The 556,214-nt window shown below is 48.4% G+C and overlaps 24 protein-coding genes, 2 long non-coding RNA genes and 3 other non-coding genes across 90 annotated transcripts; 16 read left to right on the forward strand and 13 right to left on the reverse strand.

Moving 5' to 3' along the window:
• The first annotated feature begins 593 nt into the window (after positions 1–593).
• On the forward strand, positions 594–27,567 carry MASP1 (MBL associated serine protease 1). Of its 2 annotated transcripts, XM_005443632.3 has the most exons (11): positions 594–1,555; positions 3,671–3,896; positions 12,020–12,197; positions 12,458–12,589; positions 13,072–13,268; positions 13,593–13,740; positions 14,232–14,350; positions 15,206–15,284; positions 19,845–19,982; positions 20,982–21,056; positions 24,996–27,567. In XM_005443632.3, the coding sequence occupies exons 1-11, from the start codon at positions 1,335–1,337 to the stop codon at positions 25,889–25,891; spliced, it is 2,409 nt and encodes an 802-aa protein (XP_005443689.2). In that variant the 5' UTR covers positions 594–1,334; the 3' UTR covers positions 25,892–27,567. The 2 variants fall into 2 exon arrangements, with proteins under 2 accessions (XP_005443689.2, XP_027667631.2); XM_027811830.2 differs by lacking the exons at positions 19,845–19,982; positions 20,982–21,056; positions 24,996–27,567 and adding an exon at positions 16,920–17,128 and having other exon boundaries at positions 1,258–1,555.
• A 3,033-nt stretch (positions 27,568–30,600) lies between these two features.
• Positions 30,601–33,074, reverse strand: LOC102058915 (receptor-transporting protein 3-like). Of its 2 annotated transcripts, none has more exons than XM_027811904.2 (2): positions 32,648–33,074; positions 30,601–31,497 (listed from the first exon to the last, which is right to left on the reverse strand). In XM_027811904.2, the coding sequence occupies exons 1-2, from the start codon at positions 32,791–32,793 to the stop codon at positions 30,897–30,899; spliced, it is 747 nt and encodes a 248-aa protein (XP_027667705.2). In that variant the 5' UTR covers positions 32,794–33,074; the 3' UTR covers positions 30,601–30,896. The 2 variants fall into 2 exon arrangements, with proteins under 2 accessions (XP_027667705.2, XP_027667706.2); XM_027811905.2 differs by having other exon boundaries at positions 32,704–32,799.
• A 9,013-nt stretch (positions 33,075–42,087) lies between these two features.
• PDCD1 (programmed cell death 1) lies at positions 42,088–48,109 on the reverse strand. The gene is made up of 5 exons (XM_027811907.2): positions 47,838–48,109; positions 45,586–45,918; positions 44,402–44,557; positions 43,761–43,795; positions 42,088–42,949 (listed from the first exon to the last, which is right to left on the reverse strand). Exons 1-5 carry the CDS (start codon positions 47,944–47,946, stop codon positions 42,731–42,733), a joined length of 852 nt encoding a protein of 283 aa, XP_027667708.1. The 5' UTR covers positions 47,947–48,109; the 3' UTR covers positions 42,088–42,730.
• A 6,039-nt stretch (positions 48,110–54,148) lies between these two features.
• On the forward strand, positions 54,149–59,436 carry DYNLT2B (dynein light chain Tctex-type 2B). 2 transcript variants are annotated; one of them, XM_055723735.1, is made up of 6 exons: positions 54,149–54,305; positions 54,765–54,898; positions 56,488–56,557; positions 58,284–58,347; positions 58,597–58,696; positions 58,976–59,436. In XM_055723735.1, exons 1-5 carry the CDS (start codon positions 54,238–54,240, stop codon positions 58,645–58,647), a joined length of 387 nt encoding a protein of 128 aa, XP_055579710.1. In that variant the 5' UTR covers positions 54,149–54,237; the 3' UTR covers positions 58,648–58,696; positions 58,976–59,436. The 2 variants fall into 2 exon arrangements, with proteins under 2 accessions (XP_055579710.1, XP_055579711.1); XM_055723736.1 differs by lacking the exon at positions 58,597–58,696.
• A 1,604-nt stretch (positions 59,437–61,040) lies between these two features.
• On the forward strand, positions 61,041–81,034 carry PCYT1A (phosphate cytidylyltransferase 1A, choline). Of its 4 annotated transcripts, XR_008734471.1 has the most exons (10): positions 61,052–61,201; positions 68,084–68,224; positions 71,004–71,103; positions 72,621–72,737; positions 74,660–74,811; positions 75,635–75,713; positions 76,447–76,589; positions 77,660–77,848; positions 78,439–78,749; positions 79,058–81,034. XR_008734471.1 is itself a non-coding variant. In XM_055723733.1 (9 exons), exons 2-9 carry the CDS (start codon positions 68,108–68,110, stop codon positions 78,643–78,645), a joined length of 1,104 nt encoding a protein of 367 aa, XP_055579708.1. In that variant the 5' UTR covers positions 61,041–61,177; positions 68,084–68,107; the 3' UTR covers positions 78,646–81,034. The 4 variants fall into 4 exon arrangements, 3 of the variants coding, with proteins under 3 accessions (XP_055579708.1, XP_055579707.1, XP_014139138.1); XM_055723733.1 differs by having other exon boundaries at positions 61,041–61,177; positions 78,439–81,034; XM_055723732.1 differs by having other exon boundaries at positions 78,439–81,034.
• Positions 81,035–83,128: 2,094 nt separating this feature from the next.
• SLC51A (solute carrier family 51 subunit alpha) lies at positions 83,129–85,952 on the reverse strand. The gene is made up of 9 exons (XM_055723734.1): positions 85,722–85,952; positions 85,429–85,523; positions 84,861–85,015; positions 84,670–84,743; positions 84,430–84,588; positions 84,186–84,297; positions 83,929–84,075; positions 83,640–83,745; positions 83,129–83,514 (listed from the first exon to the last, which is right to left on the reverse strand). Exons 1-9 carry the CDS (start codon positions 85,754–85,756, stop codon positions 83,378–83,380), a joined length of 1,020 nt encoding a protein of 339 aa, XP_055579709.1. The 5' UTR covers positions 85,757–85,952; the 3' UTR covers positions 83,129–83,377.
• A 13,654-nt stretch (positions 85,953–99,606) lies between these two features.
• On the forward strand, positions 99,607–115,726 carry TFRC (transferrin receptor). Of its 4 annotated transcripts, none has more exons than XM_055723157.1 (19): positions 99,607–99,831; positions 101,784–101,854; positions 103,316–103,542; positions 104,148–104,373; positions 104,574–104,717; positions 105,407–105,503; positions 105,907–106,029; positions 107,229–107,324; positions 107,434–107,573; positions 107,985–108,154; positions 108,462–108,581; positions 109,209–109,294; positions 109,417–109,480; positions 109,738–109,805; positions 110,174–110,241; positions 110,640–110,721; positions 111,637–111,858; positions 112,334–112,474; positions 112,766–115,726. In XM_055723157.1, the coding sequence occupies exons 1-19, from the start codon at positions 99,622–99,624 to the stop codon at positions 113,006–113,008; spliced, it is 2,598 nt and encodes an 865-aa protein (XP_055579132.1). In that variant the 5' UTR covers positions 99,607–99,621; the 3' UTR covers positions 113,009–115,726. The 4 variants fall into 4 exon arrangements, with proteins under 4 accessions (XP_055579132.1, XP_055579133.1, XP_005443687.1 ...); XM_055723158.1 differs by lacking the exon at positions 99,607–99,831 and adding an exon at positions 100,093–100,169; XM_005443630.4 differs by lacking the exon at positions 99,607–99,831 and having other exon boundaries at positions 100,805–101,854; positions 103,329–103,542.
• Positions 115,727–117,601: 1,875 nt separating this feature from the next.
• On the forward strand, positions 117,602–139,069 carry TNK2 (tyrosine kinase non receptor 2). Of its 10 annotated transcripts, none has more exons than XM_055723153.1 (17): positions 117,602–118,059; positions 120,405–120,529; positions 127,626–127,803; positions 127,958–128,028; positions 129,237–129,449; positions 129,542–129,694; positions 129,876–130,153; positions 130,231–130,357; positions 130,453–130,599; positions 130,969–131,063; positions 133,896–134,090; positions 135,567–135,658; positions 136,178–136,222; positions 136,570–137,885; positions 138,340–138,435; positions 138,524–138,651; positions 138,762–139,069. In XM_055723153.1, exons 3-17 carry the CDS (start codon positions 127,641–127,643, stop codon positions 138,766–138,768), a joined length of 3,126 nt encoding a protein of 1,041 aa, XP_055579128.1. In that variant the 5' UTR covers positions 117,602–118,059; positions 120,405–120,529; positions 127,626–127,640; the 3' UTR covers positions 138,769–139,069. The 10 variants fall into 10 exon arrangements, with proteins under 10 accessions (XP_055579128.1, XP_055579131.1, XP_055579129.1 ...); XM_055723148.1 differs by lacking the exons at positions 117,602–118,059; positions 120,405–120,529 and adding exons at positions 122,548–123,385; positions 123,521–123,818; XM_055723156.1 differs by lacking the exon at positions 120,405–120,529 and having other exon boundaries at positions 127,623–127,803.
• Positions 139,070–144,967: 5,898 nt separating this feature from the next.
• On the forward strand, positions 144,968–158,784 carry MUC4 (mucin 4, cell surface associated). Its single transcript, XM_055723854.1, has 30 exons — positions 144,968–145,118; positions 145,602–145,901; positions 146,046–146,315; positions 147,036–147,443; positions 147,793–147,932; positions 148,139–148,303; positions 148,385–148,540; positions 148,713–148,843; positions 149,074–149,162; positions 149,510–149,686; positions 149,788–149,931; positions 150,042–150,161; positions 150,375–150,577; positions 151,307–151,385; positions 151,654–151,824; positions 152,020–152,121; positions 152,329–152,565; positions 152,879–153,013; positions 153,118–153,296; positions 153,414–153,573; positions 153,662–153,760; positions 154,357–154,539; positions 154,631–154,704; positions 155,047–155,111; positions 155,392–155,591; positions 155,800–155,968; positions 156,055–156,228; positions 157,078–157,115; positions 157,204–157,301; positions 157,526–158,784. The coding sequence occupies exons 1-30, from the start codon at positions 144,968–144,970 to the stop codon at positions 157,580–157,582; spliced, it is 4,674 nt and encodes a 1,557-aa protein (XP_055579829.1). The 3' UTR covers positions 157,583–158,784.
• Positions 158,785–158,794: 10 nt separating this feature from the next.
• LOC129737094 (mucin-4-like) lies at positions 158,795–160,200 on the reverse strand. Its single transcript, XM_055724122.1, has 4 exons — positions 160,060–160,200; positions 159,723–159,842; positions 159,501–159,545; positions 158,795–159,358 (listed from the first exon to the last, which is right to left on the reverse strand). The coding sequence occupies exons 1-4, from the start codon at positions 160,187–160,189 to the stop codon at positions 159,342–159,344; spliced, it is 312 nt and encodes a 103-aa protein (XP_055580097.1). The 5' UTR covers positions 160,190–160,200; the 3' UTR covers positions 158,795–159,341.
• A 235-nt stretch (positions 160,201–160,435) lies between these two features.
• Positions 160,436–164,566, reverse strand: LOC106631455 (mucin-4-like). The gene is made up of 8 exons (XM_055723855.1): positions 164,506–164,566; positions 163,709–163,848; positions 163,256–163,420; positions 162,822–162,977; positions 162,198–162,328; positions 161,251–161,339; positions 160,639–160,818; positions 160,436–160,455 (listed from the first exon to the last, which is right to left on the reverse strand). The coding sequence occupies exons 1-8, from the start codon at positions 164,564–164,566 to the stop codon at positions 160,436–160,438; spliced, it is 942 nt and encodes a 313-aa protein (XP_055579830.1).
• Positions 164,567–174,996: 10,430 nt separating this feature from the next.
• Positions 174,997–182,254, reverse strand: MUC7 (mucin 7, secreted). 4 transcript variants are annotated; one of them, XR_008734548.1, is made up of 6 exons: positions 182,117–182,248; positions 180,306–181,029; positions 177,261–177,650; positions 176,927–177,043; positions 176,526–176,611; positions 174,997–176,282 (listed from the first exon to the last, which is right to left on the reverse strand). XR_008734548.1 is itself a non-coding variant. In XM_055724149.1 (6 exons), the coding sequence occupies exons 3-6, from the start codon at positions 177,586–177,588 to the stop codon at positions 176,208–176,210; spliced, it is 645 nt and encodes a 214-aa protein (XP_055580124.1). In that variant the 5' UTR covers positions 177,589–177,650; positions 180,306–181,029; positions 182,117–182,254; the 3' UTR covers positions 174,997–176,207. The 4 variants fall into 4 exon arrangements, 3 of the variants coding, with proteins under 3 accessions (XP_055580124.1, XP_027667646.1, XP_027667647.1); XM_055724149.1 differs by having other exon boundaries at positions 177,222–177,650; positions 182,117–182,254; XM_027811845.2 differs by lacking the exons at positions 180,306–181,029; positions 182,117–182,248 and adding an exon at positions 178,840–180,015 and having other exon boundaries at positions 177,222–177,650.
• Positions 182,179–186,327, forward strand: LOC102058225 (deoxyribodipyrimidine photo-lyase-like). Its single transcript, XM_005443687.3, has 11 exons — positions 182,179–182,303; positions 182,500–182,560; positions 182,725–183,007; positions 183,192–183,337; positions 183,487–183,669; positions 183,851–184,009; positions 184,346–184,544; positions 184,646–184,798; positions 185,077–185,198; positions 185,298–185,457; positions 185,654–186,327. The coding sequence occupies exons 3-11, from the start codon at positions 182,776–182,778 to the stop codon at positions 185,806–185,808; spliced, it is 1,509 nt and encodes a 502-aa protein (XP_005443744.1). The 5' UTR covers positions 182,179–182,303; positions 182,500–182,560; positions 182,725–182,775; the 3' UTR covers positions 185,809–186,327.
• Positions 186,328–186,766: 439 nt separating this feature from the next.
• RUBCN (rubicon autophagy regulator) lies at positions 186,767–219,201 on the reverse strand. 8 transcript variants are annotated; one of them, XM_055724141.1, is made up of 23 exons: positions 219,103–219,201; positions 207,765–207,918; positions 205,269–205,352; positions 204,159–204,318; positions 203,877–203,983; positions 203,165–203,305; positions 202,792–202,948; positions 202,010–202,393; positions 201,374–201,418; positions 199,367–199,462; positions 199,076–199,191; positions 198,388–198,589; positions 197,924–198,025; positions 197,124–197,198; positions 194,348–194,408; positions 193,211–193,343; positions 192,741–192,886; positions 192,327–192,391; positions 191,542–191,780; positions 191,086–191,147; positions 190,738–190,891; positions 190,308–190,401; positions 186,767–189,407 (listed from the first exon to the last, which is right to left on the reverse strand). In XM_055724141.1, the coding sequence occupies exons 2-23, from the start codon at positions 207,801–207,803 to the stop codon at positions 189,244–189,246; spliced, it is 2,826 nt and encodes a 941-aa protein (XP_055580116.1). In that variant the 5' UTR covers positions 207,804–207,918; positions 219,103–219,201; the 3' UTR covers positions 186,767–189,243. The 8 variants fall into 8 exon arrangements, with proteins under 8 accessions (XP_055580116.1, XP_055580111.1, XP_055580117.1 ...); XM_055724136.1 differs by having other exon boundaries at positions 202,010–202,558; positions 219,103–219,200; XM_055724142.1 differs by lacking the exon at positions 219,103–219,201 and adding an exon at positions 214,261–214,410 and having other exon boundaries at positions 202,010–202,558.
• An 85-nt stretch (positions 219,202–219,286) lies between these two features.
• FYTTD1 (forty-two-three domain containing 1) lies at positions 219,287–233,608 on the forward strand. 3 transcript variants are annotated; one of them, XM_055724148.1, is made up of 10 exons: positions 219,287–219,463; positions 222,159–222,230; positions 222,679–222,810; positions 225,757–225,902; positions 226,713–226,825; positions 227,652–227,748; positions 228,802–228,863; positions 229,703–229,777; positions 230,583–230,709; positions 231,817–233,608. In XM_055724148.1, exons 1-10 carry the CDS (start codon positions 219,361–219,363, stop codon positions 231,820–231,822), a joined length of 933 nt encoding a protein of 310 aa, XP_055580123.1. In that variant the 5' UTR covers positions 219,287–219,360; the 3' UTR covers positions 231,823–233,608. The 3 variants fall into 3 exon arrangements, with proteins under 3 accessions (XP_055580123.1, XP_055580120.1, XP_055580122.1); XM_055724145.1 differs by having other exon boundaries at positions 219,288–219,463; positions 231,813–233,608; XM_055724147.1 differs by lacking the exon at positions 222,159–222,230 and having other exon boundaries at positions 219,290–219,463; positions 231,813–233,608.
• Positions 233,609–234,904: 1,296 nt separating this feature from the next.
• LRCH3 (leucine rich repeats and calponin homology domain containing 3) lies at positions 234,905–303,268 on the forward strand. Of its 18 annotated transcripts, none has more exons than XM_055723410.1 (21): positions 234,905–235,194; positions 263,247–263,391; positions 264,896–265,022; positions 265,774–265,879; positions 266,069–266,205; positions 267,181–267,290; positions 271,573–271,666; positions 272,566–272,686; positions 275,165–275,313; positions 276,708–276,784; positions 279,528–279,623; positions 280,067–280,118; positions 280,275–280,415; positions 281,678–281,725; positions 282,847–282,900; positions 288,826–288,874; positions 289,375–289,488; positions 290,136–290,254; positions 291,816–291,953; positions 294,190–294,267; positions 299,543–303,268. In XM_055723410.1, the coding sequence occupies exons 1-21, from the start codon at positions 234,957–234,959 to the stop codon at positions 299,669–299,671; spliced, it is 2,322 nt and encodes a 773-aa protein (XP_055579385.1). In that variant the 5' UTR covers positions 234,905–234,956; the 3' UTR covers positions 299,672–303,268. The 18 variants fall into 18 exon arrangements, with proteins under 18 accessions (XP_055579385.1, XP_055579399.1, XP_055579390.1 ...); XM_055723424.1 differs by lacking the exon at positions 279,528–279,623 and adding an exon at positions 287,874–287,945; XM_055723415.1 differs by having other exon boundaries at positions 275,165–275,229.
• LOC129737044 (uncharacterized) lies at positions 245,655–247,004 on the forward strand. Its single transcript, XR_008734404.1, has 2 exons — positions 245,655–245,854; positions 246,689–247,004. It is a non-coding gene; the product is annotated as an uncharacterized LOC129737044 (long non-coding RNA).
• A 1,721-nt stretch (positions 303,269–304,989) lies between the features above and the next one.
• LOC106631461 (uncharacterized) lies at positions 304,990–314,620 on the forward strand. Of its 6 annotated transcripts, none has more exons than XR_003561957.2 (6): positions 304,990–305,955; positions 307,686–307,932; positions 309,401–309,550; positions 310,755–310,874; positions 311,964–312,246; positions 313,449–314,620. It is a non-coding gene; the product is annotated as an uncharacterized LOC106631461 (long non-coding RNA). The 6 variants fall into 6 exon arrangements; XR_003561956.2 differs by lacking the exon at positions 304,990–305,955 and adding an exon at positions 307,019–307,282; XR_008734463.1 differs by lacking the exon at positions 307,686–307,932 and having other exon boundaries at positions 304,992–305,955.
• IQCG (IQ motif containing G) lies at positions 305,962–329,682 on the reverse strand. Of its 3 annotated transcripts, XM_055723659.1 has the most exons (10): positions 329,388–329,487; positions 324,766–324,913; positions 321,119–321,363; positions 319,821–319,949; positions 317,675–317,756; positions 310,737–310,898; positions 310,001–310,075; positions 308,247–308,378; positions 306,909–307,010; positions 305,962–306,411 (listed from the first exon to the last, which is right to left on the reverse strand). In XM_055723659.1, the coding sequence occupies exons 1-10, from the start codon at positions 329,417–329,419 to the stop codon at positions 306,268–306,270; spliced, it is 1,251 nt and encodes a 416-aa protein (XP_055579634.1). In that variant the 5' UTR covers positions 329,420–329,487; the 3' UTR covers positions 305,962–306,267. The 3 variants fall into 3 exon arrangements, with proteins under 3 accessions (XP_055579634.1, XP_055579633.1, XP_055579635.1); XM_055723658.1 differs by lacking the exon at positions 321,119–321,363 and having other exon boundaries at positions 329,388–329,682; XM_055723660.1 differs by lacking the exons at positions 319,821–319,949; positions 321,119–321,363 and having other exon boundaries at positions 329,388–329,682.
• RPL35A (ribosomal protein L35a) lies at positions 329,572–333,312 on the forward strand. The gene is made up of 5 exons (XM_055723661.1): positions 329,572–329,701; positions 330,082–330,124; positions 331,247–331,399; positions 332,246–332,390; positions 333,254–333,312. The coding sequence occupies exons 2-5, from the start codon at positions 330,114–330,116 to the stop codon at positions 333,275–333,277; spliced, it is 333 nt and encodes a 110-aa protein (XP_055579636.1). The 5' UTR covers positions 329,572–329,701; positions 330,082–330,113; the 3' UTR covers positions 333,278–333,312.
• A 6,435-nt stretch (positions 333,313–339,747) lies between these two features.
• Positions 339,748–345,507, forward strand: C11H2orf72 (chromosome 11 C2orf72 homolog). The gene is made up of 3 exons (XM_055723288.1): positions 339,748–340,314; positions 343,387–343,503; positions 344,691–345,507. Exons 1-3 carry the CDS (start codon positions 339,777–339,779, stop codon positions 344,780–344,782), a joined length of 747 nt encoding a protein of 248 aa, XP_055579263.1. The 5' UTR covers positions 339,748–339,776; the 3' UTR covers positions 344,783–345,507.
• A 2,793-nt stretch (positions 345,508–348,300) lies between these two features.
• On the forward strand, positions 348,301–423,938 carry PSMD1 (proteasome 26S subunit, non-ATPase 1). The gene is made up of 25 exons (XM_055723286.1): positions 348,301–348,457; positions 350,868–350,911; positions 351,977–352,050; positions 352,299–352,468; positions 353,344–353,549; positions 354,836–354,979; positions 355,823–356,049; positions 357,465–357,525; positions 359,216–359,344; positions 360,539–360,627; positions 361,294–361,372; positions 362,167–362,340; positions 363,307–363,418; positions 364,056–364,252; positions 364,832–364,927; positions 365,437–365,501; positions 397,073–397,187; positions 400,230–400,346; positions 408,596–408,698; positions 413,901–414,070; positions 415,769–415,861; positions 417,450–417,542; positions 420,733–420,879; positions 422,740–422,894; positions 423,728–423,938. Exons 1-24 carry the CDS (start codon positions 348,442–348,444, stop codon positions 422,884–422,886), a joined length of 2,868 nt encoding a protein of 955 aa, XP_055579261.1. The 5' UTR covers positions 348,301–348,441; the 3' UTR covers positions 422,887–422,894; positions 423,728–423,938.
• Positions 376,528–388,746, reverse strand: HTR2B (5-hydroxytryptamine receptor 2B). 2 transcript variants are annotated; one of them, XM_005443628.4, is made up of 4 exons: positions 387,993–388,746; positions 386,650–387,288; positions 379,700–379,900; positions 376,528–377,674 (listed from the first exon to the last, which is right to left on the reverse strand). In XM_005443628.4, exons 2-4 carry the CDS (start codon positions 386,954–386,956, stop codon positions 376,794–376,796), a joined length of 1,389 nt encoding a protein of 462 aa, XP_005443685.1. In that variant the 5' UTR covers positions 386,957–387,288; positions 387,993–388,746; the 3' UTR covers positions 376,528–376,793. The 2 variants fall into 2 exon arrangements, with proteins under 2 accessions (XP_005443685.1, XP_055579262.1); XM_055723287.1 differs by lacking the exons at positions 379,700–379,900; positions 387,993–388,746 and having other exon boundaries at positions 386,650–387,752.
• Positions 423,939–435,233: 11,295 nt separating the features above from the next.
• On the forward strand, positions 435,234–502,765 carry ARMC9 (armadillo repeat containing 9). 6 transcript variants are annotated; one of them, XM_055723694.1, is made up of 26 exons: positions 435,234–435,318; positions 435,740–435,827; positions 438,238–438,363; positions 438,932–439,102; positions 440,077–440,232; positions 442,479–442,571; positions 443,701–443,725; positions 450,153–450,310; positions 452,261–452,359; positions 460,051–460,086; positions 466,007–466,041; positions 467,234–467,345; positions 468,235–468,327; positions 469,591–469,681; positions 470,572–470,695; positions 472,594–472,733; positions 473,536–473,612; positions 475,605–475,679; positions 476,643–476,733; positions 477,986–478,044; positions 484,696–484,797; positions 485,545–485,660; positions 489,784–489,908; positions 493,370–493,502; positions 498,118–498,290; positions 501,719–502,765. In XM_055723694.1, exons 2-26 carry the CDS (start codon positions 435,777–435,779, stop codon positions 501,739–501,741), a joined length of 2,484 nt encoding a protein of 827 aa, XP_055579669.1. In that variant the 5' UTR covers positions 435,234–435,318; positions 435,740–435,776; the 3' UTR covers positions 501,742–502,765. The 6 variants fall into 6 exon arrangements, with proteins under 6 accessions (XP_055579669.1, XP_055579671.1, XP_055579673.1 ...); XM_055723696.1 differs by having other exon boundaries at positions 493,373–493,502; XM_055723695.1 differs by lacking the exon at positions 435,234–435,318 and adding an exon at positions 435,328–435,558.
• A 15,330-nt stretch (positions 502,766–518,095) lies between these two features.
• Positions 518,096–530,730, forward strand: B3GNT7 (UDP-GlcNAc:betaGal beta-1,3-N-acetylglucosaminyltransferase 7). Of its 2 annotated transcripts, XM_027811913.2 has the most exons (3): positions 518,096–518,310; positions 520,883–521,045; positions 529,316–530,730. In XM_027811913.2, the coding sequence occupies exon 3, from the start codon at positions 529,389–529,391 to the stop codon at positions 530,514–530,516; it is 1,128 nt and encodes a 375-aa protein (XP_027667714.1). In that variant the 5' UTR covers positions 518,096–518,310; positions 520,883–521,045; positions 529,316–529,388; the 3' UTR covers positions 530,517–530,730. The 2 variants fall into 2 exon arrangements, with proteins under 2 accessions (XP_027667714.1, XP_055580002.1); XM_055724027.1 differs by lacking the exons at positions 518,096–518,310; positions 520,883–521,045 and adding an exon at positions 524,134–524,240.
• Positions 530,731–535,124: 4,394 nt separating this feature from the next.
• Positions 535,125–542,786, reverse strand: NCL (nucleolin). The gene is made up of 15 exons (XM_055723804.1): positions 542,570–542,786; positions 541,871–541,978; positions 541,046–541,331; positions 540,544–540,696; positions 540,038–540,223; positions 539,739–539,822; positions 539,330–539,465; positions 538,812–538,948; positions 538,230–538,356; positions 537,878–538,011; positions 537,396–537,531; positions 537,157–537,308; positions 536,490–536,616; positions 535,816–536,045; positions 535,125–535,608 (listed from the first exon to the last, which is right to left on the reverse strand). The coding sequence occupies exons 1-15, from the start codon at positions 542,585–542,587 to the stop codon at positions 535,529–535,531; spliced, it is 2,094 nt and encodes a 697-aa protein (XP_055579779.1). The 5' UTR covers positions 542,588–542,786; the 3' UTR covers positions 535,125–535,528.
• Positions 536,172–536,310, reverse strand: LOC114017115 (small nucleolar RNA SNORA75). Its single transcript, XR_003561986.1, has one exon. It is a non-coding gene; the product is annotated as a small nucleolar RNA SNORA75 (small nucleolar RNA).
• Positions 536,929–537,005, reverse strand: LOC114017117 (small nucleolar RNA SNORD20). The gene has a single exon (XR_003561988.1). It is a non-coding gene; the product is annotated as a small nucleolar RNA SNORD20 (small nucleolar RNA).
• LOC114017116 (small nucleolar RNA SNORD82) lies at positions 539,556–539,625 on the reverse strand. The gene has a single exon (XR_003561987.1). It is a non-coding gene; the product is annotated as a small nucleolar RNA SNORD82 (small nucleolar RNA).
• Positions 542,787–556,214: the final 13,428 nt, after the last annotated feature.

Here is a 556,214-nt window from a genome sequence, read left to right on the forward strand (position 1 = left end):
CCTTTGCCCAGAGCCTTTCTGCTGTTTTTTCTAGTGCTTTTCCACTCATATTTTTCTGTTTCACTCCACTGTGTCTCCTAGGTACCATTTCTTCTCCAGCAGAGAACCAGAGACCCACAGGAGCAAGAGCAGCAGCTTCTGCACAGGAAGCCAAGGAACCGCCACCCCACACACACAGCAAAAAGACATGGAATGGAAAAAGAGGAAAACTCTTCCTCACTCTGTCCCCTTCTCTCCCTGCTTCTCCGGGATTGCTGGAGGGGCAAAGCCGCTGCAGAGGCTGGAGTTAACATCGCCCCTTTAACGGCAGCGCCGCAGCCTGACATCAGCGAGCTGGGGAGTCCGGGGAGGGCTGGGAGCTGCCGCTCCAGGAGTGGTGCCAACACATCCCTGTTTCCCTGCCTCTGCCCCGCTCTTGTTTGTGTGTGCCTTTTAACATGCCGCATATGTATCCGTGCCTGCCAGTGGATGTCTGCAGGGTTTACATTAACCAGCTCAAGCTGAAGTTGGTAAACAGCTATTAAAGTTTTGCTCTTCGTGTCTCCAAGGGTGTCATTTCTAGACGAGGGAGTCACTTGCATCCTTTGACTTGCTACGGGCTGTTCTCTCGTTTGCAGCTTAAACAGATCTTCTTCCCACTCAGCTCTGCAGACCGAGAGAGGTTTGTGCCTGGCACAGGGAGGGGAAATGAATCTCCTGTAGCTTAGCAGGGAGTGCTCATGTTTTTACCTGTTTCCTCGACCGGAGGGAGTCAGGCTCAAAACCCGCAACTTCAGCGTTTAAAGTTTTTGCTCCCAAGCACAGTCTGCATCTAAAACTGCTCTTTTGCCCTGGCACAAAATGCTGAACCCAGCAGTTCCTCAGTTCTGCAGGAGGCTGCAAACTGGGTCTTGATTTTATTTGGACTGTCACACTCGAAAGTTTCTTGGAAACCAGATCCCCGTCCCAAACGCTGAACGGCACCGAGTGGAGAAGCCGAAAGCAAGTCCCGAGCACCGACCCCAGCTGCAGCACCACCACTACAGCTATTTATCCTCGCACAGGTTTTTTTTTTTCACACGTTCTTGCCTTCTGTTTTTACTGGAGCCTCCGACCTATTGAGAGGCAAATTTTAGCCATCTGGCAAAGCAGGCAGGAGGAGGAGGGGGGAGAGAAAACACAATGTGCATGGGCACACACACACACACACAAAACTCTGGAGATTAGGGAAGACAAAAACTTCGCTGAATGCCGCCGCCGGTGCTGCGCGCAGGGGCAGCCCCGCGGCGGGAGCGGCGGGCGGGCGGGAGGACGGCTCCGTGCGGGCAGGTCTGCCTGCCTGCCTGCCTGTGGGGATGTGGGGAACGGCTGCAGGCAGGGGAAGGCGTGACCTGCATGGAAAATGCCAGACAACTCCAGACGCACACACACATAGGCGCACACACGCTCACAAATCTCCGGACAGAGATAAGGCGGACAGCGGAGCGCTTGGAAGGAGTCAAAGCCGTCCCCCGCAAACCGAGCAGCCATCCTCCGTGCCAAACCCACCGGCGAAGGCGCCCGGCGGCAAAATGAGGTGAGTACCCCCGCGATGTGCTGAGCCCGGGGTCCTCCAATGTGGTCTCGGGGCACAGCCGGGCAGGGGCCGTCCCGCGGAGGAAGGTTTCCCTCTCATCACTGTGGCTTCGGTTTACTCCATCGGCGAGTGAACAAGGGGTTACTTAATGCCTCGGCTTCGTGCTGCATCCCGGCGCGCATGCTGGCATCCCGGCATCCCGGCAGAGCCGCGGGGAGCCCCGGGTGATGGCACACCACCGGTGTGCCGCTCTGTCACGGCCCACGGGAGAAAGGTGCGAGCAAGGCTGGGTGCGCCGCACAGGCTTCAGGTCTCGGTGCACACCACCATCATCTATCACTTTTACGTGAGGTTAAGACTCTCTTAGCGTGGGGAAGAAGTTTGATGTTGTCTTGCCTCCCCTGTTTAAAGGGAAAGCAGAGAGCTGCGCTGGCAAATGGCCCGCTCCAGCCAAGGAGGTGATGCCCATTTACACCAGCTGAGCATCCAACCCTGTGCATGTGCTCTGACCAGAGGAGAAACAGTTTTTCCCTTCACACATTTTTGTGGTTTCAGACAAACTGTCAGAAAAAGGCATGTTCAACCTCACTCTGCTTGAAAGAAAAATCAATCCAAATTTCTCAGCTCCCATTAACTTTGCTTTGTAATGAAGAGCTGGGAAAAGTGACGGCACTACACAAATGAACCCCAGAAATGTACTGTCTTGGTTTTGAAAGAACACAGACAGTTTTAAAATAATCCACTTCTATAGCTTCAATTTCCTCAGCAGCATACCTAAATCAAGCCCTGATTTTGAAACCGGGTGTACGTGTACATGTGAGTAGTTCCAGTGTCTGTAACACACACCTACAAGCCTTTGCCAGGCCTTAGTACCTATTTTAGAAAGTGGAAATTTTTGTCTCTAAGAGCTCTGATTTCCTGCATGTTTCTTTTTTTTCGTGCGCTCCAGTGGGTGTAAGAAGCCTGAGTTCTGTTCCTCTTTCTGGGTCCCCTGCATTGGCACAAGCTTTTGTGTTTGTGCCTCCAGTGCAGGCAGTGTTCTCCCCTTGCACAGGGAAATACTTGGTTTATGCTAAGTTTCATGCTCAAATGGAGCTCGAGGCTGGTGCGAGGTCAGCTGCGCTGCCACTGATTTACCCGCCCTCTCCACCCTCCTCTGGGACAAACAAGTTGGTAACAAGTTGGGACAAACTCTTCAGGCTGAGATTTTTTTTTAAGCTGAGTTTGATGACAAAAAATCTCTAAGGATCTCAGCCTCTGTGTGATTTTCCATCTGGGGTGAGTGATACCCTAGGAATTGAAGAGAAAAAGCAAAAGAGAAAAGAAAGGAAAAGAGAGAAGAGTGAAGAGAAGAGAGAAGAGAAGAGAGAAGAGAGAAGAGAAGAGAGAAGAGAGAAGAGAAGAGAGAAGAGAAGAGAGAAGAGAAGAGAGAAGAGAAGAGAAGAGAAGAGAAGAGAAGAGAAGAGAAGAGAAGAGAAGAGAAGAGAAGAGAAGAGAAGAGAAGAGAAACAGAAAATAGTGGAGAGTAACATGCTGGGTTACACTGGGGCCCTGGTCCATCCTTGCCCAGCTGCAAAGTGTGCTGTTTATTGAGAGTCATGATCCCAATTTGGCAGGATGAGGCAAAGCAGTAATAATAATAATGATACTTAGCAGTTATTGCCATGATGCTTTCATTAAACAGATTTAGAAAGCGTCATTATTTTATTAAGCATCCTTATGTTTATTCTTCCATTAAATGAAGATTTGTCCATCAGAGCCCCATTAGTTAAAGGATGTGTTGCCAGCAGCTGCTGCTCCCAGAAGCCTGAGAAACACTGAGCTCCTGATAGCACCTGGAGCTGGCTGGGAGCTGCAGGGGTGCCTTTGCATCACACATCACCCACTTTTCAAAGGGGCTTTCCCTTCCTGCGACCTATGTGCAGCTCCCACCCTCACCTCCACCTCCCCACGGCTTGGTGCGGGCTTTGCTTATGGTGACACGGTGCTGTACCTCCTCTGCCCACCACTCCAAGTGTGTGACCTTACACAACATACTTGGGAAAACAGACTGTGCCCTCGACAGGTTTTGGCATTGCCAGAGTTTCATTTCATCTCTTCACATCTGTTTTCCAGGTGCCCCCTGACCTGGTCCTTTTGCGCCTTGCTGCTCTGCACAGCAGATGCCATCGAGCTGACAGACATGTTTGGGGAGATCCAGTCTCCCAACTTCCCTGATTCCTATCCCAGTGACTCAGAAGTGATGTGGAACATCTCTGTGCCCGATGGATTTAAAATCAAGCTGTACTTCATGCATTTTGACTTGGAATCATCCTACCTCTGTGAATACGACTATGTGAAGGTGAGCTGTGATATCATGGGGCATATGGTGGGGTTGACAGCAGACCTGTTTGGCCAGCTGAGAGAGGGTAGTGCTGGAAAAGTTGGGAACAAGCTGGTTTTCCTCATTTATTGGGCAGAGGAGTTGTCAGTCCAGTGGACAATGGGGAGAGCACAGGTAAGCTGGTGACATCCATTGGACTAAAAGTGAGCGGGACACCAGATTCAGAGCTTACTCGCAGAGGACCAGAGAACTGAAAGTATTTGGGCATCTAATTCTTATTGGACCCAAGGAGATTTATGCACCCATGAGGTAATGAAACCCCTGTGGCTAAATCCCCAGCCTGTGCCACACTGATGCCAGCCACGTGCAAGGAGGACCCCTGAGTTGGGCACCCCTCACCAGGCCATGGCCATGGGTGCACCTTGCAGCCAGCCTGGATCCCTGGCCATGGCTTGCAGGCTCTTGGGACACCCTGTCCAGCCCCCAGGGAAGCAAAAGGGAAAGGTTAGGCCTGAGCTTGAGGCTGCCAGTCTGGGACCACAAGCAGAGCCTCCCACAGGCTGTAGGGCACAGACCCAAGGCTCCGTTGGGTTCAATGCAAACCCATTTCATGGCCGAGATGCAGATTTCAGGGCCACTGCTGGCAAATACCTGCAGTACAAACAAGCAACGGAGGTTCCCAGGGTGTTGTCATGGCCAAAGCCACAAAAGATTTCAGTCTGCTTCATTGCTGGGCAGTAACCCATCAGAAACGGCAGCGGGCCACACACTGCAGTGCCACAGAGCATCCTTGCCTCGTGTACCACAGGTCTCTCCAAGATGGGCTCTCCTTCGTTTCCAGGGGAAGCTGGATTCTCCGTATCTTTGAACTGGGTCAGGTTTGGTGCTTTCCAGCAGACCAGCGGGAGCAAGCAAGTGCTTTCTAGGATTGCCTGGCTGAACATGCCTTACCCCATCACCCGGCACAAGCCTCACCCTGCCCCGCTGCACAGAGCCAGGTAGAGGTTGCACTCAGCTCTGGAACCAGAAAACTCAGCCTTGGTGCTAGTTGCCAGCTAATTGAAATTATTATTTTATTCTTGCCCTAAGAAAACAAAGCAAACATTTGTGTTTTTTTTTCCTCTAGGATCTCTTGTTCGCTGCTTTAATTTCCCCTTTGTGCTGGCACTCATTCTGCTACTAACAGCTCTCATTGAGGTTTGATTAGTTCTTTCTGCTTCTCCTGGATCTTCTCCAAGCACAAGGGCCAGGGACATATATAGAGATATATTGCTTTAAAAACCCAATAAGCTCAAGGAGCGGATTTCTTGGAAACTTTCCCCATTCCAAGCTTTACCGCTCCTCCTGCCTTTCACCCCCTGCTCATTTTTCCTTTTTCATAAGGTTCCCTGTTATTCAGCCATGGTGCCAACTTGGCACCATAGCTCTCCCTGCCGCTGGATTTCCATAAGAAGGCGATATTTTTCACAGGGATTTAGATCTCAGCTGTATAAATTTGCTCGGGGCTGTAACTCAGCTTGCAGAGCCTCCACCGCAGAATTACATTTGAAAAGTGCTGGAAATGGATGGATTACGGGAGATCTATAAGCTACTCTGCTGGATAGGGGTGCAATCTTGATGCTGCTAAACCACCAGCTTAGAAAACATCAAGGAGACCAGCAAATGACACCATGCCTATTTTTCTTCTTGGGTCTGTGTGTCCAGCTTCTGTCTGCATCAGCGCAAGATTTAAAAACAGAGCCACCGTGCTCTACAGCAGCCAGCAGTGCATGGCTACAGAATGTAATTATAGACCCGACACACATAGGTGCTTCTCTGTAACACACTGCCAGTCCCAGTGAAGATGCTCATAAAGCCACAGGTGGTATTCTGTGTTCGATGGCACTCAGTGCATTCCCCCTCCATGTACTTGTTCCATTGTTTTCTGAACTCATGGGTGACTTTAATCTCTGCAGCATCTTGTGGCAGGGAGTTGTGCAGGTTAAATACATGATTATACGCCTCCACATGTGTGTGAGGAAACACCTTCTTATTTTTCTGACCATGGGTCTGACCAGGCTTTCCATCGGGGTCTTCATCATCTTGAATGCCATAAGGAGGTCAAAAAGGGGGGCTGAACAGCCCCGATGCAAGGTGGGGACCCAGCTCAGGACAGGCAGAAAGCTGCCGTGCCCTGGCTTTTGCTTTCCTTACCTCCATGGCTGCCCACGCCCCCGAGTTCTTGAGCAGTGATAGAAAGTCATCCTGAGTGGCGAGCTCAGGGCAAGCCAAGCTGTAAACCCCTCCAGATCTCTGCCTTCGGGGTGGTCTTCAGAAGGGAACAGTTTCCAGAGCTCTGAAACAATGGCTAATTAAAACAATAGCTGTTTATTCATATATATACACATATATGCATGCATGCGTGTATGTATATAAAAAGAACATGGCTCCTACAGAAATGCTTACAGGCCAGGAGGCTCGTTTTCGCAAGCAGGGACAACAGAGAGGGGGAGTGGTGCTTTGGTCAGGAAGTGAGCCAGGAGGAACAGCCACCCCCAAAACTCCCACCCAAAGAAGTCCCATGCAGATAGGAAACACCAGCCACACGCTGCCTTGGGAAGCTGTGCTCCAGGCCCCAGCGCCTCACAAGCAGCCTCTCCCCAGGTTTTGGATGGCTGCTCTCAGCCGCCTGCCAGGGCCAGGGGGACCAGGAGCAGCCACTCATGCTGGGCTTTCAGCCCCTGCCCTCTGCCGTGCTTCTCAGCAGGCTCTGCCTGGCTCGCTGCTGTCTCCAGGGAGCTCATTTGGGAGTTTGTCATTTGCAGGGGGGTGGCACTGTGGTTTGCCCAGCTCCTTTCTGGGGTCACCCAGTGAAGAACACTTCTGCACACAAGTCTCCAGCACTGGACTGGGGCATCTCAAAAGCCACAGCTGCGAGCAGGCAGTCAGGTTAAGTGTCTTGACTAGTGTCACTGAGGAGCGCTGTGGCAGAGGCAGGGAGATGGGTGATGAAATCCCAGTGGAGGGCCAGAGATGGGAGATGAAATCCTGACTTCTGAGGGGCCTTTGTGAGTAAATCCCTGACCTTATTAGGGACATCTGAGTCTGGGGTCCTGTCCATGAGGTTTTGCACATTGCTTGGTCAAACCCTGGACTGAAATCAGCCCCTGAGGTCTTGGCAGCCAACTTGGGACCAGCTCCTTGATGGAAGTGAGGATCGGGCCTGTGGTGACAGGATTTCCCCCAGGTCAGCTCATGGTGAGTCCTTGCTGGCTCGTGGTCCTTGTGGGGTTACACCTCTTCACCCCAGTCCCTACCACTGAGTCCTGATTCAGGATGGCACATGCTTGAGACCTGGCAGGTTCGGCACGTGCCACAGGGCTTTCCCTGCACTCCTTCAATCCCAGGGGCTGTCTGTGACAGCTCTCTCCAGCACCGGGTCAGGAGGGCAGAGGGGTCTGTGACACTCTGTGGGTCCCATCTCCCCTGACACAACCCACGCCTCCCTTGGATGCACCTCTTCATGTTGTGTTCAGACTTTTGCTTACATGTGGTAATTGGGACACTTTTCTGCAGCTAATGTTCACACCCATGTCCCCAGGATCTGTGCCATCAGGTGCTCGCCCAGCAGGACTCCTACTAACCCCATGTGTGGGTGCCCAGCAGCTGGCCAGGCGTCTCAGGCAAAACCAGTGGCTGCAAATAAATTTACCCACCCGAGTGCAGGATGTAGTTTTTGCTGGCCCCAGTGAGGGACTGGTGAGGGGAAAACGGGGCCAAGCTGGGGAGGCAGGGCTGCAGGCAGAGCAATGTCTCGGGGAGGGGGATTATGAAAGATTTGCAATGTGACAGAGCCACATCGCCCCAAGGTTTGGCACGGTGTTTAGGGTGCATAGTAGATCGGCTTTGCAAGCAGCATCCTGAGCTCGCAGTGTGCCATCCCCTGCCACAGGCGATTCGCATGGGGCAGGGCTGCGTGCTGCACCGTGCCAAGTGCTCAGCAGCACTGTCCCTGGGGACACCCTCAGCGCTCTACACAGCGCTGGCAGGGGCCATGCAGGGCCAGGGAAGGAGCTCGATGCTGCATTCAGGGCAGTGCATGCGTAGCCTGGGGCTGCAGGAAGGGTGCACAGGACCATTTACACTTCCCTCTGCTCAAAGGTGGGGGGAAAAAGCACAAATCTGTGCTTGGCACAAACTGGATGGTCAGGAGCAAAACATCCTTTTCTAGTGCTGTCAGCCAGCCTCAGCCAGGGGTGTGGGATCCCAAGAGGAACAGTTCAAATCCCAGGAGGCAGCTGGGATGAGGGGAGGGCCCAGGGCTTTGCTGCTTGCCTTTCCCATCCTGCTGGGTCTGCACAGAGGAGTCTGGTAGCACCAGCCACCCCCTGAACCACTGGGGACCACAGTCATGCCCTGTGCAGGGGAAGGAGGAAGGTCAGGCATGGAAGTGAGTCAGCAGCTCTGTTAGCACCCCAGCATCTCACCTGGGGTTTTCTCGCACACCCAGCCCCCCCAGGGAACAGGCCTGACCCAGAAACAGGGCATGTGGGTGCATTAACCTGCGGGAAGGGATGGTCTCCAGATGCCAAGCCAAGTCCACAGCAGGGGAAGCCATCTTCCTCTTTCCCCAACAGCACGGCTGCCATGTATGTTCCCATGGGAATTCAGGTATGCATCTGCACACAAAAGGACCCTTAACATACATCAGGGAGAGGTTCTCCAGGAGACCTAGATGGAGGTTCCTTCTGGAGCTGTCCCATCCCTGCCTCGTTTCCAACAGTCAGCAGCAGGAGCGGCATCAGTCATTTTGCAAAAAAAGCCCTCCGTTCATCTGGGTGTTGCCTTCTTGCATGCACTCTGCAAGGCGGCTTGGCAGGGGCTGCTTCATGCCCTTCCCTGTCTCTGAGCATCTCCTCCCCATGTCATGTTCCCAGTGTCTTCAGCCCAGCGCTGTGATTTCTCGGCCTAATGAGCCATTTATATATATTACAAGTGGTATGTTTGGCCTTCATCAGTCCAATTAGTGCATTCCTGGAGGGCTGGAGAAGGGGGGGGTGGCGGCTGCGTTTCCGTATTGCCGGCTCCCTGCTCCTCTCCGGCGGCAGACACTGAACCGCCAGGCCAAATTCCCCTCAGTGTTTGCGGTGTTTCGTTAACCCACCCGCTGCAGGAGGCATCTCCAGAGCATCGCTGCTCCAGCATCCCCAGCAGCCCATGCTCTGGGGCAGCATCTCTTTGTTGACAAGCAGGGGCACTCCAGCTCTTGCCCAGAAGGCGGAAATCAACATGGGGCAGAGGGGGGCCACACAGCTGGGGTCACCGCTTCTCTTAGCCACAGCCCAAGCCAAAATGCAGGGGGACAGAGCCACAGCTGGGGAGGGACTCCTATTTGCCTCCAACCAGAGGGGCAAAATCTTAATGAGGGGATGAGGAGGCAAGCAGAAAGAGGGAAGACCGCAGGAGGCAGTGGCAAGGGTAGATTTAAGGCACGAGGGTGTCACTATATTTTATTTTTCAAAGGAGAATTCTTTCAGCGTATTTTTATAGGGAATTTCTCTGCAGCAATTGATATTTCCCTCAGGGACACATCTTCTCTAGTGAAAACGTCGACATCATGACCCGAGAAGGAGAAACTCCAAACAAACAACCAGGATTTAATTACCAGCCTACTCACTGGATGTAAATGATCTATGAAAAAGTACACAGTCCTCAGCAGAAGCAGCAAATATTAACCAGGGATGATGACCTCTCTGTTTAGTTTACTGCTGGAGGGCTGTCTCTGCTCCCTGTGGCTCAGGGCATGGGACCCGTCAGAGATAAGGGGCCATGGATACCTTTGGTGACGAGACCACAGCTCTCCCGGGCCTCATCCTGCCACTCCAGGGCTGTATCCAGGGATGCTAGAGGCAATGTTGGGGCTGACCCCATGGCAGGAGCATCCTCATGCCGAGGCACAGGGCACTGGGGAGGTTTTCCCGCACTTCAGTGATGCTGTGCTGTGGGTCCTGCACTGGAGAGGGATGGGAGCTCACATGGTGGCTCGTATTGTCCCTGCAGAGGTGACAGCCACCAGCCTTGCACAGAGGATTTGGCTGGAAATTGCTCCTTCCCACAGCTTTCCTTAAGAAAAAGCAGTTTCTGCAGAAAAGGCTGCGTGCTGCACACTTGCACAGCCAAGACTGCCTGTTAGGGCTGAAATGCTGTTTCCCTTCGTTTTTGGGGATGACACTCCGGTTTTTCAGTCTGAAACACTACTTCATTTCATAACAATCTTTCTTTCAGATTTAAAAGAGATTCTAAAGCACCACAGTATATTTCAAAGGAATTGAAACCAGATGGATCCCAAATTCCTTGTTTTCCTTTTTTTTTTTTTCAGAACGTTGTTTCACAAAAAAAAAAAAAAAAAAAAAATTCAATTGGGTATTTGTCCCAATGTGGGGCGCGTGTTTTTTCTCCAAATTCTCAAAATTTATCATCGGAAAGTCTCTCTCTTTTCTGGCCAGCTCCAGCTTGTATGAGAGGATGGAAAATATCTGGAGGCAATGTCAAGGCATGCTGTGTTGCCATTTCCATGTTGGCTTTCCCTGGTGTGAGTGAGTTTCCGCCTGCTTGTTCAGCCCTGGGAAATTTCCCTTACAGCCCCAGACCCTCCCCAGCAGGCACATCCCGAGGTTCTCCAGGAGACAGGGATGCAGCTGAAGGAGGATCTCACCTCGCTGAGGCCACACAAACCAGGGACAGCATTGCAACACCTCTGGGACCCCATGGGTCCCCAGGCAGGCGGCTGTTTTCCCTAGGCATGGGCTGAGGGACTGCACACTTCATCATGGCCTCAATAGCATTGGCTTGGCATGAGCAGCGGTGGGCTGGCGGGTGGTGTTCATCACATTCCTCAGTCTAGGGGTTATTCATATCCAAATCTCCTGGGGGAAACCAGCTGGGAGAGGTTGTGGATGAGACAGGAGCTGGGGATGAGATGTGCAGGAGAAGGAGATGGGGTCAATGCTGAAATGGCGCTGGAGAAAATGCCAAGGAAAAAAGAAGGGAGGGGGTTTCCAGGAAAAAACAGATGGTTTTACAGGGATTACAGTGCTTTAAGGCACAGGCAAGGCTGTGCTTTAAAGAGATGCACATAGAGACTAGTGAGCATGCTGGCATGCCAGCAGGGCACACTGGCTCATTGGTCACCTCCTGTAGACCTCTGGGTGAGTGGCTCCGGGCCAAACAGTGCCTGGCAGTGCAAGTCTAGAGCCAGATAGGGACCCTGGGTGGCAGGGACAGGACTGAGTTTGTCCAAGCCAGCCCAGGAGAAAGAAACACCACCTAAATTACAGCTGCTGCTTTGAGCTGGTGCAAAATCGATGAGCAGGGGCTCCTCTGGCATCCCAGCACCCTCCCAGTAGTGCTTTCATGCAGATGCTGCTGCCTAGATCAGCATTTGGGCCAAGGGAGGAGGTGAGGGGGAACATTTCAGGTACAGACAGCTCTGAGTGGTAATGACACAGCCCAGGGCTGATTTTCACACCTCTTCTTCCCCACTGCCTGCCCACATCCTCACCCCACCTTCCAAACAGGCTCCCTCCCTGCATCCTCCCTTTACACCCCCCTCTTCAGCTCCTCCCTACATCCCTGATGCTACCTGCTCTCAGCATCCGCTTCAGAGCGTGGCCTCCAGCAGAGCGAGCAGACCCGAGTCCCTGTGTTCATTTTGCAGAAATCATGTAACTGCTTTACAGCATTAACAGCATCTCACAGAGCTGGAGCAGTGGGAGTCACACCTGCCATGCTCTGAGCACCCCCAGGGTCACACTTGGCTGCAGAAAGTGAGGTGAATGCAGCGGGAATGACTGGAACATGCTGTTTCAAAGATACCTTGGGAAGAGCTGAGGCAGCACGAGGCTCAGCAGGATGGGGCACCAGGGGGCCAAGGCTGCATCCTTAGGCTGTGGCCATCAAAGGCAGCCGGACAGGCAGCCTGCCCCACGGAGACACTGCTGAGCCCCGGCAGGGGACAGGCTGGGCAAGCACAGACGTGAGCTCTCTGAGGCCGACTATGACTCCAAGCCCAGCATGTCCTCCTCCAGCAAAGCACCACAGCCCCTCCGGGCTTGCAGACACCTGCGCCCTGCCAAGCGCTCACCCATTCTTTCTGCTAACAGATTGAAGCTGAGGACCAGGAGCTGGCAACCTTCTGCGGCAGGGAGACAACGGACACAGAGCAGGCTCCTGGCCAGCAAGTGATCCTGTCCCCAGGGCCCTACATGGGGCTCACATTCCGGTCTGATTTTTCCAATGAGGAACGCTTCACTGGCTTCGATGCCCATTACACCGCTGTGGGTAAGCAGCAGTTAAGCCTGCAGGACCATCTTGCTAAAGTAGCATAACAGATTTCCTAGGGTACACCCCAGGCCAGCCCTGGGAACCCTAGCAAGAGAAATCCTTGTGTGCATCCCTTGGGCCATATGGGACTCGCTGCATGCTGAGGTGACCCACCACATGGGACAACTAATTTCTCAGTGCTGTGGCAAATGCCCCCACGAGGAGTGGTGTGTGGAGGGCTGCAGAGTGACCTCCCTTCCTTGTTATCTCCATCCTAGATGTGGACGAGTGCCTGGAGAAAAGCGATGAGGAGCTGGCATGTGACCACTACTGCCACAACTACATCGGCGGGTACTACTGCTCCTGCAGGTTCGGCTACATCCTCCACTCCGACAACAGGACCTGCAAAGGTACCACCCAGGCACAGCTCAGATGTGAGGATGGTCACACAGAAGGGTCCCTGCCTGGGCAACAGACGTACCAAACACAGGCAGAATTGCCTTCTTTTGCTGCCAGGAGGGATGAGGTGCCTCTTCCCCTATAAACCAGTAGCCTGGGACTGGAGAGTGCCCAAGGCCTGCAGTCCTCTTGTATGGGAAGGAGATGTGGTTTCTCCCATGGGCTGTGCTCCTCAGCTAAGCTCTATAGAACTCCTCAAGTCAGAGAAATTAAAAAGTTTAGTCTCTGCTCTGAATCTGCATCACGTAGATAGCAGGGATTATCCCTCAGCCCAGGACCTCTATGCCACAGGCATATTTGGAGGTTGGCTGTGAGGTTCTCCTTGGTCCACGGACACAGCCAGCAGACCCCACTCCACCGGGAGGGCTCCTGAGTGCGGCTGGGGTTGGGATGTCGCTGGCAGGGCCCTGACAGAGCCATGGCTGTGTTTCAGTGGAGTGCAGTGACAACCTCTACACCCAGAGGAGCGGGGTGGTCGCCAGCGCCGACTTCCCCAGCCCCTACCCCAAGAGCTCAGACTGCCTGTACCGCATTGAACTGGAGGAGGGTTTCTTCATTACCCTGAACTTCGAGGACAGCTTTGATGTGGAAGACCACCCTGAGGTGACCTGTCCTTATGACTACATCAAGGTGAGCTGGGCTCTGCACACTCTTCCTGTCCGGCTCTCCTGTCATTTCCCCAGTGTCCTGGTGATGGGACCAAAATTGCCCTGGTCTAAACAGGGCTGATGAAGCCAACAGGAGCCCTGTGCTCAACTGACCCCGTGTCCCTTACCATGTCTGGTTTTGACCCTCTCAGCCGATAGTGACACTCTTTCAGTTCGCTTCCCCCCCAACTCATGGTGCTTAAGCCCTGCTGACCCCACTGAAGCCCCATCCATTAGCCTCAGGGTGAAGTGATCCTCAGGGATCAAAGATCCCCCTTAAATCTCCCCTTCCTCTTCACCTCTGCAGATCAAAGCTGGCCATAGGGAGTTTGGCCCTTTCTGTGGAGAGAAGTCCCCAGGACGCATCGAAACCCAGACAAACAGCGTGCAGATCCTCTTCCACAGTGACAACTCGGGAGAGAACAGGGGCTGGAAGCTGTCGTACACAGCAATTGGTAACTCCTGCTGTTGTCCTCTGTTTGCGGTGCTTGGGCAATGGGAAGAGCTTTATAAACCCTTTATAAACATTGTGGAGACCGTGAGTTTGGTGGTCCATGATCTTGTCTCCAGAAAGGGTCTGCCAGAAATGACAAGAGGAGAGGAATAAAGTAACACAGAGCCCTCCCTTCAAAGGATGCTTTTTTTCCCTATGCCAGATGGACATTGCAAAGCAGAGCTGTTTTGGGCAGGATAATTGCACAAGCTACTGTTATTAGCTGTCAGCTTTGTAAGGCCCAAAGCCAGGGTATTACAGACTGGAGGAAAGGTCTGGAGCCTCCACTCCTAGAAGAGCCTGGCTGAGCCATGCCAGCGTCAGCTAATGGCAAGAGGCAGGGCAGGGATGCTCAGACTCTGCTACGTGGACTGGGTGTCAGAGCTGGGATTCTACATTTCCTCCATTTATTCAGCTGAGTTTTGGTTTGCTTCATTTGCTTTTTATTCAAAGGAAACCCGTGCCCACTGGTGCAACCACCGATCAATGGGAAAATCGAGCCTTCTCAAGCCAAGTACACCTTTAAAGACCAGGTTGTCATCAGCTGCAACACAGGATACAAAGTACTGAAGGTATGGGGTGATGGTGTGGAGCTGGGCACCTGGGTAGGAAAGGGGATATCCTTCCTCCCAAAGTTCTGGGACAGTGAACACAACCCAAACACCATCCTTATCCCTTTCCCAGGGGCAAGGAAAAAGCCTCCTCTGACAGCCACCAACTTTCCTTTCCAAAGACACAGGGGAAGAGATGAGATGGCACTTTCCCAAGCCATCCTCTCAGCATCCCTCCACAGCCAGCCAGCTCACAGGATGCCAAGCTTGGCACCTCTGCCAGAGAAAAAGCCAGCAAAAGCCCCAGGGGAGCTGCCAGGGCTCTGCCTGCTCCTCACCTTGGCAGGAGCTGGCTCAGCTACCCAGGCAGCCCTGCAGATGCCAGCCTCCACAAACCAGAAGGTCCTCTGGGACTTTGGGATAGCTCCACCAAGTTAAGGGGACTGGGATTTTGGCAGGCCCTTTCCAGGAAACAGCTGAGAGCCACAGGGAGTGCGGGTGACTCACAAGGTGGCTGTCTTCCCTCCAAACCAGTAGCCCACTTTGACTTCAGACATGGACCTGGCTATTTCTCTGATCTCCTCCCAACCTCATCCTTCATGCAGAGCTGCCTCCTCTACCCATCCCAACACCTAGAACAGGAATAAATGACCCCAGTTCCTTTGCATTCAGCATTGCCACTGAATTTCTGGCAGCAAGAAAACTCTTCAAGTTTTTCATTATGATTTAATTGCAATTTTTAGCTAGAAAAGTCCTCTTCCAGGGGCTCTGGATATATCTTGGCAAAATCACCAAGAAACTGATTATTTTATGGAGAGATTAACTTCCTTGTCTTGTACATTAATGGTGGATTTTTTGCTGGCATCTTCTGCACAGGATAACCTGGAAAGCGACTCCTTCCAGATCGAGTGTCTAAAGGATGGGACATGGAGTAACAAGATCCCTATCTGCAAAAGTAAGGACACCCTTCCCTGCCCTGCCAATGTTCTTTTCCTGCTGAAATCATTTCATGCTAAAGAGAGCTGCCCTGCCAGACTAGAGTTCCTTACTCAGAGACACAAACCCAGCCAGAGAGACTACATAACTGCAAAGCTCTTTTGGCTCATTCTTGGATAACATAACGGGGCTCGCTCCAAATGCCACAAGCAGGAGGTTGGTGCTTTTATTTAGATTACTCATGTAACTTGATTTGCGAGCCATTTGGCTGTCTCCCTGTCAAAGAAAGAGCAAGCCTGGCTCTTGAGAGCTAGCTGTGTTGGATAAATCTGGGACAATTTGGGGTAATCTAGTTCCTGGTCCAAGTTTCCTTCCCAATGGAGGCTACTAAGACCCAGGGAATTAGACAGGTCCCAGGTAACAGCCTAAACTGGGCGCTGCTCAGCTAAGTGGAAGGGGAGAGAAAAGTTGCCCAAATATTTACAAACATTAAAACAGGAGAAAAGGGGAGAAGAAAGGAGATGCCATTTGAAAGGACAGGTGACAATTTGCATCATCTCTTCTTTCATCTAACTCAGCTCCTCTCTCAGCTCAGGCTTGGGAGATGTACCTGATAACACCTTCTCCCTTCCCCCCAAACACCCTCCGCCCTCAGGGAGGCTCTCACTGCTGCTCAGCCTGCTGTAAGGCTGGTCCAGAGAGGAGAAAAGCAGCAAACACACCCAAAGAAGGTCCCAAGACCTTCCAGGAGAGGCAGGACAAGATGCTCTCAAGGGATGTTGGGATCCAGGCTCTTCCCATCTGGGCAGATCCTTTTTCTTTTAATGATACTGTGGATATTACCTTAGAAGAGTATTTCTGGAGTTATAATTCATGTTTTTTCACTCAAAATGGAAACTGGGAGGCTCTCAGACCTGCTAAATAGATCCATATTTGAAAAGGCTCTTTAGAAAGTGTGGGGTCAGTGATGCCTCTGCCCTGCCAAGGATCTCACCACTCCTACAGCTCTCACTATTATGTCCCATTGATTTCATCCAGCCTGAACAGCAATCAGATAAAAATTGACATTGTGTAGGAAAAAAGAGCAAAAATCTAGGAAAATATTTTTAACCCCCAAAGGTATTTTTTGGAGAAAATTGAAATAATTACCTGCATTATTCCAGCCACGCTGGAACTGATCCCTTCTTGTGTGATATGACTCACTACACTAAATTTTTAAGACTTTTTTTGGAAAGGCAAGAAGCCCCTAAATGGGCAATTCAAGCCTCCAAACTGCAATGCTCCTCACCTCCCCAGGATTTCTGGGAGAGGCAGGGCACAAGCAAGAACGGTTTTAGAAAGCGGTGCAGAAAATAGAAAACTTCGCGGCCAAGGTGGATAAAATCCAGCTCCATGGCCTGGCAAGGCTAAACGCAAAGCCGCGATGGCTTCTGCCAGCCACTGTCCCCAGGCTGCCCCAGCCAAGCAAAGCGAGCAGGTCCCTGGCACAGCCATGGCTCTGCCAGCATCCACGGCACCCCGGCACAGCTCGCTGGGCACTCATTAATGATTTCTGGTGTTTTGGGGGCTGGGTTTCCTGCATGCCTCTCTCTGCTCATCTACTAATTGGGCTTTCTCTCTCTGCTCTCCTCCTTCCCCTCTGCTTTCGGTGCAGCTGCAGATAGAGCCGACAACCAGACAGAGGGAACAGCCGGCTCGGAGCAAGTGGCCGCGTGAGGCTGGCACCGGCCGCGCCGCCCCGACAGGCAGCCTGTCTCGATGCCCCTCTCTGATCTGTCCGGTACCCAGGGCAGGTCGCCTTTGCCCCTGGCCTGGCTGCCAAATTCATCTCCGTGGCTTGTCTAACTGGCATGGCACTGTTAACCCCCCTGCGCCTGGTGCTTTCTTAACTCCGTCTCGAGAAGGGGGAAGGAAGTCTGGAGCCCAGCCCCACTTCCCCGCTGTCACGCCGCCCCACGGGAAGGGTGCCTGCCTGGCCCCGGCGCTGCTGCCTGGGGACCACGTGCTGCCGCCAGCTCCCGGCACGTCCTCCGCATCCCTCCCTCTCCGCTCGGATGCCTCGGCGGACTCGGCTCCCCCTCCAAGGCAGCGATTGCGCAAGGAGCGCGGCATGGCTGCCTGTTGGTCGGTTGGTTGGTTGGATTCAGCCTCCTGTTGCCCTTCCTCCCTGGCCCAGCGTCACAAATAAGAAACACTCCTTCCTCTCCTCTCTCCCAGAGTCCTGGTGCCTTTCAGACCCTGTGGGCAAGGAGGCATGCAGGATGGGCTGGCATTACCAGCCCTTGCCTCCAGTCACTGAGCCATGGCACTGGCACAGGGGGATGGATGCTCCTCTGCCTCCCCTTTGCTCCCCACTGCTGGCCTAGTGGAGGTGAGGACGGGCTGGCCTCAGGCTGATGGCAGCTGAAGGAGGCCAGAGCCCGGTGTCTGGCCCCATTCGTGTCCCCAAGAGCCCAGGGCATGCACTCAAGAACCCCCAAAGGCATCAGAGGCTTCACTGGGAGGATGCAGGGATGTGGACCAGATACTTGGGAGAGGAGGAGGATGATGTGCATGCTGGGGAGCTTGGTCCACTTCTGTTCCTGCAAGGATGGAGATGCTAAATGGCCCCTTTCCTGAGGGAAAAGTCTGGAAAGGCTCACGGCACAAACTCCCTCCCCTCACCCTTTCAGCAGGTCCTGGGACACTGGTAGGGCAACACCTCTGTGTAAGAGCCCGTTCTCCAGGCATACAGCCTGCCCCAGGCCTGGGGGACACACAGGGTGGGGGTGGGCTGTACCATGGCCAGTGGATGCTGCCCTGCAGCCATGAACAACCCCAGAGAAGACATGCAAGCCAGGCTGGTCTCCCAACATCCATTCCCTCCTTCCTGCAAGCCCCAGCATCCTCCAGCACCTTATAAAGGTCCCACAGTTGCTGGCACCATGGTACAGGAATGCTGTGCACCCAAGCACAATGGGAAGAGGGCAGGAAAGCTCAGGCCAGCCAGAGACCCCCCAGGGCTGGTGAGAGGGGTCTGTGTCCTGTCCTTTGCCCCTCTGCAAGGCACAGGTACCCAGAATCTCCACCCAACCTGGCTGCACCCACACACCCATCTCATCACCACCTAAAGGGAGTGGAGGGGACCCTAGTGAACAGTGAGCTGCAGCGTTTTGCCATAAACAAGGCTTTCTTCTGCCAGGCAGCTAGGCAGCCCTTAGCATTGGTACATCTGGTGTGTCAGCTACCGCAGATTCTCTCTTTGTTAGCTCGGATCGCTGCATGAGGAGTTAGGGTTCCTGTCCTCACCCCCTTCCCATCCTGGAGCACACGGAGACCCACAGATCTCACACCATCCCTGATCCACAGGACCTGCTTTCTTCAAAGTCACCCATCCCCTACTCAGCCTCTCATCCTAAATGTGGCAGAGCGCAGCTCCACAGCACTGCATTTCCTAGCAGGATCAGACCCCGGTCCCTGCCCTCCCCTGGGGCAGGTTCCCCAGGACAGGACACAGCAACACCCGAGTGTTCTGTGAGCTGCCTACATGGCAGGGAAGTGCAGCTCCCACAGGGTGAATCCTGGCTTTGGCAGATGAACCACCTCACAGTCTGGCGTCCTTCCTGGGGTGAGTGGCACCAGACCAGTCCAAGGAACAAGCTGGGAGAGGAGGTTGTTTTGAGAGAGCAGGGTGCTTTGCAGGATCTAGGGGAGAAAGGGGACCATGGGCAAGCCATGGGGGAAGGGCAACCACACCCTGGAAATCCTTCTCCTTCCTTCAGACCCTGAAGCCACACCAGGGATGGGTGAAGCAGAGCCAAACCTGCCCATGTCCTGGGAGATGGAGCAGGTGGAGTCTCACCCGATGGTGCTGGCCTTCCCGCTGCCTGCAGACGAGCCAAGCCGCACTCTCAGTGTCCTTAATCTCCTGCTGTCACAGGACAACCAAGACCTAGGATTGCTCAGTCTGACCTGTAAATGCTTATCAGCACTGTTTGGTGAGCAAGATACAGTAGGAAGGGTGGGGCCATGCCCTCAGCAAAGCCTTGTGCTTAGGGAAGCGCCTGTGATGTGAGGCGTAGGTTAATGAATCACCGCCTGCCTTTCCCTACCTACTCCTAAGGAATTCCAAGGCATGCTCTGGGACCACCTCTCAACGGATCTCACCTGCCAGAGCAGGTTTCTTCCCCTCTCAAAGGTATAGCAGAGAGATCTCACACTAAACGAGTGCACAGGAGGGGCTCCCAGGACTGGAGTCTCCACCAGCATGAGGCGTGTTGGCCATATATTCTGTGGGCCAGCTGTGCTGCTGGTGTTCAGCCATGCCCCTCTGTACCCTGTCTCTGTAGGGTGGCTATGGTGGGGTTTCACGAGGCCAGGCTGCCCTGCCGGGGGACAGCCTCCTGCTGCCATCTGAGACCATGTCAGGCTCTGCCCCCTGCAGCGTCCTAGAGAAAGGGGATACAGGACTACACAGGCCCTTGCTCTGCCCCGTAGGACCACCAACACATGCCAAAGCCCAGTATCACCTGCCCACTGGCTGGCTGATCACCCCAAGAAACAGCATAGGGCTGAACCCCACTTCTGTGTTGGCTTTCAGTTGCTGACTGCAAAGCGCCGCTGGAGCTGGAGCATGGTTTTGTCACCTTCTCCTCCAGGAACAACCTGACCACCTACCAAGCAGCCATCCAGTACCACTGCCAGCACCCCTACTACCACATGGCTCCCAACAGCACCGGTGAGCAGTGGGGCTGGGCCGTGTCCCCACGGCACGGTGTGGGTGGGTGTGTAGCCATGCGTGTGTGCATTTGCAAGTGGGGGGACCTTGGGATGGCCGCTCTGGGATGCTCTGCAAGCAGCAGGCTATGGATTTCACCTGCACACATCATACCCTGCGTCTGCACTGCCTGGATTATCAGACTGGCCGCATCCTGTTCTGTAACAAGGTAGGATGGACTTTTCACAGCCTCAGCAGATCAGTGTGGTTGTTCTGCTCTCTGCCTTCTTACCCTGCCATCTACTACCTGCAGCATATGAAATTTTCTGTGTCTCTCTGAAAGTTGCTGCTGCTGGAGAGAGCACCAGGTCCAGTAGCCTCAGAAAGGGTTCCACAAGGCTCCCCATCCTAGCACCCAAACGTCCAGTATAACCAAAGCTGAACAGATAGCAGCGGGAACATGGCAAACTGAATTTCCCCCTTATCCCCTCAGTCCAGAACCACAGAAACACCACAAGGTGCTTTGCCAAGCACCACTGGTCTCTACACCCTTCAGACCCAGCTCTGGGGGCAGAAGCAGTGTGCACACACCCCAGCTCTTCTTCCTCATCCTCCCTCAGCAAGCAAAGCCAAAGGATTTCCTCAGAGTCCTGTCTCCCTGCTTTTATCCCCCTGCACAGCCACCAGCCCTGTGCATCTGGTTCCAGCACCCCTCATGCATTACCAGAACAGGCACTGGCAGAATTACTGGGGCGGCAGCTGCCAGCTGAGGCTGGGGGTGCAGCACAGCCCTCCAGGCAACTCAAGGCAATGAAACCAAGGGTAGTGGTATGTCCCCTGCATGGGAACAGGGCTGCCAGGCCTGCCCCCCAGGAATGGAGAACAGAGAGTGTAAAAGGGAGATCCCGTCCTGCTCTGGAAAAGGGTTCAAAGGGTCCTGACAGCTGGACATCTCCTCGCTGCAGAAGACACCCCTCATACCAGGGCCACAGCCCAGCTAAATGCTTTGCTCTCTTCCAGCGACCTATACATGCGACGCATCAGGGGTATGGAGGAGCGAGGAGCTGGGGACCAAGCTGCCATCCTGCCGACCAGGTACTGGTGCTGGGGTGGCCAGTTCCCGCTGCAAGGCATGTGAATCAGGGATGTATGAGGGTGGGAAAACCTCCATGCCTGACCTGACCTGCTTCTTCCCTAGGCAGGGACCCTGCTCCCTGCTGACAATTCCATATGCCTTGGCTATACGTATCCAACTGCTGCAATGTATGGCTGGGAGGGTGATGAGGACAGAGGCGTCCTGCTATCGCAGCTGGGCCAGTCAGTCAGGGTGCAGTGGTGGCACTGAGCAGCAGTGATGCATGTCTCCCTGGCAGTGTAGGACAGCAGTGGGGTCACAGCCATTCCAGCTGTCAGGGCTCCCCGAGCTCCCTGTTCCAGCAGACAAGGAAACCAGTAGCCCCAGGGCAGAGCCCACTGGCCATGTTCAACTCCCAGCATCACCAGAGAGAGCTCCAGCCAAGGGCAGAGAGCGTTACCTGCCCAGCACTCTGGCTGTCAGCTCCCACTAGCAGTGTGTCCCCATGCAGGAGCAATCAGCAACTCTCCAAGCCTTGCAGAAAAACTCAGCCGCTTTGCAGGGAAGGAAAAGTCCCAGGCCTTTGAGCAGTGGCAGAAATGTTTGCAGCCAGCAAGTTTCCAGGCCAGGCACCCGCTCAGGATTAAACAGAAGTCCCTGGAAGGCTGGCTGGCCATAGCCAAGTGTGGGGCCAGCTCTGGCGGCCAGGCAGGGGGGTGGAGGCAGCCCCGGGTGCAGGTTGTGGGTGGATGTGCAGGGGTGGCTCTCTGAAGAGGTGCAGGGATCCAGCTGCCATGCAGCAGCTGCAGCTGCAACCACCCCAGGGTTCAGGAGCTGGCTCAGACCCATGGAGGGTATCTGCTCTCTGGCCATGCTAAGTGACTGCGAGGCCATCCTCTCAGATTCCCTGCATCCCACAGAGCTCCAAGACCAGGGCTGTGGCTGCTCTTGTTGTGGCAGCTGCTCCCTGCATCTCTCCTTGATGTTTCAGCCTGAACTAATTTGAGCTGGGAGCATACGGGGACATCTTTTGGGGCCATAGCTGCTTTCATGGGCCATTTCCAGGCTTCCTGATTAGTGACAGAAGTCAGAGAGACTTCAGGAAAATGGAAAATCCCAGCAAGAGGGTGACACTCTCCTGAGATCGGGATCTGCAGGCAGCAGCTGGCCAGCTGCTCTTCAGATCTTCCCCTGTATCTCACGCCACCTCCCCATCAATAGAAACTCCTCTTCCAGGCCACTCCATGCTTGCCTCTGCCATTAGTGGGAGCATTTGCAGCCTGGTCAGCATTTTTGATATGTAATTTAATAGAATAAATATTTGGCTGGATGCACTTCCTCTAAAACCATCTCCCTGGGAGCGCCGTCAGCTTCAGTGCAGCAGACCAGCTGGGCTGGGCTGGGATGCAGGAATTATTTGCCTGAGCATGTTTTCTATTCCTTGCAGCACTGGGAAAGGCAGAGGACTGGAGCACGCAGACACTCACCACGCTCCCTCCCTGCCGGAGCTGCAGTTTTCCTAGCAGCAGACCCCAGCCACAACAAATCCACATTAGCAGCTCCTGGTGCTCCTGTCCCAGTTGCAATGCTGACTCTCAGCCCCGATCCCATTGCCCTGGGGGATCAGACCCCCCTTCTGTGAGGCTTTGTATCCTTCCCTTACAGCACAGGGAGCATCAGGGCAGAGTCCTGGCACTTTCCATGGAGGATGTGGTTCTCCCTTGCAGACTTGGAGGGATGAGACCAGCACCTGAGCTGCTGTGATTCAGGACTCTTCCAGCTGTAGAAGGGCAAGCCCAAATCGGCTCCCACAACCTCCCAGCAACATCAGCACCCCCAAGCAACCTGGGAGTCCCCCTCCACAGTGCTGCCACAGGCATGCATCAGGCCCTGACCACCACCAACAACCATGTCCCAGGGCTTAAGTTCCCCAGGGGAAGTATTGTCCCTGCCCAACCTGTCCAACATTCCCAGAGACACCTTCAGCATGCTCATTCCCTCCTCTCCCTCACACCAAGTCACAGCACCTGGATAAAGCTCCTGGAGGCAAACAAGGCAGAGCGTCAGGGCTCTTCAGACTTTAATTCTGAGTCTGTTGAGGAGCTGAGCAGAGGGATGCTGGTTTGGCTGCCAGAATTGTGGTGAGGACATGAGATGCAGAAGTAAAGCCCATGGTGCTAGGCAACATCCCATGGCTGAGCCTTCTCCAGCCACAGCTCCTCCAGGAGGGCAAATGCCGTGGCCGTGAGACCACAGACCTCGTAACAGGGCTCAGAGCGATGGGTGAGGCTCGGCTGATGTCACGCCCCAGTCCTCCCACTGGCGTTCCCCTGGGTTTATTGGCATATAGAGCAGGAGCCAGGCAAGTGGCTGAATGGTCTGGGAAGGGCTGAGTGAGGTCACAGGGCACAGTGAGGCTGCAGGATTACTCATTTTGCCTTTCTGCTTCTCAAGTGGCATGGATCCAGCCAAATCACTCCAGAAACTGAACTGCAAAGTGAGGAATTGTGAAGTGCTGGCTGACCTTCAAGCTGTCTTGTTCCACCTACCAGCTCAACTGTACAACAACCCCTTAAGTCACAGCCCTGTTTTACTGCAATTCAGGCTTGGCAGAACTCACAGCATCTGCCATGTCTTTGAGACAGCAGAAGGATCCCTCCACTTGCTCTTTCCCATGGAATATGGCAGCACAGATCACGTAGATGTAAACCAAGACTGAGATCTGATATTACTTAGAGTGCTTGAAGTCCCACCCTGGCTCATGTGTTTTGCTGAATCCATGTCTGACTTCAGTGTCAGGAGATCTAGTGCAGCTTTGGGGTACCTAACCCTGGGTGAAAGGCTTCATGGCCCCATAGTGTGCTATACACCATTCTGACTATCCATGTTCATGTCCAGTGGGCAACAGCTCACTCTTTACATCAAATGAGCCTGTTATTTGCAGGGTAAATCCTCCAACCTCCCTGGAGTAGGGGTCCAGCATATAGGACTTTGGCACAAGCCCACTCTTTTCATAAAGGGCTCTCCACCTCCCTTCGTGACAGGGCCACATGTGCTACAGCCCTGCCCTGACACGTACCAAGAAAGTGACCCTTCCCAAGCTCAGTGGAGATTCCTTGGTTCTGAGACATAGCTGGGCTGGTAGCCAGAAGTGTGTCTAGATAGTCCAAGGTCTCACGGCCGAGAGCATTCACATCCTCCTTTCACAGCCTGTAACAAGGATGAAGAAGAAGGCAGTGGGAAGCTACTTTTTGGGAGCAAACCTTTGAGACTAACTGGGCCTTGATTGCCCATGACCAAACCCAGGATGGACTACCGCAGAGCAGGGAGCTGCCAGCTCTGAAGATGCCTGCTTCCCTGGTCTAGCATGGGTTCTAGTGGCTCAGCTTGGTTTCAGTCCTGTCTCCTTACCAGCAGAAGAATGGCCTGCTCTGGGCAAGCTGCCGTAACCGTGGGAGCCACACACCCATGCTCCAGGGTGCATGTGTGCTTTGGAGATGCAGGAGTAGTTCAGACCCTCACCCCACCATCCTCATGAAAGAGCAATCGACAGACTGCCCCTTTTCCAGGAGGGCAAACCGCTGCCACCAGAAATGGTTCCACCAGGCAAAGAAGACGAGAAGGGAGCTTGGGCTGCCTTTAGGAAGCAAAACCCTTCAGAAGGACAGATGTGTTCCTTTCCCAGACGTACCTCCAAAGACCTCTTAGCAGAGGGGATGGGGACCCAGCCTGCTCAAAGCTCTGAAGCACACTCTGCCCTGAGAAGGCAGAGGTGGAAGGGAGGGTGGGCTTTATCCACTGAGGAAAGGAGAAGAGTTGCCCTCTGTGGAAAAAAAAGACAGAAGTGAATGTTTGGTTTGAAGATAACAAGCCATGTGGCATAATTTACAGGGACATCCCCTTTCAGTTGTTCCCTAGGTAAGTGCTGGGAGTAACCGTCCTGTCCTTTCTGTTCCCAGTGTGTGGGCGGCCAGCTCGTCCTCTGCCCGGTATCATCAAGCGCATCATTGGCGGGCGAAATGCTGAGCCCGGCTTCTTCCCCTGGCAGGCCCTGATTGTGGTGGAGGACATGTCCCGCGTGCCCAACGACAAATGGTTTGGCAGCGGGGCCCTGCTCTCAGACTCCTGGGTGCTGACAGCTGCCCATGTGCTCCGCTCCCAGCGGCGAGACAAGACTGTCATCCCCGTCTCCAAGGAACATGTCACTGTCTACCTGGCCCTTCACGATGTGAGAAACAAGATGGAGGCCGTCAACCGGACGGTGGAGAAGATCATCCTCCATGAACAGTTTGACATCCAGAACTACAACCATGACATTGCTCTGGTCAAGCTGAAGGAGAAGGTAACCATGGGGAACTACGTCATGCCTGTCTGCCTGCCCCAGTTTGAGCATGAGCTGGAGGGGCCTCACCCCAACACGCTGGGGCTGGTGGCTGGCTGGGGTATCTCTAACCCCAACATCACGGTAGACGAGATCATCAGCTCAGGCATGAGGACACTGTCCGACATCCTGCAGTATGTCAAACTGCCGGTGGTGATGCACGCAGAGTGCAAGACCAGCTATGAGTCACGGTCGGGGAACTACAGCGTGACCGAGAACATGTTCTGCGCCGGCTACTACGAAGGTGGGAAGGACACTTGCTTGGGAGACAGTGGGGGAGCCTTCGTCATCCAGGACCCGGGAACCCGGAGGTGGGTGGCCCAAGGGCTGGTCTCATGGGGTGGCCCAGAGGAGTGTGGCAGCAAGCAGGTGTACGGTGTGTACACCAAAGTCTCTAACTATGTGGACTGGGTGGAGAAGAAAACAGGCTCCTCAGAGAGGTGGACATTTCTGGGCCCAGAGCAGGAGAGATGAGTGACTAAGCAGCCTGCCGCCGCAGCTCCTTTTCTTGTTGTTGTTGTTTAATGTGCTCCAGACTCTGGTCTTTCGCAAGCAGTAGCCACGATGCTCAGCGCACGCCAGGGCTTTGCCAGCCCTCCACGTCATTTGTTTCACTTGGTCCCACATCCTTTCGCTTGCGCTCTTAGGAAATGCTTGCTAGGGAGCTGGGGGGAGGGAGCAAAGAGAAAGATCTCAGCTGGCATCCTCAGCTTGTGCTTCCCATCTGCAAACCTCACCCACATGCCCAGGGAACCTCCCTCCAAGCCAGGACAAAGGCACAGCAATGGAGACAGCATTTCCCTGCCACCAAAGCAGGGAATTGCCCCCAGCACCGGGGCTCTCCAGCCAGATCTCGCCATCCAATGATGCAACTGCAGGAACCACAGAGACTACGGACAGCACAGAAAACCCAGCTGGGCAGGCCTGGACCTCACAGGTCCCTCATGCTGCGGAACACCTTTTCTGTGCAAAGAGTAAAGAGAGAGCCCTGGCAGCTTGCAATCATTTTTATTTGCAAACAAATATCCCCACCTGATAGCATCTCAGCTGATGTTCACCTGGCCCCAGGGATGTGACGATGCACCCACATTAGTCCTAAACTTCAGCCATGGTTGCCAAGATGGAACAAACCCAAATGGGCTACCCTTATCCCACCATGTGGGATGGGTGCCCCACAGAGGACACAAGGACAGGGAGCAGGTCTTGGACTCGATGTCACCCTCACTTCCAGCCACCAAAACTTCTCTGACCCTCTATCATCTCAAGCTCTCTCCAGTCCTCCCCCCAGACTAGCCCTTGGAATGGTTTCCAACCACAGCAGACCTCCCAAGGAAAGTTTTCCAACACACAAGACAGCATCACATCTGCTGTACCTAAACAATACTTATTTTCCTCAGAATCATTTCAGATAAAATGCCCTTCCTCGGGGTTTCACCTCTTCTTTAGGGACCTGGTTAGTCCTGCACGGCAGTGCATTCATTACTGCACAAACCTACTCCTGCTTTTAAGGCCATTGATTTGGCTGATGTACAGGTTGCTGATGGTGTTCAGTGTTTGTTCATGGGTCTTCTGGCCTATTGCAGATGTCCAAGTCATTCTAGACTGACCTCAACTCACCTAACACACCAGAAGTATTCACATCTCCCCAGCCTCCTCCCTATGCCCCATGCAGACAAGTAAGCCCCACCAAGGAAGAAGGTCAAGTGAACTTACTTTCCTTCAGCACAGACATCATCTCCTTCACTTGCCAGCGAAGCCCTCCTATAGCTGTAAGCAACTTGCAAAAATTGCCTGCTGTCCTCTCTGTGTGCCTGTAGCCTCCTTTGGGCCTCTCCTCCTCCTTCTCCTCCTCCTCTGGTTTTGCCATGCAAGGAAGGAGTCAACAGCGAACAAACCACTCTGCCATTTCGCTACTGTCCAAAAAGCCATTTGTAGAGCATGTAGAGGAGCAGAGGGCCTAAGGAAGGTCAAACTTGCAGACACACTAAGAACTGTACTCTTGGCTATGTCATGTAACTGCAAGGTATTTTTATACATATATATATATTTCTTTTTTGATACTACATTCTGTAAAATATCCAATGTCATGTAAGGATGGTTCTGTGTAATCTTCCTCCTGAGAACAAAATAAAGCTTTGATATGTACTGAATTTGTGCCCTGAGGCTTTTATTCCAAGAGGAACGTGGCCAAGGCTGGTTGTTAGTCTCTGCCACACACACCTGCACTCCCAGGGGATTCCAACACTGATCCTCACCCCGATGGCTGCTCAGCCATGGCCCACACAGCCTCATGGGCTGAGAGAGACCCTGACCAGCTGTGAATAAAAATTACGAAAAATGGCAACAGATGAGATCTTGCCTTTCAATTATTTATAGCCTTAGCACATCACTGAAGACAGGGGCGGTGGCAGGAGAGTGCAGCAACCTCTGTGCTGAGAATAGCAATTAAATCTGGGCTCAATTGGCATGCAGGAAAAATAACAGGTATGTGACTTTTGCTTTAAAAGGGGTGAAAAATCAGCCTGTCCCTGCTAGCTGTTGGACTGAGAGAGCGTGTCTTCACAGCAGAGGCTCTGCAGCAAGATGGGAGAGGCAGGGACACAGCTCTGCTGGGCATCTCTTCTCTGCATCACAGGCTGTGAAAATCCAGTCTTTGGAGAGAGCTTAACATCATGGGCACCATTTCCTACCATGTGCCTGGATCCAGGGCTGAGAGCTGGCTTATTGATCCCTATTTTCCTGCGGCACAGAACTGAAATAACAGTGCTGGGCTCCTCCAGGCTGACAGCAAGAAGGAGGGCAGTGGGTCTGGCTCACTCATTCACGGGTCTGCTAACAAGTCCAGAGGCATCAGAGGGATGAAAGAGAGGAGAGAGAAAAAGCAAAACCAAGGCATGGTCCCCCGAGCATTAAACCATCATCTGCAGGATCTGAGCCTAGAAAGCTCCTGGGCAAGTTAAAAAATGTTGCTGCTCTATAATAGATAAATACAGACTCTCCTCTGCCTCCCATCAGTAGTTCTGCCGGGAAATCCCTGACACAACCCAGCCCTCGCCTCCTGCTCACCAAGCCGAGGTGTTGCTAGTGCCAAGCCCTTGTGCCCCACAGCCGCTGCAGCTGGCTGCAGGGAGGGCTGGGAACAAGCAGCAGAGGAGAAAAGTGAGAGCAGCCACAGCAGGCTTTGCATTTTCTGGCACCTCACAACCTGCCAGAGTGGTGAGAGCTTCTCTCCAGGAAGACAGGCGCAGAGACAGCAATTTATCAGTCTGGCTGCAGTGAAAGGCCAGCAAAATGTCCCTGGGTAAGATTTGCCCTTCCCTGGCTGCGCATGAGTGTCAGGCATGAGCTGAGAGCTGGCTGCAGCAGAGCACAACCTCAGAGAGACCAGAGGGACAGCCAGGACCTGACCAGGAGCCTTAGGGAGAGAGAGCATCCTTCATCCCTCAGCCATCTTCCCTGGGATGGTCTTGCTGTCCCCATACCAGTTGGGGGTCTGGCCACTGCTTACCATCTCTAGGGGTTGAGCTGAGCTGGAAGGTCTTGCTGTGGGCTCCAAAAGTGCCAAGAACCAGGAAAAGCAGCACTTTGAGGGCAGTTTGCTAAGAAACAAGTGGAAGATGGGCACAACTGCATGTTGAGGAGGAGTATCCTGGAAGGACCCCAAAAATGAGGCCATGATTGAGAAGCCCATGTATGTACGGGTGCTTCTGAGTAATGGGGAGGGGACGAAGGGGCTGCATGATGGAGGGTACATGCATGCACAGCACAAGGATACAGGCCAGCAGCCATAGGGAGGGGACCAGGGAAAAAAGCAGCGTATGCGTTTAAGGCCATGGGTGCAGACGGTATTGCAGGGGAGCAAGGGATGGCTCTGCCCATGTAAAAGAGAAGAGAAGCCCAAGCAAGAAAATAAAGACCCCTGCAGGGATGTGGTCTCCACCAGAGCTGGCTTCCCAGGCAGAGGGAGGGAGTTCCCCCTCAGCAGCTGGGTGGCTAAGGAGGCTGCAGACAGCCAGACGTGATGACTGGGGCTGGGAAAACCTCAGCATGGGAAGAAGAGGGCTACGGGTGTTGGCAGCAAGAAATTTGGCCCTGTCTTTGCTTCATGACTTAATGCCGGCAGGGAGAGGGCAGGCTGCTCCCAGCGCGGGGAGAGCTGCAGGCAGGGAGGGAAGTTGGTCCAGGCTGCAGGATCAGCCTCCTCCTCCCCAGCAGAGCCACTCAGCCCTGGCTGCCCCAAGCAAGGAGACACCTCCTCCAGAAAGATCCATTCAGATACAAGACTCCTTGGGTCTCAAGCACTCCTGCAGCCACCATTCCCCTGCCAAAAATGCTCAGGACATCATTGGTATTCACTCCAAGGGGTCAGGTCATGCTCACTCCCCTTCCTGGGGAAGTCCCTGATGATGGCACCACGCTGGTCCCCAGCCCTGCTGCCATGGCACCACTGTCACCCCAGCAGAGCTGGGGACCAGGAGGGGTGTGAGGCCCCTTGCTTTGCATCATGTGTGCTTCTCTAGTGCTCTGAGATTGGAAAATCGCAGTGAGACACCAGTTCACCCACCGACCAGGACGGTATCCATGCAGGATGTGGTTTGGGAGGGCCACACTACGGGGAAACAGCTGGGCACAGGGATGGGGAGGAGGGCATCCCCCATCTGGGGAATGCTGGCCCATCCAAGTGGTGGTGGGTCACTGGTCCCAGTACTTCCAGGTGCAGTGCCAGAGATCTCACAGCTCCACCTGCTGGCTCCACGGGCCGGCCTGCAGAGGCTGCGGGAAGGGAAGGCACTGGGGAAGGGGGAGAATCGGTGGGATAAGCAGGACAGAGCACTTAAGAAACAAAATCCACATAGCCCCTGGATCACACAGCGTTTTCGTGTTATTTTGATTTTTTCAACCTAGCTGCAGGGCAGACGCTGCTGTACACAGCTCATAGGAGGCAGTGCCAGTGTCCACCAGCTCCTGGTAACTTTGCTGCAAACCTCCAGCTCTGGGTGCCCCTCAGCTGCTTTGGGTGCCCAGTCCCCTCAAGGCCAAAGGCAGGGGAGAATGGGCATGTGCGTCCCTGGAAGCTGAGCCCAGGTGGTCGATACAGCCAGCCCCCAGATTCCCTCTGAGCTGTACACACATACCTAGAAAAGGTTTTGGAGAAATTAAATAGCACAAATGCACCCTTGAGCTGAGAAGAAAGGGCTTGTTTTATTCTTGCAAGTACACTCATACTTTGCATGGGGAAGCTGAGGGTCATCCTCATGAAGAATATGTCCTGTAAGAAACCATCAGACCCACCAGGCTCCCCAAGGCTGTGGGATGAGGTACCTGGCTGAGGTACCCCGATGTATCCCCATGCCCCCAGGAGCCAGGGAAGCCCTGCCATGCCATGAGCAAGGGCTGATCTTGGGTACCCAATTTTCCAGTCACTCCATCAGCTCCCCTAGGCATCACCCCAGTTCCTCTTCGTGATCCCCAGCTCCCATTACTTAAAGGTGAAATAAAGCAGGATGAAGAAGAGCACTGCCAAAACACAGAGCAAAGAGCTGCCGATGCAGCAGCAGCAACGTTTCCAGGGGAAACTGTTCTTAAAGGGAGAGGGATGGTGGCTTGGAGAGGGATGGTGGCTTGGAGAGGGACGGTGGCTTGGGGTTGCATCGGGTCTCATGCCCTGGCATTTTGGGGTGCGATGTGTCTTGGCCTTGCTTGCACCCATCAGAGACTCCCGGGCATCTGACGCTGGAGCCGGCCATGACTTGCTGCAAACGCCAAGCTGGCAGCCCTCACAGTGGGTGCTGTCGTGTGGCCCCGCCACCGCTACATCCACCATGACTTCCAGGAGGTCAGAGGGCTGGATGGGAATGTGGTAGAAGTACTCGAGGATCTTTAGCACCAGGTTGTGCAGAAGCATTTCCACAGGCTCCAGGCTGAATTCGGGCTCCTGCAGCCGGGGGTTGGGACACCGCCTGCATGCCTGGCGAAAGATCCGCATCAACACCATGCCCCAGCCCTGGCACCGGCACATGTGGAACAGGATGTGCACTTTGGCTGAAGACCACTCATGAAAGCACTGGGAGCACTGAAACCTGCCAGGGCACAGAAGAGGTCAGCTCATCCTAGGCTCCCTGTTCTGAGCCAGTGTCTTCCCACACAGTCAGTAAGGACCAGGGCAGCCAAGGCTGATGGATTAACTTCACTCATGCAAGCTTTACACCAAACTGTCCTCCCATTAGCAGCATGACGCCAGTCTGGGGAATTCAACACAGATGGGAGCTCAGGGATGGTACCAGCATTAAAGATTTTAGGAGACAGGCTGCCTGTTGAGACCACCCTGGTCCCCTTTCCCAGTGCATCCCAGACCCACTGCTAGGAGCAAGGGTCCTTGTGATGGGAAGCATCAGGCCCAAGGTCTATCTGGGGCTCTAGCCCCTCACCCATGCTGGCTTATCACAGCTCAGCGGAAAGCCAACATCAAGCCCCAAGCCGGGGAAATCAAAAAAAGAAGAAAAATAAAAGGAAGGTGTGGGTGGAGGCTGCAGGGCAGGTGAGGAGAAGTCTTGAGAAGTTGAAAGGTGTGTAACCCATCACTCTTCATCTTGCACAATTGGGGGGTGGGGTGGGTGGGAGGGGGTAGGCCAGGGGCAGGGGGCAGCTGACAGCCAAGGTGTCCATTTGCCGCCACCCAGGCAGGGTGTCTGGTCAATGCTCAGGGTCCTGCCCACAGTGGAAATTGTAGGGAGGGGGCCTCTCACCAACAATGCCGAGCCACAGCCTCTCTCTGCCCCAGGATCCCTCAGCCTGGTGCAGATGCAGGCACTGCTAAGGCATTGCCCCTTGTCCCAGCAGACAGCAGCTCTCCTCTCATCCTCTGGCTGCAAACCCAGAGGATTTGGCTCTAGTGCAATATAACTGCCCCTGCTTGCTGGAGGAGCAGTTTGCACCTTGACACCAACATGGAGAAATTCTGGCCAAATACCAGCTGCCCTTTGGAGCTGCAGCACTTCCCTCCCCTCCAATTATCATGGGGTTTTTCTAGTTTGGCAATAACCCACCAAACAAAACAAAACATTTGGAACAAAATGGGAAAACCCCTCCCAGCCTCACCCACCTCCAAACCGCCCCTTTCATGTCAAAAGCTATTTCCTACAAGCAAACTTTGAGAAAGGGAAAGGTCCACGTGGCAGCCCACTGTCCCCTGTCCTGTTCCTGACAGGGACTGAGCCAGCAGTCCCCTACCTCCCAGGAGCACGGCGTTGCACAAACTCCTTCCAGCCAGGCTTGAGGGCATGCACCTGCAGGGTATCATCCTCTTGAAGAGTCCATGGCTCTTTCAAGTGAAAATCTGCAATCTTTGCTGCAAAAATGTCATGCCAGGTCTTCATGGTTCCACCTGGAGCTGGGGAAGAGGCAGTCACCAAGCTTGCAGGTCAGGCTTGCAGCTTCTGAGTGCTAATACATGTGTGCAATTGGCTTTTCCCTGAACTTTTCCTCTTTGCACAACGCCTTCGTGCTTGGAAAGGGGAACCTTTGTTCCTGCATGAACAGCACCGCCCCATTCCGATCCCTGTGGCAACAGGTTCTGCTGGCGCTGCACCAGGTCCTGGCCAGGTGAAATGTCCCGCAAAGCAAGGACTAAATGGGTTTCCCCAAGCTCCATGCATGAGCCCCCAAGCCTGCTGAAGCCATGCTCTCATGATGCTGCTCTGTCCATAGGCTAAGAGGTTGGAAACAAACGCCCTTGCCTGGCTTCCAGTGCCCATCACTGCCACGGCAGTGGGGGCGAAGTGGCAGAGGTTATGCTGAGTGTAAGAATAACGGAAGCAAAACCCCACCAAAAACACAGGACTCAGCAGCTGATAAAGCCCCAGGTAGCCTTATCTCTCTCAATTGCTGCCACCAAGCACGGGCTGTTTTTAACTACTTTCAGCCAACTCAAGCAAAAAAAGGCCTGACATGAAACCGCAAGGTGGAAAGTCAGGGAGGACAGCACCGCATGTAAAACTGAAAGAGACGATGTGTGCTCTGAGCTGAGAGCACCCAGGAAAGATATAAACAGCGGGGCCAGCGCTGCCTGCAGCCCTCTGCCCCCCAGCTCAGCCCTCTCCGGCTGTGCAGGTCCCCCAGTACCTTCCATGGAGAGTGATGCAGGGCAGGAAGCAGGTTAGATAAGATGCCAAATGATAACTGGTCTTGAGTTGAAGGAAGATCTGCAGCTTGGTAAGGCAAGCTCAGCTTGCCATGGAAATTGAGAGCAGCCCTGCAGAGAAGGACTTGGGGGCACTGATGGATGAAGAGCTGGACGTGAGCAGCAATATGCATTCCCAGCCCAGAAGGCCAGCTGTATCCTGGGCTGCATCAAAAGAAGCGTGCTCGAGGGAGGTGATTCTCCCCCTCTGCTCTGCTCTGGTGAGACCCCACCTACAGTACTGTGTTCATTCTGGAGCCCTCAGTGCAGGAAAGACATGGACCTGTTGGAGTGGGTGCAGAGGAGGGCCACAAAAATGGTCAGAGGGATGGAACACCTATGAGGAAAGGCTGCGAGAGCTGGGGTTGTTCAGCCTGGAGAAAAGAAGGCTCTGGGGAGACCTTATAGCAGCCTTTCGGTTCTTAAAGGGGACTTACAAGAAAGATGGGGACAAACTTTTCAGCAGGGTCTGTAGTAATAGGACAAGGGGTAACGGTTTTAAACTAAAAGAGATTTAGACTAAGATATAAGGAAGAAACTTTTTATTATGAGGGTGGTGAAACACTGGAACAGGTTGCCCAGAGAGGTGGTAGGTGCCCCACCTCTGGAAACATTCAAGGTCAGGTTGGATGGGGCTCTGAGCAACTTGATCTAGTTGAAGATGGCCCTGATCATGGCAGGGGGGCTGGACTAGATGACCTTTAAAAGTCCCTTTCAACCCAAACTATTCCATGATTCTATGATTTTATAAAACCATCTCATCCAGCATGAAGCTTTCAGAGGAGATCATCCCATTCACAGAGAAGGCACAAAACTCCCCAAAACGCCTAGCCTTGGACAAAATGTGCCAGGTGGGTGCTGGGGGTGAAACCACCACAAAAAGTTATGGCAGGTCCTCATGTTGACTACCCAGAGCAGCACTCTGGTTCCCAGAAGCAGGGAGGGTTTAATGCAAAGATATACTAAAGCCTGCAGTAGGGCAGACCTCTGTTTAAAAAAAGAGCAGAAGTGTCTAGGAATCAGGCTTAAAATACTTCACATTGGCTTCAAATGAAGTATAACCCATGGCAGCTCTCCTGGCACGGTGGCTGCCAGCAGCAGATGACAGTGGTTGTGTGATCTTGAGAGGCACCAGCGTATCAGGCTCATTCTTTAGATCCCAAAAGGGATGCAAGTGACGTAGATAAGTCCCAGTAACCACAGGTTGGCAGGGAGCCTCTGATTTTGGCTTCTGGAAGGGAAAATCCAACACTTTCACAACATGTGCTGTCCCGCAAGAGTGGATGGAGGTGACAAGGTCCCAGGGCAGTGTCTGTGTTCAGCTTTGAGGTTCTTCCCAGCTTTGAGGTCATTCCACTCCTAATTATGCCTTGATGCTATGATCTGTAGCAGGGCTAGAAGGAAGGAAAGGAGGTTTCCTGGAAGCAGAGAGCCAAGCCAAGGTCTTCAAGATCCTTATGGAGAGCTAGCAAAGCCCTAACCTGTGCGTAGGACGTGAGTCACCCCCTTCCCAAGAGCCCTGCCACGGGGTCATGGGGTCCCACTTGGGCTGGGGCAGCAACCTACGAGCAGGATGGTGAAGGAGACATCATCCCACCAATGTTTCTGATGCTTACAGGTGGGGATCAGGGGGCATCCCTGGCTCAGTTCTGGTGCATGAGGAGGAAGAGAGGGAGCAGCAGATCTCCCTGGACCCCTCTCACCCCTTTCCCAGAGCATGGGGCCCCCAGCACTACAGAAGACCCTTTCGTGCATCCTGACACAGAGGGATCGCCAGGACTACAGATTTCCCAGTGCAGAAAGTGGGAGCTAAGCAGGAGCAGGGCTGGCCTCACAGCCAGCACCATGCAGTGCCTGGCAGCACTGTGACCCAGCAAGGCATGGGGAGCCACCAACAAACAGCAGGGTGACTGAGATGGGGCCATCCACCCTGCAACATCTTCCTGTCCCCTTGGAACCCTCTGTGTTAGGGGCTGAGATTTACCCTTGGGGGGTTAAATGCAGGGAAAACCTAAAAGTTTTGGCATCTCCCCTTTCCTTTAAGGGCAGCCATGCCATGTTAAACACCCCAAGCTATTCTGAGGAGGAGGAGCCCCCCAGGGTGGCATCCCTTTCTGCTGGAACTCTCATATTCACCCAAAAAAACCAATCACTTCCTCTGAGGGATCTGTGGTTTCAGCCCAGCAGTTCCTCCCCAAGGCTGCTGACATGGGGCAGAGGGATGCTCCCCACTCTGCCTGCCCCAGGGGGAAAAACGGTGCCCCTCAGGCACACTGCTGGGGGAGGGGGGTCTGGCAGCACCCCCGGCATGGGGACAGGGCCCTGCCTCCAAAACCCAGCTGTGATGGAAACCAGTTCCCCATGACATCATGGCAACACCACTCAAATCACAACTCGCTGTGTGCCGAGCCCTCACAGTCATCTCTGAGACAGAGCCCGGCGCTGGTCCCTCTATTAAAGCCTTTGACTTGCTTTTACTAAAGGGACTTTCCCAGATCCACCCACAGAGCTGAAACTTCTTTGACGTCCTGTTCCACTTCACTCACACCTCCTGGCACTGCCCAAGCACCTTGCACCAACCTGGAAACAGAAGCTGCTCCCACAGGTCCCCCCACAGCCTGGCCTCAGCAGGGACTGGGAATGAGCCCTGTCTTGGCCCCAGCACAGCCCCACTGGGCTGGCCAGCCCCTGCCAGGGACAGCCCCTGCCAGTCCTCTCCATCCCAGCATGCTGGTCATGGCTCCTCTGCAGGATGTGTAAAGGAGGCAAACACAAGGTTTAGGCTGGGGGGTAATTTCCCTGCCACTTTCACAGTCTGGAAGTATTTTTTAATTCAGCTCCCACCTCCGGGTGAGCCGCCCAGGCAAGAGGAGGAAGGTTTCCTGAAGTTCTCTCTCCTCCTCTCCATCTCTCACTGTATGTCAACCTCCCCGCCCCCACCCCCCACCCTCACTCCGCACAAGGACAAAGTGCCCACACTACCCATGAGGACCCTGCTTGTCCCTCTTGTGCCCCACCTCTGCTGGGACAGCCATCCCTTTTCTTTGGGATCACCCCATACCCAGGTGGCTCCATCCTGCCAGCAGTCCCCAGGAGGGGCAGAAAGGGACATTCAACCCCAGTCCCCAGGCAGGACCACAGAGCAGTGGGGACGCTGTGTCTGTGGGCATGCTTGACAGATGTGGGCTTGCAAGACAGATGGACTGCCATGTGAGCAACAGGACATAACCCTAAACACTTCTGTGCTTCACTGCTTGCTTCATACCAGGGCTTTTTTCCCACTATGAAGATCTCCCTCATCTTTTCCTGCACTAAACACACCCAATTCTTTTCCATCAGTCATTCTAACAGGGCATTTTTGCTCCTTTCTCCAGGTGAATTTGATTTCTAACCCTCCTCCCAGACAGTCCCTCCACCTTCCCTCAATAGCATATTGCCTTCATTTGAGCCATGCTTCCCCAGAAAACCCATTTGATGTGTCTGTCATCACCAACTATTGATAACGGCTCATGGGATATAGCTTCTTGGGTAGCCATCCACCCACAGTGACAGAATTTCCCATTTCCCTAATTTGCTTATGAGAATGTCATGTAAGGCAGCACAAAGATAGCATCGCTCCCACTTTCCCTGCAGTACCCAGCCTGTCACCCTAATGAAGAGAAAATGAGGTTGGTTTGACACAACATGTTCCTGCTAAATCTGTGTTCTCAGCCCCAGTGCTGCCCTCTCGGTGTTTACTGCTTAGTAGCCTTACTAATTTGTTCCAGCGGTTTTCTGGGTACAGAGGCAGGCTGACTCAGCTAGAGTTTCCTGGATCCTCTTTTTCCCCCCTTCCTTGAAGCAGATGGTGAATTTGGCATCCATATCCTCCTGGGACAGAGCTCCACACCAGTTCTCTGCACCCCTGTCTCCCTCCAGCCTTGACGCTGTTGATGGTGAGTGGTTGTCACCCCATCTCAGTGAAAGCCACCTCCTCTAGGGACAAGCAATGGAACATTCCCTTCCAGGCTGGACTGTCTTCATAGTTGAGCCCTTGGAGTAGAAAGGTTCACCTTTCCCAGGGCAGATTTGAGGCAGGGGGGATCAGGTCCTCTGGAAACAGGGATATGCCCAAGCTGCACTGTAGAGATGGGACATTGCGCCATTGCCCTGGACTTCTGGGATGGAGAGGGATGCTGAGCAGTAGGGAGAGATTTAAGGGAGAAGGTGAATGTGAAGATGTGGGCAGGTACCACCCCACATGGGTTTGGGCTCCCTGTTGTCTGGTGGGCCTCATGATGGTCCCTCCAGGCGTAAGGAGACAGCTCAGCCCCCTTTGACAAGGCTCTGCCCTGGTGCTATGGGTGGTGTGTTTGGTCTTGGGGGCAGTGGAGCGGGCAGGTCCAGGGCTCCTGCCTGGCCCTCTGAGCCCCCAAATGCCAGGATCTGGCCTGCCGGCACCCTCCTCGAGCAGCACATCCCACTAAAGAGAGGAAGAGCAAGAAGGAGAAACCCTGGAGCCAACTCAAAGCAAAACTAGAGAAAGCAAAATGAGGGCAGTAGGCGGAAACGCAGACATTCTGCAAGCCTACAGCAGGCTTGGTGAGCAGCAGGGCAAGGAGGTGGGACAGGACGGAGGAGATGCTGTGGGCCTGGACCCCTCAGGACACACCAGAGCTGTGCAAGCCAGCCATGGCTGGTGTCCAGGCAAACTGCCTAGCAGCCCATACCTCCCACCAACCATGGACCCACCAGCTCACCCCAGCCTGTCTCTTCCAGGATCAGCAGCCACTTTCCCAGTAAGTCAAGGCCATAGGAATGCTCCCACACCGTAGTGCCCAACAGACCAGTACCATTCATAGATCACCCCATTAACCCATGGGCCAAATAACCCACAACTGCCACTGCAGCACCTCCAGCCCAACCTCCCCCCAATCCAGACACAGCTCTGAGACCTCCCAGTGACCAGGACAGTGCTCGCTTGTAAGTGACCTTAATGCCACACATCCTGACCATCCCTTCTTCCCCCTGGCATCTGCACGTCCCGTTTTGCAGGAATGGTGCTTTGCTGCTCCATGGCATGGCTCTCCTCAAAGATGATGCTGCAAGCAGCAGGAGACTTCCTCTCCATCTTCATCTCCCTGTCCAGTTTTCTTGAGACCCAGTTTCTTGTCTCAGTTTCTTTAAGGGATGCTTGCTCACATGTTCCAAATCACCTTTATTCAAGGCTGGGGCATATAAAGAGCCAGGCTGACTTTCAAGCATCTGTAAGGGGATTTTGCTTGTTTGGGTATAGCTCAAGCATGCTGAAGTCACGCATCCAGCTTCCTGCAGATGCAGACAGGGACTGGTCCCAGCTCTCTGAAGTCTCCCAGCAGGATCTGGCCACTCGTTATCAGCAAGACCCCAGTGTAGGGCTGGGGCTGAGCTCTGTTTTCCGGACGTCTCAGCTGGCGTGAGGTCCCAGGGAGCTGACAAGGCATTTTGACACTGACAGTGGTGGCAGCAGCTCTTCAGGGGAGCACTGGGTGTCCGCCGTCGGAAGCGGTTGCTCTAACTGCCAGACCAGAGTGCACAGGAAATGCAGCAGTTTCGATGCCTGCAGCCACCCCCTCTGCTGCAGCTGGGTCCTGGCATAGCAGGAGCTGCAGTACACAGATGGGGTGGCTGGGGATGGGGGGCTGTATGTCTGCAGGGATGTGCTTGTATTTGGCACCCAGTAGCTGTGTGAATCTGGGGGTGTGCTCACTGGGGACTCGTGTGCACATTTGTGCGTTCATGCACATGAGTGTGCATGGCCAGGCTGGTGATGCTTGCTCTGGGATGATACAAGGAAAAAACTTGGACCTCCCCCTAGTTTGGCTGCTGTGCACTGCACTTGTGAGCACAAAACATGGGGGAAGGAGCTGTCGGGAGCATCCTCCATCACTCGTAACACGATGCTGGTAGGAATTAGTTGGGCAGACCCAAACCTACACCCTGTCGTCTCTGGCCTTTCAGGAGTCATTTCCAGGCACGTCCTGAAAGCCTAGAAGAGTCAGGTCCACAAGCTATTTAATTTCATAGGACCTTATTCTCCCACTGCACTACTTACATGCACTGCTGTAAGCCTCACCTTTCCCAAAATGGGATGCTGATGACCCGGCTGGAGCCCTTTTCTTTTTCTGGCGGTGGCCAGTGGTTCTGAGGCATGAGGGTTAGCCTCAGAAGCTGTGATGCCTCAGAAAGCAAGATCAAAAAACAGGTAGGGTCTGTCTAACCACTCTGCAGTAAACCTGCTCTCCACAGCCTAAACCAGAGACCACCGAAACCCTGCCACCCACACCCCCTTCAGTACCAACAAAGTAGCTGTGGCAGAAAAGGGTGTACCCCAAAACCATACCAGAGCCATCGCAGCCAAGCCTCTTCTTGGTGCAAGCAGGGAAAGCCAAAGGGCTTGAGGGTGTTAGCTCAGCACCCACCCCCTCCCCCCCCCAGAAAACCTGATGCAAACCTTAGCATCATAGGTGGAAATGAGTTTGCTGATGTCTCTGCTTTATTCGGAGCGGAGAAAAGGGTCATAAACCTGCCAGCTGGTATGGGTGCAGTGGTGAGCAAAATCAGGAGGGGTGTGATATGGAGAGAGGGGCAGGGGAAGGAGGGATGTGGGATGGTGGAGCTGGGAAAGCCAAAACTGGGGACTTCTCAGGATGGGAGGTAAATCAGCTTCCTCCAAAATCTGTGCAGCGACTCCCGGAAAACTGAGTTACTATCACCAGACTGGAGGGAAAGTAAGAACCACAGGTGGCTGCTCTCCTGGCTTGAATGGAAAGAAAGATCAGCTCTTTCACATGAACACACTCAGCTCCCCACCCCCAAGCAGAATGCTGGGGGGGTGGGGGTGGGGGGGTGCTGACACCTATCTCAGGGCACTGCTTGGTTTGGGAATGCTCAGCTGGGGGCTTGAAACCTGCACTCCACCCAGAGCTCACCCCAGCCCTGTTTCTGCTCTGGTCAGCGCTACCAGTGCCATGCCCAGCACAGGAGTTGGGCCACTCAGGTCTCTGCCAGTGCTGGGCACCCTGCCCTCCGAACAGGGATGGGAGATGGTGCCTGGCAGCCTGGAGCATCCCCACCACTCACCCCATGCATCCCCAGGCCCTAACCTTGCTCCCTGCACAGGGCAGGACTGCAGCCAGGCTGCTGGGGGGCCAGCAGGGCACAGTCACTGCCATGGGCTGGATGTTCTCCCACCTCAAATGGCAACAGGAGATGCTTTTGCTACACCCCTGACCCACCAGATGGCTTGGGAGCCTCCAGATGGCTGCAGACCACCATCCTTCAAAAGGGGAAAGCATCCAGCTCCGACTGCTTCTGGAGGAGCCATGGCTGCAGCCAGGGTGTGCAGGAAGGGCTGAAGACCTGGCACCTCCACTGCCCGAGAGGCAGGGTGGAAAACTCAAAGCAGGGCCCACCCTCTTGCCGGCATCGCATCTGACAGGAAAGCCAAAAGCAAAACTGCTGACTGAGCTCCTGCTTCTTGCCCACTGTGGCTGACTCCTGCCTTGGCTTTCCGGGCGAGCCAAGCCCAGCCAGCCACAGGTGGTCTCTGCTGGAGCCACCAGGGCAAGGAGCAGGGCTGCTGCTTGCAAAAAGCCCCAATGGGCTGAGCTGTGCATTGGCATCAGTGAATGTTGTGGGAGACAGGGCACTGCCCATGGTGACTACCAGGAGCCTTCAGCAGCACTGGTAACAGCAGGGTCACCACAGCCACTGTCCTGCCCTGAGGAAGGGTGAAAGCCATACCAGATGGATGTTCATCCCACCTGGTCTCCTCTGCAGGTTTCTTAGGGACCTTTCACCCCCCCACAGGGGACAAACTGTGGGGTGTGACATGCCTCACCCCTTCCCCCAGCACCTGGGCTGGCTCCCACAAGGCTGCACTAGTTTTACTGGGGGTAAGGGAGAAAGAAACCTCCTGACAGCGGCACTGAAGCATGAGATGCTAGTGACTCTCCTCCAATTCCACTGGGTTTCATGGTCTCCCAGCAGGTCTCAGATGCCTCCAAAGCCACTCCTTCCTAGGGCTTCTCCCCTCTGATGCCATTGTCGCTCCTTTCCATTCTGGTTTCTGGCAGGTAGCACAGCCCCAGCACCACTTTCAAGAGAGAATGGAAGTTTGGAGCCAGAAAGCTTCACAGAGCACCGTAAAGTTGTTTGCCACAGCTCATGTCAGCCAGGCTCCTGGCACAGCAGGGATGTTCATCCCCAGTGGGCTGGGCAACCACCCTGAGATAAACCTGATAAAGGAAGACTTGGTTTGCTGCTGCACCGGGGTGACCAGCTCAGACAGGGGCGAGAGGAAGAAGAGCAGTGGCTTCTCTATTAACAGCAGCTTCGCAGCAGAATGGCTTGCGTATCACACAGAGGCCCAGGAACCACAACAGATGCTGCCGCCTCCCAGCTCTTGCCTGCACACTGCCAAGAGCCGTTATTTGCCTGCCCACGCACTTGCCATCACAAGTCAAACTCCCCAGATATGAAACTCTTTATTCACCCCTATGACCAGATCCATCTCCCACCTGTGAAGAGAGGGCCACAGGGGTAGGCTTCTCCTCTTGCAGGGGAGGAAAGTACCTGGAGACAGAAGGAAAACCAGCCACCCACTTCCCAAGGGCTTCTTTAAATAGCTGTACATAAGGCAGTCTCTGCTCCGGGTGAGGAGAAGCCATCAGCAGCATCTCCCAGGACACACTCCAGTGCCAGCCTCTGGTGTTTTCTCCCACAGTCATGCTTTACCAGCTGGGTCAGACCTGGGTGAGGGAGGCAGCATAGACACTGCTGAGATCCCCGAGCGGAGGTAGAAAACTGAGGTATGATGTAAATCACCTTTGGGACAGACTTACTGGCATTGCTGCTCTGTCCTACCCAATCTTCCCTGCCCTGAGGAAGATGCGGCACACAGTCCAGTGGGGATCTTCCTCATCCCGTGGTACCCACCCCACAGCTGCGATCCTACCATGGGCAGCACTGTCCGATAGCAACTCCAGCAGCAGTGCCTCTATCACTCTAGTCCTGGCACAATGGATTTTTCTTAACTCCAAACTGTGGTGGGAGCAAGGGGCCATGGCAGTCTGTCCATGCCTGCAGTCCCCAGTAGGGAGAGACCCCAGCCCTCAGCAGGGCTGTGACTGCAGCTGCCAAGTCCTCTCATTCTGGTGTTTCTTTCCCCGCTCTGGTGTGACAGGTTTCTCCTCTGGGAAGACAATGGTGGCATATTCAGTCTGGTCAGCCAACTGTGTCTCGGGGGGCAGCTGGCTGCACTGGTCCCACTGAAACTCCAGCACACCATAGTCCACAGTGGACACAGACACCACAGGGGGCTTCTCTTCCTTCTGCAAGGAAACCCCATCAGGTTGATTCATCATCTGGAGGTACCCACCATCCCCAGCACAAGCTCCCTTTTTACAGCAAGTGCTGAAAGATCCCAGGAGGGCAAGAGTGATACAAAGCAGAAGGACTCACAGGCCTGGGATAGCATTTGCCCAGAGAAACCAGACCACGAGCCTTGTCACTGCCAAAGCCATGTGGGTCTCAGCCCTCTGCCTCTGCAGGCAGGCTGGGCTCCCTCCCTGCCCAGCCGTGGAAGGCAGTTGTGCTAGGAGTGCTTCTCCCACCTCTCCATTGGGCTCTGATTGCACAGTGTGTGCAAGGAGAGCCTGGAGCCAAGTTTGCTCAGCCCAGAGAGTGAACAGCAAAGGGGGACCTACTCAGTGCCTTCAGGTACCTAATAGAGCTGGAGAAAAGATGGAGCCAGACTCCTCCAAGTGGTGCGTAGCAAAAGCAAGAGAGGAAACAGGCACTAGCTGCAGCAAAATAAATTTTAGTTTAATATGTTGGGAGAACATTTCCTCCCATTTTCTGCAGCAACACAACCCACTGTCAAAGATAACCCCACTTTGAGCAAGGGCTGGACTAGAGAGACCCTATCCTATCTCAGGCAGCTTTTTTGATTTTGTGATGGGGCTGTGGCAGGTGCAGAAAAACTGTTGCAGCTGAGCAGAAAAGATCAAGCACATCAGACAAGACAGGAGAAGCGAGCAGCTTGTGAAGGGCTGATAAAGGAAGGCCCTGCACCTTCCACACCCCAACGATGCCACAATGCTCCCCTGCAGCACAGCAGGGTGTCAGAGACTGAAAACTCACCGCTGGCGTGTTTTCACTTGGTGGTTTCTGCACATCTGCAAAGTAACACATTTGGTTAGAAGATACTTGCATGCCACAACAATGTGAGTGGCTGGGGCTGACCCAGCCTCCACATCCTAGGAGAGGACTGGACACCACAAGCATTGCACCATGCTTCCTCCTTCTCCAGTCAAGTTCTAACACCCTGAGCATTACAAGGACAAGTCAACCAGCCCACAGTCTAGGGTTTAATTGGGATTAGTGGGATGCAATTTCTCAGGGGGTCCCCATGGCATGGCTGAGGCCATGACCAGTACTGTGGCAGGAAGGCGATGAGGTGCTCTGAAGGTGCCCAGGCAAGGTGCATGGGAGGGACTTGCTACACTAACAAGCAGTGCAGAGCCACAGCATGTGGTCTGGGGGCTCCACAAAGGGTAAGCAGGTCCCAAAGCACCCTTCTCCCCTAAGCATGGAGATATCTGTCCCATGGGGATATGCCACAGCTGAGTTCAGCATGTTGAACCAGCCCATGTACCCCAGGGAGCTGCAGGTATCTAGCTGCCCCCAGGCCCCAGCTGGGTTTCCTGGATGTGCATCACCCACCAGGTCCCCTGGCAGACCCCAGCCTCTCAGCCCAGCACAGCCCCTGCAGGTAATCATACCTCCTCTCCTGTATGTGACTGTGAGGTAGCCAAACATCAGCAGCACAACCACGCCAGCCAGCAGCAGGATGCCCAGGAGCACAGCCTTGATGTGGTCTGGGGGGTTGCCTTCCTCCATCTCAGGCTCATCAGTAGCATTTGTATTCTCAGGGGCTGCTGCAATAGCCATGGAAAAGAGGGGGAACAAAACAGCAGGTCAGGAATGTAAAACGGCCTCTATAGTCCTTGTGAAAGGCAACAGGAGAACATGGGGGCTGTCCCCAGAAAGGGCTCAGTCTCAGACAAGCTGCCCCAGCCCCATCATCCCTCTAGGAGCCCTGAATTTGGGCTGACACAGGGAACATTTTGGTTATGTCCCATTCCTTCCCATTGCAGGTGGTGAGGATGATCCCACACCACAGAGCTGGGGTGCAGGGGGCCGGGGCACCACTCTGCACCCACAGGCAGTGCTGCAGCATGACCCCATGGAGGACATGGCTTCCCCAAGCCTCCTCACAGCTTCCACATCCTGGGGCCAGCACAGCATCAGCTCACATCGGGAAGAGATGTTGTGAAAGACAGTGACTTCTGCAGTGTTTTTCCTTTTCCTTCAGCTCTGCAAAGCCCCCAGTGCTGTCAAGCAAGGCCATGGTAGATCTTGCTGTGATATCTCAGTCCCCCACACCATAGGGCTATGAGACCCTCCCAGGATATGGTTTTACAGCCACAGTATCTACACCAACACCGGCTGTTCAAGGGGTCTGAGCACTAGTTGTCACCCCAAACACAATCCCTGTCCCCAGTGGAGTAGTTCAGGGGTGAACGTGGCTCCCTGTGCTGGTCTCCTGCCCCCATCTGTGAGTGAAAGCAGCTCCCTGCATTAGTCTCCTGCCTCCATCCATGGGTAAGGGCTCACTCCTCCCCACAGCATCACTGGGGACACAGCCCCAGCAGAATGGAGACCTCCTGCCTCAGGATCAGATCCAGCTGCAATGTGGATGGGGGACAGCTTGCGTCCCTGGGCCTCAACCCTGCATGCAAAGGAGCAGGGAAAGAGCAGAGCTGTGCTCTTCTGGCCCACACCAGGTCCTCCCCCAGCAGGGTGCTGCCTGCCTTTTGCCCTGGCACTGCAGTGTGTTTGGAAGCCATAGCACCATGGGAGGACAACAAAGACCTGTCTCCATCAGCTCAGCCCCCAGGCTGACCTGTGACCACCAGGTGGGACCGGTTGCTCTCCATCACTTTATCAGGTTCAAAGAAAGTGATCAGTCCACAGTAGTAGGAGCCTGAGTCATTCTGGTGGAGGTTCAGGATCTCAATCTTGAAGGCAGGATTGTGGTTGGTGAGCACATACTTCTCTGTCTTTGTCTGGTGGTTGTTCCGGCTGATCTCAGCAATTTTTTGGCCTTGACTGTGGTTCATCTCCTTGTACCAGTTGAGGCTGTACTCTGAGCCAGAGTCATTCTCCATGGAGATATTGCAGAAGAAGGTGGCTGAGCTGCCTGCAGGGCAAGTTAACACTGCTGGGAAGAAGGTCACTGTTTGGGAAAGAAGAAACAAGAAACAGACAAGGTTACAGTGGGCACAGGTCTCGGAAACAGCCGTACCCCCTCACGCAGGAACCAGGGATGCAAGACTAGTCCTCAGCATCACTCTGGATCACAGGGAGGTGCATCAGCCCATGTCTCTCCCCTGCTGCCAGCCAGAGGGGAATCTGCAGGGGTGGTAACTGTAACGTGAAGTAGTTGCAGTACAGCAAGTTGTGCTCTGGACTGAGCAACCAAGAACACCTGTACTGGAGAAAACTGACTTTAGGGGTTGTATTATTAAAATACAGCATAGATTTCAAAGTGTCTGAGTCATCCTTCCTCCAGATGATGCTTCCCCTAAAGCATCTGAGTCCTGGGCCAGGGCAGCACTCCACAGTGCAGCCCATCGTGTGCCTGGCCACCTGCTGGGCTGCTCCATGCTGGGAGCATAGAGTGGGCAGGGGCTGTCCAGGACACAGTATTTATCATTTCCAGCCTAAGACCATCTGACAGGGCAGAGCGACCTGCAGGTTACTCACCAGCTGCCTGTCCCCACCTGGCACCTACCCTGGGGGTCCTGGCAGTGTTTGCCAGGCTGCTCCCAGCCCAGAGGGAAGTTGGCCATGGCTGAAGCCCTCTCGGCTCTTAGCAGCAGCCCTGCTGCTTCACCACATTTCCCTGCCTGTGATCCCTGTGGGTTCACACACACCCAGCAGCAGAGATGCTGCAGACAGGGCCAGGCTCACAAAGTCCTAGCTCAGCCAGCCCCATCCAGCAGGATGAGGCAGCTGCTGCTTTAACTTTTTTCCAGAGAAATAAAAAACAGGAAGAAGCATTTTTCACATGCGTTATCTGACCAAGCAATTCAAACTGCCAGTACTTTGAAAAGTCCCTGCTGTTAAGAAATTCATCTTCCCTTTTCAGATATCACCACCAATAGCAGCCCTAGGGCTTGCAGGCAAGGGTTAGAAAGTCCCTCCTGTCCCTCCAGCACTAGCCTGAAGCTGTAAGACCAGGACCTCATCATCACCAACCAGAAAAGGAACCCAGATGAAAAGATAAAAGATTAGATGGAAGACTGGGCTGAGAAATGAGGGATGAGACTGAACACAAGGAGGGAGAGAGGGAAGTGCCCCAGTTCCCATGGGCAGCACTGGCTGCAACAGTGCCCACATGGAGAGATGTAATTTTTGCAGTGCTCTGGGTTTCTTCTGTTTAACAGGAAACATTTGGCAGGCTCTGGGCTTTGCTTCCTACCCAGTGCCAGCAATAAACGGAGCACTTTGAGAACTCCTGGAAGAAAAGGTTAGGTCTGTATGTTTCCCCATACCTTCCCAGCAGCAGAAGTAACACCTGCTCCAAAGGACACCCAGCCCTGCGATCCTCAGTGCCGAAAATACACAAAGGCACCAAAGAAAGAGCCGGTCTGGGAGGAAAGGCAGACACAGCTGCCTCAGGGCTCTCGCTCGCTCTGCCCAGACTCACTCCTTCCCCTCCACCTCCCCTTCTGCCCCAAGGGTCACCCCAAGCAAAACCACAGGCAGGACCCTGGCTCCATCAGGGTCAAGTCCAAACCAGGAGGTGCAGCCCGAGGCTGTAAGAGCCAGAGCAGAAAACCCCAGACCCTGAATGGCACTGGCAAATCCAGAGGCTCAACACCAAACTCCATCTGAGGCCACTGCCCACAACACTGCTCCGGTGCCAGCACTGCGGGCTATGGACCTGTCCCCTTCTCCATCCTTTAACACCATTTCTGCCCTGAGCTTCCTCATTTCCCTTGCTTCAGCCACGTGTACACAAAAGCTTTTGTTTTCTGCCTTCTTGATGCCAGAGCTATTTTTAACTACAAAGCCCCCAGCCCTTAGACATTTTCCACCAGCTGCAAATGACATGGGCCATGCCAGTGAGCACACCGCCCTGGTACCTACCCTGGCGGCACCCAGCCAGCACAGGGCCGCAGCAGAGCACGACAGCGCAGATGCCAGTCAGGGCCACCTCCATGCTGCCCCACGTTGTCTTCAAGGCACTCGGAGCCATGGCGAGCCAGTCTGTGCCCTGCCCGGGGAAGGTGCCCAGTGCCGTGCAGCCCCCAGCTCGCTCCGTGCTTCCTCCCCAGCAGCGGCGGCTCTGTCTCCGCTGCACGCAGCAGGGGCTGGGGTGGAGATGAAACGTGCCCGTCTCTGCCCCATAGGGAAACCCGGGCTGCCTCCCGCCCCCGGCTTCCTCGCCAGAGATCAGCTGAGCCCGGCCCGGCCTCTTCCCCTCCCCGTGCGCTCCCACGCAGGCACCCAGGGATGGGCACCTCAGAGCCCGCTCCTCATCCTGAGGAAAGCTCCCACGGATGGAGCAGGTAGGGACTACAGGGAACATCTTCAGCTCCAAGCCTGGCACGTAAGTAAAAGGGCTGTCCTGGGTTCCCAGGCACCCGTGGTTGCTCCCACTGCCACCAAAATACAGGAATAAAGCTCTTTACCACCACTGTAGCATTAAGAAGCAAGCATTATTTATTGTGGCACTGGATATGCGGGGGATCACTCCACCCAACGTGCATGCCCAACTATTTCACGGGTCCTATTTTATGTTACATAGCTATACATTCTTTACATTTCCCAATGCAATTATTTGCCTATGTACAAGTCTTTCCCAGACCTCCATTAATATTATTATGTCCTTTTACATCTGGGTAGCTATGCCTCCAGGTGGTCACCCCCACAGTTTGATGGTCCTTATCTCCTCTTCCTCCCATTGTTTGCCCCATGACTCCCAGAACCCCCAAAGTTCTTGCATATATCCCCAACTTAACACTCCACAAACCGCAGAACCAGCCTGCTTTTTCTGTTGCCAGCCCTCCCTTATCACTTCACGCATTCCTTGACTAAAATAAACAATTCTACATACAAGAACTACAAAGCCTAAGCAATAGCTGGCCCCAAGGACATAGCCCACCTGCAACTAAAAGCTGGGTGTTTTACACACTTGAACAAAGGTTCATGAAGCAACTACAGCATTGTATCACCACCAGGTGCCCAGGGCAGTGGAGTGTTGGGGGACAGGTGGCACTGGGCAGCCAGGCAGGGTCTGAGTAGCCATGGGGCACCTACTGTCAGGCTGCTCCCACTGGGAAGGGAGGAGAGGAGGAGAAGGAGAAAGGAGAAGATGGAAGAGAACAAGGAGAAGAAAGAAGGAAAAGGAGGAGATGGAGTTTTGCCTCCTCTGGTGTGTTTCTCCACAGGCAGATCTGCCGAGAGCAGGGGCAGGAGCCCAGGGCTGGGGTGCTGTTATTGGGGTGACCTTTGCAGCAGACTGTTTTAATTTTCCCCACTCACCACACTAATACTCACATAGGAAATAACCAGTGGTGAAAGCATGCTGGTGGCTGGCTCCTCCTCTTCTCTCAAACACAGCCTCAGTGACCTGCAGTTTTGGAAGATGCCCAGGAAAAATTAATAATCACGGTGAAGGATGCAGTTCTTATGATGATTTCATTATTTTCTGTGCTTTGAGGAATGAGCTGCAGGGTTGGGGCTTGCTTATCTCTTGCTTTCAAATGTGGCCTCAGCAGGCAAGCGGGCTAGGGGAATCACTCCTAATTCAGGATGGCCAAGGAGGGGTTTCTGAGCCTTAAAAAAAAAACCACCATCAAAACCAGCCAGCTGCAACAAGGCTTTTACCACCCCATACCAGGTTAACTTCAATAAGTAGAGCCCATGCCTTGCCCCAAAACAGCCATTAATCCCCCACCCAAGGTTTCAAAAGTTCATCTACTGTCCATGCTGTTTCCTCATCCTCTTCAGAGCAGTCCACCCTGCTTCTTGCATCTACTGTGTCTGGATTCTTCCTTCTCCAGCTCCTTTTCCAGCCAGCCCCTCTTCATCCAGGACCCCTGCTTCCCCCAGGGCCTCTCTTACATGCAGGGCACTCTCTCTCTCTCTCCTCCCTCTGCTTCTTCTGGGTCTTGCCTCAGCCTATGCCCTTCCTCATCCAGTACCTCTCTTCCCTTCCCCTTAGAGCTATTTAACTACTTCACAGGAACCAGCCACAGCTGCACCTTATCCACATCAGCCAACCCACCGCCCCTGAAGCCAGCCCACAGCTGTATATTATCGATGTTCGTTAACCTGCCTTCATTCCTCTGCAATTCCTCTACACTCACCCTGGGTTGGTGACTCAGTCCAGCCTGCCCTGTGTCTTCTTTTTCCAGTCTTCTACTGGTCCTGTAGTGTCACTCCTTTCTCATGAGCTTCTGGCCCTGCTTGGGCAGCAGAGCAAGCCTGAGGGTTGTCCCCAGCTTGTCACCTTCCCACGCTGCCTGGCCAGAGGCCACTGCGCTGCCTGGCCAGGTGGCAAGGGGAGCACATACACACATGGACAATGGTGCACATGGGCTTCAAAGTGGACATCACCTCTTTGTTCACAATTTGCTGCATTCCCATTTAAAAAAAAAACAAAAACAAAAACCAAACTAAATAAACTAAAGCTGAACCCCAGAAAATATGGAAGCTTACAGGAAGGAGGCTTTTCCACCTCAAGGCTTTGTGCCCCCAGATGGTGACACTAGGCATCCAGGGCAGGTGTGGGGAGGCTTGTTTAGCACTTGCAACATGTTTTGGTTTCTAGAGGCGGAAGATGTGATGGGTATCACCACCAAGATCGCGACTTGCTGAGCCAGGGATCGGCAGGAAAAACTGGCTCATCCTCCCCACCCCGCGCAGCAGCAGAAGGCTCTGATTACAATCATTGCACAAATTGCTCAAACTTTCCAACGCACAGTTGAAATGGGGCATAAGTTGGTACCTGGGGCAGGGAGGCTGCCACGTCCACGAGAAGCCAACAGAGGCTAGATACAGACTGTACACCAATGTTTTTGGATGCTCAGGTTCCTTCAGAAACCCATGCCCCAGTGGTCCCCCACTACCCCCCAGCAGGCTGGGGACTGGCACCAACACCAGCGCCTTTCCAGGCTACTTGGGGTGCAGGATGAGGCTGTGTGCCAGGCTGCTCGCAGAGCCACAGAGTATGCAGCAGAAACCACAGGGGAGGGCAAGCCAGGAGCTCTCCAGCAGCACACTGATAGAAAGCTTGCTCCACTGCTAGAAAGGGAACAGGTGGGGTTTATTCCCCTTTTGCAAAAAACCCCAAACTTTAAAAGGATTACAAGAATAAAGAAAAGATCAATCTCGCTGCTAGGAAGCCTCTGCAGGGGAAAGCAAGGTGAGCAGCTGTGCTGTGCCCCAGCCCAGCGTGTGCCCCAGGTGCTGGCATTGCCAAGGAGCCCGGCTCTGGCCCCACAGCAGCCCCTGGGCTTCAGGCAGGCTTTGCATCCTGCCTGCACCCCGCCTGTGCCCTGCCTGCACCCTGCCAGACCAACGCAACTCCCACTGGCTCTTGCACCAGCTTCTCCAGCACTGAGGAGAACAGTCTGGCCCCAGCTATGCTATGGCTACCTGCTCATGCTGGTAAATAATCTCCAGCCCAATGGGGTGGATGGTACATCTTGGGGCTAGCTGCAGAGGCCTGAAGAAGGTCTTTTGATGCTTAAAAAAAATGAATTCTCTTTCTCTGAGCTGGAACATGGCAAATTGGATAGGGTGGTCCTATTTGGCCACCAAAAGAGCAAAAGAAGGGCTAAAAGGGAAGGAGAAAGAGAAGGGAGAAAAAGTTTGTTCTTCAAAACTGAGACAGGAACTTCAGCAAGCATGTCACACCACTTCATTGAACCACAAATGTCCTTTTTTTCCCCAACAAGAAGCTGGCCCAACATGTCGGCAAGAGTTCCATCAACACAGCTGAGACCTGGATGAAGCCCTAGTTTCCTGCAGCCATCAATGTCAAGGCACACAGCTATCACCTTGAGTAGACACCTCAAAGGATCGAGGATCAGTCCCAAAATGGCTTAAAAACATCTGTGGTATTTAAGGGCACTGAAAATTTGGCAGATGAAGGAGGAAGCGATGACTGAACACCTCAAATGCAGCCGACTGAAGCCCAGAGCTGAATGTTCTCAAAGCCCAGGGAAAGCAAAGCTTCCCAAATGAGGTGGAGAACATAAATTACCACAAAAAGATGCTGAGGAAGAGAAACCCACAGGTTCCCAACGCTCCCTCCCCTGTTGGTTTGGTTGAATTCACATTTGAAGGCCTGACCCAGGCAGGAGGTGTCTGGGGCAAGAAGAGGAAACGGTTAATAGTGTTTGCAAATAAACACAGACACTTCTCAGAAAGTCTCAGATAATTCTCAGAAATTAGGAAGGCCCTGCAAACGTCACCGCCACCGCCACCGGACCCTGCAGGGAAAGGCAGTGGCCCCAGTGGGTGAGTAAGGAGCAAGTGAGTAGAGGGATGGAGCTGGAGCCGAGGCAAAAAAACTTCTTCTTTACCAAGCGGGAATCCACAGGGCCTGGGCAGGGCAATGGTAACTGCGATGCGAAGGTGCTGCACGGGTACAGCACGGGGCCACCACCACCTTCAGCACGGCAGTGGGGTGCCATTCCTGCTGGTGGGCAGAGACGACGCCCAGCCTGGCGGTACTAAGGGCTCCAATGGACCATCTCCAGCGAGCAGTGCTGCTAAAGCTCATGCAAATCAGGAGGTACTGCTCAGGGTCTCAGCAACCCACCTGTGCTCAGAGCAGGATGCGGCAGGACCCAGCACCAGTTGGGATGCATCCATACATCCCAAGCAAAACTCCAGCAGAGGTACCTCCTGCCTCCTGTTGCAACCTCACGCCCTGAGTGTCCACCTCTGTGGTGCACCTCTAGGCAGCACCCTGCCCACAGGGCCCCCACCCCAGGCACCCCCCCAGCCCTGCCACACATGGTGGCCCCCTCCAGCTCCTTGTGCCCAGCAGCAGCATGCTCTGCACCGGCACCCGCTGAGCCTTCACACTGTTTCCATTCAAAGCAGGGTGAAGGGCCTGGGGACCTTTCTCGGCAGTGTCACCCGCTGCACGTAGGAAGTGCGATGGTGGAGATTGCTGCATGGAGATAAACAGCGGAGGAAGCAGGATGTCAGCTTCTCAGGAGGGGGCTGTCACCCACAATCCATCGCCAGCCTTCCCTGGGACAGGCAACAGCTGGGGACAGGGAAAAGAGCACAAGGGTGTGATGAGGGGGGACGATATTCAAGCATGGGAGCAGGCTGCCGGGGGAGCTGGTGGAATCACAGTGCCTGGAGGTGTTTGAAAAACACGTCGATGCGGTGCTTAGTGATGTGGTTTAGTGGCGGATGCGGCAGTCCTGGGTTGACGTTGGACTTGATGATCTCAAAGGTCTTTTCTAACATACGCGACTCTATGACTCTCTGATTCCATGAGAGAGGGGAGCGACAGTTTTAGGCCTTACTGGAAAATTTCCGAAGTTCCTGGAGGGAAGGCGCAAGGCTGGGCTCTCCGTGTTGGGATGTGTGGTTGGGAGGTGGGAAGGGACAGCACGGGGGCAGGCATCGGGGGAACGGGCTCGTAACGGCGACGGCCCCGGGACACGCTCCCCGCTGCCCGCACCCGCCGGGGCTGGGACGCCACGGGGACCGCGCCGCCCGCCCGGCACCCGCCCCCGCCGGGCCCCGGGCGAGGGAGCGGGCACTGGCCGGGGCTGCGGCTGCCCCCCGAGATGGGGCGGGGGGGGGGGTACCGGAGACGCTGCCCGACACGCGGCCGCTCGCTCGCCCCCCGCCGCCGACTGCCGCCCCCCGCCCCCCGCAGCGGCCGGCCCGCCAGGCCCCCATGTACCGGCGTACATATGCATATTGCAAGCATTAACCACTCATTTAGCGATCGTTTTATTGCATAAATTTCTTAACTGTAAAAAATGTAAAAAATCTTTTTCGACAAACGTAAAAAAACCCAACACCTCCTGTGCCACCACCCGCGCCCGCCCCCCGCTCCCCCGTGCCCCCCCCCCGGTGCCCCCGCCCCCCGCTCCACGAGCCTGACCCCCCCGTGGCCCCCCCCTCCGCCGGCGGTGCCCGGTCCCCGCTCCGTGGGCCCGCCTCCCCGTGCCCTGTTCCCCCCGTGCCTGGTCCCCGCTCCCCCCCGTGCCCGGTGCCCCCCGTACTCGGTGCCCGCTCCCCCCATGGCCGCTCCCCCCGCGCCCCGCCCCCGCCGTGGCCTGTGCCCCCCGTGCCCGCCCCCCGCTCTCGCCCGTGCCGCTCCCCGCTCCGTAGCCCCGCCCCACGGTGCGGCCGTGCCCCCCCCGTACCCGCCCCCGGCGCGCGCGGGGGGGCGGGGCGCGGCGCCGTGACGCACGGTGGCGCCCCGTGACGCGGCGGAGGCGGAAGTGGCGCGGGTTGCCGCGGTAACCAACGCCGGGGCGGCCTGCGGGGCGCCGCGGCCATGGGCGAGCTGGGCCCGGACGACGGGGCCGGGAACACGTACAGCCTGCGGCCCGGCCTCCAGCAGCGGTGAGCGGGGCCGGGAAGGGGATGCTGAGCGCGGGGGTGCCCCGGGGGCTTTGGGCCCGGGGGCGCGGGGCTGCGATGGCACTGCCGAGGAGGAGGGGGTGCCTGGTCGTGAGGCCGAGTGGGGGGTGTTGGGAACGGGGGAGTCCCGGGGGTTTGGGGACTTGGGGGGGGGCACTGGGGTCCCAGACCGGCTTTGACACCAGACAGAGGGGAGTGTGGGTGAGGAGGGGGCAGAGGTGGGGGGCGCCGATGGGGCTGGTTTCACACCAGCATTTGTGGGTGTTTGGCCTTTGGCAGGGCTGGTTAAATATCCCCATCTTAGCAGGCCTCTTTTTCCCCATAGTTTCTCATTTGTCCTTTTTCTGTAATATGTAAAAACTAAATTTTCCCAAGTGGGGTTATCTATGTTTCTACACGTTACTTTTTGAGCCTTCTGTTGGGGTTTTTTTGCCCTGCTAGGTTTAAATCGTCCACAGTAAAAGAATGTATCCATGCAATACTGAAGGAGAAGCTGGCCAATGTACAGTATGTCCCAGAAGAAATGCCTCAGCTTACAAAGTTTCTATCAGAGACAATAAAAGACAGACTGAAAGGTAAGGAGGTTTGCTAGGGAAGGCATTTCTTTTCTTACTGTGTCCTTTCCCTTTTGACAAAATCACTCTCTCCTCCTTTGTTCTTGAAACCTATTCCTTCCCCGCTGACTGACTCCAGTCTACCGTTATGAAACAATCTGTCCTACATAGATACGTTCCTCGCCTGCAGAACTAGAAACCTAATTCAAGCAGACAAGATTTGTTTTCGTATAGACTGGCTGGTGTGGGGATGTCAGCCCTGGGAGGGGCTGCAGGGGAAAAGAAGCTGCATTAGAAGTGATGCTACTTTGCAGCTTGCTTCAATAAACAAACATTTGTGCTTTTTTTCTGCTGCGAGTTATGTTAGAGTTGGGTCAGAGTGGAGTAGTAAGGAGATCAGAACAAGGCTCAGTGGATGCAGGGAAGAGGGAGAGAGTTAGGAGCAGTCAGCCAAGGAGAGGTGTGACTACAGCCTTACAGCACTGGAGAAAGGCTGTGGTGGTGCTGTGCAGGATGACCTCCAGTGTTTTTGAGTTCAGGAATTGAACTTCAGGCTCCAGCAGGTGTTTCCTGTGTTCAGTGCTGGAACAAGTACATAGATGCATGTTGGCATGGTTGCTTGGGGTTTTTTTTATCTCCTTCCTGGGACAGGCCACTGGTCTATCTGCTGGGCTGGCCTGACACTGTGGGACAGACATACCATTCACCCTTGGCAGGAACCATGGAGTTCCATTTCTCCCAGAGTGAGTTCTGCATCTGCTTTAAAGCCAGCAGCAGCTGAGTCCCAAAACGTGTTGGTGCTGAGCTAATATGCACAGGGCTTGGCTTCAGCAATCTGTAAACACAGTCACAGTAGCCTGAAGTGAGATTGACCCAGTGTGGCTGTTGTGGCATCTCTGATGAGCATTGTCGTGGTTGACAGCCAGACCCAGCACATTGCATTCAGTCCTCCAGTGGAAACTATGCACTGGAGTCTTCTCAGGACACTGCTTTGTGAATCTATGTTTTATTTTAAACATGCTTGTTCTTATTTGGCTTCTGGAATATTGCTATGGGCTGACTGGATCTGGCCTGTGCCCTGTAGGTATTTCTTTACTATTGTAAAACAGCTGCATATCTTCACAGACACATGACCCACATGTGCTTTTATGTGGCCTTTTATCCCAGCTCAGAAGCAAGGGAAACACCTAGGTGGCAGAAGAATCTCTACAATACCTTTGCATCAGAACAGTTTTAAAATAAAACAGGGTTTTTTTCAGATTGGATTTTGTCTACCAGCAGCCTTATTTACATTCTTTCCATGTGTTCAGTTCTTGGAAGTTGTCAAAGTAGAATGCTGACACATAGTATGGCTGTCCAGGGGTATCTTCTGCTTTAGATGCATCTTCTGATGGATACCAAATGCCCTGTTTACCCTTTTACTCCAATAAAACCACAGTACTCTGTACCTAGGAAGATGAAGCTGCCACGCAGCCTGTCTACTTTGCAAATTGCATGGACTTGTACAGGACATGACTTTGTAACCAGAAATCTTCAGCTTTCTGTGTCCTGTTTTGTACTTATATTTTAAACATGATGTTGCTTTCACTATTTTTTTTCTGTCTCTCCAGAAGAGGGATTTGACAGGTACAAAATGGTGGTGCAGGTTGTAATTGGAGAGCAGAGAGGAGAAGGAGTGAAGTAAGTTTTGCACCTTCTAATTGTATTTTTATCACTTTTGTTGGGTTTGAGTGGGGTTTTTTTGTTTTATTATTTGAAAACTGCTTCCAGCTTTCCTAGGTACAAAGATCTCTCTGCAGATGATAGTGTGAAGCGCTTTCTTTCCTCTTTAAGTGGCAAGTGAGGGCTTGGATTGTGATTGAATTACTTGGAGATAATTGGCTGTATGGTGGTTCTTAGCAAGCTGAAATGCTACAAAGCATTTGTGAGGAGTGTTGCAGAAAGGCATTTTACATTTTATTCATAATGAACTGGAGCATGCACCCAGTCCATTCTCAAGGCCCTGCTGGAGCACGAGAGCTATGGTAACTCACTTCTGTCTAAAGCCAGATTTCCATAAATACTTCATGTGCATTTAATCCCCCCAGGTAGGCGTTTTTCAGAAGCTTAAACTTCTGTAATCCCCATGCAGTACTGTCACGGGAATCGAGCCTGGGCTGTGGGTGCTGAGCCCTTGCAGTCTAGCTCCAGACAAAAGAATTCCTCTTGGCTGCAGTAGTGGGCTGTAGCTTTCCATTACTAGTGAGCAGGGAGAATGCAAAAGAGAACAGCCCACAAGGTTTATGTGCTTTATCTGCTGGGCTTATCTTTATTATTGTGCTCAGTACTGCAGCAGAAGGTAAGTGCAGCAGAGCTGTAATCAGATCTGCTGTCTCAGTGTTCTGGAGGTCAGGAAAGAGTATTTGTACCTGCTGCTCAGGCTTTTGTCGGAATGTCTGCAGGCAGACTGCTTCAAAAGCATGGCACCAGGGGGAATGGTTCAATGAGGTGGTCTGATTTGAAATGCTAAGCCCAGTAAGGCAGGCTGACAGAGCAATTGGGGAAATGTCTGGTTTGCAATAGGCAGGAGGCAAGACTGAAGCATGATCACTAACGTCCTTAATGCCCAATACTGGGTAGTCAGAGCATTCCAGAGGCAGAGTAGAATACTGGACTGAAAAAAAAAGCCAAATCACCCTGAGGGCTAAAGTAACTTAAAAAAAATTTATGAAATTCAACAATCTTATAACAGTAAGTCATGTATGTAGGGATAGGAGCAACACACTGTGCTACAAACAGGGATCAGTCAGCTGAGACTGACTGGGGCAGATGGGGAGTTAGGCATTCACAGCAGAGAAAGGGGAGTGTCAATGACCTTAGACACTGCAGCAGCAGTGTCTGGTCTGTAATATCCTGTTACGGTCCAGTTGCTTGTCTTCAATGTAAGGCTTGGACTGAAGCACATTGTAGATAAAGGCCAGCAGGATGGTCAGGGAACAGAAAGTATAGATACGAAAGTTTGGCTCATGGTCTACTAATACGATGTCTGCCAAGGAAAATGATATCTCCCTATAAATAAGTTGGGAGTATGTACCACAAGGGTGCAGGAGGTGAAGGACAAGAAGCTAAACTAGCCACCAATACACATAGGCTGGAATGGAACACCACAGCAGAGAGATTTCAAGCCCAGCTGCACAGTGGAGGTGGCAGTGAGTTTGAAGGTGGAGCTTAATCTACACACAGAGGGGGTTACAGCATGTGGTGGAATTCAGCAGTGGAGATTTAGGATCTAGATTTGGGAGAATGCTTCCTATTTCCTTTATCTTTAAAGGAAGTTCAGTTTGCTTTTCAAGGAAAGTATCTGTGATCACTTAGGTCCTGACACGTGAACTCTGGGTGATGGCTCCACTCTGTCTCCTTTGTCTAGTATGGCTGCACGATGTTTCTGGGATGCTGACACTGACAGCTGTGCTCATGATGTGTTCATGAATGTAAGTCTTGGCTGTTTTACTGTGGGAAGGTGTAAAGCTACTTGCTTTTGTATGAGAGGCAGAGTGACCTTAAATATGAAGCAGGGAAGAATAAAACCCCCAACCACTAGAAGGACAGAACCAAGACTCTGTTGATAAGATTTACATTTTCATTCACAAAACATTTAGATGTAATGTCCGACATAGTAAAAATTATTTACTGAGTAGTTCATGCAGTACAAAACTTGTTACAGTCACACCATTTTACAGGTGGGGAGAGGAAGCATGAGAGATAAAGTCTATTCTTACATGCTTTGCTGAACTGCTGTCATGGAGTATGGCTGGAATCCAGAACTGAGCAAAAGTCAAGGTTTTATTTCATTATTATTTTTATTTTATTTTAAACTGACACCTAGACACCTGCAGGTTTGTGGATGGAGTAAATTGAGGCACTTGTAGCATTCAGACATGCTGACATTGGTTACACCACAAGCGAGGTGAATAAGAAACAACTGAAAGACAGAAAATTGAAATATATTGCAATATAAGATTACGCACTGGTCTAAATGTGCCCTTAGGTTAGCCTTTTCAGTTAGGCCAGTAAAGAGCTTGACTTTATTAACATGGAGCCTTTCTCTGTTTTCTCCAGGACAGCCTGTTTTGTGTGGTAGCTGCGTTTGGCTGCTTCTACTACTGAAGATAGTAAACACTGTGCCAGAAGGACAGAGGTGGGGGAGAATGCTTTAGGGTATTCCTTTGTTCAAGTGCACAAAAGCATCCTGTTCTTCCTTAAGTACCTAACAAAGTAACAGCTCTACAAAGCATGTCCTACAGCTGTTCTACATGCTATGACATTCCTTCTTCCTTGTGGATATGGGTATGGATATGGCTTTAAGCACAATATTATCATGTCCTTTATTTAAATTGCCCTTTGTTTTTATGTAGTGTGTTAGTTTTGTCCTAAAAGTGTACTGTCAATAGCTGTTGTTTCTAAGGCAAACTCAACTTTCATCTTGAAAGGGTTCTGTTGCATTTATTTTTGTTAATTTTCTGAAATTAATTAAATATTTATAAGAAATGTAACATAATAAATCTATGTATTTAATATTTCCTCTTCTGTGGGTTGACCCTTGCCATTTCCACTGTTTGTCCTTTTCTTCCACTCTCCCAAGATGCACTAGCCTGGATGGCTTGTCTGTGCTTCTCAGATAAGCGTTGTCTGAGGATCCTTTGTCAATTAACTGATACAGCCGACCTCTTATTCTGGTTATCCAGGTTTGTTCCTGTGACTGTCATAACAATGGGGCTGTGAATCCCAGCTGTGTCACACAAGATGGTATTAATTGATAGGAAGACAAGGTATTTAGGACATTAGGTCAGGCCAGCAGCCTGCACACCCCATGACTGCCAAAACTCCTCTGTGCTGTAACTCCTCATTAGTTTAGCGTGGTTTGGCACTCACAGACACTCTTGAGTGATCGATGCTCATTGCCTCCTTCAGCAAATAACTGCAGTGCTTTCTCATTCTTTGCCTTTGTTTCAGGATATGAGGCTGTGGATGTTTGGAGCCAAATTTATTAGGGCTCCAACCTTGGAAAGGAGCAGTAAAAAAGGCTGCTGTAGATCTGAAAAGGAGTGCTAAAGCCTTTCATGTCCCCAAAAGTTAGAGGACCAAGTTGGTTCCTGAGAGAGTGGGTGCCACAACGGTCTGTCTCAGATGCTCATCAGAAGATGGGATGAGTTGCTCTGTGGCGATGCATGTTCCCTCTGTGCTGACCGAGGAGCAAGCACAGCTGGACAGTTTCAATGGCACAAATGCCTTTTAGAGTGCCGAGGCTGGGTGAGGTGAATCATGAATCCTGCCCTCACCGACTGTTAGAGCAGAATGCACCGCTGTGATCTGCCCATGCACTGCTTGGAAAGCGGGGGAGTAAAAAATGATGATGCATCTTCTAGAACTGCACTTTCGGCTACGACACCGGAGGCAGCCCACTCCTGTTTCTCTGTTACGTTTGTTTGAAAGTGGCTTGCTCTCGTTTTCCTCTGATGGGAAATAGAAGGTGACTTCCCCCGGCTGCTTTGCCGCTACCTGCGGCTGTCACGCATTAAGGGAACTGCAGAGACGTCACGGCGCTATCAGGTTGGCGCGCAAGCCTGGGAGTGCAAGTTGTGGGGAACAGTGAAACCCCACACACAAATACATTTGCCAGGAGAAAGTATATGCCCTCAGACGTGTTTTGATGCTTTTATGAAGCTGTGGTGATTAAATAACGATTTGTTTCACCTTGCACTTGCTCCACATTGGAGAGTTTTAACAGCTGCTTCGCAAAGGTGTTGTACAAAGCAGGTGTGAGGCCGTGGCTGCTCAGCTCCGGCTGCCCTCACCGAGGCCTGGGGTGGGTAGGGGGAGCCGTGTCCTCCCCGGAGGGTGACCGAGCAGCTCCGCCACGGGCAGGGCGAGCCCGGCCCAGGGGAGCCGGGCCTGCTCGCCTCCCCCCTTCCATAAACCCCGGCATTCACGGCTGACGCCCGAAGGCCGCGGGGCAGGCTGTGGGCCGCACCAGCAACCCTCCCGGGCCCGTTCCCCCGCTGCCGGCCCTCGGGCCGAGCGCGGAGACCCGCGGCACGCGCGCCCCTGTGAGGCCGGCCCCGCCGCGGGGGGCGCCGTTGCGAGCCGGAACGGAGGTTGCGGGTGCGGTTTCCCGGGGCGCGGCTTCGCGGCGCTCGGCCGGTCCCTTCCTGCCGGCCCGGGCCGACGCGCAGCGGCTCCGCCCGCCGCCCCGTTGGCGTTGGCGGGAGCAGGGAGGGGCCGGGGGCGGCTCCGGCGGTGGGGCCGGGCCGGGCTGCGGAGGTGCGCGCTGCCGGCGGCTCGTTGGTAGGGGGGCGTCGGTGGGGAGCGTGGGGGCACCGGGGCCTGTCGCTGGGGCGTGTGGCGGGCCTGGGGGGAATGTCGCTGGGGGGACGCTGGAGGCTGTCGCCGGGGAAGCAGGGGTCGGGGCGCTCGCTGTGGGACCCGAGGGGTGCCCGCCGCAGGGGCTGGGGGCGGGCGGGCGGGCCGTGGTTGGAGGCGGACGGGGGCACCGCACACTGTCCCTGCGGGGTCTGTCGGGGTCCCGCCCCGCCACCTCCCCCGCAGGCACAGGCGTGGGCAGCCCCGCCTGGGTGCGGGGCAGGGGGGCACGGCGGTGCTGGCTGGGGGACACACCGGGCACTTGGCTTTGGGCGAGGGGGCAATGTCTGCTGGGGGGGAGGGCGTGGGGTGCTGCGTCCCCTTGGGGGGGTGCCGGGGAGAGGCAGGGGCTCGGGACTGGCGGTGGGGGGCAGAAGCGGCTGAGGGGAGGCAGCAGCAGATGCTGGGGGGAACTTTTGGAGTGCACCCCCAGGGCTGGGAGCGTGGCAGCTTGAGGGGGAACATCCCCTGGCGTAGGGGACGCAGCCAAGGCCAGGGGAGAGAGGAGAAGAGCAACGAGGTGCCCTGACTGTGGGGAAGGCAGGTGTGGCCCAGCCGCCGTGCAGGCACACGTCCTCTCCAACCTGCTTTTTGTGTCCACCAAAGTCCTGGCTGCCCTGATTAATGGTTTTGTAATTGGATTTAAAGTCTGCAGGAATCCTGAGAGCTGCCATGCTCCTTGGTAGCCCTTGCTGGCTGTGGAGGGAGGTGCAGGATGCTGCAGGTGGCCTTCCCTACTCTGTCCCCACCCTGTGCTGTTGCAGCACCGGGTCCCCAGCATGCAGTTGGCAAAGACTGGTGTGATCAGAAGCAGGTGCTGCTGGGTTTCCATCTACAGGACTCCTGGGCCTGAGGACGGCCGCTGTATTTGCTGTTGAAATTCAGATGAGAAATACCCATGCTTAATTTCCTGAAGGAATTGATTGTATGTACAGAATTATTCAAATTTGTGACTTGTAAGTTTCATGGTCCAAGATCTGGATTGTAATTGTCTTGAATTTACTGTGGAATGAGCCACAAACAATAACTGTTGGAGCAAGGATTTGGTATGGGTGTGTAAAGCTACTAAGGGAGGTTGCCTCCTGAAGGCTCAGAAGGCTCTGTTGTTATATGCTGAAAACACAACACGATGCAGCTTAACACAGAAGTCAGGATGAAGTGACCACCCATCCTTGCACTTTATTGTCCCTGGGCAGGCTCCAGATCTTCTCTGATACTCTGCATAAAGCCTACGCTTGCTGCTACACTAACCACAGCAGAGACTTCTTTGCATGCCAGGATGCTCACTCGGTGCCTCGGGATTATGGTATACCCAGAAGGGCTGTGAATTCATGGAGAAGGTCTTGCCAGCAGTTTCTCTGGGTTTGTGTGTTTCATAGCAGCACTCAGCCTGTGTAGGGGATGTCCCAGTAGGGGATGCAAGGCTTGGGAGTTTGTTTTAGCCAGTATAGCAAAGGTCTGGGTCTGGATGCTGTTGGACCAGTCTGTGGCACTGGCTGAACTGTCCCTTGTATACATTAATGTGGCTATTAATATGCCGCAGGATAGTTGCTTTTGCTCAGCCAGAGTAGCTGAAGCAGCCTATGTTTTAGGGGTAAGCAGGACTCTGCCTGCCAGATCCTGTAGTAAACTTTATAAGGGGCTCGTGGGCTTAGACCATCTAGATAGAGCAGGTGCTGATTGTGGGGAGAGCAGCGGTGCTGGTGAGAGTCGCAGTCTTCTCTAGAGGTAAGCAAGCTGGGTCGCAGCCATTAGCACTCCATTTCTAAGCAGATGCTCTCTGTCTGGAGATGGGGCCAGAGCTGGGCCTGGCAAGCCTGGGCTGGGAATGTTGCCTTGGATATTGGGCAAGATTTTTAAGCCCAGATTGAAGGGAGATCCTGATCTTTCCCAGTAATTAGGTACAGGTTAACCCTCATCTTGTCAACATGCTTTCATCAGTTTATCGAGGAGTCTGTGATGAGTCTCCTGTCATTAACCTCTTTGAGTCTTTCTGTCTGCAACAGATCTCTACAGGGATGCACACCAGTAAGGTTAATGGTAAACTGGGAGTTGGAGATCGTGGAGAACAGGAGAAGGATTGCCTTCTCCCCATGACTGAAGAGTGGGGTGTCATTTGGGTACTTCACAGCCTGGCAGGGGAATTATCTGAAGTGACAGGACTTCTTCCTTTTTCTTGAGCTTCTCACTTACGTGTTGTCGATGTGTCAAGGCAATTCTCTGCAGACAGCTGGCAGAGTGCAAAGTTTAGTAGTATTTGCCTGCAGATGAGTCAGCAAAAGAGAAATAGCTTGCTCTTGTGAAGTGGAATGATCTTGTAGGCAAAGCAGCATGTGACAGTCACATCTTACTGTGCCAATGCCTTCCAAGTTCAGAGATTGATAGAGGAGCCTGGGAGCGGGCAGTGGTGCCCGGGGAGCCTGGGAGCTGTAGGTGTTGGAGGGGCCTTGCTGGTTCAGCCTGCCAGTCTTGTGCTGATTCGGATCCTCGGTGGGAAATGCAGCAGTTTGGGCTGGAGCATTTACTGAGTTGTTGCAGTCAGCTCTTGTTTTGCACAGGCTTTGAGTTTAAGTAGCAGTATTTATTTTGCATGTAAGTCTGCAAGTGAGAAGCAGTGGAAGTGGCAGAAGAAATCGTTCTACTGCAAGTAGATTTGCAAGTAATGATCTTCAAGAAGTTCCTCGGGACATCAAAATACAAAGAATACAGATGGGCCAGGTCCTCATGCCATCAGAATGCTTAGGGTAGAGAAATATCTGGTCAGCTTCTCCAGTGTAGTGTGAGGCGGGTGGTTCTCTGACACCACCAAGGCTAAACAAAACATCAGTGCTGCCCATGAAGATGCAGACAGTGAGATAAGGCTTTGGCTAGCCGAGATTTGCCATGCCTGTTCTGACCTTTTCAGTGTGCCAGAGGTGTTAACTTTGGTGCTATGGTTAAATTCCAGCTCAGATGGTGGTGCAGTGTATTCACACTAAGGGAGAATTTTTAAATTCCTTCCTTGCCTGTATAAACTACCTATATTTTTTTTCCTTTGTGGTAATCAGTGCTTGTCCTTCTTCCCTCCCAGAAGTGGTTGCATTTCAGTGGGATTCAGTGATTCCTGGACAACTCTTCCAGTTGTCTGTGAACTGGAGAAAGTGAGAGAGCAACTCTTCTCCCATCTGGCAGTCTGCTCCTCACAGAGCTCATGCAGCACTCACTCTCTCACTGAGCTACCTGGTGGGTAGTGCAAGGTGCTTCTTTGATAACAGGGTATGCATCAAAGAAATAAGTTTCAGAAGCAGAGCCCTGAGTGTTTCGTGAAGTTGCGCAGAGACTGTGATTTGCCCATGGCTTTCCCAAATGGGGCACTTCTAACTTGGCTCCTTGCGAGCAGTTTCTCATGTTCAGCACAGACTCAGTAACACAGGAGGGTGATGGCCTTAAACAAAATAGAATGATGTTAATATTTTAGATTAGGGCTCTTCTGTTTACACCTGATTTTTTTTATCTTGGAGTTTTTTAGAATGAGCTTTTAGAGTTATCTTCTCTTTCCCTTTCCCCATCTGCTGCAACTGTTAATTAATTTTAGAACAGTGTTTTATGCATTTGGGGAAGCAAAGCTGTGTGCTCATGTGTTAAGCTCAGCTGCAGATGCTGGATCCCATTGTTAGTAAGTAATTGTTTGGGGTGCTATTTTAGTCACTTGGGTCAAAATTAAACATTCTAAGATTAGTAGTTCTAGCACAGTAAGGTATGGTTTGTTTTTAAAAACAATGTGTTCCCAGTTTTTAATGAATACAAGTTTGGTGCTGGGAGGACTTCCCAGAAATGCATTAGCCAAAGGACAGATGTTTTAAAGTTCTGAAGAGTGGTAAAATTACTGTTTAATTTCTGCATTAATTTGAGTAATTAGCAGAGCTGTGTCACTCATGAGGTACACAGCCCAGCTCTCTGGACACTGCAGAGACTCCTTCAGCAACATCTGGCCTGTAAGATCAGAGTAGATGGAGCATATTTATGCCATCCTTGAAGCACATTTCTGCCTTGGTACGTCAGGTGGAGCTGCTGCTGCTGCAGGGTGGCTGGTGCTGTCTGACCACTGCTGCTTATTTAGTGCAAAGCAAATCCATTTGCTTAAGCTATTGCTTGCCATCATTTGACTACGTATACCCTGAGAAGTGAAAGAGTGAGTTAGGGTGGAGGAAGGCGGATGGTTGGGTGTGGAATGGGTTGGAAGAAGCTGTGGAGATTTCTCCTGGGCTTGGACAGTGCTGGTGTACATCAGCATAAAGCACGATGTTGCGCTGTGCTGTATCATGCGGTTCTTTGGCTGGCCATAAGCATCTGCAAGATGCTGTTGATAATTCAGCAGAGAATGTACTTGTGTGCAGAGAAGTCTGGTTGCTCTGATGGGCCAAGCTAACATGGAAGGAGCTTCACCTGTTTGTGCGTGGAGGCTGTTATGTCCGTACTTCAACACCAAAGCCTCTGCCAATACTTTTAAATGTTTTGCTGGGAGGTGGTTCGGATCAACTGTGTTCAGCAAATTAACAGACCTTTTCAGTCTCTCCAAAGGAAAGAAAAGTAAGTGGTCAAAGACCAACAGGTGGCTTGAAGCAAAGTGAAGTTACTTTGACCAAATAACAAGAAAATCTGTTGTTGTTTCCCCCCACTGCCTCTATGAATGCTGGGGTTATTTGAACCAGAGACAGAGGTCTGTTGCTTTCTGTGAACTGGATGGTTTCTGCTAGGACCATGGGGGTGACGTAAATAACTGATATGGAGTGTGCTTACAAGATGGCACTTTGCAAAACTTAAGAATTATTTCACAGAGGCACTCTGCTCTGGAGGCTGCTGCATTTATAGCACAGATCTTGCCTGGAAGTTAAATGTTTGTGTTTGAAGACTTGGAGCTCAGGGTTGCAAACTCTATTTGCCCAAGATTGCTCTTGCACACTCATGTCTGTTGTTAGGAAATAGTAAATTGATTACTGGAATGTAGGAAACTTGGCAATCTTGACTTGCAGGCCTTACGGAGTGAGTGCTGGATGGCTCATGCATTGCTGAAATGTCCTTGTGGCTGCTCTTCCCTGTCACTTTTGTCTTCTCAATATTTTGTTGGCTCCCCACTCACCTAAGATTCTCTTCTCCTGTTCTTGGTGCATTGTGTTAGGTCTAGCAGAGCAGGCTGGGATATGTGCATGTAGCCCAAAACCAGTTCAACGCTGTTTGAACCTAACGCTGTTTGTAAGGTACCAGCTTGTTGATGCTAGGTGGGGAGAATGGTATGTTTGCCTGTTATTAAACTGCATTTGACTCCTTACTTTGGAACATTCCTTAATCTGGAGGAATTTGTGCTTGAGTAAGTCTGATCACTAAATCTGCTTCTTAACAGCTCTCTTTCACAAAGCCCACCCTTCTTGATTGCTGAACAGCAGAGCTTTGCCCAGTGGCCCTCACTGAGGATGGACCCAGCTTGTTCCAAGCAGGAACACTCAGCAGAGACCCTCTGACAAGGAGAGGGATGGTGTTCAGAGGGACGTCTGCCCTTTCTCATACCTCATACTTGCCCCACCTAATGTGTTCCAACACACCCACTACCTGTGGGTGGGGAGACATTGTAAATTCCACATAGCTCTTATTATTAGGGGGTTGAGGCACACATGTAAGCATCGTTCCTGGGCGGAGGGGTCATGCTGCTCTCAGAAATGGCAGGTCAGAAGTACCATTTGCTGCACTGGAGAGCTGCACACTTCAAGTGAGCAACAGAGATAATGCTGCTCTTAAATTATAAACTTTGCAAATCTAGCACGTTTCTAACTCCTGCAGCAGCTGAAAAGGGGATGTTTGCTGCCATGCCTTTCTATAAACCCCTAGCTTTGCTTCAGTTGTGTGAGGTGCTGGGCTTCCTAATGCTCCAGGGCCTGTTTAGGAAGATACAATGACTCCAGCTCAAAAGCACAGACCACTTATTTCCAGATAGCCAGCACAATTTCTGCCCAAACTGGTGGCCGGTCTGTCTGTTCATTGCAGAAGCAGTTCAGCTGAGCCACCGCTAATTACAGCCTGGTACATAAAGTGCCAGAAGTAAGTGTGCCCTAATGTGGTGTCAGCAACTGCTTCAACATCGCCTGAGTCACCACTGCAGTGGAGACAGGGAATGAGAGGGGAGCATGGTGGCAGCCATCCCAAGGTGAGCTGTCCCCACTGGGGAGCTGCAGCTTGGGTGTACCCAAACAACAAAGCAAAGAGCAAGCCAGCTGGTTATTTTAAGTTATGACCATGGGTTGCATGCCTTCCCTTACCCTGGTCCTTCTGCTTAAACCTGCTGCTTCCTCACATCAGGATTCTACAGGGATGCAGCACACCCTCCAGCTGTCTATAGGGGGAAGGAGGGGCACAGAAGGCTAGAAGGGTGTTTACATTCATCAAAATGAGAGCTGGGGGAGGGGTGAACGTGGACTGGGCATGCCTTAATCCTTAGGTTGCTTTTCAGATGCTAAAATGGCATAATTAGCCTTGTAGTAATGATTTATAATTTGCATTGCAACTGTTGTGCGAGTTTCTCCAGACGGCTGACTGCTGCACGCTTCTCTCTGCAGAACAGCTCTGAGTTGCATTAAATAGTTCAGTATTCCCACCAGGCACCGTTTGTCAAGCCTTGGCAGCTGATGCCAAATACAACTGGCTAAGCCCCTTGTTAGGTGGCTGTGTCTTTGTGCTGACCTTCTGTACACTGTGCCTGCTGTTGACTGATTCTGCTTTGGAGGAGCTGAGAAATATCACTTCTTCTTCACCCCCACCCCCTTAATTTTGTTCCAGTTCTTACTGGACGTGCTTGGTAAGATGGAGCCGCCAACCTCCTCCAGATTGAATTCCCGAAAAAGAAGAAAAGATGGATCTGGCCCCAATGGGGCGACAGAGCTGGATGGAATCCCTCCAAAAATGTCCCGGCGTTCACTCGTAAGTAAGCAGAGATAGGAGCTTTAGGTGAGATCAGGACATTGAACCATAACAGCAGAAAGAGAAATGTGATGGGTTTTCTGTGGACACAGAAAACAAGGGCGGGGGGAAGAAGTGAATGACAGTAGCTATCCTTCTTGCAAAGCCAGCTTGAAATCTTCCTTTGTTCATACTAATACTTACAGCGTGGGCTTAAATTAGGTCTGAGGCAAGCGTCACTAAGCTACTTCTGTGGTGTCTTGCTTGTTTGTAGTCACTTAAGCTGAACCTGAACAGGCATGCATATAGATATCCGTGGAGGAGTAAGCATTCATCTCTCACAGGTGGGTTTTCTTAAGTGACCCAGCAGGATAGAGAGATACTCCAAACAAGCATCTAACAACTCGCACACCTTGCGGAAGGCAATCCTGCTCAAGTCAGGGGAACTGCAGGAGGGTCTGAAGCCTGTAAGCACCTGCAGAAGCAATCTATCGAATCCACACTCTGAAACACCGGGAAAATGACTGTTTGTTTGATTCTCTTGGTCTGGCAGGAGACTGCATTTATGTTGCTGGTACTTTGGGAGTGTTCAGAAAAAAACCCAACCAACCAAAACGATTTCTCCTAAATCAACCTTGGGATGGCTTTAACAAGCTAAAGCCAGTGGAGTCTCTTCTAAAGGGTGTCTGTGCCAGTTAATGGTAGTGGGAAGGGCTGACTTTAACTTGTCCTTGCAACAGTATTGCGATGATGGGCTTTTTACAGCTCTTCTCTGCCCTGTTCCTGGGGCTGTCCTGCCTATCACGTGCACTAGTTGCTCTCTCCTTATCTCTGTCAAAAGCCAACTACCAGCCACGTCATACGGAGGTCATAGTCCTTGGCAAAATACGGTGATGTGTTGTAGCTTTCCTCTTTGATAACTATGTTTTGCTCTTCAGGAGTACTTCAGTCCTGTCCCAGAGCATTTGACAGATGGTAGTGAAGTAAGATCAGCACCAGCAGTGACAATTGGGGAGGCAAGTGCTGGGAATGGAGGCCTGAGCTGTTGGCATGACTTATCCCACAGAGTCTTTATATCCTTGACTATTGGCAAAACCCACTCTGTCCCTTTTTAAGACCCCACCATGTATTTCAGTAAGGAAAGAGAAGTATGCAGGTTATTCTGTGGGAATCACTTGCTGTTCAAGTTGGTGTCTGTCCTGTATTAGGAATAAAACACCTATGAACAGCACAAGGCAAGTAATATCTAGCCACTTTCTAAACTTCCTGGCTTTTCTTCCCCACAGGGTTAATGCAGACCTCCTGATGAAAGATTTCTATTTTTCTTCCTTTTGTGAAAGATGTGGTTATTATAGCAAGAGTAATAATGTTGCCAGTGACGTTACCTTGAAGGCTTTACCACTCCCAGCTAAACAGCTGGCTGGCAGAGTGTTCCCCTGAAGCAGTGGGGCTCAGCAGCAGGTTGTGGTAAGGAGTCTGCTAATGCATGAGCCTGTTGTATTGTTTACATCAGGTTGAGTCCTGACCCTTGTAGCCACTGCAGAGGAAGAGCAAGACTCTGGCAGGAGCTTTTGAGAATGTTTTTCTGTGATAATTTTGGTAGAGTATTTTTATGCTTTTATTCCTAGCTTCATATCAGGTATGTGCCAACTGAACTGAAAAGAAACAGCTTTTATTCACGAGTGCCAGATATAATGGCAGTGATGAAAGGAGAGACCTGCAGGCTTTACTAACAGTTAAGGATCCTGGTAGAGGAGGTGGTGTGTGAAACACAGGTACTAGAGCCTCAGAAAGTTAATTTTCAGCGGTATCAGTTTGCTTGAATGGTCAGTGATTGCTGTCCTACGCACTTCGCCTTGAGCACTCTAATAAGGATTGACATTAGCAATAATAGCAGTGGTCTTTCTGGTTGCGGTGGTGCTGGGGACCATGGCAAGGTGCCGCAATGGAGCAGGAAGCCAGAGAGGAAATTACTGATTAGCTTTTTGCAGCTTGAAGGTATTATTGTAATGATATGCAAGCTTGTTTATTAGTCTTCTGTCTCAGGAAAGAGACATCCATTGCTGCCCCACACCTGGCTAGAAGGAAATTGAGCTGTTTGTTCTGTTATGGGAAAGGCAAATGTTTTGTTTCCATTCAGAGGAGACCAGAAACAATACCTGGACTTCAGCTGCTGATTAAACATACTGCTGTGGTCAAGCTAGCAGATAGAGGGCTTTTCCTGCAGCAGTTGGAGATATTCTGCCACAGACTGAGGTCAGTCTCTCACTACGTATAGCTCAGAAATGGGTGATGATGCACACGTTCCCTAGGAATTAGTGCTGCTGTTGATATTGCTCTTCTGCTCATTCCTATACTCAAATCAAGGAGCTGCTACAATTTGTACATCACGGCACAAGCACTGAGGCACAGCACAGTGATGGTCTTGCCTGGGTGGGCATAGCTGGAGCTGCAACAGTGAAGTTTCATGAAGCTTGGCTTGTGCTGCTGTGAACTGCTGTTTGCCAGAAGTCTGGTTTTATTAGCTGCAGATCTGAGCCACCAGTTTTTTTGTTTGGGTCCAGTATGACTACCATCCTCTTAACTCTACTTTTCTCTCTCTCTTCCTCTCTAAATTCAGGCTAATCACCCTGCAGGGCTGTTTTGAGGTTTAAGACTAATTAGTCTTTTAGTACCTGTGTTTGAATTGTGCAGAGACACAATGAGTCACTCAATGACTAGGACACTGCAGTGGCAGTGCTGCTGCTATGTACTGCACTCACCTTTGCATTCTCACAGCTAACCTTCTCTGACTGTTTAGGGACTGAGGGAACCGGCTCCTTTTTCAGATGAAGTGGAAATCGATTACAGCAAGCCGTACATCCGAGTAACATATGAAGAAGCAATGAGAGGGACCCCTTGTAAGTAAAAAAACAGACTGGAAGGGGATCGTATAAATGTTGGATTTGGAGTTGGGGTGTGTGATTGTGACAACCCTGAGACCGAACCAACCTTGTGTGTCAAAGCAGGTTTGCAGCCAGTGACTTAGTTAATGCTTTGGTGATTAACTAACTGTTCCCATGTGAACTGGGCCTGCCAGTACAACTGAAGTTTGAGCCTCTGTGTGTGAGCAGCCATACATATCTTCACCAGTAAGACTGTATGAAACAAATAAATGCTTGTATTTTAGCTCTTCCTGTGCCACTGACAACTATAGAGTAGTATCTGAAAATGACTGTACTTTCATAAAGGCAGGCCTGCCAGGACCAGCCCTCTTCTGGCATACACAAAGCTCCTGCAGTCTCAGGTCTGCAAAAGGTAGATTTGCTAAAAAGTGATTGTAAGAGGCTGTCCTCAAACTGACTCCTCTGCTTAGCTTGAACTTAACAACCCGGCCTTTGCATCAACTCATTCTGTTGCTGTCTCCCAGGCTGTGTCTCTAGCTACCTTCAGGTCCCTGCCCAGACCCATGGGTTTCAGCTCTCCTGCTAGGTATTCTCTCTGCCCTTTCTTCCATGCAGGTTTGGTGTGCCTTTGCTCACACCACTCCTCTGAGCCTGTCTGCCTAAATCGGGCCAGAGAGCAGCAGGCCATTCTCAGGTGCATCAGATACCAAGAATGTGTGGCACTCTGTTACTAGCAGCAAGAGGACTGCGGTCCTGTGTGGTTCCAGAAGTCAGGGAGCCTCCTACCAGTACGTGGCAGTGCTAGACTGTCACTTTACCTCTGTGCTGACCTCAAAGAGCTGAGCTACAATTTTCCTTGGCAAAGGTGGCCTAAGGAAAGTTTTGTTCTTCCTTATTTATCTATGGATTTAGCTGATGATGCAAGCAATTCAGCAGAATTTTATCTGCTTTTCTTTGATTGGTTTGGCTGGGTTTTTTGATAGAGCTGTACAATTCATGGGTCTAGGGGAGCTGGTGTTGGTGATGGGGAGTCAGAACAGTCTGGTCCCTCAGCCAGACTGATAGCTGTGGCAGCGGGCTGCAGAGGATGATGCTGAAAAGATCTTGAGATGCCATCGTGGCTGACGGGGAAATCAGGCACCTATGAAACATTTGGGCCAATTCCCCTCTGGTAGCTCTCTGCTTTGCAGAAAGTATGCGCTTCATTTGGATTTCCATAGGAAGGAAATGTTCAGGGTTTGCTTTCCCGTTGGTCTCCCTTTACCTTGTTTCAGTGGGTATTTGGTAGGCTTTGAGTCTGTCTTTGAACATGGTTGTATTTCAGCTCTGTGCCTAGCTGCGTTTGTTTCCGTGTGGGAAGGCAGAGAACCAGCCAGTTCTCTTCACAAATCTTGCCTGGCTGCAGCTCTGCATTCTGCCAATTTTCTGCAACGCCCCCATGAGTTTCAGAACATCCCCAAATGTAGGCATGAGCAGCAGCTGCTTCTCCAGGAAGGCATCTTCACAAATGTCTCTCTGTCCTTTTGGCACAGTGGATCGCCCCGTCAGAGTTTATGCTGATGGAATATTTGATTTGTTTCACTCTGGACATGCCCGGGCCTTGATGCAAGCGAAGAACCTCTTCCCAAACACATACCTCATTGTTGGAGGTAAGGAGTGACCTTGTTGACTTTGGCTGTCATAGGAGTACAGTTTGCCTCCGTCCGTGGTTGTGCATACGGATGGCATAGCAGGGTTTTTGTCTTTATGGCCTCAGTTGTCCCAAATGTTGTTGGAGTTGTCTTGCAATATGTTGAGAGTTGGGTATGTACCAAACGAGTGCTTAAGGAAAAGGTTTTTGATCACGCTGTTCTAATTTGAGCTCTCTGTTTTGTGATGCATACCAGTGATTTGCACGTCCAAGTATCAAAATATAGTAGAGACAACTGAGCATCTGCCTCTTGAATGAGACAGTTAAAGAATGAGCAACAGTACCTGTATCACCCTGCAAGTCACTCCTGCCTCAGCTCCCTGCTGTGAATTGCTTATGGCTAATCCCAAACGGGTCCTGCTAAGGAGCATGGAGATCACGGTGGTTCCTTGGGCATGTGCCTGGCCACGTGGAAGTCAGCAAGACCCCATTTCTCCAAATAAAGTTCCCCATTTTGTCTGTTAGGTTCCAGAGTCTTTAGGTGATGCCAGGAATATCCTGCTGACTTCCAGAGGGGATCTAGCAGAGGTGTTGCAGCCAGGCCTCCTTCAAGAATGTAACAGGAAAAAAGAAATCCTTTCTTCTGGCTGCTGTAATATGCTGGCCTCTGTCCAGGCAGCGCCTCTGTGCCCGTACCTTCACCACCTTAAAGGCATGTCAGGCTGTGCATGTTGTTTGTCAGGCGGTGACTTCTGGTCAGGCTGCATGATGATGTTAACTTTATCAGAGATGCGAATACCTTTAACTGGTTTTCTCAACTACCGTTGGCTTCGTGAAGCAAAATGGAACTCTGACCGTACAACAGAGCAATTGTAACATCTTTATGTGGTTTGTTTCCTTATTACAGTTTTACTTGCTCCTGAGGGCATTTTTGTGGTGGTACTTCTGCAGGGGTTTTTGTGTGTGCTACAGTAGTGTCTGGAAGGGGAAGGGAGAGAGGAAAGCTGAAATAGTTGCTCCGGCATACAAAATGCACTGAGCTTAGAAATCTCGCAGGCAGAAAGACATCCCAATATACATAAATGCTGTACATCAAACAGGAAAATAATTTCAGGTCAGACTGTTAACATGTTAATGTAGCAAAGTGTGTGACCACGCTCTCTGCCTCTGGGAGAGTGGTGAGGAGGTGGAGGGCAATGAACGGCTCCCCTTGCACCAGGAACTGAGACAAGAGGCCGCAGCCCAAGTAAACAATTAGCTCCAAGCTGGAAGCAATTTCACCCGCTTTTTATCATCTATTTGTCTGGAACATAAATATATCCACTACCAGTCTGACTGGTAAGGCCTCATTTACTTTTGAGTCTGATAAACAAATAAAACTCCCTCCTTCTCAATGTCTTACATTGCAGATTACAGAGAGTTGTTAATTTACTTTCTCATAGAATGTAATAATTAAGCTAACTTTATTTGCTGTGAACTCATACTTTGTTTTAATACAACTTCCCAAGAGCTAGATTGTGGTATGATGTTCTATGAAATCAGAAGCTTGGACAGTTTTTTTTCATGGGCTTCAGTTTCCAAGCTTGAGACATCCGTAAGTTTAAAAGCAGATTTCTGTCTAATAGAGGAGAGTTGTCTTCTGTACTGACTGGGTTATTTGGTAAGTATTGTAGGTGTTAGAGACCTTCCAGGCTTGGGGTGCAGGTCCCCAGCTTGGGCAGAAATTCCCCCAACAGCCTGCCTGGAATTGCTCAGGAATTTAGTGCCCTGCACTGCTCCATTTCTGATGCTTTGTGGGTGAAAGAGCTGGGTTTGAAAGTGCCAACACCAGTCTCCATCAGCAGCTGGCACTGCCTGCTTTAGCCTGGGTGTGTGCAAGGTCCTTTTACTGTAAAGCATTGCTCTTACCTCAGGCTCACTCTTCCCTGCCTGTTTCTTCAGTCTGCAGTGATGAGCTAACCCATAACTTCAAGGGCTTCACGGTAATGAATGAAAATGAACGGTATGATGCTGTGCAGCACTGTCGCTATGTGGATGAAGTGGTGAGAAATGCGCCGTGGACGCTCACTCCTGAGTTCCTGGCAGAGCACAGGGTAATTTGTGACATCTGATCTGTTATGCATTTTGATCAGCCTCTGTCTGTGCTTGTTGTTTACAGCAAGAATTCATCCATGGGGGTGCCCTCTGCCTGAGCAACCTGTTTCTGTTGAAACTCCTTAAATGTAAAATGAACCGGGTTATGGGAATGAAGTGGGTTTCTTGGGAGACTAGAAGCATTTGCTGAGCTGGCAAGTAGAGTTAAAATAAAGTAGAGATTGTGACATGGTGAAAAAGCCTGAGAGGGCTCTTGTCGTTCCATGAGAAGTTGATGCTGGTTACAGATGGTGTGAAATGCAGTAGGGAGTGGATAACATGGGTTGGAAGGAATTTCTGGAGCGTCTGGTCCAACTCCCTGCTTACAGCAGAAGCAGCTTGGATCTAAATCAGCTTCCCTGCAGCAGGAGACCAGGCAAGCTTTCTTGAGAGTTTTATCTTACCAACTTTTATCAGTTGGTAAAATAAAGTGAAAGGAATCTCTGACATCTGTTGAACTGCTTTGGGAGGTGAAAGAGTCTCCAAGGGAGTTTGCTTAGGTCACTCTTGTTGCCATTAACATGCCATTTCTCTGTGGAGCTTAAAATAGCTGCGTCCTTAGTCCCAGCCTTTCCTCTCAGATGTGTGCTTACAATTGGTATGCAATTGCCAGTGAGAACCCGGGAAGGCTCTGTGTTGCTTTTTAACAGAGGAAAGTGTCTTACTGTTCTCTGTTGCACCCCTGTGTGGAGGTGTTGAGCGAAAAGTTAGCCTCCTTTGACAGAAAGGAGACCTGCATATTCAAGATAAAATGTTCACTCACATGGCTTTCTTAATTTTCAGATCGACTTTGTTGCACATGATGACATCCCCTATTCTTCTGCTGGCAGCGATGATGTTTATAAGCATATAAAAGAAGCAGGTGAGTCTGGGTGAGGTTCTCCAGGGCTTCCTGTCAAAGATCTGCTGTGTCCCTGTATGGCAGGATTATGCTTAGGGAAGCAGCAGTGCCCCTCTGGGAACAAGATCTGCCCAGGAGGCTCTGAGGGCAGGAAGAAGCCCAGCTTTGGGCCCTATTTCCTAAGGCTAGGACTGTTCCAGGTCGCAGGCCACACTGCTCAACATTAAGCCAACTTCCAGTCTTAATTATTGTGATTGAATTAACAGCCACCTTTTGAAAAAATACTACGGTTTGGCTTACAGATTCTCACAAATGGAGAATCTCATGAACTTAGCAAAGTGGCTGCTCTAGCTGTTTGCTGTAAAATTCAGTGGGGGTGCAGCTGATTTTAATCTATCCAAACCCAGTTGTCAGACCTTCTTATATCTCCACCAGCAGGACCCCTTGTCCTCTCCTTGTCACCACACTGTTCTATGTGCCGTGGATTATAGTCAATAGTGTTTAAACCAGCTGAAGTGAAGAGCTTTTCATTATTAAAAGACAGGGTGTTTTGACAAGCTTTAGTCTTAGGTCTTCCTCATAGTCCCAGAGAGGAGGACCCTGGTATTGTACATTCAGCGATAAAGACGTGGCGTGTGAGGACAGTTAGGTAAATGAGCTCTTGACAGGAGAGGTTGTTTCCTAATAGAGGTGGCAGCAGCTTTGTGCAGTGTGTCTTGCTACAGCTGTCCTGGGTCCTGTTCCCCAAATTTAGGCATGTTTGCACCAACTCAGAGGACTGAGGGAATCTCAACATCAGATATCATCACCCGGATCGTGCGGGACTATGATGTTTATGCCAGACGGAACCTGCAGCGGGGCTACACAGCTAAAGAGCTCAATGTCAGCTTCATAAACGTGAGTTGAAGTGTGTCTCACCACAAGCTGTGTGAAGCAGAATCTTACACGTAGTGTGGAGATGTAGAATCTTGCCTAGTGGTAGCACAGCCTGCCATATGCCAGTAAAAGACCACTCCGCAGAGCTAAGCAGTTGTACTAAACCAGTGCCCTTGGAGCAGTAATTACAGTTCTTCCGCCTCTAAAACTGAACTGCCTCTGGGACACACCCAGAGGAACTGGATTCTGCTAATACTGATCCATTGTCAGAAATGCCTTGGTGACATTTTACCTGTTGAAAGAGCTGGAGACAGGGTGTGTGGCAAAACGTGTGTTTCCTTGAATTGAATGGGTTGTTCTTGGCAGCAGCTGCTGTGTCTCACGTCTCTCCTCTTCCCTCAGCCACCTTCTTAAGGTAGAGTCATTTGTTAGGATAAAATATGATCCTGTTCTCACTGTACTGTTCCCTTCCTGGAGCTGCAGGAGCAGCAGTGCTTGGGTAGGAGAGTAGGACATGCTCTGATCCTGTGCTGAGCAGCTCTAGCCCACAAGCAGAATACATGACAGAAGGCACTTCTGATGTTGGAAGTAAAGCAGTAAACATTTCCTTTTTAATCACTCAGATACTATGCCTGTTTTTTAAAATACAATCAAATACAAAAATTAAACAGGAGAGGTAATGGCTGCTTGGCCTCTCTTTGGCATGTAACTCTGCCTCTGTTTAAAAACACCCAGCAAAAAGATTTGTGCTGTTGTGATATGCAGAGAGACCTACAGCAGGTCACTCAAATCTAATCTGTATATTTTGTAAACATTTCCCTCTTCCATGCACTCCTATTAGATAATGCTTATCCCTGGGTTTAGTCTTGCTTTGTGTACTGTGCCAGTAAGAGATGCCACAAAGCGTCTCACAGCCCCACTATGTTTGCAATTTAGTCTAAGGAAGAAGTGTCACTGAAGTGAAGGAGAAGTGTCACAAGACTAATGGAGATACTGAGCCTTAAGCAGCAGTTCAGTGTAACAACACAGAGCAGAGGTGGTCACCACTCAGATCTGGTGAGCTGTATTCTGATCCACCGCTTACTGTACAGGAGAAGAAATATCACCTCCAGGAGCGTGTGGATAAGGTGAAAAAGAGGGTGAAGGATGTAGAGGAGAAGTCAAAGGAATTTGTCCAGAAAGTGGAGGAGAAGAGTATTGATCTCATTCAGAAGTGGGAGGAGAAGTCCCGGGAGTTCATCGGCAATTTCCTGGAGATGTTTGGCCCAGAAGGCGCATTGGTAAGGAGCCTCTGTGGGGAGAGGGGAAAGGGGATTTTGGAGAGTTCGGCAGTCGTTGTAGGGCTTCTGGAGCGCACGGTCTGTAGAGCAAAAGTTTACAGCTTGGTGCAGTGCTTGATGTGCTGCCAGTCTCCAGACAAGTTGTCCCAGGCTTGGGCAGCCTGTTTACAGGGAGCCCTCACCCTTGCCAGCTGGAAAATGCTTATAGTTGTGATGTGAAAAGCTCCCATGTCCCACAATCTGGCCTGTAAACTCCAGCTGGTGTCTTGCAGGCCAGTGAGCGGCCAGGAGACTGGCAGTCACTTTGTCACTGGCCTGGGATGAGTCTGAAGCTACTTGTTTTTGCCAGGCTGTCCTGTGCTGCTGGGTAAATATCACAGGCACTTCATGTTAGAAGTGCTTGAAAATGGGTGGTGATTACACTGTGTGCAATTTCCAAAGCCTAGGGCAGATGCTCGGGCTTTTTCTGCTCTTACATGGCATGAAGCATTGAAGGGACCAACAACTCAAAATGCTGCACAAGCTGTAAGTAGTGTCCGTTTCCATCGCTGTTTGAGCCATGCTAACTGTCTTCCTGCTTCCATCGCTAGAAACACATGCTGAAGGAGGGCAAGGGCCGGATGCTGCAGGCCATCAGCCCAAAGCAGAGCCCCAGCAGTAGCCCCACACATGACCGCTCCCCGTCTCCCTCCTTCCGCTGGCCCTTTTCAACCAAGACTCCTCCTTCCTCACCGGCCAACCGCTCCAGGAATGAGTCTGCAGTCACCTATGACATCAGCGAGGATGAAGAGGATTAAGCTGCCAGCCAGGATTTGCTGCGAACCGCTAATCGCCAAATCCTAAGACCGAACCCACTGGGGAACTCTAAATGAGCGAGAGAGCCATAGGAACAGGGCTGACGGTGAGCACAGGGCCTTGGAGGCACCCGTTGCTCTTAGCAAGGGCTGCTGCCTGGAAGCACATTAAAACCTCCTCTCCCTTCTCCTCCCTAAATCCCCTTTTTATGTTTATGTTCTAGCGGTTTCCAGGGGGAAGATGGTTTTTATATTTTAAGAAAATGCTCTTTTAAAGCGCAAAGAATAGCACTCAAGCGTGGCTTTTGTTTTGGTTTCTTTTCCCTTGTTAAACCTCCAGGCAAGAGGGAGAGTGGGAAGACCCATCTGTCTCTTCTTTCCTTCAGCTCCTCTGTCTTATTCCCCCCACCCCCAGGCAGTATCCGTGCCGCTGCCAAACGAAAGACCCCTCGGTTCCTCAACCAGCGTGACCTCGAGAGCACGCAAGAAGCGGTGGTGTAAAGAGGCTTCTAGGAAACAGAGACATCTCTGCTGCGCTGAAGCAGATAGGAATCTATCCAGCACTGCTCACGTGCCTCTTAGCTGAGCTTCCCAGTGTGTCACAGTGAGGACGTGCTTGGTAGGGGGCTGCCAGCTTAGCACGCAGGAGTTACACCTTGGAAGAGCTCACAGTACCATAGAGTCGCACACCGCTTAATCGTGCGGCATTCACAGCTCCAAATTGTATGGGGCCTGCAGGGGAAGGGCCTTTCCAGCTAATCTTAACAGGACTGCTAAACCTTGAGCTAAAATTCAGCCCTCAGCTGCTGTTGGAGAGAAGAGAATGAATCTTTGCTTCAGGTCACTTGCTCTCTGTTTTGCATTTCCTTGCGTGTGTGAGAGCCCAGGTAGGAAACAAATGTGTGTACTCCTTGGAGAATATCCTTGTCCCAGTCTCCGGTGTGTAATGAGTTTTACTGTCTGTCCAAATTGCCCCCCAGCGCTGCTCTGTGCATGTTTGTCTGTGTTTCAGTTGCTGTGCTCTAAGGGCTGGAGCAGTCCTTTGCACTGGTGCCATGAAGTCGCTGCTGTAAGGACAAAACGTGATTTCATACAGCCAGTTTGCTGTCTGTGTCGGTGTGTGCAGCTGGACAGATAAAGGGCACGTTTTACCCCAGTGAAGGGTCCTGGTCCCGTGTGACCCGGCTTGCGCAATAAATGCACAAATTAGCGCCCACTTACTCCGCTCCTTGAGGCAGGCCAGAAAGCATCTGAGAGCGCTGCAGCTTTTTAAGATTTTAAACATGTAAACTGCTCGTTTGAAACCGTGGTCCAAGTTGTGCCTGCTTTCGTGTCTGTAACAAACACTGAGCTTTGTGGCCTGTGGCTCCCCGCAGGCAGTCGCCCTCCCCGTGCCGCATGCCGGTGCGCAGAGCAGGCTGGTGCACTCTGTCCCAGCGGCCAGCACTGGTGGGACTGGACTTGCTGCCTCGTAGCTGTGAAGCTCCCGCTTGCTTTTCTGTTCAGGTTTGCCTGCGATACGCGTTGTCTCCTGGTGGAGCTACTGAGCTGAGTTGCCTGTATCCTCCTGCGATGGCGGGAGCAGAGGACCGCAGGGAGCCCTGTCAGCAATGCTGCAGGAGGTCTTCAGAGCAGGATGCAGGGCGCGGGGAGCAGCAGGTCCAAGGAGGCAAATCGCCAAGTGCTGCCACAGGCTCTGCACAGTGTGATGCTTGCAGGGGACGCAGTGGCCCTGTGGTAGGGGCAGGCTGTGCTTCCTCCCAGCTTATATCTTGCTGGTCCTTTGTCATGCTGCCCAAAAGGCTTGACAGAGACTCCGTGCTTCTGTTGAGGCTAGAGCCTGCCTGTATGGGAAAGGGTATTCGGGGGGTGCCTCATCTGCCACTTGGACCTCTCAGCAGGAGCGTGCACGGCTCTGGGAGCATGGCTGGCTACTACAGATTTTAAGCCATTTTAATGGTCACTTTGTACAAGCCGGTTGTTAATCCCCTGGTTTATAAGTGGTAGAGCACAGCACTTACTTTATATCACCCACATTCTCTCTTCCCTCATCTTCCCCACCTTCCTTCCTCACCCTTCCCCTCAGTATGGGTGTTGTGTTGCTTTCCTGAGCCAGATCATGAAGGCCAGGCTGCTTTAGAGCCTTACTACTGTTTTAAACACAAGTTATGCAACGGTGTTCAGTAAATTTGGATAACAATGATGTTTTGGACGGTGGTTTGTTCTACAGAGACCTTAATGTATCTCTTGGTCACTCTGCAAAACCTGGGGTGCTTGGTAAGCAGCCAGCCATGGTTTTACATGTAGCTTGGAATAACAGAGCTGTTTCTTGTAACCAGTAATTACTGCTTCCTCCTTGCACTTAAATTAAATCGGACACTCAAATTCCAAACTAGTCTTTTTCTTTTTTTTTTTTTTTTTTTTTTTTTTCCCTGCCCCTTTGGTTTTTTGTTTCCTTCTGGATGGCTGGACCAGCCTCATCTCCAGCACTGCCCTGTCCTATCGGGAATAGGACAGAGCTTGATCTCTGGACAGAATATATGAGCCTGGTTCTCCAGGAACATCTTGTTTCCTGCAGATATACCCAGTGCTGCTGCTTCAAGGCTGTCCTGCACACCTCTAACTCATCCCACGCTCTTCAAAAGAAGCATCCGGAAGAGACATGCTTGAATTAAGCATGAAGAGGTAGAGTGGAAAAATAAAACTTCATTAGCATGTGTTGAAGAATGTGTGGAGTTTGGTGCTGCTGAATCTAGAGGCATCAGCTCCTGTGGGACAGCCCTGCTTCAGTTCCTAGGATCTGGGGGGTCAGGCTGGTGCCACTAGCAGCCAGCCCCTGCGAGAGGATTTGCTGATGACAACAGCAGCAGCAGGGCAAAGCTGAAAGGTGCCAAGGGTGCTGGCAGAAGCAAGACGTGAAGAGTGTGGCACTTTAACAACGTATTGCTTGGAGTTGTAGGAGAAGGTTTTTTAACTGCTTGAGAAAATTATGGCACACACCTGCATTTACATGATTTTATGCATTGTATAGAGGGTTGGGACTTCATTGTGCAGTCCAGTTCTTATATCCAGAGGCAGGTGCTGGAGCAGAGAATATGCTTGGCATTAGTGGTGACTTTGGTGGGACTGGCCTTGTGTCTTGCCACCTGGCCTCAGGGTGACTTGCTGCCAAGGGCTCCCTGATGTAAACATGTGGGTTTCCTACCTGCCGCAGGCAAGGAGCTGGGTCTGGCTGTCTGTCAGGGTGGGGATGAGTCCCATATTTGCTGCTTGCCTGGGTGTTGCTTCTTGGCAAAACCGTGAGATTGCTGGGTCCCAGCACTTCTGCTGGTGCCTAGAAAGCCATGTTGGTAGTGTCCATGTGCTGTGGTCAGGAGTCTTGTCAAATTTGGCAGTCTCATAACACATCACCAGTGCCTCTTCCGGCTGAGCAGTTTCGCTTTGGACACAGCTACCTGCAAAAAGCTCTGAGTCACTTTTCCTCCCTCATGGCAGAGACAACTTGCTTTCTCCCCAAAATGAGTCAATTAAAACTTGGGAGCTTTGGCTTTCTGACTCTGCTTCCTCGACATGTCGCACCGGACAGAGGTATTACAGTGGGAGGGCACCGGGGTGCAGGTCAGGGGGAGGTTTTGGTGGTGCCTGGCAGCAAGCTCTGGTCTTAGTGCTGATGATCTGGCATCTGCTGCCCATCTCCAGCCATGCTGCATCACCCAGTCCTGCTGTCATCCCCAGCCCTGCAGCAGTGGCCACCTTGAGCTGGCTCTTTCTAGTCAGTGTTTGCTGTGCTGGTTTCTCTGTATGGGCCTGTGTGCACACAGTGTGTCTTACTGGCTTGTACTGGAGTTGAGGTTTGGCTTTTATGTTTAGCCAAATAAATGTAAAGTCATTTTACTCAGTGTGTGCCAGATCCCTTCTGCCATCCTAGCCCAGCCAGCTCCTGTCATGGTCTCCTCACCTGCCATCTTAGCAGTGGTTTGAGTGAGAAGATGCTTCAGAAGGGGTCAGGAGATTACCCAGTGGTTTCTGCAAGTCATCATCACACCTAACATCCATCCCCACCTCTGCTGTAGGTGTAGAGCAGACACTGCTACCAGAGCAGATCCCAGGCAGGGCTGGTTAAGGCAGCAGTAACTAACTGCCCGTGTTGTGAAGGTGCTTCAAGGCTCCTTCCTTTGCCTGGCCCCAGGCTGGCAGGTAGGGATGCTCCCACTCTGCTCTCAGGAGCCGCCATGGCTGTGGAGGGTGTGCCCCAGGGATGGGCCAGAGCCATTCAGAGGTCTCAGGAGAAAATGCTGCTGCCCTGGCATTGTCTTGGCTGTCAGACCCCAGCCAGCAGCACCTAGAGGTCTGTGTCACAGCTGGGTGTTGGGGACTCCATGCCATGGCTGTGCTGGCCTGGGCTCCATCTGCCTCCCCCTGTGTGGAGTCATTTTCAGCCCAGCCTGGGCAGGAGACAATCTGAGCGCAGTCACCAGCACAAGACTTGGGTACAGATTTATCTTTATTTGGTGCCAGACAAGAGCCCCTTGGGCTGGAGGCAGCTTCACGGATCCCTTTGGCTTGCGGTTTTCAGGTTTCAGACCCTTTTACCACATGCCAAGATGCCCTTTCCCCCTCTGCCTCAACTGCTGCCAGCAGCTCCCCAGGGCCAGAGGAGGAGGAGATGGCTGTACAGGGCAGACCAGTCCCTGGCCTTACTCTGCACCTTGGCACCCCGGTTGTTCCCTCCCGCTCACGCCTTGACACTGGTGCCAGCAGGTGTGAAGCTGACAGGCTGGTAGCCTGGCTTGTCATCCTGCTTGCGGTAGTACATCCGTGTCACCACTGCCAAGATGAAGGTTTGTGGGATCAACAGCTGCATGTTCATCTCTGGAAGAGGGAAAGGGTCATTTGAAGCTGCCTCGATCCACCATGCCCGTTCCCCCACACCCCACCGTGCAATGGCGGGGCTCAGCCAGCAGCGTGTGACACTGCTCCCCCATCTCCTGACTTACGCTGTGACCTGGCCTTGGAGGAGAAGGGTGGTGAGCAGGCGATGTTGCCATTGTTGGCCAGGATGCTGAAGATGGCAGGCTGCAGCGCCGTCAGGAGGAGGAGGATCTGCAGCCACCAACACCAGAGGTGGTGGGGCAGGAGCCGCTGCCTTCCCCACTCCAGCAGCCAGACCTGGCTCTTGCCCACCAGTAGCTCCTGCCCCACCATCTCCTCCCCCATACCACCTCATCCCAGGTGTGCTGGAAGAGCCCCTCGCTCAGCGACGAGCCAGGCAGGACGAGGGCTCACCTGGAAGCAGGAGAACTTGGCCTTGATGTTCTGCTCTGTCAGGTGTAGCCGGGCCTGCCGGAATAGGATGCCCAAGGCCCACAGCCCGAAGAGCGTGGAGACGCCGACCAGGGTGTTGATCCAGAGGGCCACGCTCTCTGCCGAGATCTGGGGGGGACAGAGGAAACGTGCCTGGGCTGACCAAGCTGCTGTGCAAGGCGAGGGCTGGTGGAGGCTCCCTGGCCAGGATGTCACCCTGCCCATGCCCGGGCACTCACATCAGCAGGGTTGTAGTTGCCATCAGCAGCCAGGACCAGCCCCAGGAAGACGGCGACAGCCCTGAAGAAGGCATACTGGAAAGTCCCCAGCATCAGCAGTTGAAGCTTTCTCCTGACAGCGAGAGAGGCTGATAGCACCCTGAGGTCCTTCAGCCTCCGCCCGGGGACTTGCTGTTCCGCCCCAGCAGAAGCGGGGGGTGGATGCCCTCCCCAGGGGCAGGGGGTTACCCCAGCTGTCCCTCACTTGCTCATGGTGATTCGGGGCAGGCAGGGACAGCAGCAGCAGCAGGGCCCAGTGCTGACCACCATGGGCACATCTTTCAGGGTGCTGAGCACCGCCTCCTTCCCCCCGAAGCCCTCCACCATGACCAGCATCAGGAGGTAGAAGCAGATGGCAAAGTACCTGCAGAAGAGGAGGAGGAGGAAAGCAGGTCAGGGCCTGCGGGCTCCCCGGTGCCCCTGCCCTGGGGTAGGCAATACTCACGCTGTGGTAGCCATCTCCACCACCATCATGGAGCGTGGGATCCACAGACCGAAGCAGCTGACCACACACACAACCTGGGGGAGATGTGAGCTTGGCACACTGCTGCTCCCCTCCTCCTGGGGGCTGGCACCCCTTGGGTGGCCCAGGCCCACCAGGGTGATGCCCACCACCACCCCCATGCCCCAGCTCACTGTAGGGGCCGAGCTGCTCCAGCAGAGGGTCTTCATCTTGATGGGGCAGCGGATCTTGCGTGTGAGGTAGAAGGCCTCTTCCACGAATATCATGACTGACAGCAGCGTCATGATGGTGGCAAGGCCCATGATGGTGAGTTGGGCCATGTCCAGCTCTGCCAGGGAGGGGTAAGAAGCTGGCTCCATCCCCTCCTGTCTCCCCTGGGGCCACCACAGCAGGGAGCTCCACTGCCCCACCACTCCACGCTTCGGGAAGCTCCTCACTGCATCCTCGCCACATCTGGCTGTGCCAGAGCTAGTGCTTCTGCCCTGCTGCTCCCGTGTCCCATGTCACCTACCCCGGTGCTGACCCTCCCCAGGGTCACCCCCATCCCTGCAGGCAGGGCTATGGCGGGGAGGCTGACACCCCAGCAGCACCCAGCTGCCTCCTGCTTCCTCAGGGCTGCTCCCTGCCCGCACCTGCCGCAGCCGCCCTACCGCCTTCATCCCCCTTCGTCCCTGCCCTGCTCCGGCAGTGGCGAGAGGAGGGGTCGTCCCCCCGCGCCCCCCCCCCGGGCCCCCCACCTACGCTGCAGCAGCTGCCGGGAGGTGGGTGGCAGGGAGAAGCAGGCTGCCGGCACGCTGAAGTTCCTGATCAGCATCTCCACCAACGGGCGGGGGAACCTGCGGAGAAGGGGATCGCTGCACGAGGCTGGCAGGGACACAGGGACACCCAGCCCCGCAGGGTCCCCGGGGTCCCCTGGCTGGCTTGCCTCACCCCCAGGCGCCTGCATTCTTTTACAGAGGGAATAACCCCAAATCCTGCTCCAAAAAGTTGGATTTGCCTGGCTGCAAAATGACACGGAGGTCCCCGGCACCCACCTGGGGTCCTCTGCCAGCTCCATGGCGGGGTCCATCCTGCCCTGCTCCCCCGGCTCCGTCCCAGGGCTGCTCAGCACCGCCTGCCTCGGCTTCCCCTGGCCGCCCGTGGGGTCAGAGTCCCCGGGGCAGGGACCGCGGGGGGGGCCACCGCGCCTGGTTCCAGTTTAACCAGCAGCTCCGGCGCTCCCCTCCCTGTGCCGCCACTGCGGGCGCCCATTGGCGTGTGTGTCCCGCCGCGCCATGCCGGCCCCGCGGGGCGCTCGGCCGCCCGGTTATCGACCCGGGGTGCCGGGGGGGGGACAGCCCGTGCCGGCACGCCTGCGCACCCCCAGCCCGGGGGGGAGAGCACCTCTGCCGGGGTGACACCGCCCACACGCCCCCTCGGGCACGGTGGCGGGCGATGGGCTGGGGGTGCCGGGGGTGCCCGTGGGGCCGTGCAGCGTGCGCGGCGCGACCTCACGTCCCCTCAGCCGCGGTGGCCGGGTGCGAGGTGGTGCCGGGGGACCGGGGGGTGCCTGCCAGCCCCTGCGCGGCCCTGCCCGCCCTGAGGGTCCCGGCAGCGCGGGGCTGAGCCCGGCCGGGGGCAGCTCCGCGACGGCAGAGGGCAGGGCTGGGCCGCGCTGGGCGCCCGGCCCGGGGGCAGAGCCCGCCCGGCGGAGGGGCCGCAGCTGAGCGCGGAGCTGGGGCGCCAGGCCGGGAGCAGCGGGTCCTTGTCCTAGGCGGATCCCAGCATCCTCATGGGTCCCAGGGTGCCCGCAGCTCCTCGTGTCCTGCCAGCACCCCAAGGAACATGAGTACTGATTTGTACTGGGTCCCCAGGGACCTCCAAGCCCCCACCCTTTGCCGCTTGGCAGCGGGCTCCTGCTGAAGCCAGAGTGGCACCAGCACCCCAAATGGGTCCCCTGCACCCTGCCATGGGAACAAGATGCTGCAGTTGTCATGGGACTGGGATACAGGGTGGGGGGCTGGGAATGGTGCAGTTTCCATGGGAATGGGATGGGGGCAGGAGGGGGATACTGTGATTGCCATGGGAATGGAATGGGGGAATCCATTTTGCTGTGGTTGCTGTGGGAGCAGGATGCCATCTATCCCAAGAGGCCAAGGCCCTGCAGCTGTCTGGCCCACCATGGAGCTTCTCATCCCACTTCGTTTCAGCACCCCCATCTACCTGAGCTCACTGGCCTCCTTCCTGTAAGTCACCCCAAAGCCATGGGCTGAGCCCCATCCTGGGGACACGGGGCAGCAGAGCTGCTGTTTCACACCAGTGTCCTTGAGATGTTAGAGCCAGGCATCAGCTCAAATGGCCTGGATCTGCATCCTCTCCCCCACCACCCCCCAGCTCCAGCAGCCCCTGGGACTGAGCACCCGAAGGCTCTTTGTCCCCTCCTCTCCACCTCTCCCACAGCAGCCCCAGGACCTGACCCTGGCTCCATTCTCCCTGTACTCCCCCACCTGCAGGTGTGGCTGGCTCTGCACATCATGCCCAGCTCCATCACCATTCTCTTCCTCCTTCTTCCTCCTTCTCTTCCAGCTCTTGCTGGCTTGGTCTTCTAGGTGTAGTCAGCCTAGGGCTCCTCCAGCTAAGTGGGGTAACAGGGGAGCAGGGACTGCTCCGTGGTGGGGTGGCCCCAGGGGCTGGCCCTGGGGCTGGGGGAGCACTGTCTCCTCACGTGTCTCCTGCAGTGGTGGCCAGGGAGGGCAGGCTGAAGCAGGAGCTCTGCAGCACAGCAAGACAGCACTGCCCATGAGAGTGCCACCGTCACAGCTGCCCCCTCTGCAACCATTCCGTGGAGATGAGGGATACAGGGCACCCTGGGATCCTGGCAGCTCTGTGCATGTCCAAGGTGCTGTGCGCTCCTGCCCCTACCCCACTCCTCAGCCCCATTAACCAAGCCCTGTACCCCTGTCCCTACACACTGTATACCCCCACAACCACCCTGCCCTATATACTGTGCCCCACACCTAACACACTCTGCACCCTGTAAACCCTATCTGTAGCTTGGATGCTAAGCCCTACACACCGCACCCAATATACATCCATCCCTATACATTACACCTCACACACTCAGCCCTACTCCCTGCAGCCCCTACACACCGTAGCCTACCTCTAGCCCCATACATTGTGTCTCATACACACAGCATTCCGTATTGCACCCTATACCCCTGTCCATACCTCCTGCACACTGCACACCCAGCCCTGTGCACTCAGACACCCCTTGCACACACGGAGACACTCACCCCCGCCTTGCACAAGCACACACCCCCATGTACACGTGGTCTCTATGTGCAGCACTCTGCAGAGAGCAGCCAACAGCCCTGGGTGCTGCCAGCCCCACAGGGTGCACAGAACCTATGGGGGACCCCTGCCCAGCACCCCTGTGCTGCAACATTTTCACCAGCATTGCCCACAGCTGAAGGAACACATCAGTTCCTATGACGTCTGCTGCATCTGCCTCTTCATGACAGTCACTGTGAGCTATGTCATGGCAGTCCTGCTGTCCTGCCTTGTCTACCTGGTGCTCATCCCGCTGTGGTCCATCACCACTGCACCGATCTGCACGTATGCCCGGCCCAGAGAAGCAGAGTCCTGCCCTGGCATGCACACACACGTGCTGCACCACCCAGGCTGTCACATGCAGAGGCCTATTCCCCTGCCTGCACATAACCCCAGGACCAGCACCACTCATGTGTGCCCACTGCACAGGTCATGCGGTAGTTCCCTTGCCCAGCACACCTGTGTCTGTCCCTGACTCACTGCACCAGTATCATGATGACCCTCTACCTGACCCTACTTGAGCCCTGGGTCATCTACTTCCCCCAAACAAAGCACACTCTGAGGTGCCAGGTACGGCTGTGGGGCATGGAGCATCCCGCCAGCCTGAGAGGGGGATGCAGGACATGGCTGGACCCCAAACCCAGAGCAGGGGGGCAGCCCCATGTATCAATACTCAGCATGAGCTGGTCCCACCATGCATGCACACGTGCACAGGAGGCTCCATCAATGCACACACACCCCTCTCCATCCCCTCTTGGCACCAGATGCACCGGTGACACCCAGAAGCACTGACCCACCTCCACCTGCACTGAGCCCTCAGACCCATCACCATGCCCAAGTCCATCCCGTCCCACCCCACGTGGAGCCAGGACATGTCAGTCACACCATCCTGCTGTGAACAGCATGCTGTGGGGCTGGGTGTCACCACCCCAAGCTGCCCCCCAGGGACACAGAGGACTCTTGCCCCTGCAGCCCACAGCCCTTGAGCCCTCCCTACGCTGGCAGGATGGGACCTGCCTGCAACTTTCTTGCTCTGACCTGCCCCAGGAGCTGTCAGAGATGGGTGTGGAGAGGGGAAATGCAGTGGGATGGGGTAGCCCAGGGTTCCCCCCAACTTATCCCCTTATTTCAGTCCCTGTCCACACTTGGGACAGGTGATCCTGGGACCACCAGGGTCCATGGCCACCCTTCTCCCCTGGTCACTCTTTTCCACACAGGCTGCTACCAGGCCCAAAGGCTAGCAGGACAGGCAGGAGCCAACAGCAAGTGAACATCCCCTGGCATGGGCAGGACGCGGGGGGCCACACAAGGTTCCAGGTAAGTCCCATCAGCTCGACCTCAGCCCCAGACCACTGAGATGCTCCAGGGCAGAGCAGCACTGGGCACAGGGAGCCCCTTTCCTGCCAAAAACCCCTTCAGCAGAGTAGGAAAATGGAGCACTGAGGCAGCAGCCATGCACCCACTGGCCCAGAGCAACGGTGGTTTAAAGGCTCATGGTCCCCTCAGCATTGGGGTGGCTGTTTTGCCCCAAGGAGCTGGTAGAGGAGCCAGCAGCAGTGCTGGTAAATCTCCCCATTTGCTTCATTAGCTTTTTTATTTTAAACAAAACTCTTTGACCATTGAAATCCTGCCCCCAGACAAAAAAAAAACCCAAAAAGCAGACCCTCTGGGCATGCCTGCATCACCCACGCTGCTGCTTTGTCAGCATTCCCCAACATTTGGAAAAGAGCTTGAAATGCAAATATTTGCACAGGTTTTTAGATGGTTTTCCACCCGTCTATAATTCCTTGATGTTATGGCTGGAGGGGCTGACCCCGGTGGGTATGGCAGGCTCCCGGCTGACCCTCACCTGCTTCTCCACAGCCAGGACATGACGGGGAAGGAAAATCCTCATTCAAAGCCCTGGTAGGAGCTGTAAGAGGCAAAAATGCATTTCCCCCCATGCTCATCTTTCCCACCCAGAGCCTGGGACAGCAGGGATGCCAAGGAGGGAGAACCTCACACCTACCTCAGGCTGTGGTCCAGCCAGAGAATTGGACAATAAAGATCTTCACCCTGAGCTTTTGGTGATCCGCGGTCACTGTAATGCCCCAGGACACAAAGGGACAGACTCTGCTAAGTGGGACAGAGTAGCCAGGATGCTCCCTTTCCCAGGAAACATCCCTCGCTCTGCCCAGTCCCTGTGCCATGCAGGACCAGCACCCCAAGAGTAATGGAACCCCATGGCACAGGGGGATGCCTGGCACCCACCTCTGGGGGAAGCCACACTTCATGGGCACTTCATCATAGAGATGCCCATGCTCTGCATGACCACAGATGACCCTGGTATCCCCTACCCCAGCAGGAGAGACGGTGTCCCCACCCCACTGGTGTTCCGACAGCTCCTTGCTGAGCCACTGGAAACAGGAGGGTGGGAGCAACTCAGGAGAAACAAATAAAACGTGGAGGTCTTGTGAAAGGGACAGGAAAGACTTTCCCAGGGCACTGGCCCCATCTGGCCCCCTCCAGCCCCCACAAGCATCACCCGCATGAGGAAACTGCTGCTGGAGCTTGGTGGAAGAGGATGGGGGGTCCTGCTGGCAGTCACACAAGGCTGCTGTCACCATCTGCCTTCACACACCCCACCACAAACCACAACCACCCAGTGCAATGGCCTCGGCTGGACCCCTGCAAATCTGGCAGCGTCATGCTTGCTGAGCTGGAGAGGGGTCCCAGGGCCCTGGAGCATCCCACTGCAACGGTCAGCGTGGGGCCATGGCAATGCTCCCAGCCCTGGCCTCAGCACAGCAGGGATGAGGCTGGCTCCCCTCAGCCCCAGGTCTGGAGCCGCCCTGCTGATAGGGATGGCAGGGAGCCCTGCCCACAGCTGGCCTGCAGATAAGGCCCTTGTGCTCCCCACTGATTGCCCCAGGAGGCAGCTGGTGGGGTGGGAGCTGCTGTCCCTGGGAGATAAGGCAGGGAGGGAGCAGCGAGCAAGGAGGGCAGGGGGGTTACTGCAGGGGTGTGAGACACTGGCCCCCTGCGGGTCCCCTGCTCTGGGCAGGGGAAGGCTCCCCATCTCGCTCATGAGCACAGCTGGGGTGGCACATGGTGTGGACCCTCTGGCAGAGCAATAGCCCCCCTCAAATCCTCCCCTTCCCAGCAGAGAGCAATCCCTCTGCCACTGGAAAAACCTCATTGCTCCAACACCCAGGGAGAGACATGTGCCAGGTGTTACAGACTGACATTTTGGATGGGGACACGCTGCCCTCAGAGCCAGCCAGCTCTGCAGCCTCTGCTGCCAAGGTCACCGGGAGAAATGCCGGCTTCAGAGAGGCTCAGCAGGGTAGGAGGTCTGCTGGCCTCAGCCTCCTGTCCTGGATAGGGAAAATCCTCCTTCTCCCAGTACAATGGGGTAAGGATCATTCCCACGGGAGACACCAGCCCCAAGCCCTCTGCCCAGCTGCAGGTGATGGGACACACCAGTGAGGTGGCTATATGGGGCAGTGATGGTGGGGTGAGAGCAGAGGCATGCAGCACATGGGGGAGTGCAAGGAAGAGCTCGCGATTTTTGCTAATCAGAGCAACGTGCTGCTCCACGGAAAAGCCAGGCCCTGATGTCTCATCAACTCCTTCCTCACCCTCTCGGGAAGCAGAAGTAGTGCACGGGGTGCATGGGCCAAATTCCATGTGCCCTTTTCTTGCCATCCCTGGCTCTCAGAAACACTGCCCAGCTGCAGCCACGGGGACAGCTCCTGTGCACAGCCCTGGTGGCACCCTCAGGGACGTCCTGCCCCCTCCCTGGGCAAGTCTGAGTGCCAACACAGATGCTGCCACCAGGCAGGTCTGGGTGCCACGATGGATGCTGCCACCCTCACCAGGCTCCCATGCCACAGATCCGGGCTGGGGAGAGAAGTGGGACATCGGCACAACTGGGGTCATCACCACATCACCTAGAGGGGATCACCCCCCAGGGAACCTGCCCGCAGGCCCTTGGCAGCCCAACTCTGCAACTCATGTCAGCAAAATGCCTCTTCCCAAAACTGCTGAAACTGTTTGACCATATATATATTTCCATTATATATATATATATATATATATAAAATATATATATATAATGGAAAAAACATACTTGACTTATACACACACACCTGTAAGTTTGTATATGATTTTATATGCTATGTAGGATCTTGTATAGTGTATATAAATTGTAGTGAGTTGGGATGGGTGTGCCCTCAAGAGCAGAACTGCTCATCCTTATGGGATTGCTTATTGCCCAAGTTGTAGCCTCAATAACACTTGCAGACCAGTGCTCCCGAGAGACTGGCCTTGCTGCTCCTGCACAAGGGTCCCCTGGCCACAAAGGTGACGGAAGGGGATGCCCCAGGCAGAGCGCTGCCCTTCACAATGCCCAGCATCCCATTGCTGTCACTCCAAGGGTCAGTATCCCGGATGGAGGTGAGGAGGAGGATGGTGGGGCTTGTCACTGGTGTGGGACGAAGGGGAGCCCACCATGAGCTGGAAGGAGCCTGGCAGAAGCTGAATTAAACACTTCTCCCACCCAGACCAAAGACATTGGAGCAGATTTGATGGCTCCGGCCTTCTCCTGGCTTTCGAAAAGGTGTCACAGTTGGGGCACCCGATAACACCCCCATCTTCTGCCCAGCCCTTCTGGCCTCCCTTCTGTTTGCTTTTCCTCCCAGCAGCCCCATGACCGATGGTGCTGCACTTGGCTGGAGCGGAAGAAACCAAGCCACGCAGCTCAGCATGGCGGAGGCTTTGTCTCTTTCAAAGGGGACAAAAAAACAGCCGGCAGTCCCCAGCCCAGCTGGGGGGATCCTGCGGAAATATCGCAGTCAACACAACACCCTCAGGCGCCGCTTCCTCCCCGCTCCAAGCTCCAAGGCTTTGGTACAAACTCTTCTGCTGCCGTAAGGCAACATCTGCATTTCCAGCAGGTGAAATGCTGCTGGTTCCTTAGAGCTGCTGCCAACTTCTGAGTGAAAAGGCACCTTGTTTGAAAAACAGAGGGGCTTTTTTCTGCCACGGCCACCTAAAATATTGCACAACGCTGCTGCTGTTTGCTTTTTGAAATGACGAGGTAAAAAAACACCCTGCGTGGGCTGCGGCCGTTTGCTTTGGTTAGGAGTTTTATTTTCATACTCGTCTGTCTCCTGCAAGAAGCTTACAGGTGAAAATGCTGAGGCTTTTAAAAAGCCCTGCCTCAGACAGACAAATATTTTCCCAGAGAGCCAGCAGAGACGCGGCATGTTTGTGGAAGGGGGGTGCTGGTCTCCTGATGGCCCCAAGTCCTCCTGGCTCCATGACACCCACCCACTGGCCTCGGCCACCCTGCAGGGACACCCACCATGGCTGTGGGTCGGGCACAGGGTGCAGTCCCACTCACTCGGGGAAAGCCTTTGGCCCTGCTGCCCCAGGGAAAATGATACCCTGAGTTCACGCTTGCATCAGCTGTGCCTGCTGCCTGCCTGTGCCTGGGGGCAGGGGCTGGCTTCGAAGTGCAGCCAGCGGGATTTCAGCTCAGACCCTGCGACTCTGCAACATCCCAAGGGAAAGGCATGAGCCCCCCAAGGGCTATGCCAGGCACTCGAGTGCTGAAAGCACCCCAAGCCCTCTGGCTGCCAAATCTGGACCAAGCACCCCTAGTTTGAGGACCACATCTCACCCTCTTCTCCGTAAACAAACCTACAAGGCACATGGCATTGCCTGGGCCCCCATGGCACAAAGCTGGCACACAGGCAGCCGCAGGCAGGTGCTGCAACCACTGCCAGTGCAGATAAGGGGCAATTAGCACGCAGGGGGAAAGCTCCTGCTCTCCCTGCTCAACCTGGCTGCGCTAATCCCACTCCAATTAAAACCTCCTCTTTGCTTTCAGATATTGCTGTGAGAGATTAATGCACCCTAAAACAAGGCATTTCCAGCAGGCAGGCAAGATAAAGCCAAATCTCAGGTTGCAAAAGGCTCCAGCACCTGCCTGGGAGCATTTAATTACCCTGTCAGTGGCTTCAAAAGTAGAAAAGCCACCAAGGCCGCTAAAGCCCTGCAATCAAAAACCCACAAAGGAGGCACTGGCTCAGCCTGCTGCTCTCCAATGCCTGGGGCCAGCACCTGCAGGGTACAGCCGCTTCCCAAGAGCAGAACCATCCTTCCAACCTCTTGAGGATGCTTACACAGGGTGCTAGTTTCTTCTTTATGTTGATTGTTTTCCTTTGCCCTTTGGGCTGCTCTTTTGCCAATAAATGTACTTTATAAAAACACAAAGCAGTGGACAGGTCTAATCTCCTGAGACAACATGCGCCCTTATCGCAGAGGGTGGTTACCACAGAGTAGGCTCAGGCTGTCCTTTATCCAAAGGCAGCAGCATGTGCACACACTGCAGAGCAAATCAGAGGCAAAACTTACTGGGGCTTTCCAGCCCCTTCCCAGGCCCTCTTGCAAGCACAGGAGTGAGCAGAGAGGGGCTCTTGCTGGACTGATCCTTCTAGAGAAGTACAGCAGGTACTGCAGGACCCCATAGGGCAGGCATGTGCCTGGCAGACACCGCTCACCATATCTTCATGTTCTTTTATGGCTCCATCCAGACATCACTCAGAGCCCAGCTTTGCAAAGCTAGTGGATAACAGTCGCTTTCCAGACTCCAGATACAAATCAGCAATGACCAGAACAAAGCAGGATTGAGGGAACCCATGAGAAACCCATAATCTGGAGGCAGAGACCCTCGGGACTGTGTCCCAGCTCCTGCGTCAGTCCTCTCCCCGCCGCCGTTTTTTCTCTTTCCGCCTCCCACTGCTCAAACCCTCTCTCCCTTGTGCCAACACGATGTTGGGGCCAGGTCCACGGGTCGCCGTCAAACACACGGGCTTTTTCGGTGGTGCAGAGCGAGACAGACCTTTGATGTGCCCCAGGGTGGCCGTGCTGCATCCCCCTGCTTTTCAAAGGCCTGTCCTTGGCTATTGTGCTCACATCCTGAGCTTGTTTGTACACTTGCCTGAGGCCCCCAGCCCTGCAGCCCCCCTGCCGCAGTGACAGCAGCCCTGACCGCCAGATAAAAGCAGCCAGGCTCACCGGGCAGAGTTGCTATCAGAGCAACAAGTGGCACAGTCCCGCGGTGCGGCCGCCAAGATAGCAGGAGTTTTGCCAGGCTGACCCCACGCCACTAAAGACTCCAGGTCAACAACAGCTCCTGCTAGATCTCCACTGGCCCTGCCTGCCATCGTGGGGCTGTCTGGGCACTTCATCCGTTGGCAGGAACAGTATCAGCCCTCTACACACCAAGGATTTGTCCTTGTGCTGCTGCTCTCCCCCTCGGCTGCACCTGGAGAGGGCCAGCATCTTGTCAAGTGATGTAACTGTCAGGCGGGAAGGAACACTAAAGTAATCACCTCATCTCCCTGCTTCCTCTGAGCAGGGATGAAGCAGGGATAACCACCCACCCTCCTCCCTGTAGGCAGGGTCCAGTTGTACTAGGAGCACGGAGGGGTCCCCAGGACTTTGGGGGTTAAAAACCCAGTGCAACTTAGTCTTTGCAAGCAAGGAAGCCCCATTAAAAGAGCCAGACTATTGTAACCCCACTGGGGCAGTGTCCAAGAACAAACCTCTCAGCTGGGCCTCCGTGTCAGCCCCTGGCAAGCAGAGCAGCGGCAACAAGAACCACCACATCCACTTACCTCCTTGTGTGGTGGGAGAGATGGGCAGATGATCCTCCTCACTGCAGGGAGGCAAAAAAACTCCAGAGGTCTCTGAGGAGGGGGTTCATGGGATACCCCAGGTCTGCACGTCCATAGGAACAAGGGACCACACCATCCTCAGCCCCACATCTCTCCCCCAGGTGCTCGGTGCTTTCTGGGTCCCCTGGCTGACAGGCAGGAGCACCAGGCCAGGTGCAGACAAGGCAGAGAGCCAGGCCAGTCCCAGGCACTTCTCCAGGAAGGATGCAAAGATGGGTGTTACTCTGAAGGGAAGATGGAGCTGCAGCCAGCTCTCAATGTTACCTGCCATGCTTCCACTCTCTCAGGTGCCTTTTCCTGGCTGCACATGGCCCACCCCTTGCCTCCTCCACAGCCCCTTTGCTGCAGAAGAGGCAGCAGATCCTCTGCAGATGCTGGTGCCTGCTGCGATCCTTCCTCAGGCTGCATGGCAGCACAGGCCAGGACTGTGACCAAAGAACCAGAGCTCCCGAGCACAGCTGTATGCACATGGATTGCTGGGAGAGAGCAGGGTGGGGTGACCTCTTCCAAGGCAGCATGATGGTTTTTACTGTGAGGGTCAGGTGCAACTGAGAAATTGAGAGATGTGGCAGCAAAGGCCAAGAACACAAGGTCTTCTAGAGGACCCTTCCCATCCTGTTTCTCTCTTCTTTTCCTTCTGCTTTTTAGCTGCCTTCCCAAAATGTGGAAGCTGGTGACACGAGGATGCTGCAAAACTGAAGTGAAACTATATTTTCTTTGCCATATTTTGGTCTCATGTTTCAGTATTAATCCTGGAACACTGTCACATCATGGGATGCTGCACAAAGGAACCCAGAGTCATCTGAGTCTGAGTCAGGGGACTCACAAGCTCCCCAACTCAGAGGAACAGGGGACAAACATCTGAAAAAACAGGGCCAAGCGGCAATGAGGAGGAACGCCCTGATGGAAGCTGGGCTAAAGCGAGGTGTCAGGACAAGCATGGAGGCTCCCACACTGAACTGCAGGCAGGAGCTGGGCCAGGCAGGGAGCAGAGCAGGCAAAAGCAAGCAGGAGCTTGGCTAGGTTGTGGATACCTATGATGTGGTGCAGCAGGGCTTAAACAACAGTCTGCTGCAAACAGCTTCAGAGTTAAAATGCTCCCGGTCTTCGGGAACCAGACAGAGATCTCCAGGTGGATGGTGATGGGATGGGTGCGGGATGATGATCTGGATTTTCATGGGCCTGAATTGTGCTAAAATCACGCACACAGAAACCATGCACCTTGCTGGGATGAGGGATCAGAAGTCAGAAGTCACCAATCCTACATCCCGTTCCCTCTTTGGCCATTTCCCAGGTTTGGCTATCTCTGTTCCTTGCAGAACTTTTTGGATGAGCTGGGCAGCCTGAGCACCTGGGCTCAGCATCACCTGCAGTGCAGGCACAGCTTTGTGAACAACACAGGTACCAATCCCAGGGGAGGTGGCACCAGCCGCTGATGGCCGGTAGCCAACCAACTCCCACGCCCCGCCTGCATCCAGCCCAAGGTGAAAGGCACTCAACTGCTCTCAGGTACCACGTTGCATTTGGAGAACCCTCATTTTAAGGTATTTCACTGCCAAGGCTAGCTGCAGTGAGAAAAAAATATCTGAGTTTCCAGAATGTCAGCTTTCTTTTCTTTTTCCTGTCAGGTGTAGAAATGGGGAGCTGCTCAGCACATGGTAAAACTTATTGAGAGGGAACAAAAAACCACCTTCAGCGAGTATTTGTCAGGGCAGGTTGGGGCTGGCACAGCAGGGCACACACCACCTCCTCTGCTAGCTGGAAGGGAGGCACAGTGGACGGAGGCCACAGGGGAAAATAAACCAGACTGCCCCTTTCCTGGCTTGCATTTTGGCATCGCTCCTAAGAACCCCGCAAGTTTGAGCTCTGCTGCAGATGTCCCTCCTCCAGTGGGACCTCTGCAGAAACACAGCTCTGCTCGGCAGCGCTGGCCGGCAGCGAGCACAGCCCCGTGCCTGGTACGGTGTGCCCAGCCAGCACGCACCAGTACTGGCACTGCCAGAAGGTGAGGACTTGGTCAGGGGGAGCCCAGGAGGAACGTAAAAAACAGGGCAGGGCTGGGACTGTTTTCTCCAGGTTATACTTCCCTGAGCAGCAGGCTGCATCCAGACCATTGCATTGAGGAACAGTCGGAGGATCCAGCCTGCAGGGCTGACCTCATCTTTCTGAACCCTCTTACTGTGACCTGAGGGAAGCCCGTGCTGAAGCAGGTTTGCTGGCAGGACTTTTGACCCCACGGGGGACCCACACTGGAGCAGTCTGCTCCTGCAGGACTGCACTCCGTGGAAGGGACCCACGCTGGAGCGGTTTGTAAAGAACTGCAGCCCATGGGAAGGACTCGCATTGGAGAAGTTCATGGAGTACTGTCTCCTGTGGGAAGGGACCCCACGCTGGAGCAGAGGAAGAGTGTGAGGAGGAAGGAGTGGCACAAACAATATGTGATGAACTGACCATAACCCCCATTCCCGTTCCCCTGCACCACGCCAGGGGAGGACAGAGAGAAATCAGGAATTAAGTTAAGCCCAGGGAAGAAGGGAGGAGTGGGTGGAACATGTTTTTCTGATTTGAATTGTAGTAAATTAAATTAATTTCCCCAGGCTGAGTCTGTTTTGTCCATGACAGTAATTGCTGAGTGATCTCCCTGTCCTTATCTTGACTCACGAGCCTTGTTATATTTTCTCTTCCCTGTCCAGTTAAGGAGGGGAGTGATAGAGCGGTTTTGGTGGGCGTTCAGCCAGAGTCAGACCACCACAGACGAGCAAGGGACGAATGAGCACAGCATTGCAGAACACATGCACACCCAAACCTTGAAGCATTCCCCGGTTCCAGCACACCTTTGAGAAATGACCTGAGCCATGAGGTCCGAGGCTGGAAGTGGTGACTTCCACTCGTGCTGGAGCCCAGACAGACAGGTCAGAGGAGGCTGCATCCACAGCCAGGGCCCACTCATGGCCGTTCTGGAGACAGCAAACATCAGTGGGTGCTCAAGCCAGGCAAGATGTTCTGCAGTGTCCTTGCATCAGCTGAAAGGAAGCAGAGCAAATACCACAGCCATGGTAGACCTCAGAAACTGCAGCAGAGAAAGCCCCTGGCAGGTGGAGCTCCCTTTGCAGCCCCAACTGGCGCCTGGCTGAGCTGCAAGCCTCAACTTGACATCACACTGACAACTGGAAACAGACTTCCTAAGGGCAAGGGTAGCTTAAAGGTTTCCTAAATACCCCTCAGTACATTATTTATCACTTTCACTCTAAAGTCGCTGAGCTGCCTCCTTACCCGTTGCTTCAACTTGTGAAGCCTGCTGAAAGAAGATGCGTGCTGGAACTTTGTTTCATCAAACGACCTGCATGTTGTACTTCTCCCTCAAGTTTCTTAGAAGCAAGACAGGAAACCACACTGCTCTGCAGCTGCTGGCTCTTACAGACCACGTTCTGCACACCGGGGGGCTCCCACTGCATCGTGGGGTCCCTCTGCCTGCCCCAGGGAGAGGGCTGGAGCGAGGAGCAGCTAATACAGAGCTGGAGCAATCCTGCGGTGTCCACCAGACAGATGCTTCTGCCAGCACAGCGTGAGTAGCCACAGAAACTGCTCTGCTGACATGGGCCACCCTTGTTTCTTGTGCCTGTGCACTACTGCAGTTGGCTGTCACGAAGGCCTGCCGCGCTTCTCATTGTGCAAATGAAACAGCAGCCTCGGGTAGCACAGCGTGAAGAAAAGGCAGCCTGGGTGCCCCTGCTCGCTCAGAGCCGAAAAGGCAGCCCCGAGCACAGCCGGCTCGCCGGGACCTGGGGATGCTGAGCACATCCCAAGCCAGCGCAAGTCCTGCCTCTGGTCCGCACCACCCAGGGAGGAAAGCACCTTCCCTGCTCTCTGCCCTCAAAGTGCTGAGCGGGTGGCACCGATGAACCTGCGACTGCTCCTTCTCGCCGCCGCCGGTGCCACGCGCGGTGCGGGGTCTGCTCCCGCCCCCCGCGGGGAAGGCGGCACCCGCAGCCGCCCCGCCAACCGGGTGCCACCGGCAAGCGGCTGCCCGCCCTCCCGGGGCACCCGAAGGCAACGTGAGAAGCTCGCGGCGGCCTTAGACACCGTCCCCGCGGCGGGAGCTGCTGCGGTAGGGCAGCACGGCAGCAACGGCGCGGCGCGCGCAGCGGGCGCAGCCACCCAAGGGCGCACGCCAGGGTGCCCGGGCCGGGCCCCGCCGGAGGGCGCGCAGGGGACAGCGGACAGAGGACAGGGGACAGGGACAGGCCGCCCCGCCGCCGCTGCGCAGCTCGGCAGCCAACCAGGGCCGGGCCGGGGGGCGGGCGGGCGGCCCCTCGGGTGCTGAGGGGGGGCTGAGGGGCCGGGCGTTTTCCTGCGGGGGGCGGGGCGGGGCGGGGCGGAAAGCCGGGAGGGAGGTTGCGCGCCGCTGCGGCTGCCGGTGCAGCGCTGGTGTCGCGGCGGGGCGAGGTAAGTCACAGGGGGCGGCCGGGGGGCGGCGGGCGGCCTGAGGCGGCGGAGCGGCGGGGCGCGGGGAGCGCGGGCCGCACCGGCGGCGCAGCGGCGGCAGCAGCAGCAGCAGGGGCAGCGGTAGGAGCAGCGGTAGGAGCAGCGGCAGCGGCAGCAGCTGGCGGTGCGCGCGCATGCAGGCAGGCACGCAGGCGGCGGAGGCTGCCGGGCCGCGTGCCGCGGCGGGCGGCAGGGCGCGCGTGCAGGGCGCGCGGCGGGGGCAGGCGCGCGCAGGGCTCCCGCGCAGGGCAGACGTGCCCGCGGCGCGCGGCGTATCGCCCGGCCCGCTTATCTGTCGGCCCGCAGCCGGGCCCGGCCCGCCGTACCGGGGGCCGCGATACCGGCGGGGGCCGCGCCTGGTTTATTTTTCTCCTGTACCGTGTTTCGGAGGGAATGGGAGCCGCTGGCCGCCTCCCGGGGCTGCTGGGCGGGAGGGAGGGGGGTCGTGCCCCGTGAGGCGCCCGGAGCGCGGGCTGGAGGAAGGGCCTGGGCCGCGAGGGGCCCCGCGGCCCCGGGGAGGCTCCCTGCCGGCTGTGACGCCCGCCGGCCCTGACGCTCGCCCTGCCCTAGCTGGCCTGGCCCCCGGGGGACCCTCGGTGCGCGCCATGCTGTGCCCGGCCTGCCGGGTGGGAGCCTGGGCGCGGGTGGCCGCGTGGAAAAGGCCGCGCAAAGCCTCCGGGGGTTCATCTATCTCCGTGTACTCTTGCCCTAAACAAAAGGTGAAATGAGCGGATGGCCACGGTTAACCCTTGATCTGCAAACAAAACCTGCTTCTGTGGCAGAGCTCCCAGGTGTAAAGCTAATCCACACGCATCTGAAGACCAGTTCAAAGAAATTTCCTAGCAGCTGTCGTTTGAGGGCACGCTCAAGTTACACGCTGCCAACCCAAACACCCGGCTCAACCCAAGCTGTCTAGTCACTAACCTACAAAGCTTTTTCAAGCATCTTTTCAGAAAGAAATGCTGAAGTAAATTGGTTGCAGTTTATGTTTTGGATAAGTTTGCTGTCTAGAGAAATCCTAAGTATAAAAGTTACTAAAATGCTTTTGGAGAGTTGTTCATGGCTATTCTGGGAGACTGGTCAAAATTGAAATTGCCTTCACAAAGCAGTAAAGAATATAGACATGTAGAAGGGACCTTGCATTTGGAAGTGTTTTAGCAGGGTTAGGGTTTGTGCTGGTTTGCCTTAGGGCATTGTGCTACTTCTGGCTGCTAATCAGACTCAGTTTTCCATCCAGATACATGATGTCCCTTTTCACAGTTGAGCACGTGCCTCTTGCAGCACTCTGAGTAGATAAGACCCTTGGCTGAAATTAGCTGTTTGAGACTATTCCTCATTTCTGCGCACACACACACGTGAGTCAGTTTGTTCATCAGAATTTATATTTGCAGTGGGAGTATGTGAACTTCTAGGCTGCGTTCAAGGTTGGTGTGGTTCACCAACATTGTGACTTTATGTAGAAGCATGCACGTAAAATCCATGGGCAAGCGTTGCAGTAGTGGTATTGACTGATCTTGGATATCTTACGCAGTGGCAGGGGAACAGCCTGACTTGACTTGTGTTGTGAACTTCTAGAGCTTTGATCGAGTTGGTGGACACCCTTCCAGAAGGCGATGGACCATGCCAGAGCAGCAATCTCTAACTTGGTAAGACACAGTTCCCCCTGTGCCCTTTGTCTCTTGGTGGGCTGGTGATACTGCAGAAGAAACATTCAACAGCATCCACGTCAGTATTGGAGAAGATGATGAATTCAAAGCAGCGTTAGGTGTTGCTGTGTACATTGTGAACCAGATGTCACTGTAGCTAGATAAGGAGGTGGCTTAACGATAACCTCACCAGCACTGAACCGCTTAACTGTTACAATGTCTTGGGTCTCTCAGGAAGCTGATAAGGAGGGGGGGTAAGCCTTGACCAGTGTTCCAGGAGGAAGTGCTGCTGAGGAAGCCGTTTAAATGCCTATTGGTACAATAAACATGTGCTCAGTTATGTTATTTTTGGGGTGGGAATTCACAAGTCCAGCCTCTGAATGCAAGCTTTGCTTTGAAAAAATGTGCAGGAGGAGGTAGCCCGCTGGTCCTAGAGAGCTTGTACTGTGAAATGACCCGAGGCTAGGACTGCAAATGTGATGGTTTGGTCTCTGAACAAGTATGGGGAATACATGGGGTTGAGGAGCCAAGCTGCCAAGCAGCTGAGCAGGGAGACTTCCAGGACAGATTGCAGTGTTGCCCTTTCTAGAATGTGAGCAGCCAGCTGTGTCATTGCAGGTAGCGTGGGCTAGAATGGAACTGCGTGTCTGAGATGACATTGGTTTAGTTTTGACCAACAAAGCTGACGTCTGGTCTCTTCACCTCGAGCCGCTGACTTGTGGTTTGAGAGTAAGCAGAGGACTGTGGATAAGCTGCTGAGATTGTAACCAGGCTTGAGTGTTTGCCACCAGCTGCTTCTCCAGTACAGTGGAGAGCGACTGCAGGACTGTTGCTCCCAAAACTATTCCTCTGGGCTGTTAGTTGAGGTAGCAGGATTCCCGTGGGTCATCTGTCTTCAGCCTGGCTGCTTTATAATACTCATCAACAGTGTAATTTAAGAGTAGCCTGGGGCAGTTTAATACAAGATTATCTAGATGCTGGATGAGAGTATTTATGTCAAAGTGGATGTGGCTCAAAGGCACAACCATGGAGGGGTTGCCTTCCCTTTCCTCTGTCCTGACCAAAGTTCCCTTCTGTGTGAGTTGTACCTGTTCAGGTCAGATCAGTGCACTCCTGATTAAGACTAGGAGTTTCTGCTTCTCAACGTTTCCATGGGGTCACATGGGAAATGCTGATGCCATTGACTGTGTCATATCTGTAACAGACTCCCAAGTTAGACTCTGACCAGTGTGGCTCTTGGCTTGTGCAGGGAAAACAGATGCTAAAATAGACTCTGAAGATCCTGAGCAGGTCTGGGTCTAGCTGTCTGTTCAGAGCAGGCAGCCTGACTTACTGACAGCCAAATGCTCAGGCCACACTGGAGCAATTTCAGGTGAACAAGCTGTATTTGGTTTGGAGCATAGGTACAGCTGGCTGCATGGACTGTGGGGTGGTGAGGCAAATGCTTCCATTACATGACAGTCTTTCAACACAGTTTGGTGGTGAGCCGATGTCATACACTCGCTTCAGCATTGCCCGGCAAACGGATGGAGACAACAGCCATGTGGAGATGAAGCTGTCTGCTGATGATGAGGAAGGAGCGGAAACTGGGAGACCAGAGCACCTGCATGCCAGCATGTCTCCTCCACGGAGGAGTGGCAAAAATCTCTTCTTCCTAGTCATTGCAGCTGTCCTGCTTCTTTTGATTGGTAAGGAAGGGTGGGAGGCAACTGCGTGAAGGGGATTCTGATACTGAGTGTATCTAAGGCTGTTAACATATGAATCTGTATTATTTCAGGAGATAATTTAAAGAGCCTGGATCCAGGCTACAGCTTCTGGTCACTAACTCTGTGTCTAGCTCAGACTTATGGTACAGAACTGCACAAAGAAGTGTGAAGCCTGGCAGTGGAATTGTGCCTTGGCTAAAGGGCGAACTGGTCCATGTGGCAAGTGTACTAGTTTTCCCTCTATTAATTCTTCCCACAACTCTAGAGAAGTGTTTTTAACATATCAGTAAAGCCTCTGGTGCTCGGCTTTCAAGGGTTTTAACGTTGCTACTGACCTCAAGTAAGCATTCCCCTTCCCAAAGTCCTTTGGTGGCACTCTGCCAAGCACAAGATCAGGTTTACAGTGTACCTTAAAACATGCCGGCTCAGGCAGAATGTCAGGCTGCATATTCCTGCTGTCCTTCTCAAAAATGGTGTGAGAGCAGACATGCATCTTAACCCTGAAGCTGCTTTGAGTGCACGTGTATGGTGTGGGGCTCGTCTAGTTGTCTTTCTGCAGCACAAAGAAATACCTGTTCTGTCTGTAGGGTTTCTGATCGGCTACTTGAGTTATCGCGGACGAATGCAGAAGGCTAGCAAGTGTCTGGATGGAAGTGGCAAGTGTGAGATGACTCCTACTGCATCTTACTTAGCGGGTGGTGATGACGAAACTGAGGAAGAAGAGGTTCCTGGACCACGTATTATTTACTGGCCTGATCTCAGAGCCCTGTTGACAGATAAGCTGTCAGCCAGACGTCTTGAAGATGGCTTGAGGTAACAGTTCCAGAAAGCTTAGCTATGAGAGAGGCACAGCCTGTGAGCAGAACTCAGGCTCCTTTGGAGAACAGGAGATGTTGTGGGGTGGCATGTGGTTGAATATGGGCTTAAATGGCTCATCCAACTTGGGTTTGCAGGCTGGAGCACTGCAGTGCAACCTGGTGCTGTAGCCTAAGCTGTACGTCTGTTACCTACAGGCAAAGAGTGAAAAAGTACTCTTTTGAAGCTGGCCAGAATGAAGATGAGAGGATTGCTAGATACATTCATGATGAGTTCACGAGCTTCCACTTGGATGAAGTGTGGAACGATGAGCACTATGTTAAGCTGCAGGTTAAAGGCAGGTATGTTGATGAAGAGATGCAGATCTCTTCCTTACAGCATGATTACCTGTAGTCTTGAGCAGACAAGACTGCTGATTTCTGCTGAAAGCAGTGCTAAAACTGTGAGCCGGTTAATAGCTGCTTCTCTCTCTTCTCAGGCTTTCTAAATCCAGAAGGTTTGGTAGCAGCCTGCTGGATGCTTTTTGCTAGGACAGCTGTTTCCTCAAGGCATGCTTAGAAAGTGGAGAGAAAACAAACTTGAGTAAAAACTCAGCCGAACAGCAGATTCCCTGTGTCTAGCATGGGTGACTGACTTGTCACCCAGACAGGCATTGCAGACCTGGCAGTGGCTCCTACAGTAGCTCAGGAGGGTATCAACAGGCATTGTGCTGGCACACAGCTCATACCCTCATGTCTTACTTGCCCCATCATGTCCAGGGAAAATAAATTTGCTTAGCCCCTCCTGTGGAGGGGACTAAGAGACTCGAAAGCAGAGATTCTTTCTGCTACTTGTCTTAGAAATTGGCCTTTGTTAATGTCTGTGAGCGACCCCAGAGACTCTTGCACAGAAGTGCTGGGATGAGTCTGCCTGTTTCAGGCTCTGCATTGACTTGATCAGAATTGCTAGGGCACAGGCAGAAATATGCGAGCTAGTTAAATAGGGAGTTTATGTATAGAAGAACATAATGCTGTCTCTTTACATTTAACAGGAGCAACAACAAAGTGTCTATTGTGGAAAATGGTTTAGAAGAGGAACTGGAGAGTCCCGATGCATATGTGGCCTACAGCTTGAGTGACTCTGTTGTTGTAAGTAACTCCAAGAAGATCATGGAAAAAAAAGTGCTTGCACACTTACCAGGTGTCAGTCTCCAAAATATGTCCCTTCAGGATACAGAGTATGTAAAACCCTCCCCAGTTGGAGAGCTGGGCTGGGGAGGGTGAGGACTGTGGGGCAAGGAGTGGGCCCACATAGTGTTATTACTTCTGCAAGATGCAGAAGTAACTGTTTAAACTTCTCTTCTGGGATCTAGACAGGAACCCTGACAGAAGTGCTGCTCCAACAGGCATGTTGCATGTGATCAGAGTTTACATTGCTGAGCTTGAACTCCCTAATGTTAACAGGAGTCGCTGTTACTGTGACTCTGTAGGCTGTTTGAAGTATCTTACTGACATAGGACTGCTGCATTTATACCCACTGTTTCTGTTCCAGGGCAAACCAGTCTATGTGAACTATGGACGGAAAGCTGATTTTCAGAAGATACAGAAGCTGGGTATTTCCCTGAATAAAACTATTACCATCTTTAGAGCTGGAAAAATAACGCTTGCTGAGAAGGTAAGCAGCCTGTGCCCCAAAGCCTGGGCAAACTTGCAGCTGGAAGCTATGCTTCCTCCTCTTCAAGGCACAGAGGCATGTCTTCGTTCAGGTCTGGTCTTGTTTGTTTGCACTAAGCCTCATCTGCAGGTCTGGACACCAGGACTGAACAGAGCTGGTTAGTGCTCATGGTGTCATTCTTCTTGGCCTCTGGCAGTCTTGCTGGGACAGCCAGACATCTGGAGTGATGTGGCCGGGAGGCAGCCTGGGGGCTACAGAGTGCAGAGCTGACTGGTGTTGGTGGATGCAGCAGCAGGGCTGCTAGAAGCAGAACAGCCTTGCCTCCCGAGCACCTCTTGCTGCTGCAGCCAGATACTTCCAAAGCTTGGCTGTAGTGTCTCACTTAGGCCCTTGCTGACTGTTCACTTGCACCGAGTGAAGGAGCTGTCACTGCATGCCCAGTCAGCTGCTTTGCGTGTTGCTGTGATGTTTCCTCTGTAGCAAGTAGAACTGAATAGCCAAGCAGCCTAAAGGATCAGAGTCCTGCATGCAAGCTTGTTCTAGGTCTGACCCAGAGCTACCCCTCAGATGGGGTGCTCCTGGGGAGGCCGGGCCGTAGGATTTCCTGTCAGACTCTGCCTGCCTGCATGCATCAGACACAGGCAGAACTGAAAAGTGCTCCAGCAAGGGGTGCTCACTGGTTCTCCAGTTCCCTTCCTACTTTTCAGACTGGTGCCTAGCCTTGCGAAGGGTGTTTGTACTGGTGGCATATCAGCGGCAGCTGAATTGTAGCTATGTTAAACAGGGTCCTCATTAGGCCGCTTTGCCTCTATTTTCCATGTGAAGATGAGCGTCCAGTGGCTGCTTATCTTGTCTTGAGACTAATGTAATCTTGGGAAAACAGATGGAGCATAATGAAAATTAAAGAACATCTTGTAAGCTGCTCTGAGGAGCAAGTATGAGCTGAAGGAATCATGGGGTGAGACACTGACCATGGACTGTCCTAACTGTTCAAAGGGGTGTTAGACCCAGTCTGCCTGCAGTAAAACCGAGCTGCTAGTATTCATCTTCCTTGTGTATTTATCACTATTGAGTAGCTGTTAAAACCTGTGGAGTTAGGCATTGAGGAGCACAACCCTTTGCCCCATTACTCCATGTACTTGCCTTAACCCCCTTTGCTTGCAGTGTAAATGTGCAGCTAATGTTCCTTTTTGCTTCAGGTTGAAAATGCCAAAGAGGCCGGAGCAGTTGGTGCCCTGATGTACCTGGACCCCTCCGAGTACAAGGACACAGATGATCTTGTCCCCTTTGGACATGTGAGTATGCAACTGGCTCCCCTGTTTGTTGTTCTCATGCACCTTTCACACAAAAAATGAAAATTGTTGGGCTCCTTTGAGACTTGAGGACTCCTCTTGCTTTTCACAGGCTCACCTTGGAACTGGGGATCCTTTCACCCCAGGCTTTCCTTCTTTCAACCACACCCAGTTCCCACCAGTGGAATCTTCTGGACTGCCTCGCATTGTTGTTCAGACTATCTCTAGCCAAGCAGTAGGCAAGCTGTTCAGGTAACACTTTCTCCTGCCTTGCAGGCTAGTCTGCTGTGGCACTCTTGCAGGAGTGAGGATGGTGTTGAGGTGCTGTGAGCCCAGGGAGCTCTCTCCTGGTCTCCCCTGTGTATGGCAGGGAGCGCTTACTGGAACTGGCTGGAGAAACGTCACTTGTATCCATGTCTCCTGTCTTAAAGACTGAACTTAATCTAGTATTGGATTCCTCTTGGCCTCTGCATCCTGCCTCTGCAAATAGTGATGCAGGACTGCAAGCTATTACCTGAGCAGGCCCTGAACAAGGCTGCGCCTGCAGTTGCAGGCTTGTTTTTTTCACAGGATAGCTGAACGAGGTCAGAGCTGAATAATGACTTCAAAGGATCTCTTTTTTTTTTTTTTTTTTTTTTTCTTCTTTTTTTTTTTTTCCCTCAGCAAAATGGATGGAGACAGTTGCTTTCTGGAGTGGAAAGCTGGGGTCCTGGGATGTAAGGTGACACTGAGCAGCACAAGCAACATGACAGTGAAAGTGGAAGTGAACAACGTTATGGTGGACAGGAGGATTCTGAACATCTTTGGCGTTATCAAGGGATATGAAGAACCAGGTAACAGCAACTGCCTTGTAGCTCGGTCTTGAGGGGAACCCTTCCTTTTCTGTGATCATCAGAATGTGACAGCTGCTCCCAGATAGAGACAACTACTTCCTCAGCAGAACCAAGACCCTTCCCTAAGGGTCAAGGAAAAAGCTGAACCATGCTGTCAGGGGAAGGCTAAATGAAAGCAAACAGTGTGCCAGATCCAGGGGTCAGACTCCATATTCTCTTCCTCATACAGAAGCTCAGAGCTGCTCTTCTGATAAGTGGTGTTTGCAACCTGAAGCTTGCAGCTCGAATCTTAATGTCTCATTTATAGATCGGTATGTTGTGATCGGAGCCCAGAGAGACTCCTGGGGCCCGGGAGCAGCCAAGGCTGGCGTTGGAACTGCTATGTTGCTGGAACTTGCCCGTGTGATTTCAGACATAGTGAAAAATGGTAAATATGTGTGTACAAAAGCATGGGGGTGGGAGGTGATGCAGGTTTAGCTCTTGTGTGTGTTAACATTGAAGAGCCCAGTTGCAAAATAATTCTTTGGGAAGGCATAGCGAGTCTGACAAAGCTTCCTGAGAAGCTATTAGTTGTCCAACACAGACAGCTTGTCTGCAGTGAGCGCTTGCTTCCAAGGGACTGTCTGCTTTTATCTGGTATGGCTTGAATGCAAGAATGCCCTTGGATAATATACAGTGCAAACCTTAAACTTGAGCTGTCTATTGGACAGCTGGGCCTGGAGGTGGGAAAATGCTGAAGTGGCTGACCAGCTGGAGTGGTGGGAGTTGCATGGTGGCACTTAGTGTGAGTGCTCTTGTCTCTAGGGTTAATTTTGGGCTCAGGCAGCTAACCAAAAAAGGGGGAAAATACAGACAGCATGGTTTTCCTACACCGTTCTGCAGCGTGGGAGAGGAAGGGTATGGTGTCCGTGCAGCCACTAGTGTGCATGTTTGTGTGCAGCAGCTGGAATGCTTCAGCTGTGTTGAGGAGCAGGCAGTTCATCAACCCAGGCCCTCAGTGCTAATCTACATCTCTGTGGGGGAAGGGCAGGCATCTCAGACTCTCTCTTTACAGATGGCTACAAACCAAGACGCAGCATCATCTTTGCTAGCTGGAGTGCTGGAGACTATGGAGCTGTGGGTGCTACTGAATGGCTGGAGGTACTGTTTCTTTGATAAGACTTCTGCGTGATGACTGCGGGGTTGTGATTTCCTGTTCTGTGGATTAAACATCCTGGTGTTTTAGTGCTACTCCTGACCTTGAAATACTTGTTTTGTTCTAGGGGTACTCTGCCACGCTGCATGCGAAAGCCTTCACTTACATTAACTTGGATGCTGCAGTCCTAGGTAACCTGCTGCTCTAAGTTTCTTGAAACTGAGTGGGACTGGAATAGCTTGACAGACATCCCTTAACCTGGGGTTGATGCTGCTGTTTGGCTGAAGCCTGGAGGCAGCTCTGCTAGGTCTCAGTAGACTGTCCTGTGTCAGTTGAAGATCCTTTGTCAACAAGCTGAAGATCAGTTGTTGCTCAGTCACAGGGCTGAGCAGCTCCAGCAGTACTGGTTAATTGTGCCAGCATGTCAAACACCCTTTCGTTTTTGCAGGCTTCAGCCACATGAAGATTTCTGCCAGCCCATTGCTGTACACATTGCTGGAGAGAACTATGAAGGGGGTGAGTTGAAAGGTCTTGGGCTAGTCAAGGTGACTATAGTCGTAAGGAGGAGCTGAAAGCAGCCAGAGCTGTGCAGGGTCACTTTCCCCAGCTAACACCTTCTGAGGAGAAAGGGCTGAGCTACTCTGGAGGGCCCTGTCTGAAGTCAGCTGGGCTCTGGGAATTGCAGTTCATGCATGCATAATCTAAAGTCAGCAAATGCCACAGTTCAGTGGGAGGTGAATGGCTGTCCTGCATGAACCATGCCTGTGTGAAGAAAGGTCAGGGGAGCACCTGACTCTGGCATCTGCACAGCAATGCAAGCTCCAGGATGGACCTGGAAGCCCAAGCAGAGGTCAGAACAAGTGCAGTGACTGTCATCTCTGCAGGTGAAGGACCCAACAAAGGATTCGGGAAGCCTGTATGACAGAGTTGGCTCTGACTGGGTAAAAACAGTGTAAGTATTGTCATCCTGCTCCTTGGGGAAGCATATATCCATAAAGGCACGAACTAACTAGCTTCTGCTGTTTTTGCTGGGGTGTCATACCGTTGTCTGGGGTGGGCTGTACCTGCTGCAATGGGGTCAAACAAGTGTCAACACTAAAACAATAGCTGTGCTCAGTGCTGCCCTCAGCTGCCTGTAGGCAGCCCAGACACCTTTTTGTAGGGCAAAACAGCCTTGTACAAAGGCCACTGGCCAGAAAGAAATGGATGAGCAGGTGGGACTCCTTACCAGAGCCAGTCTTGTCTGGACAGAGTAGTCCATTTGGCTCAGAGCTTCAATGCTAGAGCTTCTAGCTTTTCTCCTGGGATGTCCAAACTGGCTGGTAACTTCTCAAAACTTGTCTTTTGCAGTGTTCCCCTTGGTCTGGATAATGCAGCATTCCCTTTCCTGGCCTACTCGGGAATCCCAGTGGTTTCCTTTGGTTTCTGCAATGTAAGTATTATCTGCCTGCCTGGTGTGCTCCTTTTGTGGAAGGTGCTGTAAGGACATCTGCTCTCCAGGATGGCAGAGCACAAGGTGCTGGTCCCGAGCTCATTGTTTGTGCAAGAGCCTCTCGGGGGGAAGGCGATGCAATCTCAACCTGGTGGCTGTGGCAGTGCTTGCTGTGAAGACTGCTCATGGGGCATGGTTGGCCTACAGTCTCTATTCCAGAGTCCTGAACACTTGTGTTTTGTTAGGAGAGAGGGCACTTGCTTTTATGGAAGCTCAGGTGTCAATGATTTAGAAGCTAAAAGCACTAAGATGATGTCAAGCTGTTGCTGCTTTGGTGAAAGACTACTACAGCCTGCTGGTCAGCAAGCAAAGTGCATTGGGGAAGCAGTACCGTTGGCCAGAGCAAGTTCTAACTCACACTGTTCAGGTCTGCTGCTGCAGCTTGAGGCTGGCAGAAACTGCATCAGCCAAGCAGCCCGCTCTATTACTGCATGTGTGTAGCTGGGAGCCTTTGCTAACAGGTTTCTCTGCTTATGAATTGCTTGGATTTTGGTAGCGTCAGACTTTTTTCCACAAAAATCCTGGAGTTATCCTGCCAAGAAGGGTTGGAGGGTACTGCCAGCACATACCAGACTGGGTGCTGGGGTTTGCCCGCCTGCACTTCTGCAGTGAACTCTGAGGCGGGGCAAAAGTCTGTGTATCTTTGAGTCCAATAAACTAGCAGAGCATCCAGCTGATAGCTGGAGACTGTGAGGGATGAGATGCAGGAGCTCCGTTCCCTGTGCTTTGAAGTTTTGCCGTTAAAGTCTCACTACTTAGCAACACAAGGAGATGAGATGTGGTGGAAGTAGCAAGCAGACTGTAGGGAGGCGAAATATCCTAGCTGATGAAGCACTCTTGCCTTCTTTCTTGCAGAAAGATAAGGAATATGCTTTCTTGGGCACTACTGAGGACACCGTGGAGAACCTGAAGAAGATTGACAAGTTGTCTGCTCTTATGCGTGCTGCTGCAGAAGTTGCTGGACAAATAGCTCTCAGGCTGACCCATGATCATGAGCTCTTCCTGGACTTCGAGAGATACGGTGAAGAATTGCTAGCATTCCAGGAGAAAATTTTGCACTACAATCAGGAAGTGAAGGTAAGAAAAGGGCTCTGAGTGCACTGAATTCCTGTAGGCTGTCATGGGGCTGTGTGTTAATAAGGCTCTGCTGCCAGTGGATACAACAGGGCAGACATCTTCCTCTTTTGGGCACAAACGTGTAGCAATGTGTGACCTGAATCAGTGTTCCTTATAGAGCAGTGCAGGCAGATTTAGCTAATCCGGCAGTGGTGAGCTCTTGAAATGGATGTGGATGGTTTCTTGTCTGGTTATCATTCACAGCAGAGTGCAGCTTTGCATCTCATTTGCACCTCTGCTGAAAGCCCACAAGAAACTGTGGGTGGGGAGAGACGTCACTGAGCTCAGTGACCTCAGAAGAGCCTGCCAGGAACTTGCTCTGCTACTTGATTAAACTGGCAAAAAAAAAACCAACCCAAAAAAACCCGCTTGCTCTTGGTGAGAGAGCAGCAGCAAAAGAAGAAAATCAGGTTTGCTAACGGATTCTCCCTCACAGGCACTGGGGCTGACCTTGAACTGGCTGTTTTTCGCCCGTGGTGACTTTCAGCGAGCTACAGATGCACTGAGAAGAGACATCGCAAACAGCGACAGGGAAGACAGGGTTGTCCGCAGAGCCCTGAATGACAGGATCATGAAGGTGGGTAGCTACAACTGGTTTTCCATCCTTCATAAAGGAAGGGAGTGCTGGCTGGGATCGGCCTCTTTCTTAGAAGCCGTGGGCACTGTGCAGACCGGCATCTCTTCCACTTGTTTAGTGTCAACGGGACCAACTTTTGCACTTGCTATCGGGAGAGGGTCTGGCCATTGCAGAGCTGCTGGAGGAAAGGACTTAGTGGGGATCAGAATTTGGGAGCTCATGATGGGACAGATTAGGAAAGAAAACCTTGGGAGGTGAGAGTATAACTCTAAATTTGCACCTCTACTCCAGGTGGAGTATGACTTCCTCTCCCCATACGTCTCACCACAGCGTGCTCCCTTCCGCCATATCTTCTTTGGCAAAGGCTCCCACACCCTGCAGAGTCTGCTGGAAAACCTGCAGCTGCTGACAGTCGGCAGGGACAGCGTGGATGTGAATGAGCTGCAACAGCAGTTGGCCCTAGCAACCTGGACCATTAAAGGGGCTGCCAATGCCTTAGTTGGTGATATCTGGGATATAGACAATGAATTCTAGACATGGGAAACACCTGGTTAAGGTACAGGATTAGGGAAACCCACTCCCTAACATGGCATTATGTTTCTATAGATTATCTGGCAACCAATCTTTTTTGACCAAAGTTGAACATAAAATTTAAATCTGACATTGACAAATTCACAGGAGGCAGTTATAAAGCAGGTACTAAGATTACCATGAAATCTCCTATGATCAGGCTCCCACCTGACCACAGTCCAAACCAGTCACGTACAGCTGCTTGTGGGGCTTGCTCTCCAGCATATTTGAAAACTAATAGTTCAGGTGACCCCTGAACTGGTACCTTGAGTGGGGAGGTACCTCACCTATTTAGGTTTTTAATCGTTGGCCCCCTAAACCTAGTGACAAAACAGGCAATGGATTCCTCTTAATGCTTGCAACAAGGATCCATTCTGTGGCAGGGAGCTGCAGAGACCAACCTGCAGTTCAAAAATACAACAACCTAGTAAAAGCCCGCAAGTGCTGGATTATCAGCAAGCTCTGAAGTGCCTGGCCTGCCTTTACTCAACAGCAGGGTCCCAATGACATCTTGGAAGCTTGCTCCTGCCGAAGCAGGTCTCAATACCCAGGGAAAATGACCCAAAGATTATCTAATTCCCCATTTATATCCTTAGCTGGCACCTCAGCCAGTCCTGCAGCATTGAGAAATGGCCCTAGACTGGCACTTCAGACCTTGTTGCTCTGGGGCCTTTTGGGAAAATGAGTCTCTTGCTGGCCAAACCCTGTTTGACTGATGTCGTTTTGCAGGATGGCTCTTATTTGGCACTGAGATATTTATTTGTTTATTTATTTATCAGTGACAGTGTTCACTATAAATGGTGTGTTTTTTTTATAGAAGATAATTATCGGAAGCAGTGCCTTCCATAATTATGACAGTTATACTGTCGTTTTTGAATAAAGCAGCATCTGCTATTACAATCAAACATGATACTGGAACTTTGCATTTAAAATAATTTGAACAGGCCCCTCAAAAAAAGTTTTGGAAAACTATCAATTAAGCTTTCTGTGGCAAAAAAACACCCCTCTGGAAGAAACTTGAAGGTGTAAACCTGGTAGCAAGTCTCCGGGTTGCACTCCAAAGTGGTCCTTGAAATGCTGAAAACCTGGGTGGAAACTCAAATATGAGAAATTTGGCTTCCTTGCGGTGTCCATGCCCCTCTGTGGGCTTTAGACTCCGTCTTCACCCCCCTTTCTAGATGCCGTGTGCTTGTGTGGGTAGCACAGCTTCCTTCCTCCGGTGGAGGGGCCTGCTGTGTAGCCCTAGCTCTGCCCACGGCAGCACTGACAAACTTCTTTTACCTCAGCTGAGGCATTTTTTTGAATGGCAGCTTCCTGCAAACTTCCAGTACCTAATGTATCTTGAAACCTAACTGACATTATCGGGGGCAGTGTCTTCCATAATGTGTAAAGAACCAGGTAGTTTTTGCCTACCACAGTGTTATATCGGAGGCAGTGACCTCCATATGTTGCACTATGGGTGTACGTAATTATCGGGGACAGTGTTTCCCATAATTGTTCTATGCTTATCATGCAAGGTCATCTGCGAAGCTTGATGGTTAGTATCTAACATGGATCAGTTTCCTGCAGTCCTATTTTTTCACTCTCCTGTGGCGATGCAAATACAAACTTCGGTCTGTTATGTACTTCCCTAGATTCTACCTTCTCTAGGCTGAACTGTTTCAAATAGCTGTGCTGTCTTGAAGTGGCTTCCTGCCTCCAGTCACGGGACTGGTGCTTGAATGTTTATAGAAACTAGGCTAATTAGACTGTGTGCTCTGTGATTTAGTAAACTTCCTTCAAATCAGTTACAAAGACTTGGGCAATTAAAGGTGAATGTAGGGCCTGGGGCCGACAGCTGTCTGGAGGGCTCTGGTCATTACTCTGGTGTGTGTGCATACTAAAGAGCCTGGCCTGCTTTGGCACTGAAGTGATGCTGGTGTGCATGCATGGGAAGCTGCTTGCTCCCCAGGTCTCACTGGAAACTCCAGTCTGGCCTCCAGGGTGTTGTGTGGAAGGGTGGAAATCAGTGGCACCTTTCTCACGTTGCCCCTCTGCTCTTTGACCTGAAGCTGAACAGTGCTGCTGTGTGACACCTGCTAAACTGTACTGCCTTTTCCCAAAAAGCAGCTAGCTGGCTGTCACCAGCCCTGTGCTCTGCAACCAGTTTGATGTGATGTTAAAACCTAAACCAAGCGAGTGACCTAAGCCCCAGCAGTAGTCCTGGAGGGAAAGAACACTGTTCATCTGGAGCAGAGACCTGGGCCTCCCCAAGGAGCAGGCAAGGACGAGCCCCCCAGCCCCGTTACTGAGCTCAGTACTCACCAACTTGGAGGGTTGGATTTTCCTTATGTCCAGGCTTGTGCAGCTCCTTGCACTTCCTTAACTACCCTGCTGTCTGAGGCATGTGTACAACCCCGCCTGTGTTGGTTTGCTAGTGACACTCCTCTGGGTGGCATTTAAGAGCTGCTGTCTGGGACTTCTCACTGTAGTTAGTGTTTGCATGTATCCTGATGTCAGACTTAATCTTGCGCTTTATAGCCAGCAGAGAAAGATCCAGCCTGTCTTATGGCTAAGCATTGCAACTGTGACTACTGGGATGTCGGGCTGTGTTGCTGTGTGCTGGCATGTGGCTGGTATGGGGTGCTAAACCCCGTTGCTGGATTACCTGCTGTCTGCTTGAATAAAGTTTTGAAGCGTGAACACTTGACTCCTCGTGTGGGTTCTTGCAAAGCCGTGATGCTGTTGTGGTCACAGGTGAGCTCGGGCAGCTGGAGGGAGACTGCTCTCCTGCCCGATCAGGGCTGGGAAGTGGCAGCTCCGGTACCACCTTGTTGGCATGCGATAGCACTTCCAAGCTCGCTGCGCTGCTCGGCCCTGAGGCAGGCCTTGCTGCAGGTGATGGGGATGAGGATTCTGGCAAGGAGGTGGAGGAGCAAGGTATGCAAGCTGTGCGGCCACCCCTGTCTTTTCACGGCCCTGTCCTGCCTGCTGCCTCTTGGTTACCGCCGTTGACCCCCTAAAGAGCCTGCAGCGTTGGGGTGGAGGTCGGGAGGAGGATGATGACATGTCAGACTTCCAGCGGCCCCGGCTTTGCAGGTCTCTGCTGGTGGGAAGGTGGCAGGGCAGGGCTGTGGGTGGCTGTGTCTGTCTCCCAGGAAGCCAGAGTTGTCCTCTGCCTTGTCCCTGCTCCTCATCACCATCCTGGAGCTTCCCCCCGGGCCCAGGTACATGGTTACTGACTGCTAAGAGCCCCAGAGAGCCCTGGCAGAGCAGAACCTGTGCCCCCAGCCCCCAGGTGCCTGCACCGGCGAGGCCGCGCTGGTTTGGGGCTTTGCATTTTAAACTGCGCAGCGTTTCTCTCCTGTGTTTCCCCGTCCCTGGCGCCGGTCTCGCCTCCTGCTTTACAAACACGGTGCCATGAAGATGCACTCCTTATGGGCTGTCCCGGCATAGCTCTGGTCCCTCCTCTTCCAACAGGGATGATTTACTTGTTGGAAATGCGTTGTTTCCCGCATCTCCCTGCCCAGACCTGGCAGGGCTCCCCTCCCTGCAGCGCCTGTGCGAGGCACCCCAGAGGCCGGGCCGGGGCGGCGCGGAGCGCTGCTGCCGCAGCCAGGCAGAGCCAGCCCCGCCGGGGCAGGTGGGGGGGGTGGGGGTGCAGCCCCTCCCCACGCACCTGGCAGCAGCGGCTGGACAGCCCGTGCACCGGCCCCCGCCCCGGTCCTGCAGCGGAGCGGCCCCGCGGCCTGGCGCTCTGTCCCGGGGTGAGTCTGTCCGCGTCCGTCCGTCCGGGCCCGCGCCCCGCTCCTCACCCGTCTGTCTGCCCGTCCCCAGCCCTCCCGCCGTCCTTGTCCTCCCCCGCCGCTACGTGACGCGGCGCCTTTAAGAGCGGGGCCGGGGCCCGGCCGGGCGCGCGCCGCCCCGGGAGCTCGCGCCGGCAGGAGGAGGCGGCGACGGCGGCGGCGGGGTAGGGGGCGGCGGCGCTCCGGCAGCGCGGCTCGGCGGGGCCGCGGCGGGGGGCGGCCCCGGGAGGGGCTCCCCCAGCGTGCGGGGCCGGGGAGGGGCCCGGGGCCGGGACCGCGTGCACCATCCGGGGGCAGGGGGCGAGCGGAGCCCCGGGGGCGCCGGAAGGCGGGGGGCTGAGCCCGGCGGTGCCGGAGGGTGGCGGGGTGGCCCCGGGGGTGCAGGAAGAGGGGGGCTTCTCCCGGGGGGTGCAGGAGGCGGGGCTGGGGGCGCTGCCCCGCGGCCAGGAGCTGGTGGCCGCCGGCGGCGGGGAGCCGGGAGGCGGCGGGAGGCCGGGGGGTGGCGGCGGCCCGGGCCGGTGGCACTGGGTGCCGCTGGGGGAGCGGACGGGCCTGCAGGAGTGGGGCGAGCGGCCGGGGCCGGTGACCGCCGTCGGCAGCCCCAAGCCGGGCGCGGAGCCGCGGCGGCCCCGGGAGCGGGGGCCGGCCCGGGCGCGGCGGCGGGCGCGGGGCGCGGGGGAGGGGGCGGCGGGGGAAGCGTTGGGCAGCCCCGGGGCGCTGCCGCCGCGGCGGGCGCGGGGCGCGGTGCGGGGGGTGCAGGAGCACGGCCCCAAAGCGGGGCAGGAGCAGGGCCTGAGCCGGCGGGCACAGCAGGAGCGGGGCGGGGGGCGGCGGGAGGCGAGCCCCCCAGCCCGCGCCCGCTGGTGGGTGCGGCGGGGCCGGCAGGAGGAGGGGGAGGCCCGGGGCGGGGTGCAGGAGGAGGGCGAGCTCTACCCGGGGGAGCAGGAGCGCCCCGGCAGCAGCCCCGGCGCACGGACCCCGGCGCCCCGGCAGAGCCGCCGCAGGGCTGCCCGGGTGTGAGGCCGTCGCCAGCACCCGGTGCCCGCTGCCCCGCGGGGGACCCCACCTGCGTCCCGGCCGCCGCCGGCGTCGAGCGGCGCACCCCGCCCCGGCGGGCAGGCGGGCACATCCTGCCTGGCATGCCGGCTGTCCCGGGAGCCACCGTGCCTGTCCTCTCCCTGCGGTGACGCTGCAAACCCGGCGCAGGATGCAGTGGCGGTGAGCACGGAGGTAAGGAGCGAGGCGCGACCCCTTGCTGGGGGGAGATGCGAGGGTCGGGGGGGGCGGGTTTGGGCCTTGGCACTGCAGCGCTGCCGGGGTGGCGTCTGCCCTCTGCGCCTTGCTGGGCGCTGCTGGCACCGTGCCCTGCAGCGCTGTGGGCTCTGCTGGTGCTGCCATCGTGCCCAAGTGCCGCAGGGCCGCTGAGTGCCAGCAGGTCACACACCCGGCCACTGTGCTCGGGCCTGCCAGGGCAGAGCTGGTGCGAGTGGGTGCCCAGTGCCCTTGAACCCTCCCAAACGGCAGCAGAAGCTGGGGGAAGGTTTGTTTTCTTCCTGGAGGAAGGGCGGCTTTGCTCTGCTTCCTCTTCCCCAGGCTCGTGGGAGCTAGGGCTGAACAGAGCATCCTTGTCCTCTGCGGCCAGCCCCGCGCCTCGGGGTGTTGTGCTGCTGCTGAAACCCAGAGCAGCTGAGGTGCGGGGAGCTCAGCGGGCGGCACCGTGGCTGCATCCCACCACATTGCCGCAGGTTTTTCTCCAAATGCTCAGGACCCTTTGGGTACTTTTTGGTCTTTGTTTTGCTTTCTTTAATAAAACCTTTAAGTTAAACCTGGTAAGGTGGTGCTGACAGCCCAGGTGAGGATCCCACCTCACCAGGAGGACCCTGCTCGACCTTTCCCGGCACAGTCAGACCCCTGACCTGCTCTGCAAGCAGCAGCTGGGGAGGGGGTTTGCAGCGTCTCTGCCCACGGAGCCGCTGCCAGCCAGGGGCTGGAGGCCGTGCCGGGCTGGGCTGTCTGGGCAGGGCAGGCTGGGGCAGAGCCTGGCTCCTGCGCTTCCCCACGCACTCGCCTCCCTGGGGCCGCCTTGGCGCAGTGTTCCCTGGGGTGCCCCAGCACCGCTGGACTCTGGCATCCCACAAGGTGGGTTCCTTCTTGTGGGGTGCTGCATGTTCTGGGGGCCTACGCATCCCTCCTTTACTCAGCCCTTTGCTGAGCTGGCTCAGAGCAAAGCTCTCCAACACAGTTTTGCAGTACCGGGCTTTGCAAACTCTCCTAAAACCAGGACCTGCCCAGAGGGGTGTGTCTGAGCAGGTCTGTGCTGTCAGGCCTGTCTTGAGGGAGGGGGTCCAGGATGGACCCCAAGTGCTGAGGGTGCAAGCCCTGGTCCCGCTGTCAGCCCTGAGGCCACTGCTCCGTGCAGGGAGCTGGGCAGAAGCAGCGTCTGCGCCCCCATCCTGGCGTGCCAGGGCCCAGGGGTGAGGGGTGGGGGCCGTGCAGGCTGTGCAACCTGTTACCAACCCCTGGAGCTACTGGGGCCTCATTAGCCCGGTATTCGTTAGCGCAGGGTGTGGGCCAGCCCTGCCTGCGGGTATTGTGGGTATGGTGGGGGGCTGGCGATGCTTCCCCTCCTCCTCCTCCTCAGGCATCTGCTAGCCTGCTGTCCCAACAGGCCTTCCTGGGCAGAGGAGCAGCTCCCACAGGACCAGGAACTGCTGTGGGCTTGTAGCTGACCCCTGTCCCTGCCACCCTGCAGACCAGACCTTGCTCTGTGCCTCAGTTTCTCTGCAAGAGGCCTCATCCTGCCCCTGGAGCACCGGGGTTTTGACTCCAGTTGTGTCCACGAGGGATGGCAGCTGCCTGGGGCAAAGCATCCCAGGGGCATTACCCACTCATATGGCTTGGGGGGGGGGGGGCAGGAGGGGGCTCTGCCCCCCCCCCAGCCCCTGCTGGGGCAGGAAAGCTGTAAGGAGAAAGTCTTGCTCCAGCCCTCTGCTGAGCAGCCCTGGGGGGCCACTGCCCACGCCGCAGCCTGGCTAATTAGGCCGTTAATTAGTGCTAATGACTAGCAGATGCTGGATGGTCTGGCCAGGGTGCTGCTCAGCTCTGGTGCTGGGGAACTCGGGGGTTTAGCCTTCAGCCCCCCACGTCCCGGAGTCCCAGCACAGAGGGGAGATGCTGAGGCATGGACGTGGCTTTGTGCCCATCTGTCCTGAGACCAGGCAAACTCATTTCATGCCAGCTGCAGCCTACCCCAGTGGCATGTCCTGCAGGGGTGTAGAGATGGGGGTGCCACTGGCAGCACCCTTAGGGCAGAGGGGCTGGCTGGACCCAGGGCTCAGAGCATTTGCTAGTGCCCCCCTTCCCTGGCAGGACCTGGGGGCAAAGCCCACCCATGTCCCAGGGCTGGGGGTGCAGCTCCACAAAGGCTTGTTCAGCTGCCTGGGCAGGGCAGGGCTGGCCCTGAGTTTGGGGAGATGTTCCCACCCCTTACCCCCCAGGGAGTCTGGAGGGGTGGGCAGACTGGGGGTGCTGCGCCGGAGGTCCCATCCTGACCTCTCCTTCCTGCTTCACCGCAGGGGGACCCCACAGCTGGTGTCACCACAGCCCTGCCTGCCCCATGGCTAAGCCCTGACGTCGTGCCCCCTCACACACTGCCCAGCTTGCTGTGACGTTGGGGCTGACACTGCTGAGGGACCCCCAGGTGAGACGAGGCAGGGGGGTGGCAAGCACTGCGGCAGTGTCCCCACCAGGGCAGCATCCTTGGGTGCATTGACACCCAAGCTCTGTGATGCCAAGGCTCAGTGACGCCAGGCCTGCTGTCCTCTCCCCCTCCCTGGCACTGCCTGTGGGCACGGAGCCCAGGGCAGGCAACGTGGGAAGGCTGCTGTGGGTGCTGAGGGGGTGTTGCTTTCCCTGCTTGTCCCCCAAAACACCACACCATGTCCCCGCCTTGATGGGAGAGCTCAGGGCTGAGGTGGGCATCAGCTGCAGGGTCAGTAATTCCTGCCTGTCCCCTGCCTGCGCTGGGGAGTTGGGAGGCGCAAGGCGGGCTCAGCCTGCCCTGGCTCGACCTGCAGAGGGGATTTAGTGGAGGAAAGAGGCTTACGGAGGGGATTGGGGTTGCGCCGGGCTCTGGAGGCGTGCAGGGGCCCTCGCCCGCCTGCATCTCTTCTGCCCAGGTGGCTACTGCTGCAGGCAGGGGCTCAGAGCAGGGGACGGTCCGTGCCAGCGAGCAGGATTGGGCCATGGGGCCAGGCTCTGGGAGCCCAGAGATGGCAACGGAGGGGAACCTGGCACCCCGGCCTCCCCGGCCACCCCCACCGCGGGGCTCGCCAGCCCTCCGTGCTGGCCCCCCAAGACCTCTTGCTTGCCTGAGCCAGCCCAGCAAGCAGCATCAGGTGCCAGCACCGAGGGAGATGAAACACCCGCCGGTATGGGGTCCTGCAGCGGGGATGTGGGGGTGGCACAACCCAGCAAGGGGCTGGGGACGGTTCCCGGGGAGCCGGGTGGCAGCAGCATCCCTGGGGGTGGGCAGGATGCAGCCGGCAGCCCCACCTCTGGTGAGAGCAGCGTGTGTTTGTATGCGTGGGTATGTGCATGATGTGTGTGCCCACACGCCTGCGCCGGGGAGTGTGTCACCGCAATTTGGGGCCGCCCCCGGGGCTCCGCCAGGGCTGAGTGAGCCAGCCTGGGGTGCCACCGCAGCCGCCCTGCTGCCGTTGCAGCTGGTGAGATCACTTCCAGGTGACAGGGCCACCAGGAAGGTGGCAAGCTGGCTGTCACAGCGAGCAAGGTGATGTGCCAGAGGTGAGTGGGAGACCCTGTCCCCTGTGGGAGCTTGTTTTCGAGACCCACCACTTCCCAGGGTCTTCTGTGGGGGTGGAGGCGTGGAGGGTGGGTGCAGGGCACTGGGGATGCTGTGGCCCTGGTCCCCAGGGATGCTGGAAGGGGTGCAGGGTCAAGCGTGGTGTCCCAGCGGGCTGGGGAGGTCTGGTGTCCCTAGGGAGGGGAGGGATAACCTGTGGTCAGTGTGACTGTCACCACCCTGGGGGGGGCTGGGGACAGCATGCCCCATCTGGCAGCTGTCATTGTGGTGGGAGCCCCCCGGGGTGGGAATTGCAGGCAGCTGGGTCAGGGATGACATGGCACTATGCCATCTGTCTGCTTGCGGGGGACCTCGTCGTTTGGGTTTCAGCTGAGCATGGGCAGGTCAGGAGGACCCGATGCGTGGGGGGTGTGTGACCGGAATCCATGCCCAGGGCTGTGAGGACAGGGGCTGTCCCCTCTCTGCTTGGGGACCCCACAGCATCGCTCTCACTGGGCAGGCTGGTGAGGGTTTCGGGGCAGCCAGGGCCGGAGGGAAGGTGGCATAGCACGTGCATCAGTCACCGGCCTGTGGCGTGCCAGCGCGGTGACGCCGGCGGGCCGCACGCAGGGGCGGCTGGCTGCTCCCACGCCGCGGGCTCGCCTGCCTCGGCTCTGCGGCTGAGCTCACCTCTGTGGTATGGCAGGAGGAGCTACCGAGGGGCTGCCCCCTCCCGGTCCCCCCCCCCGGGATTGGGGGTGTTTCTCTGGGGGGGTGCAGTGGGCTCGTGCCCCCTGCCCTAGCACGGTGACAGCCTGGTGTCACTCGTCTGGCTACACCAGGGTCTATGGGGCTGGGGGGGTAGGGGAAGGGGTGGGGGTTGTGGGAGCAATTCTAGGGGTCGGGATGGGTTGTTGTGCCCCGTGGTGTTGGCATGAGAAGCAAATTGTCCCTGGGGCTGTGCCAGGCCCCAAAGGACAGGCAGGTCCTAGGGGTCTAGGGGGGGCTGCAGACACCCCCCCCCCGCCCCCCCCCCCGCCCCCAGTTGCAGCTCTGGCCCAGGGGGCTCCGAGGGGCGCCGTGGCGGGGCAGTGTTGGGGTATGGGCCAGTCCCCATGTGCAGGTGGGAGGTTCCCCATCTAGGGGGAGGCTTCCCAGTGCCACCTGCCACTGCTGGGAACTGTGCCCAATGCAGTGCCTGGCGGAGGTCTAGGAGACCCCCAGCTCCTTGCGAGGGGGTGCGGAGAGGGGATTGATCCTGGGAGTGAGTAGTCGTCCTGGCATGCCCCCCAGGTCCCCATCCTGGCAGTGCCCGATGGGGCCTGGCTGCTCTCCCAGCCCTGCCATGCTTGCGCCACTGCTGTCGGGTCGCTGCAGAGCAGCCATCTTCCCAGCGCATCCCATCCCCCTCCGCTGGCGCAGGGAAGCGGGAGGGATGCTGGGGATGCTACCCGCCCCAGAGCCACCCCCCATCCCTCTGCAGGTGCCCAGTAGGCTGCCTCCTCACCTGCCCTGCTTGCCACGGCCCTGGCTGCTGATGATGCTCCCCGCTCCTCCACCCAGCTGCCTGCACCGCATCCCCACTGGTGGGCTGCATCGTGCCGGGGTGTGGGGAGAAAGGGGCTGCCAGCACAGTGCCGGCGCTGGCAGTGATGCCACCACCTCTCTGCTCGAGTGCCGGAACAGGGACAGCAGCCGGACAGTTGGGCTGCCGAGCCGGCAGGAAGACAGTGATCCCAGGCTGGGATCGGGGTGAGGATGGGCGCTCAAGGGGCTGCCCCCCCTTCTTTTTTCTCTGTCTCCTCTGCATCCCTCCATCCATTCCCCCCCTCCCCTCCATCACTGTCACGGTCACCTTCACCCTCTTGCTGTTTTCCGGAACTGCAGCAACTTTCTGCCATGTGATCCCAAGCCCGGCTCCAGCCCTCGCCACCCCCAGGCAGGCGCAGGCGTCTCTGCAGAGCCCCCCGCTCGCCACTGTGCCGCAGCCACTGCCGCCGCCCCGGCCATGGGTGAGAGATGCGACTACCAGCGCCTGAGCAGCGCCGAGGAGGAGGAGGAGATGCTTGGCCCCCTGCCCCACAGCTTCTCAGACAGCACCGGGCAGCGGGCCCTGCGGCTGGGCAGCGGGCACCCCATGCCATCCCCCGGGCAGGACATCGCCCCGGGCATGCCATGCCGGCGGGTCAGTGTTAGGGGGAAGCGGCGGGAACAAGTGGGGGGCCAGCCGGCTGCCCAAGAGGGGCAGGGTCCTGCTGTGGGGCATGTGTCAGCAGCTGGCATGGGGGAGTCCCTGCATGGCATCTTGCCTCTCTGGCATTTGTGGTACCTCGCAGCATCCGGGGTGGCATGGGAATGGCACCCCCCTGCCTGGCTGTGCTCCCGTCCTGACCCATGGGAAAGGGGTTGCCTGCTGCTGCTTATTGGGGAAACTGAGGCACGGGGGAGTGGTGTGCGGCAGCGCAGCTCAGCTGAGCCTGGCAAAGCTCGGGGAGGTGGCAGGGGGAGCACAGTGCCCAGTACAGGATGCTGTTCCTTGGCCACAGCACTGCATCCAACTGGTAATCCCACAGGCTGTTGTCCCCATATGGGGCTGTCACAGAGTGGGGGGTGTCAGGCTTTGTGTGGGGGTGCTAGGGAGCACATAGGTGCATGTGGAGGGTGCAGCTGCCTCGGGCTGTGGGGCAGGTGTTGGGGTGTTACTGTGGGCAGGAATAATTGGGGGGGGGGGGGTTGGCCACTTGTGTGCCAGCTCAGGTAGGTGTTCGTGACTGTGCGTGATGCCAGGCAAGCATGGAGGTGAGGAGTGTGCCACACCGAGGGCAGGCACCCGTGGGCATGTGGGGGTGCAGACAGCTCCAGGTGTGCATCAGGCGGAGGCGGGGGAGCAGACCGGTGTGCTGCCGCTGGCTGTGCAGCGGTGCCGGTGTGTTGGCGCACGTGCGGCTGGGCAGGGCGGTAGCTGGGGGGGGTACATGGAAGTGACGCGTGCGTGGGGGGGCGGCTGCGGTTGTGCAGGTGGCGGGAGGCACGCGGGGTGCCGAGGGTTGTGCCTGTGTGGTCCTGGGGTGCACGTGAGAGTCGTCACCACCCATATGTGAGCCTGGGTGCGCTGCACGTAGGGTGCATCCCTGGGGCTGCAGGGGTGGGTGTGCATGACGTGGCGCGTGTGCAGGGCACAGAGGGTTGAGCGGCAGCTGTGCTGGAGGCCTCTGCCATCTGTCAGATCATGGGGGCTGGACAGGTGTCTGTGACCCTGCCCAGGATGGGGGTTTGTTGGCAGGACTCGTTGGCTTGCCCGCTTCAGAGCCAAGGTTGCAGCATCATCCCCTGTGTCCATGGGTCTATTGCAGAGAGGGAAACTGAGGCACAGAACCTCCCTTAGCACAGTGGGCAAGGCTGGGTTCCCCCACTCCCTTTTGGAGACCAGTACTCCCAGTGTGGGCACTGAACTGGGCAGCCTCACCTGGGGTTCAGGTGTGCAGCAGGCAGGCTGGGGCACAGGGAGCAGCGCGCTGGTCCCAGCGGGTGCCATCACCAGGTGATGCACCGTTGGAGGGCAGGGAACCCCCCACATCCCTGGCCTCCCCTGAGCTGGGGAGGGGGGAGCTGGCACGTGGCAGAGGTTGGTGCCGAGGGCACCGTGCCCGGGTGTCCCCAGTCAATGGGCTTGTTGTGCTGGGTGCCTGTGCTGCCGGGTGCCAGCTGGGATCCCTCGGCAGTGGAAGCCACAGTGGAGGTTCCTCTGTGCCTGGGGATGCATTTAACCCTCTCCTGGCTCCCACCTCGCCGGCGGAGCGATGGGCATGGTCTGGGGGAGCCAGGCAGGCGGGGGCTGCAGCCGAGGTTGCCGTGGGTCTGTCCTCTCATGCTGTGCGCGCCGGTGCAGCCAGCTGTTCTCCCTGGGGAGCCCGCAGGCAGGCGGCGGGGCTGGGCTTGGATGCTAGCCCCGCCAGGGAAGGGGGGCAAGCCCCAGGGTGCTGGTGGCACCCCACGGCACAGCCCCGTGGGGGCTGGCAGCTGGGCAGCGGCTGTGCTTGCCAAGCCAGCGGCTCCCCCCGCAGTGCCCATGGCCCTGGCGTCGTGCCTGTGGCCTCGGTGGGGGAGCGGAGAGCCGGATGTCTCCTCTTCCTCCCTCCCTCCCCGCTTCCTGGGGGGAAACTGAGGCCCGGGAGCATTTCCCAAAGCCGGGGCGAGTTTCCATGGAAATGGGAGCGGGGGTCCAGGCTCCCAGCTGCCGGCACGGGCGCCCGCCGAACAAGGGAGAAAGCGGCACATTGATGGGAGCCCGGCCCCCTGGGCGCGCGTCCCAGCCCCGGCCGAAAATAACCCTCCCGGGGAGCGCCGCGCAGGCAGCGGCCGGGACCGAGCCCCGCGGCCGGCCGGGGGTCCCTGGGAAGCGGCTCCTGCCAGGGAGGTGACCCCCAGTCCTGCCTGCTGCCACCCCCCAGCCCCGGCCCCGTTGCGTTGGGGAAGGGGAGGGCCGGCCGGGAGGATCGAGAGCCGGACGGAAGGAGGGGGAGAGCCACAGCCCGCGTCCGGCCGCGGACGCCCCGAGCCCCCCTGCCCGCTCCGGAGGGATAGATGGGGTGGCCGAGCCCGGGGGGCGTCTCTGTAGCCCAGATGATGGGGCCGCGGGTACCCCAGCTGCGCTGAGCGGGCTCTGCTGTGGGACGTCGGCGCCAGGGAAGGGACATCGGCGGTGCCAGGGGCCGGCGGCGGGCAGCCAGGCAGGATGCGACGCTTCCAGGCTTTGCACCGATCCTTCCCCTTCCTCACCCGCTTCCGCCTCTACCGAGTAAGTGCTGACCCCCGCCCCGGGCAGACCCTGCGCTGGCGGTCACCGGCCCTGTCCCCATTGCCTGCGGGCGGGGGACCGGCTGTCCCCGGCCACATGCCGAAGGCTGGCGGCTGCTTTCGCCCCGCATGCCCCGGCGTGCCCCCGTGCGCCCCCGTGCCCAGCTGCTTGCCGCACCCGCCGTATTTTTAGCCCAGTGCCGAGGGCTGTAATTGCGGTGACGCAGCCGAGGGAGCCAAGCACGGGGGGCGAAGATGCCGGGGGGCCGTGTCGTCTCCCAGGGGAGAGGAGAGGATGGAGGGAGCTGCTGTGTTGTGGGGCCGGGATGGGGGTCCCACCTCCCCTCTGGCTCTCAGCAGCGGGAGGCAGAGCCATGCCCCTTCCCAGAAAGGTGGTGATGAAAGAACGGGGAGAGCTGGAACAGCAAGGATGGGGAGCAGCGGGGGACATTTAGGAGGGGCATGTGGGTCAGCAGATGAGACCCGGCCCCATCCCCTCCCTCCTCGTGCCCTGGCATGGCTAGGGGGGTGCCACCAGCAGCGCTGGGGTGCCCTGTGCCTCAGCCCTGGGGCACTAGGACCCCCCAGAGGCCCTGATGTCCCTGTCTGCCCCCACCATGTGGCTGCCTGCTGGGATGCCACCACCAGCTGTGGCAGAGGGGACCTGCCCCACCATGGGTCTGTGCTGCAGCCCAGTCAGGTGTGCAGGGATGCCAGGGGCTGAATGGCAGTGCCAAGGTGGCTGGCTATCCCTGCTGGGGACAGCTGTCCCCTTGCCAGTCGACCCCTCCAGCTGGCAGGCATGGGGCCAGGCATGGGTTGCCCCTCAGCTGGGGGCAGCTGCTGGGTACATCCATCCTGAGGCTCTGCCACCTACTGTGTCCCTGGCACCACTGTCTGGGGACAGCCTGTGCTGGAGCAGAGGGGTGGGTTGCTGTTTCTGTGGGCATGATAGGGTAGAGCAGGGGTCCCTGCCTGTCCTTGGGGGTCCTGCTGATGGGGTGGGTGCCTCTGCCAGTGCCCCTGGGGAGCTGGGGACAGGCTCAGAAGAGGAGTCCTGCTAGCATCCCTCATACCCTACCAAGGCTGTACCCCAGCCTTGGTTCTTAGCCCCTCCAAATGAGTCCCCAAGAGGGGATGGGGCAGAGCAGAGTGGGGCAGGGTCACCCCCTAACCTGTTGTGGTGTCCCAGCAGAGGCTGAGCTGTAGCATGCAGGCGGAGGAGGGCACGGACTGGCTGCTGGAGCTGCTCACCGAGCTGCAGCTGCAGCAGTACTTTCTGCGCATCCGGGATGAGCTCAATGTCACCCGCCTCTCCCACTTCGAGTACGTCAAAAATGAGGATCTGGAGAAGATCGGCATGGGACGCCCTGGTGCGTATGTCCCCCCCCAAACCTCCCCCCATATCCCAGGCTGGCTGCACAGCATCTTTTGGGGACCCCAGAGGAGCATGCGGTCCATGGGGCTGGAGGGGATTACAACTCAATGCTGGGTCAGTGACAGTCACTGCGTCCCTGTGTCCTGCAGGCCAGCGGCGGCTGTGGGAGGCGGTGAAGCGAAGGAAGGCCATGTGCAAGCGGAAATCCTGGATGAGCAAGGTAGGGATGGGAGAAGGGCAGGTGTGGCAGGGAAACGGAGGCAGGCGGGAGAAGCTGGACCTGTCCTCGTGTTCTTCCCCAGTGCCTGGCTCTCCTCGCGCCACTGGTCCCTGGGGGTTGGCAGGGAGATGGGCAGAAGCCCCTGCCATGCATACCCTGCCTGTGGCATGACCCTGCCAGCATGTACCCCAGTCCCCCACAGGGTCCTGGGTCACTTCCCAGCGAAGGATAGCCCTGCCACCACGGCACCTGGGAACTTCATTCCTCTCATGTTTTTTGCCTCTTTGCCAGGCAGCTCGTTTGCAGTTAACAAGCCACAGAGCCTGTGCATCTTGCCCCAGCGAGCTCTGTGGGCAGCAGCACTGCCCAGCCCACTGCCCACCCCTGCCTTGCAGCAAGGGGGCACAATCTTGTGCTTGCAGCCTGTGTGACTGGGGCAGGGGACCTTGGGATGCTTACATATGCCCCTGATGCGGTCCCATCCAGAGCTTGTGCTGCTGGCACCACCCGACACCTTGCACCCCAAAAATGAGCAGGGTGCTTGCCAGCTGGGCACTGGGTCATGGCCTCTCCCCTGTGTGACTCATCTGGGCTGGGACAGGGATGAGACAGACTTTTAGTAGAAGGCTACTCAGCCTCGCACTGGGCACAGAAATGCCACCTCCCAGCCCAGCCATGTGCCAGCCCAGCTCTGCACACCCCACACGGGTCCTGGCTGCTGAGGCTGGGATGGACCCATGTCCCATGGGGCACATCATCTGTCCTGGCTGGGGGAAAAGCCCATCTCTGTCCCCTCTGGGCTGACAGTGGCAGCAGTGCATATTGCAAGGCCCATGTCACTGCAGGGGTATGCCACCACACTCGGCCCAAGCTGGAGATTTCTCATGGCTTTGTGCTGGGACACATCATGTGGCCGAAGCCTGGCCAAGGAGTGCCCAGGGCCCTCCAGCTACCGGCCCGGTTTGCCGGGGCTGCTGTGAGAGGCACAGCCCCTTCCCTCCACACAGATCGCAGCTCAGCGTGCAAGCAGCTGGAGGAGCAGAGCCTGCTCCAGCAGCCAGCCTGCCCTGGGTCATCACCGGGGAGCGGTCATCATTAGTTTCCAGAGTGTACAACCTAGGCAGGGGGTGGTCCCAGCACTGCTCCCTCTCAGACCCAAGGGCTTGGGGCATCTCTGCACCCAGGTCTCACCTGCTCTGTGTCCACAGGTGTTCAGCGGGAAGCGCCCTGAGTCGGAGCTGCAGCCCCAGCCCCAGAGCACCTTCCGCAAGCCCCCCACACCACCACCCCCCGAAGCTGGGGGCCAGCACTCCCTCACCTGCCTTGTGCGGGAGCGGGACCTCTCACTCTTCGAGAAGCTGGGTGATGGCTCCTTTGGTGTTGTGCGTCGCGGCGAGTGGTGCACGCCTGCTGGCAAGACGGTGAGGGGCTGCTCATGGTGAGGGGGGGGCAGTGGGACCATCTTGCAGTAGGGGGAAGATGCTTTGGGGCTCATCCCCACTTTTGGCCGTAGCTGAATGTGGCAGTGAAGTGCCTCAAGACGGATGTGCTGAGCCAGCCAGAGGCACTGGACGACTTCATCCGGGAGGTGAACGCCATGCACTCCCTGGACCACAGGAACCTCATCCGCCTCTATGGCGTGGTGCTCTCCCACCCCATGAAGATGGTGAGTGTGGGGGGACGGGGCTGACCTCGATACTGCCCTGTGGTGGGGTCCCGTGTGGTGGGGTTACCAAAGTCAGGCTGGGTCTGTACCTGGAGTCCTCCCACTGGCATCCTCAGTGGGCCACAAGAAGGCTGGACAGCCCCTAGCCTGACCGACCTGCTGTCCCCTCCCCGTGGCCCAGGTGACAGAGCTGGCCCCGCTGGGCTCCCTTCTGGACCGCCTGCGGAAGAACCAGGGTCATTTCCTCATCTCCACCCTCTGCCAGTATGCCATCCAGGTGGCCAAGGGCATGGCCTACCTGGAGTCCAAGCGCTTCATCCACCGTGACCTGGCCGCACGCAACATCCTGCTGGCCTCCAACGAGCTGGTCAAGATTGGGGACTTTGGGCTGATGCGGGCCCTGCCCAAAAATGATGACCACTACGTGATGCAGGAACATCGCAAAGTCCCCTTTGCCTGGTGAGCTGTGGGGAGGGAGGGGGACCTGGGGGTGCAGCACCCACGACCTTCTGATGTTCATGTCCTTCTCTGCACAGGTGTGCTCCTGAGAGCCTGAAGACACGCACCTTCTCCCATGCCAGCGACACCTGGATGTTTGGGGTGACCCTCTGGGAGATGTTCACCTACGGGCAGGAGCCTTGGATCGGCCTCAACGGCAGCCAGGTGGGTGCACAGCAGGGACCTGCCCCCCACCCCCCTCACCCTGGTAGTGCTGGGGGGGGACCTGGGACCCCCTGACAGCACCCGTTGCCCCACAGATCCTGCACAAGATAGACAAGGAGGGTGAGCGGCTGCCACGGCCTGAGGACTGTCCCCAGGATATCTACAATGTCATGTTGCAGTGCTGGGCACACAAGCCCGAGGACCGACCCACCTTTGTGGCTCTGCGGGACTTCTTGGTGGAGGTGGGTGAGGTGGGGTCCGGGGGACAGGAGCCCTGGCAGCCTTCTCCACCGGCTCTGCTCAGGCATGGGCAGGGTTAAGGGTATCACCAAGGCAGGAGGTGATGCTGGGGGGCTCAGGTCAGGCAGCCCTGCAGGCTGGGAGGTGGCAGCTGGTGGTGTGGTCATGTCATCGGGAGGACCCTGAGTGCCACCTTGCCCTCGCCCATCCCAGAGATGTCACAGCTGAGGAGGGGCTGGGAGTGGTGATACTGTCTCTTGCCTATTTTTGGCACTCCCCTGCCCTGTGTGGGGTTGGGCCTGGCCTCAGAACAGGGCAGGGATGTACGCAGGGGGCTGTGTCCCCTGTCCTCACCCCCCCTCTCCCCCCAGGCCCAACCCACTGACATGAGGGCGCTGCAGGACTTTGAGGAGCCTGACAAGCTGCACATCCAGATGAACGACATCATCACTGTCATCGAGGGCAGGTATTGCACAGGGTGGGAGGGCAGCTACCGCATGGCCGGGTGGGGGGCAGCAGGTATTGCATGGCAAAGCACAGACCAGCTGGCAGCTTCAGGACTGCCAGCCTCATTGGGGACAAGGGACCCCAGGAAGGGGGAGACTGTCGGCACTGGCAGAGCTGTGGGGAGCAGCTGATGGCATGCGGGGGGGGCTCTGCCCCTTCCAGCACACCCGGCTGTGTACGCTGCGGGCAGGCAGAGTGCCCTGGCTCCCCTGGGGGGTGTGCAATCCCCCAGGCACCACAGTACCACGGGGCCACCAGGGTGCGGGGGTCACAGCCCACACTGTCTGTCCCCCCGACTCACCCCGCTGTGCCTGTGGCTTTGCCCTGGGGAAGCGCACCCCAGGGGTGCTGCCCAGTGATGGCGGTGGGGATGTGCCACCAGCACCTGGGGACGCGCAGCTGTCATGGCTGGGAGAGGCACTGTGGGGCTCGGTGCCACAGTAACCCCCTGTGCTGCCATGGGCTTCGCTCCTCTGTCACTGCCACCCACCCCAGGGCACGGCCACCCCCCCTCCACAGCCCTGGGGCACCTGCGGACTGGGGGGACCTTCGTTGTTCCCACATATCCGGCTTGGGGACAGCGAGGACCCCCCCAGGGGAGCTCAGCGTCCCTTTGCCCTGCTGGCGCAAGGGAGGCCGGCCCCACCGGCCCCGGGGGGTGAGGAGAGAGGCTCCGTCCTGCCCCTCCCCGCCGCGGGCCGGCTCCCCGCGGTTAGTCACGGCCCGGGGTGAATCAGGCCGGATTTGTGTGTCTGCAGGGACCGGCTTTCTCCGCGGCCGCCGCCAGGGATGACTCTTGCCCAGGGTCTGGCGGTTTAATTGCAGGGAGGGGAGGGGAGGGGAAGGGAAGCGGCGTCGGCGGAGGGAGGGAAAGGAGGGAGGGAGGGAGCGGCGGAGGGCGGCGCGGACGCGCCAGAGCGCCTGCATCGTCCCCGCCGCCGCATCACGGCCGGGTCGGGGGTCCCGCTCCCGCGGCCCCCCGCCCCGCCGCCGGCCCCAGGTGAACCGCGGAGCGTGGGGACGGGGGACCGTGGCCGCGCTGAGGGATGCCGACGGGTCGGGGAGGGCCGGGAGCGCGGTGGAGCCGGGGCGCAGCCTCCCCTGCCTCAGTTTCCCCGGGGGACGCCGGTCCCCGGTGGGCTCTGATCGGCACGTTTTGGGGGTGCAGGGTCCGGGCCGACGGGGTGGGCTCTGCAGCCGAGAGCGGTGGCAGGAGCCCCAGCGGCTGCCGGTTGCTTCCGTAGGGGAGCCCCCTCCCCGTGCCTCAGTTTCCCTGCGGGCGGCTGCCCCCCACCGCGCTGCCGGCGGGGATGCCCGGGCCGGGAGGGGGGGGTGCGGGGGGCTCCTCCAGGGGGCCGCATCCGGCCCCGCCGAGGCCGCCCGGGGCACCGTAAACACCCCCCACCCCTTTTCAAGCCCCTGCCTGTCGTTCGGCGGGCGCCGGGCGTGCGTACGTGTGTGTGGGCAGGAGCAGCGACCTACCTGGAAGTCCCCCCCGGGGACCCAGCCGGCCGCGGGGGGGGGCTGGGGCAGGGCCGGAGCGGGTTTGTGCCGGGGGTCCGAACCCGGAGCCGGTGGGACGAGGCGGGGAGCGGAGGGGCCGGCCCGGCCACAGCATCCCTGTGGCGGGATGCAGCCGTGCCGGGAGGGCGAGCGGAGGGGACCTCCCGGGGCGGAGAGCCGTGCCACCCCCGGTCCCGTCGGGGTGAGGGGGGTGCCCGATACCGGCTGGGCTCTGCCGCCCTCTCGCCGAGGGGTCCCGGTGCTGAGTAAGGCGGCTGGCTGGCGGCGAGCGGGAAAGGTAAACAGGAAAAGGGCTGAGCTGGTGGCCGGGGGTGACTCACAGGTGACTCCAGGAAACCGTCGGGCCCGTGCCAGCCTCGCCGGGCTGGCACCGCACACCGCCCGCCACCCCCTGCCCTGCCCGTGGGCAGCAGGGCCCTGGCAGACAGCGAGGAGGGTGGGTTAGGGTCACAGCACACACACCCCCCCGCAGTCGTTTGGCACGATGTTGGGTGGGGGGCACAGCTTGGGGTGTCCTCCCCTGGCCCCTACCTTCCCTATCCCCCCCCACCCCCCACGCCAGTTCTCCTGGGCTAGGTGACCACCCCGTGCCTCCCCTGCCCCAGAGGTGGCTGCATCCTGAAACAGGCAGCTCCTGAACGGCTCCTGCGGCACACTGGGGACCAGCACCCCAAGGTGGCCTGGCCCACTCGGGTGCCTCCAGGAGGTTTCACAGCCTGAGTCCCGCTGCCTGCCCATCTCCCCCTGCCCACACCAGCCTGCATGGGGCTCACCAATAATGTAGGAAGAGAGCGAGGGAGACCCCACAGTCCCCTGTCCCCCCCGGCAGTTTCCCCCATGGGACTGGGATACTTGAGGGTTCATCGTGGGACCCCCAGGTGTGTCCCCTGTGCCGTCCTTGGCTGCGTGTGATGCAGGGGGACTAGTGGTGAGCAGCTCGGTGAAGGCATCACCCCAAGGCTCCTGCATAGTTTGGGGCCGCTGAGGGAAGGAAGAGGCACATCTTTCTGGGCACAAGTGGGGAGCTTTGTTCCCCACCACCCACATCCCCAGCACCACCTGATGCAGGGGCCATGCTGGGTGGGAGGCAGAGCATGCTGCTGTCACGGGGCTGGGATCCTGAGTGCCTGGGTTCCCTTCCCCCTTGTGCCACCACCTTGCCTGCATGGACTTGAATGAGTCACCTCGCCTCCTCCCCTGTCACTGGGACAGGTGAGTGTCCCTCTGCCATCCCCTCATCAGTAACGAGGTCCTTTTTATTCCTTAGGGCCGAGAATTACTGGTGGCGGGGTCAGAATAAGCGGACCCTAAAAGTGGGCCAGTTCCCCCGAAACACGGTGACCTCGGTGGCAGGGCTGTCGGCCCACGACATCAGCCAGCCGCTTAAAAACAGCTTCATCCACACAGGCCATGGAGACACCAACCCGCAGCACTGCTGGGGGTTTCCCGATAAAATTGATGAGTAAGAAACTTTTTGTCTTCTCTGCATTCCCTGCCTGATCCCTGCCTTCCCTGCTGCTCGCCGGGCATGGCAGCGAGGCACAGCTTGATCCCCCCCCACTGCCCCCCCGGCTTGTGAAGCATCTCTTCCCTCCTGCTGTACTGGGGATGGTGGCTCCGGGTAGGGTTCCTGCGGCTGGACTAACTCCCTCGCCTCTCCTTACTAATAGGGTCAGGGACATGGGGGGCTGCTGTGTTTGTGGGGGGCTGTCCCAGGGAGGAGCCCCTTTTCCTAGCCCTGCAGCCCCTCGTGGCTGTCCCAGGGTGGGGAAACACCTTTAGGCACTGCTCCGGAGGTGGCCATGTTACCCCAACGCTTTTGGAGTGTCACAGGGCTGCTAAACACGCGCCTTTCAGCACCTGCGTGGAGGGAAGCAGCGGGGTGGGGGTGCAGCCCAGCCCCACGCTTTTAACAGCATGACTTCTAAAAAGCAAAAAATGAAAAAAAATCGACGAAAATTCTTCCCTCCACCTCCTTCCGGCTGCACCAGGGGACATTCCGGTTGGTCTGTGATGGTGGGGGGTCAGGTGCCCATGCCCCCCTGCCAGGTGGGACTGGCCATGCCCAGCGTGGGTGCTGGGTGCAGGGGGACAGTGGGCAGGGGTGCCTTGGCGCAGGGCAGAGGGCATGGGGGGTGCCTGCCAGCGCTGAGCTGGGGGGCCGTGGGAGGGCTGTGTGTGGGGGGCAGGATAGGATTTCAAAGCCTGGAAAGCTCCTGCTGGGAAGAGCCAGCTCCTGTGCTGAGCTCAGCACGTCCCCTGGGATCGTGATCCCCACTGCTGTTCGGCATCCCGCTGCCGGTGCCCTCGGTCCCAGGCTGACCCCATCACGACACCCTGTGCCATGGGCTGTGCCGGCAGCCCCCGGAGGGCTGAACGGAGGCGCCATGCGCGCGGACCTGGCTCGTGCCCCGGCAGGCCTCCCCGCGCCCCGCTGCGTGGGCACAGGCGCTGGGTACGTGCTGCCCGGGCCGCCGAGAACACCGAGCCCGGCACACGCCCAGGCCTTCGGGCTGCACCGGCTCCCGCCGGCTCCCTGCCTCACCGTGCCTGGCTTGCGGTGGCTCGCCCGGGCCTCCCGGCACCCCACCGGCGTGCCATACTGGGGCGCCGTGCCCTGGGCACAGCATCGTGCCGCAGCACCCCAGTGCTGGGGGTGTGTCCCAGGCACCGCACCCTGCGCCAGTGCCCTGGGCATGGCACCCTGCTTGCGATCCCCTGGGTACGGTGCGTCACGCGCGTGGAGCCAGAGAGGGATGGGTGACACCAGGACCAGGACGGCACCAGGCTCTGTGCCGCAGCACTGAAAGCCTCTGGGGTGTGGTGCCCCAGTGGTCCTGACTGGGGCATGGTGTGTGGTGGAGGGGCTGTGGGGTGTTCCAAGGGACAGGGTGCAGGGCCCCCACTGACCCCCAGGTGCTCTTCTCTCTTCCCACAGGCTCTACCTGGGAAATCCCATGGACCCTCCTGACATTTTAGGTGTGGACCCAAGTGCTGCCAGACCCACACAGCTTCCAGGCAGGGCTAAAAGTGAGCGGCTTTTCCCATTCCCCCTGGCCATCGGCTGCATGAAGCCCCCATGTCTGTGCCCTGGTGCCAGGGTGATGGGCTGGACCTTCTCCTTTCTGTCTCTCTGCTGCCGCTTGCTTTTTGCAGCCCAGGGGAGCTGGGGTGACAGGGCACGTTGTCACCTGGCTATATGCCACTGCCAGCAGCCTGGGTGGCCCATGGGTCTGCCTGGCTGGACTCTGCCCTGCTGCCCTTCATCTGGGTCCCTTGTCCCCTCCCAGCGTCTTACAGCTGGGCTTCCCAGTACAGGGGACCTTAGCGGAGCTGCCACAGGGAGGGAGCGTAGGGGCTGGGTGTGTGCAGCAGCCCCTCTAAACCTGCAATTTTCCCTTGGCGGGGCTGCCCACCACATCCTTCCCACACCCCACTGGTGACAGGGGACACGACGAAGCATGCACCCTGCTAATAAGCACTCTGGCTGCCACTTGCTCCACGCGCTCACCCTGTGTCTCCCCTCCTCTCGGGCTCTCTCTTCTGCAGGGCAACCACCTCCGCGCCCGCCTCAGCCTGCCGTCCTGCTCACCAGTAAGTTGGGCTCTTTGAGGTGCTGCTCTCCCTCTTTTGTGCCCCCCTTCTTTTCTTTCTTAGCTCCTTCTGTCCCCTCTGCCCCTGGGGTACTGCTGTGCACCTATGGGTGATGGCATCTGTGGTGGGGACACAAATGTGGAGCAGGGTGGCCAGCCTGGGGTACCCTGCCCTTTCCCACCCTGCAGCCCCCTGGCCCCCGCCCTGGTGTCCATTGCGGTGCCCAGGGGGGGAGCAAAGGTGGCTGAAGCTATGGGGTGATCTGGGGGCTTGGGGATGTAGATGCCCTTCTTTGCACCCCAGGGATGGGTCCCGGACCCTCACCATTCCTCTCTGTCTCCCCTTAGAGCCCTGCTACGACCCTGTCAGTGAGGAGGAAGAGGGTTTGCCGGGGGGTCTCCGGAAGCTCTGCCTGAAGAAGCCAGGCACAGGGAAGGGTCTGCGACCGGCCAAGCCATCGGCACGGGTACCAGGCACCAAGGTGGGCGAGCGGCAACCTGGCCGGCTGGCAAGCGAGGGGCCAACAGGCGGAGAGGTGACTCTCATCGATTTTGGGGAGGAAGTGCCCCAAGGTAGCCCCTCGCCAGTGGGGGAGCTGACAGCCCCATCATTGGCCAAGCTGGCCATGGAGGCCTTCTCCCTACTGGACAAGACCCCACCACAGAGCCCCACACGGGCGCTACCCCGGCCCCTCCACCCCACACCGGTGGTGGACTGGGATGCCCGCCCTTTACCTCCACCACCTGCCTATGATGACGTGGCACAGGACGAGGATGATTTTGAAGTCTGCTCCATCACCAGCCCCCCAAGCCGGCGGGGCAAGACCAACTATGGCTTTGTGGATGAGAGCGAGCGGGGACCAGTGCTGGAGGACAACCTGTTCCTGCCCCCCAAGGAGACCAAACAGCCCAGCATGACGCAGACCACCGAGCTCTTTGAGGAGCTGCAGCAGGAGTGCATGAAGAGGCTCAATGTCCCGCTGGGACTGGCTGTCCCCACCGATGACAAGCCCCAAATCCCACCCCGTGTCCCCATCCCACCCCGGCCCCTACGCCGCAATGAGCCTGGGCGCTGGTCGGGGGAGCTTTCCCCAGCTTCGGGGGGCGAGGAAGACCGGCCGCCCCAGATTCCCCCACGGGACCCACTGTCACAGCCCACCTCCCGGACACCCAGCCCCATGGCCCTGCAGGTGGGCTCCCCCCAGCAACGTGCCGCCCTCTGTTCCTGCCTCTCCACCTCGCCAGGGAAGCCCATGCCCACCACACAGAGCTTCGCCCTTGACCCCAAGTATGCCACCCCCAAGGTCATCCAGGCACAGGGCAAGGACTGCTCCAAGGGACCCTGCATCCTGCCCATCGTGAAGGATGGGCAGAAGGTCAGCAGCACCCACTACTACCTGCTGCCTGAGCGCCCTGCCTACCTGGACAAGTACGAGAAGTTTTTCAAGGAGGCCAAAAGCCCTGAGGAGGTGCCAGCATCCCGCCTGGTCACCACAGCCACTGTCCGTCCCATGGTACAGCAGCCGCCGCCAGACTGCAAGGCCAACTTCTCCTCCAACAACAGCAACCCTGGGCCCAAGTGCCTAGTGAAAGCCTCCTGCAGCCTCCAGAAGATCGTCTATGATGGGCCGGATGGCTGCCGCCCTGCCGACAAGATCCGGCTGGTAAGTGGCATCTGTGAGCAAGAGGGGACACGATGGCCTTGCTTGCGCAAGAGCCAGCCCCACTCTGTGCCTCTGTTTCCTGAAGTTCAACCCCGGGGGATTAGCTGCAAGGGGTCCCTAGATGTGCTGGGGAACCTAAGTGTCACTACAACTCCAGAATTACCCCTTCAACACAAATTCACCCTACCCACGGCCTTCGGGAGGGGTGGAGGAAGGTGGCTGTCACTGCTGTCCTCCTGGGCTCTCTGGGCTGGGTCTGTGGTGGCCAGGAGTCTGCACACAAGCCTAGGAGAGGCTGAAGATCCCAGGGTTGTGGATGGTCCCAGCTCCATGCTGACAGTGCTCCCCAGGAACAGAGCCAGGGTTGGGGGCAGCCTTAGTGCCCCCTTACTCCAGCCACAGGCTCCTCCCTGCCCAGAGGTGGGGGCAGGCACTGACCACAAGCTCCCCCCAGGTGCAGGACACGGTGCATGGTGTGACCACCGAGGAGTGCCAGGCAGCCCTGCAGAACCACGGCTGGAGCGTCCAACGGGCCATCCAGTACCTGAAGGTACCACACACCCCTGTCCTCCCACCTTGGCTCCCGCAAGACGTGTAGCACCCCTGTCATCCCCCTCACTTGCCCTCTCCCCTTGCAGGTGGAGCAGCTCTTCTGCCTGGGGCTGAAGTCTCGAGTGGAGTGCCACCGGGTGCTGGAGATGTTCGACTGGAACCTGGCTCAGGCCAGCTCCCACCTCCTTGATCCCTACAGCACCGCCCGCCAGAAGTAGGGGCAGAGGTTTTATTGCGGGGGGCGGGGGTGTCTCCATGCCATGCTGCTCTTGGCCAGCTGGCACCATCACCCCTCTGAGCTCATGTCCTCTCTTCTCCTTACAGGCGGTGACAGCAGAGACAAGGCGATTTGTGCTGGATCCGGAGCAGGTATCTCACCATGGGGCCACCCTGTTGGTGCCCACCCCCATCCACGCAACCTGCTGCTGGACTCTGGACTGAGCCCCTGCTCAGGGGATGGGGACACCCCATAAGGGAGCCTAACCAGCACCCCAGGCTTGTGGGGGTGTCTGCACCCTGGCTTCGGCACTGGGCTCTGTCCCCTGGCCCCTTGTTGAATTGTTTTTGTAAAGAGAAATGTAATTTTAATATATATTATATATATATATATAAAAAATATTCTATGGAGCAGAGGAGGATGCCTGTGGCCATCTCCCAGGTTCATCCCTGCCAACGCGCAGTGACAGGCCATGTCTCTATGGGTGCCAGTTCCTCCCTGCCAGCAGCCAGGACTGTCACCGGCGGGACCTGCCCAGGGATGGTGCCCAGGTGCAGGATGCCCAGGAGGGGGATGCCTGTGTGCTCTGGTGCCCAGCAGGCGCCGGGGATCCCCAGAGAGCTGTATGACACCGACACCTCTAGACATCCCTAGACACCCCCGGTGATGGCTCCCAGGCCATTTTGGGGTGCAAAGGTCTCTCCATCCAGGTCTGCTGGAGTTAGTCACGTGCTGTCCTACCCCAGGCCCAAAGCTTGAAGGCTGGGGACAGTTTTGCCCCCTCCTGAGCGTTCAGCGCTTGCTGGTGGCGGCGCCCCCGTGGCAGGGCCCCCCCTTGCCCCGCGGGACTGGGCTCCTGGCCACTGCCTGACTCATGCCTGGGCAGGGAGCGGCGGGACCTGCCTCGCGCCCCCACCCACGCGAGGGGCGTTGTGCAACCAGATGCCACCGCGCAGCCGGAGCCAGGTGCTGGGGGGGTGGCTGGCCCCCGTGGGGTCCCAGGCCAGGTAGTGGTGCTAACCCCCCTGCAAGCGGGTGTCGGAACCCCTTAGCTGGGTTCCCTGAGGTGCCGCCTTGCAGCATCAGGAAGGGCTTTCTGTGCAGGTTGAGGAGGACCTCAGTGCCCAAACCCACCAGGTCCGCGGGCATTGGTGGCACCTTGTCCCGAGGATGCCATCTGCTCCAGAGTTGGTGGCTTCAGAGGAGAGACCCTGCCAGGCGTGTTGAGTCACCCGGCAGGAGGGGCTGCCTCAGCATGGCCGTGAGTTCTTCCCCATGGCTGGTGGTACTGGGCCACATCACCTGTGTGCCCTATGCACCCATGTCTGCTCCTCTCTGGTCCCCTGGCCCTCCTTGAGCCTGGGGTGGGGGAGGTTTGTTGGTGCTGCTGTGGGCACAGCCATGCATAGGTGCTTTGGACTCTCTGTGCCTCAGTTTCCCCGTCTAAAGTGCAGCTACCGTGGCATGACAGCCAGGTGGGATGGCCGTCAGTGAAGCGAGGAGAAAAAAACCCCACAATTTCCTGGCCTTAAAGGATTCCAGAGCTGGGCTGGGTCCCATGAAGAAGCAAACGTGTGTTTCCTGCAGTGGCCTCAGCTGGGTCCCTTTGCACGGCCGGGTGCACCTGGCCTCTGTCCCTGGTGGAAGGTGACCTGCAACCCAGCACAATGCCTGGCCCTGCTGCCCAGGTAGGAGCAACACCTCCCACCCCAGCCAGGCTTGCGTGGGTGTTGCTGAGATGGCACAGATAACCCCGCACGCAGGGCCGTGGGCAGTGCCGGGGGGGCTGGGGCAGGGTTCACATGTGGGACCCCGAGGCGGCGGTGGGAAGCTGTTCCTTCCTTCTTCCTCCTTGGCGGCCAGCCAACGGCTGCCAGGGGTTATTGGCCGTGTGGCCAAGCATGGCAGGGACCCGGCAGCAAATGGGGGGTGGGTGAGGGGTGCAGGGTCCAGGACTGACCCACCCCTCCCAAAAGAACTGGGGACCCCTGTCCCCGCTTGCCACCCCAGAGCCTTTGGGCCATGTGACTTTGTAGCCCATCAGGTGCTCCCTGAGGGCTGGAGACCCCAACCTTTGGGGTGTCAACCATAAGGTCACCCTGGGAAAGGGCCTTAAAACCTCCCGTGGCAAAGTGGGTGTCCCCCAGCATCAGCGCGTCACCAGGACTAGGATGCCCCCACCTCTGTGGCAGGCTGTGAGACACGGAGCCGCCAGTGCCCCAGGCAGGGCACGTGGTGTCCAGGTCCCCCCCACCTGGGGGTGTGCTCACCCACGGAGCCACCCTGTGGCGTAGCTCCCCTGGGACAGGGAAAGCTGCAGCCATCCCTGTCGCTGAGGAAGCACCATGGGGTGCCGAGGCCAGTGCCTGCTCTGGAGCTGGATGCTGTGGGGGCTCTGGGTGCTGCCAGGTAAGTGTCAGGGTCACCTGCACTGCTGCTGGGCTGACCAGGTGGCTGATACCATCTGGGTGACAGGCTGTGAACAGTCCTCCGGCTGCTTGAAGGCTACAAATTCAAGCCCAGGTACCTAGCCAGGGGTTGCCCTGTCTGCCCGCTGGTGCCACAGCCTCCGCATGGTCCCTTGACTGCAGCAGGGGAAGATGGGGGTGGGGTGTTGTGTGTCAAATCGGGGCTCTTGCCCGTGGGGAAGGTGCCAGTCTTGCTCTTGGCATTGGTCCAGCTGTGGGTGCTGGGGTGGGGGGTACCAGCCCCAAGGGCTGGGGGCACCTTCCTCCTGCAGCAGGAAGGAAGGATGGGAGTGATGGGGACCCTGGGCTGGTTGTTTTTCCTTATTGTGCCCTCACCTACCTGCTCCGCTGCCAGCACAAGCTGGGGAGACAGAGGAGCAGCCCCTTGCCCTTGTGCCAGCCCCAGCAGAGCTGGGCAGCATCTCCACTGCAGCCGACAGCACCAGTGCTCAGCTGCCTCCGGAGCTGGGCATGTGTCAGGCATTCCCCACCGCTGCAGCCGCCCGGCCAGAGCACCCCTCTCCCACCCGCAGGACCACCCCCGCCGTGGGCAGCTACGGCTCAGGTAAGGCTGGCAGGCAGCTGGCTGCGGGCAGGTTCCTGCCAGCTGGGGCCGTGGCGGGGCTGATCCAGCCGTGGCTGCCTTGTCTCGCCCCACAGGCAGCCTGGTGCCGCAGGTGACTGCGAGGGCGCTGGTCCCAGCTAGGACCAGTGGGGAGCAGGGGCAGCCTCCCAGCACGGCAGCTTTCCCTGGGGATCTGGCAATGCGAGGCAGCCCCCAGGCAGGGGTAAGGGCTGGGGTCTCCTCTCCAGGCACTGCCAGCCACCCCACCAGTGTCTCTCTGGCTCCCACCACCACCTGGCACAGGCAGCTTCCATCCCTCATGCCAACAGAGCATGTGGTGGGTGTTGCCACGTTGACCCCAGCTCCAGCTGTCCCTGCTGTAATGGGGACAAGCAAACCACCATCAACCAGCAGCACCGCTCCCAAGCAGGCTGTGGAAGTGTCCAGAGAGTCTCTGGAGAGCAACCCTGGAGAGCCAGTCCTGGGAACAACTGTCCCCGTGCAAGAGGGGACTGTGGTCACGTCATCCACAGGTGCTGCCGATGCACTGAGAGGAGCCCCCCCAGCACCAGGTAGAGATCTGTCCCTGCCAGTGGCACATGTTCCAGCTTCTCAACCAGCCCCAGGAACAAAAGCATCTTCCTCAGTCCCTGGCAAACTGGATGATACCAGTAAGTTGGTGCAGCTGGGCAATGCTGTCACTGCAGAGGGGATGCTGAGGACAGCATGGACCACAGTGTCATTGCACATCACAGGGACATCACCCCCCAGCATCAGCAAGAGCTCTGCTGAGTCTCACGCAACCGCTGTGCTCCTGTCCCAGGAGGTCACGCTAGGGCTGGACAAGGCCACCTCACCTCCAGCCACAGCAGCCAGCATCCCTCGGGACACAGGCAGCCCCGTGAAGCCAGCAGCAGCCTTAGCCAGCCCTGCCTCTGGCCTCCCCAGGGGTCCCCCCAGCACAGCCACAGAGGGAGCCAGGATGGCAGCCCCACCGTCTGCAGAACCCCCAAGCACATCCTCGGCAAAGGTCACCTTTTCTTCTGCCACCACTGACATCGGCAAGGCTACAGAGCCAGGGCCACGTGCCTTATCCAATGCTGGCCACAATGCCTCGCAGGACTCCCCTGTGTCCCCCCCTCAGCTACCTCCAGCCCTTTCACCCTGGCTGCCTGGTGGTGCTGTGCTGGGCACAGGAGACATGCTTACTCACAGCCCCAGCACGGGCCCTGGCACTGCTGGAGATGGGCTGCCTGGAGCCAATGCTGCTGCTCACCCCCAGGCCACTGCACTAGCTCTGGGCACACCGGCTATGGTGATGGATGTCACTGCTGCAGAGCACCCCTCCGCTGCATCACTGCCAGCTCTGGGAAGTTCTGATGCTGAGCTGGTGTCCGTCAAGAGTGAGGCCAGCACCAGAGCCACAGCAGGCACCACTTTCCTGGAGACCAAGGCCGCCCCAGTGGGGTTCAGCATGAGGCTGTCCCCCTTCACAACTCCCAACAGTCCTGGTGGTCCCTCTCTGGGGCCCTTTCCACACTCCATGGGGTCTCTGCTCCCCCAGGCCCCCTCAGCAGGTCTTGGGGCCACCACGGCAAAGACAGCTGCAGACAGATCCCTTCCAGCCATACCCAGCACGGCCACAAACTGGTCCCTCACGGCTGCTGGTGGAGCAAAGCCAGACAGGACCCCTCAAGCCACTGCTGTACTCACATCTCCCCTTGGTGCATATGGCATCATGACTGGGCCAGCTGCCCATCCATCTTCCCTCGTTAGCAGCACTCCAGTTAGCAAAGCAGGGATGGGAACAGCATCACTGGCCGATGGCGATGCCACCGCAAGGCTGAGGGACACTGGAGCCACCCTGACTGTGCGTTATGCATCTCACAGCCTCAGCCAGCCTGGTCCCACTGCAAGCTCAGCACACTTGGGAACTGCTGCCACCCCTGGACCTGCACCAGCCCCACCGCTCCAGGCTGGGCCCCAACGTGGGGCAGCTCTGGGGGCAGAGACGTGGTCACCCAGCACTGTACCAGGCACGGGCACAGCTCTACCAGGAATCCCAGGGGTACCCAGAGCAGCCAGCATCCCCATGGTATCCCAAGCAGGCATTCCCGCTCTTCTGAAAGGCAGTGCTGCTGCAGGGTTGGCTCCAGGACCGTCCTCATCCAGCATCCCCCAAGAGATGGCAGCTGGCATGTCCCCAACCACTCTACTGCCAGCAATCGGTGCTTCAAGTGACCCCCACCAGGATGGCAGCACCATGGGGCGAGTGGTAGGGACAACATCCCTGGAGGTGGGCACAGAGGAGAGCCCAGGTGCCAGTGCAGCAGGGCCAGTTTCCAGCCACGTAATCGTCACTGCTGGGCCATCACCAGAGCCACCTGCCCAAGGGACGGATGCTCCAGAAACCAGGCCCACAGCGGATCTGCCTCTCCTGGCTCCCAGGGGTGGTCGCTCAGCCCCACCAGCCGTGGCTAAGCCCAGCCCAGCACAGGCCATGGCAAGCCACCTCCTCAGCACCACCACTGGCAAGACACCCCAGCCTGTGACACTGCTTCTCCCTAAAAACACAGCCATGGACAAAGGTGGGGGCAAGTCCCAGCCAGCAGAAGATGGCAGAGTCACACGGACAGCTCCAGGCTCAACCCTGGTTGAAAACGCGAGGTTGGGTGCCACAACAGGTATGCCTGACAGTAGTGACACCACCCTTGGGACAGCCCCACCAGTGCCACCCACCACCACAGCCAGCATCACTGCTCAGCAAAGCGGGACAGCCCCACCAGTGCCACCCACCACCACAGCCAGCATCACTGCTCAGCAAAGCGCAGCTGCATTGGACCACAGCTATCATACTGCTAAGCCCACCACAGACCTGGACATGGACCTGGACATGGATATGGCTTCTCCCACCACAGAGAATGGGCCTGCAGAGCTGCTCCTGGGGTTGCCCACTCCTATGGCTGGAGCGGCTGAGCCAAGCACCAGTGATGCCACCCCATCGGCACGCTCTGCCCTAGGCAGCAAAAGACCTACAGCAGTGGCTGTCATGCATATGGTGTCACCCACAGCTCCAGAGCTGGTTGTGACACCTTACCTTGGCCTCGCTCACAGCACTGCTGAGCCAGATGTCAGTATTTCCTCTCCTGTCCCTGGGAACACCCATTTGGTGGTGGTGGCACCTTCTGTCACCCCCAGCATCACCATCAATGGTCCAGCAGTGGGAGCAGGTGACGCCAGTCTCAGCAGTGCCTCTGCTCCACGCAGCCCCCGTGCCGCCATGAGGCCATACCCTGAGGCCACTGATAGCACCCGCGACCCCGGCTTGAGGGCTGTCAGCCTGGTTGCTGAGGATGAGACCACGGCTGCAGTCTCCTCGCTGGCTGTTGGCCATGCACACGTGTGGGAGACTACAACTGTGTCCCCATCAGGTGCCGGGAGTACCACTGCAGCCAGGCAGACCCCTCCCAAGCCAGCAACAAGCATCACTTCTCCCACAGCCATCAGCAACCATGCCATGGGACAGCCTGTGAGCACGTCACCTCCTGGCTTCCGAACATCTCTAGGGGCACCTGCCTGGGGGAAGAAAACAGCCACCACTGCTGGGAGCACCATGGCCACCACTGCAGGAAGCGTCACAGGCACCACTGCAGGCAGCACCACGGCCATCACTGCTGGCAACGCCATGGCCACCACTGCAAGGAACACCACAGCCACCGCTGCAGGGAGCACCACAGGCACCACTGCAGGCAGCACCACAGCCATCACTGCCAGCACCACAGCCACCGCTGCAGGGAACACCACAGCCACCGCTGCAGGCAGCACCATGACCACTGCTGCAGGGAGCACCACAGGCACTGCTGCAGGCAGCATCACAGCTGCTACACCAGGCAGCACCATAGCCACCACTGCAGGCAGCACTGCAGGGAACACCACAGGCACCACTGCAAGCAGCACCACAGGCACCACTGCAAGGAGCACCACAGGCACTACTGCAGGCAGCACCATGGCCATCACTGCAGCGAACAGGACAAGCACCACTGCAGGCAGGACCACAGGCATCACTGCAGGGAGCACCGCAGCCACCGTGGCAGGCAGCACCACAGGCACCACTACAGGCAGTATCACAGTCACTGCTGCAAGGAGATCCACGGCCACCACTGCAGGAAGCACCACAGCCACCACTGCAGGAAGCACCACAGCCACCGCTGCAGGTAGCACCATGGCCATCACTGCAGGGACCACCACAGCCACTGCTGCAGAGAACACCACAAGCACCACCACAGGCAGCACCACAGATGCTGCTGCAAGGAGCTCCATGGCCACCGCTGCAAGGAGCACCACAGCCACCGCTGCAGCCAGCACCACGGCCATCACTGCAAGCAGCACCACAGCCTCCACTGCAGGCAGCACCATGGCCATCACTGCAGAGAACACCACAAGCACCACTGCAGGCAGCACCACAGCTACTGCTGCAAGGAGCACCACGGCCACCACTGCAGGGACCACCACAGCCACCACTGCAGGCAGGACCACCACAGCCACCGCTGCAGGCAGCCCCACAGGCATCGCTGCAGGGAGCACCACAGCCACCGTGGCAGGCAGCACCACAGGCACCACTACAGGCAGTATCACAGCCACTGCTGCAAGGAGATCCACAGCCACTGCTGCAAGGAGATCCACAGCCACCGCTGCAAGGAGCACCACAGCCACCGCTGCAGGTAGCACCACAGCCACCGCTGCAGGTAGCACCACAGCCACCGCTGCAGGTAGCACCACAGCCACCGCTGCAGGTAGCACCACAGCCACCGCTGCAGGTAGCACCACAGCCACCGCTGCAGGTAGCACCACAGCCACCGCTGCAGGTAGCACCACAGCCACCGCTGCAGGTAGCACCATGGCCATCACTGCAGGGACCACCACAGCCACTGCTGCAGAGAACACCACAAGCACCACCACAGGCAGCACCACAGATGCTGCTGCAAGGAGCTCCATGGCCGCTGCTGCAAGGAGCTCCATGGCCACCGCTGCAAGGAGCACCACAGCCACCGCTGCAGCCAGCACCACGGCCATCACTGCAAGCAGCACCACAGCCTCCACTGCAGGCAGCACCATGGCCATCACTGCAGAGAACACCACAGCTACTGCTGCAAGGAGCACCACGGCCACCACTGCAGGGACCACCACAGCCACCACTGCAGGCAGGACCACCACAGCCACCGCTGCAGGCAGCCCCACAGGCATCGCTGCAGGGAGCACCGCAGCCACCGTGGCAGGCAGCACCACAGGCACCACTACAGGCAGTATCACAGCCACTGTTGCAAGGAGATCCACCGCCACCACTGCAGGGAGCACCATGGTCACCACTGCAGGGAGCACCACAGCCACTGCTGCAAGCAGCACCATGGCCATCACTGCAGGCAGCACCACGGCCACCGCTGCAAGGAGCACCACAGGCACCGCTGCAGGGACCACCACAGGCACCACTGCAGGCAGCACTGCAGCCATTGCTTTTGGCAGCACTGTGGTTGTTGCACCTACAACCCCAGTGAGCCCAGCCAAGGAGGTAGAAGTTCTTCCAGCCCCAGGCACCACATCACTGGTCACACCACCAGCCACCACCAGCCCTGTTACCACCCCAGTTTCTGCCTTTGGCTCTCAGAGGGGATCAGCCACAGCACCAAGCACACCTGCCCACACCACCACCAGCCACAAAAATCCTGCCCCTGAGCCCCAACCCACCCACGGGCTTATCAGTAAGTAGATTTTATTCTTTCCAAGCAAAGAGCAGGAGGGGGTTGTCAGCCAGCCAAGCACTGTGATGGCTGAGGGTGTAGCCCAGCCTGGGGAGACTCATCTACATTGCACATCAGGCTGCCAGATTCATGGGGAAAGGTGAAACTGGACATCTGAGAGCATCCTATTCCAAGTTAAAAACTGGTTAAAAAATGGGTTGCAGTCTGTCAGAGCGCTGGTCTGGTTGGGGGCGTGGGGTGCAGGCACAGCATCCTGGCAGCAAACAGGTGAGTTTACCCTGGCTGCAGGAAGGATGGAGTAGACATTAATGTTTTTTTCACTTTTTGATTTATGTCCTGCCTGTGTCAGTACCAGCAGCCTCACTCTACCCCTTCGGCATGGAGGGAAGGGACCAAGAATGCGTCCAGAGAACGGTGGATTTTAACTCCCCCCTGTTCAAGCCAGAGATTGGGTTCCCCTTCGGAAAGTCGCTGCACGATGCTCTCTATGTGAGTTCCCCCCTTGCTGAACATGTGAGGAATGTGCAGCCTCTTTGGTAGAAAAAATCCCATGAAATGGAGCAGAAACCAAATTTCACCTGAATGTTTTGGGTTTTTTCCTATTTAAAATGGCTGATTTCTGCTTCCCCGTGGAGGCTAAAAGCTATCCCAGGAGCTGCCTAGGATGTCAGCAAACAATGAATTATTTTGGTTAGTTTACAGATAACGGACTGATCATTTTCCCACCCACTGACAACTACGTCCCCTCCAACCCCAACCCACCTCCCCAGGGCTTCAGCGGCCAGGAGAGTTTGCCGATGGTGGCTGCCTTTTGGGATGACGCAGATTTCTCTCAGGGTGTCGGCACCACCTGGTACCAGGTCAGGGTCACCAAAGATGTTCTCCTGGGAAAGCCCAGCTCCCAGTTCACCCATTTCACCCTCTGTCTTGCCAACTGGTAGGAGTACTCCACCCTCAGCTCTACTAAAGATCCCCTTGTCCATGACGTGGAAGCAAAGATTGAGAAATATCTGAAAACCTCCTACGCAGCAAAATGGACCTTGAAAGTGACATGGGAGAAAGCTCCAGTGTACCCGTCCCAGCAGGATGACTCTCAGGTGAGCAGTGGGGGACCCAGGTGATAGAGGGGACTGCCACCAGTGACAGCTGGGGCAGGGCTGGGCTGCTTGTCTCCCACAACTTGTTTTGGGTCTCACCACTTCAGTCTGCACTGTGGGGAGAGCTGGGGAGGCTTTGGGGGTGCTAAGGGGGTGTCCTGGATTTCTCCAGACAAGTACCTACCAGGCAGTCCTCACCACCGATGGGAACCGTTCCTTCGCCCTGCTGCTCTACCAGGATGGCGGGATGCGGTGGGACTATAGCAAGCTGGCTGCAGGCAACGTGCTGATCGGCTTCTCCAGGTGCTGTGCATGTGTGGCTGCATTTTGGGACAGCAGCAATTTCTCCCAGCACTATGTTGGGAGCATCAGAGACATTATCCTCAGGAGAGCCCAGGTCCCACCCACAGAGCATCCCTGTCCTGTTTAAACTGCCTCTCCTGCAAACCGCAGCAGTTCCCACCCCAGCTGCTCTACGGGGAGTGGAGGAGGGTTGTGTTGGGAGGGTGACCCCAAAACTTCTCTCCACACAGTGGTGATGGCTATGCCCAAAATAACGAGCTGACTCAAAAGCCACCAGCTGTCAAGTACCGACCCGACCAGTACAGCAGCGCTGGCACCGGTACGGCACTGGGGGACCCCTTGGGGTGGGTGGGGATGGAGGGAGTGGCGTGCTGTCTGCTGGCATCCCTCGCACACATCCCTGCAGGGTGATGGGCCAGCAAAGCCACTGGGCAAGGGCTGGCCGCCAAGAGCAGAGCACAGGTGTCCCATGTCCTGCTGTGGCTTGCCACAGCCACGCTGGCTCTAGAGGGAGCCTGGACACCTCGTGTGAGGTCAACGGCTGCCGACGATTGTCCCCACGGGATCCGCGCCCCGCCCCCCCCCTCACACACACACACCCCCCCCCGGCCCCAGCGCAAGACGAGACCCCGGCCAAGCTGTGCTGTTCTCTGGTTGCTCCCCTAGACGTGCGTGGGCTGTGGATATACAGGCTGGACAGTCGCTCCCAGGTGAACTACAGGCTGCGGTGCCTGGCGTGGCTGGAAGCGGAGCCAGCGCCAGGCGCCTGGAACAGCCAGCTGCCGCCGTGCCCCTGCGCCCAGCCCCAGGCAGAGCTGGACCCCCGCTACCGCCAGAGCAGAGGTGCCAAACGCCGCCCCCCCGGGGCCAGCCGTGGGGTGGGGGGATGGCAGGGTGTCCCCTCCTGCTCTGGGGGTGGCCATGACCCCCCCGCACCATTTCAGGCCCAGTGGACGGCTCCATGAAGATGCTGCGCACTGCATCCCCCAGCCCGGCTGGAGCCGGGGTGCGGTGCCTGTATCAAGACGGGAGCTTGCTTGAAGGCTGGCAGGAGAGAGCATGGAGCCTCCCCATCCACCCCACTGCTGGTAAGTGGGCACCAGAGCTCCCTCGCCCTAAAACACCCCGAGCACTGAGCGCTGTGCAGGCGCAGCAGGGACCCCAACACCCCCCAGCACCTGTGCACCTTCCTCTGCAGACAGGGAGCTGGAGGCATTCGACTGGTGCTGCCGGCGCGTGGGGAAGCCCCAGTTCTGCACCAGGTTTGCTGAGAAGAGACCACGGGTTGGCTGCGAGGGATATGTGCCACCAACTCCTGGTGAGTCCCCATGGCTCTGTCTCCTCTGTGCCAGGGTACTGGGTGGATGGCACGGCTGTATGCCGACCCTATGCATTAGCCACGGACGCACAGCATCCCAGTGGGGACTGCTGAGCCCAGTGCAGCACTGGGGGCTGCTCTCCTTTGTGCAATGACACCAGCATTTGCTCTTCTCCCTCCCACCAACACGCTTCCATCTCCTTTGGACCCCAGCTGTTGCCTTCGGGGACCCCCACATCACCACCCTGGATGGACTCACCTACACCTTCAACGGGCTCGGGGACTTTGTCCTGCTGCTGGCCAGTGATGCCCTGACCAGCTTCATGCTGCACGGGCGCACGGCCCAGACCGGCGCGGCCCAGGCCACCAACTTTGTGGCCTTTGCTGCCAAGTACATCTCTGCCACCACCACAACAGTGAGTAGGAATGACCTGGGTATCAGTTTGAGCTTCTAATGGGAGAGACCCATCTGGCAGGTTGGGCATCATCTCTACATCACCTACAAGTGGCTGGGACTTGAGGAGCATCTCCCTTCCTCTTCCTGCCACTTCCCATGACCCTAGCAAAGTGTTAGTAGTGGTGGGTTGGACTAAGACAAACGGAACACACCTCTAACACCTTTAGCAAGCTGGCCAGCAAGGGCCTGGAGCTCTGCAGGAACATGGTCTGCTCTACCGTTGTTGCCCCACACCCTTTGCCCTAACCACTGCTCTCCTCTGGACACATTAGCACAAGCACGTACATTTCCTTGCTTTGCAGAATTGCTCCCCACACCCGTTTCAGTAAGCAAAGTCTCCTGGCGTCAGCAGAAGCAGCTGTTGAGCAGCATGAAGAGGGGGCTCAGGGGCTGGAGCCCACCAGCACAGCTCTCCATGCTGCCATGGTCAGCCAAGCAGCGGCGGTGGCCTGTGCATGCCCCATGCCAGCAGTGATGGGGGACACCTTGCTGTCCTCTTCTGTGCGGCCATCAAAGCTGCTGTATTGTGTATTGCTGGGGTGAAGAGCACACCAACACAGCCCCTGGGGCTGAGCCTCTCTAGCAGGGCTGGAGGATGACAGGGTTTAGCTTGAGCGTCCCCAGCATGTGGGGACAGCAGGAAGGGACGAGCAGAGAGGCTGACTGGGACATTCACCATAATTTTCAGGTTGAGTGGACCTTGGGGAGCCAGGGTGACATCCAAGTCCTCCTGAATGATGAAACCATCCAGTTTTCCTATTCCCAAGGTGAGCAGGAGGTACAGCTAAATGTTAAACGTATCTGGGGTGACAATGTTAAATGTATTTGCAGGGAGGGGTGTCCCCACCCCATGGGGACCGGCCCTGCCCAGCACAAGGGCAGCCATTCTGAGCTCCATCAAACATCTCCCACCTGCACCCTGCCTCTGATGCAGCTGAGGTGGACGTGGAGTGCTCCCTTCCCCAAATTCAGGGGCATCATTTTAGATCCCAGCCTTGCGTGGACCCTCCTTCTTGTGCTTTCCTTCTCCTGCAGACATGAGTGCCGAGGTATACTACAGCCCTGGTGTCCTGCTGGTCAACACCTCCTCCATCACAGCCATCTTCGATGGGGCCATTGCCGTCTCCATCTCAGCCAACTCCGGGATCCTCAGCGTGGTCTGCAGCCTGCCCGATCGGTACCGCAACAGCACTAAGGGCCTCCTAGGTGAGGATTTCTGGCACCGCTGCCGAGCTGGGGTGAAAAGTCTCCTTCCCACCCTAAAGCAGGCTGGAAAATGCTGGGGGAATGTGCTTGTGAGGGTAGGGACAAACCCTGGGTCTAAACTAAACACCAGCCAGCACCAGAGAGGAGGTCAACCCCAGCGTGGGGGACTCCAATCCTCTGGTGATGCTTTACCAGGTGTGTGGGACCACGACCCTGTAGATGACTTCCAGATGCCGAATGGTACAAGCATCCCTGTGAACAGCAGTGAGGAGGAGATCTACAGCTATGGGATGACCTGTAAGTCCAGGCTCAGGATCCACTTTGACAATCCCCCTATTCCTGCACCTTCCGGCCATGCTTTTGCTGGAGACATTTAGAGACTTGCCTGAGCAAAAGTCATGCCAGGGAAGCCCTTTGGTCTCCTCACTGCTCTGTGGAAATGAGCCCTAAAATATAAGAAACCTTAAAAACCCAAGGCCGTACCCATGGTGTGCTCTCTTGCAGGGGCTGCTGGAGAGCACAGCTTGTTTGCTCAGCCTATGGACTCACCAGTACTGAACTTCACACCCATCTTCTTGTCTTGGCTGCGGCAGGAGAATGAAAGCCAGTACCAGCTGGCAGCCTCTCAGTGCCACAGCAGCAAGGAGTGCATCTACGATTCCCTGAGCACAGGGGACATGGCCCTGGGCCTGGCCACCCAGAGCCTCGCAGCCGACTTTCAGCAGAAGAAGACAGTACTCAGTGAGTGGAGCAGATCCCCATGTTCAAGAGGGCATGGCTTGGGAAACCAGTTAGTGCCCTGCTCCCTCCCTGGGCTCTCTTGCTCCGTGTGAGCAGGAGAGAAGTCACCAAGGCCTTGGAGCTGCATTACCCAACTGGCTAGTATCCAAGCCTGGGAGATGTCATCATGCTGTGCAACATGAGGTCCTTGCCAGTGCGTGGCCATGGCAGCACGTGCCTGGTGTCCTATCCTCACCAGGAGGGACTCAGAGCTTAGGGGTGCCAAGGCCATGTAGCAAACAACCAGCTGTGTGCTGGGCTGCTCTCTCCTCAGGTGCCTTCCCTCCTGTCATCACTGGTGACCCATCGCTCACTGCCTTCAGGACAGAAAGGGTCAGGAGGCAGTACCGTGCCATGGGGGTGGGTGCACACTTTGTCCCCCACCTCTCGCCAGAGCTCAACATATCGGGTAAGGAAGGAGAGATGGGACAGCTGGGATGGGATGGGTGGGTACCAGCCACCCAGCCCCTTTCCTCTGCCACCTCCTCTAACTCCCACCTCTCCCCCTGGCAGAGAGCGGGACCCTGACTTGGGAGCCCCGTGGGATGGCCCCACTCACCATCAACCTGGAGGCTGTCGGATCCAACAACCTCTCTGCCCTCCTCCAGCTTCGCTTCACCCTTTGCAACTGCAGTAGGAGCCAGGAGTGTGACTACAGCAACACCGTCACCCTCGGGGGGTCCTCCCTGCAGGTAGTGTGCCAGAAAGCTCCTCCGGTGCCACAGTGTCTGTCCCCATGCCAGCTGTCTTCTCTGCCCACCCATCCTGCTCATGTCCCCTAAGCCAGTGTCACCATCCCCTTCCCACAGCTGGCAGCCTGCAGGTGCGAGGGCGGCTACTCAGGTCCCTTCTGTCAGGATCCTCCAGACCCCTGTGCCCAGGGATGCTTCCCCGGCGTGGGCTGTGACTCACACGCTGGCTGTGGCCCCTGCCCTGCTGGCCTGACCGGTGACGGGCGGCACTGCTCAGGTGACAAGGGCTCACCATGGCCACTGGGAACCCGGGGTGCCTGCAGGATTGCCTCAGCTCCCGGTGCCATGCTGCATTGCCTCAGCAGATATCGATGAGTGTGCGCAGGGGACAGCGTGCCTGGGGAATGCCACCTGCACCAACACGGTGGGCAGCTATGCCTGCTCCTGCCCAGATGGTGAGGAGGGTGAGTACGGCACTCTGGCAGGCATGGTCCTCATCCCCATCACCCCCCAGCCCTCAGTGCAAGAGGGCTCCTGTTGGACCCAAACTGGCCGGAGAGAAGCGGGAGCTGGCTGAGCTCTGTGCCCAAGCCCTTGCTGTCCTTACCAGAGGGGACCAGAGTCCAGCTGCCCCTCATGCTCCCAGGCTACAAATCTCACTAATCCACTGGGGAGGGAAATTTCTCCTGTGCAATTTTTCTTTTCGAGAAAAAAAAAAATCTCATCCCGTCAAAATTCCAATGCATATATGGAGGTTGGGGGAGGCTAAAATCTAATCCTGTTTTCAGACGGCTGTGGCAGTGTTGGGGTGATGGGTTTTGTTCCTGTTCTAATGCAGCAGGCTGGGATTTCATAAGGGCAAAAGGCTCCAGCTGGGAGGAGGGGATGCAGGGCTTTTCCTTGAGGCTGTGAATTCATACTAAAGTCTTAACACATTAAAAAGAATACAAAACTTGGATTAAAGTCATTACAGAGAGGCTGGGGGTGGATCAGTGTGCTGGGGTTCTTCCCCTGCAGCCAGGCTTGTCCCTCCACCTGACTTGAGCTTCCCATCCTGCAGGCGAGGGGCCAGGCTGTGGCTCAACCTGTGGCTCCCGCTCCTGCCCCAAGGGCTACTGCAACAACGGGGGGCGCTGCCATCTGCACCCCATCTCCTGCACCCCCACCTGCACCTGCCCCCCAGCTTTCACCGACCAGCGCTGCCTCGTGGCAGGAGGGGATTTTCAGCCGCTGCCCAGCACAGGTAGGTGCCTTGTGCCCAGTGGGGGCTGAACCCCAACCCTGCTTGCCCCAACCCTGGGATGCCAGAGCCGTGGCTGCGGCTTCCCCTGCAGATCTCCCTCGGAGAAGTGTTCAGCTGCTGGTCAGGACACTGCGAAATGCCACTGTCGGGGAAGTCAACAGCACCGTAAGTCACCAGGGATGGCCTCGGGGAGGGGGATGCACTGGCACTTCAGGAAGCATGGCAGCTTGGGGTGCCTGTGCCTGTGCCTCCATGTGCTCCCCTCCTGTGGGATCCTCAGGGATCCCCAGTGGATCCGCAGGGCTGGAGGGAGGCAGTGCCAGCCACATGATGCCAGCTGTGGCCGTGGCCGTGTGCCAGGTCCCTGGCTCATGAGCAAAAGGCCAGAGCAGCCCTTGGAGCTCCACTGCGGTGCCTGTGGTGCCCTTCAGCCTCTCCCCGTGCTGGTGCAGTCCTGCCCTCCCCTAATGCCAACCTGCTCCCCCCTCCCCCCCCCTCCCCCGACAGGTCTCAGCCATCCTGGGCTCCCTCGAAGTAAAGGCTTTCCAGAGCAACACCAACGTCACCCAGACGTGAGTCAATTGTGGAGCAGCCCTGTGCCCAGCCCAGGGAGCCAGTGGGGCAGGGTTAGGCATGGAGCCACAGGGTTTTTGGGACACAGAGGGCATTTTCCTCCACCCCAGAGTCTGTTTTTCCAGCCCTGATGCTGATAAACCCTTGGAGACATAAGCCTCATGGCACCTTCTGCCTCATCCTTTCTTTACCACCCTCCAAATGGGGAAATGGAGGCATGGGGAGGCTTGGCCACGCTGTGATGCAGGCTCTGCCAGCAGCCCGGTCTTTTCCCTGCAGGACAGACAGCGATGGCTTCACCTTCGTGGTAGTGTCCGAGTTTGCCTATGACAGCCACAGCACCATCATCCAGTTCCTGAACGAGGAGCTGCCGGGGGCCATCACCGCTGCCTTCAACAGCCGGCGGAGGCGACGGGAGGTGGGCGCACACCTCCTCTTCCAGCGCCTGCACCAGGACAACATCACCGACCTAGTGAAGCGTGAGTTTCTCCCAGCACCAAGCTGGAGAGCCTCGAGGAGTACTCCACTGTCCCCATCATCTGTGTGCCCTGGGGTTTGGGTAGTGCCCGTGGGGGGAAGCGGGTGAGCAGCAGTCCGCATGCCGGGCATGGATCCATCTCAGGGAGACCTAGGAAAGCATCAAGGGGATGCTACCTCATGGCTGAACCCATGCCTTCCCTCCCCAAGTGACAGTGGCTGAGCTGAGGTACTATTTTCCCTGCGGTCTGTACGGCTACAAGGGCTACCAGCTCCACTACACAGGGACCATCGGCTTCATCTGCATCTCCCCTTGCAAGACCGGCTACTGCCAGCACGGCGGCCAGTGCCAGCACTTGCCTGAGGGTCCCACTTGCAGGTAGCAGCAGTGCTGGGGGTGGATGAGGCCACCCAGCATGGCCGCTTCTTCCCACAGCATCACCATTCCTCCCTCCCCATTCACAGCTGCTTCCCCTTCTCCATCTTCTCCCCCGCTGGTGCCCGGTGCGAGCGGCTGGCCATCAGCCTCGCTGCCTTCCTCGGCATCTTGCTGGGAGCCCTGGCTCTGCTCTGCCTCCTGCTCACCACCGCTTGCCTGGCCTTGTGCCTCTGCCGCAGGCGCCGCCGCCAGCACCGGGGGTGAGCCATGGGCTGGACCTGCACAGGGGTGGGTGCTGTGGGTGCGGCTGGGAAGAAGGTTAGATGTCAGGAAGAAAAACTAGTGGAAAATCCATCTCTGGAAGACCCACGACTGGTGGGACCCACCTGGCCTGGGCAGGGGGAGCCTGCCCTGGGGAAGGGTCTGGGCTGGATGATCTTTTAGCATCTTCCAGCCCCTTTCCCAGTCACCTGCTGCTCAGGGCTGCAATGTCAGTGGGTTGAACATTAATTTCCCTTTTTCCCTCATGTCAGGGAGTATTTGCATTTCTTCATCATCCCACCCAGCACTCAGTTGCAGATGGGCTTTCTATTTAATTATAATTTGAATACCACCCAAATTATTTCCGCTGCAATTCACATTGGTCTGGAGCAAGGAAAAGGTGGTTGCAGGACTGGACCTTGCCTTCCAGCAGAGCAGGGGCATAGCAGATGGCTGACGAGGTGCAAGGCTGGGGTGGAAGCACCAGCATCTCCTTCCCTCCTCCCCAGCCCTTGGTCCCGGCATGGCATCCATGCTCAGGGGAATCTCAGTGCCCCAAGCCCCTCTGCACCGGTCAGAGCTGTCCCCTGCCCCTGCTGCTGGCTCTCTGACAGCCCTGGTGCCAGAGCTCTCTGGGGAGCGCCGCTGTTCCTTTGCACTTGTGGCAAGACAAGAAATTGTGTGTGCCAAGAACTGGGGCTCTTCCTCCTCTCATTGTCCCATCCTGCCCCCACACTCAGTCACTGCTCCCCTCTACCATCCGACCCAGGCACCAGGACAGGACCAAACAGGGGCTTTCCCATCCCCACCCCAACATGTTGTCCCCTTTTTGCTTCCCCCCCCCCCAGGGCCAAGGAGACCTTCTGGAGGACACAGCCCTTGTCCTGTGAGTACATCCCTGCAATCCCCCACCACCACCCTGGCTCTGCTTCACCCCAGTCTTCTTCAGGCTCTGCTCATCTTCCCCATTCCAGCTCTGATGATGGCAGGAGAGCGAGCAGAGCCCACGCTCCCCCACTCCCTGGAAAGGTGTTGGGAACCACAGCTCCAGGCCATTGACCCTTCTGTCCAGGTCTGCCCAGGGGTTGTACCTGCGAGGGGCGAGGGTGGGGGGCTGTAGGCTGGGAACTGATGTCCTGATCCTGTGCCTCAAAGACGCTCAGGAGCTGTGCCTCCTCCTGGAGCATCACGGATGCTTTGGCTGCCGTTAGGGTCTGCACCACTGTCTGAGCTTGTTGCAAAGAGCAGAGCCCATGCAGCCCTGACAGCACGGCATGGCCTGTCCCTCCTTTACAGATAAGGATCCAGAGACCCCACATCAGGCCCCCGAGCCAGCCCCCGCTGCAGCCCTAGCCTGCCACCAGCCCTGCCCCACCGCCTCTGGGCTCAGGAGGACCCAGTGCTGCTGCTGGCCCTGCCACTCTCAGGCTCTCCGGCAATGGCACCCGCATGGAGGCAGGGGACAGGCAGCTGTCTATTGCAGTTGTGGGAGGATCCACTCTGGAGGAGGTGCTCTTTTTTGAATGAAGAATGTAGGTTTATGTTCAGTGGCCAAAGCCAGAAGATTTCACCTTCCCCTGAAGAGACAACCGAGCTAGTCCCCGAGCATGTCTGCTTTGGGGTATGCTCTAGTGCAACGTAACTGGACCCAGAACAGCCACGGATAGCAGAGTCAGGTCGGGCAATGAGCCATTATAACCCATTAGGTGTTGCAGCACTCTCCAAACTAGCCAGCTGCAACAAGGTCTTTTACCATCACACCACAGCATACTCTTCATGCCAGTCCCTCTGCTGCCTTCTCCTAGTCTCTCCTCACCCAGGGCACGCTTCTTCCTCCTCTCTCTTCCTTGACTGCTCTCTCTTCGTTGGCTCTCAACCACTTAACAGAACAGCCACAGCTGCACCTTATCCTCATCAGCCAACCCACCGCCCCTGAAGCCAGCCCACAGCTGTATATTATTGATGTTCATTAACCCAGCTTCATTCCTCTACAATTAGGAATAAAATAGAATATACCAAAAATGATGGCATGCTGCTAAGTTGCCTGCACCTCATGGTGCCTGTGTGCCAGCCCTGCTTCCCCATCACCAAGCTCTCAAGTCCCTGCTTTCTGCTGGTCCTGTCCACAGGACCAAAGAGAAGATGGATGTAGCTTTTTTTGTTGCTTCATCTCCTCCTTCCCCTTGCAAAGCTGTTCTCCTGTTCTCCCCAGGCACTGCTCACAGTGGCTCAGATCATGCAGGTCAGGCTGTGACCCCCCCCAAAGCCCACAGCCCTTCACCCAAGCAGGATGTTTCAGATCCCAGCAGACCCCAGGTCCAGCCCCGCTGCCCTAGAGCCTGGCTTAGCTGCAGGCGGTACGCTCACAGCACCAGCACCAACTCCAAGGGCAGAGGCATCCTGCAATCCAAGCCTGCCCTCACCACCACCTCCCACCCCAGTTTAGCAGAGGACAGGGCTGCTGCAGGATCAGCAATGCTCAGACCCCTTGGAGGCTTTATTGAACAGACAAGATTTGACAATGATTATTATTTTTTTTTTTTAAGAAAGGCAGGTGCTCTCTTACACACAAAAAAATTATTTTTCTTCCAACGTTTTTGATCATGGGATTGTGTTTTGCCCTCACACCCCCAGCAGAGGTGTCAAGCTGACTGGCTTGATCCAGAGAGTTGCCCCTTCTCCTGGGCACAGGGCCTGGGAACCACCTGGGGAGGGATGGCTGGGAGTCAGAAGTCAGGGACAAGATAGGACCAGCTCATGGAGGGAGCCTGCTGCACCACAGGGCTTGGCCATAGTCAACCAATGCGAAGTGCAAAACTCCTTTTCCCAAGTGCCAGGGGTCTAACCTCACCCCACAGCATGGGAGGCACAGTGGGATGTAGGGGGGGACAGGGGGTGGTGTATGCAGTGGGGGCACCTGCCCACCTCCCTGCCAGCAAGGAGGTGCTCATGGGCACCCTCTCAGCTGCAGCTGAGCTCAGCTGAGCCGCCCTGCATGGTGGGCAGGAGTGATGGGTTCTGGGGGAAGCAGGGGGACACAAGATGAGCAGGAGCAAAGGACTCAGATGATCAGCCATGGCCCAGACCTTGCTGCAGGTGTGTAATGCTCCAGTTACTCGTGCTCTCCGTCTGCAAAGAAGAAATGAGAATTGCTCAGCCACCTTCTCCCTGGGGGCCTGGGGTGAGCTGGAAGCCCCAGGGAAATTTCCACATGGGGGGACAGGGACCGAGGGAAGTGGCCAGTGGGGAGGAGACCCTCAATCCTGCTCACCTCTCTGCTCCTCCGAGTCACTCTCTGTCTCCTCCGAGGAACCTGCTGAGGGTTGCAAGAAAGCCCTGCATCAGCTTACATGTGCACGTGAGCACCCCAAACCCCATCCCTCATCTGCCTGGGGCTCTTGCTGCCTTAACTATGGGGTGGCTGGGACATTCCCCTCCCCAGTCCTGGGCATCAAGACGGCATCACCCTGGCACACATGGGCTGCAGACCCACCCGTGTCAGGTGACTGGTATCCATCACAGCCAATCTTCGGTCTCTTCTCGGTGTAGCGGGCGCAGAGGTGGGCACTGCCCGCCTGATTACAGCACCAGTCATACAACTTCAGCTCCTGGTCTGGAGGCAAAAAGGAGAGTACGGGGATGACGGGGAGAGGAGAGGGGGACAGGCTGGCCCCGAGAAGGCAGGGTGCTCGCCTTGACTTTTGGCAAGTTCACGCTCCCTCCAAGGGCAGCAGCGTATCAGGAAGCAGGCTGGCACAGAGATTAACATGCTTTACAGGCTGCAGCAATGCCAGCCTCAGCCAGGGGATGCCAGGGCTGGCCGCGCTTACCACGGTATGGCGATGCCTGCCTGGAGGACCTCCAGTACCTCTCCTGCCGCCCCTCGATCAGCTGGCTCTGGCTGTCGTACAGGCAGCGGACGCCGGCGCCGTGCTGGTTGGGGAAGGCGGAGTGCAGCATGGACACCCGGGCAGCCCACCAGCCTGCAACGGGGCGGCGGTGAGCCTCGGCACAGCTCTGCCCAGCCAGCATCCCTGCGCCAGGGCGGCCAGCACGGCCGGCACTGCCTCCTTGTTATCCATTGTTCCCACCGCATCACCCGCCGTGCTATGGGGGTTTGGAGGGACTGATGGAGACCACCCAGGTGGTCCCCTAGCGTGAGCCCCTGGTGCTGGGGAGGGTCCATCCCCACTGTCCCCATGCAGCTTAGACCAGCTCCAGCCAGGCTAACAAGACATGGACAGGTCAGCCCTTGCTTTTTCTATCTCTGCAGGGAAGGGCAACCCCCCCTCATTTTCCTTGAGTCCCCCTGCTCACTAGGCCAGGAGGGACCCCAGCCACCCTTGCAGAGGAGGTGGGGAGGGACAGCTGAGGGACGAGGAGGGTGGGGAAGCAGTGTGTCCACTTGCCTCTACGGCTGCTCTTGAAGCGTGGGTCCTGCTGCCCTTGCTGCAGGGAGCAGGGACAGGTGGGCAGGCCCTGGCTCCATGCCCACGGCTCCTGCTGCCGCCCTGTCCACGCCAGGCACTTCAGCCGGTAGTTGACACCCACACGGCTCTCCAGCTTGTAAATCCACAGTCCGCGGAGGTCTGAGCAGGGAGAGAAACCACTAGCTGTTTACCTCTGGCCAAGGGGACCACAGGGGCTCTTTCAGCTCGAGGCAAGAAATGCTGATGCTGGAAGTTTAGCCCAGATTGACCCCCAGCTGTGGGACCCCACGTTTAACAGCTACCCAGTAGCAGAGAAATGGGGGGAGAGGCTCCTGCCAAAGAAGAAAGCCTTGGGACAGAGCCATTGCATTAAAAAGGGTCCACGGACACATCAATGATGTTTCAGCTCCAGGGCATAGCTGGTACCCAGGATAAGTATGTTCTGTGCTTGGGGGAAAAGCCTGGCCTCAGTGAGAGCCTTGCCACAGCAGTGTGATGGATTTCATCCTCTGGGAATGTCCCCCTCCCCACACAACCATTCCCCGACCCCCCGAGGGGCTGTGTGAATCTGCCCTGGCTGTGTGGCACTACCTGTGTTGTAGCCCCTGAACTGGTCAGGGTGATATTTAGCAGCTGGAGGTCTCCGAGTCAGGTCGTCATTGCGGTAAAAGCCATCCCCACTGTGTGCAGAGGAAAGGGGAAGAATCGGGGGCTGCTTTTCCTGGGTGTTGTTATCCCAGCCCCAGTCCCAGCCTGCCCTTCAGCTGCCCTGATATGGAGCCGGCAGGACCCCACAGCACCAAAATCACAGCTCCAGGGGCAGGAAAGCAAAGGCACCAGCTCCTCCAGCCTGCTGCCTCCTCTCTGCAAGGTGCAGCTAGTTTTGGGTGCTGCAATCACTCCTGCTGCATCACGGGCTGAATCCACAGACATCTCAGGACCCCTGTGAGCAGCTTTCACAGTTTCCAGCAGCTTGCAGGGCAATCCGGAGCGGAAACCCACGAGCGGTCATGCACAGGCAAGCACACACACATGCCTCTGCCGCCTGCGCTTCCTGGCCCCACCACCTTTTCCTTACCCAGCTGCAGCAAGCAGCTAATGAGCAAACCCTGGAGACAGCATGCATGGGGCAAGACGTAATGTAAGGAAGCAGGAAGCAACTGCTCCGGCCAAGCAGCAGAAATCCCTTCCTTCAACTGGTGCAAAGTTCAGCAAACAACCCCTGTTCCCCACTCCTTCCACCCAAACCACCAAGATGCTGCAGGCCTGGGACCCCAGAGGGATCTGTGGATCTTACAATGAGCACAGCCCAGCAAGTCAGCATGCTGCAGCATGATCCAGCCACTAACGGGGCAAATTTGGTTGTGAGACCCCCATATGTTAGGCTATATGGGTATGCAGACCCCCTCTGGGCTGCCCTCATCCTTGCAGGGCACTTCATGGGACACAGGGGGAAGGATTAAACCAGCTGGAGCCAGGGGTGGGATGCAGCCCAGTGCTCAGAGGAGGCAGCAGTAGGGGTGCTGAGCCTGCTGTACCTGGTATAGCCGATAAGCACATTGGTGGCAGCGAGCCTGGTGTAATCCCATCGCATGCCTCCATCCTGGTACAGCATCAGGACATAGGACCTGAAGCCATCAGTGGTCAGGACAGCTTGATACGTGATCGTCTGGGGAGAAGCATTACAGACAGGTAAGAAAGCAAGCAAAGATGTTTGCTTTAAAATTCAGGGTGTGGGTCAGTGCTCGCTGGGGAATGGTGGGGCTGAGGTCCTGGTGTACAGGGTGAATGCAGACTGGGCTGCTTCACATTTTACATGGAAAATATGATAGTTTTACTTTGATGCTGTTCCATGAGAAGCCTCAGATTCACCCAGTTTTATGCTCCTGAAGAGCAGTGTTTCTGGTGCACAACAAACTCCCACCACATTAAAGTGAAAGATTTTACAGTGCAGGGAGAGTTCAGCTAAAGATGTCACCCAAAAAAATTGAAAGCCACCAAAACATGGGCACAGCCTAGTTCTTTTTGGTAAAAGTTTTTAAGACTGACCTTTTTCACAAAACTGCTTCTTATTCTCAGGCACAGACAAGGTGCTTGCCCATGGGTCTTGAGGGGTTTTTTTTGACAACACAACAAGTGCTCAAGCTCCATCAGTCCCTTACCCTCCGGGTGTCAGTCTGTGCTCTGTAGGCAGGTGCCTTCTCCCAGGTGATCTTCAGGGTCCAGGCTGCGGAGTAGGATGACCTCAGGTACCGCCGAACCTTTGCTTCCACATCGCGGACGAATGGTGGCTTGGCCGTGTTGAGGGTGAGGAACTCCTGCAGGTTGGGTACACCCACAGCTTTGTTAGCTCCCAGTAGGGCAAAGACAGGTCTATGCTGGGGTCACGCATGGAGTGCTGTGACTGTCTGGGTAAGATCTGGGTGACTTAAGAGGTGACACTCACATGACCAACAGCTCTTAGATTTGACCCAGAAAAGGGAAACACTGCTCGTGGGGTCCATCAGTTACACATCTCAAGGGACATCCATAGAACAGGTGATGAGTTTATCACCAAAAGTTTCATGCCACCATGTAACTGGGTGGCTTCACTCACCTGGTAATAGGTGGTGCCAACGCCTCTGGAGAAGTCAGCATTGTCCCAAAACACAGCGATCATGGGAACCTCCTCATGGCCGTTGAAGCCACCGGGAGGAGGGTTGGGATATGTGAAGATGCTGTCATCTGAGGCTGGGAAAATGATTTGTCCGTTGTCTGTAAACTGAGCAGAGGGATCCCTCCATCAGGTGAGGTCAGGACCAACGGGAGCCCCTGACACAGGGGTGGCAGCCCTCCCATTTCCAAACCCACTCTGAGCGATGCCCAAGGAAGGCCACCACCCGCCACCACCAAAGGGGCCACAAAGTCACCTCCTGCTGCAAACAGACCCCGGCAGCATCCCAGCTGATTTGCCCTCAGAAGGGTCCCATCCCAGGCACCTGGACCCTGGTGCCTCCCGAGGTTTCTGGGGGACGGCCACATGCCCAACAGCAAGCCAAGGTAGACTCACGTAGAGAGAGTCGCGCAGGGTTTTCCCAAATGGGAATCCAGTCTCAGGCTTGAAAAGCGGAGAATTAAAATCCACCTTCCTTTCCACATACTCCCGGTCATTTTCCCGAGCCCCGTACCCATAGAGGGGTGCAGCTGCAACTGGAAAAGAAAACAAACCAAACCCCAAAACACACTTACAGCAAAGCCTTTGGTCTGTGCCAAAAACTCAAAGGGCTGAAATTATTTTGCTTCCCAAAGGCACACAGCATGGGCAACAGGAACATGGGGGGACACTGCCAATAGATGCCTGGGACACCCTGCATGTCACCTTCCCTTGCAGGAGCTTGCTCCTACCCCTTTTTCTGCTTCATGTACGCAGCTGCCCTAAATCAGCTGTGATGGCCTTTGTGGTCAGCGTACCCTCCTGCTCCAGCCTGGTTGCACCACCATGCTGAAGGACCACCATTAGGAGAGGAAAAACATTGTACAGGACTGTGGGAGGGGGATGGCAGAGAATCAAACACCCACAACTCTTTCTAGAGATGTTTACAGCCTCCATCTCCCTATTTACGTCTGTTAAATAAAACACAGCATTTGGTGGGGATGGATTTTCCAGCTGATGGGATAATACTTGAAGGCAGGCTCAGCCTGCCCAAAATGCACACTTGTGCAGGAGCTTGTCACGGTGCACCTCCCCCAGGGCTACTGCCCCCAAAGAGCCCCCTTGGTCTCTGGCCACCAAATGTCCCACAGGACAGTCCATCAGGAGGCCAGATGTGATCCTCCTGCCTGGGCTGCGCCACGAGCATCACATACCTGCAGGGCCGGGCAGCGGGGTTGGGGTGGCCACCGGCCATCCTGGCGGAGCTGGAAACATGGGGGACGATGCATGGGAGGTGACAGTGGCTGCTCCTGCCCTGGGAAGCACCTCCCTGCCCCCAGGGAGGGGGGCTGGTGGGGCTGGGCCGGTGGTGGCCAGGCTGCAGGACACAGCTGGGTGTGTTTTGGCTGGGGACCCCCCCGGTGCTGCCCCCTGGCCTGGGAAGGTTGCAGAGAGGCTCGACCCACCCGTGGCAGGGGGTCTGTTTGCCAGGCTGGTGGCCAGCTCACCGCCCAAGAACGGCTGCAGGACAGCAGATGACGAGCCACCAGCAGGTCCTGGCCCTGGGGTCTTTGATCTGGGGCTGCCAGCAGCAATCCCAGCAGGAGGAAGGCCAGGGAGCCCTGGGGTCCCCCTGAGTGGGGAGCGAGTGGGTGTCTCCACATCTGCTCCGGCTCCAGTCACACTGGGAAGGAGCCGAGCCATGTCCCCTCGCCCTGTCATTGCTCTGGGAAGCATGGCACTCACTTCCCTGGGCACGGGGCTGTCAGCATTCCCCAAGGGGGCTCTGGGTCTTCCTTGCTGACAAGGAGGCAGGAGAAGGGCAGGTCCCCCTGGCATGGCAGCCCCCAGCTGCCCCCTTCCCCCTGAAGAGGACCCTGCTATTGACTCACGTGCTGAAAGAGGAGCAGAAAGCTCGGGGCTGGTGGATGGGTTTTCACTCTGTGGAGCAGAAGGCAGCACCAGGGAACCACTGGGGGATGTGGAGGCATGGGGAGACACTTCTCCCAAAGGTGCTGGCATCCCTGAAGCCACCTCGTCTTCAAGAGACCACGTCTGAGCACCTCCAGCATCTCCTCCCAGCCCACCCTGTGCCCCTGGTACCAGCGTTTTGCTCCCACTCTGGGTGCCAGGGGCAGAGTTGGGTGCTTGCCCTGAGCTCAGCCCATGCCCAGGAAGAAGCAGAGAAGCAGTCAGAGAGGTGGCCGTGCTGTCGGAGATGCCACTGCCATCTGGAGCCACTGGGACCAGGGGCTGCATCGCCTGGGGCGAGGTGAGGGTAGGTGGGGCCAGCGCTCCTGACACGATCTGTATGATGCTTCCTGCACCCTCTCCCAGGCTGGTACCAGGGGAAGGTCCCCCGTTCGCTGAGGCTCCTCCAGGCAGCTCCACCACATTGACTTGTCTCAGTTTTGCATCAGAAAGTCCAAGATTGGCACCACTCTGGATGCCAGGGGCAGACACAGGGGGTTCCTCAGGGCCAGCAGCCTCCCTGCCTGTGCTCAAGCCACCACCAGCTCCACCAGCTCCAGGAAGGATTGCTCCACTAGCAGTCTCGCCACCCATCCCAGGTGATGAAGACCCCTCTGTAGATGGGAAAGAAGGTGCAGACTGCAGCACAGCTCCCATTTCTCCGTCAGGGGTTCCTGAACCAGCTGGTGTCTCTCTGACAGGGGCCTGGGACTGCCCTGGGGTTCCTCCATCGCCATCCATTTCATCTGCCCCTTCACCTGCACCAGGAGGGACCCCAGGCCCAATACCCAGGGAATTTTGCAGAGCTCCAGGAGCACCACCAGCTCCTCCGAGGGTGTTTGGGCTGGATGAATCTGAAACAGAGGATGGTGCAGCCACAGCACTGGGAGAGGCAGGACCAGACGAGGAGCCTGCGCCAGGCAGTCGATCCATGCCAGCCGCCATCCCACTGCCTGTAGTGGAGCTCAGGGATGGCTCAGACCCGGTCCCACTGCCTGCTCCTCCCAGTGCCTGCTCCACTGTGCTGGCTCCATGCCCTTCTGCTGCTGGCAGCCCCAAGTTTGTGTCAAGCTGGTCCCCGAGGCCAGGTGATGGGAGTCCTGCTGGTCCATAAGCTGCTGAGCCAGGGGCATCCCACGCCGAAGGCAAGCCAGTGCCTGGTACGTCGGCTCCAGGGAGACCTGCTCCCTGGGGAACACCAGCTGCCGTCCCCCATGGCTGTGACCCCCCGAAGGAAGGAGACACGGGTGCTCCCTGGGCAGCACTGAGGTTGGGGTTCACTGCTGTCCCTGCCCCAGACGCGGGGCTGGCCGCAGCCCCTGCGGGTGGGTAAGCAGCACCAGAAGTGCTGGGGAATTTGCCAGGCAGGTCCCCTTGTCCTTCTGCCCCTGAGAGGTCAGGTTCCAGCCCAGCACTGCTGGGAGGTGTGGGACCAGACACTTGTCCCAGTGCTGATTCTGCTTCTGCTCCTGCTCCGTCCCCACGATCTGATGGAGGTGACAGTTCGGTATTTGACAAAGCCCCTGTTGCTCCAGCCAGCAGCTCTCCGGTGTTAGTGGGATCCTGCTGAACACTAGAGGCTGAAGGACTTGTCTCCATGTAGGAACTTCCACTCTCTGGGTTTCCTGACTGTGACACATCCCCCACACTCTCAGTCCCCTGCACTTGAGTGAGCTCTGGGCCAGTTTCTCTGTCTAGAGAGGCAGGGGACAGGCTGTCAGGGGCTGTGTTTGGAATGCGTCCTGCCCCGTCAACCTCTAACACAGAGGATCCTGCTGCCACACCACTGGGAGAGGCAAGACCAGACGAGGAGCCTGCGCCAGGCAGTTGATCCATGCCAGCCGCCATCCCACTGCCTGTAGTGGAGCTCAGGGATGGCTCAGACCCGGTCCCACTGCCTGCTCCTCCCAGTGCCTGCTCCACTGTGCTGGCTCCATGCCCTTCTGCTGCTGGCAGCCCCAGGTTTGTGTCAAGCTGGTCCCCGAGGCCAGGTGATGGGAGTCCTGCTGGTCCATAAGCTGCTGAGCCAGGGGCATCCCACGCCGAAGGCAAGCCAGTGCCTGGTACGTCGGCTCCAGGGAGACCTGCTCCCTGGGGAACACCAGCTGCCGTCCCCCATGGCTGTGACCCCCCGAAGGAAGGAGACACGGGTGCTCCCTGGGCAGCACTGAGGTTGGGGTTCACTGCTGTCCCTGCCCCAGACGCAGGGCTGGCCGCAGCCCCTGCGGGTGGGTAAGCAGCACCAGAAGTGCTGGGGAATTTGCCAGGCAGGTCCCCTTGTCCTTCTGCCCCTGAGAGGTCAGGTTCCAGCCCAGCACTGCTGGGAGGTGTGAGACCAGACACTTGTCCCAGTGCTGATTCTGCTTCTGCTCCTGCTCCGTCCCCACGATCTGATGGAGGTGACAGTTCGGCATTTGACAAAGCCCCTGTTGCTCCAGCCAGCAGCTCTCCGGCATTAGCAGAGTCGTGCTGAGCACTGGAAGCTGAAGGACTCATGTCACTCTGTGTATCTGGATAGGGACTGCCATCCCCCGGACCTCCTGCCTGTGCTGTGTTCTCTGCACCCTCGGCCCCCTGACCCTGGACCCCAGCAGCAGGCCATGCCAATCCATCGGGTACAAAAGATGTTGGGCTGGTGGCATCTGAAGCTGAACTCCAGCCAGTGCCAAGTCCGTTGGCTCCCTGGGGAGCACCAGCTGCTGTCTCCCATGGCTGTGACCCCCCAAGAAATGGAGACATGGGTGCTTCTGGTGCAGCAGTGAGGTGTGGGCTCACTAACATCTCTGCCCCATCATCAGCTGCAGGTAGGGTGCCAGCCCCAGCCTCCGGAGGGGGGTAAGCAGCCCCAGGAGCACTGGGAGTGTCCATGGGGGATGGCACAGTAGCATCAAGTGGCAGTGGCTGTTCCTCAGTGGACGTCTGCCATGGAGCAGGCTGCAGGGATGGTTTGGTGAGGCCCACAGCCCCCATGTCCCCTGTGGGCAGTGCAGTGGCTGGGACTGGGGGATTCATGTCACTCTGTGCATCAGTGGGAACTCTTGGGGCCAGCAGTGAGGTGGCAGAGTCCTCTGTTGCCTCAGGTGCTGCGGGTGCCTCACTGGCTGCAGGTGACAGGGCTGAACCAGGAGCCTCTGATGACACCCAAGGAGCTCCCTGACCATCCACATAGCTGGCTGGTTCCAGTGAAGCAGCTGGGCTCAGTACTGCCTGGCCAGGGAGGAGGGAGGGCTCTCCTGGGTTTCCCACTGTTCCTGACACTGTTGAGCTCTCCAGAGTTGGGTGGGATGAGCCAGCTGTGCTGAATTCATCATTTACTGCATCTTCCCTGTCTCCAGGCACCAAAGCTGAGGGACTTTCCTCAGCAGTTGGGGCCATTTCTCCTGCCGGCTCTGGGGTGGTGCCCACAGCCCTGTTCAGCGCTGTGTCCTGCTGAGTCGTAAGCAGCCCCCCAGCACCAGGGCTGGGGGTCAAGGAGTTGGCACTGGCTTCGCTTTGGATATGCACAGGCAGGGTCACACCTTCCTCGACTGCTGTGGCTGTGGTCAGCCCTTGGCTCAGCGGCGCAGTGACACTGGCATCCACAGGGCTGCCAGCAGCTGGCTGTGCCCCCCAGGCAGTTACCAGTGGAGAGGTGGTGAGAAGGAACCCGGTGTCAGCGGTAGGGTCTACATCTGCTGCTGCTGCTCTGGTCACAGCCGTGAGGATGTCCTCCTTCACATCTGCCAAAAGAGGGGTGGTCCCCGGTGGGGAATCGGGAGCGGCTCTCGTTACATCAGACTCTGCCTCTGGGGTTACGGCAGGGTGCTGTGCAGAGATGGTGACAGCAGTTGTGATTGCAGCGGGAGCAGCCGAACCCCCCTCAATATCCTGTGACATGTTAAGAGGCTTGGTCACATTTGTCAAAGTTGGTACTGTAGGGCTGTATTCACTTGCTGCTGTCACCAAAACATCAGGCTCAGCCCCAGGAGGGAAGGATGGGCTTGATGGGCTTCCCATGAGGATGCTCTCCACTCTCTCAGCATCAGCCACTGTGGTGCTCGTCTCTGCAGTGCCCATCACCAAGGCACTGGACACTTTATTCTCTGCTGTGATGGAAGAAGCTGTCCCAGTAGCAAATGACTCCTCAGTAGTGACAGGTACAGCAGCAGCCGCCCCAAGCCCTGCAGAGAAGCACAAAGTGGAGCATTATGCCAGGTGCTGGAGCCAGCAGCCTGCCAGGCTCAGCTGTGTGTCTCCTCCAGGTGAGCATCAGGAAGCTCCCACCCCTTCTTAAACCCTGCTGCCTCCTCCCATGGCCTTACAAAGTTCTGATTTAAAAGCCAAAGAGCACAGCCTGAGCTGTCTTGGGTACAGCACCTTTTGCATCCCCAGCATCAGCAGTCACTGGCTGAGACAGGACACAGCTCATCACAGGCCAGGGAGAGATACCGGTGCAAGCACAGTGGCAAAGGCAGCTGCTGCAAGCCAGCCCAGTTACACTGGGGATGGTACCACTCGGCCACTGGGAATAGCTGGGGCTCAGTGAGTCTCGTTCATAGCCCGAGGGGTACCTGTGGATCTTTGCTGCCGTGGGACAGCCCTGAGCACAGGCACTTGTGCAGAGCCTGTGGGGTTCTTGCATTTTTTTCAGCTTTGAGTGTCTGAGGGACATTTAAACACACTTTACCCAAGGCCCTTTGGCAGATAGGACAGCCAGGGCTTTGTGAAACATTCCCTGGCTGCAAATGGCTTCTGACCTGCTGCAGTTAAAGCAAGTTCATTAAACCTCTCCTGGGGTGGGAGCCTGCCTGCTCCTGCCAGTTGGGCGCAGCCACCAGGGATTCCTTGCCCGTGGAGAGAATATTCATGAGTTCCCAGGACGAAGCCTTGCTTACAGCTCCCTCCTGCTGCTGCAAAAATCTTGCCCCACATCCATGAGCTTCGCTGAAAGGAGGAGATGCCACCCCACATCCCAGGTGCCTCTCCCAACACTCACTGGCACCTGTAGGTGACATTTCACCCAGTCTTATTTTTAGGACAGAGTTGTGGGCTCTGAGGAGACCAAGCTGCCACCGTTGGCTCCAGGAGGAGCCGGGCAGATCTGCTGACGCTTGGCTTTAGGTAGCTGCAATTAGGGGAGATGAAGGGCACCCCGAGGGCAAGACCCAGCAGGGTTTTGCCGCAGCCTGACAGCCAGAGCCTGTTCCCCATCCTGGTGCTCCGGTTCATCAGGTTCCCCCTGCCAGGCAGCCAGATCCCCCTGCAGCGGGGGTGCCTCCAGCCTCACCGCCGGCTCAGCTCATTAGCTTGTGGATAGTTTGTGCCAGAGTCGTTAATGAACATTATATCCTGTGCCAGACCAGTCCTTGAGGTGTCCATCCTCCTCCAGCTGCCCATTCCCCCTCGTGGCAAGCTGCTTCATCGTCATCTTCCCTGGCTGAAGTCAGCTCCTTGCACCAACCCCCCTCAGCTAGAGAAGCTCAGCCACTTCCCTCCCCATCTCAGGGAAAACAAAGCATATCAGTCAAGTCCCCCCAGGTTAGTTTGGCACACTCCACCCCAGTAAATCCCTGTTTTATCTTAATTCTTTCATGTGGAGCAGGAAATGCCATCTACCCCACGCTGCCCATTCATGGGAAGCTGTACAAGAGGGGCCTCAGCATGGAGCACTGGCGTTTGCTCTTCCCTGGGACGTGGGAGGGATGGGAGCATCCCGGAGCCCTGCTCTGCCGGCTGGCTTCCTTTGGCTCCCTTGCTGTATGCAGGCTCCTGGGCTGGGCTCTTGCCTTTCCCACAGGTCCATGCTTGCAACCAGCTCGTCAGGATGATGCCTGTCCCACAAAACACTTTTCTAGCTTTTTGGCTGCAATGCATTGCAAGGACTGGTCATCAGAGGAGTTTACAGTGCAGCCAGGAGGGAAAAGCATCTCACAAGCATCTCACAAGCATACCTGCCGTGCCCTGCAAGGGCTTGGGTAGCACGTGAGCTAGCAGAAAAATAGAGGACGTACCGTGCAGAATCCATACACAGCATCCCACGAAGGTGGAAAGTGTCCTTCCCCTGGTCCCCATGCCTCAGGCCTCCACACAGGCAGAGGACTGAGAAGCTCAAAGGTAGGAGAGAGCAGAGAGGAGCAGCTCGTCCGTCCGTCCGTCCGTCTGTCCCTCCCTCCCTCCTTCCTTCCCTGCCTGCCTCTCCTGCAGAGCTGGTGCAATCGTGCTCCTGTTCCCTCCTATTTATAGGGATGGCAGAAGGAGGCAGGTTGCAGGTGCCGTCCCCTCCCGCTCCGGTGCTTTCCCTCCAATGTCCTTGTCACCGTTCCCTTCCTGACAAGCCCTCTCCTTCCCAAGGGCTGGATGCCCTGTTCAGTTGGGGTATGGTCTGAGGGTTACCTAAAGGCCACCCTGCAGGGACCCAGTCCTTCCAGGGACCTGGGCACAGCCCTGTGCAGCTCCCTGGGCCACCAGCACCAGCTGGCGAGGCTGAGCCCAAAGCAGTGCACAGCACCGCCAACAGTGACACAGCAGCCACCCCACAGACCCCACAGAACCTGCTCCCCACAGCAGCAACTCCATGGACCCCACAGGACCCGCTCCCTTTGCAAGGGAGGGGGCCACAGAGCAGCAGGTTGTGGTGACGCGGCAAAGCCACCTGGTGCCACCATGCCTGTGAGGACACCGTGGGCACTGAAATCAGTGCCATGTCTCAGCCCAGGGCAAGGCAGGACACTGTCCCCGTTTGGCTCAAGGCTTCCCTGGGAGCACAGGTAGGTTATAAAGCGGGACAGGTATGGCCAAGGGCAGGCCCTAGGGTATCAGCCGAGCCTCCCAGCACCCAGCTACAACTGGGAGCCCTGGGGATCCCATCCAGAGCCCCAGTATGTCCCAGCAGGGTTTTAAACCTGCACCTCAGTATGGGCACAGCAGTGCCAGGGTGCTGGGAGGGGGTGCATGGGCCAGGGAAGCTCCTCTGCAAGGTGGGACCAGCATCCCCAGAGGCTGGAGCAGGAAAAGGCACAGCCCTGGACACCCTCCCCTGCAACGGGGATCCCTGGGGTCACTTCACCCCTGTGTCTCCCTTCTCCCCTTCTCCTGGAGCAGCAATTCCCACTCCACCCCCACCCTCCCATCACCCCCCCTCCCCCCTCCCGCCTTGAAAACTGCTGCCAGCTACCCCATGAACAGCATTATGCAAACCCCCACCACTACATGGTTTTGTAATCAACTAAACGCTCCTTAACCAGAAACGCCCTCAGGCGACTCCTGCAAAGTGTTATTAGGGGTGTTAAGCAGTACACAGTGTCCCGCTGGAGCCAGCCCTCGAGTGACACCCGGACCCACGGGCCAGGCAGCGTCCATGGGGAAATGCCAGGGGAGGCCAAGTCACGGCTGACAAAACCCCATCCTGTAAACCCACGCATGACCCCCAGCAGTGGGAACAGGGCACAGATGGTAAATCAGGGGAGAGAGCCACTCGCCTGGAATGGATGCCTGCCTACCAAAAATGCCAGTGCGGGGGCAAAGCTGGGGGGTGGACGGTGCAGCGGGGGCCCGTGCAACCAACCCTACAGACCACAGGGTGACCGCCCAGCCAGTGACCACCCGAGCAGCCGCCACAACCTGGGCCAGTGGAGGATTAGAGGGATGCAAACCCGCTGTGGGAGAGTCATTCCTGCCTGTGCTGACAATGCCGTATTGCTTTGGAAAGCCACCCTGACGGGGAATATGTGCTGACGCTGGAGAGAATTGCTCCAGCTGGTGTTTGAGGTGCAACGTGGTGGCAACCACAGGGACTGTTGTAAATGTGCTGCTCAGCATAGGGGAAAATAGCTGAAGCAAGGCACTTCCAGCCCACCTCACCCTCAGCCTGCCTGCAAGCTCCTGCCTGTGATGTGCTGGGACTGGCACCGTCTGGAAACGTCGTGCCTGAGCCTCCTGCCCATGTGTCCCCAGAAAGCCCTGTCTCCCTGCTGCTCCTCCAGCAGAGGCACGGGGGTGACAAACGGAGCTCGCCCCTCTGCTCTGGCATTGGCACACCCTCCAAGGAAATCCTTCAGCCACCGTGGGTCACCCCTCGTCTTGAGGATGGTGCCCTGTTCCCACTCCGTCAATGGGCTTTTCATTGATCTCTCTGCTGGGCCTGAAATCAAGGTCCCGGCAAGCCGATGGCTCCTGCAAGGATAACCCTTATCTGCAGTTATCAAGGACCAAAGCATTGTATGGGCATGGAGCCCCTCAGGAGCCCGCAGCAGGAGGGCAGTGCCATGAATCCCAGCGTCTGGGAGCTCTACGCCATCTGGCACAGCCCAGCACGGTGCCTTATCAGCCTTCCTGGAATTAATGGGCTGGTTGTTACAGCCCTGCGGAGAACTCAGCATTACCTACCAGCACCAGTCTGGCCTTCTGGCAAGGGCATTTGGAGAGGGCTTAGGGGTGGTGGCGGAGGGAACCTGGTTATCCATCAACCACACAGGTTCTGGATGACTTGGCAAGCCAGCTTGCAACACCCTCCTGCTGGACAGTGGGAGCCAGGCTACAGCCACCGCAGGCGTGAAGGGGAGGGGGACACTGGAAGGGAGACCTGAGTCACAAGGTACTTGAAACATGTGCCCCATGATGCTGGTGGGCCCTCCAAAGGTGACAGTCCTGCTGGATGAGGGTCTGCTCCTTTGGACAATGCTGATGGATGGAAGCAAGTTACAGTGAAGAAGCTGAGAAATGATTTATGGTCTGGGAAAGCAGCGGGACCTGGACGCAACCTCTCAGGGCCCCTCTGGTTGGTGTCCTTGGCAGGCAAGCAGCCATGGGGTGAAGGTGGTGGCCAGCATCATCAGGGATGGCAAGCATGGAGAGCATGGGCAGTGTCAGAAGCTTGTCAGAGCTCCATGTCCCCGGTACACATGCAGCACCCACCATCCCCATGACAGCCACATCCCTTCACCGTGCCCCTCTTCTTGCTCCCAGGCTGGGGGCAGAGGGGCTCAGTGGGACTGGAGTATCTCCTCCCCCCACTACCCCCTGACCACAATAACGGTGGAAGGCAGCTGTGCCAGCAGGGGACAGTGAGTGCCCCGGTCACCTTTTCATCCCGGCACTTCAGGACCTTTTCCTCCCTTTGTGACGCAGTTTGGCTCCATTACCCTGGTCTTGGCCCCCGGCCATGTCCTGGGGTCTGAAGTTATGGATTCAACAGCCGGAGAAAACAGCCCAGTGGGATGCAGTGTGGGAGGACTCTTGGCCCAGATCCATGGCGTAGGCAGAGCACGAGGATTTCTTTCCCAGTGCCCTGTCAGGCATCCAGTGCGGGGACCCCTTCCGGCAGGCTTCGCCCCGCTCCCCGCTCCCTGCCTGGGTGCCAAGGGACCCCTCTTGGTATCAGCGGCTACAACAAGCCCCCAAAAGCCAGGCAGCCTTATAGAGAGCAAAGGGGCAACCCTGGGCTGTAAGGGACATCCCAAATGGGACTATCCCGATGAGCTGCCTGGACTCAGCCTCGAGCCCCAGCCCAGCCTGTGCCAGCCCCTGCGAGCCGGCAGGCAGCCAGGTGATCCCAGGGTGCCTTTCCCCATCCTGTCGGGCTGCTGGCTCCTTCCCAGCTGGGTGACAACTTGGGGAGCCCAGGAACCATCCCCAGGTTTGGCATCCCACAGCCCCATGTGCCTCCTCCCAGCCCTCCCCATGTCCCATGCCAGTGCGGCGCAGGCTGCCCCTGAGGAGCGGGGATCAGCCAAAAACAACCCCTGACAAGCAACACAGCTATTCTGCTAGTTATTTCAGTTTTCAATCTCCCGGCGAGGTGACTTGCTTAGGCTAATAATTGCTTCAGTTGGATTTTATCTGGCTAATTAATCAGTTAATAAATGACTTTGCTGCAGGAGGACAGATGCTGCGGCCGACTCCTTAGCTGGGGACTGGAAAAAAACAGGGAAGGAGTACAGCCCACGGGATTTCCACGGCCTGATGGTGCACACAGCTGACCTGGCAGCCATGGGGTGTCATGGGTTAGAGAGCACCAAAGTGGGGACCCCCAGCCTCTCAGGGTGCCAAGCCATCCTCGGCAACCTCTGCAGCAGCCCCTGCCAGGAGGGGACAGCCTGGAGCCTGTCTCTCCCCCGTGAAGCTTTTGGGACTCAGCTGGTTTTCCTTGCTGGTACCTCTGCTAGACAGTGAAGCTGAAAACTGGGGAAGGCAACTTGGAAAAAAAGAAGTCATCATCTTTGCCATGGAAAACGTGGAATTTCCTTTTACTGCCCAGCCTGTGCTGGCATGGGTGTGCTCCTCTGTCAGCAATACCGCGGGCAAGCCAGGGAGAGCCCGTGTGCTGGGCTCTGGGTCCATTCGCCCTCCGCACTGCAGGGCTCAGGACCTTGGCTGGCCCTGGGACGGGGCTCAGGTGGGAAAGAGGGACTCTTTTCCTCTCCTGCCTCCTTCCCAGAGCCACCCCAGGCTCCATCTTGGCCTGCCCTGGATGTGAAGCAGCCATGGAGCATCTCTTGAAGACCTCAGGCACCACAGCCTCCCCAGGTTGCAAATCCTTGGAGGTCATCATCACCAAGCCCCCAAGTGCCCTGGGCACAGCAATACTGGGGGCTCCAGGTCTCCTTTCTCTCACCTGTCGGTCCCCAGCGTGGCTTCCATGGCTGAGCCAGCTCAGTCCCAACTGTAAAAGCCCAGCTCACTGGCAAAGCTTGGCGGAGAGGGAGTCCACCACAGAAGCCAAGTCTGGTGGAGGGTGGTGGGAGGGCTCAGGCTCTAGAAAGGCTGTGGGAAGGGGCAGGGGCACCCCAGCCTACGGGGGGAGGGGGCACTGGGGGATCCTCTGGGGATGTGCAGGGAAGGACGGGAGGTCCCAGGTTCAAGGGGAGCTGCACCAGTTACACTGAAGGGCTGCACTACCATGGAGCAGGGAGCTGGGAGCAGAAGGCTGGCAAGTCCATGCAGGTGCCAGCTGGGCGAGCAGCGGTGGTCAGGTCCTCCTCTTCCCTCGCCACTCCACCGCCAGGCCGGCGCATGGGAATGTTGTCTGCAGGTTCCCACGGAGCTGTGGGGAGAGGGCAGGTGTCAAATGGTGCAGGAGGGGGTCTCCTACCCCTGCTCCCCACCTAGGAGGGGCCTGCTCCTGGACCACAGCAGCCAGCGGAGGGTCTTCCCTTCACCTGAAAGGGCTCTGGGTGACATTCAATGCAATACGCAGCCATTCCCCTCCCACTGCCTGACCCCCTCCCCTGCTGGCTGGAGCGTGGCTGGCAGATGCAAAGTGGCATCCCCTCCCGGCACACCTCACCTTGGACAACACCAGCTCCTGCACCATGGTGTTCTCCAGGTTCTGGGGGACCATTAGACGCAGTGACAGAAAGAGGTGTGATGCACCTAGGGACAAAAAATGTGGCTGTGGTTATTGCCCTTGAACCTTGGGCTGCATCAAAGGATCTAGCTATCTCTCCCCAGATCACTGTCACAGACAGGTGACCTCCTGCCACGTTAATCATGTCATGGACACCCTACACTGTCAGGAAAACACCTCCCCACCTGTACAGCAAACCACACATCCCACAGAGCATCAGTGCCTCCGTATTGAGGGCACCGCAAAAGCAGTGGGGCTCCAGGACCCCCTGCACTGGCCCCTGGAAGCCCGAAGCCACCAGTTCTGGGGTGGTGACGATGCCCACAGGGCACTGCACTTACTGGTGTTGGATGTGGCAGTGGGGCAGGTGGATGTCATCACTGACAGGTCTGCAGGGGTGCTGGGTGTAACCTCTGGGATCTGGGTTGAGTTGGTGGGGGGGGAAGAGGTCTCTGTGCCTGGGCAAAACAGCATTACGTTAGCTCTGCCTGCAGACAGGTGCGGGATGCTCCTACTCCCAGGATCCTAAATGAAACCAACTACACAAAGCTACCCGAGTACATGCCCAGCATCCCTGTGGAGATTTGCCACCCTAACCACACCCCTGTCTTCCAGATGTGCCACAGCTGCACCCACCTGTGGCTGTGCTGGGAGTCTCAGATAATGTTAGGGTACCTGAGGTCAGCCCCACAGTCTGGCTGGAGGTGTCAAGGGTGTTCCTGGATGTGGTCCCAGCTGGTCGGCTGGGAGTGGGGTTGCTCCCAGGGACCCCTGTGCTGATAGCAGGGGTGGCCATGGTATCTGCCAGCGTTGTCAAGGGCTCGGCTGAAGCAGCTGTCGGTGCTGGTCCAGTGGGAGGAGGCATGGTGGGAGGTGAGGTGCTGCCAGTCCCCAGGGATGTGCTGGATCTCTGCAGGGTGGAGGCTCCTGTTTCAGGGCTGGAGGGAGGGAGGGTGGCTGCAGCGGTGGAGTCGGTGGTGGGCAGCAGTGGTGAGGTCTCCATAGGTGTCAGGGAGGTAGGGAGAGTCAGGGACACGGTTGCTGTCACATCCGTGACAGTGGTCCCTGTAAAGAGGTTGGAGAACAAGGTGCACAAGGGCTGGCAGTGAAAGGCTGAGACCGTGGCTGTGCTGGGCATGGTGCAGCATCACCACCACAAGCTCCCCAAGGGACTCAGAACTGTGTGCATCAGCTCTGGAGCACTGGGAGTGGGGATTCACCGTCCTGCAGGGATCAAACTTGTGGATTCCCTGAATTGGCATCAGCAAGGCAGCAAGGTAAACCCTCCAGCCTGACAAAGCGGGAACAAGCCATGGGCATCCCTGGTCTCAGGGCAGAAACTCCTGTAGGCACCAGTGCTGAGACCCAGTCCCCCACCACCTTCACCGATCCCTGGAGGAAGTCAGACAAACCCGTCCGACGGGAAGAGCCGTGCAGGAACTGGTGACCGTGAGACAGGCGGGAACTGCAGCAGCAGCAGTTTACACAAACCCCTCTGCTGCAGATAGTCAGGAACTGATAGCGCCGGGTGTAAATAATGGCAATGGGGGAACCAGCCCCACAGAGGAACAAAGCCCAGCTTGCAGCTCAGGGCAAGTTGTTAGAGACGTGCTGCAACCCACGAAGGCTCTGCAGGGGGGTTGAAGGGTGCAGAAGGGCATCCTCTCTGCCCTCACAGACCCCATGCCAGGGCAGCATGCTGTCCCTGGGGAAGCCCAAGCATCTCTAACCCCCTCCAAAAGGGCATACTGAACAGCCTGGCTGCCCAGGCCTCGGTCAAGGGGTGCCTGCGAGGTGGTGGCTTGGAGATGCCAGGCTGGATTCCCAGGTGATCCCAGCACAAGCCCGGTGAATGTGGGGCTTTGCTCACATAGGGATGGGGAACCGAGCCATGAGCCACTGTCTGCTTTCAGCCAGCCCCACCAGAAACTCCCAAAACCCCCAGCAGCCTCTCTCTTCCTGAGCAGCTGCAGGCGGCAGCGAGTTAAATAACAGTGTGGGGAAGGACAAAAGCCTGATCCCAGCCCATGCCCAGGTAGGTGTCTGCACTGAAGGGTCTCATCCTCACACAAAGGAGCAGCTGTAAGCCCACCTCAGCTTCCCTTTTAGCAAACAGCAAACAGCACCCACAGTGTTTTACCCCCTGGACCCCACAGGCGCCTGCTGTGGGCAAAGCACCCCACCACCCTGGGGAACGATGCTCCCCACCCGCTGCCCACCCCACGGAGAGCATCACATCCCGCTCAGCCCTTACCCAGTGTGAGGTGCAGCACGGCGAGGCTCAGCAGCAGCAGGGGCAAGAGCAGCCCCCCTCCCTGCCTGGCCATGTCTGGGTGGGTGGGAGCCGATACCCCCGCTGCAGGCACTGCTCTGAGCGCTCCCCACAGCCCAGCACTGGGGTTCCTGGGACTCCTTTGCCCGCCAGAGGAAGAGCATCCAGGTGGGTCCTTTTACTCCCCAGGTGTTGGCAGCGAAGCGGAGGATTCCACCCAACACGGACACTCCCAGGGATGGGTGCAATGCCAAGCAGGCATCAGCTGCGTGGCTGGACTCAGAGCAGCCACGAGCACTGGGCAGGGCAGGCTGCCCAGGCCACCGCTGCAGCAGACCGGGTCCCTTGCAGCTGGGGACCCTGCCGTCCTCTGCCTGCTCAGGGGATGGCGGCCATGGAAAAAAGCCCAGGGAAGTAGCCAGACTGCCTGGGACTGTCCCTGTGCCCCGCCACAGGGGTGATGTTCGGTGGTGGCTCCCACCACCAACGCCCTCGGGACACAACAGCCCGCTCTGCCCGAGCGAGCGTGAGGAACTGGCCGAGAACAGGCGACGCTCAGGAAGGGCGTGCTCCGGGCTGAGGGTTTGTCCCCTGGGCTGTCTGTACAGGCATCACTTCCCCGTGTCCCGGCATGTCACGGCTGAAGCACACCACTGACAGCTGGAGCCGCTTCCTTCTTCTCAGGGTCAGGGACAAGACCAGTCGGAGATGCCTGCAGGCACTGGGCCAGGGCACAGGCGCTCCGCAGGCAGACAGGCATGCAGGGCACAGCCACCCTGCTGCTGTGCAAGTACACTAGGGCACTGCCACGGCACAGGCGCACTGAGGGTGTCACCAGGGTGCAGGAACCCTGCTGGGGTGTCTCACACTGTAGGCATTAGGCCAGGGTACAGGTACTCTGTCAGGATACAGTTGCTCTACCAGGGTACGGGGACATCGGAAGCACATGCACAGCCAGGGACACTCTCCCTACACGGTTCAGGGACACGGAGGGGGCTGTCACCAAGGTACAGCTGCAGCCCCAGGGTAAATGCTCCTGGGACAGCCACCAGGACACAGTCACACTGCTGGGACACAGGTGCCCCACAAGGAGCACTGCCAGGATGGGGTACAGTCACACTGCCGGGGTGCAGTCTCACTGATGGGGTACAATCACACTCCTGGGGTACACGCCCACAGCCGAGGGCCCCCGAGGCCCCGCCCCCGGGAGCCCCGCCCCGGACCCGCCCCTCCCCGCCCCAGCCCCGCCCTGCGTGGGCCCCGCCGCGGCCCGGGACCCCCCCGCCGGGCGCAGAGCCCGGGGCTGGGGCAGCCGCCGCACGCTGGGGCTGGGGGCCGGGCCGCGGGCTGGGGCGGGGAAGCCGGGAGCGCGGCGGGAGCAGGGACACCCGTGGGGACTTGTCACCCTGCTCCTGCCCCTGGCCTGCCGGCGGCCGGGCTGCACTCACCCGCAGCGGCGCTGGGGGTCCCGGCTGCCGTCGGGCTGGTCCTGGCCGGCTGGCTGGGGGCGGGGGTGCTCCCGGGGCCCCCCGTGCTGGTGGCGGGGGGGGGGGCCGGTGTCTGGCGGGGTCGTCAAGGGCTCGGCCGAAGTGGCTGTCGGTGTCAGCGTCGGTGCGGTGGGAGAAGCGGCGCTGCCGGTCCCGGGGGAAGCGCTGCCGGGCGGTGTGGCCACTGCTGGCCCGTGGGCAGTGCCGGTGCCCAGCCAGGCGGAGGGGAGGGGAGCGGAGGTGGCGGGGCGCAGCGGGCTTGTTTCACCCCCCGGCCAGCTGGCAGCCAGGGCCGCGCTGCTCCCCACGGACAGGACGATGGTGGCCTCAGCACAGCTGGGTGTCATGGCCACGGCGGTTGGAGCTGGGGTGCCGGGGGCGAGACCCAGCTCTGTTGGGGTGGGGTCAGGCTGCGCCACAGTGGCGGCAGGGCTGGGGGCTCTGCTGCCCCTCGCCTGTGGGGTGCTGGTGCTGGAGGGTGCCAGGCTGCTCCCCCCGGGCGTAGCAGGGCTGGCGGTGAGGGCGTCCATCGGTGCCTCTGGGGTGGAGGCTTCAGGGCTGGAGGGAGGGGTGGTGTCTGTGGTGGTGGAGTTGGTGGTGGGCAGCAGCGCCATGGTCTCTCTGGGTGTTGAGGAGGTGGGGAGATTCGGGGATGCGGTGAGTGTCACATCTGTGGTTGTGGTCCCTGCAAACAGGTGGGTGAGGCACACAAGGCTGGTGGTGAAGGCCTGAGACTGTGGCTGTGCTGGGCATGGTGCAGCATCACCACCACCATGAGCTCCCCAAGCTATGCGTCAGCCATGGATTATCAGGAGTGGGGATGCACCATCCTGCATGGAACAAGCCCACGGGTGTCCTGAACCATAACGTGATCGTCAGCAAGGCAGCAAGGTAAACCCTCCAGCCTGACAAAGCGGGAACAAGCCATGGGCATCCCTGGTCTCAGGGCAGAAACTCCTGTAGGCACCAGTGCTGAGACCCAGTCCCCCACCACCTTCACCGATCCCTGGAGGAAGTCAGACAAACCCGTCCGACGGGAAGAGCCGTGCAGGAACTGGTGACCGTGAGACAGGCGGGAACTGCAGCAGCAGCAGTTTACACAAACCCCTCTGCTGCAGATAGTCAGGAACTGATAGCGCCGGGTGTAAATAATGGCAATGGGGGAACCAGCCCCACAGAGGAACAAAGCCCAGCTTGCAGCTCAGGGCAAGTTGTTAGAGACGTGCTGCAACCCACGAAGGCTCTGCAGTGGGCTGAGGTACACAGGAGGGGACCTACATTTGTGGCTTAAGGCTTCCAAGAGGTACAAGCCTCAGGTTTATTCCTTGTGCTCAACTCAACACTGCTCTTGCTTTGTGTTGAGTGCAAACATAAGGACGGCATTTGCAGTTTTGCAGGCCCATGACATTCTGGTGATGCTGTCATCTGGGCAGGGCTGTTTGGCGTTGCTGGGCAGGTCATAGCAAAGGCAATGAGCCCAAGAGGGACCAGTATGCAGTACAGGGTTCCAGCTGGGAGCATGGTCTTCTCTGCCCGGACAGAGACACACGTGAGAGGCAAAAGAAATCAAGGCAAGCTTGTCGCTCCTGCGTTGCAAAGCACAGCCCTGTTTGCTCGCTGGGATAGGGCTGAGATGTCAGAGAGTAAAGAGCACCCACAGTGTCTCACCTCTGTGGGTGAAGCCACCACGGGGTCACCCACCACCCTGGGGAACGATGCTCCCCACTCAGCGCCAGCTCCACAGACAGCACTGCATCCAGCTCAGCCCTTACCCAGCGTGAGATCCGGCACAGCAAGGCTCAGCAGCAGCAGCAGGGGCAGGAGCAGCTCTCCTCTCTGCCCGGCCATATCCAGAGGCAGCACCCCTACTCCGCGCCTGGAGACAGGACCCTGCACCCGGGGACGCAGGGTGAGGGGATGGTGCCAGCAAGGAACTACGCTGCCGAGTGACGGCTGAAGGTGACCGGAGCCGCTTCCTTGTTCCCGGGGGCAGGGAGGGGAGGCACCGGCGGGCACTGCCACCCCCTTCCCGGGGGCCGGTGCTGCGCTGATGTCCCCGGCGCGCCCAGGGGCGCGCCGGCGACGTCGGCGCAGCATCGGCCCCGCTGTGTGTGTGGGCGGTGCCAGGTCCTGACGCCACGCCCCTTCTCCAAAGACCACGCCCTTTAGCCTCGCCCCCGGCTTGTGTAACACCCGGAGGGCCGCGTGGTCACCAGGTAGGGATGGGGGACCGGGGTGGGGACCGGCATCCCCGGGTACCGGGATAGGCAGGGCACTGGGAGCGGGACCAGGGCACCGGCATCCCCCGGGCTCTGGGGGAGCAGCGGGAACCGGGATGGGCAAGGCACCGGGAACGACCTGGTCCCGTTTCCCCTCTCAGTGGCCGCAGGCAACCACGCTGCTCCGGGTGCTGGCCCGGGCAAGCCTAAGGATGCCGCGGGGGCAAAGGAAGCGAAAGGCCGAGGGCACGGAGCTGCCAGGCGTGTCTCGGAGGAGGAAGGAGGAAGAGGAGGCCGTGCAGGAGGCCAGGCGGAGGGCGGCCCCGTCCGTGAGAGAGTTCAAGTACAACAAGAAGCGTGTTCGCCTCGTCTCGCAGGGCTCAGACCTGAAGGAGAATGCTCGGTGCATCCTTTACTGGATGTCCCGGGACCAGCGGCTGCAAGGTACAAACCAGCTGGGTTTGTGTGGAGCTCCCATGGGTGGCAAAAGCCTTGGTTGCTTCCCACAGGGGGCCTTGCAGCTGGTCCCCCCTCAGCGGGGGGACTGGAGGGGATTCCTCTTGGGAAACCGTGTCTCCATCCCCTCAGCAAACATCCCCGAACACTGTCCCATGTCCTTTCTCCGCAGATAACTGGGCTTTCCTCTATGCCCAGCGCCTGGCCCTCAAACAGGAGCTGCCTCTGCACGTCTGCTTCTGCCTGGTGCCCAAATTCCTGGATGCCACCATCCGTCACTACGGTTTCATGCTGAGGGGCCTGCAGGAGGTGGCCGAGGTACAGCCACTGCAGGGATGTCCACACTGGGAGTGGGACAGGGCTCCTGGGGAAGGAGGGGGGCAGAATCCCATCCCTTCAGCAGATGGTGGTGGGATGGGGTCTGCAGAGGCATGAACCATTGCATAGCCCTTTGCCCCTTGCTGCAGGAGTGTGCAGAGCTGAACATCCCCTTCCACTTGCTGCTGGGCTACGCCAAGGACGTGCTGCCCGTGTTTGTGGTGGAGCACGGCGTGGGTGGGCTGGTGACAGACTTCTGCCCCCTCCGCCTCTCCCGGCAGTGGGTGGAGGACGTCAGGGAGCGTTTGCCGGAGGATGTGCCGTTTGCGCAGGTGGGTGCCCACACTCTGGAAAGGGAAAACTCCGGCTAGTAAGATGTGGGAGAAACTTGTCTCCTGCATTTCGTGCCTGCAGAGGTGTGCTGCAGTGACCTGAGCAGGGAGTAATTGTTTCATGTATTTGGTACCATTTGCTTATCCTGCTCACACCCTCCTCTGCATCTTTGCTTGCCAGGTTGATGCCCACAACATTGTGCCCTGCTGGGTCACCTCCCCCAAGCAGGAGTACAGCGCCAGGACCATCCGGGGCAAGATCCATGCTCAGCTCACCGAGTTCCTCACCGAGTTCCCCCCTGTTATTCGTCACCCATATCCCCCCTCCTGCCCGGCAGAGGTACCAGCAAGAGACAGCTCCACACTCACTCATGGCCAGTCCCAAAGAGCTTCACAGCTGCTTCATGATCCTGGGAGGGGATGGCAGGGGATCGGGACAGTGACCTGCCTAAGGTCATGCACAGGTGCCGTGGAGATGGGGATGACCTAGGGAAGGGATGTTCCCACCTTGTTCATTCAGTTCTCACATCCCTGCCATGCAAGGATGGTTAGGAAAAGAAGGCTGGTATGAGCTGGGGACTTGCTGGTCCTTTTGTCCCCTAGATGTCCCCACTCAGAGCAGCCCTGGGCTGAAAAGCATCTGCAGACATACTCATGCTGCTTGGTTGCCACCCAGCCCATCGCTTGGGAGGCCTGTTATTCCAGCTTGCAGGTGGACCGCACCGTGAAGGAGGTGGAGTGGGCAACCCCTGGCACAACTGCAGGGCTGGCTGTACTGCAGTCCTTCATCACAGAGCGGCTGAAATCCTTCAGCTCCCACCGGAACGACCCCAACAAGGCAGCGCTCAGCAACCTGTCCCCATGGTTCCACTTTGGTGAGCATCCCAGGCTTCCCACTCTTCAGCAGGACCAAGCAGCCTGACTTACTCGGTGGCTTGGACCTGCAGCCTAACTTGCTCCCTCTCCACGTCCCCAGGCCAGGTTTCCACCCAACGAGCGATCCTGGAGGTGCAGAAGCATCGGGACAAGTACAAGGAGTCAGTGGATGCATTTGTGGAGGAGGCTGTGGTGCGGCGGGAGCTGGCTGAAAACTTTTGCTACTACAATGAGAACTACGACAGCGTGCAAGGTAGCATCTCAGGTCGGGTGGCCAATGCTGGGGGCTGGGCGGGTACCCAGCAGGTCACTCCAACTTGGCAATCCCTTTTCTGCTAGGGGAGGGGCTGTGGGGGCACTAATGTGCCATCATTCTATACCTTCTAGAGGTAGGACAGGAGCTGGCACATGCCCTTTTCAAGGCTGGTGCCTCCAGGGTATGGTGCCCTCAGCAGCCCAGTTCTCCATCCCTTCTTCATGACCCTGCAGAAGTGGGTTGCTCAGCATTGCTCATCATCATCTTGCTCGCAGGTGCCTACGACTGGGCGCAAACCACCCTGAAGCTCCATGCCAAAGACAAGAGGCCTTTCCTCTACAAGCTGCAGGAGCTGGAGCAGGGGGCCACACATGATCCCCTCTGGAATGCTGCTCAGGTAGTGCCCGGCATCTCTCCCACAACACACTGAGCCTTTTCCCGAGGGGCAGAGGCGAGCTGGCATGGACTGACCCCTGCGGCTGTCCCTTTCCCCCAGCTCCAGATGGTCCGGGAGGGCAAGATGCATGGCTTCCTGCGGATGTACTGGGCCAAGAAGATCCTGGAGTGGACCCGCTCCCCCGAGGAGGCCCTTCAGTTTGCCATCTACCTCAATGACCGCTATGAACTGGACGGGAGGGATCCCAATGGATACGTAGGCAAGTTGCGGGATGGGCACAGGGGGTGGGGTGTCTGATCTCTGATGGTCATGGCCATGGTGCTGGGGGGTGAGGGCTCTCTGCAGACAACCCAGCCCATGCTCCAGCCCATCCTGCTTTGCACCCACATCTCACCTGCTCTCTGGATGCCTCTGAGCAAGAGGGAGAGCTGACACTCTGTCCCCATGCCCACCAGGCTGCCTCTGGTCCATCTGTGGCATACACGACCAGGGCTGGGCAGAGCGGGCCATCTTTGGGAAGATTCGCTACATGAACTACGCTGGCTGCAAGCGCAAGTTCGACGTGGGCCAGTTTGAGCGTCGCTACGCCCCCCACACATGCTCCCAGTGATGGACAGTGTGCCTTGAGATTGCTCATGTCCCTCTGTGCTAGAGGCAGACATGCCCCTGCAAAGATGCCAGCTCGCACTTTACGTGCTGGCCAGGCGTTGCCCCAGGTGCTGCTGCCAGGCTCGCTGTAACAGCAAGTCCCAGCGTTCTGTAGGTCTTTTCTCTGCCATCACCCCCTACTCGAGCTGCCGCACTGGGGCAGCTGCTGGAGCCCCACAGGACTGTGCAGGGCCTGCCTGCTGCCACGGCTTCCTTAACAGCTGTGAGAGCCCATCCTCAGCGTGCCCATGCCTGCCAGAAACCTCCTCCACAGCCACCATGCTCGGGAGTAAGCTCAAGTTGCTGTTGCTGCTGTGAAGTGCAACTTAGATTTAGGCTCAGCAGGGGTTTTCTGCGGAAAAGCCCCCCCAAAAGCTGGGTCCCTATGCCATGCTGCCCGGAGGGAAGCCCTGCTTCGCTCCATGCTGTGCTGTGCTCACACATGCATCCTTCAACAGTTGTTTTAAAGTTTACAGTTTTATCTCCTGTGTCTGTGGTGTTTATGGAGCGACGCATGAGCTTCTGCAAGGGGAGAGCCGGGCTGTGTAGGACAGGGATGCCAGCAGGGACGGGGCAGCCAAGGCCATGCCCCTGGGCCCCTGCCAGCAGCAAAGACAGACTTTACAGGGAGCCCCTTACTCAGTGGCTTGTACCTCCTGCCCGAGCCCCATGGGCAGTTTGCAGGGGGAGGCCCCAAACCAGAGGGATTAGTCAAGGGGTGGTGACAACAACCCGCTCCCAGTGACACCTGGTGATGCATCACCACTTGCGCAAGCTGTCCCCCCACTGCCCACTGCCATCAGTTAGTGCATCCTGCTTCCCCCCTGCCCCAAGGGCCAACAGCCCCTGCAGCATTGACCCCAAGGTGGGGGATACACACGATTACCCCACCTGAAATGATGCCACAAGCCAACCAGGCCCCTTATTAACTTAGTTTATTAGGGACGGCATTTTTGTTGCTATGCTGTGCAATAGTCCCCAGCTGACAGCCGGGGCAGCCCCTCGCTCTCCCTTACAAAGAGCTCACCGCCTTGGCCAGTTCCAGTGTCACTCGTAGTGGTCAGTGCTGGGCAGCAGTGGCACTGCTGGGCACAACCCTGCCCTGGAGACCTCCACCAGGTTTGCAAGTCTTGCTGCTGCCAGATAAAGTCCACGGCAGAGGGTGGAAACCACAAATAACCCTTCCCTCTTCTCTAAACGTACTCAGTGCTTCTAGAAAGGGATGCAGGCAGCCACTAAGCTGCTGTCCCATGACATTAAAGTGCTTCAAACAAAACAGGGTGGATGGAGGTGTGATGCTGAGGTGGCTCCAGGGAAGGGGGTGCCAACTCAGGGCAGCAGCAGGAGGGCTTGGCTTGGGGTTGGGGACAGGCACGAGAGTGTCTGCGGTGTCTGGCAGCCCCAGGGCTTGCAGAGACAGCGAGTGAGCAGAACAGCTGCTCCCCTGGGGAAAATAAGCGGAAGCAGGACAAGAGGCAGCAAAAAAACCCAAGGGAGCAAGTAGGGAGCCGAGCGCCCTTTCCTGGGCTAGACCTGGCTTTGTCAGGATGCTGCAAACATGGGAGAGATGCTGCCAGCCAGCAGCCTGGCCCCCAGCAGCGAGGCTTGCAGCCACCCTCCCCAGCCGGGCCCCACGGCCACCTCTCCTGGTCCCAGCCTCTGGCCCCCTCCCCAGTCCTGCCACCCCACCAGGGACAGCCTACGAGGGGTCACATCCCAGCCCCAAGCCAGGGTACGTGCTGAAAGAGCCAGTGCCCCTAGATGCCTTCTGCCAGTGTATTGCTGCCCAGACCCTCGACACACTTCTTGCACGTACACAAGCCACACTGTCCGTCCAAACACCCCACTGCCACCCCACATCCCACCCATGCTAAAGTGGTGCAGGACACTCACCTGTGCCATGGGCTAAAGTATCCCCCTGCGATGCAGAGGCACCTCCTTGGCTGACTGCCAGCTGCAGAGCGCAGAGCTCACCTGGTACCGCTGGGTCCGACCCGCAGAGCCGTTGGTTGTGGCAGGCAGCTCTGCGTCAGCAAGGGACCAACCCTTTGGAGCACCCCAGTGCCAAGCCCCTCTAGCCCAGGCACCCCCACTGCAAGCAGGCTGCCTGGCCACCCTGCCGCGAGGCTTTGCCTGGCTCAGGGACCCCTCTCCCAGGGCCAGTGGGAGATCCACTGGGCGAGCAGACACCCTGCAAATGCCAGCTCCATCCAGGGGTGAGCAGCCAGGAGCAGGACAGCCCTGGGGGTTTTATACCAGTGAGTCCCAAGCAGATCGCATATCCCTTAAAGAGGCATTTCAAGCAGCACCTCCCTGGGGGTGGGCGGGAACACAGTTAAAAATACAAACAACTGCGTAAAAAAAATAAAACCAAATCCAGCAGATTAAAAAACAAAAACCCAACCTAAAAGAACAAACAGACAGAGGCTCGGGGGATGTGGCCAGAGGGCTGGCTCTTCACCCGCATCCCAACGGGTCTTGGGCAGAAGGCAGCTGCACAGAAGTCAGGTTGCGGTGCCACCAGAGTGAGGTCCCATGTCACCCTCAGAGGAGCACATGTGCCCCCCAGGAAGGCAGACCGGCAGCATAAGGAGGAAGAGGGTTGGAAGCCTCGCTTACTGCATCCCCTAGCTGTGGGGATCTGCCTCCACCAAAACCCCAGCAACACCAGTCCTTGTGCAGCTGCAGCAGGGGCAACGCGCCTCTGCAGCACAGGCTGCGGGTGGAGGGCAGGGAAAGCAGCTCAGCACAGACAGCATGGAGAAGTGAGGCAGAAATCTGGCATTTTCACCACTGCCACCTCCTCTGCTTTGATCCTGGAGTGAGAGCAACTGCTCTCTGGCAGTGTCCCAAGGCAGATGTGAGAAAAGGAGCTGTTAAATGCACAACCAACCCCAAACCCCCACCCACCTTCCACGCACACAACCCTCAGCAGCAGGACAGGGGATCGGAGGACTCAGAGAGCTGACTCCCCCCTCCAAGGAGCAGATGTGGGCAGAGCTTCCTAGTATACAGCTGATGAGCAGAAAGTACTGACCCCACAGGGGACCCTGCCAGGAAGCAGGGCATGGGGACAGGCAGCACAGCCCTGCCTGGTCCAGCATGAACAAATGCTTGGAAAAGGCTCCTGTTTTGCCTGCAGGACAGGCAGGAGCAGCCACCTTTCCCCAAGCAAAGGCATTGGAGAGCGTGAGTAGTACCTGGAGCAGACCTGGGCGATGGAAGACACCCCTTCCCCAGCCCAGCACTACCGCATGGGGAAAAAGCAGATCCCTTCAAGACAGCGCTCCAGGCCTCCTGATAGTCCTCCTCATCTCCAGTCCATGTGGCTCAGTTTCTGGTGACAAAGGCCATGCATGTAAATAAACCCACAATCTGCTCCTCCACTGCAACTTGCTCATGTGGCTGCCACCGTCTCCGGCTGCTCCAGCTCATCTTCGTAGTCTGAGATGTAAGACTCCATGCTCTGCTTGGCCAGCAGCTCTCTCCGGGCTTGAAGCCGCTCACAACGGGGACAGCGCGTGGATTTGAAGCAGGATTTGTGGTAGCAGGCTTTGCACTCTGCAGGGAAGAACATTGCTGAGGGCTGCCAAAGGCTGACACAGACTGCCTGATGCCCTGCACCCTGGGCAGGGCTGCTCCAGGCTTGTCCAGGAGGACATTTCAAACCAAAGCCATGGCAGAACAAGCACCAGAAGTGAGGGTCCAGCACTGTTCTGGAAGCAGCAACAAGTCAGGGTCCCTGCACTGGCTTGCAAAGCCTTTGGGAACACAGGTGCAAGGTTTCCTGCTCCACACAAGGTCCCTCCCCAAACTTCCCTGATTCTCCAAGGAAACAGTGGAGTCACTGCCCCAAGTTTTCTCTGGCACTGCACCTGCCACGCCAAAGCTTGCCTGTTGTCAGGAACCTTTTCAAGCTACTTCAGAGGCTAGTCTCAAGCTGCAGGGACAAGCTCTGCTTGGCCATTAGTACTGGGCGTTATCAAGGATGACTCCTGAAGGGGCCCAGGGATGTCCTGGCAGGCAGGAAGGGCACAGGGACAAAGCCTTCAGGCTCCCTCTGCTCTACAAGGTCAGCTCCAGCCATCCAAGCAGGGACAGGGGACATGCGTGCAGGCTGCAGCCTGCCCTGTAACCACAGCAGAAGGGAAGCCAGGGCTCCCAGACACCCACTTGCTGTGGTCACAACCCGACTGCCCGCAGCTGCTGGGGCAGACAGCACACAGCATGGTCAGGAAGGGACCTACATGCTCCACCGTGCCAGCAGCTCTGGCCAAACACTGTTAAAATGCTGATCTGCTGCTGTGATAACATGATGCAGAGACAGGCCATGCACAGAGGCACTCTGGTCTGGCTGGCTCTGGCTCTGTAACTCTTGCTAGCACAAATGCCACTGAAACTGGAAGCTGACCTTCATGGCCCCAGGGTCTGTCCCCTACCTGTTTCTCCTCAGCATCTCACCTTCACATGTCTTGCACTTGTTGAGCTCAAAGGGGAAGATGATGTCGCCCTCATTCTGGCAGAACTCGCAGATGAAGCCCTTGGCTTGGCACAGCTGGAAGGAGAAAAGGTGAGGAACAAGCAGCTAAACGCTCCTCATTTCCCCAGCAAGCAGGGCAGGGCAGCAGGACAGAGCCCTGCTCTAACCATGCAGAACAGCCCTTCCCCAGCACGGAGCACAGCAAGACAGAATCAACACGTGTCAGGGGTGAGGGAATGGCCATACGTGCTACGTAGGAGCTCTGTGGAGCAGGCAAGAACAACTAGCATTGAATCAGTTAATATGATGGCTTCCCTGCATGTCAAAGGCCTCCCCATCAGTTATCTTTGCAGCAAAGCCTGCTCCCCAAGCGTGTGGAGCCATGCAGGAGGCAGGCGAGGGAGGTCTTACCATGCACTTCTCAACGTGCAGGCTGCCTGCCTTCAGGAGCTCCGTCAGTCGAGGCACCAAGTCCCCTTTCTTTGTGGCACTGAGGTCGCTCAGCGAGTAGAGGTGCAAATCCTCTGTCAAGTGGCCAGGTACTGCATCGAAAGCATCTAGGAGGCTGCAAGGACAGAGAAACCAGAGCTCAGAGGAAGGCGACTCCATTGAACTCCCTTCTCTCCACTGCTTCTGCTTTCCCCCCTCCTCCACTCCCCTCCCCCCCTGTTGCTCATTGCACAGGCTGCACATATCCCAAATTGTCATGGGACAGAACCAGGACAATGAAACGGCTTCATCTCACAGCCCAGGACTCACTCTTTAGCTAGCCGGCACGTCTTAAACATGTTCTTCATGTGGAAAAGCTGGATTCGCAGCAGCTGGAGAGGAAGGGGGAACACAAGAATCAATAAACAGAACATGTTCCTTGGGCAAGCAGCTCTGCCCAGTTTCCTACGCTGGTGAAACCACTGCTGCTTCTCAGCTGCTGCTCCCCTGCTTCTGAAGTGTTTACACCATGCAGGGCAAAGCAGGCGCAACCACTGCTCCAGGAAACACAGTAAAGCCCAGCTGGACACCAGGCAGAAATTCCTTTTGAAATTCCTGCGTTACTGGCTGAAGAACAGGAGGTGGATGGAAACCCATAGTGCTGAGGTTTTAAGCCTCAAAAACTGAAATACCTGCTTCTCCCCAGCTTCCCTGGAATATGGTTTACAATTGGCAGCCACCTACCTCACCCAAACCACACTCAGGACGGCATGGAAAGGGTCTTACCCACACTTGGTTAAGAGACTTCACTTTCCGGTACAGGGCAGGATTGATATCCTGCACATTGAAGAGCGGGTCACTCCAGATCTTGCTCAGCAGGTCTTTAGAGAAGTTGCTCACGTAGTACTTGCTGAAGTCCCACTTGCGCAGGATGCGGCTGGGGATGACCGTCTGTGCGTTCTCGTGGCAGCACTGGCAAAAATACTTCCCCAGGTACTCACAGTAGCGCAGTCGCTTGATGTAATCTGGCCAAACCCAAGCAGACAAGAGAGGTCAGCCAAGACACGGACTCCCAACATTCCTCAACATTTCCAAAAATCAAGGCCGTCTGCCTTGCTGGTACCTCCTCCAGCCCCAGAGTTGCTGGGGTCTGCAAGCACCCCTGCTGACTGCAAAAGCATTTGGGACCACAGTCCAGTCTCGTGCAGCCACATCTACCTACACATTCAGGAAAGACAGCTGGTCAAAGAGCTCTGCAGCTGTACACACAGCAAAACCTGCTGGGAGCTTTAAGACCCCAACAGATGACTTTGCCTTAGAAGAGTCAACATCTGAAATGCCCTCCTAAGGATAGGCTGGCTGCTCTTTGCTTCTACCAGCCCTGTGACAACCTGGAGAAGGCTCCTCTGCGGGCGATGCACACGCGTGTGCAGGCAGAGCTGGCAAAGGCAGCGTACTACCTCCCCTGTGACCCTGTGCTGAGCTCCGCCACCACCCACCCACTGCACCTTCCCACTTGTTCACAGGTTCTTCCTCCCTCTCCAACCAGGGCTCAGGGTCCCAGCACTTACCAGGATCAGTTCGAATGCCACAGCCTGCACACCGGTAATTCTGCTTAGCCATGGCCACCTTCCTCCTGCTCAGAGACAGAAGGCAACATGCATGAGTCCAGCCCTGACAGCACCTGGCACTACAGGACCAGTCTGGATGGCAGAGATGGCCACATGCTTTGCCACTTAGGTGTGCACAACAAATCCAAGGGGAAAAGCCCTGGTGTGCCCTGGTGCACACCAAAGGAACTCACTGCAGACTGGCTCCATCTCATAGCACCAGCTACCAGTGGTGAACACTCTCAATTTACAAGGCTCAAATCAGGGGAGCATTGGCAGTCAAGTGGGAAGGAGAGGATAATCATCCTTTGTGTTGGTGGAAAAGGGTTGGAAAGGGCAGGTCCCCAGAGAGCCTTTGGCCATGCAAGTCCTTACGTTGGGGCTGGGTGAACATTGAAGATAATCTGTGGTCGTGGTGGGGCCCACTCCAGGTTTCCACGCACTCGAATCCTCAGCTTGTAAATGTCAGCGTGTTCTCCATCGTCGGGAGAGATGGGCAGAGAGTCAGGGATGGGCAGGAGCTGGGAATGGCAGGCAAGAGGGTCAGATCCCTGCGTGGTACCGCAAAGGCAATGCACCCAGCAGGCTTGCCAGAAACCTGCAACAGGCATGAAGCTGCTGCTCCAGCAGAATTGGGGCTGGAGAAGGGACGTCCCCAGGGACGGGCACTCCACTGCAGGAGGTTGTGGTGGCAGAGCCCCACTCAGCGGCACCCATCTCCAGAGCCCAGACAAAACCGCTCCTCCAGCTCCACAAAAGGATCACGGGGACTAGCAAAGCGCTTTGGCAGGTGGCTGAAGCCAGGGGTTTGGGTGCAATCCTTGACTGAGGACTCACACCCCTACCTTCTGTGGGGCGTCGTGCTCAGGGACCAGCCACTCCAATTCAGAGGCAGCCGGGAGCTGCATGCCCTCAAACTGCTTCAGCAAGCCCATGGCCACAGCCTCTGCTGAGTTGGAACTGAGGAAAGAGTGGGATCTAGACAGAACAAGGAGTTGTTAGTAGCAGCTCTCACACCTGTGCCCTCCTCACAACCCCTGATGCTGGCCCCAGCTCAAGCTGAAGATGTTCTCTTCAACTCTGGTACTTTATTTCTGCACTGCTACGCAGGTTTAAAATTAATATACATGACTGATTTCTGTCTTTGCAGCTGCCCCCAAGCAAAGCTGGCTAATGGCACAACTGTTTAGAAAGGCAAGCAAAATCCCGTACTTAAAACCTGTGCCTGTTTGCAGGAGAAGCTGCAAAGTGAGAGCCAGTGTCTGTACAAGCCAGAAGTAACTGCTCCCCCAGTACAACCCTACAGAAGAGGCTGCTAAGCACAGACACAGCTTTCTATCTCACCCAGTGAGCAGAGGGGTCTCTGCATCCCCGAGGGGGTTTGCTTTCAGCGCATTAACACAGCAGCTGTGCTTAGAACACGTTGTGACTCACCTCCCCACAGCCCCCACCTCTCCACCCCAGGCCAGTGCTGGAAAAGGACTGGGCACTTCACGCTGAAGCTGCTGCTGCACTGCACAGAGGGTTTGTGAGCATCGCCGTGTGTCAGCGCTTCCACCTCTGGGTCACAGCACTGCACTGGGGCTGAGGAGAAGGTGGCAGCACCATGTAGTCCCACAGGCCATCCCAGCTCAGTGGGGAAGCATCGGAGGCTCAGAGCCAGCAGCAAGTGAGCAGCCAGTCCAGGTGCTCCAGGTTGTCCAGATTCTCTCCCCAGCCTCTTACCTACTGGGAAGTATGGGTGTCTCTCCTGACACCAGTCCATATCATACCAAACTCATGTGACTATCCTGATCATCCCAGGTGCTGCTTCCCAAATTTGAGACTAGGACCCAGTGCCCCACTGCTAAGTGAAGGGAGGGAGGGAGGGAGGGAAGGATGTCCACTCCAGTGCAAAACAGAGCTGATGCACATGGAAGAGCAGAGTTGGGCAGGAAGGGGAACTTGGTACCAAGATGTCTCTCCATGAGATGAAGACGTACATGGACTCTGAGGAGAGAAAGGACTTCCTGCTGGAGTCTGGATTCCTCTTGATGTCTGCATCTGAATCACAAACAGAGAAGGTGGAGCAGATGGGGCAGGGCAGGTGGATAAACTAATATCAAACCAAAGCGTTACTATAAAACTCATCAAACTGTTCAAAAGCACGTGAACTACAGCATCAGCTTCTACCAAGTGGCACTGAGCAGCAAGGAGAGGTGCAGCCTAATCAGTTACCTGTCAGAGTTACAATGGAAGGACACGGCGGGATGCTGTGAGAACAGTGAGCCTGGGGTTTGGGGGAGACAAGTGGATCCTGGTACAGGTCATACACCAAGTCCTAGCAGTGGCATGGCCTGAAACAGTATGCACACAGGAGCTAGGAGGGCAGGACAGCAAGGTTAGCAAGAAGGTTTAGTGGCTCTTTACACACAGTACAGGTGCTACAAGGGATTAGTGACGGGACGCACAGCTCTTCTATTTGACTGCAACCTGTAAAACCAGACGGTGGCCATGCCACAGCTTGTCAGCGACTGCACAGCTGGGGCTGGCAGCCTAAGCCCAGCACTCCAGAGACATGTCAGCATCCATGCAGAGAGTAGGCCAGCAGCCACAGGGGCCAGCCCTCTGCAGAGGCAATAGACCCATCTCCCACGAAGGGACGGGTCCAAGACAAGGTGCAGGAGACTGGGGTGCTGCTCCCTCCATCCCTCCATCATCTCCCCAACAGCCCTGGGCTGCCCCACATCCCTCCTTGGTGCCAGCCTCAGGTACTGGACAGTATCCATGGTACCTCCATCACTCATCTTTCACTCTGGCAGGTTAAGCCAATAATTCATCTCGGCGGTGGAAGGACCCTGGAATGGGAGACTCTTCCAGCAGTACGAGGCAGGCAGAAACCCTACTTCACTGCTGACAGACTCCCAGAAAAGGGAAGGAGGGTGTGCAAGGGGAAAGTACTACAGGTCAAGACACAAGAGAGGCCAACCTTCAGCCCAACAGGTCTCCTGTTTTGTACCTCTGGGGAGCTCTAGGAACAGGGTCTGCAGTGACCACTCTACCCCCAAACACAGGCTTGCAGCTCCCTCTGACCCACTGGTCCAGTGCCTGGCTAGAAGATGCACAGCTCAGGATCCCTGCTCCTCCACTCCAAGCAGGTCAGCTGCATGGACCCACACAGAGCCCACCCGATCCCAGCCAGGTACCAACTACATGCTGAAGCCAAGGGAATCACAGCCCGGCTGAGCAAACAGTGCTGCCCCGTGAGCCATCAGCTCCCCTAGGAAGAACAGGACTGTCCTGGCAGCAAGGGGAGCAAGTCCCAATCCTGCCTGACAATTTACAAACTCACACTTTGGAGTTCAGGATGGATGCTTGAGCCTCCTTGTTTGACATCCACTGGTAAAACAGGCAGAGTAAAGCAGCCTTATGCTAAGAAACCCACATACCTACATCATGCAAATGGACTTCTAGCTGCAGAAAACAGGGAATTCAGGCAAACATAGCCTCCTGACCACACAGGGCACTGGCCAGACACACCTGCCATGCTCTGGTGCCTTTGGCTTTGTGCAGGAAGGTGCCGCATGGTCCTAGACTACAGTGAACATGAGCGAACAGTGGGGCACAAGCAGCACAGGTGGGCCAAGTGTTATAAGGAGGTAGAGCTGGCATGCTCAGGCAGTGGCATCGTCTCCAGGATGGCAGAGGGAGCCACATTTGACCATAGGCTCCTGCAGAGGGTAGCACTGGGATCCTGCCACTGCTTGCTTCCCAACCTTAACTGCAGGCACTCCCCAAAAGCCTTGTTAGCTGCCCAAAATGCCTCTGCTGCCAATGCTATCACCGCTGGGATAGTCCCCAGGAGGCTCGTGAACAGCCCCCAAACCCAGGGACATCACCTCAGTCCCTGTATGCCAGCTTCAGGCCAGGATGAACCCCCCGGGACGTAAACACAGGACACAGCCGCGCTGGCCGGGAAGCTCTGAGCACCAGCGTTTTGGCAGGAGCAACACGCTGGCACCAAACACCTGACAGGAGAGATCAGCCACAGCCATGTAGGCTGTTCCCTTGCTAAAGCAAACAGGGAGCACGTGAGGGTTATTTAAATGCAGCCAGCAAACCAGAAGGATTATCTAGTAGTACTGTAAACAATAAAAAAGCTAAGTAAGACCTGGCTCCACGTGATCCCTGTCCCCAGGGCCTCCAGCGTGAACAAACTGCCTGTGCCCCGTCTGCTCTCACTACTTCTCCCTCCAGGACTTCCTTCTGGAAGCATTCTTCTCCAAGTCAAGTCTGAGCAGCACGGAAAGGGTTGGCTGTGGTTCAAATCAGGGCTATGGCATGCCAGCTCCACCAAGCCAAGCCGGGTAACGCTCCCCAAGGCACCTGGGATGGAGACCTGGTCCCACACTGTAGGGGACTGTGCTTATCCAGCCCAGGCTCAGCCTCCAGCAGCTACACAGCCACAAAGCTGTGCCATCGCCCTGCCAAGCCCTGCTCTAGGCAAGACAGTTCTTCACCACAGCAAGCACATTTGAAACGTCCAAAATACTGCATGGCAAAACACCCCAGGGGATGGAGCCCACGGCAGAGCTCCTCTGCCTCCTCCCTGCTCCATCCTGCCGTACCATCCTGCCCCGGCTCTCCTTGCTGACATCTGGATGATGCTGTTCACAGTTCCCACGTCAGGCAGATTTCTGAGAAGTGTGCACGTGCACACACACACACACCTTGCACACACACGCACGCGTGCCACAGGGGAGCACTGCGGGGTACTACCTGAGAACAAGGAAGCCATTGACACTGAGAGGCCGTTCTTGGACATTTGAATCAGGTTAGATCCATCGTTACCATCTGTATAACACGGTGATGACAAAACAGTTGACTTCAGTGCCTTGGCCAGGCCAAAGAGAAAGGGCATAATACAAGAGCAGCACTCGCATGAGAGAAGTCCAGAACTGAATTCACGCGCCCCTCTGTGGGCTTCAAAGCTGAGCCCAAAATCTAGCCCTCAGGACTGAAAGGAGCACTTTGCTATCAACAGTCAAGAGGCAAGAAGTTTATAGCTGGAGACGGGACTGCTCCATCTTCTTTTTAAAGTCAGTGAGATGGAGGTACTGCTGAGAAGTCATCCACCTTGGAGGATGAACAAGGCTCTGAAGGAAAGGGACACCCAGGGACCCAGACAGGTCTCCCGTGGGCGGCAAGCTTAGCCACCCAAGAGGTAAGTGGTCAGAGCTATGGCTCCTTCTGCCTGGGGAGGAGGACAGCAGGATGGCAGCTCTCCCACCTCCCTCTAGCTATGACAGCCGCTACACGGGCCAGGCAATGACATGGAAACCACCTACCAGCCGGAGGCACTGAATGCTAGAGGGTTACAAAGGATTTTGAAGGAAAGTCATGCCAGCACATGAGGGAAACTGGTTGCTCTGCTCATGCTCAGAATTCAGCCATATGTTTGGGAAAAGCCGTCCTGAAGGCCAGAGGGACATGCTCTTCTTCAGTGGGACTGCCCTCAACACAACCACACCGAGAAGTCTGTCTCTATGCAAGAAGCCACCACAGTCATCCCCTCCTACCTCGGATCTCGTACTCTTCCACATCCTCCGTGGAGCCGGAGTCAGAGAGCCGCATGGAGCCGTGGGAGCTGAACTGGGACCCGCTGTCTGTTGCCATGAGACCTGGGAGAAACACCAACACAGCCAGGCCATCAATGAAAGTGGTCTGAAGGGTCACTGAGAGCTAAGGCAGAAGTTGATAGACAGGTATGGCCAGGGCAGGGAGGGATGGAGATCAAGAATGGAAGACACTGTGGGTTCAAAATGAAATTACCTTCCATAACTCAGTGCCAACAGCACACAAGTGTTATCACGTACAGTATCAGACCCATTATGGGCTCCAATAGCAGCAGAGTTTCACAAATCTCTGCAGCACCTTGGTAGCGGTATGATTGTTTCCCATGAACGGGCAGGAAGGCAGGGTGCTATAAGGACAGGCAACAGACGGAAAACCCACTAGCTGGTGAGCCCAAAACATCACCCACTGTCTGAGCCCATCTCCTGGCAGGTAGGAAACAGGTGTCTCGTGCGGATCTGCTGACGCCGAATGCGAATCTTTTGTTTAAGCTCCTGGATCTCCTTGTCGCTGTCTTCCTCCTCCTCCTCCAGCTGCCGGCTCATCATGTTGCATTTCATCAGCTCAATGGCAGCGATCAGGGATTCTGAGATGCTGAAGTGCGCATTCTCCTGCAAGACAAAAGCATAAGCATTCAAGGCTGTACACAGAGAAACTAGGAAGGACTTGGTAAAATCTTGTTCCCCACCTGTGACAGCAAAGAGCTTATTACTCATGGAGGGCAGCAGAAATACCTTAAGCCCTGTTGATACCACAAAACCTGACTCTTCTACGAGGACCTAAAAACTAAAGCTTCCTTGGGCACCAGAATACTCACAAAACACAAGGGGCAACCTACAAAGAGGACGTGCAACACGTCCACTCTGGGGAGTCAGCACGTGTCCCTGAGGAGCTCTAACATGTTTCAGATCTGCTGTGCACATGCTGGATGGGCAGATATCAGCTGCCAAACACCAGAGGAACTCAGCCCTGGAGTTCTGTGCACAGCTCTGTAGGAGAAAATACTATCGGATTATGCTCCCCATGGCGGGAAGTATCGCTGAACCTGCAGTAAAATATGTTCTCCAATGCACACAGGCTGCTGCTGCCTCCCTCACCTTCTCCAGGTCTGCACAGCTGCCAAAGTCCTGCTCAGAGAGGTAGCTGATGAGGGACTGCCCTTCTGAGGGTCTTCTGAACATCCCTTCCCCCGAGCTCAGGTACTGTCCAGAGTCTAGAAAAGCAAGAGAGAAATGTATGAGGGAGGGACCTGCTGCTATCCCCATGCTAACAAGCCCTGCCAGTGCCCAACCAGCGTCCCTCAAGTAGGTGCCAGAAGCTGAGGCACCACAGCCGATGGAGGAGCCTGACCAGAAGCGAGTATCCCCGCTGAGGCTGGCTGTACTCACCGTACTCTATGTAAAGGGAGCTGCGTGTGCTCAGTTCACTGCTCTGGGTGGAAGCAGAGACTGGCCCTCTCCCTCCACCTGGATCATCATGGGACTCTGGAAGGAAACACAACACCATTTGTGTGTCAGTAACCAACCAGTATCCTGGAGGCACCCAGCCATTGCACACAGTGAAATGAAAGGGGCTCAGCATCACATGGGCAGCACAAATGGATGGGAAACAGAGGGACATCTTCCTGCTTCATGCCATGGCTGAGGGCAAGCCCAGGAGGGGACAAAACTAGAAAGGCCTTGCAGGCAGAGGAGGAGAAGGGGAAAGAAGGAGAGAAGCTCGCGAGAGCCACGGAGCAGTCAAGTCCCAGGCCTTCCTCTCTTTACCCCCTAGCAGAGCTGGGGGACAAACAGGCTCCAGCAAGCACTTCTGCCAGCCCCATCTTCCTGCTGGAGCATCTCAGAGGGAAGAGCTATCTCCCAGGCCAGACAGTTAGGAGACAAGGGGAAACCTGAGCAGCTGAGGGATCTGCGGGGCTCCCAGCCCTGAAAAGCAGCCTGGACAACAGCAGAAGGAGGCATGTGAAGGACATGCCCTTGCTCAACTAGAAGCCAGGACTCCCCACACACAACACTGGAGCCTGGGCTGCAGTGCTCAAGGTGACCTACACAGCTGTGGGCAGGACTCTGCCCCACCAACACGCTGTGGTGCAACTCCCTGCCAGGCTGAGCCGGCAGGAACTGCCAGGAGCTGGCCTGACCAGAGAGCAACAACGGATGGTGCCCTCCAGAGAGCCATGGCCCCAGGGAGCACCTGGACAGAGCAGCTGGGTGACAGAGGACTGCTGAAGGAGACAGAAAACACCCTGACTGGAGCGGAACAGGAACATGTGTGTGGATGTGGTGCAGACACTGGCTGACATCCCAGCCACAACAGGGCAACCCTCTCCTCTCAGCCTCCTGCTCCTCTTTGCTACCAGCTTTGTGCCCTAACCCTGAGGTAGCTGGAGGCTCTTGAGCTCACCAGAACCAGCACCCCTCCTGCCAAGACCATGAAGCAGCAGCCACCAGGATGGGATCTGGGACCAACCCACCCCACAGGCTGGTTGACAGACCCATCGGGGTGGGAGGCTCTCGCAGCTGGTTGCTGCAGCCTGACAGGGTATCCTGCAGCCACCTCAACCCTGCTGAAAACCAGCATGGAAACCACCTTGTGACCACTGGCCTGGGGGATGCCACATACAAGAGAGCCTACTGCTGAAGGGCAAAGTGAGGCAGTGCTTGGCATCCTCTGCTGGAGCAGAACACGGTTAGAGACGTATGTCTGAATGCCCACCTCCAGGAAGGAGCCTTCCCAGTCACAGAGCCCTCAGCATCCAGATGTGACCTCAACAAACCCAGTGCTGCTGCTCAACAGATGCAAAAGAAAACAGCCCATGGTTTTGAGCTGCTGACTTTCTGCATGTGAGACAATGGGATGGCAGCACCCCAGCACCTCTGCTCAGGGGGACACCTGCCCCAAGCCCAAAAGAGTACCTGGAGGCCCTGGCTGTGGGTGCAAGCACAGCTGGCTGGGACATGGCTGAACTCAGCCAACATCAAACCTCCCCATGCCACGGATCCACTACATGAAAGGAAAAATAAGATGTTCAAGCCCATGCCTGCTTAGCTGCCAGCCCTTGTTCACTAGGTGGGAGGAAACCTCTCCGGGCTCCCAAGGCAGTGGGGTGCAGGGAATGGCAGGGGACACAGCTCAGGGACTTGGTGGCCAGCACTCCCTAACGCCATGCAGGGAAGCTGGGTGCCCTTCTGGGTGTGGTCCACTGCTCCAAAAAAACAAGCTGGGATCTTCAGTCAGGTCACATGCAAAAACCTGACCATGCTTCAAAGCACCAGTTGGGACACGGAAGAATTTTTTTGTTTGTTTGTTTTCTAAATGGACACTAATGGATTGATGGAAATCCTGAACTTGATGCAATGACCACTAATGAAGGGCTGTTACACTGGCTCCCAAACCTGCCACTGGATCTTCTATTATAATGGTGATATCCCTGAGGCCTCCTGGGCAGACAGAGGAGGAGGAGGGCAGCGTTAAGGGAGAGAAAACAGAGAGACTGGTTACTACTCAGCAAGGACTTCCAATTCTCCCATGAAGGCAGCACTGGTGGAGCAGACTCCCACAAACTGATTGTCCCCTCACATCCTGCTCCCCCACCCATGCATTCATCCACACAAGGGCACAGGAGGACCCAGCAGATTACCAGTAAGATGACATCCTACCCACAGGATGAGCCCAAGCCCGAGCCCCAGCCCCAACCCAGTGCCCTACCACAGCCCCACACCCCAGCTAGGCAAGGCCAGTGGGGAAGCTGGACAGCTGATGTTACAGCATTGCTGCCATTTTCTAAGTTTTTGGTAAAAGCTGCCAATACCAGTAACAGACTGGTCTAGGGCATTCTGGGAAGCAAGATGTTAGCCCATCATTCCAGCGTGGAGCAGGAAAGCTAAGGACAAAGACCAAATGTTGCAACCACTTGCCCGCTGTTCCCCTCGTCAACCTGATCCACGGAGTCAAAAGGGTGGCCAGTATCAGCCTGCTGGTACCAGGGGCTCCCACACCCCAAACCCATCCCAGAAAAGCTGCCCCATTACCATGCAACTTTGCTGAAGCCACGTTGGTGTCGGAGTGTGAGCGCACATGGCTCTTCTTGAGGATGCCCTGCGGAGCTGATGACTGTCCCTCTGAGAAGCTGGACCGGCGAAACAGGCTCAGGCCCCTGCTTCCACCTCCACTTGCCCCCTGCTCCCCCAGGGATGAGACCGAGTCCAGCTTCTGGGAGCTGCTGGAGGAGAAGAGTTTGGAGCTACTGCTCTTGGTGCTGTTGGTGCTGGTGTTGCTGCACGCTCGGCCCCTGCGCCCCAAGTTCCCGATGGCCAGGTACTCCGGCCCATCGTTAACATCGCTCTGCGGATCATCCTGACTCCCTGTCCAAGTGTCCTCGCTCTGGCTGGTGGTGCTGGAGCTCATCTCGCTGGCTGGAGAGAAGGGGTCTTTGGGTGAGGGGATGTGGAAGGGGGTGACAGAGCCAGGCTGCTCCAGAGGGGACCTGCCCTCGCTGAAGGAGGAGGACCGGGTGGACGGGCAGCGCTCCTGGGGCTGGCTGATGCTGGAGCTGACAGAAGAACTCACTGGTCTCCTGTCTGGACAGAGGCAGGAGCAGGACGTCACACACCCTGGCACAAGCAGACTACCCTATGGCAACAGGCTTGTGGCTTCACACCAGCATGCCCACCCACAAAGGGGAAAGGCCAGGGATCTCCCTCCCACCACAGGCAGAGATCTCACACCCATCCACCACAAAGAATCCAAGAACAGAAAAAAAAGCAAAGTATTTTCTGAGTCTATCCTGATCTTCCCAGCCCACCCTCGTTACCTGGGAGGCCAGAGGAGGCTGGGTGGTGGAGGCTGGAGAAGGACCCAAAGCAGCACTGCTGTGTGCAGCCTGCAGCGGGGACATACGGGGGCGCGGGGAGGGCAGTCAGGCTCTGACTCTTGGTCACTGGAGGCGGACAGTCACTCTTCCTGGTAAGCTGAAGAGAGGTGGCATCATTAATAAATCAGCATTTACAGGGCTATACGTCAAAGGAGCAGCAATGGAAAGGAATCGACCTGCGAATGCCTGATCACCAGCAGCAAGGATGCAGCAGCCCTGGGGGCAGGAGGACGGGGAGGGAAAAACGGGGCAGCACAGAAGGGAAGCAGCTCTTGGTTCACAGCTACACAGCAGGCTCCCGTCGGGAAATTACCAGGCTCTCACTGAAACGATCCAGGCAGCCCAGCGCCCCAGGCAGATGGCTCTCATGTCCTTCAGCGTCATGGTCACACATCTCTCTTGTCCCAGCAGAAGGACCTGACATGCACAGGGATGGCAGTGACGTGCCGGCCAGCTGAAAGAACACAGCCCCCATTTAACGAAGGCTTAGTCATTGCTCTCCTCTGGAGAGCTCTGTGCAAAGAAAGCAGCTGCTGTTCTCCTCCTCTGGGGAGGGCGCAGCTGGTGCAGGGCTGCACTGGGGGTCACTGGCATCACCAGCAGGAGTGGGCACCCAGGTGTCCTGGGCTGCTGCCCATCCCCTCAGAGGTGGCTGACCCTCACAATCAGGCAGCTCTGCCTGCTGGCCCTGAATCCTGGGATTGCTGGAGAGGGCTTCAGAGGTGCCTCTTACAAGGAACTGATCCTCAGGTCCTCATACTCAAATCCTTGAAGCCAACCAGAACCAAGGTGCCCCACTAAATGGCCCACAGAGCCATCTCGCACACCCCGACCCCTGCCAGGCTTACACAGGCAGCACAGGGACCAGCTCACCACTCTCCTCCCACCTTGGAGCTCTTTTGCTACTTCCAAGTTCAATCCCTTATCCAGGGGCTCCATGTGCCCTGGATGAGAGTTTGCATGAGCAGCCACAGCCAGCTGGCGTCTGCGGAGAACCAGATGTAAAAGCCAGGACCTCAACTCACCATGGAGGTGTCGATCTGAGCCAGAAGCCTGGGGTTGTTCTGCTCGACAGCCTCCAGGCACTGCAGCATGGCCGTGACGTGGGCGTCACTGAGCAGGAAGGCAGTGTCTGGGGAGAGAAAACTGCTGCTTGGGGGAGTCCCTCTCACCCATGTGGTCTGACAGCACCAGCTGCTCACATGCAAACCACCTTTTCTGCTGTCCCCCCTCATTCCCATGTGGCTTGGAAACGCCACCAGTTAGATATTCTCCTAATAAGAAGGAAAAGGCCCATTTCTCTTTACCTGCGTAGAATTTTCTGATGTACTGCCGGTTCCCCAGGAGCGGTCTCAGCTGTGCCGACAGGCAGTGGCACTGCAGGCTGTGCTGTAGCCACAGCTGTGCGATGGCCTGATCCCCTGGGCCCTCTGGGTCAGGCTGGCCACTCTCCTGCAGGCTGATGAACTGGAAAGGGATACCAGGCACAGGTTAAGGCATGCACAGGCAAGCAGGGGAGCAGGCTTTGTTCCACCACACAGCTTTTGCCCCCCTCGTAACGGCAGCTTCCAGCACTGGTCACCACCATCGGGAAGGAGGACAAATCCCAGCAGCTCCCCAGCCACCAAGAAGGCAAAAGCACTGGGCAGGAACAATGCTTCAAAGGTCAGCCAGTGACCAAAGTCCTCCAACCACCACCAGCACTATGAATTTCTCTTGCACGCTCTCCCACCCATGGGCATGGCCCCTCACCCGCAGGGACCCCATGCTCCCAAATCCAACCCAACCCCACCCCGGTGTGATGGTCATGTTCTTGCTGACACATTAAATGGGAAATGTTACAGCAATGCCTGAGCTGCTGCAGCTTGAAGAGCTGAACTGGAGTCACACCCCACGTCCCCCCAGCAGCAGGCTGGACACAAGGACCACCAGTGGTCAGCCCCTTGCACTCATCCATGACAGGGACCATCAATGTCATCACGGGGCAGCCAAAGACCAGGAGCATCCCTGTACACCAGCAGTCAGCACAAGCCAGCAATGGGAGAACCAAACGCATGGTGAAGACACAACCCAGAAGACACAGTCCAGACCTTTAGAGGCTTGCACAGACACATGAATCACCCCTGCACACACACAAGTGCTGCCTGTGCCAGTTCCCTTGGTGATGCCTGCTGCACCCGGCCAAGCCGAACTGGAGACTGACCTGGGAGAAATAAGCAGCCAATTGTCTCAACCCAAACCACACCAAGCTCCTGGGACACGGCTTGTACACAAACACACGACTGCTTCAGCCGTGGAGCTGCTTTACCCACAGCAAGCCAACAGCCACTGCGCTACTATCCCACTGGTGAAGTTCACAGCCCAGCTGCCCTCTCCCCTCCCCGCCGGGCATGCAGGGCCACCCCACCAGAACCCACCTTCTCCAGGTGATGAGCAGAGCTGGGACTCAGCCAGCGAATGTCCTTCACAAACTGCCAGTAATCCTTCTGTCTGCAGCACACCTGCCCAGGACAAGCGCAGTTAGATACCACCACTAAAGTCTCAGTTAAATGACAACATCCCCCATCAGCCCCTTGCTGCCATGAGGACAGCCGCTAAACACAGCAAGATGGGCCAGAAAACAGGCATCAAAGAGCAGCACTGCTTTACAGAGGAGAAACACAGCAAGTATCTAACACAATTTTGTAGGTCAAGGGACCAAGACAAAAAACACTGGCATGACATAGGTAAGTGGCCTCCTGCCCCTCCCACGGTAACATCTCTGTTGTGGTCAGCCAAGTGACCAGACGACAGGTCCTCCAGATAGATTAAGCTCCATCAGGTAAGTTCCCAGTCCCTCATACCATGGAGACAGAAGAGGTCTTGCGACAGGGACCGCTGCAGTGCAATAAGGATTCTAAAGGCCAAACTCAGGTCTGCCAAGTTCAAGGTTGACCAAGTTCCCACGTCACTGTTCCCCTTCCTGCTGGAGTACGACCTGGAGGACAGCCCTCCTGCCTCAGCACTGCGGAGTCAGGCACCAGTGAGGGGACACAAAGAGCAACATGGAAACACATCCCAGCAAAACCAGCAACCATTGCTGTCTTTGATGCAAGCCACCACCAAGGACACCAGCACAGCTGAGCTGAGCACCCCAGGTAAGAAATTTGCATTTCTACCAGCTCTTTGCAGTCATTTGCCTCAGCTTTATTCAGACAATCAGTTATTTTTATATATATATATATATATTTATAGTATTCTTAGCTATTCTTCCTGTTAAAGAGGAACTGCAGCAGAGTTGCTGTTTTCCTCACTATCCTATCACATGTAAACACAGCCTAAAAATGTCTCTCTCTCCTCACCAAAAGACTGATTATTTTTTCTTCCAGCTCTATTTCCTCTTTCACAAGCATCAGAGGAATGGGTTCAGTTTTGTGGTTTATTTGTTTGTGGGGTGGTTGGTTTGGGTTTTTCAGACTAGAGAACTTACATGGCAATTTTAGTCCTCTAGACTAAATTGGGGTTTCTGGACAAATACATGAAAACTCATTCAAAAGTTTAAAAACCTCTAACCCTAGTTCTCTTAACATGTATATATGGATTTTTTTCACCCTTTACTTATTTATTCCTAGTTGTAGGAAGAAAGTTGGTAAGAAAATAAGCAAAATGAAGGATTTCTATGGAGCAACTATGAGAAAATAGCTGTTGGGAAGCTGTATTTTTATGGGCATCCCTTTGCAGCTCTTACAGCTTCATTGGTGTCACACGTGTCCAAGCAGGGGAGAGATATCCAAGTAGAAGAGCTGCCTTTGTCTATAATAAAAGCACTGAGGAAGGCAACACAGTCCTGCTTTGCAGGTCTCGTGTGAACTGTTACCAACAGACAGGCAAGTACAAATCATTTAAATTTCACTTCCTGAAGCCTATTAATAGCACATCTATCAGAAGGGAGCACTGCACTCCTCACATGTAACAGGCAGCTTCTTTCTCTGTGGCTCTCCAAAGAACATCTCTGGTCCATGCCACTGGGAACTAACGGGAACACAGCAGCACTGTAATGAGTGCTGACTGCAAACTTAATAGATCCAGGGAGCAAAGTGCCCTGCTGGAATGACCTGTCAGCCTGGCTCTTCCTGCAGGCTTATTAGCTTGGGTGCACCATTGCATAGATGTGGTTTTCCTGCTCCTGGACCCAGCTGGCCCATGCAAGCTGCCTGGGGCTCCTCTGCATTGCTCTCTTCTCTGCTTTGCTCTCAGAGTGGCGGAGCCACCGATGGGAAGCATGCCCCGAGGCACTCCCTGCAGACTTGCTTCAGCTTTCTACTGTAAATTAATTGTGCTGCTATTTGCAAGCTGAACAGGAGATCTTTGAGCCTCTGCACACAGCTGGGAAAAAGAAATTCTTCCAGGCAGCCATGGAATGGGGGAATGGCTGGGTGAGCAACTGCAAGGCATGATGAGAACCTGGGAAGACAGATCCCATTCACGCAGAGCGTGGATTTGGCTGCCAGTTCCTGTTATTAACACAGCTAACCAGAAACAGTAAAGATGCAAGCTTTCTTTTGCTAGACCTCACTGGGAAGTTGTCCAAGTGCAGATGATATGGGGCAGACCCATAGCAAATGCAGCTTTATTGCAAGGAAGAAAGGCAAGAAGGGCTGGCCTCAGCATGGGGGGCACAGGTACTTGGAAAAACCACGTCAAAGGGGGATGAGATAGAAAGAACATGCACCCAGGTCCCTCTGACAACTACAGCACTTGGCAGGCAAGCTCAGTCCCTGCTTTGATCATTTCCCACACTGCTACAAGTGTTGTACACACTCCGTGCTACGACCACTGCAGCAAGCTGCAGCAGCCAGGACTGCCCCACTCGCTCATGACAGGCACTGAAGCTGCTACAGACAGGCAGTAGTGCTGGCGGGACAGAGCCCTACCTTGTCATGGATGAGGCCGTGGTAGAGGATGCTGTGCATATCTCTGCAGAGCCGTTCCAAGCCGCCATACTTGGACCAGACATTCGGGTTGCTCGTGGACACCAAACCTTCCACTGTGGTCTTCAAGTTGCCTAGCAGCTTCCAGTGCTCCTTCCTGCAGAGGAACACAGCAAGTTGCATCAGATAATACAGCAAGAGGAGCTTCACCACAGGACCATGGTATTGCACTCTCTCAAGAAGACCCTGGTCAGGCTGAAACCTTCTGTGGTCCAGAAGCTAGCAGTGGTGAGCTAAAGGACTTAACAACTCCCTGTGGTCTCTCATGCATGGTTTGTGGACAAGAGGCTATACCATAATGATTCTTGTGATGACTGGCAGCCAACATCAATGTGGTCTCAGGAGACAGCCAGAACAAAGACTGATGGCTCCTGCAACACACCACTTGCTTAGTACAGGCCAACAACACAGAGGACAGCTTTCCAGCCAGCCTCTTGCTTCACTCACATGCTCTGTCACAGACTGTTTAGAGCAGCAGCCCATCAGGAGTACAGCAGCTGTAAGGCAATGGCTTGATGTTCACCACATCTAGCAGACACTGGCCGTGCTGCACCTGCATTTAGAGAGTGGCACTCCCCAAGCTACGTGCACTGCATCGAGCACTCCAGCACCATCAGGATGCAGAGGTGCTCCACTCCAAGGTCGGTAACTCTTCATCTGCATCTCCATCTGTACAGCTGCTCTCTGGCCTCCAAGCTGCTGTAGGCACAAGTTGACTGTCTTGCAAAAGTGTTCATCGTGTTCTGGACAGAGATTAGCAAACAGCAAACTGCACATGTATGCTAGAGCTTGCACAGCATTTCTCATTGATATCATCCCCCTCAGCTACCCTGCATACAGCAAGAAATCACCATAATCCACCATAAAGCAGGAGTGATGGTGCAGGGAGGCAACATCATTTGCCTATGCAAAAGCAACTTTGGGGAAATAAGCTTTGGATGACTGAGGTTCCCACTCACGCTGCTTGACAGCAATGCCAGAGGAACAACAGCTTTCAGAAAAATGTATTCAGATAGGAGCCACTGTCTCAGAAGCAACAGGAACATTGCAAGGCATATTTGGGTGTGTATCTGCCAAAAAAAATGCCTCTGCAGGGTTTGCAATAAAAGCACCCAAGGTGACAGCTTAGAATGAAAGTCCAGCCTTTCAACTGGCAAGAAACAAGCCAGTGTTTCAGCTCTTAATCCCTCCACAGCTGAAAACAAGCTGGATTTCCAAAGAAAAAGGAAAATATATTTAAAATAAATAACATTATTTAAAGCTGCTCTCATTTTCTTCCCTTGTGGATGAAAGTGGGCTGCACACTTCTGTAGCACAAAGGACACTAAAAAGTAACGTAACCCTGATATTTCAAAACCAAGCTTTTCCTGCCAATATTCTCTTTCTGAGATTTGTTCACTATTGCCAAACTGATTAAGCGAACAAGCAGATCATCACATATTGGCTCTACTTCAAGCTCTCCATTCACTCCCTGGTCTCCCCAGGGAAATCTCACCACTTTCAGTGCCCACCTAAGCTTAAACCAAATAGAAGCTAACCCATCCCACAGCAAAGCCTGTCACCCTGACAGCACAGGAGCTCTAAACCAGAGCTGCAATGTATATGGAAGTATGTATATTTTGGTGATGTACTTAGACTAATAAGCACCGTCATAGCTTTATCTCAGGAGAGACTGAAGAAGAAAGTACGGATCTAAATCAAAGGCAGTTTCCTGAAGGAGATCCGGCTTGGGGACATACAGAAAAGTGATCCAGCTCTTCTGAATTTATGGGCTTTCCCCATCACCACCCTGAGGGATGCAGATGCTCTTTGACTAGGGATCGGTGATGCTGCTCTGAGTGTCCACAGATGCCCAGAGCAGCACTGTCAGTCCCCAGTCAAACAGTATCTGCAGCCGCTGAGCTCAAAACTTCACCAGCTCCTCCCCAAGCTATTTCTAACACTCAGAGTTAGGAAATGCAAGTGAAAGCTCAGTCACGCCGTTGATCTTCCAAGTCAGCAAGTCAGGGAAACTCCCTCCTGTGTCATTTTGTGCTATAAAAAGCAGGTGATGCACACAAGGATACAGGGGCAGGACATGCATAGCTGTGCCTTTCCAAATGAACTGTCTCATTAAGGGAGTCATGCATCTCCCCAAAGGTAGGGAATGAGGATCCAACACATTGGACTCACAGCTCCCTTCTAGCACAGGGAAACTAAGATTAAGCAATCCTCAATCAAAATAACTTCAAAATGTTAAACTATTGAACTCAGAAGCACACAGGGAACGAGCAGCACAATAAAAGCACCTTTGCAGATTTGATGCAGAAGCTACCAAAAGTGAACTAAATCCCTGTAAGAGAGTAAGGATCCCATGTGACTTGTTGGGCCAAAGCAGTTCACAAGTTGGACACACAAGACCTACCGATACCCAAACCCCAGCTGTTTCTGGGCTGGGCCATGGTGCATGCTGAAAAGCATAGAGTGACACAAGGCTGAAGAAACGAAGAGCCATACAGTTGGCTGCAGGTGACAGGGAAATTAAGAGAGTGCGGCTAATCACATTTCAGCTTTGACTGGCCTTATGGGTTAGAACAGAACTAGCTGCAGGGTTTGCTTCCCTCCCATTGACAGAGCCTGAGCCTGGCCTGCCAGGAGGGATGGAGAAAGTCCCAGCTGCCCTCAAGTTCCCCATTTCAGCAGGTGTTCAGAGCAATATTAAGAAGTCTGCTTGTTTTTTCCTGAATAAAGTGATTTCTCCTTTGCTAGTGATAAGGAAAGCCTGACATGGGGTAAGGCAAATTCATATCACATCATGAAAATAAATACCCTGACTTACAGGAAGGGCAAAGTGAGCAACACACCCCAGGGAGGTCACAGTACATGAGCAGAGCTTCCCCTGCAAGAACCACACATGCTTCTGCTCTCTGGCTCCAGCAGAGTCTTGTTCCCCCAGCCAGAAGGGCTGCAGGTGTTTGCAGGGGCCATCACTGGCGGAACACTGGCAAGACCTCAGCCGCATTCCTCTCCTTAAAGACAATTTCTGATCTGGCCTCCAATTTTAACCCCCAGCTCCGTAAACTTGGCACAGAGTCTCCTTGCTTTGCCACCACAAACTCTATCCTCAGGTACAGCAACATCAACCCACCGCCAGGAATTGTCCCAAATATAACGGAACTTTTTGCACTAGAGAGATAAAGACAGAATCCAGCCCTGGAGCACCAAACAGCTTAAAGCTACTGCTGACAACAACAGGGGAATACTGCTGGCTCTCCCAAGGCTTTCTGAGCCCCTCCATGCCAGCAAGGGTGGAAATTTCTCTTGGTTCAAGTCAGCGAAGGTGACTCACAGCAGAGGCAAGGAGCCATGCTGCTGAATCAGGTGAACTTCTTCATTTAAAATAAAACCAAACCCTAGTTACTTTCCAAAACAGAATCGCACAGGTAGCTAGTATTGAAAATAAAAATTAAAAAAAAAAAAAAAAAAAAAAAGAGCAGCAGCTCATTTTTCTTGCAAACAACATCTGCTGTGTGTCTCCCTGTGCTCTGGGGGAGCCATCTAGCAATGGCTGCTTGAACTCTGTCCTCTACCTGGAGGAGCCTCTCAGTCCTCCTCAGCATTCTAAAGAGTTTTGGCTGAGGTTGTGGAGGGACTTTTGCCACATCTCCAAGGACGTTCCTATGCTGGCTGCTGGTTCCTCCTGTAGATTCTGAAGGCACTGTGCAACCCGCCACTGTGCACAGCCAGCTCCCGCCTCACCACCCCAGGGTCTCCCAGACAACCAGCAGCCCCTTCCCTGGGCTCCCCCGCCTGCTCCTCCAGCAGACTCAGCACTGCTGGGAAAAAGGATTAAAAGAAAGGCAGGCTTCGTGCAATTCATCTGCAGCCACGTGGAGTGGCTGACAAGGCAGTGGAAGCCAGAAGAGCTCTGCCAGCCCGGCAGATCAGCCCTGCAGTGCCCGGGTGGGAAGAGTTGAGCAGGCCAGCTGGGAAAACAGAATGCAGGGTAGCTTGCACCGGTACTAAAAGCTTGCACCAGTATAAAACCGGGGGCACAACCACAGAAGGCTCCCCCAGCAAACACAGCCCAGAGCTGCAGCTTGTTGGAGCTCTCTTGCTCTGCACTAGCAAAGGATGAGGAAAGAAATGAGGGATTAAAGTGTTCTTTTTAGCCTTTCCCCAGCAGGGCAGATAGTTTTACCTGCTCATCCTGGCGAAGCCTGCCACAAGCAGATGATCACAACCTGTGGACCCAGGACACTGTCCATCAAGTTTCAATCTGTGCAGGACCTGCACACAGCAGTCACAGGCGGGGCAGACCCCTATGGCAGCCCACCTCCTTGGGACCAGCCGCTCACCTTCCTCCATCGCTCCCAGCACGGATTCCCTTTAGGGGCCCTGTCCTCTGGCCCTGCCATCCCTGGGGGCCTTGCTGGTGCCAGAGCCAAAGGCAGTAGCTCTTGGCTAACGTGCCCAGCTGACCAATAGCCCCTCTGCTCCCCTGGGACTGCTGTGCCCTCCACACCACCCCCACCCCCAAGGTATGCGAGCCCTGCTCTCTGCCCAGCACGAGGAGAGCGCTAACGCTCCTGCCATGCCTTGATGGGCATCACCTCGCAGCCCCTGCTCCCCGGTGCATTTTGGACCTGCTGCTTAGGAGGAGAGACAGCAAAACCCAGCACGAGATCCTCATTTTCCTCTCCTGCACCCACAGAAGGATGGACTTCAGCAGCATAACTTCTGCTTCTGTGTTTCCCATGATACATGGGAAGATGCATCCACTGGCCTCTATCCTATCACCATCAGTCACAGCCACAACCTAGCTGAAATTGCACCTCACCAGGAATTAAAATGCTAAACCATCTGCACAGAGGACAATGAGGCTGTGCAAGGCCCATGCCAGGATCCTCCCCAGCGCATCAGTGACAGCCAGGAGAACAAGCAGGTCCCCTTCGTGTGCCAGCATGCCCCTGCCCCTACAGGAGTGCTGGGGGTGGCACCACGTCAGGCCTATTAGTCACACGACGGTCAGGACTCACACTTGCAAAGGCAAGAAAATGCACAAGGGTGATTCTGGAGAGAAAAAGAAGTGAATGCAGTCAATTCCTTTTATCTTTCTGAACCTGCTGGGTCTAAAGCACTAGCTAAAGAGGGAGAATAGCTCAAACTGTGTAAATCAAAAGGCACCCCAAACCTCCACTACAGCTTTAAAAGCACCGGTAGCATTTTCCTGGCTGATGTTGCTAGCAGGAATAGATGCTAGCTGAGCCCCTCAGATAAGGAAGGTTTCTCTCCCCTATCAAGTTTCAGCTGCTCCCTCCACCCCAGCCGACACTCCCGTTTCCATCCAACAGCCACCCTGCGCTTGTGAGTACCAGGGCAAAACTGAAGCACAAAGCAAAGGCTGAAGACATCCAAAAACCTGAAGTAAATAGGACTCGTCACCAAAACAGCTCCAGAGAACAACCTCTGCTGCTTTTACAAATGCTAACGAGAAAACCCATGCCTCAAGCACAGAGGAAGACCACGCAAGGTGAAGCCACCGCAGCACGGCCATTCCCACCGCCAGCAGTGTGCAAGCGCAGGACCTCGCCTTCAGAAAGGAAGAGCAGCTTTACCGAAGATTTCCCTCCAGCACCCAAAGGTGTGACACGATGGGCAGCAGCAAGCTGCAGAGCCACCGCAGCGCCAGCGCGGCCGTCAGGGCAGGATGGTTCCACCCGTGAGCACAAGGCGTGCGAAGCAGCGCCCGGCCCGCCGCCGCCTCGGCCACGGCTCATCCCCACCATGGCGGGGACAGAGCACCGGGGACAGAGGGCACATGCCCGTGGCCAGCACCGCCCCTCCAGCGGCCGGGACACCGGCCCGGGGCCGGGAGCAGCAGGATGCTCCAAGAGTCCCGCTCGCTGCGTGCTGCCTCCCCACGCGGGACCACAGCGGGGGCTGCTGGGGCGCCCCGCAGGCGCAGCCCCCCGCCCGGCACGGGGGGTTTGCATCTTCCCAGCCCACCCCCTGGTACCCCGCACCTGCCGGGCGCGCGCACGCCCTCCCGCACGCGCCCACGCAGCGCAAGAGCTCCCCAGGGACCCGCCGGACACCCCCGCGCATCCCCGCGCCGAGCGCGCACCAGCGCTGCCGCCACCCGTGCGCCCCCGCCGTGCCCCAGATACCGCACGCACCCCCGCACCCCGCGCGTGCTCCCCGTGCGCGCGCCAGGCCCTGCCCCCACGCGCGGCTCGCCCCCCGCGCACAGGTGCTGCCGCCCGCCCCGGCACAGACACGCGCGCCGCGTCACGCCTCCCGCTCGTGCCCACGACAGGCCCCCGTCCCCGTTACACTCACCCCTCCCCGGCGTGTCCTGTCCCCACCGGGGGGTGTCGCAGCCCCTCGCACGTGCCGTGCCGCCCCCCCCGCGCCCCCGCCCCCGCGCGTCACGCCATGCCCCCACGCGCGGCCCCACCTGCTCTCCGCGCGCCCCTCACGGGGCCCGGCCTCCATCCCGGGCGCGCGCGCGCGCGGCCCCGCCGCCGCCGCCGCCGCCGCAGCCACCGCCCGCCGCCGTCACGTGGGGGTGAGCGCTCGCCCCGCCCCGCCGCCGCGAACTGCACCTCCCGGCGTGCACCGCGGCTGCCCGGCACCCTCCGCGCGGCGGGAGGCCTGCAGCTCCCGGCAGGCACTGCGCGGGGCCGCGCGCTTGCCGCTTGCCAGCCGCCTGCCGAGCGCGGGAACGCCGTGAGGCAGCGCCCCGTGGGACTGGGTGAGGGGGCGGTACCGGGCCTGGGGACCGGCGCCGCAGCGGCCTCCTGCCGCCGGCCCTCAGCCCCGCCGGCGGGCACACGGGGTCTTCGCCGGCTGCAGGCCTCCCCCGGGCTGCCGTCGGCCCTCTCGGTGTTAGCAGGGGGCTTCAGCTTCGCCACAGTGTAAAACCACAGTGATTGCTGAGATGGGCGCTTACCAAGCCCCTCACCGCAGGGGATGTGAAAATTGTGGTGGCAGGAAAAGAAACAACCAAACAACGCGTCCCTGGCACTGCACGTACCAGCAGACACATGCAAACGGAAAGAGGTTTCCATTATGTCACCCACGGTAAAGAGGATGTGAAAAATACTGCAGAATTACACATCCCTCCTGCTAAAAAGCAGTGAAATGAAACTCGAAAAAGGAAAAAGTGATGCTGCTGCCATCAGACTGTGAACAGTCAATGACAAATTATTATAGGGAACAAAACCCAGATATGCTTCCAGTTGTTTGATGCCTCAGAAACCAAAGGTAGTTGCACAGTGGAGACTGCCCATAACCGTTCATCTTAATGACACACACGCTGCTTGCTGATGCTGCATGCATGAAGACACACCCCTGGGCCTGACACTTTCTATGCACGTTGTTTTACCAGGACAGTTTTACAGCAGCATTTGGGGGGAACAGGGTTCTGTACTGCTGTTCTTAAAGCAATAATAACAACAAAATGTTTTTCAGAAGGCAATTAGACTAGGACTCCCCATACATAGTAACTGTATACAAGTGTGGAACAACTTCCAGTGTGGTTGTCAGTCAGGCAGAAATTTTCTTACATTGAACCTACTGCGCTGACTGCATGGGTTGGAAACACTGGCTGTACGTGGCATATGTAAGCCGTCTGACTACACATTAATTCTCGCAGTAAAAATACTGGAGAAGGTAAAGCCATCAAGACTACTGTGATTATCATTATACAATCACATCTGGTGGTATGGCGCATGTAGATGAAGCTGATGATCTAATTTAGCTCCTAAATCAGGAATTATAAGATTCTTCTAGTTCCATAAGTCAGAAATAGCCTGGATGTTGCTTAACAGTAATTTAAAAAAATTTCTTCAGAAAAATCTCTTCTTTTCCCCTGCTTCATTATGTTGTTTTGTATATGTTACTTATAGACACTGTTTACTTAACTACATCAATGCCCTTGTCAATTCAGAGAGCATATAAAAAATCATTCCATCAAAAAAAAGCCTTATCACACAGAGCCTATAGCCACACACAGATGTGTTAGCTTCTGGGACTGCACTAGAACTAAATTTAGGAGATAATCCTCCAGTGTAAAATCTGAGGAGTACCAACAGAGGTCAACAATTGCAAGTGTATGAAAGCAGTATGTATCCTCTTGCTGAACAGTAGCAGAATTTGGAATCTCGCAGACCTGATTGCTGTTTGGGGAAGATTTGGGTGACATAAAGTCAGTTATCAACTCCATGTAATTTCTTTACTCGTTAAAATACCTCACAGAGAAGGCAGAATTGGAAGTTATTGGTAGATGTCAGACAATTTCATTTTAGGAATGAGAAGCTATTTTTAATAGAAGGGAGTGCCTGTACCCCTAGGGAAGCAGAGACCTCCTTTGGAAGATGCACTGGAACAGCTCACCTGTTTCTGGGATCAATGCAGGTGTGATATTCCACAGCTCACAACATATAGCTTGTATGACATGGTCCTCTCTGGTTTCTAAGTGCATTTAGTACCTGATTCTTTGGGTGTGGTTTCTGCTGGGTAATTTTAACAGCTCCTCCTAGGAATTTCACCTAGGATGTTCGGCAGGTAACATCTAGTCTGCAATTCATCCCCAATGCACCGTAACAACAGGGGCTACTGGGCAGCCAAACCGTGAGGTCTCATTTTTTTGAGGAGACAACTGGTGCTCAGGAAGTCTAGGAAAGGCCCAGGAAAGAACCAGCCGCCAGAATTACTACAGCTTGTGGACAACTGTAGACACACTGTCTTCCTACAGTGGATACAAACTCTGCAGGGCTGTAGTCATACCCTACTTTATACAGTTGAAGTACTAGTTCTTTGTAACTGTCAATGCCACATGGAAGCTTTGTCACTTGGCTAGATGCTGACACAATCCTGAGAGCCAGACAAAAAACCAGGAGTTGATGTTTGCATGGTTGCCTTTAAGATCCCCATGGCATTTCAGCCATTTTGAAGACAGAGTAAAAATACTCCTCAGGATCAGAACTTTTGTCTGGTTTTCTGTTGTGCTGAGCAGCAGACAGCTGGCGTCCTGTTTGGATAACAAATACAAGCTGATTTCCACCTGTCATGAGGGCAGGCAGCATCTGTCACCTTTCCAGTTAGAAGATTTGTTTTAGGTAAACAGAGCATTTGTTTATCAGTGTGACACAGTCACCAGATGGAGCTGCACCCTATAGCATCACAAGAAATTGATTTAATATTTTTTTAAAAATACATCTTTTGATACCTCTGTTATTTGTATTTACTGGTAATCTGGCAATAGCATCTTTACTTTAAAAATGTAGCCTGACTTTTAAGAACCTCAAGTCCTACTTGTCATCAGTCACTTGTCATCAAATCCCACTTGTCATCAAATCCCACTTGTCATCTGGAGGAAAATGTGTAAATTACCAGAACTGTGGCTTCAAGACTCCATGTCTTACTTATGCTACATATGGAGAACACAGAGAAGAAAACACGGTGGAACTCTCAGCCTCCAGCAACGTACCCATGAGCTTCTCTTACTTGAAGGGAAAACCATTAGCTGAAGATGTCCTATGACAGTAACAGAGCCTTTCTCTTCTAGAAGAGAACATCGAGAAGACCATCCAGAAGCATGTTACTGGTGTTATTTTAAAAGGGAAGAGATGCATAAAGACTGTCAATGGAGACAACAAGGCCTTGTCAACAGTCTGTAGTACAGGACAGAGCAGAGGCCAGAAAGCCTCAACTCCCTCCTCTCATTCTTAGCTTCCATGATAATACTCCCAGAAAAAAACTCCAACTCTGCAGTTAAGGGGCAAAGCCCTGTATGGTATTTCAGTGCAGGTGCCCCCCCAGCACAGGATGACAGAACTGTTGCCGTGAGTTACGCATGCGAGGAGTTGGTTGTGCGTTGGGTACTTAGGATATCGCATCTGCCACAGAGTATTTATTTTAGCAAATGAGCATATGGAATATGTGGGCAGTTAATGAAATGTGGGAGTGTTCCTACTGCAAGGAGTTGTGTGTAAGGTCATGCATATGGAAATATTTATTCCTGCCCAAGGGTGTTCACAACATATTCCCTGGAGTCTCAGTACACAGCTCCCGCTCTCTGGAGGGGGTCAGCCAAACCCTAAACCAAGCTATACTTCGGTTATGTTGCAATGCCTACTGAAAGCCAAGGGTGACAGAAGTCAACTTTTGAATGGCAGCCTCAGCACAGCTCCCAGAGAAAACTCAGGGAGCTGTGGACAGTAATGCCACTGACACATCAGGAGTGGGGAAAATTGCTACAGATTTTCCTTTCAGCATTTGCTGCTTGGTTTCTGAAGGAAGTCCAGCCTCTGCAATCATGTTGTTTGGCCATCTGCTCCTTCCTTTACTATCTCTGGAATTCAGTGACCAACTTCAGCCAACTCTGAGCAAGATGTAGAGACCTCAAAGGTAATTACCATCTCTTAAATAAAGTGCCAAATTAAGTGCCACTGTGTAAGAAAGAGGTAGATCCCAGCCCTGTTGCAACTCCTTTAGCAGCAGCTAGCTGACCATGAGGTATGTGTGCACCGCTGACCCGCCAACCATACGCACAGCTCCAAGGAACGCAAATATACGGGGGAAGGATGTGGGGGGGACAGACTTCAATAGGTTCCTTGTTCAAAGAACAAGTTGTTAATAATTTCTCTTCTGAATTTCTGAATCATGTGATTCTGACCAAAAACTGGAGATGACAATTCTGAAAAGAACCCAAAGAAGACAAAATGTCAGTAGTCATACTGTTCTGTTTTTAAGTAGTAATTTTAAACTTTATGTGGTATTTTGAAGTAGGAACCTGGTTTGAACCCTGATGATTGACGTTTGGGCACAATTCTAGAAACCAGGATAGCTTGGTGTTCCTGTTCACAGAACAGGCTATTTCTCTTAACCGCACTGGGGTCCCAGGACAACGCACCCGGCGTTCAGCTCGACCCTGCACCACTTCAGCGCTCCACCGGCCCTGCAGCAGCGCCGCCCCGCCCCCTGCACCAGCAGCCCCGCTTCCCAGGCCCCTGGCACCCCAGGCCGCTGGGGCAGGGGGCCCTCGTCCCCCGGGGACGCCCGCTGTCCCCAGGGAAGCCCTCCCGCAGGCGGCCTCCGGGCGGCCGGGCCGCCAGGACCCAGCCGGTTACCTGGGCGCCCCGCCACTGCAGCCCGCCGGGTTCGGGGCCGCCCCCCGGCCCAGGCTGTGAGGGGAGCGGGCAGGACTGACCCCGGGCAGCCGCTGGCTCCTAAGGCGACGCAGGGGCACAGGGCCGCGACTCCCCCCTCCCCGACCCCTCCCGGCCCGCTGTACCTGCTCCTCCCGGCCGACAGGGGGCGGCGCGCCAGGCCCCGAGCGGGCGGGGATGGAAGAGGGGAAGCGGCGCCGCTCGGCGCAGGCGCCCGCCGCCGGGGCTGGCGGGGGCTACTGCGCATGCACCAGCTGGCCGCGCCGGGGGGCGGGGCGGGCTGAGGCGCCTGCGCGTCCGCGCCCTGCGCATGCGTGCAGCCCGCCGGCCGAGGCGGTGAGGGGAGGCGGCGAGGGGAGGCGGCGGTGGTCCTGCGGGCAGCCATGAGCGGGTTCGGGGCTGCGGCGCCGCCTTCGGGCTCCTCGGCTGTGGCGGGGGCCCGGAACGGCAGCAGCGACAGCCTGGAGAAGATCGACATGTCCCTCGGTGAGGAAGGCGCCTCGGGCCCGCCGCTGTGGGGGAGCGGGTGGAGGGGCGCGGGCTGAACCAAACGCTGGGGCCGAGGGGAGCGGAACGAACCAACAGGCTTTGCCGGCCCCGGCGCGGGCGGAACCAACGGGGGCCGTGGGGAGGCGGCCTGCGCCAAGTCGGGCGGGGGGTGCGGGGGAGCAGGAGCCTACCACAGCTGGAGCGCGGGGGGGCGGGATGAGAAGCTGGCTTCGGGGCCTGTGGGCCCGCCGCGGCGGGGACGGGAGGTGAGGCCCGGCTGTGTCCCCGGGAGCAGCGGGGCTCCCAGGGGCCTGGCCTTGGAGCATCGCCGTCCCTGGCTAAGGAGGAGCCGGATGGGTCCCCTTTGTTCCTTCTGGGTGTCCGGAGCAGGCTGAAGACCGGGGCGCTGCGTGCATTTGGCACCAGCCAGGCCCACGGCGCCCAAGCCTTTTGCTGGGTGGTTCCCGGGAGAGCGTCACAGGACCTCGCCTGGCACTCCTGGTTACAGAGGTGGGCGTTGTGAGGTTGCCACTCGGCTGGCTTTGCCCTTATTTTCTTCTCAGGTTTGGAAGTCGGTAATGGCAAGTCTCCTTTGTAACCCTTTTGCAGTACTTTACCAGTCGGATCAAGCGTGATGTCGTCTCTACCACATAGTTTCCTGTGACAATCAACCCTCTCTCCCTTGGCCTCCCATTGGTTGTGTGTTAATTGCACAGCCTCGTTACACATCTGCAGAGCCGTGTCTCTGGAGTGTGTCTGAGAAACTGACATCTGTGCAATTTCAAAGAGGTATCTCAGAGTAGATCTGGGACTATGCATTGAGTTCCCTTAACAGTTGGGGACACTTATGGTATGTTCCTGGAGTGCACCTTCCAGTTTAGTTTTAGAAAAAAATCAAAAGCCAGCTGGTTTTGTACACTCCAAGGCTGCTCCATGATGCTACCAGAGTGTAGTAGATGGGTACTATCAGGATATTCACTTCAAAAAGCAAAGTCATAATGTGAACTAGAATGTTGGCTGTAGGTTTAGCCTTTGTGGATTTGTACAGTTTTTCCTTCAGTAAATAATCTGGTGGAGTTCTTTGTTTTGGCAATGGAGATAACTCGTTAAATGACATTTAGAGTGAATGTGGAGTAGCATTACAGCATTCATATAAATCTAGTTTTATTTGTAGCACACTGAATCTTTGTTTCCAAGGTTATCAAGGTTAATAGAGTTATTGATTCCGAGTGGCCAGTTGTATTTTCGTATATTCCAATGTTTCTTGGCCAAGTTAATCTTTTGATTAGCCACTACTATGTGTTCTGGACATTGACTAATAGATTGCAAAGGGCTGTTGTGTTGTCGTGGTGATACCTTGTTTAAGAGGCTGTTGTGACCCACATCTGTCGTGATATCAAAAAAATTGATACAACATTAATCTAGGAAAACTTAAAAATCTAGATCTTAATATTCAGTATTTTCTCATACAGTAATACGCTTGGCTTTGTTGCTGGTGTGTTATGTGCAACTCATCTGAAGCTAAGCTTCCAGTTTGATAATGTTCCCAGATTATTCAGCTGTTCTAACTGTGGGTTTGATTTCTGATCTCAGGGCAGGACAGGAGAAAGCTGAGACACACTGAAGCAAACAAATGCGTAAAGTCCCAGATACCCTTCATTTCCCCAAATAAGAGAATAGCTGAAACTTAAGTTCTTCTGTTTAAAAACTTGTAACCCTGTGTGCATCAACAACTAACTTGCTAAAATGGGATTTAAGATGGAGCAGATAAAACTGTGAAGCAAGGAACTGCGGTCTTAGAGTGGTGGGTTTGTATCATGGGTACACAGGAATGGGAGCAGCTATTATGCAGAATTACATATTCTGTTCTAACAGTTTTGAAAGTCTCAGGTTTTGTGGAACATCACTTTACTATTGGTGCTACATTCAAATAATGCTCCTGGTTGAGTGCTGCTGTTGGCAGTGATAGTTACTGCTATTTTGGAGCTGTATACCCTTTTGAAGTGGCTTTGGTTTCCTTTGTTGTATAAAAAAGGATGGTTTGGTAATCCTTGCTCCAGGGATGATCCCTTTGGTAAAGAAGATTCTATAGAAGTCAAACCCTGAGTGACATGTATCAGTATTCCTTATCCTAATAGATTTTTTTCTGAATATTCAATCATTTTTACAGCAATGTAAGGTGATTTTCTCTTAGCATTACTTCAGCACTATACAAAACACTGGATAACAATGCTGTGATTTTTGTTTGGGTTTTGTTAAAATGGTGTTTTCTCTGTTCTGTGCCATCTGAGTCCATTTGAACTCAAATGCAGTAACCTCGTTCCCATCTATCCCTGACTCAAAAAAGGATGTCGACATGTTTGTAGTAGCTCCCCGTTGAAACATAACATTTTTATCTGTTATGCTGTCATGATCTAGATGCAAGAAACAGAATTTGGCACTTTGATTTAAGATCATTAAGCTAACAGTCAAATAAAAGCCTGCCACACATCTGTTGCTTTGCTCTTGTCTCCTGAGCCAGCTATCAGGTCAGTGAAGGAAATCAAACTGGTGTGGTGTGATTTGCACTTGACAGACCTGCTGCTGTTCACTTTTCATCAGCTTATTACCTTACGTGTATTCTTAAGCTGATTAATAATTTGTTCAGCATTGTTGCCCTGGACAATAGGTAAGATGATTTTTTGGATTGCAGATACCTGGGGAGAGAAGTCTTGTTTGCTTTTTTCCTATCATGTCAACCTTGGTGAACATATGAAGATAACTGGTAGGCTGAGTTCTTGCTGTGTGATTTTCCTTAAGTAACTTAGGATGGAAGAGCTAAGTCTTGAACCAGCATTTTGTCTGGAATCTGCAAAGTCTGGGAGTGAGATGGGATTATTTTTTCTTTAATGGTGTATAAAAACTAATGACTCATTCAGTTTAAAATTTAATGCTGGGCGGAATGCCATGATCTTTCAAGCCTCTTGGGTTTTTTGGATGTATGCAACTGCTTCTCTTTTGCTAGGGCGTTGTATTATTAAGCAAGTGCTGTAAGACTAACAGGGACTGGATGTTTTATAGTGATAGTATTTCTGGAACCTTAACTTGTATGTGCTAGCCTTGCAAGGTTAACTGGTCTATTTGCCAAGACTCTTAAGCTGCTAAAGTTTTTTCTTCAGAGCTAGAGTATATCTGCAGCGTGTCAAATTCTTCATTTTTTGTTATTCTTACAGACGATATAATTAAACTGAACAAGAAAGAAGAGAGAAAGCAATATTCCCCTAAAATGAAAAGAGGACTTCAGCAGAATCGAACTCGACAGTTCAGGACACCAGGCTCCAAGTGGGGAATCCAACAGCAGAAAGGTGCCAAACATAATGTGGATTGTGCAGTATCTCTTTTGAGCTGAAATGTAACCTAATGGAATGTATGGATTGATACAGTCAGTTCAGGTGTCTTTCAAATATTGTTATGTGTAGTTTTGATTATAATTTGATTCTTTTTGATCCAATTATGTTTGGTTTTGTTTCTGGTTCAGTGTGAGAAAGTTACTGACATAGGAGCTTAGCTGCTTGAGGGACGTTAAGTCAAGGAAGAATTTACTTACTGATTTTTTTTAAAAAAATTATTTTTAGAAATTGTGTTGATACTTTATCCCTTCTCAGAGATGGATAGAAAGAGTGCTTATATCAAAGCCTGTATATTAGGAAATGGGGAGGCCTTGCCAGAGCTCAGGGCTTTGTGCAAAAGATCCAGCATATTTATATTTGCTAGGTAGAATTCTCGTAGTAGGCCTTCCCAAAATAGCTGTTTCTACAGACTGTAATGCTGGTTCTGGGATATATAAATGGATAGTGCAGAGTGTCTGCGTTGGCTTTTCTTGTTAAGAGCTTGGGACACAAAGGAAGTACTGTGTCAGCCGCCTTAGCCAATATTTTTACAGTGGAATACAAAAGGGTGGGGAAAAAAATCATATAGACAGGGAGCGAGAGAAGTGCACAGTAACAGCTTTACTTGCAGGTTCCCCGAGTTAACTGTCATCAGGTTTTTTGTGATAAACAAGGGTCATATTCTAAAATGATTCACAGGTTTTAGTCCAGTACTTGGCCAGCGCCTCTTTGAAGTATAGGCTGGTTTTGCTTACATTTAATTTTGAAAAGTACTTTTTGGCACTGGATGATCAAAACATAGAAAAGTACTGTCTAATCAGAAAGCTTACTTCAAAACAAGCTAATTAGGTGTTTAAGTTAACACATGCAATTTGTTGTTTAGTAGCATTCATTTAAAATGAATACACATCTGTCTGGTGTATTCACAGTGATCCCATTCTATTCTTTGTTTTGCTTCGTGTTTGTTGTAGCAGCAGCTGGTAGTTAGCACCTTAGAGTAAATGTCTTTGGGGATCAGTGGAATGTCCTGTTGCTCAGGGCTCAGAGGAGTTTTGCTTTTTATACAGGCCAACATAGCAGTGTTACTTGCGCATCAATTGGTGACAGTGCATCAGTCAGCCCAAGTATAAGAATATTGGTGTAGGTGAAGAGTAAGTGAATTTAAGTTGTAGATTGTCAAACATGTAGGCTTCTATTTATGACCACTGTTGTCAAATGCAATTGTTTATGATCTAAAGGGCACAAAAGAAGGAAGTATTAGAATTTAAAGTTTTAGGAGAAAACTGAGCTGCAAATATAAAACTCTAAAGACGACCGTCTTGGCAGCTATTTTCCTTCCATGGAACCCTCCCTCCTTGCTTGCCCTTGTTCTAGGAAAAAGCAAAAAAATTTTTGTAAAATGGGCTTGCGGCATGTTGAAACATTGTGAATAGCTTTAACTGCTCCTTCCTATACAACTCTACACATTTTCTGCTGTTGAAAGCAAACCTCTTTTATATTGTTTTTTGAGCAGAAGATTAATTATTCTGAGCATTCTGCTTATTAGTAGCTTATGACCAACAGATTTATTGCTGCTTTGTTGCCATTGAAGTTACTCTGATAAGTTGCAAATTCTCAGTTGTTTATGGACAGCTACAGAAACCACAAATGATCAACAGAATTCAATTCTTTGCGGTTTTAGAAATGGCTGCCAAACTCTGGAAAGAAGCTAGGAACTTGAGCTAGTACTCTTTTAAGCATTCGGGGGGAGAAACAGAGAGAAGAATATGGTTCTTTAAATAAAAGTTGTCCTTGGTGATACACAGAATGCAACTGCACAAAACCCTGTGCAGCCTGAGCTAACTTTGAAGTTGTCATTTTTTTGAGCAAAGATTGGTCCACAGAGCTCGTAAGGTCCCTTTCAGCCTAAGTAACCCTGTTTCTCAGCTTTTCTCTTTGAAAAGATTATTTGCTAACCACCCACAAAATGTGGGTACATAGCAGTTTCTCCATGGCAAATTTATCTAAGCTGTGTTTTGGTCCATAGCGTACTTCATGTGGTGGCTCCTGCCTCATGAAAAAACACAGATTTATTATCGATGCTATGAAGTCAGATATGTCAAAATTAATGTGTCTGTTGCTATAGCGCTGACTCCTTAGTCTTAAACTTATCTTGCAGTCTGAGGTTGTAGAGGGGATGATACTCGGGGGTAAAACTGAAACATGGTTGTTATTCATAGTGTGAGGCTAAGTGGCTCCAGACAGGGTTAACCAGACCCTTGTAACTGGAGATCTGAGATGTTTATACTACAGACCTCAGACTTAAAAACCTTTTATATTCAAAGGCTGCTTTCCATTCTATTTCATGCAGACTGCCATGCCGACTTCTAATTGAAAACACTTTAAATGTGATGTAATTCATACGCTGTTTAATATGGTGGTGTGGGCCAATTGCTATGTTCTTTTTTCTTAAGTCATGTCTTGGGAACCACTGATCTAAATAAATAAGCTTTGAAGTTGCTTTTGTTCTTTTTTTTAATAAAACTGGTAATTTAAAGTTTGCTGAATGGGTAGAGAGCTGGGGGTTTATTTTGGTTTGGTTTTGTATTATTCAGTGCTTGGTGAAGTTCCATTTTGGAGTATTTTGGTAGTTTTCTATGCCAGAATTAAGTTGTCCCTGTAGACATGTTAGCAGCAGAAATTAATGCAATGAACTAGAGCAAAACTGTGATCTATACGAGGAGCTGATTATTGTTGTGCTAGGGCTTGGGCCAGACCTGCTAAAATAACTGAATGACCAAATTGTCTTAAAAAGTATAGTGATAGGTTCTGCTCTAAGGCTTGAAGCCTGCAGCCAAATAACTTGCATTGCCTGCATAGCATCTTAAAGCAGTAAGCTTTTTCTTTGAATAATAATTGTTGAACTTCTCATGCTTGTTGCAGGTTATGGTAAAAATCGTTTGGGACGGAGGAAGAAGATAGCAGGGAAGAAGCGTTCTTATGGAGTTATAACCGGCTTGGCAGCCAAGAAAGCAGTGGGTTCACACAAAGGAATTAGTCCCCTGAACAGGCAACCACTTAGTGAGAAGGTAATTAATGCAGTTCTAGTGGTTTATGTAAGAACAGATTAAAAAAAATTAAATACAATGGCTTCAGCACAGTGTTACTGCAATATAAAATGGAAACATCTGGTACAGCCTTTTATTAAATTAGGGATGTGTTAGCTGAGTTCTTGTTTGTTAGAGGGGTGGTTAATGACTAGGTTGAAAGTTGTTTTAACACTTAATTGGGTTGCAAGTGATGAAAATTGAAGTACAGAAGTGTGTTCTGTGCAAGCATGGAGATAGTAACTGTATTTTTACAAGAAAAGCTCACTTATTAGGATGTCTTGTATTTGCATTGCTTCGTTACAAACCAGTGATTCAGCCAGCATCCAGACCTTAAGCATGTACAAAAATGGAAGCTTTTGTAAAATACTTAACTCCATCAGTAGGCTCCCTCTTCTGTACTCCTCCAGTGTATTGTCTACTCAATCTCATTCAGTATTGTAGGATGGGGATTGCTTTTGGATTTGTGAAGAATAATTTTAAAGATGTGTGAAGCATGTATTTTGTCAGTTTAGGGAGATATAATAACCAAAAAGTAACTGCTAAGCTCTTGGGGTTTGTTTTTGGTGGGGTTTTTTGGTGGGGGCCGGGGGATGGGGGGGGGAGGGTAGCCTGGAAAGGAGGGGAATATATATAACTCATGCAAGTGTAGAAGTTATTTTCAAATTATACTAGACTGTGAAAGGTAGGCAAAGCCAAATGTATTCTCTATGCAGTTTGTAAATTGGAATTGAAGGAAAAGTGTTTGTGCACAGTATACATATATGCTATGTATGTTTACTGTTTTTTAAGAATGCACAGAGGAATTACCCTGTTTTGAAAAAGAAAACAAACCTGCAGAGACAATCTGAAATGCAGAGAAAACAAGCTCCAGCCCTTAGGAGGCCTGCCCCACTAAATAGAAGGTAAAATACCAACTCTGCTTTCTGAACTGTTCTTGACAACTTTCCAGTGAGCCTTATTTGATGGGACTGAGTCCAGGAGAAGATGGTAGGTACTAGCAGTAGTGACACATTCAAGACCATCATGTGTATGAAGTTCTACAAATTTGGAAGCCAAGCACAGAACAAATGTGGTCTCAATACAAAGCCAGATATTTATTACCATGTAGAGCACTCTGTTTGTGAGCACCTGGTATTCTGCCTTCGTTTAAATCGTAGGCAGCCTATATGGAAATGGCCAATCTGGATTTTGGTAGCTTTGAAATAAAAGCCATGGGTTTCTGAACTTTCTACATAAAATGCCTTTGTAGAAGCTGGTGCCATCTTCAGTTTCATGGAAGCTATTGCATGTTTTATTTGTGCTGGAATTAACATGCCTGTTTTAAACTGCATCTTAACTGGTGTCCGTGATGAAAATTCTTACTATGTGACTATTGTAGAAAGTGTAAGCAAACTTTCTTTATACATACCAAGACTTGTTTTACTTTAATCGGCAACATTTAAAGTGCTGGAGGATACTGAGTGAAGTAAAAAGCAGAGTTAATGACCATACTGTCCTGTGAAGTACGAGTGTTACGCTTCCAAGTAACATAAGTGATTTCTCCATTTGAGTAATGTGATTTTTTCCTAGTAGATGAGCAGCTTATTGCAACTGAAATGTTCAGCCTCAAAGAGGCAACGTTGCAGATGTCCTTAGGGATGTAGTGGGCTCTAGCCTGCCTTCTGTCATAGTCTCTCTAAGATGTTATCTTTGGAGCCTTTGATAACTATACTTTAATAAATATTACAGGAATAACATGCCATCCACTTTTGCCAGAATTGGAAACAAACTAAATCAGCAGAAAGACACTCGTCAAGCAACTTTCCTGTTCAGAAGGGGCCTGAAGGTAATAAAAATCACTGAAAACAACAACAAAATTGTGCCACAGGTTCTAAGCTAACCTATAACTCTGATATTAATGAATCAACTCTGAGTATCAGAGCTGAGTAGAAACTTTAGGTGGACTGGGAAATAGGCACGGGTTCTTCTAGGCGAATGTACTTGTCCTTTTCAGTTACTGTAACCTATTGAGTCTTGCTTCCTGTTCCAGTGTAGCCGGACTGTTCAGAGGGGCATGGATCTTGTCAGAATGTTTGACGGTAGTTGCCACGTATTAATTTTTCCTTTTAAAAGTAAATGTTGGAAAGCACTGTACAGCTTGCAAAAGTTACCTTTGGGTGAAGGTTAGAGCAGAAATGTGTTTTAGAATCTGATTATGGGGTGGTTTGGGTTTTTTTTAAACTTTTTTTGGGATGTGTGTATATATTCTAGTTATTTAAGTTATTATTTTAGTTACCTAAGTATTTTTTAGTTGTTTTGAGTAAGATAAAGAGAATAGAGAGTGTGCAGTGCATGATAAGGGGTGTTCTCAGTTTTCATTTGTACCCACATTCTATGTCTGCCATTGTTGTGAATGTAAGTAGCTGTTGTCTTCCATCCACGTGGATTGTGGAATTACGGACAGGATCAGGAGGGAGAAAACCAAAACCAAAGTCCTCTAAAACAGTAGTGAGGCTTAGTAGCGTATTGGATATTATGTATGTTAACATTCATCAGGTTAGGAACTAGCCTGGTTTTTCTTGCTGGCCTGATAACATTTTGGTGTACCTTGGTAAAGTGTATGTTTGCTGACATGGTCCTCAAAAATGTTTCCATCTATTGGTTAAGTTACTGTCATTGACAATTTTTAAATCATTTTGTGTTCTTAAAGTAATTTTTTCCCAATGTCTTACAAAGGTAGTTGTATAGCTATCTTTGAAGTCTCTGAAAGTACAGCCCCATTCGTGCAGAGCATACAAACAGCTTTAAATTTCTGTTTTTTTAACTGCTATATTTCCAGCTGCTACAATGGGAATTGAAGCAGTATTCAAATCCAGTGTCTGTATTGATGTGTTTTCAGGTGCAGGCCCAAGTGCAGTCAACAGATGATCTTGATAATCAGACAGTAAAGAGAACTCGTCAGTAAGTATTTAATTTGGAAAACTTCAATTTGGTTACTCATGATTCTTGTTTTAGCTGTGGCTTCCTGGCTATGATAATTGAATGGGGTTTTCCCCCCCCTGCAGGCATCAGCTGAGTGACAGTGAAAATTATCTTCTGATTTAACCAGGAGGACTTTGTATAAGATGCTTGCAGGAATGAGGGGGAAGGTGGTAGCTTCAGAGGATCAGACTAATCTCTACCACTTGTGAATACTGCATAGACTGGAAAAAAAATTCAAATGTCAGTGTTCTCCTGAGCTCTTGAAGTAATTTCTATTTTATTTAAAAAAAATAAATATATATATATAAGCCTATGGAGCAGTTTGGAAGTAAACAAGGCACGCCACAAGGTAGATACTTGGCTTTCCGCCCACGTATTCTTCCCATATCATTCTGTGCCTGTTAGGCTCTTAGCCTGTTGTGTTACTAACAAACAAGTTGCCGAGTTGTGTTACTAGCAGCATATGCCACAGACCTGCAGTCTGCCACCTCTGGTTTGCTGTGAGGACCATTATGGCCCCATCTGTGACAAGGAAACCGAATGTTCTAAAGAAGTGAACATCTCAACCAGTGCTGTAGTTCTGGTACACCCTGCCAGCATGTGATGTAGCACTGACCTGAATAGGTTTAGATAATGTAAAAAAATACAAGAATCAATAACCAAGCTTCTTGTAGATTGTTTGACTGCTTGTGGTGTTCATACTGGCCTATATTCTGAAAGCTTGTACATTCTTTACTAGCCAACATTTTGGACACACATTTAAAGGTATTGAAACTTCTGCCACATTTTTGTAAGTGATTTCTGTGTTTTCAAACTAGATGGCGAACTTCTACCACAAGTGGAGGGATTCTGACTGTGTCTATTGACAACCCAGGAGCAATCATAACCCCAGTGTGAGTTTTCAGAAAAGTTCTGAAATGTTCTTAAGTAACTGAAATCACTGTTCTGAGCCGTTTAGTAAGTTCCTTGCAGATAGTATTTCAGGTGATCTGAAGGTCACAGCTTTTTGCGAAGATTTCTAAACCTGCCCCGTTTCCGAGCTATATTTGTATTAACATCACAGCTGGATTTCACAAGGCATGTCCCAGTTGGGGGCTTGTTGTGGTGTATAAAGTTGAAGAGTGGTGGGCTGATAGATTTTCATCTTGCCTGCCTTTCCCAAATCACTGTATTGCAGCTCTTTTCCTTCTCTATCTGAATGAAAATGAATGAACTTCTAGTTGATGAGTGATGGTAATAGTTCCTCCCTGATTCATAAAGATATTGCTGGAGTTGTGATTAAAGAAAGCATTGCTTTATTTGTCTTTGGGAAATTGATGGTACTGTTGTTTCTTGAGGTGTTTTATTTTAAAAATCTCTTGAGTAGCTCTTTCATTAGTAGCATTTTACCTATAAGGAAGACTACCAATTGTTATTTTTTGTATTTGTGGGAATAATTAACCGCAAATGATGCGTTTGTCAGTAGGAGAGAGAAAAGATAAGATGGCTTCCGGCCGGGACACTTGCTGTCTGAAAACAATTACAAATGGTACCCTTTATAGTTCTGCTTGACTTTTACCTTCTCGAATTTGTGCCTTCCAGCTATTCATCCAGCCTGATCAAATGGCTTGATGAAACATTCATAATGCTATCTGCATTAAGGCTTTATTGCATAAAACATATATTCACTGTGTCCTTTGTAATATTCTTCTTTCACAGTTCCCAGAAATTACGATTAACTCGTACTCCTGTGCCACCATTTCTGATGAAGAGGGACCAATCTGAAGAGAAGAAGATTCCTAAAGGGGTTCCATTGCAGTTTGATATCAATAGTGTTGGCAAACAGGTAAATGCAGTTTCTTTCCTTAACTGTGGAAGTAGTTCCAAGACAGATAAAAGCCAGTGAGCCAGGCACTTTCCTCCTAGGCTCACTAGTGACAGAAAGAGGGAACTAGTGTCTACTTCTTGTTTCCACTTCTGGTTCTTCCATTAACTTGCTATGTAACTTCAAGCAAGTACCTAAACTCACTGTTCCTGTTCTTCTACTTCATGTCCTGCATGCTGACATGCTTTAAATGGGATGTAAAATGTTGACTATTTCTGAAAGCCTTCTGATGTTCCTGCTGTGCTTGAATCAACAACCGTGTATAATTCAGGGATGAGCTTCTTGCAGTTGTGTAATGTGCATGGAACCCTGACAGCTGAATTTATAAGGCAACTTTTGCTATGCATCTAGGAAAAAAAGTTAAATGTGATGATGTAAAGGCTTGAAAGATGAGCAATTTTTCATAAGTTTCATGAAGGCAGGCAATTTGGTGCAGGAATCTTGGTGCTGTCATTGAAGGAGTTCTCTTATAATCAGCTCCTTACTACCAGCTGTAGAAAACTACATGAGGTCAGGGTGTCAGTCCGGATTTGTTCCTTCCATGAATAAGCAGTATGTCAAAAATAGTCTGCTACTGTATTGTGAAAATAGTTGAACTTTTGGACTAGATTCGAGTCTAGTGCCTCAACTGGATGGACTGGAAAGCAACCTGCATTAACATGGTTAGAATGCTGCATTTGTTGAAGTTGCATAGAACCTGTGTGGGGGAAATGAGTGTAGTGAAAGCTCCCTTTTTCAGTCCGTCCTCAGTTCAACTTACAATATTTTGAGTAGACTTTCAGTTTTGACATTGTACATTGTGTACCATGTATTCTTAACAAATTCTGAGAAATGCTAGCTCTTGATGTATAGTCCCATCTGATTTTTTAAATGATGCAGGAAATAATGAAATCAAATCAAACTTCATTTTTTGGGGTTTTTTTGTTTGTTTGTAAATCAAAGTAAGGCAATTAAGAATTCAAGTGATGATATAAAATGAGGAAAAAATTATTCTTGTCTCTGTTACCTTGATTACATTAACCTAACATCTTTTAAGTTTATGGTTAAAAGACTTTATTTTTCAGACAGGGATGACATTGAACGAACGTTTTGGGATCCTGAAGGAACAAAGAACAGCACTGTCGCAGAACAAAGGAAGCCGTTTTGTAACAGTGGGTTAACCTGACAGATGGACTTGAGCACTGATCCCACCTACCTAAGAAACTGAGATAAAAGTGGGCAAAAGAACACAGCATATGTCACTGAAATTCTCTAGACTTTTTGCTAAAATGGTGGCAGAACTATCTCTCTTTATTACTTTTACTTCAAATGGTAAAAGATACGATGCCCTGAGGGGGGAAAGTGGGGAAACTGATCTGCTGGAGTGGCACCATCACCTGGTTGGAAAAGATTACATGGCCCAGCTGATGACAAACACAGGTTTTGGTTCATCTTGCAAACATGAATTTTAAAAGTTTTGGGCTTGGGGTTTTCTTGTTGGGGTTTTTTTTTTGTTTTATTTAGGAGTGCTCAGTATCAGTTCTTTGACCCCTCTGTTATGGTAAAGATTGTGTAACTGTTTCATTACAAACCCCATTTTAGGGTTTTTTAGGGACTGGCTATGAACTTTCCTTTGGACTGCAGTTTGGCACAGAGCCTCAGTCCCTGAATACTTTGGTAGTGATGTAGCAGCATTTTTCATGGGAGCATTGGTTGTACTTCTTTGTGCTTTTGAAGTTCAATTTTTTTTCCTTTCTTGAAAACTTAATGTTTTGCATCCTCACTTTTTCATAAATAAAGCTATTAGTTGAGACCCAAAATATATAAAGGGGATGGGGACTATTGTACTCTTATCCTTAAAAGTTTCTAGATCATATTGGAGGAATACTGCACAGGCAGTGTGAGAGTAATTTATATTACAATTAGCTCAAGTTCATCTTCCTCCTCTGCAAATGGGGTATGCCTGTCTCCTATTTTTTCTTTAAACTTTTGCTTTCTATTTGTTTTTTAAGTTGTTTTTTTCCACAAACTTAATGCAATAACTTCATATTTTTGAGTAATTTCATAGGAATAAATGCAACAGTTTACAGGGAAGTCAGTGGTATGGTAGAGTTCCTTACCCTCCCAGACAGAATTGTTATCTTTCATACCTTGCCCCAGAGGGTTTTCTCTGGCTCTTAGAAATAGCCAGAGGCAGGCAATCTAATGGCACTTGTTTGTATATACCAAAGAGAGTAAAGATGTGAAGCTCATCAGAAGTGGTCAGACATCTTGAAATTGGCTGAAAGTAGGGAACATTGCTGGAGGAAAAAGCCCTCAGTTTGCCAGTATGTGTAAGGCATTAAGCAAGAGCATGTAGTCACTTGCTTTAAGCTTAGTTTTGTGCCTCAGAATCTGCAGGATGGTAACAACTGAAACATCCTCAGCGTCTATTTTTATGATCCCTAAAACTGAGGCACCTGTTCAGAATTGCTTCCAGACCAAGAACTGATGAACTTAACACTGTTCTATAGCAATGAGATTTAGGTGCAGTTAGGTTGATTGGCTTGCTGCATCCAGAAATGTTTATGGTCTTTGAAGTAGGTTTAATTCCTTTTATTGTTCTTGAAGAATTTACATTTGACTTCTTACAGAGGTGGTTTCCTTGCATTTTTATCTCAAATTCCAAGTTAACTAGCATTTACCAGGAACTTCAACGTTGAAGAGCATTTGACAGTAGAAGGGCTTTTGTTTGTACAGCAGTTTTAAAGTCAGAGTGCATCCTGATGCTATATAGTACTTAAACCCTTATTTTTAATGTTGAAAGATATACCTTAGCAGAAACAAACTAAACGTAATGGTGTTAAGAGATTTTTCTTAATTACTAGTAGGATTTTTTTTTTTTTAAAATGTCCCACTGTTAGAATTTGAGTAGATAAAGTGGTGTCAGTCACCTTATTTCAGTGTATACATTTTCCATGTGCCAGGATGCAACAAAAAAAAATCTTTTGCATCAGCACAGATGCAAAACATTGATGCAATGCATCAAAAAATGCTAGTTTGTATTTAATGAGAAGATGCTTTACACTGTACCTTTTGGTATTTTTTGGAGAAGTTATTACATTTGATCTATTCTGAAGCTGTTAATTTTTCTTTTTTTTTTTTTAATAAAAAGTTACAGTTTCATACTGTCTTGTTCCTGTTATAACCACCTGGGCGATACATCGGTTATGTGATTTTCTGGTATCCTTCAAGGGCTTCTTAATTATTCAATTCTTATTAAGCCGCTATTTGGTATATTGTTTGGAACATTTAATTCAAAGAGGGCTTGCATTCATTGCCCAGCTTAATAGCCTGAAAATTGAGCACCGTATAAGCTCACTTGCATTTAAATGTGTCAGCTATGAACCTATTTTTCAGTAGCACCGTCTAATTTAGTGGATTGGCGTGATTATAGTACCAGCTCCCTTAATCTTCAGCCCAAGCACTGGTTTTCGTGTTGCTGGAGCATGTCTTGCTAGCAAGAAGTCGCTGCCTGGCGTTGCAGGATCAGCGGGAACGCCCTGACGGGCTGCCACAGTCACGACGGTGAGCGCGGTGCTGGCCGGAGGCTCCGGTAAGCAGTGCAAGTGCTGCTGTTCATTGATGGTGCAGGAAAAAATTACAGCCTGTAGGTACCAGTGGTAAGGTGGTGCCTACAGCCCTTGTTCTCCCTCGCCAGCTTCAGGCAGCCTGCGGACACGCTACAGTTGCAGCGTGAGCAGCAGGCCGGCGCTTTCCCGGAGCAAGGTGGGCATTTATTCGGACGCTGCAACGAGTGCGACTCCTTAAGGATTGATGACATCGAGGAAAAGACACGGAGCAGTTGGTACTTTTCCCTCCTGGCTCCCGTGGCCCGTTGTGCGGCAGCCGGCGGGGCGTCGCCCCCCCCCCGGGCGCCTACGCTTCCGGAGCTCGGAAAGCGTGCCGGCACCACCGCCGTGGCCGGGGGCAGGCGGGCCCCCTCGCACGCCAGGTTACCCCAGGCGAATGGAAAAATGACGCCCCAAAAGAGCTGATTTCGGGTTATTTTGACGAGGCGCCGCGCGTCCCCCCGCCCCCCGCCCGGAGACGGGCGGCTCGGCTGCGCGCGCGCCCTGTCACGGGTGGCGCATGCGCGCGCCCTGCCCTGCCCGGGGCTTTCCCGCGCCTGCGCAGGGGCGCGCGAAGCCGGAGCGGCGGCGGGCGGCGGGCGGCGGCGGCCAGGGGAAATGGCGGCCGCGGTGCTGGCGGCGCCGGAGGGCGGCTCTGCCGTGATGCCAGCGGGGAACGCGGCGGCTTGTTCTCCGCCACCCGGCCCTTCAGGCCCGGGTTCGTGGAGCCGCTCCCTGGATCGAGCCTTAGAAGAAGCGGCGGCCAGCGGTACCCTCAGCTTGAGCGGCAGGAAGCTCCGGGACTACCCGCGGGCCAGCGCCGCCAACCACGACCTCAGCGACACCACCCAGGCCGGTGAGGGACGCGGCGCCGGGGGGCGGGGGGGCCGGCGCAGCGGGGAAAAGAAGGATAGGGGGAGAAGGGGAGACGACTGGCCCTGCCTTGCCCTCGTAAGTGCCTCGGGGCTGGGGGCAGCCGGTGTGGCGGGCCCTGGCAGCTCCCCATCGCGGGGCGGGGGGGTGGGGGGTGGCTGTTCTCCCCCCGCCGAGAGTGAAGCTGAGATCAGTTTGCTGCCTCCTCAGTAACTTGAAGCTGGATGCGCGAGGAGGAGAAATTTCCTCAGTGGATGTTGGGGGGGGTGGAGCCCCCCTCATTCTCTTGAGGGGTGTGGGGGGGATTCCCTCAGCGGTGGCGGTGCCCGCAGGACTCACTGGGGCCGCTTCTCCCTCACGTTCCGGCCGCCCCCCTCCGCCCTTCCTCCCCCGGCCCGCGGCGGGACGGGGAGCCGGGGCAGGGCTCTCCGCCCTTCTCGGCCCCGTGAGATCGCTCCCTTCGTTGAGTTTTTTTTCTTTGTCGTCTCTACTCTAGAGGTGTTTCCCTTCTTGGAGGCGGTTTTAAAACGAGTGATGAGGCTTTTCTCAGTACTGCTGCGGTTTTAGCCAGGCATGTTCTTGTTATGATGTATGTCTGTGTGAGGGTGTGTGTGTTTATACCCATCTATACGCGCCCTTGCCATCTCTCCCCATGTGGTGTTGGCAGGGGCAAACAACTTTCCAAGAAGGGCTGTCAGGTGTGCATGTGCCAAAGACAACTGTTTCTTCTGCTCTTATGCTTCTATTATGGTTATGACACCCATAAGCAAAATATGAAAGCTACTGTTAACAGAGTGATGTCCTTTTTTTTTTTTTTTCTCCTGTATGATACAGATAAAAAGATTAAGGATTTTTAAGAAATATTTTACAAGGTGTAGTAAGCAATAGTTTTTTTCCCCCTCTGCTCCTCAAATATGCACATAGCAGTAGATTAAAAAGATATACTTTCCTTGTAAGCACTTGATGATAAGCAAAACCATGTTGGCAGAGTATGTTTACATATTACTGTATTGAGTACAGAGATGAGACTTGGGAAATGAGAGTTTGTGCAGGATGTAGGATGTACATTGTATAGAGCAAATCTAGTTTATGTTTGTTTTGATTGTCTAGTTGTGTGAAGTAGGAGTAGTTTTAAAAGATGTCAACACGCTATTTGTTTAGCTTTGATTGCTTTCTATGCAGTCATTTAGATTTTCTAGTGTTTTGAGTTGTAGCTTAAGAAACTTAAACTCCAAATGTCACGTTTTTTAAAGTTACCATGTTTGTTAGTTTGTTGATACACTCTCAGTGAAGTAATTCACAATGGAGCCTCCTTTAAAATTGTCTGACTTCATACTCTGTCCTGTAACAACCTATTTCTGCAAAAATCTGTCATTAATAGAAAAATATATATAAAAAACCCAAACCAACCACTGACCAAACCTTGAGGCACTTGAGGCAGCCGTTTGGTTGACTTGACACATCTATAAATAAAAATGCTTCTTGTTAGGGTATAAAATTTTTTTTGTTCAAAGGGTTTTCTGCAAATGCAGTTGCACAATGTATGTGTAGTGGGCTGATCTGTAAGCAAATGCAGAACACGCATTTGTGAGGGATTTGGTTTTTTGTTTATACTACTATTCATTTACTGTACTCTTAAACAATTTGTGGGAATTCTTGTTTCCACCGAGGTTCCCATCTATTGTGATGACTATTTACATTGTAGTTGTTCAAGAAGCATTAAATGCTAATAAGCGGCAGTGCATACCATACACTTTTGTGCATTTATCATCACAATGAACCTTAGAAAAAAGCTGGAGCTGTTCTTAAGTTGTAAGAAGCAAAGCTTATGGGGTGGATGGGGGATGGAGACATTTTGTTTAAATTCTCTGTTTTGAAGGCTGCTGTGAATAACTTCTTCTTGTGCCTTTAGTGTGGTCCGTTCTATGATTTTCTGTTTTGAATAAGGCTGAACAGTGGAGAAAAATCTGTGCAGCCGTTTCTTACCTCCAGTTTTTAGTTAAGCACTCAGCTACAAGTTTAATCCGCTTCTTTCCAACATGTCAGTTTTTTTCTTGTGAACCTTCCAATCCTTTTGTATGGGAATAGCCACAAATAATACAGTATTATGTATATGTGTTTAAGTGTTTGCAACACCTAACAATAAATACTTTTAATAACTGCCTAGACCGTAGACTCCCAAGTGCCTTCCTGCATGCTGTGCTGCAAAGATTCAAAGCACATCAGGTGGGGCATGTCTGTGTGGAGTTTCATAAAAATCATTGGAATTCCACCCAAAGTATAAACTGAAGACAAGACAATGTATATGCAAACCTTACTCCTTTTTATGTTCCAGAATAGACACCTCTTTAGTGTGGATCATGTTATACTGGTATAGCTCATTCCTATTGTAGTAATAAAACTAATTGCGTGTCACTGTAACTGCATCAATGCTAAAGAGGTGGGAATGCGGCACATCCCTTATTAATACAACTACACTTCTAGAAAACCAGCACCTAGCATAGCCTTAAGCCTTAACAGAATCACTGGCCTTGCCTGGAAGCTGCTGTTAACACAGATGAACCAGCAAAGCGGGTCAGGAGGAACAGGGTATTAGAGATTAGATGCCTGATCAAGTTTAGTTGGGTGCTCTGTGCAGATTTTGAGGTTGATGGTGGGTGAGGGGAGAATCCCTTTAAGTAGATGTCAGTCGTAAGGTACATTTTCAAACATTAAATCAATGGGAAGATCACATTCATTGGATTTTTTATGGGTTCAGAGTTGACAGTAATACTAACCATGGTGCTCAAGCTGTAATAGCTTCTAGGTACCATTCTTAACCACTCACTAAACAATCATCAGAGCTGAGTTTCTGGCAGGTGTAACTTAACTGGAAAAATACTTGATAAACAGATAACAGAATATCTCAAGTTGGAAGGGACCCATAAAGACCATTGAGTCTAACTCCCAGCTTCTTGCAGGACTACCTAAAACTAAACTATATGACCAGATCAGGTTTGCTGTGTTTTTATTTTGGAAGTTAATATAATATTTCTGTTAGGCATCAGTGAAAAAATTAAGTTCCTTGTTAATCATTTGCCTCAGTCACTAAACTTTTCACTGGAAAGTGAATTCTCTAGTAATGTCAGAGCCTCATCTGCTTCTGGGCACTGCTGTTTTCCAGGTGGTGAAGACCCACAGGCAGCTTTTTAAACCAAAGTCAGTGCTTAAGGTTGTTCTCAGAACGGAGCAGGTAACTTCAGCAGGCATTGAAGTAACAGTAAGTTCCTGGTTGTTTTGTACTTCAACTGGAATTAAGATCATGTAATATAAAATCAAATTGAAGATGGGTGGTCTATGCTTGAGATCTTTGAATTGGATTAGCAGGAAGGTAGCTCCCCACAGTGTGTGATGCAGTAGTCCATCTAATGTTCCTGTACATGTGGGGTGGCTCATGTACAAGAAAAGCAGCATAATAATAACTTAGATACTGAAAGAGGGGAAGGCAGCTGTTCTTTATGCTCATTCTTACAACTTAATTGGAATTTTAGGAAGTGACTCAAGCTTTACAAAGTTCATTGATGATGAATAGTGAGAAGCTTCTTCATTAACAAAGCAAGGATGTACTCTTTTTTTCTTTCGTACTCTTTTCATTTAACATGCATTATCTATCCACATTTTATCTGGGTTTACTTACAACCCATTTGTTTATTCCACTCTTGTTCTTGACCAGGGAGTAGAAAAATGAAGGGCTATAAACCATCTAAGTTAAATATGAAAGGAAGCACGGTTGCATTTTGCCAGTGTTAATGTAGACTCTGATGTCATTATTTGACAGCTTTCCCAGTGGCCTAAAGCATACATTGAGCAGAAAAGTTATTTGTCAAATCCTCTATGACAGCTGTAATTACCTAAACCACTCATTGTCTCTATTTTTAAAGGGGAAGATGGGAACATGTGGGTTTAAGCAATAAAAGAAATGGCAGTTGTATGGAAATCAACTAGAAAGATGATTACATGCAGTGTACTATGTCTTGTTTCTGGAATATATTAATAGTGAAAAAGGATAGTAAGACTCAAAGGAAGAAAAAAAAATGGTCTGCTACTACCTTTTGAATGACCTTGCCAATAGGTATCTCTACAGAGTTTTGTTCATAGTAGCTTTCCATAGAAATGGTAAAATCTGGCCATGGTGTCAATAAAATTTCTATATGATAAGTGCTTGCATGCCTTTAGAAAGGTTACAGTTACTATATGAGTGTTCCGCAGTAAAAAAGTCTCACTGGTATTTTTCTTTCCTGCCAGAAATTTAGTTGATATTACCTGATGAAATGTGAAACAGCTTGAGAAGTACAGTATGGCTCATACAGTATTGGCTATATTTCCCAAACATTTGTTCTTAAAGCCAAAACAGCAGAATCTAAACCAGCCTAAGATTAAATAATTGTTTGCAAAAAAACATCTTTGGGTTACTGTATCTTGACTATAGTTTTACTATGGTCTTTTAAGATAATTTAGGAGGAAATGGGATTATTCTTTGTTCAAGTCACAGGCTATTTGTCAGAAGAGTTTGCAGTGTTGGTGCTTAGATTATCTCTAGTTTCAGTATTAAAAATCAAAACTAACATTTCATTAAGGTAGTTCAGAGTCTTGTGCTCAGATTTTTATACTTTTCTCTACCCTTACCAAAACCTAAACGGAAATACACTGTCCAGAGGTTCTAGTAGCTGTAGGGGTGAGAAGGAGGGAGGATGACAGTCATTCCCCAGACTTTAGATGGTAATCTAGCTTGTTCCATTCAGTTGCACTCTTTGCGACTCCTACTTATGTCAGTCCCTTTATAATTTAGCTTGCTTCCTCTTGTTTTCTTTCTTGTTACATTTCTGTTATTAGAAAGTCTTGATCTCACGTGTGTTCTGTGCATAAATACTGGCATTTCTTAGTCTAGGATAACAGAATTAATCTGAGCGTGGTGCTTTGGTAAGGTGGTAAACTGAAGTTGGTTCTCTTGCTTATTTTGCTACCCTCAAAACACGGAGAGCAGTAGACTGTTGTAGTTCATTTTTGTTGTATGTGTTCTGTTGGGTTTTGGTGGAGAGCTGAGGCCTGCAGTGATGCTCAATGGTTCTTGGCACACTGGCAGTGTTTCTGCCTAATGTTTTATAGCATCTGGGGAAGTGGAGCTTAAGCTTGTAGTTTCTAATCCTTGTTGCAATAAAAGTAGTAAGTGACATTCGGAATGCCTTTGTTTAATGAGTTGATCTTTTAAAACAAAAAACCAAAAAGCCCCACCATCAAACTTTTACTACCAGTAAACTTGTCTAAGTGGTGTTTAGGGTTGCATGTGTTTCTAGTTACTTCCCTAGTAGTCTTCCACTTCCCTACCTCTATCATGATCAGACTTTTCACCCACCCGCCCACTACAGTCTTGTCTGCATACATGCTCCTTTTTGGAGATAACTGTAACTACATAAAAAGTAGAGAGGAGATTGATAGGTGAATATACTGAGTCCTGCAGTCACATGAAGGACAAATTCAAGTTTAGGAGGAAAGGAAACGTCTTTGTTTTTCTCATGGTGTTTCCAGCCCTCTTCTCCTGTGGCTGTACCTGTGCTTGGAGGTAGCAAATTTATATTGGTTAAGTACTCCCTGAAGTCTGTTGTAAATACACAGCCTAATGTGATCCAGGTTCTACGCTGATGCCAAACGGGGAAGGTCTGTCTGCACCTGCTGCTGCACAGTCAACACCAGTAGTCATTGCCTTCCAGCAAGCTGTTTCATACTTACCTGGCTGAAAGCTCAGTCAGTAACTAGTTGGATCAAATCTTTGGACAGCTCGCTACATTTTCATGTGTGTGTGAGTGCCAGCAAACAGAGAGGGTGGAAAGACTGTATGGGGTGATAAGAATGAGATGGTCTGTTTTGGCAGATATGTAAGCTTAAGTTGACTTGCATCAATTGTGATATCACATCTGAACTCTATTTTGTAGCCTTTACCACTGACCTGTTGTAGATTTGCTAATTATCTTTTGTAAAACAATGTGCTAGACTTTGAATTGGTAAGCCTAGGAATTTTTTCTTTTAGAGTGTGGCTTACAGAGCTGAATTGCATTCAGTGAAACTTTACTGCTGACAGATTTCAATCTCATGCTTTCATTTGGCAAAATACATTATTTTATGCAAGTAATTTTAAACTGATGGTTTAGGTTTCACTGTAGAATGCAGCAATCAGTTTCTTCAGTAGAAGAACCAGCAGTAAAGAATTATTTACAATAAACACTGCAAATTATATAGCATGTGTTAAAAATAAAATTACATGGTAGCTAACTAAAAGGCTGTAACTCAATTCAAGGGTTCTTCTCTCTTTAGTAACTAATCGGGCTTGGATCTCATGGTTTCCAATGTTAGCCAAACAGCTTGAATTAATTGCAGTTGTGTATTTAGCTGAAATCATGAGCTCTGCAGTGTGCTTTCTTCATCTGCTGTGTCCCCCTCTCCTAAGTGGAGGGGTCAAAACTCATTCATGTTAAGTGTCCTGGCAGTCCGTGCTTTAGAGTTAAAATACTGCTTTAGTTCTCTGGATTATCGATACTTAGAGAAGATTGCAAAGGATAATACATTGTGGTCTTTATAGGATTGTTTTGCTTAAGTTAGTATTTTTGTATATATGCAGGAAGAGGACATTTCCACTTTGCAGTCCCCAAAACTGTCCTGATAGTGCCTTGCTTCAGCCTCATGTAGGATTCTGCACTACAAACCACTGCTTTCACTGACAGAGCCCAGAAGCCTCTTTAGAGTGAGGAGAGTCTTTGTTCTTTCCTAGCTGGTAGTCTTACTGATTTGAAAATTAAAATATTTGCAGTCATAGTCTTCTCTAAATGTAGTTCAAGCACTCCAAAATGAGGACATGCCTAAAAAAAATCCAACTTGCTATGCAGCCCAGGTGTTGGCTGCTGGAACATAGGGATTTTAACCATAGTCTGCTCTGTGCAGAAGGCAGTAGTGTTAGCAAGCATCTATTGAATTATTTTTCCCCTGCATTGCTGAATGACCCATGTGAATTTTAGTCTCTTTATTTTGCTTATTGCTTTAATTTAGCTCTGAATACAGAAATATGTTATTGTTGCCTTGGGCTTTTGGGTAGTGCTCCCTATTATTGAAAAGGTTTCAAACACTTTTTCATGTAATCTCTGTGAAGTGAAGCAAGGTAATGTTACTGCATTTTGTATATACATATGAAGCTTGGAATCAAAGCGTTTGCTGATTTGGGGTACTAAATTCAAAACAGTGCCTGAACTTTCAGACAACCAAGCTTGTACAGGTTAATTTTTTTGTTGTTGTTGTAGTTCTTAAGAACTTCATATGCCTTGGTGACTCCTCAGGAGTACTGGAAATCAAGCCCAATATCTAGAAAAATGGAAATACATGATTGATTACTACCTTTGGAAAAATTAGTTTAGAAGATTTGCATGGTGTTATGAAGGAAATATATGGCACTGACAGGATGAAATCTTTTTCCAAAGCAGCATTAAGCAACTTTCAGTTTAGCTATCCCTTTTTCTTTGTGTAATTCCCTGTCTTTTCCCTAACGTTTTTTCAAGAACAGTCTCTTGTATAAGACTGTTACTGTGATCAGTCCTGATTCTTCCAGTCATTTCATCCTGTCTGAAGAAATCTACTTGAACAGAAAAAGCCTGATCATGGGTGAAAAGTAATATGCAGTTGTTAATTAAAGACCTGTGGATAGTAGATACGCACAGGAAGTGAGCAATTAAAGTTATGTGGGCATCTTTGATCACAGGCTATGCTGTCTGCATACTTGATTTAGCAATGTCATGTAAATTTTTAACTGAGTTCTCTCTATGCAAAATGTCAGTGCCTTTTTCAGGTTATTTTCCTAATGCTGCATTCCAAATTCAGTCTGAATTTCTAGATTCAGTTAAATGGAATCATGCTGGCATCTGTGACTCATAAGGACAGTTCAAACCTTTACATCCATCAGGTCTCTCTTACTTGAGCCAATAAGAGAGCAGTAAGTTGTCATTCCTTAGGACCTGCTTGTGGAATGGGATGCTCTGCCTTTGAGTTGTACAGATGTTTGAGAGGAGAGGAGTGATGGTATGTGCAGGTCTTGGCTTCTGTGCTTGGTGTATTAGAGGAGATTGTGCTCTTCCAGGTTGGGGTTTCTCCTTATGTTCATGCCACATGTTCTGTCCCCAGCAATATGTTGTTACTTTAGTTCTGTCTCTTCTGTCCCCAATTTCTTTTTTCATCTCTTTCATCACAGCTTCCATGTCTCAACTTTTATTCTTTCCTTGTTAATCTTGCCCTCTGTCTGAAATGCCTCTCTCATTGCCAGCTCTGAGTCTTGTCACCCAAGTTGTTAGCACAATAAAAAGAAGAATAATCAGTATCTTAACGTTTGGTAGAAAACTCCTTGTAAATCCAAGGAAAATATTAATTTTAGGGTGCTGATAAGCCTAGTAGTGATTTAAACCTGCTTAATTCATTATTACTCTTATTTATGGCTGTATATATACTACTCAGTTCCATCTTAGGCCAAGGCTTTTACTGGTCTTTGAGTTGGTGTCATACACACTGTTCTCTAAGAGTCATTGAGCACAGTAATAGCAGGACAATTAGGTGCTTGTCATTACATTGACTCCAAGCTCAGCTATGGAATAAATGTTTTTGTAGGGGGCCACAACTGAATGTGGTTATGAGCCATAAAATATCTGCTACTTCCTTTTATTCTGCTGGCTTGCCAAGGGGTGGCTTAGCAGGGTACAAAAAATATCTTTGGAACCCATCTGTGCTAAAACAGCAGATTGATCGTTTGAGCTGTAAATGTGTTGCAAAATATTCAAGTGTTCTATATTGCATGGTGGTTCTGCTGCTGTGCAAATTGTATTCCATCATTCAGGGATGCCTGAATCATCATCAAATCAACAGATTGTTGTAATTACTGTTAAAAGTTGTAGTGTAAGAAGGAAAGTATAGAAGCTTCGCTGCTGATACCCTTCACTGGTGATTAAATGTTAGCTTTAATTCTGAGCATGGTAGAAGAAATTTTCGTGGAGAATACTACCCCACATACACCACCACCCCCATAACTGATACTGTTCAATCTGCCTTATAGTTCCTGTTCTCCTTGAAAACAATTTTTTAAAAAAAATCAGCTGTATGAATTGAATTTTCATTTTAAAGGTGCAGTCATAGCATTTATTGTGAGACTATATTTAACTGCAAATTTCTTACTATGCTCAACATAACATATTTTTCTTATTTTTTGTTTTTAAGATACTTGCTCACAATTTTTATCCCTTCAAGTTTTTAATTTTCTCTGGGGGAGAAAGAGTGTTAATTTGTAGTTAGAAATAAGAGGAAGAAGACTTTGGTTTATTTTGTTAGTGCCCAAATGCACAGCAGCTATTTAAAATCTGAAGTATTCCCTCTTTCTGTTGGTTAATTGATACGGTGAATATTAACAAATGATTCTGAGATTTATTCTCTCTTCATGTACAGTAAGGAGGCTAGTTTTTTATTCAAAAACATTCTTTTTACAATTTGCTGATGTTTACCTGAAGGTTTATTTATACTACCAGAAATATACTTTTAAGATTATTAATGTGATTATTAAACAAACAAAAAAAAACCCCAAACAAAAACAAAACAAAAAAACCCCCAAAACACACACACTCCTTAATATGAACATAAAGCCATAGTCCCTCTCTTACTTGGCATGTTATAATTTGAAGAATTAACTTTTTCCCAGGGCTATACTTTAAGATATCAAGAATATAAGGGATTACAAAACCACACCTGTATCATAATTGAGAACTTTATTGATTGCAATATGCCATAGTTTTTGCAGATTTAACTTTCGGTGCTTTTTCCATATCATTACATTCATCACAGGTTCAAGCGTGCAGATGGTTATGATCATGTGGTATAAATATGAAAATATTTAAGTATGAATAAAGAGTGTGGTACAAACTATTTGTATATCCTAGGTCTGAAACTTGCGTTTTGTTTTTGAGGATACTTTGGTGGCTACAAAAATCTCTACATAACATGTTTTCTAAAAATTGGTTCTTTTAGATATTGAAAATACCTTGACAGTACTCTGTTAACAGATTGCAAAGTTGATTGCTCTTCTTGCTTTTTTCAAGAGCATTTCTGTTACTTAATGCAAGAATCTCTTCCAGTTCACAGAATTTCATCTAGACCAAAGTATTAAAGTAAATAAAATAAATCTTTGAACATGGCTTTCCTAGCCAGAAATACCTATTTCTTATGAAATTAACATGCTTCATGTTTTTCTTGAATTTAATTTTTTCTGCACCATGGCATTCTATTCAAATTGCTATTAGGGAACAGATGAGGGAATTATGTTCACTGCTATTAGTTAAGGAGTTTACAGCACTTTGAAAGGGGAAGGCACAACGGAAGTGGTACTTTTCCCTCACAAAGCCTAGTGCACATGATTTGCGTGTGAATTGTGTAACTAATACAGATGTAATCTTTGAAGTGTCTGCCTTCTCTGCTTTCACAAATACGTGCTAAAATGAGGAGTGCATCTGCTGATCTGTTAAGTACTTGATGTCAACATTACTGAGTGTAGTTTCTGTTCACAGTCCCTGTAGTGCTGCTTCAGAAAGTGGGTAAGAAATAAGTCTGTGGAAGTTCCATTTCAATCATGAGTTATCAGTTTGAAACTAGGTGTTTTAATAGCTTTTCACATTTAAATAAAATTAAAATATTATTCAGGTTGTATTTTTCTTAAAACATTTTTCATCTTTGGATATCTAAAACAAAAGTAAAAAATACATATTTTCATCAATAATGGAAATGTTGGCACAGTACTTCCAGATTTGCAGTATTTACATAGATATATGTATCTATGTAATACTTGGGAACACCACTTGTGACCAGTTACCAGCTGGATGTAACTCCATTCTTGTTTGTAAAGAATTGTTAAATACTATCAGGTGAAATATAAACTAAAATGGGTTTATTTTCAAAAATATTCTATGGTTAGACTTTTCACAGGTTTCTAATTCTTGCTTTATAGTAGCCAAAAGAGTTTTATTTTACTTTTTTTAGAAGTATAGATGTGTTTCTGTGCTTCTAGTGAGCTTGGGGTAGATTTTCTTCATCTTGTGCTTAGAATAACAAGATCAATAATACTTTCAGGGCAAGAGAAGTGTTCAGTACTGTCACTGTTGTTAGCATTTTATCATGATTTTTCTTTTTGTGTAAACTTCAAATACCCTGCTTGACTTGCATTTTCCTACCCTTACTGCTCACTTTTTGCTGATCACTCCCATATTTATGCTGAAGCTAAATTAATCTTTTAATGCTGTGCCATTTTTATAATGACTTCAAAATTGAATAGCAGGACCAATTATTTTCAATGCATAACCCTTCCATTTTGCTGTGTGAGATTCATTGGTTTGTTCTTTGCTATTCAGTGAAAATGGAATTTGTAATTTCAGGTCTTTCAAGTTATCAAGTACCCTTGCTGCATCAAAGCCCGTCTCTCCTATCTCTCCATTCTTCTGTGCAGACTTCTGAAGGCTGAAAGTTGTTGAAGCTGAATTATTTTCATTATGTCTCTTGATTAAAATCCAGGGAGTGATTGTTGTATGGGACTGTTTTCTCTGGTTTGGGGTTGGATTTGTTTGTGCAGTGCTGGAACTACTAGTTTACCTGCTTTTTTACCTAAGTTGAAGACTGTTGTCCCTCTTTTAACCCAAGCTTGTTATCCTAGTGAGGTTCTGAGGAAAATAAATGGATTGAGTAAATATTAAATGTATGCTTTTAACAATGCTTATAATTTTTAATAGGAAAAAAGTAATAAATGGATGCAGAGGTTTGCACATGGACTTACAATCTGGCAATAGTTCTAGTGTTCTAGCTCCATTTTCAAAGGGTTTTTTTATGGCTTTTGCTTTAAAATGGTTTTGGGGGGTTTTTAAGGTCTGTTTGTTTAGTTGGGTGATTCCTTTTATACCTGAAGAAACTGTATCTGGGAGGCTTGGGGGGATGAATTCGTTTACTGTGTATTACCCCTCTCTGCTAACTTTGTGAAGCAGTCCTGTAAAATGAAACCCTGCTCTGCTGGAACACAGTCAAATATTTCATAAGCAGTGGGCAGAAGGCAGAGTGTCGTTGCTGAGGAGCAGTAGTATGCTTTCATACATTTCATGTGTCATGCTTTTGTCCATGTGTTAGCATGTATGAAGCAGTTTCTCTGTAACTTTGAGATTTTTTTCCATTTGGATTTTTTACGTGCTTGCGAATGAGCACTTTTTAAAAATAAAGTTGTGTGTATATGTAGAGCTTTAAAAATACTAGCAGTTAAAATAGTCATGAAATGGAATAATGGAGATCTCTGGAAGTGGAATTTTCATCGTCATTGTTGTACAGTGTGGGCAGTTACCACGCAGATTTTCTTCTGTGGCTCAGTGTTTGTCAAGAATTCTTCTAGTGATGCAGAAAGCTTTTGTTCTCCATTTTCTCCTGCTCTGTGCCGTTTGTACTGAGCCGATATAGATAAGAGTTGTCTCTTGCACAAAACTGATGTTTCTCAAAAAGAGCTGGAGGGCTAGAACCAACCAGCCAAAAACTTTCAAAGTGACTGCTACGGTCTGAGATTAATTTCCATCATGGCCTCTTAAGAGCAGTGTTTACTGTTAAACCTTGACTTAAGCATTTCCCTGAACAGGGATGGGTTTGGTTTGGTTTTGAACAAAAATATCTTTGCAGTTGTAGTTGGACCATTTAGGGTTCTGTTTTGTGTGTTTGCTGCCAGGGATTCATAATATTTATTTGGTGAAAAGATGTACACAATTCACCTCAAATATTAATTTGAGTATGTAACAATTGTTTTGATAGAATTACTACTAGTTTTTAGCAACCTTAGCTTTTAAAAAGGTGAAGATATATGAAATTGTGACCACAATTTCTGTAGTCCTTGATCCCTGCTAATGTCTGCGTGGTATGTTTCTGACTGAAGGTGACTTTTATGATTTCCAGATTCAAAATTTATTTCATATTATGAACATGTTTTGGCAATTGCTGTCATTTATCTCCTCATTTAGCTGTTTGATATGAGATATTTTCCATACATATCCTATACTGTTGTTTTATTTCTTGACGCTAAAATGGCTTGTACTGCACAGATGACTTGGTAAGACTCCAGCTCTTATTCTAGAATTCTGGCAATAATTGTCCTATTGAAAATTGCAGTGCTGCTTGTGTAAAGTGTAACAGACTTTTTTTGTTAGGGATGATGTCAGCATGAGAGATGGCCTCAAGGAGTCATTAAAAGAACATAGGACTTTTGACTGTTGGACTTCATTGACTTTTCTCCTCAATAAAGTACCGTTCTGCTGAAGACAGATTAGTGCCCGCAGTGGTATGGGACATACTGGTGACCTTACTGTGTATTCTGATGAAGCTGTATCTAAGTGCCGCAAATTTGGAGGCACTCTATTAAGAGCTTCAGAGAAATGCAGTAATGACAGGCATAAAATTTTATAGAAATACTTGCCTTTCTCTGAAAGTAATTGGCCTTTTTATGTGAAATTACTCACTTTGCTTTTTAAGACCTTTGTATTTTCAGTTCTAGTTTGAGCTGGTTTGTTTCTAACTGTCCATTTAAGACATTATGCAATGTATTCACAGCTAAAACTTTTCTTTGTGGTATGCCCATCTGTTGCTGACTTTAATATATTGCTCTACTGAAATAGTCTGTGGGGAAAAAGGGAGTAAGGTAATATTTTTTTAACTGATTGGTGAAACGTATAGGGAGAATATGCAAAACTAATGTGATGCTAGGTAAATTAGCTGACGTGAAAATACTTGTAGATGAGGAATTGTTATCTACAATATTAAGATAAATTGAAGTCATTGCTAGCTTTTAGTAAAATAGATTAATGGTAGAAATATTAAGTCTTTACTGGTTGCATTTTACATTTCCAGCCCTCCTGACTGACTGACTTTTGCCTTTATTTCATGCCAGGTCTCCTTCCCCAAGTTATGGTTTAGTCATGGAGCCATAGGAATTGCTGAATACATTAGATACTTCACTGATACAGATGAAAGCCAGAGCAGAGCATTAAGCAAAGTGACAGTAAACTTCTACAGTCTTCCTCTCTGATAGTCTCTTCACGTGGAACTCTCAATAGCTATGAACAGATTGTTGAGGGTGGTTTGAAAACATAGTGGGTGTACCTGGAGTGTCTAAGCTGTTTGTGGGAGTGCCAGCTTGGGCAGCATAAATTTATTCAAAAGTCACTGTGCTGCCTTATAGGAGTTTTCTAGCCTGGCTCAGTGCTACCTAGGATGTCTTGATACTCTTCTGTCAGCAGTGTCATTAGCTATCACAGTACACTATCTGCATGAGGTTTTATACAAACCTGTGGTGTTACTTTATCCATGTAATCTGACCCTTCCTTCTCCTTCCTTTTTCTGAATAATTGAAAGTTGACTATTTTAATTTTTTTAAATTTTTTATTATTATTATTTAATTATCTTAAACCATAGGCTATGGTACCTGGCATAGTATCTTAGAGCATAATCTTGAAATCCTGGATGAACTAGTATTTATCGTATTTCTGTTTTCCTATCTTTTTTGTGAGAAGTTGTATGTGCAGTATAGTTTCTTGGCAAGAGTCTTTTCTATTTTACATAGCTTCTTCTATGTGTGCTACCTTACTACATGCTACATGCTTTCCGTGTAAAAATGGAGAGGTGAGGGAAATTGAATTGAAGGGGATGACAATGTGGGTTAAGACCTTGAAGCTCTCTGAGTGCTTACAGGCCACTCTCTGGACCATAAGAAAAATGTGTTTCTTTCAACTTGTAGAAATAAGGAAATGAGAAGTTGCCATGTAGAACACACAGCCTTCTCTCCTCTCTTAACAAGCAAATGACTTCCTATTACAACACCAGCTCAGCCCTCTGTTCTGGAGGTGACAGCTTCTGTTGTGTCCTGTAACAAAGTACGTTTTTGAATACAACTTACTGTGATCTGAGGACAATTTTTTTAATGACAATGGCAAGCTTTTTAATTAAAAATAAGATAAAAAATATGTATTATTAAGTGACTTGACTTTTAGATTCAGCATTCCAACTCAAGCCTGCAAAAGAACATCTTCAACTGAAGTTTAAAGAAGCTTCAGTATAGTTTGAGGAGACACTGTCACAACACGTTGAAGAAGCTTCAGCCCTTTCCCCCGTTCATTCTCCTCTGGGCTGTAAACAAGATCACTAAGAACAAGTTGCTCTAAGTTATGAAGTGACAACCAGGTTCCTCCCCTGTGAAAGTGAGAAGTGATACTCAAGTCTTGAGTCATCAGTTGTCTTGAAATAATCAAGAGATGTAAAAGAAAATAAATTGCTTTCCAATTGAGGAAGAGAGCCCGTAGAAGGGAGGCATGCCTTTCCTGAATAATATAGGATAAGACCAGCTCAGGCCTATGGGAAGCACAAATAGTGGAAATCATTGGTGCTTTCATTGGGAGTATAGCATTTTACTGGTATTTATTCTTCATAATCCTCAGTGTGAGAACTGAGAAAAGCATATGTCTTAAATAAACACAGATGAGGAAGAAATACAGGGGGAAAGGTAAATTTCATGTTATGTATACTGGGATTGAGGGCCTAAATCAAAGCAGCAAATCTGAACCATTTAATGATTCTAGGTCGCTTCTCCCAGATAACAAGTGATGTGACAAGAGGAAACGCCCTCAACTTGTGCCAAGGGAGGGTTTGGATTGGATATTAGGAAAAATTTCTTCACTGAAAGGGTGGTCAATCATTGGAACAGGCTGCCCAGAGATGTGGTGGAATCACCATCCCCAGTGGTGTTTAAAAAACACATTGATGCAGTGCTTAGTGGTGGACTTGGTAGTCCTGGGTTAATGGTTGGACTTGATGCTTTTAAAGGTCTTTTCCAACCTAAATGATTCTCTGATTCTGTGTTGCAACAAAATATTTACAAAACAAGCTTAATCTCCTTTGTTTTAGCCAAGATGGTTGCTTAATGGTAGAGGAAAATAGAATGCTTAAGTAATGAAGACTTTGATCTGATTCAATTCCAAGTAATGTCTGCTTAGAAAATCCTGATTAAGTATTTTCTTTCAAAAGTTGTTTTCTTTCTTCTGGCCTTTTTCTAAGCCTTTTTGTGAAGGCAAAGCTTCAACTTGTTTGTCAGTGTGCAAATAACAGCTACTTTAAGGAGACTGTGCTGCCAAAGGAAGTCACTGACCTTATGTATCCACTAGAGATACAGTTTTTCTAAGTCCTAGTCCTCCCCAAGTTAGCTTCAGGCAAAAATTGCAGGAGTAGTTGCAACAACTTAAAAAAATCATGTGAACTAATTTGACTGTTTTTCTGCCTGGTGAATTGGGAAATGCTCACTCAAGCGTTGCAGGATCAGTAGCTTACAGCATTGGTCTGGTAAGGAGTATCCAGTAGATACACCCTCTGGGATCCAACTATACTGATGTAAAATTGTATCTCCAAGACTTTCACATACAAATTTAAACTAACTTGGTTAAACTGGTACAAAAGGCTAGGCATACATGTTTCACACTATGGTTTGATTTTTTTCTTCTCTTTTTTTCTTCTTGAGTTTAAAGTCAACAAGGAGTAGGTTTGCATCAAACCAGAATAGCCTCCTTTAAATCAGGTTTATCAATGAAGGGGTGAAACTCCTTACTAGTTTCATAGGTGTCGTCCGAAGGCAGCTTTCCCTGGAGATAAATACAAAAAAACAGGGACCTGCAATGCAGCTGGCCTGTGAGGAGCTGAACTTCCCCAATTTAACCGGACTTGGTGAGGTGGAGACTCTGGTTCATTTCCTCAGTGTTAGATCTTTTGCAACATTGCTTCTCCAACTTTCACTTAGTTTGTTTGGCTTTATGTTTTAGGGTTGTTTGATAGAGAATTGTCATTATACTGTTGGCTGGATGCCCACATTTAGTGACAGAAGGGAATGCAATTGCTAGAATTGAGATCGGGGAGAGGAATTGTCTGCCAGAAGTTAGAAGCAGAGCATATATAAAAACTTCTTTAACCCAAAACCCCATAGGAAGGGGTTAGAATTAATCCCGATTTTCAAACACAGATAAACAGTTCCACTTTGCATCATCTCTGCTGTAGCAGTACGAGTTACAGTTTGTATTCTGTCTGTAATCTGTCCCATTGTATATTGACTGGTCATAAGGCCCAGCTGGTAGGTCATCTGACTTCCTTTATCTGCTTCTCTTTTAAAGCCACTGAATTCCGCTCCCTGCTAATCTGTGAAGTTGCTACATCTAATTCCTGAAGGTGTTTGCTTTGCTCCGCTATGTGCCATCCTTAAAATGTCTTGCTGTGTACTTAGTACCTGTACTGAGCAAAACTTGGGAATAAATCCCTGATCACAACTCTGTATTTGCTACCCTGAAAATAATTCTGTGTTTTATTAAAGTGTGTGTGTTAAGGAACCAAAAAAATGCAGTTTCATGGTTATTGTTAGTGCCTAGACTTATCAGCTAGTCCAAATCCCAGCTACTACCAAAAGGCATGGTCCCTTTCTTCCCTACACATGCAGCCACACATTCTCATCTTCTCCCTTATATTCGTGTTGGAGATTACACAACTGCAGCATGAATCAGATCAGAAGGGCTGAAAACTATTTATCGCATTGTATTTTTACAGGATTTTTTCTCAGTAATGAGAGCCAACTGGCTGTGTGGCAGCACAATCAGGAGTGCTGCACAAGGGAGGGGTTGATAATGCGTGGCCAGTAAGGCATCGTTCCTTTCATCATTCGCGGCTTAGAGTAGCTGACTGTGAAGCCAGGGTCTCCATTGAAAAATGAATAAATAATACTTGACATAATTTTGATCAGTTTAGGCTACTGATTTTCCTACTCTAGAGCAGACTATAAGATAAGCAGCCAGAGTTAATGGAATATTAGTTCTCAGTTCCTAGCAGGAAACTGGAGCTTGTCACTCTTGCCTGTTCTCCAGTAACCCCACAAGAACATCTGTATAATGGTGTTCTATAGTTTCTGCTGGGTTTTGGTTTTTATTTTTAATAAACAAGCAATATAATTCCTTACAAAAGGAAAACTAAATTATTTCAGAGGATGTGGCATTGTATTCCAAGTTGTTACTCTGATTAGAATGTTTATCCTCTTCTTGCAGTACTCATGAGGTCTGCTCCTGTGAGAAAGTCATGCTTTCATTGGGAATGTGCTTTCTTGTCAGAGGATGTACAGCAGCTGACATTAAGTGCAGGACTGTAAAATATGTGTTTGTTTAGTCAGTGTTTTTTAGGGCAACAAACACCTGTGAGATTTTCATTCATGTATAAGAGAAAGGTAGACTACAGCAAATATGCATTAAAATCGTGTGGAGAGAAAAAAGGGAGGGAGAATGGGAGTTGGTGCTTAGAATCTTCTGTTTTCCTCTTTGATCCTGGGTATGACTGAGTTTTCTTATTTAGTATAATTATAGTTCTTACAAATCTTTGTACATAGATTTTTCTAGTCTTAATACAGAATAGTGAATGTTGCAGAGACCAGGCTTTGTAAGAGAGTCTAATTCATTAATTTCTTGGCTTGATGTGATGTGTTTTAATGGAGAAGAGTTGAAGGGGCAACTGCTTAAAAAACCCTACTGTAGTTCAAATAACCTGGAAGCCAGATTCTGCAAAATTCCCTTGTGTGACTCTTCTTAAGATGCACTCCTTTTAAAAAAAAAAGCTACCCAAGTTTCATTTCATAATCTAGGTGTTGAAGGCAAAGGTAAATGCTTTGGCAATAGTTCTTGCTCACTAAAATTGCTTCAAGCAAGGTATTTGTGAACGTTCCTCAGGGAAGTGAGGGGGTTTTCTTGGGTTTTAAAACCTTTGGCAAGAAGCTTTGTTATTTGTATTGAATGTTCCAAAACAAAACCGTAGCCAGAGGAAATAGCATATGTGAAACTTTGATCCACACATCTGAAACTTGACAATGATTTGGCAATGGTTTGAAACAAGTTTTATAAAGCACAGTGTTAAGCAGCTTTGGTTAAAAGTATGTGCAAACCTTGTCTTTAGCACACAAGGCAGGAAACCTAGAGGCCTGATTTCAGTGTGAAGTGTAATCTTTCAATTTGCTTGCAGGTTATGCAGTGTATTCTCAGGTTGATGAAGTAGGCTTTGGTGGTAAGCACCTCTGCATTCCAGGCATAGCACCACCAAGTTGACATTTGGAAGAAACCACTAACCTTTGCCTCATTTTCTGTAACTGCAGAAATCATAGCCTGTTCATGTTGCAAAAAACAGCAGGTTGGAGATTCTTGGTTACAAAACATTAGTCCATGGAAATGGTTAAAGCACAGTTTAATGCTACTGGTACTCCTCCTGATAGGAATGTGGTCATACCTATCAAGAATGGATCTGCTGAGAATTGAAATGTGGTAAGTGTGTCAAGGATGGATCACATTTGGAATCTAATTTTCCTTCCTGAAATATTGGAAATTGGAACTAGAAGTTAGGGGGGATATTTCATTACAGGACTGCAAAAATAACGTAGGTGAAAACAGTCTTCATTATGCCTGTTACTCCAGTATTCCAGCTTGGGCGGTGGTGCTGTGGTGGCTTGACCCAGGCTGAATGCCAGGTGCCCACCAAAACTACTCTGTCACTCCCCTCCTCAATCAGACACGGGAGAGAAGATATAACAAAAGGCTCATGAGTCAAGGTAAGGACTGGGAGATCACTCAGCAGTTACTGTCACAGGCAAAACAGACTCAACCTGGGGAAATTAATTTACTACAATTCAAATCAGAAAAACATGTTCCAACCACCCCTCCCTTCTTCCCAAATTACTCTACATCCTCCCCCAGAACAGCATAGGAGAACCGGGAGTGGGGGTTATGGTCAGTTCATCACATATTGTTTGTGCCACTCGTCCTCCTCACACTCTTCCTCTGCTCCAGCATGGGGTCCCTTCCCACAGGAGACAGTTCTCCATTAACTTCTGCAATGTGAGTCCTTCCCATGGGCTGCAGTTCTTCACACACTGCTACAATGGGTCCCTTCCACTCAGTTCGGTCCCGCAGGAGCAGACTGCTCCAGTGTGGGTCCCCCCTGGGGTCACAAGTCCTTGCAGCAAACCTGCTCCAGCCTGGGCTTCCCATGGGTCACAGCCTCCTTCAGGCATCCACCTGCTCCGGCATAAGGTCCTCCATGGGCTGCAGGTGGAGATCTGCTCCCCTGTCAACCCCCATGGGCTGCAGGGGCACTGCCTGCCTCACCATGGTCTTCACCACCAGCTGCAGGGGAATCTCTGCTCCAGTGCCTGGAGCACCTCCTCTCTCTCTCGCTGGCACAGATTGGTTTTGGGTTGGGTTTTTTTTTTCTTAATATGCTGTCACAGAGGTGCTACCACCGTTGCTGATTAGCTTGGCTTTGGCCAGCGGTGGGTCTGTCTTGGAGCCAGCTGGCATTGGCTCCATTGAACATGGGGGAAGCTTCTGGCATCTTCTCACAGAAGCGACCCCTGTAGCCCCTCTGCTACCAAACCTTGCCATGCAAACCCACTACAGGTGCTATCACATCAGCAGTACGCGTTACCTAAGTAAAACAAAGAAGGAACAGCCTCATTTTGGTTCAGTAAATGCCACCTTCTTTCACCTTAACTTAATAGGTTTACAAGAAGTGTATCTTAGATACATGGGAGAATAGCTGGGAAAAGTTCAGGTTTGACAAGACTGGCAGGTAGAAGGTGAGTCAGGACATGACATCTCTGAGGTTTGTTTTAAGTTAGGGTATAACAGCAGTGGTGGTGTGTTACCACAGCAGGCAGGAAGAGGTAAAATCACCCGTCCTGTGTCAGGAAATCCTGCAGGTGTGAAATGAAGCTCTAAGGATGCCATCATTTTTAGTGCTTAGAAAGGAAAACATTTCCAGGTACTGAGTACAGAGACCATTCTATCAGAGAGGTACTCTTTTATGATTATTTCTGATTTTCCTGTGCAAATAGAGTCAGTACAATAATACCAGTAGCTCATCTGCTTAGTGCTGTGCTTTGATTTTATTAATTTTCTTTTAGTAGATTTATGGGAATGTTTCCTAAAAATCAGCAGGGTCCACAAGCATTGCTCTTCTCAGATTTTCATTTCAAGTTCTGAAATCTTTGGGAGGTGAAACAATTCATAAAACCAGGATGAATATGCATTAATTTATTGAGCTAACAGAATGAATAATAAAAAAAAGAGAAGTTAAGGTTTATATAACAATGTGCTTCAAATGCATTTGGAAATGTAATTGCTCTAATAGAGTTGATTCTAAGTATCATAATTAAGCAATCAAATGGCATCAAGTTCCTCAAAAGATCGGTTTAGTGACGTTATCTGAAACGTAAGCAGTTAATTTCCAGGGAGGAGCAGCCTGACTCTTCCGGAGTGGTAGTTGTAAATGAGTTGTTCAGGTGAGCCACTTTCCATGTCTGTGAGGTTACATCAGCTACTTCAAGGATATTCTTCAGTGTGATTTCGGTTTTGTTATTGCTGTTGTGAAACTGTGGTGTTTGCTTCTGGTCTTGAAGTTCTGTATGTGGCAGGGGGAGTAAGTGTTTACACAGTTCCAGATTCTTAGTATGTTCCTTCTTGAACAGCTGTACTTTGTCCTTTTACAGCAGTTCTTTCTACCTTTTGCCTTCTGTCACTGTACTGGCTGTCAGCCTCCTGGTCATTGATTGGTTTACCTAATTATTTATATGAAAATATATTTTTGTCTGTAAGGTGCAAGCTAATATATTTTAGGTTTGCCTGTTACAAAAGGAAAAGCAGGAATGTGCTTTCAAGTTACAATGCACGTTTCATGATTTTAGGTAAAACAGAACATTTGTTGCACTTCAAATTAAGTTATCCTAGTTGAGGGCAGTATATATGGCAGCCAGTGTTACCGTCAGGATTCAAACCAACTCACCGACACCAGTATTGTTGCATCACTGCAGCATTTTCATGGCTGATGTCACACAACTGCAACTGGGTTACTACAGAGGACACGATACATCATGGGTGGGAGCCCACAGTTTACAGCTGCTGACATAATGTCACAATCTCTTTTACATTAGTGTTTTGCCGGCGGGTGTTATGGTGGTTGCTGACATTTGGTTTTGAATAGATGGCCAAAGTTCTATGCTTTGCTGTTTTAAATTAAAAAAAAAAAAAAAAAAAAGAAAAAAAAAAAGAAAAAAAAAAGAAAATTTAAAAGTGTGTTGGGAACACATGCAGATCTCTGGTGACAAAAGGCAGATTTTTTTAATCAACAAAATTTTGTAGCACAGCCCAGGCTTAGAACTGGCCTTCATTGTTGTAGTTAATTGGAATGAGAGCAGAAGCCATATTCCCATGCAACAGGATTAATGGACTGATCACATTAGCATCTCGTGATGAATTGGAATTCACCACCACCCATCTAGTTTGAGTGCCAGCAACAGTTGAGCTGCAGCTCTCTTTCTTTGTAGTGTATGTGGTGGGTTAAAGTACCCAGTAGGTTAAACAGTGCATCTTTATGCATCAGTGATTTTCCTTTGGAGACAAAATTTGTGTTATAGCTTAAGTTAAAGATGTGTGAACACAGCCCTGGTTATATTTGATGTTAGAGGAACATTCTTCTTTGAGGAGGAAGAGTTTACATTTAATGCCAAATGATGCAATTTTAAATGTAGTGTATCCTCTAGTTGCATTTAACTTTGGATTTGCTGGCTTTCTGAATGTCATCCCAATTAAGATGGAAAAGGTCAGTGATCTGACTCCGCTCTGAGATTTCATTTTGTATTTGCACTGTTAGCTTTTTTATCTTTCACAGAGAGCTTAGTTCCAAAGAACGCTTCCCCTTTGCCAAAATTCCACATGATCTTGCCTTCAAGGAAATGCATACCATTTTTAGCAGGCTAGGATAGCAGGCTAGGATAGCCTTTTTTAAAAGCAGATTTCTCCTAACAGTAATTTTAACACATGAAATGTGAACACAAACAAATTAGTCCTAGTTCAATTTATAATAGCTGTATTTCACTCATGCTTATTTGTGATGAAATTCAGTGTTTGTGCTTTTTTTGGGGGATTAGTCATTTGCTCTTTGAAGCTTATGGTATGTCAAGCAGCAAGGGCGTGCACGTGCAAATTAAAGCAAATAATTTGCATCTTGCTGATTACTCCTTGCTTGATTTGACAGTTATAGACTTTTTCTTAATTCATGCTATAATATTTGTTTTTTAAAAAATAAATTAGACAATGTCTCACTGCAACATTCTGTCAATAGAAATTTTTGCACAATAATTTGTACTGTAACGCCTTTTTATTTTCTGGTTGTTGTTGAAGTTACTTTATGCATACAATAGCAGAAGAGTATCACTAAAACAAGTCTTAATTGACAACATATTTTCAATAAAATACATTAGATTTTGTTCCTTACCTCACTTCCACTGCAGGGTAGCATGTATATAAATATATAGCTGACCACTGGAGTGTGTTTTTCTTCTCTCCTGGTTTTGTTAGAACTGTTCCTTTCATTCAGATATTTTTAGGAATAAGGTGAGGAAGAGGATGGAGTTGTTGAATTGTTTCATACAATGACTGCTGTATTCTCTGCCCCATTTCTGGTCCCATTTAAGATCTACTCTCTGTAATGGGGGGAGGGTTCCAGAGAGATTGCGCAAAATCAAAAATGTCACTTGAGTTTTAGGGATGCTGTGTTTTGGACTTCGGGAAATTCGAATACTTGTTGGACATTTGCAGGAGGGCGAAGCAGGGATTGCAAATAACCAAAAGTAGTTCTTCATTGCAGATTCAGAATTCACACTGGATTTTATCATATATTGCTTCTGTCTAATTCTCAAGTTATTCTTGTTTTACAGTATAGCTTAGTCTTTTTTTTTTTTTTTCCTAGCACTTGCCCTTTTTTTTTTTTTTTTTTTTTTTTTTTTTTTTATGGTCTTGGCAGACCCATCCTTTTAGCTCCCTGTTTGAGCACATAAAATCATGGATGCTGTGTATAAGATAGTCTTCTCATGGCCGTCATGTGAGTAAAAATGCTGCAAACTTACTAACCAAACTTGTAATTGGTTAGACCCATTTTGAGTGATTTAAGAAACTATACTGCAGCATCAAAATTCAGCTGTGATTTAATCTGCTTTCCACTGACTTTCTACTGCTAAACATAAATACCAAGTTTTAAAAATCACTGCAGGTTGAAAGAAGTCTGGAAGGACATAGTCATTGCTGCTCATCAGCTTTGGTGTTACTTTTCTATCATGCTATGAGCTCATTTGTTGTTTAAAAAAGTGTATTTTCATTTCTTCATAGAATCATTTAGGTTGGAAAAGATCTTTAAGATCATTAACTCCATTAACCCAGTACTGCCAAGTCCACCGCTGAACAATGTTGGGGTTTTGTGGGTTTTTTTCCAGGGAGTTATTTCTTTAGAAATACTAAATCATAGCTCAGAATATATTAAATTCTTGACTAGTTCATGCCTTATCATCTGCACAGCATGTAAACACTAGGTTTTAAACATTCTTTGGTAAGATAAAGTGAAACAAAAAGTAATTGAGAATCCTCATGTTTGTGGTGAAACCCTTTCCAAAACAAACTTTTTATTTGCAACTCTTCTCCCAGTAATATGGCTTATTAATTGGGAAGCCTATTTCTTTGTTAAAATGGGTAGTATTAAAACAGACTTTGCCAGCACAGCTGTGTGAAGGAGTGATAAAGCTATGTGCTGAAGGATGTTCATGTATTGTCAGATGTGGTGGAATTCAGTTCCATCCTCCAGGGTCCCTAAGAAAAACACTCACACCTTGTATGTGAATGAATGTTGTAATAATGCTACAAAATAGGTGCTTAAACATCTAGTCAATGTGGAAGCTAAGTATTTTTTGTAAATTACTCTTGCTTGTTTCTTGTCATCTCTAAAATAATTTGCGTTCTTCTCCCTTTCTTATATAGTAATATACAACTGTACTGTGAAATTATCACAGATAATTCCAGTGGTTACAAGTACTATGATTGGCTGCACTGACTATAAATTTTTCAGGTCACATAATTTTTTTTTGTGTTGGGACAGTATGTTTGTTTGGAAATTGCTGTTCTCTTGTTACGTTTTACAATAATGTTGGCACAGCAGATATCTCAGTTATGTAACTCAGATATGTAACAGTTTTGGACATTGCATTGTTGCATAGTTTTAGCACTATTACTGTGCTTTAAATCTACCGCAGCTATATAACTTTTAAGGGGGGAGGGTTGGAGTTTGCTGTCATTTTCACTACAACATTAATGAGAATTAAATTGTGGAAGGGAAAGAAACCCTGTGATAGACTAGTGCATTATGGAAGATGGCTTGTGCAAAGTAAGTGTCCGTTGCATAAATTTCCTTGCAAGTGTATGCTGTGTCCCTGCAGGGATATACACACTTACTTTGTTGACTGTTGTACTATCTACAGATTCTTAAGCAGGTACTGATCAGTATGATTCATTTGCCGCTTCCATTTAGGCTGGAATTTGGCAAGTGCTTTAAACTGGCAAAAGTAAGCCCTGCCACCAGAACAAGGGCCTTTGCTGCCTGCACCATCGTTTTTTCCTGGTGTTGACATAGGATTTGTGTGACTGTGTGATGAGGTAATCAAAAAAGCCAGTGTATTTAACTCTGATCAGTTTCCCACAAACTGACAACGCAAAGGGCCTGGGACAAGCAACAGAGGTAAGAAATCTTTGAGTTTAGCAGAAGCAGTAAGGAGGATCCATCAGGGTGGTCTGTCTTTGCATTTGATGAATCTGATGTTTTAGCTGGACTAGCATATAGTAAGATTAGGATGTTTACGGAAGCTGTCTTTAGCAATCTGTAAGCACAGGTTTTTCTTCGTTCTTAGAAGAAAAGAAAAAGGGAAAAAAAGGTTGTCTCACAAAATAGAAAAGGGGGGGCAAAGATCTCAAACTTTTCTGTTGTAAGACAATTAAATCTAGATATGCAAGGCAGACTTAATGCTGATGGATTCTATTAGAGCTGGTCGAAAATGTTCATGTAGTAGTGTTGGTTTTTCAGAATCAAGTTCAGGCAAGTTTAAACTGAGGGCATGTTTGAGCCTGATACAAGCTGGAAAGAAGCTTTTAGTATGATGTTATTATTTTTTTATTTTTTTATTTTTTTTTAAATATTCATTGCTGAATTGTTATGTTCCCTATTGCCTTTTTGTATCAATGGATTAGGAGTCTCCATGATTTTCATATTTTCTTATCTATGTGCACCCTGCAACATCTGCTGGATTTTATATCCATCATGGCCTCTGCTACAGTTTGCTTCAGTCATACCTGTAGCTTGGATAATGCAATTCCTTCCCACTTGTACATTAAAGTATATGTAGAGGTTTTTCTCTGCAAAGTTTTTCATAGTGATTCTTTCTCCAGAGATTTTTAATTCTGGTTATTTATCAGTAGTAGCTCATGGCTTGTTCTAAGCATTGAGGTAGACCTAGAGTCAGTTCCAGCTGCAGTTGAAGTGACTCTTTTCCTTGGACAACCTAGAGCAGCTTACATTGGAACAGTGCTAGGCAGGATATGTCTGAGGAAGTCTTTTTTACTCTGGAAAAGCTTCCCTTTCAAAAAAAAGAATTAATGTCAAGAGACGCAAGACCTATTTTCATTGTCAGTCTTTAAAAAGTAATCTGTATTGGATGATTCCTTCACGAAATAAAGATACAGAAATTACTGTGTCCGTTTATTGTATATGTTTTGGGGTGGGAGCTTTTATCCTTTCATGCTGATGAGGAGAAATTGAAATTCAAAACAAATAAAGAAAATAGAAATTAGATTTGGATTTATTTGTTTTTTTTAATCGTTTCATGACACCAATTCAGGTTAGATGCGTTTTTACAATGAATATCTGCCCTCCCTTGAAAATGCAAAGGTGAAGCATCAGTTCATTAAACAGGCAGTGTCTTCATAGGAACTCCCTGCTGACACAAGGTGCTGTTGATGTGAGCGTAACTCCTGTGAGAATTAAGAGCTGGGTGTGTTAGGGAAGTGGGAGCTGTTAGTGTGTGTATGTGAGAATTGTTCTTTGGCATTTATAAGCAAGAGCTTTCCTTGACCTTTCAAGAAAAAAGAACCCCTTGCCTACTGCATTATTTATCACAGTGCAGCTTTTACTCTTTCAGGAGAGTAATACTGACGGGTATTTTATACATATAGACTGGTAATTGGAACTGGTTAAGGAAAAATACTGATTCTTCAGCTACAAATATTTTATAGGGAGTTTTGGTTAAACTTTTATCTCTTGCCAAGCAAGGAATGTATAATCACAAAGAAACAGTAAACCTTACTGCTAGCAGCAAGCAGAGCATTTCTCTGCAGCTGTGAATACCCTTTGTTGAAAATCCTTTCATTGCCTGCTTGAGATTGCAGGGTTGAACTGGTGTCCCTCTGAAGGAGGGAATGCTTTGGCTAGAGTATAGAAGGCTTGTCTAAAGTGTGTGCCTCATGTTTCTGCTGTTGGAACTATTACCTATAAATATGTGTGTATCTCTATAAAGTATGTATTTGAGACCAGAAATTTGAAGCTGAGGTTTCCTTATAGCATAGAGTACCTTACAGGGGGCTGGGAGAAAAGTACTTTCTGACTCCTTTTCATTACAGCACTACCCACACAATACCAACACCAAAATCTAAAGATGGTCCTGAAACAGAGATTTGAAGCTGGGCTTTCAGCATGTTAAACTAGCTTCCTCTAAGTATAAGGCAGTTCAGGGTATGAAAGTGTGACTATGAGAGGAGTGTTGCACCTGGCTCTCTTTTTCTTATTGTGGCTGTAAGATTTTAAAAGTTGTTGATTTATTTTGTGCATTAATTGAGTCACTTCATAATCTTGAAACTTTTGCAGGCAGGACAGTGAAACTGATTCCTGTCCAATTGTTCCGACTGTGTGACGGCAAATACACAGACAATAGTTGTCCTCATGAATTTTTAGGATAGCTTTACTGAATGTTTCTTTTTTCCCTCCCTTCAGATTTGTCACGGAACAGACTGTCAGAGCTTCCAGCAGAAGCATGTCACTTCGTCTCCCTCGAGAGTCTTAATTTGTACCAGAACTGCATTCGGTATATCCCAGAGGCTGTTTTGAACTTGCAGTCTTTAACATTTCTAAATATCAGGTAACAATTGTCTTAGTCTACTGATGTTAAAGCAATATTTCTAGGTTTATAAATTTTGATGCATCCATAAGTAATGCTAACATGGTATGTAATCATCTTGTTGTTATACTGTATGTCATTGAATCAAAGCAACCTGAACCAGTCTTGCCCACTTCGGTGGATCAGGGAACATGAGGATTAAGCAGTAGCTTATAGAACTGGGGTATAAGAAGAAAGCTTATTCCAACTTAAAGGGCTCACAAAATAAATTCCAGTAGTTTTCATGTGAAATACAGGCATGTAGACTGAAAAGAGGTGATAGGGCTTTTGTATAGTCTTTACAATTAAACTCTCAGCAGCTGAATAAGGCTTGTGCGATTTCTCTGTACCTTCACTGTGCTGGTGGCTTTTAAAGATGTGTCTCAAGCATTAACACTTCTCTGTCAGCATTAAAAGTTAATTGCTGCAACTTAGCCTGTTGATGAAATTCAACTGGGTACAGCATCCTCCATTTGTAGAAGGTCTTTTAAGAGGTGTGGGAATTCCCTTGTCACAAATTGGCAGTGCTATCAACCAAGAACAACTTCAGGCTGTTTCCTTCTGGTCTTATGCTTTTGACAATTTAGTATACTTAACGTTTCTTGATGATGGTGAGAATTGTAGTAATAGGATATGAATCAGGTATGGGTTTCCTATTGCTATGATCTCTAGTAGATGCAGTCCAATTATTATCCTTTTGAAAGCTGCTGTTGGTTCACCTACTGCTCAGAACTTTTTTTATTGCTTTAATAGCAGGGAAATCTGGGTTTCAAGCATGAAAGAAGTATAGCAGCATGTTTTGCTAAATGTCAACATCTGATCAAAGCCTTATTTAAGATTCTAGTAACTTTCTTTCAAATCATCCAGTCACTGCTCCTTGTTATGTTTTATTTTTAAAGGGAATCTTTCTGTTCTACAATCCATGCTCACCCTGCCTGATTCTCATCTGAGGTTATGGTTCAGTCATGTGACCACGTATTTGCTTTAATAGTAGTTTATTATGAAATGTCCAAGCCTGGGTTTTGGAATAGTGAAATCCATCATACGAAGGTTTTTGATCCACATGACTTAGTTAGAAATATATTTTAAAAATTCAGTAAGTAATGACTTTATGGCATTTTGCATGTGCTGACCTGCAGTACTTACTACCTATCAGAAGGACTTTTGCACTTTGTTCAAACATACTCATTTGTGACAGAGGGTGACAGGTTATCAGAAGCATCTGAAAGGGCATGAAAATATCATATTCCCCAGCACTGAGTTCGAAAGCATCTGATCAGTCTTGGTACTTGATATTCAGAGTTTGTTCACATATAACTGGATAAAGCAAGTAATAAAGAACGATTTAATGGAATGACTTTCACGGTAACTATATAAAAACTGAGTTGATAATTGGAGTGTGCTTTTTGTATGCATCTTTCGTTGCATTAAAATGTGAGGTGATTTCTCAGTAGAGTTCTGATTTGTTTTCTTTCTGTCCAAAAAGTCGAAATCAGCTTTCAACATTGCCAGTACACCTCTGTAGTCTACCACTAAAAGTCTTGATAGCAAGTAATAATAAGTTGGTTTCAATACCTGAAGAAATTGGACAGCTCAGACAGCTGACAGAGCTTGTGAGTATACAGTTATTTTTTAACTATTACTCTTCAATCTTTAGTTTTTAATCGATGTGTTGAATGGGTTCAGAGGTGCTTCAGAATAAATCAGTTTTTTAAACTGATCAAAATAATGCAGTAATTAGGATGCTCTCCAGGCATGTGCAAGATCAACATCCTGTTTTTCATTCTGCTGAGAACTTTGTGATTGTAAACCAGTCACTCGTATGCAATGGCAAGTTAATTAAGTCTGCTCTTAGCCTAAGGGAGATTTCTATCTGCCATAATATGTCTTAACTATGTTCTGACTTTTTATAGAGGTGTTAGAAAAGAGTTTGAAATACTCTGAGATTTTAAAAAAAAAAATATGTGAGGAAAATATGCCTTGTACTGGAGAGCAAATGATCCATGTCAATTTAACTAACAGTCTTCCCTAGTTTTGAAAGGAAGGCTGGATGGAATTAGAGCTCTTGGTGCATTTGTTTGTGGTAAGAAGCTTTTATACAGCAAGTGGTGCTGTCTCAAATAATGTGGAATAACTTGAACGAGGTAACTTGAAATAACCAGAATGCTTAATCTTTTAAAGCTTTTATTTCCCCATGTATTTAACATGAGAATAATGCTTCATATCAGCAATGATATTTAATGAATATAAGGATCTTAGGCGTTACATAAATAGTTGTTTCTTTCAGTCCCTAAAGCGCTACATATTTTAGTTAACAGAGTATTACTAGTCAGTGGTAACTCATTCTTTACTCTTGCTTTGTAGGATGTGAGTTGTAATGAAATACAGACAATACCTCCACAGATTGGCAATCTGGAATCCTTGCGGGACCTAAATGTCAGAAGAAATAATTTGGTGCGTTTACCTGAAGGTGAGATGAAGGCTGTCAGTTATAACAGCAGAAACATCAAGTACTACTTTATTTTCCGTATCTTTTTCTTCCCCTGAGAGCTAGAAGCAGTGTACTTAATTATTTTGTAAAACACATATTTTTATACTTTTGCTTTTTTAAAATACTCTTTTAATCTGCCGAATTGTCTGTTTATTTTTCTATCTCCAGAGCTTGCTGAGTTGCCTTTGATTCGCTTAGATTTCTCCTGCAATAAAATAACAACAATACCAGTTTGCTACAGGAACCTCAGACATCTGCAGACCATCATGTTAGAGAACAACCCTCTCCAGTCACCCCCTGCACAGGTAAACTGCAGCTAGGAATTCAAATGCCTAGTTCAGCTAAAAAGAGCAGAACGAATGTAAAAGCTGAAGGATACAAACTTTACAAACCTTATTTAAGAACAAGAGGACTTTAAATTTTGTATTGTCTAAAAGTGTTAAATATACAGCATAGCTTGAAAAATCCCTTTTTCTTCTCTTACTGTATTAGTAGTCTCACCTATGGGATATTGCTAAGAATTCCACTGTTAGCATTGTACTAATGTTAGCTGAACATGTCTGCTTTCAGTGCAGGAGAGAGGAAGCTGTGTTAGGCAAGACTGATTTTGTGCCACTCAAGTGTCAGAATTTTCACTGAGGCCTCAGTGCTGCTGGTTCACTTTGCAGCAGAGTGCTCAAGTTAGCCTTTGAGCTACAAACTGCAACATGGTTAGTGACTAATTTGATTTTTAAAGTGGGTATGTAAGCCCTTGACTATTACAGGTTCCACTGTGAGCTGCTGCTTCTGAGTCAAGAGTGAAACTTGCTAGGACCTGTAGTTTCAGTGGGGTTTTGCCTCCCTTTTGAAAGCAAAGACAGCTGTTACTGGCTTCATTCACTTTAAATTTGAGCTTGCTTTGGCAGTCTGCCACTGCCATTCAGAGCTGGCCATGGGTGGGATGCATCTGTTCTGATGCCAAGGGTATAAATTCTAGTATTTGTAAATGCTTATGTCTTGTTTGCATGACGAAATTTCAGCATCCGGCTGACAAAGTTGCATGCAGAGCAGATGTACCTGGAGGACAGCTTCCATTTGTCTATCATGGGCGTTCTGTGATGCTCCACTATAGCTGTTTCTCTAAAATGCAGTGAGATTAGAAGAAAAGATGTATTGGTTGACATAAATGTGCTCGTTTATTATTCTCAACTACAGGTTAAATGTCTGTAGAGTACTTTGAAAATGTATTGTCAAATTACAGTTATGTAATCTTTAAATTTGTTGGTTTTTTTTTTTCAAAGATATGTATAAAAGGAAAAATTCACATATTTAAATACCTGAACATAGAGGCATGCAAGATAGCTCCGGACTTGCCTGATTATGATAGGAGACCCATGGGATTTGGATCTTGGTAAGTTTGGCACAATGCAAGTTCCTAGTTTTGATGATGATGATCAGGAAAATTTTGTCAGTCACCAGAGTTTTTAAAATAAATAGATCCAAGAATTATTCTTTGGTAAGTGCATTGATGGGGGTGGCTTTGAAGAATATAATTTGTGTTGTCTCATGGTGCATTCTAGCAAGGTACCACTGTGTAAGAAGTGAGGAGCAGTTCAGAAAACCTGGGCAATATCATATGAAAGGCAGTGTTAGAGTTGATACACAGTAAAAAAAGAGTGTTGGTATCTTCACAGTACAGGGGGTGTGCTCTTGTGGTGTTAACAGGCGTGTTCAGTTTATAAGATCTTAATATTTTCCACATACTTACTGAAGTATATCCCTGCTGTGATTTTTAACCTTTTGTACAGAATTTTTTAACTGCTGTGCTCAAACTGCAGGTGTAAGTGGTAATCTCCACCCCATTAGTAAACTGTTATTTTTGGCAAGCTTTCACTTGGCACTGTTGCTTAGCATTGTAACACAAATAATGCAACAGTCAGCCATATCAGCTGCTAAATTAAGATGTCTAGAGAAAAATAGGAGTTAAGATTTATTTCTGTCACTTGATATAGAAGAAAAGGGAGTCAGTGAAGTATGAAACTTAAATATATATGAAAATTACCTCAGTCATCTTGGAAAGTGGTAATAAGGTGTGGAGGAGTAAGTTGCTAAGGGATGTACCGCTGTTTTAGCAGCAATAAAACACAAATCAGAGGGCCTCACAATAAATCATCATGAGTCAGATTTGTGAAGAAGAATTTGCATGAGGGACTGACAGAGGGATTCCTCATCAGCACTGGATGTTTTAAATTATTTTTCTAGATGAGGTCAACATATGAGCATTTTTGAGTGTTACTCAGTTTCCTAGAGTATAAGCTGTTGCAGATGGTTTCTGCATGATACCGAAGATACTGTCCTATTACTGAAAGGGAGTGTCTGCTCTAAGTGAAAGGGAAAGGCTCTAAGTGATGAAATGTCACAATCTGTTTATCTCTAGCATAATTTGTTTATTTTTTTAAGAGAAGGTCCAACAAAATCAGTGGGCTGTGTGCTTACTAATGTCCATAGTTGTATATTACTATGGAAGTTTTCATTAATTACTGTTGTGAAATGAGAAGAATTAATGTATTTTAATCTTAGCTTGGGATTATGAATGTAAAAAACAAGTACAGAAATGGTTGAGGATGCTTTCTCTAGAGTTGCTTCCAGATTTAGCTGTATGAAATGAGCTTCAGCTGGCTTTCCTTTGGCTGTATTTCCATCCCCAAGAGGCCATAAGAGCTGGTGATAGAATTATTTGTTGTTACGGTGCTGTTTAGGGCATTTAGTGTTGCAGGTGGTTCTTCCTGTCTTCATGTGCCTATGGAAGAACTGTCCGTGGATTAGAGTACACATTAGGAGAAAATGGCAGAAAGACCCAGAGGAAGAGAGGATCCCAAATTATCTTATTCTTCTGGTTCTTGGGATGAGAAAAAAGCATTCAGCTACAATACAGTTAATATTTCTGGCAAGTCACAAGAGCTTTATTTTTGTTATCTTCAAGGGTGACCAGCAGAAATAAGATACCAGTCAGTACACCTAGACTTTGTTGCTGTTTTATCTTATAAGCTAGGTAAAATACTATGGAGGTTAAGAATCCAAAACTGAATGTGGAGATTCTTAAAGTTTAAGGAAGTTTGAGTTGTGCTGTGAGTTCACTCTTGATCAAAGATTTTTTAATAGCAAAGTTGTTAATATTGCTAATAAGACAAGATACTCTAAAACATTATGGCAGAAGGTGTGGTTTGGAGGTTCTAGTGCAGCTAATTATTTGTTTTAGCCTTGTCAAATTACATCAAACTGTTTTACCAGAGTGAAATATTTTCTGTTACAATCCTTTTCTAAACACAAGCTATGTGGAATTTGTCTTGCAGCAGGTTTTGATCTGCTGCAGTCAGTCCCTCGTGCAACACTTCAGGTTAGTGCTGAAGTGAACGTGATTGAGAGGAGGCAGAACTGCTGAAGCTGTGCAGTAATTCGTTTGGCACTGAGGCAGGCTGGTACAGTCTGGAATTAGAAGGTTTAAAATACGAAGTATTCGTGCACAAACCAGTGTAGTGGATATTCTGGGACTTGCACAACTGTTTGTTCTTTCAGGAGGTAAAAATAGGTGGTTTAGTGTGGCTTTGAAGGCATGTCTTTGAAATCTTGTCAAGTATTGTCTTTCCTTTAGCAGCTGACCTTATGAGTTGTTTAGCTTCTTGTCCTTTGATTTCAGACCTTATATTACTTCCTGGGTAAGTCGTAGTTGCCCCAAAATGCTCTGATCTATCCAAATGCCTAAATGTTGTTCCTTGTAGCTGGTTGGTTGAGGGGGAATAACGATCTTAAGTCTTAGCAGATTTCAGGATGGCTGCTGTATGATTATAAACATGTAAAGTGTGCAGCATTGAATAAGCTGGTTTTAGGTGTGAGAGCTGGGGAGAGAGAAAACAGCTTTCATGTTAAAAAGGAGAAGAGTCCTGGAAACAGTGATCATGCATTATTGAGCCTCCCGATAACCTTAGTGTTAGATGCTTTTCAAAATCTGTATTTGAAAAGGAAGGCTAAAAGCAGAAAATTTGTATCAACATACTTCCCCATTTTGGGGGGAGGTAGCCAAGCAGTCGCTTTGATGCTCTTCGATTTGCAATAATTGTTCAACTTACAAACAGGGTTCTGAGGACATTCTGAAAATATCAGTGCATTTAAAATGGAATTATACTGCAGATGGATTTTTCTTTTCTCTGACCTGTGTGTTAAATCCAGTGTTTAAGTACTGTGAACTGTTAGCATAAGTATTGTTCTGTTGTCAGTGATTCAAGTTAATAGTTCTTTAACTGCATTGGGCAATTTCATGGTCATTCTTTTTCCTTCAGCACCCAAAAGAAGGGAGTTGGTTTTTCTTTCCTCTTTTTTTCTTTAAAGGGGTTTACTATGCAGATGACCTTTCTGATCAAATACAGGGCTATAAAGGTGTAACTCTTGCATTAATCAAAATTCCATGCAGATACAAAGGCTTGTCTTTTGGTGTAGCAGATGCATAGTCTTAACATTTCTCATCTGTAGCCCTCTATCCTTCCTCCTTTTTGTTGCTATTTTGTGTCTATCTGAAAATAAAAATACCCAAAATAATAGTCACTGTTCTACAAAGTCCTATGCACGCATACAGTGCCGCAATAATAATAATAATAATTGAACATAAGTATTTCCTTAAAGGGAGATTTTAGAGGGAGCAACAACTTGAGAGTAATACCAGTGAGAAAATGACTTGCAATTTACTTGTTATGGGGTGAAGCGATTAGCTTCCTGAAATTCATTCTTCCTTGTGTATTATGTAGTAATTACTGCTGTAGTTCTCCCTGGGGCATCGAGTGCCAGCAGGACAGTTGAGCCATTGTGAAATGCCATCTGCAGTGGATCAGACAAGTCCCATTGTCTCTTACTGCAGCTATCTGCGGCAGTTGCCAGACTTGACATCTGTGATGGCTGTGCTGCTGAATTATGTTGTTTCTAAGCCCAGAAACTTAGAGAACTGTATGGCTGTTTGGTTATGTGTATTGTTAACGCTAGGCACATACCTAATGCCTTTGTCTAGACATGTCATTGACAAAGTCAGGCTTTGCAGATGAAAAGTGTACTTCTATATTTATTATATTATGAAGTCTATTTATTTATATTATGAAGTATCTGAAATACTATCCAGCTTAGTCCACAGTTTCTTAGGTAGGTACTTATGATACAGAAGATAGTTATGTAATGCATTCTGTGTACTGTTGTGTAGAAATAGTATATTCCGTATTTTTTAGTAATTCTGCATAGATTTATGCTTGCCTATGAAAAAGTTTGAGGGACAGTGTTTTTCAACCAGAACACAAGAGTAGCAGAAAAAGTTTGACTTGTTAAACAACAGTGAAAGAACAGACCACTTTTGCAGATTTCTTTGACATAATTCCTGTTTGGGAAGTGTTTGAAGTGTGGATATATACTGTGGATCAGATTTGCTTTTAAAATACTAGGCAGTGGCAGGTGGGCAGCTGACTGACAAGTATGTTTGTAGCTGTAAGCATGTGCCTCTTGTTCTATGTGGCAAATGCAGTACGAGGCTTTCTAATACGCTGAGCTTGTGAACGTGCTCAGCTGTGCTAGGTAGCTTATTCTGCTTTTGTCCTATATTAGCGGAGAAGCTTTTGGTGGTGTTCATATTACAGTAACTAAAACTGTGTGTTTGACAGCCATGAGGAACTCTATTCTGGTCGTCCGTATGGAGCACTTGATTCTGGCTTCAATAGTGTGGACAGCGGAGACAAAAGATGGTCAGGGAATGAAGTAAGTGTTGCAGCTTTATTTTTGTGAGTACAGTATTGTACAGGAAAGAGAACTAATAAGTATACATCTGGAAGCATATCCAATAGGTGACATGTGTATGCTAGCATGCAGGTTGCCTTGAGCCAAAGCTATTTGTTGTTTTATTGGAGAAAAACAAGCATAATTTTATACAGGATGGATACAAAGGTGGAAATTAAAAGAGAAATTTATAAAACTGTGCATGACATGACATTAATTTGCTGGAGTATAAAAGATGAGAAAAATGGATTTCCTAATTTTAAAAAAAAGCTTATAACTATCATATTACAATGCTGAGCCAACTACAATTATTCACAAGTAGTTATTTCAATACCATAAATCTGAATGTGAAAATTAAGCTTCAGAAATCCGATGGAAACTTTGTCTTCTTTCTTTGCAGATTGTTTCAAATGTTAAAATCTCTTTGCCAGTTTGAAGCAGCAAAATGGGATCTCTTAGCAAGGAGTCTGTCAATTATTCTTCCTGGGAGGAAGCTGTGTTTTCCTCTTGGGACAACCAGAAAAGGCAGTAGCCAAAACCTAAAGTGTTTCAGTCAGCTATGCTCTGTATGCCTGCTTGCACTCCTAGTTTGGTTTTTGAGAAGATTCTAGGAGTTTCCATCCTGGGATGTTTTCAAACACTTGCAGATATTGCAGACAAAACTGTAGGCGAGCTGATTTTTTTAAGAAAGTGTAATTATATGTTTTTAAAACCTGTATATTTACTTATATATAAACTATAGCTGTATTTTGCTTTAGGTTAGTGTTTTGTAGGTGCAAAACAGGACAGTTGAAGTAAAAACACAAACCAAGAGGTAGTAGCTTGCAAGATGACGTTTCTGAAGAAAAGTGTTTTTTGTCTTCACTGTTTGCTTTTTAAAGCCAACAGATGAGTTCTCAGATCTCCCTTTACGTGTGGCCGAGATCACTAAAGAACAGAGACTGCGAAGAGAAAGTCAGTATCAAGAAAATCGAGGAAACACAGTCGTAACTAATGGTGGAGGTAAATAGTGATCGTTGGTTAACAGTATTTATTGTCATCATTATTAAAGTTCTAGAATATTTGCAATAAGTAGTAGGTTGTCTACAGAGGGGAAAAAAGAGAAAGATCTAGGTGGAATTATACAAAAACGCTGTTGTATTAAGGATGCTACAAGGCAAAATCAAATAGCATCAGAATTAGGATTATCTTGGAAATGGTGTGACAGCTACTGCATATATGCAATGTTAAAGTCTCCAACTGCTTTTAACAGTATTTTGGAATCTTGAATTTTGGTGCATGGAGTTTTGCTGCTTGAACACCTGGGGAAAATTCACAGCAGTAGTAAATTGCCAGTGCTCTGTGCCAGTTGCTGTCAAAATGGGATGAGCAACTTTGTCAGGGAATTTTGTATTTCCAAGTAGCAAAAGTGCCTCGTTCAGCAGTCGAGTTTTAATCCAAACCTGCATACCATCTAGGAGGGACTGGTATTTGTGAGTGACATTGCTGTTTTGTACTTTCTCAATTGGTTGTTCTGCAGTCGTACAGTAGCACCCTCATATTTGTTCAAGAGGTGATAATGCTTTCCATGTTTCTTGATCTCCGCAGTCCTTCTCTATTTTAACTTCCAATAATCTGCTGCTACCACTGTCTCCTCTTGTTTATATGTCCTGATTTTAGTATTGTTCCAAGTTTATTTTTTTCAGTCATTCCCCATTCTCCATTTTTCTGCACTACTTATTGTTAGATCTCATCCCCTTATACTTTGATTAATTTTTCTTCTTTCTCAGCTGCTTCCTGTTTTCCATTTCCCCTAATGGCTACAGTTCATATTCTCTGAGTGTCACTCTTCTCGGCTATTTTTAATCTTCCATGCCCAACTCCCACTTTTTCTTCTCTCCTCCTCCCTCTCTTTATCTTTTGCCATCTTCTTTTCTTGGCCTTACTCTTCTCTGCCACAATATTTTGTTTTCTTTGCCACATTTGAGAAACTTGTTGGTTGACTCACACTCTTTTACATGTTAATGGACAAAAAATTCCTTTCAAACAGTTAAAATCTGGTAAAGTTAGAAGAATTGAAGACATGGTGTCATGGGAAGCTCTGGGCAGCCTTAATAACAGGTAGTGCTGCCAGCTCTGCCTCCAAGACTAACTTTATTTTGTTCTTTGGGTTTTGTACACCAGAGATTTCAAAATGTTTCACTAGGCTTTTAAGATGGAGTACAGTCATTTCATGAGTAGGAGTATATGAGAGGGGCACAAGCTGTAGCATGTGGCTTTCAGCGATCCAGGAGATGCTTTCCAATTTTGTGTTCCTAACACAGATACTAATGTCTTTCACCCTCTTCTGTATTACTGTTAGTATTATTTAAGTTTAATGAGCAAGGCTGGAAAGAAGGGTGTTGTGTTTTGTTTTGTTTTCTTGGGGTTTTTTTTAAGATTTGAAACTGAGATGGAGATCTAAAGAAGCCAGAGTATATAGGAATGCTATTTTGGATGGTTGTAGTAGCAGAGGAGGTGGCTTTGGCAGTAACAGTTGCTAGATTGTGTGGTGAGGCAAAGAGAAGTCTGTTTTAGACAAGCAGGAAAGGGGCGGAGGAGTAGAAAAAGAATGTCTGCAAGAGAGTCTGGAGCAAGTTTGGGGAGTTTTAGGAAAAAACAAGCTCTAGTGCTCAGAAAGGGAGCTTATACTTTCCCCTGGATCCCCAGCACAGCATTTTTCAGCAGGATGATTTGTTCAATGTCATGACCCTCAGAATCCCTGGGCAGAATGTGTAAAAGCAGTGACAAGTGAAAAAATTGCCCTACATAATATCATCCACACAAGGGAAAATCAATGCTAGCCAAACTGTGCTATTTCTTGCTCTCGTTTCAATGGTTCCCAGTGCCTTTGTTTGTTTGTTTTTATAAAAAAAGTGCAGGTGCTTTTCTGTTGTTTTAGAGGGGGTTTGTTGCTTTCTGTACTGCCCTTTATGTCCACATAGACTTTTTATATTTATTGCATTTTATCCACATGACTTAGACATGCTGCCCTCTGTTTTGTTGTCATAGTAGTAAAAATAATAGAAGTATCTGTCACATCCATTCAAATTTTTCTGACAGAGATTAATTAGAACCAAGAGAAATTATTCAAAATGTGCACGAATCATTGTACAGTCGTGGTGTTAGCTGACGGATTTTGATCGGTAGGTTTTGGTATTGAAAAAAAACCCCAGTATTTTTCAGTCACTGAAAAAGTATCTGTGGCTAGCAATATAAAACTATGTGCTTGATACATGTTTCTCATTGCTTCTTAAAAAGCGTAAGTTTTATCATTACTTCAAAATTTGATGTTTAACAAATGTTAGTGGGCCTGGCAAAATCCAAGAGCGCTTAGGCTGAGCTTTCCCAGATGGAAGAAAAACAGTAGGACCTTAGTTCCTGACATTGCTTTTTTTGTTGGGATTTTCCTCTCCTATTGGTTATCTAATTATGGGTGTTTTCTTTGTGTATGTGTTCAAGTGGAACATGATCTCGATCAGATCGACTATATTGATAGCTGTGCCACAGAAGAGGAGGAGGAGGAGGTGAGGCAACCCAAGTGCATGGACTCAGACAGCCTCAGCTTACAATTCATGGCATATATTGACCAGCGGCGAATCTCTAATGAGGTGGTGCTTTTACTTAAATTAGTTAAATTCATACACCCCAGGAAAGCCTTTGTGATGGTATTAATGCTTCTTGTCCTCAGAGGTTTTCTTTTTTGTTTGTTTTAAATAAAAATATAAAAAAATTAGGTCTGCTCTGGAGGAAGGGCACAGTGTTGAGCTTTGTGCAGGGTCAGAGTTGGAGTGTTAAGCTGCTCCCAGGTGCCCTTTGGGATATGTGGAGTAAGTCTAAAGCAGCCACGCTTTTCCTATCATGTGGGTTCTTGCAAGTTTGTGCTTTAGGTATGTGTGAAGTAAATGGTTTTTCCAAAGGAGTGCTGTCTTCAAAAAACATGGAAGTTGATGCTTTATTTGGTAGTGTGAATATATACTGTCTTTCTCAAGGTTGAAAACTGTTGATTTTTAGCAGTGTAAAGATTTAGTACAGGAACTTTGCAACTCCATTGATTTGGCTGTTCATGTTGATTATAAGTCATTTGCCAGTAAACTCAATTTCCTGAGCATCCATTTTAAGTTTAGACTAACTTTTCAGAAAGCCTACTCTTTGCAGAGAACAGCTTCTTTCTTACTGTTGAGCAAGGCTCTGAACCCATGGGTACAGACTTGGTTGTGTATATAGTTGCCTTTCTGAATGGAAACTGCCATCTTTATTTTCAGATAAACCTGGCATGAAACTGTTCTCAGTCGGTAAAAGTATACAGTTGAATGAACAATAAGTAAAATTATTGCTAGACAGGTTTGAAAGTTCTCAGAATAGCTTTTTACAAATGTCTAGAAACAGGTGTGAATAACTTTGGACATTGCCCTGTTTTCTTTCACAGATAAAAAAGAAAAATAAAAAGAGGACAAGCTTAGCATATATTAGCCTAATAATAGCTGCTTCTATTGATTGCTTACTGTATCCAAGTGTTGTCCTGGCACAGGCAAGTGCAGTGATTCCAGTAAAGTTACTGTCACTTTTCTTTAGCTCATGTCATTTCATTGTTTTCTAGCTGCACAGGAATTAGTATGTGCTTTAATAAAACTCACTGGAGTTGCTTTGAAATAGTATGAATTGCCAAAACCTCTTTGGAGCTTAACTCTACATATCTTCTAAGTGATATTAATTATTTTCTACCTATATGTACTTCTCTGCATGATTTACTTAATAGTGGAAGTTTTTTATCAGTGGGCATATTTAATCTTGAAACTGAAGTTTTTTTAAATTAGAGGAAAAAATGAAAGTGAGCTTGCCTAGCTGGAAATGATCATTCCTGAATTATTTTTTTTTGTCCTCCTTTGTGAGGTATTTTGAATAGCAGTAGTTACAATGTAGCTCTACTAAGAGATTCTTTGACATTAATGTACAGCTTTCCAAATAAGTTGCTGACCTAAGTCTTCTGTGTTATTTTGTTTAGGGCTCACAGGTAAAGCCTGCATCCCTCAGAGAATTTCAGAGAACAGAGGATACAAGACGATATTTACATCAGAACAGGTAAGAATATGCGTTAACAGTAATTTTATCTAAAGTTTCAGGATGAATACAGCGCATGTATTTACTGAATGTGTTTAGAAAATGACGTTGTTTTCTGTTCCTTCACCAGAAACATGTGTGGCACTTTATTTTTAAATTATTGCTCCAGTTTAGAAATTTATATTCCAACAGTGGGAGTGACCAAAAGGTGTGGCTATTTTAGGCCAGTGCTTAGTTATAAATCAGTCAGTTAAATCTGCGAAATTAAAGTGTATACTTTTTAAACTGATTTAATGTCTGCTTCTGATTAGTTTGTGCTTTGATTAAATAGTTTATGTAAGCTATATTACATAAAAGACAGAAGGGATAAACATACTTGCACTACAGGTTTAGAGAAAGCATAAAGAGTTACTATGGGGTATCTGATGTATTGGTCACATTCTTGGTTGAGTCTTGGTAGCTGTAGTACTGGGAGGGTTAGTTTAATTAAAAATGTGTGTTTCTGTGCCATAATCATGAACTTACATCAGAGGAAGAAAGGATAGAAGGAGAGTCAGTTCTGAAAACAGGTTGCTTATTTTAACGAGGTAGACTTTTTGAATTATGTCCATAATTCCTCCACTTGGCTTATTGGAGGAAACGGTAATCTGTAAGATGTTGGACAGAATATAAATGAGGTGGCTAGGCTTGAGAAAAGACTGTTGTGTGTGTAGTTGAAAGAACAGAAGATAAGCAAATGTCTAGTTTCTTGCTAATGGAACCAAAATCAGAATTGATAGAACCTTTAATATGCCATTGAAGCATTCTGGTATTCTGTGGAGTGAAAGTGAATGTGGAAGAAGGACTCAGCAGAAAACCAGCTCAATTACTAGGAATGTTAAAAAAAAAAAAAAAAAAGACAACTGCTAGCTTTAAGTATGTCATTACTTATGCTGTCAGTAGAAATTAATTTTTAATGTCATTTCAAAATGGTAATGAAAGAGGAAATGAAATTAAGAATAGTGTGTAAATTTTTCCAGTTTTGGCAACATTTGAGTAAGCATTTTGAAATGTGCAGTAAATGGGCAGCTGCAGTAGCTGTACTGATTATAAAGGAGGGTAGGTCCTTCAGTATATATCAGCATTCCTTATCCTGTAGTGTCTGCAGGTAAGGCATGAAATAATAAAGCAGTCTGACTTGTTCTCCCTGAGTAAAGTGAGTGCTCTTGGTGTGAAAAACTGGGAGGAAGTGTGGTGTGTGTGTGTTTGTTTATTTTTCTATTTGAACATTTCTGGTCAACATGGAAATAATTAGATTTTATGAACACTGGATTCCATGAAATAATAGAAGGCTAGTTAGCCGTGAGAGAGCTGCTGTTTACATAAGCCAGATTTTAGTGATAAAGGAAGTTGTAGCTCACTAGGATATCCAGTGTTTTCAAAATGTATGGCAGCAGATCTTCATGCAGAAGTAGTTAATCAACGACCCAAATGAATTATAGCTTATTCATATTAAGCTGCAGCAGAGTGAGATTCTTAATTAGGCACTAAAAACAGGTCATACTGTCATTGCCTTCAAAATTGTGTAAAAACAGCCATATGACAATGAGTAATTTTTTATATTTTAAGCTTCTATTAGTCAAATATTTTATTTGTGGCAACCACAAGCTGTAAATTGCTTCCACAATAATTGTGTGCAAATGCCTTGGCAGGCAGGCAGACCCCTTTTTTTTTTTCCTTTTTTTTTTTTTTTTTCCCCTTCAGCATGATTGAGCCATTAAAACTCTTTAGAGTTGGATGTAATGCAAACTTAATCTCAAGAGTACTTACATTAGCTGATTCAATGCAGTAAATACAGTTTGTGCTTCTGGACAGACTGTGGTGCATGCCTGGTGCAACAAAGCTGTGTGTACTCTGGTCTGAATATGCTTCTTGGCACTCAGTTGAACCCAGTCCTGTCTGTTCAAAACAGCACAGTAATGGATTTGTCATGTGCGTTAGTGTTAATTCAAGTAACAGAGGAGACCTGTAGCTTATGGGTCTTCCACATCTCTTAAGCTTCTCTGTGCAGAATGGGTAAAAAGTCTACATGCAGGCAGCAGGACCGACTTTTTTGGAAATGCATTGGTAAGGGTGGCACTATTCCATAGTTGCCCCAGAAGCGAAGGAGTCTAGGCTGTCAAGAGTAAGCTACTCAATTCCCATCAACTTTCTTTCTAGGCACCAACATGGCAGGGAACATGCTGTAGACTGTGGACCTTGGGAATTGTTTCAGTGCTAGCAGCTGCCTTCTAGCAAAGAACTGGCTGCAAAATTTTTATTGTTGACATGATGGACAAGAAACATCAGCTATTGTTTACCTTGTGACTTTGATGGCTTGTATCACTGACAGGAGGTCATCACATGATTGGTGAAGTGAGCAGATTTGTTCTGAAAATATCAGAGGGTACTAACGTTTACAAATAATCCTGTCCTTGACAGAGCAGAATAAGGTCTACAATAACCAGAAAACAGCCTTGAAAGAGAGGTTCCAAGTTTGTGTATTTTGAAACCATTGTTAATCAAGTTACCTTTATTTAATTATGAACTGCAGCAGTTGTGATCTGACTTGGTATCACAACATGGTTTCTTTAGCCATCCTAAATTTCACCTTTTTGGTTATCTGAAGCTAATTGTCTAGGCAGTTACTATTAGAAAAACAGGTGTAATCTAGAGAAAAGTTAATGTGACAGTAGTTTATATGCATCAATGGCCAATCCCCCTTCTACTTGGTGTTCACCTGCAGGGATACTGATGAATTACGAAGACCTGAAACTCTAAATTTGGTGCAGGACAGAGAGCATCACCAAGTACTAAGGAGTTGTATGGACAGGACAGAGAGGTAGGGAATAGAAACATATAGTTTCTACCGATTAATTTGTATTCCCACACACACACCCCAAATAACCACAGTAACCAGTTGTTCCTCTAAAAGAGGATCGTCTGAAAAGTTCCTGGATTGGTTACTTAACCAGCTCTTAGAGAATGGGTATAAAGTACTGAGTATCTCAATGTAATAGGCCAAACGTACAATCCCATTGGTACATTTTGAGCTATAGAAAAAAATCATCACAATTCAGGAGAAGAGATAGAAATGACTGCACAAAATCTGCCACACAAAATGAGTTAAATCTTTCTCGCAGTGTTGGTTTAACAGCTTTGCTTACTGAACAGTTACTTTACTGATTTGATGAGGTATGTGTGTGTCACTGACAACTCATGTATGAAATTTCGTTTATAATTAAGATAAAATGTATACTTACTCTCTGTTTTTCCATCTGTCAGACCCGCAGCTGATTCACCTTACTTTCTCTCTCTATCAAGTCACCACAGTCAGGTAACACATTGAACTCTTAATGTTTTATTCTTTTGGATTAGTTTTTTGCAAAATCAAACTGATGTTAGCCATAAGACATGGACTGTTTCTCTGTAACCCATGTGTTTTACCCTGTGTAGCTCTGTCTTTAAAGTCTGTTGTACTGTTTTCTTCCAGGTGCCTAATACAGATCCCGAGCTCCACCGCAGGCACATAGAGCGTACCCGTCGGGAGGCCCAGCTAGCAGCACTTCAGTATGAGGAGGAGAGAATGAGAACAAAACAAATTCAGAGAGAAGCTGTCCTTGACTTTGTTAAGGTACCTCCTTTTAGTACCTACTTGATGCTTTATCTTTTCTGAATCCTGTAATGAAAATTGCAGAGATCATTATACTTGTACATTACACCCTTGGGCATGCATGAAACTTGATAAAGAAAATGGAGAAATAGCTGTTAAGTCCATTCAGTGTTGGTACTGTAGGTTAACATAGACAAAACTAGAACTGAGGAGGAAGACAAAAGAAATTTACCCAAAATACAATTTCAGCAAATAATTTTATTTTTACATAGTCAGTCTCATTCTCTCAATTTTTCATTTGCATAGATGTAACAGGATTGGTGTAAGAGAAGGGATCTTTAATTGAGAAGGCATAGAGGCAGTTTAATTTTTAGGACAAATTTGGCAAAGAATAAAGAAATTATACACACAAGAAGACAACATTGCCTGATCTGTTTTGGTATTTTATGATGCATAAATAAGTTACCTCTAGGTAAAGCACAGGTGCCAATTTTTGGTACATCAGATACTCCATGGACATTGCATCTTTGCTGTCTTTTCCACTGCTGTCAATATGAAGTAGTCTGCTGCTTAACATGGAAGCTTGTTTATATGCTAGTTGACTTAAATTTATTTTACTGTTTACTCCCTTGATGACCTACCCAAATCTTGCCATCACAAACTTAAGACATATTGCAGTTAATATTTTGGGCTTAGGGTGGCCTGCAGAGAGGAAAAGAATGTTTTATTGCATATACATAATGTATGAAGTTAGTTTAGAAAAAGGCTTTTAGCTTCCCAAAACTAGGATTTTCATTAGCACCAACTAATCTCAGGCCCCTGTCAATGTTCTGTAGAAAAGCTGCTTTTATTAAAGATTGAGTTCAGTCTTTCTTTCAGATATTCAGACTTCAGATATTTAGGATGCATTTTGTTCATTGATGAGCCTTTTGGGGTTTGTGGTTTTGGTTGGGTTTTTTTCTTCTGTTGCCTTTGTTATTCATGAGCACTTTATTCTCAACAGTTAAATTCCTCCCTTGGGTTATATTTTGGGTTTATTATGCATCTTTAATATGCAAAAACAATTTGAGTTTTTTTGGTTGTGTGTGGAACAAAGGCTGGGGTTTTACTAATAGTATCAATGAAGTTCCAGCTCAGTGGAGACTTGCAGTTTCCTCAATACATGCTTTATTTTAAAATAAGACTTCTTGTGTTTTAAAACACTTCTAAATTGCACTGTTTTGATCTGAGCTTTTGTTTCTCTTTCAATTCTTTTAAATTGGTTTTTCATTTTTCCTTTATAGCAAAAAGCATCCTTAAGTCCTCAGAAACACAGTCCTCTGGATAGTGAGGTAAGAGTCCAATAGGAGTATTACTAGGGATGTCAGCACCTGAATTCTTAACTCTCTCCATCAGATATATTTTCCTGATGGTGGAGAGCTCTTCAGGACCGAGTTATAGCATAGTTTTTTCACACTTGCATATAAAGTCTTGGGTTGGGGTTGTTTTGCTTATGGGACTAGTTTAGTATTTCCTTCTGTTCAGGTAGATTGCCTGTCAGAGTGTGTTGTTTATTATTTCTGGTATGTTTTCTATGTATTATACAGAAAATACATTTCATATTCTGTTTCGAGATGCTCCTTGCAAGCAATACAGTTTATTTTCTAATAGGAGTATTCAGACAAGTTACTGTGTTGTAGTCATCCTTCATTGGTCAGTTTTCTCCAGGTTTCCTATCATTAGATCACCAGTTATCCCAGAAAGATTAAGCATTGAAATGTTGAGGACTATCAGAAAAAGAAATAAATAAATTTTTAGAAAGCTTTATTCTAGTGTAGTTTTGCAATCAAAACCAATAAGTCAGTAGAGAACACGAATCATACAAGGCTCAGTCTTCCAGAATATACAGAGCTGAGCCAACGACATCTGTTCACTTTCTGCATCAGAATTCTGCATAGTAGTAGCTCTTCCACTGCTTGCCATCCCCACTTTCCTCCAGAGGAAGATAATTCACTTGGCAGCGTTAATCAGATCAAAACTCTTAATAATATAATGAATATAAATAGGTTTTTAGCAGCATTTTCCAACTCTTTTTGTTAGAAAATTACTGAAACATGGGGTAAATGAAATAGTTTTTGCTCCTTTTCCTTAATGTTCTTCTGTTCTTAATTCGGTCTTTTAGTGTCCTTTGTTCTACCACAGTAAGAACTGTGAATACATAGTTGTCTGTATTTGCTTAAGACAACACAGAAAGCAGAATAATTGATTCCTTAAGTAAGATGAATACACTATAACTCATGGGTCATGTGCCTATATATTCTACAGAGTTACGTATGCTTTATGGATTTTTAACAAAAGCCTCACAGTGCTATAAACAAGCAGTACATGTTCCAAAATGTCTGTCTGTTCACATACCATGTGTTTCTGACATTCTGTGTGTTTCTGACATTACTCCATCTCTCCCACCTCCCAGTGTCCCTTTCCATCCCGAAGGTCTCAGCATACTGATGATAGTGCCTTGTTAGTGGTAAGATCCTGCACGTAATGGCCTTTATATGTGGCAGATTCTAGAGCATAGAAATAACAACGTGTTATGATTGTCTCAGATTAGACCAACTATTTTAGAGCTAATCTAAATAGCATAAAACATGACGGGCTTCTTTGAAAAGAGGCCTAGCTGTGACCTTTAAATTATGAATGTGTTAATACTTGCACTGTCAGCCATTTGTTAATATATTATTTTTTTTCCACAAAATAATTAAAGCTTATCTTTTGCTGAGAGCAAAAGAAAATTACGGATAGTAAAGAACAGCTTCTAAAATTAAAAATTCACCTCTAGTTCTGGTTTGATTTCTTCTCAGTTTAGCTTGCTTCCTAATTGATGTGCTCTTCAGTGTCAAATAAACAATGTTAATGCTTCAGGTACAGCATTCTATTTTAACATGTCTGCGACCTGCACATGGTGTTGAGAAATACTTAGTATCTTGGTAGATATCATAGCACAGGGAGAAACGGCTCTGCATATGAATGCTACAAATCATGACCTAGTCCTCATACCTTTTTATTATTTGTCGATGAAGATGTCTTAAAAATAATTTATTTTGAATGCTTAGCAAAAGTAAAAACATTTATCTACTTAGTTCATGTTTTATGCTATTTCTTTTTTTTATGGCATCTTAGCAATGTAGCATAATTAAAGAATATAATTGATGCCATAATCCATGTCTGTAAAAGAAAAATACACCTGATTTGCCTGCTGTTGCATGACTGCATGCCTGGGATTTATTTTCTTAATTCATGTGCTTCCATTATCTGCCTAAATTTTCTCTAGGCAGTGCTCTTGGTTAGAATATGTCTCTCCAGAACGTGTTGGTCAAGATATTTACTATCTTTATTCAGACTTTTTGGTTTTCCTGCTTTCACATGACTAGCACTAAATGGGAGAGAAAGAAAGCTTATCATATTAGAGGGAGGTTTAGTGGTCATACATGTGCCTGTTGAGAGAGAAATCACAATCAATTAGCATATAAAAATGTGCATATTTAGATAATAAGTAACAGCATAACAGCAGTTTGGGTTAAGTGTTGATACTCTGTGGTCAGTGAATTAATCTTTGGAAAGTATTTTAAAGAAACCTTTGAGGACCCCATTTCTATTTGATTAAAGTGATCCCATAACTTCTGTTGTAAACTAATATATAAGATTTTATGTTACATGACTTGGTATTTTCAGAAATTATCTTGAAACTGGCTTCCACTGCTGTTTGTTTCCTTTGTGTTTTTAACCAAGAAACATCCTTGCACTTCACGAAAAAAAGTGGCCAGGCTGGTAGGGAGAGTTTGAACTAGATTTGAAAGCAGTCATTTCTCCTTTCATTTTTCTTTTGATTCCTTGCTCTTTTCAGCAGCACTAGACTATAATAATATAAATATGGGGGTTTATGAACTGCTGAAGTATGATCTGCAGCTCTGTTTTGTAGTGGAAATACACATTGTGTCTAAAAATGACATATGCCAGGGCAGCTGTTTCTGGCAATTATTGTAACCAGAACATTAAGCCCATGTTATCTCATGAATTTGTAGCATTTTTGTTTCTGCCAATATATTTTGTATGATAAAAACTTTTTCAACAAAAAGGAAATGTTTCATTAGTTTGCTTACAAAAAAAAAAAGTCTGCCCTAAGAGTTGAAATTGCTTTTTACATTTTTATATTCTGTAACATTTCATTTTACATTTTCCCTGTCCTTATGGATTTGAAATTCAGCTAGGTCTAATTTCTGACCATGGGTTTTTTCCTCCTCACTGAAGTATAGAGGCATTTCATATCAGAATTCTGTAGATGAATGTTAGTTTTCCATACACATTTTCCATTTGCCTAGTTTCCTCTGTCTTTTTCTCTCTCTGCATAAAGACTGCATGCAGTAGGGTCAGCTTTAACTTGCAAAACTTTTGGACCTTGAAACTTGCAGATAGGTTAATTTAAATATTTTTTTATGAAAAGAAGTTCTGCTGAATTTTCCACTGATCTAGCTTTATGGTGGGGGAATAGCACTTTGTGGCAAAAGAGGAGAATATTAGAAGTATAGTAAAAGATCTTTTGTTCAGCACTTCCTTCATATCATCAGAGCTGTCTAAACTGAACACTTCCTTTTCTTTTGCTCCAAACAATGTTTTCAGCTCAGATGTAAGGTTGAAGAGTGTAAGATTTAAAAAGTAGTAAGTCTAATACATAGTTAGAAAGCAAGCGAGCTTTCTTTTATTTCACTGCTTCCCTCTTCTGGTATTGTTACTGCTTTAACAGAAATTTTCTTAAAACCAAAATGCAAGTTGTGAATCTCCATTTTTAAATCCTTACATCTTGGTTCTTTCGGTCTTCTTCTTGCGATCTTTTATCACTAATTAAAATGAAAATGCATTCTTACTGCACATTACTCTTGACAGTTTCCTTCTGTTTGCAAACAATTTCAGGACAGTCTGAACTCACAAAATGACTACCCATACTTTCTATTAATGTTAATAGTTTGGTTTAGTTCTCTTAATGTTAATAGTACAGTTTAGTTGTATGTTTCTCGTATGTTTCTTCTGCATACCTGTGATTAGAAGGGGAGTGGAGTTTGGCTGTAGTACTTCATTGCACACTGTTGGATTTCTTTTTGTTGACTTGTAATAAGCCAGACTACACATCTCCAGCAACATTTTAGTTAATCACTGGCCTTTCTGAGAAAACGTGCTGTATACCTCAAAGTTTTAAATTAGTCATATCCTGCTTGCTCTTCTCACAAGGGCAGTCCTATTCCTTACAATTGAGATTACTTGTTGAGATAGTATCAAGACTTCAGACTTGGCTAATGATTATAGCCTTGATTGCTTATGAATCTCACTTTTGCCCAAATATCTTCTTGTTTTCTCCCATACTGTCCTTTACAAGGTGAGTACTATGGAAGGAAAAAACCACACCTCAAAACATACTCAACATCCTCTCAAAGTGCTGCTCAATTCCTCTGTTGTGAAGCCTGTGACATACTTGATAAGCATCAGGCAGCTGGTGTGACCTCTTCCTTTTATAACCTTTGTATCATTGCTGCCTTGTTCACCCTCCATTGCACTGTGTTTCTTGTTGTGGTCTCAAACATGGCCAGAGGCCACTGTGTTACTGTTAGCACGTGGGATTTCTGAAGCATTTTAAGTTAAGTCTTTTAGGCACGAGAGTGTTACAAATAATAATGGTATGGGTAAAGTAAGCAGGACTTGAATTATGCTAACTTGTACCCTGGAGTTTTCTTTCAGACCGTTGGCATCCGTATGTGTATTCAGATGTTTAATAATCAAATTCCCTTGAAATATCCTTATTTGGTTTGTGCAGAGTTCTGGTTGGGCTCTGCTTTGGCAGTCCCTATATCTACAGTTGTTTCTGGCACAGGGAGATTTCTCTGACTTCAGTGTTAGACCTAGAGGCCAAGTGCAGCACATGGAGTAGGGTGTTGTAAAGTCTGAATTGCAGCATCCTTTCCTTTTGTATTGTGGCTACCTTTTCTTACAGATATTCTTTGCCTCACTTCATCCTTTCTTCCCTCTCTTTCTTTCCTTGCTGCCCCTGACAGAATGGCTTTGAGCCTCTCTTTGTGTTTGAGATTGACAATAACACCAATACCATTAAAAGAAGGCCAGGGACTCGCAAACAGGTGAAGAGCATGCAGTGTGTTGCTGTTGTGATTGTCCTACCCTGTGGTGTGCCGTGTCCCCTTCCCTTCGCCCACTGCTGGGTACGTGGATTGAGACGACTTCTTGTTACTCTGCATCAAGGTTGTCTTGCTTTTTTCATACAGGAATAAATAGCTATATTAATGTTACAGACCACCTACTTCTGTTTTATTTTACTCTTCTCATAACAGCTAATGTTTTGCTTAAGCAATATTTTGGAACTCTTTAAAACAAACAAAAGAAACCCACAATTTTTGCTCTGCCCTGCTGTGGAGAAAGAATCTGTCTTGAGGGTCAGTTGTTAAATCTGCATAGGGCCTAAAGATGTTTGTATTGAAGGCTTGCCTGAGTATAACCTCTCCTTCTAGTCCTTCCTGGCTGTACTGTTCTGAAGTGGCAGAATAGTTGCCAATCATTTTAAATATTAACACTCCCGAGTGTGTTGTTCACATCTGTAGAGTTTCTAGGTGTCATTTGGTCGTCTTTTCCTGTGCAGAACTGCCACTTTGCTATTTGAATGCTGTTTCAGAGACGACGGTTTAATTTTTGAACCATTCAGTCCTGAAATGTTAATGTTTTGACTGTGTTTTCAATAAGAGTTTGGCCTTCTGGATCCATCTGTCAGTGGCAAATTGGCATGCTGGAGCTCCTGTTCTGTAAACATGAAAAGTTGTTTATTTGGTTGGGTTTGATACTGGTTATAATTGAAATTTAGCTGCACTTTGTGACAATACTGTATATCTTCACACTGGTGTCTTCCCCAGGAGCTAGACTCCACCCAGGGATTCTTACCTTGTGTGTAATTCACAAGGATCAACATTAGGTGTTTGTGGCAGACAAAAGCATGTATTCTTGAGCCCATTAGATGTGGGTTTCTCTGATTTTACAAAGTTGGTAGGAAAATAACTTAATCAAATGCATAACATTTCAAACATTAAAAAGAAATATATTTAATTTGAATAGTGGCTCAGAATGAACTGTTGTAGGGTAAAATTTCCTTTTGTTTGATGGCACAGGTGTTACTAAAGAAGCTTTTGCCTTCTGTATTGTTCTTAGTTCTTATTTTGATGTGTAAAAGAAACATTGCACCCTCCCAAACTTATTAGCCTGAAAGCTCAGGAGGGTAGAAGGCTTTACCTGTAGTTCAGCAAGCATGTGTCTGTTGCCTGTTGAGTGTTTCTGAGAATGTGATCACGGTCACCTCTTCCTTTTTAACTTGTCTACTGCATTCCACCTTTGTGCATGACCTGTCAGCTGTTGCTAACACTGCTACTGCCTTCTCTTTCTTTCTGCATTCAGTCACCCTCAGGGTTGAATCAAGAAAGCTGTGTTACTGCCCTGCCTAATGCCTCTACCTTCAGTCCTGTCAAGGTATCTCTTGCTATTATTATTCACCAGTAAAGCCAACAAAAAACTCTTGGATCCACACATCTGTTTTAACAGGTGTTAGTCTGTCAGCATCTAATCAAAAGTTCAGGTAGGGTATGAATCCAATTTACCTGATTAAACTGTAGTAGGTGTTACCTCATCTTAGCTTTAGGCTGTGTCTACAGGAGGCCTAAGCTGCAAAAACATGGTAACCAGTCTCTGTTCCAAGGGGTTCTTGGTTGTCTTTGATGTTGCTTTTTCTGTACAAGATTATTTACTTTGACAGGGTTCATCAAAAATACTCTTACTGTATTTTTTACCAGCTTTCTTTTGAACACAGATATCCTACATTTCTTTCTCTTCTGTGGAAACTGCTATACTGAATGCATTCATCACAAAAAATTGTTTTTCTCTGTAAGCACTGTAATAAAACCACGGTGTGTTTCACTGGGGAGAGAGGTGTTCAGTAAATAGCAGTTTTGCATTAGCAAAGGTGTCAGAGGTGTATCCTTATAGGTGCTGCTATAATGCAAGTTCTGGATGTTATTTAATTACCTGTCTTTCTGTATCCCCTTTGCAAGGAATACTTTGAAAGTTCTGGTTGGAAGGAAGAGTAAACAAAGATCTGTCATTGCCCAGTCAGTGCTGTTTCATCATTCTTTTTACTCAGAAAAAAAGCAATTGTGTAATTTCTGCAAAAGGGAAAACTGTCACTTTCTGCAGAGATGAGACTTGGGGAACAATATACTATGTTTTTTTCACATTTCTGGGTTTTTTCCTGAAACACATTTGGATGGATGGAGTAAACCACAGCAAATTAAAATGTAGACACAGCCTTTGCAGATTAGGACCATTGATACTCTTCTGCTTTTTTTGTCCACAGAGTGATGACAGATCTACCATCTCCCCCGGCTCACCTACCACTCAGACAGGTAACAGGAAAAGGAAAAAAAATTGTGAAAAATAAGATAAAAATGCCTGCTTGCTCATTTGCACTATGAAGAGAAGGGAGCGTATGTTCCCATCTCTGTATGTGATGCTGCTGTGTTTGAGAGTTTACCCAGTTATTTGGGTCTCCTTCGAAACATATGAGGGGAGAGACAACAGGGGTGAAGCGTGCCCTCAGGCAGAGCATCGGGTTTGGCTGGTTTAGGCCTTCATGCAAGCTTTGGCACACAGGTGCATTCAGCAACAGTCAGAACAGTTGTTGGAATTGGTGTGTGGAATGTGCTTTGCATGCAAGTGTCCTCGGAAGTGCCTTTTCCTGCTCTGCGCTTTTATCATGCATGGCTGTAATTTATTTTGTCATTATTATATTAAAATTTTTGGTTTGTTCTTTTTAATTACCACATTGCTGAACCCATTTCCTATTTAAACTCTAACAGTTTACTTCTTCCTCCTTTCCTTTCCTGTGCCTTTCCACGTTGTTTAGTCCACCTTTCCCCTCCATATCCTGGCCATGCAGCCCCGCCTTCTTATAGAAACCCTTCCCAGCGACCTGAGAGTTTCCTTTTCCGAGCAGCTGTCAGGGATGAAGCAAACAAAGGTAGGTTATATAGCTCAGAAATTAGCTAGTTTTGCTACATTATATTAACATCTGCATTACCTAGGTTTTGTACTGTTCTATTACTTCAGGTCATTGTCATGAAACTACTTTTAGAGTTCCATTTGTAGACACATGGCTTTAAATACTTTGTGAATAAGCAATTTTTTTATTTATAGCTCAGATATTCTCTTGTCATATTTGTGGAAGTGTGGAAATTTGCTCTTCCTTGTGTCTGTGCTTGCATCTAAAAGTACAGCAAGGAAATGCACAGAAGCTTTCAACAGCTGATGAAGGCAGCTTGATAAATTTTGCATTGCACAGCAGCACATAAGAAAATTGTGATTTCTGTAGAAAGGCTGAACTGTTCCTACGTACTCCATCCAGCAAAACATTGTCCTCTTTTGTGAATGATTATTATGCAACAGAAGGACCAGAATCTAAACAAAGGAAAATGTGTTAAAAAGAACACCTCATTTAGATTAGCAGATCATTAGTTTGATTAATAATCAAATGAAAGAAACAGATTTGTGGAAAGGAATGCACTGTACCCATTCCGGAACCTTGTGTGTACATGTGTAGTACAGCAGTGAAGGACAATCAGCCAAACCACGCTTAATGATTTTCTTTCCTTCATGCTGCTTTTTTAGTCATTACTTCATCTTCTGCCCGTGCCTTGTCTCCTGCTAACGATTCTGCAGACCCTAGAGTACGACAAAACTCCAAACAGCGAGAGGAAGAGCTGGAGCTAATAGAGCAGCTACGTAAGGTAAGTGCTGCCAGGAGCCAGTATGTGGACATCTTAGTAAATGCACTGCATGCACCCTGCTAAATCTGTCCTTCTGTTTTGGACTGATTTCACTGGACCAGTATGGCGCACGGTTGACTGACATTAAATGGCATTGTACAGCCTAAGTGATCGTTTCAGGTGGATGCAGGGGTGTTCACTTATTTTTTTTGTTGTGGGTAAAGTTAGCTTCATACTCTGTAAAATAAACAGTGGTGATTGCTTCCTGAGTGTCTGGTGATCTCTGCTTTTAAAATGTATTTGTGCTTTCTTTCATCCTTATCAGCCTTCACACTTGTAAGGAACTCCCTGGAAAGTTGCCTCACTGTCTCCTTTTAATCTTATTTTAAAACTCCTCTTTGCTTTAAAGGCTACAGAAAAGCAGATGGGAGCGCAGAGACTACTGCCAGTCATGCTGACGGCATGGTTTCCTTGTGTGCTCCGGATCCATCTATTGATTCTTACCTTACCCTTAATTAAGTGCAGAACAACTGAGGCAGAAATATTCCTTGTACTTGTTCTTTTTGTCTATTCAGGGCCACCACACTCCTGGTTTGTGCATGGGTACAATGACAATACACATGAATATTGAGAATGCCACATGGCATTAAGGTACTGCTCTGCTTTGCCCCAGACTTGTTTCTGAAGAGCATGAAGGGTTTCCTTGAGGTGCTCTAATTAACTGTTTGAACTTTCACAAGAAATAAGAATTTCTACTTTTTAAAGCTGATTTTAAAAGCCATAAGCATCCCAGATGGACAGAGGGAATTCCCTCTCTTCGTAAATTTTACAATAGGATCTCCTTTCTCTAAAAGGAGGAAGTTATCTTAAATAAAACAAAACAAAATTCGGTGCTGTTTGCAGAGCCTCTCTTCTGTTACCTCAGAATGCTTTGTATGTAGTCTGTCTCTTGTTCTGCTTCCCAGGTAAGCTTAAAACTTTTTTGTAAAAAAAAAAAAAAAACAACTTTAAAAAATTTAGATACAGTATAACAACTCAGTGAAATTCACATAATGTTTGAAATAAGATTAAAAGGCTGAATAGAGTTTCTGTCCGTTCCTTCACACAAATACTACCTACATCATTTTTTAAATACTCCTTATGCCAAGTAGTTCAGGTTTTTATTTAAAGGCAAAAAGGTTGTCTTGAATTCCGTTAACTGTGTTGTCCTCCAACCCACAAAGACAGTAGTTTTCACTTGCCTTTGGCAGAACCATTCTCTGAGAATATGTGGGGTTAGGAATACTGTTCCTAGACCCTGATTTCCGTTATTTTTGAGTAGTGGGTGCATTAGTCCCCTGTACTGTACAATGAAAACTGTTCATTACTGAACTCAGTTGCTCCCTGATTGTGGTCAGCTCTGGACCACAGTAGTGCAAAGAGCTTTCCTTGATGTTATTCAGGAAGCTGTTTGGAATTGTCATGAGGATGAACAGAGAATTGTAATGCAAGCAGTCTGCCTTTTGTAAAATGTTCTGCAGAATTAAACAGTTGGAGGAAACCAGCTCTTAATTTTTGTGTGTCCATGTTAATTTTTCTACAGAATATAGAATCACGGTTGAAAGTGTCATTGCCCAGTGATCTTGGAGCAGCTCTCACTGATGGTGTTGTTCTGTGCCATTTAGCTAATCACGTGCGCCCCCGATCTGTTCCCAGCATTCATGTCCCCTCACCTGCTGTTGTAAGTATGTGATAACGATACTATTTTATAGGTGTCCAGAATAACATCTAACAAAGTCCTGTAATCCAGACAAATGCTAAATCCCGCATCCTCCTCTGTGAACATACATGACAAAAAATAACCATCTCTTCTGTCTAGAAAAGGTCTCTAGCATCATTACAAGAAATTATATTTGGGTAGTTTCATTTAAATGAAGTTACTTCTAACACAGACTGTAAGAGAATGTTAACATTTCAAGTCTTCCCTACGTTAACTTGAAAACTAGTGAAATAAGAGACAGTTTAGTGTGAAAACTGAAATAGGATATTTCAAAAGATCCAAAACGTTCAGGAAAACAGATAGTAGAGACACATAATATTCTCTACTAACGTTTAGGGTCTCAATACACAAGACACTGAAAAACAGGCAGAGAAGCCAAGTTGATTCCAGCGTCTACTTCACAGCGCTACAAATTTCTCTGCTTAGAAATTCTAGCAGAGCACACTCAAGCTACTTGGAGAGCAGCATTTCCTGGAACAAAACAAATCCAGTCATACCTTTGTGATAACAGGAGAAAAGGCAATTGTATCTGGGGACTGTTGAGAGCAAGGAAGGAAACATGCAGAAAAGTTTAAAATTATTGAACTTTTTTTTTTCTTACCCTGCCTAACTGCAGTGTTTCTGGAAAGCAATGAAGATCATCTATTTCTGAGTGCATTACTGTTTGTCACATAGGAAAAGCACAGGAATAAATAAAGGTCAAGACCTGTGAAATAATGACAGATTATTTACCTAATCTGTATTTGTGGAATTCAGAAAGTTCATTGAAAATATTTAGGGTCAGCTACTTAAAAGTATGGATGAGCAGACTGCTTGTTATGCACCTTTAAACTGTATAAATAAGGGAAAAAACCTGAAGATTGTACCTTGGAGAAGAAGTTGAAATATGCATGTTGTGTTTGCTTTTCCTTATTTTGGAGTCAGTCTTTGTGCTGGTTGGTATTTGAACTGGCACTTACAGGACTGCCTACTATATCATTGTGGTTCCTACCCCTTGGACTTAATGTGAACAAGCAGATGTCCTCATTATTTTGGGAAGGGTTGAACTGGAGACACCAACATTTTAGGCAGATTGTGGAATCATTAAGAGAAAAGGCATACAGATGCTTTTCAGAAGACTTGCGTCATTGAGAGTATCTTTTCAATGGCCTGGGTTTATGTGCTGTTGAATATTCTGTGTTAGGAATTAAATCATGGCTTTGTCATATAAATCCCAAGGAAGAGGCAGCCTTTAGCCACACGGCTCCAGGAGCAGAAGAGGCATCGTGGCATTCCTTAGGCACAATGTGATCTTTGTATTCCCTTCATCCTTCCAGAGAAAGCAGTCAGTGCTAGCCTTTAACCTGCTTCCTTGGGGGAGAAATATGGCACTTTGACAGAGCAGAAACCCCACCGCTTATGAAAAAGTATTGAACATAGTGGCTACAGCAGCTGCTGCGTGCTGCTGTGTAGACTGTTGGTAGCTTGTTCAAAGGAGCCAGAAGCTTGTGTGTCTTTTATCAGAAAAGAATAAGCTCCAAGAATAGAAACAAGACAGAGCCTGTGCTGTGGTATGTGTGTGCAGAGGTGTGAAAGCTAACTGTAGAAAAAAGCTTGCTTGAAAAAGTGCCAGTGAGTGCAATTCAGACAGCTACATCAAACACATCTACGAGAGGCTTACAAGCAACAAGCTTCAGTTCCAGTTTTCTTCGATTATTTTTTTGCTTCATCTAGCCTTTTTTTGATTTTATCCCTTTGTTAATTGAAATATGGTTTGATATTTCTATATTTCTGTATTGTAATCCAGAAGAGACTCCAGATTTGTTATGTCATGAAATAGCTCTGAAATCACGTGGAAGCCATGCATGTGTGTTTCATTCAAAATGTATTTTTAAAATTATTATGCTGTAGTCACTAAAAGCGTTAGCCAGTTTTATATAACAGCTTGTATATAAATAGTGCACAGCTTAGAATTGTCTTTTTTTAAAAAAAACATACAGCATGCATAAATTAGCTTTTCATAAAATAGCTTTGAAATTGGAGGTTCCTTCTCTAAAGCAAACTTCAACAGAGCCTGCTTTAAATTAGAGAAGCTTATGTCAGTGCAGTGTCTTTTTGGCAAAGAGATTTATTAAGAGTTCTATTTAAATAAAAAATAAAGATCTTTTGAAATCCTGCCAATTAAGAGCACTGTATGCCTGCCTGCTTTACTTTGCAGCCTAAACTTACAATGGCAAAATGCAGACGAAATGTGGAGAATTTCTTGGAAGCTTGCAGGAGGATTGGAGTGCCTCAGGTATGTATTTCTACTATCCTGAGAAAATGTTTCAGGTGCAGTTTTGTGTTATGCTTCAGAAAATAAAACTTTGAAAGACTGAATGAAAATGGAATGATTAGAAGTTTAGAAGGTTCAGGTATAAGCTATGTCTTGCAGTATAGATCAGACTTCTCCTGCATTGTCTTCAGAGCAAAATGAAGTCAGATATAGCTTATCAGAGGTCTGATTCGCTTACTGCTGTGCCTCAAATTTGTAATAGCCAATGCAGTTTGAGTCTGCCTTTAGAATTGCGAAGTGTTTCTTGTAAAGCAATTGCAAGATTAGATGTTTGACAGCTTAAAAGTGGGATAACATTTGGATGATGTTTTGCATGTGTTATTTTAATCCCAAAGCTTTTCATGTTCCTTCAGAAAACTTCTCTTACGTAAATGTCTTTACTGTCTTACAAACAAGTCGCAGTATTATTGGCCTTTCTCTGGTGGTAGCTATCTTTGCATAGATCCTACTTCTTTTGTTACGTGCTAGTGGTAGAAGTCTATCTTCTGGTATTCCTTGTCCCCTTCTGAAACTTGGAAGATCTAGGAGGTGGGAGCATATAAAATAGTCTATCTGAGTCCAGTTACCCTGTTTTATGCTGTCCTGTACTTTCCCCTTTGTCTTATTCAGCAGCTGTCTCAGTACAAATAGTTTTGATATCGTGTTTTTCTTAATTTTACTTCTAGTGCATCAATTTGTTTGGTTTCTTATACTGCTAAGCATTAGTGTTTCTGTTGTAGGTGCTGTTTTCTTTTGTATTGAGAAAGGGAAAAGTAGACCTAGTGACTCATTTCCCAGCTATTTCTAAAAGCAGTGTTCTTCAGTCAGTTGTGCAGTGTTTTCTGGTGTTTTCAGATAGCTTCACTTGCAGGCATTTGAGCCATTGGGATTTCAGGATAGCATATTTATTGAGCTGCCTGGCAATTTCGCATGACTCAGTGGTGAATCGCGTTGGAACGTGGTAGGGAGTTGTAAGTGATTGTTGGTACTTTGAGACCCTGCACTATTTTGGTCCCCTAAGAAACTTCAGGCTTTTATTCCCAGCAGAACTGCACAATATAAATTTGTCTGGAGCAAAATTGTTCAATTCCATCCCAGCCTCCCTATGAATAGCTCCCTCAGATACGAAGATTTAATTTTTATGGGATTGCAGTACAGAGCAGATCACTGAAATGACCCACATTTAAAAAAGTGACCCACAGGTGAAAAAGCCACTGAAGAAAAAGTCCCCTATAGATCTAGTCTGCTACATCTACTACACCTACTGTCTAGGACCCTCCTGTTTTTGTTTCTTGCTTTAATGCAAAAGAGTTCAAGGAGAGTGTTTCTGGGGAAACTTACTGAAATACCCCCACCTGAATTCTAAAGTTGCTTTCACGTGTCTACATTACATATCTACTGAGATGTGAATGTAAGATATCTGTATGCAAGAATGGCGTGGCAGCCTAGTATATTTTTCTTGAAAAGATGCCTGCAGGTATTTCTGTTCATTTAAATTCTCATTACAAAAATAAAAGGCTTTCTGAAAGTATGGATCTATGTAGAAATACTTACCTTCTAAGAGGAAGGCTACTTTTAGAGAATGCTAATTGCAGGCACCACAGTAGAGTAGCTGTTTCTATAGGACTTTGCTAGTTAAAGCTCTGGCATTAAAAGAAACCAAGAGTTGAACAGATTGGTATGTGTGTCTAGATTTCACTGATATACAGCAGTTACCTGTGTGAAAGGGAGGGAAAAGATACATAGTGGGAATAGCTACAGAACACTTAATCTCTTAATTAGTAATAGATATTTCTGCAGGAAACCGCATTCAAGCATGTTACACATAAATAATCCCTTGTCCTACTGTTTTCGTTAACTGAGATAGATGTGGAGACTTAGCTTTGGTGAGTACTCAGTGCCAATAGCATCTTGGAAACCCGTAGCCTCTTCATTTCCCCTGGAGAAAAATGGTTTTCAGTAAGGCATGTGCAAACTGCTGTGTTTTTCACAACAAAGAATAGATACGTGTTTAAGCTGTAAAGGTGACAGGCACCTCACTGAACACTAAATATTTGCATTGTGAGCTCTTTTCGATGGGAGTCTTGCAGATTCCTTTGTGAGATTTAACCAGCTGTGGTATGCTTCTCAAACATGTAGGTTATATCTGAGATGTCTAGTAACTGACTGCTTCGTGGATGTTGCTATGACTAACTGACCTTTTTTTTCTGTCTGTTTTCCCTTCCTGCTTACACACTGTGGACAGGACAATCTTTGTTCCCCTTCTGACATTCTTCAGCTAAACCTCAGCGTTAAAAGAACAGTTGAGACTCTTCTTTCCCTGGGGACAGATTCAGAAGAATCCAGTCTTGTCTCCCTTTCCATTCAGCTCTGGGGCTTTGTGGTGTTTTACTGTACTCTGATGCTAACACTCTGTATGTTCTATCGCTGGGTCTTTTTTCTCTAGCTGAAGGGTAGTGTTGCCGCTTCCTCCCTCCATCACTCCGGTGCTTGGGAGGGATTTTGGGTTTTGTCAAGACTGTGTGTATGAAGTGCTTTCTTTCCCGCTGATGGGACAGAGGTGACAAGTACGATGTGCAAACACATTGGTGCACCCACATGACCATCTGTGACATAATTCACATTTGTATTTGCTGTGTCATATTTAGCAGATATGTTGCTTTTACAAGGGAGAAAGTGCTGTCCATGGGCTAGAGCAAGGGGCAGAGGTCAGGACATGTGGGTGCATGCTATTGTCTGCTGGCAAGTGTGATGTAGTACTGGGAAAACTGCATTGGCAGTTTGTGCCTCAGTTTCCCCATCTGTATAACGGGATTTGCACCTACTTTGGTAAATCGCTTGAGGATTATCTGATGAAAAATGTTAAAGAATGCAAAGTATTTTTTTTTTTAACATCAGTGTTCTTGATGAGATCTCACAGTCTTGGGAGACATGGTCTGGTAAGTTTTGTCCATAGGACTTTGTAACTGGTGCTTTTTTTTCTTATTCACAGTCCCATATCCTGCTTCTGAGAGCATTTGATTTCTCGTATTTGTAGACTCTGGTGTATTCCTCTGAGTCAGGATTTCTAAAATAATGGCTAGTGAATCCTGAGCTCCTTGAGCTTCATAACAGATGAAGAAGGACATTTTCAGAGAAACTGAGCTCTTTACCAGCTTTGAGAAAAAATTTTCTGGCACAGAAGGAAAAATCATTAAGATTCTATCGAATGCCACAGAACGTCAGAGCATTTTACTGTGCTCTGGGTAGAACCTAACAAAAACTTGAGTTGCCACTTGATTGTGGGCACCACAACCCATGCTTGCCCTATGCTTATTCCCTTCTTCCTCTTATCCTGTCGTTTTCAGAAACCTCTGTATCATACAGTTGCAGAAATATAAGCCCCAGCTGCATGATCGCTCTTCACTGTTTTACAAAACTCAGGTAGCCTTCTGTAAAGCTTCAAAGCTTTTCCCTCCCTAGGAAAAGCATCCTGGTGCTTCAATGCTTTAATGTCTCAGGGACACCTCAGAACTTCAGGGCACTCCTCATGTGATGTGTAAAAGACCATGTCTCCTCAGAGTGTAGATTGATTCAGGGAACTCTGCTCGGAGATCAGTGACAGGTAAGTGTTAGGTAACATGGCTGTTCCAAATGTGGTTTCAATAAATGTCTGTTATAGCTGAAAATACAGTAAATGGCTTGTAAGCCCAGTTGAAGTGGTGTTAGCATTCCGATGTTAACCTGGCAACAACTCTGAAGCACAGTTTAAGATACACAGGAGTTCAGTTGTAAATGTGGTCGCTACCAGTAAAAGTGTGTTATGGGTACACGGATCTCACAAGCTCGCATAACATAAAGTGAGTATTTAACAAAAGGAGCAAGTAGAGGAGCTGATGCCCTCTTTTCCAAATCACACAAAGTGTTCCGTCCAAGCAAAACATTTTTGAGGAAAGAGGGAACCTTTGACAGGGGGAGATTGTTTTATTTTTAAATAAGCTATTTTTGCACTGCTTATTGGTATGAACTAAAACGAACTCTGTTCCTGTGTTTCTTAACTTCTCCTAATGAACACTGTGATAAAAGCTGCAAGGGGTTTTACACTAACAGTGCCTTCCAGTTTTTAAATTTTGTTTGTCATGACTGTCTGTGGTAAGGAGTCATTCCAAAGCTTTTCCCCTTATCTGTTTGCCTACATAAGAAGAAAGATAAGGCTTATTTGCTCAAGTTTACAAGTGTTTTCTCCAAAAGCACACTTTTTTTCAGAATAACCTAAATTTGCTGGAAAAAAAATGTATTTCAGCCTGATCATATGGCTTACTGTGAAAAATTCAGTCTGGGTTCATTTGTTTTCTCTCCACTGAGCTTTGCGGGAGGAGTGTTGGCTGCCGCTGTTTATGCCGAAGGATTTCTTTAACATCAAAAATCCGTAAAGATTCAAAGAGTGGAGAAATACAGGTTGCTGTGGAAATAACGTGAAAAATAATCTCTGTAGCTCAATAGGAAGGACACACTTTGGTTATTGTCTACAGATATAGAGAACTGTTGGACATGTATCCTGACTGCTGTGGAGTAAGGATGGCCAGGATGTGCCAAGGACTTACGTAGGAGGAGGCTTTAAATACACCTTAGACTGAGAATAGCACAATTATTAATAAACACTTTGAAACCTCTTTTTGCATTTTGCGTATTACTCTTTTCCTTAGAATGATTTTGGAGGTTCCCTGCTAAGCAGGTGTACTTCTGGGAGATAAATGAGCCGTAGTGACGCATTCTCTGCTGTAACACGAGGTCTTTCCTCACGTTTGATAGCTAAACAGGCACGAGGAGTCCCTCAAAGGCAGGTGTGTTTTGGAGAGGAAGGCATGGTTCCTTTCCTCCTCTCTGTTGTAGCAGGCTCGTCGTGTTGAAGCGAAGCTTTCCCCCTCCTTAAGTTCACTTGCTTTTGGTTTCATAACCTGCTGCCGTTTTAGTATGGGCAGAGACAGAGGACAGTTTGCTGCCCCTCACTTCTCCCGCAGTCCTTTTTCAAATTCTTATTTGTACAGTTTCCCAGTAAGTGAACACAATGATTAGCCCAAGGCCACCTTCTCTGGGTAGTCAAGTTCATGGTTCTGTAGTCAGAAGCAGAAATCTCATCTCATACCTCTGTGTGTGTGTGTGCTTAGCTGTCCATAACATTTCATATTTCAGCCATCTTTTGCTTAATTTTTTTTTTCTTTTTGGTTGAGTGTTTTTCATCCGTTTTGTTTTTGTCTTTGTTTTGTTCCCCATTCAGGAGCAATTATGTTTGCCTCTACATATTTTAGAAGAGAAGGGTTTGACACAGGTAGCTGTGACTGTCCAGGCGCTCCTGGAGCTGGCACCCCCAAAGCAGCAGCAACTTCACCACTTGTCTGCTGTGTAAAGACCTCCAGGACCTTTTGGGTTACCTTGGCTAAGCAGAAGGACGCGAAGACTTTACTGCCCGTGCAGTGCATCCAAACACACAGAGCTCTGTTCTAAGGAAATGAGTTTCCGTGATTCCTGACAGGAATGTTTTACTTCATTTCTCCATTTTTTTGGAGATCGCAAGAGTTTCCAGTAACATTTTTATTACCAATATTTTTGCCCCATATTTAAAATGAGAGTTCACTGGGAGGAGGGCAGGGGATTCCAGTGGCTGGCTGTTGGAGCCAGCTGTAGAAACTGACCTTGTAGACTGAAGACGTGGGTGTAGAATTTGGAAAGCAATTCCTGGGGGAATTGATTTGGGGAAAGAAGAAAAAAAAAAAAAAAAGGATATTGCTGCAGTGGGCACATGGGGAATTAAATTTCTTTCTTCTCCTGCCCAGGGTTCAAAGGAAGGGAGTTTCTTTGCCTCCAAAGAACAACAGCTGTTTCTGTTACATATTTTTAAAAATGCAACACAATCTTAACCTGCGGAGTTTGATAACAGAGTTGAACCTCGTGCAGCTGTAACTTGTGTTGGCATGTCCTCATTACTTAAAATTTTAAAGCGAGGAGGGGGGAAGCTAATGATTTTTTTTTTTTTCCCAAGGGAAAAAATAGTACATATTTTCTCTGCAGGAAACCCCTTAGTAAAAGATACTAAATCGGAACTGTTCAAATTGTACTAATCGCATCAGCATTCTTACTGGATTCACTTTCTTTTTGGGTTTTAACATGTCTTTGTCTGAACACTTTTCCAACATCAGTGGAGGGAGATCTCCTGTGTCCTCTCACCTCCCCTTCTGGTCACGGAGGGATGTGTTTGGCTGCTCAGTGGTTTTATCAAATGATGCCTAGGTGTCGTCAAAAGTCATGGATGTATTTTCACTGCAGTGCGAAGAATTACAGCTTGCCATGCTAATCATTGGACACCCGTTATCAAATAATACGTTTATTAGAAGTTGAAGCATCCCGTGCAGACATACCAACACTGATGAATGTCCCAGCAACTGAGAAATTTACCGTTTTAAGAACACGGTTACTGAATTTCCAGAGGTGGGCTGCATATTGTTAAAGGAGCAATCTCTTGCAAAAGGTAGCTTCTATTTCTGGGTTTGACAGGGCTTTAAATGAGGCCTTTTATTGTTGGAGCTTATGTAGAGAGATGCACTGGTTTTACAGAACTACCATTACTTCCTCCTTCTTTCCTTAACGTAAAAATGGAAATTCAATATACAGGAATGGGAGAGGCAGCTGAGAAGTTTTACATTTTGTTGGAAAGTTCATCTGCAGAACAGAGTCTAGCTCTGTGTGCTCTGGTCCTAGTGACGAGGCCAAGCTCACTACCAGATCAGTTACAGTATTTATTTTTGCCAAAAGAGAGACCTTGCAAAATCCAGTTCTCCACCCATGCAGTTCCTTTGTTAGGTTTTGGACAATTTAACGCATCCCAGAACGTTCTGCTACTAATACATGGTGCACGGGGTCTGAAACCAACTTCCAGCATCAGAGGTGTTCCATCTGGGGATACTTTTAAAGCAGAATACGCCAGGAGGATTTTATGGGGATAAAGGGGGAAGAAATGGGCACAGGCTAGCTAAAAGTCATTTTTGCGGAGGTAAATGTGCTGTGGGAACACTGGCAAGGACTGGTCAAAGCTGGATTTTTCCCCTTTTGATTTGCAGTTTAGTTTCTGCTCTGTTTTCATGTGTTTCTTCCAAGGTCCATTGTGGTGACTGTTGAATCCCTTGTTTCACATAATTATTCCAGTTGTTTCTTACTGGCATTGCTTGATCACGTTGCAAGTGGAGAACACCTGAACTGAAGGGTGTTTGAAAACAGCACAGCTGAAAAGAGAAACCTTTTCACACTGGGTGAGCCCCATGCCCTGAGCACCCTGCAAGAAACGAAAATGCCAGTAACTGGCAATACACATAGGAAGAGAGAGCAGTTCCATACAGACGTACCTTCCTCCTTAAGTAGGTCTTGAATTTCACTTGCAAGGAGTGTTAATTAGTCTTAAAGTGTTACATAAAAGCATCTGAAGTCTCTGCTGTGGAAGATTCTGCCACTCGCAAGCAAACAGTACAGACCACAGATGATCCTTGTGCGCTCGGCTCTGCACACGGTTTGAAAGAGGGGGGCGCCGAGTTCGTCTTGAGGTTCCGACGTTAGGTCACTGTGTTGTTACAAGGGCGTGTTGCTTTGCAGTCGCACACCGTTCGTGGACTATTGAAATATTCCTGTTTTGAGAAAACTGTTCCCTTCATGGAATTGTGGGGGGAGGGGGCAGTGTTTGCTCCAGTCCGGCTTCCAGCGCTTAGGGAAAATGAAATTTAACAGTATTCAGGTTGGTGGAAGTTTGACATTTCATGAGTACTAGTGTTTAGGAATTGATGGGGTGGGGGGTTGAGTTTGAACTGCAAGAACCGGCCGTTTCCCATTGTGCCTGGTTAACGCAGCTACTGGGCTGCGCCAGCACCGTGTGCGCAGAGCTGGGCGCGCGGGAAGGGCGGTGGCTGGTGCGTCCCCAGCATCACTCACCTTGTTCTAAGCAGTGGTTCACTCTGGCAGTTTCGATGTGTGTGATGATGTTAGTTTGACGTTTATAATCCTGTTTTCACGCTGGCAAATGCTAAATTTTGACCAGATGTTCAGGACAAAAATCCAAACTTGAAGTTTCATCGTACAGTTTATTTAATGTATGATACCAAAACCAAGTGTGGTTGTCTTTTGCAAAAAATTGGTTGGGATTTTTCGGTGTATTTATGTGCAATTTTTGTTGAATCCCATGAAAAAGAGTATTTTAAAGAAAACGTGTATAAAATTCTATTTTGTGTGTTAAAGCAAAGAGGCAATTGTCTTTCCTCTGGGGCATTTGTGTTGGAGGATGTGGGAGGAATCCATCTGAGTGTTCCGTGTGTGCTGGTGTTTACACACCGACTCCGTTGTGTCGCCATCCTTCCTCAAACCATGTCCAGCACGGAGCTGCGGTTGAGGCTCAGCAGTCACACACTTGAGATCGAGTGGCACAGGCACTCGGGTGTCCAGCGTTTGGGTCTTCCCCCTCCTGGAGGGGGGGGGCTGTCCCAGGGCCCTGACCTCGGTGCCCTGCGTAAAATACATCAGAGAGAACTTCTTACAGCGCCGAGAACATTCCTGTTGTTCTTGGTCGTGACACGATGGCAAATGGTATTTTTATCCTTTTACAACTGTAAACGGTTCTTTCAAAAAACATTTTAGGAACAGAGGACTTTTAAAGTGAATTGGGACATCTAAAAAATTCTTTTGTATAGATATTGTGATGTTTTACAAAGCGATCTAATTTTGTTATTTCTGAAAACAGTGTAAACGTGTAATTAATAGAGTAAAGGATTTTAAAGCTTCATCCCATGCTGTATGTCTGTAAATACATTCCATAATTTCTAAGTCTGTTACATATAAATGTGTCTGAATATTGTATACTTTATTTTAAATTGCCTGTATTCTGCCAGTAGTGTGAACTTCTAGCACATCGATAATACGAGAGGAAACCATGGGTAATTTGAAATAAAGTTTTAAAACTTAGATGAAAGTTTTATCCTGCTGTTTTTCTGTTGCATCAATGAATGTCACATCCTCTGTGTCGGGTGTTTGTTCCCCTTCCACATCGTCACCGTTGGCACTTGGTGGACCTGGTTTGTCTCTCTAGTTTTCAGAGTTAACCAGGGTAGAAAAATTCTGGCATTTTTACACACATTCTGCAGCTACATCAGGAGCTTTTTCTCAGGGATATTTTTCATCTTCCCCAGACACTGAGAGGCAGCAATTTTGTACAGAATCCTTTGCTCCTCCCTCCCCACCCCCACCCACCTTTTTTTTTTTTTTTTTCCGCCCTTCTCACGGTGAAGCGTACATTCCAGGTTTGGGGAGTTTGCTGCCGGTGCTCCTTGCCCTTGTCATCTTTTGCTTGGTTTTATCCTGTTGTGGGTTTGATCTGTAAAATTTGCAGCCCTGCTTCATGCCCCCACAGCATGTCAAAGGTTTGTTATTATTAGACAAAATACTTGCTCCACTCTTCTTCCTTGCTCATAGCTAGTTTTTATTATTTAAAATTAAAAAAAAAAAAAAAGCAAGGCCTGGAAATTGCCAGAGACCCACCAGCTCTCCCTGCTTCGCTACACACCGCAGCCCCCTGTGGTGCTGTCCCTGCCCACCAAGCTGCCACAGTGTCTTTTTTTGACCTCCTGGTGACTCCGTCAGCCACTTGGGACACTCATTCCTGCCTTCCGGAGGGCTGCCCAGCTCTCTCCAGGTGTTCATTTCTCCCTCTCCGTCTAACGCCGCCTCCTAACCAGCTTCCCAACCTCCAGCCTTTCCTCGCCATTTACCTCCCGGGAAGCCGGTTTCTCCGAAGGCCGTGTGATTCCTGGTGTTCCGTGCAGGAGGGACCGTGGATGTGCATTTCCATCTCATCTCTCCGTAGCTGGAAAACACGAGCAGTCCCAACCCTGGCAGAGTTCCTCCAAACTCCCCGGTTCTGGGACACTGCGCTCTGCTCCCTGGATTGCTCGGCATGTTTCCTGGACAACTGTACAGCCAGGGAACAGAGCTGCGCTGCGGTTCCAGCCGGGCAAGGTGAGGCTCCTCGGGAGAGCGGTGCCTCTGGACGGGCCGGTGCCACCGAGGAGGCGCGCGGGAGCTGCAGTGGGGCCACGGTCCCCAGGCAGGAGCGAGCTGCTCCCACCCGGCAGGGTAAGCTCCCGGGGGTTGGGGTGGGTTAAAAACCTTCGTCCCCATCACACCACCCCCCACCCTGGTGGCCAGGACACTTGTTTTGGGACTTGAGATTTCAGCACCCCCTCCTTCCTAGAATAGCAAACCCTGTGCTACTGTTGCTTTTTTCTTTTTTTTTTCCCTCCCCCTTCTTTTTCCTCAGAATTATATTTCGTTCTCTGCTGCAAAGCAAGCAAAGCCCGGCCCATGCCATGTTTCAGATTTCAGTTTGGCTTCGTGACCAACGTGTGCCTGGAGTTCCATACAAACAGCGGAGATTACTGCCCCTCCATTCTGTCCTGCATTTTCCTTAGCTCAAAACCTCTGCAGAGTTTGCAACCAAACCTCATTCCTTCCACCCAAACAGGTCACCTGCTAACACCTGCCACCTATGGAAACCACTAACCCCAAATGAAATGTACCGAGTCAGTAAGGCATGAAAAAGAAGCGTTAAAATTAGGAACGTGACTCCCGCGGGTGCTCCAAGGTGCTTCCTGCAGCAAGGAGCCGTGGGGCAGGCGTGGGGTGTAAGCACGGCCTGGCCCGGCTCCTGCCAGCGTGGCACCCGTGTGATCCCTGTTCTTGCCGCCACGTAGGGACCATAGAAAACCGGCAAACGTGATCGCCACTCCAGTACCGCTGCTGGGGTGGGCACGCGGTCTGGTTTCAAGCCAGCAGCCGTGCTGCGGCGGTAACGCCGGTACGGCTGATGCCGGGTTGTCGGGTGTCCGGAACGTCAGCGCTCCCTTGGCAGCCAGCTGCCCCAGCGCTGGGCACCAGCCCCTTCGCTCCCGGTCAGCCCGTTCTGAGCCAGTCTCTGCTCGTGATTTCGGTCTCACTTGAACTTTAGTGCTTTTGGCACAGTTCAGCTTGGACACGAGGACGCTTGGGCAGCGCCGGCACGGGCCGGTCACAGAGCACAGCAGACTGGCTGTGGTTTGAGCTCACTCTCCTGCGTGGGAGTGTTAGAAACCAGCCAGCTCCACCGCGGGACTAATTCTGCGCACAGGCCTGCGTGTGATTGACGGGCATGTCAGGAGAAGGGGCTCCCCTCCCGGCTAAAAAAGCAGCACGCTGCTCCGCTGCAGCCTGGCGCCCTGCCCTGCCTGCGGCCTGGCCTCGCTGGCAGTCGGTGGCCGGGGTGCTGGGTACGGCTGCGACAGACCAGCTCCCGCAGGAGCGCGGCCAGCCGCCTTTTTCCGCTGCACCTTCCCATGATCGGAAGGTATTTGGAGCTTTTCTGTCTATGCGCCGACATTTTGCAGGACTGTGGGAGTGGAAACCTGCGCGCTTTGACTGCCCTGGTGTTTACACTGCGAACTGTCAGCAGCTTTCCCCTGCTGACCCAGTGCCAGCGCTGCCGGCGGGGCCGTGCAGCCTGAGCCCAGACGCGGGTGACTTGGCCTCCCTGCCTGACGCAGAGCCACAGCCAACGCCAGTGCTTCGGCCGCGGTCAGTGCTCTGGTGCCTGCAGAGGGGGTTCTCGGTGCGGAGCATCCCGTGCAGGTGAGTTACGGGGCTGTTAACTGGTTACCTCCTGCTAGCCGTCACGTTTCCATAAAGCACTTTGGGGTTACAGCATTTCCCAGTGCTTTGATGGAAATCCCCTTCTCCTGCAGAAACTGTGTCTTTGCACAAGGCCAGCTTCAAGACCTTTAAGATTTACTGCAGCCTCCCCTTAACTGTGTCTGTCACGAACTGTGTTCTGCAGAATAGTCCCAGCTCTGTTAAATGGTTTATTTCATCCTGTCTGACAGAGAGGCCACAGTGCCCTGCCCAGCAGCAGCCCTGGAGCACAGCTGCAGCCACTTTTTTTACTTAACGCATCTTTTTCTTTTCTCCAGATTTTCCCTTTTTCCCTTTTTCTTTCTGCTTTGATAGCTGTTTCTCCCGCATCTTCCTGAGGGCCTGGTAGGGGCCAAGGCTTCTGCGGACCATTGTAGCTCTCCACCAGGCCTGCAGCTGGAAGAGAGAGAGAGGTCTTAGGAGAAATCGCTTGCTGTGGTACCTGGTACAGCTCAATGACCGGAGAGCCTGTCCCGCACCCCCCAGCTGCAGGAGGGCACCCCTGGCCCACGGAGCAACAGCTGGGCCTGTGCTGGTTATGCTGACGGTATCCGCCTGTGGGCTGAGGGCATCTGTTGCTGGTGGCAAGGGGACAAATGTGGGAACTGCCCCACGCCCCTCCCTGTATCGCCCGTGCAGCGGGGCTGTGTGATGGGCACAACCCCGTGTCATTCGAGGAGACTTGCTTCTCCCTTTTGTTCCCCTCTCAGACCTGCAGCCAGCTGCTGGCTTTGCAGCTGCCCCAGTGCAAGGGGACAGGCTTTGGCTGTCCTCTGCTTGTGCCGCCCCGCACCAGCCAACTGTCTTGGGCTGTTTTCTGCTTGAACAAAGCCTGTGGTGTGAACTCCCAGCTACTGACGGAGCAGCACCGCCTCAGCTTCGCTGCCCTTTACCTTCAGGATGCTCTTCAGCTCCAGGGCGTCCTGCTCTAGTTGTCTTCTTTTAGCCTCCTTTTCCGCTCGGTCGCTGATGATGGTTTCCTCAAATGTCTGGCACTGCAAGATAGCACGGGGGTAGCAACAGCTGCATGAAAAACACATCCCCTAAACTGCAGGGCCAACCTTCGAGGCTCACTCTGCCCAGCAGCTTGCCAGAGCAGGGCAGGGCTCGCCCAGACCCTGGTGCAAGGAGTCTTCTCTGGCTGCCTGCTGGTCTCACCCTTGCTTCACGCCTTTCACAGCCCAGCCAGGGCTGCTCCGGCCCGTGGGATGCGGTGTGGATTCCCACCTTTGCACCAGGGAGCTCCGCGGCAGCCCAAGGGTGACGTGTGAGCGCAGACCTTCCTCCCCCACCTCCTTCACTTCAGCCTTCCCAAATCCAGATGGCAAATGTTGCTCGTTACCACTGTCAGTCCTAAGGCACTGAGAGCTGCTGCCAAAGTGAAACCTCTTGCCACCTGGGTGTAATTAACCCTCTGATCCTGTGCTGTAAAATGGCTGGCTGATGGCGTCTCAGGCAACAGATGGTGGTAGGACGGAGCCGTGCTCCCCCAGGCTAGGCAGCAGATGATGAACAAACACACTTGGGACGCTGAGTTGACAGTGTACAGAGTGGAAAATAAGCCCACAAGCAGGGAAACTTCTAATTCGGTACCATCGTCTCAGACCCAGTGACAGTAAGGAATGATTACAAGTTAATTCCTTCTGGCTTTAAAACACCCCTTTTTCTAGACATTTCTCTCTGCCCTGTGCCACCTGCTCCACTGTGCCTGCAAGCTGTGATCAGAGCCCAGGGGTTAACCAAGAAACCAGTGTGGGACAGGAATGGCTTTAACTGGAATCGATTCCCTTATAACAACTGTGCCGCTGTGAATGTGCATCTGCAGGAAGGGATGAGGTGCCTTTTCCAGTCTCGGCCTGTCTTACCCCAGTGCTGCTGGAAGGAGCAGATCTGTTCAGACTCAGGTAACAAACTAAGGTGAGGCATATGGACGGGTGGGACAGTGTCTTTGCCCCTCACAAAGGCTGTCAATAGCTCGCTGATCGCTTGCTGGTATTTGAAAATAGCTGTAGGGGAAACATCATCATCCTTCCTTGATGTCACACGTGACAAACAGAAGATGACTACTCGGTCCCTGCCTTCCCAGGACCACTGCTTATAAACCCTCCCTACACCTCAAGATTACTTTTTTTTCCCCCATGGTCCTGGTTCCTTATCTGAATGAGAGAAGGAAAAAAACTGGGATATCAGTTTTGCGTGGCTGAGCACTGACATGGTGCTGAATGTCTTACCTCCTTGGCAATTCTCTGCAGCATTTCCAAGTTGTTTGCCTTTGATGCTTTTAGGGCATTCAGTTCTTCATCTTTAGCATCTATGCTGTGTTCATACTTGTCCATCCAGTATTCCAGCTCCTCTTCCACCTTCTGCATGGGGACAGAGTGGTGCTCAGCACAGTACAAAGAGGGTACAGGGGAAAGATTTGCTACTGCTGTGTGGCCTGCTGTCAGGATGGTGGTAAGGGTCCCGTAAATTTTGCATGGTCAGTGTTTCGTTCTCACCTTGAAAGGGTCAAACCCCTAGGCCTAGTGATAAATTACTGGTGGCCTGCAAGCCCTTCACTGGGTTCACCACAGCAGCTGCAGAACTGGACTGGGGATGAAGAGAGACTAAGTTGGACTTCCAGAGGTGCACGAGGAGTGGAGAAGCACTGGGTGTTAGTTTTGTGCACAGTCAACCCTGGTGAAGTAAGTGACAACCAGAAGCCCTTCTTCATGTATATACAGAGGGAGGGGGAGGGGTTAAGAAAAAGAATTTTTTGGTGCAAAAGCTTTTATCCTCTGCCTGACTCCCTACTCACTTTCTGGATTAAGCCCAACGCACCAGGAATAAGGTCCCAGGGGACAGCACTTCACGCTATTTCAGGTTGTGAACTTGGCTTTTGTCTCACTCGTGAATAGGAGGGCAGGTGTTTCTGAAACCGTGACCCAGACGACTTCCTCCCATTCACAAGTAACTTCTCCATAGCAACAACCACGATTGCTTGCATGGAAAAATAATCTGAGGAAAAGCATCAATCTCATTACAGCATCACAGCTGGACACACAAGGGAGATGGAGGGCATGGTCATCCTCTTCTCTGTGTGCCTCTATAAAGCCACCAGCTGCCTGAGTACAGAGAGGCTTGTACTTTGCCGTCTGGTAGAGGTCAAATAAGCTGCAGCTTGTTCCCAGAAAGTCCCCTCACTATGAAGCGCTGATCAGATTAAGGCTCTGGGATATAGAGGACACTACTTAATTGCTCACAAGATACAGCACTTCTTTGCACTCAGATTACATTTTTTTTAAATTTATTATCTTCTATTAAATTTTATACTGGTGGTGATGTTAGGTACCCTGCGGTAGTAGAGGTTTTCTTCCAGTCATGCAGTTTATGACACTCTTTCCAGTGTTATTCGCTGTAATGGGCTCTGCTGTTGACAATCGGGAAGTTCTGAACCTCTGGATCAACAGCACAAGGACATTCATGGTTGCTGCTGAAAATGGCTACGATAATTGTGAGTTGGCAATTATCAACGCTGCTTCTTCCTCAGATTAAGGTATGGTAAAACCAGGCTGGCAGTTTGTGTTATTTCTTCCTTAGTGCCCCCCCTGTGCAACACTTGGGTCTGTGAAACAGCTGCCCTCACTTTGTGCACTTGCACTCTTCATGGGGTCACTGGGAGTCCCAGCTACTGCCAAGGAGGGTCTAAATAAAATTCCAGTTAGCTGAATACAACTATCTGAGGGAGGAAAAATCCGTAACACCCGAATAAACAATGCTAATCATTACATGAACTCTAATTTTAAGGAAATGTATCCAAATGTAGCATATCCCAGGTCTGGGAGAGCTGGCTTAATTAACACTTGAGGATATGTAGTCATTCAAACAGTAGCAATCACGAACCTGGTAAATTTGATGGAGCAATAACTGGTTTTCTTTAGATACTAATTGATGGTATAATGTTTATCAGTTGCTATTTTAAGGATTAGCAGACAGTCACACATACCTTATAGTGTTGCCTGAGGAAATTTTCAATCTCCATGTGGACTCGCATCTCCTCCTCAGTTTTGCTCCTCAACTTCTGTGATCAGCGCAGACAGAAAACACGAGAGACAATGTCAGTGCAAACGTGTGTGCAAACAGGTGCTGCCGAAGGCCCAGCTGGTGAGCAAGAGTGCAGGAGCCCCCTGTGCAGTCCACAGCCATATTTCCCAGTGACAAAATTAACCCAGGCAGTCCTTGCCCCTGGGCCATCCATGAAAAAGGGACAACTAGATCAGAACTTGATCAGTCAAAAAAAAAAAAACCAAACAAAAAGCTTGCAAAACCAGAACAGTTTTCTATTCCAGCTCACCTTACCGCATCAACAGCTCTATCAGCATAATGTGCTGTGGGCCATGCTGGGAGCTTAGGCTGCTTGTGTTGCTAAACAGCCTTGTAACTGCGGCCCCTGGACATAGTTACGGGTCTGTTTCTCTGACGATGGTGTTAGTTTAAGCAGTCCCTGCCTCCAGCCGCTGTCCCCTGCAGCCATGCCAGCTGTGCTGTTGCTGTGTGCGTGACCATACAGAGAAGCAATGGAAAAGAGAAAGATTTCTAACCTGGATGAGTTTCCTGATCCAGTTCCAACAGTTGTGTTGGCGACTGTGATGGGGAACAGAAAGGGCATCTAGGGAGTAAGGGAGGACTTTTTTCTTAGGAGCTGGAGATGCCTTCCAGTAGGGGCCATGGGAAGGGCTTACCTGAATTTCCATGTCCAGGGCATTCTCTGCATTGCTGCACTTCTTCTGGGTTTGGTGGACCTGGAGGTCTGTGCTTTTCTTCACGTAGCAGCTCTCCATGTTCATTTTGGCCTTCATCTCTTGGAGCTCGTCTTTGAGGTAAAGAATCACACTATCTCGGTTCTGGTGTGGAGACAGAAGAAGCACAAAAGCAAGGCCAGAGACTGCGGTCAGCTCACTTTCTTAATCTCTCCACTCCTTGATAGCCTGGTCTCTTCTGAGTTTATAAGCTTCACACGTTCCCTGAATGTTGCTCCATTTCACCCTCTACTTCAAAGGGAAGTTTGGTTTGTAACCCACACAGAAGGCAATAAGCCCGTCAGCAAGGACTGATTATGTCTGGAGAGGGTGGAATGATGAACAGAGTGGGACAAGAAGCCTGGCCTTCTGGTCTCTGGTCCAGGAAGGGATTCAGTCATGCCTGTTAGAAGCATGAAAGAAGCCAAACAATTCAACTGCTTAAAGTTAGGCCTTACTAACCTCTTGGATTAGGCTGTCTCAGTGAGTGAGCGAGCATCTGTAAGATGAGGATAATGCCTCAGCCTGACATAAGCTGCAGTTTGATTTCCTAATGTATACTCTATTGCTTGGATTCATTTTTTTCTAGTTATGCAGCATCTGTATAAATATCACCTTAGGAACAGGTGAAAATCCAATCTTGTCTTACTTGCGTGTTTAAACAGTTCTTTCTTGAAATCTTACCAGGTAGATGGTACCCGCTTTGTTATAAAAGCATACACCCAGGGTGAGGAAGAAGTACCGAGGAAAAGCTGGCTATGAGCTTCCAGCCTCTCCCTGTGCCTTGTTTCACGATGGAACTGAGCTTTCCTGGGGGAATTCTGTCCCTGGAAGCTCCCCCGTCGGCAAGAATCCTGAGCCAGTGTGTCTATTTGTCTGGCTTTTGGAGCATGCTCGGGAAGCAAAGTGCATTTGTTTTATTTGGGATTGTTGTTTTGTTTACTCTTTTTTAATGAATTTCTTTGACTAACAGATAAAAGTTCATTAATCTGGGGTTGGAACTTGGAAGAACCGCCTGTAGAATGAAAAACTCTAGACTTTTGTATTAAGAGTTAAAAGGTCATCAAAGTCTGCTGTGCAATTATGCAAGATCAATCTTAATGCCTCTGGTTTGGCGCCTGATTGCTCCATTACAGCCTTTCTCTTTGCTTTCCTGCCATGCTCTGACAGGTTTGACATTCATCAGCCAGACCTTGCAGCTGAAGATGAAATACCAAAGTGCTGGCATTTAAATGTTTTGAAGCCCACGTATCTTGTCTCTGAAGCACCATCACATTCCTTAGCTGTGTAAACATGGAAAAATGCCACAGGAGGAAGCCAGCTCAATAGTGCTGTGTTTAAAAGCCTCTGCAGCATGACTCATTTGGAAAAGGTTTCCTTATAAGAAGACTTTGGAACAGTTAAAAGGAAAATCCTTCCCCCTGCAACCCTTGTCGGACATAGGAAGAGTAAAGTAAGTTTATAAGGCTCAGGGCAATTAGGGGCCTTGGCTGATGCTGTTTTGTGGGTTTAGAAGTCATGCATTCACATTTTTTTGAAGGCTTCCAAAATCAGATACTATTTTACAGCCATATCATCATATGACTGCAGACAGCTACAGGCATGACCTGTTTGTGCCCTGTTAAGGTTTCTGGTAATGGCTTTTATTTTCCCTGGTATGAAATTTTGGTGGGCATTGGGATGGGTTGTGTTCCTGGTCAGGAGACACGGGCGGTGAACGCAGCACTTTGAGATTGTCTTCCTGTGTCATGGCGGAATTACGTCTAAATTGAAAGGCTGGCAGAGAGACTGGGGAGACGCGAATGCAGAACACCCATTTTTTGTGACACTGAGGCTCAGCAAAGCCAAGCGCTGCTGATGCCAGTGTGTTACTGCTATCTGCTAAGGATCTGCAAACAGGTCAGAAAAAAGGGTTCAGCCTAGATCACAGAGTACTCAGATATTAGAGAGGTGGAGCAGAGCATGAACACTTCGCCAGATTATTTTCTATTTCGTATTTTAGTAAAGCAGAGGGAAAAGTGCTTTTGATTCCAGTGCCCCGAGCCTGGGATGGGGGCCCATCTGCTCTGTTTGTTTTCTTCGTTGTATGGCATGTCAGTGGTTTGGATTTGGTCTGCGGTATTGTAAAACATTTTCGTTAGAGGTGGGGAGTCTGGGGGCTTGGTTACACAACCCAAAGCAGACGGGAAATGAAATGCAAAACCCCACTGATGGTTTACAGCAACGCATTCGCTTGGAGAGGGCAGCTACTGCAGCCCAGCTGATGGACCTGGCACTGCAGAACTGGGGCACATTTGTTAGTAGGTTGTGGGTAGTAAATGCCCACAAGCCGTGCACACCATCTGTAGAGTATGCTGTTCCATGAGCTTCAGGGATAGGCACTGGGAAAATGAGTTAATTAATTCTGGTTTATCATAGCAAAGGTCCCAGCCAGGACACAGAGCAGTTTCATAGTTAATGCAGTAAGCCTCTGGGCTGCTTATTTGGGATGACTTCAGCGTCGAATCTGCCAAACCAAAGATGCAAAATCATACCCCATGTGTACAAAACTATCACAAAACTGGCAGAGACCAAGATCAAAACCCAGGAAATAGTTGTCAAGAGCCAGTCTGCTTCACAAGCAGGTAAACAAGCTGATTTGTTCTGATCTCTCAGTTCACAGAATCAGCTCAGAGGCCTGTCTGCTGCTGTTACCACACGGTGCCATAGGAGTCTGCCCCACAGATGCTGTCTGGCTGCAAAAGCAACTGCATTTAGCTGGAGAGGGTATGTGTGCTCCTGTATTTTCATTTACTTTGATTTATCTGTCTTGCAAGTGTCACCTAGATCTCTCAGCTCTTCCACGTCAGTTAGTATTTACAGTCACTTAAAATACAGCTAGTTACAAAAATAGCCAACAGGCGTAAACAGTCGGAGGAATTTCTCCAGCAGCTGGATAAACACCCTGCTACCAGCAGCGCACCCAGTGCTCGCCATTTGGCAAGCACTGGGAGGCGGCAGGGAAATGGGTGCTGTGCTCTATGCAGGCAGGATCGTGCGGGCAGGGCGCCCTGCTGCCTGCCTCCTGGCTTCCACACCGAGTGTGTATGAGCTCAGGTCTCTCCCCTGGCAGCTGCAATATCTCAGCTTGCAAAGCCTAAAGATACGCTTCGATCTACACACCTGCTGCAGCCTGGACTTGCTCCCCCCGAAACCACAACGTGCAGCCCTACAGACACTTCAATAAGGCCGTAAGCGCGTTTCTGTCCCAGCTGCCAGAACATCCCCATGCTGCACACCCCCTAGAAATGCCTCAGCGAAAAGGACAGCAGGCCTGGAAGGCCACCCGGTTCGACACCATGGCTTCTGCAGCCCTCCACTAGCTCGCCTCCAATCCCCAAAACTGAGGGGGCAAGCCGTGTGAGGGGCAGTTTGCTGGCAGAGGGAGCAGACCTGAGGACAGCAGCGCTCTTGTCAAAAGTCCTGTCCCTCTGGAGCCGGGTTTGGATCTAGCGCACCAGCTCTGGGTCCTGCTGAGCTGCCCTGGGGCTGTGCCAGCAGTGGAATGAAGTCACCCAGGAGCTCAGGACTATCACAAACCTTGTGCCTTCTAGTGTAATCGCCTAGTGCATTTTTCCACTGGAAACCACTCCACCAGTGAGTGCATGTTTAAAACATTCCCCCAGAACACTTCTTTGATGCCTTTGTCCTCCTGGCAGAGATAACAGAAGTGACATGATGGATTTTTGTCGCGCTACTAAAAGCACCATCGAGCGGTGCAGTGATACAGCTGAGCTGGGTGTGTTATGACAGCCTACATAAAAGTTACAAACCTGTTTTCACTGGTACCGTGGTGCAACGTCTTGGTTTTCTGTCTGGTTGGTAACCTGCAATATTACTGCTTGTTATAAAATTATACCGTGACTTGACACATGTATGGCATGAGTATACCACAAAATCTACAAGAGATGAAAAGCCTTTGGGTGAATACCAATGCAGGAACTCTAAAGTTTACATTTCCTGCATTTTTATGTTAAATTATATAATCCTATACAATATTAACTTGCTTTAGAATCTGTACAGACTGCCATCACTTGTCCAGGAAACCAGAGGAAGTGAGTAATTCTGTACAAGCTAGAAAGTGAACACTGCAGCAGCAAACAGAATTCCTGCAGCCAAGCTAGAGCCATCGGTGATGCTCCTGCATGGAGGGGGAAGAGCAGAACCACACGGATCATTTCAGCTCCTTTAGAGACATCCGTGCTTTCCAAGAGAAAATAAAACAAAATAAATAAGAATATTCAGCATTGATTTGTGTTCCATTAAAAAGAAAAATGAGCCGAGCAGGCTAATACAGCATTAATCAGCATCTCATTAAGAGGCAGCAAGATTGAAAATACAAAGATACAGGCAGCATGCATAAAGTAAAGGCCGTGTTTTTCTGGTTCCATGATTTGATTTGCTTGCTTTTGTTTTCTCATCCACTAGTCTGGAGACAACCATGTAGGCTTTTGTCTACAGGTCTGTGCATTACTGTTGTTCAAAGTACTCCAAAATCAGCAATCTGTATTTTTGTTCTTAATTAGTTGGCAAGGTGACAGATAATGCAAGTGTCTGTAAAACTGCCTATGGGAAAATCCCATATGAAGCGAATAGAAATTATTCTCCCTTGGGAGACATAGTGAGACACCATTATTTTTGGCACAGGAGGAAAGCAGTACTTGAAAGTAGTCTTGTCTTTGATTTGTTATCAAAGCTGAAACTATAAGGAAGCCCAGAAAAGGGCTTTTAAGCTGGAAATATAAAAACAAAATCCCAGATGAGTGCAGATCCCAATTGATGAGGCAAAAAGGAAGAGCCAAATTAGCAGAAAGTACTGAAAGAACACGGAGAAAAGCACCCTCTCAGGACGGGAGCTACATACCTTCTTATGACTGCAAGAGGTAGGAGGGGTGCAGGGCAGGACACAGAGAAGCGCCCAGCCTGACTGCACAGTGCCACAACATTGCTGCTAGTGCGAGACAGGATGACTGTAGCCCCCCGTACACCAGTTCCTGACAAGGCATTAAACCAGAACCAGATACGTATATTGTGTGCGCAGACACTGTGAGGTTTGAGGAGCACTCCCTCATCATGTGCACTAGCTAGGGGAGTGGGAGAACGAGAGCTTCCCGGGAGCCGTCAGAATCTGAATGAGAAGGGACAATGTGCAGAAGCAAATGGACAACATACAGTCTGCCACACAGATGTCAAGGGACTTTTGGGTTGTCCCATAGGGCCTGGAAATAGGCTCTCATATCATTTCCAGTGGCAGTAAGTGTATATTGAGGTATACAGCTCCCCTTCTCAGTCCTGGCTCTGACCTCTACATCCTTTAGATGTTCTGTTCAAATCTGTAGGGGAAGAAAGTTCATCCTGCATTTCTCTTTTAGTTGCCACAACTCTTCTTCCTTGGTTTGTCTCCTAAATTGCTTATTCTCCATTTTCTTCAGCGACTCTTCTTCTTTCTCCTCTCTGTTACGACCACATCGGTTTTTTTCCAGTGTTCTTTTCATCTTGCTGTGCTTCCCAGTACGTTATGCCTTTCCAGGATCTCTACTAGTAGATGAGTACTGGCCCAAAGGAATTTTCCTATCTTGTACATTCCTGCTTTCTTCTCTGCTGTTCTAATATCTCCCCTGGACTTCTGGTGTTTCTTCAGTTATAGACAGCTGCATACGCTATCAGCGCAAACAGATCCTTCATGTTCTTGCAGCCATCCTGTATTTACAGTTAAACTTTCCACTGCACATGCATCCAGGCTGCCAACACAAAACCTTTATGTTCTATAAACTGTACTTCACCAGCATGTCAGTGGCTTACAGTTCCTCTCTGTAGCCAACTATATCCTGGCTTGATTACTGTCCATGCTTCTGTCCGAAGACAAAATTCAGTGATAGCAAATCTTTCCTCAGACGCCCTTGCTGTTCTCTTTCTCAGTACTGAACCAAGCACCAGATTCTTGTTCCTTCTTCCTGTCCTTGTAGAGCTCTGAACCTGCCTACCTTTTGCTTGTTTTCTACCACAGACTCTTTCCTGCCTCAGCAGGGCCAGGCTATGTTTCTATGTTTCTGCACAGAACTGCGTGTGCTTGTGCTGCAAAGCACTCACGAGCATCAAGTCCGAGCTGTCTGGTGAGCATCCTAGTGACCAGTGACATGCCATTCAATTGATCTGCATTTGTTGTAGCAAGTCTGACATTTCCAGAATGCCCCACATTTAGTGTGCATGCACGCACTATTTGTGTGCTGCAGGCAGAAGGGCTGAAGCTTTCCAGAAAGATCAAGTTGACAGCATATGTGCAATAACATTGATTTTCCCTTTTGTAAAAATCCTACGTTTGGGATTTTCTAATATCTGGAAGCCTAGGAAAATAGATTAACACCATGACATTTTCACCAGACAAAGTCGAAAAATGATGTGCCCCTATGCCAGGCATCTTCTTTCCCTGTCCTTCATCATCACAATTTCTTCTGTGCCAGGCATCACGTCTGCATGAGTATGTATAACAGAACCTTAGATACTGCTATCTACAGATAACCTGTTTCTTACTGATCACAGATATTGGTGCTTTGCTGCTCCCAGCAGTGTTTTTGGGGTATTCTAATTTGATCATGGTCTCTCATGATTATGAGCATTTTGAGCTCCCATTTGAAGACCACTGGACACTGCTCTTAAAGTCATTAACAGGCTTATTAAAACTACAGATCTTTATTGCAATTATTCTGCTTCTATATTCCTAAATGATGGATCATTATACATGCCACATGTCCTCTCATCTGAATGCTAGTTCCTGGGCAGCAGAGGCAAGCTTGCTAACAGGCTTCCCCCCTGGCATGATGCCCAGTGCTAAGTCATCTCACCTGAAGTTCTATTTCAGTTTGTTCCTTGACATCTTGCAGCTGTTTCTTGAGTGACTTTATCTCCTCCTTTCCTTCCTCCTCCCTGAAGAAAAATGGGAAAATACAATCACTTAAATATATCAAAAAAGACAAGAGCTGTTGACCTAGAAGGAGAGCTTCCTGTCTCCTGATCCATTGTGGCACCTAGCTGAACACTGTCCCACTGATCCCGCTCTCTCAATGAGTTTCTAACAACTGAACTAGAAGGAGCGGACACAAAAGCTCAGCCTCCTTCTTCAAACCAGCAGAAGACAAGCTGTTTCCTGTGGCTTGAGCAGCAAAAAAGGCATTCATCCCTTCACTGAGCCTTAGGCAGGCTGCACATCTGCAAGTCAGAAACAGAGACTTCTCACCAAAGCTAGTGACTTGGTAAATAAATCCTGAAAGAAGAGGTGCACAGACTGAGCAAGGAAGATGGGAATGAAAGGAAGAATAAGCCAAAACCCAGGGGATGCTCTTCTTGGAAGCCTGGAGTGGAGTTGAGAATGATGCAATTCCTATAGCAGAGGGAAGATGCCTTCACTGAGTAACTATTTCTGCGTTTCAGGCAAAAATCTCCCTGATTCTGTGAAAAAGCATGCCTAATCAGCAGACAGTGCCAAATTGTGTAAGTTTCATTATATATATGGAGAATTTTTTCTTTCTTTCAAAATTATTTTCAGTCTTTCAAAAAACATTGCCTCAGGTTCTGAGATCCATGAAGAGATACGAGTGAAAGCCAAAAGCTAGAGAGGTGTCTACCTGTCTAAAAAAACTCAAATGCAGTAACTTTCTAGGTCTTCTTCTCTTCACTCGGAGTGCTATTCTAAGTTTTTATGCTTATGATTTGATTTAAAGCTAGTAAATGCTACAGTTCATACCTGAGACTTTGTACCATATCCCAGCCTTACAATCAAACATACACTTCATTTTCAGAGCCCTTAGCTGGGTGACTGTAATGAACAAAAGCCCCTGATAAAGAGTTCCATCCTTACTGCAGACTGCTTTCAGACTAGTATATTGACACAAAACCAGGCAAGTATAAATTATATTGAAAGACAGATCAAGGGAATTCCACGAAAAGAATGTATAGCAGAACAGACAATATATTGACTAGATATGGTTGCCAGAACGGAATAAAAAGTATTATGTCCTTTCTAATTGTAATTGGTCTGCTCCTTTCCACCTTCCAGTATTGGATAGTTATTCCACAAGGAATTGTTGCCTTCATTTTTGTTTTCTGTCCCTTCCATGGATAAACAATAAACCCATTGGTTTTAGACAGTGGAAGAGTTGGGGTTTGTGCTTGAAATCACACATTTCAGACCCCTGAGCCACCACCAGAGCTGCTCCAGTAGGTTGGACTCATGACAAATCATGACTTTGTCTACCTTCAATGATAGGCCTGAGCTGCTACTCAGAACAAAGTAGCTTTAAAATGGTCAAATACTTCTCTAATGAGTGCTATTCTCTCTGACAGGTTTGAGATTGAACCAGAGCTTCACATGCTGAAAAAAACTCCATACCTTTAGTGCACAGAACTTTGAGCTAAGGAATCACCAGTCTGAGTTGATAACAAACCCGTACCCTGTGAGGCTGGGGACAGAAGAGGATCTGTAGTGCAGTGGCTGGTGGATTAGTTTTAAATAGGACAACTGCCTCTGTCACCATCTGTGCTAGCCCCTTGCTGCTACTGGGAAAAGGGACCACATTAGCATATGGGTCAGAGCAGATTCTCCTGAGCACCACATAACCTAAAGACCGTATGTTGCTGGCCCTGATTTGAACAGACTCTCTGCTGCTCTGGCTTTCGCTGGGGACAAGAGTTAAAGATCAGGGAGCTCCTACACTGCATTATGTTTTAATTGATACAGGGCAGCATTTGCACTAATGCAGACACTGGTGTCCAGTCTGGTCAAAGCTCAGGCAATTCCTAGCTCAGATCATCATCAGAGCCATCCATTATTTCTTTCTGAAGGGGAAAGAAATACAATTTGTAAAGCAGACAGAATAATTCAAGCTGAAAAAGCGGAATCCATTCTGTATTTTGGGTTGTGGCTTTTTTCTTCTTAGCATGTACTAAGCAGGAAGTACTGAACACAGTTAAGAGGCTGAACACAGCACTAACCTCATGAGGATGTCATGAAACTTGCTCTTTCTTGCCTTCTCTCTCTCATTAGCTTCTGTCAGGCTATTAAATGTTCCCAATTCCTGCATCTTTTTCATAGTAATTGTAATTACATCACTTGCATACTGCCTGCCAGGAAAAGGAACACAACAGTAATTTATAGGTACTGGTAATACAGTGTCTGGTGCCTTTATCCATTATTGTTTACAGCTAAGAAGGGAAGGAAATATAAGATCCCATTTCTGTTCTTATGTCCTATCAAACTCAGGAGTGCTTCTCCCATGGTATCTGCTTCCTGTACATCTGGAGAACTCTGTATTAGGAGTTCATAACTTATAATTTTAAAATGCTGTCCTGAATGCTAGTCTAGGAAATAGCAAAAAGGCAAAAACATACCCATGCCATGCCATGGCCAGCCAGGAAGAAGGCTGCTGGCCTGCAGTAGTGGTGACAGATAGGTGGATCTTGGAAAACAAGACCTGGGGATGCAGATGAGTGTGTCTGTGAAGGGATATCTGGGTGTCAAAATATCCCAGTACAGCCCTAAGCTGATCTTAACAAATCCATGGGCTTGCCTAGTTTATTGAATTTCATAGTGCTTTGAAATACAGTCTTTATATTTTAGCTGCATTTTCCTCATTTGTGTTAGCATCTTCTTTAAGCTTTTTGTTGAAATAACATTAAAGAACAGAAGCCAGGATGCAGAAAAATGCATACTGAATGCTCAGCTCCCCAGTCCATCTTTTAAACCAAAGGCTGCTGGTACTTCTGCAAATCAAGGCACTGGATTAGGTGCAGGAGTAAAATTTATTTAAAAAAAAAATAAACTCTTTGGTCTTTATATACATTATCTGTTCTATAAAGAATGGCTGTAGCTGCCATAGAAGCTCTGTGTGCCCTGCAAATAAGTGAGTTCACGAGACAATGCTCAGATCCCACTTTGTCTGTACATACCTGCTAGGGGAGCCTGACTCCAGATACCAGAACTTCAGCACTGGTAGTAAGTACCTGGTGTGAATTCCACCCAAGCAACCATTATACTCTGGGTAGTATTTTGCAACTCCATTCAAAATAAACTGATCATCATTACTTAGCATCCAGAGGCAAGCAAAGGCCAGAACTAAATGGCCTATGAAACTAGACCCCGCTGCTCTCTTTAGAGGTACTCCTTCTGGACCAAGCTGAGGTACACCAGCAGCAGGTGAGCAGGGAACTTGCATTTTTGCTTTCAAGAGATTTGACTGAGAACTTTACAGCTCCGAGCATCCCCACAGTTACCATATTTGTGCTTCACTCACCTGTCAGCCTGAATCTTTCTGAGATTCTCTACTGATAAAGCACTGTCTTTCATGGCCCTATTGGAAAGATGATGGATTCTTTTTAGATCCTCAGTTTTCCCCAGCTGCTGCTCGTGTTTGCTGCTTTTCAGAGACATGAAGGTAACTGTTTCCCCACTCCCTTGCCTTGCTGACATAAGCTCTTGGTAGCTAATATCCAGCTCCTTCTGGGTCTCTCTGATTTCTTTCATTTCCTGGATGCCAGTCTAAAAGGGAATCAGAGAGACCTGCTTGCACACTGGGCAGTAGAAATAAACCCTCTGCATCATTATCTGAGAGGAAGAAAAATTAATAATAATCTAGAATGAAGCTATTCTAAGAGCAGTTGATAGTGTATGTTACATTCTGCACAGAGTAGAAGAACAGAAATGTTTCTCTTGGGTTAGCTTTGAGCACACAATGTAGACTTATTAAAGTTCTTGGGATCAAAAGTTCTAAAGTGGCTATAAAAGGCCTCAAAAGGTGAATTCATCTGCCCCAAGAGATGATGGTTCAGACTCTCATTCCTGACACGTTTTTAATGATGTCCAGCAATGGAGATTACGCACCCTTCTGCCAGTGCCAGCATATCACAACAATCTTTACCATAAGAAAGATTTTTTTCTCATCAGCTGCAGTTGAGCCCCTGGCGGCTTCTCCTAGTCTCTAGGAGAACAAATAATTTCATTCTTCTTTGCAGCAGCTTTTATGTACTGGAAGACTGTTAGCCTGCTTCCCCTCTGCCTTCTCTCTATCTTGGCTATTTCCCACTGCTTGTCACCATGACATTTCCCTACAATATTATTGTTATAACAAGAGCTGAGATGTGTGAAATAAATGATAGGCATCAGCCATCTACTTAGCTGGGGTTTTTTGAGAGTGACAACAGAGGAAGTATAACATGAATTCAAAGAAGAAGTTCAAAATATTGTCAGTTCTCTTCTACATGGAAAGGTATCTTGTGGCTGTGCACAATTTTATTAAAAAAGAAAACGTCCCAGAAAAGCAAAAGCACGCTATAAAATCGGCTGAGCCCTTGCTTCTAGGAATTTCTCTGCTTTATGTGCTATGGGTAAGAAAGCAGGTGTATGCAGTGGGACATTAAAAGAGAAAATTTTCTTGCCTGTCTACCAGTATCTCTGTGGCTGAACACTTAGTAGCAGTACACTGAAGCCAGTAACGCAGTCACTGCCAGCCCCATCCCAGTCCAGAGCTGCCTACTCCCCACCCTGGCTGCTTGGGGAAATGGATTAAAGGACTCACTGAGCTGAAGTATTTTCCAGCAAAAAGGAAAAAAAAATAATTCATTTTTAGCAGCACCAGTTCACAGCCCAGATCCCTCCACAGCCACATGCACACGTTTGTGCCAACACAGCACAGAGGGCAGAGTAATAGGCAGTCAGGGCAGCAACTGTGTATGCCAGTACTTCCAAGAAGTTACTTGTCGAGCGAGGCTCCATTAGTGGCCTGCGACGCTGCCGTGCTCTGCAAGGGCAGTGAGCAGGGCACTGCAAGGGGCTGCTTCGTTCCAAGTTCTGAGTATCTGGGACATCTCCGGATGGGATGAATCCACCTCTGGCAGTGCCTGACTCACCACTGACTACAGAAGAAGTCTAGGTGACTACATGCTTAATTTCTGGACATTTCAATTTACATTAAATGAATCGCATGCAAAATATACACAGACCAATGAAAATTACATCGTTAACTAGAAAAAAAAAAAAGGTTTAAATAGTTTGCTGGTGATGGCTGTACTTCAGAAAGAACTGAGTTTGGCAAACAGGCTTTAATATCATGTAGATTTTATGAATGTTCTGACAAATGTTTTTTAATGTCTGGGAAAGTTCAAGACAGGCTATAACTGGATTGTCTATAAACAGGAGGGACTTGCATGCTAATAATTACCAAATAACTACGTAAGAGCAAGGGATTTGTAAACTGCATGTGTTGCCATCCATGTGTTCTCCTAGCTGTTTATCTTTTGCTAGTCTTTTTGCCCAAAATTCTGCAAACAGAAAGGCAGCTTTCCTCTGGGGGATGCCCTGCGTGAAGCAATGTACAAAGTCCCTGATTTGGAAAATCGATGAGGTGCTGGCCAACACTGTAATTAATCCTCTCAAAACTGTCATCAACTGAAATTTAGATGTCAGTCTTTGAAAATGTTGTTGATTTGTTTGACTGACAGAGCTCCAGGGTGCTTTGTAAATACAAGTCTTCTCCAAATACAGTAACAGACAAATGTAAACTGAGAAACGAAGAGGAATATCAAATTACAGAGCACCAAAGTTAGCAAGTAGCTTCCCTAAGCCATTTTCTTGTTTCAAAATTGTTTCCTTCTCGATTTGTTTTGGCATCTTTAAGAACACAAGCAGGGTTTATAGTCTGTGAGAAAATTGTGGCTTAAGTAGTGACTTGGTAAAAATGAGCATCTGTGATTGAAGAGAAAAGCTAAGGTGTTTTCTTTGTAATGTAAGTGTACTTTTAGTAGGTCTACCAACCTCAGTCTGTGTGTCTGAAGAACTCCTACTGTCCTCGAGATATATGCTCTTTCTCTGTGATTTTGTTGCTGGCAAAGAGGTTTCCCACCCAGGTCTCTGAGGGAGAAGCATCCTCTGGAAGCAGGTGAGACTGGCTCACAGGACTCTCTTAGGGGAGGAGTGCCCTCTGTTGCACAGTCTAAGCATCGTTCATGCCCTAAAATTTACTGAAACACCAGTTTCTGCTGCTTCGCACTGGATTTTTGAAAAGTAGGTGGTATGGAAAGGAAACACGTAGAAAATAACATATTGATTTACCTTCCTCTTGCATTCTTAGTGGTACGTTAGACAGAGCAAACAGCATTGGACCTGAAAACTCAGATCCCAGTTTTTATTTCCATCCTAGTCACACACTTTTTGAGTTCCTTTTAAAAAAGTTTCAAACTGGCTTAAATTGGAAACCATCTGCTATGTCACTTAAAATATATGACGACAGAACTTAGAACCGTTTACCCCTCAGGACTGTCCCATCCTGTTGCATGTGTCTATCAGCTACCAGAAATATCACATCTTCCTCCACAGCAACACACCTCTGCCTGAGAATTAGGGCTTCTTCTCTGCTCTTTGTATCTCTGCCCAAGCCCTGTTAGTTATGATGCCTATTAGAAATCAATTAATTAATAATGGTCATTGAGAATGGGCAGTTACTAACCTATTTTGAAGTGGAATCTTTCTTAATTCATTGTCTGCGGGGACTAAAGGAACTTTAGCATGGACTTAGAGAGGAACAGAATTACCCTGGGTTTGAGTACTTTCAAATATACTACTCTTTTGTATCTACATAAGAACCTTATGTTTTTCTTCCTTTTCCCTAATGCTTTGCTTGTCATCTAACCACCAAGATTTTAAAATTATAAGCCCAGGAACCTCATCTTGGGTCAATAGAGTTTTTTGCACAAAACCTTGACAGAGGCTTCTCAGTGATGCTGCAGTTGATCAGCCATGCACTTTCATTGTCTTTCTTCACCCAAGGGTCATGGAGCACTTAGAAAAAATATGAACTGATTTTTTTAAAAATGGTGGTAGAAAACATAAAACCAAGACAAGAAAAAAAAAATTTTTTTTTTAAGCAGGGAGGATAGAGGCACATACGTGGCTGAAGTCTGTCTTGCCCTCATATGAAACTGGCATGATATATCCAAGAATTGAGAGTTGATCCACACAATTCTCCAGCACAGCAGTAAACAGCAGAGCTTCCAGATGAGTGAATTTTTCCATTTCTTTAGTCTCTGTGTTCTTGCTAAGAGGAACAAAGACAAAAGGTACCAATGAGAAAGACTATGGTGTTAGTAATGTTAGTAACAGTAGTTTAAACTAAAGGTAGAGCTGAAGTAGTATTGGCAACCTTTCATATACTTCCCTAGCTTTGTTTATAGCCTTTCATACACTGTTTATGAGGGGAGCCATGCTCTGCTAATGGCTGCATTCAGGGACAGTGGAAATGTTTAGCTTTCACAAAACAAAGTAGGTCCTGGTCCCTCCTACAGTAGATTGGGGTAGACAGGCTGAGAAGAGAATGGATATGGAAGTCACAAACTAGGTGAGGTGGCCTCACCATTCAGTTCAAGGGGGAACAGTGTTTCATGATGGACTTTGTTCTTTGGGAAACAACAGAACGAAGGTGCTTTTTTAAAAGGAAAAAAAATATCCACACCTTATAAAATCTCAGATGGCGAACCTTCATGCTCTAATCATTCCTTGTTATTACTATGTAGCCTTAACACTTTTATGATCCCAGTCCCCTCAGCAGGAACTGTTACCACCTTAAGATGCTGAAAGTCAAACAAAAACCAGTATCTGGACTAAGTAAACTATCTTTAACATTCTGTGTTGTTTTATTTTAAAATGCATTTCAAATATGAAACTGCTCAGATGTATACTTAAGCATCCCTTTGTCTTGCTCACATGTATACTTAAGCATCCCTTTGTCTTGCTCACAGACATTTTTTTGTTGTTGTTGAAGAAAATAATTTACAATTGGAACATGAAATTAATTTCACTTGCATAAAACACGGGCCACTTTTCAGTGCAGGTTTATTAGCTCTCTATCAGAACAGAATAGGTAAACCAAACAAATATAACTTAGATTTTATGCATTTGTTTCTTGATGTCCCTGACTCCTACAGTAAGTTGTTTAATACAATGTATTGAAATGTAGTGTCCTTTGTAATAGGACATGGCTCCCCTTGTGCATGAGACTACAATAAAAAGCCTAGTGTGTGAGTGGCAGTCTTTTTCATGACAGCTATATGTACAGTCAATGAAACTGGAATATTGCTCCTTTCAGCCTAGACCCTTTTCTTTGATTAACTGAATAATAACTTAGAATGCAAGACTACCAGGTGCAGAGTCTTGCATTAAGGGTTTTCACAAGAGTTTCTGCTATGAAGGTGGGAGCACAGGGTGGAAGAGAGGGTTCAGGGGTGGCATGACTCCAGTGTTGTGAACCACGAATAATGCCAAGTCCTATGATGTAGCAAGACTGCTATTTTCAGCAGATAAAAAGAAGTACTAGTGCTGCTGCATAAGGCTTCAGTAAACCTCATATAAGGCATGGTGCATGTTTCTAGTTGTTTGTGTTTAAAAACAAGCACAGGTACAGAAGGCGACTAGTGGCATGATCATGCGAATAGAAATTCCCTTTTACAAGGGGTTAAAAGAATTGAGGGTTGTGATTACTCTCTATAATGTAAATATATGAAGAGCAGATACCAGGGAGAGACAGAGCTATTTAAGTTAAAGGATAATACTGGTCCAGGGTCAAAGGAGTATAATTTCCCCATAGCCAGGCAATTATGATAAGGTCTCTAACTTCTGCATGGGTGAAGATACGGAACAGCCTTTCAGAGAAGATAATCATAGAGGCACCCTAAATTACTTCAAGAAGCTTGCTTAAATCATGGCAGGAGAAGATAACAGCAAAGGAGTGATTCTGAATATTACAAATATGTTTACTATCCTTCTTGTATTTATATTGTCTTACCTAATTCCCACTGTTCAGGTCTTTTGATGGCCACCTATGACTAAGCAGGAATTGATTTCCTCATTTTGCTTCTGAATTTTTTTTCTCTTTCTCTTAAATACAAAAAAAAAATGCTACAGCTTGAGATAGAAATCTGATAATTAACAAACAAATAGCTAATGATGTGTGTAATAAACTAAACCCATCACTTTTCCTTTCTTTTCAACCTTCAAATCAATGATAGAAGTGGAGATGCATGAATGAAGTATTTTTACATAGAGAAAGCCGGATCATGTCTCTTTCCAGTCAACAGGCACTAATAAAATATTTGTAAAACTTTTACTTGTTTTTATCTTTTTAAAAAATCTGTGATCCAAATGTTGAGTCTAAACAACATAAGGATAATCTATTACATGTAGAGTCCTAATGCTAAAAATACAGTGAAAAAAGATCTGTTGTGAGATAGCTGTGACAGATGATTACAACAGCATTCTTGAAAGAAGAAACAACACTTGAAGCTCTCATAGGAAAAAGTGACTTTTTTGGAAACAAAGCAGAATGCAACAACTTTCCTTTATCCCATCAGCAGCTTCTGTCCAAGAAAGAATTAAGTCAAGATATTAATATGCATTAAGAAAGTTCACAGCTGGAATGTTTCTCTAAAGCCTGCTGGTTTGCTCCCCCTGTGTATCTCCTCCTATAACCGTATACTCACTCAGCAGATGCGTGTGCCAAGCCAGCACACTCTGGGCTTATGTTGACTTGGAAGTGAGAAGGAAACCACTGTCTGGGGCGTTAAGAAACACTGCAAATAGTCAGCTGCTCTCCCTGGATTTTAGCGTTTACACAGTGCCCACAGATCATCCTGATGCAGCCGTTGGCATCAACCTTAATCACTGTGCTTTGCTGAACTCCTTCATTAAACTGCATTAATAAAAAAAAAAGAGGTATGTGAAGCTTGCCCCAAGAGTCTAGGTTGACATTCTTTCCCTGCTGATCTAAAAGGAAAGAAAAACATATCAAGAAATAATTTTTAAAACAACTGTATAAAAGGTCTGGCCTCCTGTCCCTTTGGGGATTGCAACTCCCTCTGCTGTGTGAGAGTCCTGGATGCATGTTTCTCCCATCCTGCTGCCTGATAAACTAAAAAGGCTTCAAAGGCAGCATGTTTTACAGCATTCCTTATAGCTGATTAAGGAGATACCAATGAATTCCAGTGATAAAATGTGAAGCTGGGAACATTACATCTTCTTTAGCTCCATTTTGCAAATGATTGGCAAAGAGAGATTCTGAATATCCACAGTAGCAGTGACTGGGCCACAAATCAGAAATACCTTAGTTTTTAACAAAAAAAAAAAATCTCTTAGGCAAGCAAAATAGTTGTGGCCTTACAAAACTCTGCCTACCACTCAAATGTTAGAATGTAAGTTGCTCATCTGAAGAGAGAGAGAGAGGAAAAGAAACCTTGAAAAGCTGAAGTAATCTTGGTTTTGGCAATTTAGGACTAACTGTAGAGAGACATTTTGCTCCTGCTGTCTGAGGATGTGCTGACGAGAACCCTGGAGAACTGAGCACAGGAGTGAAAGACATGGTGCTACTTTTATCTGTACGTCCATATGGGACTAAATCTGCATGGGACATTAAAGATAAGATTTAGAGAGCATTTACTGGCTGTGTCATCTCCACTGCTGGAAAAGAGAGTGTTCTGACAGGTAGTTTATTCTCCTCAAAGCAGGGATTGTGTCCTTTCTCTGCGCAGAGATTCCCAGCACACATTTGGTACTGTTAAGTGGGTAGATTACTGAACATTGCTTTGCTTTCTACCTTTTCCTTAAAATAGAAGCCAGCAGAATAATTTGGAGAATTCATGTTTCATCCCTTCTTTGCTCCTACCTCCTAACAATTGAATTTATTTAAAGAAAACCTCTGCTTATGCATGCTTACAAGGCATTAAGTGCTTCTGCCCTGGCCCAGCAAAGTACAGATAGACTTAATTGTACTCCTGCATCAGGATTTAATTCCTCAGTCCAGGTTCAAGGTCTCCAGGCCCAGCCAGTGACAAGATGATGGTAGATTTTGCTCCTGAGGTCCAATTTTTCATAAATATGCTCTGGGCACATGTTCAAATGCAGCTTAAGGCACTTTAGGAACAAAGTTACAGGGAAAGTCCAGACAGCCAGGGCACATTTTGTATTTGGAGTAAGTTCCTAAATCACTGAAAGTGCTCTGAGAATGCATCTGAATTTCTGGCTGAGGGAAGTGAGGGAAATCTGGAGCGAATGACCCTGATGTGGGAAAACAGGTAAGTACATGCTTCCACCTGCTCTTCTTTAGGAAAACACAGGAATGTGAAATTTCATTACAGGGATTTGAGCATAGAAATGAAGTTTTCTGTCACCAAGGCGATATCGGGAATAAAATGTTGAGATGATTCACTGATGAAGGTGAGCCCGGAGGCGGGCAGGCAGGGCCTGGAGGCAGCCATCAGAAGAGCCCCCCGAGCCCGGCCGCCCCCCGAAACGCCGAGAGCTGCCCTTCGCCGCCTCCCGCCCCCTCGCAGCCCCCCGCCCTGCCAGGCCTCCCCTCCACCCACGCACCGGGATTTACCCCCGCTCCCACCCCGGGCGTCCGCAGGGCGCTGCCCACAGCAGCTGGGCCGCCGGTACCGGGCCGGGCACCCCCTCGCTCGCCCGCCTGCCCGCCCGCCGCCGGTGCTGGGAGCGGCCCGGCCGCGGCCCGCTGCAGCGCTCACCGGGACGCGGCGGCGGTGGCGCCCGTCTCCATGACGACCCCCACGCTCCGGGGGCCTCGCGGGGCTGCCCGTGCGGGTGCCTGCACGGCGGGGCTGGGGCCGCCCCTGCCCGGATCGCCGCCCGGGGGAGGGAGGGGGCGCGGGGCAGCGGGCGCGGGACGGCGCTGGGGGCGATGTACCCGACCCGCCGGGGCCGCCTGGGTTTCGCCCGCTCAGGCGGTGCTGGCGCCCCCGCGGGGGTCCTGCCCGCCCATATCCCGGAAGGCAGCGCGGCTGGGCTCCCTTTTGCCGCCATCTTGGTTCGGCGCCGGGGGGTGAGCCGGGGAGCGGCGGCGCGGGGTGGCGGGCAGGGGGAGCTGCCCCCGCCGTGGGGCCGTCGGCGGGCGCGAGGCTCCCGGCGCGCTGCGGCTGGCGCCGTGCGGAGCGGGTGGAGGGCGGGATGGCGCCGATGTGCGGCGGATGGTCCCGGCCGCGGGTTGAGGCCCGCAGCTGAAATAGGGCTGGAGCGTCCCGTTCCGTGGGGAAGCGGAGGGGTGCCCTTCCCTGCCCCGTGAGCCGGAGCCCGGCCTGGGGCGGCTGGCGGCCCGCGTCGCCTTGCTCTGGGTGGCCGCCGGCCGGCAGAATGTCGCGGCCCCCGGACTGGGCCTGCGGAGCCGCCGGCCTGCGGGACTCATGGCTTGTGTGTCCCTTCTAGGCCTGCAGGGACCGGGGCTTCAGGAGGACACAATGACCGGCAGGTGAGTGACAGCCCCGAGGTGGCTCTGGGCTCGCTGTTACGGTGCGCTTTCGACAAGTCCTCTAGACAAGCTGAGCGTTTCTGAGAGCTTTTGTTAAAGCTGCGGGTAGTCATCCGTTTTCCTGCGGCAGTTCTCATTTTCCAGGGCCGCTTCTCTGCCCAGTATCCTGCTGGGCCTTCTATTAAACGCACCCAGTTGTAGCTCCCTGTTCTGAAGCTGGTTGTAGCTGTTGGTGCTGTGTGCCACGCTTTCCCTGGCCTGTCAGTAGATGCAGGATATTAATGGTGGTTTTGATAGCATAGTCTTTGTGCACCTGCACTGTACAGCAGAGGCTTTGACATACTGCTTCTTTGGGTAAGGGAGCTGCTGTGCCATCGAGTTTTCCCTATGGTGGGTGTAGGGCTTGAGTTTGTAAATGGTGGAGGGATTGAATCTGAATCACAGCTTTTTGTCTTGATATTTATGTGTGGAGTTTATCTCACGTTGTGCATGCGTGGAAGGTGGTACTGGGTAGCTTAGTTTGATCCCTGTTGTGCTATGGGACAGTTGCTGGATGCAGTTGAGACAGTCATGCTGTGTACACGATGTGTGGAATGAGTCCCATGGTTGCCTTACCTGTGTAGTACAGGCAGGTCTTCATCATGAAGAATTGTTGAGTTTGTGTAATGTTTCTTGTCCAGTGTATGTGGGACTGTCTCTCTACAAATTAGCAGCGGTTAATATCTTCTATAGCAGTTACTGCAGCACAGGAGATTCAGTTGATGTTACCTATAGAAAAAAAAGTAGTATTTATTCATCACTGAGTGTTAGTAGATATTTGAAAACGTAACACCTACTAGTGCTGAAGCACTTCGGTTGTAGTGTGAAGCCTGTAGTGGCAGAAATTTATAACAAGCAGAAGGATACAAAGTGCTCATAAATACTTCATGTTCCAGTTACTTAGCTTTCCTCTGTTGACTGAACATAAGGATTTGCAGTAATTTATAAAAGCAAAAGCGACAGGATTTTTTCCTCAGCTAAATCTCTACTGGTGTGGAAATAGTTTGTGCTGAAACAGTACCTGATTTTACATTTGATACTTCGGAGTGAATTGCAATTTGTAAATGTTTTCCATGCCTTTAGGCTGTGGTGCAAGGCCATCTTTGCTGGCTACAAACGTGGCCTCCGAAACCAGCGGGAGCACACAGCCCTTTTGAAAATTGAAGGTGTTTATGCCCGTCAGGAGACAGACTTCTACTTGGGCAAGAGGTGCGCCTACGTATACAAAGCTAAAAAGTAAGTTACTATTTATTAGTATGCCAAATTAGCCAATTCCTATGTCAGCTTTTGTAAATGTCAGGATGTGAGCAGTCTGTTTATAGAGCTTTTTTGTTAGAACAAAAATAAATTGGGCTCAATATATCAATAAAATGTCTGTGAAGTACTGTATAGACCAGTTTCCTGGGTTGGTTTCATTTTTGAAGTCCAGCAGAAATACTTTGTGAAGTCTGGAGGAATTTGTATCCTGCCTTTTGCATGCTGATGTCAGAGCACTGTCAATTCTGCTGTGCTGGCATTGGTGGAGGCCTTAAGAACAGTTACTTACTAACTTCCACTTTTCTTTGAGTGTAATTGTTAAGAGTTCCGAATTGCATTGAATAAAACTGATCAGACTGTTATCTTGGGAATGATGGTGGTCAGGCTGGCATATAGCTTTTCTTGTAAAGCAATTTTTAGCAGTCTGTCCCAGTGGCTTAGGCCTCTCCAGCCTTAGTGTCCAGAGAAATCTTACAAATAAGATGTTTCATTTTCTTTGGAGTTGAAATTGAGGAGGTTTTGGATTGATCATATTAGTATCAGTGTTTTCCAAATTCTTAAGCTTTTTAACTTGTTTATAGCTCTCCAGTGGAGCTTCTGGTGAGTTACAAGCTGCACTACTTACCCATTTGGAAGGTATTGTGAAAATTGCAGGCCTAATGAATTTCACAGGTAAATAATAGTGGAAGATACGTTATTAAAGGACAGTTGTGGAATAAAGTTAATGAAGTGTCTTAAGGAGCCTGCATTGTCTGTACTGTCATTGATCAGTCCTGTACAGAGCTGTGACTGGTGTGCTCAGCAGTTCTTTTCCTCTCTCCTCAGCAACACCGTAACCCCTGGTGGCAAGCCCAACAGGACACGAGTGATCTGGGGGAAGGTAACCCGCGCACATGGGAACAGTGGCATGGTTCGTGCCAAGTTCCGCTCCAACCTTCCTGCCAAGGCCATTGGACACAGAATCCGAGTGGTAAGTAGATTTATTTTAGCAACAAGTTATTGGCAGTTTTTGGTGTGCCTTTTTTTTTAATCCTACTTAGTATGAGGAAAAACTTGAGCTATGGTTTTGCTCTGTTGCTGTTGTGTATTTGACATGGCAATTTGAGAAGTGCTCCTTCTGGAGCTAGGAAAGGTTTGCTGCTGGCTTGTTGTGCTGAGGGGGGGGATTGTCTCATTGCCAAGGGTTCTGTATGCTTGCTCAGGTTGACTGGAAGGACTTCTCAAGTTCCAGGACTGCTCCCCAGCTCCCTTCTAAAGTTATCTTGTACATGTATTTTTGTACCCTCCTACTCCAGTTCCTACCTGTTGATAAGATTCTACTCCTACCTCCCAAATGTTTTAACTGAGGGGTGTGCTGTCCTGGTTTGTCCACTAGCACCTCCTCCACAGTTGATGTTTTGGCCCCAGGGCTTCAGTGAGACTGTCCCTTTAGGTCCCTCACCCAGAAGTCTAATGCAATACTTTTCTAGTAATGTCAAAGGGAGTATCAGAGGGGTGCAGTCCTTCCTATCTGTCTGTCTGTCTTCTGTGCCTTAGCAAAAGCACAGTAGAAGCAGCACAGTTAAATCCTGAAACTAGACCCATGAGGGCTCTCCCTGCCAGTGAGCGGGAGGGCCAGCTGCTGGGGGAGTCTGTACCACCAGTGAAACGCTACTTTGGGTCACTGAACTAGTTGTTAACACTTTTCCATTCTTGCACCTCTTTGTAAATGAGGGGGTTGCTTTTATAGTAGATGAAGAGATTGATCTAGATTGTAACTGTAAAACTTGTGTTTAAGATAGTAGTCTAATAATAATATTTCTAACAGATTCTGTCTATTCTTGTATTTTACAGATGCTGTATCCATCTAGGATCTGAATTTTTATTGGAAATAAAATGGAGAATCTGTTTAATTTTTGTCCGTTTCTGTTTTTATCCCCTCTGCCTATTTTGAGGGTCTTTGTTCTTTTTCAGTAGCGTATCAGAGTTCACAGCACAGGGATGGAGTAGTGACTCAGCTAGATGATGAAATGGAGATTCAACCTCTGCTTGGCAAGGTTTGTAGAGCAGACTACATTCTAAAGACAGATCACAGGCAGATTTTACTGCAAGCTGTCTCTGCCTCCCATCATGGAATCTGAATGGTTTGTAGGGCTAAACAGCAAATGTTTACAACATCTTAAACTGTGCACACAAGCTTTATATAGAACATGAGAAGCATTTGCTTGGCTTACCTTCTAGAGGGAAAATTCTTGTCTTGTACTTTGCAATAACTGCTGTTGAGACAAAACTGTAATGCAACACTAAATCCTAGCAGGTATAAGTACTGTTTTTAGGTGTGAGCTAGGAGTTCTAGTAGAATCACAAAGAATGAGCTGTGTAGCATCTGCTTTATGTAATTTATTAAGAAATTTTCATCATAACTCTCTCATGCCTGAGTTAATACTTGCTGGTTTCCTGGCCAGCCTTATCACAGTGTGTAATGCAGGGTGGCAAGGATCTTTGCATCAAGCCAGTGCATCATCTTCATGAGTTCTTTAAGGTTTGTTGAATAAGAAGGTGGTGAAAAAATAATTTAAAGATTCTTGAAGTACAAGCCTCAGAGTTTCTTAATATATCCCTCAAAAATACTGGGTAATTTTAAGACCTGGGAGCACAGGGATGCCCTGCAGAGGCAAGGGGTGTAGCTGCAGGATGTGTGGCTGGGATGGGGAGGAATGTAGGCACCCGGACAGCTGAGGAGGAGAGGAGGCAGAATGCCATGGGTGCTCTCAAGCTGCATCCATGCTTTGTTCTTCAGCTAATCCTGGGTAGATATCCAAGAGTCTTGGAGCTCTTTGCTGCTGTGACTGTTCCCCCAACCTGCTGCAGTCCCAGCAAAGGCAAGTCACGGGAGATCTGCTCTTTAAATGTTGAACACCCTTCTCATTTTGACTAATACAGGGTTGGCAAGTTTTCGTATGCTAGCTCTGCTGCCAGGCTAGCAGGAGCACTGTGATCCAGCAAAGCAGGAACAAGGGGCTGTGGCCTGAAACCTCTCCAGCCAGCTCAGCTAGAGCAAAAAAAGGAGATGCTCCAGCAAGAATTAGGAGCGCTGTTGCATGGCCCAGAAGCTGGCCAAGGGTAACAGGTCTCTTCCCAGGATAGAGGAGAGCAGCCTGCTCTGCTCAGCTGGCATTGCATGCTGTGAGAGCAGCAGGGAGCAGTTGTCCTGTGGGCTTCTGGCATACGAGTATCTGAGTACTACCTCTGGAAGATCTTGGTCAAGGCAGCACCTGAGCCAAGTTTTGCCCATCTCAAAAAAACACTTGTCTAGCCCTGCTCCTCACTGATCTGGCCCATCATGCCTATGTAGCCCATAGGGCAAAGTTCAACAGCCCTGTGGTGACCTGTGGTATACCAGAGCGGCGCCTTGCCAGCTGGTTATCTGTGGCCTCTTCCAGGGTTCAACAGTGTCAAGCCAGGCAGATCCAAATCCTGTTCCCAGCACTGGGAGCAACTCCAGCCAGGGAAGCTGATGGATCTTCCCTTTGTCATTTTTATAAAGGGAACAGTTCTGAGAAGCTGGGGGGCTTGGCCCGTGCCAAGGAGGGGTTTTGTGGGAAGGAGGCAGGAAGGGCTGTGTTTGTGTGGCAGTGATCCCCAATCACAGGTCTCTGGCTCGGTGGGGTCTGGGGTAACTTCTAGAGGTTCTGCAAAGGGTGGGCACACAAAGCTGGACTAGTGGTGTTGAAGGCATGTGTGTACTGGGAAAAAATGGAGGCTGGTGGCTGTGAGAAGATAGTCCCGTGTTCTGTTGTCAAACCAAAGGCAAGGGTCCAGCTGAGGGTCTGGCAGGACAGCTAGAAGAGGCAGCTTGGTCCTTGGGTCTGATTTCATGTCTATTGCCAGCCAGTTTTTGAACATATTCCCTGTAGAGGAGCAAAGGGTGCGGCAAGCAGAGGAGCAGCCTCCATCGCTCTCTAAGGGGACAGGCAGAGAATCCCTCCTACTGCATGGGACTACCCCAACACCATGGGCTGTCTGCACGTGGCCATGTGCCAGGTCCCTGTCCTCTCCAGACATACCTCCCTAAGTTCCTCTGCCATCCAGAAAGGGATGGTGCCATAAGGAAACTTAGGACAACTGCAGAGATGGGCAGCATGAGGCACAGCTTTCAAAGCGAATGGGATTTTGGAGAAGGGAGGCAGGGAAAGGTTTAGGGTGCTTGATCAGGAAGCCAGGCTGTTGTCTAAACCGTGGGGCAGCCGGGGGCTTCCCAGCTTTATTTCCTTATGGAGCGTAAACTCTGCTGAGCGGATCTCAGAGGGGGTGTGATGACAGGGATGGATCCAGGCCACAGCAGAGTTGGCACAGGCTGCCTCAGCCATCCCTGGAGTTGGCTGGGTTTGGGGAGCTGGGACAGAAAAAAGCGATCATCCCATTTGGATTCAGTCGTGACTGGACTTGCCACAGGAAGGAGCTGTGTCTGGTTTGATACAGTTCAAGCTTCAGTGGGTAAAAAGTGGGTAGGACTCTGGGTTCAGGGGCTAGAAAGGTTGAGGAGCGTTCTGGAGCGAGTCAGTGGAAGAGATGGGAAGACCCAAGGACTTCAGGAGACAGGGCCTGGAAGGGAATCAGTGGGACCGGGGTATTCGGGGCAACTGAATAGGTGGGGTTTGGGGTATTTTCTTCACTGACAATTACTTCCTCTGGAACTTCTTTGGGGCACCCAAGATCTCCGTGGATGAAGAACCTGGTGAGTGCTGGTGCCCCATAGCAATTTTCCTGGTGGCAGCTGGTAGCACTGCATGAATAAAGCAGGTGCTTTCTACCATCTCATAATGATAATGTATTTTTCCAAAGCAGTAAGTGGAAGCAAGTTTGGAGAACACATGTGTGAAAGAGGACATGTGCATAGGTTTGCTAAGGCTTAGCTTGTCAGCAGTCAGTCCCTGCTCCTAGCTGGCTCAGAGGTTTTTTCAAGTGCCCCCATGAGCACTGATGCTGCTGAGAGGAAGAGTTTGAAGAGCTGGGCTGAGTCACTGGACACGGAAGCTCAGAGCTACTTCCACGGATTCCCTCTTGCTCATTTAGCCTCTTTGCCCTCCTATCATCAAAACTGGCAAAAAATCCTTTTCCCCGTCCTCTTTATACTCTCTTCAGAAGAGAGGTTTGTCTTGGTAAATGCATCTCTTAAGGGGCCTAATCCAATGGACCTTTGATTTTGTTTAGACTTCAAGGCACTACTAATACACATGATAAATCTATTTCTCTGAAAAAAGCATCCTCCTCCTTTGAAGTGCAAAATGAGCAGATGTTGTGTTTGCTCTGAACAGCTATGGGCGTATGTAAGAGATGTGATTACCCTCATTTAGGGCTATCTGTAGAGATTTTCTACAAATGTGACTGTGGGATGTTTGAAGGAGTGTCAGGCCTTGTAAATACATCCGTGGTTTTGTTCAGATGCCTGCCAGAGCTCTGGAGTAACTTTGCTGGGTACTGCAAATACTGAGCTCATGACTCCCTCTGAACTGTTTGAGCTGTACCCCTCTGGGTAACACAGAGGGAGATAAAGTTGTATTTGCTGTTTGATCTTACCTCTGTTAATGAGTAAAGAAATGTAAACAAGGTTGTTTGGGTATTGTGGGTGACATTCACCTTTCCAACCAGCCTCTGCTGGCAATGGTACATGTGTACCCAAAATTAACTCGAGAATTGCAGTGGCCACAAAGAATAGCTCTATCTGGTCCCAAATACTAGTTTCTAGAGGCTGTGCTGGTGGTTTAAACTTTGGGGTCGCTGCAGAGAATAGCCAGTGGTGCTCCTTCTGAGCTGAGTTAGAAATACCATTTCAATTTTTTTTATGGCTTCTCTGCAGGAATCATCTCCATAAATTCAGGGAATTGCCTGCTTAAAGCCCACTTCCCAAGGCACTTTGGGAGTATGGGTGTCTGTGGAAGTCACTGGCACAAGCACTGCTTGAAAAGAGCCCTTCAAGACCCATGCTGTTAATGGTCTTTGCACATCAGACAGGGTACAACTGGCACCACCACACACAGGCTGCGCTGGCAGCATGTGTGGAGTTTAAACGTGTTGTGGGTCTTCTTGTGGCAGTTTGCAGGGAGCATCCTGCCTCCTTAGAGCCAACTGCAAGAAACCTGGGCTTCCTTGGTCTAACTGGCCAAAGCAACTGTTTGGTTTTGGCTTGTTCCTCGCAGGGAGCACCCAAAGCTGCTTGTCCCTCTTCCCAGAGACCTGCTTGTGACTGCCTTATGAACCAGTCTTTGTGAGGTCTGCATCAACAGTTCTGTAGAAGAGGAAAGTATGAGCAGAGAAACCCCAAGATGAGGGCTGCTGCGGACCAGCACCTGCTCCTGTCCCCTCCTCCTGCTGCTGGCACAGCTCATGGTGCTGGTTACACCCGGGGCTTTTCTCCACAGGACCATGAGCAGGATTCTGAACAGATGAGAAAAAAATCCTTGTAAATACAAAATCTGGACAACAGTAAGGCCAGATTTAGCTGCTGAATTATGTCTGACTTTGTAGCCCTGCCACGCTGACAGCTGCTCTCAGGGCTAGCATGCTGGCATGGCAGCATGAGCTCTTGCAATAGTAGACCCTGATCTTTGGAAGAGAAGCCTAATCCTTCTCATTTATCCCCTCCCAATTTACTTATCAGCATTTGTCAATGAGTAAGTTACTTTTGCTAGGACCCGGGGCATAAAGTCTCCCTGAAACCCTCACCTAGGCTGTCTGGCTCCTGCGATGCTGGTGTAGGGTAGTGTTTTTGAAACCTGGGGCAGATGTTTTCCTGGCTTAAAACTGGTGTCGCACAGCAACCTTCCCAAGCTGCCATACCTGCACTGCGACGCCTGTGCCATGTCCCTATGGTGGCTGCTGATCTGCTGGGCTGTGGGGATGGGTGGCCATGAAGACAGGCAGGGAGCAGGCATGCTGGCTCAGCAGCCTTCACGGCACAAGCATGCCCCAATGCACAAACTGGGAATCACTAATCCAGGGCAGACACATGGATTTGGGCTCTGCTTTCACCCCCGGTATTCTTGGAGCTTCCTCTGCCCATCCCACAGAGATGGTCTGGCTCCATACGGTCTCAGAGAGTGACCGGCCAAGGTGACTCTGGCCGTTTGCACCTTTGAGCTGTTTACCTGCTCCCAGGTTCTTGCGATAAGACACTACCTGTTTGGAGGCGTCTGTTCTGATATGGCACAGGGGAAGTATTTACCATGTGCTGTGGATTGGAGCTTCCTGGTTCATCTGGCAGACACGCCGACACCACGTAAGCGCCAGGGTTGGGCATGGCAGCTTCTGTCATGTGGCTTTCATTTGCCATTGGCTGGCAGAGCCAGCTCGTGGGATACTGGCCTTATCCCATGCTGAAGCTGTGTAACACGTGCCAGCATCAAAGCCCCAATTATAGCTCTGTACTTAGCCCTGCAAACTGCCCTGCAAACTTTTTGTGCTTTGACGGGACATGTGTGTGTCACTGTGGAGCAGTGCCAGTGCTGGCGGGGCTGTGACTATGGGCTGTTTTGCATGGAGGGGGATGGATGTAGTGTTTGCAGAGGGGAAGCCAAAGGGGACTGGTTTGGGAAGGGGCTCGGAGGTTCAGTGTGTGTGAGGTGGGCGCTGCAGCTCGGCTGTGAACTTGTGCATGAATTGGGGAACATGTGACCAGTGGCGTGGGTATGGCCTTTCAGGGGGTAATTGTTTCCCAAAGTGGAATATTTTCCCAAATGTGGCTGGCCAGGCTGTGCAGCAGCATAGTGCCTCCTGTGGCACATGATGCCAGAGGGGCCACTCCATCGCTGCCCTGGGGTGCGGGGTGTTACACCCTGGGCAGCACGCTGTACCCTTGGGGTGCACCGTCAGCTGCGTCTCTATTGTGGCCCCGTGGGTGTTCCACGTTGCAGCCACCGCAGCCTCTGCTCACCGCTCTCTCAGCTCCCTGGCCCCTCCGCAGCACGTTTTTTGCTTGAATTTTATCACCTCATTGGAAAGGAGCCCAAGCTCGCAGGAAGCCTGTGCCACGGCTCTGAGGCTGGTTGCGTGGCAGCTCTGGGTGCCCCGGGTCCCCTCCAGGCCCCCTCTGCTGTGCCCACCCGGCAGCAGGCAGGGGCTGCTCGCCAGAGGGGGCTGGGGGGGCCGGGCCGGGGCTGGGGTGCATGGGGCGGTGGGGGTACGGTGCTCTCCTTGGCACCCCCCGCCCCGCTGGAGCGGGGGCGGCGCTGGAGCGGGTGCCCGGGTACTGGCCCGGGGATGCTGCTGGGGCCGAGGGACCTGCGGCGGGGCGGTGCCGGCGGCGGGGCGGTGCCGGGGGCGGTGCGCGGTGCCGGGGGCGGTGCGCGGTGCCAGGCCGGGTGCGCGGCGGCGGGAGATGGCGACGGCGGAGCTGCTGGAGCTGCGGACTCTGGTGGAGCGGGCGGGCGGGCGGCGGGCCGTGCTGCTGGTGGCCGAGGTGGCGGAGGGGGCCCCGGCAGCGGCCACGCTGGCCGCCTTCGCCCGCGACCTCCTGGGCGACGAGGCGCCGCCGGGGCCGGGGCCGGGGCCGGGGCCGGGGTGCCGGTCTCGGCGGCGAGCGGGCGGCGGGCGGCGGGCGCTGGAGGCGCGGCTGCTGCTGGTGCTGTGCCGCGGCGGGGCGGCGCGGGGCCGCGGGGCCCGGGCCCGCCTGCGGGAGGTGGTGCGGGACGTGCGCGGCCGCCTGCCCCCCGCGCCACCGCCCGCCGTGGTCGGCGTCCTCCTGCCCGGCGGGGACGCGGAGGACGCGGCGGTGCTGGACGCCACGCTGCGGCGGCAGTTCCCGGCGCCCGGCACGGTGCAGGCGGCCCGGTACGGCCCCGGCAACCCCGCCGCCCTGCGCGAGTGCCGCGCCGCCGCCTGCCGCGCCCTGCGCGCCGCCCTGCAGCACCCCGCAGGTACCGGGGGCACCGGCCGCGGGGCGCCGGGGGGTCGGGCCGCTCCCTCCCTCCCTCCCTCCCTCCCTCCCTCGCTCCCCCGGGGGCTTTCGCAGTGGGATTTGCTCCGTTTTCCGGTGGGATCTACCCCATCCTAATGGGATCTAACCGCTACTGATGGGATTTCCCCCCACCCAATCAGATCTGGCTTTCCCCAGTGGGATCTCTTTCATGCTGTTGGGATCAGAGCCTTCCCAACGGGATCTGCTTTTTTTCCGGTGGCATTCCCAGCTCTAGCAGCCGGGGAGAACAAACTTCCCAGTGGACTGGGAAGCACTAGAGCAGCTCATGGATAGCAGGGATGTGTCAGCTGATAGCTGTGACAGTGTGGTGATCCATGTGACATGGTGGCCATCAATGCTTGTGGCTGTGTGTCCTTGGGGACGCGGGAACTGTAGGGTGCAGGCAGGACCTGACCTTCCTGCAGGAGGAAGATGCTTGTGCTGACTTTGCATAGTAAGAACCACAGCAAGGGGTTGGTTGGGTTTAAACCCAGTCATCTGTTGGTGGCCAGTTTAAGCAAGGTGACGATGGCAGGATGAAAGCTCTGTGTCAAACAGGCCCTGAAGAAAAGCGCTCGCCCTGGAGCGAGAGGCGTCATGGTTGTGTGTGAACGCAGGGTGATGGGCAGCTGGGCAGGCTCTGCTGTCACAGCAGCCACATGAAACAGCCTGGGCTCACTGTGATCTTTGGCACTGCCTGTCTTAAGCTGTTTCTCTTTCCTCTTCCCTTCTTTCATTTTCCTCCACTTTTCGCTTGCTTCCCATCATTTCCAGGGGCTCTGGTGTTCTGCTGTCTTGCTGCCTTTGCCCCCAGGGATCCTGGCACTTGCCTGTGGCAGCACATTGACAGGGCCCTCTGGGATCCTTGGGACATGGGGTGCGTTGGCTGCAGCTCTGGTGCTTCTTTCCATCAGCTCAGTCCAGAATCCTGGATTTGAATGCTGAGGAGCTTTGAAACGGCCAGGATCTACTGCGAGGGTGCAGGGCTGTCTTTTGTCAACTCTTTTCACCGAGACACGCACGATCCCCTTTCTAGCTTCTGTCCTTTTGCATGCTTTTGTCTTCCTCATGATTTTCCTGCTGCAAAAATTTCTGGTGTGTTCTCAGATGCCAGTGAGACCTCCACTGGCTGCAGCAGCCTGGTGGGACAGCAGCTACAGAGGCAGAAAACCATCCCTGCATACATGACCTTCTTCTACCCCTGCACATTGCTGGCGCTTGGCTCAGTACATGTATTTTTGCGGTTGGCTATGGACTTGTCCTTCATGCAGATGTGGAACCAGTGTAACAGCCAACAGTGGAGAAGGAGGAGCAGAAGGAGCCAGAGCAGGTGTTTCAGCCTGTTTGTGTGTACTTTATAAGCGTGGTGGGTAGGAGGACTCGGCACGATGCTTTAATTCACCTCTGATGCTCTGCCTGGTGCTCTTAGTCATGTAAGTGTCCCAGGACCTGCATGTGTAATGAGGATGCTCATTAGCTGCAGGGTTCAACCTTAGACAGGGACAGCTTCTTTCCACACCCTTGTGAGACCCACCTTCCAAAATGTCCATGTGGCCAGAGGGATCCCAAGTGTAGCCATGCCTCTGGGAAGCTGGGGACCTGGCAGTGCTGGGCACCAGCTCCATTGCAGCCTGGTCTCCTTCACCCCATGGCTATCCCCACAAGCGAGGGAAATATATATGAAGGGCTATAATATCTTCAATGTGAAGTGAGGGAGGACTGTGGGAAAGATGGGTGTGGGGCTGCAGAGCACCCTGAAAAGCAGGTTCTAGGGATGCTGCTCTAAGGATGTCCTCAGTCAGGGCTGAGCTTATCTTGTTTCCCCTCTTGACTTTAGAAGGAGCTTGTGCTAAGCTGAAAAAAGATGCTCTTGCATCTGGATAAGGATGCTGGCAGGTGTACAGAGGGTAAGGCTCTGTGTATGTGTGCTTGCGCTCATTTTACTTCAGCCCAGCTTCAAAGCCTCTTCCTCTTCACACACGTTGCTGCTCAGCTCTGCCCATGACAGCTGCTTTGGAGCTGCAGCCTCCCCTCCGCCCCATGCTGGGAATAGCCTGGACACTGCCATTTGTGCAGTGGAGCTAGGACAGCAATGGCAGTGGTGTTCCTGCATCACTTGGGTCTAAGCAGGAATGTGCTGGGCTGCTATTCTGCCCTGCCTGGGTGGGGTCCAGAGTCCCTGCACACTGCAAGGGGAGCATATGTTTATGGCTGGAGGTTTTGGTTTGTTGACAGGCAGGAAAGACTGCCACTGTGAACCCTTCAGTGTCGCAATGGTTTGCTAAACTGAAGGACGCTGAAGTGTTTATCATTTGTTATCTGATTAGCAGGTGAAAGGCTGGATAATATTTCAATGGAGATGCTGGACTGCTGCTGTTGGAGACCATATAAAATACGCTGATGTAGTGTTTTACAAGCTACTGTAGCGTTTTACTATAATGGCTTGAAAGCCTGTAGTAACTTGCTGAGACCTTTGTTATCCTCCAAAATAAATACTATACGTTGATGGAGGCCACGTGCTCTCTGCATTTTGCAAGCAGTTACAGCTGTAGTTTTCAGCGTGCTGCAAGTCTGTTTGTCCATCAGGTCTCTCCCGGAACTACTTAGTAAAGCAGGGAGCAGTAGATAGGTTGATGTGGCAGAAGCTGTGTGATAATACAAAAGAAAAACTTCCTTCTGCAGGCATGCCCTGTGTCAGTCTCCAGCCTTGCCACGTGTGCTGGCTGAGCTCCTGCCAGGTTTCTTGCTTGCCCTGGGCGGCTGCATACAGGATGGTTTTGGCAGCGAGGCTGCAACGTAGAAGTCAGCACTGGGAACAAATTTCCAGGGTAGCAGAGAGGTTTTGGACTGAAATAAGGATTGCCAGGAGATGCTCTGTGCTTTCCAGGGGTGGGCTCTGTGGAGTGGACCTGGTTTTGCAGTGAGGAATTTGGCTCGTGGAGGGGAGATGTCGCGAGTCAGCAGCAGGGAAGTGGGGGAGCAGCAGGGCTGACCGCTGCTGGTCTGAACTCATCTTCTCCGATTTATCCAGAAGAGGGGAAAGACAGGGAGAGGTGGAAGCTTCCATCCTTCCTGCGTTGCATTTCTTGGAGCCGGAGGAGCCGGAGAAAAGGTCATGAAGCAAAAGCTACAAACAGTGTTCATGAAGGTATGCCCAGCTCCCTCCCTTGTACTCCTGCTGTGGCTGTCAGAGGTTTCTCACCAATTCCCTGGTGGTTCAAGTCCCCAAGCCCCTTGCTGGTGGCTTCCTTAAGCTATTTCCAGCTCCACAGCTGACATCTCTTCCCTGGCTGTGGTTTGGCCAGAACTTGAAGACAACCAGCTGGCTGCTGTGTTGCTGCTTCCCTGTTTTCTGACTTTTTGCTTGTCTAAATAAAACCACGTTGGGTCTGGTGCCCAACTACACCCCTGGGAGAACTTCAGAACTCAGCATTTTGGCAGAGTTTCTGGCAGCAGAACTGCTCTCTGTCTAAACAATGAATTGGAAGCATCACCCTGATCTTACATGATGTCTTCTGCAAACATGGCTGGAAGGGGTGTTCCCAAACCACTTGCATTTGGGGCTGGTGGAGAGGAGGAAGAGGGCAGCCAGCCTTGGGCTCCCTGATTCTAAAGGAAGCTGTTCAGGTAATGAATTGCCTAACGTTCAGCCTTTGCTGGCACTTCTGCTTGCCTTTTCCAGCAGTGATTTTCTTTTTGCAGAAGTGCCCCCATGCAGGAGGCTACAAGGCGTGAGATGTGGAGATCCATACTGCTTGACGGAGCACACAGAGGGGAATAGAAATTCTTTCACTGTAGAAAGAATAGAATATTTGCAGTTGGAAGGGACCTACAATGATCATGTAGTCCAACTGCCTGACCACTTCAGGGCTGACCAAAAGTTAAAGCATGTTATTAAGGGCATTGTCCAAATGCCTCTTAAACACATAAAATGTTTAAAAAGCGTAAGGGTTGGAGGAAACAACTGAAATGTCCAGTTTGTGCAGGTTTGAGATGTGTCCTCTGGGGCCAGAAAATATAAGTGCCTGCTCTTGCTGTCAGTGCCAGGTGGGTGATACCTCATGGCCTCACGGCTTGTTCTGAGATTGCTGAGACTGCAGGTGGCCAGGGAGCTGGGCCTCGTGCTCCTTTGCTCATAGGTCACCCTTGTTTGTTGAAGCAATGTTGAGTTTGTAAATCAAAATGAAAATAAGTTATGAAAAAGATCAGCTGTGCTTAGATTGTGAATCGATACCAAGAGCTTTGTCCCATGCTTTCTTTTCATTTAAAGTTGCATTTTGCATGAAGAAGCGTTTCCCATTCAGATCTTCCTTGACCTCTCTCTGCTGTTTGCAGATGACCTACGGGATCCTGAGGAAGAGTTGGCTCTGACCAGCCTGTCCCCCAATGGAAACTATGAAGAAGCTGCTGGAGGTGTGGGCACCTAGAGCACCTGGGTGCCCAGCACAGTCCATGTCCCAGATCTGCCTGGTGGGTTTGGAGCAGTGGGAGGAGGAGCTGGTGCATGCCCACTCACCCTCTTCTCTGAGGACCCACCACTCTGGGGAGAAGCTGCTCAGCTTAACTCAGCAGGGTCTTCTGTAGCTGCTGACAGCCTCTGAGGTCTATGCCAGAGAGCCATCCCTTGCTGCGCCCTGCTGTCTGGGGGTACCTGGAGCTGCTGCTGGACACTGGGCTTCTAAGAAGCTCTTTGAGGATGTATCCTGTGTCCTGGGTGAAATGATGTTGGTACTTTGAGTGTGAAATGCAGCCACCTGCTTGAAGAATGAGGAGTGCTTTCTAATTCTGAGCGAAGTTCCCTGCTGAGATTGCCGGGGCTGGCCTCCCTGGCAAACAGATTCTGCTGCCTTGTTTTCCCGCTTTACTGCTGCTTTGAAGTTCCCACCCTCTCTCTGATCAGGAAAAAAAAAAAGAAAGCATGGTGGCATGGAGACTGCAATGTCATATTTAGTGCCATCTTGGTGCTTGCCTTGGTGCTCATAGACTGGCTGATGGACTGCTTGGTTGGGAGGGGGTGGCAGATGGACAGTAAGGTGTGTCTGATGCCATCTTACCTGGGTCATCCCCACAGCCATGTGGTGGCAGGTCTTGGAGGTGGCCTGCAGCACAAAATGTGGCTGCTTCACAAATAAATATAATCTATTTAAGTAGTTCCAAAGGGCTTTGTGTACCTTGTGGGGCAACACAATTAGCTGCAAATCCTTGGTTTATGAGGAATATTACTATAATGCTAAGAATACCTTTTTTATTCTTACTTTAATGCAACATGAAACAGGTCTTGTTTTATTTTTAGCACAATCTCCTGGGTTTTGTTTGGGGCTGGCTGTCTTTTTGGAGCTCCATCCAGCTCAACCCATCATGTTTAGCCTACCTCTTCTCTGGATTAGCCGTATTATGTCGGTATGTCCTCTGCACATGGCCGTCCTCTCTCTGGCTCCTTTTTTTCCAGTGGCAGCTGAAGTGTCTGCCGTCCTGCCAGCTCCGGTCAGTGCTCTGTCCCAGCAGTGTGCCTTTGGCATTTCTCTAGCTCTTATCTGGAGCAGGGGATGGCTTTTTTTTACCTGCTCTGCTCATGACTGTGATCATCAACATTTTCCAACAAACCACTTTTCTGGGCCTCAGGTTCCCCACTAGTAGGATGAGGACAGTGATGCCTGACTACCTCACTGGGGTTATGATGATAATGCTGGAGCAGAGCTTAGCGGCTCTGTGGTTTAGAGTCAGTCCCCTTAGTGATGGTGCTGCTTTGCCTTTTAGCTGAGAGAGAGTGGCTAAAGATGCCTGGGGCATACTGGCAGGGTAGAGTGGGAGAGATGGAGAATGTTTCCAGGTGTGCTCCGCAAGTCTTTGCGTTATCATGCTGCTTGTTTGAATGTGTTGTAATAGTTAGGCTTGGTCTATGTAGGAAAACTTTGTTTAAAATGCATCTGTGAGGTGCTGTAGCTGCCCCATAAGGTGGTGGGGAGGAGTAGGTAGGTAGATGCCAAGCATGTGAGCAGTGTTTGGGGAAGTGCATGTTGCATCTCTTCCCAGCAGAAACACTTCTCCTGTGTGAGTGTGGCCCGGGGAGAGTGAACCTAGGGAGCAACTGACATTGGCAGAGCTTGTGGCTCTGCAAAGAGGGCACTGAACCCACTCTCGTTCCAGCCTGCAGGATTTCTGTAGGTTTTCTTTGCTTATGACCAGGTGGAAAATACAAATGTATTTTGTATTTGTGGGTGTGGGTGGCTGTATTCATGACCCCAGGCTTAGTAGCAGGTGAGCAGTAAGTGCATCTTAGCAAGCTGAAGGTATCCTCCTGCTCTGTCCCTGGCATGAGTGCATAGGTCTGCTGTGCAGTGGATTCCCTCTGCCTGTACTTATCCAATAAAGCTCTTGGTTAGGTGACTCCAGTAGGGTTTGGCAGTATAATCAGGTGAATCTTTATTTTCTTGCAATATTTGGCCTTTGCCGCCTAGAATTTAGCAGTGAAGAGGTGGCCTAAGAGTACAGAATTGCAGTTCAACCTATTTCAGTGCTACAAATCCAATGGATTTATTTACTGGTAAATTTTGATTAAATCATACAAGTTTACTCTTGCAGTGAGACTTTTGTGGAAGCGGATGAACTGCCTGGGGTTTAGGAGGGATGAGTGGGAATACATTTGACCAAAAGTATTGTTTTCCTTTGAGGAATAAAAATGACTTGAATTCTTTTTTTCTTTCCCCCCCCCCCACTAGCTGGGCGTGTGGAGGTGCAGCAGATAGTTTTACATGTTTAATTGATTTAATAATTTAAGGGCACTGCTATCTTACATTTGTTGTGAAGAATAAAGACATTTAATTTCCTAACTGGAATGTGCTTCGGTTTGTTTTTTGTTTGCCATGGTGTTATACTTGAAGTAGCATTATGCATGGTTTAACTGATACTTCTCTTGATTTAAATAAAGGGTATATTGGTAGGGAATGGAAGTGACCCCAGTATATGGTATCCAGAAGATCAGCAGAACTGGTCGGTGTGCAGGTCAGGCAGGCTGCGCACCTACGGGCAGCGGGGAAGGCTGGAGATCTTCTCAGCTGTGTGAGAAGAGCGGAGGTGTGATCCTCTTGGCGCCATGGGTAGGGCTCTGATAACTTACATTAATAACATTTACTAACTGAGGCCATTTTTTTCCTCGAGGAATTCAAGCCCTTCAGAAAGTACTTTTTCGTATTTAGTGGAAACGGGTAGAAATCAGTGCCACTGAAGTCTGGGCGCTTTGATCACTTGTTGCGCAGCACCATTGCTGTTGAGATGGATTTTCCTTGGTGCAAATCCACCCACCTGCATTTCCCCTCTAATGAAGCCAAAGCAGGAGCCAACATGACTCCATGCTCCTCCACGGCTGGGGCGCCTTCGGGTGGGAGCTCGGACACCGCTCTGGGCCGCAAAGCGATGGCTGAGGGGCAGGATCTGGTGAGGGGCTGTGGGGTGCCACCTGTATGCGCCTCCTTTTTAAGGGAGGGAGGGGTGAGGCCTTTTCTCACAGCTACGAGGGAGCTGGGGCCCGCAGAGGCGGCTTGCAAGGTGGGAAACCCGTGGGGTAAAATCCCCGACCCCTGCCATGCCGGGCTCAGGCCTGTGCCCCGAGGTGCCGCCCGTGGCGGGCAGCCTGTCATGGCGGGCGGCAGGCGGCGGCGGCCGTTCGTCTGGGCACAGCGCAGGCTGGGCCTTATGGGGTCACCCGTGGGGACCCCGCAGCCTCCCTTGCCGCCCTCTACCCACTGGGCGCAGGTGGGGGAGTGCTGCCCACCCCCCAAGGCCGGTGTGGGGAGGCCGGTGGGGCCGCGGAGGCCCCTGCGCGGGCGGCAGGCGAAGGTGCGAGGCCGCGGGAGGCGGAGCGGCCCCGCTCGCGCCTGCCCGTTTCCCGGCCGCCCCGCGCAGGCGATCGCCACGGGCGCCTTTCCCGGGCGCAGCGGGGTCCTGCCGGAAGGGGCCCTGCGCGGTACTTCCGGGCCGGGCGGCGGCGGAGCGGCAGCGGCGCGGTGCGGACCTCGGGCGGCGGCACCACCACCGCACTGGGCCGGAGCGGACCCCACTTCCCTCCGCGGGCCGGGCGGGTGGCACCATGATCACCTCGGCCGGTGAGGAAGCGGCGCGGGTTAGCGTTCCCCGCCGGCGTTTCGCTGAGTCAGGGCCGTGACTGGGCACCACCGCAGGCCGCGGGGGTGCCGGCCGCAGCTCTCCGTGGGGCCGCCCGCCATGGGGGCCTCCCCCCCGCCCCGCTCAGCCCTGCCCGGCAGCCACCGTGCGCCCCGGCGGGAGCGGGAGGCCCCCCGGTGCCCGGCGGCTCGCCACAACCGGTAGCTCAAGCCCGAGCCGCGGGAGGAGGGGGGGGTTGCCCGGTACTCGGCCGTGCCCCGAGGCGGCCGCAGCGAGACCGGCTCTCCGGCGGGCTCGGTGGGGAGGCGCGGGGGGCTGGGGCGGCCGCCTCCCGCCGGTGCCGCGTGAGGGCTCTCCGGCGGCCTTGCGGGCCCCGGGCAAGCACTGGGGTGCCCCGGCGGCGCAGTGGGGAACTGGAGGTCTTCACCCAGTTAAAGTGACTAACGCACGGGGGTGTAAAGCGGGGGGCAGTAGGGGTCCGCAGGAGGTGCGGCAGGGAGTGAGGGAGGGGGAAGAGGCAGGCTTGAACTTCGGAGCGGGTCAGAAGCACGGATGCCTGGCTGGGGAAAAGCCAGACTAAGGAGTCCGGGCTAATGAAGTGTGTGAGGAATTAGACGTTAAACACTGTTTCTGGGTCTGCTGAGAACATGCTTGTGTAAGAAAATATGAGAAGTATTTCCAAAAGTATTCAGGCCAGAATACTGTGACTGGTTGTGGCTTTGTGAGAGAAGCAGTGCAGAGGGAAACAGTCTGCAGGTGGCTTTCTCTTTCTGAACTTTTAAGTCTTTTTTAATTGAGGAGAAGTAGGAATTCATTTCAAAGAAGTTTTAGAAAGGTAGAAATGATATATTGAGTAGAAGTGAGATTGTTTCCTCCTCATAGATAGGTAAAAGCAAGAGATTATTAAAAAAAAACCCCATACATTTGGAGTATAGTTGCAGAAAACAAGTGGAAGGAGCACTGTGGCGTGGACTACTGAACCTCTCTTCCTCGCTTAAGGGGCCACATCAGTTCTCTTTCGGTTGTTTTTGCTGATGGACTTGTCTGATCTGGTTTTAAAATATTGCTGATAATGGAGGTTCTACAACCTTGTTAGACAAAGTGAATAACTGTCTTACTGTCAGAAAACTTTTCTTACCATCAAAGTTTGATCTCTGAAGGTCCAAATAAAGCTGTCTTACTATTCCTGTTTGTATCTCACACAAGTATCAGATTATTATCTTTCTGCTGGCAGCTGTGCTGTACATGTATGAATTCTGTGCCCTTCCTAGATTTCCACAGGCTGACCAGTTACAGACCTCCAGTCAGCCTTCGTAAGTCCGAATTGCTAGACCTCTTTGTTCTTTTTGCTCCGTTCTGAACACCCTGATTTGCTCATAGCTCTGAGAACATGGTGCCCAGCACTGGACACGGCGTTCTGGTTCAGGCGTGTTGGTGCCAAGCAGAGGGAAGTATTGCCTTGCATATCTGCCAAGGAACCTTCTCACTTACACAACACAGTGTGGAGGTAGAGTTCTTTGCCTTCCACTGCAACCATATGTTATTGATCATGTTTCATCTTAATTCACTGTACTATTCAGATTTCTTTGTCTGTACCTCTTAGTTTTGACCTGCACACTCTCCTTTTTGGATTTGTCAAGACCTTTTGAAAGCCCAGTTCAGCCCTCCAGTAGGCTTGCTGGCCTTTCCAGTTTGATGTCTTATTTAGATATTAAAAGGTTATCGATCTGTACAACAGATGAAAGATATTAAAAGCAGTGAATTGCGCTGGACTTTGATCAGATCCTATTCCAGCCCTTTCAGTTGCATCCTTGGAGTCTGACAATGAAATGAGTCTATAACCATTCTTCAGATGGAGCTCCGCAAAATAACTGTGAGCCTCTCTTTCAGTTATGTCAGTTAAAAAAAATATTTCTGTAGCTGTTCGTACAAATGCTCTAGGCCAGTGTTCGGAGTCTTGTGGAAGCTGTGAGGTATGGTGTCTTCTCTTAGTGATGAGGCCTGTTTCCTTGGCATGGAAAAAGTTAGGATGTTTTGACATGATCCTCTTTATGCCCCGTGGGGAAGTGGGAAGTGATTTGCTAGAAGGGAGTCGGCAAACTAGTGATGATGCTGGAGGTAAATCCCAGATTCTCTTAAGTTCCTGTCTAATATGTTTACCTCTAAAAAGGGTCATCTTTTATAAACAGCTTACCTTTTCAGTTATAAATTCTGTACTGTTTTGTATAATGTTTAATACAAACTTGGATCTGATCTTTGAATTTTAATACCAAAGATTTTAAACCAGCATTCCAGAGATAGTCTTCTTTCCAGTTCTGTTGGTTTTGAACTAAATAACATGTTCACTTTTGAAACAGAAGGAGTCCAAAACTGACTGATCTTGTTTTGCAGCTGGAATTATCTCTCTTCTGGATGAAGAAGAGCCACAGCTCAAGGTAAGCTCTTGCATCTGGAAGCAAATAATGGCCAATGCATTATGCTGAGAACTTAAAATTAGAAATGAGTGGGTCTCATAATTAATGATTGGACAGCAACAGGTGGACCCCAAATCCTATCTAGCCTGAAAGCTGAAAGGAAGGGATTACATAACACTATAACAGATGGCAAACTTTCTTGTTTTGAACATGGATCAAACTGGAGCTTCACATGCAAAGATCTCTGTTCACCAAAGCTCTCAGCTCTGTGATGATTATGTGGCTTTGTTACTTCAAAATGCAGCCTCTGGAACACTTTTACTACATAAAATTCAAAGCTGAAGAACATCTCAATTTTTAGCATAATTTAAGCGATGTAAACCAAAATCACAGTTACAGTTTTCACTTGGGGGGGGGGGGGGGGAAATCTTAGTCGTAGTAAGAGGAGAAAAAAGCAACAACAGAAACTTTATAGTCTATAGAGTATACAAATCCATAGGACACCACCAAACACTCTTAAGTGGTGGTGTATTGATAGTGCTTGCTAGTTACTTGAGCCGTTAACATAGCCCCTTTTAGGATGGGGAGGTGCATCTTGTAATACTGGAAACCCCCTAAATATTTTGCTTGGAAACAGGCATGGGTGGTGATATATCCGAATGAGCCCTGCTTTTGCTCTGAACTGATTTCAAGTGGGCTGGTTCTAGTCTGGGTATTGTTTATCTACTAAATTACTGTGTCCAAATAAATAAATAGAGTTGACTGGCATAGACGACAGGTCAGTTCTATATGCTACACAGAGGTTGCCCAAAGACCTAGAAAACTTTGTATTTTAAGGAATTTCACCATCAGTCATTTTAGCCAGTCATTCATCACAGACGCCATGGGAAGGAATACAGGGTTGTCTTACCTGTTAAATGAACGGCCCTTTATTTGTAAAGGCCTTGCAAAGATCTTTTAAAGTAGAATTTGCTGTTGAAGTGGGTCAGGGTTTATGTTATCAGTCTCGGGTGATACTTCATTTTTACTGGGCAGAGATAATAAATGCGTATTTTTATGTGATAAACTTTTTATTATCTTTTGTAGGAGTTTGCTCTTCACAAGTTGAATGCTGTTGTCAATGACTTCTGGGCAGAAATCTCTGAGTCAGTGGACAAAATGTAAGAGAAAACATGTCTGTCTTCAGGCGTGCTGCTTAAAAAGAACGTGAAATATGAAGTGGATGCAGTTCTGGTTGCTTGATACTAGCTAGTACAGCATCTAGCTCCGTATTTTCTAGAAAGCCCTAGTAAAAGTTGATGTGGGGTTGGAGCTGTAGTCCCAAAGGTGCAAGTTTGATCAAGCTGTCATGTGGCCTTAAAGAGAACAGAGCACACAGAGCTGATGCTCTTATCTCTCTTCTTTGCAGTGAAGTTCTCTATGAAGATGAGGGCTTTCGGAGCCGGCAGTTTGCTGCCCTAGTTGCTTCAAAAGTTTTTTACCACCTGGGAGCTTTTGAGGAATCGTTGAACTATGCCCTGGGAGCAGGTGACCTCTTCAATGTCAATGACAACTCGGAATATGTGGAGACTATCATTGGTGAGCAACTGTTGCTACAAAAGAAAAGCTCATGTGTTGTCAAAACTACTGCGACTTCGAGATTTTACTTGTTTTAGCTGCTGTTCTCCATACTCCTCTTCCTCTCCTTGTATTTGTTTCAACTGATGCTGTAACTAATTTTTCCCAGCTTATTTGTGTTTTCTTTCTGCTCCTTTGGATTCTGTAATGGAACTGACTTAAAAGTTCTGGCATTTTTTTTCCTGTTATTAACCTGTATTTTATTGTGAGTTCCTAATAGGAAAATTGCTTTCATTGTTTATTTTCCTTTCTCTCATTTGCATGCTAGTATTATTATCAATTTCAGCATAACTTTGGAAATAAATGGCTAATAAGTGAAGCTGCACACCTAACTGAGGGGTACTGGTGTTTTTTTTTTTGGTCAACCCTTAGCAAGATAGCAACTCAGATGTTGAATTCATGAATAATTTGAATGACTTCTAAAAGTCTTGTCTGCTGGTATCACTTACCTTGTACAGGCTGGATGGACCAGGATTGGCTTTCAGTTTCTCCAGCTAGTGCTTACCATGGAGCTAGGAAGTCTCCTACTGCTGTTTCCTCATTTATTTAAAATATAATGCCACTTGAACAAAGATAATGTCCATGGTTCCATTTTATCTACTTGGTTTCAGCACTAAAATCAGAGTTTGTTAGGAGAGAATACAAGTAGCTTCCACTACTATCTGTATATGACTGTACAAACGGTTCTTGTGCCTCACCTTTGTGTAGTTTCCCATATCCTGTATTTGCTGGTAGAATGTGTGTATGTACATGCTTGTTTCTTCATCTGTAAAAAAACCTGCAAACATCTAGGAAGCTGACAGCCCCCTCCCCATATTTGTTCAATATCTTTTCAGCAAAATGTATCGACCACTATACTAAGCAGTGTGTGGAGAATGCGGAGCTGCCAGAAGGGGAGAAGAAACCTGTCGATGAAAGGCTAGAAGGGATAGTGAACAAAATGTTCCAGCGGTGCTTGGATGACCACAAGTACAAGCAGGCTATCGGTATTGCTCTAGAGACACGCAGGCTGGACATCTTTGAGAAAACCATCCTTGAGTCGGTATGTGCAAGAGACAGGAGGTGCATGTAGCTAGTCTCTTCCAGGTATGGATCCAGAAGTGAAGTGCAAGATCCATGTTGCTGTGGAACTTGCTCTGTATTGTATGAACAGAATAAAAAATGAAACTCGGGGTGTTAAGTTCAACTTCTTCATGGAAGACAGAGCCGCTGAGGGCTGTCAAGTATAGAGAGACCCCTACCTTTAAGAAATCCCTAAGCTGCAGGTTGCTGGGAGAATATTTTCAAGAAGCCTTGGCTATGTGCCCTCTTCTTATGGTATTCCCTGTCAGCTACTGGCAGAGATAAGATACTGGACTAGGCAGACCTTAGGTCTGGTGTAGTGTAAGAACAGCTCTTGTTGTGTCATGTGCTGTAATTCACTCTGGGAAGGGATCCTTAGAGCTAGGTGATTTATTTATGGCAGGCAAAACAAAAAAATCCAGTAGTTGGGTGAGCTGCTCTCTTTTTTTGGTAACTGGCTGTGTGCAGTCTTAGCCTGCCCTGACTGCAAGGCAGCACAGTCCAGCTTAAACATCCTTCACTGAGGGTTTAAGGTAAGTCATGTCACCTGGTAATGGCAGTAAGAGAAGCATGCCTGTAGTAGTTGCAGCAGCTCAGTGGTTGTGTGTAATCTTGTTAGGCTGCAGCATCTCAAGCATATGCCAGACACTTTGCTTAAATTCATTAAAATTTACCACTTTTCAATTTACAGCTTTCCCATGTTTTTGGATATCTCCCACTCCTGTATATGGGAATGATAATCATAAGGCATCCATCTTGCTTGGTCTGCTGTTCGCTGTCCTGTGCGTTTACTGACTTAATTGCCCATTATAGATCCCTCATTTCAAATTACCTTTCTGAAGTCTAGTAACCAAATCTGTTTCTCAGCCTCTAGCAAGAAACAGGTGTGTTGGGGATCTTTTCTTGGTGCGTGGTTTGTTTTGCTGATGTTCCGTGTTGGTGCAGTGAATTTCACTGCACCAAGAGAATGATTATTCAAGTAAGAAAGGTGAGGAAGTGGTAATAGGTATTGAACTTTTGATTTAATCTTTTATGTGTTTTAACTACTGAATTATATATTGATCCTGTACATTTTTGGTAGTAATATTTCTTTAAACTGCAATACACCTGTATATAAGCTTTTCTGAAAATGGGAAACTGTGAAGGTTTACATATGCATGTCTTTTGCTCTGCTTTTTAAAATAGAAAGGAGGTAGCTTTGTCTGAATTTGTAAATCCTACTTCTTAGTCCAAACCCAGACTTGATATCCTTGAATTTTATTTCAGAATGATGTTCCTGGGATGCTAGCCTACAGCTTGAAGCTCTGTATGTCTTTGATGCAGAATAAACAGTTCCGCAATAAAGTCTTGAGAGTTCTAGTTAAAATCTACATGAATCTGGAGAAACCGGACTTCATCAATGTGTGCCAGGTAAACTTCTTGGAGTGATGTTTGAAGATCAATCAAAAGTAACTCTTCTTTAGATGCATTTGAGTTGAGAGCTACCTGATCTCTCTCTTTGAATTTTTTTTTTTTTAAAAAAGTTAAATGAAATATCTTTTCCTGGTTGTGTTCTTCAAATATATGTCAAAGTGAGATCAATTTGAAAGAGATGCAAATATTCCACGTTTGGTCAATTTATAGAGAAAGAAATGTTCAAAGACAGCATGGAGATGTAGGCAACTGACAGAATGTTTCAAGTCTATGTATCAGAGTATCAGGTGGTAGATGCACAGCTTGGAATTTTATTTATTCCTCCAAAGAGCTTTTACAGTGCTTTGTTTTTCGGTAAGCCATTGTCTGAAACTGTTTAGACAACCAGTAATGAAGTTACTGAGAGGTTCTCAGGCCTCTGCCAGTCTTGGCATGCCCTGTACATGTGACTCAGGAGTGTTAGGCCTGTTCCATTTTAGCTGAGACATCGATACAAAATAACTGATCCTTCTTTAATGTGCTTTTGAAACTTCTGTGTTTAGTAGGACAGCATTGTCAGTTTCCAAAGGTAAAGCTGCAGCAATAGGAAGGCCTGAATGGTGTGTCTTGAACTTGTAGTACTTGTTTTTTAACTGATCTTTGAAAACTCTTCAAAGACTTCTATTATCTTCCATGAGACAGAGATAACTTTTCTTTCTTGAAGGGGTGTTCTGTGGAAGCAGCAGGTGAGGGAATGGGGAAAATGGGGTGTGGTCTCAGGTAGTGTTGCTTTCTCATTCTGAAGTATGTCATTTCTTCTCCTGATTCGTTTTTTTTTTCTCTGTTCATCCTTCTGCTCAGTGCCTGATATTCCTGGATGACCCACAGGCTGTGAGTGACATCTTGGAAAAACTGGTGAAGGAAGATAACCTTCTCATGGCCTACCAAATTTGCTTTGATCTGTATGAAAGTGCTAGCCAGCAGTTCTTGTCTTCTGTGATCCAGAATCTCCGCACGGTTGGCACTCCCATTGCCTCTGTGCCTGGTTCCACCAACACCGGCACCGTCCCTGGATCAGAGAAAGACAGGTGAGGGTATTGGCTTGAGAAGAGGTGCAGTTTGGTTACAGTCCTGCTCTAGTGGAGCCTCCTGTTCTGTTTATGTGTGCCCCGACAAACAATTGAGTTACTCTCATTTAAGTCAGGATAGTAGGCTATACGTGCTATTTACTCAGGGCATTACCAGAATCCACTCTTGTTTGAAAGAATGGGTTTTCCTTTGCAGTTGAGGTAAGTATGGTGCAGTTATTGTGGCTCAGCTAATGAGCAGTGTTTCATTAAGCCATAGTGTGAATTGCTCAGGAACACTCTGATGTTGTGTTGTCTTTGCAGCAGCTTGTGAAGTTAAAGAAGGGGAAAGTTCAAGCAAAAAGCTCATTGCAGCTATGTGCAAGTTTGGTTTCACACCATAGCTTGTCTTCTGCTAACTGCTTGTGGGTGGAGAGTTCAGATGATCCTGTAGCACTGTAGACCCTTTTGTACTTACAGTTAAAAGTTGCTAGTTCAAATCTAGTTTGAGTTGTTACAGTCCGGACACTTAAAACTTGTTCAGGCGTCAACATCACTGGATCTTAGCTGCAGGAAGCTGCTGTTAGGACAAAGTTGGCACTAACCATTCCATCTTCTTTATTTGTTCTTTTGATGGCTTGCAGGTAATCGACATAGGTAGTTTTGTTTTAAACCTCTGTTTTTAGAGGATTGACCAATCCATGCTAAGGCTGCTGCCCGGGTCGAGGGCAGCATGGAAGATGTTTGTGCTCAATGCGCTCTTTAATCATCAGAGCTCTTGTGTTTGTACTCAGCCTGATCACTGCACTGTCTCTGATGGCATGTGATGGAAACATGGCCTAGATCAAGGCTGATTAAATATCAGGGCTAATGCAGCTCTGAGGAACTGATTCTAAATCAGTGATCTGTGCATAGCAAGCGTTTTCCTCTCTTCCAGTCAAATAAAAGGAAAGGCACAGGATAATTTATAAGTCAGTCTGTGAAGTGTTGGGACAGGGTGCTAACAGCAGCTTAATATGTTTCATTTCCATTTCGATGCTCTAGCAACCGTCCTAATAGTAATGAGCTCAAAGCTTCTTGGGTGAGGATGTAATTATCTCCCTGCTGCCTTGTTTGTTGACCTTGTTTCCTCACCTGTCTCTGCCTGTTCATTCCCTACAAGCTTCTGTGTTTTTGTTGCCTCTATAGATGGAATTAGAGGGTGAGGTTTTCTGGGCCTTCTTCAAGTTCCCTGAAAATTGGACTGGGGAGGAGTTTGCTTCTCAGCAGTGACCTCCAGATAGTCAGCCCCTGCCTTAACAAAGTCCTGTTTCCAGTCATCCTCTCCAAATCCCAGGCTGTTCTTTCAGGACAGTGTTCAGCCATAATTACAGTGCTTGACTAGTTACAAGTGATGAACTGGGTTGCATTTTTCATTTTATTTTATTTTATTTCAGTGATGCTATGGAAGCAGAAGAGAAACCAGGAAGCACTTGTGCAGGGAAGTCTGCAGAAAATGTGAGTGCCATTTCCAAAAATATTCCTTGCTTAGTATTTCTCATGCGTTCTCTTTGAATCTCTGGGGTTGCCAGACTGGTTTGGCTAATGAAGAATAGAATTCTACTTCTGTCTTGCTTGGAGACAAGGTGACCGATGATCTCTGAAGACCAGACATCTGACAGTCTGAAAGTCCAGCAGTTCAGATGCTGAAGGTTGCAGGGAGAGTCAAAAGCGCATAGATCTCTGCAGGAATTAACTGAGCTCTGAAAAAGGGAACAGAAGGATCTGGCTTATGTGTTTGCTTTCTGTTGATACTGAAATTATTAACTCCTTCCCGAATGAAGGGCCTGAAATTTGACTGCTGCTGAGAACCTCAGCTGATGAATTAGCTTGACATGTTTTTTTGTTTTTTTTTTTCTCCTTCTGAAATCTGGCTGTAGTTCTGACCAGATAGAACTGATGCCAGTCTGCAGGAATGGCAGGAGGGGATGCTGACATAGTGTAATTTCTTTTCCGTGAAGGAGAAGGTGTTGCCTCTGGCTAGCATGGTGGCTGTGTTGCTGGACCAGGTGGTTAGAATCTTTTTGTTTACTTTCTTTTCCCAAGTATTGGAGAAAGTGAGTACACTTCTAACATGCACATACAGTTGCATTTCAGAATGTAGAGTAGCTAATGCAATTCCGACGCTTCCAATGCTGAAGAAAGGAAATGCTACTAGAGAGGAAACTTAAACCCAAGACAAGTTCTTTTTTCTTGTTCCCCATGGTGTATGTTTGCAAACTAGGCTTGGGAATCTTTGAGAGAGAGCAAACAGAAGTGTTTTCTTGGAATTATATTTGACAAGGAAAACAAAAGGGGTCAAATTTCTTGCTCTGTCAAGGAACCTGTAAACAGTGCTTTTGTGCAAGAAGGGTGTCTTGAATCATTCTGCTGCGTTGGCATTGCTGTCTGTGCCAAGGGATGAGTACATAAAAGCAATCTATATGGCCAGAAATAGTCTTTAGCTTAATCTTCCACAATTCAGAATGCTGCTTACAAAGAGATAATTAAGATTAGTTTAAGGGCTAAACTACTCATGCTTGGCTTGTCTCTGACCAGCTAACAATGTCAGCACAAAGAGCTGCAGTGTACTTTTCATTGAGTTGGAGCTTAATCTGGGGAAACTCTTCCATCATGAGGAAGAAGGAGGCTTTTTCAAAGAGCTCTGGAAGATGAATGTATGAGACGTTCCTGATTCTGCTAGCCTAGATAAAGTCTGTAGCTCACAAGAATGATGGTGCAGCTCAGCAGGGTCATGCAGTGTGTTGTGGCTTTGTGGTCCTCTCCATTAAAACTTTCCTGGAAGTGCAGGTTCATGTTTGTGAAAGTGTTTGCCTCTTGCAGGAGACTCATTGTATTTGTAAGGCCAAACAGCAGCTTGCAGAATATCAGATGTCACTCAGATCCTTTTGTTTTCAATGAAAGAATAAATTTCTTTTCAAAGTCTCTTCTCCCATTTGCACTGTAGTGCACAAAGGGACTTGATTATCTGGGAGGTTTGGGCTTGCGCAGCAAGGGCAGAAACAATGTCCTTTTAGTCCTAAAACCAGATAGATTTTGGAATTTGGTGATGGGAACATACCAGGGTGTCGTCTTCTTGTGAACTGTATTTTAACTAGAGCTATAGTTGGGTTCTCATGTTTTTTCTTCTTTTTGCTTGTATATGAAGAACCCAGAACCTAAGGACCAGATCTCAAAAATGATTAAAATTTTAAGTGGGGAAATGGCCATTGAGTTACATCTGCAGTTTTTAATACGAAACAACAATACAGACCTCATGATCCTCAAAAACACAAAGGTAAGAGGCTTTGTTAGATATGGTTGCCTTGGATTCATCCTGTATTGCTTTGACCACATTGTTGTTACTTCACAACATCACGTTTTAGCATGGCCTCCCTGAGTTCTGAGGTTACAAATCTGTTTTTCAGTTGTGATAAGTTAACATTTAAAACTCAAATGTGTGAGGCCTGACTTAAGAGCTGATTGCATCTGAACAGGACTGTATAATTAGATTGTTCTAACTTACAGGTAGTATGACATAATGACAAGCTGCTATTAACGTGTTGATTTATTTTTTTTCTGATTGGTTATAGAAACTAATCCTTTTCTCCCCCCACCCCCCACCCCACCCCCCTCCTTTCGATGGGCCTGTTTTCCATCTGGTCAGTAAGATGGATGAACTCACCCTCCAGCTCCATGACCAATCCATTGCAAATGCTGCTGGTTGGAGAGGGAGGGAGTGAGCCAGGACTGTAGGTTACAGTATGTTGGTGTCTGGGTTGAAGTGTGATGTGATGTTATGTGAGACTAGACCTTCAGTTTGGCTAAAGAAATTCAGATAGGTGCTCAGAGACTAGTATTTCCACACTGAAGACAAAACCAGTCAGATAATGTAACGTAGGCAGCGATAGTGATTTGAGTAACTGGTTTTGTTTTGAACGGTGTTACTCGAGGGTGGGCAAATGAAAACTTACAGATAAATTAGACTCTCTAAAGCTAAATGATTATTAGAAACCATAGAAGTTTTTTGTGTGAAATGAGATGCATGTCATCAGCAAAAATGGTAGGGGATGCTTGTCGGTGGGTTCATTTGTTTCAAGAGGCACTTTGGATGTATTGGAAAATCTCCATCTGCTGGTTAAGTGCTTGGGAGTGATCCTGCATAGTGTTCCAGGGATGGCTTGAAAATGTCAGCAGCTCATGCTCTGCAGTGCTTAGCTCTGGGAACCAGAGGGTGGGGTTCTCCAGATCAGCTGCAACTGAAGTAATCGCATCTCTGACAGAAACTCATAGAAAGGATTGGTTTGCACTGGAAAGATGGGTTGAGGGTATGTTAGAATGTATTAACAGTCTATTAACTTTGATTAAATGGAAATTACTGGTTAAATTGAGCATAATTACAATCACTTTTCTGGTGTACTGGCAAGCATGTTAAGCAACCTCGGGCATATCTCTTGCTGACTGGTGATACTGATTGTTTTTGTTCTTTCAGGACGCGGTGCGGAATTCCGTATGTCATACAGCAACGGTTATAGCAAACTCCTTTATGCATTGTGGTACAACCAGTGATCAGTTCCTTAGGTAAATCTATGGCAAGGAAACTCCAGTGTCATTTAGAGGTGTTTGAACAACATTGTTGTCCTACTAACTTGATACTTCCAAAAGGGTGGCTGCAGGACTCTCATAGGCTTAGAGAAGTAAAAACAAAGAGTCTGAAAACTAATGTGGCGGCAGAAGGAAGAAGCTGGAATTGCTTCCTGTTCTCTGTCCTCACAAACTGGCTTTATGTGATTGCTAACCATATAAACAGTTTGGAGAGTGGAGATCTGGAATTTCCATTCTGTCTGTTTTCTAGTTGGAGAATTTCTGAGATGATGTTGTCTTTTTTGGTAGAGGTTGACAGTGCTGAATGACTCTTGGAAGGAAAATGTCAGGGCTGACCTTACCAGGGACTTGAGGAAAGTTCCGGAAGCTCTGCTGGAGTCTCTCCCAGAGAGTTGATGGGCTGCATATTGAGCAGTTGTTCTTAATCTTTTACTGAGTATCTAGAAGCTTGACTATGACCAGCCAAGAATCAGGGCTGATGAAGGAGAGAGAGGTATAACATGGAAATGTGGCTAGCCTTCTTGCTTTTTGGAGCTGCTTTCTGGTTTGAAAGCAGTCTTTAGTACTGTGAAACCCAGCTTGCAGGATGAGGAATGGGCTGTATGAAAAACTTTGTATAACCTTTCTCTTTTTGTCTTCCAGAGACAATTTGGAGTGGTTGGCCAGAGCTACTAACTGGGCCAAGTTTACTGCCACTGCCAGCTTGGGTGTTATACACAAGGTAACATTGCATTCATCTTCCTCTGTTCAGTATAAACGCTTGACTTGTGAACGCTGAAAACATTGAACTGGGGATTCTGAATGATGCCTGCACTCCAGTTTGCCTAGGCTATTGCAAGGCACAGCTGTAATATAGTTTGTGTCTTTGCACTAAAGAAAAGCTGTGCTTTGACAAGTCCATCTCGTCTGTATTTTATGGCATGTTTTGCTGCCTATCAAAAAGGTGGTAGGGTAATATGGCTCAAGGAGAGAGTTGTCTTCCTTAGCTTTTCTCTTCCTTTGTGAGTTGAACAGAGTCAATAGTTTCTAGCTTTTAAAATTACAGGTATATTATTTCTTAAGTGGTTTCGGGACAGTACTAAAGTCCTTACTGTAGCAAGTTTCAGCAGGTTTGAATGGTGACCTAAGCAGTGGTCATTTTCTTAAAATTCATTCACAGGGAGGGTGTATTTAAGGATGTTTTGAAATAGCAAGAAGTCTTTGTATTTGTCTTGTGTGCCTCAACCCTCATTAAAGTGCTGTAGTGAACGAATCTGTAGCTTCAGGCCAGATTTGTCCTGGTTTAGATCAGTGACCAAGTGATTGATGAATACTTGTGTACTGTGGTTAAACTCCAGTGCAGAAGGATACTTTGCTGATTGTACAGTACTGAAAGGCTGATTTTTGTGGAGGAAGTAATGGCTATAACACGTTTTCTCATGACGTGTTTAAATATTATCGTGAAGTCTTTGCATACACTGTTTTTTTTTTCACCTTCTCATTGTCTTCCCTTCCTGCTGGACACTGGACATACAGGGTCATGAGAAAGAAGCGTTACAGCTAATGGCAACATACCTACCCAAGGACACCTCCCCAGGGTCAGCCTACCAGGAAGGTGGTGGTCTCTATGCCTTGGGCCTCATTCATGCTAACCACGGTGGGGACATCATTGACTATTTGCTGAACCAGCTGAAGAATGCCAGTAATGATGTATGTACTGGGTTCGGTTCCGAACCTTTGTGTTCTTGGGAATACCTGGGAGGGGTGCTAGCTGGTTTAGAAGTGGGGGTTAGAGGTAACTAACACTGTGGCAGTAATGTGATACTTACACCTCCTGTGGGCCTTAAGTTTGGTTTTAATGACCTATTGCTCAAGGCTTAGGTATGAGTTTTAGAAAATTCTTACATGTTTTGACAGTGAATCTAGCTTCATTGTTTTTACTATTTGTACATCTACTTTGTTTTGCTGGCAGGCCTGCAGTATTCAGGCACTGCTATTGCTGATGACTTAGCTGTCAAAGGAATAAACCACAAAGTGCTTCTGCTGACCTGTAGGTTTAATGCATCTTTTTTTTAAAAAAAAGACTTTTCATAAAGGTCTACAAACAGTAAGTGGTAAAGTAAAATACTTCTTTTTGTAAGTTAGGAATAGGTTAGTATTTTCCCAGCATGTTCCCTTCTTCTCTTTGGAGAATTTCAGACTCTGTCTTTAAAAATTCTGTGAATGGATCCCACTCATTTTATTCCAAATATACAGCCTTTCCTGTAACTGTTCGCAGAACAAAAGAGGATGTAGGGTGTTTAAGTGGGTATTGATTTACCTTTCTATTTGAAAGCTAGGCAACAATTTTTATACATGGTACAGATTTATGGTTTTACATAAACCATAAGGAAAAAGACCTTAAAGATACTAGAACATCTCTTGTGCTATGTGTAAAGCTTCTGATACTCCTTGTTTATGGGCTTTTGAACTGCTATTTGTCCTCTATTTTCTGCCTCTTTCATCAGAGTCACTGCCTGAGGTGGTGAAAGTGGTATTTCTGACAGGTCAAGAGATCATTTTGGGTGGTGTGGGGCTAAAAGTTTGCAGCTTTATATTGATGGAAAGTTGTCTACTTCAGCTGAAGTCATATTGTTCCTGGTTTTATGATGACTGAACTTGTATATGCTTCTCTAGATTGTCCGGCATGGTGGTAGCCTGGGTTTGGGTCTGGCTGCCATGGGGACAGCACGTCAAGATGTGTACGATTTGCTCAAAACAAATCTATACCAAGATGATGCGGTAACAGGTAAATGTTCTGCTTCAAAAGTAAATAACCATCTGAGGCCTTATCTGGTTTTTTTTGGTGGATTTTTTTCAGTTTTTTTGTAGGCAGCATAGATTGCTTCTAGGTTGCCTTAGCTGTGTTTTATTTACTTACCTTTTCCTGATCAGCATGGTTCTTCAGTTATGTTGCAGTAATGTTCAGAGGTCATGTCAGGACTGGTCTGTGGCACGATGCCAAATACTGGCAAGATATGCTAGGTCTTTAAACAGTACATTATTTTGCTTTATTTTTTCCTTTTTTGTATGCTTTTTATGTAGCATGGCTGATCTCCAGAGCCAAATACCCTTTTTGGCTGAGAGACAGGCTCGGAGAAGCTTGTGAGGGTTACTGCTGCACTTGCAGGGGTTCACAGGAAAATTATCTTTGCAGCTCTTGGCCCACAGAAAGGAAAACTGAACTTGGTAGGGAAGAGTACTAAGTTGTGGCTGGTAGGTTATCATTACAGGCACGTTTGGCCATGAATAACGAATGGGATTCCTGAGCATGGTGGTGTCCAGAAGTGATCTGTTGGCCTACGTCTTGTGTATTCTCTAAATAAAATAGTTACTGCTTTTGGGGACAGAGTTTCCTTGACTTTTTGCTTTTCTGTGCTGTGCAGGTGAAGCAGCTGGCCTGGCACTGGGGCTGGTTATGTTGGGGTCTAAAAATGCTCAGGCTATTGAGGACATGGTTGGCTATGCACAGGAAACCCAGCATGAAAAGATTTTGCGAGGCCTTGCGGTTGGAATTGCTCTGGTCATGTACGGAAGGATGGAGGAGGCAGATGCTCTCATTGAGAGTCTCTGCAGAGACAAGGTAAGTTTAGCTGTGACTTAATCCCTGGCCCTTTTGTTACATGGGTGACCTTCCTGTCCTTTTGTGAAATCTCCAGCTATGTTGGGTTGGTTGTTTCAAACCGGGGAAGTTTTTACATAGGTCTGAAGTGGGGGAGTTTCACAGGTTGTTTCACTGATCAAAAATACAAGAACAACAGTGCTTTATTAATTCTTTAGCCTTGTACTCTGTCTCCGTGGTCCTGTGAGCTGCAACAAGGAGCAAAACAGGGTGTAATGGTTAAAAACAGGTGAGGCATGCTGTAGGTGGGTCATTCTCAAGGATCTAGTAGTGATCAATAGCAGATAGTGAATAAGAAGCAGAATGACACATCTGCCAGATGCTCTTTGATAGCCTTGTGGTATAGCAACTTTCTGTCCCCCTGAAACTGGTAATGGCAACCCTGCTTTGGTGATTGTCCTGTTACTGATCCCTAATAAACAACTAAGCACTGAGGCTACCTGTTTTCAGATTCCGGGCCCAAGAGTACAACAGATTTAAAGTCAAAATTACTGAGTCCCTGTTTGGATGGATGTTAAATATTGATGCTTTATCTTCCAGGATCCAATTCTTCGTCGTTCTGGCATGTATACTGTTGCTATGGCATACTGTGGCTCAGGGAACAACAAGGCTATCAGACGCCTACTGCATGTGGCTGTAAGTACTGTGGGCTTAGAGGCACACAGCAAGAAGTTTGTGGTGAGAGAGTAGGCAGGATTTGTGTCTACAGTGTTAATGTTCTGGCCCAAATCAGAGATTGTGAAGTGGTAAAAGCTTTCCTTAATACTATGAATAGAAATAGCAGGGTCTTCTGACATTAGAATAAGCAGACTTTCAGCAAAAGAATATTCAACCTGGTATCGCAAAAAAGGAACCTGTTAAAAATAAAATGTGATCCTAAAGTTGTTGGTAATGGGTTTGTGGTGAATAATCTCTGTAATGATGGGCCAGCTGTAAAGGATGAGGTCTGTCTACTCTGATAAGATTGCAGTCACAATGTATGAACAAGAGTGAGGCTGTTCCAGCTAAGGCTGAACATGAGTGTTAATTTTTTTTAATCCTGTCTCTTTTTTTTTAACTTGTGTGCCTGGCACCTGTCCTGAAATGTTGCGGAGTGCTCAAATGTTTTTAGCTGTGTTCTGACTGTCCTGTTTTCCCTTTTGTAGGTGAGTGATGTAAATGATGACGTGAGGCGGGCAGCTGTTGAGTCACTTGGTTTCATTCTGTTCAGGTACAATATCTTCCTTGGTCACTTACACAGCCTTCAGTTTTCAGGAAATGTGTATGCTATTACAAAATGATTCAATTACTAACTGAGTGGAGGTTGAAAAGTCAAAAAATTCAGGGAGAATAAAACGTGGTTCAAAATTGGAAGCCTTCCTTAGTGTTCAGCAGATGCTTAATGAGCCTTTCTGTAAGTTTCTGGACTTACAGCTTAATTGTCTGAATAGAGTTAAATGAAGTTGACAAATAGAATGAAAAGTTAATATTTGCCAAGATTGAGAGTTAAAAGTGAAGTATACAGCTCTTGTGCTAGGCCTCTTAAAGGCAATAGTGCTCAGACAAATATGCCTGCTTAGCTGCTATCTGAAACATTCCTGGAGTCTGTGAATTTGGTAAAAATAACCTGAAGAAGGGTGTCAAAATAGTCTTTGTTTTTTAAGTATCCGCTGTTAAATGTTAAACCCTGGTGGGTTACTGAGTTTACGTTGTGGTAATGTGAGCCCATCACAAAATAGTCATGAAATTTGTTTTGGTTGTCTGAAGTGAAATCTGTCACTGAACTGGTATTTCATAGTGTTCTGTAGAGCTCTATAGTTTTTTTTTTAGGTACGAGGTGTTTGGATGGTTTTGGTTTTGTGGTTGGTTTTTTTGGTGGAATTAGAAGACTCCCTAAGGACTACACCTTCATCTGTTAATACAGAAATCTGTGTAATTTGAGCACTGAGCCAAGCTGCACCTTCTTGAGTGTGTCTGGGAGGAGGTAGCACGTACTTGGGTCCAGGACTGTAATTTAAAAATCTTTGTTCACATCATCTTTGGGTTGGTAGGCAGTCTGTAAATTCATTCTGAAAAACAGGATGAGGTGCTTAAAGATGGTATTAAAAAAACCCCTGGGTTACTGATATGACCAGTCAATTTTTCATTAACCGTTGTTCCTCACATACAAATAGTTCTGCTCCACTCAGTTTTATTTGAAGCATATTCTGGCTGCAATTAAATGTACTTTACAAACAGAACAAATTCTCTCTGTGGGCAACAGGCGTCTCCCAAGAGCTTCTGCTCCATTGCTTCCAATGAGCAGAGATCAGTCCCTGCTGCAGAGCGATCTGCGACTCTCCTTGAAGCCAAAGGGTCTGTTTACATAGATGGGGAAGCCAGTTACAGAAGGCAAATTCCATGCAGGCCTTCCATAGTTTCAGGCATCTTTTTTCCAAACAGGTTGTGACAAAGCACTTTTGATCTCTTGATTTCAGTGTAATTTTCCTTTTCAACAAATGCAACATGTAATTGGACGTTGATAGCTCCTACAAAAATGAGAAGCTTTCAAGGCTCTGAACTGAACCATTTATCATGTGCTGGCATCTTGTTGGAGCAAGATGCTTCTAGGCCTGCCTGTTCTCTCCATATCTAGAAATGAGGAAAGGAGTGACATCATCCTTGACTCTTTGACCTGCTCTGCAGTGGGTCAGATGTTATCCTGCCTCTTCCCTTCCCCTTCTGGAGGGGTACAGTCCAAAACTTGCTTGCACAATAGGAAGAAGTATTTTCTTGTAAATTCCAGTGTCCACCTTACTTGGTTGCAAAGGACTAAAACTTTTCACCTGATCATCAGGCTGCTGTAGTTGCTCACACTTTTCACTTGATAACTTTGACAAAATACATGATCAGTTGTTTTGCTTTTAAGACACGGTTCTGGAGGGAGCCCTTAGTTTGTCTGGTCCAGACCCCTGCATTCACATGCAGTGATAGAAGGGATTTTCTGCTTAGGGGACCTCACAGTTTACCCCCTGTACCCCTCTTTCTAATTATAAACCAAAAGCCATTTTTCAATTCCTGGGAAGAAATACTGTCTGGTTGAGGGATCTAGAAACTGGTTTTACATTTACCTTTCCTGTTTGCTGGAACTGCTAGTTAGCACTAATTGTGTGCTCTGGCTTATCTCAACACTGCAGGCATGCAGAGACATAAAGAGCAAGTGGGCTGTGGGTTTGTCAGATTTCATTATGAAAATGACATCTCTTTCTTAGGACTGCTGTTGAAGTCTAACTGGATTTAGCTGTCTTAAGGGCTACTAATACAGCTACTAATACTGGCAAGAGTCAGTGGTCTGCCAGGTGCTCAGTATACAGAGCTTTTCAATGAAGTGTCTTGTGATGGGAGGTAAGCAGGTCTGTAACACAGTGGACTAAGCCCCAGAAATTAATTTCATCTGAAGTGAAGGATATGACCGAAGCCCCTGTGAGAAGAGGTGTCATTGAATTCTATGTGCCTCCAGAAAGAGGACTGTGAAATCAGGATTGAAATAAGAGAATAAATTTGTTCGATGCAGTCTACACTTTTCTTGGGGAATTCATGCCATTAATTTAGGGTTGAACATGCCTGAGGTACAAGTTCATCTGCTGGGTTGTACACTGCAGCAGCAGGAGTATGCACAGACTTGTGCTTCTGTCTGTTCCTCCTATAGGAATAATAAAATCCATACAAAGGTGGAGGTTATGCAGTCAGATGGTGGTAATTTCCTTAAAAGCACCATTGGTGAACTTGACAGAGCTCCTGACAGACTGAAGCCCACAAATTCGCTTTGTGTCATAAATACCTAGTTTTCTCCTGTAACAAAAGGAGAAAATCTGTGAATCGAAGTTCTTTCCCTTGGATTTGAACTAAAAGTGTCATGAACGTCACAAAGCCAGCTATTTTTAGGCAATACATTTGCATAGCAGAACATTCTGTAAGGCTTTTCTGTCCTCCTTTACCTCTGCGCGTCTTCCTTGCTAGCACATACATGCCACCCCATGTACATGCAAGAGCACAGCTTGGCTTTTAGGACTAGAGTTAATGAAAGCAGTAACAGACTAAAATGTGATAAACCATAATGTAATAAAACATGACATTTAATTTTTAAAGCAACAAGATTTTGCTTTACCTTTAATATTTAACTATTTTTAAGCACAGAATTTTTTCTTAGGGTATTTCTACTTATTAATTACTAGAAAAGTCTACAAAAGAATGTGTGTGGCTATTTCAGTGTTCAAAATCCATGATTCAAGGTTTCAATAGGATGTTCTAGTCTAGGTTACTAGATTTTGCCTCCTAAGAATTGCAAGTTTAAATTTTCTAGTGTGTTTTGAAAGATCTCAAATTACCCAGTTATACCATTCAGTACTTTCCTTAGCATAAAATTCCTTGAGAGAATTTTTGTATTCCTTAACATATCAAGTGAAAACAGTCTGTAGTTACGGCTCTCTTTAAATTAGTATCAGTTGGGGTTTTTTGTGTAACTGCAATGCCTTTTATTTTCTCAAATAACATAAAAAAAATTAAAATGCACTTTTGGTTGTGTTCAGGAGTTCTCTTCCAGCATTCTTTTCCAAAGTAGTCTTTGTTGCCTGGATCAAAGGTGAAAAGTTGGTGAAATTCTTGCTTCTGCAACAGGATCATTAGCTGTATTTGCTCAGCAAGTCCTGTGGTACTTTGAGGGTAAGCAGTATAAGTATAATAAGGAACACTTGATGGACTCTTGTGCATTGCTCAAAACATCAGCTGTGGTTTAAGAATTTTGAAGGGATTAGGGGAGCAGGGGTTAACGCTGCTATAGCAGTTACACACTGGGACGCATGCTTGCCTGGCTGTGTGACATCTGCAGGCCAGTCACTCTAGGGAGCAAAGCAGTAGCCATCCATACTGCTTGAGCTGCAGAATACAGTGTGGGGTCCTGTTCATACAGCACAATATTTCCTCTTTCTGTTCTTGGACTCCTGAAAGCTTTCCAGGGGGGCGTGTATGTAGAATTTAAGCCTGTTGACCAGCAGTGTTGCTGGTGTTAATTCTGGTTTTGCTGATTGCTTGGAAGCAGTCCACAAGTTTGCAGGCTGGGGATCAAAAGCACAGCTTGCTGGCTGTAGGACTTGGTATGGTGCTTTTGCCTTTCGGCTGAGTGCCTTACAAAAATTAGGCACTAGTTACATATTTTGTAACTGATCGTTTTCATGCCACTATATTAAATTATCAGAAAATGCTCTGGTGCAAGAGAATTGTTTCAAAACTCTCTCTGCCTTTCTTCCTTTGTGCAACTGGCAAGACAGTCAAAATAGCACAGCATAAAAACCTGAGACTTTTTACATCTGTTTTTCAAAATGACCATCCCTTACAGGAGACACTTAAGTAAAATGTTCTTGGAAAATGGTACAGAGGCATGAATAAAGCTGGAGATGTTTGGAGATGGCAGTGTGGCTGCAGGGCTGTACAAGAAGCTGTGTTGTGAAATACCAAGAAGAGAAGAGATGTATTGACTTGGCTACTGTAATGTGTCTCTGTTCTCCCAGGCCTGTTGCCTTTGCCAGTGATTGTAGACAGTAGACATACCTTACTGTTGATGTTTATATATTAGTCCTTCCTTCTACTAAAGTGGTTTATAAAATATTGATCATGGCTGTTGGAAAATGGCATTTAAGGGGCTTTCTGGTCAGCCTTTTTCTTTTTTTAAGACTATTATGATGAAATGGAAAACAGAATAAATGTAAAGTGGTTTACTTTTTTAAAAATGGAAAGAATTGTTTTCAGCTTAATTTTTACCAGTTTAGATCATGACTTGATCTTTGTATTACGAAGTGAGATGTGGTTGGTTTCTGTAGTCAGTTTTATTTTTATATTGTTATATGTCAGAGCAATGCTGCAGCATATCTAAACACTTATAGTTTCTTTACAAAATGAGGATGTAGATGTTTTATAGGTATAACAAATCAGGTTAGGGAGAAGGCTTCAATGTGGGATGCAGCAGTGCTTGAAAGCATGAACTAAAAAGGTTTAATGCTCTTACAGCAGTTAAGTCCAGGAGAATGAAAGACATGGGGAAGCAGGACTGAAGCTGTGGGATGCTGCTTCTGTCTTGGTGCAATATTGTTAGGAAAAGGCTAAGGGCAGGAGAGGGAACAATGCAGCCTCTAGAGAATCCCGAAAGGAAGATGTAGTCTCAGCTGATAAGTGTAGGCTACCCAAACACGGAGAACTCTGCATGTCTTATGTTTAGTTCTTCATTTTAGGATGATGCAAGTGAAATAGTAATGTTTCCTGCTTTTGTATTCTTTGTGTTTACATAGCCTTTGATATTTTAAGGGTTGTTTGTTTTTTTTAAAGCAAACACATCAGATACTTGGATTTTGTTCCAGGAAGACTTGGACAGTTTGTTTTCTTTGACTCCTACAACCTACCTTTATCCAGTAGGCAGATGGCAGATCTTCTGGGTAACTGGGTATGAGGCTAACAGTCACTTTAATGTGATCTGTACCAGTGACTTTTTCAGTGTATTAATTGTGAAGAAGAGGAGTTCAGTGAAACATAGCTGCTTGTTAATTCTTGCATAGGAAAAATTAAAAGGGTTTTGTTTATCCTCCAACCCATTGTATCTCTTTTATTCAGTCTTACTGGGGGAGGAGAATGAGGGTTCCTTTCAGTGAAAGGTTCATAGTAACACAAATATTACTATAATCAGAAGCCATAGACTTTCACTGAAGTATTTTTGGATTTGAAAATGTGTTTATCTGCAGGTCTGCTACAGGAAACAGAGCTGTATGTCTTTGCTGACCAAGCTGTAGTGCACTGGAGAAGTCCCTTGACATCTCTGCAAAACTAATGTAACTTATAATGAAATTGTAGCTGTACAACCAGGTTGCATAAATGCATTCATTGTTTCAAACAATACGCTGTGACATCTTGCACTAATTCTTTCCCTGCTATTGTTTTATCTTAGTTCTAGACTATGCATGAGCTTTTACTTACTTTGGAAAATAGGGCTCAGAGCCTTATATCACTTGAGAGCTTTTGGAAATCTCAGCCAGTGTTTGAACTTCCTACTGTAAACTGGAATGTCTACACAGATAAGTAAATTAATATTGGGTTTAAATCTGAAATAGTATTTTCAGCCTAGCTTGTACCCTGCTGAAAACTCGGTCAGGAAGTCACCTGCTCCTTTGGGCCTAAAAATACTGCCTATAGTGCCTATAAGCTTATATATAAAGATTTTTCAGATTATTAAATCACAGTGTGCCTGAGAAGAGGGAGAGAAACCAGTCTAGTATGTTCCTTCTTCCATCTCTAATTCCAGAAAAATATTTTCAGTTTCTCAGATTATACACAGTAAGGTTTTTTAACTGAGAAACTAAACATTTTAAGCAGTGTGATTTATAACTAATAAATTGCTTATCTGACCAGATCCTGGAATTTGCTTTAAAACTGCTGTTCAACAACTGAAGGTTCAAAATAAGTAATAAAAAATGCTGTGATTCTTCAAGCCATTAAATGAAGTTAATGATTTTTTTTTCCATGGCAAAAAAATCCATGTTGGATTTTATTAGTGAGTATTGATGTGCATCTTGCAGAATAAAGGACTCAATTGTTTTGCAGGGTTTTAATGAGCTTGAAAATGAGTTGCTATCACCTGTCTAGAGCATCTGTAAAGAGAATCCTTCAGAGAGCAAGAAGCTTCTAATTTTTAAAAGCGTGATGTTATTTTCCAGAGATTGGAAAAGACCTCGATGCTTGGATGCAAGGAATCTTAGATGTGGCTAGACAAATAAGGTTTGACGTAAATTATTAAAAATAAGAGTAAAAATGGACATTTCAGCAAGCCATCTTACCTGTTTTTGTAACTAGCTTCCTATTTAAAAATTAAGAAGCTTCCTTTCCTGTTCTGCAGGGCAAAAGCCTTTCTTTGCAACTGGAGAAAACAGTGTGTCTCATGGGAATGGCTACTGACAGTAAATGCCATGGTGTCAAATGCCAAAGCAAAAATACGGAAGTTACTTCTCTCCTGACTGTTGTTTTTGCCACGTTGATGGTTACCTAGAGAGCCAGAGGGGAAGTGAAACAAAAGAATGCTTCTTAGCAATTGTACATAGGCCCCTTTATCAATATGATGAAAGAAATCTAATGCTTCAGGGTAATATTAAGTCAATCCTGAGAACTGGCCAGAACTTTGGGACTCCTGGCTCCAGCTTACAAGGCAAGGAGCCAGAAGAGCTCTGGCAAGTGTTGTGTCCTGCCTCGTTGGGCTCCAGTGTCCCAGGTTGTTCAGTATGGCCTTACCAGGTTTACTGTGTTTGCATTACTTTACCTTTTAATGTTGTTATGATGTTACGTATGACATCCTAGAAAAAGATTTAGAGGACTAATGCTTTTGATTTCTTATACCAGTTCGCAGTGCTGTGGATTTTTCCACAATAAGAAAATCACACTTTCTGTGAAGCACCATAAAAAAAAAAGTCAGTTTGCCTCTTGTATGCTAGTGAACAGCTTCACAGCATCATTCTGTCTTCTCATTGCCTTGACTTCTGTTCAACGCTGGGTTTTTTAACTCTATTTTGATAGATGTGAAAATTGGTGCTAGTATAGCCAGGTGTGATGTGGGTAGGAAGAGTTTTACACTTGGAGAATACAAGATGGGTTACGAATAAATTTTTCTGGCTGCCTAGAAGTTTCCTGATAGAATCTGAACTAAAGGCTTGCAACTTACAGAACCTCAGATGGCCTGGGACTGGCTTCACAAAATGTGCTTTATATCACCACAGCTGAGATTAGCCTAACTTCTTGCTTCTCAGTTTCTTAGGGTGGTTTAAAGGTTGGAATTTTTGTTTGGTTTTGCTGGGTTCTTCTGTTTTGTGTAGGTTTTTTAAGATATTCCCTTTATTTGCATTTCAAAGCACTTATTCTGTTAGGCTTCAAATACTATTTTCCTTTCTGCAAAGACTGCTGAGGTGGATATATTTATAGTCCTTATGTCCATGTCTGTTCTGTAATTTTTAATTAGATAGGCAGCCAGAACATTGACTAAATCTCCTAATGTATTTTAAATAATGAAACAACAAAAACCCCATACTTATCCAATGTTCTTCTAAAATGTATTTCTTCCCATAGTGCTTGTATGTTGCAGATGAGCTTCCTTTTGGCTGTCTTGCTTCTCTAGTAGTTTAAAAAGAAATTAAATATGCCAGATAAAATACTAATTTACACTGTTACCTAGTTCAGCTTTCCTCACTATCACAGAAACTTTATGTGGTATATTGAGTCCATAGAGCTGGCCAAGTGGTTGGTTTGGCATGGGCTGTATTCTGTGAGAACTGAGAGTATTTCACTCCAGAGAAAGGAATTACTTTTTTTTTGCTTAAATGGGATGTGCATGACCCCTTTCTCCTGTAAAAAGTTGTGTCCTGCTAGCAAGTGACCACAAACCTTTTATTAGTCTGCTGTCTTTATGAAGGAAGCTGAAGCTATAAAAATACTCACTTCACAGACAGTATGTAAACATACGTTTTATGAATTTGTGTTACTTTAAGATGATGCTCGTGGATGTAGTCCTGAGCCTCCTGTCTCACTTGTCAGTACCACATGAGCAGCATTGTCGTTAGTTACCATACAACAAACTTGTGTTTTCTTACAGGAGCTTGCAGTGATTCTCGTATTTTTTCAGTCATGTCTTGCTAATGAAGGTAATGTCTTTGTTCAGATCTGTTCTTGTAGATACAGTTGCTAAAACAAGATCTCTGCTGTCTGTTAGGTTGTCTTTTTATTTCCTAGTTCTGCATCTTCTCTTCATCTTTCTTCTCCCTCTGTCCTTAGGTTTTCCAAGAGTGTTACCTGAATTCTTAGCTTGTTTGCTTTGTCAGTGGACAAGCAATATCTTTTTGCTCTTAGCATGTTAAATAGAATGGGCATGTTTTCTTGATGACTTGTTTCTGTCTGTGGAGAAATTTCCTTCCTCTGTAGGAAGACTGGATTTTTGACTAGTCACTAGTCCTTTTGATTTAGGCGTATTGTTGCTGACTAAACTCAGTAACTGGAACATGTTGAGTTTCTGTTTGTGGTTACTAAAATTGAGAAATCTATATGCTGCCTTGACAAAATACATCTTTGCTGGGTGAGGCTTTTTCCAAGGATTGTTTCCTGTTGGAGTCTAACCACTGATTACAAAGTGGAACACTTAGGGCAGATTACTCCTTGCATCATTGCTCACTGCACACTGACAGCTGTATAAGAACAGGGTCAGACAGAAGAAAACTAAGCTACCTCTTGCTCTTTCCAGGTGCTGTGAGCTAGCTGTGGTGGTCCCTGCTGGAAAGGGAAAATTTAAGTTGTTCATGAAAGTAGATGGTTGCTGCCCACTGTACGAATGGTTTTTGTTTAATCATCATGGTTTTATTTAAATGGCAAGAGAGTTTTCAAAGATGACTACTTCTTGCTCTTTGGCTGCTGGGAAGTAATACTTCAAGAATGGTGCTGCACCCATTTGCCTCTTGGTGTTATTTCTCATGAAGGTTGGTTCCTGCATTGCAAATTAATCTTCTAATTTTTTTGCTATTAACACTCTGTGCGTGGATGTAATTGCACTTTTACCTGGTTCCAAAGTGCCTGCTTGAAGTTAAATGAGACACTAGTCTGTGACATTTTCAGCTACGTACCTGTAAATTTTGGGGGGTTGTTTTCTTCTTCCTCCCTCCTTGATCTTCAAAGTAATCTACGTCTTTGTAAAGGCTTTTGATTCTCGAAGATTTTTAGGTGTAGGCATCTTTCACAGCTATAGCAATCCATCAATCCTGGCCTCCAACTACAAAATCCTATTAAACAAATTTGATTAATGAAAGAGGGGTAAGAGCTGTCAGAGCTTATTCTAACGTAAGTGCCTAGTGACTATCACCAAAAAGGGGAGGAAGGAGACAACTTACCATGAGTACCACAGAAGTATTTTTAATACTTTCTTCTGGAACTTTTTGGCAGTTGTTACATTAGGCTCTGCTTTGAACTTGCATATGTTTTAAATTAAATATATATAAATAAATGTTGGAAGGACATGTTATCTTTAGTACTTTCTGTTCTGTGGATGAAAAAACCTAAGACTTTCCCTGTATGTAATATTGGCATGTAACTGAAGAGTTCTGAAAACATTAAAAATGAAAACAAAGCCTGAGCTGAAAGTTTTACTGTAAATGGAAACTATTGAAAAAAATGGTGAGCTAGCTGCTTACAGTAAGAACTCCAGGACTTTGGGGAAATCTGATTTCCCTTCCCAAAGAGAGATTGTCTGGAACTGTCAGAAGCTCCTGATTTCCCAGATGATAGTCTGGCAGCTTTTTTGGATTGTGAGGAGTGATTCTTTCTATGAATTTTGTGCTCTGATGGCAGGCTTGAACATGTTTGAGAGAATGTGAATTGGGACCTGTAATCTTGTGCCATTAGGTCAATGAAATTCTTTTGACCTAAGCTAAACTGTGGGTCTAGATAGTAGTGTTGTCCCTGCTGTCTCTGAAACATTTGCTCTTACTTTCAAATGAAATAGCTATTCTGTCAGATTTTTCTACTTAGTGTGAGCTATCTTGGATGAGGGAAGACTTTCACTGAAGTTCCAATGGTCATAAAGGAAGTCTGTTTGTATAAATTAAAGGGATGTTCCAGGCACTGCCTGTCCTGTTTTTACTCGTGATCATTGATGTGATTTTGTCCTGTTTTGGTTAAATGCTCTCATTTATTTTTCTTAGTGTCAAAAGAACAAAGGGCAGTTTTCTGTGACAGATTTGACATTGTGACAGATATATGTGAGAGTAATGGAGATAAAATTCAGGTGGGTGAGAGATTCTGCCCACCCCTTACAGTAAAACCACAAAGGGATAACTTCAGCACGTGGAATTTTTTCTTACCCGAAGAACCAGTTTTGCCCCTTGTGGAAAGGACACCTACACCTTTTGGACTCTGAACCGAGTGATTCTGCTTGTGATATACATACCCTCAGAGAACAAGAAAAGCTCATTCTTGGATAAGTAGGAGGCAATGCAGTGAGCCTGTGTGCTGTTTTGTTTACAGGAGTAAGGGTGAATTTAAATTAAAACCAGCAAGCTTCTATCCCCCTGCTAATCTCATCATTAGAGCATCAACCTACAGAGTGTTCTGTCTTCTTGCTGGAGCAAATGCTAAAGTAGTGTTTGTACGGAGATGCTGTTTATATAAAAATGTACTTTGTGGAGACTGAAGATGATAACTGAAGTCAGATATTCAAACTGATTTAACTTTTATTTATATTCCTCTTCCTGTAGGCTACAATTCTGCATTAGTCATTTATCATGGAATGAAGTTGTGGTTGCCACCATAGCGTTGGGGTTCAAGTAGAGGAGACTTTGGAGGAGAGGAATTAATATAAATTTATAAGATATTGCTTGCATAAATAGCAGAAAACAATAGTATTTATACCCTCTTATAGCACAGTTTCCTAGAATAATACATACAGTAATATTATGATATGGACATGGCTGCTGTTCCACTATACGTAGCTGACTTGTTCTTCTGTTTTATCAACTTCATTCTCTGTGAGCAGCAACGTATCCAGCAGAATGGCTGATGAGGCTTGGATGGGTGAACTCCTCAACCTCATTGGGCTCTGGTACATAATGGGGTTAATCCCGTTTCTCATCCCATGCATGACAAAGAGCTTGGAATTTTCTGCCACAGAGCTTCTGAAAGAGATCCTGCTGGAGTGCTTTTGAAGGGCCTTTATAGGCTTTGTGGTCCGATAGTTGCAAGTGATATACCTGCTGAAAGCCTCCCTAAATGTTTTGTTGAAGAGTGTATAGACAAGAGGATTCACTCCGGAGGATACATACCCTATCCAAACAAAGATCTCCATTAGTTTTTGAAAAACCTCCTGGTTGCAGGAGTTGCACAGAACTGAACTTACGTTTGTAATGAAGAATGGGCACCACATCAATAAGAAAAGAAAAAATACAATGCCCAAAACTTTTGATGCCCTTTGTTCATTGGTTATTGTTTGCATGGACTTCCTCCCAATTGTAGATGTTCTGCAGATAGATGTGTCATTGGGCAAAGTCTTGTCCTTTCTGGAGCCGTTTAGCATGGCCACCTTTTCTGGTGAGGAGGCAGGCGTTGCGTCACGCTGAAATACTGTGGACACAGTTGACCAAGTGAAACGCTGAGGTGGCTTGTTGATCCAGTAGGCCTTCTTGCGGAGCACTTGGATTGTCAGAAAGTAAGTGACTATCATGATAGCGAGGGGAATGAAGAATGCAGCCACTGATCCGTACAGAATGAAGTCATGAAAACGATCGGGCATCAGGACACACGTGATGTTTGTTGAGTTGCCATTTCCATCTTCAATGCCTCTGATGGGGATCGGAATAGCAATGCCTACAGGAGAAAAAACAAGTACTTCAGCGTATGGTAGTTACTTGCAATCTCTTCTTTTTGGGCCTGAAGCCTCAGGATCTCTAAAGAAAAGTTGTTCCTGAGCTCTGGAGTAGGCACAGGGTGACAGAATGTGAATTGCTGAGGGTATCATAAATAGTACTTTCTAAGACTTGGCAAGCTCAGCTTTGACATAGTGCCCTTTTGAAGGAGATGAGGCCTAACTAACACTTAGTGATTGAGGAAGCAGTATAAAGTTGCCAAGTTTTCAAGTCTGAAACACATGAATTGCTTTGACTCTAGTTAAAATTAGTATGTCTTTTCCTCCAGTGAAATGTTTCCCTAATGCCATCTGCTTCCCACCCTGTGGCAACATTTGCACTTCTTGAAGGGCAGTTCTGTAAATACATAAATTTTGTCTTTCCCTCTTATCTTAACTGCATCGAGTGACCAGACACAGACAGCTGATTTTTTTTTTTTTACCCAACTTGACTCTTTCATATATACAAGTAGTTAAATAGTTGCCATAGTTGTTCAGCGTGTGTTTGAGATGGATTTGTTGTTTAAAGTCTCTTACATATTTAAGAGTGTTTAAATGAGGCTAGCTAGCTCTATAATTCACCGCTTGTGTAAAAAAAAAAAAAGTTAGTCTTGTTTTTCAAATAAATTTTTTATAACCACTGAATTACAGTCAGCACTTCATTTTCCAGCAGTCTGACATTACAACAAAAACAACAGGTTCCTTGCTGTCTGGGTTATTTGTGCTGTTTCCTGATGCCACTTAATGAGATCTAGGGATTTACTGTATTCCTCTGCTGCTCCGCTTACTGAAGTTGGTTGAAGGCAGCAAGAGCAAAATGGTGTACCCCTCAGCCACTTGATCCCTTTCTTAATAAAAGGCATACATTCAGATACAGCAGACATTTAGTATGAGGATTGAACCAAATTAACCTTTGATTTGGAGAACTCAGACTCAGCTGCAGACTACTTTTGAGTTAAATAAAATAGATGAAAAAGTACAGCACTGATTATTAACAATAAATCAGGCATTAAAAGGTCGACTTGGGTCTTGTCATACTAAGTTTCCTCTTTTTTTTTTTTTTTTTGTGATAAAATAGAGATAGTATCTTTTCTTCTATCTTCCCAGCTCTTCCAGACTTTTTTTTTCAAGTTGGAATTTTGGGGTTTGGCCATATATGCCTCTGCCAAGAAGGCGGATGTACACAGTCTCCTATGCATCACTGGCCTTAATAATCCAGAACAATTTTGTTCTTTCTCTTGCACACAGAGCATACAGCACTCTACCTAGTCTGCTTGCAGCATGTATTAAGTTATTTAAATTAAATGTTTTCACCTCCTTAGCTCACTTAACATTTTTTTTTAAGTGTTAAAGACAGGTGAGGTGCCACATGCAAACCACAGGTGCTAATATAAAAGCTTATCTGTTGGCATCCTTTATATAAACTGTTGGGGGGGGGGAGGGGATAGGAGGGGTGTGTTTCTTATAAGTTAGCCTTTCTATATGCTATATTGCCAGGTGTCTCAGTCTTCAGTGTGAATGTAACCAGCCACTCATTTATCTTTCAATCCTTGATGTAAATAATTAACCTTTTTTTACTTGCTTCATGGCACAATTGTAAGGCACAGATTTTAGTAGCATCTACTCAAGGCTTAAAATTGTGTTTGGGACAGAACATACTACCACAGGAACATGCAATCTTGCTTTCCCAGGAGACATGCTATGCGTGCAGATACTGTCTTTTGATTTTTGGACTTTTAGGACCATGAAGAGCAATGATTATCCCTATTCAGTCCTTGCCCTTTCTGGTAAGCCTGAAAAGGAGCAGCAGTTTTGGCAGACTTTTAGGATGTAGCTATGCATGATCCAAGAGGTGGACTTAGGCGAGCCCAGGTGTTAGGGTCTGCTAATCAATTGTGCTTGGCCAAATTTTTCATTTTGCCCAGCTTTCACTTTGTTTTATACGTGAAAAGTTTCTGCATTCCTTTTCTAGACTCAGTCTCCCATACCTATTGAAATGAGCCAAACCACGATGATTTTGATGATTGTTGTAGCCCATGAATTGTATTGACTAGCCTGGATTGGCTTTTTAATCGCAATATAGCGGTCTAGTGAGATGGCACAGAGGTGCATGATGGAAGCTGTAGAGAATAGGACGTCAAGGAAGAGCCAGATGGGACACAAGGAAGTTGGAAAAGGCCAGGCATTGTCTGAAAGAGAACAGAAAACTCATTAGAATCTAAGCTTTTTGAGAGTGTTCAGTGTATGGTTTTCCTTTGACATCAGTACTTTTGAGAAGTTCATAATCCTACAGGAACCAAGCCTTGCCACTGCCTCAGCTGGATTCTGTCTTACATTTTAGTTAGCTTCTAACTGACATGGCTGCTGCCATCGTATTGATTGGGCTGGTGGTGCGTTATAACCCTTTCCCTGTCTCTTTTGTTCTTTCTAGATCATAAGCAATTTGTAGCAAGGACTGTGGATAAAAAAGTTCATCCATGACTGTGCTTGGTCCTTGCACCCTGCTGGTAAATGGTTATATTTTCAGCTATGTCTCCTTGATAATCCTATGATTCAAGGTTGTATTAAATGGAGGAGATAATGGGTCATAACCAATGTATTAGTCAATCATGCAGAACCACGGCTGAACCTTAGTGGTGATGTTGAAGAATCTAGTTCACACAGTTTTAAAATAAATTTGCTGTGTCACTTCACCACATGCAGTTGAGCACTAATGTGGCAAAGCAGGGCTATTCTCAGTAATGATTTCATAAAAATTGACAGGCTTTTATGCAAGTGGTGTTTTTTTGGAGTGGGGGTGTGTTGTTCTCCCCCACCCACCCCTGCCCCCAAAGAGGATTTTAAGTCTGGCATCCTGATTCTGACGGTAGTTATCTATCTTCAATGTTAATCTCTATAGTGAACTTGGGGTCTGTCAACTGCATTATATCCAAGATCAAGGTTTTGTAGTGTTCAGCTTTCCAAAAGGCTTGTGTTTTTGACAGCTGGGTCTCCCCTATCAATGTTTAAAATTCAAAACCAAATGAACTTTAATAAAACTGATTAACTGCTTTATTTTCACTCACTATTAGTTTGTATAGCACTCATGTGCTAGCAGCCTTCAATTTGAGGGGCATGTAAGTGTTGTGTGTCTGTAAGAATGTTCTTTAGTCCTAGCGAAGGGTGTGTGAACACAGAAGTTTTTTCTGTTTCTAATGATAGAAGTTGATAGATATATTCTCCTTCTCTACAGAATTCAGCTGTATGTAGTCAGTAGGCACATTAATAGTATTGCTAGAGAAATCAATTCTTTGTTGAATGATGATTAAGGGGTGGGAAAAAGACATTTCTAAAGATATATCCAAAGCAGGTTGGTTTTAATCTCCTTGCTCTGAATAAATAGATCTGCATACAGAGAATGCCAAATGAGCTGGACTATTGTAATGCCCAGTTGTATCAATGTGGTAATGTTGCAGTAGTTTGAGATTAAAACATTTTTTTATAATGTGACTGACAGATGGAAATGATAGTGGTGCTGCCTTGACTTGCATTATAAAATTTTCCATCTTCGGGTTTATAAAGTCAGACATAGCAAGTACTTGTCTGCACTCTCTCACCTGTGTTGGGAAACCTTGCCTGTTAAACAAAGAGAATGAATGGATGGAGCTCAGAACTGACCCTCACCCATCCCCAAAGCAGTGAACACCAGGGAGGATGATGTAGGCAGCAAGGCAGAAGGGAAAGAGGTGGTCTATTCTCAAATCATTAACCAGTAGACTTTAGTATCTAGCTGCATATTTCCTAAAATAGATATCATGGTTGAAATTGGCTTCAAAAAATTATGCTGTCAGGCTAGTATGAGAAAGTTGTAATTAGTATATTATGAAACGCTTACTCATACTTAATTTTTCTGTCTACGCTCTCAGCTGGCAGTAAGGTATGGTGCCTTTCTGAAGGAAAAAAATTATAGTTAAAAGAAATAATTGATTTGATGGGCTTTACATTTTTTTGCTCACTCTAGAAAAATAAGACTAATTCTGTTGACTCCGTGATGAAGGATTAGTTCAGATAAAAATGTTAACAATGGAAAGTGTATTCTACATCTTGAAGGATGGTGGATAACACAGCTGGATTTCAAGTGAGCAGCTAATACTTCTGTTGGAGGGTATTAGCTCTCCAGTGCTGCTCACTAGGTTGTAGTTGCTTTGCTTTCTGGAGAATTGCACTGTGAGAAATCCTTTCCTTCTGTAGTTAATTTACTCTTTGCAAAAGGTGGCTCTGAAATATTTTGCAACAAAAAGCTCTTTTCCTTCTTTTGAATATAGGTGCATTTGTATGTTTTTGAGTTGCAAGACCTTTTGTTAGTTAAGTGCAACTGAACAGAGAAAGCTTTGTCTTTATTTTTGTCTTGTTTTGAATTGGATGCAGAGGGCAGTAAGTTACCACATTCATGACTATAGAATATGTACTGTTGTATTTGTATGTATGTGTTTTATCTAAAAATCAGAGTAGACTTCAAATGCAGTAGCTGATAAGAATTGAAGAATATTGTTACTGTTTAAACAAAACAAATATTGTGAAACTGATACCTGAAAGTCCAGAAGAGTCATGTAGTTGTCTAGGTTTCATATCATGGTCTATTTTGCTTTTACTTATTTTGATTTGTTGCTTGCACCTGTGTTAGAAGCTCTGTGCCTAGTGTTTGAGGGACGGCTCTTGGTGGAGTTGCGCATTTTGTGGTGGTGTGTGTCACTGTTGGCCTATTCTGTTAGTTTGAGAGTAGGAAAAGGATGGAATATTTATATCCTTTCAGGACTCAGAAAGAATCTCTGACCTTGAACATGACAGTGACCTGCTTGTTCCTTGCCCTGTTTTGTAATTCTGACTGAAGGTAAAATGAGTATGTCCTGCCAAGTGGTGATACAAAGCCATTAGCAGCTCATGCTTAGTTTGAATTGTTGCAAGTTCTGATTCTCCACACTTGGAGCAGACCAGAACATTTACTGGGCTGACTGAAACTCTCAGTCTTTTTTTTTCCTTGGGAGTTGAAAGCTGATTTAAACCAGGTAGTATGCCTAGGTTATCTGACAAAAGTGCCTGCCTGAAAACTTGTCTGGTTTCTCCAGCTGTCAGGTGGCATAACAGAAAAAAAGTGTTCCTCCTTCCTACAAACCTTGCCTTAAATCCTCCCAGTGCTGTGGCAATGCTGCTGTTGCAAATTTTCCTTGTTTTGAGGCAAACCAGGATAAAATACACATTTTAAGGTTTGTCTTGCACCTTAAGAGAAGATGAGCTTTTACCATAACTGTCTACCCTTGGTTAATCTTTATTTAAGAAAAGTTTTATTTATAGGAAATACCTTGGAAATGTATAATCCTTAAAGTACAGTATTGATGAGCTGCTCTTGCTGTAAACCAAAAGGTCTTTTGAAAGCTTGGGAGAAAGCACTGCTTGTGTACATGTATAAGCATGATTGAGAGATCTTGAAATAGACTTGGAAGCCATTTGTTCTTCTGCTATAAGGGCTGCTGAAGCGTGTTACCTGTCAAAGATTTTGTTGCTGTTAGATAATGATGCTTTTACTGAGATGGAAATTAGGCATTTTTAACCACTAGCTGACTTAAGTCTAGGCTTCAATCTTCACATTGGTGTGCATGTGTCTGTAACTTGCATGTGTGGCGTTCACCCTTGTGTCAGTATTCAGCTGCATGGACTGTATAGGCCTGGTGTTCCCAAGCTGCTGTCTTGCTGTTTCACCCCTGTGGCTGCCTGCCTCTTATTTTTCTGCTAAAATTTCCGCTTCAACAGTAGTTGTTCACTGTCATAGTTTCCTTAATTTAGCCAAAGTTTGTTTGTTTTTTTTTTTAATTAGAGTTGCTTTGTGTAGAATAAAGCTTTGGTTTCTTATTTATCTTTATACTTGAAGTTTTGGAAAGTAGCCCTCAATAGAAGTTTTCTCTCATAGTTTGCACAAGCAAGAAGGGAGGATTTGTTGTGGCCCATCAGTAATGGGGGAAAGATTAAGATGGTGATTGATTGTAATAGTCCCAGGCTACAAACCATTGTTTTTAAAATCTATCAGCCTTACTGTCTGATTTTTAAGTGGATGAATATCAGGAATAGAGAATATATTTTTAAAATGCTATGTGCCCTGTCTCAAAGTAATCCATTGCCCACCAAATCATGGAGAACAGACTTCTTCCTGCTGCAGGCTTTGCAAATGAGAGGATCTCTCAAGTTTGTCTACTAATTTCACTATCTGATGAATAGCAACATTTTTGCTTTCCTTCAGTAATTCTAAGTATTAAAAATTTGGATAACTTTTGAAAGCTAGATTTCAGAGAATGCAATTATTTCCTAACATATCCTCCTGTTTTTGGAAGAAATGGGAAGACTTTAGCAAGCAATAAAAGCAATGAACTGTTTGTATATTCTGACACTTGCACCCCTAAATTGAAATTGCAGTGTGTATTTGTACCAGAGTACATTTTGGTTGCTCTGCTGAGAATAAATAATCTGCTTCTCATGCTATTATACCTGTGAGTTAGAGATTTGTTTATTTTTAAAAGGGGCAGCACTTTATTACAGAAAGTGTCTGTCTATTTCTGAAGTTTTTTCTCTGAGTGTGCTGTCAGGGCATGGAGCCAATATCTGTAGTAGCTTTTGAATTTGAATGCTCTGTGACACATTGGTTTTTACAGTCAGGATCATTTAATGTGACTGCACTTTAGTTCACACCTTTTTCCCCTCAAACATTCTCCACATAGTTAGATATCAGTCCCAAACTGGAAGCATAATATTTGTATTCTGTATCTAGAAGTTGCACCCAGCTATTTCATTATTATAGGAACATTCCTGCGTGGAAGTGCCAAGAGGCTGAATTTAATTAGCTCTCCAGTTGTCAATGATTATTCAATGTTCAAGTAGTTATCTGGCTAATGTAGCTTCAAGATTTAGACTTGTTATGTATTTAAATGTCTGTTCTAGCTTCATTCCATTAACTCTTCCTGTTTTGCTTGTGCTTTGAACTTCTATAAACACCTCAGCATCTTCCCCAGTGGATGAAGTGGCAAAGCAGTTTTTCTGGTTGGCTGCCAAAGAGTGACTTGTATGCAAGAACTTTCAGTTTTAACCACTACTATGTGAAAGGCCGATCAGTCTTACTTAGCTAATTCCAACTAATTTTGCTACTTTCTTGTAAATTTCCTGCAACATGAAAGATGCTTTTGTTTGACTTTTAAATTAAGATTCCTAGCATGCTTTTAAAGGGTTGTAACCAGGATTTAGCACTGGATTAATGGAGAGATTAAGGAGCAATAGTCTCTTTACAAAGTTAAGAAGAAAAGATGTATTAATCTAGCAAAACAAAAATAATATAAAAAAGGCAAACAAAAAACCCTGTACCACCACCAATAAAGAACTCCACAAAATCCAGAACATGCCTTCCCTTTGTATTGATTGCTAGTCCAATACTAGTACTTTTTATGGTTAGTAGTTTTACTTTTATTATTAATGAGGCCTTTGGCAGGAATTAAGCAGTTACAATATCTGTGTGTAAGTATGTATATACATGTTTCTTGTCTCTGCATATGCATGTGCACATACGTGACATCCTAAGGTTTTTTATAAGTGACTGTGGTGTTGTTTTTAAGTTAGAAATCACTGTCCTAGTCATGTACGTTTACTTTTCTTTTTAGACACTGTTACTTGGAAAAAAGGTTATTTTATGATCTCAACACTGAATTCTGACCTCCAGTTCATACATCTGTTTAGGGAGAAGCAGTCTGTAATACACAGAAATTCAGTCTCAAGGCATTTAGTGAATAAACACATTTGTTAATAAAGTGATACCAGTCTTCTGCAGCAAACAAAAGTTACTGATGGCCTTTCTGAAATAAAGTTTATGATTGTTTGCTTGTTGCTTAGGCAACTCTTAGAGATCTAGCATAGACTGCAGGAGTTCATTTTTCCTTTTGTTATGTAGGGCCCAGGGGTATCTATATGTTAAAGATAATTGTGTAGATCCAAGTTTGTCGAAAAACCCATCTTGTTGATTTTTTCCATTTGTATGATACATAAATAGACAATTTAAAATGTATTCTTTAAGAAACTTTAGGAGTAAAAGAGAGACTTTCCCATGGAGCTACCTCTGATTAGTTGTCAAAAGCAGTATCTGAAATAAAGCTGAGTATGAGAGAATGTGAAAAAGTCATGTTTGTTCTGTAATGAATAACCAGAAAGAAAATGTCACACTCGGTGTATGTTCATGTAAAAAAAAAAACAACCGTATTTTATTGCATATGAACCGGACTAAATGAGTCTCAAACATTACACGGATTGAAGCTTTCTTGGCTTGACAGAGTTAATTCTTTAGGGTGCTTTATGAACCTGCTGCTTTCTTCTGGGTGGGTGAAAAATAGGTTTCTCTGAAACTAGTACTGGTAAGGTTTGTTGTCTCCGATGGTGTAAGGGAGCATCTCTGGCTGTTCATGAAGCTTGGAATCAATACTAAGATAAAATCATGTGCTGGATTCCAAGAAAGTTCAAAACCTGTTCAGTACACTGAACAGATACCTAGACTTCATTTCATGTAAAAGACTGCCTACAATTAGCATAATATCCAATAGAATAGATACCAACATTGTGCTGATGTTTAAAATACTACACTGTACAAAATGTGATTTGCTGTTTCTAGTTCCAATTTAGTATCAATTCTAAGTCTCAGGTGATTTTTTTTTTTTGAATGGTTTATTTCAAAGGAAAAAATATCCACAGTGGTATACTTTCCATAAAGACATTAAGCTGTATTAAGGTGAGAGGGGGAGAAAAATTAGCAGCCCTCATCCAAATTATTTTAAAAATTGTAATGGTGGAAAGCAAACAGTTCTTCTGTTTAAATTAGACCTTCCCAAATTGTATGCCATATGCTAGCCTGATGAAACAAATGCACTGTACTTACCAAATAATATTATGAGGAGGGCAATCGGCATCACAAACAGACCCACGAGCAAATCTGCCACCGCCAAGGATGTCAAAAAGTAGTTGGTAGCATATTGCAACTTTTTCTCCAGAGACACCGCCAGTATGACAAGTATGTTCCCTCCAATGGTGGGGATTATCACCAGGAGGATCAGTAAAGCTGCCCAACGCACTTTATTTCCTTGTTCATCGCTTGGGTATTCCTGCTTGGGTTCTGCTACTGAGAGAGGTGACAAAGATCCATTGCCAACTCCAGACCCATTCAAGAAATGTAAAGGATAGGACATCTTTGTGTCCAGTAGAAAGTATTCAGGAGCTGTATTTTGCACAGGAATTGTGTACAGTCCAAGAGTTCACTGTTCCTCTCTGGTCCACGATGGTCCTGAAGAAAGGCCAGCATGGTCAGTATGGTAAACTGGTCATCTGCTATTTTGAGGTACTGTAACCATGTCCGAGCTGGTATCCAATTTTTTTTATCTTGTGTCTTGCTGTGTGCAGTTAGGTCTTAAAAATCAAAGTCCTGCCTTGTGTCCATCTCTGGTAGGTAGGGTTCAGTGGTCTGGTCTCCCCTTTATAGCGAGGTTCAGGTTTCAGAAGATTATAGGAGACAGTTCAGTAGCTGTGAAAAGCAGGCAGTGCGTTAGCTTCCTTTTTGTTAGTTTGGGTTTTTTCCCCTTTCTAACCGCAGTAAAAAGTGATAGATCAATTTGGATGTTAAATGTTTCCCTTTAGATACAGGGTACATAGATTTGCTCTTTATAAGTACAAACTGATGCAAAGGCAGATGCTCGTGTTGTGTATATGCAACTCCTCCTCTCCTGATAGTCTCCAGCAGCGTGTGCGTAGGCAGATGGCAGTTCCCATATTTCCCCTTATTAAGAATCCTATTTCGCCACAGAGGGTCACCCCAAAAATATCTTCAGAAATCATGTATGAGGTTTCCGTTTTAGTGTCTGCAGCTCCTAATTTATCAGGTGCAGGTCAGGAAGCTGTAGACAATAAAATACTGGTGACGGTCTCAAGGGGACCATAAAGATTTATGGAACTGAGACATCTAAATTTACACATTACTTGAAGGGATGGGGGGGGGGGGGGGCGGGGAGTAAACCATTTGTTTTTGTAATCTGAGCAGGGCTTTTATTAAGCACAGCCTTTTCTTTCCCTCCCTCCCTCTCTCTCTGTCTCTCAGCTGCTGGAGACTTAAGCCGTACATTTCCCCCTTCAAGCAGAGACTAAAACAGCTGTCACAGTGTTAAGCTGAACAAATGCTCAGTTACTGAGAAGATTTGATGTGTTGCATTTTTCAGGTGAAGAAAGCCTTACCTCTTTCTCTTGCATTTCACTTTCTCTTGCATTTCAGTAGAGTTCACTTTGCTTCTAGGAATATCCTTTTTGATTTTCTTTTTCGTCATGTGGAGGATTTTAAGATAGGATTTTTTTCACTGCTTTCTTGAAAACAAGTTTTTCAATTGGTTTTATTTTTTAGACTTTTTCTAAAGCTTTTCTCTTTGTGTGCTTTTGTTTAGCACATTTCTTCTAACACCAAGATTAAGAATTTCTGTTTTGGGAAAACTGTGTTTCTTACCCAGGTATTTTGTCCAACTCTTGATCGGAGTAAAAGAATCATTCTTGCCACATCTAGAGAAGAATCATTCTGGCCACATTTATAAAAAGATAGAAATAAGCTTGTTTTCTTTTTTTGCTGTCCTTTTCCATTCTTTTGATGATTTTACTTAAGCGATTAGCAGAGTCTCTGTGCAGTTTTCTCGTTGTTCATTAGCAAAGCTCGCTGTCTGCTTCTGCCCTTGTTTGTTGATTGACTCGCTGCGGTGTATCCAGCTCAAGTGCTTGAAAAGCAGGGAAGTAAATGAGTGAGACTCTGGCTGGAAAAGAGCCAGAGAAGGGTTGATTGATTCAGTGCTCCAGTACTATAACGTGTGCTCCTTGTAGCTGTATCAGGATGTGCAGGTCCTGTAAATGACCCTTCACGCTATGATATGGTAGTTATATGCACCACAGCGTGCGTATGCCTGCGCGCTTGCTCTCTCTGGATGGAAGCACTGTTAACCCTGAAAAGTTCTGCTGCCCTGTAAACACCCCAGTTCGGTGGTTGTTTTTTTTTCTTGAGAGATTTTATGAAAGTATTGTCTAGCCCTCTATTTTAAGTTACACTGTTACTTTAAATCTTTCTTCTTGCAGCTGCTTTTTATTACCACAAATGTTCTCTTTTGTTACCCTTGCAGCTTTCAGTGGATGTGTGTATGGTCTTTAACATCATCTTACAGTTCTGCATTAAAATGCAAATAGAGTTCACTTCCAAAGACATTAGCTGGACAAGTGTGTAATAGTCTTTGAGTTTAAGACCAGAAGAGATCATAGTCTGACCCCCTGTATGTCATTGGCCATTACATTCCATGAATTGCTAGTGCTTACCAGGCTTGAGCTGGGAATTGGGTCCTCAGTGAACTCTGAATCAATTTATATTTGGTTTTGGTGTGTGGTTTGTTTTTTTTTTTTTTTAAAGAAAGCATTCATATCTTTAAGATACAACTACTTTGGGGCCGAAAAGAAAGCTGCTGCTAGAAATTAATAGAAATACTTGACTTAAAGTGTGTTCATATCATACGATAGCAAAGTAGTTTTCGCTTGTTCCTTATTTTTCCTGTGTGAAGGAAACCTTTGGCAAGATTCCATGCTGTACTCATTTGCAACTGACTTTTGATGTCCATTCTTCAGAAAAATATATATTAGGAAATAAAGATTAATCTACCTACATTAATTTTGTTTTCTTATCTGACCACCTCCCCAGCATAATGTCTGATAGAACTGAGAGAGCAGAGTACATGAAAACATAGAAAAAGCAGAAATTGAGACAGGACAATACTGTATTGGGCTACTGAGCATCTGGATTCAGTTTTCCTGAAGCTCGACCTACGTCTAATAAGTTTCTGTTTAATGCCAGGAGGGCCTTCAAGATTTATAAAATAAATCTATCTGTACTTGAAGTCTTTACCAAAATTTCCATTGGATAAACAGAGCCTGTGTTCACTCTTTCTGATTGTACAGATAAAGCTTGTTTTCCTTCATCATTGACACTTGAGTTATTTTTTTCTTGTTGAAAGACAGCTGGAATTATTACTATGTTTTGGAGATGGAGCTATGGGCAGTATGTTTCCATAAAAAATGGAAAACAAATAAACCACCAAAGTATAGTAAAAGATAGATTAATCCTTTACTTTCAGTGATCTCCTTCTGGGTGTGTGTCACAAGCAACTCTTCAGGTCACATCTCTGAATTTAAAGAACAGAATTAAAACTTCCAGGGGAAAAAAAATAATGCATCTATCAGAGCCATCTGCTGATCATCAGCGTGTTACTGGTGCAAGCCTGTGTTGGAGCTAAAGCATTATCTTGAAAGAGGGCTTTTTGTTTGGGGTTGTTTGTTGGGGGTTTTTTTTTTGCTTGGTTGGGTTTTTTACTTCTCACACTTTCACAGTGCAGTAGACACTATCCCTCAATCAATTCGGCGTGGGGGAAGTATCAAGAGTTACAGAAGCGTAATTTTGAGTTCTGTATTACCTCTATAAATTTTCTTCATAGGTCTTGCTATCAAGAAGCATCACTGTTGGCTAATGTGGTAAAGGTGTTTTGGTCAAAGTGAAGATCAAGTGTTTCCACTTCTCTGGAATGCCTCAGTGGATGTTAAAATGTCATTTATATGACAAAATCATCTTTTTAGCTACTGGAATGACTAAATTAAATACGTTGGGAGAGGAGAGGCACCTTGATGAAGCACCAGCAGAAGGCTGTACTGTTGCCTGAAGATTGCTCTGGTGAAATCTGCATAAACGCATTCATACCTAATTGAAAATGAAATTATTTTTTTAAAATGCAGATGAAAACAGTTTTCTTAAGAACTTGCAGAGGAAGATTATATGAGTTTAGTTGCATTAGGCATGTATACCTGCTTGGTGCAGATGGCTAGAAAACTTATCTGCGTTTTGTGAGGTTTTTTTAGCTCTCCCAGTTTTGAATAATTTGAGAAACATATCCTCCTTCATAGATACGGATCTGCAGTAGTTCCTTCACTGCATGCTTCTGGCTAGGCTTTTTATGCAGGCCTGTGTCCTGCCCCCATATCCAGCTCCTTTCCTGTGTTAATGATGATAAACCTTAAATTTTGCTAGACCCCACTCCTGGTCCACTGTACCTTAATATCTGAACCATGCATAGATACTAATTTTTTTCCCCATCCCTTCCTGTTATTTCTGTTTTCCGATTGCCAATACTATTTTATTTGAATGGAGCCATGTCCACGTTAGATGTGAGCTGACACTGGTGACAGTGTTGTTCAGCTGGTGCATATCCTTCAAGTTCATCTGCTGTGCCTCTTGGCAGTGCTCGGCTTCATCCTCCTGACAGTGGGAGGCTTCCTAGAAGTTCTCATTCTTTAGCAATACGTGCTTAGGCAACCAGGATGCATTTCAGAAAAACATTGTGGAGAAGGAGGCTGTGTTGCACACAAGAGAGTTGCAGGAAGCTCCTGGCAGGGGAATATCTTGGTATTTTTTTGTCAAGAGAAAAAGAGACGGGGTTTACACCCTTGCATAATCTACATCAAAATGTGTCTGTCTGCATTTTTCTCTGCAGTTTTACCTTTTCTATGTTTTCCCTCTGCTGCTACATGCCCCGCCTCCCCCTTCAGAAATGACTGCAAATTGTGCCATTAGATATCTGCATTCCTTCTTTATTAACTCATTTATGGATGAAATGAAACTTCTGTTAAGCTTTTCTTTTTTTTTAATCTCTTGGTGCACTACAAAACAACTTGTGGAAATAGTTCTGTATCAAGTGATTTATTCGTGTCCAATAGTTTACAGTCATAAATATTTAGAATCTTTTGAAATATGACTGGAGAGGAATCTAAAAGATATATTTGACATTGTTCTTTAATTCTCTGACATTTCATTTTTCAATGAGTTGTAAAGTCCTTAAATATTTAGACTAAAAAAATGTGTTAGTGATGCTTCAGGCGCTTCCATTTTTAGTCTCAATCACAAGACCACTGTGGTGGTTTATTTTCAATATCTGGTTTATTTACTTATTGATGCTATCTTAGATATACAGGATTTCATGTTTAAATATTACTGAAATAGTCCTCTAACCTTCAAGGTGTGCAACACTACAGAATTGGCAATAGGCTGTGCAAAGGTATTTGGATGTGGTTCTAACTGGGCTGTGATCTAAAACTAAGTGGAATATGCTTGAAGATATGGCAATCTGAGTTTTTAATTTGTCTTGTGGTGGTGTTGTGTGCCTCTTAGAAAAAAAAAAAAAAAATCAAGTGGATTGTTAAAACAGGATTGATGTATCTAACAATGTTCCTCAACTTTTGGTAGCCCAATAAGGCTCTTGTAGGTACAGCCTACTAAGAATTACAGTATCTGCAGATGGTGCAATTGTAATTACCTTCAGAAAATAAAACCAAACAGTTTAGGTACCTTACAGATTCCTAATAATGCTACTATATGAAATGTTTCATGGTGAAAAGGGAATGCAGTTTCGGGGTTCTCTGCAAATTATGGGGAACCTTCCATGGTCAACATGAGGGACTGAAAAGAAAACTAACAATTTTCTGTGTCCAGCTGATCTGAGTGGTTTTGTTCATGTTGATCTGAGTTACTAACAATTAACATATTGGGGTTTATATTGTGAATTTTTGTCCTGGAGGCTTAAGAAAAACTTTCTCTTCCTCTCTCTTTGGAAATAATGAAGAATGCAAGACTTTCTTTGGTTTCTCAGAAATTCTAGGGTGCTTACAAGCTAAGTATCAGCTTTTATATCAAGAGTATAACATTGATATGTGTATAAATATGTCATTTATATTCAGTTATATCTAGCAGATGAACATCCCCAGGAATGAGATCAAAGTTGAGGCTAAGGCTCAGGTAATTGGGCAGGAGTTAGGCAGCTCCTCTGTGTTCTGTCTGGTTATGGCTTCTGTGAAGATTCAAAATCCTTAGCTGCATAGTGTTCATTTCTTGTGGAGGTTTTGAGAGCAGCAGTTGATGAGTAAAACTAATAAAATGCTAGTAGCTATTATGTTTTACTGAGAATTTGTCATTGCTGTCTTGGTGCATCTTTGTTTTTCTTCACAGTTTTGTTTATGATTTCTGAAACAAACCGTTAACTGAATCTTGACGGAAGTCCTTCATCTGCAGCCCATATATCACAACAGTAAAACTTATTCTGGTGTAGAGTGGGAATAAAGCTGTAGCTGACTAATGTGTTGAAGCCCTTTAGAATAAACTTGTACGCTTTTTTGGCTTCTTGATTCATTTAGATTCCTGGTAACAGAACAAAGTTGAGGCTGGTTGAGATGTTGGCTTTTTTGTATATGGGTCTGGGTTCACTGACGTCTGTTCTAATGGCTTATGTAGGAGCAGCTGAGCAATTTTCAGATGAAAATGAAGGAAATAATCAGGCCGTTCTTTTGTCGTCGTTTTGCTGTTGTAGTAAAATGTAATTGCAAAAGCAAACTGCTTGAGCAAAACCAGTGTTAGGAAAAAAGGAAGGAACCAGTGCATTAAAGATAATTTGGTTTTTAAAAATAGACATTGCCTATCTTGCTAAGATATACATCCCAGTTTAGAGATGTGCCTTAGGCTTTAATGTAGGAATTTTTAGATTAAATTACTGGACTGTGTTATGGGAAGGTCAGACTAGAGGACTGTGGTACGTTGCTTCTATCCTCAAAATATATTAAATATAATTTAGGTTTAGAATTTTTACTATGACTTTTAAGAGGGTTGGGGGGGAATTGTGTCTGGAGATAAAACTTCTGCCCACTGAATATCCAGACGTTATCCTGATATTTCATGGGATGTTCTTTTTAACTTGTAGTCATGTCAGATGTCTGTATTAGGACTGACCAAGAGTAGCCTGTTCCTGAGTGTGACTTCTGATAAGCCATTTACCTTTTTTTTTTTTTAAGTATTTTAAGTTTTCTCACACTCTTCATTACTTCTCTCCCTCTCCCACAAAAGGTTTCTACTCAGTAACCACATTGGTTCAGCCATCAGCACAACAGAGTGGTAGAGGTCTTCAGTGGGGAGCCGAAGGGTTGGTCTCTGTTTAAAACAGAGAACCTGTGTGGGGCTTGGTACCAGTGAAGTGAAATCCTCCTCCATCAGCAGCAGGATTGTCCCTCTGCTGTGCTGAGTGTCCTGTGGTTGTGCTCGAAGTGAAGGGTGAAAGCCTCGGCCAGGGCAAGGAGAATGTGGTCGTGCTTTAAACATATTCCCTAACTGGATTACTAGTTGGAAGTAATGCCATGGGGGCATGAGTGCAGCCTGTAACTGTTTATGAGGGATTCTTAATTATTACTTTTTTTTTGGTCACTTGACAGAAATGTTTTGTGTGTTACAAATTTTATTAAGTGTGGGTTTGGGCTGATATGGGCTAACCTTTGGCAACAGTGTGTAGGACTTTATTGCTGAGACACTTTACAAAGCGAGTGAGGAAATGTTACTGCTTAAGTATTGATGCCAACAGTGCTCTTGTGTACTGAAGTCCTGTCCCTCTGATAAGCATTTTTACAAGACATTTCACTTCCTCAACCCACTTCTAATTCTGCGTGTAATAGAGAACTAGAATGGGAATACACTTGAAGATTGCAGGATCGAGAAGACTGTATTACTGAGGAAAGTCGGACCCATTAAGTAGCTTTAACTCCCAAAGTAGATTTACAGAAGGCCTCCTGTCAAAATGTTTGACCATTTTGTGGATAGATTTGAGAGAAAAGCATTTGGGAAAATGGCCACAAATAATTTAAATATGACTAAGAATTTCATAATCAGTGTACTTTAATCCTGATTTTATAATAAAAACTGTGTGGGAACTTCTGAGCTTGCAGACACAAAAGATGTGTTCAAGTTAATGATTCTATAAAATCCAGCTTTCTGAGCAGGAATTTAATGATTAATGCTTCAAAGTGTATAATCACATCTTTACCAGAAGATGTTTTTCTCTTCCTCGTGTCACAATCTGCCTGTTTAACGTTTGCTGAAGTAAAGCAAACACAAAGGTGTTAAGAGTCTTTGTGCAAGAGCTGAAGTCTTCTGTGCAGCTGAATGCTTGGGCTCATTTATTACAGGTTTTGTGACTCCTGGTCTCTACATCAGCTCATTTTTGAAAATCATTGTCAGCATCCAAGCTGTTATTTAAGCAAGAGACTGGCAGGTAGTTTTAAATGTCTTCTAGTTTATAGTCTTCACCTTACATCATTCTGTTTCCCAGCTCTTCCCCCTTCTTAACATTTGTCACCATAGCTGCATCTTGGAGGCAACAGTTTCCAGCAACTTTGCCTTTGTTCCTCTCTTCTTTTGTGTTGGTTGTTGGGGTTTTTCTGCTGCTGTTTGGAGGGATTTGGGGTTTTTTGAAGGTAGCGATGCTAGATAGAATTCTCTCCCCGTGCAGATGTTTTAGCAAAACTCACAAAGAAACAAGACACTTGGAAGTAGGGTAGGAGACCTGGGTACTTGCTGCTATTACTGCTGAGGCATTGAGTAGCCTCTGAAACCTGGGTGCCTTCGGGTCCTTTCAGCAGTTCTTGGGGAGGACTGGAGCCTGTGCAGTGGTGCTGCCTGTCTGCAGTCAGCTGGATCAGGAGAGAGGGCTGTGAAAAGTTCAGGACTAGTTATGAGACGAGACTATGGGAACACATTAAAATGAAAAGAGGTAATAGCTAGAGTAGAAATTAAGTGATTTTGTATGTAGAGTATAATTGGAAGTGTGAGTGTGGGGTTATATGAGCATGTCTTCTGTCCCCAGTCACAATGAAAGAAGACAATGAACCAGATTGTTGCTTGTGAAGGACTTTTTTTTTTCTTTTTCTTTTTTTTCTTGTTTTCTATGATTCAGGCATTCATTTAAATAAAACTAGTGCCGGAGCATACTCTATAATGGTTTTTCTACCTCTTGAGTTGAGTGCTTTGATAGCATCAAGTAGGATCATTAAGTGTCTGTAATTCCTGTGTACAGCAGATACTGCTGCTAACCTCCATCTTCCAGTGTAGCAAACATAAGAAGGGAAGCTAAAACTAAGGTGTTTTCGACTCTTTCTTTATATATTTCAGTCTGAAATCAGTTTGTAGTCAAAGTAAATGGCTTGCAAGACTGCTTTTAGGACTGTGAATGTGACAATTAAAAAGCTAGTCTGGGCTGCAAAACACAGTGAGATGGAGTGGATAACCAGATGATGTGCGCTTTGAAAACAGGCATAATTAAATGATTTGCGATTTATGGTTTCCTGCCTTTCTTTTTCATAAGCGTGTACTTGCCAGCTGCATTCCTGTGTGGCTCTTGTGTTCATGGTGTCATGAGATGGGGTAAATTTAACAGATCAGCTGTGATGAATGTGCTTGCAATACCTAGGAGTTCAGAATGCAGACTCATCTGACACAGAGATGCTTACTTTACAAACAATTTCGCCTTTGCTGCATTAGAAATGCTGAAATTGGCAGTGTACGATATACCAAGTGGTTTGTGTGGCATCAAAATCAATGGAGTGATAAATATGACTACAAACACAGGAAGGAAATGCATGTATCCACAGCTGTGAGTTCTGCCCTACTGCAGAAATGCTCAGTATTCACAAGACACTGAATTAGCAGCGTGTGCTTCTTGCTGTAGGAAATTAAGAGTTCGTCTCTCCCAGCACTGGGCTAGAAGTTCTGTTGCTGTAATGACCAACAGGACACTGTTTCTGAGCTGGTGAGGCATGGAGCATTTGCTCCCATTTTGGATCTCTGAAAAGGCAGCAGCATCACAGCATCATATTATAAGGAGGCAACAGCAGACATTGTTGATTGGAAGTGTGTGTTGTATCAGCATTTCCTCACATGCTTTGATTTACAGCAGTGGGTGAAGGTGAGGAGGAGTCAGCAGAAGCAGTGAGCAGAAAAGGGAGTTTGGGACCCACCAGCCTTGAAGGCTGATTGATACTGGAGTTGGGTTTTGTGTCTGCTGATGGGAGATTTAGTAATGTGTGACTCTAATGGAGAGTAAACCTCTGCTAATGGAAAGTCTGCCACAACAGCATGATTTCTAGAGATAAAGACCTCAATCTCAATAGATACATCATTCTGCTGGGTAATCTTTGAAAGGCAGAAAACGTGCTAAAAAGGAAGACTTCAGTAGCGGGAAGTGTCTGGTATCTGCAGCAACAGGGAAGTTTATGTAGTTGTGCGCTTCCTTGTTCTCTTAGTCCCTTTGTTCCATCCTACTGGTTGTGTTCTGAGAAATGCAAAACATACAATGTGGAAGAGCAATTGTAACGTTTCTAGTCTCCATATTTTGGAGAACAATAATAATAAATAACATTCTTTTTTTGCCTTTCTTTAGGACTCCTGAACAGTGTCCAAGTGTGGTTTCTTTGCTGTCAGAGAGCTACAATCCTCATGTGCGTTATGGGGCTGCCATGGCTTTGGGTATCTGCTGTGCGGGCACTGGAAATAAGGTGAGGACCAGAAGCATCTATTGCCAAGACTTTTTGTGCTCTCTTGCCACAGAGACATTTGTGTGGAAACATCCCACACACAGATAGATTTCTTGCACGTGTACACTGCTAGCCAGCTGGAGTAGAGCAGTGCTACTTTAAATTATTTAACTGTCCTGGTCATAGAGAATTCTTTTCCTCCTTGTACAGGGTAGATAAAATAGAAGAATGTTTTTATAGATTGTTGCCACATCCTTGGAATTTTGTCTTCAAAACTTTTCTTAAGAGTTTTCTTACTGTCAAGTTGCCACTGAGCTTTAAATGTATATTCACTACTCCAAAATCAATACTCCTTTGCCCTTGGAGTTGATCTTTTACAGATTGCTTTATGGGGAACAAGGGGGTGCCAGTGACAGGAAAACAGCAGGGGTGTTGCTTAACTTCTAGCTTCTTTCTTCTTTCCTGTGATACACGATTCATGGAAGATGCACATAGTAAAGCCAAGTGTAGTGAAATTTAATGAAATTTACTGGAGTTCCAGATGTGTAATTCACAGCCAGTAAATTTTATTCTCACTTTATAAGTGTCAGTGAAGGATGATTCTCACATATGATAGCCGGGACCTTTTAGAGTAAAAGGATTCCTACTTCTGCTGTGGGAAGTGAGCGGTCATTGGGACAAGCAGCAAGTAAACTTGGGGATAAACTTCATCTACATCACCCAGATGTGTGTATAATCTGTACTGGTACTGAATCGTAGTTTCAAAACAAATGCACAGCCTGTCCGTATGGAAGTAATATTTCATGCTTCTGAGTCTTTGATAAATCTCATTCTTATCTGTATTGTCCCTTCCTCAGCTAGTATTAAACACTTGGTCTGTGGCTCTTGCAAGCTGAGTGTTCCCCAGCATGTCACTTGTATTGTGAAATGTGTGGAATGCTGACATGCACTGCCTGCCGCCTTTAGTCTCTAAAGCGTACAGACTTGAAAGCAAACTGAAGGTCCTATTTTTATCCAGGTTGCTTTATTCTTAAGTGGAAGGTGGAATCCAGGAGCTAATTATTTTTAACCTACTACATCTGACAAGCTGATTTAAGTGGAAATGCTTTTAGTTGCACAAAGGAGTCTGGTTTATTTCCAGATACATTGTGTGATAAAGACCTAAACTGTCTGATTAAATGCAGAAATGTCAGAGCTTATGTTAGTAGGTTTTGAAGGCCCAAATATATTCGACTTTGGAGATCAGAAAGTTCAGCTTTTTGTTGTAGTAGATGTTCCATACGTGGTACTGAATGCGTGCCAAAGAACGAATGAGTCATCTTCAGGTGCAGAAGCATAGCCTCCAAAATAGCTCATTTGGCAAAAGCAGTCTAAGCACAGGCATGACATTATTCTAGAAGTGGTTCTTAAAAATAGTTTTTTCTATAAAATCAACTTGTTTTTAAAAGCCTTACCCTGACAGAAGGAACACCAAGAGGGGTCTGTGCTAGGAGAGTCGTGCACTTGACTGCATGCTCAGGTCCTCGGTTTAAGTATGGACAGGAGAGAGCTTCGTACAAGAGATTGCCAAGCGATCCTGTCTGACTTTGTAATCAGAAGATCACATAACAGATTAAAAGGGCTCTCCGAGTTTCTTAGGGTATATGCTGAGCTCTTATCTCTCCTGTTCCAGAGAGTATCTTAACAGTTTGCTTCGCGTGCTGTTTCAGAGGGCTTTTAGAAAGCCCCTGTGTTGCCACAGATGAAATCTATCTTGCAGCCCGTGGCTGTACAAACTGCTGTCTCAGGTTTATTCTGCTCAGATCTGAAGAGCATGGTTGCTGGAGGCTGGCTGAGCTCACTAACAACCTGCTGCTGTTGAAACAGGTGGTCTTGGTCCCTCCTGCCACCTTTTGTTCTGTCTCATGTCCAGTTCCCTAGTGAGCTGGTTCAGACACAAACTCTCAGAAAACTGACCCAGATAACACCATAAAAGGGAACAGTTCTCTGTTGAATTGTGCTGGAAAAGCTCACAGAGAGGTGCGACAAAGATTGCAGCTAGCAGGGGGAAAGGGAAGGGACTTGGTAGCTGAAGGGCAACTGAGGAAGGAGAGGGATCTCATTTTGGTAGCAGTGTGTTTAGATGAGCGCAGTTGTCCTGTGTAATATGTGCTGAGGACCTTGTATGATTAGAAATGAATTTGTGTCTGTAGTAATTCTGGGTATATTTAAGTCATGGCTTGCAAAGTGGCAGAACCGTAAATGGAGATGAAAAAATGTGCTTACAAGAGATTATTTAGTCTGAGATGCCTGCACATTGCCCATGCTGGTCTTGGGTACATCTAAGCAGCATCTATTACAATAGACTGTCTTACAGCTTTTCATAATCAATGACTGCATTGAACAGAATGCTTACAGATAGGTCATTGTGGATCGTATTCGTGTTGCATTTAGTTGGGAACTTACTGAATTTGAAGAAGCAACTGAGCATTTTGAAATGTTTTAAAAACCTGGATTTACTATACGGGTGCTCAGAGGCAGCCCCACCTGATTTAGGTTTGAAATGAATGCTTTCATGTGATGCTAAATGTTACAGCTTCTTACAATAAAGCATAAAGTCAAGAATGTGAGACCTGGATTGTTTCACCATCTCATTTTTTAACCTCCAACATGGTGTTTGATATCTCTGGTTCCTTTGTTCCTTATACAGAAGAGGAAGGTAATGCTGGTGTATTTTGTTGGTAAGAATGGCAAAGTGTATGAATAATTTATGTGTATGATTTAAGGCATGTCAGTAGTTCTAATGTGATGAATGCATCTGTTGCTTACAACAACTGTTGTTTATCTGTTGCCCTATTTCTGCACGTAGGTCTTGTTCCATCCATCACTTTTTTTTTCCTGATTTTTAGATTAAAATCCACAGAAATACAGGTTTCTGCTTCATTTACCAAGAACAGGCAAAATACATTTTATATCTGATAGCATCAGAGTACTGAATTCTGGGATACTAAAAATAACAGTATTAACTTTGTGACTGCTTATTTCTTGGGTTTTGTTTTTCATTTGTGTGTTCTTTTTTTTTAGGAAGCAATTAATTTGCTTGAGCCAATGACAAATGATCCTGTGAACTACGTACGTCAAGGAGCTCTGATTGCATCTGCCCTTATCATGATCCAGCAGACTGAGATTACCTGCCCAAAGGTAGTGTGGCATACTTTATCTACTGGCTTGTTAGGTGGAAAAATTGTCCTGGATGCCAGATCTTTAGGGTTTGGCACTGCATGTAAGTTTAGCAAGAAAGTGTATGTGTCTTGTAAAGAGCCAGAGCTGGATGCACAGCAGGAAGCTCCTGCATGGATCAGATGCTCACTTTGGAATGGGGGAGCAATGCACGCTGATTGAAACATGGTGGATAGATAACAGCATTTTAATTCTAGGTATTAATAAATGCTCTTTCTTAAAAGGTCTAAAAGCATCTTCGATGATATGAAAGTGACTGTCTTCCACTAACATGCACGAGGCCCGTATATTCGTGATTTATGTGAGCACTGTGATTTAGTGAAGAAGTTGGTTTTGACCGTAGTAGACTTAGTTTTGAGTGTTGTCAAGCTGCAGGGAACTCCTGTTGTAACTATGTTTCTTTTGTAGCTAGTCTTTTCAGGTGAAAGAGTTTCTGCTGTCAGGACTGGCTTAGTGGCTTAATAGCAGGTGCATTGGATTTTTAATGGAGTTTTTCTTTCTGCTCAGAAGGCAAAAAGGATGGCATGTGCAGTGTTTAGCTTTTAAAAACAGATTGCCCTGTGAATATATGACAGATGATGATATGCAAACATTTGTACAGGCTAAAGTCCACATTAATAGAAGCTCTGAGGTTCCCCATTTCATCTGCTCTGGTGAGTGCTGAGGCGGAGCAGTAGCTGGTACTTTGCTACTCATCTGTCATACATGGGTTGCTTTTGATGTCATTTTAGAAATTGAACTGTGATAAAAACAACCACTTTTTTACTGTATTTGGATGAGGAGAAAGAAAAAAAAATCTTTGGTGGAAAATTTTACTTGGGAAAGTCAGTGAAGGAAATCTACAAATACAGGTATCCAGGTATTTCCAAGTCATGGAACGTGTGCTGGCAGACAGTTTGTTCCTTGGAATTATTTAAAAAAAAAAACCACAACCACCCACATATAAAACCCCAAAAAATTCCACCAAAACCAAAAAACACCAACCAGTTAGTTTTCACTGAGCAGTATCTGGGATCATTATTTATATTATCAGAATTGTAGTTCAACTGAATAAGCCAGTGGAGGACACTTAAGAGTTAACATTAGATTCTCTCATCTTCTAAGATCCAAAGTCTCTGTAATGTGAAGTTGAATTATCTTTCTGAGGAAAGAAACTGCTTGTTGTTTTTATCATTTCTTCCTTGGTCAGGTGCTTGGAAAGCCAGCCATCAGTATAGGAGATTGGGTTTAATCATTCTCTGCACCTCTAATGATGGGCAAATTGTATAGCTCTTGTGTGCCTCAGTTTCCCACTTGAAAGAAATAAGTATGATACTTTCTTCTGTGAAAGGATGTTATGCGAATAAATTCATTTTAGTTTATAAAGCACCGTAATCCCCTTAGGATAGGAGTTGACACTGCTCCGAATCAGTCAGACTTCCAAGACAGTTGTGGATTATTTGCTGAGTCTGCCTATTGGAGTTTCAGTCTTCTTGAGATGATAGATGAAAGAGTCTGTGTATCCTAAAGGAAAGTGCAGGCAGGAAAACAGCTAGCAAAAATACAGCTTACTTGAGGTGTGTAATAAGTCAGATTTCTTTCCCCAGAAAGGCTTGGTAACCTTGACTTCAAAGGTATGTGTAATACCTAGGCTTGTTAAATTGGTGATTAAAATAGTTAGCTAGCAAATACAGGATGAGATATATAGCGTAGGGTTCAGTGGCTTGTTTAAAAATGGGGAAAGGAACTGAAAAAGCTTTATGCCAGAGCCTTGTTTGAGCCAGAATTTGTGCAGTGTTACATGACATAGATACAGAAGGCAATTCATTACCCAGCCATAGAAATGGGGCAGATATTAAAAACCGAAAAACAAAAAAAAACCAAACAGCCCCCCAGACCCACTGCAGATTATAAAATAATAAATCACTGAAATATTCTGCTAGTTTAGGAATTAAACACAGAGTATATAAATTTTGTTTTGAACACCCCAAAAGTTAGTTATAACCTTCATCGTTTCTTGCTCAAAAGTAAAAAAGGAATATTTTGAGGAATATGCTGTCAATTAAATTATTTATTATCCATGGGAAACTTTTCTTTGGAGCTCTCTGCCAGTCTGAAGCAAAATTGTTTTACTCTGATGTGAAAGGGTGGGGTTCAGTAAAATAGCCATTTTTGGATTATGGTGACATATTTTGATCTGATTAGATTCCTAAGTGGCATGCTGGTGCACTGTGTGCCAAAGCATCTAACCTGCAGTATGTGAATATTTGCATTACTGGGTAAGCAGCTATTAAGGGGAGCATGACGGGTTTCATATCCCACAATCTGTACGTGTGGTCTTGGTGGGGTTACAGAGGAACTAAATTTTATGTGTCATCTTATTGCTGCTAAATACTTTGTGGTGCTTTGCATATGAGAGACTTTGATTTTAGTAGTGACTGTGTGACCAGCTTCCTGTCATTAATTTTCAGTTTTTATCTGTTCTGGGATTTCATTTTATTTTATCGGTAAACTTACTGTTTCTGAGCTTTGGGTTAGAGGGACTTCTCTGGTGATAATTTGGGATGAAGATGGTAGCAAACAGTCTTCCTTGAACAGAAGTAGGTTTTTCAGGAATAAAATAACTTAAGTTTTGAGAGCTGAGCATTGCAATGCTAAAATGCTAGCAATGAACAGATATTTAAGAATTATTGTGGTTTAAAAGAAACCATTTTTCTTGTGAGAATGTAGATGTATGCCTTCGAAATCCCCTTTGTCTTCTTTCCTTTGTAGTAGTCTTCCTGTTTGTTGTGCTTACTCTTTATTTAAACAAATAAAGAGTTTAAATAAAGAGTTTAAATAAAGAATTGTCATTATACAATTATGCAAGAGGTCCCTTGAACTTGCAAGTTGCTTAAGTGCCAAAAGGGCTACGTAGCAAATCTTGTTTAAATCTGATTTGGCCTCTTTGCAGTTGAAACACAATTCCTTTGCATGCAGCCAGCATTATTTTTCAAGACCTCTGCTGATACATTTAAGAACCATATTAGTGCAGGATATAGAACAATAACAAGTTTATTTTGTGAAATGGAATCCTAAATTAGAGATATGATGAGGTGATTGTAACAGAAATCAATGACAACTTCATTATTTTTTTGTGATCTGCAGAGCAATTAAGACAGCAATTTTGGCAACAAACCACGCGTTTAACATCCTGAATTTACTTTTCCTTGCTTCTGTGTTAGGATAGTCATCTTGGCAATATGAGAAGATCATAAGCAAGGTCAAAGCTTTCCCTCTATCTTCTTTCAGTCATCTTGGCCTGTTATCTTTAAGATGTTGTTGATTGCGCTTTTTTTTTTCTCCACATTTAGATGAAATGCTAGGCCTTGGTCTGATGCAAGAATGATTTTTGCTGTATTCCAGTAGCACCTTCACATTCCTTCATGTAAGCCTGTTTGTTAGATGCTTCTGCGTAGGGAAAGAGCAGGCATATGCAGAATAACTCTCAACTTATGAAGGCGATGGGTAGCACATGAACAATTTAAAACCTGTTTTATTAAAAACAGATTCCTAAATACGCTTGTTCTTAAGAACTTGCATTTGCAAAAAGCATCGTGCACATCGCCTGCTACTGTTTTCCTTAGTTAACTGCAAGTCTTACTCTTAACAGTTTCATGGGCTTCATGTGCATGAATGTTGACTGGTGGAAAGAGAACTGGTAAACAACCTGATAAATGACAGCCCCTTGGGTTTGTGGTAGGAAATGGTGCTGTATCATTCTCATGTCTTAAAGCCTGTGTTGTTTTCTCAGTGTTTCCAGGGTTGCACATTTGGCTTCATTTGAAATCAGTGGCATGTCATTTTGGCCAGCACTAATTACCAGAATGATGGGTGTGTGTATTGTAGGCAGTGACTCATTTTGTCTTTACTAACGTTTCACTGCTGCTCCTGGAAGTCACCCAAATAAATTTCTTGATAACATTTGAAAAATTTTATAGCATTTGGAAGTGCTTGAAGATTTCAAGGGAGATACAGAGCCTGTGGGTTTCATAGCATGTTAAATAAACCTATTCAGCAGTTTGGGATGTGATTGTTGCTGTGGTTTAAAGGAAAAATAGTAGCAGATTAAAGGGCTCTACTAGACAAACCGGCAGATTTTGTTTCAACAGTTTATGAAATTATCTGTTGTCATCTTGGTCCGTTCTGTGGGAGGCAAGTGCCCCAACAGCAGAGGCAGAACTGAGCTTTTTGTCTGTACTGGTCTTGTTTTCTCCAAAGAGATGGAGCAATGATGCAGCCTTCCTGAACCACTACAGCTAGAGCTGCCAAAGCAGGCTTTCCCCAGCAGGAAGGAAGATTTTCAGCTGAGACCTGATCCAGCCAAAAAATCCCATTCCTGTGAAGTGTTTGCTTTATAGGAGCAGCCTGAATAAGTGTGCAGGCCTACTGTGCATTCCAGTGTCGAGGCGATCCTTGGATCTGGGTTTGCCTGGTCCCTGAGTCCAGACAGGTTAGTCTTCTACCCTTTCATAGAACAATTTTGCCTCCACTGATGTTAAAGTAAACCTTTGGAAAGGGCACACTTGCTCAATACATCTCCTGGTTTGGCAGTGATCCATGGCTCATGATGCACAGGTATGCAAAATTTATCTGAAAACAGAGCACTTTTGATATGGCACTAATACTTTGTATTCTTATAAGCAGACAACATAAGGACTATTTCTTATTGCAGCTGTTCAGTGCTGCTTCATTGAATGCCTGCTGTCAGCTGATTCCCTGCTATAACCTGTCTGTGTCACCTGGAGAGGTGGCAATTGATGGTGCTCAGGATTAGCAGCCAGGTTTCTGTCCTTTGGTCCCTTGCAGTTGTCAGTGTCCTGGTTAGCGAGCTGCCCTGCAGTCTCCTGGTGCCACAGCTGGTGGGTTCCTGGTGGGCTTGTTGCCTGGATGTTTTGGTCATCTGCTCTGGACTGATGTACATGTGAGTAGGAGCTGTGGAAGGCATACTAAGGAAAGGGTGCTTACAGGGGCAGCATGCCGTGACCAGAGGAGGTGGATGACTCCCCTTGCTAGCCCTGCCTCGCCTTTCCTGAGCAAAGCGTTTCTGCTCTCTGTCCCGAGGTGCTGCTCCATTACAGTCCACTGAACAAGCTTTGTAACATCTGTTTTTATAAATATTCCAAACCCAGAAGCTAAGCCAGAGTCGCGGGAATGATGTGCTCCAGAGGCGCTGGAATCCTACTGCTCAGTTCAGCCAGAGGAGTAGTTTTACTTGTTGCTTTTGTGTCTCTGTGTGTTTGTCCCAAATAATATCGGAAGACTTTGGTTCACCTAGCTGCATGTGATTGCCCTTGATACTGCACAAGGCTGTAAATGCAAACTAAGGTATTTTTCCAGTGTACAAGAGGTCAGGCATATGAAACAAATTATTTATATTAAACAGGTAAAGGTCAGTGTAAGCTTTTATGAACAAAAATCAGGAGAGTGTGAAAAAGCATAAACAGAATGAAGCAAGAGCAGAGTTCAGTCAGTATATCCAGAATAAACCTGTATTGTGTGTGCAGTATCTCTCTGCCACACATCTGTCTGTGTGACTGCCCTGAAAACATATGTGGCTTCTTTGTTTCTACTTTAATAAATGCAAGGAAGTTTGTCACCTCCTTTTGGGGACAGAGGCTAGTAACTAAAAACTTTTCAATGCAAAGGGAAATTGGTGAATAGAGGACTAATATTAGCACACAAATTTCTGGACTGACTTAGACTGAAAAATGGAAATACCTGCTGGTTTTCCCCTGTCAGTTTTAATAAATGCCTCTGGCTGTACTGGAGAAGTGTTGTTCTGTTCAGCTTTTTTGCTCCTGTTTAAAAGTGGCTGGCTGCTCTGGTGCTTCATGGGTGTGAGACTCCATTTGTGTGAAACAAAGTGATTTTAATACACTTGTGCTCAGCAGGACATGCTTTACTGTTATGAATGTTAGTGTCTTTTGCTGTCACAGACTAGTTTAAAGCTGAAGAAGTTAGATGCCATCAGTGCTGAAGGAGTTGAGGTGCCAAGTAGCACATCTGGGTTAGTGGCTGAAAGAGCAAAGGCAGGAAGGGTAGCGACCAGAGAGTGTCTGTTCCATTAGGGCACCTGTGTTTTAAGCGGTGTGATGTTGGGAACTATTTTTCAGAAAACATGTGGTCTTAATCTAAAGTGTTCATGAAGTGTGTAGGGCTGCCAAGCAGCATTGCCACCCTTGGCTTTAATGGTCATGGGCTGAAGGGGCAACCTCTGTTGTCTTTCCGTTCCAGACGTTGGACATATCTCCCAAAGGTATGGTCTCGGCTTCTTGCTGTCTCTGGTTGAAAATTCACATGTGAAACATGGTGAAATTTATTACTAGCATTACCTCGGTTGCAGGATTACCTCATGGCTCTGATGTGCTTTCACTGGGGAATCTGATCTTGTGCTTTGCTGAGAAACACCTGCAGTTTGATTTATCCCCTCGGTCAGCTCTTCTTTCTGTTTTGATCTTCTTTTTTTTTTTTTTTTTAACATTGAATCCCAGTTTGACAAAATGTTTTTCTCGGCACAATTCTCATGTCACTGACTCAGTTGTATGAATGGTTGGATTTTTTTCGTGGGTGCAAAAACCTTCTGTAAGCGCTTTGAGATTCTCCAGTGCACTCCAAGACAGATCACACACTAGGAGTGATGCCTGAAGGCTGCTCCTGGTGCACGGTGCTGCCCATCTTTAGCACAGCTTTGGAGCTTGTGGTGTTCTGCACAGGTAGGATACTGGCTGGATCTGTTACCAGCCAGAAGGAACTCCTCAGTGTTGTTAGTATTTAAGTCTCCTTCACTGGTACAGTTATGTGCTGGGAGCATCAGAGGCTGTGCAAGAATACATTCCTAGTGGTGATGCTGAAGCTTGGCCTCTTTGCCTATAGCAAACCCTAAAAGTGCATCACAGCTGAAAGGTAGGACCTTTCCTCAGATGCTTGTTGCTGAGCAGATGTTACTGGTCTTCCTGGAAAGGCACATGCTCTTTGGATGGGAAAAATGGCTAGGGAGGTATCTGGTATTATGGTTTTATGCTTGGAAACTTCAGCTGCATTTGTGATACTAGGAACTGCTCTGTGTCCCTGGTGGCTGTGTCTGGCCCTGCTGCCTTGGGTGAGAAGTTTGTCCTCTCATCTGTGGCTGCAGATGCAAGAAGAGGATTTGGAATACCAGCAACAAAGTGGACCAGTAGTGGGAACAAGCTTGTTCAAGACATCTTGGAAAGAGTCTTTTTGAAAAGACCTCCTTTCCTTTAGCATGTCAAGTCAAGGCTTAGTATGAAGACAGAAAAAATGAAAACATGTCATGTGCATATCTGGATTAAAATTAATTTACAGAAGAGGTATAAAAGATTTTCCCAGACATGCCATGGATGGGATGCAGCTTCCCAGGTTTTGAATGGGTGGCAGATTGGTATTTCCTTGTCTGCTTTTTCAGCTATAAAAATTGAGCTGTATTGTTGCTTCACTGTATGTATTAAAAGACATAGGTTACTAATTTTTCAGAAAGCCTCAGATATTGCTGGAAGTGATACTGTTCTGTCTGTTCAACACTTAGTGAACCAGTGAAAGATGAAGCTGTTCTTCAAAGCAGTGATGATAATATAAGCAAAGGTTTAGCAGTTTACTGATGTTCACTTAAGATAGTGTGATGAGCGTACCATGGCATAAACTGTTAGTTAAATATTTTCATTAATGATTTTTACTTAAAAGGTAGGAGTGCAGTAGCAAAACTTGCTGATGACACACCATAGGGGCGTTACCAACACAGCAGAAATATTGCACAGGAAAATCGTAATAGGTTTGAGTTTTTCAGCAGTAGGAATTAGAGGAAATTTGATGAAGTGCAGTGTCATGCACCTAAGGACATGGCTTGCTACAAAATCATCAGTTGATCTCTTAGTCCAGTGACGTTCCAGAGATTCTTAGGCTATTCCTGTAAGGCCTGCAAAATGTGGTTTGGAAATGCATGTCCATCCTGACTATTCTAAAATCAGTATATGGGTATCTTCAAGTGGGGAAAACATCTGTGATGAATTAGTGGTCGGATGACTTGTAACACAAGTGACTGAACCTGTTGAAAAGACAAATGTCCTAGGGTGCAGAAATCCAGGATGCTACCATTAATGACAGAATATTTGACTTAATGCAGTCAGTGTTACAATCTTTCTCTCTCTCTTTTTTTTATTATTATTTTTATCCAGGTCAGCCAGTTCAGACAGCTGTATTCCAAAGTGATCAATGATAAGCATGATGATGTTATGGCAAAGTTTGGAGCAATCCTGGCACAAGGCATTTTGGATGCAGGTAATTCCCAAATATGTAAAACAATTTTCTAAACTTTTCTTAGCTACAATAGCTGTAATAGCACCTCATTACCCAAATGAAGTTTGCTGGCTTTATGCCTGTCACATAATAGTAGCAAGAAATCTCAAATTTCAAGTTGTTTTAGCTAATTAAAGAAATAAGCCCTTTTTTGCAGTCAGCTTATATCAGTGTGCTTCTGTTAGAGACTCAACCCAGTCATTGGAGCAGAATTTGTGTCCAGAAATCTGGACAAATACGATCTTTTTGCTCTGTTTGTCACCCTGAACGTTGATTTATAGCATGATACATTGCTGCTTTATTTTTCTAAGTAAGTATCTGCTCCAGAAACTTGGAAATCTTGTGGTATCCAGTTCTCATATTTTGCTTTTTCTGTTAAAACTTGACATAACCAGTTTTTAAAAAACATGTATTGAATATGTTTTTAATAACAAGGTTTTGCCTTTTTCCTGATTACTGAGAGATGTTGCACAGTGGGAAACATCATTAACTGCATCTATGTTACTTCAGAAGACCCAGTTAGTTTCACAGACCACTACCTTTTTCTAGCAGAGGAAACGCCGTTTCATGAGTGTTAATGTCTAAATGTTGAGCCAGGGATAGGATTCTCTAAAGACATTAGAATGTCACAAGGGCTGAATTGCAGGGTGAATTAAGGAAGGATCCTGTAAGCAAAGAGGACAGACAATGTTTCGTTTCAAATTTTTCCTTCTGCTGGAGTTAAGACTTGTACAGTGCTGTGTCTGTCGATAGCACCCCCTTTCCAAGTTTCCAAACACAGTTTCTCCCATCTGGTCTCTCGTGCCATGGCCTTTTCTTGCCATACACCACCTTATTCTGTGTGATCAGAAGAAACAAGCTGTTTTTTCCCTGTACTCTGAGATCGAGGTTAGTCCTGAAGTCACGTAAGCAAAGGAGTCTCATGTATTTGTCTCTGTGGCATGGCTTCAGCACAGCACCATGCGCTGTGGTTACACAGTGTCTGTCTGAAACTACTACATCTCCAAGCCATGTGGTGGGGGAAGAAAAAGTTAGGGCTGCCTGCATCTATCTGCATGGAAACATGCTTAAAAAGCTCTCTTCCTGGTGGGCACATGGCAGTCAGGCTGCTCTGCGCTTTATGACTAGGGCTACTAGAAGAAAGCAACTGGAACCATCTTCTTTATTTTTATCGCCTCCCAGATACCCCTCCTGGAACTCATGCTGAGCAATATTCTTGGCATAAAACTGTTGGAATAATTTTGGTCATTCCCATACTCATACTGTGTTGCTGGGAAGCCAGAGCCCAGCTGGCTCAGAGATTTTTCTCTCAGCAGTACAGACCTGCTTCAGATTCCAAGCTTTAAGATTAAATCATAAAAATGCAGCTAAAACCTTATTTGCTTCCTGTGTCACTCATGTATTATATAATCACTTGGAAACCAGAAGCATCCAATTTTAATAAACTACATATGAATTTGTGCCAACTTTAACCTCTTTATTTCTTGCCAGGCAGCTGAGGGAGGGCTGTGAACTACCCTTTCTTAACCTATTGCCGTTTTCATTGGAGCCTCTTAAAAGAATAAATTCTTTTTATCTGTCCCATACAAGTGCTTATCTGAAACAATGAGCTATAGAATTTAATTATCACCATCAGGAAAAAAAGGTTCTTTGTGTCATCTGCCACAGCTGGGGCAATTGAATATGGGGGTTTTGTTGGTTTGTTCTTTTTTTTTGGTGGAGGAAGGAGAAGAGCATAATTATTTTTCAGTGACAGACTTTGATTAAAAGCACAAGATTTCCAGTGCGCAACTGGGAAATGGTGCAGTGGAGGTAGGTTTTTTGCTCTGACAATGAGGCAGTCAGACTTCCTTTCCTGGAAGGAGCAGGGTACCTTGGGAGCACTGAATTGGGAATGACTAGTTTGGTCATTGTCTGATTGTTAGGCCCCAGCAGCTACATTTTTACTTCTTTAATAAAACAAGACAAATGTAGACACCTAAATTTAACTTAGGGATTTTGTTTTTCCTTCAATCCCTCTGAACTTTCATAACGCTCCCCTTCATGTACAAACATGCTTTCTCGTTCCAGGCGATGACTCCCTTTCTGTTCTTTTCAAAATCAATGTGCTTTATTTTCTGGAGCATGTATTCACAAATGTGAGCTACAAAAGGAATATACTGATCTAATTAGATGTCAGGATTTTACCTGCTTGAAGACTGTTTTGCCTTCTGGACTCTATCTTCTCTGGTTCTTAACGCCACATTTCTCAATCAGTGAGGAAAAAGAAGGAGCGGTAGTCACTACACAGATACCTGTGTAGTATCTGGAAAATCCTTTTTTGGAAAGGTTTGGGTGGTATGAGCAGTGGGCACTGGGCAATTCAGACTGAAGACAAAGAAGTTGTTGACAGCCTGATGGTGAATGTACTGGATTCTCCACAGTTTGGAGACTTTTTTGATGAGTGATGAAAAAGAAAGTGTCATCCAAATTACAGAGGAAAGAATTGCCTATCTCTTCATTGCTGTCTCCAAATACGCATCTCGCATGATGTGTTATATTTTGGATATTAAAGACTTTATTGCAAAAAATAAATTTTGCATAAGGTCTGTTCTTCCACACGTTGAATTTGGTGCTACTGTTTCCCACCTTTCTCCTGCCTGTCCCTGTTCAGGAGCTCTTCATGTAAAGTTGGGTCTAACTCTCTGGTAGTTAAGAAAAAAGTCATTATCCTGTGCTAATGTTTTTGTCCATTAGGTAAGAGCTACCTTGTGTTTCATTGTCCATGTGAATCAGGTAGCTGGCACATGCTGAAATCTACTTTGCCAGGGTTTTGATGGCTCGTCCTGTGAGATTTTTGACTTTTCTGTGCTGCTGCTAACAGTTCAGGTAGTCTTCATTCACCACATAGATGAAGCGGTTTATAAGTCTTTGCTGATAGAGAAAGGAACACTGTGATACTGTTAGAAAATGAGGTGCTGCCTAGGCCAGGGTTGGAAACTGATTTCCGAAGTCCGCAAAACATCTTTTTCTAATGACTGTTGTACTGGTGTGTTGCCCTGGGCTCACACTGCCAGAGTATTACCAAGTGCCACCATAACTATGTAACTACGTAAAGGGTGAGTTCATCAAAGTATATAAATCATCAGTATCTGCTTGCTGCACTCCCCGCCCCCCCCCCCCCAGCCTTGTTAACTGATATTAAACTTGAGCCAGCAAATCCTTATAGCCTTTAGAACAGTCACTTTAATTCCAGCCACCTTTGCTACAGTGACAGTGTGAATTCTGGGAGATGGACCTTACAGTACTACCCAAGGAGCCCTGAAAATTTTTTGTTGTGTGCTGTTGGGTTTTGGGGTTTTTTTTGGTTTTTTTTCCCAGGCATCATGTCACAGCTTTCATCCATTCAGCCAAAGATCTGGAATGTGTTCCCTTCCAGACTGTCAGGGCTGCTGCTTAATCATAAAGATAAATCACAGCTGTGCAATACATCTTCCTACCTTTCCTGCTTCCTGCAAAACCCTGGGAGTGAGGGTAGGCTGTGTGTGGGTGAAAACCAGCAGAAAGATGTAGCATGACAGCATCTTTTGAATATGAAATCTTGTTACTCATCCAGGAAATTCCAGAGATTGGATAATACAATTCTAAAGGATAAAATAAATTCTGAAAATCATAGTCCAGAAGTTTGATAAAGTCTAGTTAAGTTGCTTGTGCAACATACACTGGGCTGCCTGATCCAGAATATCTGCAGATTACTGCCCTGCCCTTATGCAGTGAAGAAAACTTCAAAGTGAAAATGAGGGAGAAGACCAGAAATTCAGGTGTGCAGTTTGACATGTTTAGGGATAGCACGAGACCTCAGGCAGTCCCTCCTTAATGCTGTGGCAAATCCAAGTATAAGGGCAAGAGACTGGCATTCGAGAAAATAAGGAGAAGCAGAACAGACCTAGCAGTAGTAAAAGATGACGCTGTATCATGGCCTTTCTTTGAAGAGGTGGCAGGAAGGAATTGTCTAGTCAAACAGCAGATCTGTTGCTACCGTGGAAGGAAAGCAAGGATTTTGATGCCTTCCTGTAGGATACTCCACGTACTATGCAGAGTATTCTATAGGAGGGCATCAAAATACTCCATCTTCCACTGCTTCTCCTGGGACCAACACTGACAGACACCTAGAGATTACTGCTTTGTTCAGGGCTTTCATTAATTCTGGCAGCAGAAATTAATTTTGTTTGTCTGTAAAACTCGGGCAGCTCCATTGCTGCTCGCCCTATGGAGCTGGCTGTTTGTGTGAGGCAGGGAAATGCTACTCCAGTTGGGATTTTCAGCTACAAAGTGCCCCAAGTTTGCGGTGAGTGGGTGTTTGTATTTTAACAAAGTTAACCTTCCTGCACCTGGTCTTGTCAGCGGTAATGGACTTGCCTGGTGCCCTCTTCAACTCAGTTCGCTGTGTTCATCAGAAGAGTGCAGATCAGATTAACACTTTCTCGCTCTGTCTGCAAGCCCAGTCTTTCAATTTGGTTTCTAGCTGGATGTTTCTGCACTACATCAACATACAGAGCTGTTTGGTCTTTGCTTTTCAAGTGCAAGGCTAAGACTTGGTTGTCTGGCAGAGATGGAATTTTGCTGCAAAGACTGCAGGAGCTTGTCTTTCTGCTGCTTAGATTGATAATGTCTAGAAGCAACTTCTGAAGTTGCTGCTGTTTACTATTTTTTTTTCTACTGAGATGGTGTGGGATAAAAACCTAGGCATATTTCTTCTGAATAACTGACAGTTCAGAGAGGCAGCCACAGAAAGAAAAGTTTCTGTATACACTGCTTTATGTGCTGTTTTCCTTGTGAGTCTTGTCTTGTGGATCATATATATGCTGTGTCTTAAAACAGCTTATGGCAAAGGTTTACCTTTTTCTCCCCCTCTCCCTGCCTTCTGCACTGTACTTTTGTTTAACCTGTATTCATTGGTTGTGTTTGGGTAATATGTAGCAGATAGCTTGGTTGTTAACGCTGCCTGTCTGCTCCACTGTGTAAGCTGAGGTCACAGTAAAGGAGGGAGGGATGTTCCAGAGCAGAAATCTGTCAGTGTTGTGGCCTGGCTTGCGCTGTGTAGCCCCCTTTACAGCAGCTGTTTCAGGGATGTGTTGCTTAGCTGTCCTTGTGGAGTACCAAGGAATGCATTGATTAACTTACTTCATTTGTGATTCCTTACAGGAGGCCATAACGTAACTATTTCACTGCAGTCGAGGACAGGACATACTCACATGCCTTCTGTGGTGGGGGTTCTGGTCTTCACCCAGTTCTGGTTCTGGTTCCCCCTGTCACACTTCTTGTCACTGGCTTTCACCCCAACATGTGTCATTGGCCTTAACAAGGATCTTAAGGTACGTAACGAGCAGAGAGGAGAAGAGGTGCTGATAGCTACTTGGAAGACTGGAGTGGTGTGGGAGGGATGTGCATGGATTTGTTGGTTTTCTTGCATGTTTCAAGCTTGTCTTGCTAGAAGAGGTGCTAACTGGAAGAAGTCTGAAAAGCAGCCTTAAATTGCAGAGCTGGTGGTGGGAATAAGAACAGGAAAAATGCAGAGAACAGGCTTTGACACATTTACTTCAAAAAAGGAACTCTAGTCAGAATATGTGGGTAGAGACCACTCTACTGTCACTCCAGAAGATCAAGGCTGTTTTTTTAAAAAAAAAAATAGGAAGCTTCATTGCCCTCCTCTACCCTCCGAAATAAATTATGTGGTATTCTGCCCTAGGAAAGCTAGCAGTGGGAAAACAGGATTTGTTTGGATTCCTTGGGGAATAAACATTAAACTGAGCAGTCGTGGGTACTGTACTTTTCTTATGCATCTGTTCTTCAAGCTGATCAGCTGTGGTATGGCCCCTGTAAGCTGTGTACCATGCTGGGTCTCCTGTGTTGAAGAGCTTAGCTAGTAACTTCCACAAAAAGCTTCTGAATGTGGCAGAGCAGGGGTGTGCATCCTCCTCCTGTCATTGCTGCAGGCTTGTTCTTTGGTGCACAGAGCATGCACAGGGCTGGGCTGGTAGTCCTCTGTGGGGCTGAGCCAGCTTGCTGGATTGCAGCCCCTAGACCAAAACCTTAGGGCTCTACGTCGCTTTTCTTCATGTCTCAGGCTGAGCATCAAGTCAATCTATGCAGAGCTCAAAATTATCACTGTGTTTGAAGGGAGTTTGCATGAAAATGCCTTCCCGCCCCTTCCTCTCTGTCCTGAATACTTCACAGGGGGTTGCATTGCTGCTTGTCTCTGCACCTCCCCAGTGGTCGTAAGCTCAGCTTTTTGGCTGCCTGGCTCTACTGCCATTTTGACTCTCCTTTCCCATCCCTTAGTTTCCAGGGAGCCCAGACAGCTGTAGGTCAGGTTATGTTCTATAACTTGGCTTGCACACTGAAGCCAGCTGCAGGCTGGTCATGTCTTATGGGCTGCACCACACCCACCTTGCTTCCTCAGAGCAGTTCCTGTTCTACCGATGCTCCATCGTGTGTCATAAAGGAAGAGAGTGGAGGTACTGCAGAAATTAATTCAGTTTAATAATTTGGATTGGCTGTCAGAAGATACTTTCTGCCCTTGTTTATGTAGCTGAGAGTAAAAGACTATGTGACATGGGAAATGCACCCCCAAAATGTACTGTCCTTTTGCAAGAGGTGAATGTCAGGCAGTGCTTGGTTTGCCCTAGCGTGCGTTGACAGAGCAGATCTTCACTTAGATCTTAAACCAATTTTGTGTTAATACAAGCAGGCACAGCAACGTCAAAACCACAGCTTTGCAACGATGAGAATAAAGCATAGTGTGAATAGCATAGAGTGTATGGAGAAAGCTAGGAGAGCTTGCCAGAGTCAAATTATAGAATAATTAAATAACATTGTTCTAGTTGAACTGTTGCCACTGATAACAGTTTCTCAGCTTCCGGAGGGGGAGAAGGGGAAGCTTGTATTCTTTAGAGGATCTGTGTTTGTCTCTGCTTGAAGGAAAATGAAGCTAAAGTAATTATTCTGCTGTGGGTTTTTTCCCCCCCCCTGCTTTTCTCGTCTGTAACAATTCTTTTAACTATTTGTCTTAGATGCCAAAAGTCCAGTACAAGTCCAACTGTAAGCCGTCCACATTTGCCTACCCCCCACCTCTTGAGGTACCAAAGGAAAAGGAGAAAGAAAAGGTATTTGGGCTAGGTTTCTGTGTTGTAAAGACTAACCCCTTCTCCCTCCTAGTATAAACATTGATTTTGATGGCACTAACAGGGAATCTAAAGAGAGAAAGAAAAATTGGCAGGCGCTGTTGTCTCTGAAAGAGAGTTCTAGCTATTTTTTCCTGCTGAGCCTGGGACTGTTGCTGATCATGGCATACAAGTGCTGTGCTACTGAGCTGCTGGAACCTCTCTTGTCTTCAGCTGTCAAGCAGAAGCATTGATCTTAAAAAAAAAAAATGCTTTCCATGCCCTACTGATTTGTACGTGTCATCTTTGTGCAGCACCTAGCACAGCAGAATCTTTGTCCATGACTTGGGCTCAAAGTGCTACTGCAGTACAAACGTTGAGAATATTAGGTGGGACGCTTCTCAAATAGTCTTATATGGAAGGACAGAAGTGTACCTGGTCTCAGGGCAGCGGGCCCACGTGCTAAAATAATAGCTGTCAGGCCCATGGAGTGCAAAAAGGTAAATGTGGAACTAAGTATATCTAGGCATTGAAAAGGAAGAAGTGAGACCTGTTGCATGACAGGTGGGACAATAGTGGAAGTAATTTGTCTCCTAGCGCAGGATGGTGAAAGCTGTTGAGCAGACCACAGCAGCAGGCAGATCAGCCCTTAGGGAACAATTGCAGCAGTGGAGACCTCGGGCACACTGATGAATGACATTGTGTGAAAACTGTAAAACGTCACCAGAATTGAATGCTGGGCAGGACAGATTTCCGAGTCACCAAGGAACCCAGAAATGAACTCTGACGAAAGTCAAAGCTCACTGCTTATAGCTGCTTTGTGACCTTTGAAATAGGATGGGAATTGGACAAATCCTTTCTCTTTTAGACTTCTCTGGCCAAAATTAAAATGTGCCAAGAGCCTGCATTTAGCCTAGAAAGCCTCACCAGCAACGTGACAAATGCAATTCTTTCCTATCCCTCTCAAAAAGTTACTGCCTTAGAGACTGTTACTGTGGATAGAGAGATGTGCTCACTGTAAGGGTGATGTGCTGAATTTTTGTGTTTGGGTGTTGCTTCTGGATGCTTTCTGGCTCAGGAGTGCCAAAGCCTCATGAGGGCTCCTCCATAGGGCATTTTCTGTATCCATTTCTTTAGAGCAAGGAGAAACACAACTGTCTGATTAGGACAGTGGAACACCCTTAGGTCATTCTAAAGAGTACCTGTATTCCTGGTTTTTTTACTTTGGAGACTCAGGCAACAGGTTTTCCTGTAACAAGAATTCTCTTTTTTGCTCTGTTAAAAATAAATAAATAAACTTATCATATAGACACCCAGACAGTAATGATTAATCTCTAAATTAGGAATTTTGTTCTCCTGTATATGTGGCTTGACCCAGTCTGCATTCATGGCATTTTTTTCCCATCTGTGCCATTTATTTGCTTGGACGGTGGTGTATTTGTTGCTTAAACAGAGCAGTGGGTAGGAAATGGAATTGACCTTATTGACACCTTCCCTGAGAACCGATCTAATACTGTTTTCCCTTTGTTCCTCTGCCTGGGGAGCTAAAGCACTGCATAGTGCTGAATGCCTCCTCTGTTGACATATCCAGGTTTCTACTGCTGTACTGTCCATCACTGCAAAAGCCAAGAAGAAGGAAAAGGAGAAGGAGAAAGAGAAAAAGGAAGAGGAGAAGATGGAAGTGGTGGGTGCAAACAGTGAAACTTAAATGTTGTCTTCCCTCCCCCTTACAAATGCTGAAGGTGTGTCATGGCAGCTGGCACCCACTTACAGCTGTCCCACCTGCCAGCTGTTAGTACTGAGCAAAGCACTGACACACGTTTCTGTGTACTGCATGCACTGGTTATCATCATTACTCATATTACTCATATTACATCATACATACATGTGTGTATGCACTGTTAAAAGCCAGAGGTGGTATTATTATTTGTAAGTCCTTTATTTCTGAGAAAGATCTTTCTCAATATTGTTAAGTAGCTGACTGACTTAAAGGCAGAAGCTTGTTTTGACAAATTGAGGTGTTCAACTGTGTGAACCTTTTGTTCATTATTTTATTGCCTGCTGTTTCTAGGCCAAGGGAATGTTATCTCTTAGCCCTGTACTTTTATTTTTAATGTGGAAAATTCTCTTAGCAATTTCATGTCTTTGGTACCTCTGACCTTTTAAAAAGGACTCAATGTTGTAGCAGTTGCTTGGTGGTGTCTGAATCACTTGAGAGCACTGAAGACTTTTTAAACTTTCTGGGTTTGCACATGTTTAACGCCCTGTTCTGAAATGTTCACCTTTCGACAGCAGTTTCTTATGCGCTTTGCCCATCTGTCAAAATGCCAAACATTATCCACACCCAGTGCAGAACCAGCTGAGCTTTGAGCATAGGATCCATATGCTGCCGAGTAGTTACGGTGATTGTTTTGGTCCTCTTAAGATTCTTTCAGCTCATAGACCTGACACTGGAGTTTGTCATCCTCATTTGTCATCCTGGAGCAAGCTGAGGGATGGAGAAATGGCTGGACAATGAATTCTTGGTGGTTGCCGTAATTTGGAAAACATACGGCAGCTAAGATTCTTGCTGTGCCCTGACAAAGGAACCTTTTTGTGCTCTGCTAACAGATGTGAATATGCCAAGAACAACTGTAAGCTGAAAATGCATTATAGAATTGTTTAGGTTGGAAAAGACCTTTCAGATCATCAATAAAGATATTAAACAGAACGGGCCCCAGTACTGAGCTCTTGTGACCGGCGGCTGACTGGATTTAAGGCCATTCACCACCACTTTTTGGGCTTGGCCATCCAGCCAGGTTTTTATGCAGCAAACCTGTGCTGGGTCTGGCTGAGCCCCATAGCAGTCCTCGTAGTGCTGCGCTTTGTATTAGTAGTTAGAAAGGTTGGTAACACACCAGCGTGTGGGCGCCTGCTGAGCAGTGCTCGCACAGCACCAGGGCTGTCTGTCCAGCAATCCCCCCCTCCACCAGTAGGCTGGGGGGGTGGGCAAGGTCTTGGGAGGGGACACAGCCAGGACAGCTGACCCAAACTGACCAAAGGGATATTACATATCACATGATGTCTGCTCAGAAATAAAAGCTGAGAGAAAGGGGGAGCAAGCGGGAGTGTTCATTATTTATGACATTTGTCTTTGGGAGCAACCGCTATATTTACTGAAGGCCTGCTTCCTGGGAAGTGGCTGAACATTGCCTGCTGATGGGAAGTAGAGAATAACATCTTTTGTTTTCCTTTGCTTCCACATGTGTGACCTTTGCTATTGCTTTATTAAACTGCCTTTATCTTGACCCGCAAGTTTTTTTCCATCTTACTATCTTCCCTCCCTGTTCTGCTGAGGAGGGGAGTGATAGAGTGGCTTGGTCAGCACCTGGCATCCAGCCACGGTCAACCCACCCCAAGACGCTGTGGCAATCCAAGCCACGAGCAGCTAGTTTATCCAGGAGAACCCTGTGGGAAACTGTGTCAAAGGCTTTACTAAAGCTGACAAGCCCAGTAGAAACCTTTCTGAATCTACTTTAACATCTTTGTGAGAAAAGCAGCATGGTCAGAGAATTTTTGGCCTCTTTAATTTTAAAAAGAGGCACACAAGTGGTATGTGAAGGGAGTGTGGCATAAGATCAAAGGTGTATGTGTGAAATAACCTTCCTAAATCTAAAGTGTGGCCATGTTGTAGGCACTGAACTTCATCCAGTTAGCCCAGAGAATGAATCCCATGCATAGGTAGGATCTCTATTTTTTGTCTTTTGCTTCCTTTATGAGAGTTTTCTCATCACCAAACATTGTCTTTTCTTTGAATTATTCTTACAGCACTATATACTAAGCAAAATGTGCTGAACGGATTCATGTTTCTTGTAAAATTACTGCAATTTACAGTTAAGTACAGGTGTTGAGAGGAAGCGATACATTAGAAGGTATTAGCGTGTCATGTCTCTGTGTGTGTGGACTCCAGATGTCTGAAAAATTTTCCTGGCTGAATTGAGCATAAAAATGAGGATAGCAAAAAGGGATCTTGCTGCCACCTGCTGTGTTTGAGTGTTTTGCTGTTTTTTTTAATGTTTTAGAGGTACAATTGCTTTCCTGTTTTTCTGTTATGCCTGTTGTATGACTAGTAATCCACAGCTTCCAAGAGATCTGCGCAGTGACAAGCAGTCACCATGCCAGAGAAAGTCTTGTCAGCTGTTACAGGACATGCCAGGCATTTAGTGGTGTTCCTGATCATTTCCTATTGGTTGTTTCCATCATTTCTGCAGTCTTTTTTGTTTGCAACTCCGATGTTCCTGAGCAAGAGGGAAAACATGATTCATGTTCTTAAGTATGCAAAGGATGCTGTGTTTTTTCCTTCTGAGCTTTTGCCTCTAGCTGCTGAGTCATTGGGTAAAGGAGGGCTTAACTGCAATTCCTTAGGGAGTCACTGAGGTCAAGTCATTTTGGTTGAGTGGCTGTCAATACCAGTAGCATGAAATATCAGTGACAGCTTTATAGCTGTGAAGATACAAGGGCAGCTTTTGGCAATTTTCATGTGCTCATTAACAATATTAAAGAGTCTTCAGCTGTGAACAAAAAGTGGTGAGTGATTTTACAGGAAAAGTATTAGAAAGGGGAGCCACAGGTAGATTGTTCACTACCACCTCTCATTGAAGTTACTTTCACCTGCAGTCGACTGAGGCATTGCCTTGATGAGAGCGCTTAGATTTATACTGGCATTGCCTGTGCTAGATACTGTGGTAGATACACGTTAGCTTGTTCCTTGGCAGAAGAGTGGTTTCTCACCACACTCTTGAGTTGCTGCCTGGTTGTACCTTACCCTCCTGAACTGAGAAAGAGTTAGAGATTGCTGTTAAAATCATGTTGATGTTCTTTTCCCTCCTCCACAGGATGAGACTGAAAAGAAGGATGAAAAAGAAAAGAAGAAAGAGCCTGAACCCAACTTCCAGCTTCTGGACAACCCAGCCAGAGTCATGCCTGCTCAGCTCAAAGTTCTCACTATGACAGAGAGCTGCCGATACCAGCCTTTCAAACCAGTAAGTGTCACCTTCCTAGCCCGTGTATGTGCTACAGAGCATTCTCAGTGTTGGGCTTGTGTGTAAGGACCCAGAAGTTCTGTATGTACATGAGAATGCCACTCACACCTAGTGCATCACTGTCACGTGTTACGGACTTGCAACTTCACTGTTGTCATATTAACGTTTTAGTGTCCCTTTCTCCAAATGATGACATGCAGTTCTAGTTGTGGGAAAGCCAGAGCTGCTGCACACCTTTTCACCATGCTAATGCTGCTTTATTTTTCTTTCTCTTCTACATACATCAAATGCTACAACGTGGAAACCAGTCAGATGTACTTTTTGTATTAATGACATTGCTGGGGACATATAGACTAAACCATGATCTTTACAAAGGGGTGAAAAGTTGTACAGGCTTATTGTCAAAGCACTGAAATGCAGTAGGACTTGGGCTGGAGCTTTGTTATCCTGCAAGTGGGATTTATACCTAAATGGAGGGATTTTGTCATTAAACAGATTTCCTATTCAGTTACATCTGACCTTAGAAAAGTGTCTTCACCTCCTGTTAACACAGAAAAAAGATAGCATGTGATTGCCAGGTGGAGTATGAAAAGGATCTTAGTTACCCCATGGGCTTAATGCTAACTTTTCTGAGATGCTCAAATACATTGCAAAGCTGGTAAGCTTACTCCTGACCTCTAAATCTCCCGAGTCAGATTCTTCTGGTCTTCATTTTTGTTCAAGAAATAATACCCTTGACTCCCCTCTTTTGCAGGACTATGCATGGGAAAATGGTGTTCAGAAGTAGTAATATTTTTTTCCAGGAAAATAGTCATGTTTTTAAGAAACGGACTTCCTTGAATTCCATCAGCACATTAGAATTCTCTGTGCATCGTCCCCTTTTAAAGTGTCTCCTTTGGCAAAGCTGTGGAAGGACTTTTTAGTTTCTACCCTTTAAAAAGAAGAGGTGACTCAAATGGTATTTGAATTGGGAAAATCCGCTATGTGGTCCAGTAAGCATCATGTCATGCACTGAAATGTAGATGTATGAAATGAAATGAGATGTATGGAATGAAATGCAGAGCAGAGTCTTTCATGAGAGGAGTGCAGCTTCCTGCCTTAAACCCCCATAAAGAGGTTTTGAAGAGAACAAAACAGTGCAGTTTCTTGCTGGGATTAGGGTGTGTAACCAACGAGGCTCTTGAAATGGAACTGTTCTGGACCTTTGCTCTGCTTTGGGGAATGCCAGAGTAAAAGGCCTCTTTGAAATGCTGTTTATAGCCTGGAATCCTGCTGTGACCAAATCCCTGATCCTGGCCAGGCATGACACGGCACTGCCTCTTCACACCTTGTGTTTCAGTCTTGGAGACGCACAGATTTGCTTCAGTCTGCCAGGATGTTTGGCTGTGATCTTTGTAATTAATTCCCCTTTGGTTTTACAAGGTTCTGCTAATAGGATTCATCAGTCGGTGGAAGCTGGTGATCAGATTAGTCTCTGTTTCAGATAGCCTCCTGGGAGGCGGCTACACAGAGAAGCTTCACTAAGCTTTGTGGCCCTGAAAATATGAGCCTTATAAAGCAATTATGGTTCAATTAGTTTTCATGTGGAAAACTGCAGACTGGGATTGGGGTAAAGCTGTGTATCCAGATGTCATTTTCTATCAAACTAGACTTAGATAGTGGAAATACAAAAGGTAGCCTGGGTAGAGTGTTCCATCCCCTTACCAGACAGGGATCCACGTGAGTGTCAGATGCTTTGCTCTCTGAAACTCATTCCTGCTGAGGTGTTTCACGTGGCTCAGGATAAACACTTGTGGTCACAAACACTCCACCACGAGGCAGAAGCAAGCTGCTCTAATGCTCACTGCACTTGTCTTGCAGCTTTCCATTGGAGGCATCATCATTCTGAAGGACACCAGTGAGGATATGGAGGAGCTGGTTGAACCTGTGGCAGCTCACGGTCCGAAGATTGAGGAAGAGGAGCAAGAACCTGAACCACCAGAGCCCTTTGAGTACATTGATGATTAAGACCTGAGGTATAGCGTAGCATGCAAAGTCACCTTTATTAATCCAAATGAAGGGAAAAGCCTCTTTGGATCAACTGAAGCAGTTACCAGCATTCAGCACTCTTGTTTTAGCTCTTTGATGGCTTCTGTGCCAGATTCAGAAACATGCTCTGTCCCAGTTTGAAGAGCTTGGGAGCAATAAAAAAAGTCCACTCTTCCAGATCAGGCTTGACCCAGTCATATTGGATCTGGTCTTTAATCTCACAGGCTTAGCTACCCTTGAGTAGAGCCTTGCTGGGCAGAGTTACAGCAGTGTGGGGGGTCACAGGCAACAGCTGAGCTGTGAGTAATCAACTCATGAAAGATGGCCCAAAGGACAAGTGGTTTATGTAACAAAGCTGTCATCTGCTTGACCTCAGTGAGGCACGATTGATCGGAAGAGTGCTACTACTCTGCTTTCTGGGGTTGTCTTGTCTTCCCACCAGATCTTAGCAGAATTTAAAGACACGTGGGCTCTGTGGGGCTCTCTGAGCCCGACATAAAGATACTTGTAGATCTGTTCCAGGCAATGAATGGTGTGGTTCTCGGGTTCCTTGGTTAAAGTGCCTGAGCTGATGTGCAAGTTTCTCACTGAGAGGCAGAAACCCAGTTGCTTTATTTCCAAATATGGGCTGGCATGTCCCAGCACTCCAAAGAGCAAAGGTTATGCACTTGAATTGGTGGATGGGCAGGAAAACAAACTCCTTGCTAAAATCTGTAAATGTTGCGTCAGAGGCAGGCTCGGGTGAGCATGTGGGGCCAACCACAAGAAGCTTTAGTTAAATACATTTGCTTTTCTGGTTTCTCTCTTCCCCCTCTTCCAGGATCATGTCCTCTAAAGAAGACACTATGCTTGATATCAGAAAGACAGACATGAAGACCTTCCTATCAAGATCTGCTGTTCAGTGCATGCAGCCCCAATCTGTGCTGAGCTAAAGCTGATAGTCCGTGTTTTATGGCTGAAGAACAGATATATGCTATTTAGTGTACTCTTTCACAAAACCTTGTTTTCAAATAAATATATTAAAAACTCTTGACAGAAAACCTGCTTCTTTAAAAAAAAAAAAAAGGAAGACTAACAACCCTGTCTTCCACTTGCTGAAAAAACTAGACCTAAGTTGTGCACCTTCCTTCAGTGCAACTTGACTGACTCTGCTCCTATGTAGAGTTGTTTGGATCTGTGCACATTTGCTTTCTCTAGCACTCGTTTGGGCTGAGCAAGGTCACCAACTCCAATCTGGCCCAGCCATAGCACTGGTGCTACAGAGAGGGCAGGTCTCTACTTGCCAGCAGCTTTCCAGATGAGATCTGCTTCCAAATTACCTCTGTGGTACTGACTTTGCACTGATCGTTGTGCACAACCCATTGCTCTACCCTGGTATTTGTGTGACAGTGCGGGGCTTGACAGGAGGGCTCTGGGTGTTAGTGATGGAGAAACGGGGGCATGTGTTTCCTTGTTTAACAGAATCCTTTTCCCCGCCCCCCCCCCAATGTGCTTTCACTGCTTCAACCAAGTACGAGCATAGTAGCTGATGTGAGCAGGCAGCTAGAAATACATTACAGGCCTAGATGGAGTGAATCCAGACATGCCTGTTGTTACACTGATGTGCATCATTAGCCAAGGGGGGAATTTACAGTCAGGGGTATGGAATGAGCAGCAGTCCGAAGGAAGGAATGCTGCTCGGTCGTTAGCTGTCCAGCCAGCCCTTTACCTGTTGGGCTGTAACGCTTCAAAGAGTGAGTCACAGGTGAACCATAGATTCTAGCCCTGGTCAGTTGTAAGCCAAATGCTGGGCAAAGCTCCCGTTGAAGCAGCTTTTAAATGCAATGAGGGTTTTATTGTATGTATGTTGGGAATATTTTGCTCTATGTGAACATACCATAAGCTTATGTGCATCCATAATAATGGATGACAAGTCTTGCATGTAGTGCCTGGGAGCTTTTCCAGCAGATGGTTTATTTTGGTTAATGTTACTATAGCAATAGAATAGTCTGCTTTTGTTCTTTGCAAAGCTTAAGCAATACAGAGCAGAGGTATGGGACTGAAAGCCAATTTTGAGTCCTAGGCTCCAGTCAGAAGTCTCTGAAGTTGAAATGTTGTCTCAGTAATGGTGCTGGTCAGAGCTCGAAGTTCTCAGTGTGATACAGATCTGTTCTCCCATGGAGCAGAGCCAAGCATGAACCTGAAACGGCTACAAACGGCATTACTGTCAGTAAAACTGGAAACAGTGAATCACTGCTCCTATCCCATAGTCATTCAAAGTGAGAACTGGTGGTGTGGTGCAAGAAACAGGAGCTGGACAAATGTACATTGTGTGAGTCTTTTTGGTGCTATAATCCCTTCTCTTTGAGTAGGTACCTGTACCCCTTACTCCTGCGTGTTCTGCAGATGCCAACCAGCATGGAACGTGGTGTTTTTCAGGTAATTTGTTAGTAATGCTTTGTGTCGTCTTACAAAATACTGTGTAGAGGGGAGGACATTGGGAGGAGAAAAAAACCCCTCATTTCAGGTCATTCAGCAACCTGCCAGATGGCCAGATACTGCTGGGAGATTCCTAAAGTCCGAGTCCAAATGCTGGGAATAGCTGGCTCAGAAGGACCAAAAGTCCCGTATTCGTGCTTTGGCCAAGCTGTGAGCAGTCTGCTTCTATTCACGGGAGTTTTTGCTGAGCCTTTCATACTACAACAGACATTTCAATGTAGCTGGTATATTCCTGGTGCTTGTTACAGGTTTGGTTCTCAGTGTGGCTGTGTAAATGTGTATGCACAGAGCAGTTCCCACTGTACTGCCTGGGGCACCATCCAGAGACTTGATTCTTGTGCGAAATGATTTTCTTGTGCTTGTAATACCACTCCTGCCTCTGGCAGTGATGTTTTCCAGAGCTCCCTTGGTACAAGCAAATGTAAAAAAGTGAGATAGCCCCAAGCTGCTACTCTGGGGCCACATGGTAAGGTTACACTCGGACAGACAGATTTTTAGAGGAGCGTTTTGTGGCTGTGGAAGAAAAAGGCCACATATGCCAAGCTGGGGACATCAGGAGGGGCGTTGGGAATTGGCCTGTCCTCACTTCCCTGGCTCTGCTGCTCGCTGCTCTTTTTCTCCACTATGTAAACACACATGGAAACTGTGTGGTTCAAGATTGATAACACAGATGCAGAAAAGCACTCACTGTCTTGGCTTTCTCCTATGGCTGCTTCACGTTTCCTGCTTGGGAGAATGTCCTGGACAGGAGTTGAGGGGAGGGGGGAGTGGCGCTGGAGGAGCATGGATAGAGGTGGCTGCTGGTTGAAGGGTGAAGCAAATGATGAGCAGTGTGAAGGAGGAGAGGTGACGGCCACACCGCAGCTCTGAGTGGCTGTGGGCTGAGTGGGAAGGGGCAGCTTGGTGGGATAGTGCTCAGGGGAAGACATGCCGCTCCTCCAGGCAGAGCAACCATGAGCGTTTTCTAGCAAGTGCAAATCGAACTTTTGCTGGAGGGCTGGTGACAGAGAAGTGGCTCCTCTCTTGGCTGGTGTACACGTGGCGAGTAGCTTCCAGGGGGTTCAGCCTGTTCGCAGCTCTCGCCAGAGAGAAGGCTGTGCATGCAGTGAGTGCCTTGTTGGTTGTTCATGCATTTGGTGTTGGTAGGTGGGATTTCCCTTTTGGGGACTTTCCCAGCTGAGCTCTGCAATCGGAGCCTGCTCTGCTGTGGAGTGCCCAGGTCCTTCTCAGCTTCGTGTGCTCAGGCCCCGTAACTTCATGCAGGATGAAACCTCTTCCACCCACACCACAGCTTGGGAGGCTGCTGGTCCTGTGCCTCTGCGAGACACGCATCTAGCTCAGGCTGGTTTTGCTCAAGGGACACTGCTTGAAAGACTCCAGAGAACACAAGGACAAGAGGTCCTTCTGTGGGGTGTTTTTGAGAGTTTGTGGTACAAAACAATGTGTCCTGACTATAGAATGATCCCATACACGTGACGGGTTTTTTCCTCCTAATCTCTACATATTTCTTCAGTTCACTAATCGGGCTTCTGAGGATGCTGCTCTGTGACCACCTGAGGTGGTGCACAGCACTTGGTTGAGGTGCTGAGCTCTGCTCAATTGCCAAGGTGCCACTTAGGAAATTTGGAAATGGCCAGCCTGTGACTGTAAAAAAAAAAGAAAAAAAAAAAAAAAAAAAAATGCAAAGAGGCTGTAACAGCCCCAGGAGAGTCCAAGTAAACCTCTAGGAAGAATCTAGAAATGTTCTGGAGATACAGAAGAAAACCTCTACAAAGACTAGAAAAAATGCCAAGGAATGGCCAGGAAACCTCCAGAAATCTGGAAAGGTGATGTAGAAAACCTTCCAAGACTCTGGAAAGGCTTCTGGGCTGGATCCTGCCCCCATGCCAAGGCGTTGAACCAGTTTCCCTGGGGACAGATGGGGCTGGTAACTGTGGGACTGTCTCAGTGCTCAGCGGGGCACAAGAGGCCACCGCTGACTTTCTGATCTCCGGTTTGGAGAAGGGAGGGAGCCTGGAAAGCTTCACTGCTGCTTTAAATAATGTTATTTAGCCGCAGTGACTCATTAACACTGATTTCTTAGGAAGTGCTGCTCTTCTGGCCCTGTCTGGGATGCTGTGGAGGGACCCACCCCTGGGTTGTTTGCCAGGGGCTAATTGGACCTAATGGTCCTGGGTTTGCCAGAGGGAGAAGCCGGGGTGGCAGGAAGCATGCTTCTGTCCCTCCTGACTCTCCCTTAACCCTGGTGAGAAATAAATCACTTCCAAACCATGCTGCTTCTGACAGATCCCAGAGTCCCTGCTGGAGGCCTTGGACATGTCCTCAGTCTCCCCTTCCCACACATTAACTCAGGTGCAAGCCCCCTACTTGGCATCGCAATGGGGATTGAAGCAGGGATGAAGATGTTGGAGGTAAAGCTCCCACAGTGAGGAGTCTTCAAGGAGGGGGTCGACAGCCCCCCGGCACTGCTCCTCTGCCCTGGCAGGCACTCAGTAGGTCTGGTCCTCCCACCTCACCCCATCACAGCAGTGCCGCCCTCCCTATCTCTCCCTTTCCTTCCAGGTCCAGGCAAAGTTCTTCCTCTTCACCATTCAAGTTAAGGTTGGGCACTGCTGATAATGATGATGGTGCTGGCTGTTTATCTCCCTGCATCCTGGAGGCTGGAGAGACCCCACCCTCACCCCTGCCAGACCCCAGCCTGCCCCAAGCTCTTTCCTTGCCTGCTGCTCTCGGCGCTGGTGATGGGTTGGGTTTTCAGCCCAGATCTGGGCCCACCTTAACCCGGCAGCGGTGGCAGGATGGAGAAGGTGGGGAGCACAGACACTGCAAGACAATGCAAGGCTTGTAGTGTTTGCTTGCAACTTCTAATAAGACCAGTGGGCCCTGAAGGCCTTCACCCAAGGGTGCTGATCTTTCCCCAGGGTGGCTTCACGTGGGAGCAAGGGTCTTTGCTCCCTCAGTGAAGACAACAGATTTTGGCAGACCTGGTTCAATGTGTTTCTCCAGCACTGGTGGGATTGGGCTGGCCCATGCTCAGTGCCTTAGGGAGGAGAAGCTGCTCCAGCCCCTGCTGCTGGGGTCCAGCTCGGGACTGGCTTGACTTGGCCTCTGAAATCCTGCTCTGTGTGGGCAAATGGTCCAGCTGGCAGCAGCCCAGCTCTGGAGCTTTGTTTTGAGGTCGGTAGTCCAGTTCCTGGCATTGGCTGCAGAACTAAAATTCTGCTTTTTTGCTCAGAAGTACTGTGAAGGTACTTGGGTGAGAGCCATCGGTGTCTCTCCCAGCACATGGGGGAATCAGCGTTACCCACATGTTGCAGAGAGGTGACTCGAGGCAAATCCTGTTTCTGCCCAAGTCCTATGGAGATCAGCTAATCGGAGGTCCTGGAGACCATAACCCCAGACGTCCTGACCTGCTGCCTGACATCAGTGTACATGTGTGTTTAAGCAACAGGTATGTCTGTAGGGGTTTTTTGTGTTTGTAAAGCACGTGCAGAAGATGGGCAGTGGAGGGTCTACACTGCAAAGGTCCAGGAGAAGCAGGTCCTGGCAAGCAGGGCAGGGTGCATGGGGGAACACCCTGGGACTTGCTGCCTGCTGCCTTGGGGAAGGGCTGGCCAAGGGGAAGGGCAGTCGTTCGGTGGCAACGGCATCCCTGGCCAAGGGTATAAATAGCTGCTCCGGTGACCCAGGGAAGAATTGCTGCACAGACAAGGTTAATTGTCAGCACAAATTATGGGGACATTGTTCCTCCAGAGATAACCTGCAAGGGATGAAGCATGGAGCAACTTTTTCCCCTTCAGTGTGAAGGAAAAAGACCTGAAATATTGGTGCAGTGCCTTTGTTCTCAGATTTAGGCTGGCTCTCCCATTTAATTGTTTTTCTCTATTCCATGTCAATGAGAACCAAGATAGATTAACTTTTTGTTTCTCCACCATGTCCTCCCAGAGGAGAAGCTGAGAGATAGCTCTTGTAGGGCTGGGCAAATTCTGTTTACTTCAGACAGAGATCTTTTCTGGTTTTAGCTTAAGCATGAAATCTGGGGTTCAGGCATGAACAAGAAACAGATGAAAATAATTTGCTGGACACACATGCATGGGATAGCAGAGTTCATGGGCTCATTCATAGATGAAACCTGCTGCTTGCTCCTCTTGCAGGTCTGGAGGTTTTGCAATTTGTCCCCAAGTGATTGAGCAGGTAACCATCAGTGTGTGTTAGTCACACAGGACAGAGCCACCATCGATCTGTGTTGGTGGCAGCATCGAAGCTGCGCCCATGTGATGAGGCTCCCTGAGGCTCTCGCTGGAACTGGAGATGTTTCTCCTGATGATGAAGCGGACTGTCCTGCTGTTTCCGTGCACCCTGTTCCAAGACTACTTTTTCCATGTTATTTTTTTTTAACAGGGTATCTCTTGCTCTTTGTTCTTCCCAGCCCCCTGCCGTTTTTGGCCGGAAAGCCTTGCTGTTGCTGCAAGTCAGGCCCCCTCACACACTGGTGTTCACCATGGTTGGGGGCCCAATGACACATGTCTTAGATGAGCACATGCCAGAAAGCTCAGCTGGGGCCCCTTTGGGCCTGGGGCACTGAGCTGCCACCATCCCCTGAGGCACCCCCAGCCCCACACAGGCAGGCAGTTTCCCCTGGTTGTCATTTTGTCCCTGCAGGGATCCCTGGAGAGTGATCTCTGCCACAGCTGGAAAGGTACCAACTGCTAATCTGTTAGGATAGTGGAGCAGAGAAAGTGCTGGAAGGTTCCCTTCTTTCTCCAGCCTGGGCTGGGCTTTGGCCAGCCTGTACCAGAGTGATGGCAGCAGCAAGAAGGTTTTGCAGATGTTGGAGAAAGCAGTGTCTGCCCTCCAGGTGGGCATTTGAGGGACATGGGGGACTGACATTGCAAGGCAATAGGTCGAGCCTTGGATGCTTCTGTCCTCATCTGCAAAGTCCTGCTGGAAGAAGAAAGCTCTGCCTCCTTTGAAGCTGGGCTGCAAGGTGCCTGGGACCCTCCTTTGCCATTTTGCAATGGAGCTGAAAGGAGCTTTTTGGGGACCCACCAGCGAGTCTCCCCTCCCTGCGTAGCCTGATGCTGGGGAGAGCAGAGAAGTATCGCAGTTCCATTGCCTTGGTTTTCCTCGCTGAGGGCCCTGGGGAAGCATTGCTGTGTAATTCGGTATGTGAGCAGCACCTGAACTGCTGGGCAAGTGCCCTGCCCAAGTGCAGTATGTTGGTCCAAGCAAACCCTTGTGCCCCCAAGTCTGTCCCAGTAGGGGCCAGTCCATGCTTCAACCCAACCAACAATAATCTGTCACCAACTAAAAACTCAAATGAGTTTTTATTTATGTATCGCCTAAATGGTCCTTCAACATATTCCTTGAAAATCCAAACCAAAATCTTTTTTGGCAACTCAAAGCTGAAGTCTGACTTGGAAAATAACAGGATAATTTAAGCTTTGAAAAATGTTCCTCTCTTGCCTGCTTGCTTTTATTTTTAATGGAACCACTTGGAAAGGCTACTCCAAGAAGACATTTCCTGCAAAATTTTCCACTCGGGCACAGAGAATAGCCCTCTTTTTTTTTTTTTTTTTTTTTTTTTTTTTTTTTTTTTTTTTTTTTTTTTTTTTTTAGTCAAGGAACATGTTGATCCAGTCTGGGACCTGCAGCTGGCAGTCAATGGCCCAGCCACAGAAATGCTCAACCCCCCAGGAGAGGTGGTGGTGACACCTGCCCCAAGGAAAACCTAAACCATGGAGCTGGGTTCATGCCCCAAGCAATGATGAATGTCCTTCCTTAGACACACAGGGCAGTGGAGTCCTGCATTTCAGGTTTGAGGCACAAGCTTTGCGTCTTCCTGACCTTACCCCAGGTGCTGGCCAGCAGGTTGGTGTTCACCCCTGGGCAGCACCTCCCTGCAAAGGTGTCTCTGCCCGAGTGCCCTAGGAGCAACACCTGTGCAAGGCAGTGTGTGCACAGCAGCCTTGCCTGCCTGCTGGAAGGGGACTTCTGCAGGGGTAGGAGGAGAAAAAGAAAAAGTATGATTGAGCAAAGCCCAGATGCCACACAGCCCTTCTCACCATCCTGGCCAGGGCATGATGTCAGTCTTGTTTGGCACTCAGAGGAGAAGGCCAGCTGGATGCTGGCTTTTTTCCCATCATCCTGAAGATGGGAAAAGGAGAAAATCAGCATAAATCCCTCTTTCCCCATGGACAGTGCTTGATCATCACCAAGGCAAAGTAGCAGAGAGGGAACACAGAGGACAGTGCAGCTGCCTTTACAGAGAAGGAGGGCAGCTGCAGCTGGTCTGCTTCAAACCCATGGGACCACTATCTAAGAGGGTCTTAAAAAAATTAGAGGGACAGGTGACAAACAGGAGGAGTTCACAGCCCCATCTCCTTCCTTCAGCTGGAGCAAGAAGAAGCCCAGAAGGCTGCCCACACAGCAGCAGCAAAGAGGCTACCAACGGCCGAGGAACTCAATCCTTCCCCCACCGGGGATGGACTACATGCCTGATAAGCTCTGGCATGGTAAAACTTGACACTAAGATCTGAGGTTTGCTACTGTGAGATCTCTGTAGAAGTGTATGCAACAGAAAGAGGAAACATATGTAGACATACTCTACAAATACTAGGTATACACTGCAGATAGATATCTAGGTATCTATATATAGATCAAGTGAAGAAGTTTCATGTACATAAATGTTATGCCTGTTTATATACATAAAACTTTGGTATTTAGTACACAATTGTCAAATCCAGAATTCCAATTGCCAGCTCAATCATGTACCTACCTGACCACTTAACAGCACATGCAGTAACTACAGAGTTAATTTGAATGCAAATTGTCACACTCATGGTGAGCAATAAAAGCAGAACTGAATGCTTAAAATGGGAATTTCCTGTCACTTCCTAGGAATTCCCGGGTGCTCTCTAAAAATGTTTATTGGCTTTCTAGAAATCTCAGTGTACTTTCTGTGGGTTTTCAATGTGCTTTCTAGGAATCTTCCACAACTTTCTAGGAATTCAGACTGGGCTCTAGGAATTTTGCCTTACTTTCTGGGAATTTCTTCGTGCTTTCCAGGAATATCTTTGTTCTTCCTAGGAACTGCAGAGAACTTTGTAGGGATTATGGGCTGGAATTCCAGCGTGCTTTCTGAAAGGAGTTTGATGTGCTTCCTAGCAATTCCAGCTGGCTTTCACATGCTTTTCTTCCAGTGCTTGCTAGGCCTTTCCTGCTGTTTTCTAGGAATCTTCAGGTCCTCTCTAGAAATGATAAAGCCATTTTTATAAATAGCCAAGTGTTTTCCAGGGACTGCACAGCACTTCCTGAAAATTTCCCAATACTTTCTAGCAATTTTCCATTGCTTTCCAGAAATTGAAGGCTGCTTTCCAGGCACTGCTGAGTGCTTTCTAAGACTTATAGTGTGTTTCCTAGGAATATCTTTGAACCAAACTCCAGGCTGTCAACAGCCTCCAAGAAGCCACAAGGCTACAGAAATTCGTCTGCAGCACACAGCATCTATTTTTTAAAATAAATAAAGGAGGCACACCTATTTTTATCTTTGAACAGTGATGCAGTGGCAAACCCTGGAAGCATAGCGGTCCTTTGAGCTGCTGTGGTTTTGCCACGGTTCAGATGTTTTTGCACCATCTGGAATTCTCAGCACAAATAAATCCAGCGATATAGCAAAGCAGGGAGTATCTAGAGCATTTGATCAAGAAAGGATGCCCCTGTGCATGAGGCCGAGGTTTGATAGCAATGCATCTGCTCAAGGGAAGGTGGCAAAGGCAAGCATTGCACAAAGTGTTGGGTGGTCAGCTTCTCTTCCAGAACAAATGCTGCCCATGGTCCTGACCAATTCCTTCATCACAAAACCTCAAGCCTGAATTTAATACTCTTTGTTCATCCAGCATGTTCCCTTTCTGCTTGCAACAACCCTGGACAAGCAGCCAACCTCCTCTACGTAGGTCCTTCTGGTTTGCAGCAGGACACACTGACAGGTGTGACAGGACAACTCTGTCCTGGGCTTGTGTGGTCTTCAAACAACACATGGCAGGGCACCATGATGCAAACCACAGTGCCCTTGCAATGCGCAGAGAGTGGCAGGATCATCACTGGGGTTTCAGGAATGTTTTTCTGTCCTTTTGCCCTCACCTGTTGTGATGTTCTTACTGGCAGTGCTGGGGAAGGAGGGAGCCTGAACAAAACTGGTGAGGTTTCTTCTGATTTCATGGAGAAACTCCTTCCCTAGCAGGATTTCTTTAACTGAGAATGTCTCCCAAGCACATTGAGCTTGGAATGAGATGTTTTCAAGGGCACAGACAGAGGTGATGGATTAAGTGACCTGTTCCTGGTACCTTTTCACCCATGACATGAAATGCAGGTAAGTAAAAACCAGGTGGTTTGGCACAACACTGGCTCAAACCATTGCTCTGTCCCTTACTGTGAACAACCATAATTTGAAGAAACAAGACATGGGAGGGGGCATGGGTTTGTCAGGGCTGCTTCTGCCCTTCATAAGATATTTAACATCTTCCTTTCCTTTCCCCAAGAGCAGAAGTCTGCTGCTATTTTATTCACATTTACCAACTGAGCACTGGCTGGCCACGGAGCAGTGGTGAAATAACTCCCATGGGTTATGGACAGAGCGTGCCTGCTCACTACTGCTGTAACTCTGCTTCCCGTCACCCCACTCTTTCCAAACATTTAACCTATCAAGCTGATAGTGTTAGATCTGGCAAAAATATTCAAGGGTGATGTTTTTTTCCCTATTGCTTAATTATTTTTTCTTTTTATTTCATAAGGAGTATACCCTTAGGTCACAAGCCAAGGGAAGGTTGTACCTCGAACTGTATTCACCTGTGCTGGTGTTGGAAGGTTAATGTTTGGCTGGGAAATGGTCTCAGTGAAAAGCAGTGCCTCAGAGCTGGCTGGTGAGATGAGCTTCTGGGTTTTGTGAGGTTCTTAAAGGTAGAATGTGTGTGTGGGGGGGCTGATGCAAATCTCTGCATTCATTTCCAGCTGCCTGCTTCAGCAGCCTTTCAAAGGAAGAAAGATGGTGCTTTGTGCCTGCTTGTGGGACATGCAGAGAACACGGGTCATCTTAGGTGTCCGTGGTGGAACACAAGGCTGCATGGGGTGAGCCTGAAACCCCAGGCAGGACACCACTGTGTTGTTTTGCTGTGTCTAGCCAATGCTTGCTAGAAACTTGGTGTTAATGGCAAGAGGTTTATTAACACCACCGTTAATTAAAATGGGACAAAGTCTCAATAAGGGGCTTGGCCCATCTTCCTGTGTTTTGGTCATGCTCCACCAGCCATGTGCCCACAACCTGGCGTCGCTCCCCTCAGCTGTGCCAGGGCTGGACTGGGGCCTGCCTGGGCAAGGGGCGCCTGCGTCAAACACCCCCTCCAGGCTGTGAGGTAACGGAGCAGGCAGCCTCGGCCACGGCCTGTTTTAATCGGGGCAGGCATCACTCCCAGCGTTTCCATCCCCTCAGAGAGCGCAGCACTTGGTGGCGGGGCAGATACTGCCGGGCAGTAAAGGCTGTGATGAAGAAATAGTGTGATTGTGCAGCTGGAAGCAATGGGCCTACGGACAGGCACGCAGCGTGGCGTGCTTTGGGAAGACTTTTGGCTTGCCCCGGATGGCAGGGGGGTTCAAAACAATGTGGTAAGACAGTAGATAAGTTTGTAAAAAATGAACTCTTCAAGTTAAGAGTGGGAACGGGCACAACGCGACGCCTCAGCACCACCAGCGGGCAGCTGCAGCGGCCAAGCCCGCCCTCCAGGGGGCGCTGCCCCCGGTACGGTTCGGCACCCCCGTCACGTGACGCGCGTCCCAGTCTGGGATTGGCTGAGGCAGATCACGTGCGGCGGGACGCGGCGCGGCGTGCGGGACGAGAGCCGCGGTTGCTGTGGCGACAGGGCTGGTGCCGCGGGGCAGGTAGGCCGCGGCGCGGCGGTACCGCGGTGCTCGGGGTGCGCTCGCTGCCCACCGACCGGCTCTGGCGCTGGCGGGGCTGCTCCGTCGCGGCCCTAAGCGGGGCTGGCGGCAGCACCCCGATCCGGGCTGGGGGCGGTGTGCCGCCCCCGCGGGCTGCTGTGAGGACCCGGTGGGACCGCTCCGCGGCCTGGCGAGCGCAGCCGTGCGGGTCTGCAGGGACCGGCTCCGGGGCCTTTGGAGGTACCGCACGGGGGGTGGGGTGTGTGTGTGTGTGTGTGTGTGGCGTGTTTCTGGCTTCTGCGGCTTGTGTGGCGCTGGGGTGGCCGGTGGGCTGCTGCGGGGCTGCGCGAACCGCTGTGCTGCCTGCCGACACCCCCTGCGCCCACCCCCTGCCAACACCCCCTGCTTTACAACTTTCTAGGTTTGCCAGCGATCCGCCGCAGCGGTAGCGCAGGGCGATGGGTGACGTGCTGGCTTACGAAGCTGAGTTACTTGGACTAGTGAGAGAGGTTGGTTTTCTCCTTTTCCTTTTTTTGGTTGAAATGAGAAAGGCAAAATTTCATGCTTGTATTCAGAGCCGGGCGTTGTAACTGCGGTCTGAATTCTGGAGTTACTTACCTGGCCAAGTGTTAGCTGCTCCCCGAAATCGCACTGACTCCTGCCGTGTTGTCTCACAAGCAGAGTGCATCACCCCAGTGCACATCCCCGGTTTGCACACCAAGCCGACGTATTTGTTTATCACATGTCTGTGCAGAAGTGGGTGGTAGATGGCAAATCCACAATGCTAGCTGCATTTTTTAACGCAATGAAACACTTTATACACTTTGAACGATTGTTTACAATTACATTTAGTCACACTTCATTCTCATTGGTTCTTAGAATATTTTTTTTCACTGCACATGTTCTGTGGGGAGGGGACTTTCTTTTAGTATGGTAACCAAGGGTAGTTCACACATAGTTCAAGTAATTTTCTGTTTGGTCTTATTAACCACCTGGTTCTTTTGAGCTTATCTTGTTATGCCCCGACTTGACATTATTTATGGTGTCTATCCCTTCTCCCAGAGCCATGTTCTGCCAGCTGTGTGTAGCATCCCATTTTTCACTCTCTTCTGTTTGTCACTATAGGTATTCACATATTTTGTTTAAATTTCAAGTTAAATATTTGACTGGCCGCCTCTTAATTACGTATCTGCAAGCTGGTCAACTATAGTCATGCTCTGTAAATTCAAAGGGCTCAACGTTCATTAAATGCCGGCAAATGTCAAATCAGTCTAGAATTAACTATCGTTCATTGCAAATGAGGCTTTCATTAAGGGAACAGTTGGGTTGATTAAATCTGTAGACAGCTTTGGAGCTCAGGTCTAGTGTGTGATAATCGTGAGATCTTTAAAACACTGCTTAGCTGTCACCTCATTCCGTATGTGTATAAAATAAGAAACGTATAAAAACCCTAGAGCTGACAATGCCCAGGCTGAAGTCCTGAGGCTACTATCTCTCCATGGTTTAACACCTAAGCAGGATTTTCTAGGTAGGCCATTTACCCATATTGCCCATAAAAGGAAATCAGGTTATATTCTAAAGTGTGAAACGGTCCTGTGAAGAAGGCAGCAAGAGACAGACTTTCAAGGGCAGATGCCTCTATGGTAGTCTGCGCTGCAGCCTTCTGGATAAATTGGCTAAAATGGGATATTTATGATTTGGAACAAGAGCACAAACTGTGATCTCTGCTGCTTGTTACTGCCTCATTCCTTTGATCATGACTGTGTTGGTAGCTTGGTTTAGGGCTCTAAGTGAACGCTGAACCAACAACTGAATCCCCCTGCCTTGTGTGCTTGTGTGACCCAACCTACTGCAGAGTTCCGCTGGTGCTGTGGAGGGGTGATCAGGAGCAGCAGTCACCTGTCACTATGCCCAGCTTTCACCAGGTGGGCTGTTGACAGTCTGTTACTGCTTGCCTAAAGAGTCTACCAAATGGCAAAATCATACACAACGTAAATCTTTTTGTGAATCTCAGAAGACAAATCTAAAAAGGTGTTTAAGTACTTAAGCATTGCTACACCACTGTTTATGTTAATAGTGAAGGAGCTAAGCAATTTTTGTTCTCTGTGGCAGTGTTGGGAATCTAGATCAAGTTTGCAAAATGAAATGTGATGTCTTGCCCCAGTAACCAATAACTAGGAGTCCTGACATGGGGAGAGGAGGGGAAAGTTGTGTGTAATATGCTGGCTGTACATTGTGGGATGAAGAGGCAGGGCTGTTTGTTTCTCTCAGAAGAACAGCGCTTGACTAGTTGGTCATTAATTTGGTTTGCACAGCTTCAGATGAGTGACCTGGCTTAGAATTCAAGCTGTCTGACTGCTGCTGCAGAGATGAGAATCACACTTAAGAATTCTGCCCTCTGAAAACATTATTTGCAAGGAAGTTTTTTACTTGTTTCTTTCAACGAAGGTATAGCATTAATGGATTTTAGTTCTTTTTCTTCTTTGGTTGAGTGAAGTTACTGACTAAATCAAGTGGCATCATTCTTTCAGAGCGGTCCAGGGAACTGGTTGAGTCACCATCCCTGGAAGCGTTCAAAAGATGGTGTGGATGTGGCATTGAGGGACATGGTTTAGTGGTGGACTTGGCAGTGCTAGGTTAACAATTGGACTCAATGATCTTAAAGGTCTTTTTCAACCTAAATGATGTTTTGATTCTATAATGTGCTCGGTTGTCAGTACTATTCTCTAGGATGCGGGGGGAAATTTATTTGAGAAACAGTATTTTCCTACCATGAGGTACCAGCTCTTGGTTTGTACTGTCTTTGGCATTTATGGACCTTGCAACAGGGGAAAGAATTTTGTCAATTCATGGGTCACACATTGAAGCATTAATAATAATAATAATAAAATATTGTTCTTATGCGCTTTTGTCTTGTAGTATTTGGATTTTGCTGAATTTGAAGAAACAGTGAAAGTATTTACAAAGGAATGTAAAATAAAAGGGAAGCCACTACCTAAACCAGGAAGTGTTTCCTCAAGAGATTCAAATGCTTTGCCTGTTCAGGTAATGCATCATTTTTAGTCTTACTCAAAGTAAGTGTAAACAATTAAAGGCCACTAACCATAGTGTGAACTACTACAGCATTGTGATTATCTGAACTATCTGAACAGATTCTTGATTATTTGAAGAAGTCTGCTAGCAGTCTTCTTCCAGTCCAGGAACCTTCAAGTTTGGTCTTTTATTTTTCTCAGAACTCCAGTCCTTTTGAGCCTGAGACAGTAGTTTTGGTTCACGCTATTTTAGGTTCTGAGCTTGCCATGCTTTGGCAAGACTGATTTTCACACACTGTAGGCATTTATTTTTCCCTTATGGTAAAGGTGGGTCCACAGACTGACATGCTTGAGAATTTGGGCCTCACTTCTTTTATTGATGGTTGATTCAGGCTCTCAGAGATATTGGACAGGTGGAGAAGGAATATTTAGACGGTGAATGAATTATGAGAGATTTTAGATAAAACTTTGAATTCAAAGTGTTAAGATGACTCTTGAATTCTTCATTCGCTAACCTACTGTCGGAAAAAATGTAGCTCTTCTGTGTTTCGTTTTTCACTGAATGCTTTTCCCCTTTGCAGAAAGATCTGCTTACAGCATTTGAAAATGGTGAGCAGGAAGTTTTCTTCCAGCTCTGGGAGGACCATATTTCATCTTCAGTCCGAGACAATGAACCAGTTGCTCAGAAGCTGGAGTTCTATCTTCACGTATACTTTGCCGTCTATCTCTTCAAACACACTACGGGAAAACCTGTAAGTTTAATTCACAATTCACTCTTCAAATTATTTTTGTTTTACTTCATTTATTTTCTTTAATGTGGGTGAGAATGGGATATTTAGTAAGAAGAATTTGCAGAATGTGTATCCAGTTGTTGGGCCACAGTCTGCATTTTAGTTGAACCCAGACCCTTTGCATTGTGAAGAACAGAGATGGAAGTTGGTGTCCTTATCTTGGAGCTCCTGGGAAAATACCAGCATGCTGATACTTTGACACCTGTAATTGTAGTCCATAGGAGATTCTTAAAACACTTATTTTGCTTCCAGTTTGGACTCAAGCTGTGTGTTGAAATGCAAACGTTTCTGATAAAATGGGAAAACTGAATCTTTAATTATATTGAAAACTATAATTCCAAGCTGTCATAAAATAAAATCTCTGTTACATGGGACTCTTATGATGGAGAGACATTTAAGTAGCCTGGAGTCAGCCAGATCAGCCAGGGCTTACTAGCTCTTGCCTTACACTTGTCAGCTGCTACAGGAGTATTTGGATGCCTTGAGTGTGTTTTTAAGCCCCTAAGGAGCTTTTGTTCTGTTATGTGTGCCAGCTCCCCTTCCTGGTGCTGTGTGAATGGATTTTATGGTTCTGCACTTAGCACTGAAATAAGGCATGTCTAAAGTAGGTGTTTTCTCTCTGGCCTGAGTGTGGAAATGGCACTTTGCTTTAGAAGTCCAGCCTGAAGTGCGCAGCAATAATTTACATTCAAAAAGTAATTGTTCCTCTCTTTGTTGGACCTGATGACAGAAACAACATTGGTTTAAATAATCTTTTTTTTTTGAGTGTTGAAAACAAGATATAATGCACTCTAGTTAAATAAATGTTGCTTGTTAAATAAAAAATATTCTGGGATTTAAAATTTTATATTGATGTATTTAGGTCTCTGCTTGTATTTGCCAGCTTTACAGTGCATTCAGAGTTTTCTAAATTAATACACGGCTTTATTTCCTAGAACAAAGCTGAACTTGAGGAAAGGTTTTCTCCTTTCAAGACTTACCTGGAAACAAAAGCAGCTGCACTGAGCCAGAACACAGAGTTTCTGCCCTTCTATGCTTTGCCTTTTGTTATGAACCCCATGGTACATCCTTCATTTAAAGAACTTTTCCAGGTAAGTATCTGTTTTGCAGAGATGGTATTTATGATGATTTTCTTCATGAGTAATAGATATTGAATGATGTTTAGTTTGGTAATTGCTTTTATTGTTTTCTTTGAGACATTACTATCATAAAAGAACATATATTTGATGGAGGAACTGTTGTGAGAATGCTGTCAATAACAGAATACCATCTTAAATATATGTTTTTTATTTGCTTGAGGCCTAAATGGTATGCCAGTTTTCTGTCCATAAATAAGAATTGCTGCCTGTCCTTCCTTTCCACACAGCCCTGCATGCTTCTGGGAATTGCTATAGAGTAGTTCAAGTCTTTCCCAACCTCTCTATCTGTGTATGTATAGTTGGATTTAAAACATGATAGCTAGGCATAAGGAGACTGAAGCAGTTTTGTTTAATGTGGAAAAGAGAAAGAGTTTATAAGTAATCCGTGTGTAACAGAAAATGACTCAAGGTTGTCTGTGTTCTGAGACTCTTCCCCTACACCACCCCACCACCCCCCCAAAAAAAGTGGAAACAGCTGGTTGTGTGGTTGCACTTGAACTGGATCAAGCAACTCATCTGCTTTGTTTCCCATGAATGTGTGTGTACACACGTTCCCATGTACACACACACACGTGTACACAATTGGTTTGTAAAACACGTATGATATTTTGCAGGGTTATATGCTTGAAGTGCTTCACCATCCTACCACAGGGACAGTTGTCCTGGCTTATCTAAGCAGCTACAGGCAGTTGTTGTAGTGGGAGGAGATATCTTCAGCCTGCGTTGCTGCCACACGCTTTTTGATATCAAACCAAAGCTTAAGTTATACTTGTCCTAGGGCTGACTTGAGATGTACCAGCTGATGAGGAGCTCCAGTTGAACACCAAAAAAAGGCATAAACTGCCATTTTCCTTTGGGACTAGCTATAAATAATGAGATGTACTGGTTGACCTCGGAGGTGGGTTATGACTGCTCTTTGAAAAGTATTCTTAGCAGCTTTTTTTTTTTTTTTTTGCCTTATCTAAGACGAGATCTTTGAGTTTATTCATAGTAACTCAGTGTCCAAGCTCTTAGTCCACAGTCACTCATATTTTCTTGTGGGAATTGTACGGCTCATTCCATGTTAGTGTTGAAACACAGATTGTTTTACGTTTGAGAAAGAACAGCAGTGAGTCACTAGTCTACTAAGCAGTGTTCTTAAGGCATATATTTTTTTCCTCAGGCGTCTGGTGTTTTATATAGCTGGAGTTCCTGTCTGTTTGTGTAATACATCTTGAAAAATAATACACGCTCCTCTCTGTAGGAGACATGTTTCCTTTGGTAATCTACAGCATACTGTGGTGCAGCGCTGTCTGGGTACAGAATTGGTAAATGCAGCAAGTAAATTCTGCATGCTCTCCAGCATGGTAAAATAAGGGCAAATCCTGAGCTGTGAGAACGGGTTGCAGCATATACAGCAGTAAATTTAGGAAGCTCCTGCTACTTCTTGGAAGATTCTGCTTTTTAATTTGCTGGCTAGCTTTTTATCAAGCAGAAACTAGCTTAACTGAAGGTTTGAAAAAGAAGAAATAAGCATTCAGTGAATTTTTAGATAGAGTTTGGCTTTTTTCCTTGACTATTATTTTCTTGTGCTAATGAGACCTTATGTCAGGCAGAAGACAGCATTCCAGTTAGAGGCTGATACGTTTGTCTATTTTTTGTGTGCGAGTTGTTTTCCTCCAAATCCTTATTTTAGAAATTTAGTACCCTGATCGGTGATGTCATGTCATAGTTATTGACAAAATTTACAGTTCCCATATCTTGTTAGGAGTGAAAGATGACTACAGTGATTACTTTCTGAAAACCGAGCAATGGAAAATTACTTATTTTGTACTCTATTTAATAAATTTAAAATTAATATTAATATTTTTATCTTTTTCTCAAGTTGCTTATATATTAAAGGTACTTCTAAATTAAGAGGCAGTCGTTGCATGTGCGTACAAGGCACCAACACTGTATGATAGTTTTGTACTTGAAATAAAGCTACATTGTGTTTTTAGAACTCTTGTCTAGGAATAATGCTGAACTATTCTAGCTTCTGTACACTTTTATGGGTAGCTAGCAAACACATTCGCTTCAGTTAACAGTGAAGGGAAGATCTTTCAATACAGTGCTGGCTACCTTGTTTACTAGTGGCAGATTGCTGGGATCCGAACGGTACTTTCAGGACAGTGTACATATTTGGTGATCAACTGTCATAATTTGTTTTTCTTTTCGAGGATTCTTGGACATTGGATTTAAGGACAAGATTGGAAAAGTTCCTGTGTCTGACTCTCAAAGCCAGACAGACGCCTCGGCTTCTCACTCTATTTGTATCCTTTTGAGAAAACACTTTGAAGATGATTAGAAGTACTGTGAAGAGGCCGTATAATTTATTGGAAGAGCGCACTGCTAGGATTTATTGCAGAATTGCAGTAATATTGCCGTTAGTGTTTTTATGATAGGAAACACTGTTTATATTCCACATTCAAAAAAGCCTTTTAAAAAAGTTATGTAAAGACAATGTATAGATGTATATGAACCTGCATATTTATTATATGACCATTCTTAGCTTCCATGTATAAAGTACAGGATACCTGTTGGCACTGACCTGACCTGACTTCTTTCTTGGCTTTTGTAAAGCTGTTGGTCTTTTCAATTAGCCATTTCAAGGACTAGCTGAAAGTTTTCCAGGGCTTTTAAGGGTTCCAGAAATTATTCTTTTACTAAATGGCTTGTTTCAGACTGTTATTTTTTTTCTAATAATATTGTTTAAGCTATGTTGTCAGGCCTGATTTGCAAACTGTCTAGCTATATGACAAATTTTCTTCTCCATTTGTGGTTAGTACAGTTGAAGGCAAGGTAGAGAGCACTGAACTGGAGTCTTAGTTTCTGTCTTTTTTTTTTTTTTTTCCTTCTTTTTTTTTGTTTTTAAACAGAAATTGAAAGTCCTTTTCCTGCTGTATCTATCTCTTCTCTCTGCTTATTCCTCATTAGGGAGTAGTGGACTGGATCCTAACTGAGCCTTGAATATTTCTTAGGTATAAAGAAGTCACTTCAGGTATAAAGTGTGTCACTTGTCTTAAAATACTTGCATATTTGTATGTTGTTTCTATGTAAAATTAGCGGTTTGACTTCTGGAGTTAGTAACTCCACTCTAAACATATTGTATCTTACACTTCAGGGCTGGATCTAGTATTTTTAAAGGTTAGCAAAAAGTTTGATGTTTCCATGCAACATTGTACATGGTGCACTTAGGAAATTTTTATGTATTTTCTATTGATTAATTTATCCTTGCTCTCCTGTGAAGCATCAGGCATTGGCTGTTGCCTGGGACAGTAGGAATATTTGGCTTGGCTGGGTTTGTCAGTTGGTTGAATTTCTCATTCTGTGTCTCTGGAGCAAACACGTACTGAAAGGATGCACGTTTTTCCTAAACTACTGCTACTTTTACAACAACAGAAGGAGAATGGACAGTGCAACAAAGGTAAATGCTGAGATGTGGTAAGGATATTCCGTAAGCTTATACTGGGCTGTAATAGTAGTGGAAAGTTTGCCATGCATCACTAGTTTCCCCATCATTGCATGTGTAGTCCTTTGAAATCCAGACTCCTGTTTTAGTGATAGCTGTTGCTAGGCTGCTTGAGGTCAGTAGGGTTGAGCATAGGCATGTACTAGAAATGGGAGAGGGCCTAATAGTAGAATGTGTATTTCAGGACAGAATAGGCTTAAAATGTGGTGAAAACAAGTGGAGAACTCTGTACAAAGCGCATACCAGTTTTCCGTTTTTAGTTATGATGAAACTTGTTTCCTCAGATTCCTTTCCCATACCTGCTTCTGCCTATCTGCATCTTCCGGATTTGAAATCTCACTTAATTATTCTGATGACTGTTTGATGATCTTAGACAAAGTTGATTTTTGTTTCTATTCACTCATCCTGTTTAAAGTCCTAAAATATTACATATTGCTGTCTCCTGAATAAGAATGTTTTAAGCATGACTCTCTGAAGTGTTACATTTCTACGTAAGCTGTCCATACACACTTAAGTGTGCAAATTACTTGGGACTCTTCAAAAAAGTAATAATTTCAGCACTGAATACCATTAGATTTCAAGCGCTGATGGCACTTGAAATATGTTCCTTTTAAAAATCAGTTCGATAAATAGAACTTGGGTTCCCAGCTACCTTGCATTCATTTTTTTCACTTCACTTTGTGTTCACTTTATTGGTAGGGATTTTTATGAGCCCAGCTGGGTTCCTAAAATGACTTTTCATCTTGAATTACTTAAATCTGTAGTTCTACACTGAAGATTTTTTATTTGTAGATTAAATTAAGGAGAAAGTTAGGCTCATCTCCCGTTGTGAGTTCCAGGTATTTTCTTTGTTATTTTGTGCTTTATGTTGTGTTAGACTTTCACTGAATAATAGAAAGATTTTCCGGAAGTTAATCTCTTTTTTTTTTTTCTTTTTTTTCCATTTGGTAGACTTTCCTGAAGGCAATAATTCCATACTCTGAGGAAAAAGAAATAGTTACATGGTTGGTCCTAGGTTATTTTGGGCCTAATTATTTTTTATTTAGGTAGCTTCTGTGCTTTGCCCAAGTATGAGGACTGTCATGGTATTGAATCTTTGCAGGTCAGCCTTAATTTGTAGATCTGTTCTGTGCCTTGGAGGTTTGGATTTTTTATAAAGGTTACTTCAGGCCTGTTTTGTATGAAAGTTTTGGATCAGAGATGTTATTTTTGCAGCATGCTGCTCAGATCACATGGGATCCATGGTACATACTGCTGGAGAATGTTTACTTTATCAGTGAAGGAGAAACGCAAAGAGAATTAACAGGCAATGCATGAATGAAGAGCAGTATGGCAAAGGGTCCTGAAAACAGCCTTTTGTAAATAGTTGTCAGCCGTTAGTCTGACATACTGAAGCACTTCAGGTTTGGGTGGGGTGGTGTACATGCTCTTCAGGGTGTCCTGGAGAGTTTAGTGTGTTTACCTTACCTGTTACAGTCTGCCTTTTTACCCATTTGCCAAAAAACTTCAATACCTGTATGATTTTCAAAGCTGTCTGTGTGGCAGCTGAGCTTAATTTGCAACTCTCCCGTATGTTCTCAGTTTGGCTGAAAAGAGAATTGCAGAATGGTTGGCATCTTGCAGAGAGCTTCAGACCTTCTGTGTGTCCTCTGTGCTAACAGGAACAAAGGGAATTAAGTATTTAGAAGTGTGTTCAGCTACTGTCCCTTTCACTGCCTCATTACAAATCAGTGGATGAGTTCACAGCCACTCTTCCACTACTTTGGGGAAGGGGAGAGTGGGGGAAGTGTGTCACATTGCCACATGAGAAGGTGAAGTGTGACCTACCTGTCTGTCAAGATTTGCTGTGGTCTGAATGACTATTAATGTGGAAAGATGGCAGTTTAGAATATGGATAATAACTTTTATGGAAACAAGATAAGCAAGGAGACAAGGCAACTACTGCCTCTTCTAAGAGCAAGGTTTTAGTGTCTTCTAAGGAGCCCTGGTGTTTTGACAGCAGCTCTTGGGACTTGCAGGTCCTCTGCTGAGAGCTCTGGTACATTGTATGCAGGAACTCAGCCTGGCCAGAGTCAGTGCTTCTAGCCAACTGTGTGAGGGTGGGCTGAGATTAGGGAGACAGAGAAAGCAAGCACAAGGTCAGGAAGCACGTTTGAGGTAAGTTGTTGTAAAGGATTAACAACCAATCTCTCACTTAGAGAGAAAAGCTTATTGTGGAATTACCTGTGTGTGTGTGTAACTCCTTGGATGCTTATAGGAACTGAAGTCAACACACTAAAAAAGCTTGACAGTTACATACACAAGAGAGCAGGCATGAAGACTGGTAGAAACATGCAGTAGTTCAGATGATGCCTAATGCCAGTGTCTTCAGTTGGCAGAGTCACAAGCTTTACTGTATGCTGTATCTTCCTAAACCAGGAGGTTAGTCTTCTGTCCTTTATTTTCTCCTCTTTTCCTCTATGTATGAATAATGATTCTGGTAGGTATTAGGTCCAGAGCTCTCCCCCCACACCCTGTATAAGCTTATCATATGTAGAAAGCATAGATCCGTGTTGGAGGTTGTGTCTGGGAGAGGGAAAGGGAGAAGCTAAGTGTTTTGTGTCACACTGATTCCTGTTATGGGTGCAGTTTGATCCCTGCTGCAAGGTGACATAAATGTGAACTGCCTCTGAAAGGCACTCTTTCTTTTTGCCCAATCCTGACTGAAACGGCAATGATTTAACATGTTAAGCAACAAAATATTAATTTTTATGTGGAGTGGTAGCTCCCTGGTCTGTCGGCGTGAATGTTGTTATTGGTTATGGGGATGTGGCAGGAATGCAAGGGGGTAATGGGGCAGCACAGGACCAGCTCTTCCAACAGCCGTCTGTACTTGGGTCAGCCACACGTCAGTGATGAAAGCTTCCTGCTGCTCTTTCAGTAAGAGAATTTTTCATGAAATACTTTTACTTTTTTAATAAAATTACTTATGTGTGAGAAGATAGTGATATAAAAAATGCATGATATGACAAGACTTTGAGGTTCCCCTCTTTGACTCCCTCTTCTTGGTAAAGACCAGTGTTTATAATCCCTGAATGTAACAGGCAAGGGGTAAATTCGACCCTGTTTCTTAATTGCCAATACTAGCATTCATCAGCTGCATTGAGTTTTGGTTATGTAGTTTTTCCTGCTGACTGTAGCTGGAAGATGGATTTTCATCACTGGGAATTTTCCTCCCTGAGCTATGAAAAGCAAAGCAAATTGAATGCTTCTTGACTCGGTGCTTCCAACTTTCCTCTGAGTGAAAGTCGTGCTCTAAATACGTCCACTGGAAATTTCTGAATCCAATGTGTTGTCACAGTTAAATAGAAATGTATTCCAATTTGTTCATCTAGGCAAAGAAATAAAGTGCTGAAGAGTGGCTAGTTTTGTGCAATGGTTGCTCTCAGAATCTTTATTGGTTTAGAAAAATAATCTTGTTTTGGAGATGTATCATATTAAAGCTATGGTAGCAGTTTAGCAGTGATGGCCGTGGAAAAAAAATAAAATAAAAAATGAATTATTATTATTAAAGAAGAATAATTTGTGATGTCTTTGGAAGATATCTTAACTCTTCTGATTTTTAAGTCGATGAATATTGATTGCAGTTGAGATGGTTTTAACAGCTTAAAGAATTGTAAAAAAGTTTGACACTCAGCAAGATTAATGTTACTGGGAGCTCTTCTAATCTTTTGGGTTTTAAGTGCATTTTGCTGGATTTGAACAGGATTTGTGGCTTGTCACAGCTTCTATTGTTACTTCACACCGTCTTTGGCTCCCTCCTTAGAAACTAAGAAAAATATCATTAGGTTAGCTTGATTTCAGTTTGATACCAGGTATCAGTCACAAATCCTGCAGGTGCAGAATGTTGCCGTTCATTAATGGCTCTCAGAAAGCAGCCATTCTTAGAGGGGAGGAGGCTGTAAGAGTAAAATAACTTCTTTATTTTTTTAAACTATTATTATTATCAACACGTAGATTTTGAGAAAATACAGATTAGAAGAAAAGGTACCTTCTTTGTATTCCATGCTTGCTTTTAGGATTGTCAATTATTTATAGCTAAAGTCTATTAATGCACATTTTCTCTAAAAGATCCCATTAAAAAGATAATTTTGCTAAATCTTCTGAAAGTAAAAATAAACTTCTGTCATCTACTGCTCTTAATATAAACGGGATAAAAGCAGCCTGTTTCAGAAACCCTGAAATCCATAAGATGTGACAAGTTTTAAAAGCGATTTCCAACTTCTGAATTCATAGAACTAACGACTTTGATAATTTGTAATGAAAGATTTACAAACAGTTTTATTTGAATAGTATTTTTTCTGGCAGTTTTGCGTCTCATGTCCATATGTTTATAGCTTTTTGAAGCTGTTTGTTGGATACTTGTGCATGATTAGTACATCTCTACCTGCAATATAACTAGATTGCCATTGTAGAAGATGATTTGTGAAGGCTCTACCAGGTAAGCCGTAGTGCTAACGCAGGACTTCCACTCCATATTTTTCCCTGTCCTGAAGATTACTCCACTATGCCAACTTCCATGGGTCAGCAGACGTTTGTGCCTGAGTTCAGAGAGCAAATGGCAAGGGACAGTGTTTGTATAACTACACCTAAATTCTCCAGAGCTTGCTTATCATAGCTGCAAGGTATTATATGCTGAGGATTTTTTTTAAACAGAGCATAACTGTGTGGTGAAACTTTGTACTGCTTAAGATTCTCCAAATTAAGATCCCGAAGATATCTTATATCCGTGATGTTTCCCAGTGCTTCTATGTTACAGGAACATATGATCTACATCTTCATGAAAAGACGTAATGAATCATCAAAAAAGATAATAGTTTCCTCAGAGATCATGGGCAAAGTCTGTTCAAAGGCAGGAATAGGAACTAGTTTTTCTAGTTTCCAATTTTGCATCTTAGGTACTTTCTTTGTTTTTCTTCCCTTTGGGTCTCAGCTGAGTCATATTGGGCTCTTTGGAATGCTCTACTCTAACCCCAGAAAATTTTGAATCTCTGAAAATGAGTCCTGCTTCTGCCTGAAACTCTGCAGTCAGGCTGATTCCTGCCCATTTAACAGAAAGTCTTATGGTAAATACCCAGTCTCTGCAGATGGCGTGATGCCATTTTCACAACACTAGAGCAATACTAGCTTCCCAGCAAACTAATTCAAAACATAATGTTCTAGCAAATTACGTAAACATCAGCAGTAACAATAGGATTATTGTACCTCCCCTTCACAGTTTTTTCTAGTCATGAAGATGTGCGCTGCAGTACACAGCCTCAGATTCCATGTAGAACACTAATTTGGCTTGGTCTGGGACTGGAGTGGAGGATGCAGATTGGTGCTTAGTTTGCTGCTTTTGTCTCTTAAAGTAATTGAACCTGAAGGAAAAAAAAATGGATCAGGAATGTAACTCTTTTAAAATTCAGACAGAAATAAAAGAAAAATTTGAGTTATTTTCAGAAACTGAAAGTACTAAAAGTAACTAATACAGCTTGCTATCAAGCAGTAAACAATAGAAACACCTGGAAATTTTTGTGTGGAAGTAGAGAATGAAGTAGAGAATTCCCAGTAACTTCAAAGAATCCAGTAAGTGTTTCAATAGCAGATGAAGAACTGGATAACTTGAATGTTGTTTGGTTGTGGGTTTTTTGAGAGTTCTACCATTTCCCTTAAAAGACAGAAGACTTTGTATTTACTTTAAAATAAGCAAAGCACTACATAAGCTAAATATCAGTGGTCTATCTCTGTAAATTAACTGGAGAAAACACCCAGCCTTGCAGTGTAATCTAACAAACACTGGCATGAATCCCTGGGTGCTGTCATTCTCCCCTTTTTGTTATTTTATCTTTGAAGTGGCTGCTTGACCTTCCCAGTTGCTCCATGTGATGTTTTTTGCCTACTTTGGTGAACGTAGAAGATACTGTGTCAATCTCATCTGCAGATAGCAAGTTCCATTAACCAAGTCTCAGCTGCATTTTGTCATATATTCTTCTGATTTGATGCCCACAGTCTCATTTTGTCTCTAACATGGAACATCTTGTATCAACAGATCTTTAAAACAGTATCTTCTTCACAAATATAGTCAGTGATGTTTATTGTTGTTGTATTGCTGCTGTAACTGTGAAACAATTGTTTCTTTGGGCAATTAAGGCAAAACAAATACTTGTAGCTGTTGTGATGAAATGAAATCATATTAGTAGTGTGGAATTAACTCTTGCAGTGAAATTCTACCTCTTAGATAAAAGTAATTCCACAACAGCAGTTGAAGCTGTCCCTTCAGAGCAGTAAAAATACTTGTGGATTTTTTTGTGATTTAGGTTGAAAAGGTGATGTTACTTCTTTTCCATTATTCTCACGACAGAAATGTTGCAACATCTTCATCAACAGTTAGTGGAATCTGAGCACAGGACCATGACCTACCTGAAACGATTTAACAAAATGCAGGCGGACTACCGTAATCTCATTGGAGTCACTGCAGAGCTGGTGGATTCCTTGGAGGCCACAGTCAATGGCAAGATGGTAAGAGATGACTCAGATGTGTACTTGCTTCTCCCCCACAAGAAAATATATAGAGAGAGTGGATGCTAGAATGTGAATTAAGCTTTGTAGTTATGATCATTTCTGTAAGTACCATCTCTACTAATGAAACACAGCACTTTGAAAGAGGTGAGGGATTGTTCCATTGTCCCTGAGTACTAGCATAAAGGTAGTGCAGAAGATGGGTTGAATTGTGCTGGCTCAAATCTTGAAGAAACTATCACCATCTCACAAGACATCTTGGATCTCTTGTGAGAGCTCCCTTTTGAGCTTTGGCATCAGCAGTGATTAGCGGGCATTTCTGAGATTACTGACTGCAATCAAGCCTATCACAGGTGGTTGTATATTTAAAACTGCTGCCAGGTCTGGTTTAAGTTACACTGTGGTGGAAGCAATCTCTTCATCCAAAATTTTGGTGAGGGAAAAGCTTTACTCCCTGTTCTGGTAAGCTGAATTTACTGATTTAATTAGTAAAGGAAACTGGGGTAGGACTGCATGAATTGTTCGCTGTGAGAAATGGGCTACACGTATGTGACCGAAGAAGGTACAATGTTCTTAGGGATATTTTTTATACAAAGATGATGTAATGTTTCGTCTTTTGTGCCGTCTTCTCTGGAAGCATGCCTCTGTACTATAACTTCTGTATAACCAGAAAATTATTCTTATGGCAGATGTTAGTGGCCTCTAGATGCTTTTAAAGGAGCTGTGAATTGTTCTCAGGGAGAATGACCTAGGAGTTCCTGTGCTGCCTGCTGAAAAGTCAGCATGTACCTTCCTGCCGTCATCAGCGTGAACATCTTGTAGTTTGTTACTCTGCACCTGGGATCACTGTCTGCTCACATCATTACTGCAGGGGAAAGTTTGCCTGTGGGTGTGTGTTTTGCTTTACAGAAGATTAGGAAAGGTACCTGCTCACATGAGCTTCGGTAACAACAAGAAGCACATAGTAATTCATTTGCTGCCTCTCATTTCACACTTCGGTGCTCTCCAAGGTGATATCCTCTTACCTGCTGAGGTGGAGGAACCAGGCACTGGTTATCTTTTGTTGCGGATGCTTGTTTAATTTCCTTTGTAAGCCTTGTGCTGAGCAGTCTTGTGATCCTTCCCAAGCGTGTCCAGTTGAGGGTGCTCTTTCGTTATGAATCTTGTTTGTGTCGTTTCTGAATCCAAAGTGGAGTTGGGTATTGAGTGCAATCATGTTGAAGTTAACAACGTTCTGAATTTGAAGGGGTTTGTTGTATTGCTATAGGTCAGAATATCAGAAGTGTCCCTGTTTGTGTTTCTGTAACCTCGGTTCTCTCACGTCTGTTCTGGGGAAGCTGAGAATTGTTTTGAAATTAAGCAGTTTTATTGTGGTGTAGATTTCCTCAAATAGAAAAAACTAAACCTGCTGAGATATTTTGCATTGAAACACAAAATGCTGTACTGTGTAATTCATATTTGTTCTCTCTGCTTTACAAGACAGTTGCATAAGTTCTGCCCTTTAGCTAGACAGCACATCATCGTATCATTGTCTTAAGTCTAAAGCACAAAACTGTTTCATACTTACTATTGGACAAGTTACCTCTTGATTGAGGAAAATCCGTTTGCAAACGTAGGTGGGACAAACTCTCGTTTTCTTCTAGACTCCCTGAAAGTGTTTAGCGTTAGTCTTGTGAATAGTGTAACTATTCCCAGATGAAGAGAGTCTACAGTTTTCTTAATTTCTGAACAGAACTGTAGCTGCAATATATACCTTGTTCTTGCATCTATGAGTGTCAGGTGTGTGATTTCTTGCCCTTTTAAAAAAAGAAAAAAACCCACCAACAACAAAAAACCAAACCCAAACAAAACAAAAAAAACCAAACCAACCTTTAGTATAGAAACATATGTCTGGCAGAAAGTGTAAGTTTTATATAATCTTGTTGTCTATTTATGTTTCTTAATTTTTAGATCACACCAGAGTACCTTCAAAGTGTTTGTGTTCGCTTGTTTAGCAATCAGATGAGGCAAAGTGTAGCACATAGTATTGACTTCACAAGGCCTGGAACTGTAAGTATTAACGTTTGGGATTTTTACAGTAAATGTCTCAGAAGACAGTACCATTTAAGCTGTATATTGAACAATGAATGTGAAATAGTAAAGCAAAAACATTGTGTCTAAGCTTATGTCTAAGAAAATATGGCAATGCATAAGGTTCTATTGATCTCAAGTGCTGGTGAATGATACAGTTACACAGTCATAGCTACATAAGTATGATTAATTCTGTGTTATGGTAACACGCAGCTGTGTACCTGTAAAATGCTAACTGAATGTTTAAAAAACCAAAAAACAACCCCAAACCCCCTAAAACTAATGTGCTGAGTACAGTTTGGTGGCACATCTTGGCCAATTTAATTTAGCTTAAAAAAAAAAGGGGGTGGGAGGGGTGTTGCTCAGCTCTGGGTACATGCTCTGTTGCCTTTCTGCTGTCAATGATGCTCCTATAACCCTGGAGTGAATTGGCTTAGCCAGCTAAAGCAGAAGCATCAGTCAGGATCATGAGAATAAATGGGGGGAAAAGAGGAGGAAGAGAGGACCTCCCTTTTTTTGTAAGAGCTAGTTGTTAGATGGGCGGTTAGATGATACACCTAAACCACCTTGTTAATATATATGATGGGCTTTCACCCCCTATCTAAGGGTTTTTGATCTTATTGATAAGCAGCTCAGGATCCCTAGGGTTATTTTCTTCCCTCTTCACCAGTTGCTTTTTCCTCTTCAGATGGCTGCAGTGTACTGAGCTGCTTGTGCCCATTAATGTTCTGCTCAGTCTGCTCTGCCTAAATGGAGAGGGAGGTGTTTTTCCAGCAGCAGAACCAGCTTAGGATAGTTTCTAGTGTCTGTGAAACTGTGCCCCTGGGGGTGTGAAATTTAAATGATAGTGTAAGAGCTGTTCAGTGGTACAACCTTTTTAATACCTATCTTGTTCAAGATTTTCAAATAAACATTGACATTAAAACTGCTTTAAAACATTTTAGTACAAAATGTTGTGTGCTGCTGCTTTACAAAGACAAGCCAAAGTCACAAACTGTGCTTATTGTTTTTGCCATGCCAGACATTCGTGTATACTTAACTTTTTAGTAGGAGAGCTTTGTAAAGTGTCAAAGGAAAAGCAGAAGAAAGTAAGATTCTTGCTCCTTATTTTAGCCAAGGTTTGTAATAACAATGACGCTATGAGGAACGTTTTGTTCCTCTTGAAAATATGTTACAGAAAGATGAGAAGATAATAAAAATGTTCCCTTTTCTATGTGCTAATATTTTCAGAGATAAATATTATTCGTCATTGCTCTTCAAGCCAGTTTAAATGCCCTCGCTTCCATGTTAATGGTCAGAACTCCGTTCTCTGACTTGCATGTCATGGCTGCCATGCAGCTTTTGCAGGCTGCGTATCCCAGGGTTTCAGGAAGGAACCAGGATCTCTGTTTGTCAGCTACTTCAGCATTAGGGGCTGTCTGTCACTTCTTTCTCCTCCGGTTTACACCATGTCCGTGGTGCATGGTTATGTCATCTCCCACCCCATAATGTGCACCCCCCTCATCTTTCTTCTAACCAGCAATTTTCAGGGGTCTTCCCTCTTTCCCTGCTGATGGCTTTCCAAGATAATCCTTTATGTATCCCAGTAGTCTTCGGCATTTTTGCCTTCTGATGTTGGGGTTGTATGTATCTCCCAGCTCCCCTTCCATGTACTGAAATTATCCATTCTGTACAGCCGTGTACCATTTTCTGTCTGTTCCTGCTGTCTGCTTGCATCAAGGCTTCTCTTTTTCTGCTCTTCTTTCAAGGTGCTCCATTTGTCCGGGGTTTCACTCTTATTATTTCTTTTCTTTCTGTCATAAGTTGATCCTCTGATCTCTTGAACTCTTTTGGGAAGTCGGTAGAGAGAAGAGTGTCATCTTTACGCAAGGTGCTGATTTGTTTCTTTGTCTACTCTGCAGAGAGTGCAGAAGTGGCTGAAGCTGTGTCTTCACTGATAAAAGCTGGGTGGATTACTGCTAGACTGCATAGGTCTTTCCGTACCCCATCACATGCTGTGTTAGCATAAACATCTGTCCTCGTACAGTTTAGCCTGTAGGTATAGGCATCTGTTTCCTTCTCTGTGGAGAAAAAAGACTTCTAAAATTTTTAAGAACAATAACTGGTCATTGAAGAAGTGGGTAAGCAGCAGTGCATAAGCACAGTATTTCAGCCAGAATGTCTGTCACTGGAGGTTTTTGAGATCAAGGTAGACAAACAGTTACCATTTACAAGGAATGGTTGATGCTTGGCTGATCCTTCAGGACAGATTAGGTGATCATTCAAAATCTTTTGCAACTGTATTTCCTCTGTTTCCTACTAAAAGATGTTCAACTGTGAAATGACTCTTTATCTTATGCATCATATTTATTTATTCCTGCTTCTCTAAATGTGTCTCCAAAAGCATTTCTGCTCCAGAAGCACCTTTGCCACTATACTTAACCCACTGTGGCCCCTTCAGCACAGTCCCCAGCTATGCAGATAGGTCAGAGAAAGAGGATTTGGTGGTGGTGGATTTTTTTCCTTCCTGGAAGTAAATTTTTGCCTCCCTTCTGTCCCAAATTAGGCAGGTTAAGTTGAGTAAAGCTGTGTTCTTCTGGCACGGTTTATCTATTTTTATACTAGGCTTTACTAGTGTAACTATTTCTGTGTGACTTCATGGCTTCTTTACCCACACTATTTGAGGTAGTTGCTGTGCCAGCAAAGTCTCTAGTGAAGGACCAGGACAGCTATAGCACTGAGACTGTTTAAATTAAGGGTTTCTCGACTGGTTTAGGTCACTCCTTGACAATGAGGTTGTAGTAGCTACTGTGGTTGAAATCTAATGTTTCTATAAAGAGACCCACACACTCAGGCTGTCTGAGGCATTAGCCAAGTTTTGGAGGGCTAATCACAGTCTTTGCTTGTAGACCTTAACTGCATAATAACCAGGTTTCCTCATCATATCCTCTTGTCCACACTTGATAGATCATATTTTCTTGTTTATTTCCAATGTGGAGTTCTGGTTTTATATATGAATAGCAAACATGCAGAAACATAAATAAGTGTAAGAAGAAAAAATAAATATAGCCCATCTTCTGAGATGAAAAATGAGACTTCTTCCTCATCATCCTAAAATACTTCTAACCACTCCCTGACTCTGTGGATCCAGGAAGCCAGATGAGATGGACTAAAAACCAAGTTCTGACTGTTTGCCACTAGGCCACTATAGCATCCCGTTACTTTTTCTTCAAGGATTCCAAATACCTCATTGTTATACACTTAAATGTTATTTAAAAGTTCTATCCTTAAGTGGTTTCAGGTTTTTGTGTAAGTTTTGGAATAAAGCTGGAGGCATTGTGACCTAGGCTAAGCAGTAGCATGAGTTTGCAGCATCTGTGCTGGATTTGTGTTGGAAAGTCCCTTCCCTTTTTGCTCGTGGCTAGTCAGAGACACTAGAGTGTGGTCTTTCCAGCTACTCCATTTCACAAAACTCCTGCTCTAAGGGGCAGTCACCTGTATAATTGCAGATGGAAGAGACTAGCAGAAGGGCAGCTCCTTTGCTCATCCATACCATTTAGGTGACTGTGTAGGCAAGATAAGTGAGAGGTTTTAAAAAAAGAGAGATGTCAGTGTCTAAAGAGTTTTGGCAGGCATTAAATATGGTGGTTTGGGTGGGTTTTTCCCATTTTGCCTTGAGTATTCAGGGTTTGTCCCTATCTCACTGACATCACTGATATTGGGACCAAACCCTGAAATAAATTGGTTTTGGCAGTTAATTATCTCTAAACAGGGGAGCAGAAAAGAAAATCATTAGCAAGGAAATTACTTTTTTGTTGTACTACTGCATGCTTAAATTTCTACCACTTTTACTTATGGGATGAGTGGATATGCATCCCATAGTTTGGAAAAAGGAAGTACTTGGTTTCAGTCAAGATATACTGGTGCAACTCAGGGGACAATTCAGGTTTGGGAGCAGGTTCTGAGAGCAGAAAATGCTAAAGCTGCATCATTCTCTGAGATGTGTACTTGAGCTGTACAGTATATTCTGTTACATCAGCTGCAGTACACTGGTAGTTTTAAGTTATACTGGGAAGGAAGATCGTACCACTGCTGTAAGCAAAATGAGGTATTGCCCAAGGAAATTAAAGAGTATACCTTGGATTACATCCTTGGTAGCATTACTTGTATGCAAACTTGATTTTGTTCCCAGTGCTTTGTATGCTGTGTTCAATTTTTAACATCAGGAAAGTAGTGTTGTATAATATAGAGCCCTGAGCTCTCAGGCTTTGAAATTATAATAAAGGTAGCGTGTATCACTTGGTAATGTGTGCTGTTATTGTGCAAACATCAGCTTCCTGGTTTGGCCCCCCTCCCCACCATGGCTGAAGGCCTGTCCTTTCATACTGGAAGAAACATTTATCGGGAAGACAAATCCCAGAACAAGTCTTTCTCACCAAACTGGCTTTAAGACCTGAGGCAATGACATCTCTTAATGAAAAGACTTTCCCAGTGTAATCGTACCCACAAAATCTTATTTAGCAAGAGCTTCTGGTGTTGACTGTTGCTTTGTGCTCTCTGGTAAACTGGCTTGGATGTCATTCTTTCGCAGAGCAACTTCATGTCTCTTGCCAGCTCTGTGACCTCCTGGGTCAGCTGTGAGCCTGCTCTACAATCCATTAACAGGATGCATCTGCTGCAGGTAGTGAGAGGGAGGCCACACTACTGTATTACAGTCAGGAGATGTTTCCAAGGCTTCTCTAAAGCCCTGTTTTACCATAAGGCTTTTTTCCTACCTGCTGTTGAATGTTATTCTCATCTTCCGTCATGTCATTTGACATGTGTGGTCCTGTATTGGAAGATAAGAAACCTGGGAGAACTGTCAGAGCAAAAGGTCTGGCTCTAAGAATAGGAGGTCAGAGTACCAGGTCTGACAAGCTGAGGAAACATTCATTTGAATATTTAATCAGATTCCTGACATTCTAATATCTGTTTGGATAGAGAACTGATGTGGGTAATGGTAAATTTGAAAATAATAGTTTTAAATACAGTGATGTATCATAGTCCCTTATATCTTTAATACTCCTGAGATAAGTTTTACTTTTTTACTTCTTTTGTTTTTCTTTCTAACAATAATTTGCCTGATGAGGAAGAAGCATGGGTTGTAGTTTTCTGATACCTACAATTTTCTATTTAATACACATCATGAAGCCAAGAGGCATCTGGCTTTTTCTCACTGAAGCACCATACATTGGTTCCCCATCAAAACTAGGATAGGCTCAGTCTTAACCCACAAGTAGTTTTTCTGATTCAAGTAGCATGTATGTGTTCCTGGAATTTCTTGGGTTAGAGATAATGGAATAAGATTCTCTAAACTTCAGATTAAAGGGAAAACAGGAACTGCTGCTTCAGATGTGCAGTTTCTGTCAGTAGTCAAAATGTGAGTTAATTGCTGGAGCATTTTTCTGTGACTAGAAAGCTGTATAGTTGTTTGCATATATTGCTTCTGTGTCGTGGAATAGAATGAATGCCCATTACGTTTTTACTGCTATTAATTCTAAGTATATTTACCTATCCCTACAATTAGGTGAATGAAATAATGTCCCTTGAAAGTTTTAGGTCTCTTTTGGCACAACTCTTAAAGCTGTGGAAAACTTTTTATTTTATTTTTTTAATAGGTTTTTAGAGAAAAGCACTAGCTCTTCTGTAAAGTTAAGGTGTCATTTACAGACTGTAATCAAGGAGGAATTTTTTTAATTTTCTGGAGTAGCTGTAAAAGCTGGCATGGGCTCCTTTTTTTCCTGTGCTCTGTGCTGGTTTTTTCCTCAATACTTTTTACTGCAAATGTGAACATGCCATCAAGCTGTAATCGTTGGTGGCAGGTATTCTGTTTCTTAATTGTGAAAGAATTTTCTTCACCAGCAGACCACATGAAACCTAGGAGACAGGGTAACAGAAGTTCGGGGGCTTTTTTTATTACTCTGAACCATTTAGGGTGGATTCACCGAGCACCATGTGGATGTAAGCTCTTTCATTTAAAAATAACGCGCACACTACAGCAAACAGCATCTACCTTAAGCAAGCTTTTCTTAGGGTGAAATATACCAGTCTTCTCCATGCCTCTCCATGGTCTGATTCTTATATGTTACTCTTATATACGGTAAAGAAGAAACAAACGTACCTCTTTATGTAAGCAAAGAGAAGGTCCTGTTTTCTGCTGATAGAGTATATGATGCCTTTTTCACAACTTGCTGCAGGTGATACAACTACCTGTAGCAACCTGGGCAGGTTTTTTTGTTTGCATAAACTCCTAATCACTAAAGGTAAGGTGTTACCATCAGTAAGGGTTTCCATAAACTTTTCCTGTTGTTGTCCTCAAATCACGGAATAGCCCAGGTTGGAAAGGACCTTGAAAAGTCATCTGATCCAACCTTTTGTGGTTTCCTTTAATGTTGAAACTTTCCTTTAATGTCATCTTTGTCTTGATGCCTACGTACATTTTCACTGGCTGAGGTCATGCGTGTGTTGAAATGTCCTCTCATCATGACATACGTTATTTTCTGGTTTCTTTTTCCTGCATATTAGTCTCTATTGTTGTCCTTTGTCTTAAATTTAATTTTTAATTTCTTCACTCGGAACTGTCTGTATGTGTGTGTAACACCATAAAAGTTAAAATACTCATTCACATCAGGGAATTCTGAGTGTGATGGTAATACGAAGAATAATGTCAGATTTTAAAAATCAGTTAAAGAATAGAAGGAACTTTATTTTCTGCTCACAGTGAAGAGTGGCAAGCTTCTTATACTGTCTGTGTAAGGCTGTATATGTCTGTTAAAGAGGAACCTGCTAATAAATACAGTGTTGATGTGCTTATTTATCTGCACAAATATATCCTCTAAAGTAAATATTGGCCAGTTCATACAGGACTAGAAGCAGAATGCTTAATGTTGGTCTTATTTCATTGTGTTGAACTGTGTACTTTTGTTTTGAATTAAGACTGTTATTTTGAGATATAAAACTGTTCTAAGTTAAATATTTTAGTCTAATTAAAGAGGGAATGGCATATTTTGTGCTAAACTACTGAAACCATGAATTATCACCACTTTTATTTTAGTAACTAAATCTTAGGTTTCCTTCCAGAGACTTTTTCTTAATTTATCCTTGGAGCCTTTTGGGTTGAGGAATTAATTGATAACGCTGCTGAAACCTTAAATTGTGTCTCTCGGCTTTCATTATGTGCTGCTTAGAAACTCTAGTCAAAGCAAGTATGGAGAATACCTGCTGCTGCTTTCTCAGAAGCTGAGGTCTTCTGATTGACGTCATGTTCGTTGGTATCTCTCTCCTAGTTGCTTCAGTGTAGTGAACAACAGAAGTCGTATGTTCACATAGATGTGTCAGTGCTTGCTATGTAGTTATTCTAACTGACAGTTATAATGGAATATTGTGCAGACAGGAATATGCTTGCCAGGTGTTGAAAGGAGAACTTGTAAATACATCACAAGAGAGACACACTAATACAGTCCTAAAACATACAAGTATGTGGATTGGGAGAAGGTGCTTATACTTTTATTTTCAAAGCTAGTAGTCTGTTAATTTTTAGCTAATTTTTATTTGTTGGTTTCTTAGAACTGTGCATTTCTCTGTGATTTATTTCTGTTAACTTAGTTTTTTTAATCTTCTTCATTTTAATGTGTGCCTGTTTGCCCATAAAGGGATATTACTCTATGAGCCCTTGTGATGACGGATATGTAAGTGTCTATATCTTTATATCCTTTAACGTTGCCTGCTCAATCTGCCACACTCTGTATTTCTCTTCATTTCACAATGTGTAACAATTTTCTGTGCATTTTAACTTGTCATGGCATTAACTGTATGGTTTATGAAGAGCCAAAAAATGTGCAAGGCTTGGAATTTCTGCATGGAGAATGGAACAGAAGATCTGAGTAACCTTATGGCTTTGTAATACATGTAACACAGCATGTCAACATAAGAGCAGCTTTGTCCACAACTCTGTTACATGAATGAGTTCCTTATAGCATGCAGAAAGCAATTTTCTTCCACATGAACATCAGTGTATATAGTGTACAATGTCTGAAGTGTGCCAACACCAACTGATCTCACAACACCTTTGACAAAGCAAGTAACTATTATTAAGACAATACAGCAAATTGAGTTGTACTCTTAAGAGGTGCATCATATTTTACGTATTTTTATTTTTAATTTCTAAAGTGAAGCGCACTTTCTCTGGTAAAGATTATAAAATTCTTTCATGCAATTAAAATGGAACCTCTTTCACTGAAAACTGAAAAAGCAAAACAGTGTTCTGCGAACTGCCTGTGACTTCTGTAACCCAGATGGAAGTTTGTATTCTGGCAGTATTACAAGTACACCATAAGTATCTAATTTTGCCCATAGTCAGTGCATTCTTTGCAAAGAGAGGAAATGAGTTTACTTCTAACTAACTTGGTATGTAATCAATTTATAGAAGTGATTGACACCAATTCTGAAAAATGTCAGTCAGTATTCTGCTTTAAAATAATCCATATTTTTGTTTTGATCACTTTGGGTAAAACAAGATTTCACCCTTTGAGAAAACCTACTTTTTTTCCAAATGTATTCATCACCTGGAATTACAGTAACCCCTGTGGGCACTCAACTTCCTGCTTAACATTTTGTTTTGAGAAATAGTCATGGCATTATTGAATGCAGCGGACTATTCCTTATGTTCTGTGCTTCTTTTTACCTTGATAAAGAGAATACAATCCACATTAACCTGTGTTAAAAGATCACCAGTGTCAATCGATCTGTTCCTGTTGATGATGTGAATGATCATAAGGGATACCTCTTGCTTGATGTTTAACATTTTCTTCCCTCATAATGGTCTATTTTGAGATTGAGAAAAGTTGATTACAAATGAGCAATTATGAATTAAATGTCCTTTGCTAATGAAAAGTTTTGCCCTTATACAAGTAACTTCATACAATTGTAGATTGTAGTAATTTTAAATGCAGAGTTCTTAATAAAATTTTTTAAAGCTATCTGATGCTAATTCTGAGATATTTCTTGAATACACAGATAGCTTCCAGCTTCCCCTCACTGTTTATATAATTTTATACTTTTTTTCTGACATTATGTCTTGTCGTTACATTATCACATAGTATTATAGTGTGACTTTTATGTATGCTTGAGATGTCTTAGAACCTGTTTTGTATGGTAAGTGGGAAGTTTTCATAACAGCATATCTCTAGTATAAGTAAGACAAAAAATAATTAAAAACATTCACAGATCATCTTACGAAATGAATTTGCATAGCCCCAGTAGACCTGCCAGGTTACACAAGCTCAGAATCTAATCCATCATAGGCTGCATGTAGCAGTGTTGTTGTAATTAGCATGTAACAAATAAGCTCAACATAAATTTGTGAGTGCTAATGATATATACGAATTTGCTCAGACTTTTGTTTTACTCCTCACAGTATTCATTACGTAACTTTGGTTATTCTGAACCTGCACTGATTTTACACTGAATTCTTATAGTACTTTTTCAGAGTACATTTTCTTATAGTACAGAGTGGTAACTGATGACAGAATCTGGCTTTCAGCTTTAGCCTTTAGCGTATTATGAATATATACATCAAATAGCAAAGTCGCATTGGTTTGAATACGGGGCTACAGTATTTGATAAAATCAATTGTGGTTTTGGCTTGCACTTGAAATACATCTGTTTTCTTTTATAATTTTTTCCCCCTTTGAACTTCTTTGTTTCATTCCATGCTGTTTGCATTCATGCCTCACTTCGTTCAAAAATGAAGGGCTGCCATCTGTGGCTAATCTGCATTGTGACAGAATTACTTGACTTAATATGGCACCTGGTTTGGCTTTGGCAAGAACCAACACAAATATAAGTCATACCCCATGATCCTACCAGAATGATCTGTGCTTGGGCTGTTGTTTCCTTGTGTTTGTTTCTTTTCATTTCCTTAGGACACCTAGTTTTTGCATGTGTTTCAACTATGACAAATTATTCTGTCTCAAGATAGGTTTTGCACGAAAAGTATTTTGTTCAAGATTAAGTCTGTGAATGCTGAGAGTCATGTATTGCAAATGAGTCATGTACGCCCCATGTTCTTCATACTCTTTCACTCACTGGCAATTTAAGGAATACTGGTACTCAAAAGTTGAATTAATGTTTAACCTGTTCCAGGAAAGGTAAGATTGGGAAAGGGGCTTGGGAGAAAATACTGAGGAATTAAGTGCTTTTTAATCTAAGAAAACTGATTATGAAGAGGAACTCTGTAACCTTGGCTGATTGAGGCGTCATCTGGTGGTTGACAGGATGAGCGTGTAATGAGGTTATCTGTCAGCAGTGCCTTTCACTCTGTCTGCCTTTCAGTCTGTGGCCTTGGATTCATCACCTGGAGATGAAGATGTTTCTGCTAACCTGCTGATGTTTCTACTACTAACCTTACAAGAATATTAAGAATTTACTTTCCATAGAGTGCTTTGAGGGCTTTGAGTGCGCAGTGCTGATGGGTTTACTTTCCAATTATTTAAAAGCAGCTGTTACAAATAAGTCCCAACTTTCCAGCATCCACATGCACACTCTATCAAAACCACAGTACAGTTGGAGTTTTTTTCATTATTGCCACAGAAATGACAAGATATCAGACTTCAGTGTTTACATTTGAGAACGAATACCAGGAAACTGAAGAGCAGATCTGTGAGGATCAAAAAAACAAAAGGCTGTTATGGGCTCTGTCCTACCTACTTCCAGACTTCAGTACTAACCTTTCCCTCAGTTAAATGTATTCCTTTGTTCCTAAAAATAATTTTTAAAGGCTTCATATTTTTAGACATATCTACAACATAGAAGTCCATTTTTAAAAGCATATGCAAAAGTTCTGCAAAGACATTTTTGCAAAGAGTTTTGTTATTCATTCGGTGGTAGGGCAGGTTTTTGTTCCTGAGACCCTCTCGCTTTTGCTTCACACAGTAGCGATGTGTTGGGAGGGGTGAAGGCTGATTCAGCTGGCACCCCCACCAGAAGTAATGCATGTGGAAGCTTGGCTTTGGATCTGTTGTGTACAAGATCATGGTGAAGATGATGACTTTGTTCCACTGGCTAGATTATATATCTTAAATGAGGCAAGCATGCTGATGTAAGTCAGCCCAAGAGCCGATCTGTTGGGCTGTATTTGAGGTGTGGTTTTCCTTTTGTTAAAGCTAACGTGCAAATCAAGAACTAGAGCTTAATACAGCTTTTTGGGATTAGGTTGCGTAAAGATATTTAACTTGGTAAATATCCTGAGATTGGGACATTTCAGATCCCTAGCAAAGAGGAGAAATGTAAACAAACAAATACTACCTAGTGATATGCAAAAGGAAGTGCTGAGGCCCAAGTGTATTTGCTTTGGTGGGCGAAGAGAAATTATTTTTTTTTGGTGGACAAGAGAAATCTCTTCCTGTAACGTGGTTGTATGATTTCTGTTTATCAGTGGTGCTGACCATAGTCCAGTTCTGACATAAAGTGCATAAAGGACAAACTAGCCCTGGAAAACTTTTCCTGTTTCTCTTTTGCCTCATTGAACCTGATGTAATATGAACTGTATCCTTTTTACTTTTCCAGAAACACCAAAAGCCTCAGAGAGCTTTCTTCTTCCTGTGCAGGTTCTAGACTGATAAACTTTGGTCTGATCAGAAAAGTGAGTGCTGGACAGGAAAGTTCTCCATCCCAGTGGTGCTGCCCTCAGACCTCCAGTGCAGGGCCTGCCTCACTGCCTGGTGCCTTTTTGGCATGGGCAGACTGCAGAGCCGAAGCGTACTAAATGCTTTGCTGTGCTCCATCTACTGGCTCAAAAAGTAATTTGGGAATTCATAGGACTTTGTGCTGCTTGATCTAATTGATTTTTAAAAACCTGAATGTCTTTCCAGTTGGAAGTTTCTGTAATTTGAAGCTTATAAAAGCTTGCAAAATCTTACACTTGCCAAAAAATGTTATAGGTGTGGAAGGAGGGTGCACGTGTCTTTACCAGTTATATATTCTTTGGTTAGGTTTTGGTTGGAGCACATGTTTTTGTTTCTAAGGCAGCAAAACAGTGCTGGGTAAAAAACTTTGCTGAGAAGCAGAAAGCTTTTATATCAGTCTCTTTACTTTTAGTGGCCTGCTGTATTTCTTTTCTCAATACTGTTCTTTGTCTCATCTTCTCATCTTCAAGGGCTCTGTCATTTATTTTGCTTTAATGTACTATTTTTCCCCATTTCCTTTAATGGAGAAGAGTGCTGAGGAAGGCAACAAAAACTGTTTGTGATTTCATTGCACACTGAAGTACAAGATGATAGGTTTTGACTGGGAAAACAGTTTTGTTTAAACAGAAGTTAACTACTTATATTTATAAAAAAATGCTAAGGAAAATACAAGTAAATGAAAATAAAACAGTTTAGGTAATCTGATACTTTGGAATACTTTTGTATTGTGTAAAATAAAGTATGATTTGAGAACTCCTTTCAAGACAGGTTAATTTTGAAGTGTATGACCTGTTAATTGTCTATTGTGTACAAGTCATTCATTGACTTAAAAATAATATAAAATGCTTTCCAATGCGTGTATAAGCTTATTTTCCATGTAAGAGAGCAGTTCCTTGTATTACGAAGGATACCCATGAGGTAGCATGTTCAAGAATATGTCAGCTAGTGTAATTCAATATTCTCTATGGTATTTCATGCTTTTTGTCTCCTAAATACCGCAGTTTTAAATCTGACAATAGACATCGATTATATAGCTCCCAATGAAAGAGGCTAGGTTAGAAGAAAAGACCGGTTTTAAAGTCATAAGCGGTAATGAGAGATTTTTTAGAAAGTGAGTAGGGAGATCAACACAAAGAGGTGACACTGAATATTCTGTGAATATGGCATGTAGTTGACATCAGAATGGATGATATGAAGCAGTCCTATGCCAGAATCGCTGCTTCTTGGCTCACCTACAATTAGCTCTAGCAAAAAATGTTTGCTGAAGCAGACAGCTTTTATGTGGAACTTTTATATAGCGGTGATGTTTTTAAGTTTTAACTTGTTCAGCAATGGTGCCTGCATATGCTTTGTGTCACACTGCATCAAAGGAAATATCCAGGCTTAAACTGAATTTATTCTAGGCAGAACCACTGAGAAATGGCATACTATAATAAATGGTCTTTTCTTTACATATTAATAGTTATATATAGGGGTATATATTAGTAGCAACAGGCACTCTGATAACATTAGTGTTCTATGTTAGCAGCAAAATTTTTGAAGTCAATAAATGCGTTTAGCAAGTTCTTCATCTTCTTCAGTGGGCTTCAGATGGTAGTTTCTACTCACTTTTTTTCCTTTTACTTGTCTTCTTTTTTAAATGCTTCAAGTGTAGGTCATTTTTGGAATATGATGGTAAAGATAACATAGCCAGATCATAACAGAAGAGGTTTTTACCTGTGGAACACTTTTAAGGGAAGAGAAAGATAAACACTGAAGTCCTCTTTCTTTAGCTGTGTTTCTATTTTGCAACATAGGTTTTATAGGAAAAGAACTGCAGAACCCCAGTGAAAGAATTCACTGTGGACTTCATTGGTAACACTGTTGGTGTGAAGTTTGGACTAATCTGTTGTGATTTCTATTTTTCTTTTTTTTTCTGATCCAGGCTTCCACAATGTTAAGAGCGTCTTTAGCCTCTGTGTAAGTATTTATTGCTGAGCTTCATTTATATCTGTAGAGAAGAGGAGGAGATGTTTGTAAACTGATGCGTACTGTCAGTTGTCTGCAAATGGGAATCATCCTTTGTGTGCTTCCTCTGATCTCAGTGAACATTGTATGCAAATATGGTGTGATCTCTATTCTTCTGTTGAGCAGGTTCAGTAACATCCTAATTTCTGGAGGATGTTGCTAATTGGGTAAATCTGCCACTCCACACCTGTGAGTTGGTTGCTGTATTTTCTTCACTGTTTCCGCACAGTACAGTCCTGTTATTGTAACTGGTTTGCTTCTCACAAATCCAGGAAAAGGGGGAATCAGTAACGTAGATTTTTAGGTGCTTCAAGTTTAATTTTTTTGTGACTGACTTAATAAATTTTGGCTTATAAGATTGAATAGAGATGGTGTATCTGAGGTGAAAGTTTTATTTAATTTTTAAGACACTGATTTGATCCTTCTCTTGTTTACAAGATACTAAATGGAGCAATTATATGTATAACGTAAAATTTGTTTTGAAAAGTAGGATAGGAAGATAAGAGTAAAAAACATTTAATGGAATATATTTAAATATTAAAGCATTGACTGGAAATAATTTTGTTGAGGGAACCTTCTATTGCGTTATTAAAACTCAAAATAGCAAGATAGTACTGGTTCACGGAAAGTGGTCCTATATTAAGCCTTATGTTAAGCCAGGATAGTCCAGCCTGTAAAAATTCATTCAGCCTACCACCTTTACCTTGGAGAAGTCATTTCTGTGTGGATGAGGGTTTAGAGGTGAAGTTGGAGCTGCAGCTTGTTACTGTGTCTGTTTATAACTGTGTGCTAAAAGCCACAAGCTGCTGCTCTTGTTTGCCCTTGTCCACACAAGGCAAAAAAGGGGATTGCTGGACTGTTTGTGCCACTAAAAAGCTGAGATCATCACCTGGCTAGCTGTCAGTTTAGTGTCTGCAAGTTGTGATGGTCAACGAGCTGCATGAATGGCGAACAAATAAGCGCAAGTTTACAAAGTCTGTTGTTCTGACATGGTAATGGTAATAAAAGTAACAAAGGTGTAAAAATGTGGAAGCTCTTTTCCTGAAGCAGGCTTCCTGTTTTGGCTCTTCTCGCCTCAGTAACATCAGCTGCACTGAATAAGGAGGGAGATTTTTGATGAATGTCTTTCCCGTTTGCATTGTAGGAAGTTGCAGGATGTGCCATTGTTGCCCTCTTTGGATTATGAGAAGCTGAAGAAGGATTTGATTGCAGGGAATGATCGTCTCAAGGCCTTCTTACTGCAGGCTCTGCGCTGGGTAAGAGAGAGTGCCTCAGCAGAAATAAATACGTCCTTTCTGGAGAGATCCAGAACTAAAATCTGTTTTGCGAGCATTATAGACAAGTTCTCTCTTTGTCAGTGAAGCTTGCTAAGGCTCTTGAGATGATGAAGAAAGCCCAGGCAGTAGATACCTATTTGTAGCAATGTCCCCCTCATCTGAGGGAAGCCAGATAGGAATTCCTGGGATCTTCACTGGAAGTAACTTCTGGTATGTTTTCAAAGAAATTGCTGTTGTTGTTCTAGGCAGTACCTTTTTCCATGTATTGCCCTGTTTTAGATTATATAAATATTGCTGTATCCAGGAAATACCTGGCTCTAATCACCAGTTTTCCTTTATAATCAAGGTATTCTACAAGACCCTACCTTTTGGTTGACTCAGATCATGTAATATTTCAGGAGAATTAAAGGTGACAACAGGAAGTTACATTTTCCTGCTGAAAAGGAAGCTGGTGTGTTCACAGTGACAGACGTGAAAGATGATAATAGTGGAATTCTGATCAAGCTTCAATGTCCATTTTCACATTAAAAAAACATCCGCTGGGGCTGACCAGTGGTTCTTCTAACCCAGTACTCTGTCTCGGATGTAGTAAAGCACCACATCTGTAGCTACTAGAGGGGCTTTTAAACTTTATGGGAAGTAATGCTGTATCCTTCCTGTATGGAAGTGGTAAGTGATGACAGCTCCCAAGCAGCAGTTTTGTAATGGATCGCTGAGCTGAGGTCAGGCCAGTTCATCTCTTTCCCTTAGATCACTGAGGTTGAATTCCTTCTCCCTGTGAGAAGAGATTTCTCATCTATTTAAAATCTTTAGTGGTCATCAATTCACATTTATTTGACTGGTTTATTTATATCGTTATTTATTTTAGCGCTTGACAACATCATATCCTGGAGAACAGAGAGACACTGTGCTGCAAGCCTACATCAGTAATGACCTCCTAGACTGCCACAGCAACTGTCAGGTCAGCTGGAAAGGTTTTTCTTCCAACATCGATGTGATATCGCTCATTTGATTCTATAAAGTTCTGATCAGAAAATTTTATCGCTCTTTGGAAGCGGGGGGAAAGTAGTAGTGCCAAAACCATGTAATACGTTTAACTTCTGCATCCCAGTCTTTACATGTTGATGGGTAAAGCTTTGCATTACAAGGGCTCTCACTGTAAATACAGTTCTTGTAGACAAGTGGAAGTTTGTCACCTCTCCTGGTGCTTAATGCCTGTGAGTTGAGCAGAAGCTGAGTCCCTTGCTTAGGAGTTCGCTCTTGCTTACCAGATGCTATGTCTCTTTTTGAGTGATAATGTACTCCTAGATAATACTCAATCCATTTCACTGATCTAGGATAAGAACTAAATTAGGACTTCAGTCTCAGTATCTCTATGGAATATCTGATTTCCATGAATTTGGAAAGGATTGTTACCTTTCTTTGGAAAGGGGATTTGCTGGTGCGTTGATTTTGAAAGGTTAAGTCACTGATAATCCAATGCTATTGCTAACAAAAGTGCAACCTTTTTAGTTTGTAATAGCGAATTTTGTGCATAGTTGAGTTCCCCCGTTGTTTGAAGCAGTGGACTGACTTGTTATGTTATGGCTCCCATTGTCATTGCAACAGTAACTTGTATCACTAGGAAAGTTAAAGGATTATTAAATCAATGGTCTGGTTTTCTCCCTGTAAATTTCTGTAAGAGGGAAGTAATGCCTGAATAAAATTTATAAGTAATGTATAAGTAATGCCTGAAGTAAAACACATTAGAAATAGTTTGCAATGCGGTGTTCTTGGTAAGTTACTGAGCTGCTTTCTCACAGTCTTAGTTGTCAAACAGAAGCATTCCTATTCAGGTAACATTACTGCATTTAAGTTCATCAACAAAACTAAGACTTTTTTTATCGCTGACTAAATATTAATTTTAGATACCAGTTTTAACTGATAACTGTATTAGTTCGTTGTAATTCACACCCTACATTGTGGAGCTTAATGGTGTTTTAACAAATTGAACCAAGGAGCTGTAATGTGCTTATTTGTTAATTTTTCCATTTCTCCCTCATACCCCTGCCAATAAAAATGAAACTGGAGATTTAAAATCATATTGACATTATTTAAGATATCAATATGCATTCAAATTTTGTTTGCTGTGGAAAATTTAATGAAGCTTTTAAAACATTATAGAAGACTAACTTTGTTTTTTCCTCCTCTGGTGAGTGTTATTAATGTTTGCTTTCTTTTGCAGAAAACTGTCCTCATATTACTACATTCTAAGAGTGAGGTAGTCAGACAGTATATGGCAAGGCTCATCAATGCTTTTGCTTCAATGGCAGAAGGTAAACGATTCATGGATAAAAAAGATAACATTTTCATATAATGCTGGCTTATAGGCACTTCACAATTGCATGTCACTGCATATGGAAATTTAGAGCTTTATTTGCACCCTTTTTCTATAGGGACTCACTGTCTTCTGCTACATGCATTCGAAATAGGTTCTCGGTGTCTGGAAAGTCTTCATTTTGACACTGCATATTCAACATTTTTGACTTTTGATGATCTGTAGTTTATGTGGGAGCTTACCAAGATGCAGCCTTTAATACTCTTCAGTCTCTTCATGACAGCTAAAAAAAAAAAAAGGGAAGAAAAGTCCCTGTTAATTAATGGTCCTGTAGGCAGACCGGCTACTGGGCTGTGCAACGGTAGTGAGTACAGCTGCTTTTGTATCTTCCTGGTCCTCACCTGAATAAACCTTTGTGCATCACTGCTAACTGGTTGCATATATGTGCAGCTTTGTATCTGTGCCTGTCCCAAATTACCCCTTGGTTTGGTGCTACTAGAGGAGCTAATTATTGCTAGGAATTGAAAACCCATTTAAGGTTAATAGCAGTGGGGCACCTAACTTTCCCAAGCTCTTTGCACATGTCTCTCCTTTTCTTAGAGTGTACAAAACTGTGATAGATCAGAAAGCATGTACTGAAAGAAGAACAGTGGATTCTGTGTGGTACTGACTTGGCAAGTGTGGGCCTCTAATGCCCCAAGTGGCTGGATTGAATGCAACTGTTCTGCTAGACAACTCATTTGTACAGGTTCATTTGGGTCTTGGCACAAGATTGTGGCTTGTCAAGAAGAAATTGAGGTCAATCCTCCTTACTTTTCCAAGGAGAGGGAGCTTTTCTGTCATAAGCTGATATCTCATCATCTGTTCTTTCATCACTTTTTGCACCAGGTCGTGTCTACCTTTCTCAGAACCCAACGTTGCTGCAAATGCTGGAGGAGAGACTGAAAGCTGAAGACAAGGATTCCCTTACATGGGAGAATGTTCTGGGGGCTTTGCAGAAATTCAGCCTCAGGTGATGAAAGTGCAGCACACAGTGGTGACAGCAGGACAGGAAGTACAGGCTAGTTAGGCTCTGTTCAGGGAGGAAAGAAGAGTGCTTGATTTTCCCCTAACAATCATCAGAACCTCTGATGACTGATGAAAGCAGTGTCATTTATTATGGAGGAGAACTCAGTTTTACTGACTGAATTAACCTGACTACCTACCAACTGTCAAGGCTCAAGTAAATGTACATCTCCTGCCATAGCCTTGTATGTTTTATACGTATTCCTTAACTGAACAAAGTAAAAACCTTAATGTAGAAAGTTCTGAAGATCCTACATAGAAAATAGTTGCATTACATTCCAAAGCGTAAGGTTTTCATTACCCTTTCTGCAAACATTTTTCAGGGATTTCATCCTTATCCTGTTGATCCTCTTTCCTGGAGCTGTCTATGCATGGGCTGTCTTGTTTCTTATATTAGCAATCTGATTCAAATACCCACCACAAAAGAAATATCATGCAAAAGCAGTAAAGGGTGTGATGTTGCTGTCATTTATCAAACAAATATGATCTAGGAACTCTGTTTTCACAGTACTCAGGAGGAATATTCAGCCCTGAATAATTAACTGAATGGAAGGAGGTAGATGGATGTATTTACTCTTGTTATTTTCATTCATGTTTCTTCTAAATTAAGACCGCAAGTGTTGGGGGTTGTGGTTTTTGTTTGTGAGGGCTTGTTGAAGAGTGAGGGCTGCTTTTGGATTTGCCTCATTTAGAACTTGTCTGGATGAAGCACATGTAAATGTGCTTTGGGTAAAATTCTGTACTGCTTCCTGACATGATACCTTATACATATTTGAGATGAAAGAGAATAAATCTTCATAGCCTACTGCTTGAAATCCTAAACTAGTCTTAGAGGAAAGGATTTTTCTATTATAGCAGTTATAAGTAGTACAAATTAGTTTGAATTTTGGGGCATAGGCACTAAACTACTGAAAATTTGAAAGTGTTTTACTTTCTAAAATATAACAGTTTATCTTATAGAAAGTTAATTGCAGATACTTGACATGAGGGACTTCTTTTAAAAAACGTGTGATTGGATGCTCCCCTGTTTTGCTCAGTCCAAGCCACAGACCTGCTGCAAGATCCAGGACTGAGAAAGCATCCGAGCTTTCAGGAGTAATCCAAATCCCAAGTACTAAGACCAGGAAAATAGCTGCTTTGATCTTTTTAATTTAGACTTAACTGCCTATTGAAAATAATGTGATTAAAAATTATGTTCTGCAGTAAAGACTTTTCTACCACTATATACTACTTTTTTGTATTGTAAAGCAAGGAATTTCTGTTGTAGGAGATCATGGTTGACCACCTGGCACTTTATTTAGTATACTTTTCAAGGGCAACTACAGGTTGAATTAAAAGAATACGTGATTGAAGAATCTCTAGAGAAAAGAGCAATTAGATTTAGGCAAAAAATCCCATCTGTCAAATCAACAGTACAAAAGTGCTATGGCTACCTATGGCAGAAGTAGTAACGAATTTGTTTTATGGGTCTGTTGTGTGTAGCTGGGTTTTCTTACCAATTTTAAGACAATTGAAAATGCATTTTAAGGTGGAGTTAAGAGCCTTAAAAAACAGTGAAGAAACTTACAAACAAAACCCAAAACAAAACAACAAAACACAACCCACCCAGAAAAACTACTCCTCTAACCCTATAGGAATATGCATCTTCCATTTCTTCAGGCTTTGTTAATTCCTTAGTTTAATTGATTGTGCCAAAATGGGTGGTTTGGGGTTTTTTATTGGCAGGCTAGTGTGTAGCAGGTAGATGAAGTATGGTTTTAATGTGCTTATATTGGCTATAAATGTATTTGAAAGCTCTTTATGTTGTGCTCTGATTTTTGTGGGCTTTTTGTTTTTCAATCTTAGGCGTGCACTGCAGTCGACAATGATCAAAGATGGGCTCATTTACTGGCTGGTTGATATTCTAACAGATACAGATTGCCTGTCTGATTACACACTGGAGTATTCTGTTGCCTTGCTCATGAATCTCTGTCTGCGGCGTGCAGGTGTCTTGCATTTTGAATTACAACCTTATTCCAAGAAATGGATAGGGAAGACTGTGAATCTTTTTTTTCTGATATACCTGAATTCTTTCAAGTGACTATAATTAGCAGGGACTCATATGACCAGAGACATTTGAGTGTTACAATCAGTGCTTTTGAGCAGATCTCTTTCCCAAGAATCCCAAACTATGAAGAGTTAGCTTCACCAAAATCTAAAGAATTAAGAAAGCAGTTAATCAACTGAACCCTCTAAGATTTTATTCTTTTTTTCATATCCATATGTGAGGACTGGCATTCTTGCATTCCAGGCCACTTTTCAAAGGACCCTTTATACCTGAGCAAGAGATTTGTTCGTATAAAAGAAAGTCAGAACTGAGTTGAGTAATGGCAAGGAGCTTAATCTTCACCTCGTGGAGTGAAACGCTTGCATGCTTCACTTCTACTATGTAGAGAGTCTGCCCAAGAAAATAAGGTCCTGTCTATGTCCAAGAGACTTAAAAGGGGCTTAAAGTATGTTTCCCTTTAAAAAGGAAAGTAAGGTAAGGGTGAAAAATCAACTGCTTGCCATAAGCAAAATAATGCCTTCTTAAAATCCCTTTGTGTTACGTCCTGTCCCAGATTACAGCTGTATAAATCCAGAGTAACTCCACTGATTTCAGCTCAGTTACGCTGAGCAGTATTTGGCAGGAACAAGGAGTAATAGTGCTGTGTTGTAAATTATATTTAGTACTGGTTTTAAGGACTAAGAATCTTGCTCTGTTCTGATGTATTTTTTCAAGCATATTTAGGTTTTCTACTTTTGCAGGGAAGAAAATGTGTGCGAGGATCGCAAACCATGTGCTCAAAGTTCTCTCTGATCTCCTCGGCCACGAGAATCATGAGGTATTTGTACAGCAAACTTTGGGTTAATGAAAAGGTAGAAAGAAAAATTAAAGATTAAAAAAAGCAACAAAGTAAGAATTTCAAAAAAGTAAATTGGCTTTGTTTCCGTATTAGACCCTCATTTAATTAAGCAGCGTGACATTTTCCTAAAATTCACAATTATGTAAATTTTACTCAATTGGGCACTGGTCTTTCTAGACATAGTTATGTCTTTAACATATGTTGACAGCTAAGAATGAAACTCTTTTAGTTGCATAGTTATAATGCAATCCATGTGCTGCCTAATTGCAGTTTCTGATGCTGTTGAGATGTCATCTCACACCAAATCATCTCAAACTTAACTAGTTCATGAGATGAACAGTGTGTGGTGCAAACACATTATGCAAAACCTCAGGTGCAAAGAAGAAAATTTGCTTGTAGTTTTAAGGAATATTATAAGAAAGCAGTACAGTTGTGACAATCAAGCCCCAGTATCTTTTTATCTGCCACTTCATTTAACTTGCCACTTAACCATTTTGTGGTTCGTTTCTTGTCTGTCTCCAGACAAACTTGCATCTTAGATGCTAAATTAAACTACATCAGAGGAAAATGTAAAAACTATTAGTTATTTCTACCTAATACTTTTCAGCACATCACTGGTTTCCACTGTGTGCTGTACAAAGTGTTGCTTCAGCTGTCTCTGCAGAGGACCACTTCTTTAAACTTGCAGTGAAATTCAAGGCGGAAGAAAATACAGGCAAATCGGGGAGAGGCAGAATTTTTACTAGGGTAGGGTGATTCGTGATGATTGCACAAGGTGTTAGGTGACTTCTAGTAAAAATGAAATATAAACTCTGGTTTCTTACGTTTACATACAATGATTGTATCATCAAGGGGGGGGTGTTTATAATTTAAACTGAAAATAGAGAAGAAATTTCAATGAAGTGTTTAGTCCACATTTTATGAATTCATTAGAAGATGTAGATCAGTTCTTTACTAGCACTATTTTGGTTAAGATGAAACTTGGTATACTTTATTGGACTCTTTCACTAGCTTTGTTTTTATGAATGATGAAAGTTTAATACAATAAATAGTAATACAAAATAACATCCTGGTCCCTAGACTGGAGTACTTAGAAAATGCTATCATATTGTTGAAGTCTGTGCTCTAGAATGACCTTGAAATTTCCCTGAGGATGCATTCTTACAACCTAGTTTGCACCAGTGCAGCTGATAGAAGTTTTGTTATCAAAGTTGAAGGTAGAAGGCCGTGCTGTTGGGTGCCAGAAGAGCTTTCTGAGAAGCTGTGGAATCCTTGTGCAAATCCCAGTCCCTTATCTTTCCTTGCTTCCCTGGCTCCCAGCCTAGCTCATTGTTCATTTTTCCAAGGGTATAGACATATAACTTGCCAATACAAAGGGTCACGTAAGTGCTGATAAAACCTGTTGGGCAGAGGTTGCTTTCAGTAGTCATAATACAGAGCCTTAATGCTTGGCTGGTTTTTTGCCTCTGCTGAGGAGAGTAACAGGCAGCAGAGTGAGAGGATGTTTGAAGCTGCTACAGCTTTTATCATCCTGCCTAAAGCTAAAACGCTTAAAGCCTGTCTTGAGTTTATGCTGACGCAGTCTTGTCCCTGTTCTTTGTCCTCGTTTTTGTACTGCCAGTAGTGTTTGTCAGAAACTAACCTTTTTCTGCTTCTCTCTTTCTTCTTCTTCTTCTTCTTCTTCTTTTTTTTTTTTTTTTAGGGCTCAGTCACTTTGCAAGTATGCATCTTCAAAAGGGGTGAGGGGGAAGTTGGCATGCAGCAGTACTGATTTAGATCAACCATATCACAGTATATTTGCATCCTAAAACTTCACTGCTTCCCGAGTGGGAATTTTTGCAAGTGCAGGCTAGCCTGATTAAACTCTCTGAAAATAGTTGTTCTGCACCTTCACCCTTAAATTTGGGTTATAGTCAGCTGGAGTGAATGTAAGAGTGTTTCTTATGTGGTATGATTATTTCTTCCTCTTAGATACAACCATACGTGAACGGAGCACTGTACAGCATTCTTGACATCCCTTCTATCCGAGAAGAAGCTAGAGCAATGGTAATAAAGTACTGCTTTGCATAGCACAAAGGTTAATGCATATGCCAAAGATGGCATGCACACAGGTTGAGGGGTTGTGAGGTAGGAGCCATGGCGTTCTGAGAAGGGAATCCACAAGACGCCCCCCACCTTTTGATATTCAGGCAGGTGTGAATGCATGTCTCAACCACTTTTGCCATATTTGGCCTTTTCCCAGAAGTGGAGCCCCAGCAGTGTGAAGGATTCTGTCTAAATTGTAGATTAAATGTGTTATTTTAGAACAGTTGTCAATCTAGCATTTTGTAAACTGGATGTGGCCTGTGAGATGCTTTAATCTGACCTGCTACTTCTTCCCCTTATTTAACTCATTCTGCACAGTTAATAGCCACTAAGAGGATGAGTTCCTCTTGCTGCCTTTGTTTCTGCCTGGTACAGACATAGTTAGCTGGGGAAGGCAGCAAGAGGTAGGTTTTAGCAGAACTAGGAATTGATATCCTGTGAAAGGAGACATAATTGTTATCAGATGTTTTACCGCACAGAGAGTTGGAAGTCATCTTAAATGGTTAAAGACACAACATCAAGCCCATAAGGGGCCACAAAGAGAGAAACTGGGTTTAGGAGAAGGTCAGAGTTGGTCCTGCTTTTTGCTTTCCTTCTGTGAACCTTGCACCGTTGTCTCTGTGAATGCAAATTTGCCTTTTCTGTGTCCTACTGTGGGCTGAGTTCATCAGGCAGAAGCAGCAGATCTATGGTAAAAATTTGCCGTTCATTTTGAATACTTCTGTATTTAAACCTAGAAGCCTCTAGACAGCATATATCCATCTTTATCATATGGATAAAATAGAGTGCTTAGAGCTGGGCACGGTGGTTTGTTTCACACCGCCTCTGTTTTTCCTTACCAAAAAAATAACATTTTAGCTAACAAAACTCTGTCACTTTGGTCACATGAAATACTGATATAGCAATGTTTTCCACTACATCCAGGGAATGGAAGAAATTCTGCGCTGCTTTATCAAGGAAAGAAACGCAGAGATGATCCGGCAGATTGAATTTATTATCAAGCAGCTCAATTCAGGTCAGAAGAACAGATGCAGCTATCTGAGCTGTAAATCTTTCACAAAAGCCGTAAGAAAGCTCATGTTTTAACTTGGCATTGAGCCTCTCAACAAATAACAATAGTGTGATGGTCTGAGAGGGGGTGAATAGTGAATGTCAGGATTTGAATGTCAGATTTATTTTAAAATTTCATTTGGTGTTACCATTATAAAGAAGAAATAAAAGGCTGAGTAGGTCTCAGTTCCAAAGTTTTGGGATTGTAAATAGAATGACCTTGACTGGTTTCCTTCATGCCAGTAGCCTCATAGTAATGAGAGACTGCTGTCAACTGCAAAAATAAACAGATGATACAATTTGTGAAGTAGGATTTAGGGACTAGGTCTGTCTCTGCTCCTCTCTTGCTCTGTTGAGGAGTGTAGCTTTGTTATCTGAAATGGCTTATCTTGAATAGGGGGCAGAGACCATCCTTTCTGGAGAGTATGTTGACGGGTCCCAGGAGTTGTAGATGCTGTGTTAATACAGACAAGTATGAGGAGGTGGAATACTTACTGTGGCTGAAGGGAGGGCTGGAGAAAGAGAAAGCAAATAATGAAAAGGAGGTGAATTCTGATTATTTTTTTCTGTACAGTAAAAATACAAGTTTGACTGCTTGCTTTGGCTTTTGGAAAGAGCAGAAGACAGCATTTTCTTATGGTTCTGGCTTGTAAAAAGAACAAATAAAGTATTTAAGTCCTATTGCCACTATGCAGTAGCTGTTAACCAAGGTTATAGAATTGCTCCTCTTCTACCTGTGGATGGTATTTTCTAAACGTTTTGCCTGATCGGTGGGTAAAAGTTGACCATACAGACTTCCAGCATAAGCCTGACTGCTTTTTTTCTAAGGAAATTAGTTACAATAAACATTCTATGTATAAAAGAGTATAATCTTGAAGTGTTTATAGGGAGAAGTAGAGTCTTTTATTAAAAATTAGTTGAAAAATAGACAAACTTGCAAGTGAACAAACTTAGTTCAAGTCTTGTCAGTGAATACAGAGAGACATCATAGTGGAATTTATGAGAAAAGAACTATTCCAGAGTGTTTCTGTTTCTGCCATTTTCCCAAATATGAATTGATTTCAGTGACTTCTAGAATGCTTTATGGGAACAAATAATTCCAATAGGTGTCTTGAACAATGGGATGTCTGTGTGACAAGCAAGCTAAATCTTACTTTTCAAAAGAGGGGCAATAACTAGATATTCTGTTAACTTGTACAATACTCCATTCTTTCTAGAAGAGCCATTAAATGATAGTATTATATCTGACGATGAAGAGGAAGAGGAGGATGTGGACGTAAGTATAAAGGCCTTCTGGCACCTTTTGGAAAAATCCTTAACCTTCTAGACAGAAAGTATTTGTGTCAATAAACCAGACTTTGTTTTTTGGCAGGTTTTGGTTTTGGTTTTTACTTTTATTTAATTATACTTGCATTAACAAGAAAATTGGATCTGTTTCAATTACCTTTTCTTCATTTGAAGTCCTACTCTTTTATTCTGGCAAGTCACCACCTCTGTGATAACTAAGGGATTATGGCTTGAAATAAGTAAAGAGATTAGGAGATTCTGCAACAGTAGAAATCTTGCTTTCAAGCAGACCCATTTCAGCAATTAAAAATAAAGGAAGCAAATTAACACATATATTACTAGAATAGTTTATAAACAGGTTGTCACTTTTTCTTAAGGTATTTTCTGTTCAGGGTGTGACTTCTTTTGCTGTTTAGAAACTTTGAAACATATTTAATACATTGTATGTAATGAAGGAAAACAGTAATTACAAATTAAAAAGAAAGAAAAGAGAGAAAGTAAGCATGAGAAACTATATCATAGTAAATATAAACTTGTTAGCTGTGCATTTACAGCTCTGCTAATAAATGCATTTTATACCAATACTTCAGCATCTTTTAAGAAGCTGTCTTCATAGAGTAATGGGATCCCAGGTGTAGACAACACAGTATATTCGGTCATCTAAATTAACAAGCAAAGCAAGGTGTAAATTACGTGAGGGAAATGTTCAACCCAGTCTACACTGGTCATGTTGTCATTGCTACGCCACCATAAGTGCATGCAAAGGGTTTGAAAATACACTTTGTAGGGAATAACATGGGAGTTTTATCTGAAAAATCTACCACATAGCGTTTTTCTTTTATTGAGAAGTCTTTAAGTGGATGTGTATGTACACCTACATTTATGTAATGTATTTTTCCTGAAGAAGTCAGTGACTTGGAGAGCTAATGATCTCTGCAAAATGTTCAACGTTCTTGTATTAGAAATATTACTGGAGAACATATTTACCAAAAACCAAGATTTTAGACAAAACATAAGTTTTGGTCCTGAACCAACAAAGAATAAGACACAAAACTTACCAAGTCAGTTGCATCCATGATCTACTAGGTTGTTGCACATTAATGCTAGTAAACAGTGATAACCAAGCTACAGTCTAAAACTTGCCTTGTTACTGCAGGGTGACTTAATGCATTTTCAAGTGCTCATTGAGCCTTTTATGTTTTGAAAGCAGAGAAAAATGTAAATATCCCAGTTGTAACAGGTGTAGTGCCCGCTCAGCTGCTGTCGGGTGCAGCATTTGCAGGATCCACCCTTTGCCTGGCAGCGTCCAGGGTAGTTTTGCACCAGTTGCATTATTTAGCTTGTTTCTGTGTTGTGGCACAATAGGTGGTGAACATGTGAACTAATTACCCTTGTGACTGCCTAAATTTAGGGCTATGTGGAAACTAAGTTTAGAGCTACAAGGAAGTTTAATTTAACAATTGGCTCTCCCCCTTTTGTTGCAAGGGAGTAAACTGTTTTTTTTCTAATAGGATTAAGATTATTGTAATTGTTTCACCTCCTGCAGCCCTGAAGTGAGTTTTCAGTAATCTTTCCACTGCTCCCATCTGAAATCAATGCTTTGGTGTGCAAGATATGCTTTCTGCGTTATATTATAATATCATTATAATAATCATTATAACTTCCCTTTATTATGCTGCTTAACACCCTTAAACTGGTGTTCCAAGGGTTTGGGTGTCCTAGGTGTATCGTGAGAATCCAAGGTGGTGATACTTTCGCTTGAACTCTAGAATACTTTTTTGAAGGATACTGTGTTCTGTTGGGAAAGCAGAGAGATAAGGAGCTCCTTCGTGAAAGGTGTGGCATTGAATTGCATGATAGTGTTGAGCACTTCTGTTACTTTACCTGCTCTTGGGAATGAAAGGAAGGTGAATTCTCCTATTCAGTCATACCCCCTAGACAAGTTGTTGCTGCTCACAATCCCAGCCAAGGCTTTAGGTCAAATAATTTTGAAAGGCATTTTTACCACTGAACCATCATGTGGTTAAAACAGACTTCTGTCGCTTCTTCCGTGAATCAAAAATAACTAGTGTTTTGAAACGGAGAAGTGTCCAATTTGTTTTTCGTTAGCTTTGCCGTTGCATTAAAAAGACAAAGTCTCATTAAGCCAATTGTAAAACTCTTTCTAGTGTAACATTAATTGTGGCATGTTCTAAATCTTTATTGCTGGTGGCAACTATAATTCTGTCCTGCTTCAAGGATGCCTGGTTTCTTAGTCTCTTGGTTTAGAATAGTTTGCAAACAGCATGGCAGCAAAATGCTACACGAAATGCATGATGTTATGTTGTTAAATAAGCAAAGATCTGTTGACTCACTGCCTCAGTGCTTGGAGCCCTCTTGTATTTTGGAAATGCAGTGAGTTATTGTTCTTTGGGGTTCTGTGATAACATCTGATGTTGTGATCTGGCAACAAAGTTTTGGAAAACTTTATCAGAATCTTGCCTTTATGTAACTTTTAAACTACTACGAACTGAATGTATTTCAGAATATGTTCATATATTGCCAATTTAGTGGCATGCATTCAGGCTGCTTACTGATATTATAGTGTTGCTGATCCACTCAATACCAGTATTTATACCTGCACAACTTAAGAAACAACAAAATTACTCTTATACAGACTTAGTTTGCAGGTTTTGCCTCAGCTTTTACTGTTTCGAAAAGTTTGTGTGCAAAGGTTCCCATGCTGTTACTATTACCTTTCATGTTTTTTTGCTTTTATCTGCATTTAATTTAGAGTTGTTGAATTCTCTCTTGGCTTTGAGCAGATCTTATGGTAATGACTTTCTCCTAAACACCACTGCCAAGATGTAGTTGAGCCTGCTGGAGGGTAGTTCTGAGACTTCTAAGGGCATCATACACTCAGAAGTTTTGTAATGTGTGACAGTGGAGCATATAAACTGAATAAAAATGTCTGTGTGCATACTGTTGTTCAGAAATAAATGGACTTTCAGGTGTACCTGAGCTTTTAATTGACTAGTGTAGAGTTCAGGATGCCCTGGCTTCTGCAGTACTTATCCACCTTTATGTTAGCCATCTGGGGTGTGTTGACAGCCACAGTTACAGTGCATATTTTCTGGTGCTTAATATTCTCTTGACTGTTCTGTTAAATACTAACTTAATTTATCTTCAGTATTTGATCTTTACATCTGCTTTTTATTTGACTTGGACCATCTTTAAAAGCTGCTTATAAAAGTAAATACATGATATCGTCACTCTAATTCAAAAGTTTAGTTACAAATTGGAGCTATGTTAGATAACTGTATGGTGACGATTTATCAGACGCCCTCTGATGCCCTGCCACTCAGCACCTGGAATAAAATCAGTAAACTGCAGTGTGAAAATACACTTCAGCTAGAGAGTACATCAAAACAAAGACAGCTTAATCACAGACCTAATTGCAGGACTTCAAGCCATTACATTAAAGGACTTAGCTGCCAATGTCTGCTGCAGCCTTAGAGTAACAGGTGAACAGGGCACCAGTTGTGTTATTTCAGTGATGGAGTGACAGTACATCTGTCAAAGCTCTTTTTCTGTACAAGGAGGCAGAGGAGGAACTTGTTCAGGCTCAGTTACCTGGTATGTTAAATAATGTCGGAGAGCGAGGTTGGCAGGGAGAGGTACTTCCCAGAAACGATAAGCTGGCATCCTCTGTCCAGCAAAACGTGTCAGCCAGAATAATGGAAGAGGTGGAACCTGGGGAAAGCAAGGCGATCTGTGAGAAGTTAAATACATCATGCATGCAGAGGGCTGGATGAAAGATCAGGGTGATGTTCTGACTGTAACATGTAAGAGAGACAGAGCAGGCAGTCTTCTGTAAAGCATCCTTGAAGAAAACTGTTAGCTCTTGATGCTGCATTAATGTACCATATTAAAAAATATATATCCACCAGACTATTTATAAAGCATATCTGCAAATATTATTTTTTTTCAAAGTACAGTATATTGTGGCATTTGGAGTGTGGGGTTTTTGCTTTGATATAGGTGATTGTTGCTTAGCCTACTAGTGTTTATCTGTGTGTTTTCCATTATCTGGGTTATTTTTCACACCTACCCAGCTTCCCAGGTAGTTAGGAGTTGATTGTAACTTACCTTGCTTTGGAGAGAAAGGCAAATTGAATATCGTCCTGAGATCCTACACAGCCTTATCTCCTATGGCTAGGCATCTAGAGAATGCATCTTTAGGAGGAGGAAGAGGATTAACAATTTGGTATCTTCAAAGCACTTACAGAAAAACTAGGGCTTTTATTAAATCCCCATATGTGAACAAATACATTATGGAAAAGTTTTCCTCTAAACCTTAGAACACTGTGGCTTATTGGTAGTATTGCTGTAGCTGCTTCAGTTAGATTTCACACAGAAGCATCTAATGTCTCTTAAGTTTAACTACAGCATCAGAAGCACTGGCACAAGGCTGTCAGATGTGACTTGGGACCTGTGGGAGGCTTGCACCCTTTCAGAGCCACAGTGGAACACCAGGCGGGATATTTCAAAGTAGCATTGGATGGTACTGTGGGCTACTGAACTGAGCCCTTTGTGTCCGTACTTTTTATCTCTGCTTGACACCTGTGAATGAGGAGGTGATGAGCAATGAGAATAACTACATCAAAACAAAAAATTGGGGTTTTTTAAAGCTATTTGGTACAGGGTCGTTGAACTTGAAAAAAGGCAAGCCTGTAGAGCTCTGGGGAAGCCAACACCTACTTGGTCTGAGCGATGGTAGCCTTGTTATTTGCACAAGACAAAGACTGGAATCAGTCAACCATTTCCATTGTAGGAAATACCTTCCCTGTACACACTTCCATTGTTGTTTTTTTTTCCTCATGCTGTTTTTGTAGAGTACTGTCCAAGCGTCCATATTATCAGCTAATCTTTGTGGTAGAAAGTATTTCTTACTTTGGATATTTAAAACTATTTGAGTCTAAATCTCACTAAAGTGGAAATGGTTTTTATTTTCTTTGTGCTCCAGGGCTCATCAAAGTTTCGTGGCTGTTGTTTTTAATTGAGTTTATGCCAGGCTGTCCGCACTGCTGTTACAATATACCTTACTGGAATGATTCATTTATGTCACAACCTGTTTCAAAAGCAAAGCATGTTTTCTTCATCTGGGGTGGGTCATATTTAGGGTATCTTATGCAGCACAGAAGAGACAAACAAAAATACAATCTTGTTTTTGAATTACTACTTTTGGTTTGCTGGAGGTGTCCCTCAAATTTTAAAATTTCCTGGCTTGTACATCTGTAGAAGCTGTAGAACTTCTATGAAAGATGAATCACTCATACAAGAAACAGGCACAGGAGAGTGATTTCTTGGTACTTTTCACTTGAGAAGTTGATTACATTTGGTTTTTGTGGAATAAAGTCAACAGAGGATTGTTGCCGTCTTGTAAGATATTTGTATCCTAAAGTACTGGTTCCAAGAATTTTGTACCAGCCCCATATTGTCAGCTTTAAAGCTTCCTTGCAAACCCGAGTAGCTGCTGCTACCACTTCACACTGCTCTAAAACCAGCTACTGTCAGACACCCATGGTCTCACCGTTCAGGAACCACTGCCTGAGGAGGGCTTTTGAATGCCCAGCAATAAGGATTTTTGTCTTGAGTGATTAAAAATCATGCCTCTGTTTCTTGGAAATGAATAATAAAATGTTAAGAGGAGGTCCCTGCTGGGGAATAAACAGCAATAAATCACTTCAGTGTTTTTGTCAAGATAGAGGGACATACCCCGAAGTGCTGAATATGCGTATGGGCATTTTCGGTCTCATGGAATGCTACCATTATGTTCAGGAAAGACTATGAACTGTATTAAGATGTGCTTACTTTATTTTTACCGCTGGTTGTTATAATCTGACTTAAATTTATGCTTTTATTAGTGTCAGATGATACTGAAACGTAATAAGATCCAGGCAGGTTTTGTAACAAGTTTCTTACCATCAGCTTTGCTTGAATGTTAACTTTCTTGTGCCCCTTTTTTTTTTTTTTTTTTTTTTAAGAATTACTTACCATAAGTTTTAATTGGTTTTTTTTCTTTAAGGCAGGGGTAGCCTTTTTTCTCAACCTCCAGTGAGGCTGAGAAATGCCATCAGGTTGGTCTTTTTCAGTCTGTACTGTATGATTAGATTGACTTGGACAGATCTGCAAAAATTAAAACTCCAAACTTCATACCAGCTGCTTGTTAAGGATGGAGCATTGCATCTCTCCAGACTAGCGTGCCATGTTCTACAGAGATACTAATGACTGAGATTTTTCCTGAACTTTTATTAGGTCAAACAAGAAATACTTATTTGGGATTGGAAATTTAAAGAACAACTTTTGAAATGCATGCTGTATTTTTTTGGTGTAGCATTTGTGGGAAAAAGGGGTGGGTTGTTGGGTTTTTTCCTCAGGATTCTTTAGTTTCTGGTTATATCAAAAGGTTTGTTGAATTTGTCTTCAGATGTCTGCATTTTTGGAGGAAAATGCTTGTACATTACCATTTATGTGTGCAGTACTGACAGTCACTTATATGGACAGTGTGTGTCATCCAAGTGACTGCTGAAAAGAGCTAAATTTGAAATTAAAACTTTTTGGAGCCTGGGCTCAAATAACTTGCATGTTGCTGTTGCAGGACCATGACATCATGGAGGCTGATCTGAATAGAGGTGAGGTTTTGCAGCCTCAACTGGGAGAGCTTGCAGGAGAGAAGCTGCTAACAACTGAATACTTGGGAGTGAGTACCACTCATTAGGATCTTGAAATAAATTGATTTGCTGGATTAAGTGTCTAACTTCAGTAGCTAATTACTTTCTAAAATCTTTTCTTCAGTTTGTTGCTTGAAGAGCTGGGTTCTACCCACAAAATGCTGTGACTCTTTCACAGTCTATTTTATTAGCTGCTGTTCAGAGGAAATAAAATAAGCTTGAGAAAGGTAGCTACCCTGTCCTAGATGGTGGTCAGGCTGTGGCTTAATAATAAGCTAAAGGTAGCCTTAGGGTTCTAGTGCTATGTTAGTGCCTGTGGGCACACAAAGCAAAGTGCTGAGCAAGTTAATACTGGAACACTCTGCTGGTCTGAACTTATTTGGGGGGGGGGGGGGAAGTTGAAAAGTTAACTGCTCCTGCAGGTGTTATGCCAGATCAAGTACTGTATATCTTACCTCTAGCAACAAAACCCCATCAGGTAAAAAAGCGTAAAATTTGCATGAATGCCGTTTAGTGTGCTGTGACTAATTCAAGATAAATGCCTTCTGGATCCTGGAGTCCATAGGTCTACCGGTGCTGATGCCGGAAGCATGACCTGACATAAGATGTCATGGAACAGCCTACAGTGACTCCAGGGAATTTTATCTAGTTACACCAGAACGCACTTTAGTTTCTGATGCAATATTCTATAGAATTTTCTCTGTGGCTCCAGTTACCTGTCTTTCCACTGCATTCTTTCTTCCCCTCCCCGCCCCCATTTATTTCTTGTGTATCAGATAATGACTCATACTCCAAAAACCAAGAAGAAGCTGTTTTGTGGTGTCCATCAGAGTATAGATGAGCCTCTCCAGAGACCTGTGACGCCAGGTTATCACAGAACTGTGTACCTGATGTAAGTCCAAACAAATGAGACTATATTTTATTTTTTTAAGCTCCTTTAAAAAAGCAACAAAAAACCACCAACGGTGTCTCATAAATAAACCTTCCCTACCCTAAGAGCACATTGCCATTGTAATTCCTTAAAGATCATCTCCAAAGAAAGGAGAATATTGTAGGTGGGGAAAGGTCTATTGGCTGACATCACATACTTGGAATTGCTGAGTAAACATTTACTGATCGGTTTGATTTAGATTTGCGTTATATCCTGCGTGTTTGTAGTCCTTTCATCTCCTCATAATATGTTCTATTGCTGAGTTGCATGGAGTGTCTAAAATGCTGGGGATCTTCCACTTTATAAGCAAAAAAGTATATTGCTCTGGGGAGATTTGCTGCCCACCCATAAGAGGACAGATTAAAAAGAAAATGGGAAAGACAACAATTTGTTATGTTGGATTTCCTGCTTTGGAAGAAAGATATTTTCTAGCGGGAGGGTCTGTGACACCTTGCTTTTGGCATGGTTGGGATCAGAGGTAGAAGGCTGCATTGTAAATGGAATAAAGAAATCTTACGCTACAGAGCTCCTTGAATATGCTCTGCCTCCTGTTAGAACAAGTGTATCTTAATATTTTAATATCTGAAACGGGACTTCTTTTCACTGTCATGACTGAGGAAGCAAAATCCCAATGAGATCTCAGATTTAAATGATTTTTTACTTGCTGTTGCATACAGTTTTGGATTTGACCAAATCCAGGTAGCTACAATACAGGCAGCAGTTTATCATGAGGATTTAATGTTTTCATTTCTGCAGATACTTAAGCTGAGAGTCTACAAGTCACTTTAACAAAGTATAGATAGTAGTACTCAAAAGTCACAGAATTGGTATAGCCAAGTACATTAAAATGTGTGGGTAACTTCAAGTACAACAGTGTAATGAAAGTAGGACGTAGAGGTGGTTCTTAGAAGAAGGTGTAAGTCTTGAAGACTGTCCTGTGTTATCCTCCCTGCCACTCTTTACTTTCATGTTCATAATTTCTATTTCTTCAAATACTTTTCTTCCTTATTTTAGTGTGGAAGATCCATACAGAAAACAGTGAGGACTGATTTAGGCTGTAGTTACACAGGTGTAGTTGAATCTAATCAAAGCCTACAGTTTAGGATAGGGAGTGGTCACAGCTTTATCTTGCCCATGTTCGCTTATTCCCCCCCCCTCCTTCCCTGTCTTCTGCTGGCATTAGCATTCATACAAGCAGGTGATCTGACTGGGAACCCTCCTGAGTCATCCAAATACATCTTTTTGGCAGCTGTGCCATTCATAGGGGATTAAATTGATTATGTTACCAGGGCCTTAGAATGGACAAGTGTAACATACCAGATCTGGGCATGGAAAAAACCCAGGAAGGCATTTCTTTTTTAAAAAAGCAAGATGAATGAAGTGCACAGTTCCAAAGCAGAAGAAGAACCTTTGGCTATCCCAGGGCAGAATTTGGCTTGAATAGTCTTGATTCTTCTTCTGAGGACTAGCCTGGAAACAATGTCGTGTGTTTGAGCATGACACCTACTTCTACCTGGTATAGCCTGAATGCAGATTTGGAGTTTTTACTTTGTGTCCTTTCTCACAGTGGTCAGCTCTTGCAGCAGCATCATGGCCATAGCTTTTGCAAGCCCTCTCCCTGTACGTTAAATGTGTACGTGTGTGTTTGTGTATAAGAAGAAAACAGGAAATAATACAAACTCCTATTATTAGCATAGTGACTATCTAATCATTTTCCTGCAGTCCTGCAAAAGAACTGCAGGCCTTAAAAATCTAAACTGGCTAATACACAGCTAATATACACAGTAAAGTGCCACTTTACTGTGGGGTCAGTGTTACTGAGTTCAGGGTCCCACTTCCCCTGCAATGTCTTGCCCATGGTGAGCTAGGAGACCTGGACTGATTCTGTGGAATCAGTTAGGGTAATTTACAAAGGGTTTTTTCAGGAGTAAATTTTAGTTACCATTAGGAGTGTCTAAGCATTACATTCCTACTTTGTGTGAAAAACAAGCTTGTGAAAACAAAGTGACTTTCCTAGGAAAGTCAGAAGAACGTTGGCAAACCTTGGGGAGTGTCTTTTATTTCCTGGTGCCATGTAGAGCACTGCAGTTTAAGCATCAGAAATAATCTCTAGGAGTGATTGTGTGTGTCTCTACCACCATCTACCCAGGCAGTACTTTTACTTAACAGTATCTTGGGATACCAGAGTGACGCTAGTTATGTATTTTGTCAAAACTGAATCTCCTTATCAACAGCTGTGTAGCTCTTACTCCTTCAAGACAGCTTCAGGTCACTGCTGGGTGCATATTAAGATCCCTTTTCTACTGTACTGGTTCTGGTAGCTTTGGGTGTGAGAAGTGTTAGTTTAATGGTGTAAAGCAGTCTTTACAGGTTGCCTCATTGTGCATACTAGGGAGGAAAAATGTAAACAGCAGAAATCTAACATGGTGAAAATGTGAAATGAATTTCCCTCCTGCTCTGGCCATATGGTAGAAATATGAGTGTTTGGTGCTCCCATGTTTTAGCAGGGAGCATGAGATACCACCCTGAATTAGAATTTTGTGCTTTACATCTAACCAATTTGTGTGCAAGAAAACTACTAGATTTTACAACAGGAAAGGACAAGCTTTTGATAGCTTTTGAGTTGTTCCAATTTTAGTACAAATTAATTTACTAAAATGAGAAAATACTCCTTTAGGAAGCCTTGCAAAAGCAAGGCAATAAACGTGACCAAATCTTAACTGCCTTAGTTTGAAAACAATATCTAACTGTATTTCATATTTAAAATAATTTAAGTGTATCAGATCAAATGGCGTGAAAAATGTCAATTTTTTGCTTGTATGCAGCTTATCTACCCAGGGACAACCAGGATAGTTGATCTGAATTATCTGAAGTTTTGGATTCAGCAGGGTAGTTAAACTACATTAAAAAATTGTGTAAATACTTGCATTCAGAATTGAAGTGAATATAACTTGTTTGAAGCTCTTCATGTGAGACTCGATGTAACGCAGTCCGTTTAAAAAACATTGTGAAAGCGGAAGCGGTTGATGGAGATACTACAACGTATCTCTTTGAGTTGTTGGTTGATACCTCCAAAAAGGGAGGAGGGGGGATTTCTAGTGCTGAATAGAAGTATTCACACAGAAAATTAATGCAGAATAGCCACTGCACATGTAGCAGCTATTCCATGCTAATTTTTCTATGACTTCCCAGTGCAGACAAGGCTCTAGTTACTTCAGATGAATTGTCATGGGATCCCTGTATGGACAAGCTCTTGCTGTATGGAGCTGAGGGAGCCAGGAAATACTGGAAAGCTGCCTTTTTTTCCCTTCCTCTTTAAATAGTCACTGGCTGAGATCACTCAAGGGGAACTGAACTACTTAATATTCTGCTAGCTGTTTCCTTAGAAACTGATTTAGTTGTAAAATCATAAACTGCCTCCTTGGACTTGCATCCTTTCTAACTAGAAATGTAGTCTGGTTACTTCAACTTGATATTGGGCAGGGAAATTTTCTGTGTCTGCCAACTTCTTTTCGCAAGCTTTTCACACTTCTCTTGCTTCTGCTGTGTTTTATTGCTTATTACTAAGCCATCTTGTCCCTGTTCTGCCCTTCAGCTACTCCAGTTTCTCATTGATCCACCTCACTTGGGAAACCAACAGGTTCTACTGATCTACTTTGCTTTAAGTCTGCATGCATATTGCTCTGTCAAGTGAAATTCTTGTAATATTCAGGAGCAAATCTTAAATCCTTGAAAAAGCTAAGTATTGAAGACCTCTCAGGCCCAATGCTATGGTCTTTTTCTTTAAGTGTCCCGCTGGTATTTTGGGTTTTCAGACTGCAAGGAGTTACGGTTTCCTTTCCTTGGCTCCTTTATTGCAGTAGGAAAAAGTGTTAATTTCAAATATGTCTAACATCAGCTGGTTTGGGGGAGCTACAGTCATGCATTTAAATTATGTCATTAGCACTAGTTTGCAATATGAAATATAAAATAATTTCAATTTCTTCTGTATCATTTCAGGTAATTAGAAGAAATTAGAATTTACTGTCATACAACTTTTTATACTGCAAAGATTCATCACCCTGCATTCTCCTTTCTTCTCCAGGCCAGAAAACGATACCAGTTCTTGTCATGATAGGGATGAGAAGCTGCAGTCTCTGCTGGATGATCATCCTTCCGTTTGTGGTGGGAGCAGGTCCAGCATCTCTGACGTCTGCATTTCCCCTTCATGTAAGATGCTTTGTGAATGCTGTTGATAACTTTTGCTGTCTTTCTTGACTGGGGCAGGCGTCTGGGGCCTGGCTTGTGCGTTGTAGATAGGTTTTCTTTTTTAAATGTAGCCTTGGAACTGGCTCTCCATTTATAGACCTTGAGACACGCAGTCGGATTTTGGCTTGAGCTGAATGAATGGCTACAGAAGGTAATGTGTGGTCAGCTGAGACCAACGGGTCTTACTTGCCTCGCTCCATCTTGCTTCCTGTGGAAGCACCAAGGATCATACCCAAGGCTTCCGATGTGCAAAGTATACTGTATTTCACTCCACGATGTCCTCTGCCTAGGGAAGGAGCTGCAGCCCAGAGACAAGTGCACTCCCCGACAGGCAAAGCCCCTTATTTAATCAAATATACCCTTGTTTGGATCTAAATGAATCACTGTCTGCTGGCACCTGCAGGCTCTGTTGGCTAGACCTCTGTATTAAAGTTGAAGGCAGCTGCAGTTATCTGCTTAGATTTGCAACTACATTCAAACCATAAAAGGTTGTGGAGGATGGGAAGCCCTGTGCTGTATAGCTACATTGTGGATGCTGCTGCTAAACATTCTGTCCTTGCAACTTAAACTGAAATGAATGCGAACTCAGCTGGACCTGAGAGCTCAGAAACATGTGATGGAATTTAAAAGGTTATAGGCTTCTGACATACTCTATATCTGAACTTTTGATATCCAGAGGATCATGGAACTTTGGATGTGGGAGTTTCAGCCTTCTTGCAAGGATTCATTAACATTTCCAATTAGGGATTTAAGGCAAAATGTTCTGCAGTCTTAGATAAAGGATCTTGCAGCATATCCGGTACAGAATTACTAATAAGTTCAGACAAAGAATGCCTTTACTTTCCTGAAAAATATGCTTTGAAGCAGTAAAGGAATAGCATACTTTTTACTCTCTCTTCTATTTTTTTAAATTTCCTAGAGGAAATGAAAAGGATTCTGAGAAAAGTAACCAAGGTCTTGCAGACAGGAATTTGCTTGTGTAATGCCTAGAGCTGGTAAATACAACATGCTGAATGAAAGCTGTATGATAGAAGCAGGTGAAGCTCCTGTTCAAGATGGGCACTTGGGTTCTCACTGTTGTATAGGCGTGACAGGGGCTGTCCTCAAGCCTCGCTTTGCACAGTAGCACCTTGAGTACAGCTGAGCCCGTTCCACAGGGAGGTTAGCTGCCCAGGGGCAGCAGCTCAGAACAGCAGAGATTGTAAACGGATCACAAGCATACTGACTTGACAGGTTTCCTATAAAGAAGAAAAAGATGGAGTTTTACGTACTCATGCTTCATAAAGGCAATTAAGCCAAGCAGGTATCAAATGTGTTCCTATTTGCTGTTTTATAGTGTAATTGGATGCAATTTCTAAGGCCTTATGCAGCTGCCAAGAGCCCAGCATACCTTCTAAACCACATTTTGATAATATCTTGCCAGTGTAATTCATTAACTCAACCTCTGTCACTTTTTCTGTGCTGCTGATGCTGTCTGGCAGTTTGTAGAGATTTGTGGGGAGGTTTAAACAGGGAGCTTGAATGAGTCAACAAAGTAAATGTTGTTCATTTTTGATGGAGAGTATTTGATACGAAGCCTTCACGCTGAAGAAACTCCTGCCAGCTTTAATGTTTCATATTGTCAGAACTTTGCTAGTATCCTCTGTCTAAAACAGTTTGTTAGCTGTTTGCAGTCAAGATTACGTGGAGGTAGGTACTAATGAGACTGCTAGATTAAACTCTTTTCTTGTATTCGGAATCTTGGAGGTCAGACTATACAGCATATTGCAAGTTTATATGCATTATACATGTAATAAGACAAATAATTTTTGCGTGTGGCAGAGACAATTCTGCCTAGCACTAATCCAGGCTATAAACCAACACTGAGCTACTTGAAGGATTGCCAGAGGTTTGTTTCAGGTTTTTGCAAGTAGCCAGTAAAATACATGCTTGTCTTTCTTACCTTTTGGGATTTAGAAAGGAGGAGTAGGAGAGAAGAAAAGAAAGACTGCACTGCTGGATCCCCGGGTTGTTCATGTCAGTAACAGAACTTCCATTCTGTGTAATGATAATTGGTCTGGGTCTTTGGACATCCTCAGTTTTCCAAAAGGTAGTGGGTTTTGTAATTTTTAAATTGGACAATCTTTAATTTAAGACAGTGGAAAATAAGCCCTTTCTCTTTGAGTACCTTCTAAGATAAGGCAGGGAACAGTATGTAACAGAAAGGTGTAAAAATAATTGTACTGCTTCCAGAGACTCTTATCATGCCCTGCCAAACATCTTTGCTGTGAAGGAAATACACAGTTTATTGACTTCTGATCTTGGTCTGATGGTCATTATGCAGTACCAGAAACCTACTCACTTCAGAATATGTGTTTTTCAGCATCACGTGAATACTTTGGGATTCAGAATTTCATGCAGTCAAGTCATGAAATGAATAGCAAGAGACCAAAAGCGAAAAAATTATTAGAATAAAAGCTTTATGTGAACAGTTAGCATCATCGAGATCATGTCTCAAGGGAACTTAAGTTTAGCCTCAAGAAACCTTGATCCTGTCTTGTTTTCTAAAAATGAAACCAGTTCTTAATATTCTCCATGCCTGGATATATTCAGCTGTTCTTGAGTCAGTCTGATTTTTGCCTGGGTCCATTCTCCCTTTTTATCACTTTGGTGAAGAATCAATATTTCTGGCTCTCTTTTCCTGTTTGTCTCCTGTGAGCAGAAAACTTGTGGACTAAAGGTGAACCCTGATCATCTTACTACACTTACGCTGAATGTCAGACAGAACATAGGCTGGGCAGCCAAACGCTTGTCTGAAAATGACCTGACCTGCATCCATATCAGCATGTGAGAGCAAATCAGAATGGCAACCTGTCCTGAGCACGGGAGGAATGGAGCTAGGAATTTTTGCTAAACTCTTACTGAACTTGCACATCTTGGTAGCCTTGCGTCTCAGCAAACTGACTGCCCATCCCTTCTCCATTAGTGCAAGGCATAAAGTGAGGTATATTCAACAAATGCAATAGGCCTGAAGTCTGACAGAAATGTAGAACACTTTTTTTTACAGCAGTTGTTGCCTGTTATTATGGATACGTACAGATAACTGCAAGTGTTTGTATTCCTGTGGCTTTTAATGAGATAATGGTCAATAGTTCATATATGTTGACTGATGGTCTGCATGCTCCTAGCCCATTGCAAATGCAGAGTGTAGCTGCTTTGAAAATAATCCAACCATGTTTTACTTTCCGCCTGCAAAGGGCTGGAAGTATGCATACTTGCCGTTGGCTTGGCTCAGCTGATAAACCATAATGCACTCTGCCACGATCTGTAGCCTGCTATTATCTCAAGGTTTCCTTCATACAGGAGGAACTGGTGACTTCACTGTGTTTCTAGTAGAACTGTAGAGACAACTCCTCACTGAAATGTGCTTCTTTTTTAAATAGCAGTTGAAATGAAGTCATCTGAAGTATTCTCATCAGGCCATAGAAGGGACCGAAGCATCCCAGCTGGTGACAGTATCTTGTCTTCCCGATCTACTGACTTCACCCAGGACAAAGTAAATGGGCAATCACATAGGTATGATTTATCCAGAAGAGTATCTAAAAGTGCAAGAGGAGTCTGAGAGGACTTACCAGCTAATTCCATGCTGCTGTAAAGACAATCTGTGAAGTCATTTGATGTATGATGTAGTCTGGTCTGAGACAGCTGTGGTGGTACTTGCCAAACAAAATACCCTTAGCTGTGCCAGAGGCAGCTGTTCAGTTTTCTAAGCATCTGGTCCAGAATGGGAGAAATCTCAAGCAAGACATTATTAATGAACTTCACATGTATACACAACAGTCTTCTGCAAATAAAACTTCCTGATTGCTTCCTTAGATCACTCTAGCCCATGAAAAATCGTTTACTAGTAAAGAAATAGGTAGGACTGTGGGAACAGGGCAGGAATTAACTTGCAGAAGGAAAAAAAAAATTAAGCATTTAAGTGGATTCAGAGTGTTTAAACATGCTGAGTTGCTAGCACTGCTGACCAGAGTCCCTGACTTATTGGCTAGACAGGTGTAACAAGGGAGGCAATATGATGAGTTCTCCCAGCAATGTTTTTCAACTCTTCCTTGAAACAGTTTCTGTCAAAAGAAAGAATTTTGCGCTCCTTCTCCTGTTCATACCTTGAACTTTCTGTGAAGCCTTTGTCATGTGTAGGACTGTGATGTTATATCTTGGATGAGAACTAGGAATTCATTAGCAATTGGACCATGGTTTACCAAAGTTTTTCAGGGCCCGCATGTGTCCTTCAGACATTAACAGCTTTTTCCTATAGCTAATTTGATTGGGCCAAGTTTTAAACAGTGAGGGTAGAGAAATTCTAAAAGCAAGTACATTCCAGAAGTAAAACACAGAATGGGTGGAGGTGTGTTAAAGGAGGGGTTTTACCAACTTCTTATGGATCTGATTTTTCAGAAGTGCTTAGTTATTTGTCAGTTAAAGCTCTAGTGCTTCTGAAAACTGGGCTGTCTGCTTAAGGGTGGCCTACAGATGCCTCTGTGTGTTTCGGAGGTTTGGTGTGGTTTTGAGTCCTTGAGTTGGAGGTTTTTTTCCCCAGTTGTGCTGTTTCCATGGTGACATCTCAGAAATTTTATAGTGTCAACAAGTTATCACTGGTTAGCGCTGAAGTGCTTAGTAGTCATACCCCTATCCCAGCATTACTGCTTTTATTTCTGTTGCCTGTCCTAACAGTAGCTAAACCCATCCTACAAATACAAGTAGACTATGAGAATTTTGTGGCCAAATACTGCTTGTTTTGTGACAGAGACAGATTATTTTTCAGGCTCTGGCTTGCAAAAAGCAAGCCATATTGGAAGCATCTTGCCCCCCACCTTGGTGAGAGGCTTTGCTTCTCTGCAGTCATAAGCTATTATTAAAAAGACGTGTCCCAAGTAATCTTTACTTTTTCTTCATAAATGTATGTCTAAATCTCAGTAGTAGATGGATCTCTAACTGAAGGCACAGGTGCAGTATCCTGCAGAAGAAGATACTGTCTTTTCATTGCGTGCTTCCTTAGCATACATACAGTAATTTTTATTTTCAAATGCAGCCTCGAGTTACGGATGTGGGAATATAGCTGTTCACAATCCAAATGAACACAGGGTATCCTGTTAATATTTGTTAATATGTTGGTGTTGCAATAGCTAGACCTGCCTTTTCATTCTTTCATTCTTGGAAGCATACTTTAATTAGTTTGCAAAACAAACAGAGTGAATAAATCGATGCTTCAGTGATAGTTTTGACCACTGCAAGAGATGTAGCCTTCCTACTAGGCAAATATCAAGACCTTCATAGAAGAGGTACGTATGAGAAAAGGAGGGCTGAGTTGTGGTGATGAAGCAGTCACTGCTATTTCCCCTCTTCCTTAGCAGTATAAATTGGGAATTGAACCACACAGGGATAAGAAAGCTTAAACAGTTTGAGAGAAGAATGAGACCCTAGTAGTGACATGTCTATTGCAGTTGTTTATTTCTGCAGGAGTAAGTGATTGTTCTAGCTGATGTATGTCAGACTGCTGCTCCTGCTTGCTATTCCTTACTGCATTTTGATCATGTAAGGATATAGATCTGTTGTGCTTTTTAGCTAATGAAGGATAAATTTGTAATAGACTTAAGCTTACAATTGTGGCTGGCTGAAAAAAGCCCTTTTATTGTGACTATGTCCAGAATCATCATAATAAAGATCTTAAACTTTGCAGGGTTGTCTTAGGTTTCTAATGGTCTTTTTTTTTCTGGTAAGCTGTTAAAAATGGCCAAAAGTCCCGAGTGTATTTCTCTTGCAGAAAATGATCTAACTCATCTTTGTGTGTTTAACTCCTGTCGTGTCTCTTGGTTGATTATTCTGATCCCAGTGTCAGTCTGTTGTGCACTTTTTTTATAACCAATTCTTTCCATTGTTTCCAAATAAACAGTTTTCTTCTTTTTCAGTGCAAATGTAGGCTTCTGTGTAAGTTTGTTATGGGTTTGTTTGCTTGTGGGTTGTGGTGGGTTTTTTTGTTCCAGCACTTGCTCTCAAATTACCACACCTTGTCATAAATGACTCCTTTACCAAATACTACAGAACATTTTCCCACAGCAGATTTTTCTGCTTCTTTCTTCATCTCACCAAGTTCTAAAGGATGCCAAATAGCAGTTTTCTGTGTTATTCTGAGGCTTAATTGTTTTCTGTTGATCTTGGCCTGTTTATTGATGTAGTAAAAGATGAGGTGGTTCTGTGACACCCGGGCACGAAGAGACCAAGATCTGCTCTGCATCCTGTAAGAAAAACAGCAGGGTTTTTTTTCAGTGTTTGCTACCAGTTTATGTCATATAATCCTTCCCTGAAGAGTTTGCAAAGGTGTGAGCCATCCTGTGTGAACATTGTGTGTATCTTTTTTTTTTTTTGGTAAAATATAGTTACTCTGGTTGCAGTACTTTGCTTTGTCTCCAAAGTGCTTACAGCCTTACCTAGCTGCCCACGTTACTGCGGTGGAACTCTTGTAAAAATTGTTGATGGCTGTAAAAACGCTTCTCAGTATATGGGAATACAGGTCCAGGATTTTGTTATCGATTGCTGAGTAAGGGGGAAAAAAGCTCATTTATAGCTTATAAACTGCTGTGAGGCTGTTGGATCTCCCTTTTTTATCCACATTAACATACCGTAGTACACATGAGATTACCGTGGAGAGCACTAGAGAATTGAAAACCCGGCTCACCCAGCTTTGGTTCAAGACCAAAATGAATGAAATGACAAAAAAGCAGTAACAATGAGACTGTACTATGGAGAGAGATATTTAAACATGTCAGTGGTCCGTGCCTTGGGGTTTTATATAGCCAATCTTACTTTCTTGGATCTGTTTTGCTGGTGTGTTTCTGCTGCCATCTGCCACCTCCTCCTTTGAAATGAGACAAGTGTAACACTTCTAATAGAGATAGGTAGAGGGCTGCAGAGATGGCTCTTAGCAGGCCAGTTAGCAATGCCTCTGTCCTTAATGGTTAGCATATACATATGCAAAATATAGACAATTAATGCTATTTAAAATACAAAAGAAAGACTAGCTCACATCTCCCTGTAAGGTGAAGCACGGGTATGGATGGGCTAATCAGCACTGACTCAGCAGCATTCCCAGGGGAGGAGGGGAGATTACATGTCTCGAAAATCCTCCTAATCACCCTTTCTGATGGTCACAAAGGGTTCTTTTCATGGAGCTAATAACACCGGGACTTTCCATTTTAATCACCTGTCTTTGGATAGTGACTTTTTCGCTCTCCTGCCTTTCGTTCTGCTTTTATGTCCTTTTTTAATATGATGAGCTTTTTCATGTAGCTGCTCCTTCAGTTTAACTTTTTCTCCTTTTAAGATAAAATTGACTTACTAAAGCAAACATGACTATAGATTAGAACTATTTTAGAGACTTGGTGTTTCCTGGTAGCCTCCATTTTTGTACCTGGGAAAGAATATGTTGGTGCTCGGGGGAGGGAAGGGCAGTGTATCCTCACGCAGTCATGGACTAAATTTTAAAGAACAGTATTCTTGCAACACAAGCAGACTGCAAGATAGCAGCAGCTGGTTTATGTTCTTAGTGTGAACAAGAAACTTCTGTGCTTAGGGAATTTATTTCATAGATGCCATCACAGCTCTTTGCTCTTTTGACCAAGCCTTCAGGGAGTGCTACAAATGTGGTCACAGCCAGGAGCCAGGGAGGCTGCCTCTGTCTGCCAAGACTGTGACCTATACCTGGGAGAAATAATAGTGTCTGTGCCCTAAAACCATGTATTCCTGTGCTGTAGCGCATATATATATATATTATATATATATATGGTTTTTGCACCTCAGATTAAGTCTGTGTGATAAATACAACAGAAAACAAGCTAAAGATCTATTACTTGTTTGGAGGGGACCTAACTAAACCTGTTCAATCCTGTTGTCCAAAAAACCAGGTTTGAGTGGGATAGACAGGTCCATAGAGCCAGATTTAGAGGCTGTGTGGTGAGTACATGCCCCAGAACAGTACCTGTGGTGTCATGTTCCTTTCCATGTGCAGTTTCCCTGAATTTTGAGCAGTCAGTCATGCTGTCACAGCACGTACTGCAGGTTTCACTTGGTTGCAGACGTACTATGCATACATACTTCTCCATGCATTGCTAACCCTTTCCATCTCCTCCTACAGTGAGTTTCCCTCAGCCTTCACCAGCAAACCTAAGATTCCTCGCACTCCTGAAGTGCAGAGTGCCAGCCCTAGAAAGGGAAAGGTCCCAGGCATTGCCCCACAGTTCTCTCAGTCTGGACCCCAACAAACCAGCCGTCCCAGCTCCTCAGGATCATCCACAAGGAGCCAACAGAGTAAGTGGGGAAGAGTCATCTGTTTGTCAGTCCTTGGGGTGGGAAAGGAGGGAGCACTGTAGTAGCTCTCCAGGAATGAAGTCGTATGCTACAAATGTGCCAGGAGTATATGACATTGTACTTGTCGTCTGCAGGTTGTACAACCACGTAATTATATCCTGCCAAACACTGCTCCTATTTCCAGGCTGTCATGTGAACGGTTAGGAGACATGCTTTTTCCTGTCTCTGGGTGGAGAAAAGTGGCCCAAATTCTCAGAAGTCTGGGGGGGAAGCTTCTAGGCTCAGACTTTGTCTAATGTCATTAGACTTTTTCCTTTTCTTTAGACACTTGTTCACTCCACTGTGTAAACTGTTTAATGTTCTTGAATTTGGATCCCTGGGTGTGTCTGCACTGTCTACAGTGTGTCTACTGAATGTAGACCAGATGTCAGGCAGTTCAGAAGATAGGCTCAGGGCAGCCTCGTAAGCAGGCAGCCACACATGTTGGGCTGCTTGTGGCAGTCACCATTCTGCTGGAGACTTGTATTTAAGAGCCATATGGATGTGTCGTTGCCTGAAGAAGTTTAAGCAGTACTAGTTTGTGGTGGGCTTGGAAGAGAGGTGGCTGTGACTTAAGGTTGGAGGGAAAGTATGGAGGACGCTTGCTTTAAGCAGCCAACGCAAGCCCATTAAGTGGAAACGTTGATCTCAGATGCTCACCCAACAGTAAAACAGGTGTATAGTGTGTAAGTTGTGGGGAGTTAGGTTTTTGGGGGTTTTTTTGTGGGGGGAGGGGCAGGGGGGCAGGGAAGAAAGATTCATTCTTCAGTAATGCTTTTTCCCTGCAGCGTGGATAGAACTAGCTAAATTCAAATACACCTAATACACCTCTGGGCCCATCATCAATGAAAATGGTAGGAGCCATGTGCTGTGTATTTAAATTTCAAATGTGGTGTAAGTTTAGTGATGACTATTTGATCACAGTGTAACATTAGCTCTGTTCTTCAGCTGTAACTGTTATCTTTAAATATTTCACGAAAACATGGTAACTCATAGTACCCTGCAAACCTTCCCAAGAAATCTGAAGTGTGTGTATTTTGTTAGTTCCTCATTACAGGTAGGGAAAACGGAGCACAGAGAATTGAAATAACCTAGTAAATCAGCAACATAACTGGAAAGAGCTTCCTAAGTCTTCTGTGTTGCTCACTCACTGTCATTCCACACAGTTGCGTGTGCAGGGAGGTGGCATGGTTTCATTCAGGGAGTACAGATGACGCAGTGGAAGGGAATGTCCTTGGTGGTTAAGGGAGGTTTTGACCTAAAGAGGACTTGTTTGAACGGTCCTGTGCTTAGGTAATACTGCCAGCTCTTTCAGCTTTACTTTTGCTGCATATGTCCTGTGTTTTACCTCTGACATCAGTGCTTTCTGTTTCCTGTGACAGGAGCACTGTTCTGCCCTGACTGAATGTGCTGTTAACACCTGGGAGTCTGTCCCTGGTTCCTGTCTCAGTTCATTTACAAAAGCGCTGGCTCATTGAAAAGGAGCTCTGCTGAAGAAGGGAAAAGCATAGTGTGTATGTGTGCACACAAAACTCCTCTGCACGTTCTAGTTTCTCCAGGGTGTCTTTACACTCCGGGTGCATGTCCTATGAAAAATGCAACATACTTAGGTTGCTCTTGTAGGGCTCTGGAGTAAGTTCCTTTTCCAGTGTCACAGTGTATAATTATTTTATTTTGAAATTGCATTAAAGCAGAGCGTAATCAGAGTTCTACATCGCTTGGGTTTCCTTGTTGATTCAGTATAAGTAATTTTAAAGACCAGACTCTTGGATTCTTCTAATTTTTATTGGATAGGATTTGTCTTACAATATAGCTCTTATCTTTGCTGTGTCTGTGCATCCTAAAGCTGAATTTGTAGCAGGCATCACATCTTAGCTATGTGTCCATTTTCCTTTTCTCCCAAGTTTTTGTTTTCTATCTGTCCACCTGTGTCATGAGACAGAGTTGGTGTCAGCAACTGAATATTAAACTCTTATCTTTCCGCTAAAATAGCAAAGAAATTATTTTGCAAACAAGTAGTTTTCCATTCACTCTGCTTATATGTATCCTGCATTGCTGTCTGCTGTCACAGGGCACCTATTAGTTATTGTTCATCTTGCAGGGGCTTTCACACAGGTGTTTATAATTGGGAAAAGTGAGAGGAAGGTGATAAGGACCAGATTTTTAAAGGACTAAAAAGGGCTTTAAGCACCTATGTCCAAAGTTAAGGCTCTCAAAGGTAATTCCCAACCATTACTTAAAGGTGCAGGGAAGGCATCTGAAGCCAGTAAGCCCCTAATGTTTCCCTAGTAAAGCTCTGTGCTACTGTTTGTTTAATTTTCTAGCTGAATCATCTGTAAGTCAAAAATTATATCAGATGCACAGATATCAGCAATCAGTAGATTTCAGCAGTTGTTGTCTCCCTTTGGCTGACTACGTAGGCATGTCAGCTTGTAAGAGGCTCTGTCTCAGTGGCAGACTGTCTTTAGTTTGTGGGTTTCTTGGTATTTCTGGAGAAATACACGGGTTTGTAGCTGACAGGCATGATGAGAAAAACATGAGTTTCTGATTGTACTTACTCTATGTGCTCACTTATTTTAGAGACACGTTTTTAGCTTGCTTTTAAATATTTATTAGAGGTCTATTTTCTGGAAATAAGTTGCTTTTACATGAGCCTAGCTGGACTAGCTGAACTGCTCCTCTTGGAGCATGGAGTGTGTGGAATGCCTGAGGAATGCAGAGGAAGCACAGGTACTTAGTGCAGCTGCAGGCCTGGGACCAGATTCCTGCCTGAGATGTAGCCCACTGCTGTTAGCTGAGCTCTAAAGCTGTACCTTTAAGCAAAACCAAGCTCCTCCAGATAAAACCAGCTATTCTGGGATTTTCTGTGGATTCCACTTCCTAGCTGGTACAGGGGTAAGTAACACTGGCAGCATGGCTAGAACAGGGGGTAGACCTCCAAGTTTAGACTTTCAGCTGTGCTTATGCACTCATGTGGACATGGCTGAATGTTTAAGCTACTCTGTTACGCTGCATCTGCTCCAAGCAACTCTGCTTGGGCATGCTCAAGCTGTTTGCAGTGTAGAGAGTCCTGTCTAGGGCACAGCGGAGCTAGGGTAGTACAGAAATCTTTACCAGAAGAAAAGAAATTATTACTGTCGGGAATGCAACTGGGCCCTGGTGACTCCCTGCTCCTCCACAAGTTCTTTCAGTGTCCCCTGACAAGTGGCTGCCATCAGTACATTCTGCATTTTTAAGCTGAAACATCAGTGGTTAAGGTGCCTTTGTGCGTGTTCTTTGTGGTGTTTGTGTCACTGTACAGGTTGAACAAGTGTTGCCCTCAGGCAGCTCCTGTCTTGTAATAAATACTGCTTTCAGCTGACAGACCCTTTCTTGCCATTTTTCTGCAGGCAGCCAGTCCTACAGGAAGTGAGAACAGCTCCTTTCCTCGAGACTCGCCTGTCACATTGTTGAAGGACAGAGCCAGCTTCCTGTAATGAGCTTTACTGGCAACCTGCAGAGAAGAGGGTGAGGTTGCTCACTGGCATTGCACAGTGATTCAGGCATTATCTGATGGAATGCACCTGTTGTCTCTAAAACTAGCCAAGACAAGAGCCTTGTTACTACAATTCAAGGTCGCAGCAGCAGCCCAGGACTGATACGGGAGATGAATATAGTCCCAGTGTCTCCAATAGTTTACTCTATATTGACGTTGCCACCTTGAGAAGAAACTTTTGCTCTATGCCTTCTGTGTCCCAGGGTAAAGGGCCTTTGGAGACAGTATGTAGGGCTCAGCACATGAGTCTGACCAATTAACTGTCTTTTTTACATATTGCTTGCTGAACTAGCCTGCCACTTGCTTTTTTTAAATTACACCTTTGTAATGAGTTGGAAGGTATCTGTTCAAAGGTTCTGCACTAGGAGGGAAAATGTGCACCATATGTGCAGAGCCTCACTGCCTGGAGCTGTCTTGTGTGGAGCGAGATCTGTGTTTGGCCACCAGAGACTGGAGAGAAAGTATTTCATTAACTTGTGATGGACCTGTGGCAGTTGAAAAACACCGTGCCAGTGCCCAAGGCAGCATCCATGCTCACCTCTTGATCTGATCAGCAGCTTTATCTGCAGCAATTACTCCTATTCCTTCTTCCTACGTTTTTTTCTTAATTCTAGTTTAACATTTGTGGAATGAATAATCCATTTTTTCTGCTGGAAGGACGGACTTCATTCATAGAAGAAACCATAAGAACATGAACAGATCAGAAGTAACTTTCTCTTTACATGTGGCTGTGGACAATCTTTGGTCTTTGTTGCTTTTTTATATGTATCGGTTCTGAGCAATGGTCTGGTTATGTCTTACGGATTTTGTGCTGGTCTTCAGTGAATCTGAAGTGCTGGCTGGGCAAGAGAGGTCAGGAAGCCCTCCAACTAAATAAAAACCCCAGCAGTTAGTTCTGCCAGTGAGTTACAAAGGTAGTGCTCTTTGTTGTTGTTTCTCTCAAAAGTAACAGGGACCGGGAAACACTAAAGTCTTCACTGAGGGTTGGCTTTACAGTAACACCCCCTCATGTGACAGAGCTGTTAGAGCAACAGCAACTAATGCAGTTTATCTTTGAATTTGGCTGCTGCCTCAGCAGCAGTGCACAAAAAGCAGGCAGCATATTTGCCACAGGTGGACTTCAAAAGCAAATGCTTTAACAGGTACAAAAAGGGAAAAGGTAAGGCTTTTGTTCTGGCATTTCCATTTGGAGTTTGAGAAACAAACAAGTGGAACACAGTGTGAAAGGTAAAAAGCTCTGATAGTGACACTGCCTTCCCCTAGAGCAGAGAGTTGTAAAGCCACCAGTCATTTCCTTAGAACCAGAAGAAAGCTTTACACCTCTGCGGAGGCCTTGAGTTGTGCCAGCAACTGAGGAGTCAAGGCCATTTCCTGGTGTGATGCAGTTCCCATGGAACCTGCCAATATCAGTGATGCTGTGTCAGGTGTTTGCAGGAAGAGCTCCCACACACAACTTCAGGTAACCCCTTTGGATAATAGATTTTAAATTGGAATCGGGTTGTTTTATAGGAGGAGGCACCCCTGGTTTATTATCTAGCATATTTGTGCGGAAGTTATAGTTTACTGCTCGGTAACTTCAGGGTATCTAAAGGTCTAACATAAAGCGGGCAAAGTATGGGTGTTGCTTTAATTCCCAAACTAAATAGAACATAAAGTGATTATAAACACTTGATAGCCTGTGTGGCATAGATCTCCGTGCTAGACAAAGAAATCACAACAGATCTCTGACTTGTGCTTAGATTCATCCAACTCCTCTCAGAGTTAATAAACACAATTAATGGAAAAATGTCCTCTGGTTCACAAAGGGCTAATGGAAAACAGCCGTAAAAACTCACCTAGTGGTTTTCCAGGGTAGGCGGCTTTTCTTCTTCCTTTGAAATGCTGTTTTTTCCAGCATGTAAAACCAATGGCCAAGTTGTTAACACTGAAGTGCTAAGCGCATGCATTTGCATACGTGGATAACACAGAAGGGTAACACAATGCTCCAGCAGTTGAGTTTTATTTATTTTATAGCAGTGCTGAGTTTCGTATTGGAACAGATCTGATTCTCAGATGCAGAGCAGCTTTTGAACAGTGTTGAGTGTAGACTATTTTGGGGCAGGGGGAGCAACCACCCCAAAAACCTCACTGGCTTTACCATTAGGAGGTCAAAACTGTATCACTCCTTACAGGTCAGCTGAAGGTGGTTGGTAGGTACAGCTACAACTGCTCCACGATACCAAGATTCGTGAAAAATGAAATGCATCTTGCGGAACGGTACTGCAGTCAACAAGCTGAAGCGTATGTACTTGAGCGTTCATTTCTTATTCTGGCCTGTTGCAATGCAGAACTCTATAGGCATGTTTTTCCATGTTCAATTCTTAGATGTTTTGAAGTGTGAGTGAGTGTAGAGTTTGAAAAGTGAGACCAGTTTTTATGTTAGTGCCTGAGAAACTTCATTTTCCAAATACTTCAGAGAAACTATGGATATGCTTAGAAATTAATTATCTGCTGAGCAGTAAGTTGAGGGGCCAATGCAGTAAAGTGTCCTCCTTTCCTGTGTTGTTCACAAAAAGCCCCAAAAAGCCCCTGTGATGCCATTCGGAAGGTTTTGAAGCTAATGAAAGAAAAATGTTGATTCTGCCTTTGTTGGTAGTGCTCCACCATTCAGGGTTGAAAGGTCCCTGGGTAGAGGTCAATAACACATACATAGCAAATTCTGCACCTCCCTCTTAAAAGTTGTTAGGTATTTTTTCTATATGCCATGTAGAGGCTTTTGCTAGATATACCGCCACCCTGGTAAGTTCATAATGGGAGCAGTGGAAATGGCCTGCCTGAATAAGAGGGGTGTGTTTGTACTTGAAGTGGCTGCAATTTTGTTTACAATAAGCAAATACAGCTATTGCATAAGACACACAGATCTGCAAGGGAACTTCTTCTGGGACCAAAGTGCTGTGTGGTGCTAGCATGTCTTTTAGATGTAATTTCTCTATATTCAGCATGATTTTGTTTATGGACAGTGTTGTATGTGAGATGTAAACTGGTAAGTCTATTTAAATTTGCATGGAGGGCTTGTTCTGTACAAGTGCTTTAAAATTATCTGGCAGTGACTGGGTAAAAATGCTTCTAAAGGGTTTCTTTTTCTTTGTCTCTTTGATAGGTTTGTTTGGGGTTTGATGAACTTTTAGGGTGTGCATTTGTTTACGTTTCACTCTCTTTTATTATCAACAAAGTCTGTCCCCAACAGTTTTGTCTCCACATGAGTTGAAAGCACAGGTTCTATTCAGCCTGGCCTGCCTCTGCAGAGATAGCGTTGTTTGCTCAGAAGTGTTGCAAAGCAGGCACAAGCCATTCATTGTTCATGGTCTCTCATGGAGAGAGCCTTGGCATGTGGGATGCCACCAGTGACATTGGTTTGGTGTCAGAAGGGTTGTTCGTTGGAGAGTTTAAGTGTGTAGGAGAAGGCAACCAAGGAAGTTACCTGGAGGAGAAATACTGCTGTGATGGGGAGTGACAGTGGTTGCTTGGTTTGACTTTGTTTCCTTTAAACAAAATTCCACTAGTCTTTATAAATGGCGGTGGTGGAGGTTACAGTGAGAGATAAAAAGCAGTGTGTTGCATTCATGCATGTCTTTGAGTGGTGGCAGCAGAAAAGCAAGCAAGCTACCTTCCCCCCAGCTATTGAAGCACATCCAGACTTACCTTGTAGCTTGGGGCTTGAATTCATCCTTGAGCCAGACCTTCCTGCCAGTTTGGACCATCCTCACACTTGCCCGCAGTCTGGCTCAGTGTGGGAGGAAGCCCTTGCCCGGGAGAGGCAAGGCTGGGAGGCGCACCTTGCTCGGTGTTGTGAGCTAACGGAGTCTGTGAGGCCCCTCGGACACACCTGGCTGCGCCGTGTGGCCCAGGGAGCTTGAGATGTGTGGGCATGGCTAGCAAGGAGGGTATCGATGTAGCCATGCAAACCTCCACTGACCCTGGTGGGAGCTACGTGTCAGAATACCTCTGTGACTAAGCCGTGTGGGCTTCTCCAGGCAATGCTGCGCTTTCCTAACCACTGCTATTTGTATAAACTGTAAAAGGAGTGGGACTCTTGAGAATTTATTGATGGGTGAGAAGCAGCAAGATGTTTCAAGACAAACAAAACAGACTTTAAAACCAGACTGTTCTGGCCAAGCTGTATGGGAATCTGCTGCTAACAGATTTTAAAAAGAAGCCAACTTCTGGTTACAGAACATACAACATTGTCCTACTGCGTTATCAGACCAGTAAGTCTTCTAGCCTGGCGTCTTGTCAGTGGTTGGGATCTGATATTTCAAAGCAAGTTTCTTCCCAGCTCCAGACTGCTTTCTACCCTGCAGTGGAAGGGCATTGTATTCCGTTAAAGGATTGTGATCCAACTTTCTGCTCTTTAAGGATCTGATGCTCTCCAAACAACAGGCTGAGTCGCACACCCTAGGACATCTAATAAGTTTCTGGAACGTGTCCTCCTTTTATTACAAGTTCTCTCAGCAGTCCTTGGCGTATGGTCCAAGTTTCCAAGAAACTAGGGCAGTAATTTATTGCAGTGAAAGTGAAAATGCTTCACACAAACAGTAAGAAATCCAGGTGCCAGCTTTAAATGTTTGGTTTCTTCTTCTTCAAATATGGGGAATGCTGTTCTGACGTGATTTTAAGTCCACAGATTTGGGGAGCATCAGTTACTTTGTTCGCTCTGAGTGTGAGTGACCTAGCACTGTATTTAATTTAAAAAATGGTTTCCAGTATGCCTTGCTGGTTTTCATCTTAAAAGTCTAATTTAAAGTATTCATTTTGTTTGTTTTTCTTTTAATGATGCTGAGAGCTAATTCTGCTAATTAAAAGAATAAAAAGGGCAAGTAAAAATGAGTGGATACCTGAAACAGTAAGGTTTATCCTGCAGGTGTTTAAAGTGTTTTATATATTAAGCTGTAGCTGACAGCTATGAATGCTGAGGCTATCTGAAAACCAGACCACCTACTAAGGGATTTTATGAGGCGAGGACACCTCCACCTACTGATCTCAAGGAAAAATTCTGGCCTTTGTGGGTCCAGACTTCATTAGATGCACAGTCCTCTTCCTCTGAAGAGTGAAAAAGTTGAGCTAACATGAGGATGGGATGTAAGTGCTGGAAATAGCAGCTCCGTGCCAAGTGATACAGTTCCTCATTTGGTCTGCCATGTGCCGGTCTGACTGCCCTAGCCGTTGTCTGGATCCGGTTGACTGTTGGCAGAGGTTGAATGCTTCCTGAGAACAAATCACTTTATTGTTCATGTCTGCTCATGCACTGCCTTTTGGGAGTGTGGTTCATGTTGGTAGCAAGAAGCAGGGCCATTAGCACCAAATGAATTCTTTGTCAAGCAGCATGTCTCACTGAAATTTTTACCCTTTTCTCTAACTGCTTTTCCCCTGGATCGAATTTGCAGTATCCTAATGGACTGGCTCCTATTAAGCAGATGACTTGCCGTTTTTTTCCCTCTTTTTTTTTCTTTTTTTTGTTTTTATGTTAACTCAGCAGATCATGGCCTACCATGATTTTCCACAAAACTGGCTCCTGTCTTTTTCCTTCTTTTCCAAGTGAGCAGCGTGGCAGCTCTGGGACTTGAGGAAAACAGTTCTGTTTCACTTAAGCCCCCTCCATCCTCAGGCCCTGTGGAAACGGGGCTGTTTGAAACAGCCAGCATTTCCATCCTAACTGCACCAAAAGCTCAATGCCATGGAGCTCCTAGTCATGAACCACCACCTCAGGGAGTGATCCACTGGCAAAGTACAGTAGCAGTTCTTGAGGATCCCATCACTCCATGCCCCAGCAATACTGGTAACAGCTGCCATTGCTATTCTGTTTCAGCCCAGACCCAGGGATTGGGACTGTCTGGAGCGGCTGAGCCAGTGTAGCCACACTGCAACTGGGGCAAGTCATGGCTTATGAACCAGCACAACTGGTCCCATGGTTCATTGACAACCTTAGTGCTTACACGATATGAGGACACAAGCAGCTTAGCCAGTAACTAAGGCTTTTAGGCCCTGCCACAATACACAGTAACAGCAAGAAAAATTTGGTGTGCTTCTCCCAAAACTTAAAAATTGGCTTGGTTGAGTTTTTCAGTCTTATGTATGTGGAGCTAGTTTGAACTTAGTGTCATCTCATTCAAATTCAGGACCTGACCATCGCAGAGAATGGTTCCCCATTCGTGCATAATGGGAGAGAAATAATTTACTTTTGATTCAGTTTCCACATAGATGAAAATCTTGAGTAGCTAAATGGCTGTGTCCTGTACTGTAGCTTAAAACCTCAATGTGCTTTGGGGAGGGGCAAGGAGAGAGCATCATAAGTCTCTGTTTCTCTCTAACCCTTGTTATCTTTATGCCTCTGAGGATGCAGGTGATGAGGATGCAGGTTTCACAAAGTCGTGCTGGGCGTTGCAGGAAGGTGAGTCTAAGCAACTGTGAACTTCCACAAGTCTTGCTGGGGCTTCCCAGTTTCTCTGACCACATGTTTACAGCAACTGAAGCAGAAGCCAGTGTCAGCAATTGTATGTGACCTCCCAAGTCGCCCAGAAATGGCAGCAATGAGAACCAGTTTCATCTTGAGTCCTAGCAGGGTGTCTTGGCTTCTGGGTCATGTTTATCTGCAGGGCAGAGACCAAGAATTTTTAACCAAAACCAAACTAAGTGATCTTACACCTTTCTGATGACAATAATGCATTTGTGTCTGTAGAGTCCAATCTGAAAAAGAGGTATCCTTGCTTTACATCTCATTATTTTCATTACTTGACAGTATTTTCATTACTTGTCACTGGTGAGACAGAAATATGTCCTGTATTTCAACCTAGTCCAGCTTCCCCCAGGCAGCTGTGAGGACGAAGGTAGTTTTCTACAAGCACTTTTTCCTCGCTGGCAGCAGGGGATGGTTTGAGCCTTCGTGGAAAGCTGATAGTTTTGTTCAGGTGCCTGAAATGAGTTTCAGAAGGAACCTCAGTATGTGCGTAAAAGTCTGATCCTTTATCCTGCAGCAGTGGCCTCTCTAAGAGTGTCCTTGTAGTTTCCTGGCTCTGCTTCCTTCCCCCCCTCTTTGTTTTGTTTAGGGGGTGGGGGGTGCCTTATTTTTTCCTGCAATAGGAGTTATTCCATAGGGCTGAATGGTGTTTGTGCATTGCAGTGGCAAAGGAGGTTTTGAAAGGTGCTTGGCTCAGGCTGGAGCTCTCAAAAAACTGGCTGGATGTCTGTCTTGTGAGTGCTGGCTGTAGCCTTTTCACCTGTACCACAGCCTCTTCCTGCAGAGCAGAGCTGATCCCAAAAGAGAGCTTTTCAGTCTCTGGTATTATGCAGGAATCTCCTTCCTTTTGTGCTGGGGCTGATTAAAATCTCTCATTAGGTTTGTCTACTGACTTCTGACGCCAGTACGTCATGCAAAACCATCTCGTAAATGATAACAGTTTGGGGCAAGTCAGCCACTGAAGTGTTCTCACCTTGCCAACAGTGAGACCTCTGAGCTTCGTTAGATGCCTCTTAAACCATTCCTGGGGAATGGGACAGGACAGTGCATTGCTGGCGAAATATCTTGCTTCTTTCTACCAGCACCAGCTGTTGTGCTGGGCAAAGCACCTGCACTCGCCTGGGCAAAGTTGCAGGCAGCCTTACCTTCTGTGAAGCTGACTGGTCCTGCTGCTTGGCATGGTTACTGGCGTTGCCCACGTGTTTCTTTGAATGACCTTCCTCTGGGCTGTGAGTATGGTTTGTACTGGGAATACCCTGTCCTTGCTAGAAAATCAGCTCCTGGGGAAATATGTCCTTGGTTAGGCACGCTGGAGATTATGGGGGAGGTGTTACTGCCACGACCTTAGGGATATATTGTGGGTTAACCTAGGTGGGCAGCTCAGCCCCGCACAGCTGCTGGCTCACTCACCCCCCAGTGGGATGGGGAGAGAAGCAGAAGGATGAAAGTGAGAAAACTTGTGGACTGAGATAAAGACGGTTTGATAGGTAAAGCAAAAACTGTGTACACCAGCAAAGCAAAATAAGGAATTCAATCACTGCTTCCCACGGCAGGCAGGTGTTTAGCCATTTCCAGGAAGCAGGAACAGTTACTTCATCATACGTAATTTACGTGGGAAGACAGACACCATAATAAGTCCTTCGTTCTCCCAGTTTTTATTGCTGAGCATGATGGCACGTGGTCTGGGATATCCCTTTGGTCACTTGGGGTCAGCTGTCCCCGCTCTGTCCCCTCCCAATTTCTTGTGCACCCCCAGCCCGCTCGCTGGTGGGATGGTGTGAGAAACAGAGATGTCCTTCAAAGCCGTGTGAGCAATAGCTGAAACATCCCTGCCTTATCAGCACTATTTTGGTCCCAAATCCAAAACATAGCACCATACCAGCTACTGTGGAGGAAACTAACTGTCCCAGCCGCAGCCAGGGCAGGGTGTGTGTCTGTGTTGTGCTTTGCCTGGAATTGGCCATAACATGCTACGAGTAGAAGCACAGTAAGACTCAGGAGAGGCAGCAGTTCGTCTGAGCCCAGCTCTGCACCAGAGGAACTGGGTGAATGGCAGCAGGGGCTCTTGTAGGGCTGACACCCAGTTACTGGACACAGACCAGTTATAGAGAGAGTAGAAATGGGGATTTCCTGAACACTTGTGGGGGAATCTGAGAGAATGTGGCATACAGCCCTGAAAGGAGTGAGGGCTGGTGGTTGTCTCTATCTCCAGGGAGTTCCCAGCAGGCACCTTCAAACCCCCAGTTTGGAGAGGAGGCAAGGCAACCCAAAAGCCCTGTAGAACTGGGTACTGAAAATGGGGGGTGCATGGGTCGTGTCTTTGTGCTTCCAGCTGTGAGGAACTCTGGGGAAGGCTTTTCCCTCCACATCTCTGCCCTGTCGGTGGTTCCCTTGTGCACTGGGGCTGGATCAAAGAGAGCAAAACTGCTCTGGGAGGTGATGCTCCCTTTTTCATCCATTCGGCAAAGGTCCCTGCTACTGCAGCAGCTCTTCCAGGTCAGACTGTCACTGCCTGACTGTGCCTGAGCTGTTGCAGGCTGCTTTTCAGCCCTAAGGAGCAGGAGATCAGTTTTTTAATCACTAAGAGCTTTTCTTCTGCATCTTGTCACACACTGATGTGGTATAGAGCTGCAACTGCCCCAAATGTGCTGCTGCTATGCCTGGCTTTCTGTGCAGACTTGTGCTCTGAAACAAAATGAAGGAGAAAGCCAAGAAGCTAAAAGTTCTGGTTTGTTAATTTAACACCAGATGTACAAGAAAGGCGCGTTTCAGCCTGGTTTATTACCCAGTGCCATTTGTACCCACAAATTGTTTTACAGCAGCTCAAATCTGGAGTTTGCACACCTTTACGCTATATGCACCAATTAGTTTCTCTTAGGCTCTTAACCGTGCAGAAAGGTCGTATGATAGTCTAGGTGCCATAATCGATATGGAATTGAGGTTGTTCCGGACAACGTAAGAATCAGGAATAGAAACTTTGCCACCACACCCACTTTCAGACCTCCTTGAACATCAGAAGTTGAGAAATACCTTTGTGGCTCCAGTGCTGGTGGTTGTCTCAAATGCAAATATAGTAGCTTAAAAGTGTCTCCTTATTTTAACTCTTCCCAGCCTGAGAGAGCTTTGCACCTGCCTCAGGGTAGATAGGGTGATTTCAAGAGACAGAACAGGGGAGATGTGGGGCAGCCTCTGAACCTCGCTGCAAAAATGTATAGAGTTTTAGGAATAGTCCTGCTTTACTCCTCATTATTTGATCTGAGGTTCCCGTTTGTTGTTGGTAGGAGTGACTCTTGTGATCCCTTAGTGTTGTCATGTGTTCTTGCAGCAGGGCAAAATGGTTTGTGCAGGGTGAAAACGCAAATGTTGCTTTGCACATAGGGATGGTGCAGCTGGGGCAGCCAGAGCTGCTGTGCTGGGAGACCTGCAGTGTTGTGCTTAAGGGGCTGCAGCTGGAGATTGCCTGGAAACTTGAATGTTAACATGACCGGTACTAGCTTATGCTTATTTTCTTTATCAGGCATAGTTTGTGACTGTAGTATTTGTGACCCTGAGGGCTAGAAATGGATTTTGTTTGTCAGGACAGCTGCGTGTCTCCCCCACTCACGTGGTTCAGGGGGAAGCAGGGGGGTTAGCTCCTACATCCTATTAGTTTCACAGTGAAACTGCAAAACTCTTGATCCTGCATCTTCATGAGCTTGGCCCATGCTGTACCTGTATCAGCTAAGAGCTGTTACAGGGGATCTGACTTATTCTCCACGTCTACTGAACATGCAACGCGTGCCAAAGATAGAGGCTGCATAAACCCAGCCCAAGTTTTCCTTTATTATACCCCCCACAGATAACAGGGTGTGAAGTAATAGTGAGTGTAACACAGCTGCTTCTTGCTTGGACTAATGTACCTCCCTTTTACTCGCAGCCTGAATTTTACCTTTTCCTGCCACGTTGTTTTATGCGGGTAGCATCTGGTCAGGTTTCTGTTGCTTCAGTGTGTTTGCTGGGTATTACGCAGACAAATTATTCCAGCACAAAGGAGGGAGTGGGTTAGAGCAGGTTAGAGCTGTCTGGCCTGGCTGTGCAGGAACCAGTGACAAATAAAAGCTCCATAAATACAGTGTACATTCTTCTGCCTCTCCCCTTCCTCCACACGTATATCAGTTACTTTTCCAGATTATTGAGAAAAGTATCTCTGTATTTCCTGGGTGTGAAATTAATTGGCTCTCCCTTTGCAAGCAGTTAAGATAATTTTGCCAGCAGCACTGCAGTTTGACTTGAGGCTCTGCTGCTGGATGGCTGATCCCAAAGCCAACAGGAACAGCAGAGATACTGGCCTCAACCCTGTGAGGGATGGTGGGTGCCTCTGGATTGCTCCAGCCGACTAGGAGCCACCTGGGATGCAGGACCAGCCCAGGATGGAGCTGTCTGTGGGGACAGGGCTCCCCTGTTCCCTGCACACCCCAGCATCCAGTGCCCTGCAGGACTGGGGCATGGGAAATGTACACCAGCCCCTTCCCCACTTCTGCAGCACTGAACCTGGGAACTGGGGTCACCCTGGGCTCTAGGACTCCCAGGGGTCTGTATAGTTAAGCCTTAACCATCAGCTGTTTCCCTGTGGCTGTCAGCACCCCTGTTTGATGCTGTAACATCTGGCACAGCTGCCATTGCCCCCAGTGGTGGGTCTCATCCTCCCTCTGCCCTCCCTGGGCTGTGTTAAGGGGCTGATAGGATCCATCCACCTGCTCCTTAACGAAGCCAGGCATTTGTGGAAGGACAACGGGGAGGGAGAGAGTGGAAAAAAGTTTTGCCAGGCATCGTTTCCACAGCAGTCCAGTGCAGCAGTGCTTGCCCTCTGCTCTGAAGCAGCTTGGCAACATGCAGGGAGCTGGTGGCGAGCCGTGTCCTTCCCCTGCACTAGGGCTGTGGGACCATTGCCACCAGTCACAGGGTGCTCTGGCTGCTGCTGTTGGCAGTGGTGTCCCCACACCGGTGGCTTGATCTCACGGCCAGGAGCGTGGCAAATGCAGCTTCTGGGTGGCCTTTTCTAGGTTAAGCACAGCTTGCAAAACCCTCACACCTCTCTCTCTGGGCTTATAAAACTCAACTTCTTTGGTTGTGGCCTTTCACTGGAGAAAGGGAGCTGAAGGTGGACTTCACCCCTACTGAAACCTGGCAAAAACCCTGAGGGCAGGGTGCTGCAATGCACATCTCAGCCCTTCAGATACCACATTCCTCCCACCAAGATTTTGAGATTTCACCTCTCTGGCCCTACTTCTGGAAGAGAACAAACAAGCCTGACCCCAGGGCAGCATCCTTCTGCTGTCCCCTCTAAGGAGAAATGCCTGGGTGAGAGCAGAGGCTTGTCAGAGATTCAGTAGCAAACCCCAGCCGGGGATTCCCCTCCAGTCTGGCCGCCTGCCTCTTGCGGTTTTTCACAGTCAGGGTTGTAGGTTTTTTCCCCTTTTTCTTAATCCTGTTCCCTAGCCCAGAGCTGGGCTTGCTGCAGGCCCACACGCTGCTCCGCAGGTGTAAATCGGTGCAGCTTCCGCAACATGGGTGACACTGCCCAGGGTGTAGGGGTCACCCCCTTCCTCTGGTCTATGCTGAGCTGTGGTAATGATGACACCCCCCCCTTCCCCGGACGGATGGATGGAGACACACGCACACACATTTCTGCTTCTGCTGTAGGGGATTTTGTGACTGTTTTTTCAGGTAGTTTGGGTATTTTGGCAAACTGAACAGAAAATCACAGGCAAAAAAGGCAGCAAGAGACAGGAAGGAAACGGAGGCAGGAGGTGCTTGCGCAGCCCTCGGCGCAGAGGTTTCCCCTGGGTTTGTGTGTATTTCTGCTGTGTCGCCCGCAGTCACAAGAGTTCACTTTTCTCTTTGTGTCCCTTGGGGTGTGCACACCTCGCTGGAGAGGCTGTGACAGCCAAAAAGCCCTGGTGTTAGGCTGTGGCAGGTGGGTAAGGCTTGTTTTGGGGTACACCCAAACCCTCCCCTCCCCTGCAACACCACGCACAGACTTTCCCAGGCTCCAGCACTTCACCCCAGGCCATAAGACACAAACCCTTGCGGAGGGTGGCAACCCCCCTTGTACAAGCTGGACCTGATGCAGCGTGGGGGATGGTGCTGTCCCACAGGCAGCGTACTTCCAGCCGGCTCTCTAGGCAGCCCTGGCCCCCAGAAACTCTCGGAAACAGATTTTTCTAGTGGCTCCTGTGACGGGGGATTTTGCAACGTTCCCAGGTGAAGGGGTGGTTTGTATGGCAGCGCCCACCCCCTGCCAGCCAGGGGCTGGGGAACAGAAGAGCCTCTTCTCTGCCCCCCCGTCCCCAGGCAGCAGACAGAGCCCTGCTGTTGGGCTGAGGAAGTTTGGTAAAGGCAGAAGGGAGGAAAAGGCTCCTGGCAGGTTTCATCTGTCAGAGCCAAGAACAGTCCTGTTAGGAGCTTGTGATCTTTTTTTTTTTTTTTTTTTTTTTTTCTTCTCTTTTCAAATACATCTATTTATTTCTTTTTGAACTGTTGGCCATTGCTCAAAGGGACCCGGGCTGCAAGTCCATCCCAGCCGGTCGACCGCTTGCTTGCACCTCATCCTGGCCCAGATGATGGTCTTCAGCTTCTCGCCGGTGAAAGCCGCTCTCTTAGCGAGGGTGTGGATGTCTCCCCTTTGCCAGGAGCCTGTGCCGGCAGCAGTGCTGCGGGGGGGCTCGGCACGCTGGCACTGGGAAGACTGGGGCAGTGTTCGGGCTGAGGGCTGCTGAAAGGGCTCAGTGTGTGCGAGCGTGAGTCACCGGGGCTGGAGGGCAGCTGGGAGCCGCGGAGAGCAGCCGAGAGCTGCTACAGGGGGGCCAGCGCCCCAGGAGAAGGTGGTGAAATGAATATCATTAGTGTGGAGTGGAGGCAGAAGAGCCTGAGGAATAGACGGAGGCTGGGAGGTAGGAGGCTGGGAGGTAGGAGGCTGGGAGGTAGCGTTTCCAGGTGCAGAGGGATTTGAGGGACAGTTGTGGCACACTTGAGTGTGTGCATGGGGTCCGGGATGGGAAGCGGGGGGGCGCCAGGGGAGGCTGGGTCTGTCTGCACCCCGGGTACATCACTTAACCTTTACATGGCTTGGTGTCAAACAAACGAAGCCTGGGGAAGGGCTGGGAGAGTCCTGGCAAGCTTTGTGGGGCCCTCAAGACAGGGAGCTGCCTTGTGTCACCCTTCGGTGCCCCGAGCGCTGGCTCACGGAGCTGCTGCTCCATCCCGGCTGGTGCAAAACAGCCCTGAGGCCGCTGGTTTTCTTTGGCTGTAGCCCTGGCTCAGTTTGGCTGCACGCTTCCCGCTCTGGCTGGTACACGTCCAGGTGGCTGCCAGGCTGTGCCAGCCCCTTACGCATCCTGAGCATCATCTCTTGTCCCCAGAGGCATCACCTGCCGTGACAGACCTGGAAGGGCTTGTTCCCTCTTGGAGCAGGGGACATTGCTGGTGGCTCAGTGCCAGCCCCTGAAGAGAGCATGGGTTCTTGGTGACTTCCCAGCTAGGACCTCTGTGTCTGGCTGCATGTGAGATGAGAAGCAGGGAGGGGTTTTTCTGGTTTAGATTAAACACGAGCATGCGCAGGAGGGTCTGGGTCCATCTCGAAATCAAACAGCCTTGTGTGTGGGGGTGCCAGCACCTAGAGGTCCCCCATGATGTGTCTGAGGGTTAGCCGTGTCCTCCTGTCTTCCAGAGGCATCATGTGCTCATGCAAGACACCAGCATGCGTGCAAGAGAAGAGTAGAGGCCCCTTGGGGTTCAGCTTGCCCTCATCCTTGAGCCCACAGCTACTAGGGACAGCAGAAAACCACTCCAGAGGCTGTGAATAATCTTGGCTTACTGGCTGCCAGCCCAGGGCCAGTGCCTTCACCACACTCTGGTCTGTTGGTCTGTGGTGCCCCATAGAGAAACTCCACAGCCATGTGCCTGGTGTTGGCACCACGAGCTGCTGGTGCCAGAGAGTGACCCTGTCACCTCACTCCAAGGACCAATGGACTTTCCATCCTGCTCTTTCCATGCTGTCCAGCTTTCCATCCTTCCCCACCTCTCCCTGACGTTGGGCAGATCTTCAAGGCTTTGGCCCTACAGGAGTGAGCTCTTAGGGTGGGGCTTTGCCCTGTTGTCACCAGTGGCAGCAGTAGGGTGAAGGGAAAGTAGAACATTATGGGGAGCACTGTGATGACACAAATGGGCTGGAAGGACCCATGAGAGCCATCAGTTTGTCCCTCCACCCTGTGGCAGGAGCTGATTTCCCACAATGAGGCAGGGATCAACCCAGCAGCCGTGTCTGGAGCCTCCCCAGACCAAGATTCTAGAAATGCTGGAGCTGCAGCAGCACGGCAGAACCGTCAGCCTGACAGATGGCACAGGGCTGTAGCTGTGCTTGCTGTGAATCAGGGAAGGAGCTGGATCCATGCATTAACTCACTGGCCATCTCAGCCCACAGCATGACTTCACTGTCGGGTGAACATCCCACCATGGAAACCAAACCTCAGGAATGTAGCTGGGTGTGCCGGCTCTCTTCTCCTCTCCTGAGGGCTCTCAAATGGCTAAAATCCTCCCAGGCTAGCAAATTGCTGTTGCCGCTTCTCCCACCAGCTCCCCGGGCTGGGCTGGGCAGCGATGCCCATGCAAGGGTCATCCCCTGCGCCGGGTGGGTGCCTGCCTGGGTGGCCCCATGGGTGCTGGGTGCTGCCCTCCTTGTACGTGCAGAAGTGGGGGGGCTTTGCCATGGCTGTAGTTGTGTAGCCCCAGCCAAAGAGGGGAAAATCTGTACTCCGCATGCCCTCTTTCTCCCACTCTCCATCTCTTACTGGAGACAGACCCACCAGTGGCTGCAGCAGAGCCCAGGTTTTGGCAGAGGCAATGAGCAGCAGCGGAGCAATGATTAATGATGAGCAGAGCTGCAGGGCCAGGGATGTCTGAGTCGCCTCTACCTCACTCCTCAACCGATTTGGCCAAAAAAGGCTAATGTGAGCATTTCTGCGTCTGCTGGCCCAGGAGGGGGCCCGGCCAGCGCTCGGGGTCTCGGCAGGCATGCGCTGCACCGGGGCTGTATGTTTTTCCACTTGGGCTGGAGAGGGGCCGCGGGCAGGCAGCCGCCGGGCTCAGGTGATTCCTAAGCCACCCTTTCCATCTGACTCATGAGCGACGTCGCAAGCGCTCTCCTGCCCAGCGGAAAACACGTCGCCTTGCAGCTCGTGGCTCCCGAATCCGTGCCAGCCCCCCCGGCAGCAGGGCTTCCCGGGGCTGTGTGCGCAGCGTGCCAGCACCCTGAGCTCAGCCCAGCCCTGCCCGGGCTGCAGCTGGGACAGCCGTTTCTGTGATGCCCAGCCAGGGCTTCACCTTCAGCCTGCACCCGCAGCCAGCTCTGCAGGACGGTCAGGGCAGCAAGGCTGAGCAGGACAGGCCTGTGGTCCCTGCGACAGGCAGGAGCATCTCTGCAGGCAGGGCTGCCAGGTTCAGCACTGGCATGACGTTGCTTTCCCAGTCCTCCAACCTTAGAACTTCTCTCTCCTGGTTCCCTGTCCTCTACCTTTGCTCTTTGGGAGGGTCTGGGATGTGAGTGATGCCCTTCAGCAGCAGGACAGGTCCTCCCTTTCCCTTTCCCTTCCCCTTTCCCTCTTTCCCTCTTTCCCTCTTTCCCTCTTTCCCTCTTTCCCTCTTTCCCTCTTTCCCTTTCCCTCCCAAGGCCGAGCACACCAACATCCTCCTCCTCCCTCCTTTGTGGGCCTGGGCAGCACAAACATGTCTCCCTTCTCAACCTCATGTTCCCATCCATCTAGGCTTTCTCCATCCTATATGCTCATGGGCTTGTTTTCTTCAGTGCCGGGATGCCATCTTGCCACAGGCTCGCAGGACGAAGAACCCAGACCTTGGGGCTTTCTGCGTGAGGTTGAATTGAGAAAGCAGAGAGGGGGAAACTGAGGCACACTGGGGTAAGTACTTCTCGCAGGGGGACGCTGGGCTGCGAGAGACAACCAGGGCTTCTGGCTCACTGTGTCCAACCACAGGGCTGTTCACATCATGCTGCAGAGGCACCACAAGCTGTCTGCTCGCCCCGTGCCTGCTGCCGGAGCCACAGCATCAGGCTCCCCCTTCTCCTTTGGGAAGGGAAATGTTTTCCCTTTCCCCTCCCTTCCCTGCTCGCCAGCGTGAGTCCGGTTTCCCCTGTGCGCTGCCGCCAACTGCCTCTGGAACCACTGGAAAATGCATAAAAGGCCTGGGCAAGGCTGCGGTGAGGGTTACTCGCAGTTACAGCTGGATCCAGCTGCTGATTTAAAGCAACAACAGCACAGTCACACAGTCTCCCCAGGAGACCCAGGCATCCCAGGGGCACAAATCCCCCAGGGAGAGGAGGTAGCAGCCCTGCTGGGCAGCAGCCCCAAACCTAGAGGGGAGCTTTTTCCCTGGGGAAACTGAGGAAGGGGCATCCCAAGGAGGCAAATCCTTGGATGGATCCAGCCCCGGGGGTTTGCTCACCCAGGTTTGCTGACTGCTTCCCCCTGTGCTGCTCCTGCAGCTCCTGGCACAGAGGCCAGGGCACTGCTTCCCTGGCAGCCCCGGCTCGTGTCCCGCCTGGGGATGGGGCTGCAACAGCCTTGTCTCCTCCAGCACTGTGCCACCATCCTGTCCCCTGCCTTTCCCTGAACCTGTGGCACTGGAGTGTCACCCCATCCTCCTATTCCCCCACACTGCGGCTGTGGGGTTCGTGTCCCCCCTGAGCACCGTGCTCTCATGGGGTGGCCCAGAGGCAGGTTGGGGCTGCAGAGGGCAACAGTGGCTTGGGGACCCCCCAGCAGGGCAGGGCTGGCCCAGCCATCACCCTGCAAAGCAACTTCTCCTCCTCCCCCATTTTTGGAAGAAATTGTGCAGTTTCCCCCGGGGTTTGATTCCAAGCAGGGCAGCGGGCATTGCTTTTGGCTGTGGCTCAAGGTGTTTCAGGGTGAGCTGCCAAGGCCAGTGGATCAGGAGGGAGACCCTGGCTTTGGGAAGGTAGAAACGCTTCTCCCACCTCCGCCTGGGAGCCCATGTGGTCCAGCTCTGGCAGAGGCACTGGGATGGAAACGGCCGCGGGGCCCTGGGGTTAATGTGTAAATAACCAGTGCCGTGCTCGGGATCTGGATTATGGTCCTGTTAATGATGGGCAAGCGGAGGGAGCTTTCTGTGGGGGTGGCCGGCTTCCCTGCCATCCCACGTCACACCTGGACGGTACCTGACGTCTGCCCCAGCTTCCAAGCTGGAGGTGTTCATTCAGCAATAAACCAGGGTAATAATTAATCCTAACTGCCTGTGGGGTTTTCTCTGAGCGAGGGCTGGGACAGAGGCAGTGCCAGTCCCTGGTCATAGCCCCTGGGATCCCACGTGGGAGGAGAGGTGATGGTGGAGCCTCCCAGGATTACTCTCTACCTGCCCACGCAGCACAAACAGCATCACGAAAGGTGCTTAGAAAACAAATGTGCAAGCACAAAGGGACATTCCCTGTCCTATTGCAGCCAGGATGTTTGTCCAGGAGTGCGTGCAAAGTCCTTACGTGGTGTGAGTCTGGCTCAGCTAAACAAATAGTAGCCTCGGCCTCCTTCCCCACCCTGGGGTATGGCGCAGGTGAATGGTTTAAGGAACACCTAAAATGTGTGACCACCCCATGCTGCTGGTGTCAGGTCAGGCTGAGCCCTTGGTCCAGCTCCAGGCACTCAGAGGTTTGGGGAGGAGAAGGCTGATTTGGGTGTCCCTGCAGGTCACAGGGCGACAGGACCTTGGCTGGTGTGGGAAATCCAGCCTGGGGACCACAGCACTGGCACAAGTGGCCAGGAGGTGTGAGAGTCACTGGGAGAAGAGATGAGACTTTTTTCTGTGTACATATAATTTGCTGGAATGGAAAGAAATCAGAAAACACCACCAAAAAAAAAACCATAGCAAAAAAAACAGGGCAGCTTTTCCCAGTGAAACAAACCCAAACCATCAGTGGGAAAAACATCAGCTGGGTCAACCTGCCACTAGCCAGCCCCCTGGGATCACATAAACTTCATTAAAAAAAGCCTCTTCCTTTGTACTTACTTTTTTTATAACACATTTTAGTTCAGGCCCGCTTTGAAATGAAAAGAGGCTTCTTGAAACAAAAAAAGCATTGCGGTTTGCTTTGAGAACATCCAAATGAGCCACTTTGGCATCGCCCCAGTCCTCACCCAAATGATTTTTGTTCACCATCCTTTACCCAAATGATGCCCTGTAGCCCTGTTAGGTGCCAGCTCCAAAGCCTCATGTCCCCACAGGTCGTTTGCCCCCATCTCCAGTGGTGACACCGGGTGGGATGCTTAGGTGGGAGGTAAGTGTGTGGCACTGGTACTGGCTGTCTCCAAATGGGTCCCAGGAGCCGGCAGCTGCAGAGGTGGCTGCTGTTGGCAGGAGCTGATGTCACCCCAGCTGTGACTTGGGTGTCACTTAGGAGGGTCTGTGCATTACCTTCCCTTCTGCATCCCCATCCAATGCAATGAGTGTTATTTCTTGCAGGTCCCGTGCCAGCTCTCACAGGACCACAGTGGCTCACCGCACCTCAGAATGTCTCCAGCATTGCGTTAGGCAAACGAGCTGAGCTTCTCCATGCCTGAGCAAGAGCCTGCCATGCAAGAGCCTTTCTCCAGACACCTGCAGCTCCGCCAACAGTGCCAAAAAGGTACCTGGTGCCTCTGAATTTCAGCCTCGTGACTTAGACCTAAGAAATAAGGGTGCTGGGTGCTGCAGCAAAGGAGGGACAATGGATTCATCCACTTTGCTGAAGACAGGGACAGGCAGGAATGGCAGGGATCTGCTGGTGCCTGTGTCTGCTCATAATAAAGTGATGCTGCCCCTGGCTTCAGTTTTGGGTGAACAAAAAAATTCAGGTGTCTCTTTCTAGACTTTGCTCTCAGCAGAGGGGTTGTGGCTGCTCGGGTAAAACTTGTTCTTGCCAGACACTAGAAAGAGGCAAGGAGAAGGTGTGTGGAGGAGGATTATATTTTTTTAAGAAAATGGTTTCATTTGGTTTTAACCTTCCTGCTGCCTTTCTGCTTTCCCAGGGTGAATATGGAGAGCCTGAAAACTTGGGTTTGTCCTAAACTTTCCTATGTAATGATGAAACATATGTAAAAAATGCTGCTTCATCTTAAGACTCAGCCTTGAAACAGGAGCTGGTGATGCCAGAGTTGCCTTGGACAGCGCTTATCTCTGTCGTTAGTAGCCCCAGACCTGACACTATTTAAGTCTTTAACGAATAGAGAAGTAAAGCTTTGCACAGCCATCACGCCCCAGGTCTGCAGCGCTCTCACGCAGCAGGACATGCATCTGTCCTGCACAGGAGGAGGCAGGAGCAGGGTCTGCCTGCACAGGGGGGGATTATTGGAGCTGAAACTGCGTAGCAGCACAGAAGCATCCGGGAAGTCCCTGTGCTCGTGGCCCTGCTGCTTTCCTGCACGGAAGCAGGCAGCAGAGAGGCGGCAGGCAGGGAGCATAGCTGGCAGAGCTCCCTGCCGAGGCTGCCAGGAGCCCTCCTCGCCCCGCAGCAGTGCCGCTTCCATGCCCGAGCAGCTCAGCCCTCGGGCACGCTGCATCCAGCTGGCCCTGGGCTTGCCGGCTGGCCATGCTGTGCTGGGGGATCCGGAGAGCCCTGGGAGCCTGTCGCACACCCACAGCACCTGGGCATCTCCTGCAGGCTACAGCAGCTGCCCCAGGGGTGTGTTTTGGGGTTTATTCCAGCTCCCCACGGCCAGGATGCTGCCACCCCTGTCCCCTTGTGGTCCCAGGGCATGTTGCAAGGAGGAGATGGTGGCTGTGCTGGTGGGGCTTTGCTGTTCACACCCCTTTGTGCCTGTTTGTGAAGGGGGAGTTCTCCAACGGGGTCACCCTCCACTGTGAGCCCCTCTTTGCAGAGTGGAGTGAGCTCCCAGCCATGGGCCCTACCATCTACAGGTGCTACAGGGATGAGATGAGTCCTCCTCACATCCCACTCCAGGGTGATACTCAGTGTAGCTCTTCATCATACCCAGTACTCTTTCTCTGTGCACTTCCCAGCCATGATTTTCTTGGGGCTATAAATTCAGCAGATACAGACTTTCCTATCGGCAGTGGGAACAGACCAAAAAGGAATCAGGGAAGGTGTGTAGGTACTTTCGGTGGTGATAAGGTTGTGGGGTGCTGCAGAGCTGGTGCAGCCAGTTTGGGCAACGCTTCCTGGGGAGCTTTCACAGTCCCCAGGACATGGAGCTGCAGGGCATCTGGGAAAGCAATAAACTGAGATGAGGAAAGAGAATGAGGCTGGGAGAAAGCAATGCAACTTTCTTTCCCGAACTGAGCTGGACTTGGGGTTTTCTTGGAGCAGGGCCAAGTGTTGCTTGAGTAACAGAGGTTGTGTGGGTCCCACCACATGTCCAGCCTTGGCACAGAAGAGCCTTTCCCATGACAAGCACAGTGTGTCTGGGGGGGGGGGGGGGGGTATGACAGCTGTGGGAGACCCCGACCCTCAGCACTCATGCAAAATGCAGAGAGGCTGTGGGGAAAGGGACTGGGATATCTCTGCTGGGCAGGAAAGGAAATATCCCAAAGGATTTCCTGCAGGCTTCATGGTTGACATGAGCAGCTGGTGGGGATGGAAGCATGACAAAAAGGGAGACATCAGAAATGATGGGGACTGATTTTCATGGCTGAAAAAGACCCTCAACTGAAATGCTACATTTAAGAGGAAAAGAAGGTCTTTAAATCTGCATCTCAATGGGCAATGGGATGTCCCCTGCTGGTATGGCTGCAGCAGGGACTCTGGTGGAACATTACTCTGAACCAGGGCTGAAGGAAGAGTTTGGAAGGACACCTCACCTGCCCCCGGTGCTGGTGGAAATCTGATCCATGAGGCAGGTCCTGGCATGCTGTAGGCACCCTTCTGCTGCAGCAACCCTTCCTCTGGACTCCCTGCACCCCACGTGAGGTGTGGGTCCTGGACAGTGTGTGTGTCTGGTGAGGTGGGAGCCCTGGGCAGTGTTGGTCTCCAACAAGGTGTGGATCCTGAGTGAGATGTGGTCCTGGGTAAAGTGTGGGTCCCAGGAAAGCTGTGGCTCCGTTGCTTCAGGGATCCCAAACTATGCTGTGCACAGAGGCAAAGCTGGGATCTCAGTGTTGCCGTGAGAAACCGGAGCTGGGCCCCAGCTTCCTTTTGGGATTCATCCCAACCTGACCTGACTGTGTTGAGGGGCGAGGGCAGAAAAGACCCACATTCCTTTTCCAAAGATCAAATCCCAGCTGCCAAAAGCACCTCTCCTGGTGAAGCTCTGGGATCCCCTTCCCACAGCTGGGACCCTTTGCAATTACCAGCGATGGGGCAGGGCTGATGCACCCAGAGGGCACTGTGAGGGCTGCAGAAGACCCTACGGGGTGCCAGGGTGGGGGATGTTTGGGTGGGTGGGGCCGGGGGGGGTGGGGCAGGACAGGACACACCCGCCCCCACCCCTCCGCGAGCTCCCAGCTCCCGGTGAGTTTCCCATCAGCAGCGCGGAGGGTCCCCGGGGGAAGCGCGGTGTGTCACCCGTAACCCCGTCCCCGGCATCGCTGGGGAGCTCCGTGCCGGCGGGGGGGCGGTGTGTGTGTGTGGGGGGGGGGGGGGGGGCTGAGGGGCAGGGCAAGAGTTAACCTACCTGCTTTGCCATCCCTCTTGGCTCCACCTCGGAGAGCGAGGGGAGGGAAAAGGGAAAAAGTAAGGGGGGGGGGGGGGGGGGGAGGTTTGGGGTTGGGAAAAAGAAGAGGAGGAGGAGGAAGAGGAAGAGGGCAGAAAGCAGCGCCCGGACCGCGGGCAGCCCCGGCCAGCAGCGGAGCGGCCGCCCCGTCCCACTCCCAGCATGTTCCAGTGGTGAGTGAGCGCAGGGAGCGGGGGCCGCGCCTGCTCCTGCCCCGTTACCCCCCGCTGCCCCCCGTTACCTCCGCTCCCGCCGCCGCGTCCTGCCCGCAGCCTGGGGGGCTCCCCGGTCCCCATCCCGCCGGGTCCCTCCCGAGGGGCTCCCCGGTCCCCATCCCGCCGGTCCCTCCCGAGGGGCTCCCCGGTCCCCATCCCGCCGGGTCCCTCCCGAGGGGCTCCCCGGTCCCCATCCCGCCGGGTCCCTCCCGAGGGGCTCCCCGGTCCCCATCCCGCCGGGTCCCTCCCGAGGGGCTCCCCGGTCCCCATCCCGCCGGGTCCCTCCCGAGGGGCTCCCCGGTCCCCATCCCGCCGGGTCCCTCCCGAGGGGCTCCCCGGTCCCCATCCCGCCGGGTCCCTCCCGAGGGGCTCCCCGGTCCCCATCCCGCCGGGTCCCTCCCGAGGGGCTCCCCGGTCCCCATCCCGCCGGGTCCCTCCCGAGGGGCTCCCCGGTCCCCATCCCGCCGGGTCCCTCCCGAGGGGCTCCCCGGTCCCCATCCCGCCGGGTCCCTCCCGAGGGGCTCCCCGGTCCCCATCCCGCCGGTCCCTCCCGAGGGGCTCCCCGGTCCCCATCCCACCGGGTCCCTCCCGAGGGGCTCCCCGGGAGCGGATAGCTGGGCACGGGCAACTTTGGTGAGGAGAGTGCGCATGGGGAAGGGACAAAAGACGGCGTCTGTCCCCTGTCTGTCTGTCCCCATCCCAGGAGTGACGTTCCTTTCGGCCGCGGGTCCCCCTCCCCCCGCAACCCCCGGGCCGGGGTACCCCGGGCCAGGCTCTCCGGGGTGTCGGCTCCCAGCGCAAACCTCGCCCCATCTCGGGACGGGGCCACCGGGCAGGGCTGGCGGTCGGTTCCCCCCCCCCGCCTTTCCCTGGGGATGCCTTCCCCAGCCCTTCCCTGCAAAGGGCCGGTTTGGGAAGGGGAGGGGGGCGGCGTGGCCGGGAGAGCGGCGCCTGGGGGCAGCCAGACCTGCTCCTGGGGTCCCTGTCCCACGGCAGCGCCAGCCTGGGGGACGGTGCCCATGGAGAGGGGGGGGGGGACGGACATCCAGGGCTCCTGCTCTTGCCTCTCCCCCAGCCCTGTGTTTTTACCACCTTGTATTTAAGCCAGAGGTCTTTTATAAGAAGTGGACGTGTGTCCCCAGACACCCTGGGAGGACACCCACCGTGAGCTGGGGCCCTGCTGGGCGCTTGCACACAGGCTGCTTTTGGAGACATTTGGGTGCCCAGCATCTGCTCCTAGATAAGATCCCCTCTCCCAAGCCCTTGGCACCGCCAACAGAAAGGGCTCTATGCTGGCAGTGCCTCCACCGGCTCCGTGACTGGATCTAATTGAGGGGCCAGAAAAATCCAAATAAATAGATAGCCCTGACTGATCAAAGAGGTTTTCATGTGGATCAAAAGTGGCTGTGTGCCTCCGGGGACCAGGGACGGAGAGCCCCAGTCCCCCAGGGCCTTGCCTGCCCTACAGCATCACCACCTGAAAGGGGAACGGCCGCCTCTAATTTGGGGATTTATATTTAACCATCCGGGCACAGCCGGTGGTGGCGTGGCCATCTCACAGGGAGGCTTTTGAGCTTTTCCTGGTGGAGAAAAGGGAAGAGGAGGGGAGTGGGTTGGGACCCTTTCAAAGCTGTCTCAGTGGCACTGACACTGGTGGTTGGGCCAGCCAGCCCCAGCTGGCGCCGGTGAGAGCCCAGCCGGCATGGACACGGGTTGCTGCTGTCCTTGGGCCCTTCGGTGCCGGCTCTTGGGGACACTGCCAGGGTCTGGCTGGGGGTTGTGCCCCAGAACAGGGCACTGGGGCTCAGCAGGGTGATTTCTCTGTGATGGTAGCAAAGCCAACACAGCTCCCTCGCCTCCTGCAAAGCAGTGGTTCTTGGAGTCTCCAGGGAGCAGGACCCGGTTCCTCCCCCCTGAAGTACTTCCCAGCTGAGGAGACCACAGAGCAGAAAGACTCAAGATCAGAGAAGATACACGCGATTGCCACTCTTCTGACCCCCAGAATCTTTGGTTTGATGTGGGAATTGCCTGTGGCTATGGCTCAGGTTCCCCCAGTCCCTGTTGCTTTTCTGCCAGTGCAGGGACAGGATTTCTGTGGGGCAGGAGGTGGCCGTGGGGCTGCTGGCTCCTGCTGAACCCGGTGGTGCCCCTGCGGGTTGCCGAGTCCGACTTATAGGAAAAATCCCAACTAATTTTTTGTAACAAATCAAAAATTGCTCGTTGCACTGGTGGGAGCTGGGGGAGCAGTGTCTGGTGGAGGAAGGAGGGAGGAATAAGTTTCTGTGCTGTTGTGCAATACCTCACTGATACACCTACATGTACCCAGGCTATCCAACCTCCTCCACCTCTTACTAAAAGCAGGAGCTCCATCTCCCCTCAGCCCCAGGGCAGTCTTCTGCCTGGACTGAAATAAAAAGCAGTGATCCAAGGAGGGTAATGGGGGTGAGCGACTCCACGGAGCTCCTGTCTCTTGTCAGGCAGAGCCTGCCAAAGGTGGAACCCACTCGTGCCAGTTAGTGACAGCCCCACCAATGCAAATTTTTTTTTTTTTTTAATATTAAATCAGTAATTCCTTGCCCATGGCTTCTGGGGAACCCTTGGCCATCTTTCAGGCTGGGTATTTTATCATGTGTTGTCCTTGGGGTGTGGGGAGTGCAAGGATGGGATGGGATGGGGTGGGAGCAAGGCTGAGTGTCCAGATGGGATCGGTGCAATTGGGGTTACTATACAAGGGTGACTAGGGTTATTTCTGCTGCAGTGCCAGGTATTGATGAGAGGTTTTAAAAATTGCTTGGCTGTGCAGGGGTTAAAGTTTTATCGGACCACAGGGGTTCTAAGGATAAGCTTAGAGCTGTGTGGCCAGGGCTGGAGAGGGTTAAGGGAATGGTGAGATCTAATCAGAACTGCTCCCTCATCAGTCTCAGATGAGTGGCCACATATAAAACCAGATGAGGAATATCTATCAATTTACCAGTAATTACTTATTTCCACGCTGGCTCTCACAGTCCACGCTAGCGATCACAGTTTTCCCACGTAAATGTGGGGCTGAAAAGTTCTTTGTGCTTGAGGGCAAAGCTGGAGACAGGAGTTCCTGAAAGCTCCTGGTTCCCCTGCTTCCCTTCGGGGCTGCTGCATTTCAGTGTGGCTGGAGTCCCCAAGAGCATTGCAGTCCCCTGCCCTGGGGAGCCCAAGGGAATATGGGGTGTCCCACCAAGCAGGTGCTTTGGTGCAGCCTGTGCCCCAAAACCCCAGCAGCTTCCTGGCAGTGCTGATCATAATCCAGCCTTCAGGGCCAGGAGAGTTTCAAGGTTCCTTTTTTTTTTTTTTTGGCGGGGGGGGGGGAGCTATCTGGAAAACACTTGGGTTGTATGTTTCAGATTTCAGCCCCAAGCTCCTTCTCTGGACTACTCCAAAGTGAAGGTGCCATCTGCCTGGGTAGAGACTATCTTGGTTCTGGCTCTGACGGGGAGTGGGAGGCTGAGGGCTGTCCCTGGTGGGTGGCACCCAGGCTGGAACGTGCTTCTGTCACCAAGAGGGCAGGTGCAGGGGATCTATGAGACTGGTGCCACGTCTGTCTCCTTTGGCTCCCCAGCCGAGGTCCCTTTCACTCCCCGGCAGGGAAAAGGGGCTCCAGGGACTGCTGAGCACCTCGCGTGTCCCCTCCATGTGTCCCCTCCATGTGGAGATGGTGCTGCCCTTGGGAAGCTGTCAGGACCCCCGGTGGGCACGTGGATCCCAGCTGCCACCCCCCAATGCCCGGTGTGCTTTTGCACAGGGAGATGGGCCAAGGCAGCTGGAGCAAGCAGGACTGCAACATCAGGAAAGTGGAGCAGATGTGCCAGCTGTGGAGCAGAGCCAGGTACTTGGGGACAACATAGTGTAGATGGGCAGGGCCAGCAGTTCCTCTCCTCTGTGGCAGCAGGGCAAGAAAGCCCCCTTTAACTGTGTGGAAAAGCAGGTTGGGGTGGTATTCGGGGTGGCATTCAGTGCATCAGTTGTCTCTGAGTGCAGCCCTCCTGCTGTCCCAAGGACGGCACGAGGATCCTGCTCAAGCCCCTGGTGAGCACCAGGGTTTGTCCCATGAGCCAGCAACTTCCCCTGGTGATGGGTCTGCAGCAGGGGAGGGCAGCGTTTGATCTACCACCCCCAGCCCTCCACACACCCTGGATGTGCAGGTATCTGGTTTGCTGCAGGCTGGGAACATCTGCCCCCAAATCTGCAGTGCATCTACTGCTCCTTATCACCACAAAGTGAAGCAACAGGTCCTGAGAACTGGCCAAACACCCAGCAGTGCCCCCAGAAATGCTGATTCCCAAGGTGGTTGCAGGGCTAAGGACATCTCTTCCCCACTGAACCCTGAAGTTCGCCTTAAGTGGTGATTTTTTTTGGTCCTGATCTGCCATTTTGAAACGAAACAGCAATGACTGTTTCATTTTGACTCCTGTGGTCTTCTCAGCTCTGGTTTCTCAGTGTTGCGTGACCTGTGATGCCAGTCTAGGGCCATAGGATGCCAGTCTACAGCCATAGGCAGTATGCCTGTATTTTGGAATTAACATTTCCATGGAAAAGATAATTCCCTTCTGCTCTTGTCCTAAACTGCAATTTTCAGATGTCTGAAACAGAGCTTTCTTCAGGACTTCTCTCCAAAACAGCTCTTCACGGGAGCTCTCATCCTGACTTCATATCTCTCTCTCCCCTTGCGTCCCTCCCCCCTGCCTTATCTTCTTCCCGGTGAACCCTTCCCAGCTCTTTGCACAGATATGGGGTTGCCAGATGATACCGCAGCCACTTGCTATATGCCTTGTGCCTGTCCCTGTGGTTAAGCGTGGCCCCCGAGCTGCCCTGCAAGCAAGCAGGATGCAGGTGGGAAGAGCGTGTATGGTGTCCCACAGCTCTTCCCACAAGGCTGCTGCCCATCAGGTGATGGGACACAGATTATGAGCATTCCATGACCTCTCCAGGAGGTGCTTTTGCAGGCAAGCTTCTTGCAGCCTGCAGTTTCCTCTCCTTAACTCCCTGTCTTATCCCTTTAGGAAGAAGACCATCTACAAAACTGTTTGCCTCTCCTTCTTGCTGGTGATCACAGTGACGGTGCTGCAACGGGGAATGGCCCCCAGTCAGTTCATGCAGGGCCAGCAGCAGAAAGACCTGCCCACCCCAGAGGCCCTGAAAATGCAGAAGAGGGACAACTCCTTCTCCTTCACCAGCACTTTCTGGAAGAGCAAGAAGGAAAAAGCTCCTGTGAAAGAGGAGAGTGTGATGGCAAAGCAAGTGAAATCCTGGGATGTCACCACTACCAACTGCTCAGCCAACCAGAACTTCAGCAAGGTGGACTGGTTCAAAGGGCTGGAGCCCAACTTCCAGCAGTTCCTCCTCTATCGGCACTGCCGCTACTTTCCCATGCTGATCAACCACCCTGAGAAATGCAGCGGAGACATCTACCTGCTCATCGTGGTCAAGTCTATCATTACGCAGCACGACCGCCGTGAGGCCATCCGGAGGACCTGGGGCCAGGAGAAGGATGTGGACGGCAAGAGGATCAGGACGTTGTTCTTGCTGGGCACGGCTTCCAAGGAGGAGGAGAGAGCCAACTACCAGAAACTGCTGGATTACGAGAACCATATCTATGGGGACATCTTGCAGTGGGATTTCCTGGACAGCTTCTTCAACCTCACCCTCAAAGAAGTCCATTTCCTGAAGTGGCTGAACATCTACTGTGACAATGTCCGCTTCATCTTCAAAGGTGATGACGATGTGTTTGTGAGTCCCAGCAACATCCTGGAGTTCCTGGAGGACAAGAAGGAGGGAGAGGACCTCTTTGTTGGGGATGTCCTCTACAAGGCCAGGCCGATCCGGAAGAAGGAGAACAAGTACTACATCCCCAGCGCCCTCTACAACAAAAGTAACTACCCACCCTATGCAGGGGGTGGGGGCTTCATCATGGATGGACCCCTAGCCAAGAGGCTGCACAAGACCTCGGAGACACTGGAGCTGTACCCCATTGACGATGTCTTCCTAGGGATGTGCTTGGAGATCCTAAAAGTGTCACCCATTGGGCACGAGGGCTTCAAAACTTTTGGCATTGTGAAGAACAAGAACAGCAAGATGAACAAGGAGCCATGTTTCTTCCGGAGTATGTTGGTGGTTCATAAACTGCTGCCTCCAGAGTTGCTCCAAATGTGGGACTTGGTCCATAGTAACTTGACATGCTCGAGAAAACTCAATGTCCTTTAGCTCAGTCTCTCTGGAGAGCTGGGACTGGAGGGGCTGGGACAACCGATCCCTGCTCCAGGATGGGGTGAGTCTCTGCTGGTGGCACACGAGTCCTCTGCGGGGCATGTTCCTCCGGGGCAGAGACTGCACTCATGGGCAGGGTTTGTGATGGTGTTTGTTCCTGTACTGTAATGTGGTTCACTTATCTCCAGCTGGGTTGGGGGTTGATGAAAAAGGAGAGGGGAAAAAAAACACAACACAACAAATCTAGCACAAAATGAAGAGAGAGAGGGAGGGAGGGCAGAGCTCTGCTTTAGGTACCACCTCCACCAGAGTATGATGAAATACGGGGTGGGGGGGAGGCAGAGAGGGAATGTGACACAGGCATTTTTTGGAGATGTTCAGGGTCTGGCTATCCAGGGAAAGTGCTTCAAGGGAGCTGAGCAGTTTACAAGTGTGTGAGCCCCCGACAGCTCAAAAGTCAAGGGGATTTTGTTTGTTATTTCAAGTTTCTCCTCCATGTGAGGTTTTAGTGACATCGACTCTGTGTGCATTGGGTTTGCCCCTGCCAAAGTCCTCACTGTGCAGCTGGGGAAGGGGCTCTCCTCTGAGGCTGGATCCTGAGCCCCCCTTGGGGTTTCAGCCAGGCAGTTGGGGAACTGGGGTCTTTGTCCCTGATAGAGGGTCCCAGACAGTGGTGGCTCCCAGCACCAGCATGGGCTGCGCTCAGCCACACAGCCCCTCTGCCAGCCTTGCTGTGCGTGCACTCAGAGGAATGTACCCAGCTGGAATTCCTCAGGGATTTGTTCCTCCTGGCAGGAAAGGGAAGGGACGAGGCAGGCTGCCCTTGCCCACAGCCAAGAAAGAGGCAGAGAAACTTGATCAGCCCCAGCTGGAGTGGCCCCAAAGCACCTGGGACCCCAGCTTGGGTGCAGGCACCCTGGGGGCTCGCTGCAGGGAGACCCTCTCCTTGCAGCTGGGCTGCCCTGATGGGGTTGCCTCAGAAGGGGACAACAGACCCCAAAGACCACATGCATGGCTGCTTCAGGCTCAGCCCTGGTTTTGCAGCAAGCACGATGTTCCAGGGCAGGTTGGAGAGTATCGGTCCTGGCCTGGTACACAGAGCAGGGTCCAACGGGACAAGGTGAAGGAGAGCTGGTGTTTCACACCGTATCTGCCCCTCTCAGGGCTGTTGCAGTGTTCTACAGGATGAGGCTCAGAAGCATGACAAGGAGTGGTACCACAAGACATGGCCCTCTTTCTTTGGGCTGAAAGGACCACTGGAGCTGTCAGGGGGAGCCCCAAGCCAGCTGTTGTGATGGACACCCCCCCCAACACAGAGAGACATGTGGCCACAGATGCTCTCCAGCCACCAACCGCAGGTGTCAGCAAAGCCACAGGCATGTGCAAAGCCACACGCATGCACAGGCCCTGGCATGCCAGCTCCCAGGCACATGCTCTGCGCACACAGATGTCCATGTCATGTACGAACATGTACAACCCCATCCGTGGCCCTGACCACGCACAGTGAAACGTGGCATGTGTGCATTCCCTCTCTCTCCCTCTCTGGTGCCAGACATTGAAGGGAAAAAATATTGACTACCTCAAAGGTCCCCCTGTGCAGTGCCTTTTTTTTTTTTTCTTTCCTTTTTTGAATGTGTTTTGGAAATGGGCCTGTTTCATTTACTCCAAGTCTGTATGTTCCCCAGGTTAGAAAACAAGGAAGAAAAAAAAAAAAAAAAAAAAAAAAAAAAAAAAAGGGCCTATAAACCAGCCAGAAAAGGCACCCTCCTGCCAAGCCCCACAACCTCTTGGCCAGTGTCCCTCATCTGCCCAGTCGCAGATTTGGAAAGGAGGAAGAGAAAGAGCCCACTGCTGCCCAGGGCTCGGCCCTTGGTACTGGGGCTAGTGGCAATACTGTGAAATTTGATTTAGGATGCACCCAGCAGCACCGCATCCCTGGGGCAAGTGCCAGCAGTGCAGGGCAGAGACTTGCCCCAGGGGCATTTTCGGCACACAACACTCTGCTTTCCCGTCCCCTCCCTCCTTCCAACAGGAGTGAGTTCAGAAATCCAAATTGACACCTCCATAATTTATGTCAGGTACAGTACGTTAGCTGTGTATTTATCCTATACGCAGGGACAGCTCTCGCCCTCCGTAGCGGTGCATACGGTGAGCCAGGGCTGCGCGCAGAAATCTCTCGCTGCTGTTCTTCACCTGGTGGGACCTGTACAGAGAAATCTTGTAGATTTGGTGAACATTCTAGTTTCTAAATAAAGGTTGAAAGAAGAAGGAAAAAAACCCACAAGCCCTCACCTCATGTCACTGCTAGCAGGTTTCTGCTGGCCCAGTCAGCCTGGCTGGTTGGGAATGAAACCTGGCAATGGGATCCAGTGGCAAAACCGCTGCCTGGTGTGGCATTTCAGGGCTGTGGCTGCCCTGCTCCAGCTTGGCACAGCTTCCTTGCAGAGCCTGGCATGGCGTTTAACAAGAGCCGGTGGATGTTTTCTCTCTTCCGTGCATTCCTCCAGCTGCATTTGAAATCTCCAGCTGAACTTCAGATTGTGCTGGTGCCCTGGAGTGAGGAGCACCTCACCTCACCCTCCCTGGGAAGAGCTGCTACATACAGCAGGTTTGGAAACTCACCTGTTTTGTTTGAACACCCTCTCTCCTTATGCTGAAGGAGATCGCCACCTTGCTGCCTCTGTCACGCTCTCCATGGCAGGACCTGGCTCATTGCCTTTTCCCACCACCACCACCACCACCGCCTGACATCCCCTCTCCATAGCCTGACATCCCCTCTCCATAGCGCAGTAGGATACACAGGCCATGGGGCAGCAGTGACCCCAGAGCAGAGCAAGCCACATCCACAGGGACAAACCCGCATCAGGTATGGACCTGGGGGGTGAAGAGGAAAGCCATGGATGAGCCCACGGGTCTCACCTCAGTGTTTGGGCACTGGGGGCTCGGTTTCAGGGCTGGCTCCTCAGCAGGGTGATGGGGAGCAGAGAGGCCAGCAAGGGGGACCAGGACACGCTGGATATGGCAGGCTGGACCACCTGCCACCAGGGCCAGCTTGCCCATGGCACCAAACACTTCACAGGTGGGACACAAGGCAAACGCTGAGCAGATACACTTGTGGATGCTTTTGCCCTTCTCCTCTGCAGTGTGACCTGCCCCAGGGCTGCCTCCTCCAGCTGTGGCAGGGTACCAAGGTGCAAGCAAATGCTCCAGCCAAGGATCCAGAGCCCCAGAGTGGGAACAGGGCCCCAGTGTTACAGTGCAGCTGGGCTCCATGGGGCACAGCTGGGGACAAGGATGCAAGTGACAGCACGGATAGGAAGGATGCTGCAGCCCCCAACTCAGCTTCCCTCACACGGGGGAGGCCTCCGAGCCATGCAGGATCCGGGGCACTGCGCACGACATCCACTGCCATCCACACACACCCCCAGGCGGGTGCGGAGCCCCTGGGACCCGGCCCCTCGGCCCGGCCCTGGCCCCGGCCCGGCTGCGCGGGCTGGTGCTGCCCCCTGGCGGCACCCGGCTGCGCGGGCGAGTGCTGCCCCCTGGCGGCCGGTCCCGCCGCCGCCGCCCTCCGACCATTTGCCGCCGGGGCTCGGGCGCCGCTCTAAGATGGCTGATGCCCAGGGCTGGAGGAGCCCCCGCGCCCTCCGCGACGGGGGGGACCGACGCACAAACCCCTCCTCAGGGGTCCGGCGAGAAGCGAAGCCAAAGGCAACCCTACCCCCGCAGTATATAAACCTTTTTACCTGCACAGAACCCTTTTTCCCCCTGCAGGGGCTGCGCATTAGGAATCCATACCCAGCAGTGTTCGAGGGGCTGTGACAGGTCCCCGTGGTGCCAATACACCAGGAGGGGTGAGCTGGCTGCACCCACAGCCAGAACTGAGGGTCAAGGTCAGTGCCTGCTCCCTGGGAAGCAGAATCCCACAGCCCGGCCGAGGGTTTCTGCACCCACAGCTTGCAGGCACTCAAGAGCACTGCTGTCCCCCAACCGCCACTGCAGGACACCAGCCAAGTGACTAGCTGGAAGAGGCCAGTGACTACTGCAGACAGGACCTACCACCTTCATCCCCACTCCAGTGGAAGCAGTCACCCTCACCAAGCCTGATGAACACCCAAAGGCATACGTGTGGGTCAAGGCAACAAGCGGCTCCTTTCCCCAAGCCCCTGTTTCAATGCATCTGCAATCACACTTAGGGAGGACAAGACAAGAGAAGACAATTTGGAACGAAGCACAAAACACAGTGTCTGTAGGAAAGGGTGACTGAGCTGCAGGGCCTTGGTACAAGATCCAATTTACTCATTTGTAAAAAAGAGAGTAAAAAAACCCAAGTGGCTAGCATGCAACATCACATACATCTTCAGTAAAAAAAAAACCAAAAACAAACCACCATGGTTGTGGTCACAGGGCTTACCTTACCAATCATATTCTCCTCCCCTATTCTTGCAAGCACGTTAAACATAGCACACGTATGTTATTTGGGTGCTGACACAGGTTACAGCAAAGCAGGACACTAGCTGCTGCCTGGGACATTAAGGGAGAAAAGGTTCAAGACAGACATTTCTCACAGCCCTGCTTCATTTAGTGGCACAGAAGTAACACGAACCAGTTTAGGTCCTTTTAATCTGTCCAAGACAGGGTGCTGAAGCACAAATGATAAAACATTCTGCATTTTTACAGCAAAAATGCTACAGAAGTTTATAGGAAAAAAAAAATATTTTTGTACATGGGTAAAACATTATAAATTCAAGACAACTCACAGACAAGAGGGAAAATTCCCACATCTATCGCTCATTTTTTTAAAAAGTTCCGTTTGAATGGGCAAGCAGTCAAAATGGCTTGCTCTCTCTTCCTTGAAATGAAAATCGTATCTTCCAAGTGGCTCACAGTACTGCTTCGCATCTTGGAATGTCCTCCGAAGGCTCCGCCAAGATCAAAGGAGAATAAAAACCCCCGGAGTCCTTTCAGATAGTCTCAGAGAGCAGGAGAAGGGAAAGGAAAGGGGAAGTTTATTCAAACTTTATCTTCTTCCCTTGTGGCTTGTGATCTCCACCTCCTCCTCTGCCTCCTCGGAAGCCACCTCCTCTACCTAGAAAGAAAATTATTACAAGAAGCAGAGTTACAGGCACCCCTGCACAGACACCACCGCCCTTCCAAACCCATCCCGGCACACACATGAAAACAAATTCACATCAAGCACTCTGTGGTGGCACCACACCATAAACCCAAGAATGGCTTTGGGTTGTTTTTGAGCACACCCCCTCCCCTTAGAACAGCAGCACTTGCTTCTTCTTACCTCCAAATCCTCTGCCACCACCTCTGCCACCAAATCCACCTCTTCCTCCTCGGCCTCCTCCTCTGCCACCACGACCACCAAATCCACCACCAAAACCACCGCCACGTTGAAATTCACCCTTTGGCTTGGCAAAGTCAAGGATCACTTTATTTCCATCTATCTCTCCATCCTCCATGGCTTCTTTAGCTGCTTTGGCATCTTCTGGGGAGCTGAAGTCCACAAATCCAAACCTAGGAAAAGGGTTCAGAGAGAGACAGTCAAAACTCCACCAGCCGTAGCACCACCTACGGGTGCTTTATCCTGTCAGAAACAAACACCCACGCTTCTGCAGCCACACAGGGACCAGGGCCACGTTAACTTGTCAAACAGCAGTGGCTAATCACAATCGATGGAAGCCCATTGCGAGTTTGCCAGTACTGCACAGTTAATATTCTTCTCGTGCGAATCCATAGGCTGCCACGGATTTGTTGGCAGGAAGGAGCTCATTGAGAAGTGAGCACACGCTGCCCGCCACGACCAGAGCCGAAGCTGTAAGCCTGTCCCCTGGTTCCATGCGATTTACTAGCTTCAAAGAATCACCCGCATGAACACGAGAAACACCCCAAGATGTACAAACCTGCTGAAGTGATGCTCTTTGTAGCAACTAAAATCATGCCAGGTGGCATTAAACATACCCTTTAGATGATCCAGTGTCTCTATCTGTGACTATTCTAGCACTTATAGAGCCTTCAAATGATTCTTTTAGTGTCTCCTCTGTGGTGTCCTCAGAAAGGCCTCTGACAAACAACGTTTTGCTTTGTTCTGAGGTAAGAGAAAAATTCAGAGATCAGTAAGCTTGAGGAAGGCAACCATCAGTTTCTTAACATCACATCCAGCTTGCATTACTGGCCCCTGGAACAGCTCACAGGTCTAAGGGGTTTGTTTTGAAGGAACAGCTCAGGTACTTAAAGAAGTCCTTGAAAACTTTTTCAGGACTGCAGTTAGAACCTGACATCAAAGTATCTCCCACCAACCAGCCTGGTACTGTCAAAATAATTCTCCCCCGCTCCCCCTTTCTTTTTTTAAATAGATGCCTGCATCTTATCAATAGGGATACTAACAGGACAGACACTGCTGGATCAGCACTTGACTATCTAGAGGACTTAGGCAATTTTTTCATCAGCATTTCAGATAATCAGTCATCATATCCAGCCCATTCACTCAAGATGCCAGTCTTTCACTCCACAGGCATGCCTTGTGGTTTGGTGTTTTTTTTTTTTAAAGCAGCCCTATGTTTCCATGAACGGTACACTCCTGCCCACAGGTATCTCAAGATCAAATGATCAAACATGGAACACTTACGATTAAACCCTCCTCTTGCATTCATGTTCCCTTTCTGCCATGCTGGTGAACTAAATTCCAGTCTGATTGCTCTGCCTTCAATCTCTGTGTTGTTATAGGAATTCAATGCCTCTTTAGCATCCTCAGTTGTGGGAAATTCTACAAATGCATACCTATTTGGAGGAGAAGATTTCAGTCAGCCTGAGAGGACAAGAGGCAAGTCATTCACAGTGCCAACTCAGGAGTCTGGCACAACGTACCCTTTAGGCCTGCCCTGGTTGTTCTGTGGCATCTTGATGGAAGAAGCTTTCTTAAACAGTTCCTGGAGAGTCTCTTCTGAAGCAGCGTAGGAGAGGTTGTTGACAATTAGGGTCTTTGACTCCCTCTCTCCACCTCCTACGGAGAAAACTCAGTGCTGTAAGTGCCAGTTTGGAAGAAGAGCTCTCTTCCTCTAGTCACAAGACACTCTTCTAGGGTAAGAGTAGTTGTTGCCCCCTCCTCACCTCAAGGTGAGGCACAAGGCCAACCGCAACGCTGTTTTGGTCACCTACACTAGCTGCCCCCCCTTGTCTCGAATCATGCAGTAGACATGAAATGCACAGGATGCAGAGTACAAGTCAGGCAAAAGGTCCCTTCCCGATACCATTTTCCTGCAGTACTTCAAGCTAATCTACTTCTGAACCAAGTAGAATTAAATCTTGTGTATGTCATTTGTATGCATGCTATTGGTCTAGAAAAGTACCTTTCTGATGTTCTTGATGACTCTTCTCACCAGTGAAGTCAACGACCATGGCACGACCATCAATCTCGGTGCCCTGCTTCTCCTCCAGAGCTTTGTTTGCCTCAGCTTCTGATTTAAATTCAACATAGGCCATCCTACAGCACAGAGAAGAACATAAGCAAATGCTTCCTTCCAGGAATGACTAAGTTCATGAACAAGGAGGGGGAAGGACGTCAAGAAAAAGGCTTCAAAGTATTTTCAGTACACCTACTGCAGGAGGTTCCTTAAGGAAGCTAAAGAACACACAAGCTTACTGGAATATGCCAAGAGTTTAAGGAACAGCAAACATCCAACAGTCCTCTCAGCTACGTACCCTTTGCTGTTCCCCTCCTTGTTCATTACTATTCTGATTTCTTGTGCGTTTTCAAACACCTCTCTTATTTCATCTTCAGTTAAGCGATAGGGCAGATTCTTCACAAACAGTGTCCTAGCATCTCTCTCTGCAAAGAGAGAAAAAGTTACTATCACGTTACCAGCGAAAACCCCTGTCTCATCTATGCTGCCAGATCAGTGAGAATCAGTGAGTTGATCCAGCAGAAAATAAAGCAGTTTCAGAAGCTGAAAAAGCAACTATTACAGAAGTTTATTAGGCTACCATTCTACTCCTCTTAAGTGCATCAAGTTCAGAAAACAGGTCCTAAAACTTCAGGAAGAACCAGATCTCCTCCTCAGTGCCCCCAATGCACACTGTTTTTCAGAATCACATTTCCAGACATTTCAGTCTGAACTTGTCCATCGGTATGTAAGCATTTGAGAAACTGTTTATGATACAGAGCTCCAACCAGGATGATCTGCCTTAAAGGCATAGAAGAGCAGCCACCAGTAACACTGCTCCAGCCTGATGATGACAGCTTTTCATTGATGTGCACAGGCAGTTACGAGTTATGGGCCATACCTTTCTTATTTTCTTTTATTGTTTCCTTGCTCTTTGCTTTTTCCAGTTTGACTTCGGAACCCATTAACTTCTTTCCATTCATTTGGAGAGCTTTATCCAGATCTTCAGCAGATGAAAAGTCTACATAGCCGAATCGCCTGAAAGAAGGGTAACCTTACTATTTAAGGTGATCCATCTGTAGTAGCAGGGGACACAAACAAACCCAAAACCAGAGAGGTCCCCGCTGGTCAAGTTAGACTGTTAATAAATGCTAACCAGCCCACATAACCAAAACAACGGCAGAGAACAGCTATGTAACTGAAGTGGCAGCTCTTCCTTTATGGAAATACTGTCTGAAAAAGCTGCAAACCAAGCAAGTATTATACACTTATCAGTACCGTGCCTCTCTTCCAGCTTCCATTCATTACCTAGCAACCATCCCAGCATCCTAAGGGAACTAGCATCAGCAGTTACACCCCTCCAAACAAATTCCTGCCAATCAAAAGAAATAGGCAGCTAAGTTCTACTGATGAACTCACTTGGAGGCACCGATTCTGACATCTAAAACTTCAATATTCTTCTTCCCAAAGAAGTCTTTGATGCCAGTCTTCAGTTCTTCATACTCCTTGGTGGGGACCAAATTTCCCACGAAGAGGGAGAAAGCTGAAGTCGGCCCTTTAAATGAGAAGATAATCAGAATCTGGGGTTTTAAGGCAGGTTGTGGTTATTTTTTTTTTTTAAGAAGCCGGACTCCGGAAAGCTTTAGCACATCAGTTTCTGCTCTAAAGTGACATCACACTTCAGTATTAAGTCCCTTATAATCATCATTTGTGCTGGAAAAAACCTGTCCCTTCAGTTATGTACCAGCATCCTGTTCCTTCACAGCTATGCACTGTCCCAGTAACAGTCCATGAAACAAGCACTGCTTGATGATCCCACATCACCTACCGTCTGTTTTCTTTTTCTTGGCCTCTGGTGCACTTTTATTGGCCATTTCTTTCTTCCTCTTTCCAGGTGCTTCCTTGACAGGTTCTGTGGTAAAAGAACACACACCATGAAAAATACAGAACAACTTCTCCTATACTGGATCAATACAGGAGCAATAATTTTCACACCAGTCATACACGGGACCTTCTCTCATCACTACAACAACTATTTCTCAGCCCAAAAGACCATGACAGACAAAGATTTTTCTCATGAATCTTTCCTCTTAAGACAGTTATGATCTCAAAAACATTTAAACTCACTTTCATCCTCACTTTCCTCCTCGGCATCCTCTTCATCCTCATCCTCATCCTCCTCATCTTCATCCTCATCTTCTTCATCTTCCTCATCTTCAGAGTCTGCCTTGGCTTTCACTGGTGCAGCCTTTGCTGGAGTAAGTTTTTTCACTTGAACGGGGGTTGTGTCCATGGCCTCATCATCTTCAGACTCTGAAACAAATTGAGCACAAGATTTCAGACACGTTCAAGATCAAGCCCCTTTTGAGACCAAGAAAAGAAAATCTTGTGAAATACAATAGTGGTTTTCATGCTTCCTTAAGTTTGTATGTTCTCATGAAACAGGTTTAATATATTTATAGTGTTTATAAAAGCTGGCTCTCCCTCTTTGTTGCATTAAAAAACAGTACCTGTTCCCCAAGAGTTTAACCAGCAACCAAGCTAAATAAACACCCACTCAGCCACATTTAATGGACAACAGCATTCATCTAAAATCAGCTGAGCACTGCAAAGTTTTCCTTAATCTCACTTACCATCATCTTCCTCATCATCGTCATCCTCATCTTCATCCTCGTCCTCTTCTTCAGATTCTTGTTTTACTGGCACAACTGCAGGCTTTTTGGCTGGTACTGCTGCAGGTTTTTTGGCTGCAGGCTTCACAGGCATTGGTGGTTCCTCTTCCTCATCTGCACCAACAATACAGCAAGCATTTACCCACACCACTCAGCCTTCAAACTACTAGTAAAATTACTTTTCTTTCAGGAGATTTTGGCTAAGTTCAGGAAAGGACAGTCAGAAAACTAGAAGATGCTTCACATGCCGCAACATAACACAGCTGCAGCCCAAGTTCTTCTCCAAACGTCACCGATTACCCCCCTTTCCTTCCTCACCACCTTTTAATCAATGAAGCCCCTTCTCACAACTATTAAATCATACTAAACTTTCAATCCCAAAGGTATTCAAATTCAGCAACCTGACTGGACCAGCTTCAGTCCACTTATGCAAGAATGGATACGTATTTCAAAATTAACTTACCAGAATCTTCTTCATCTTCTTCCTCCTCCTCCTCATCATCTTCCTCATCATCTTCATCTTCCTCCTCACTCTCCTCCTTCTTGGCATTCTTTCCATTTTTCGCTCCTTTGGTTAGGATGGCAGCCTTTTTAGCTGGAGTAGCCACAGCCTTTTTAGCCGGAGTAGCCACAGCCTTCTTGGCAGGTGTAACTGCCTTTTTTGCAGGAGTAGCGACCTTCTTTGCAGGGGTAGCAGCCTTCTTGGCTGGTGTAACTGCTGCTTTTTGTTGTTTCTTCTGAGGGATCACCTGAAATACACCCTAGTGTAAGACATGCTGGCCCTCTAAACGACGAGGCTAATATATGGGAACTGCAACCTAAAGCCTATCCTTCTGACAGACTTTGTTTCCGCTCAATGACCTTAGTTGCCTATTCTGTTAAACTTCCTAAGGCTCAAAACCAGCTTTTTCAAGTTTTTCACAACTTATGGAACATTAAAGCATCTCCAAACTCCCTGGTCCCGAAGCAAGACCAGTAATCTCCCTAGGGGCATTTGGTAGCTTGAAATTTTCAGTCTGGCTTATTACTTGTGTGTGGCAAGTCACTTACTGCCGATCGTCGTCACCCCAGGGCAGCTCTAAGAGCCCCGCAGCCCTCCCAAAGCCTGGAAGCCCAGACCTACCTCCCGCGCGAGTTTTCCCCACGTCCCTTTTCTCTTGTGACATCAGGTTTATGCTGCAGCCGCAGGTAACCGACAGGCACCGGCTGGCTGTTAACATCGACCCCCTGTCAAACCCAGTGCACCCCCAGCCCTTGTGACACCTGCGGCACGTGCCCGGCCCCTTACCTCCTCCCCGCTGCTTTCCTCCAGCTCCGAGGACTCCTCTTCCTCGCTCTCCTCCACCTTTTTGGGGGGAGGAGCCATTTTTTTCTGTTTGATCTGATTCTTGGGAGTCTGAAAAAGAGCGCGGGCTGTTAGGCGGCATTCGCCCCCTCGCCACCCCCACCTTCCCCGCCGAGGAGCGAGCGGCACAGCCACGATCCCGCCGCCCCGGCCCGGTATCGCCGCCCCCGGACCGGGGCAATGGGGCCCTCCCGGGGCGGGCGGGGGGCGCCGCGCGCTCCCACGTGCTCGCTCTCCCCGGCGCACCACGTGGCCGCGCAGTACGGTGTAGCCCCGCCCCCCCCCCCCCCCCGGGCTGCGCGCGCCGAGGTGCCCCCCTCCCCCTCCTCCGGCCCCGATCGCGGCCCCCTCCCCCCGCCCGCGGCCGGGCCTCCGCGCGCGCCACCGCGGCGGGGAACGGGCCGGGCCGATGCCCAAAGCCGCCCCCCCGAACGCGCGGCCGCGGCCCCGCCCCCCGCCGCCATCTTCACGGTGCGGGAGGGGAGGCCTGCAAACGGCCGCGCGGCCCGTGGAACCGGCGGCGGGCGGGCGGCCCGGCGCCCCCCGCTCCCAACCCATCACCATCCGCCCGCCGCCCGCCACGGCGGCGGCCGCTCCGCTTCCCGCCCGGCGGCTGCGCGCCGCCCCGCCCGGCGCCCTCACCTTGGCGATCTTCACCATGATGGCGGCGGTGCCTGGCGGCGCAGGGGCGGCGGCCGAGCTAGTTCAGGAGGGCGCTGGGCACGGCCGGCGGGGCGGCAGCAAGGAACGGAGCGGGCCCCGGGCGGGCGGCGGGAGCGGCGGCGAGGCGCTGGCGACCCGGACCGGGGACTGAAACGAAAGAGGGAGCGCAGGCCCCTTCCGCTCGCTTGCCTAGCCCTCCGCCACGCCACGCCCCCTCCGCCCCCGCTTCAGCCAATCGCCGCGCGTGGCGCGCCGCCCGGCCAATCGCCGCCTCCGCCCTTCGAGCCTCTCTGCCAATCTCTGGCGGTTTGCGATCAGCCAACGGGAAAGCGCCTTACAGCCGCCGGCGAGAGCGAGGCAGTGAGGTGGGGGGCGAGAGCGCGGAGACGCGCTGCCCGCCCGAGAGTAATCGGCGTTAGCCAATGAGAGGGCGGTAGCTCGGCGCTTGCGCCCTGATTGGGCGGCGGAGCTTAGCTGAGGGTGGGCGTGGCCGGGGCCGCGGGAGAGCACGTGGCGAGCGGCGGGACACGTGGGGGAACTGGGACGGGGTCGGGGGTCCCCTGGGCCGGGGGTCCTGGGCTTGGGGATCCCGGGAGCGCGGCAGGGGGGGGGGCGGGAGGCCCGGCAGCGGGGGGGCGGGGGTCCCGGCAGCGGAGCAGGGGGGACTAGGGACCGGGGGTCCCGGGGCTGGGATCGGGCCTGCCAGCCCCTTTGCACGCCGTCGGGACAGGCTTCGCAGGCCGGCTCTGCGGCAGTTGGGCTCCGGGGATGCAGCTCAGCCCGAGCACGCTTTCTCCTTTTGGCCTTGGCAAAGGGAGGGGGCTGGGGCCTCCCCAGCGCTGCCTCTGCCCTCCCCCCCGCCCCCCGCACTCCCCCCCGGCACCTCCTTCCCAGCCCTGGGGGGCACGAAGCCCCCTCGGCCAGCCTGAAGGAGCACCCCCAGGAGCTGGTCGGTGTGCAGCTGCTGCAGCTGCGGCTGGCACAGGAGCACCCTGCAGCTGCCACCTTCCAGTGGCTCCCGGCAGGGACAAAGGACCCAACGCTGCAGAAAAAATAAACCTGTGCTCGCCTGATGAGTGCTTCCGAGTTCAGTCACTGAAAGAAGACACCAGCTTTCTCCCTGTGGAGTTTTACCCCAGTGGCTATAAATTTGGGGTAGGATGACCCCAGGAATGCAGCACCCCTGTTTAACTTGCCAGTCTGCTGGCAGGCCTGAGTGGTGGTCCCCCAAGGACATGAGTGGCCTCTATTGCTGGGGCTTCCCCGCTGCCTTACACCCTCTCCCACTTTCAAAGTGGGCATCCAGCCAGCTCCTGGGGGCTCCTGACTCACGTGTCTGTGGCTATAGCCGTTTGCCCTTCTCAGGCATGCTTGAGAGAAACCCTAACTTGGAGAATGCAAGATGCTAGGGAGCCCTAAAGGAAAAAAGCCCCACCAAACTCTCAATAAATGCAGCTGCCGTTGAGGAGACACCCCTGGGTTGCTCAGTGATACCTGAAAGCAATGGAGACATTGTGGGTGAGGCAACATACCTGGCTCCTGGGCTGTCGTAGTACCTCTTTTTCCTTTGCTGGGTGAGGAGAGGCAGTTCCAGGTGGGCAGTCGTAGCTGAGGGCACTCACTGAGGGGTGATGATGGGATCAGTCAACCTCTCCAGGAGAAAGCCAGCCTGTGGAGAGCCTGCCACCATCAGTCAGTATGGGGAGGGATGGAGCTGGAACAGAGGGGGACACTGCCCACGTTCCATCCCTGGTCACATACCCAGGCAGGTGGGGATCCTGCCTGGGGAAACCCCTTGTATAGGGCAGCTGGACTCTGCATGTGAAATAGTAACATCAGGCTCATGAACCACTGACTGCATCCTGCAGGAGCTGTTACCGAGTGCCCGGGGGAAGCAGCAGCACAGACTCGGGGTGGCCCATGGGGATGCAGGGTGATGGAGATGGAGGAAGTAGAGACCTGGCAGAAATCTTTATCTGAACCAAGAGCTAATTGTTCCCTCCTTATTCTGCCTGCGTGTGACGATGCAACAAAATCCCATATTATCATTGCTCGTACAGATCTGCTGCTAGTGCTGGGGTTGGCCTTGCTTCGTGCCCAGCAGGGGGCTGGTTTGCCATGGGAAAGGGACAACTGTTGCTTCAGCCAGGGGCAGTTTTGGCAGTCAGGACACTGCATGTGTCTAATAACATAATGTCAGCGGTGGGATCAGCAAAGGGCTGGGCTGGCAACTGGCCAGTCTCGGTTCCTAGTCCTGACAGGGGACATCTTGGTATGGCCTGTACTCCATCTTCTCTCCCAGCAGTGTGCTCAGCTCTGGCAGGTTGTTCCTGGTGCTGGCACCTCTGAGGATGCAGCAGGACCCGGTGTTTGGGGGAAGGAGCACAGCACCTGTGTGCAGACAAGTGAGAACCAACACTGCCTGCTGCACTGCGTTAATCCATGCACCATTGAGCAGGTCTGGATACGGCCCGACCCTGCCAGCTGCTGTTGTGGCCATAAAGGGCCAGGGATGTTGCAGGGAGGAGGGTAGCCAGGGGACTGTAGATGCCAGCATTTAGGCTGGGCTGTTCCCTTATATCCCACCTGTGGTCAGGACCTCTGGGCAGCCCTGGCAGTGGGCAGGAGGATGCCAGAGTGACAGCAAGGCCAGCCTTTTCCTGGGGATACACCACGTTGTAAGGCTGTCCCAGCAGCACAGCACAGCCCTGATCTTCTGCAGGTACCGTCAGAAATTTCAGGGCCAAGGGAGGTCTGCAGAGCAGCATCAATGAGTAATTCGGCCAAAAGAGCAGGTTCAACAGCTCTGTTGGTGGAGTAAATGTATTTTTGGTGCTTTTATGGCTGTCGCTTGTTGCAGCATGTCTGCAGCTTGGGAACATTGATCTAATTCCACAGTTAAAATGAATTTAGATGGTTTAGTAGAGACCCCAGGAGGGATTTGCCAAGGATTCACAGTTTCTGGCACAGCAGAAACTCGTCCCCTGTGCTTCTCCCCAGCCTGGCAGCGCTGGGGACACCTCGCCCGGCTGCCGCTGCCTCGGGCTGGGAGGGAGCTGGGCTGCCAGGCAGATGCGGCTCCCCAAAAGCCAGGCAGGATGGGTGACCTGCCCCGGGGAGACCCCCCCCAGAGACCCTAGGTGAGGAGAGAGTGTCCCAGGCGTGCCGTGCAGCCTGGGCCCGGTCGCTGCTTCGTGTTTCCACTAGGTGGCGACAAAGGGCCGCGGGGGGTGGGGGTGGCCCTGGCTGCCCCCGGCGCCGGGCGGGACATGCCGGGGACATCCCGGGGACATCCCGCCTGCTGGCTGCGCCATTCCCACGGAGGGGGTCTCAGGGGAGCCCCACCTTCGGTACCTGCCAGACACAAGCTGCAGCCAAGCGCATTTCGCAGAGGAAAAGTTTTACCCGTGGCAACAGGCGCGGCTGCTGCCCAAAACTGCCAGGGACCTCCAGCCACACATCCGCGGGGGCTCAGAGGGACGAAGCAAGCTAGAAATGCCATCAAATGTGTCCCCAAGCTCCCCAGCCTTGCTCCCCTGGCATCATGGCTCACCTGCTACATGGTCCAAGCAGTGGCCTGGCCTGGCAAAGGTAACAGAAAAAAAAAAAAAATTACATTTATCCATCTCAGATCTACGTTAAAACCTCTTGAGCATCCCCATGTCCCACCAGCAAAGCCCCTTCCCCTGCCAACAGTGCCCACCTCACCCTGTTATGCTGCTCCCCGGCCATTTGCCTGCTGCCAGCCAGAGCCATCCCCGTGGGTACCGTGGAGCAGCTGATGGATGGTAACGCAGTGGTGTCAGCACACAGTGCTGGTTGTTTCTCTTCCCGGCTGCACAGCTCACTTCAAATAGCAGGTGGAGAAAACTCTCCCCAGGCCCTGATTAATGCAGGGCATCAAATGAGACAGGCCTGTGTGGTACCCTAATTAAGTCTTTTCTTCGTTACCCACCTGGCCTTGGCCATACAGAGAGGTCAGCCCCCAAGAATGATGGCACAAAGTGGGCACAGGGCTTGCTGTGACACATGGCATTTGATTTGAGCAGCTGCACTCCAGGCCACGTCCTGCACCTTGAAACGGGCAACTCGGGACACAGTGGGCTGCAGGGATGAAAGTCAGCAGTGCCTGGCAGAGTACGGGTTCTCTTCTCTCGGGAACATCCTTTTTGAAGGTGGGATGCTGCAGGGATTGGCATGGGTCCCTGAAGCCAGACACACCCTTTGCCGCTCCCACTGGTGATGGGTGATAACCCAGCACATCCCTCCTGCATGAGGCTGTGCCTTTTCCTGGGGTTCATGACGAGGAAAAGTCTTGGTGTCTCATACAGGGAGTTTCGTATGTGCAGTGTTTAGTCTTCTCATGACCTCCAAGTATTCCTTGCATTGATTGTTCCTGGTATGCTGGAGAGAAAAAAGGGCTTTTCTATTTCCAGGAGAAGCCAATTCCCCTGAGATGTCCCTTCTGGCAACCAGTTCCTCTCCCTAACACGCCTTGCCTGGAGCCGGCAGCAGGACCTTGCCGCCTGCCTGTGAGCCCCCAGCAAGCCCAGCAGCTGCACAGAGCCCCCGGGACAGGCGAGACTCCCCTCTGGCTCTGCTCAGTTGGAAGAACAAGTGCAGCCCTGGAAAAAATGGTGTGAGGGAAAAAAGTGGGACTGAAACAAAGAGGACTTGTATTAGGTGTGAGATAAAGAAGAGAAACCAGGCTAGGGAAATGTGGAGCAATTTGGGTAGTGAGGGGGGAGCAAACCCAAACCAGGGGATTGGTTTTTTCTTTCCTTTTTCGTTCTCAATCGAAAAAAAAATAAAAAATCTTTGTTGAGTCCAAACTGGGAAACCAGGAATCCCCCTCCGGTTCCTCTGTTCTTGTGTATCCACGTGAGGGGGGTGAGCTCAGCCCTGCCTTGGGAGCTACAGGCACCCACCACTCGGTGAAGGCAGTGAGCAGCGTGGCACAGTGAACCTGGGGCTTCCCCATGTCCTTACCTTTAAAAGCAGAACAGAGCCAAATGCCACCAGAGAGAGCAGAGCCACAGTGCACCAGGGACCCCGTGCAGCCCACAGGCACACACAGACAGATGTGTGCCCAGTATAACGTGTCCCAGCCTCTGCCAGGGGAGCTGGCAGGTCTCAGCCAGCAGAGCCAAGTCAAAACCGTGCTTGGCACAGGCATCGGTGCCGGTGGAAGGCACACTGGGTGGCTTTAGCTTAGTGGGAAATGGGCTGTCATTTCCCCAGGGGGCTGCTGTGCTGTGTTGTCCCAGCTGAACCTGCCCCCTGAGCCCCATCCACAAGGTTTGCAAAGCTTCTGCCCCAACTTACCCACGTGAGGGAACAGCCACCCCAAGGGTTTTCGTGCTTGCATCTGCAGGTCCAGCCACAAGCCGAGCTTTTTGGAGAGGGTCACTTTACACTTGACTGTACCTGCAGAGCTCAAGTGACCCAGGCTAGTGTTGAGCTGTACAGACCACCCAAGTGCCTGGGGAAGGTCAGAGCTCGGGAGTCACCAGCACGGTGCCAGGGATGCTAAGCCCACCCAGCTTTCACCCTCTGTCTGCCCCAGCCTCCCCTCCGCAGCAAGCTCCATCGAAAGGAGGTTAAAAGTGGGGGCTGAAAGTACGTCCCCAGCCCGGACCCCTCTCGGGCTGTTTGTGCCTTGTCCCCGCAGCACACTGGGCTCTTTCACTTACCAGCTCTCACTGCAGAAATCCCCACTGGCAGAGCGCAAGTTAGTCACTGCTTTCAAACTTTCTATGACTGCCGTTAAAAATAAGACTTGGAGGAATAATTTTCCCACCGTCAGCACTGTCGAAGGCAAAACCTGGTCCTGAATGACCAATGGTGTCTCATTAAGCTGGGCAAGTGTGTGATCGTGACGCCTGCGTCCTGGGAGGGAGATGAGAACATGGTTTCTTGGGAAAAGTCTTCTCCTTCCCATCCCTTACAAGCCATCAGCACATCCCCGTGCACATGAAACATCAGAGAAGCTTAAAGCAGACAATTACCCTGCATCTCTCCTGCTCAGTTTTAATTGTAGAGCAAAGAAAGAAGCCCATCGATTCATCCCGCTGGGTAATTAAATGCTTAATGCCATTGACTGTAACGACATTATGGCTCAGCAGCCCAACACTAATGCAATAATAATCGCTTATATCATGGCAAGGAAGGGGCACGAGCTGCTCCCAAGGAAAGTGATAGTTATGTGGGATGGGAGCCTGCACTGGAAATCCTTAGGGCCTGAATTAGTGCCCTGCAGTTCACAATTAGTGATGCCCTGCAGAAGTGAGAGCTTCTGCCGAGGAGCAGGGGAACAGGGAAGGGCTAGAAGGACAGGCAGCCCCTATCCCAGGGAAGCCCCCCGGCCATGCAGTGGATGGGCAGTGGGGGTGGGGGTCTGGGTCTGGGCTCTGAGCATCAGTGCTGTCCCCAGCACAGATCTGAGATGTAAGCCGTGGGATCACGAAGATAAATCTGAGCAGAGCAACCCTTTCATAACAAGCCATGGTGCAGGCATGAGCAGGGTCTGCCCACCTCCTCCCAGGGACTATATTTCCAATAATGAGCTGGCTGCTTTAGCGTATTTATTATGCAGATGTTGTGGAGCACAGGGCAGAGGCTGCACATTGCCTGAGGTTAACAGCATCAAAACGTGGCTGAGTGAGCACAGCCAGAGAGGGTGATTTGCTCACTGGGAAAGGCGGCATTGACCCTCAAAGCGTGGCGTGCCAGCGGGTACCACGCACTCCCTGAGGAGTCTCACCTGCTGAAGGATGTACCTTGCTATGGTGGCTGCACAGCGTCCCGCCTGCAGGGACTTCAGAGCCTGGCATGTGGCAGGAGTCCCATGGTCAGGCAGGCTGGAGAAGGCCGGTTCACAGGAGGTGGAGGGAGGGAGGAAGGACCTGCAACAGCACGCAGAGAGGGGACCCTTCACAAGACCATCCTCTGCTGAGTTTTTTCCCACCTCCCCATGAGCAAGGCATTGCCCCTCCAGCCATGGCACACTGGGTTAACCCAGCAGCTCACCTGTAGCCACTTCGAGGGACAGAGCAGACACAGCCTAAAAAGCCACCAGAGGCATAATTTCCATCTCAGGTCTCAAATCCACATTGGCAAGCCCCTGCCTAAGGATAAGGAGAAACTCTGCAGCCCTTTCTGGCCTCCAGCATGAAAACCAAAAGTACTTGCAATTTTCTCTGAGCAAACAAATGCAGATCATGCTGTCAAACCCTCATTTGATTTGTTTCTCTGGTGGCTCTGCACCATTTGCCTTCATTACTTTCTCTGCCCCATGCCATAGTCCAGTAAGGTAGCATTTGACCAATAAAAGGTCCATTCATATAATTTACAAGTAGTTGGCACTTTCTGCCTCGCCTGCAAGAACGGGCTCCCTGGGTAGCCTGTTGCTTGGGAAAAAAGGGGCTTTTACAGTAATTCTGAGTAGGATAAGTAACCTCCAAGCACTGTTTATAGCATGATTTAGCCTCGTGAAGTTGCAACTCTCCCAAAGATTTGATTCATGGCTTGAAATTGAACCCTTTAAGTATATTTCTTTACACAGTCTTTAAAACAAAAAAAAAGGCTGGAAAGAAGGAAAGGTCCTTTCCTACAGCCCCCAGGGACAAGGAAGAAGGTGCCTCCAGCTCTTTGGAAGCAGTCATAGGGGGACAGTGAGTCAGGGGAGGAGGAATGCCTGGTGCTCCCAGTCTCCCGCCTCACCAGGTGAGGCAGCCCTGACTGGGCAAGCTGCTGCATTTCCTCTAGAAAAGCCTTTCTGAGACCAAGTTTAGCCTAAATACATACCTATGTTGGTACGTATGTATGTGTAACAGCCTCGCTAAGGGTATGTTGAGGTGTTAGGAGTGAAACACATTTCCTGAGGATGCTGTGAGGGTAAGGGAAGCACATTGCTGTTGCTGGGTCTTGGTGCCCCTTTGCTCTGAGTCTTCAGGACATGCCCATGCAGTGATGGGCAGAGACTGTGGTCTGTGCCACGGAGCAGTGCTCGCTCTGCACCCATCTTTTGGGAGCAGAATGAATCATCACCGCTATGGGTGCCAAACCCAGCACCCTCCAGGCTGTGAGCCTCGTAGTCTTGTGCCTAAACTTGCTGAAATTGGTTGAGGCTCTTGTAAGGCAAGTGGTGTTGACCTGCGCTTTTTGGTTGAGGAGCACCTGAACCGGTCCTGCTGCTTCACTGGGGCTCACCCTGTGCCCGTATCCTCACCCTGGCTCAGGGCATCCCTCCCAGGGAAACTGAGCTCCTCCGCACAAGGTGTCTCCCACCACAGCACCAGCATTGCCCAGACCTTGAAGGTGATAAAACACCCCAGGCGGATGAGCCACAGCCTGGGAGGGAGCAAATCTGTCTATGTAAGGAGATCGCACTGGGAGAAAGGTCCAGAAGAGAAAGGGGAAATTTCAAGGAAAGCCCAAATGTCTCTAGCCACAGTCATGCCAGGTTTCTTTATTTAAATGGGGTTTCCTTAGCCTTCTGTTTTCAAGCGGCTCCGTCACATTGCAGGTGAAGGCTGCCAGTGTACAGAGAGGAGACAGGCAGTTTCTGTACGAGCCTGGCCCGAGTGCTCCCGCACACCAGGACAGCGGCAGCACAGGGGTTAACACTGAGCCTGGTCTCACCATCCACCTTCTGCCAAAGCCTTGACCAAAAACCTTGTTGGGGCTAATGAAGTGATCCTGCAGCTCGGCCAAGAGCTGCTTCCACCCCTGGCAAAGGCAGGGGAGACCAGCGCATCCCAAGTCCCTGACCCCAACACCAGCTTTGCTGGAAAACCAGCTAAAGGCAAACCATAATGGATCTAGAAGAGCACCAAGGTGTACTTGCACTGCCATTAGTGCAGGATTTGTGCAGTGCTGCATAGCCTAAACCTTCAACTTCTAGGTATTAAAAGGTGCACTTAGCACTGAAAGGACTGGAGGGTGTAAAAATACACCAAGCACGGAGAGTCCTGCTTTGCTCACTCATAGTCAGTCCTCTTTCTTTCCCCCAGTGCCTTGGACCCAAGTGGGTATTTGCACAAAATCAGGATTGTTCTGCTAGCTCTGCTTCTGCCCTTGCTCTCACCTGCAGAAAGGAGATCATCCTTCTGTCACCACTGAGGCTGGACTGGAGGCAGTGAACTGAGGGGGGACAGCATTCAGAGGGGACGTCAGCATCAATGTGGTGGCTCATGGGAAAATGCCTGGACGTTTTCTGCAAAAAAAACCATTAAATCTATCTCTTGGGGGATGAGCCTATTTTTGTGGGGCTGGCACCACGCACAAAGCAGCCTCTTGGATGAGGGGAAAATCAGACCAGAAGGTCCTGAAGATGCTGACAAGTGCCCATTGGCCACATCACACCTGCAAGCATCCCAGCTGCCAAAAACAGTTACCCTGTGAATTCTCCCTCCCTGGTGCCGTGGCACAGGAGAGGACCCATCCTCACCAGCAAGGAGGGGATGTGGCTGAAGCAAGTCTCTTGGCAGGGCAGGGCTGTGGTGGGACCATATTGCCCTGCCGCTCACGCTTGGGGATGCTCTGGCTCCCTCTGGGTGCCGAATGGAAAGGATACCAGGTTGCTTGGCCCGGTCTTTTCTATTGTTTTAAATTGTTCTCCCAATTTTTGGCTCAAGCACAGTCAGGCTTTGTGACCAAAATTATCACTGGCATGGAAAAGCCAGATGAAGGGGGCTGGAGACCCCCAAACCTGTTTCAAGTAGGTTTTGGGAGAAAGTCATCAACGATGCACAGGTTTTCTCACTGCTGACCCCAGCCCCCCCCCATGCGCAGAATGAAATTGCACAAGTGTCAGCCAAAGGCTCTGCTCAGCTCTGGAGCTGTTGTGCCAGGGGGATGGTAAACTTTAGGGGTGAGGAAGCAGGTCAAGAGCTGGGAGGAACAGCGAGCAGGTGCAGGGACCTCTCAAAGGCTGGTGTTCCCAGCAAGGAGGGAGGTGCTCTCAAATATGACTCGTCAGACCACCTCAGCTCCAGGGATGGGTGGTCTCCTACTGCAGCCCCTGGCTTTTGGAATAGGGTTAAACTCCATTACATCTCCCAGTTATATCTGCACAGGGACAATCAGCAGAGAGGCAAATTCTCTTTCCAGGAGGAAAAACCTTTAAATTCTTCAGTTGCCACACTCACTGGATGCAAACATGTTCTTTTCAGTCCCATTTTCACCATTTACTGTGTTTTCTTTCCTTTAGCTTTTTGTTGCTGTATATTTAATTCAGCCATCCACCACAGTCAATAGAAATCACTTCCACCTGTCTCCCTTCTTCCATGGCAGGGGATCAAGAAGTCCTTACCCAGCCCTCCTCTTGCAGGGCTCCCAGCTCACACAGATGATGCTCTCACATGGCACTCGCTGCTGTTGTGTTTCAGGCTCCTGCCAGATGGACTCACCGCCTGCGAGCTGGGGATTGCCACAGAAAAATAGACATGAAACCCAGCTCAAACCATTTGCTTTTCCATCTGTGCAAGGCGGTTTTTTAAATCAGCCCCAGCAGAGAGGCTTGGAGCTGGAGCCAGGATGAGTTCGGACAACTGAAGAGCAGGAGAGAGATGCAGATCTTCCTTTAACCAGAGCAGAAATCACTCGAAAACACCAGGAGGAGCAAAAAGCTCGTAAACAGAGAGGCACAGACCAGGATGTGAATAAAAGGCAGTACCTGGAAAAAGGGAGCTTGAGCCTGGGGTCGCCAACAGGCTCCTGGGATAGCTAGGAGCTCTAGGTGGGGGAAGAGATGAGCAGGGCAGGCAACAGCAATACCTTCCCCTGTTCCTCATTAATACAGCAGTAAGGCTTGATGGGTCTCCTCAATTATAATGGCTTTCTTGTCATTAACTTGATTTCTTTCTGGTGACAGCAGCCACAAATTGGCCCCAGCTGTTCTGAGCATGAGATGAGAAATTAAAAGGAATTAATCCAAGCAAGTGCTGGAGGGGTTGGTGTGAAGGGGAGAGGATGCTCTGGGCCAGTGATAACCTGAGGGCTGCAGTAATGGGAGTAGTGGGAGATGTCAGGAAGGGAGGAAGTGGCATCAGGGCTTATGTTTCTCCCTACAAGCAGGATGCTGAAAAGCAGGTGCCTGCCACAGCAGGGTCTGACCAGGGAGGGGTTACCCATATGTGTGCTGAGGCCACTGCCATGGGAGTTGTGGGTTGTGGGATCTGGCCCAGTCAAGACAGACAGACAACCTATAGGGATGCTTTTGGGGGTGAAAGTTACCTGAAAGCAACTTGGACCAACAAGCCAAAAGCCTGCCCTGAGGAAAGCAGGACCTTGTCCACCACTTGCCATAAGCCTGCAGCCCCCTGGGAAGGTCCCCTGGCTGCGGGATGAAGGAGGGCAGTGCTGCTGAGCTTCTTGATGAGCCTGCACAGGCAAGTGTCAGGCAGCAAAGGGTTTTTATCAGCTGTCCCTGCAGAGGTCAGGCACAGGAGCTGAGGAAATCCAGATCTATTTATTTATGTGTCTTTATTTTCTGCTGCCTGTTGGCAGCTCCTGTGCCTGCAGGTGCCTGCTGGCCGAGGCATGGAGAGGGGCTTGCGTGGGGAAGCCGCTCTGTCCTGTCCCTGCCAAATACCCACTGGGGACCTGTGTCCTCCCCTCCTGGCAGCCCCAGGCTGATTCCTGTGTGAAATACAGCTTTTGGTCAGATGCAAACTCTGGGTGTGGGAAGGGATGTCTCACACTTGGTCTCAGCATCATTAATGTGAGATGGTCATTAATGTGAGACAGTCACTCTACCTGCTGAGGAAAGATAACAAGAAAGATGTGTTTGTCTTCCAGATGCCTCTCAGACAGTTTTCTCCAATGTGCCACATTAAATAGTCCCAAACCAAGAAGACAAACTCACCCTGGCTGCTGTGATAAGCACAAAGAATGATAAAACCCTGTAATTAAAGTCTGCTGCTATAGTAATGTGGCAGCTGGGGTCTAGCCCTGAGTACGGGTCTGCATCGGGTTTTTACTTGTTTTCATTGCAAACTCATTTCGGAGTGGGTCAGCCCGGGTACTGCCAGGTGCTCTGCGTGCCAGGAGGGAGGGGAGGTGTCTGGGCATGGTGGGGGAGCAAGGGCTGTTGTTCCTTTCCTGACTTTGTAATGCAGACCACATCCTTAGCAAAAGCAAATACCTTCAAAACCACATTTGAAGAAGAGCTGACCTTATAGAAAAAGCACTGACCTGTGAGGAGGCATTTCCCCTCAAGGGATTCCACCACTGCCCCTGGGAACTTGTGCTCATATTTCACTGGTCCTAAATATATAAAAGCCAGATAAGTTAGGTTTTCCCAGCCTGAGCATCCCAGCCTTCCTCTTCATGCTGGAATTTGTTCCACCCCAATGAGGACCGGAGAGGTGGTGCCCCCTCATCCTCCACATCCCACACAGGGGACCAGGGCAGATCCCTGGGATGTGTGCGCTGAGGACCTGAAACACAGCTTGTGTGGGCTGTGGGGAAGCCCTTTGCAGACTGTTGTCCTCCAGCTCAGTCTCCAAGTCCTGCACTGGCTCTCCCCAAGCCCTGGGGACCTGCTCAGGGTCAGTGGGGGGGCCTTGGGCTGCCTGATACCCCCATCCCCAACCAGTTGTTAGCAATCCCTCCTTGCCCCAGAGGTCTGCCATCCAGCCAGCTTTAATCCACTTACTGCCACGCTAATTACGCATCACTTTCATTTCTTAACCGAAGTGTCCCCATGAGCCAGTTTAAGCATCACACAGGCTCTGCTGACAACAATTCTGTCATCTTTAGCAACAACACATCGTGATGGGAGAAGGTGGGAGACAGACTGTCTCTTCTAACCTGTTGCGGTGTGGTTTGGATCCTGCCCCAGGTGAAGCTTGTGAAGGTGTCCAGTGGCTTCAACAGGCCGCTTTGCCCCTGAAAATGTCCCTGCACATTGCTGCTAGGCTGTGGGCAAGGGCACTGTGTGTTGCACCTCTGTCCTTCCCATCACCCTGCTGCAAGGACATGAGGACGGTGGTATTTCAGGCAGGGAGGTCCTTAGATAACACACAGACCTTCACTTCTTGGAGATGCCCTTTGCCCTTCTAGCCCCAGTGTGTCCAGTCCCTGCATGCCCTAAGGCAGGCAGAGGTGGGATGCGGGGAGCCCATCCCTTCCCTGCATCTGGCCCAGCCCCTCCAGGGCTGTTGGGCTGCTGTGACATCGAGAAGAAGGTCCCCAGTGCAGGTGACAGTCACATTGCACCTTGGCTGAGTCAGCCTGAGCATCCAGAGCCGTGGCTACGCTCCTCCACCCAGGCCCTTGCGGTGGGCTCTGCTCCCCCCCGCCACCTCTTCCCAGCCTCCCTGCAATGCGCAGCTCCTGGGAAGCTGGTTCCTGGGTGGGTCCTGGCTCTTTGGGAAGCCACCAAGGAGCTGGGGAGGAAGGTGGGCTGCCTTCGGTGTGGGGCTAATAGCTGTGCCTACAGGTGTCCCCAAGGAGCAGAATCAAATCCTACATATATTTCTCTCACCCTATTTGTCCTCCCGCCTACCTCTATGCTGCCCATCACCAGCCTGTAGACACTAGGTGTTAGCTTTCCACTGCCACCACTGGCCTGGAGTAAGAGGGATAATTGAAATATTGTTCAATAAAAATATTTTTT

Source organism: Falco cherrug, chromosome 11 (genome assembly GCF_023634085.1).
Source record: "Falco cherrug isolate bFalChe1 chromosome 11, bFalChe1.pri, whole genome shotgun sequence".
NCBI lineage: Eukaryota > Metazoa > Chordata > Aves > Falconiformes > Falconidae > Falco > Falco cherrug.

Bases quoted from the DNA above. Each gene is read 5' to 3' on its own strand.
- LOC129737094 (XM_055724122.1), bottom strand. From the start codon at position 160,189: ATGCTGCACTCCGCCTTCCCCAACCAGCACGGCGCCGGCGTCCGCTGC. The intron at 159,843-160,059 runs GTAAGCGCGGCC...TTTTGCCTCCAG, and splicing joins GCAGGCATCGCCATACCGTG to ACCAGGAGCTGAAGTTGTAT. The intron at 159,546-159,722 runs GTGGGTCTGCAG...TGCAACCCTCAG, and splicing joins ATACCAGTCACCTGACACGG to CAGGTTCCTCGGAGGAGACA.
- MUC4 (XM_055723854.1), top strand. From the start codon at position 144,968: ATGAGGCCATACCCTGAGGCCACTGATAGCACCCGCGACCCCGGCTTG. The intron at 151,386-151,653 runs GTGAGCAGGAGG...CTTCTCCTGCAG, and splicing joins CCAGTTTTCCTATTCCCAAG to ACATGAGTGCCGAGGTATAC. The intron at 152,566-152,878 runs GTGAGTGGAGCA...CTCTCTCCTCAG, and splicing joins GCAGAAGAAGACAGTACTCA to GTGCCTTCCCTCCTGTCATC.
- LOC106631455 (XM_055723855.1), bottom strand. From the start codon at position 164,566: ATGTTTCCAGCTCCGCCAGGATGGCCGGTGGCCACCCCAACCCCGCTG. The intron at 161,340-162,197 runs GTACAGCAGGCT...CTCTGCACACAG, and splicing joins GTGCTTATCGGCTATACCAG to TGGGGATGGCTTTTACCGCA. The intron at 160,819-161,250 runs GTAGTGCCACAC...CTCCCTGCTCAG, and splicing joins GTTCAGGGGCTACAACACAG to ACCTCCGCGGACTGTGGATT.
- MUC7 (XM_027811845.2), bottom strand. From the start codon at position 178,912: ATGGCCAGGCAGGGAGGGGGGCTGCTCTTGCCCCTGCTGCTGCTGAGC. The intron at 177,044-177,221 runs GTGGGTGCAGCT...TGTTTTGCCCAG, and splicing joins GACTCCCAGCACAGCCACAG to GCACAGAGACCTCTTCCCCC. The intron at 176,283-176,525 runs GTGAGGTGTGCC...CTCTCCCCACAG, and splicing joins AGGAGCTGGTGTTGTCCAAG to CTCCGTGGGAACCTGCAGAC.
- LRCH3 (XM_055723408.1), top strand. From the start codon at position 234,957: ATGGCGGCCGCGGTGCTGGCGGCGCCGGAGGGCGGCTCTGCCGTGATG. The intron at 276,785-279,527 runs GTAAGAATATGC...GTTCACCTGCAG, and splicing joins CGATATTTACATCAGAACAG to GGATACTGATGAATTACGAA. The intron at 280,416-281,677 runs GTACCTCCTTTT...TTTCCTTTATAG, and splicing joins CTGTCCTTGACTTTGTTAAG to CAAAAAGCATCCTTAAGTCC.
- DYNLT2B (XM_055723735.1), top strand. From the start codon at position 54,238: ATGGGCGAGCTGGGCCCGGACGACGGGGCCGGGAACACGTACAGCCTG. The intron at 56,558-58,283 runs GTAAGTTTTGCA...TCCTTTGTCTAG, and splicing joins CAGAGAGGAGAAGGAGTGAA to TATGGCTGCACGATGTTTCT. The intron at 58,348-58,596 runs GTAAGTCTTGGC...ACCATTTTACAG, and splicing joins CTCATGATGTGTTCATGAAT to GTGGGGAGAGGAAGCATGAG.
- ARMC9 (XM_055723694.1), top strand. From the start codon at position 435,777: ATGGGTGACGTGCTGGCTTACGAAGCTGAGTTACTTGGACTAGTGAGA. The intron at 468,328-469,590 runs GTCAGCTGGAAA...TTTCTTTTGCAG, and splicing joins ACTGCCACAGCAACTGTCAG to AAAACTGTCCTCATATTACT. The intron at 476,734-477,985 runs GTCAGAAGAACA...CATTCTTTCTAG, and splicing joins TATCAAGCAGCTCAATTCAG to AAGAGCCATTAAATGATAGT.
- TFRC (XM_055723157.1), top strand. From the start codon at position 99,622: ATGAACCTGCGACTGCTCCTTCTCGCCGCCGCCGGTGCCACGCGCGGT. The intron at 103,543-104,147 runs GTAAGGAAGGGT...TTCTGTCTGTAG, and splicing joins TGTCCTGCTTCTTTTGATTG to GGTTTCTGATCGGCTACTTG. The intron at 109,295-109,416 runs GTACTGTTTCTT...GTTTTGTTCTAG, and splicing joins GTGCTACTGAATGGCTGGAG to GGGTACTCTGCCACGCTGCA.
- TNK2 (XM_055723148.1), top strand. From the start codon at position 122,916: ATGCCCCCCAGGTCCCCATCCTGGCAGTGCCCGATGGGGCCTGGCTGC. The intron at 123,386-123,520 runs GTGAGGATGGGC...CCGGAACTGCAG, and splicing joins GATCCCAGGCTGGGATCGGG to CAACTTTCTGCCATGTGATC. The intron at 130,600-130,968 runs GTGGGTGAGGTG...CTCTCCCCCCAG, and splicing joins TGCGGGACTTCTTGGTGGAG to GCCCAACCCACTGACATGAG.
- PSMD1 (XM_055723286.1), top strand. The intron at 360,628-361,293 runs GTAAATCTATGG...TTTGTCTTCCAG, and splicing joins ACCAGTGATCAGTTCCTTAG to AGACAATTTGGAGTGGTTGG. The intron at 361,373-362,166 runs GTAACATTGCAT...CTGGACATACAG, and splicing joins GCTTGGGTGTTATACACAAG to GGTCATGAGAAAGAAGCGTT.
- LOC102058225 (XM_005443687.3), top strand. From the start codon at position 182,776: ATGCCGCGGGGGCAAAGGAAGCGAAAGGCCGAGGGCACGGAGCTGCCA. The intron at 183,338-183,486 runs GTACAGCCACTG...CCCTTGCTGCAG, and splicing joins GCCTGCAGGAGGTGGCCGAG to GAGTGTGCAGAGCTGAACAT. The intron at 183,670-183,850 runs GTGGGTGCCCAC...TTTGCTTGCCAG, and splicing joins AGGATGTGCCGTTTGCGCAG to GTTGATGCCCACAACATTGT.
- LOC102058915 (XM_027811904.2), bottom strand. From the start codon at position 32,793: ATGAAGACCTGGCATGACATTTTTGCAGCAAAGATTGCAGATTTTCAC. The intron at 31,498-32,647 runs GTAGGGGACTGC...GTGCCCTGGCAG, and splicing joins CAACGCCGTGCTCCTGGGAG to GTTTCAGTGCTCCCAGTGCT.
- C11H2orf72 (XM_055723288.1), top strand. From the start codon at position 339,777: ATGGCGACGGCGGAGCTGCTGGAGCTGCGGACTCTGGTGGAGCGGGCG. The intron at 340,315-343,386 runs GTACCGGGGGCA...CGATTTATCCAG, and splicing joins CGCCCTGCAGCACCCCGCAG to AAGAGGGGAAAGACAGGGAG. The intron at 343,504-344,690 runs GTATGCCCAGCT...TGCTGTTTGCAG, and splicing joins TACAAACAGTGTTCATGAAG to ATGACCTACGGGATCCTGAG.
- HTR2B (XM_005443628.4), bottom strand. From the start codon at position 386,956: ATGTCCTATCCTTTACATTTCTTGAATGGGTCTGGAGTTGGCAATGGA. The intron at 379,901-386,649 runs GTAAGTACAGTG...GTTCTCTTTCAG, and splicing joins CCTCCTCATAATATTATTTG to ACAATGCCTGGCCTTTTCCA. The intron at 377,675-379,699 runs GTATGGGAGACT...TTTCTCCTGTAG, and splicing joins GGTTTGGCTCATTTCAATAG to GCATTGCTATTCCGATCCCC.
- RPL35A (XM_055723661.1), top strand. The intron at 331,400-332,245 runs GTAAGTTACTAT...CTCTCTCCTCAG, and splicing joins TACGTATACAAAGCTAAAAA to CAACACCGTAACCCCTGGTG. The intron at 332,391-333,253 runs GTAAGTAGATTT...TGTATTTTACAG, and splicing joins TTGGACACAGAATCCGAGTG to ATGCTGTATCCATCTAGGAT.
- NCL (XM_055723804.1), bottom strand. The intron at 536,617-537,156 runs GTAAGTGTTCCA...CTCTTACCTCAG, and splicing joins TGCAAGAGGAGGGTTTAATC to AACAAAGCAAAACGTTGTTT. The intron at 536,046-536,489 runs GTATGTTTAATG...CCCTTTTCCTAG, and splicing joins GACACTGGATCATCTAAAGG to GTTTGGATTTGTGGACTTCA.
- RUBCN (XM_055724142.1), bottom strand. From the start codon at position 214,298: ATGGAGGCCGGGCCCCGTGAGGGGCGCGCGGAGAGCAG. The intron at 199,192-199,366 runs GTGAGTACAGCC...TTGCTTTTCTAG, and splicing joins CTCCCTTTACATAGAGTACG to ACTCTGGACAGTACCTGAGC. The intron at 190,402-190,737 runs GTAAGACCTCCC...TTCTCCTTCCAG, and splicing joins TGCACGTTGAGAAGTGCATG to CTGTGCCAAGCCAAGGGCTT.
- IQCG (XM_055723658.1), bottom strand. From the start codon at position 329,682: ATGGCGGCAAAAGGGAGCCCAGCCGCGCTGCCTTCCGGGATATGGGCG. The intron at 317,757-319,820 runs GTTAGTGCTGTG...ATTTTTCTTCAG, and splicing joins TTTCATGACATCCTCATGAG to GGAGGAGGAAGGAAAGGAGG. The intron at 308,379-310,000 runs GTATGTGTGACT...GTCCCCATGCAG, and splicing joins TCCTCAGGCAACACTATAAG to AAGGTGGAAGAGGAGCTGGA.
- FYTTD1 (XM_055724145.1), top strand. From the start codon at position 219,361: ATGAGCGGGTTCGGGGCTGCGGCGCCGCCTTCGGGCTCCTCGGCTGTG. The intron at 219,464-222,158 runs GTGAGGAAGGCG...TTTGGATTGCAG, and splicing joins GAAGATCGACATGTCCCTCG to ATACCTGGGGAGAGAAGTCT. The intron at 222,811-225,756 runs GTGCCAAACATA...TGCTTGTTGCAG, and splicing joins GGGAATCCAACAGCAGAAAG to GTTATGGTAAAAATCGTTTG.
- SLC51A (XM_055723734.1), bottom strand. From the start codon at position 85,756: ATGGACCCCGCCATGGAGCTGGCAGAGGACCCCAG. The intron at 84,744-84,860 runs GTGAGCTGGGGC...CATCTCCCCCAG, and splicing joins GGAGCAGCTCGGCCCCTACA to GTTGTGTGTGTGGTCAGCTG. The intron at 83,746-83,928 runs GTGAGCCCTCGT...TGGTGGCTGCAG, and splicing joins CCAAGTTCTCCTGCTTCCAG to ATCCTCCTCCTCCTGACGGC.
- PCYT1A (XM_055723733.1), top strand. From the start codon at position 68,108: ATGGAGCCGCCAACCTCCTCCAGATTGAATTCCCGAAAAAGAAGAAAA. The intron at 72,738-74,659 runs GTAAGGAGTGAC...CTGTTTCTTCAG, and splicing joins CACATACCTCATTGTTGGAG to TCTGCAGTGATGAGCTAACC. The intron at 76,590-77,659 runs GTGAGTTGAAGT...CTTACTGTACAG, and splicing joins TCAATGTCAGCTTCATAAAC to GAGAAGAAATATCACCTCCA.
- PDCD1 (XM_027811907.2), bottom strand. From the start codon at position 47,946: ATGGCTCCGAGTGCCTTGAAGACAACGTGGGGCAGCATGGAGGTGGCC. The intron at 44,558-45,585 runs GTCAGCCTGGGG...TGGCTATTGCAG, and splicing joins GTCCCACCTGGTGGTCACAG to CAGCCCCTGAGAATACAAAT. The intron at 43,796-44,401 runs GTATGATTACCT...GTTACTTTGCAG, and splicing joins AGTCACATACAGGAGAGGAG to ATGTGCAGAAACCACCAAGT.
- MASP1 (XM_005443632.3), top strand. From the start codon at position 1,335: ATGTGGGGAACGGCTGCAGGCAGGGGAAGGCGTGACCTGCATGGAAAA. The intron at 12,198-12,457 runs GTAAGCAGCAGT...TCTCCATCCTAG, and splicing joins TGCCCATTACACCGCTGTGG to ATGTGGACGAGTGCCTGGAG. The intron at 13,741-14,231 runs GTAACTCCTGCT...TTTTATTCAAAG, and splicing joins GCTGTCGTACACAGCAATTG to GAAACCCGTGCCCACTGGTG.